The following is a 576,716-nucleotide window of genomic DNA, read 5'->3' on the forward strand; positions in this document are numbered from 1 at the left end:
ATTCAGAGTTCCAGGTAGAATTTGGAGAAGCTCTGAGACAGGGAGAGCAGGCCCTTGAGGAGCGAGTACCTGATCCCTTAGAGCAGAGAGACTCAGTTGTATTGTACTCATGTAGCAGTGACAGAGATTCCACTAGACAAGAAGTCTGGCACCGGAACAGAGGGCAGGCCCTTGAGGAGCGAGTACCTGGTTCCAGTGAAGCAGCACTGTGGAATAGATGGTAGTTGTACTCACAGATGGAAACTGTTAGTGAAGTCTTCCAAGTAGTAAGGTTTGAAGATGCAGGCAGCGACTCAGGGAACATGGGCCCTCGAGGAACGAGTACCAGTTTCCTGATAGCACCTGAAAGAAGCAGAAGAGGCCCCCAAGGAGCGGGTACCCCATTAGCAACCCCAAAGGGTGTAAGAGTTCCAGATAACGCCGGAGTGGCAGAGCAGCTTCGGTACGGAGAGCGAATCCCATCCATAGAGTATCCGTTGATAACTCAATGAGCTAGCAAATACTGTAGGCTTAAATATCCAGGCAGCGTGACATCATATCAGGGGCATACCCCTGAGTTTCACGCCAATGTGGAAATAAAGATGAGGGCGGCATGTGCGCACGCGCCCTAAGGTACCTTGGAGGAGCATGGCAGGAGGCAGCACCAACGCCATTCCGGGGACGCCAGAGAGGACTGCAAACAGACGCCGTGGCAGCCAGTAGTCTGAGGTGAGCGGGAGGAGCCGCAAGTAGTGAGAAGTAGGCAGAGCGAAGCCATCAAAGACCGATGGTCGCAACAGTATCCCCCTTCAAAGGGCGAACTCCAACTCTTGTACCAGGTCTTGGTTTTTGAGGATGCATCTGGTGAAACTGAAGAAGCATCTCTTTATCCAGGTTATTAGCCATCAGCTCCCAAGAATTTTCTTCGGGACCATAACCTTCCCAAGACAGAAGGTATTCCCAAGTTTTTCCATGTCTTCTTACATCTAGAATAGCTTCAACCTTATATTCAAGGTCTTCTTCTGTGTTGATAGAAGTTGGTTCAGGAGACTTGGATGAGAACTCACTGAGAATGAGTGGTTTCAGAAGTGAAATGTGGAATGCATTGTGGATTTTCAATCCAGGCGGTAGCTTCAGACTGTATGTAATATTGCCAAGACGTCGGAGGATTGGAAATGGTCCAACGTATTGAGGAGCAAATCGAGTGGAGGGTAACTTTAGTCTCAGATGCTTAGTTGATAGCCAGACTTTGTCACCAGGTTGAAACACAGGCACTTTAGAATGGTGAGCATCGTAGGACTTCTTTGCTCGATCACTCACTTTGATTAGCATACTTTAATCTGAGTCCATAATTGATGGATATCATCAGCAGTTGATTGAGCTGCTGGAGACGACACTGAGAGCTTCAGTGGCAGTGCCGTTGAAGGTAAATGTCCATAAACCACTTCAAATGGTGTTGATCCAGTGGATGATGCTGGATGTGAATTAATGGCGAATTCAGCCCATGGTAACAGCTTGGTCCAGTTATTCTGACGGCAACTCACATAGGCCTGAATGAACTGTTTTAGGGTCCTATTCATCCTTTCAGTTTGGCCATTAGATTGTGGATGATAGGCAGATGTATAATCCAGAGAGATGTCAAAAAGCTTGCACAAAGCCTTCCAGAATTTTGCCGTGAATTGAGATCATCTATCTGAGACTATGTGCTTCGGTAGGCCATGAAGGCGAAAGATGTGTACGATGAAGAGCTTCGCAAGATCCAAGGCTGAGGGTAAGCCAGACAGCGCCACGAAATGAGACATCTTGCTAAAACGGTCAGCCGTCACCCAGATAGTATTCATTCCACCAGAAAGAGGTAGGTCAACTACAATGTCAGTAGCAATGTGAGTCCATGGCTGTTCGGAACTGACAGCATTTGAAGCAATCCCCAAGGCTGACCAGAAGTAGACTTATGTTTGGCACAGTTGGAGCATGATGCTACATAGGAATATGTGTCTTCCTTGATAGTAGGCCACCAATAGTACTTCTGTAATTTCAGCAGGATATGGCTGCTGGATGGCAGCAGGATGGCCAGCCAGTTTGGAATCATGAGACCAGTATAGAAGTTTCTTTCTGAGGTTCTTAGGCACAATTGTTTTACTGGCAGGCACAGAATGGGTAGCTGCAAAGATGACTTTCTTCAGGTTGATGATGTGCTGAGATTCTTCAGGAACATCCTCAGAGAGGAAAGAGCATGACAGGGCATCAGCTCTGGTATTCTTGTCTCCAGGACGATATTTGAGCACGAAGTCAAAGCGATTAAAAAACAAGGACCATCTGGCTTGTCTGTGGTTAAGATGTTGCGCATGACGGAGATACTTTAGATTCCTGTGGTCCGAGAATACGGTAATTTGATGTTAGGTGCTTTAGAGCCAAGGCCGCCATTCCTCGAATGCCAGTTTAATAGCCAGGAGCTCTTTATCTCCGATCCCATAGTTCTTCTCTGCAGGAGAAAAGCGTCGTGAGAAAAAGGAGCAGGGATGTAAGGCTTTAGAATCTCCAGTTTGGCTTAACACGGCCCCTGCTCCAACATCTGAAGTGTCAACCTCCTCGATGAAGGGTCTATTGGGGTCCAGGTGACACAGACATGACTCAGTGGAAAAGGCAGTCTTTAACTTCTCGAATGCGGAAATGGCCTCTGCAGACCATTTAGAAGCATTGGCCCCTTTCCGTGTCATTGCAGTTAAGGGCACTGTCAAAGAAGAATAGTTCTTTATAAAGCTTCTATAGTTATTTGTGAACCCACAAAATTGTCTCAGGGCCTTCAGACTGGTAGGTTGAGACCAATTCTTGATACTCTCTAATTTTTGGGGATCCATCCAGAAGCCTTGTTAGGAGACGATATAGCCAAGAAAAGGCACAGACTCTTTGTGAAATTCGCACTTTGATAATTTGGCGAAGAGGCAATGTTCTTGAAGTCTCAGCAATACTTGTTTGACATTTGCTAGATGAGTAGACATATCCTGTGAGAATATCAAGATGTCATCTAGGTAAACAACGAACTTTTGTACAGAAGGTTCCGCAGAATGTCGTTCATCATGTTCTGAAACACAGCAGGAGCGTTGCATAGGCCGAAGGGCATTACCAAATATTTGAAATGGCCATCTCAAGTGTTGAAAGCTGTTTTCCACTCATCGCCATCGCGGATGCGAACCAAGTTATAGGCTCCTTTTAGGTCACGTTTTCAGAATATCTTGGCTCTGAGATCAGAGGTAAGGGGTATTGGTCTTTAATCGTGATCTCATTCAGACCTCGATAGTCGATACAAGGACACAGAGTGCCATCCTTCTTCCCTACGAAGAAGAAGCTTGCATCTGCAGGAGACTTAGACGGTCTAATGAAACCTTTTTGCAGGTTTTCCTCAATGTACTCAGACATTGTTCTCTACCACTGACAGTGGGTAGACACGACCCTTAGGAGGTTCAGCATTAGCTTTCAGTCTTATTGTGTAGTCATAAGATCTGTGTGGTGGAAGGATGTCAGCAGCTTCTTTGGAGAAAACATCATGAAATGATGCATACTGAGGCAGCAGTCCTGGCATCACTGGAGTTGTAGGCATGCAGAGAATAGGAGAGACCTCCTTTAGGCATTTGCCATGACATTCTGTGCCCCAACAGGAGAGTTCCAACATAGCCCAGTTGAATTGTGGCATGTGCAGCTGCATCCAGGGTAACCCCAGAACAATTGGGTGCATGGCCTTCTCTAACACAAAGAAGGAAATTGACTCTGTATGGAGGGCTCTGGTGTGGAGGGATACCGGTTCAGTACAACAGATAACATCACCCAGTAATGGCTCTCCATGTATAGATGATAAGAGTAGTGGAGTCTTCAAATTGGCGAGGGGAATCCTCAAGTGTTCCACTAATTGTCGTAGAATAAAATTACCTCCTGCCCCTGAGTCCACCAGGGCAAGGGTATGGAATTCCAAAGGTCCGCAGATCAGCGAGACAGGGAGAGAGAGCGGAGGAGAGGGCATAGTAAGGCCTAAGTAAAGTTCTCCCACAGGACTTAGGCCTGTCCATTTCCCGGACATATGGGGCATGTTTGGACTGCATGACCAGCTTGTCCACAGTACATGCACAAACCATTCCTCTTCCGAAGTCTTCTCTCTGTGGATGTCAGGTGACTGCGACCAAGTTGCATCGGTTCTTCACCACTGGCAGCAGGCATTACAGGAACCACCCTGAGTGCAGGCTTAGCACGAACTTCTTTCTGAACAGGTCCTTTATCAGGCTTGAGTTCTTGCACCTTATCACGAAGCCGGAGATCAATTCTAGTAGCTAAGGCGACTAGCTCATCCAGCAAGTCAGGTTTCTCATGAGCGGTCAGCTCGTCCTTCAAGCGGGAATCCTGACCTCTGAAGTAGAGAGTTTTCAGGCATCTAGGGTCCCAAAGTAACTTAGTTGCAAGAGTCTTGAACTCTACAGCGAAATCAGCCAGTGGTCGGTTGCCTTGCTTCAGGTCCACCAAATCAGAACCAGCAACAGTGTGTCGGGCAGGATCATCAAAAATGGATTTGAACAAATCCATAAATCTGTGATTATCCTGACGCATAGGGTCTTTGTGTTCCCACAGCAAGGAAGCCCAAGAAAGGGCCTTAGAATGTAAATAGTCTTGGCATAGGCTGTAGGGAAGTGAGAAGGTTGTAATGCAAAATGCATGCAACACTTTTTTTAAGAGGCCTCTAGTTCTCTGAATCTCTCCAGAGAAACATACTGGAGCAGCAAGAGGCACAGTAGTCTTTACAGTTACTTCAGGTAACTGACCTTCATTACTGGAAGTAGAGCTTTGATTCTTCTGTGCGTGCAGCTGATGAAATGCAGTAGTGAGTTTTTCCAATGCGTCTTGTTGTTCAGCAATGTGCTGGGCCAGGCCTTGAATGGCCTGCAAGGCATTGAGCTGAGCCGGATCCATGGAGTTAGCAATCTGTTATGGTTATTGATGTTTGGGTGGATCCTTGGACACTGTGGCAGCTGACCAAGCCCACAGGGGGCAGTCCCGTGAGGGACCGGGGGGCAGTCCCGTGAGGGACCACAGTGTCAGGCTAGACTCTGGACACACAAACACAGATTTGAATCTTTTATTAAACAGTTTTGGAAACCACCAGAGGTGGCAGTAGTGAGTAGTAGATGTTAAGCCTGGCTGGGCACGTCTCCCTCAGAACGCTGGAACAGCGAATCCTCTGCTAGGCTGTGCTGTAGTGGAAAGAGACTGAGAGTTATGAGTACACAATAAGAAGCATTCAGAGTCCCAGGTAGAATTAGGAGAAGCTCCGAGACAGGAAGAGCAGGCCCTCGAGGAGCGAGTACCTGATCCTTTAGACCAGAGAGACTCAGTTGTATTGTACTCACATAGCAGTGACAGAGATTCCACTAGACGAGAGGTCTGGCACTGGAACAGAGGGCAGGCCCTTGAGGAGTGAGTACCTGGTTCCAGGGAGACAGCTCTGAGGAGTGGATGATAGTAGTACTCACTGATGGTGTCTGTAGCAAATTCTTCCAAGTAGTAAGGTTTGAAGATGCAGGCAGCGACTCAGGGAACATGGGCCCTCGAGAAGCGAGTACCGGTTTCCTGTTAGCACCTGAAAGAAGCAGAAGAGGCCCCCGAGCAGCAGGTACCCCGTTAGCAACCCCGAAGGGTGTAAGAGTTCCAGATAACGCTGGAGTGGCAGAGCAGCTTCGGTACGGAGAGCAAATTCCATCCGTAGAGTATCCGTTGCTAATTCAACAAGCTAGCAAATACTGTAGGCTTAAATATTCGGGCAGCATGACGTCATATCAGGGGGATGCCGCTGAGGCTCACACCAACGTGGAAATAAAGATTAGGGCGGCAGCACCAAAGCCGGAGAGGATGGCAAACAGACACCGTGGCTGCCAGTAGTCCGAGGTGTGTGGGAGGAGCCGCAAGTAGTGAGAGGTAGGCGGGGCGAAGCAGTCGAAGAACGACGGTCGCAACAGATTGGGCATCCAAATGGCATATGAAATTTAATGTGGACAAGTGCAAGGTGATGTATATCAGGATAACCCATGCTGTAGTTACATGATGTTTGGTTCCATATTAGGAGTTACCACCCAGGAAAATTATTAGCTCACTGTGCTGCGGTAGTCTGAAAAGCAAACAGATTGTTAGGAATTATTAGGAAGGGAATGGCAAATAAAGTGATGGATGTCATAATGCCTCTGTGTCACTTCATGGTTGAGACCGCACCTTGAGTGCAATTCTGGTCACTGCATCTCAAAAAATATATAGTTGCACAGGAGAAGGTACAGATAAGAGCGACGAAAATGATAAAGGGGAGGAAAGGCTAAAGAGGTTAGGGCTGTGCAGCTTAGAGAAGAGATGGCAGAAGGAGGATATGATAGAGGTCTATAAAATCATGAGAGGATTATAAAAGGTAAATGTAAATTTGTTATTTACTCTTTCAGATAATAGAAGGACTAGGGGGAATTCCATGAAGATAGCTAGTAGCCCATTTAAAACAAATTGGAGAAAATTCATTTTCATTTAACACTCAATTAAACTCTGGAATTCATTGCCGGAGAATATGGTTAGGAGAATTAGTGTAGCTGTGTTTATAAAAGGTTTTGATAAGTTTCTGGAGAAGTCCCTTAACTGATATTAAACATGCTGACTTAGGAAACAGCCACTGCTATTACTAGCATTAGTAGCATGGGATCTATTTAATGTTTGGGTACTTGCCAGATGAATGTAACCTGAATTGGCCACTGTTGAAAACCAGGGCTTGATGGACCCTTGGTCTGACCTAGTATGGCAACTTCTTATGTTCTTATATGCTTATTGGAGTTAATATACATATCTTGATGCAGCCCTTCTCATTGTTCTTGCTTTGTGATGTGTTGAATTTCAGTCTGCTGTACTATTATTGAAACGGAAAACTAGACCTTGGAAAAACAGCAAAAATTAAAATGTAACTTGATAGGACCTTTCCTTAATAAGGCATTGGCACATGATTCATGTGCCAATGCCTTAGCATTAGTAAATCAAGCCTATGGGCTTGATTTACTAATGCTTTTCCCCCTTTTTGTTTCTATGGGAAAACAGCTTAGTAAATCAAGTCCATTTGAAAATCAACATCTCAGACTTCAGAAAGAATTGGTAAAGTCTGAATTGTCAAAATCAATAACAATATTTTATAGAAAAAAGAAATATTGTCCTTTTACATGCAGCAGTCATTGACCTGTTATATATATATATATAGGCAAAGCTCTTACAGGAGTTTGTCCTACTTTGTCCTGATTGTGAAAGACACAATAAATATTGGTGCCCTGTCTCTTCAGGCTGACTCTTGTATATTCAATTGAATTGTGGTTTGCTCAATAATTGGATTCATCTTTTCAGTCTGCTACAATTTAATTTTTATCACATGAAACACACAATTTTGAGTCTCTCTGAGATTTTATTCTGCACATAAATAGGAATTTGGAGCCTTCACCTTGGCTGTAGAAGTTAAAGTTATTTCTTTCTGAAAAATATGGAATCCATCTGTGAATAGAACTAAAGGCAGAGAAAGCATTCCTCACTGCATGAATTCAGGCTGAGACAGCTCTGCATTAATATTTCAAGGAAAAAATTACCCTAAAGCCAAACCTTCCTCTTGTTTTCTGAGGAAAATCAGAGGCATTCTCTATTATGCAGCATTTCCTGCTTCTTGCTTTGTTATTTATTGCCATGACATTAACTGTAATAATAAAAAAACTATAGGTCAGTAAATCAAAAGCTCTTACCTTTCCATGACTAGTTTATGACAATGCTGCAGAATTAAAGGTAGTGACAATATGGCAAGAAGAGAGATCTCCATTGGGATGCATTTTTTTTTTATTATCTCTGGAACTTGTTACCCATCATCTTGTGAACAATCAGAAGCAGAAACAGTGTAAGTTTGATAATTCTCTTATTATACTCATGTATCCAATGAACTTCAGCTTTGCTTTATTAGAAAAAACAGGTCGCTCTGCCCTTTGATGATCTAATAAAAAAACACACTTAATCAACGACTATCTCCTGGACTCACAACCGGATATATGTACTATCACAGAAACCTGGTTGAAACCCACAGACCTAGCTCTTATAAATCAACTACCACTCCACCTGTATGATATCTATTCAATACCTAGACCTAAAAAAAGAGGAGGGGGATTCTGCTTAGCTGCAAAAAAAGAGCTGAGACTATCCCTACAGATCTCGATACATACCTCCCGTCTGGAGGCTGCCCTCTTTAGCTCAAAACAGCTCCAAATTTGTCTAATCTATGCTCCGCCCAGGATTCCTAGATTCGGATCCATCTCCACTCATTGAGCTCATTGCCAAACACATCAAAAATGACACCCCAGCAGTCATCTTGGGAGACTTTAACCTTCACACTGATGTGATCCCCCTATCCTCCAACTGCGAAATGCTACTATCCTCCTTCAAGGCTATGGGATTCTCACAAATCGTTAAAAGTCCCACACACAAAGCGGGGCACACACTGGACCTTATATTCATAAATTCCAGCCTTACACTATCTTCCCCGCCTCTTTGCTCCCCTATCCCATGGTCAGACCATCTAATGATCACAGCAGATTTCTGTATCAATGACAACCCTGTGTCACCAATCACCAAAACCTCAATTCATTACAGGAACTCTTGCTCCATGATAGACCTTACCTCCCATCTTTCATCGGAACTCACTAACCTCGACCTTTCCGACACAGAAACAGCCACCTCTACATGGCAGAGCATCACAAACAAGGTGGCAGAAAAACTATGCCCTTAAAAACTAAAGAGCTCGACCTATCCTGTAAAAACAAAAACCATGGTTCACTCAAGAACTAAAAAACATCAAACTAGAACTGAGAAAAAAAGAACACGCATGGCGAAAGAGACCATCTAACATTACTCTAAATGAGTACAAAACCCTCATGCACAGCTACAGAAACAACATCCTTCGCACAAAGAGAGATTATTATGCACACAAAATTCACAATTTTGCCTTCGATGCCAAAGCACTGTTCTCATATGTATCAGAGCTCACAAAACCCACTTCACCAGTTATCCCTGACAACCAAGCTCAATCCAGATGCTCTGAACTTGCACAATTCTTCGAAAACAAAATCTTCAAGCTAATAGCACCTCTGGCTACATGTAATACAGAACCGCCCCTCTCTACTCCCCCCCCCCTTCAGCCAGAAGCAAACCTAGAATCCTTTGAACTCACTTCCTTACTCGAAATTGAATCGATTCTCAAAAAGATGAAACCTTCCACTCATCCGATAGACGCCATTCCATCTAAATTACTACTCACCATCCCAAACATCATTGCGAAGCCCTTAGCAGAGATCATCAACCACTCGCTAACACAAGGACTTGTACCAGACACGCTGAAACTAGCCACTCTCAAACCTCTCCTCAAGAAACCCAACCTGAACCCTGCAGACCCAGCCAATTTCCGCCCCATCGCTAACCTACCGTTTGTCACCAAACTCATGGAGAGAATAGTTAACAAACAGTTGTTGGAATTGCTAGAAGACCACAAGATTCTCACAACAGCCTAATTCGGATTCCACAAATCCCTCAGCACGGAATCCCTCTTAATCTCATTGATGGACAGAGTCCTCTCCGGCTTGGAGAAAAAGACCCCCTACCTCCTGGCACTTCTCAATATATCTGCAGCTTTCAACACTGTAAAGCATTTTATCCTCATCAACCGGCTCTCAGACATAGGCATCTCAGGATCAGCCCTTGAATGGTTCAGATCATTCCTTAACAATAGGACATACAAGGTCAGAATAAGCAACAAGGAATCACACCCGGTCAAGTTCACTCTTGGAGTCCCACAAGGATCCTCTCTCTCCCCAACCCTGTTTAACATTTATCTTCTCCCACTATGTCATCTGCTCTCAAGTCTAAAGATCACACACTTCATATACGCCGACGACGTCCAGATCCTGTTGCCTATCACTGAATCTATCTCCAACACCATCAATTTCTGGAACAACTGTCTACAGTCCATAAATTCCCTCCTCACTAGCCTTAACTTAGTTCTCAATACTGCAAAAATGGAATTTATGCTGATCACTCTGGATGACAACTGTCAGGCTGCCAACAATCTAATCACACCGCTAATGATCTCCCCCACTCATGTAAGATACCTTGGCGTTACTATCGACAATAGGCTGAATCTCAAAAAATTTGTCAGAAACACTACGAAAGAATGTTGTCACAAGCTACACATATTGAAAAAGCTAAAACCTCTCCTCCACTTTCAAGACTTTAGAACAGTCCTCCAAACTATTCTATTTTCAAAAATTGACTATTGCAACTCTCCGCTAATTGGCCTCCCAGCTATCACCACCAAACCATTACAAATGCTGCAGAACTCGGCTGCCAGGATTCTTACCAACTCTAGTAGAGGAGAACACATCACACCTATTCTAAAGAACCTACACTGGCTCCCTATTAAATTTAGAATAATATTCAAAGTACTAACCATAACCCACAAGACCATTCATTCCCAAACTTTGCTAAATCTAAGTGACCCACTTCGTCCCCACGCATCATCGAGACCAATCAGATCCAGCTACTTAGGCACCTTATATGCACCTCCAGCCAAGTCATCGCTCAAGAAATGTGCATTCTCGACCACCAGCCCCTCTCACTTGAATGCCCTTCCCACAGACCTTTGGCTAGAAACTTGTAGTCGGACGTTCAAAAAGAAGCTCAAAACTTGGCTTTTCACAAAAGCCTTCACTTAAAGGTCTCTCCCTCAGGGTCAGATTCACGATGATGCGAGATGTCAGACGCCGTAACCATTTAATCTTATAATTTAATCTCATTATTTCCCCGCAAGCTGTATGTTATAATGCATTCATGCTTTTCAAGTCTGCTGTAAATCCAAGTTTGTTGAATGTTTATGTTTATTTATATTTTGTATATTTATACTTATATTTATAATAATTTTATTTTATTTTAAGTCGTTTGCTGCTTTATCTATAAGTTCATACGAAGTTAGCCCTGTTATCTGTACCCTCTTGTTTGATGTAATTTCCAACTTTGGTTCTATGTAAACCGACGTGATATGTACTAGTACAGGAACATCGGTATATAAAAGTCTTAAATAAATAATAGCAGTTTACAGACCAGATCTAAGTTTCGAGCAAAAGTTGGGCAAAAAAGTGGAAATGACTGCAAATCAGTTGCTTGTCCAGTTTTAAAATAGTACCTCTTTCACTCAAGTATTTCATTTCCTTCAATTTCGGGAAGGGAAAATGTCAACAACAACAAAATTATATGAAAAATAGTACAATAGGTCTTTTGACATATTCTCTAATTTTATTCTTTTGTCTAGTCTTGTATCAATGGGTAAGTGAAAAGTAAGAGGTCAGGCTCAGTATCAGCAAGAGAGAGAGACAAAGTAGACTTGGCTGCATCAGTTGAGGGTCTAGGTGGTGTTAGTGGAGGGTGAGGGTAGGAGAAGGAAAAGATTATCAGCATATGGCAACAGGGCACGGGAGAGACTGATTTTAGTGGTTTCAGTTAGTGGATGGGTCTGGTAGAGATTTAGGTCAGATTTTCTGTAGGTCCACTGATACAATTCTTCAATTGAATCTTTTATTGAGATTTTCAAAAAGAAACATAAATATTCACAATTCTGTGCATAATCAAGAATTTTGATAGACAACATAACTCTTACATATAAGATATTCTTTCATTTAGAAATTATACAATTTGTCTTCAAAATCAAATAATGCGGGGACTAAGCATTATATAAACATAAAAAATAATAATTATTAAGGAGAGGGTGCCTAATTTATTTCAATTTTTGACCATTTCGTCAGATGTTACTGTTGGTATTATTTTATTCAAACTAACCTCATTTTTATCCTTCAAGAATATTTCCAGATGCGAAGGCTCTGCGAACACAAATTTCTTCCCTTGAAAGTTAATATAACATTTACTCGGATACTTTAAGTAAAAGGACGCACCTAATTCCATAACTTTTGCTTTCAAGGATAGAAACTTTTTCCTCCTTGCCTGGGTAGGCCTAGATACATCTGGGAATACATAAACCTTCTGTCCACAGAACATCACATCTTTATTTTTAAAGAATTTATCCAAAATGAGCTCTTTATCCCTCTCTAATGCAAAGGATACCAACAACGTTGTTCTTTTATTAATAATATCTAATGAGTCTTCCAAGAAAGTTGATACTCCCAAAGTGTTCTCCTCTCCCACTCTAGGTATATTTCCACTTTGCAGCGGAATATAATAAATCTTTGATATTAAAGGCATCTCCTCACATACCAAATTCTCTCTAACATATTTAAAGAACATTTCTAAGGGTGACATTAACCTAGTAATGGGGAAGATAACAAATCATAAATTTCTTACTTTCATAAAATTTTCCAAATTTTCTAAATTAGCATGTAACACAACATTATCAGACGTATGGTAATTTTCTAAAGTCTTTACATTTTGCAATTCTAATGTAAAATCTTTAATGGTTGTCTCAACATTATTTATTCGTGTCTCTTGATCCTGTATAAGGGATTTATTACCATTTGCAATAGCAGTAAAGGATGAGTTCATCTGTATCATATTTGAATCTAATTTAACCAACAACCTCCACACATCCCCCAGGGTTATTTTGGACTCATCTAGGGTATTCAACCGTGGACTGTCCAATTTGACCGTTAGAGGCCCCATTCCTGCACCCTGCTGTTGTAGCTCTGGGCCGGTGGGTTGTGCATTTTTCGGTGACTCTATATGTAAACTAAAGTCACTTACTTGTACAGCCTCTCCTTCGGCGGAAAAACTTCCTGTTGTTTCCCCTGGGGGTTGTTGTGGAGCTGGTCTAATGCCGGGACTTAGGGAGACATTAAGAAAGTCCCCCTCGTTGTCCCCTCGGGGCATACCTCCTCTGCTCACATGAGCGTCCATGGGTCCGGTTATCTGCTGTGAAGGAGATGACGTCACAAACTTTGCTTTCCTTTTTCGCCCCATAAAAAAACAGTTTCCAGGCGATCAAAGCCGATCTAAGCCGCGCACGCCCCTTTGGTTTTATCCTCGCGGTCTCTGACTGATGATGTCAGCGTCTAGGGATTCCCACAGCTGTGCTGGATTCAATTCAGGTTCTCCTCGACGGCCAGGCAAGTTAATGGCAGCCTCTCTCTCACTGCAATCGCCAGTCCCACAGTCACTTCTACACCACGGGGTTTTAGCCTCGCGGTCTCTGGCTGATGATGTCAGCGTCTAGGGATTCCCACAGCTGTGCTGGATGCAATTCAGGTTCTCCTCGACGGCCAGGCAAGTTAATGGCAGCCTCTCTCTCACTGCAATCACCAGTCCCACACTCACTTCTACACCACGGGGTTTTATCCTCGCGGTCTCTGGCTGATGATGTCAGCGTCTAGGGATTCCCACAGCTGTGCTGGATGCAATTCAGGTTCTCCTCGACGGCCAGGCAAGTTAATGGCAGCCTCTCTCTCACTGCAATCGCCAGTCCCACACTCACTTCTACACCACGGGGTTTTATCCTCGCAGTCTCTGGCTGATGATGTCAGCGTCTAGGGATTCCCACAGCTGTGCTGGATGCAATTCAGGTTCTCCTCGACGGCCAGGCAAGTTAATGGCAGCCTCTCTCTCATTGCAATCGCCAGTCCCACACTCACTTCTACACCACGGGGTTTTATCCTCGCGGTCTCTGGCTGATGATGTCAGCGTCTAGGGATTCCCACAGCTGTGCTGGATGCAATTCAGGTTCTACTCGACGGCCAGGCAAGTTAATGGCAGCCTCTCTCTCACTGCAATCGCCAGTCCCACACTCACTTCTACACCACGGGGTTTTATCCTCGCGGTCTCTGGCTGATGATGTCAGCGTCTAGGGATTCCCACAGCTGTGCTGGATGCAATTCAGGTTCTCCTCGACGGCCAGGCAAGTTAATGAAAGCCTCTCTCTCACTGCAATCGCCAGTCCCCCACTGATAAAATTCTAAACAACTGGGTCTGAGGTAAATCCAAAAATTCTGCTGAGCTCAAACACAGATGCAGTTCCAGTTCAACAACAGATTAGTCACATATCTCTAGATATGACAATTAGTACGTGGCCTAAACTAAAAGGCTACCAATATTTGGTTTACTTCAATAAGGGCGAGCAGGAAAGAGCGACGGGCAAAAGGGCACTCCAAAAAAGGCGCCACGAAGAAAGGCACATTTTAATAAGGGCGACGACTATTAAGGACGTGCCTCAAAAAGATGCGCCTTAATAAGAGTGACGCTCAGCCTTTTTGACTGTTGCCCTCTGCCTGCCCCCCCCCCAACGTGCCACCTTTTTGACTGTCGCTCTCAGCCCGCCCCCCTCCCCATTAATGTAGCTTTGTGGGGCGGGGCCCCCCGCATGCCCCCCACTCAACAATCCAGGAGGGCCCCACCACTGGCCGGTATGTACCCTCTCGAACTAAAGAAATGGGGCGGGCTGGGGAAAGGGGGTAGGCTTTCTCTCTGGGAACAGCAGCGAGCAGTAAAGTGCGATGGGCACACCCTTATCAATCCTCGCCTCTAATAAGGTGAGCCTTTTTGTATCATGCCCTTATAAATCACGCTCTTCTTTCGCAGCGCCTTTTATGGTGCACCTTTTTGCCCGTCGCCCTTTCCTGCTCGCCCTTATTGGAGGACCCCCCAATATGTAAAGCTTACCTCACAGAACTTCACTTTAGCTGGCAGGGTTTGGGGATCCCACCAGGACATCCTCTTTTTTCAGCCACTATAGACTGGGGAGCTCATTAGCAGTTCCTTCTTCCGTCTTCACTGCACATGGTTAAGAAAATTAAATAAACCTTGCCTCGTGGTCTAATTTGGCCACATGTAAGGAAGTGTTTGGGGGGGGGGGGGGGCAGACAAAATTGCACTGGGAGTTAGATATGGCCCATGGGCCATAGTTTGGGGACCCCTGCTTCAACATTTCCTCCCTTCAGCCAAATGTTAGAAGAGAAAACCTTTCAGTTAGCCCCATAGCCATCAGATCAATCTGCTTCCCAAAATGTCAAAACTCTCTCTCTCCCTTTCACCAATTGTCACAAAAGAAAAAAAAAGGAAGAAAATCCTTCAACTGGGGAAGATCTCCCTCTCTCCTTCATTCCCTATCTGCTATCTGAAAAAGGCAGGGTGATGTCTATGGATCCCTCTCTCATCTATTCATCCCTCCTGGCCAAAAAAGGCTTTGACCTTCATGAACCTTTATTTGGACAAGAGAGAGGGCAGAAAGTGCAGTGCGGGGGTAGTTCCCCAACTACTGCTATGCATTTTTTGGACAGCAGGTGAGGAGGGAGGAAGGGTCCAGCTGTAGGGACTTTTTTTTTTTTTTTTTACAGTCCAGGGAGGGAAAATTATGGTGGTTTTTTTTGTATGTATTATATTTTGTTTTGTCTCTTTACTGTTTATGTAATGTTATTTTTCGTGTAAAAATAAAATAAAAAGTGAAGAGAAAGATCCCTAGTAATTCAGTAGACAGCTACATGCTTTATGGTTTACTGTATGTACACTATAATTTCCTAAATATATTATAGTTGTACTTAATTCTAAGCAATTTTATTTATGTTAATTGAGGTATGTAAACTGATTGAATTTTCAGTTTCCATTCTGTTAAAAAAATGTATTTATTTAACTAATTTACATATTTTGCAAGTCAGCATTGGTCTAAATATTGATGTTTTAGTTAATTCATATTGATATTTTATACTGAAAAAAGGAACTTGATTACATAGTAGGTGGGGGTGATACACTGCAAATTTATTTTAATGTACTTTCAGGTCCTCAAAGCATTTTAAAGCATTTGTAATGTGTTTATCATTGTATTAGTAGCGACTGGCATAAAAACACTAAAACAGGCATAATATGTTAATGTGTTTATTTTACACATTTTAAAAGAACCAGCCTTTTGTAGAACAAAAAAGCAAAGTAGTTTTACAGATAGTATGTTTGTAAGTATACTGTACAGCAGACATTCTCAAACCTGGTTGACATGACCTTCCCCCCCCCCCCCCCCGACCCCGAATCCTATGATTTTCAGTGGGATAAACACTGTGGATCCATAAAGTCAAGAGGCCGCCAATGAAGAGTGGGTGACTCGCCAGAATGATGGCTACTGCATGGAGACAATACCCTTATTCAATAAACGTACACATGCTTACTGTGACTCCAACATCGTTCTAGCTTCAACAGCAAGAGGAAATGTGGAATAAAGGATCTGCACTCACAAAGGGGGGAGTAGCTGGCTTGTTACGGCGGTTACTACCCCAAACCAAATAAGCCTGTTACTTCAATTTCTATGCATATACAGCATAGTTCTCTGCTTCAACGGCAGGGGAGAAGAAAAAACTGATACTACACACATCCAGCAGAGCTCTCTGCTTCAACGGCAGGGGAGAAGAAAAAAGGGTTCGCACTCATAAAGCGGGGAGTAGCTGGCTTGTTACGGCGGTTACTACCCCAAACCAAATGTGCCTGATACTTCACTTTCGATGCATATCCAGCATTGCTCTCTGCTTCAACAGCATGGGAGAAGAATAAACTGATACTTCAAGCATATCCAGCATAGCTCCCTGCTTCAACGGCAGGGGAGAAGAAAAACAACCAATAAGGGCTGTATAACATAGTCTGAGTAAAACAAATAAGCATGGGTGTAGCTTGCTTATTGCGGCGGTTACTACCCCTACTACCCCTAACTTATCAAGCTAGATATTTCACTTGGATGCAGCTCCATCACTGCTTTCTACATTAATGGTGGGGGTGGAAGGGAAATAGAACCAAGAGCTAAGAGAAACAGATAAGTATGAGAGTAAAAAGTGTGTGAAGCTTGCTGGGCAGACTGGATGGGCCGTTTGGTCTTCTTCTGCCGTCATTTCTATGTTTCTATGTTTCTATATCCATAATAAATATTCATGAGATTTAGGTGTAGACATATGGTCTAACAATCAAGTTATTTTCCCTATTTAAGTTACCTTGCAAAAACAAGGAAAATGTGTTTCTTTTTCCATACTTCTGTTGGTGTTAACTTTTATTGAAAAGTCAGCAACCATGGCAAAGTCTCATCTGTTCTGTTTTTTTTTTAATGCCCCCCCAGGTGCAATCACATTAATTCAATTGTTCATTATTTTTATACAGTATGAATATAGTGAAATGAAGGGCATTTTCAAACACTGGAGAAATATTTTTCTTATTTAGCAATGCATGAATATTGTACTGTCCTGTAGTTATCTCTCCTGTATTGATATTCTGTTGCATTAAGATTCACATTTTAACCCCTCCAAACAGAAGCCTCAATGCAAAAAAGGAGACAAAATGGCCCTTATGTAGTTGAACTTGAGGCTTGATGTACCCCATGATTGTCTTTTCCAATCACTGGAACACTGCGGAATCCATGAAACTTCTCTTCTGGTATCTCAAAGGGAGGACTTTCTGTTTTATGCCTCATACCAGGACTGTGATGGTCTCTATTCATTCTGAAGCAAAGAAAAGAAAAAGCAACATTTAGCATATCCCCTGACAAAGTTGGGATCGTAAGGTAATTCCACTGTTCCTGCCAACCATCACTAATCTAGCATACCACTGGGTATATCAATTATGTGAAATCCCACAAGATCACACACAAATTAGAAAACCACATAATATTTTCTCTTAATGCAGTTGGAAAGAAGTCCCTCTGGGGCATGTCACTGGGAATGCAGTAGATAGCTGTGACGTGGTGGTCAAGCCAATGGCTGTTTCTATCATGTCCAGCTTTCATTTAGGCAATGAGCAACAACTTGTAACTCCTATGGAGTCCATTTTCAAAGGGTTTGTCTGGCTAATTTCAGGACTTAGCCGGACAAACATTTGGTTTTGAAAATCCTGCCTGTTTCACAGCCTCTAACTTATCCAGCTAAAAATGTAGCCAGATGAGTCAAGTTTTGGGAAGAAATTCTGGAGTTCTTATTCAATTTTTAACAAAAGGGAATTTTTCCATGTACCATTTTTTTGGGGGGATGATGGTTGTTGAAGAGAACTACCCTACCTTCCAGGGAGAAGGGATTTTAGAAGAGGATACTGCTTCATTTATAAGGAGGAGAAGGATTAAAGGCTGCACCATGGACAATGAAACCACAGCTTTTGTTGCCTTGATTTTCATTTAGCTATTCCTGATTTTTACAGTTTTATTCTGGATCTCCTTGTCAGATGAGCCCAGGCATTTCCAGGAGCTGCTGTAAAGCATGTTGATGAAAGAGAGTTCTGGAACAGTAATGGATGGCCCTGGAAACTGTGTGTCCCTCTTCTTTCAATGCATTCCACCAAGGGAGGGTTATATCTCTTTAATGTCTCATTTCTGAGATGGAGAGAAAAGTCAAGTCCCTACCAAAAGAGCTTTCTGAGAAAAACTATACCTCACAGATGGTGCTTGCGTTAAGATTTCAGACCAGCTCCTAGTGAAAGGGTACAAAATTGGCTGGTCTAACTAACATTAAAAGGCCCGGAAGGATTAGAACTGCCTGCTTTTTACTTCACTCTGGTAAGCGTTCCTGGCTATAGTTAGGTATACCAGTGTATTAGAGCAAAAATATGTATCCAAAAGCTGCTGATTTCTTTCTCGTTGTTTGATGTAAGCAAGAAACAACAATATTCTTAGGTACCAAAATGCATTGACAAAGGATTGTGCAAAACATGCAGTACTGTTTCCAAGGTTTCAGAAATCTGCACAAATTTGATTACTGAAAATGAAATGCTCAGTTTAAGTTAGAAAAGCAGAAGCAATAGAAACATAGAAGCATAATGGCTGAAAAAGACTGTATGGCCCATTTAGTCTGTCCATCCATCTAATTAATTTAGCATTATAATTCTCATTTCCTTAGAGATCCCCTGTATTTATCCCATGCTTTCTTGAATTAAGATACTGTTTTTTCTCTACCACTTGCACTGGGAGGCTGTTCCACACATCTACCACCCTCACTGTAAAGAAATATTTCCTAAGATTACTCCTGAGTCTACCCCTTTCAACTTCATCACATTGACCCCATTATTCTAAAGCCTCCTTCCCATTGAAAATTGTTCATCTTCAGTGAATGGAAACCTTTGAAATATTTGAATGTCTATCATATCTCCCCTATATTGCCTTTCCTCTAGGATTCAGATGTTTAGATCTTTAAGGCTACCCCATGTGCTTTAGAACGAAGACTACTGACAATTTTAGTAGCCATCCTCTGGACCAATTTCATCCTGCTTATATCCTTTTGAAGGTGCACTTCCTTCTATCACTAACATATCTAAAAAAATAGTCTTGTCTCCCTGTGTTACCGTATTTGCTATTTTTCTTTTAAATCAATTTTTGTATGTCTGACTACTTTCCCAGCTTCTCTTAATTTTTCCAGACATTGTCGTCTGTCTTCCTCTTTCTGCGATCTCTTGTAATTTATGAATGCCAACCTTTTCTTCCTTATTCTTTTAACTACTTCTTTACTAATGGACACTTTTTCCTTTTCACTTTATTTACATTCATGGCAAAAATGTTAATTGCCCTTTTAGTTTTGCCCACTGGCCATCTACTTCCCCTAGATTTTTTCATCCAGGAAAGGACTTCATGAGCTACTTCCCCATTTTGAGAAAGTTTTCATGAAGTCTAGAACCTTCGCCTTAGAATGAACCTTTTTCTCTTGCGACCTAATATTGAAACACACCATCCAGTGGTCACTTGTTCACAGATGATCATCCACTAAAACATCAAAAATACTGTCCCTGTTGCTAAGTACCCCTCCCATGTGGGTTCCATTACCAATTGACAGAACAATTCTCCTTTCAGAGAATCCAGAATCTCCCTGTTTCTGGAAGGTACTGCAGTTAGGATGTCCCAAACAACATCTGGAAGACTAAAATGTTCTCATTAATATATTCCTCAAACAAAACTATTTAGGATCAATACTTCGTAAAAATATATTTGATACCAAAATGTTTGCAAAGGATTAATATTAGAGCATGTTGACAAAAAATAGCCACACAAAAAGCAGCCAGCAAACATTTTTGTATCAATTGCAGCTTAAATTTGCATTATGAAATATATTTTTCTTCAAATGACAAGCTTTTAATCAACCATCCATATGGTAGACAATCTTCCCTGACACACATACAGACACATTTCTATAACCTTATGACAACCACACTCCTTTTCTTAATCATGCTAACATTTTATGAACTATTCATATATTCTAGTACTGTGCATATGTTAATTCATTATAGTGCACCGCTAGCACAATTACTAATGCTTGACTGCTCAAATGAGTCTAATAAGGGCCTTGCTCATGAATGAGCTTAGCTTGCATAAAGGAATTGTTTAACTACCCTTCCCAGCTCTTCCTTCCATTTCCTGAGACCAGGCAATTTATGGTTCTAGCAGCAAAGCATGTTAGATCAACAGAATTGCAAATAAGAATAATAACATGAAGCGAGTTTGCAAAAATAGTTCTTCAATTTGATATTGTGAAACCAGCTTGAGTTTGACCATCTTCTTCTTACACACCCTGTTTCCAAACTTGTGAGGGCAATTTCTCAGTATGTATACCTTAGTAAAATAACTTCAGTAAAAATTGCTCTCCTTGAATGTGGCTAAAATATGTGAAGCTTCCAAAGGGTGCATGCTCTCCTGCATGTTTGGTTATAGGAAGAAATCAGCATACATACATTCAGAGATCCATATTCAGTCACTATGTGGCTGTGCTAAAATAAGTGTCAACATATTATACATAACCGGCTAACTAGCAGGTATATTCAGTGGCACAGTCATGCCGCTGAATATACTCAGCTAACTTTAAGATTGTCCTACGGATGCAGCTAACTCCGCCCCTCCCCAGAATGCCTCCTGTCCACCCCCAGAACGCCCCTGTCTTATCCAGTCAGAATTTAGCTGGATAAAGGATGAATATAGCCAGGTAAGCCATTTAGACAGATAACTATTATGTTATTCATCTAAATGGCTTTTGAAAATGGACCTCTCAATTTCCAAATTGCTTTCATTCTATTTTGCCTCTCCCCAGTCATCTGTATAAATAGCATGTATAAAGTACATAGAAATTTTTAATTCAGATATTGGGGCTAATGCAATAAAGTGCGCTCAGCTTAGTGCACGGGTTTACACGCAGTTGGACGTGCGTTTTGGACACGCTAGACTAGCACGATTAGCACAACCAAAATGTGCTCCCAAACAACTGCGTAACTGATAGCACTCAACACATGTAAATATAATGTAGATGAGGCTATTAGCTATTACCACCCAATACAGAAAATGGATGGGCGCCCAACATGCACTTTTTAACATGGAAAATTTAACTCCAGCCTCAGAGCTGGCGTTAAATCAATCCGCAAATCAAGGCTCAAGAGAAATTTTAAAAATTAAGGGGCGGATTTTAAAAGGCCTGCGCGCCGGCGCGCCTATTTTGCATAGGCCGCCGGCGCGCGTAAAGCCCCGGGACGCGCGTAAGTCCCGGGGCTTTCGAAAAGGGGTGGGAGGGGGCGTGTTCGGGGGCGTGCCACGGCGTTTCAGGGGCGGAGGACGGAGCGGGGCTGCCGGCTGGCACGCGCAAAGGTAGGGGGGGTTTAGATAGGGCCGGGGGGTGGGTTAGGTAGGGGACGGGAGGGCGAAGAAAAGTTCCCTCTGAGGCCGCTCCGAAATCGGAGCGGCCTCAGAGGGAACAGGCAGCGCGCGCTGGGCTCGGCGCGCACAGGTTGCACAAATGTGCACCCCCTTGCGCGCGCCGACCCCGGATTTTATAAGATACGCGCGGCTACGTGCATATCTTATAAAATCCAGCGTACTTTTGTTCGCGTCTGGTGCGTGAACAAAAGTATGCGATTGCGTATTTTTTAAAGATCTACCCCTAAGTGCCCTGTCTGGTTCCTACCTTTATTCTTAAAGAGCTACTGTTTGCGGTGTTTAAGACTAAAGGTATAATGTAATGGCCTGATAAAAAATAAATTTGAGACGCATAATATAAACGCAAAATAGACATGTTCCAGGCCGATATTGCCCCTTGCTATTTTGCGTATATATTTGGCGTCCAGAAATCGACCTGAAGAGGGATAAAATGGATGCTTGTATTGACCACCTATTGCAATTGTGGGCGCACAGCCACTTCTCCTGGGCACTCAATGAATTTGAGCACTAGTGATGCATAATTTTTCTCTAGCACATCCTTTTTAAAAATTTACAGCATAACACAATCAAGGAGAGCTTTGAGTGGGTGGCGCTCAGGAGAGGTGGCTGTGCAAACCTTAGGAAAATGGGTGGTCAATACAATCATGTGTTTTATCACACATCTTATTGCATCGGCCTGATTGTGCATTCATTTTCAAAGTAAACAATATAGTTTCTTTCCTTGTGAGAACTGGTGTAATGTATGTAGAATAAAATAGTCCACATACTTTACACACAATGTGTGGTATTGTAATTACCCCATTCAAAATATATATATACATATAAACATAGAAATGATGGCAGAAGAAGACCAAACGGCCCATCCATTCTGCCCAGCAAACTTTTGTGCTTTTTTTTTTTTCTCTCTTATACTTATCTGTTACTCTTGGCCCTTAGTAACCTTTTGGTTCTATTTCCCTTCCACCCCCGCCATTAATATAGAGAGCAGTGTTGGAACTGCATCAAAGTGAAATATCTAGCTTAATTAGTTAGGGGTAGTAACCGCCGCAATAAGCAAGCTACACCCATGCTTATTTGTTTACTCAGACTATGTAATTCAGTCCTTGGTGGTTGTTGTCTGTATATAGATCCACATTTCTTCATTCCCCCCTGCCATTGAAGCAGAGAGCTATGCTGGAAATGCTTGAAGTATCAGTATTTCTCCCCTGCCATTGAAGCAGAGAGCTATGCTGGATATGCATTGAAAGTGCACCTTGAGTGCTGTGTGTAGTTGTGGTCACTTCATCTCAAAAAAGATATGGTTGCACTGGAGAAGATACAGAGAAAAGTGACCAAAATTTTAAAGGGGATGGAGCGGCTCCCCTATAAGGAAAGGCTAAAGAGGTTAGAGCTATTCGGTTTGGAGAAGAGATGGCTGAGGGGAGGATATGATAAAGGTCTATAAAATCATGAGAGGACTACAACAGGTAAATGTGAATCGGTTCTTTACTCTTTCAGATAATAGAAAGACTAGGAAGCACTTCATGAAGTCAGCAAGTAGCACATTTAAAATAAATCAGAGAAAATTCTTTTTAACTCAACAAATAATTAAGCTTTAGAATTTGTTGCCAGAGGATGTGTTAGGGCAGTTAGTGTAACTAGGTTTAAAAACGGTTTGGATAAGTTCATGGAGGAAAAGTACATTTACTGCTATTAAATTGATTTAGGGAATAGTCACTGCTATTACTTGCATTAGTAGCATGGGATGTACTTAATGTTTGGGTACTTGCCAGGTACTTGTAACCTGGATTGACCACTGTTGGAAACAGGATGCTGGGCTTGATGGACCCTTGGTCTAACCCAGTATGGCAACTTCTTATGTTCTTATATAGTACGTGTTAGGGTTTGTGTTGTTGAATCATTTAAGAGATTAGAGAGTATAATATTTGGAATACAACCAGCAGCTTGTTGAGATGTCAGTATAGGATTGTATATGTGCAGTTATATGTTTTTGAGAATAGTTTTAGCTACATTAGGCATAGATGTCATTGATAGCTTTAATGAATTCACAATCAATTCCCCCTTTAGAAATGCTATTTATATCGATTCTATCAATTTTAGAAGTTTGCTAATTGCAAATCATTTCAATGATGCAGTGTTTTTATTGGGAGACAGTCAAGCCTAATGTGCTGACTCAACTGGCTACCCATATAACTAAGACAAAGACAATTTTTAAAGGAGTAGAGGAGGGGTTTCATATGTTTGAGTTTAAAACCCCAACCAGGGTGAACTCAATTCATGTCTGCATAATCATGAACCAGACCTCCTCCATCCCCTATTTTTTAAAATTTTGTGTGCAAACAAGCCTACACCCTTATGTGTTATTTTAAATCACTTCAAAAACTGAATTTATCATTCTTCAATATTTGATTTTTTCAAAAAAATGTCAACAACGGATAACTCCAGAAATTGCTTTAAAAGTCCCGACTTATCTGTTGGAAATCAGCAACCCGACGTAGCCACGTTTCTGGTCCGAGACCTTTCTTCAGGGGATGTTATTATATTTCAAAAAGTAGTCGGTGTACAAAAATTATCCATGACATTGCAAATCTTTTCGGGGACGCCTAATGCGCTCCCTATTCAATTTTTTATTTAAACCATTGCTGTAAGTTAAATATTGAGAAATTGGGCCCTACAGTCTTGGTTAATGTACTGTAGATAGTTGATACTTATTTTTCATAGGGATCTTAAATTCATGGAGTTTCCCTTTAAGGTTTTATGCACATAAATATCTGTGAGAAAATAGCTAGGTGCTCTCTGTATGTGAAACCATAACCATGCAAACTGAGCAAAGATGTTCTGGGAGGTGGGGGTGTTGCGGTCCCTACCGCTTCCCTCCGCTTAGGGCTCAAACCCGCCTACCTCCGTTTCAAGAATCACCGCATTCCGCCCGCTCTGGACCCCAGGGGCTGCTCTCACTCCACGTGGCGGCCGCCATTATGTGCCTGCTTCTCGTCAGTCTCGCGCGCGCGCGAAGAAGCCCGTCTTGAGCGCTCAACTCCCGGAAGCCTGGCCCCACCCGTGCTGCTGACATCACACCTGAGCCCCGATATAACCAGCGTCCAAACTCTCTCTCATCGCCTTGCAACGAGGTTCACAACTCCATAGTTGGTCTTAGTTGCGTTCCTGGTGATCTCTACGTTCCTGCTTCCGACTCTGGCTTGCCTCTGACTCCGCTTCTGCCTGCTGCCTGCCTCTGACTCCGGTTTGCCTCTGACTCCGCTTCTGCCTGCTGCCTGCCTCTGACTCCGGTTTGCCTCTGACTTCGCTTCTGCCTGCTGCCTGCCTCTGACTCTGGTTTGCCTCTGACTCCGCTATAGCCCGCTTCAGCCTCCGGTTTGGTACCGACTCTGCTTCAGCCTACAGCCTGCTTCAGTCTCCGGTTATCACCGACTCTGCTTCAGCCTACAGCCTGCTTCAGCCTCCGGTTTGTTACCGACTCTGCTTCAGCCTACAGCCTGCTTCAGCCCCCGGTTCACTACCGACTCTGTTTCAGGCTACAGCCTGCTTCAGCCTCCGGTTCACTACTGACTCCACTTCAGCCTACAGCCTGCTTCAGCCTCCGGTTTGCTACAGACTCCGCTGCCGCCCGCTGCCCTGCCTTCATCCGGCCCTCGGCCCTGTACAGCCGGTCCCCTGCTTCCCGGGTACCTTGGACTTCCGATCCTTCCTGTTTGCTCTGGTCCCGGTCTAAGCCTATCTCAACCACTGGACTTTCAGTCTCTGTTCCTAGTCCCGAGGTCCCAGTGCCCTACGGGCTCCTCCCGGGGGGTTCCTGGTTCCTGGGTGAACACCTCCTGCCTGTAGCTCCGCCTCCTGGCCTACCCTGTCACCCTAAGTAGGCCAGCCCAAGTGTCCACTATCTCGCCTGCAGTATCCAACTGCAACAGGGGGTGCAGAGTTGGAACTCACTTGATTTCTAAGAGTTTGTGTGTAAGTTTACTTGCACAAAGTACGCCCTCAGGAAAAGAGGTGTAACTTTGTGTGAGTTATGCTTTGTAAGTATCCGACAAATTGCCCACAGATTTTCAAAGCAAACATTTGCATAAGTTCTTTTTTTGGAAATTTGGGAGAATAGTCTGCATGTAAAAGGTGCACGCAGTCTATCTGAATTACTGTCTAAAAATGCAGGGGCTTGCCAATGGAATGGTACTTCTGCCGCAGGTACACGTTTGGCAATGTAAATCGCACGCAAGCATTTCAAAATTAAATCCTATGGCTTTGTTGCTTGCCTGCCCTGCTTCTGCCCCTTTTCAGGAGGGAGCGCAGTTTTCAGACACTGATATTAAACAAGTAAAATTGTCAGAATTGTCATTTTTGCATCTGATTCCACTACAAAGCTGATGCTGTATAATATAAAAGGCTGGGTACAAAACATTTGAAGGCTATTTTGGAAAACTGCTGAAACATGAGTGCTGATATGTGAATTTCTTGATAAAGTAAGTTCTATTTCCTTTAAATTTATTTTTATAGAGCTCTTTCAGTATGTTCCAGTCAAGTAGCTTCCTGTTACAGCAGATATTCACAAGTTGTTTTAATGGTACCACAATTTTAATAGAATCTTTTCATCTGCTTTAAAATCTAATTACAAGTGTCAAAAGAACATTTTGCAATTTCCTCTTAACAAAGGGAGAAGTTTGCTTTAAATGCTTGTGCACGTTCATTATTCTGTGCAGTATAGCTGTTTTGTCATGTTTCTGATGCAGACTGAGACAGTTAACTGTTCCCTTAACGAGGATCATATTAGACATGTAGAAAGTGTCCAACAGTCTGAAGGAGGTTGGTTATGATGGCCTGCCAGTCATCTTTCCACTGAATCTGCCATGCCATAGCCTACTTACGTAAAGTGATAGAAGAATCTGGTTCTCTGGCCAAAGTGTGTCACTATAAAATGTTTTTGTTTTTTTTATTTTAGTGCATTTTATATAGTACTTTTCAAACATAAAAATTACCCATTACTAAAAAAAATCACCAAATTAAAAGAAAACAAAAAAACAACAGAAATAACTAATCTTTATTAGAATATAAGACCTAAAAATCAGGGGTGCAAGCAATAATCTAAGAAAACATTGAATTAAAAGAAATAAATAAAAGAAGGGTAATGACTAAGTCAATTGTCTCAGATTGAAATAATCATTGCCTCAGATTGAAAATAATCAGTAACTGCATATCCGCATGTAAGTAGACATGCAGAGATTGAGGGCCTCATTTTCTAAAGTATCGCAGGCCTGTGATACTTTAGAAAATTGTGCTAATGGGGGGCGGGGGGTCAACCTAAGGGGGCAGTCCTGCACTAGCCAGCAGTAATCGCACCGCGGCGGTGCGATCGCTGCCGGTTTCGCACCCAATAGCGCCACCATAGAAGGTGTAGCTATTGGGCGCGAAATAGGATGCAAAAAGGTCCTTAACTTTTCGCTGGCAGCGCCGTCTTCATGGAGTCGGCCCCAGTGATGCCCCGACTTCTCCTCTTCCGGGGCCGACTCTGCCCCAATTTAGGTAGCGCAGGCGATCGCTACCTTTGCAGGCTATCGCAGGCTTGCGCTAACAGCGTAAGCCTGCGATAGCCTTGGTAAATAAGGCCCTTAGTCTAATATTTTATAAAATGCAGTGGTTTGCTGCACAGTTTATAAATACATTGTAGTTCTGCTTTGAAAGTATGCAAAGTATGTGATCAAAATCACAGAACATATAGAAAGACATGGTTTAATGGAACCGTCATGGTTAAAAGGTGAGGTGAAAGAGGCTATTTTAGCCAAAAAATATCCTTCAAAAACTGGAAGAAGGATCCATCTGAAGAAAGTAGGATAAAACATAAGCATTGTCAAGTTAAGTGTAAAACATTGATAAGACAGGCGAAGAGAGAATTTGAAATGAAGTTGGCCATAGAGGCAAAAGCTCATAATAAAAACTTTTAAAATATAACCGAAGCAAGAAACCCGTGAGGGAGTCGGTTGGACCATTAGACGACCGAGAGGTTAAAGGGGCTCTTAGGGAATATAAGGCCATTGCAGAAAGACTAAATTAATTCTTTGCTTCTGTGTTTACTAATGAGGATGTTGGGGAGATACCAGTTCCGGAGATGGTTTTCAGGGGTGATGAGTCAGATGAGCTGAACAAAATCACTGTGAACCTGGAAGATGTAGTAGGCCAGATTGACAAACTAAATTTTAGCAAATCACCTGGACCGGATGGTATGCATCCTAGGGTACTGAAGGAACTAAAAAATGAAATTTCTGATCTATTAGTTAAAATTTGTAACCTATCATTAAAATCATCCATTGTACCTGAAGACTGGAGGGTGGCCAAGGTAACCCCAATACTTAAAAAAAGCTCCAGGGGTGATCGGGTAACTATAGACCAGTGAGCCAGACTTCAGAGCTGGGAAAAATAGTGGAAACTATTCTCAAGATCAAAATCATAGAGCATATAGAAAGACATGATTTAATGGAACACAGTCAACATGGATTTACCCAAGGGAAGTCTTGCCTAACAAATCTGCTTCATTTTTTTTGAAGGGATTAATAAACATGTGGATAAAGGTAAACCGGTAGATGTAGTGTATTTGGATTTTCAGAAGGCGTTTGACAAAGTCCCTCATGAGAGGCTTCTACGAAAACTAAAAAATCATGGGATAGGAGGCGATGTCCTTTCGTGGATTACAAACTGGTTAAAAGACAGGAAACAGAGAGTAGGATTAAATGGTCAATTTTCTCAGTGGAAAAGGGTGAACAGTGGAGTACCTCAGGGATCTGTACTTGGACCAGTGCTTTTCAATATATATATATATGTGATTTGGAAAGGAATACGACAAGTGAGGTTATCAAATTTGTGGATGATACAAAATTATTCAGAGTTGTTAAATCACAAGCGGACTGTGATACATTACAGGAGGACCTTGCAAGACTGGAAGATTGGGCATCGATTTGGCAGATGAAATTTAATGTGGACAAGTGCAAGGTGTTGCATATAGGGAAAAATAGCCCTTGCTGTAAACACACGATGTTAGGTTCCATATTAGGAGCTTCCACCCAGGAAAATGTTCTAGGCATCATAATGGATAATACTTTAAAATTGTCGGCTCAGTGTGCTGAAACAGTCAAAAAAGCAAACATAATGTTAGGAATTATTAGAAAGGGAATGGTGAATAAAACGGAAAATGTCATAATGCCTCTATATCGCTCCATGGTGAGACCACACCTTGAATACTGTGTACAATTCTGGTCGCCACATCTAAAAAAAGATATAATTGCGATGGAGAAGGTACAGAGAAGGGCAACCAAAATGATAAAGGGGATGGAACATCTCCCCTATGAGGAAAGGCTGAAGAGGTTAGGGCTGTTCAGCTTGGAGAAGAGATGGCTGAGGGGGGATATGATAGAGGTCTTTAAGATCATGAGAGTCCTTGAACGAGTAGATGTGACTCGGTCAATTACACTTTTGAATAATAGAAGGACTAGGGGACATTCCATGAAGTTAGCAAGTAGCACATTTAAGACTAATTGGAGAAAATTATTTTTCACTCAGCGCATAATAAATCTCTGGAATTTGTTGCCAGAGGATGTGGTTAGTGCAGTTAGTGTAGCTGGATTTAAAAAAAGGTTTGGATAAATTCTTGGAGGAGAAGTCCATTAACGGCTATTAATCAAGTTTACTTGGGGAATAGCCACTGCTATTAATTGCATCAGTAGCATGGGATCTTCTTAGTGTTTGGGTAATTGCCAGGTTCTTGTGGCCTGGTTTGGCCTCTTTTGGAGACAGGATGCTGGGCTTGATGGACCCTTGGTCTGTCCCAGCATGGCAATTTCTTATGTTCTTATGAACAAAGACAGCATGGCTTTGAACCATTTTTGAAAGGGTTAACAAACATGTAGATAAAGGTGAATCAATAGATATAGTGTTTTTGGATTTTCAGAAGGCATTTGACAAAGGTCCTCATGAGAGGCTTCTAGGAAAAGTAAAAAGTCATGGAATAGGTGGCAATGTCCTTTCGTGGATTACAAACTGGTTAAAAGACAGGAAACAGAGTAGGATTAAATGGACAATTTTCTCAGGGGGGGGGGGGGGACGGGACAGTGGAGTGCCTAGGGAATCTGTACTTGGACCGGTGCTTTTCAATATATTTATAAATGATCTGGAAATGAATACGATGAGTGAGGTAATCAGATTTACAAATGAGACAAAATTATTCAGAGTAGTTAAATCACAAGCAGATTGTGATAAATTGCAGGAGGACCTTGTGAGGCTGGAAAATTGGTCATCCGAATGGCAGATGAAATTTAATGTGGTAAGTACAAGGTGATGCAAATTGGGAAAAATAATCCATGCTTCAGTTACATGATGTTACGTTCCATATTAGAAGCTACCACCCAGGAAAGAGATCTAGGCATCATAGTGGATAATAACTTGAAATTGTTGGCTCAGTGTGCTGCAGCAGTCAAAAAAGCAAACAGAATGTTAGGAATTATTAGGAAGAAAATGATTAGGAAGAAAAGGAAAGACTAAAGAGGTTAGAGCTGTTCAGCTTAGAGAAGAGATGGCTGAGGAGGGATTTGATAGAGATGTTTAAAATCATGAGACGTCTCAGAACAGATAAATGTGAATTGGTTATTTACTTTTTCGGATAATAGAAGGACTAGGGGGCACGCCATGAAGTTAGCATGTAGCACATTTAAAATGAATTGGAGAAAGTTCTTTTTCACTCAATGCACAATTAAACTCTGCAATTTGTTGCCAGGGGATGTGGTTAGTGTAGCTGGGTTTAAAAAAGGATTGGATACGTTCTTAGAGGAGATGTCCATTAGGGATGTGAATCGTTTTTTGACGATTTAAAATATTGTCCGATATATTTTAAATCGTAAAAAATCGTTAGAGGCGCGATACAATAGGAATTCCCCCAATTTATCGTCAAAAATCGTAAATCGGGGGAAGGGGGAGGGGAAGGGTGAGGGCGGGAAAACCGGCATACTAAAACAACCCTAAAACCCACCCCGACCGTTTAAAATAAATCCCCCACCCTCCCGAACCCCCCCAAAATGTTTTAAATTACCTGGGGGTCCAGTGGGGGGACCCGGTGTGATCGTCCACTCTCGGGCCACGGCTGCGTTAATAGAAATGGCGCCGGCGCTACCTTTGCCCTGTCATATGACAGGCAAAGGTAGTGCCGGCGCCATTTTGGTTCCTGTCCCCCGACGTCACGAGCGCAGGAGATCGCTCCCGGACCCCCACTGGACCCACAGGGACTTTTGGCCAGCTTGGGGGGCCTCCTGACCCCCACAAGACTTGCCAAAAGTCCAGCGGGGGTCCGGGAGCGACCTCTTGCACTTGTTGCCGTATTGCAAAATGGCGCCGGCCGTATGGCCGTATTGCCGTATTGCAAAATGGCGCCGACCATACGGGTCGGGGTGGGTTTTAGGGTTGTTTTAATGTGCCAGTTTTCCCGCCCTCCCCCGATTTACGATTTAAACGATTTAAAAAAACAAAACAAAACGCGACAATCAGATTCCCTCCCCCCCCAGCCAAAATCGATCGTTAAGATGATCAATCACACGATTCACATCTCTAATGTCTATTACCTGCTATTAATCAACTTGACTTAGAAAATAGCCACTACTATTATTAGCATCAGTAGCATGGGATATACTTAGTTTTCGGGTACTTGCCAGGTTCTTATGGCCTGGATTGGCCACTGTTGGAAACAGGATGCTGGGCTTGATGGACCCTTGGTCTGACTCAGTATGACTTGTTCTTATATGTATGTGTCAGTATGCTCAAATATTTGCAATGTAGTGAAAGTATATACTTTACCTATTTTATAAACATACATTATGTACATATATTTTAGGTACTTAAAATATATAAGGTGTGCACATAAACAGGGCCTGGTTAAAAGAAGAGCCAACAGGGCATTCACCCTGGACATCAATCAATAGGGTGCTGAAACCTCACTGAAGGGGGGGAAGGGGTGCTGAATTACCAGCCTGCCCTGGGCGCCAATATGTCTTAGTCCATAAAAATAGTTATTTGATAACATATGCATATATATTTAAAATCACCACTATGCTGATACCTCCTCTAGGTCACCCGGTCCATCTCCAGTTCATCTAGACCGTCTAGCACTTCATCTTGAACCCCCACCAGTTCACCTACACCTCTCACTCAAAAATTGCAGGCAACCAGACAAGTCTGATTTCAATTGCGCTAGTCAATTAGCAAGAGTAAAATTGTGAGAATAAATTAGATAATTTATACGCAAATATCTCTTATAAAATAGCAACTTACACGAGTACCTCATGACACCCTCCCCAGAATAACCCTAAACCTTCCCTTTTTTGTAGCAGTAAATGTGTGTGTGAAACCAGAAATGCACTCGTGCTTTTCATGTTTATAAAGTAGAATGTATATGAACACAGTTTATTTATGTGTGTGCGTGTTAATTTTACACGCGTAACACCTTCGAAAATTTACTCAAAAGGGAACAAAGTTAAATTTTGACTAGATGACTTAGGAAAAATGTCCTGTAGATAGCTAGGAAGGTGTTCTGGGCCCCAAAATAGATATGCCTTTAAATGAATTCTGAGTAATTAGATTTGAGCTCAATCCCCTAAATGCCTAAAGAAAAAAAAATGTCCCTTTCCTGAGTGAAACGGGAGATATCTGGATACAGTCTAACACTAAAGTTATAGAAGGACCAGTCGGATTTTCAAAGAGACTTCTTCAGTACCCAGTTCCAATAAAGCTTTAATATGAGGGTGAACAAAAACCAGGGCTTTTTTACAGCTAGTACTTGTACCAGCACCTTTTATTTATTTATTTTTTTGGCTCTGCATTAACCCCTGGAAAACGACAGGAAGGAAGGGCAGCAGAGTAGTTCTTTTTCTGCTCTATTTTGTCTGCACCATTCTCACCCCTCTCCTCTTCTTCTTCCTCCTCCTGATCTGTGCAGGCTGCTGCCTGGGAGAGGAAGAGGCTTAGATGGAGCAGGAAGCAGAAGGCTGTTCTCTACATGAATACAGGCCAAAAGAGTCAAGGAGCACCAGGCCCTGCGTGACCAGGGACAGTACAGAACATCTCCAGCACGTGGCAGTCGTCCATACTATTAACTAGGGATGTGAATCGTTTTTTGACGATTTAAAATATCGTCCGATATATTTTAAATCGTCAAAAAATCGTTAGGGCCACGATACAATACCAATTCCCCCGATTTATCGTTAAAAAATCGTTTTCGTACGGAAAATGGCACCGGCCATACGCGTATGGCCGGCGCCATTTTCCATACGAAAACGATTCGTGGCAAGAAATCGCTCCCGGAACCCCGCTGGACTCCCAGGAAACTTTTGGCCAGCTTGGGGGGGCCTCCTGACCCCCACAAGACTTGCCAAAAGTCCAGTGGGGGTCCGGAACGACCTCCTCTGTCGAATCGTTTTTGTCTATGGCCGACGCCATTTTGCGGCGGCCATTTTGAAAAATGGCGCCGGCTGAAGACAACACGATTCTATTGAGGGGACCGTTCCGGACCGCCGCCGTTCTGGACCACCGCCGGATCCCCAGGTAATTTAAAGCATTTGGGGGGGGTTCGGGAGGGTGGGGGATTTAATTTAAAGGGTCGGGGTGGGTTTTAGGGGGGTTTAGTGTGCCGGCTCACGATTTTAACGATTTTTCACGATAGTTTACACACCCAAACGGCAACAATACGATTCCCTCCCCCTCCCAGCCGAAATCGATTGTTAAGACGATCGAGGACACGATTCACATCTCTACTATTAACCATTTTGTACTCTGTGATTTGAATTAGTTATTGCCACTATTGTATATTTTTTTCTTCCTTCTTCTCCTTTATCTCTTTGCTTTGACACAAAGTTTCCTGAATCTAAATCTGAGAAAAGCTCCATTAGTGGGAGTGGAAGCAGCGAGAGAGAGAGAGAGAAAAAAAAAAGCACTAGTGGGTACCTCTGTCTCTTTCAGCTTCCTTCTGCCACTGTTGCTTTTCCCATGGCATGAATGTGGCAAAGGAGACACCAGCAGGTAAAAATGCTGCTCTGTTATGCCTCTTGCCTGCAGGACAGAGGATGGGAAGTGGTGGGGAGAGGAGGCTGGGGGAATCATGCTGTGACTGAACCCTGTTGCAGGAAGTGTAGCACTTTGATTTTCACCACCCTCCTCTCTAATAAGAGCCCTGCATGTGAGTATGGGCACCTTTCTTTCTAGAACCTAGGTTGGGGGAAGGGAATGGGGGAAGGCAGTGCGGCTCGGCGCGTGCAAGGTGCACAATTGTGCACCCCCTTGTGTACGCCGACCCCTGATTTTATAACTTGTGCGCTCTGCGCACGCAAATTATAAAATTGGGTGTACATGTGTGCGTGCCGGGTAGTCTGCGCACATGTACGCCCGCACGCTCCTTTTAAAATCTACCCCATAGGTTTTTGTTCTGAATTTCTCTGGGAACTCGAAGGGAAAAATAGAATTTTAAATCCATGCATGCAGTGGGACAAAACCAGGACTAAATCAGCTTGTTCCTTATACCCTTTACCTCTTGCTTGCAGATTCCATTGTGCAAATACTTTCTTTCAGTGTGGCCAGCAGTAGATGCATAAGCCCCTGAATCTGATATAATGATTCTGATATGTAAGCTCTTTTTTATCTCACCAGAAACATACTGCTTTTACCACCAACATAGCTAGCCCTTTGTGCTTGTAATTAAGTTAGTTACAAGTTCTTCTATATCCTGTGGGACAGTGGTTCTCAACTCACTCCTTGGGACATACCTAGCTAATCAGGTTTTCAGCATATCCACATTGAATATACATGAGATAGATTTGCATACAATTTATGCAGTGAATGAAAATTTATGTCATGCATATTCATTTTAGATATCCTGAAAATGTGACAATCCTAGGTTTGTCCCAAGGACTGAGTTGAGAATCCCTGCTGTAGAATAAACTAGCTCTGATATGGGAGAGTGGGAGATTAATGCAGGAGATTTAAGCTATCTGCAGTATCAGGTGAGGTCACATTGATAATTATTAGTACAACAAGCCTGACTGATATCTTGTCCCCTTCAAATTGATTCAAATCAAACTGACATAGCATCATCTAGCAGTATTACTTAGCATCACTAGTAAGTAATTCTGCTGTATACTGTTAAAGTTGGTCATGATTCATTATAGAAAGTGAAATGTGTCAACGACATATGCTGTCCAAGGAATAGTGGTAAATCGTACCATATTCCCTGACAAAAGGAACATTCTGATAAACACTCATTCAGGCACAGTAATTGGAACAACGCCCACACAGACAGGATTTTCACCTTATATGCAAGAAAAGCAAGATTTTTTTGTCATTTGATTTTATAATATGTTCTGGATATTCCATATATTTCTTAAAATGTTTTGCTTGTTTATAAGAACATAAGATTTGCCATACTGAGTCAGACCAAAATTCCATCAAGCCCAGTAGTCTGTTTCCAACAGTGGCCAGTCCAGGACAAAAGTAACTGGCAGCACCCCAAAAGGTCAAGGAATAAGCAGTGTATTTCCCTCAAGTTCCCCTTAATAATGACTTTTCTTCCAGGAACCTATACAAACCTTTTTTTTTTTTTAACCCAGCTACACTAAAAGCTTTTACCACATCCTCTGGTAATGAATTCCAGAGTTTAGTTATATATTGAGTAAAAAAATGTTCTATTTGTTTTAAATATGTTCCCTATTAAGTTCATTACATATCTACTAGTCTTTGTACTATTTGAAGAGTAAACAACTGATTTATGTTTACCTTTTATAGACCACTATTATATCACCATCATACCGTCTCTTCTCCAAGCTGAAGAGCATTAACCTCTTTAGTAATTCCTCATAGGGGAATCATTTCATCCCCTTGATCAATTTGGTCACTTTTTTTCTGTACCTTTTCTAATTCTGCTGTGTCTTCTTGAGATGTGCTGACTAGAATTACACATAATATTCAAGGTGCAGTCACAACATGGAGCAATACAGAGGCATTATGATATTCTCTGTTTTATTATCCGATCCTTTCCTAATTATTCCTAGCATTCTATTTGCTTTTTTGGCTGCCACTGCACACTAAGCAGATGATTTTAATGACACCCAGATCCTTTTCCAGTGTGGTGACTCTGAATGTGAAACCCTGCATTGTATAGCTAGAATTCGAGCTGTTCTTCCCTATGTTCATCACTTTTCACTTGTCTACATTAAATGTCACTTGCTATTTGGATGTCCAGTCTCCCAGTCTTGCAATTTCTCATAATCCTCTTCATGATTTAACAAATTTGAATAATTTTGTATCATCAGCAAATTTGATCATCTGTTCCATCTCTAGATAATTTATAAATATGTTAAAAAGCAGGGTCCTAGTACAGGTCACTGAGGCACTCTACTATTCACCCTTCTCCATTAAGAAAATTGATGATTTAGACCTATTCTCTGTTTTCTATCTTTTAACCAGTTCTCAACCTACAATAGAATATTGTCTCCTCTCCCATGGCTTTTTAATTTTCTTAAGAGTCTTTCATAAGGTACTTTGTCAATTTTTTTCTGAAAGTCCAGATATACTTTATCATCTGGCTCAGCTTTATCCACATGAATATTCATACCTTTTGTTTCAAATAAATTTTAATTTTAAAAGTTAAAGCAACCAATTTAAATTTTGAATAAAATAGGTTCAAAAAGTCAGTTTGCTTCCTCAGGTTTGGAAAAGTGTATCTTTTGCCCAAAGATATAATTCTTTGCAACTTTGAGAAGGGAACAATTATTCACAGAAAAAAATAATATGCAAGCAAAAAGTGCTGCAAAATGTAGTGTATATCTTTGTCCCAAAACTGCTGAATTAAAAACTGAGCAAAATTCCACCATTAAGTTTGCAAAAGATTTTACTTTCATGCATTTTTCTGGGGCTTTTTCCCCCTAGATGAACTTGTTTATCCACCTTATTATGTATTCAATATTTATTATAAGTTTTCATGACACTTGCCTTTTTGAGGGTAAGGCAGGAGGGAAAGGGTGCTGTTTAAAATCCTAACCAAAGTTTGGATGAGATAAGTGATATCCAATTTACAGGATATTAAAAACCAATATTCGTATAATATCTCCATAAAAAATCAGATTAAAATTGTATTGCACTTTATTGTATTTTCAAAGACATTTATGTGTATAAAACCCTTTTTATGCAAATGAGTGAGGCATTCAGGGGTCAGAATTAGGGAGGAGTTGGAATTTTATGTTTTGATTTTCAAAGTTACACCTTTCAAAGAGGAGCTATAACTTTGTGTTATTTATTCTGTATGTGTGCCAGGCCAAATACCAATTAAATATATCTGAAGCAGAAAGCCTGTGAGGGAGTCAGTTGGACCATTAGATGATCGATGGGTTAAAGGGGCACTTAAAGAAGATAAGGCCATCATGGAAAGATTAAACAATTTCTTTGCTTTGATGTTTACTGAAGCGGATGTTGGGAAGATATCCATTCCAGAAAAGGTGTTCATAGGTAATGATTCAGATGGACTGAACCAAATTACGGTTAACCAAGAAAATGTGGTAGGCCTGATTGTCAAACTGAAGAGTAGTAAATCACCTGGACCGGATGGTATAAAATTTCAGAACTATTAGTAAAAATGTGTAACCTATCATTAAAATCATCCATTGTACCTGAAGACTGGAGGGTAGCTAATGAAACCTCAATATTTAAAAAGGGCTCCAGGAACGATCTGGGAAACTATAGACCAGTTAGCCTGACTTCAGTGCCAGGAAAAATAGTGGAAAATGTTCTAAAGATTAAAATCACAGAACATATATAAAGACATGATTTAATGGAACAAAATCAGCATGGCTTTACACAAGGCAAGTCTTGCCTCACAAATCTGCTTCACTTTTTTGAAGGGGTTAATAAACATGTAGATAAAGGTGAACCAGTAGATGTAGTGTATTTGGTTTTCAGAAGAGATCTGACAAAGTTCCTCATGAGAGGCTTCTAGGAAAAGTAAAAAGTCATGGGATAGGTGGTGATGTCCTTTTTGGATTACAAACTAGCTAAAAGACAGAAAACAGACAGTAGGATTAAATGGACAATTTTTTCAGAGGAGGGGGGTGGGCGGTGGAGTGCACAACTATAAAATTACTTTCACACTGTCCAGGTATTCAGATTTTTAAGTGGGTACAAAAAAATGTTACTATGTATTTATGATGCTGAAATCTACAATGAATGTATCTATTTCTACTTGCATTTATTTCTGCTTCTAAATGCAGCTGTTTCATTATGTTCTTGATCTTATTTAAGCAATGATACAGAACATGTTCTTATCTTTACAGAACTATTTTAAAGCCAAGATTGGTTTAGAGGAACCTCATCTTAAATTAAAAAAATTATCTGGAGCCAGTAAGAGTGAGCCCTACATCAGTAGAATGGAAGAACATATACTGTAATGTAAATACAGTTCAGTCCTCTTGCAACTTCACCACTAATTATATTAAAATAAATTCCATTTGTTTTGTAGCTCATTTGAGCAAATGTATCAGAAAATCAAATGAAATGCATTTCAAACTCATTTCAAAATAGATTTGATGAAAAAGACTTAAAAATATTAATATGACCCAAACTCAAATGGAATTCCTGAAGCACATAGAATACCTTGCACAGCTGTATGCATATTAAGATAGCATGGCTCATCCACTGGAAATGGTGTAAATACTATAACATTGTTGTACTAGAGAAACACTGGGATCTTGACCCTGACAGAATTGTAGAAAATAAAGAAATTGTGATCACCTGGGACATTCCCATTCCAACCAACTATAAGAAAACCAGACAATGTGGTGAACAAGAAAAACATAAAAATGTCATAGCTAATCAAAGTGTCAGTGCCAAATATCTATTCTGTACTAGGTATGGAGAGACAGAAGATCATCATATACTAAAAGATAAAATCAGACCAAGAAAATGTAGCAGAAAGGAACAGAAATTGTCCCAATTGTACTGGACACCTCTGGCTTGTTTAGGCAGAGCTTCCAAGCCCACTTCGATATGTTGCCTTGTACATATTACATGTATGAGCATTGAGCTCTAGAATAATATTCTCTTTAGCACAAAGTATTAAGAAAAGTACTGAAAAATTGAGATCATATCCAAGATATCCTAGCTTACAAGAGAGGTTAATTTCTGTCATGGTATGCATAAATCAAACCAATGTGCAGACACTGATCCCCCTGAATGTTTATTAAATATAGTGATGCAGCCACTGATATTGAATAGAGAACAAGATAGCTCAATATTTCTTATCTTTCTCCTTAACCAGTTATCCTAATGGAAGATCATAAATATTAAGCCTCCTGGTTTTCTAGTCAATATAAATGGCTGCATTAGTCTGTCTTTACCTTTAATTAACTGTCAGGGAGGCAGTGTCTCCAAATTGGTTTGGCTTGTGTCAAACCATTGCATCCAAAAAATTCACCTCATCAAATCATAGATATAAAAAACACATATTTGCAATGTATATGACCATCATATAAGGTCGGTGTATTCTTGTTCAATCCACATTTTGAGTGAACTGAATCATTATTTTTTCTGACCCAGTCTGATTTATAATCATCGGTAATCAAAAAATTATTTTTTTAAGAATTATTTCAATGCACATAAAAACTTGAACTTAGACATTACAGCACCGTTTCAGTGTTTCAATAGTAAAGTCTGTGAATAGATCTACCAAAAGGTGAGCATGTCTGTCTGTAATGGTAATATAATTTTGCCGGACATTTTCTACAGCACCTTCTGTTCTGGAGGTTACAAACATGTGACAAATGCACTCTGTTTTAGGTACGGTATATTTATCTAATTAGTACTGAACTTCAGACTCAGTCTATTCCATTCTCCTGTTTTGTTTAGGTTTAATAGGCTTTATTAAACTGTAAAAGAGGGTATATGAGATCCTTCTTCCAGGACCAAGCATTTAGCCTAGTCCACTTTGACAGCCCAAAAGGTAATCCTGGTTGTGGAGGGATAAGAAAGTAGGTCCCAGAGAGGATAGAGGTCTCCAGATAAGAGAAAAAGTGGAGGAGTAGCCTAGTGCAGGGATGACCCATTCTGGTCCTCAAGAGGCATAAATAGGCAAAGTTTTCAGGATATCCACAATGAATATGAATGAGATAGATTTGCATACAATGGAGATAGCGCATGCAAAACGTCTCATGCATATCCATTATTGATATCCTGAAAACCAGGCCTATTTGTGGCTCTCAAGGACTGGAGTTGGTCATCCCTGGCCTAGTGCTTAGAGAAGCAGGCTACAAACCATGGAAGTTAGAATTCAAATCCCACTGCTGTTTCTTGTGTCCTAGGCAATTCATTTAACCTCCATTGCCTCAGGTGCAAACTTAGGGGGTTATTTTCTAAACATTTATCACGTGCGTTAGAGCCTAACGCACGCAATAAACCCCTATCACATGCAAAAAGGGCCTTTTCACGTGCAAAAGGATGCAAAAAAGCTGGAGGGGAGGAGTCGGGGCGGGGAGGAGAGGAATCGGGATGGGGAGGGGGAGGAGTCGGCCATGGCACCGCTGCCGGCAATAATGTGAGGAACATTATCGCTGGCAGTAGCACAGCAAATAGCACCACCTTTTACAGTGGCGCTATTTGCATGAAAGGCTGCAGCTGACCTCATTGTGGCCGGTGAAATTGCACTTCTACAGTATGAACGGCTGCAGCCTTTTGCAGGCCCACCCCCTTTTTCGCAGGATTCATCATTCCATGAGGAATGATGAATCCAGCCCTTAGGGCCTGATTTACTAAGCAGTCAATTTTCAAACAAGCGCTCGTGAATCCATATGCGTGCAGTTCCCAGCGCATGCACATGGACGCGATGATTTTATAACATGCTCGTTGGTGCACGCATGTTATAAAATAAGGTTCCCGCATCCACATGCGCACCGGATTTTAATATCTACGTGCGCATGTGTGGGTTGGTCGGGACTCACGCATGCAGGGGGGGAATTTTTAAACCGAGTGGCAACACAAGTAGGCCTTCCCCAGCTCCCTCCCAGTCCACTTCAATTAAGGATCGGACTGGGAGGGAACGTTCCTATAACCCTTTCTACTCTGCCTCCCTTTTCCCCTCTCTTCCCCGACCCCTAAAACCCCTTTCCCTGCCTGCTGGCACGTGCTTCCCTGGTTCAGGGTCTAATGGCCACTGCGAGATGGCTCCCTCACCCCCCCTTGCCTCACTCCTTTTCTATGGCCTGGCACTTCTGCACATATTGGGGGTTACGTGCATAGCTGGGCTGTTACTAAAATGTGCTCAGTGTGCGTGCGGCCTGGCCATGTGCATAACTGCCAGATTTTACGTGTGTGGGCCTCTTAAAATTTGGACATAAGGCTTGTCTCCTATTCGGTGACTATTCTTTTTATTTCATTTATCAAATTTATTTATCGCTTAATACAAATAGGGCCTAAGCGATGTACAAAATTTAAAAACATTTGTAATAATAAATATATATATAGAAAACATAAAAAGGAAAAACAAAAAGCATATTTAATAACTCCAATTGCCGCATAATCATATCGCAAGCTACTATATAGTAAAAGTCAAAGCTGCAGTTCTTAATAAAATGCCTGTTTTAACAAAAAGCTTTTTAAAAGAAGTCTACATTTCTTAACACAGTCAGCCATCCGGAGTTCCATAGGCAAAGAATTCCATACAATGGGTGCGACAAGTGAGAAAGCAGAGTCTCTTGTTGCGGTGAGACAGGCCAGTCGAATCGAAGGTACATCAAGTAAGCCTCAATTAGATGATCTCAATTGTCGGGATGGTTCATATACTTTTAGTAAGGCATTGGACCATGGACAAAAACCTGAAGATAACAATTTAAATAATGTCATACCAATTTTATAGAAAATTTGTTGTTGAATAGGTAACCAGTTTAATTTATTTAATACCGGAGTGATACGTTCTTATCATTTAGTTCCTGTAATCAATTGTGCAGTGGAATTCAAAAGTAATTGTAATGGCTTTAGAGAATTAGATGGAAGACCTAAATAAAGACTATTGCAGTAATCAATATGAGGAAAACTTATTGCTTGAACAACAGTATGAAAGTCATTACTGTGCAAAAGCAGTCTCAAGCCTGCTAATAAACGCAACTTATAAAATCCAAATTTACTTTTGGACAGTGTGTTGCTGTAAACTAAGGGAAGAATCAATTAAAACACCTAAACTTTTTATAGGAGTCTTAATTGAGAAGGTCAAATTATCAACTGAAATAGTATCGTACTGGCAGCTGGAAAATGGCCTCTCAATCAATAGAAATTCTGTTTTAGACATATTTAAAGAAAGTTAAATTTGATGCAGCCATTGTTGATAGAACAGATGCAGAGATGGAGATGGGAAAAATGCTTAGTAAATGAGGCTCTTAGATTAGGAAATAGGGAAACATTTAGGGGCGGATTTTAAAACCCCTGCGCGCCGGCGCGCCTATTTTGCATAGGCCGCCGGCGCACGCAGAGCCCCGGGACACGCGTAAGTCCCGGGGCTTCCTGTCGGGGGCGTGTCGGGATGACGCGGCGTTTAGGGGCGGGGCATGGCATTTCGGGGGCGGCGACATGGGCGTGGTTTCGGCCCGGGGGCATTCCGGGGGCGTGGCCGCGGCCTCCGGAACAGCCCCCGGGACTGGACCACGGAGCGGGGCAGCCGGCCAACGCGCGCAAAGTTACGCCTGCTGAAAGCAGGCGTAACTTTGCCAACAAAGGTAAGGGGGGGGTTTAGATAGGGCCGGGGGGGGGGGGTTAGGTAGGGGAAGGGAGGGGAAGGTGGGGGGAGGGCGAAGGAAAGTTCCCTCCGAGGCCGCTCCGAAATCGGAGCGGCCTCGGAGGGAACAGGCAGCGCGCGCTGGGCTCGGCACACGCAGGTTGCACAAATATGCATCCCCTTGTGTGCGCCGACCCCGGATTTTATAAGATACACGCGGCTACGCGTGTATCTTATAAAATCCAGCGTACTTTTGTTCACGCCTGCTGCGCGAACAAAAGTACGCACTCGCGCAAGTATTTAAAATCTGCCCCTTATAGTACCTGAATGTAATATGCTTTGAAGTGCTGAAAGGCAGATTATAACTAAAAAATAAAAGAAAGCAAGAGCTGTACTAAAACTACTTATCTGCAAACTGCTGCATTTTAGTTTCCAGCACTGTTGAGATAAGCAGGCTTATGATTATTAATTTGCTAGTAAATAATAAAACTTGGTAGAAGAATAGCCAGAGTCCAGACTGATCTGTCCTCTAGCAAATCAACGACTGTTCATGCTGTGTTACACAAGTCTTATTATGCAATCTGATACACTGACTCATAAAACCATGTATTTGTCTCAACTACATAAATGTGATGTTGGAACTAGGTCAATTTGAACATTAAAATTCCATCTAGCACTGTTCATAGAAATTTTTCATTTACAAAAAATAGTAATCCTTCCTACATTACTTATTTATTTTCTAAAAACATCAAAATACATATTGTAAGGATTTTATAACGTCCCAAGTTTTAATTTGTAAGAAGAAACCACTATCATTTTTGTCACAATAAATAGTTTTTTCTGTAATTTAGTTACTAGTGGACAAAAGTATAATCATTTATATTTCATAGACAAGCTCCATGAAGTCTACTGCTAATTAAAATATATACACCCTATTTCCCAGAGACCATTTGCTCATATATCCCAAAATATATTGGAGAAATTTGCTAGTAGGTTTACATAGAAAAAATAAATACTATGTAAAATAAAATTCAATAAATATACATCTTGTAAATTTAAATCAATAGAGGAATAGCCGTGTTAGTCTGGGGAAGCAAAAATGACAGGAGTCGAGTGGCCCCTTATAAACTAACCAGTTTATTAAAGTTGCCTGTGATGAAGTGGACTCTGTCCTCGAAAGTTCATGCTTTAATAAATTGAATAGTCTATAAGGTACCACTCGACACCTGTCATTTTATCAAAATCAATGTTTGCTTAAAGCTACATAGTCACATGAGCCAGTAGCATGTATTAGCAACTAATCTTTTCATAAAATTTGCATTGCTAGAGTAGTGTGTTGGTGTAGGGCAGAGAGGGAGGAGAGATAAAAAGTATGTCAGTTTAACTTCAGAATACTTATGGGACTTCGAGCAAGATCCAAGCCCTTGGGGTGGGTGCCTAGGCTGGGTCAGACATGGGGTGCCCTCTATATGGGCTGGAGAGTAACCAGATATCAAGAGCTTCACTCAGGTGGTCAGAAGACGGATCTGAAATTTTCAAATAGCAAGAGCTGGTGTAGAAGATGGAGTCAGAGCTTGCAGTGAAGCAGGTTCCACAGCTGGAGTGGGAGATGGAAATGAACCAGAACTGCAGATCTGAAACTGAAATCAGAGTCAAAAAGGCTGAAGCAAGAGCTGGAACTGCAAGTCTGGAACTGGAATCAGAAAGCAGAGATTGGATCAGGTTGGAGCATAGAGACTCATCAGTAAGAATGCTGGAAACAAGTTATACTTTGCATTGTGGCAAACAGTTGCTGCTTCCTAGTAATGTCTTTTAACTAGGGGTGTCTTTTAACTAGGGGTGTGGCCTTGAGGGCATCATTTTCTCTACTTTTGTAACTTGTTCTAGGTCACTAGCTGATCTAGTGCTTAGTATTTGTATCCTGAATTCTCATGCTAATTAATTCAAACCCCAGTTATGGTCTTGTCCTGAGACAGAGAGAAAATAAAGAAAAAAGTCATAAAATTCTATAAGCCATATTTGTTCTGAAGAAAACTAGATTCTCTATGTGCTGTGATAATTTTTACTAAATAAACACAGGAAGTATCCATAGATCATGCAAGGAGATGGGCAGGCCTCACAAATTGTTTGGACTATCTCTTCATTCCAGGAAGGAGGTGGGAGGTCTGATAAACCCCTGTGACCTTGCTGACAGGCACCTTTTCCTCCTCTTCCAAGCAGGAAACAGCAAGGATAAAGGAAAGTCCTGGTAGGCCTCTTTTACCCTGCTTCCTCCTTGCCTGGAAAAGCAGAGAGGAAGGGGAGTCCTGACAGTATGAAGCAGGGAGGCCTGACAGGTCCCATCAGCCCTACCTCCTCATTTTGAGTAGGAAGAGATAAGTGAAGCCTATGGTTCCCTATCAGCTGGCTAGCATTCCACCAGCAGGAAGAGAGAGTATGCTGTGAATCACTTCAACTGACAATAATAAAAAGAAGCTAATACATTTATTTTGCATTCAGCTATAATACACTTTTATAACTGAAGAATGCTTAAATTCATGAAAATTATCATTTGTGGTGTTATCGTCTGAATGCATTTAAAAGTCTCTATTCAAATGATTTGTTTGGTTATATTCAGGACTTAGCCGGACAAACCATTCACCATCCCCAATTTATCTGGCTGTTTTTATCCAGATAAAACTTAGCTAGGCAGGGATGACTTATCCACATAGCTTAGATATACTGAATAATGTTGATATTCAGTGTTATCCTGCCAAGTTGTCCAGATAAGTCTGATTGTGCCACAGAACAGGCCTACACTTATCCGGATAAATTTGGTTTACATGGGTATAATTCAGCAGTACAGTGTTCCAGATACGTTTATTCAGATAACTTAGTCACACTGCCCATCGCTCAATATTGACCGTTTAGTATTCATTTGAATGGAACTGACATTATCATGCAAAAAGTTTGAAAGACACAAAAAGAAACTAGCTTTTAATATCTTAAACAGTCCTTATCATGCCTTATTAAGTAGGGTAGTAATTGTAAGACATAAAAATTCACATTTTAAACCTAATTTATCAGCCTTTAGTAAATCAGCCTCTTAAATTGAATACTATACGCTAGCAAGCCTTGCATGCCTTTAGATTTCAGTGTAAACTGGATGTGTTATTTTTTATGAAGCAGAAATATATCTATTTTCTTAAACGTACAAAATAAATCTAGTCTGGACAAGGTGAGTTGACTGAAATTATTTTTTTTAACTTTGATTTTAAGACACAAAAAAAATTGATTCTCTTTTATAAAGGAAGTGAACGCATATGAGAATCATATAATACAATGAGAACTGGATGATGCAGCTTTGATCAATGATGCTTCGTCTTGATAGTATAAAATGGATTGTGCTTCTCATTCAAAGACATTCTATTATAAAACTGCTTGCATGCTCCATTGATTCTCATTATAAATACCTCTTTATAGCACCCGCCAAAATTTGCCATTTAAAAGATTAGCTTATGAAGATAATTCTGTCTAAGATAAGGCTGAAGGCATTTTTCTTGTGTCTAGCCCTGTGTTGGAAGATGTTATATGTGCAGTTTATGGCAGGGCATAGAAATGGTCAATTTTCATCACAAGGCAAAGAAAGTAATACTTTGTATAGCCAGTGTATCATAGACTGGCACATATCTACAGGCCAGGGTGCTATTGAGACTGCTCTGCTAAGCGCCACAGTAAAGCTCTGGAATTTGTTGCCAGAGAATGTGGTTAGTGCAGTTAGTATAGCTGGGTTCAAAAAAGGTTTGGATACTTTCTTGGAGGAGAAGTCCATTAACAGCTATTAATCAAGTTTACTTAGGGAATAGCCACTGCTATTAAGAACATAAGAACATGCCACACTGGGTCAGACCAAGGGTCCATCAAGCCCAGCATCCTATTTCCAACAGTGGCCAATCCAGGTCACAAGAACCTGGCAAGTACCCAAAAACCAAGTCTATCCCGTGTTACCGTTGCTAGTAATAGCAGTGGCTAATTTCTAAGTCAACTTAATTAATAGCAGGTAATGGATTTCTCCTCCAAGAACTTATCCAATCCTTTTTTAAACACAGTTATACTAACTACACTAACCACATCCTCTGGCAACAAATTCCAGAGTTCAATTGCATCAGTAGCATGGGATCTTCTTAGTGTTTGGGTAATTGCCAGGTTCTTGTGGCCTGGTTTGGCCTCTGTTGGAAACAGATGCTGGGCTTGATGGACCCTTGGTTTGACCCAGCACGGCTTGATGGACCCTTGGTCTGACCCAGCATGGCAATTTCTTATGTTTTTGTTCTTATCAGTGCATTAACACTGATGCACCAACCTACGAAAGTACAGATTACATTACGGAACTCCAGGTGCAATAGATGAAGTGCCAAATAAACTTGAATGCCAGCTGCTTAATTGGGGATTACTAACAGTGAGGCCTTCATGGTACAGAAGGTGTACATATTTGGAATTTTTGATACAGATCATTATATTTGTAGACTACTACTCTGAAATTATCAGTAGTACACCCTCTAAACCCAGGGAATTTGGACCTTAATATTTTAACAAGAAAAATAAAATATGTCCATAACACATTAATTACACTGATGATATTTATTTTTCTGGAGGCATAATTTTGCACATCAGGCTTTGCATATGACTGATTCATATTACCATATAAGCCTAATCCACTAAACTCTATCCGTATAGGCATTGGAGAAAAGCCTTAGTAATTAAGGTCCATGCATGTGCTCAAAAATAATCCTTGGCAATGCACTCACATTTAAGAGATTTTGGGGGGAAAAGCCTGAAGGTGCCTGGTTAGCAGCTTCAATTATGCCTGAATTCTTCCATCAGTATCTTTAACATGGGGACGATATACCCTTGCAGTGTTATCTTACAATCAAAAATTTTGCTACTACACTTTCATTAATATATCCTTTATGTATACAAAACATGTTATGCATTCACAGTATTTGTTTGCATGGTTCCTAATCATTACTTTACGAGTTCACCTCATTTACAATTTAAAGCTTCATAACAGATGTAAACCAAGTAATAATAATTAGGTCAGTCTTTCTCCTCCTACATTATTTTTCCTCTTTCCATGTTGGAGGATACTATGCAGATCTGGTATCAACATTGATATCCAAAGGTTTTTTTTGGCCCAATACATTGTCCTTTCTCCTGTTTCTTCCAGTTCAGTCAGATCCAGGGATGAGACTCTAGCACTTTGAGCCTTCATTTACAACTATCTGGGGATTTTTCACTGGTTTGAATAGACCCATCCTCCCACTATTCTTAGTTTGGTCATTGCAACCTCAGTCATGAGGCCTGAAAATATGCACCAAGGTTTCTTCTGAAACCTTATATCATGCACTGTAAATAAGCCCACCATGTGTCATCCTTAACAATGACTATGGCTTCCTCCCACTCAGTGATTGTGAATATTGCCTTTGCAGCATCCCCAGCCCCAGATGACCCAGGGGGCAGGAGACCTGATCTGAGAATTGAGCTAGGGACCCTATTAATAGAAATATGCAGGACTGCCAATGAGCTGCTGGGCCAGCACAACTGTCTGCATTTTTACATGCATTATTTTCTATTAATGTAATTATTAAGGGGCTCATATAATAAGCCACGCTGACCTTAGTGTGGCTTTTTAGTCCTCTTTAATCTTGGGGTTTTCAGCGCTAACCTAACCCTGGTTTGTAATAGGGGTTTTAGTGCTGAAAAATTCTGTGGTAAAGCAGGAGTAAAAAGCCACAGCAAGATTAGCACATCTCCATTGTTTATTAGCTATTACCCTGCACTGCCAGGAGGCCTGCTAGTTTGGAGGCTGCCTAGCAGGCATTCTTAGACGATGGGAAATTTTACTTCTGGTTAGAGGCAGGAGTTAAACTTCCCACAGTTAGAAGAGGCCACCAAATCCCACTTGTGTGGGTGGGGAGGATGGACCAGGGTAGCCTGGGAGAGTCTTCCCTCCCTTTCCTCTTCTTGAAGCTGGCTAAACCATCTTCCTCTCACCTTCAAAATAATGAGCAGGGCCAATTGAAGCTCCCACCCTCCCATAACCCCTATCATCCATCTACCTGCCTTAAAAAAAAATAAAAAATAAAAAAGCTAGGAGTCCTCCCAATCGCCCCCACCCCCAGGAAAACCCAGCTGGAGAAGACATTGCCTCTTCTAGCAAGACTGCTCTTTCATTGGCAGCTGATTGGCCCCTCGACTGTCAGCTGGCAGTGAAAGGAGCTAATCCTCTTTTAGAATTCTGAATGGACAGCCTTCTGAATGACAATTGGCTCTTTCACTGACAGCTGACAATGAAGGGTCCAATCAGCAGGCAGTGAGGGAGCAGCCTTGCCTGAGGAGGTAAGGTCTTCTCTGATGGGGTTCCTTTGGGGTGGGAGATATGGGCTCAGGGCTTTTTTTTTTTTAAGGCATGTTAATTGGTGTGAAGGGGTTCAGGAAGGTGTGGAGTTCGTCTCTGGTCTGGCTAATTTTTTTGAAGGTAGTTGGGAGGGGGATCTGCCATTTGGTGGCTTCACTGAAAGGGATCAAATCGGCCTCCTCCAAGAAGGAGGGAGGAAGTAAGGATTCACCTGCTCAGTCTGGCCTGGCCTGGCCCAGAACTGCCATACCAGGCCTTTTGAATGTAGGAGGATGGGAATTTCGCTAAGCTGGCTAGCTTTTTTGGAAGGTAGGTGAAAGGATGGGAGGTTGGTTGTTTGGCTGCTCCATTTGGAACTTGTTTTTTATATTTTTTAGCACAGATTGTGAGTTAATGGCATGCAAAATGGCTAGTGTGTAAAAAAACAGGATATTTTGCATGCTTTTTTAAATTCCTGATCTATTTGTATGTCATTAAATTCATGAATCCTGCAGGAATCCCTGGTTCTAATGTGTGCGTTAAATAAAATCTATGCTAAAATTTAACTCTGATTTTAGCGTGGGTTGTATTACATAGAAACATAGAAACATAGAAATGACGGCAGAAGAAGACCAACCGGTCCATCCAGTCTGCCCAGCAAGCCCCACACACCCGCTCCCACACTTAACTGTCTCTCCCGGCTCCTAGTAACCTTATGTTCTAATTCCCCTTTCACCCCCACCACCAATGCAGAGAGCAGTGCCGGAGCTGCCTCCAAGTGAAATACTAAGCTTGACTAGTTGGGTAAGCGGCAGCATAGCTCTCTGCCATGAAGCAGAGGGCAATGCTGGAAATGTGTGAAGTATCAGTTTTTCTTTTCCCCTGTCATTGAAGCAAGGAGTCATGCCGGACATGCACCGAAAGTGAAGAATGCCTTGAAAGTCACATTAACTATCATCAAATATTGAAAAGCCTAATAATTGGTAATACCTATAAGCCCATGAACCCATCCCTGTTTTTTTTCTTTTTTTCTTTTCTTTTTTTAATTGGGAGATGGATGCCCTTCATCCTTCTACTCTGTGAAGGTGGACACCTACCACCGGCCACTGGCATCCCGCTCCGTTAATGCCTCTGTGGCTACTGCCGCTCCATGCAGTGTTTTACTACCTGCTCTTTATATGCGTCCTCTAGAACTGATGGATCCCATCCCTGGGTTTTTTATTATTTATTTAATTGGGAGATGACAGCCCTCCATCCTTCCGCTCCGTGAAGGTGGACACCTACCACTGGCCACTGGCATCCCGCTCCGTGAATGCCTCTGTGGCTACTGCCGCTCTGTGCAGTATTTTACTACCTGCTCTTTATATGGACACCTACCACTGGCCACTGGCATCCCGCTCCGTGAATGCCTCTGTGGCTACTGCCGCTCCGTGCAGTATTTTACTACCTGCTCTTTATATGTGTCCTCTAGACCTGATGGATCCCATCCCTGTTTTGTTTTTTGTTTTGTTTTTTATTTAATTGGGAGATGACAGCCCTACATCCTTCCGCTCCATGAAGGTGGACACCTACCACTGGCCACTGGCATCCCGCTCCGTGAATGCCTCTGTGGCTACTGCCGCTCCATGCAGTATTTTACTACCTGCTCTTTATATGCGTCCTCTGGACCTGATGGATCCACAATATTTATCCCATGCCCCTTTGAAGTGCTTCACAGTTTTGGACTTCACCACTTCCTCCGGAAGGGCATTCCAGGCATCCACCACTCTCTCCGTGAAGAAATTCTTCCTGACATTGGTTCTTAGTCTTCCTCCTTGGAGCCTCAGCTCGTGACCTCTGGTTCTGCTGATTTTTTTCTGTTGGAAAAGGTTTGTCATTGTCTTTGGATCGTTAAAGTTTTTCAAGTATCTGAAAGTTTGAATCATATCACCCCTGCTCCTCCTTTCCTCCAGGGTGTACATATTTAGATTCTTCAATCTCTCCTCGTATGTCAACCGATGAAGACCCTCCACCTTCCTGGTCGCCCTTCTCTGTACCGCCTCCAACTTGTCCTTGTCTCTTTGTAGATACGGTCTCCAGAACTGAACACAGTACTCCAGGTGAGGCCTCACCAAGGACCTGTACAAGGGGATTATCACTTCCCTTTTCTTACTCGATATTCCTCTCTCTATGCATCCCAGCATTCTTCTGGCTTTTGCAATCGCCTTGTAGCATTGTTTCGCCGACTTCATATCATTAGACACTATCACCCCAAGGTCTCTCTCCTGCTCCGTGCACATCAGCCTTTCCCCCCCCCATCGAATACAGTTCATTCGGATTTCCACTCCCCAAATGCATGACTTTGCACTTCTTGGCATTGAATTTCAGCTGCCATATCTTCGACCACTCTTCCAGCTCCTTAAATCCCGTCTCATTCTCTCCACTCCTTCCGGCGTGTCCACTCTGTTGCAGATCTTAGTGTCGTCCGCAAAAAGACAAACCTTACCTTCTATCCCGTCCGCAATGTCGCTCACAAAGATATTGAACAGGACCGGTCCCAACACCGATCCTTGCGGTACACCACTTAAAACCGCTCTCTCTTCAGAGAAAGTTCCATTTACCATCACGCATTGTCTTCTGTCCGTCAACCAGTTTGCAATCCAGGTCACCACTTCGGCACTCACTCCCAAGCTTTTTGTTTTATTCACCAGTCTCCTGTGCGGAACCGTATCAAAAGCTTTGCTGAAATCCAAGTAGATGACATCTAGCGCTCTTCCTTGATCCAATTCCTTGGTTACCCAGTCGAAAAAGTCAATCAGATTTGTCTGACAGGATCTTCCCCTGGTGAATCCATGCTGCCTCTGGTCCATCAATTCTCCGGACTGTAGATATTTCACTATTCTCTCTTTCAACAGTGACTCCATTACTTTTCCCACCACCGAAGTGAGGCTAACCGGTCTGTAGTTACCAGCCTCTTCTCTGTTCCCACTCTTGTGAAGCGGGACCACCACCGCTCTTCTCCAATCCCTCGGCACCACTCCCGTTTCTAGGGATCTATTGAACAGGTCACACAGCGGACCCGCCAGCACATCTCTGAGCTCCCTCAGAATCCTTGGATGAATCCCATCAGGCCCCATGGCTTTGTCCACTTTCAGATTCTTAGCTCTTCCCATACATTTTCTACTGTAAAATGATTTTCATCTATTCCACTACCCTCCAGCTTCTTGTGTAGAAATGGTCCTTCTCCAGGGTCTTCTTTAGTGAATACAGAGCTGAAGTATTCATTTAATATTTCTGCCATTTCTTCGTCTCTCTCCACACATTGATCATTTCCACCTTTCAATTTCACTATACCACTATGGACTTTTCTCTTTTCGCTGATGTATCTGAAAAATGTTTTGTCACCATTTTTTATCTCCTTGGCAATCCTCTCTTCCGCTTGACTTTTTGCCAACTTGATTAATTTCAATACATTGGCCCTTAAGGTTGTTAAGATTATGATTGAATGAATCGCCCTGCAGAAACTCAAGATAGTTATGATATCCTGATTTAATGTCATTTATAGAAATATTTTTATTTTATCCATATTTGAATTAGAATGTCAGACTGTATTTTTTCTGGAGCTCATCAAAACAAAGCACTGCATGACAAAAAGCTATAAAGCTAGTGACAATGAAATGATGAATTTTTAGTTGGCATTTGAGAATTATTGTACAACTGAGGACAGGTCGATGGAGATGGGGAAGTCCTGAAAGTTATTCATGTAGCATATGAAGCAGATTCAATAAATAAGAAGCTCCTTTTATACATGAGGGTAAATACAAGACTTCTGACGTAGGACACCATCTCCCTCAGACTCTTTTTTTAAAATACTTTATATTTAAACAGTTTTGAGGCATAACAAATAACACCAACAACATACAAGCTCCATTGGCTTTAGAGAAAAAACACAGGCCGTAAAGCATTCAAATGCTACACATTAAACATGGGTTACTAAACAGGCTACATAGTGATACCACATCAAAGCTTTCTATATTCCATGTAAGGCCCCCATATGCGCTGAAACTTAGAATAAGCATTCATTTGATCAAAATATAAACATTCAGTGTCAGCAAAATCCTGAACTTGTGCACGCCAGTAATCTAAATTCAGACTGACTTTCCAAAATTTAGCAATCCTGAATCAAGCAGCTAACAGCAGCTGCCCAATCAATGACCTGCTCATTACAGGTATTGTAGAACCGGCCCACCTACCCAGGAGTCCAAGACTAGGCCCAATAAAGACAGATGGCCTAAAATATCAGCCACAACCTGAGAGACCTGGGACCTGAAAAACTGAACACTTTGTCAACCCCACCACATGTGCAAAAAGGTGCCAATCTCCCCACAACCCTGCCAGCATAAATTGCTAATCTCAGGGTATATTTTAGAGTAAAATAATGGCATACGGTAAGTATGGTGTAACAGTTGGAACATTAAGGAGACCCTTTTTTGCACAAATGGAAATATGATGAGCAGAGATCCAAATACCCCTCCAATCCAAGCTAGTTAAAAGCATGTCTAAGTCATTATTCCAAGCATCAATGAAAGTGGGAGAGGTCACCATGCCATATTTACTACTCAAAATATCCTGATAAATATGAGTAATGCCTTTCTGGTGCACCCTGGAGTCACACAAAAATAGTTCCATTCCATTCAGTTATTTTGTTCACTTCCAAAGCAAACAAAAGTAGAAGTAAGCTTAGTGGAAAATCCCTCAAAGAGCTGCTTAAACTGAGAGTTAGTATCCAGCAGGGTTGCAAGCATAGGCCATTCTTCCTCATCTGCAGCCTGCTCCTCTGCTTCCTCTGTTCTGCCTGCATGCACTTTTTTTTTACCAGAAAGAAGTGCTTTGACAGGCTGATCAGCCCACATCACAGGCAAGGATTTTGAGGTGATTTCTTTGGATATTGTTGGAATCGAGAAAACAGCCGTTAGTTCAAGGGTGATGAAGGATTAAATTCAGAGACCCAGGAGCGTGAGCAGGGCACGTCCTCTCACTTAGCAGCATATCACGTCTCCCTCAGACTCTTTTCATTGAGTTCTCGCAAGAACAAAGGTGGTCTGCTTAGATGGTATCTATAGCCGTGATGCAAAAGTCTCGAACTGGCCATATTTTGAGGCTGTTTAGACAACTACAAGATTTTGTTGATAAAATTAAAAACTTGAGACCAATGTTGCTGCTCAGCAGAAGCATTTGGGTACTAAGCAGGGTAAAACTCAGCACATTGAGAATTGCCTTTTTAGGAATAACTTAGTTGCATGTCAAAACTGAGAGATTATGTTGAAATGTCATACTTTATCATTTATAATTTTTGCTAATGTGGTTTCAGCCTCAATTCTGGATTTTCTTTATGTACCCTTGGGTGAGATGGATCCTTTATGCTACAGCCAGGGGCACATAGGAAGAGAGGTGGACTCTCTCTGCATACACTTCTCTCAGTCTCTACATGGATAGCATTTCACCTTCTGGGTTCCAGGGCTCCCTGGGATGGGGTGAGGGGAACAATAGTTCCAAAGCCCTTTTGCATTAGTCCCCAGTACAAACTCCTTTCCTTAACTGTAAACAGCACTAATAATAACCACAGTCTTTTGCATCCAAAAAGCTCACTGAGAAGCAATATGGTTTCCAACTACATTTACTGAGAGTTGATTAGATGACTGAAGAATATTTACAGCACTCAATTTGTGTCTGAACGTTAATAAATAATACAGCCAGCAGAAAGATTAATAAACTTGTGACTTTACTCTTCTAGCAAAGTCTCTTAATTCCTTGGAAGCTCACTTCTTAATTTTGATTTTTTTTTTCTTTTCCCAGTTGCTCAAATTACTTAGATTGAAGATAGTTGAATTCTCCTTTTCAGTCCCAATATTATCATTGCTTTCTCCCCACTGTGGAGTGGTCAGAATAAAGTCCCAATAATTTATCAGAATGCAAGTCCCAATTCTCATACCTTTCCCGAAGTCTTCTAAGCTACTTTAGTTCTCCTAATGAAGTACCTCACGGGCACTTTCCTCTCAAGTATAACACACCTAAGTTAGCAATGAACACAGGCCTTGATTACTCTCAGCAATTTCCCTCTAGCAAGGGTCAGGACTCAGATGAGATGAAAAATCTCCACTCCTCAGGCTCTTCCTAGGTGAAAGTGCCTCTTCCTAATAGAATGGGAACTAATTCCCTGGTACCTAGGACACTTAGTTCCTGGTGGAAAAAACAATAGACTAACTCCAAAAATAGGGAAAATAGACAAGAAGGGTGAAGAAAGCTTCCTTGATGCCAAAATGAGGAGATAGTTACTGATAGAAAAAACAACTGAAGCTTGTAGCTTTGTTGCATCAGGTCACAGACAGGTCCAAATCCTGGAGGAGTTATAGCACACAATCTGAATCTTCCCTTCTCTTGATTTAACCATATACAGGGACTCCCCAATCCTCTGTGCACCATTCGCACAAGAGTCTTACAATATTGAGTCTCCCAAAAATGGGTTAAAAGAGTAAAAAGCAATAACAAGCAGATCTGGTTGACAGCTGACTTACCTAAATGGAAACATACAGTCCTTCTATAATAAGAAAAAATTAACAGAAGACATGCTCCTAAGATGGTGCCTGTTGGTGATAAACAGGTAATGCACACCATTAAAAAAAAAAAAAAAAGTGTTAAATAAATAAATAAATAAATTTGCAGCTCCTGCATGGGAGACTAAATCCCCAAACTCTTTCTATTTTACTGAAAAGCTCTGAAACTCCCCAGCTCCTTTTAGGAAGGAATACCAAAGGTTCTTTACATTTAATTTTCAAAATATCAGAAAACTCTTGCCTTCCAATCTCCAGGGTGTATTTCTGCCCTCCTTTGAAAAAGAGACAGGCTGTTGGGAAGCAATTGTAGCTCTCCAAATGTCCTTTGTGTTTCTCAATTTAACTGGATCTCTGGTGAAATCTGAAGGAATGTGGAATGCCCATGATGTGTAAGTTCATACAGTATGCGTGTGCATTTGTTTTTAAATGAAATGAAAAATGTGACACAATAATTACATTTTGTTTCTTTTAATTTAAAAACAAAATGACTCCACCACCCCCCCCCCCCAAAAAAAAAAAAAGGGTTGTTTTTTTTTCATTGACTTTCATCTGACATAGTCATTGAAAAAAAAACAAAACAGAGATGCTAAAGCCATCACTGCCAGCTTCCACCTAAATCCCTCAACTCCCCATCAGACTCCATTTACCCCTTCTGGCAGGTCTCTGATAAAGAAAAGGACAGAAGCAATCCCCAAGTGCCCTTGCCCTACCGGATCCCAATTCAAAAATGATGCTAGTTACCACCACCCTTTTGTCATATGGCCATATGCTTTACCGCTGTGAAACAGATTGATGCTAGCACTATTTTTGAATGGGAGCCTGAAGGACAGAAGTGACTGCCCCCCCTTTATTTTATTGCACACCCCCAGTGGAAGGGGTAAGTATAGTTTGTTGGAGGAACCATTTTCTTTTTGTTTGCCTTTTCCGTTTTTTAAATTTAATGTTTAGTTCTTTTCAGTAAACAAAGCAAACCAAAATAAATCGTAAACAAATTAAGCCCTAATTAAAAAAAAACAAAAACCAGAAGTGAAAAATCAAACAATCTTTTTTTTCCCTCCTATACCTCTCTAACACAGAATGGAAAGGGAAACAATTTCTGTTAATGCTGCCCAGAGCATTACAGTTGGAAGCTTTATTCTGGTTGAATTTTCTGTGCCAGTGTGCGATTAAATTTCAAGGGATAACATAACTGTACATCTTGTGTGATGCCCCCTACATCATGCATGTACGGAAGAACTCCCTCTAGTCTCTCCTGTTTTATCTGTGGCTCTGTCCTAGCAATATATTTTTTTTTTAACATGCATTGATAAGAATGCTGTAGATTGCATGCTTTTTCATTCTTTTTATTCTGTAAAAGAAGCTTTCTTTTTCATAAGAATTGGATATTGAGTCACCATCCTTAATTTTGAACTATTGCTTCAGAGGACTGTACTTGCATCCATTTATTTAATTTATGTATTCGATCAAACTTATTAACCACCAGTTTAGCAGGACTAAAAAGCAGTTTAAAACATTGCATGCATCTAATAGTGCTATAGATGTATAGTAATAGTAGTAATTTATCTAAGTTCTGTCATTTTTTGTTACGCCCGTTGATTGCAGAAGGCTGTGACCACTATTGCTCACCTCCTTCTTTGCTTCCCTGACTCCATGGGGTAGATTGGCAGCCTCTGCTAGCTACCAACGACCTGCCTATCGCTCCCAGGCCTCCCGGGTCGACACGGACGCCGCCGACCGCCATCTTGCTATCGGGTCCCTCTAGACGCGCGCACACACGGGCCAGTCTTATCCACGTAATGGCGGGAACCTTGGGGGTGTCCCCTCCAGATGATATCATTCCCCTTGGATATTTAAAACAGCTGGTCCTGCCTAAGAATGACTTGACAAAGAGTCTCATCCTTGCTAATTCCGCCTCACTCCTGAGGACCCTGCGTTCCAGTTCCTGCTTCCAGCATGGCCATCTCAGGTACCCGCTCCTCGGGGGCCTCTCTCTCGTCCTGGCTATCCTCTCCTCAGAGGGCTTGATGCCTGGAACCCTGCCTGCCCCATTCCCCGGGGCTTCCCTGGAATTTACACTACTCTTTCGTGAGTTCTCCGCCTTGCGGATCACTTTTTGTTCTACCAAGTGCCTCCCTGGTATACCCCGTGCTGCGGACCATTACCATCTCTACGGAGGACTCCTTCAGAGGTTCCCACTCTGTGGGTCCTTACTACGCTATTGAGGACCTCACTGGTGCACCTCGCCTTGTGGACCACTACCAGCTCTACCAAGGTCTCTCACCGGTGTACTCTGCTCTGCGGGCCACTACAATCTCTACCAAGGGCCTCGTCTGTGTACCTTGCTCTACGGACCACTATCATCTCTACTGAGGACCCCACCAGCGTACCCCGCTCTGCAGGTCGTTACCATCTCTACCGAGGACATTTTCTGGTGTACCCTGCCTCACGGCTCACTATCATCTCTACAGGAAACCTCTCCTGTGTACCCATCCACGGACCACAACCAACGCTATGGAGGTACTCCCTCTGTGTATTTCCCATTCCACCAACCCTGAGTCTCTGGGTCTGTGGGACCACCTCTCTGGCACCCCTCGCTCCGCGGGCAGTGCTTCTATCTCTTTAATAAAGACTCTATTTGCTTCTGTGTCTAACCTCAGCTAAGACATAGCCTCCCGACAGTGAGGCTCATGGGGCTCCTCCCCATGATCGGTACCACCTCTCACTTCGGCCCAGGGTTCACATACCAATTATTCTACCAGAATCCTAACATTTTTATTTTGAATATTTATTTGTTTATTTCACCATCAACATTAGTGGTGCTCTAGGTGATGTACAACACATACAGTTATTGAAACAGTTTGTACACATGACCTATCATATAGTAAATCTTACAGTCTGAGGTTGTTTTCAGTTCGAGATGCATGATATATGACAGACTTTTCTTCCTAGCCCTTCTGCGATATCACTTATTAAAAAGTTTCAACAGAACTGGGCTCAGGACTGATCTATGAGACATGTAACTGATAACCTCTCTTTCCTTGAAGTGAACAATCTTTTAGCATGGCATTGCAATGCCTATTGGTCAATCAGTTTCTAACTAATAAGATTATTCATCAAATTGCTTTAGGGTGTTATGGTGGGCGTTTGGGCCCTAACACCCATGATAATGCCTACGATAAAAAATACATCACGAGATATGTATGCAAACTTTTAAATTTTAGTCAAAAGGGAGGAGTTTATGAAAATGAGGGGTGTTTAATGTTGCAGGTGATAGTGTAATGTGTTTTTGTGGGAAATAACTACACCTTTTTTCTTGGTGTTATGCCTGAGGTGGTTGGGAAGGGGGGAGAGAGAGAGAGAGAGCTCTGGGCTGGCACACTTGCTAGTCAACTATTTATCCACCATAGGATAGTCAACCAGTAACTCAAGGTGAGGTTTTGGTGGTGGTCTAGGGTTTGGGGGGCAGTTTTTCATGCAGTACAATGTACAAATCTCATCTTTGTGTACCTTTCCTCATTCCAAATCACATCAAATCTTCACTGATGTGTACTGTGCTGTTCATACCTCTGATTGTGCATGTAAAACTGCCCCCCAAACTCTGGAACACCACCAAAACCTCAACTCAAGTTACTAGTTGACCCTCCTACAGTGGTATAAATAGTTTAGTAGGTTTACCACCCCAGAGGCTCTCTCTCTCTCCCTCTCTCCCTACTCCACTCTACTCCACTCCCTTCCCTCCCTGCCTGAAATGAATAAATATCACACGTCCCATTTTGGCATATCTCAGAACATAACACCAAGAAAAAAGGTGTAGTTACTTGCAACATTAAACACCCCTCATTATCATAAACTCCTCCCTTTTGACAAAAATTTAAAAATTTGCATATGCATTTCGATGCATTTCTTATTGCAGGCATTATGGCGTTATCGTGAGTGTTGATGAATGACCCTGTTAGTTTACCATCTTAGCACCCACCTCTAGACTACTCTGCTTATTTATGAGCCTCTTGTGGGAGATAGCGTCAAAGGCTTTACTGAAATCTAAGTAAACTACATCCAGCATTCACCCGGTCTAATTCTTTGTAATTTTTTTTCTTTTTTTACTTTTCTAAAGGAGTTAATAAAATCGGTGCTATGTTTATTGTTGAAAATAGTGTGCCATTTGCCTAATGTCAAGAAGTGTTTGAAATACAAAATAGACTTTTTAGCATTTTTACTCTCATTTAAAATAGATACAAATTTCTTTATATCAATCTAAGACTCCAACTATCTTTTATATATATTTTTATTTTAAATGTATGAGGAGCATAATGTTTCTCTATTCCAAAACTTAGAATCCCTCGCCTCTCTTTAATTTTAAATTGCTACTGTCAAATCATAAAACTGTGCCAAAGGAAAATGAGCAAAAAAATCTTCAAAAACATAATCCAGAGTCCTTAATCCTAATGGAATAATAAAGTGGGAAACATGAAATGAGTTGTTTTTCCTTACTTATAATTTGATTTTATTGTTCTAATCTCTAGTGGCTTACAATAGTTGTGTTATGGTACAATAATCGTAAACACCATACATTTTTTCATTGCTAAGAATGTGTTGGAATGCAAGCAGTCAACTAATGAATCCATCTAACCATATAAACACATGGCCCATCATCTTAAAATTAATTACTTAAATAATTAAACAATTAATTACTAGTGCTGTGTTCATTAAATAATACTGTCTTGCCATGCAAAGAAGATCTGTCTTGAGTTATAACTAGGGGGTAGTGTTAATCAGGGCTTGTTTGTTTCTTTTGCCTTTATGATTGCAGGAAACTATTATATTAACTAAACTGTATCCCCTGTTTTTATTGAAGTTAGTCAGTTTCCATCTCATTGATTTATGTTTTTATACTTATGTTTCAAACACTGGGAATGCAAGTATTACTAATATCTCCAAAATATTTTAAAGAAATGTTATGGAAATGAGTCAGCCTTATTTGTGCATTCTTATTTCTGCAGCATGTTCAAATAATGCTGTCTTTGTTATTGAAACTCTTATCCTCCATTTTTGGCTTGCCACCATGGATATTATTGACATTATTTAGCTACTTCTTAAAATATTGAATCCAAGTGTGTTTTGCACATCAAAACATGCTATCTAATCATTTGTACAGGATAATTTGAGTCATTGAAGTTGTGAACATAAAATATATTTCTGTTTTCTAATTTAGATGTAAGGAGATGTATTTTATACTGTAAATGCTTTCTGGAATGTATTTGTGTTTGGTGAGGTGGTGTAAAACCTTTGAGGAGCCATATTAATTGCTAATTTACCATCATATACATAGCTCAGTATTTTCTGACATATATTAAAATGTGTTACCTGGAAGCAGTTGGTTCCTTGAAGTGCATCTTTTTGATGCATTAAAACAGGTGTATCATTAGGTATGGGCACATGGAGCCCATGCCTCTAGTTTCTTCTTTAGTGCCTTGAGTCCCCACATTCCCTCCAGACATCCCTCAGAGTTTTAAACTTGATTTTTGACTGCTCTGCCCTTGCCTCTATCTCCTAGCACCTCTATCATCCATACCCTGCGTAGAAGTTTGAACCCAGTCCTGGGGTTCTTCCTTCTGCAGAGCCATCATTTATCATCTCCACCAGTGTAGTTCACTTTTCAACTTTTTGAACAACACAGGCCTCAATAGTTTCAGAGCAATGTGGTTGAAAAAGCTGACCAGAGAATCACTTACCATACTGGGTCAGGCCAAAGGTCCATCAAGCTCAGTATCCAGTTTCCAAAAGTGGCCAATACACATCACAAGTATCTGGCAAGATCCCAAGGAGTAGATAGATTCCAAGCTGCTTATCCCAAGAATAGGCAGTGGATTTCTGCAACTCTACCTTAATCATGGTTAATGGACTTTTCCTCTGGCAACTTATCCAAACCTTTTTTAACTGCAGCTACACTACTAGCTTCCACCACATACTCTGGCAAAGAATTCCAGAGCTTAATTATGCATTGAGTAAAATCATAATTTCTCTTAGTTTGAAATGTATTACCTAGTAATTTCATTGTATGTTCTCTGGTCTTTGTACATTTTGAAAGTGTAAACTACTGAGTAACCTTTACTCGTTCCATTCCACTCATTATTTTATAGACCTCTATTATATCTCCCCCCAGCCACCTCTTCTCCAAGCTGAAGAGTCCTAATTTCTTTAGCCTTTCTTCACAGAGGAATTATTCCATCCTCTTTATCATTTTAGATGCCCTTCTCTGTACCTTTACTAATTCTGTTACATCTTTTATGAGATGTATTGAGAAGAACTGCACACAATACTCAAGATGAGGTCACACCTTGGAGCGATACAGAAGCATTATAATATTCTCTGTTTTATTCTCCATTCCTTTCCTAATAATCCCTATCATTCTGTTTGCTTTCATGGCTATTGCTGCACGCTGAGCAAAATATTTCAACATATTTTCAACCATGACATCTAGATCCTTTTCCTGAGTGGTGAATACTAATATGAAACCTTGCATTGTGTAACTATCATTTGGGTTACTCTTCCCTAAGTGCATCACTTTGCACTTGTCCATATCAACAGCCTAATTTTAAAAGGTCAGCATGCACCAATATCGGGAGATACGCATGTGGCTGAACCATACGCGTGCTGTGGGCATTTTCAAAGCCATGCACATATCTCCCAGTATGTGCGGAAGCTCTGGCAAAGTAAAAAGGGGAGGGGCAGGGGAGGGCCATGGGCGGGATCTGAGCATGGCTGGCCGGCCTGTGCAACTTACTATTGCTCGGGAGAGCATGTAAGTTTTAAAACAAAGATTAAAGTAATTAGAGGGATTTTACAGGTCGGGGAGGATAGAGATAAAGCAGACAGGGAAGGTAGGTAGGAGGTTTAAGAAGCTCCCTCTCAGTCCGCTCCTTTATTGGAGCAGACTGGGAGGGAACTGCGGAAAGGCCCTATCATGTCGTCACATGCATCTTTGAAAATTCCTCCCTTGTGCACGCGGTTAGCGGATTTTATAACATTCACAGGTTGGCGTGTGCATGTTATAAAATCGGTGCGTCCATGTGCGTGCACCAGGAACCGGTTTAAAAATTCACCTTTAAATTTCTTTTACCATTTTCTTGCCCAGTCTCTCTGTTTTGCGACGTCATCTTACAATTTCTCATAATCCTCTTCTGATTTAGCAACTTTGAAAAACTTTGTGTCATTGGAAAATTTGATCACCTCATTTGTTGTTCCCATTTTCAGGTCATTTATAAATATATTAAGAAATAGTGGTCCCAGAACAGGTCCCTGTGGCACCACTATTCACTTTTCTTCATTGAGAAAATTTACCATTTAACACTACTCTCTATTTTCTATCTTTTAACCAGTTGGCAATCCACAGTTGGACACTGTTCTCTATCCTATGACTTTTTAATTTCCTAAGTAGTCTCTTATGAGGGACTTTGTAAAATGCTTTCTGGAAATCCAAATACACTATGTCAACCGTTATCCACATGTTTATTTACGCCCTCAAAAAAATGTAGTAAGTTTGTGAGGCAAGACTTCCTTTAGCTAAATCCATGTTGATTTTGTCCCATTAAACTATGCCTATCTATGTAATAAAATATAGTAAGGAGGTTTGAAGCTGCGGCTATGGAGTTCTAAGCCTGGATTGCTCACTGTGACTTCTAGTCTTCTCCCGGAGGCTGTAGGGAATAGTTTTCAGAAAGCCTTCCAGTCTTCTTCTTTTGCAAAGGTGTGGGATCTCTGGAAGCTGGGGCTGTGGAAATCTAAGTCTGGATCACTCGCTGAAACTTCTGGCATCCTCTCCCAGGGACTTCTGGGAATGGTATGCAGATGAGCCTTCTGGTCCTCTGATACTGATAAGTGAATGAGAGTGAGAGATAAAAAACTGGTAGTTATGTGAGAAGTGGAGAATGAAAGGGGGAGAATATGGATTGAAATCTAACTATAAGTGGATAGAAAAGCAGAAAAGAGACTTGGAGATCGAAAGGGAAAGATCAATGTCAGAGGCAAATGTAGGGGAGGAAGTAAAGAAGAAAGAGAAAATGAAAAATGGACTGGAGACAATGGAAAAGGAGATAGATAAAGAGGAAAAGAGAGACTGCAACCAACTTGATGAGAAAAATAAAATGTCCAGATGACAAGGTTAAAAAAAATAAATTTATTTTCAGTTTAATGACTGGACTATTTCTGCTTTCAGGTGTGCATCTTTTCTTTGTGTTTTACTCCATGCAGGATGAAATGCATTTCTGTTTGGTGTTAACCTGAATATATAGTCAAGATTTTCTTGGTTTCTATTTCAGTTTTAGCTGCATGTTTATATTTCCAATTTATGAGCATTTATTCTCTGTTTGGTGACAGTCTGTGTGACACAGGTGAGGTATTCTTCTAGTGGGTAGAGCCTGAATAGAAATTTGTAGCAGACCAGATTATTTTGTTTTTCCAGTATGATGTATATTGCTGTTCTAGGGCCTCTTGTAAGAACTGCAGTGTTGCCTTTTCATGGGTAGAGTCATTAACTACTTGAGTCAGTAAGTGTGTTATAGTATGACAGATGTGATGCATTGTTATTTTGCAGGATTGTTCTCTGAGGAGTGAGGGGGATTGAGATCTGCTGATTGTGATTGTTTAGTTGTTGATAAAAATTGCAGAAGGGGGAGGGCAAGAGCTTATGGGTCTGTGCTCTAGATATTTTAAATACCTAGCAGTGTACTGCATTAACATGATTTATGCAAGGATAAACTTTATAAAAATACTGGGGCAGATTTTCAAAGGGGTACGCGCGTAAGATACGCGCGTACCCCCTGAAAACCTGCCCCAAGCTCCCCCTTCGCACGCCGAGCCGATGTTGAATAGGCTCGGTGGTGCGCATAAGCCCCGCGATGCGCGTGAGTTCCGGGGCTTTCCGGGGGGGGGGCGTGTTGCGGTGGCGCGTCATCCGGGGCAGGGCCGTGGGCGTGGTTCCAGCAGGCGTAACTTTTCTAACAAAGGTAGGGGGGTTTAGATAGGGCTGCGGGGATGGGTTAGGTAGGGGAAGGGAGGGGAAGGTGCGGGAGGGTGGAAGGAAAGCTCCCTCCAAGGCTGCTCTGATTTCGGAGCAGCCTCGGAGGGAACAGAGGCAAGCTGCGTGGCTCGGCGCGCGCAGGCTGCCGATTTTGGGCAGCCTTGCGCGTGCCGACCCCGGATTTTAAAGCATACACGCGGCTACGCATGTATCTATTAAAATTTGGTGTACTCTTGTTTGCGCCTGGTGCGCGAACAAAAGTACGCGCGAGCGTACTTTTTTAAAATCTACCCCACTATGTTTACTGTCAATCGATTGCTATTATGCATTTTGTGTAACAAGATATTACATATTTGGAAAACATTCAAAGAAATGAGCCTACCAAGAATTATGGCAAAATATGTCCTTAGGTGTATAAAAGATATATAAGTTGGTGTTTATTGCACTTTGTATAAATGGAATGAATGTATGGAATGGCAACAGTTCTTTCTGACATTTTCTGACCAACTGGCAGGAAACTGAAATCAATTTCAAATAACAGATATGATACAAACATTGAGAGTTGAATGACTGTTTGGCAGAGGGCCAGAAATAGAGGTTAATTAATGCTATGATAGTTGAAAGCTAATAAATCTATCTTTCTATTCTCCAGCCCTAAGACCACATTTTTCTGCCACTGCCCATTCAGTCCTACTGAATCCTTAAAAGGGCTTATGGTGCTGGGCAGTTTTATTAGGAATGGATAAATTAGGAAGAATGTTTCTCACAGGACAAGCAGGATGGTAGTCCTCACATATGGGTGACGTCATAGGATGGAGCCCTGTACGAAAAACTTTTCTGTTAAAGCTTCTATAAAGCTTTGACTGACACTGGCACACTGAGTGCACTGAGCATGCTCAGCCTGAAATTATCCCTGTGAACCACAGGTGTCTCCCTCAATCTTCTTTTTTCCGCACTGCAGTAAGCATAGCGGTTAGGAGCTCTGTGAGAAATTCTAACACTTTTTCCACACGGAAACACTTAAACTTTTACTTCACAAACACTTTTCACTGCATGGGTCTCCCTTCGTGTACTTTTATTTGACGCTCGGTGAGTACTATGCCCTGTTTTTTTGGTCAGTTCCTGTCACCTCCCTGGCCTGCCAACCGACTGCGGCCTTCCCTCTTCCTATGTTTTCAGTTAGCCACACATAGCCTGCGAGTGTCCCTCTGTAATACTCTGCCTGGTTATTAGCACTAGTGGGACAGGGACTTCCACGGTTTCCGTTGCCACCAGGGCACCTGTCGATTTCAGGTCCTTTGATTTCCTCGGTACCCTCGCACAGTCAATGCCCCCATTTCTACCGTTGGTACCCCCTTTCAGACCGTCCTGGATTCTTCGATGCCATCGGTACCCTCCCCCCGCTGTACATTGATGCCATCGGTCCCTGCATCATTTCTATCAGTACCATCCATGATTTTCATCCATGGCACTGATTTTCCTTGGGTTTCTTTGGTGCCATCATCGCCCAGATGGATGCCATCGACACACACCTTTGTGTCATTGGTGCCATCCATGCCTGGATCGATGCCATCGTCACCCAGGGCACTTCCATCAATGCCAGGGTCATTTCCATCGATGCCATCATTTATTTTATCGATGTCATCGATGCCCAGGATATTTCCATCGATGCCATGGTCCATGGCATCAATGACCAGGTCAATTCCATTGATGGCATCCATGAAATGGTCGATTCCATTGATGACATTGATGCCTGGGTCGATTCCATTGGTGGCATTGATGCCCAGGTCAGTGGCATCGATGCCAGAGTTAATTCCATCGATGCAATCGATGCCAATGTTAATTCCATCGATGATAATGTCGATTCCACTGGTGGCATCGATGCCATTGGTGCCCAAGTCGATCCAATCAATGCCGTCAACTTCTGTGGCCATGCCGTCGATGCCCGTGGCCATGCCACCAATGCTGTTGGCGCCCACCTCCATACATCGATGCCATCGACGCCCACATCATTTCCATCGGTGTCTTCGACATTCCTATCAATGCGGTCATCGACTCCGTCGATGCCGGTATCATTTTTTCGATGCCAACCATGTTTTTTTGATTATTCGATGCCACATCATTCCATAGATACCTACGTTGATGCCATCAGTGCTTCCGCCACTATCATCGTTGCTCTGCCCGGGTCATCAATGTTTTTTCATATATATTTTTTACGATACCCTCAAGGCCACTTCGGCCGCCATTTCACCGTCAGTGACATAGCACCTCCACATAATGCCCTCGCCTGAACACAGTGCTCCATGCTTTGGTTTCTTATTAAACCCCATATTAGCCTAAGACACTACATAGTACCAGGAGCAGTGCAGGCATGCTGACATTCCGTCATCATTTGCCATCCAAGACAGTGAGGGCATCCAACTCGGTGCTGGGGAAAGACCGGGCTGAGCACCATGGCACTCAGTGTCACCGACATGGTGACTGTCTGCCACCGACGCCATCCAGCACATCGGTGCTATCCTTGTCTGTGCTGGAGAATGCCCGGGCCGAGCAACATCACCACTGCCATCTCCACTGTTTCGCACAGTGCTGGCAGTCCTTGGTGCTCCAGAAACACCGGAATGAGTTCCGAAGAATACTGCACTTGCATCACGAGACATCGAGCCGCTGCGACGAGTGCCATGTTTATGAGCCAAAGATGGCTCCCCTGTTCCCAAGGCGTGCCCCACTAACATCGGTTTGGGATTGTGGCCCTCCACAAATTACTGTGGTAGCGCCAGCCACGCCCAGCCTGTCTCCTCTATACCTGCAACACTATATCAGGCATCGGAGTTGAAACAGACATCTACATCTGACAGGCTACCCCTCGATGACTCCTGAAATCCACAGAGCCAGCAATCTTCACCGGCTCGTCCTTCAGTGATCCACGTCAGATGGTAAGTACCCGCTTCTGCGGCATTCCCATTGAGATGTGTTCTCTAATTCGGGCCACATGGTTCGAAAAGTTCTAGGTCATCTACCTTCCAAGAACCATATTAGTGTCACATTTCGCTATTGCCAGCTATATCAGCCACAGTACCAAGAGAACCTATCTATCATTTCTTTGGGATTGCATCAGGACATCCTCCCGTTTTCAGCAACGGGGCTCTGTACTGATTAATACTCTGGCTTCTGGTTCCTAATTCAGAACCAAAGTTCCAGATGCATTCACTGATCTGCTAAACATGAGATCCAGCAAATACTGCCTCAAGTGCAAGTCCACCTCGAAGCCTGACGACAGGTCTCGATGTCTCCTTGAATAGCACACAGAAATGCGGGTAAGACTTTACCGCTCACGCTGCCATGGGAGGTTACATGATACCCAGATTACATCAGCCCCACCAGTTGGACACCTCCTGGTCTCCCAACTGGCTGGATATCAGAGCGGCCACCCCATGTTGTACCAAGGTTCCCGGTACACTCCCCCAGATGCTACAAAGCGCAGGAGGGGGGGAGGTTGGGCAGTTTTAATTACACTATTCTTTTTTTCAACAGAAAGTAGTTACTCTCCCCCTATCCTGGACCTCAAAAATACCAACTTTCTTCAGAAGGCACAGGTAAAATGGTATCTCTCATCACCATGCTTCCATATCGCAGTAAGTACATTACCTCTAATCTTTCTATGTGCTTCATGGTGAGTCAACAATATTACTATCCCAAGCTCTGCCGGTTGCACCAGCTTCGGCAACTGGGGTATTTCATTGATCACTATCGGTGACTGCTGTTTCTCTACAGAGTGCAACATCATACACGCTTTTCCTTGCATGGACAACTGTATAACCACAGTCAGTCCACGCAAGGAGCTCTAACTTCTTCATGACTCACTATAACTTACTACCTGGGATTACTGTCACTGCCATAAAACCCTTATACAACACTTCTAGACACCACAGTCACAGTGACCTTCCTGTCCAGCAACCGCACAGACATTCAAATAAATTCTTACATGTCCCTGCGCGCATATTCCATAACCTCAGCCCCTCAATTCTTCATTGTCTGGCCATGGGGTTTTTTTCATTATGCACTTTCCTCATAGATCCAAAACTGCTATGGGTTAGATTCAGTGAAATTCAATTATCAGTGGGTCTAAGCTGTTCAACCGCTTTCGTCCCTCATCCATATTGCAGATGTAGAACCAAAACCTAGTCTGATTCTGCTCATGCTCACATTTACTCAGGGTTGTAAAGTTTGACCTAAAATCTTCTCAACCTAATATGCGTCTATTCTACTCCAGGCACTGTTTCACATGAACTTCCTGGAGCTTGTAGCCTTGAGTTATACCCTTATGCCTTCCAATACTGCCTCTGCAACAAATCTTTGTGCATATAGACAGACAGCATAGGGACAAGGTGCTTTCCAACACACAAGCACGCACAACCTCTTAACTGCTCTGCAAGGAAGCTGTGCAGCTCTACCCTTGGCCCTTGCTCACTCCATGCATCCTCGGGCCACTTATCTAAGAGACTTACTGAACGCACTAGCAGACCTTCTCCATATAGGTTTCCATCCTCTCAAATGGTCTCGGACTACATATGTAGCGGGAAAAATCTTCTAGTGCTGAGGTCAACCGAATTTGCCCTCTGCATCCGAATCGAACCATACGGTGCACAGATTCTACTCCCTACACATGTTTCCAATGTGTTCCCATCAAGGGCCTCTTAAATGTGTCTCTTCTGCTGCCTCTCATAGCCAGCACTCTTCTAATGCTGGACCGGGACGGGATTCACTGTTCCTCAGACCCACGTCCTGGCTGAGACCAGTATGCTTCCCATACTTCTCAATCTATCACACCAGTAACCAATTTGCCTTCTCACCAGTCAGTCACAAATCGTAGACTCGCTGATGTTCTCAGGTACTGGTAGTGTCACAAAACCTTCTACACATAAATCCTACTATTCAAAATGGCATGATTTACCACATGACGCATACAAAAGGGTAATACCCTTTTTCTTTTTTCTACACCACTCTTTTCTCTTGCTCCCTCGGATTCTGCTCCCCAGACATCCTCCACATAGCTACACCTCTGTTCCAATTGGTGTATCATTTGAGTGTGGGGATACCCGATTAACGGTAAACTCCTTCTGAGTCAGCTTACTATGGATTATCCACTGATCAAGCTGCCTCTATTTTCACTAGTCATGGAATGGAACCTATATTTCGTGCTTATAAGTCTCATACGTTATCCGTTCGAGCCTTTCCATTCCTCTCATTTTACAGTTTGGCATGGGAAATTCTTTCCCTCATAATGTCACTTCAGCCAACAGGATCAGTGAGTTACACACCTTGTTACATACTCATCCGACCCTGCGTTCCTCCGTGACCGAGTGGTTTTACGTATTCAACTTCATATCCTTCTTAAGGTAGACGTTGCATCTCACCTTTCTCAGAATATACTCTGCCCATTTTTCCCAACACCTCTCTCTCACCAAAGCGAGAGGGTTTTTCCACTCCTTGGACAGTAATAGTGCACTTGCATTCTATCTAGATTGCACTACACTCCATAGGAATTCCACCTAACTCTTTCCTTCTGTGGCAAGAGTCAAGCTGCGAGTTCCAGTGGGCAAACAGACCTATTCCTCCTAATTGACAGTCTATATCTCTTTTCCTACAACAAGCAGGCATTTCATTACACTGTGTGTAACCACACGCTGTTGTGTCCGTCCCATCCTCCATAGCTTCCCTTCGGCCGGTGCTGCTTGTACATATTTATTAGGCTGCAACCTGGAGCTCTCGCCATACCTTCGCAGCCCATTATTGCTTAGATATGACTAGACGGCATGCTCCATGTTTGGCCAGTCCGACTACTCCTATTCTTTTCGGTTTAACCACCCAACATCTTTCCACCAACCTGTTAAGGGTTTCAGGATGCTCTCTGTTCCAAATTCCACCCCTGTCATTGCGGCTTTTGCGCTTTTTGCATGCATTTGGTGCACTCTCGGGCATCCTCAGCTCGGTACTCACCCATATGTGAGGACTACCATCCTGTTTGTCCTGTGAGAAAGCAAATGTTGCCTACCTGTAACAGGTGTTCTCACAGGACAGCAGGATGTTAGGCCTCACGAAACCCACCAGCCACCCCGCGGAGTTGGGTCTGTATACTTTTTCACTTTTATTTTAGTTTTGCTTGTGCTTTTAGCTATAAGACGAGACTGAGGGAGACACCTGTGGTTCACAGGGATAATTGCAGGCTGAGCATGCTCAGTGCACTCAGTGTGCCAGTGTCAGTCAAAGCTTTATAGAAACTTTGACAGAAAAGTTTTCCGTACAGGGCTCCATCCTATGATGTCACCCATATGTGAGGACTAACATCCTGCTGTCCTGTGAGAACACCTGTTACAGGTAAGCAACATTTGCTATCTATTATAGTTGTAGTAGTGTTATTTCTTCTTCTTTTTTTGTTTTTTTTGCAAAATATTCTTTATTCTGCAGCCACATAAATATAAACAAATCCACAAGTCAAACATAGAACCAATTAAATTAACTGGGCTCGCAGGCCCTGATGGCTTATCAGAGCAAAACAAAAAGGTGGTCAAATAGGTGGATAAAGGGACGTAAAAAGCAGAAAGTTACTTGGCTGCATAGGGAGAGGAATGGTCAGCAGAGAAAGGGAGGTGATATTGCCCCTGTATAGGTCCCTGGTGAGACCTCACGTAGAATACTGTGTACATTTCTGGAGTCTGCACCTTCAAAAGGATATAAACAGGATGGAGTCGATCCACAGTGTGACTACTAAAATGGTCAGTGGTCTTCTTTCTAAAGCCCATGGGGATAGACTTAAAGATATAAACATGTATATCCTAGAGGAAAGGCAAGATAGGGGAGATATGATAGACACATTCAAATATCCCAAAGGTTTCCATTCACTGGAGATGAATATTTTTCAATGGAAAGGAGGCTGTAGAATGAGGGGGTCATGCAATGAGGTTGAAAGGGGGTAGACAGAGTAATCTTAAAAAATATTTCTTTACAGTGAGGGTGGTGGATGTGTGTAACAGCCTCCCAGTGCAAGTGGTGGAGACAAGAGAGTACGGGATAAATACTGGGGATTTCTAAGGAAGTGATGAGAATTATAATGTAAATTAATTGGATGGATAAGCAGACTGAACGGGCCATACGGTCCTTTTCAGCCATCATGTTTCTGTGTTTCTATTGCTTCTGCTTTTCCAGCTTAAACTGAGCATTTCATCTTCAGTAATCAAATTCTTGCAGATTTCTGAAACCTTGGAAACAGTACTGCATGTTTTGCACAATCCTTTGTCATTGCTTTTTGGGATTAATTGTTCAGAATTGTATAAACCATCCATCATTTTGTTTTAATGTTCAGAACGGTAACTGTCCAGAAAGGATATGATGATTGACGGGTATGGTTACTACCACCCCCATAAATTCTATTCCATCCACAAGTAAGCATTCAGTTGTAAGAACTTTGAAAATAGAAAATCTTATGTTGAAGTAAACATCTGCATAAAATTAAAAAGAATCTTTTGGCTTATCCTCAGACTCATATTTTCTTCATTTTTAAAATCAAATATGCCACAAGTTACTGAACATCTAGGAGCCAATATTCAGCTACTGTCTGGCTGCACAGTTATCTGTCTAACTTGGCTGAGATATTTAGTGGCATAGCCCTTCTGCTGAATACACTTAGCTACCATATAGTTGGCTGGATAAGTTTAAATGGCTAACATTAATACAACTGAATAGCAGTCCTAGATACACTAACTCACAATGTTTTCTTGCAGGAGAGCCCCCACTATCATAGGGGGTGTCGCTGCGATAGTGGGGCTCCCCCTAAAAAACATCGCCGTGTATGGTGCATTATTTTGTGTCACAGCCTAAAACAGTGGGACAAAAGAACGCAGTGAGCAGTCCATTAACATGATGGTGGCCCCAACCTACTCCTGGGGGAATTCTGTGCAAAAAAATTTAAAATTCTGCACACAAAAACTTAAAATTCTGAAAACTTTATATTGTCAAAATAACACAATTTACGTGACAGTCTTTAAGTGATTACATTTTAAATTAATACAGAAAAAAGTTATTAGAGATGCAGAATTTTAAATATTTTGAGCAGAATTTCCTTATAAATTCACTGTAAGAGTGTCCCTTCCACTCACTCTCCCTTTTATCCTGGCCACTTTGCCCTCTCAGGCCCCAACTCCTCCACCTGCCAGTATCTCTCCCCTCCACCTCTAGGCTCAACCCCTTCCACTCTATTGCCAGTCCTAGAGTTTGACCCCGTTCTCAGTACTGACCCTCACACAGGCTCCCTCTGTCCCTCCCTCTCTCACACACATGCTCCCTTTCTCTAGTACACATACTCACACCTTCACTCTCTCTCGCATACACACATCCCCTTATACAGGGTCCCTCTCTCTTGCATACACACCCACACAAGCTCCCTTTCTCTCTCACACATACATCCTCACACAGGTTACCTATGTCTCTCTCTCATGCACCCCTTCACACAGGCTCTGTCTCACATATACACAATCCCTTCACACTGACTAGCACCCTCCCATACACACGATCCCTTTTTCATACACACGAACTCCAAATTTTTCACACATACACACTCCTTCACAACTTCCTCATATAGGCTCTCTCTCTGGCACCCACAGTCAAGCATCCCCCCCTCCACTCTCATACCCCTCTCCCTGCTCTCTCATCCTCTCCTCCCTCACACCTCTCCCCTCCCCCACACCCCTCCCCTCTCTCTCACCCCTCCCTTCCCCTCTCTCACAACTTTCTTCCTTCTCTCACATGCCTCCCCTCCCCACACCCCTCCCCTCTCTCACACACCCCTCCCCTCCTCTCTCACACCCCCTCCCTTTTTTCACCCCCTCTCTTTCTCCTCTCACGCACACACACATTCACTCTCACTGGGGCCTTCATCTTTGCCGCGAGTGGAGCACTTCCCATGGCACACGGGGGCCTTCATGTTCACCGTGAATGGCGCTCCAGGGCCTTCATCTTCACACGCGCTGTTCACAGCATGCCGGGGTCTCCTTTACCATTTTCTGCACAGAATTTGGCAGTTCTTTGCAGTGGGGGAATTCTGCGCAAATTCTGTGCTCCGCAGTAGCGCAGAATTCTCCCAGGAACTACCCCAACCTCATGGGACCGCTATCACCTTAAAGAGCCACTGGCCCAAAAAATAAAAAAATTGCAGTAAATGGGGAGGTTGAGCAGGAGTCAATGCTGTCCCCTATCTCCACTCTGGGCCATCTCGAATGATGTGCCCAGACTCACCCAAAATATGAAAAACGTTTGGGGCGCTAGTGAGCAGCGCTGCAAGGTGGCCACCTAATCCGTCTGCTCTGCTCCCATTTTCTCTCATAAAGGCATTTAACAGCTGTAAAATCAGTCTATCACTATAAAACTGCCAATTACCTCCATGGGAAGTCTCTGGGATGGCTACCCGCAAAAGAACGACCGACCTGAAGCAATTTTCTTTTAGCAAAATTGCGGAAGTGCTCCCGCCCGATGGCGAGGATCAGGCCGCGAAAAACCACGGAGGCTGCTGACGAGACCGGTTAATTGAGTAAAGTCTCGGACCTCGATGAACAGCGCCATCTGGCTCCCTTTCGGATTTCCCGACTCAGGCCGAAATCCGAAATTGATTTTTAGAGCTGCGGAAGGATCTCAAAGCTCATAAAGTCGAACTTCTGGCGTCTATTTCAGAAATAAAAGAAGACTTAACCATGATGGGACATTGCATGGATGAAATAGACTTGAGGGCGAACAACCAAAGCGCTGTTTTAGACTCTGTGGTCTCACAGAATAAAACACTGTCTACTGACCTAGAAACATTGGCAGACAAAGTCAAGGACCTCGAGAACCGCTCGTGTAGGGCGAACCTCCGTATCAGGGGAATCCCAGAAACTGAACAGTACAAGGACTGTATGCAGATAGCGGAGGCCATTTGCAAATCCATTCTCTCCAGCAGTGGCTCCCCCGTGGCTGAAGACAGCCGGGACCATGCGGTTGACTTGGAGCGAGCCCATCGGGCGTTGGGCCCCCGATGGGATAACCAACCGAGGGATCTCCTCCTCAAATTTCATTACTTTCGGATAAAGGAAGAAGTTCTTAAATTTGCTAGATCTAACCCTCAGTGGAAATGGCATGATCTTGAGATCTCCATCTACAATGATTTGGCACCTTCAACCTTTCAGAAATTATTTCAATTTCGTGAAGTGACCACTGCCCTGAGAAATGAGGAGATTTGATATTGCTGGGCATTCCCTTTTGCTCTTATTTTTCAGCGCAAAGGAGTTACCTACCGGCTGAAAACGATAGAAGAAGCAGCTGACTGTTTTCGTCAAGCGGGACTGGATATCACTTTCAAAGTTGACCCTAAGCAGCAGCATTCTTTGCTAGCAGACAACATACCAAGATGGGGGCGGCCGAGCCCTGGCCAAGGTCGACTACGCAGACAGCAAACTTGGAAAGGTGAACACCCCGCTGAAAAGGGCTGAAGGTCTTGGACGGTGGTTTGGAACTTTATCATTCATCTGAATAGATGATTGGCATATCTGGTCTTGTCTGCAAGTGACTTTCAATGTTGGACAGTTTTTTTTTCTTTTTTGTTCTTCTTTTTATTACCATCATAAGGGCTGTGGTATATCATGAAGATGCATGCCTACTGTTTATCTAGTATTCATACTGTTCAGGGAGGGGGGAGCGTCTGGAGGGGGGCTTAAGTCATTGCATATCATGCACCCCCAGGGTTCTGATTCGCGATGGGTGGTTAGCAAATCCATTGGATTTGGGGAAGGGGTTTGGGTCAGGTAGAATTATTCTCTCATTATTCCTTGCAGATTCCAGTACCTTATTGGTTACTTTGGCTATTTGGGCTGTGCCAGCATCATTTTTATGGTGCTCCCATTTTAACCCACACAGGTCCAAGCAGGTTTAAAGCTGGGAATTCCTATTCTATTGTGTATTATGGTTAAAATACTACCGTTAAATGTTAAACATCTTAATACATATCGGAAGTGTTTTCTTCTCAGAAAGGAGCTACAACTACATAACGCTGATGTAGCATATATCCAGTAGACCCACTTAAAGCGGAGGCATGAGCACCTTGTGGCCTGCACCTTGTGGCCTGCAGGGATTACCCTCATGTCTTTCTTGCTGCTAGTGGCGCTCCAGCTAAATACACAGGCACAGGTATATTGATCTCCACTCATTTAGTATTTGAGTATCTATCTCATATTGCAGATCCTTCAGGGAGGTTTTTACTATTAAAAATTTGAATGGGTACTCAAATGTATACTATGGTCTCACTATACGCCCCTAGCTGAGACCAGGGAGCTTTCTTGCTGGGGATCCAAAACCTTCTATTACAACATGCAGAGGGTTCAATCATACTCGGCAGAGATTTTAATCTCACACTGTGCTGGGAATTGGATAACTCCACAGTATCCTTGTCATCACCTCCCACATCCAGGTCTCAACTGAAGGGGATTATGGAGGAGTGGCGCCTAATTGATATTTGGCGGAATCGCTTCCCTAAATCCCACTCATATACCTTTTATTCCACGCCGCATGATAGTTATTCATACATTTATTATTTTCTAGTAGATAATTTATTAAGCAATCATGTCCAAACTGCTGAAATTGAAACCATTACATGGTCTGACCACGCTCCCATAAGAATAGATGTAGATATGGGTACCAGAGATGTGGGAGACCGCTTCTGGAAATTGAACAAATCTTTAATGCAGGATGTCCAGTTCGTTAGAGAATTGGACTAGCAGTTACAGGAATATTTTACGTTAAACCGACTTCCCACTATCACACCAGGCACTCTTTGGGACTGCTCGAAGGCAGTGGCATGTGGGATATTAATATCCAGGGCAGAGACATGAAAGCACACCCGGTTACAGGCTAGATCGGATTTGCTGGCACAGATAACCTGTCTATCTAAAGAACATATGCGAACTCAGTTGTACCGCTGTTATCAAAAACTGCTAGCTCTGAAATCTGAACTCTACCAGCTGGATAGCAAACAATTAATGCATGCGCTGCATATCACCCAGCAGGTGTATTATGAGGGGGGAGATAAGGCAGGATGCCTACCGGCAAGGCAATTGAGAACTAAAATATCGCAAAATAACATCTCTAAAATCAAAGATACTGCTGGACGAATAGTTACCACATCCTCAGAGTTCCGAGACATCTTCTGAAATTATTATAGTACCCTATATAATGCTGAGAAGGATATACAACAGTCTGATATTGTAGATTATTTGGGGGATATTGAGCTGCTCAGTTTGACTCCAGAACAGCAACAGGCTTTAGAGGCCCCTATTACAGCTGAGGAGATTGTATCGGTAATTAAATCCCTTAAGCTAGGTAAATCCCCGTGTCTCAATGGGTTTTCGGGAGCCTACTACAAAAAATGTGCACACACACAGTGGCAGAACCGCTTGTTCAATTCTTTAACAGTCTTCGGGAGGACGGTAGTATTAGCCCTCAGGTGAATGTGGCTGGTATTACCATTTTAGCCAAACCGGGGAGAGACCCTACACTCTGCAGCTCCTTTAGGCCCATTTCCCTCATTAAAGTCGACCTCAAGATCCTGGCCAGGCTATTAGCTATACGACTTAACAAATATTTACCCTGTCTGGCACACTCTGACCAAGTAGGCTTTGTGCCACAGCGTATGGCGGCAGATAATATTCGCAAAGTGATCGATTTGATGTGGTGGGTTCGTAGAAAACAGGATCCAGCTGTGTTACTTTCTATAGATGCTGAAAAAGCATTTGATTTAGTTCTCTGGCCGTTTCTATTTCTTACTTTGCAAAAACTAGCCATTGGGCCCTATTTTCTTACGTGGATACGAAAATTATACAACCATCCCAAAGCTAGGGTCAAGGTGAACAATGGCTATGGCCAAGCGTTTGATATTGGACGAGGTACCAGACAGGGATGTCCCCTATCCCCCTTGTTCTTTGCTCTTTATTTAGAACCTTTTACCACCATGATCAGGACTTCTAACGATATTCAGGTGGTCACTTTGGTAGGAGTCCATTATAAACTGTCGTTATTTGCTGACGATGTATTACTAACCCTAACAGACCTGGTTCATTCACTACAGAGGGTGATGCGGGAATTAAATAGGTTCAGCATGGTAACGGGCCTCAAAGTGAACTTTGACAAGTCAGAGTTACTTAATGTCAATTTGAATCCCACTACAGTTCAGACATTAAGGGAGCATTACCTGTTTAAGTGGGCCAAATCCCATATTATATACTTAGGAGTTCAGCTATCTGCCAACTTGTCGGATCTATACCCCCTAAACTATCTTCCTCCGATAGATAAAATTATCACGGATATGAGCAGATGGAACAAGGGACACTATTCCTTGTTAGGTAGGATTGCGATTACTAAAATGAATGTCCTTCCAAAATCACTATATCTTTCTTCCTCCCTACCTGTGTACATCCTGTCACCAATCTTGTGTAGCTGGCAGAAAACATTTTTTGATTTTATTTGGAGATAACGCCCACCTCGATTGGCCCGCAAGGTATTATATTTACCAAAAATACAGGGGGGCATGGGAGTCCCTAATATTTCCTGGTACTACGCCGCATCACAAATGAGAGCTGTCTTGGATATTCACCGCCACACAGCTCCAAAGCAATGGGTACATATAGAACAGAATATAGTGGGTCCCATGGAACTATCGGCTATCCCATGGCAGCCCCGTAATACCTGGAGACCCGTCCAGGCTATCCCATGGTCACTAGCAGTTACTCTACGCATATGGGTTAATAATTGGCATTGCCTGGTGGGGGAATCACAAATAGTTTTACCAAGCATCTCTCCTGAACCACACCCATTTACCCATTGGCTATCAAACACGATGCTTGAAACTCTGGCGGGAGAAGGGGATTACCACCATTGGCCACCTCCTTTCCCAAGGTGCTTCTTTCCCTGGACATAGTGTTTGCTTTTTTTCACCTTGACCATGACTTCTTAGCGTATGCACAGGTCTCTCATTTTGTGCAGTGTCTACAGCGAGCCGGCTCTCTGTGACTGGGCCGGTCGCTGTTGGAGTCTTATTGTTTACATAGCATATTGTTTACATAGCAATATGCTTAAAGGCTCAGTATCTAAAATATACCAATTATTTTTTCTGGCTCCGACTGAGGCTTGTAAATTTATTGCAATGTGGGAATCTGACCTGGGTAAACAATTGGGAGTGACAACCTGGAGGGAGGTCTTTAGCAGTGCTAGGAGGTGTTCTGTCTCTGCTTGGCTGCAGGAAAACTGCTACAAAATGATTTACATGTGGTACCTTACACCAGATAAGCTCCACAGATTTTATCCTTCTGTCTCGGATTTTTGCTGGCGAGAATGTGGGGCTCGGGGTACATATATGCATATCTGGTGGGAGAGTCCCCCAATTAAGATTTTATGGGATGTGGTGTTCACTTGGTTAAGTTCCATCTTGGGGGTTACAGTGGCACCCTCTGCTGACGTCGCCCTACTGCAGATATTTCCTGACACTGTCAATAAGACTCAACAACGATTTTGTATTCAATTGTTTATTGCTGCACGTAGCCTGATGGCTCTTCGATGGAAATCGAGTCAGGTGCCAAAACTCCAGGATATTATTAATAAATTACATCAATACCACAAACTGGCCTCCTTAACTGCAAACAGACATAATTGTATGGCTTCCTTTCTGAAAATATGGAAACCTTTCTCGGATTATATCTTACATTTATGATACATTCTGTCCTAGGATCTATAGTTTATATGCATGGACTGATGTGCCCTGTGGGGTGACGCAACTGTGACCAAAGAGGCGGGCCATGTCTGTCCTGCTTTTACTTGCCTATCCAGTACTGGATGCAGAACGAGCATGGCAGTATGACCCATTGTTTCTTCCTAATTCTTGCCTTTTCACAACGGGGAATATATATTGACTCACTCGAATCTGCTATGTTATCTTTCTACCGTGAGTGGGGGAGAGGGGGGGGATTGGGAGGGAGGTATGTTGATTGCACTGCACTGTATGTAATTTGTTTTGTTCATAAGTTTGTATACTGCTGTGCATGTTTTTCATATTCAAAACTTTAGTAAAAAACTTAAATTAAAAAAAAAACCTGTGAAACAAGTTAAAAATATGTATGCGGCAATGACCCCCACAATAAACAATTACGATCAGGCCCCGGCACCCCATACCATACTCACCCCCACTCCCCAAGTAAATCAAACCCCCCAAACTCCCTCAATCAAACCCCACCCCCAGAAATCCCAACATCAATCCTCCATACTCCGACCCCTTAGAAGTCCCAACATCAAACCCCCATCCCTTGGCTCCCCAATTTCCCATAATAAAACCCACCACCCCAAAGTCCCTACATCAAACCCCTACCCCCAGCCCTCCTGATGTCCCAAAATGAAACTCCACCCCTAGGCTCTCCCCCAAATTCCCAAGATCAAATCCCTACCCCCCCCCACCACTCCAAAGTCCTTATATCAAACACCCTTCAAAAAAAAAGGTGCAGGGCGCCACCCATCAACCCCTCCACCCCGATCCCCCTCCAGAACCAACCCATACCTTAAATTGGATCCTGCATCAGAGCTGGGTGCACCCTCGCACCCGGCCCAGTCGGTGTCATTTTCCATAATCGAGCTGACCTGATCTTGCCCCAGCAATGTCAGTGGGGTAAGTTCTGGGGATCAGTTACCAATTCCTATGACAATGAAATTCTTGCATATTTTTTCATTATTAATGCATGCAAAAAAGGTCATTGTAATAGGGGAGAGTATCTGGGCAGGGAAATACAAATATTGCACGATATCGCCATATAGTGCACTATCGCAGCAATATTGTGCAATATATATAAAATATAACACACGTTAGAATCCTAACGCGGTTTGATTAATTATCCAAAAAGTTAGCTAGACTAGGGTCATCATCCTAGAATGCTACTGTCATGCCCCTAATTTAGCTGGTGAAAGGCTGGATTTTCAAAGGCCTGCACACGTAAAACAGGCCTTGAGCGTATCGCACCAATTTTCAAAGAGGCCCATGGATTTTATAACATGCACGAGGTGGAGCCGGAAATCACCCGCACGTTATAAAATCTACCCCAAACTGTTTTTGTTTTTCAATTCATATTTTATTAATTTTTCACAAAGTATTTTGACATACTTTAACAGGAAGAGAAAAGATAGGTATTATAATCATTCCAATCAGGAATAAAAAAAAAAATATATATATATATGATCATAAAAGAAGATAACAAGACAAATACCTTTCTTACAGCGAGGAAATTATAGAAATGACTGGCCCGATACATTGGGAGATACCCCTAAGTGTTTAGCTGGATAAAAAGTTAGCCAGCTAAGTGGCAACTGCTGATTTTATGTGGATGGATATTCACACAGGGCTACATAGCCAGCTTAGGCCTGGATTTGTGCAGTGTTCTTTCAACCTAGCTTGATGTTACCCAGGTAGAGAGTCCAAGCTAGGTTGAGAGAACATTGCACAAATCTCATCTTTGTGTGAGTTTCCTCTCTCCGAAGGTCATCAAATCTTCACAAGAGAGCACTTTGAAAGTCAAAGTGGCCCCTAACCCCTACACTAATACGTAAGCCTCACCTTGAGTTACTAGGTGGGCCTCCCATAGAGATATAAATACCTGACTAGTGTGAGGCCATTATGGCTAGTCTCTCTCTCTCTCTTTCTCTCTCTCTCTCCTTCTCTCTCTCTCTCCTTCTCCTTCAAAACTACTAACACCAGCATTTGAGAACACATCACATGTGAGAGCCTTGACACAGCCTATCACATGGCTTAATGCTACTGAAAAAGGTGTAGCTAAAATTGGCAATAGGGCTTTGCAAAATGGTGAACCCACTCCTCCTCTTTTTCTGATTTGCATCGCACCATAAGTTATGGTGCTGTCGCATGTGTTAAGGGGTTTTCACATATGTTAAAGGTGCTTAACGCATGCAAAAACTCCATAACACTATTTGATAAATGACCCTGTCTGTTTGCTCCATGTGAAGAATAGGATTTGTCTTTGGACATCTGCAGGTTACTTATAGATTGCCCATTAAAAACCACAGCTTTGTAGAGATGCTCAAAAAATCCTAAAGTTTGATGACAAAAGTTTAAAAATAAAATTTTAGTAATGAGGAACATTTTGATGCTTTGTTAGGTGAAGACCCTTTCTTTATAATTTATTTCTTGAACTTTAATTTGTGAAAAACAGTATCACTGCTTCTTGAACCTAATTATATCAGGTTTAAAATACTTTAATTGTATGATGAATAGTCACAAGAATCATATTCTATTTCCAAAGAATATGAAATAAATGTGCTAATATGTGTGATTTTTTTAAAATCATGTTTTGGGCTGGCATGGTGGCTTAGTATCAGTTTTAGACCCAACCCTAGGAGGATCATGGGTACAACATTGTGTGGGAGGGAGTGCCTGCCGTCAGAAGGGACATAGAAAGGGAAGTGAAGGGGAGTGGGGCTAGGAGCAAGGATATAGAAAAAGGGACCATATTGTGTGGGGCGGAGTCTGGAAAGCTCTGTGTGCCACTCATGGCCTTTATTATGCTTGCATGCAGCCTGCAGAGCCCTCTTTGCGTCCAGACCCTGCTCTCACACACTTTTTGGCCCACCCAAATGGTGGCAGCAAAGGAGAGGTAGCATAATAGAAGGGGCATCGGGGGTTGCCAGTTTCGACTTCTTGCATATAGCATCAAGTCAATTGCAGGCATTTTTCAGCCATGTATGTGACCTTTTGCATTTACTGATTCTGCAGCACTAACAGACTTTCTGCATCTGGAACCATCTTTACTGCTTTGATGGTGGGAACCAATTGTGCTGGCAGTGAATCCCTAATGGCATCTGGTCTTTCATAGATCGGGGTACTGGGGGCTGTTATCAATTATAGCCTGAATGGTTGATTAAGCCTTGAACCCGGCTATTATCATTTCACTTGCCAGCAAATTATGCATGCTGGTCACTCCAAGAAAACAATGGTTGCAATTACGTTGTAGCGTTGCAATGTTTTTCAGATTGCATGTATGATCTGTTATAGGGGTGTGCATTTGTTTGCAACCTTTTGGTATCTACAACGTATAGGGCCATATTCGTCGCATTCGTGGGGAAGCGAAATGTATCACGATTCCCCACGAATACAACAAATCTTCACCGAATTATTCGGCCATCTAAAGGAGCAAATTTAAACAAACCCCCCACCCTCCTGACCACCCCAAGACTTACCAAAACTCCCTGGTAGTCCAACGAATGAACGCATGAATGTATCGGGGGCCCCCCTTGCCGAATGCAACGTATCTGCCCCCCCCCCCCGATGAATATGAATACCGAATGCAACGTATGCAGTCCCTCTGCACATCCCTAATCTGTTATGCTGCGATCTCAATATATCCATACAGTTCATTGTAGCATGTTAAAATAGTGTGCAGATAAAGTTATTGTTCAAAACATGTATGTGACTCAGTTTTGTTATTTCTACCTGGGTGGGGAGGAGGAGGGAGTTGTATTTCACACATACAGAACTCTCATCCTACCCAGGTTGTGCATACTGCCATATAACATGGTATGATTACCAAGCCTGGCTTCTGCTTTTCAAAGTAAGATACACTGTGGAGACAGCATTCAAATTCTCTGAAGGCAGGAATCTCATCCATCAGAAAAAAAGTGACATCTAGTGTCTAGACACTGAGACATCTAATGTCTAGACACTGAGACAGTAACTTTCAAACCGGCATGTGTGAGGACATATGTGCACATTTGTCGGCCCATGCCCAAGGACGTGGTATTTTATAATTTGTGCGCATATATGCATGCATGTTATAAAATATTCTGGTTGCACACATATGTGCACCAAATATTAAGTGGGGGTATTGAAGCCTATAGAAATGCCACATCTGCCGCGCAATCTGGGGGCTTTTAAAAGGGGCAGGCACAGGCGCCATTTCCAGTTTTACCTGTTCCTCCCCAGTTCATAAAGTTAAAAGAGAGTTTTTCCAAACCTCCCTGGCTTAATAGCCTTCACTCCCTCCAGTTATCCCTGACCCTTAAAAACCCGCTGATCTGCCTGTTTATCTATATTTTACAAAATACAGGGCATCCATAGCAGAAATAAAGTTACAAGGCACGGTAGCATCTGCGCGCACGCTTGATCACGTTAAGTATTTATGCACGTATATCTCAGCTTCACAGCCTGAAACGCCCCATGCCCTGCCCAAACCACACCTGTGCCCCGCTCCTTTTTGAAAAATTCCGAGATGTGCGCACTGCAGCATTTGCACACATATCCTGGCAGCTTTTAAAATCCATTCGGTATGTGCAAACCTGACATATTAGCGCATCCCCTAATTAATGTGCACATCAGGCCTTTAAAATTAACCTTTAGGTACACAAGTAATTGTTATGGAAGGATGTGTGATGTGTAGTCCATGCCTGAGAACTGTCACTGCAGTGGCTGGGATAGATTAGGGGTGAGGTGTGACATTATAATATTAGTAATAATCTATGGACAGTTGCAAATGAATGCTTATGGCACCATAACCCAGCAAAGGCCAGTTCTGATTGAGTATGCAGCCTAAAGAAGAGCAAGAGGAAATTGCTTTGCAAAAAGAAAAAAAAAATCACATTTCATATTGTATTTCACATTTTTTAGAACTACAGTAACCAGAACTCATTATTCCATAGCATGTTCTCTTCCTTTTTCTGTAATTCATTGTGCACTGTGTCAAAAATATCAAAGAAAATTTCAGGATGTTTTCAAATCCTGCATGATATGGTATTGTAAAAGGATTAAAAGAAATATTGGACCCTAGATATTTATGGATCTTTTACAGAAAACTGTCAATATCTGTTTTTAGTAATTTTTTTATGCCCTTTGTTTGAGCTTTTGTCATCTAAAGTGCTCTTATACTCAATGTTGTTTGCAACATGTTACTAATGCTTCAGTCATTTTGCAAACACATACTAGTCTTATTTCTAAGTATGAAAACTGACTGAACATGCAAATATCAAAATGAGGAAGAAGAAAATACATTCCAAGGGGAGAAACACCTGAAAATAAATGATTTAATTACCTCCTGATGAGCTTCTTTCCATTCTGGATTCAAAGGAATTGTATTGACTTGATAATGGGAATTTAACTCTCCAAAACTTGTCACAAAGAGGTCCATTTTCAAAAAGATTTGTCTGGATAACTTTTGAGTTAGCCAGACAAACCGAAGATTTCAAAATCTGGCCCCTTTAAATGGTTACATTTTATCTGGCTATGGGAGTCATTGTTTTTGCCAAAATATTTTCTTGCAGGTGGGGCAAAATATGGGTGGGGGGGGGAAATATTGTACAGCAATATTACTGAAACATTCCTCTGCTGCAGGAAGTTTAATTTACCGAAGCAAGGACCATGTTGGGGAAGCTTTCCTTGATCTTTTCAAGATAAATGTACTCATTTTGATTTGACGTATTGGACTGGATTTAAATGCATATAAAAAAACTGACAAAAATAGAGATATGAAGAAGGACCTATGATTATACGGTGGGTAGACTTGTGACTATGGTCTGTTCAGCAGCAGCACAAAGCCCTGTTTGGTATAATCTCCGTATTTCTGAATAAAATTGAAGATTTGGGAAGCACTGGTTTCATATTTTTAAACAATGTCCACATCTCTTGCAAATTTTTAACCCTTGCAACTGTCCCATTTACTTTTTTTCTAGCTAACATCCTTATTCCATTATAGTCTCCCTTTTTAAAGTTCTCTGCTACAGTAGTAGTTTTACTTAATGTTCTCTTTCCACTGACTGATATTGCTTAGCGAACCTCTCTAGCTTGTCCCAATGAGACATTGACCTAGTCAATACCGGGGTTATTGAAATCTCTCATCATTATTATTGTGTTGATAAATGTATTTATTTTTTCAAATTTCAGCTTCCATTTCACAGTTTGTTTCTTCATTTTGGCCAGGTGTCCAGTAGTATACACCCATCTCTATGTTCTTACTATTCAGTCATGAAATTTCTATTCATAAGTTTTTAACAATGCATTTTGTTTTCTGCAGGATTTTATCATACTTGAATTTTTGCCATCTTTTACATATATTGTTTTAACATTTTTTTTTACATTACATTATTGTTTTTACATTGTTTACTTTGTTACTTGTTACATTGTTTCTCTGTTTTCTGGTTTTTGCATATTTTGGCAAGCAGCCTGTATCTTTAATTCCCCGCTGCATCTCTGTTCCTCTGTAATCCCTTTCCTGATACCTGTTTATTGTAATTTCCAGCCTGTGGTTCTGCTGAAAACCGGTATGATGTCGCTACTAATAGCAGTATAGAAAAGTCTTAATTAAATAAATAAATAAATAAATAAATAAATGAATAAATAAATATAGTGCTACCCCCTCCATCAATTCAATCTGCCCTATCATGTTGATATACTTTATGCTCTGGTATCACAGTGTCCCATTGTTTATCCTCTTTCCACTACATCTCTGAACACAAGAACGGCATTGCTAATGGAAGTATCAGTATCCAGTGATTATTCTGTAGATCATATGGAGAAAGCAAAGATCCTTGGATACTAAGTGATGCAGTTAGAGACCAAGAAAATGTGGAAGAAAGATACAAAAATAGTCCCAATCATATTGGGTGTCACAGGTTTGATTAAGAAGAATTTTCAAGCACATCTTGATATGTTGACTATTAAGATTATACCCTGTGAACTCCAGTTGGAGGCTCTCTTTGTTACAATGCAAATTTTCCTAGCCACACCCCTTTTTGTAACACAGCCGCTTTTTTTTGCTGTAAACATTGCATTTTGATGAATCTTGCTCTTTGCTAGTTATAGGGCCTCATTTTCTAAAGTATCGCAGGCCTGCGATACTTTACAAAATTGCGCTACTCTGGGGTGGGGGGGAGGTCCTGTGCTAGCCGGCAGCGATCGCACCGCCGCGGTGCGATCGCTGCCGGCATCGCGCCCAATAACTACACTATAGAAGGTGTAGTTATTGGGCGTGAAATAGCGAGCAAAAAGGGCCTTACCTTTCCGTTCTGCGTGCCGTCCTAACAGCGCAAGCCTGCGATAGCTTTGGAAAATGAGGCCCATAGTGACATAAGTAGATAAGCAGCTGTAGGTCCTTTTTTTTTCAGATGGTACATAGCCCAGAGCCTAGAGGATTCTCTGTGTTTCATTAGCTACTAGGGGTGTCTGGAGGTGGGGCTCCAGTAGGGTTTTTTTTAAGGTTGGATATAAATTTTTCAAAGAGGCAGGTTTGGGAATGTGGAGAGCCCTTCACTGTGTGTAATAATTTTTATTTTTTCTTATACTGGGCACTGGGGCTTCCTCTAGAGGCATAAGATGTTTGGGGCAGGGATCTCACAAGATCCCCAGAGAAGTTTCACACACATTGGCAGGTGGCTTCATCCTGGCCACTCAGACCTTTCAACCTGCAGCCTGCAAGCATTGGGATGTGCATTAGCATCCAGGTGTTACTTGGAAAAGTTAGCTAGATCTCTTGTTTGGTAGCTAACTTTCAGGAAAATTGTGTGGCTTGCAATTTTTCAATCTGTCTACATTATTACCTTAAAATTGCCTGTTTATGGGCTGTTTGTATGTATTTGCATGCAAAGTAAATAATTATCATTTTAATTATATTTGGATTAAAATAACTTGCAGTATTGAAAATATGATGATCCTTATTCAGCCACTGTTAGGCTCTCCTAGTCAGCCAAATAAAGTTAACTAACACTGTATATTCAGCAGTGCAGCCACACCACTGAATATACCCAGATATCCTAAAGTTAGCCAGATAGGTTTATCCGGCTAACTTTAGGACAGGTATATGGGCCAACCAGAGTTACCCAAATAAATTATACGGTTAACTCTGAGTTAACCAAATATCTCCATCTAGCTGAACTCCTTCCCGATCCACTTATTCCCCACCTTTGACTTATCCAGCTAAGTGACAACCGCTGACCATAGATGGATATTCAGCAGTGCCACTTAGCCCGATAAGTCGGACTTATTTACTATGCCCATTTTGAATATCAAGCTCACTGTTTACAACACAATAACAGCCAAATTTTAAGAGGCCTTTGCATGCAAATAATGGCAGTTATGTACGTGGCTGGGACCTGCAAGTGCTGCGTGCATTTTCTAAAGGGCCTGGCTATGTGAGTAACTATCGATACACGCAGAACTGCCAGGCCTAAAGAAAGGGGTGGGATCTGGGCGGGGTCTCAACCTAGCTTAATAGCAGCTAGGTAGAGGGTGCATCAAACTTGGTCGAGAGTACAATGTAAAAATCTCATTTTTGTATACCTTTCATCACTCCAAATCACATAAAATGTTCACTGATGTGTACTGTGCGGTTCATACCTCTGACTGTGCATGTAAAAGTGCCCCCCAATATCTTGGCCACCACCAAAACCTCACCCTGAGTTACTAGTTGCCCCTCTTACAGTGGTATAAAAAGTTGACTAATATGTGTGCCTCCGCAGTGGTGCTTGCTCTCTCTCTCTCAGGCATAATAAAAGGAAAAAAGGTGTTGTTATTTCTGGCATTAAAACCCGTGATAACATGTGTTATGCTTTTGCATGCAACGCTAAGCACCCCTCATTTTAATTTACTCTGCCCAAACTCCTCCCAGTTGTGAAACATTTTTAAATTTGCATATACATATCGTGATGTTTTATTTATCACAGGCATTATGGTGTTATCGTGAGCATTAAGACCCTAACACCTCAATAAGGCTCTAACGTGATTTGATAAATGACCTTCAGGGTGCGTTATTTGTGATATAACACACTATTTGGTCTTTGTGTAGGCGAAACAGACTTTGTGAAAACTTTCAGCCTTCACAAATATAAACATTTTGCATATAGTGTTATGCTTGTGAAATTTTAATTGAATTAATAGTTAATGAGTTGATTCAATGCAAAACACACAAATGAACTTATTACCTCTTAGGGGCGGATTTTAAAAAGCATTTACATGCGTAAATCTGGGTTTTACGCATGTAAATGCACTTTACTCGAGTAAGTGGGCTTTTGAAAATTGCTACAATATATGCCATTGAATCATCCATAGGATTTATTCGCATAAGTGCACTTTACGTGAGTAAATGCCTTTTGAAAATTGCTACACTAGTAGTTACATTTATGCGCGTAACTCCTTTGAAAACTACCCTCTATGGGCCAGATTTTCAAAAGCATTTACTCGAGCAAATCTGGTTTTTGCTCGAGTAAATACACTTTACTCAAGTAAGTGGGCTTTTCAAAATTGCTACAATATATGCCATTGAATTGTCCATAGGATTTACTCAAGTAAGTACACTTTACTCGAGTAAATAGCTTTTGAAAATTGCTACGATAGTATGTCACATTTACATGCGTAACTCCTTTGAAAATGACCCCCTTAGTGCATAGTAAAACTATGGGGCGGATTTGAAAAGGAGCGTGAATAGCCTACTTTTGTTTGCGCTCCAGGCGCAAACAAAAGTACGCTGGATTTTAGTAGATACGCGCGTATCTGCTAAAAACCTGGATCGGCGCGCGCAAGGCTATGGATTTTGTATAGCCGGCGCGCGCCGAGCCGCGCAGCCTACCCCCGTTCCCTCCAAGGCCGCTCCGAAATCGGAGCGGCCTCGGAGGGAACTTTCCTTTGCCCTCCCCTCACCTTCCCCTCCCTTCCCCTACCTAACCCACCCGCCCGGCCCTGTCTAAACCCCCCCCTTACCTTTGTCGGGGGATTTACGCCTCCCGGAGGGAGGCGTAAATCCCCGCGCGCCTGCGGGCCTCTTGCGCGCCGGGCCGCAACCTGGGGGCGGGTACGGAGGGCGCGGCCACGCCTCCGGACCGCCCCGGGCCGTAGCCACGCCCCCGTACCCGCCCCCAAAACGCTGCCGACACGCCCCCGAAACGCCACGACGACCGGGCCCGCCCCCCGACACGCCCCCCTCGGAGAACCCCAGGACTTACGCAAGTCCCGGGGCTCTGCGCGCGCCGGTAGGCCTATGTAAAATAGGCTTCCCGGCGCGCAGGGCCCTGCTCGCCTAAATCCGCCCGGTTTTGGGCGGATTTAGGCGAGCAGGGCTCTGAAAATCCACCCCTATGTGAATAATTTGCTTCAAAATCTGATTATACTTCATAGAGTTATTTTATGTATGCATTATTTTTTTATGTGAAAATTTTTGTTCAAAAGAATAAATATGATATTTTTCTTCCAGGATTAATTAATTTGTCTTAATAGAAAAATAGCACACTAATTATTAAAGTGCATGCAAAATTCTGCACATTTGAGTATATAGGCGTCCTGACTTATTGAAAATTGACCCCAGTGTTAATACATATCTAACTTTACATTCACGCAGACCTGTACTATAATTTGCTCTCATAAAGTATGCTACAGATGTTTGAGAACTAATAAAACTAAATTTTCCTAATGAAACTTCAAAAGATTTCACTATCATATTTTTTAAAATATTACTTAATATAGACTTAAAATTTGTTTCCACTTTGAAATCTGAAGCTGCAAAATGCCCCATTTAATAGTGTTAATAATATACATTCCCAGCTGTCAACTTCAACATGTCTTTTTAGATGTGCATTTGCCAATATTATATGATCTCTGACTTTATTAAATTTTTACATTTTTTCTGTAAGTCAAACAGACAGATACATTAAAACTCAGCTGCAAATGGCAGAAATATTGTTCTATTTCAAAACTGCAGTGAAGCTAGAGGCATCCAGCTCTGTCTTCTTTTTAAATTATTTGTTTCTCCAGCAGTAAAGTAGGGAAATGAAGCCTTTTTCTTTTAGTTTCAGTTAGGTCATTTGTTTTCAGCCGTTTTTTCGAACAAGTTTTGTTTTCAGGGTTTTTTTTCAAATGTTTTGAAAATAGTGTATGTTATTCACTAAGGGGCGGATTTTCAGAGCCCTGCTCGCCTAAATGCGCCCAAAACCGGGCGGATTTAGGCGAGCAGGGCCCTGCGCGCCGGGAAGCCTATTTTACATAGGCCTACCGGCGCGCACAGAGCCCCGGGACTCACGTAAGTCCCGGGGTTCTCCGAGGGGGGCGTGTCGGGGGCGGGCCCGGTCGTCGCGGCGTTTCGGGGGCGTGTCGGCAGCATTTTGGGGGCGGATACGGGGGCGTGGCTACGGCCCGGGGTGGTCCGGGGGCGTGGCCGCGTTCTCCGTACCCGCCCCCAGGTTGCGGACCGGCGCGCAAGAGGCCCTCTGGCGTGCGGGGATTTACGCCTCCCGGAGGGAGGCGTAAATCCCCCGACAAAGGTAAGGGGGGGTTTAGACAGGGCCGGGCAGGTGGGTTAGGTAGGGGAAGGGAGGGGAAGGTGAGGGGAGGGCAAAGGAAAGTTCCCTCCGAGGCCGCTCCGATTTCGGAGCGGCCTTGGAGGGAACGGGGGTAGGCTGCGCGGCTTGGCGCGCGCCGGCTATACAAAATCCATAGCCTTGCGCGCGCCGATCCAGGTTTTTAGCAGATACGCGAGGCTCCGCGCGTATCTACTAAAATCCAGCGTACTTTTGTTTGCACCTGGAGCGCAAACAAAAGTAGGCTATTTGCGCTCCTTTTAAAATCCGCCCCTAAAGGAAGTAATTTTCAAAGGAGTTAAGTATGTAAATGTAGCATACTATATTAGCAATTTTCAAAAGCCCATTTACATGGATAAAGTGCTTTTACACATGTAAAACTCAGTTTTAAGCATGTAAACTCTTTTGAATATTACTCCAGATAATGCATGTAATTCACAAATAGCATATACTTTGTTGCAAAGGTGGACCCTTGGACTGAGATGAGGTTGACGCTACCTGCAGGGAGGAGCCCTGAAGGTCCTTGTCATTGGAGCCAATGGCAGAGCCGGCCGGTGCAGAGACCCAACAGGATCTTCTCCAGTACCAGCCCTCGTTCCCTGCAGACTGAACCCTTGGGTACTGGGGCCGGCTGGATTTAGGTGCAGGTCTCCGAAGATGAACAACTCCATGAAGGGTGAATGGCATGAACTGAATCAAGGTTCCTAGGGTCGGGACAGGCAGTGATCCAACAAAGTCCAGAGTAACCATGTCCCTCTAGATTAAGATTCCTCTGGCACTGGAATCTATCAATGGGAGGGTGGAAAATTCATGCTGCTCCATAGCGTTCATCACTGGAAGAGTAAATTGGGGAACAGGAGTGACATAGCCTAGGGTCATCTCCCCGCTGACTCTTAGGCTTGGTAGTTTCCCTGTTTCACAGGTCATTGTGCTAGCAGATGGCCCTTCCCAGTGCAATGACGTCTGTGCTTCTGACATGAGGCAACTTCATCCCAGTTGCATTGGTTCTTCAGGATACAAAGAACTTGACTCTGTCCCTTGGTTTGGGATCAGGGGACGTGAGAATGATGGAGCAAGCATGACCGGCCTTCATAGAATCTGTAATTCCCAGGACCATTGCTGGAGAGAGCGGTCAATCCTCCCTGCAAGGTCCATAAGGGCATCAAGGGATTCTGGGAGCTCCCTCACTGCTAATTCATCCTTTATTCAGTAGGATGATCCTTCCAGGAAAATGCTCCAAAGACTGTTTTCTTGCCAGTCCAATTCAGTAGCCAGAGTCCGAAACTCGATGGCATAGTCCATCAGCGATCTAACACCCTGCCGAAGATGTAGTAACTTGGATCTGGCAGTAGTCAGCCTACCTGGTTCATCGAATACTTGCTTGAAGACTTGAACAAACTGCTGAAGGTCTTGGAGAAGAGTGTCTCCAAAATTCCTATAAGGAGGAGGCCCAGACCAAGTCCTTCCCATCAAGACGGGAGAGGATAAACGTGTTTTTAATAGTGTTGTTGGAAAATTGCACCAGCTGTAATGTGAAATGCATGAAACATTGATTCAAGAAACCCTGACACTGTCTGGGATCCCCGCATACCGGGGTAGTACCGGAAGACAACATAGAAACATAGAAACATAGAAATGACGGCAGAAGAAGACCAAATGGCCCATCCAGTCTGCCCAGCAAGCTTCACACACTTTTTTCTCTCATACTTATCTGTTTCTCTTAGCTCTTGGTTCTATTTCCCTTCCACCCCCACCATTAATGTAGAAAGCAGTGATGGAGCTGCATCCAAGTGAATATCTAGCTGATAAGTTAGGGGTAGTAGGGGTAGTAACAAAGGGGTGGATACGGTAGGCATGGTTGTTGGAGTCTCAGGAGGTGCCGGGCTAACTGTAGTGGTAGCAGCCAGGCAGGCACTAAGGCATTCCATCATGCCTGCCAACATCTCCAAGAAGTGCTGCTGCTGTTGGATTTTCTGAGCCAAGCCCGGAATTGCCTGAAGCCCTGAAAGATCTGCCAGGTCCATGGCCTCAGCAAACTGTTGCAAAGGTGGACCCTTGGACCGAGATGAGGTTGACACTACCTGCAGGGAGGATCCATGAAGGGGGGGGAGGGTCACATTTATTTAAAAAAACCCCAAACAAACCACCCCAACCCTTCAAATTTACTTTATTACAAACCAGCGGGGTCCTGCATGCAATCTCTCCCTCTCGGGCCGTCAGGCCTGCCAGGAATCAAAATGGTGATGGCCCTTTGCCCTTACAATGTGACAGGGGCTACTGGTGCCATTGGTCGGCCCCTGTCACATGGTAGGAGCAATGGACGGCTAGCGCCATCTTAGAAAATGGTGCGGCCCGACGGCCGAAAGGGAGTCATCACTTGCAGGACCCTGCTGGACCACCAGGGCTTTTAGTAAGTCTTGGGGAGGGATCAGGATGATTGGGGGGGCGGGTTGTAATAAAGTAAATTTGAACGGTTGGGGTGGGTTTTTTTCGATTTGTTTTTTTTTTCAATTTGTTTTTTCCGATCCGTTTAGTCAAAAAACAACCCACGGGAAAATAAATTTTTCCCACGAAGTGCCCAAACCGAAACCCGACCTGACACAGAAAAATGAAGCTCATCTCTGCAATAATGATGTTATGTGCTTCTGTCTTCAGTATGTTTTATTGTAGTTATTGGTAATATATTTCTCATTTCTTATATACCGCTCAACAGATACCAGATCTGGCAAGAGCAGTTCACAACCAAATACAATCAAAATACAATCAATGTATACAAATTCTAACACAAATAAAAGCAAACAAAATTGCATAATACTCAAATAAGGCAAAACAAAATACTTCAGCCCCAATTATCTGTACTGTATACAATTTAAATCAACTCTTTTTGAGTTATGATTGTTCCCTTTTTCATTTTATTATCATCATCATATTGCCTTTACAAAGATTTAAGATGCTTTGTATATTAAAAACAGCACAAATAAAAAAAAATTTGAATAATTTGTTCTGCTAAATACTGTGTGTTATTTCAGGTGAATTTTCAAAGGAGTTTCAATGTAAATGTAGCATACTATCATAGCAATTTTCAAAAGCCATTTACCCATCTTAAGTGGGTAAAACCTATTGTCAATTCAATGGTATAAATTGTAGCTATTTTCAAAAGCCGTTTTCACAGGTAATGTGCATTTATATGTGTAAATGCATTTGAAAATCAGGTTATGTATAAATAGAATGCAGCGTTCGCTGGACGTAGAGCTCCTCAGCTGGCCGCACTTACCTGGCACTATCCCAGACCAGCCCCAATTGAGCATCACCAACACCGAGCTTCATCGCCGCTCGGAGCCGTTGATGTCTGTCCCCGCCTAAACTCCCTAGGTGAACACACACACCCCTCCACAAAATTTAAAGGGGCAGCAGAGGGAAAGTTCCTGTGGCTCCCTCTGATTACATCAGCCCTCCAGACTACTTAAGCCCATTCCTGCCTGCATTTCTTTGCCTCAGCAACAGGTCGAGCTCCTTCTGAGTAGCTAGTTAGCTGACTCCATGTTCCTGACTCCATATCCCTGTCCTTGATCTCTACTGTATTGCTTCTCTGGCCTTGACCTTGGATCGTTCTGGACTTCATTGGATTGCTACCTGCCCCGACTCCTGGTACACTTTCTGGACTTTGTTGGATCACTGTCTAGCCCAACCCCTTCATGGATCCTCCCTGCAGGTAGTGTCAACCTCATCTCGGTCCAAGGGTCCACCTTTGCAACAGTTTGCTGGACCTGGCAGATCTTTCATGGCTTCAGGCAATTCCGGGCTTGGCTCAGAAAATCCAACAGCAGCAGCACTTCTTGGAGATGTTGGCAGGCAGAGTGGCAAATGGCCACCGTACTGGGCCCCCCGGACCGTCCCTTTGCTGAGGCCCAGCTCTTATGCATGTAACAGGGGTTATGCGTGCAACCGGGCCCCTTTTAAAATGTGCGCTGTGCACGCAAGGCCCGGCCGCACGCGTAACCCCTGTGTTTTACGATCGTGGGCCATTAAAAATTGGGCCTTAAGGTGCTAGTTTTGCTCTAGTGCAAAACCTGCATCAATTGTGCATCAGCTTTTTCCCCCTTGGAAAATATAAGAATTTTTGTACTGGAACAAAAATGGTACTGGAATTTTTGTACTGGAACAAAAATGGTATAAAACTTTATTATAGGGGTCCCAAAGAGTGTTAGAAAACAAAATGAAAATATCTCCTATATAATACGTCTGTGAGTTAGTGTAGCCCTCATACAGTAGCTCATTTAAACCTATTCCATGGGGATTCAATATAAAGCAATCAATCACAGGTCACCTCATTCCACAAACATAAAACTTTCATATATGAAAAAAAAAAAATATGTGAAAAACCATGGTCAGATGTGGCTAGGTTTCAACCTAAATGCCTGCAATGGGGCTAATACATGCATTCATTTATACAGAGGGTAATTTTTAAAAGGATTTCCATGCTTAAAATTGAGTTTTACATGTGGAAATGCACTTCACCCATGTAATTGGGCTTTTGAAAATTTCTACATTATGCCATTGTGCACTTTAAATGGCTTTATCAAATTGCTTCAATATTATGTTACATTTATATGTCCTGAGGACCAAGCTTGTGAAACCCTAATGTAGACAACTGCCTACCCTAACATTGAAATGGTGCTGCAGTTTGATATAACACTCACGGCAAAAAAAAAATTATTCCTACTGTTGGAAGAATCTGAAACATATGGTATGATAGCCCTCTTATTCTAATAATAAATATACTGTATTCTTAACGTTTCTATTATAGAAGCAACAATGTAGCTTAATCATCTATTTCTAAGAATTATAATTTAATAGGAAAATGTTGATGGAAAACATAATATACTAACTCTGGAATTAAACATACCTTGCATGATAGGATTTTTGGGTTACGCTAGTAACAGATAAATCTATGGCATCAATACACGTAAATGAAAACCATCTCTAAATGTTCTGAGTTACACTGATTTAAGAATTACATACTTATGAATTATTTCACGACTTAACAGGAAATAATGCAGATTTAATTACATTTTCCATTTACATACAATAGCTATACCTACAACTTAGACGTGTATTGTAGTGGTAGCATTTATTTATGCCAGTGTTATTCCCTAATTTAATAATATAATGTTTGCACACAAGCAGTAGTTGTAACTTATTGCAGTATGGCACTGAAATTAGGACAATGTGGAATAGATTTTTCTTTCATTATTGAGGAGCTGGGCGGGGTTTTTTTTGTTTGTTTTTTTTAATGGAAACTCTGAACTAAGTCAATTATGATTTTTAGTAGTAAGTGAAGCGTACATATTTTTTTCCTTCTGTCCAAATAGCAAGTCTAACTATTTATTAATAAAATTTATATGCCACATAATCAATAAGAAATATAAAAGTATTTTATACTTTTACATTCATAATTTAAAAAAACACAAGAATAAAAAAAAATCATTATCCTTGCTGCAGTCTATCCACACCTCTCCATAGATTACTTCTCTATTAACTAAATTCTTACACTTCTCATAAATAACTTATCTTTTAACTAACATCTGCCTTTGCCTCTTCATGACAAACTACCTCACATCACTTCATATTAGGAAATAAATAAGCCTTTACCTGTATGCCAGATGTCTTGTTTATTGTCATATTCTGTTTTGTTGTTGTACGATTTTATGCACATAATGTTGTGTTGGATATATACAGGATATAAATCTTTCATTTAAAATCTTAGAAAAATCAAAGCCTCTTTATTTGGGTTTAAGAAGGTCCCAATCTCTGGCACACAATATTATCAGTGTCACTACAATATATATGAGCTTCATTACCCATTTTTGGACATATACAGCTGTTCTACTGATGTTAACAACTTCTGGAATAGGGCAGAGGAAGCACACATAGCATGGTCATGATATGACATCAGTGTAAGGTATAGAAAAGAAGTTATTTTCCCACAGTTTAGTCCCCACTGGACCTCATTTAAAACTGCTTTGAAAATCTTACATGCCCCTGCTGTATAAGAGAGAAAGGGGAAGAATAATTAAAATTTGAATATTTTTCCATCCATAATAAACAGAAATACGTTAGGAAGGCACATCTCACTGAAAACAGAAGTCATGGAAGGCAAGGCATCAAGTATTGAAACCAAAAGGTAAATCTTTTTCCATATCTGTTATCAATCTTCTTCTTAGTTGATTAACAGTTCTCCTACCCAAAACGGTACAACACTGCTTGTTCAGATGGTAAATTATACATTCCATGTTTTTAATGTTTGACTGGCCTGTCAGCTTAGATAGGCTTAAAATACATTAAAGTAGCATCAGAAATGTAGGAGCGGTACAATAAGCTGATGTTCACAGCATACCAGAATATTCAGACTGTAGTTCGGCTTACATATATACACGTAGATGGATTCCTAGATCATTGGTGGAACAAAGTCCACACAAGTTTGATTGATAACATCTATCATATAGGGGAAGTGAGTTACCCCCCCCCCCCCCCTCCTTTCCTGGTCAGTACAGGGATACTGGATGTAGTCAGTCAATTAGACAAACACAGCCTTAAGAAAGGTACAGGCACCCACCTGACTTCAGTGACTCATATCCCCTGTCGCCCTCTGGAAGGAGCCTGAAGCCAGATGTTGTACTGTTGTCATCTGTTTTACCTCAACAAACTGTGAAAGTGGTCTATATGGGAGGCCAGTCATTGATACAGCTTGCTGCAGCTGAGCCATAAGAGTTCTGCAAGTCTATATCCGTTCAAGCGTGCTTGCTCAGTCAGCTCCATCAAGGTTCTGATTTATTAAGGCATTCTTTCCATTCTGCGACTATGGGGGGAAAAAAAGCATAGTATTTCAGGTCTTTAATGTGCCCCTGGACAAAATAGCCTGCTATTGGAAGCCTGGTATATCCTACATTGTAAATAAAAGAGCAGATGCACTCCTAGAGCTACAGGTCTGTTGCTCATATACATTTCCATCTTAGAACAAATGCAAAGGAAAATGCCATCCTCTTTCTGCCCCAGGCAGCTGTTAATTGTGAGAAATGAGCACAAGATTCTTTCCTCTCAGTCTACTATGGAAAAATAAATATGGCCCTTTGAAAAAAAGTTCTTCTGGTGCCCTTGCCAGTGGTGTTACACACTATAAAACCAATGATACCTATGGCAACAAAGAGGAAGCACTGGAGTCACATTTTTTTTTAATATGATAAATACTATTTGAATTATTTGAAAATTAACAAGGGTTTAGAGTTTAGCATGCAAGGGTATGCATGTTTAAAGTGTACACATCTTTCAGAGTAAAATCTAATACAAGTACACGTGCCTGTGTCTGTCACCCATTAAAAGTGTTATTAGGATACAAACATCTTTTTTAAATTAATAATCCCTCATTTTACTTATTTATCTGTAAAATGATATCATCTTTATAGATAAAAGTAAACTATAAAAGCTACCAAAATATTTGGAACATCAAAATTGCAATGGAAATGCACCTTTTTAAACCTCTGTTCCACAGAAACCATAGATCCTCCTTTAAATTATTTTGACTTAGAACAATTTGTGAACCAGTTTGCTCAAGCAGTTTAACAAGTTGAAAAGGCTGTACTCCTAGGAGTTGTACGGAGGCAATCAGCATTCTTTCCCCCAGGCTACTTTGTCCTGAATATTAGCGCTGTGCTGCCTTTCTCCTGACTCCCAACCCTGCACAGTATCCCTGAGAACTTTCATAATCCTTGTGTACACAAAGATGTCCAACCTGCGCACATTCATTCCATCCTTCAGCCACTGGACTATGCATCTGCCATCCCACATGTCCTGAGTCAGCCTCCACACAGGCTGCTGCTGTCTGCAAGGCTATACAAGCTAGTCTCCCTGCCAGTGGAGTCAGGCACCACACACCCTGCACACAGTGACCCCTGTGTGCCTGCTCTTCCAGGCACACAGGGATGGGGGGGGTGGGGTGTTTTCCAGGGCTGTGATAGAGGTTTCCGTTCTCTGCTGGACTGTGGGAGCAGGTCTGTACAGTCAGTGGCAGCAGTGTGAGAGGAGTGTCTTTCCTGCCTTTCCCAGCACGCCTGTACAGCTCCTCTCGTATCCAGGGCCAGCTATCCTTGTGTAGCCAAGCACGGAACCAAAAGCATAGCCATAGGTAAGCCTCAGGGTCTGTGCTCCTTTCACTTTGGCTCAGGCTGCCATCCCAGCGGCAAGGTCAGGTCCTATCTGAGTCAGCTCCTTAAAGGAGCAGGAGTCAGAGGTCTGGAGGAATGGGAATTAATGCCAGTCCATGATCCCCAGCATCTTTAAGGACATAAGGAAGCTAACTTGAAAGGGGAAACACCACTACTTGGGCTAAACATATAAAAGCTTGAGGCCATCAAAGTCTTTGTTTACTTTTGGAAGGTAATTATTTATCAAGAATGCCCGGGCTGAGTGGACCTCTATTTATATAATTGCTCTTCAGCAGCCTGAGAGATTAGCATTTGTATAGAGCAGTTACCTGAACCACAAAGGGAGAGTGAGAAACATCAGAAACAGATCAGAGTGACAAAGAAGAGCAAAAGGTACAGAGTGTGGCCAGAAATCAAAAAGATTTTGTGTCCACTACCTTGAAGACTCACATAGGATGGCGCAAGGGATGGGGATGGGAGGAAAGCCACAGAAAACATAGATCTCCTTTAAATGAACTTAAATTAGAACAGTTTACATACCATTTTGCTTAAGCAATTTAGAAGGTTGGAAAGGCTGTGCTCCCAGGGGTGGTACAGAGGCAATCAGCTTTCTTTCCCCCAGGCTACTTTGGACCCTCTCAAAAATTCAGTTCTGACTATCCTCCTGAGCCAATAGAAGGGAAACTTCTAATATCCTCTGGGCTTCACATGTAAGTTTGTAATTCATGTGGACCCACGGTCAAATTTATTCCTGGCAATTAAACCTAAGCACAGGGAACAGTCTACATAACATACCTGTATTTTCCATTTCAGCATGAGATATATTACTAATCAATCATCTTGATTATTATCTTATTCTTATTATTTTATCACTTTTCTCTCATCCAATCCCCCATTTCTTCCATTATACGAAAATGAAAAGTCATTCACTGCATAGTATGGAAAGTTGGAAATGCAAATGCTCTTGCCTTAGAAGCTTTTACTTTTTCTTTCCAGAAATAAATTTTGATTAAAAAAAAAATTAAAAGTAAAATTAAAGAAACAGAAGAACTTAACTAATAGATTGCCTAGGGTTTGAATCTGCATTTTACAAGGAGCAGTCTAATTTGAATAACTGTCTCTTATGCTTATTATGTTGCTTGTGTTTATTTGGAGAAAATAAATTAAAATTAGAAAAGGTGTGCACTATGCTGTGCTTTCACAAGTATGATGCAGAGACTCTCATGCTCCTTGTTTCCACTTAGCACATGCATGAGCTTGTAAATGTTCTTCTGCCTCCTTGTGGTGTGATGATCTTTTGCTATTTCATTTGTACTTGGCACAGTTGTTGTTGGTTCAGGGAGATGTTCTGGAAGGAGCCACATTCTACTTGACAACAAACAGAACTGCGATTAGTTCAGTTTCTTAGCAGGGGCTCTGTGCTATAACCCAGTTTGACTTCATAAAGTCTACTTTTTTTTTTTTTCTTTTTCTCTGTCTCTTCTGGAACACCTTCTGAGCAAATTCCTTGCTTACGGTGAAGAAACACATTCCCTTGTTCTAGCTGATAAATATTTATACACAAGAACAGCAGAAAGCTCACTTTTGGATGGCTTCCCATATTATAGTGTATTGGCTTTTGGCCTGATTTCCGTGTTTAGAAAAAAACATAGTTTATGTATCTGCATGCTTGCCTGCTCCATTTCATATTCTTAATGGGTCTGTAAATGCTCCTGCGTAGGGTCACTTTGCTTCTGGCTATATTTTGTGCTAGTAGACACAATGCTTTACAAATTTAAAGTGGAATGACTATGGTTTATTCTGTAAAATTACTAATTTTCAGCAAATCATGTGGTTATGCTTCTATTTATGGTATAACAGGAATTGTACATATACCATGAAGAGACAGCATTATAACACAGACATAAGAGAGAGTAACTTAAAAAAAATAATAGCAATTAGGAAAAACAATATCAATGTGCCATTTATTTCTTTTACTTTGTAATTTAGGCTTTGAAAACATAGATGTTAAGTGAATGTGGAATGATTTCTGTTTCAGTTTTAAATGTGCTCAAAGGCATTTCAAATTGAAATGGACTATGTTTCAAATTCATTTTAGGGAAATTTATAGGAGGGCTGCACTTTTATCCCAAAATTGAACATATTCCGGCAATAATCTATATGGGATCAAAAAAGGAAAACATTATATTAGACAATGGGAGGGGATACAAAAGAACAATGTGACAAACAAGTATTTATTTTGAGGGAATTATTAATACTTCTCTGAAATTTCCACTGTTTTCATTTCTGTCTTTCATACAAAGTGCAGCTGGCTAATGTACCTGATGTACAAGGGGATTCTTTCATTAATTTATTTTAGATCATAATGTTTTCCATCATTTATTCAGTTTGCTGCTTACAGTAAAGCTGCCCATAGGCTGTGATCAAGCTATGGATATTGAAGACAAGACTGCAAATATTTATAAATTTCAGCATTAATTTCAGTGGCAAATAGACAAATAGTAGTATGTTGCTATTGGTTTCAAGAAAGCTTTGTTACATAATACTATAGCCTTTCTAAATTCCTTTGCTGGAGAGGTCTATATGTCAAGAAGGAGCACATTAATTGTATCCTGGTATGATCTATAGCCATGTGAATAGAGTCTGTAACTATGTGGACATGTACGAAAACACCTGTTACTGGTAACTGAAAACCACAATAATGCACTGTATGACAATAAATGCTATACCCAGCATGACACTCTGAGGTTAACATCCTTGGCTTTTAATTAAAGTTTTATGGTGCACAAAGAACGTGATGCAACAGCAGCATGAGATGCCACACACTTAGAGATTTCTAAAGAACTAATTAAGATTCTCACGCATTGTTTCCAGCCTCTTGTTCTAAGGGTTTGTTTAGATCTCTTCAGATTTGGTGGGGTGTTTTTTTTTTTCCATTTTAGTCCCAGTGAGAGCAGCTGTATTGTTGGTGAGATCTTTGACTAGTAGCTGTCTTTCTGTTGATTATGGGAAAAACAGCTTGTTTGTGCTAGATAAGAAAGCAGACTTATCACCCTCTTAATGTTTCTAATGCAGATGTTTCCTAGGCTAATACTTCTTTATTAACTTATTAATAAGGAAGAAAAGGTATAGGAGAAGACTTTTTGTCAGGAGCCAATGAAAGAAATCGATGCCAACCAAAAAACAAATTACGGTAAAAGTGTATGAACACAGCATCTTACATTAGAGAACATGTTCTTCAGGTTTGTGTACAAAACACAGCTTTGCACTGTTGAGGCCCTTGGTGGATTGGTAAAAACAGTATGAAAGGATTATAGTTTATAATGAGGCAGTGAGTGAAATGAACTTTGTGATTTCAAGTTGGTCACTGTTAATATTAGTTGTTACATTATTTGAGGAACTATTACAAACGTGCAGAATTGTAATCATATTACATTAAACTATAATTTTATTTATTTATTTATTTATTTAACACTTTTTTTCTATACCGACCTTCATAGTAGAGACCATATCAGGTTGGTTCACATCGAATAGGGGAACTGAACCAAGAACAGTAACCAAAAACAAAAGGTTGAACATGAAAAAGCAAAGTTACATTTAACAGGGAAATTAAACTTGGAGGCATAGACTGCTGGAAGGAAGGAAAGGCTAGAGATAGCGGAGAAATTATTAGTATAAACAGAGCAGTCAGGAGGCTCTTATTCTGGGCTTAGGGGTAAAATGGTAAAATGGGGATAGGGGTAAAATAAATAAATATTACAAAATCACTGTCCATGCTGTGATATTATACTTAGATTATATTGTTCAAACTGAACTTTTGCAAAATAATTCCACAATATGACAGTATTAAGGTCATCATTAGGAAACTTTTGGGGAATCATAGTGTTGGACAACTCTAGAAAAGATCCTTGTATTTATACTTGACCTTGCTTTAGACAAAGCACTTCCAATTCTGCATGATAATTTTGGGAATAAAACATGATTCCACATAAAATACCCATATGTGGCAACAGAGTAAGACTCCTCATCCATTTGACCTCATACAGAAAATATTACATAAATTATCAGATGTGAAGGTTTTCCCTAAGAAATTGAGCCATTTATTTATTTACACAGGCATTTGTTTAATTTTTATGTATAACTGTTAAATAGTTTCTTGTATATTGTCTATTTATGAATGATATTTATGTTTATTCATCCTCATGTAGGATGATATTTTACTGTAATAAGCAGTTTATATTTATTTATCTGATTTTTATATTCCACTTTTTGGCACTTCGAAGTGGAATATATTTAGGTATTGTAGTTATTTCTCTGTCCCCAGAGGACTCACATTCTAACAGGGTCATTCATCAAAATGCGTTATCACCATAATGCATGCTATAGTTATTGCACCAGAAATGTAAATTTAGCAAATTTATTCAAAGGGGCGGGATTAATGAAATGAGGGGCATTATCATAACTTGCATTATGCTATTGCATGCTTTTAATGCTGGAAATAACTATACCTTTTTTTCTAGTGTTCAGCTGTGCGATGTGTCTGAAACGCAATTTGCAATTAATATTGCAAATTCTGTTTTGGGCATTTTTGGGAGAGGGAGAGAGAGAGAAAGAGAGAGCACCACTGGGGTGGCACAAATAGTAGTCAACTCTTTATGCCACTATAAGAGGGTCAGCTTGTAACTCGAGGTGAGGTTTTGATGATGGTCTAGTGTTTTGGGGCCAGTTTTACATGCAGAGTGAGCGTACAAACAGTTCAGTAGACCTTGGTGAAGATTTAACATGATTTGCAGTGAGGAAAGTCACACAAAGATGGGATTTCTACAATGTTCTCTTGCTCTAGCTTAATGGACATAGTACCAGGGACTATGAAGCTAGGGCGAGAGAACATTGATGTATTTTCATCTTGGTCTGACTTCCCTCACTCCAAATCACATCAGTCTTCATGAGGTCTACTGTGCTGTTTGTACTTCTCAATCTGCATGCAAACCTGGTCCTAAAACCCTAGACTATCATCAAAACCTCACCTTGAGTTACTAGCAGGCCCTCCTTTAGTGAAATAAATAGTTGACTAATATGAAGGTCTTATAAACAGTCTCTCTCTCAAAAACTTTAACACATGTTGTAATAAACTACCTATGTAAAGCACTAAGATGGTGTGGTAATTCTAATGTTGTCATAGCCACACCCCTTTTCCTTATCACAGACATTATCCATGTAATACTTATCACATTTCAATGAATCTAGGGGTTACTTTGCACCTGAGACAATGGAGAATGCAGTGACTTGCACAAAGTTGCAAGGAACAGCAGTGGGATTTGAATGCTGATCTTCCTGGTTTGTAGCCTGCTGCTCTAACCACTCAGCAACTCCTCCACCATACATTTTAAATTAATTAATTATACTTTCATTATCTATCAAGCAATATTCCACCACAACTATTTTGTACTTTTGTCTGATGCTGCTTTTCTCTTTGTTAATATATGAGCTAATATTGTTATCTCTTGGTGATGCTACAAAGCCTTTTGAAGTACAAAATGCTGTATAGGATATAGAAAGTGAAAGTTAAATTATAGGGAATGACATAATCTTCTATACATAAAAGAATGTGCTAAACCCATGAATGTACTAACCATGCTATAACCACTTTTTATATAATAGTAATTAGTAATGATTACAATTAGAAAATGATCATGGCAAGTAGCAGTTGTGCTGAATGGCAATTCCCATATGAAATTGATTAAAAGGTTAACCTAATAATTTAAAAAAGATTATTCATTTAGTCCAGTCTTTTAACCATCATAAGTAAGAATAATCTTTGTTATGCTTTCCAAACAATAGATTGTTGGACATTAATTATATAAAAAAATATTTGTATTTGTCCATCCAAAATTCCTCTCCAAGAAAGGGATGGAAGCCATCAAATTTGGCACACTGGAAGGAAATCGAAATATCTTGGATAAATTAAAAAACCTGACACATTTAGTCAGTATTTTTTTAGAATGGAGGCTTCCAAAAAAATCACCATTGCTTTATTATAGAAGACAGAGGTTGTAGAATGTTGGAAAGCACTTCATTCCAAGAACCTCTCCAGTAACCCCCGCCAATCCCCCCTACACATACACTCATTCTCCCAGCAACTTAATAAAAACAGTATTCCAATTTACTCATTTATTGCAAACTAGGGATGTGAATCGTTTTTGAACGATTAAAATTATCGTCAGATAAAATCATTCTAAATCGTTAGAGTGCACGATACAATACAGATGCCCCCGATTTATCGTCAGGGGCATTTGTATTGTATCGTTAAATAGGGCACGGGAATTATTTGGGGGAGGGCGGGAAAACCGGCACGCCAAAACAACCCCTAAACCCACCCCGACCCTTTAAAACCAATTCCTTACCCTCCCCCACCCTCCCGAACCCCCCCCAAAATGTTAAGTTACCTGGTGGTACAGTGGGGGGGTCCCAGCGCGATCTCCTGCTCTCGGGCCATCGGCACCATTTTGGCTGCCACTAATTAAAATGGCGCCGATGGCCCGATAAAAAAAAAAACCCACCCGACCCTTTAAATCGACCCCCCACCCTCCCGACCCTCTTTTTTTTTAAGGGAGGCCCGCGCTGCTAAAAAAAATACCCACCCGACCCTTTAAATCGACCCCCCCCTCCCGACCCCCCCAAAACCTTTTAAAATTACCTGGTGGTCCAGGGGGGCCTCGGGGAGAGATCCAGGGGGGCCTTGGGGAGAGGAGAGATCCAGGGGGGCCTCGGGAAGAGATTTCGTATTCCCAGGTATCGCTGTTCTAAAAAAAAAAATGGCGCCGATGCCCCTTTGCCCTTACCATGTGACAGGATATCCGTGCCATTGGCCGGCCCCTGTCACATGGTAGGAGCACTGGATGGCTGGCGCCATCTTTAAAGATGGCGCCGGCCACCTTTACTCATCAGCCCCTATTATACTATACTCTATAATAGGGGCTGATGAGTAAAGGTGGGGAAGAGCGAGATGACTGCCACTACTAGATGTTTGAAGCTACAAAGGAGGCCATGGGTAGAAAGCCTATCTTGACCTACCGACAACTCCCCCAACCTCAAACATATACTTATCAGCAACCACAAATGGTACAACAATGACACCAAATCATTAGCCAGTCCCTGCCAGAAACCTAGTTGCTAACTCTGTCCACATATTAACCCAGGCAACACTATCACAGGACCCAGCATTATCAACTGCAAAATCCAGGACTCATTCCCCTGCTCTTCTTCTAATGTAATATATGCCATCACCTGCCAGCAATGTTCCTCTGGTCAATCTCTAAGGAAAAGAATAAATGGACATAAATCTGACATTAGAAATGACAACATTCAAAAACCAGTAGGTGAACATTTCAACCATCCAGGGTATTCTCTAACTGACCTTAAGGCTGCCATTCTCTTAAAAATGAATTTCAAAGGAACATTCAAGCATGAAACTGCTGAGTTGGAACTCAGCAAAAAAACACCATCATCATAGGTCTGAAAAAAGAGAATGGCTTCATGGCACAATACAACTATTTATGAACTCATCTGCTTTCAGATCATTCTGTCTTTTCACATTTACCTCAGTTGTCCCTAGTCTGAAATATAATTGCTATTATCACCTTGTTTTCACATCCTGCCTGCTTATTTAATGCCTTCTCTTTGTTCTATATCTCCCTGCCCCCCCCCCCCCCACCATTCCCATATATTTTGCCCACCTCTGACCCGTACTTAATACATCAGACGACGTGGACTCTATTTTCGAAAGCTCACAACTAGTAACCTCACAACTGGTAACTATAGCATTCACCTCTTGCCTGTGTGGCCTTATCTCCTTGCCAGAACCAAAGCAGAACAAGTTGGCAAGAAGATTAGCCAGAGGATAAGCCCCATCTTTTTAGCTAGCCTATAGCAGCCATTTGGATCAAATGATGCTGATCCATGCCTATTGTAAATGTACAAGAAGCTCTATAGTTCCTTTGTACCTCAGCAGTGCATGGTTCGGAGAGAGGTATCTTCAAAAGATACTAATGATGCATTAGAATTAGGGCATCCCGACAGTGAGGTTCCAATAATAAGAAAAGTAGTCCAAATGCCTGTAACTAAAAACTCACCTGAGCTAAAAAATTCTAACTTATCCCTATCAATTAAAAAGCAGAATGAAAATACAAAGAAAAAACAAACTTTGAAATGTTTGTATGATAATGCCAGGAGTCTAAGAAGTAAGATGGGAGAATTAGAATGTATAGCAGTGAATGATGACATAGACTTAATTGGCATCTCAGAGACATGGTGGAAGGAGGACAACCAATGGGACAGTGCTATACCGGGGCACAAATTATATCACAATGATAGAGAGGAGCACCCGGGAGGCAGTGTGGTGCTTTATGTCTGGGATGGCATATAGTCCAACAGGATAAACATCTTGCATGAGTCTAAATGCACAATTGAATCTTTATGGGTAGAAATCCCTTGTGTGTCGGGGAAGACTATAGTGATATTATACTTCCGTCCACCTGGTCAAGATGGTGAGACTGGCAGTGAAATGCTAAGAGAAATTAGGGAAGCCAATCAAATTGGTAGTGTGGTACTAATGGGAGACTTCAATTACCCCAATATTGGCTGGGTAGATGTATCATCGGTACATGCTAGAGATATAAAGTTCCTGGATGGAATATATGACATTTTTATGGAGCAATTGGTTCAGGAACTGACAAGACAGAGAGCAATTTTAGATCTAATTCTCAGTGGAGCACAGGATTTGGTGAGAGAGGTAACGGTGGTGGGGCCGCTTGGCAATAGTGATCATAATATGATCAAATTTGAATTAATGACTGGAAGGGGGACAGTAAGCAAATCCACGGCTCTCGTGCTAAACTTTCAAAAGGGAAACTTTGATAAAATGAGAAAAATTGTTAGGAAAAAACTGAAAGGAACAGCTACAAAGGTAAAAAGTGTGCAAGAGGTGTGGTCATTGTTAAAAAATACCATCCTAGACGAACAGTCCAGATGTATTCCACACATTAAAAAAGGTGGAAAGAAGGCAAAACAATTACCGGCATGGTTAAAAGGGAAGGTGAAAGAAGCTACTTTAGCCAAAAGATCTTCATTCAAAAATTGGAAGAAGGATCCAACAGAAGAAAATAGGATAATGCATAAGCATTGGCAAGTTAAATGTAAGACATTGATAAGACAGGCTAAGAGAGAATTTGAAAAGAAGTTGACCGTAGAGGCAAAAACTCACATTAAAAACTTTTAAAAATATATCCGAGGCAGATAGTCTATGAGGGAGTCAGTTGGAACGTTAGATGATCGAGGGGTTAAAGGGGCACTTAGAGAAGATAAGGCCATCACGGAAAGATTAAATGATTTCTTTGCTTCGGTGTTTACTGAAGAGGATGTTGGGGAGGTACCCATACTAGAGAAGGTATTCATGGGTAATGATTCGGATGGACTGAACCAAATCACGGTGAACCTAAAAGGTGTGGTAGGCCTGATTGACAAACTGAAGAGTAGTAAATCACCTGGACCAGATGTTATACACCCCAGGGTTCTGAAGGAACTAAAAAATAAAATTTCACACCTATTAGTAAAAAATTATAACCTATCATTAAAATCATCCATTGTACCTGAAGACTAGTAGATAGCTAATGTAACCCCAATATTTAAAAAGGGCTCCAGGGGTGATCCGGGAAACTACAGACTGGTTAGCCTGACTTCAGTGCCAGGAAAAATAGTGGAAAGTGTTCTAAACATCAAAAAGTGTTCTAAACATCAAAATCACAGAACATATATTGTGAATAGTTAAAGAACCTACTTTCCTTCTATCCGCCAAGAATTACCTCCTCTTACCCCCCCTTTCCCCTTTTACCTTTTCCCCTCTACTCTCCTTAAGAGTTTATCAAGTAATCACCTGATAAACCACCTATCCCAAGTTGAACAGCTGTCATATTGTTTATCTATTCTAATTTATAGTAAAGCTAAATACTGTTTATCTATGCTTATCTACTCTAAATTATTGTAAAGCCTGTTGCTACGTTACGTTACATTTTGAACCGGGGTGATGTTTTTAACGTGCCCCGGTATATAAAAAAACTCTTAAATAAATAAATAAATAAATAAATAAATAAATAAATAAATAAATATAGAAAGACATGGTTTAATGGGACAAAGTCAGCATGGCTTTACCCAAGGCAAGTCTTGGCTCACAAATCTGCTTCACTTTTTTGAAGGAGTTAATAAACATGTGGATAAAAGTGAACCGGTAGATGGTAGTGTACTTGGATTTTCAGAAGGCGTTTGACAAAGTTCCTCAAGAGAGGCTTCTAGGAAAAGTAAAAAATCATGGATTCAAACTGGCTAAGACAGGAAACAGAGCATAGAATTAAATGGATACTTTTTTCAGTGGAAGGGAGTGGGCAGTGGAGTGCCCCATGGATCTGTATTGGGACCCCTACCTTTCAATATATTTATAAATGATCTGGAAAAAAATATGATGAGTGAAGTAATCAAATTTGTAGATGATACAAAATTGTTCAGAGTAGTTAAATCACAAGCAGATTGTGATACATTGCAGGAAGACCTTGTGAGACTGGAAAATTGGGCATTGAAATGGCAGATGAAATTTGATGTGGATAAATGCAAGGTGTTGCATATAGGGAAAAATAATCTATGCTATAGTTACACAATGTTAGGTTCCATATTAGGTGCTACCACCCAAGAAAGAGATCTAGGCGTCATAGTGGATAACACATTGAAATCATCGGTTCGGTGTGTTGCGGCAGTCAAAAAAGCAAACAGAATGTTGGAAATTATTAGAAAGGGAATGGTGAATAAAACAGAAAATGTCATAATGCCTCTGTATCGCTCCATGGTGAGACCACACCTTGAATACTGTGTACAATTCTGGTCACCGCATCTCAAAAAAGATATAATTGCGATGGAGAAGGTACAGAGAAGGGCAACCAAAATGATAAGGGGAATTGAACTGCTCCCCTATGAGGAAAGACAGAGATTAGGACTTTTTGACTTGGAGAAGAGATGGCTGAGGGGGGATATGATAGAGGTGTTTAAAATCATGAGAGGTCTAGAACGGGTAGATGTGAATCGGTTATTTACTCTTTCCGATAATAGAAAGAGTAGGGGGGCACTCCATGAAGTTAGCATGTGGCACATTTAAAACTAATCAGAGAAAGTTCTTTTTCACTCAATGCACAATTCATCTCTGGAATTTGTTGCCAGAGGATGTGGTTAGTGAAATTAGTATAGTTGTGTTTAAAAAAGGATTGGATAAGTTCTTGAAGAAGTCCATTACCTGCTATTAATTAAGTTGACAGCCACTGCTATTACTACCAACAGTAACATGGAATAGACTTAGTTTTTGGGTACTTGCCAGGTTCTTATGGCCTGGATTGGCCACTGTTGGAAACAGGATGCTGGGCTTGATGGACCCTTGGTCTGACCCTGTATGGCATGTTCTTATGTTCTTATGGTGAAGAAGGATGCACTACTAGAAGCTCTCACAGAGTATTAAAACAATGTTTACATGTTCTGGAATTTGGCACTGGTAAAGGTTAGTTTTGCTCTACTCTATGCTACAGTGAACTCATACAATCACTGTGCAGAAGAAGAGGCAGTTCACTGCAGCTCATGGAGATCACTTTTTTGCAGATATCACAAGTGCCCTTGGTACTGTTATTCAGCACAGTACTGTATTCCATCCAGTCATGATATATCATCAGGACTGAGCTACAAAGGGTGTAGCTCAGTCCTGATAGCAATAGGGAATGTTATTGTCATTTTGCATTAAAATAGACTGGGTAGAAAAATGCTTTAAATACTATGGGGTAGATTTTTAAAATTTGCGCAATTGCATACCTTTGTTCGTGCACCAGGCGCGAACAAATGTACGCTGGATTTTATAAGATACGCGCGTAGCCGCGCGTATCTTATAAAATCCGGGGTCGGCGCGTGCAAGGGGGTGCACATTTGTGCAACCTGCACACGCCGAGCCCAGCGCGTGATCGGAGCGGCCTCGGAGGGAACTTTCCTTCGCCCTCCCCTCACCTTCCCCTACCTAACCCACACCCCCGGCCCTATCTAAACCCCCCCTAACTTTGCGCGCGCCGGCCGGCAGCCCCGCTCCATGTTCTGGTCCCGGGGGCTAGTCCGGAGGTCACGGCCACGCCCCCGGGACACCCCCGGGCCGAAACCATGCCCGCGTCGCCGCCCCCGAAATGCCGCGTCACGCGCGTCGCCGCCCCCAAAACGCCACGTCACTGCAGCCCTGCCCCCGACACGCCCCTTTTAGAAAGCCCTGGGACTTACACGTGTCCCGGGGCTTTACCGCGCCGGCAGGCTATGCAAAATAGGTGCGCCGGCTCGCGAGTGTCCTGCGCGCATAAATCCGGAAGGATTTATGCGCGCAGGGCTTTTAAAATCCGCCCCTATATTTTTTACTATTTCTTTGTCTCTGGTGCTAATTTACTTAACCTGTCCTATATCTGAATTTCTTGCATTTAGCTACTGAAAAAACATATATTACAAAATACCACATATGCCAGGGCTTAACAAATCTGTTGTGAGAACCCCACACTCAGTTGAGTTTTAAGGAAAGCCATATTGAATATGCAGGAGATAGATTTGCAGATATTAAAGACTGAATATATGCACAGTCATGTTTTGCATATTCTTTGTGGATATCCTGAAAACCCAAGTGGCTGTGGGATCTTCGGAGCAGGTTTGTTAACCTGAATATACCATAGGTTAAGTTTGTTCACTGACAGGGTCATTCATCAAAATGCGTTATGCATGTGGTAGTAATGGTTGTGCACAGTGCAAATGCAAAATTTGGAAAGGGGTGGGATTAGGGAGAAGTTTGGGTGGGATTTATGAAAATGAGGGGCAATATTGAACTGTGCGATAGCATAACGCATGCTATCACATGGTTTTAATTACACCTTTTTTTGCTGGCATTAAGTTGTGCAATATGACTGAATCATCCGTAACATAATTCGTAATACATTTTTTGAATTGCATTTTGGCCATTTCTGGGCTGGGGAGAGAGAGAAAGAAAGGCAACCTCTAGGAAGGCCCACACAGTGTGCAACTATTTTTATTTATTTATTTATTTATTTATTTATTTATTTATTTATTTATTTATGTAGATGTTTTATATACCATCATTCCAAGTGAAGTTCAGAAGATCATAACAGTTTACATAAAAACATTCATAGATAAAATTACATACAAGGTAAACTCACGTATAAAATAAAGGATTATCAATAACATATAAACTATTCCAGAGGGACATTTTCCAGAGCATCTTATAGCTAGTCTCTCTTTCTCTTTTTCTTTCTCTCTCTCTCTGAATGGTAAGGCTATGTTAAATTATAGGCATTTTTAAAGAGCCAAGTTTTCAGGTCATGCTTGATATTCTTTCTATTTATATGCCTATAGGAGGAGCATCTAATAGCTCGAGGTGAGGTTTTGGTGGTGGTTTAGGGTTTAGGGGCAAGTTTTTCATGTAGCATAATACATACAAAAAGCACAGTACACCTCGGTGAAGATTTGACATCATTTGGAGTGAGGAAAGTCTCACAAAGATGAAATTTTGTACTATGTTATCTCACCCTAGCTTGGTGGTACCCTGTTATAGAATCCATCAAGCTAGAGTGAGAAAACGTAGTAGAAATGTCATTTTTGTGAGACTTTCTCACTCCAAATGACGTCAACCTGGGTAACATCAAGCTAGGTTGAGAGAGCATTATACAAATCTCATCTTTGTGTGAGTTTCCTCACTACGAAGGTCATCAAATCTTCATAAGAGTGTACTGTCTGTTTGTACATCTCACTCTGCATGTCAAAGTGGCCCCTAACCCCTACACTACTACCTAAATCTCACCTCAAGTTACTAGGTGGATCTCCTATAGAGGTATAAATACCTAACTACTAGAGGGCCTTATAGCTAGTCTCTCTCTCTCTCCCTCTCTCTCTCTCTCCACAAAAACTATTTGTGAAAAGATCACAAAGTGCAGTATAGTCATATTGCACAGCTTAATGAAAAAGGTGTAGTTATTTCTGGTGTTAAGACTTTGCAATATGGCACTGCAAAGCCAGCCCACTTTGACAGAACTCCTTTTCCAAATTAGCATCGCACTATGCATTATGGTGTTTTTTGCATGTGAAAAGGCCATAACAGGAGTTGGAAAATAACCCCCTAAGAAGATAAAGACTGATTCTTTAGTAGCCTGAAAACTAAGCTAATATAAACCTGGAAGTCCCAGAATAAAATGAAACAGAGCACAATCTTAGCAGAGTGGCATATTCAGCAGTATTAAATATATTAAAATTACAATTTATTATTATGAGTTTTAGATGCATATTTCTAAAATTAGTCTTCTTAAAATCATCAGTGACCAGCCAAGGTTTAATTTCCAACTCAGAACTTTCATTCACTAGATTGACCAGGGCTCTGAATGCTGCAGAGACAGCTGTCATAGCCCTTAGGGGAAGGTAACTATAATTTTTATTCAATGACAACACCTAGTAGCCAGATATAAGGTCTATGATTGTAGGATTCCATAAAGAACCCTACTGCATGGCTCCCAGTCAATGACCATTGCTATAATAACTATTCAGCAGGACACAAAATAGGGGGGTGGGGGGAATAGGAAGTTGTAAGTAAAGGCTAATGGTTACTAGATCCTAGACCTAGCTCTGGTTAAGCTGGAAGACCACAGGATCAAAAGGAGGCTGTGGGATAATGAAACAAACATGTATGGTTAAAAAATTTAAGAGATCTTTTTAACAAAAAAACTTTTAGACTAGTTTTTGCAACATTTCTTTAATATTCATAATGCTATATCAGTATAATGTATGTTAAGAAAAAACATACATAGGCCTAGATTCATCATTTTGCTATAGGAAAAGGGGCATGGGCAAGCAAATGAGCAACCAGCCACATTGTATCGTACGGTAATGCACGCGGAATTGCATTATCGTATGTGGCGATATTGACTGCGCTAGTCATTTTGCCCCTGTAGCGTCCAGGGAAAAGCTGTGGCTACTTCCCACAAAATTGCCTGTGCTAGTGTGCTATAATTTACCACTCACAGCACTGGCAGCACCTAATCTCCATAAGCCCTGCCCAAACTCCTCCCTGTTGAATAATACATTTTTAATTTGCATATGCGATTTGTGATAGACCGTTATTGCACGCATTACAGCGTTATCATGCCGTGGCACATACACTAACGGCCTATCGCAAAATGATAGGGCATGCAGTACAGTGATGAAATGTGGTTCTGTGGGAAAGTTTATTGGTAGTAGCATTGGGGGCCATGTTGGCTGTATACAATGCCCATTGCCCAACTTTTAAGATCTGAGGTATTAATATACTGATATTGGGGATAACACTTCTGTGGCCAAATCCCAAAGCAAAGAGCATTAAAGCAGCATTGTCTGAATTATCAGGAAGTCTACTCACCATGTAAAAATATTGCAGTAATTTTTGTTGTTGGATTTACAGTTGCTTGATGTTTTTTGTAAGTATACTATTCTTAACATAAAGGATGGGGGTAACCTGCATGGAGTGGCAGTTACTGCCCTTGGTGGACACTTAGGGGCTACCTGCACAAAGCAGCAGTTGCTGCCATAGGAAGCTTGCTGGGCAGACTGGATGGACAAGTTGGGGTTTTTCTTCCAATAATACTATGCTACTATATTACTATATTCAATCTCTAAAACTCAGCTACTCACCTAAATGACACCTCAGTTGTCTGACTCATCTTTAAGTATTATTTAATATTAACCTCAATGTTTTTACCTTGAGATTCCTTTTGATGCTTGCTTAGAAATATGTGATGAGCAAGCATCATGCCAGAGCCCCAAAGAATCATTTATGGTTCCCCAATCTATGCATGAGTAACATCGGCATAGTTTAGCATCTAATTGCTTGACTTAATCTCTCTGGTTTAAAAGCCAGAGTGAAAAATCATTAGGTAACTAATGATTAAACATAAACTTATAATTTTGAATAAAAATATGATTCCCAAATTATCAATAAAAAGTGTTAATGCAATTCAATATCTTATTTATTACTTTCAGAACCATAAAAACAGATACTTATATACAGAGAACAGAGGAAAACTGAAACCTGTTGTAGTAAGTGTCCTTGAGGTCCTTATGGTAATCAAAGTGATGCTTGCATATGTTAGTGGAGAGAATTTAGAACATACATCATTAACCCTCATCATCCATCTAACCACAGAGATTGCTAAAGCATACCAAGAGCGTTAAGCCTTCCTTATTGTTACTGAGGGCAATTTTTATTAGGAGCCATCACAGGGCACCCACAAGCCTGAAAAATTCATTTTGCTGTCAAACAGCATGTGTAAGTGAAGTTGCATTTTCTTGCAAAGATTACTGCAAATTGATATAAATTAAGGTCTGCGTTCTGTGAAGGAGGAAGTTAATCGAAGCGGGATTAAAGCTCTGGGTTGCTTTCATTCTGTGGAGGTGCTCCACTGATTTGTTAAATAATGGATTATTTGATGTACTATATTGGGGACTTTGTAGGTCACTTTCATCTAGGAGTGCTCCAGAAATAAGGAGAAAGAAAATATTGATACATTGTCCAATTTGCAAGATATCAGGTAACAGAAGTAGTAAAAGACTGGAAAAAAAATCTTTCCACCTCATTTTTTCTTATACGACAGCTCTCTAAACTCCTTTAAGACCAGCAGTTTATTATAAGCTTGTAAGATCTAATGTGCCCCTGAGAAATGGGCTTTAAATTTGTAGTCTTGTTTACAGTACTTGTTTTGAGGACATATTGGTAGCAAATGTCTTCCTCAAATTGTATTAATATTCCAGTGTATATGCCAGAAACAAGACAGTGATTCCCAACCTGGGGTCCGTGGTCTCCCAGACGTCTGCAAGACCATCTCAGGGGTACTCCAGAAGGGATGCCAGAAGGTTTAGCTAGGGAAAAATTGAGAGGGCTGCTGCTACCCGTGTTTAGTTGAACTGCTGCCACAGGCCAGGAATGTGAGAACAGGGCCTATTATGGCCCCCAAACCTTCACCCCACATTGCTGCATACCAGGAGAAGGAGGAGGGACAAAAAGAGGCAGTTCGCACCCATTAGAAACCTCAAACTGCACTGCCACATATTTAGCGGTGTGGAAGAGAGGGACCAACTGCAGGCCTCAGGAATCATAAACCCCACTGCTGCACTTTGTGAGGAAAAGAGAGCCAGTTGTGGCTGTCAGAGCCTGTGCCTTCTCTGCTGCATACTGAGGAAAGGAGAGGTAAATTAGGTTATCACAGCAGTGAGAAGCATTTCCCACTACTGCCACATTTTCTGCCACTGGCCTGACAGAGAGACAGGAGAGCTGAATCAGAAAAGTGAGTAGACTGGCTCAAAGGGAAAGGAGAAAATGGGACTAGGGTTGACAGTATGAGTTGAAAGACAGAAGGGAAAAGGAATGAGACAGGCATGAAGGAAGAAAAGGAAGACGAAGAGAGAGATAGAAATCCATGATTGATCTGGTTAAGGGGAGTGAGAGTGGATAGCAGCCTATCTGGGGAGAAGAGAGGGACCTCCAGGAATCATGCTGGCAGAGGTGGAGAGAAAGGGAGAGATAAGGGAACACTGTGGTCCAGGGGGTAGGAAGGGAAAGATGACTGCCAGGGATCAAAGAGGAAGGAGGAGAAGATAACAACCAGGTATAGATATGATATTAAACACAAAAGTTATTTAAGGGATAGATATGATATTAAACACAAAAGTTCCACAGAGAACTCATTAGCCTTTGTCTGTTAGGATTTGTAGGTGTGTGGGCCCTAGGCTGAGGTGAGACATGGAGAGGGAGGAGCCCTGTGAGCCTCACCGTTGGGAGGTGAGCTCTCAGTTGACGTCAGGCACAGCTATAGGTTAGAATCTTTATTAAGAAACAGGCACTGCTCGGGGAGTGTAGGAGAAAGTCTCGGAGTCTGTGCGGTGGGGTATACCCAAACGGCCGGATTTTAAAAGGGTTACGTGCATAAGTTATGCGCGTAACCCTTTTAAAACCACCCTGCATGCACTGAGCCTATTTTGCATAGGCTCGGTGGCGGGCGCAAGCCTCGGGACGCGCGTAAGTCCCGGGGCTTCAGAAGGGGGGCATGTCGGGGGCGTGCTGGGTGGGCGGCGCGATTTTCGGGGTGTTCCGGGTGGCATTTTGGGGGCATGGCGCCGGCCCAGGGGCATGGTCGAGGCCTCTGGACCAGCCCCCGGGTCGGGTGATGGCGCACCAGCAGCCCGCTGGCGCGTGCAGAGTTACACCCACCTCCGGCCGGTGTAACTTGGCCAACAAAGGTAGGGGGAAGGGTTAGATAGGGCCAGGGGAGTGGGTTAGGTAGGGGAAGGGAGAGTAAGGTGCGGGGGGGGGGTAGAAGGAAATTTCCCTCCGAGGCCGCTCCGATTTCGGAGCAGCCTCGGAGGGAACGGGCAGCGCGCGCATGACTCGGCGCACTCAAGTTGCACAAATGTGCACACCCATGCGCGCGCCGACCCCGGATTTTATAAGATACGCGTGGCTACGCACGTATCTTATAAAATCCGGTGTACTTTTGTTCGCGCGCGCGTAGATTTAGAAAATCTACCCCAAAGGAATACCTCTGTAATGAAGACATGGCAATGGTCTGCAGAGCGGGGTAAATCAATGAGGCTCCTCAGTAGAGATAATAGGTAGTGGTCCGTGGAGCAGTGTACGCCGGTGAGGGTTCCTCAGTAGAGGTGATACGGTAGTGGTCCGCAGCGCGGGGTACACCGATGAGGGTTCTTCACTAGAGATGGTATGATAGTGGTACGCAGAACAAAGGTACTCACAGTAGTGCAGGTTCCAAGAGAAACCCTGGAGAATGGGGCAGGAAGCAGTCCAAGGCGTTAGGCCCTCTGAGGAGTGGATAGCCAGAACGAGAAAATGGCACCCGAGGAGCGGGTACCCAGAGCATCTCACATCGGAGAGGTAGGAACAGGAAGTCCGTAGTGAGCAAAGCAGATTCAGCAATGAGGGAACTCATTGCCAAGTCGTTGATAGGCAGGGCCAGCCGGCTTAAGTGTCCTGGAGGAATGACGTCATCCAGAGGGGCCATGCCCGAGGTTCCCGCCATGACGTGCTTAAGACTGGCCCGTGTGCACGCGCCTAGGGATTCCAAGGGCAAGATGGCGGTCGTCAGCATCCATGCCATCTAGGGAGGCCTGGGAGAGGTAGGCAACCAGTGATAGCTGGCGGAGGCCGCGAGTCTTCCGAACGGAGTCAATGCTGTGAAGAAAGAGGTGAGCAAGAGCAGTTGCAGCCGTCTGCGACAGGGAGTGACATCATCCTTTTGAAAAGCAAGTTATTTTTTTGCTTTTTCTAAAATCTAAATGATCATTTTTTGTATGTATTTATAAGAAGAACAATAAAAGAAAATAATAAAGTATGAAAGAAAAACAAGCTAAAAGGGTAAGTTTCAAAACATTTTATGTGGGTAAACACATAAAAACACTGTTACTAGGGGTGTGCACTCGTTTTGAACTTATATGTAAAACGCTATTTTTTTTTTTAACTTAAAAAAGTGATGAGGCGAAAACGATCGGATTTCCAACTTATTCAACATAGCTATGTTGAATACGTTGGAAATCGCGATCGTTGATCCTAAATAAAAATGTAAACCCCTCACCCTCCTTAATCCCCCCCAAGACTTACCAAAACTCCCTGGTTGTCCAGCGGGGAGTCAGGAAGCCATTATTCTATTCCTTTGCGAGGAGCACGTGACATCCGCGTCACGTCGGAGTGACGCGGCCGTCACGTGGTCCACCGCGGTTCCGCTCCTGGACCCCTCGTTGGACACAAACGGAACTTTTGGCCAGCTTGGGGGGGCCGTCACGTGGTCCACCGCTTAACTTTTGGCCAGCTTGGGGAGGTCAGGAGGCCCCCCCAAGCTGGCCAAAAGTTCCGTTTGTGTCCAACGAGGGGTCCGGGAGCGGAACCGCGGTGGACCACGTGACGGCTGTGTCACTCCGACGTGACGCGGACGTCACGTGCTCCTCGCAAAGGAATAGAGGAATGGCTTCCTGACTCCCCGCTGGACCACCAGGGAATTTTGTTAAGTCTTGGGGGGGGGGGATTAAGGAGGGTGAGGGGTTTAAATTTTTATTTAGGGAACCGGTGCACGTATGGACATAGACTCAAACTTATGGAATTCTCCATATGTCCATATTGACCGAAATTGACCCCCCTTTTCGACTTATGGACTTATGAACATAAACTTTTTGTCTGCACATCCCTAACTGTTACCCACATAAAAAGGCCCTTTTGAAAATAGCTATTCCATGTCATTGAGAGTAAAAGTACTTGTGCTGTGAATTGCATGCATACATTTACCTGCAGGGGGGAAAAAGGAGCAGGGGTAGGCTGCGGAGGAAAAAAAAATCTCTGCATGTATTTTCAAAGTATAATCAGAGATTTAATTTTGAAATCCTCAGGCATACTTTCACACATGTATTTTGCATCTGCTTCATTGCACATGCAAAGGACATAGCTTTAAAAGTAGTGGCTTTCTCCTGCCTGCCAGAGCTTTCAAAAGGAAATCCACAGGCAGTCAGGTACCAGGGATAATTTTCTGCTAGGTCCTATCAAGTTGCCAACCTGCAACCATTTTTGAACTTGCTTCCTTTTCTCCATTGCAGCTGGATTGGAAGGTGGAATGGCCTCAACCTTCAATAAGAATGTAGAATGGTTGAAAGCATCATTACACTTTTACACACCTAATCAGATACTAGGTTTAATGCAGATCCCTTCAGTACTGGGCGCTCATCTGAGTGAAGAGAGATAGATCAATTTCAGTGGCAGGACTGAGTTTATAGAACACCATGCCAGCAGAATTAAGAATGGAATCAAATACCAAACTCTTTAAAAAAAGAAAAAAAAAAAAGCCTGAAAACGGCTATTTTGCAAAGCATTCCTAACTGCAAATAAAATATAATAATAATATATTCACAGTCATACCAAAAAAATATATATAACAGCAGCCTAAACTAGAGTGAAGGTTTATGGAAATTGATACAATGATTTTTTTGTATTGTGATATTGTTTTATGTTTTTATGTATTTGTGATTTTTTTTTATTTTATTGTAAACCACCAAAATTGAATTACAGATTGACAGTATATAAATAAATTAACATTAACATTATGAGGGCAATTTTTAAATAGCTTTGGGAATTGCCCTCCCTACATATTCAATTTAGATCAAAGTTTTATATGAAAGATTCTGGAATGCATCTCATTATTTATTGTTACAGTATGTTACAGTATGACTTTATTTATTGTTACAGTATGACTTGAACATTTTTGAAACTGAAGAGGGGTCCATGTTCCCTGAAAAGTTGGGACCCCCGATTTAAGAGAAAGCTGTACCTTGTATGTACAGTTCAGCATGTCAAAAGTATGCATAAGGAGCAAATGTAGCAATTCAAACATTTTCTTTAGTTTCTTTGAATATTCCCCATTCATTCCTCTTGAATAGACTATATGGATGCAGCAATCTTAAACAGGGGATCATTGGATTAGAATTGGCCCATCACAGACATAAATGATTCAAGGCCTACATGAATTCATTGGATACCATTTAGCATGAAGCACAAACATGGCTGTCACCCACGGACTTAGGGGAAGTATAAGGAAGTGAGTTAAACCATTTCAAAAAAATAAAAGACTTAGAGGTAAATCTTTTAATTGTTGCTTTCTGAGTGTTATCATTCATTTTGTGTAGTCATACAGAGACAATATAAACCCACTGGGGGCCCTTAAGGAGCTGGTGTTGGGAGGGGAGGGGGGGCTACTGGAAGAGAAGGGAAGTAAGGAGCAGAGATCCGCAAGAAAAAATAATAACAAAAGTGTACCTCTGACCTTGCGCTGCTTGGTACTCCAACAACTGGTTGGTCTTCGCATGGTGGGTACCCACCCAGCAATCATATTAGCAAATTTATAGAATAAATGTTCTTTTTTTCCCCACTAATATTGCTATAGCAATAAGTAGAACCAGAAGTGGATCTGCAGTTGTTCCAAACCTGCCATGGCTTGCTTTCCTGAAGTTCCTTGTCCTTTCACAGAGATGATGTAATTTAAATATAAGAATAACTCTCTTGTAAAACCATTCATCTTTCTTCTTTCTAAATCTCCTTTGACAATCTCTGTAGACTTTATAGATAAGTACTGTATATGCACCCTGATTTTGAGGATTGAGTTTTTATTTCCATGCCTTCACTTTGTAAAGTTTAGTTATTGACTGAACATTTAGCTGCCAAGTAAATATTTTTCTGCTTCTTGTCAAAACGGGGAACAATATGCTCCTTTGTTATTCATAGCAGAATATTTGTGTCCTTTTTTTCTCTAGAGGCCTATTATATGCATTTTTTGTTTGTCTGCTAATAATATGCCTTTAAACAAACAGTCAAGGTCATTTATCACATCGTGTTATGGCATTTTCGCATGCGTAAAACACCTTAACGCATGCAATAAGCACCATAACGCATGGTGCAATGCAAATTTTTAACAAGGGGAGGGATTGGGAAGGAATCCAGGGTGGGATTTCTGAAAAAGTGGGCTGACTTCACAAAGCCATAACATACAATATTACTGAAAATAACCACACCTTTTTCAATTGCATTAAGCTGTGTGATATGTCCATGATGCAATTTTTCATGGGAGGGGGGGGGGGCTGGGGGAGAGAGAGAGAAAAAGAGAGAGGGAGAGGACCTCTGGGGGTAGCATTATAATAAGCAGCTATTTATGCTACTATAGGAGGCTCACCTAGTATCTCGAGGTGAGGTTTAGGTAGTTGTGAAGGGGTTAGTGGCCACTTTACATGCAGAGTGAGACGTACAAACAGAACATTACATTCTTGTGAAGATTTGATGTCCTTCGGAGTGAGAAAACTCACACAGAGATGAGATTTATACACTGTTCTCTCAACCTAGCTTGATGGATTCACTCTGCATGTAAAAGTGGCCCCTAACCCCGACATTACTACCTAAACCTCACCTCGAGTTACTAGGTGGGCCTCCTATAATAGCATAAATAGCTGCTTACTATGATGCTACCTCTAGAGGTGTGTTCTTTCTTTCTTTCTCTCTCTCTCTCTCTCTCTCAGAATTTGTGAAAAAATCTCACAAATTGTGGGTGTTATATGGTGCTTATCACCTATAAAAACACCATAGTGCAATTTGGTGGGTAGCATATATTGAAAGCAATTTATTATCATATGGAAAAATTCTTAAGGGCTAGCACTTAAAAAATGGACTCGTGATTTTATAACATGCATGCACATGTTATAAAATCCCAGGCGGCGCACACAAGGGGAGGTAGAAATAAGCTAATTCATGCAGCAACAAGATCGGGGCTCTCCCAGTCCACTCCAATTTAGGAGGGAACTTTCCTACCTCCCTTCCCATTCCCCACCCTCTAAAACCCTTATTTTAACCTTTTATTTTGCAAGTAACTTTAGGGCTCGACCTGAAATAACTTGCACACGTCAACAACTGGCTGGCGTGTGAGGCTCTGGGACAGCAAGGAATGGTGCTGTCCTGGTCCGCCCCGCTCCACCACCGGAGAGTCCCTTTCAGGCCCCGGCACTTATTCGCATCCCGGGATTTACACGCATGGCTGGGCCCATTTGAAAATTGTCCCGGCACGCATAAGACCCGGCCACCACATAAACCCCAGGATTTATGCACGCCGGGGTTTTAAAATCCGGCTGTAAGTTTTTGCACTTTCTGTTGTGTTGGAGGGAATTACCTTTGTATTGGCATTTCTCATCAATTACTAAACAGAAGAGTAGCAGTGATTTTTGGTTGTTTACACGTACATTTTGATCCTTAAAATTTTGTCCTGTCAAAATGGAGATTTTGTTGCCTATGAAAAGAGATTAAACTAACAGCTGTAGCACCATTCTGTATATCAAAAACAGATATAATGTCTTATGTAAATGTTACCAACAAAAAAGGAAAAAAAAAAAGACACCCTTCTTGTGCTCAGCAACACTCAAAATCCTTTATCATAATCCTTAAAGAAAAAATCTTTAAGAGCAACAGTTTTTATTTTAGTAGCTTAACCGCATCAGCAAGCCTGACGACGTGCAACCCCACAGCTTTTAAAGGGAAGCCGTCCGGCCTTCTCATCATTTGCGGTCTAAGTCCATTTAACTGTGCTAGACTCGTGGACAATTTTTCGAATTTTCAATTTTCAATTTTCAATTTTTATATATATTTTTTCAACTCTCTGTAGATCCCACAGACAGAAAGGTATCAGCTCGACACCCGGCCGATGTTTCGCTATGCTTCATCAGGAGCTTTCAGTGTTAAACCTTTCCCACCATTTTTTAAAGGGAACCCATCTTCAAACATTATCCTCACTTGCATTCAATGTTTACTTTCCAACCTCCTATATAAAAAAAAAATAGTTCAATCAATATATATTTATACCAAGTAATCACTTATCTGGTGTTGGTAGGGCACACTCAAACTTTCTCACAGGATGATTCACGTCTCGACTAACTTGAATCCAACGGGAACAGAGACCATTCTGACGTGAGCTGTCAACTTAAAAGGAAGACAGCATCCAATCAGAAAAGAAGTCATTTCAATGACGTCAAATTTTACGTAGGCTATCATAAATTCTACGTAGGCTGTCATAAAAAAACATTCAATTCTTGTTCAGTGTTCAACCCCTTAGGATATAATGTATCCAAATAGTGTATCCACTTCTGCTCAGATTGCAAAAGCTTCTTATTCAGATCACCCCCCCCCCCCCAATGCGGCAAAATTTGTTGTATTATACACACTTTTAAGTCATTAAATCCATATTCTTTGTTCAAGCAGTGTGTTACTATTGGAGCATTTAAACGTTTAATGTGCATGGGCACATTATAATATAAATAACCCCTGTGGATGTACACGTGGTGAACTGTTTCAAAACTATTGTCACTGGAGGATCCATTAATGTTACCTGTGCAGTGTCCAACATAATATTACATACAGAACATTTACCACAGGCTTGATGCCTACCTGGTTCATGCCTTATTTGTACAGGTGTTGAATCAGAGTGAACAAGTTTATCCTTGAGATTTGATCATTTAGTGTAGGTGAATCTTGGACCAAATTCGAATTCACCATGATTCTGAAGAATGTGCCAGTTTTGATAAATCACTTCCTTCATCATTGATGCCATCGGGAAAAAAGGAATCACATATGTCAAAGTCTCTGTATTCTCATCTGTTTTTTTGTGGCAGAAACAACCAATCTCTATTTGCATGTTTGGCTCTATGATAGGCTCGTCTCACACAAGGTTTAGGATATCCTCTTTCTAGGACACGGCCACTTAGGTCGGCTGCGTGTTTTTTATATTCTTGCTTGGATGAACATAATCGCCGTATCCTGAAGAATTGGCTAGTTGGTAAATTTTCTTTCAACCACTGCGAATGCTCGCTTGTAAAATGTAAAAAAGTGTTACTGCTCACAGGTTTCCAATATAAAGATGTCTCCTTCCCTTGTTTTATGAATTGTAATATCCAAGAAGTTAATTGTCTCAAATTGAAACTCTGCTGTAAAACGTAGACAGGGATTGCATGTATTCAGCCAAATCAAAAAATCTGTGAATTGTGCTTGTATCCCCTGCCTTAAGATAAATATATTGTCACTATAACGCTTCCAAGCAAAGATCTCCTTAAAAAAAGGTTGAGAATTATTAATTCATTTCTGTTCAAAAACACCAATATATAAATTGGCTAAGTCTGGAGCCACAGAGGCTCTCATAGCTGTCCCACATATTTGTTGATAAAAACATTGTTCATATGAAAAAGATTTTTTGACAAGGCTATTCGTAAAATAGCCACCAGAAAATCAGATGGTAGACATTGAGGTCGGGGTCGTCATTGAGGTCGGGGTCGTAACTCAAAATATAATTTAGCAATCTCTATCATCTCTTCCTGTGGGATACAGGTATATAAAGATTCTACATCTAGGATAACCAAAGCAAGTTTGCTAGTATCGCAATGAATAGCCTCCAAAAAACAAATCATTTGCTGGGAATCTTTTATATATGAAGGTAATTCTGGCACAAATGGTGCTAAAAAGTAGTCCACGAATTTAGAAAGTGGCTCTAAAAGTGATCCTCTGCTCAAGACAATGGGTCTGCCTGGTGGATCGACTAGCCTTTTGTGAATTTTTGGTAGCAGATAGAAAATTGGAACACTTGGATGTTTTTTGATTAAAAATTGTGCCTCTTTTACTGTGAGAAACCACTGTTTCTATCCTTCTTGTACTCATTTCTCAATATCTCCCAATAAGACCATCGTTGAATCATTCTGTAACAGTAGATAAGACACAGTATCCTGTAGTTGGCGTTGCACTTTCTTTGTATACTGTACCCTATCTAAAAGCACTATTTTTCCCCCTTTATCAGCAGGTTTAGTAATTAATTCAGAATTCTCTCGTAATTCCTGGATGGCTTTAAATTCTGCAGTGGTCAAGTTGCAGAATTTATGTTGACTTGTAAATCACCAATTTAGTTGATTTAATGTAGTGTGTTAAAAAGTAAAAATGATCGGGTAAGGGGGACCAGGTGGCACCCATGTAGATGGATTTTTAAACAAGGACATATCCATATTTATAGGTTGCTCTACAAACAAATGTCAAATGTATAATTTACGTACAAATTTGAATAAGGCTACTTCTAGATCAAATAGTTTTGCTCTAGGTTAACCCTTTATTCAATATGTCTAATTGTGTAGTTGACAGCACTACTTTAGAAAGATTCAGCACTAGACCTTCCGATTTTTTGGGATCGAGTCTGCTGGAAATTGTAAGTTGCCTCTTCTGTCCAAGTTTTGCCTCTGTCTCGCTTGTTGTATGGTCGCCAGTTGGACTGGCCTCGTACACCTAAAAAACGATGATCTTGTGCTTCTGAATCATATTGATTTCTTGATTGTTGACCTTCATCACCTGAGAAGTCATTGTATCTCAGTTGTTGTCTTTGTTTAGAAGCGATTTCGGGGAGTCAAGATGGCTGCTCGGTAGAACAGCACGCTGGAGCGAGCTCCGGAGCCTAGCGTTTTTTCTTTGCTGTTTAATTTTCCTGCTATGGGAGAAGCGAAAACCACGAGGAAAACCTTACCCTGCGGTCTCCTCAGCGTCGACGCCAATCTCCGGCCCTATGGATGCCCACATCATGCGCAGAGACGCACAAGCGGAAGGAATACAGCCGTTGGAGAGAAGTGGAGGAGAAGTTGAGTTCCCTTCTCTCCCAGGCTCCATGTCACCCTTTAGCCCCGCAGAAGGAACGCCGCCGGTAAATCCTGCCAGGGGGAGAGTTGACCCAGGCCCGAGGGAAACGCCATCAGACTACGGTGTTGAAGGGCGGAGCCCAGCAGGATTCGGAGGAGCAACGGCCTTGGCAGAAGCTCTAAGGACCAACGGAGAGCAGACCGGCGTTGGAAGAGACATAGTCTTGGAAAGACAGGTTGGAGCTGCCGCAGAAATTACCACTATGAACATACCATCTGTGGTAAGACCTTTAGAATTTACCTTGGAGACTATTTGGGAAACTATAGTAGAAATGAGAGCCTCTATTCTACAGCAAGTTAATCCTATTAACGTTAAAGTCAACCAGCTGGAAGAAAATGTGAAAGTATTAAGTAATACTACTATTGAGTTGGAACATCAAATAGTGACGAATAGACAACAAATATCTGGAATACAAACAGTACAATCAGCAATGATAAAGGAAAGATCAAGTATGGCTATAAAAGTGGAGAACTTGGAAAACTCAATAAAGAGTAGGAACCTGAGGTATATAAATTTCCCCCAGGTTCCTTTAATCTCTCCCAGAGATATGTTTAAGAGGTATTTATTGGAAGTTTTACAAATAGAGGAAAATGCCATACCACCGATTACTAAGGTTTTTTATTTACCTAAACCTAGAATAGTACAAGAACAATCGGAAGGGGCATTACCAGCTGAGCCTATACAGAATCAATCTTTGGATATTTCAAATATTTTGGAGACCTCGGACTCAGATTTGGCAACACCAGCCATGCTGATAGTGATGCTTGCTCTGGAAAATGATAAGGAGTGGTTACTTCGTTTAGGCCTCCGTCATAGGTCTAAAATATTTCTTCATTGTAATATCAGAGTGTTCCCGGATATCTCGCGGGAGACACAAAAAAGGAGGAGGGCCTTTCTGTTATTAAGACCTCAGGTCCTACAAATTGGGGGGGGCGTATTATTTAAAGTTTCCATGTAAATGCATAATAAAGCATAATAATAATACTTATATTTTCTTTGACCCCCCCCCAACTGACACAGTTTCTAGTGGGGAAAAATGTGGTAACACCTGCCTTACCAAGTACGATTGTCTCAAGTTCCTCATAGTTATTTTTGTCTCTGTATCTACCCAGCATTATTTCTTTATTGTAGTAAAATAATTATTTTTCTACATTTCTTTAAGTTGAGTATACTCTGTCCCCACTCTGCTTGAGGACTTTATACACTGATAATAATAAGATTGTATTTCCTAGATTGGTGATAGTTTTGATGCATAAATTATGTTATCTCTGTATTTTCTTTCAAGATGTAATCTTGTTAAATGTTTAAAATGCATAAAGAAATAATAATAAAAAAAAAAAGAAGCGATTTCATCTCTGGATGAATCTTCACTATTCGAATCAAAGGTCACTTTCCGATTATCATTTTTTGTGATTTTGTCATCAATCATCCAAGGGTACACATACCCCTTCGTGTAGTCTTTTTCATCTCTGTTGAATTTTTGTATATTATTCTTCTTGATCTCAGTTCACATTTTTTCTACGGAATCTTTTATTGTGCTTAGTTGTCCATTTAACGTAGAACTCTCAACAGATCCTGCTAGATCATCTTTAATGAAATGTATCTCTTTCTGTAAAAGATTGTCACTGTGTTGGGTCATTTTGATAATGAGAATCATTAGATCCAAACTGCATTTATTTAATATCACATTCTAATTGGCTACAAATTCATCATTTTATCTATAGAGATGAGGTTCTTTAATCACCCTCAGACCCCTCGGTATGCGCTGACATCTGCAGTATTCCAACAGTGTATCTGCATGTAAAATTGTACGTACTGACCGTCTCATTAACTTTTGTAATACATCTCATTTATCATCATCAGATTTGGGCTGTTGATCATCAAACATCGATGGCCGAATTAATAATGCCTGTAAATCGGCTTCAGAAAAGCTCAACGTTTTCAATGGTTCCATTCCCGCCATAGCTCATAACAATGACACAGAAAAAATAGAAGAGCTTAATATTTTTCATCCAGTCCAATTGCACCAACAAAAAAGGAAAAAAAAACAAAAAACACCCTTCTTGTGCTCAGCAATACTCAAAATCCTTTATCATAATCCTTAAAGAAAAAATCTTTAAGAGCAACAGTTTTTATTTTAGTATCTTAATTGCATCAGCAAGCCTGATGACGTGCAACCCCACAGCTTTTAAAGGGAAGCCGTCCGGTCTTCTAATCATTTGCGGTCTAAGTCCATTTAACTGTGCTAGACTCGTGGACAATTTTTCAATTTTTTGAATTTTCAATTTTTATATATATTTCTTCAACTCTCTGTAGATCCCACAGACAGAAAGGTATCAGCTCGACACCCGGCCGATGTTTCGCTATGCTTCATCAGGAGCTTTCGATGTTAAACCTTTCCCGTCATTTTTTAAAGGGAACACATCGAAGCTCCTGATGAAGCATAGCGAAACATCGGCCGGGTGTCGAGCTGATACCTTTCTGTCTGTGGGATCTACAGAGAGTTGAAGAAATATATATAAAAATTGAAAATTCAAAAAATTGAAAAATTGTCCACGAGTCTAGCACAGTTAAATGGACTTAGACCGCAAATGATTAGAAGACCGGATGGCTTCCCTTTAAAAGCTGTGGGGTTGCACGTCATCAGGCTTGCTGATGCAATTAAGATACTAAAATAAAAACTGTTGCTCTTAAAGATTTTTTCTTTAAGGATTATGATAAAGGATTTTGAGTATTGCTGAGCACAAGAAGGGTGTTTTTTGTTTTTTTTTCCTTTTTTGTTGGTGCAATTGGACTGGATGATAAATATTAAGCTCTTCTATTTTTTCTTTTTTTATGTAAATGTTATGCATGCTTTCCAGTGAAAAAAAAAATTTTTAAATAATTGAAATCAAGCCAGAGGTTCAAAGACATTGAAGAGGCGTGAGGCATGCCTACCTTTCCAATTAAGTATGAGTTTAATTTTAAACAGATGCCCCCCAGATTAAAAATATATTTTATGCACTTCTTGTTATTGCGTTTCACAAACTAATTTGGACTGAACAGCCTTTGTTTTTTTAAACTGTGGCTGTAACGTTTAGCTTCCTTATTATCAGCCAGCAGGTGGCTTTAACCTAGATATATGTCTCAAAATAGCAAAATAGTCTTTGTTGTAGAAATACATTTCCATAAAATATAGGCACTTATGACTACAATTAGAATACATAGACAGTCAGTGTGATATGGCTAAAAGGGTTAAAACTATTTTCCTCTCATCAAAATATGTACTGAACAATAGTAAAATAATATAATGGGACCAGTTTAAATGATATGCTGTTACAGAAATTTTCCTAAAAAAAAAAACAAAACACCACATTTCTGAGCCTTAAGATTCTGCATTTGCAGGTTTCTGTAATACTTCAAAAACTCCACAGAGGGCTGCTGAGGATAATAGAAGGGAAAGGAAAAGAATAAAGACGCCTCTTACAACTGAAATGTGAGCACTGGGGATAAGGACATTTTCTAGCATGCAAATAGGGTAAAGAAAAGGTCCTTTAGACTCAGCAGGAGAACTTGTTCAATAATACTAAAGAAATTAGAAATTTGGCACTGAATGGCAAATCACGAAAGCAAATAGGTAAAGACTACTTACAAAAACAGATTGCCCAAATCACCGTTTTCAACAGAAAGGCCTATGAGTTGAGCTCATTTCGCTTTTCACATGAATGTTTCATTCCACTTTAATTCTCTCTCTTCTCTAATAATGTGTCTTGCTTGACAATCTCTCATTTTTGCTTTATATCTTCAGAATGGAAAAGACTATATTCAGTAATGGTTGCTATCTTCACCCTCCATTGTACAACACACTTGATGCAATATTATGTTTCTTTTATCTTTCAAAGAAGTAATATTTCAGGAGTAATGGGTGTCATATATTGTAGGTTTTTTTCCTCTATTATTTTTATAAAAGTTTGTAAATAGAATTGTTAAAGTACGTTCTGTCTTGAAATGACTCCCAAAGGAACAAAAAAATGAATACAAAATGTGGTTAGCATTCTTGGTTTAGGAAATTTAGCCCAGCATAAGGAGTTAGCAGTTATTTGAAATAAACCAGCATTTTAGTGTTTTGCTTAAGTGCTAGAGATTTGTTGTGTCATTGACAACCAGGGTGCCAATATTCAAAACTAGCTGAGCCCCTACATTTAGGCTTCTGTTAGTTTCCTAAGTTTTCAGCTTTAAATTTCCTTAAATTAGGTCCCTAAAATTTGGCCCAAAATGTAGGCCTATTTATTTTCCTAGATTTAAGCTCCTAAATTAGATGCCTAGTTCTGAAAATCATACTGAGCTCCTAACTTTTGTTTCCTTACCCTAATTCTTCCAGTGTAGTCACCCACTTTTTAAGCTCCTAAATTTGAAGCCTAATAAAACTAGGAGCCTAAATTTAGGGACTCAGTCCTAGTAAATTTTCAAAAGGGCCAATTTGGGAGATTGTCTCCAAAAATTAGGGGCTTAAACCCTTTGAAAATGACCCCCATGTTCATTTCCTAAAGTTGATTTGTATATTGCTGTTAAGATTTGTAGTTTTATATGCTAACTTGCATGGTAGAAGAAAGATACCTGATTTTTGAAGATTATAAATTATCCAGTGACCTTAAATATATTTCATAGCTTCCTTTATGCTAGCAGGAGAGCACCTTGTATTTAGGAAACTACTAACGATATGTCGTGTTCCTTGGCATTCTTGAGTCAGAAAAATAATAAACTCAGTAAAAATTGTAATTGTAATAATAAAAAGGATTCATTCAAAACATAGGGCCTCATTTTCCATCCGGATCGCACGCGATAAGGGACTTTTCGCGTGCGATACCAAAATGGGGGCAGAGTCGGCCCCGGAAGAGGAGGAATCGGGGCGTCACCGGGGCCGACTCCACGAAGACACCGCGGATGACGAAAAGGTAAGGCCCTTTTCGCGTCCGAGTTCGCACCCAATAGCTACACCTTCTATGGTGGCGCTATTAGGTGCGAAACCGGCAGCGATCGCACCGTGACGGTACGATCGCTGCCGGCTAGCGCAGGCCCGCCTCCCATTTCGGCCCCCCCGCCCCTCATTCCCTAAAGTATGGCAGGCCTGCAATACTTTAGAAAATGAGGCCCATAATGTCATATACCCACAAATAGAGATAACATTTAGCACATTACAATCCATAAGTGGCTGTTTGTGATCAGCAATATGATCTGCCTGTATCACAGGTCTTAGTGTTTACATTATATTTTCTAATGGTAAAAAAGTCTTTTCCTTCCCCTGAAAAATGATAGCTACTATTATTCTGCACACTGGCATCTGTTCTGCAGAAAAGTATCCAATAAGACAATGACCACAGAAGCTGAACAGCTTGTACATATTCACAGCTAACCTTTGCTGACAACCGTGTTGTGTTAGTATGGAAAACTTCCTCAGCTGCTGCTTGTGTTGTGGAGTTACATTTTCTGTATTAGCATGACAGTGGAGTTACACTTTTTTTGTGTTGATTGATGCAATTTTAAAGCATATGACATATTTTTAAAAAAGCACATTGAGGTTAATTCACTCTGGTGGTTTTTGGCCCCTAAGAGGTGAATAGGAACTAAATGTGGGCTTGCCTGATATCTAAAAAGGGGATTTGTTATATGTTTTCAACCTTTCAAAAAGTTACTTACAGGGCCTTGAAAATAAATATTTAGAGGAAACAGAAAGTGGAGCTCATCAATGCTTCAACTACTGAAAGCTTCTACCTTGATATAGTTCCTAATACTCAGAGCCAGAAGTAAGTCTGGCTCTTTCAAATAATAGAAGGACTAGGGGACATACCATGAAGTTAGCAAGTAGCACATTTAAAACTAATCAGAGAAAATTATTTTTCACTCAACGCACAATTAAGCTCTATTGTTCCCAGAGGATGTTGTTAGTGCAGTTATTGTAGCTGGATTTAAAAAAGATTTGGATATGTTTTGGAGAAGAAGTCTATTAACTGCTATTAATCAAGTTGACTTAGGGAATAGCCACTGTTATTACCTGCATCAGTAGCATGGGTTCTATTAAGTGTTTGGATACTTGCCAGGTACTTGTTAAGTATAAATGAGGAGAATAGCCTATGGGGTAGATTTTAAAACCACTACGCGCGTAAATCCTCCTGGATTTACGCGCGCAGGGCACTCTTGCACCGGCACGCCTATTTTGCATAGGCCGCCGGCGCACACAAGCCCGGGATGCGTGTAAGTCCCGGGGCTTCCTAAAAGGGGTGGGAGGGGGCGTGTCCAGGGGGTGTGTCTGGGGGCAGGGGGCAGTCTGGGGCGGGTCGGGGGGCTTGGTGACAGTTCAGGGGCGGGCCTGGAGGGCGGTCCCGAGTCCTCCGGCACTGCGGCCTGTGCCGGGGGATGCCGGGGCGGCCGCGCGCAACTTACGCCTGCTTCAAGCAGGTGTAACTTGCCCAACAAAGGTAGGGGGGGGATTTAGGTAGGGCTGGGGGATGAGGTAAATAGGGGAAGGAGGGGAAGGTGGGGGATGCGGAAGGAAAGTTCCCTCCGAGGCCGCTCCGATTTCGGAGCGGCCTCGGAGGGAACGGAGGCAGGCTTGCGCGGCTCGGCGCACGCAGGCTGCCGATTTTGCGCAGCCTTGCGCGTGCTGACCCCGGATTTTATAAGATGCACTCGGCTACGCGCGTATCTTATAAAATCTGGTGTACTTTTGTTCATGCCTGTGGCGTGAACAAAAGTACACGCGCGCGTATTTTTTGAAGATCTACCTCTATGTCTTCTAAGTACTGCTCCTTCAGGAAGAGGACAGTTGTGCATGAAGAAGGCAGAATAAAGATTGCTTAGATGGAGAAGAATATTTTTGTTTATATTTGGACACATACTGATCTTACATTCTAGCTGTTTCTCATGTTCAGCTATTTGCTAAAGCATTTATCTTTTTACATGTAGTTAGTATTTTTGCATGTTTGTCAGATCTGGGATTTTCCCCAATGATGCCTATGGAGCTGAGTTAAATAAGTGACTCCGAAGTTTTGAAATTAAGTGATATGTAGGCAGGCAATTTTTTTTATTATTTCCTATCATGGCCTGAATATTCTCAGTGAGGGTTTCCTTTATTTTCTATATTAGATTATGTCCTTTCATGGATTACAAACTAGTTAAAAGACAGGAAACAGAGAGTAGGATTAAATGGACAATTTTCTCAGTGGAAAAAGGTATACAGTGGAGTGCCTCAGGGATCTGTACTTGGACCCATGCTTTTCAATATATTTATAAATCATCTGGAAAGGAATATGACGATTGAGGTTGTCAAATTTGCAGATGATACAAAATTATTCAGAGTGGTTAAATCACAAGCGGAATGTGATAAATTGCAGGAGGACCTTGTGAGACTGGAAAATTGGGCATCCAAATGGCAGTTGAAATTTAATGTGGATAAGTGCAAGGTGATGCATATAAGGAAAATATAACCCGTGCTGTAGTTACACAATGTTAGGTTCCATATTAGGAGCTACTGCCCAGGAAAGAGATCTAGGCATCATAGTGGATAATGCTTTGAAATCATCAGCTCAGTGTGCTGTGGCAGTCAATAAAGCAAACAGAATGTTAGGAATTATTAGGAATGGAATGGTGAACAAAATAGAGGATGTCATAATGCCTCCGTATCACTCCATGGTAAGACCGCACCTTGAATACTGTGTAGAATTCTGGTCGCCGCATCTCAAAAAAGATATAGTTGCGATGGAGAAGGTACAGAGAAAGGCGACCAAAATGTTAAAGGGGATGGAACTGCTCCCCTTTGAGGAAAGACTAAAGAGGTTAGGGCTGTTCAGCTTGGAGAAGAGATGGCTGAGGGGGATATGATAGAGGTGTTTAAAATCATGAAAGGTCTAGAACAGGTAAATGTGAATTGGTTATTTACTTTTTCAGATAATAGAAGGACTAGGGGGCACGCCATGAAGTTAGCATGTAGCACATTTAAAACTAATCTGAGAAAATTATTTTTTATTCAATGCAATATTAAATTCTGCAATTTGTTGCCAGGGGATGTGGTTAGTGCAGTTAGTGTAGCTGTGTTTAAAACAGGTTTGGATGAGTTCTTGGAGGAGAAGTCCATTACCTACTAATAATCATGTTGACTTAGAAAATAGCCACTGCTATTACTTGCAGCAGTAGCATGGGATATACTTAGCTTTTGGGTACTTGTAGCCTGGATTGGCCACTGTTGGAACAGGATACTGCTTGTGTTGTAGAGTTACCCAGTATGGAGTTACCCAGTATGGCAATTTCTTATTTTCTTTTGTTCTTATATTCTTTAATATTTATTTAATTTATTTCAAACATTTCTATCTCACACTATCTTTAATCCTAGGTTGGTAACAAGGTAAACATACATCAATATATCTTAAAACAAAAAACACTTTTGCAACTAAATATCAAGTGGCAGAAAGAACTCCAAGGTGTAAAATCTAGGCATGGCATCAAGGCTGAGTGGCATAAGGACTCCTCAGTTATAGCATGAGGAGCATAGCAGCAAGTCAGAGTAGCATAGGAGATGCCAGTCATTCTATTGAAGCATACTTGCCAGTTGTTAAATTCAGTACAAGGGAATTTATTTTTTATTTAACACATTTATATACCGTTTCACCAATTCATAATTGAACGAAGCGGTTTACAATAATTTCACAGAAATCAAAAATAATGAAAAGAAAAATAGAGAAAGAAAAGAAAAAAATAAACAAATTTAAATAATAAAAATAAATATAAAAATTATAATAATAGAATAAAAATACAGTTAACATCATGATCAATAATAACAAAAATATACTATAATAGAATCAATATCTTTAACCACTATCTTACAAATAAGAAATAGAGAAAAACAAATAAAATTAAACATAATAATCTTTCTTACATAGAAAGATCCAAAAATTAGGCAGTTTCTAAGTTACCAAATGCTTCTTTAAACAAGGTTTTTAGGGCTGTTTTGAATTCTTTCCTATTAAGTATTTATCTTAGGAAGTCCGGTAAAGCATTCCACATAATAGGTCCAGCAACGGAAAAGGCCCTTTGTCTTGTGACGTTTAAAGCTGACTTTTTTACTGCAGGGTCTTCCAGCAAATGAACTTTGATGAGTACTCATGAGAATTGCTTTTTTAAGAATGCTTTTATTACATTTCCTCCTTGAACCTGATCTAGCTACTAGGTGGAATTTCTGAAGGAAACTTATCACATTTGGAACATGCATGGCAGGCTGGCAGAGTGGAAACATTCAGGCCCGTGTGGTGGTATATGGGACATGGTAGGCAGAGTGGTAAGAGTAAGGCCTCTTTGGTACTATCAATGGCATGCTAGCAGAGTAGTAGCCGTAAGGCCCCCTTTTTTTGTCTCAGGGGCATGGCAGATTGGCAGACTAGAAACAGTCAATCCCCTATGGTTGTATCAGGGGCATGGCAGGCATTAGCAGTAAGGCCTCTGTGGTGGTATCAGAGGAATGGCAGGCTGGCAGAGTGCTAACACCAGTGACAATGTAAGAATGCACAGCTGAGACTGCTGTTGCTGCTTGCTTGCTTATAGCAGCGATCTACTCAAACTGCTGCTTACCTGCTGCTAACCTGTAGCACATTTAAAACTAATCGGAGAAAATTCTTTTTCACTCAACACACAATTAAACTCTGGAATTTGTTGCTAGGGGATGTGGTTAGTGTAGTTAGTGTAGCTGGGTTTAAAAAGGTGTGGATAAGTTCTTGGAGGAGAAGTCCATTACCTTCTATTAATCAAGCTGATTTAGAAAATAGCCACTGCTATTACTAGCAACAGTAGCATGGGATATACTTAGTTTTTGGGTACTTGCCAGGTACTTGTAGCCTGGATTGGCCACTGCTGGAAACAGGATGCTGGGCTTGATGGACCCGTGGTCTGACCCAACATGGCAATTTCTTATGTGTGATATTTTGGGGGTTTAGAAGTAAAAATTTGCCTTTGACAAGTTTTCCTTTGAAAAGTATGTGGATACCTGGATACTTTGCACCTACATTGAGGCAGGCACAAAATATATGCCATAAATAATGCATGGAACTATGATTATTGAATCTCCATGTACAATATTTCTCTCCCAATGTGGGCAGTTTTGAGTATTGCTGCAATGTTTTAATATTTTAATTTATTCATTTAAAAAATTGAGGAAATGTTGCTGTTTTCCATTTTTTATGCAGAAATCCATGACAAATAGCTTCAAGACTATGCAGATTTTACAGAATATTTGAAGAGTTTCTCAAAATAAAAATATTAATTTTCAAGAATCCATAGTGTACATCAAAGTAATTGCATGTGGAGTTGTGACTATATAGCTGCATGTGGCAAAATTTCAACTCAAGCATCTACATCACAATGGTTTAGCAGAACACAATTCCAGTCTTTCATACTGTGCAGCCTTTATTCATTTACTACCCAATAACTACAACCTTCACTTTTACTTTTTTTTAGCTTTTCTTCATTAAAATGCCTAGCCTCTTTTATGTACTATACAAACAAAAGAAAGAAAACTTGAAGGATTAGGAAGGTGTATTACCAGCACATTTGTCCTCAATAAATCACTTAAAAATATAATACAATCTGACTTCAAAGTGCATACAGTAGGCATAATCTATCCAACACCTACTGTAAATGATCAAATGAATACAGTATTAACAAAATCTATTTAAAAACATAGTTTACACTAGAGGGAAAAGGGCTTATTGTTGAATACCTTTGAATATCTCATAATACAGAGCCTATAAGAGTCTTCAGCTCCTCACTACCTCTCCTCTTTTCTCTCTGTACACTCCTCCTTGTGCACTTTGCTCATCAGGCAAGTCATACCTATCTCTGCCCTCCTCTACCACTAGTTCCTGACTCCTTGCTTTCCATCTGTTTACACCAAATGCTTGGAATGGTCTTTCTGAGCAGGTACATCATGTTACCTCTCTTGCTCTATTTAAATCCCATTTAAAAACCAGCTTTAAGAACATAAGAACATAAGAAATTGCCATACTGAGTCAGGGTCCATCAAACCCAACATGCTGTTTCCAACAGTGGCCAATCCAGTCTACAAGTACCTGGCAAGTACCCAAACACTAACTATATCCCATGCTACTGATCCTAGTAATAGCAGTGGCTATTTTCTAAGTCAACTTGATTAATAGCAGGTAGTGGACTTCTCCAAGAACTTTCTTGAGGTTGTTTTTAAAACATAACTCTTGATTGTCACATTCTCATTAATTTTTAACTATTGTCTTAATAAATGAAATTCCCTAAGGGGTAGATTTTAAAAGCCCTGCATGCGTAAATCCTGCTGGATTTACGCGTGCAGGACACTCGCGCGCTGGCTCGCCTATTTTGCGTAGGCCGCTGGTGCGCGCAAAGCCCCGTGACGCGTATAAGTCCCAGAGCTTCGTAAAAGGGGCGGAAGGGGGCATGTCTGGGGTGTGTTGACAGGCCAAGGGTGTGTCCGAGTCGTGTCGTGCGGCCTGTGCCGAGGCGGCGTGCGCAAGTTAAACCTGCCTCAAGCAGGCATAACTTGCACAACAAAGGTAGGGGGGGGGGGAGTTAGGTAGGGCTGGGGGGTGGGTTAGACAGGGGAAGGGAGGGGAAGGTGGGGAACACGGAAGGAAAGGTCCCTCCGAGGCCGCTCCGATTTCGGAGCGGCCTCGGAGGGAACAGAGGCAGGCTTAGCGCCGACCTCGGATTTTATAAGATACGCGCGGCTACGTGCGTATCTTATAAAATCCAGCGTACTTTTTTAAGATCTATCTCTAAGTCTCTTTTGCCCTGTATGTTTCTCTTGATTAGATTGTAAGCCTTATATGTTATTTGTACAGCTATGCATATGTTGAGTAGTGCTATAGAAGTTTTAAGTAGTAATAGCAGTGGTAGATAGTTATTTTAATGAATGGTAAGAATTGCTTAAGCCATAGGCTATTTGTGTTTAAATGCACAATTGCATTTTTTTGAAATGCAGCACTTCATAATAGGAAAGCAAACAGTATAGGACAACAAATTATAGGACAGAAAATTTATCATTATTACTCTCAGTAAAATATTTTGTTTAAAACTGCTGTGGTTATCTTTGGCACTTGCATTCCAACTTTGCTCTGTGTCCTAGGAGCATGCAATGGTGAATTATATTGCATGGCAGCATTCTGCTTATATGCTTATGAAGAGAAAACGGAAGAGAGATCTTCATTCACAGGAGGACATATTGTAAATAAAATAAAAATCACTTTTCTGAAAATAGATTGTGCAAAATTAAGTCGCAACACATTTACTTAAAAGACCCTTTTATTATTGTACTAATGGTGCTTTGAATATGAATGCTTCCAAGAAGGAAGTAGGCAGTAATCCAACTGAGCCAAAGCCATTGAGGAAAAAACAACAGTATGTCTACATGCTTGCAATAGGGGAAATAATCATGCATACAGACAGAAAATATAACATTTCTACTAAGATATCCATTACTTATTGTATTCTGTTTTGTATCATTGCTGAAAATGCATTGAAGATTTGTAAATGGAAAGTTTAATCTGAGAATGTATTTATTTTGTTCTTGGCTTAGCACTGTTTTAATGAATATGCAAGTAATAAGCTGAAGTAAATAACATAAATTTTAAATGTGCCCTTGCATGTATGTTGTTAACTAAAACAAGGAGAATACATGCATTCTCAACAGGCTAAAGCACTTTAAATAGTATTCATAAGGCAGTAGGGAAGTACATTCATTTGAAACAAATGAGTAAAATGCAACTAACAAGACAATTTTCTTTTCCTTTGTGAGCAACTCAAACAACTAGAAGGTGCCCATATATTTAAACAAACATTTTGGTTTCATTCATTTGCTTTTCATGTAAGTCTATGGCTCATTGAAAAGTACCATAATAAATCTGGTAAATATATCAACCAACAATTGCCTGTGTGAGGGAGCAGTCAGGCTGGTGCAGAGGCAAAACAAGTAGGCAAAAAGACAAGATGGAGGACCAATGAAGGTGAAGCATTTTTTTAACTAACCTATAACTGGCATCTGGATCAAGTGATGCTGATGCAATCCCACTGAAAGATCCAAGTATTAGAGATGTGAATCGGAACTGAAATCCGAACCAATTCTGGTTCCGATTCACATCTCTACCAAGTATATTCAAAGAAACTCTATTTTCTCTGCTGGATTTTCCAGGGAAAGCTTGTCTTTTCATAAGCTCTTTTAGAGGCAAAGAAAAGTTTTAAAAAAGGAGAAGAATTTGGGCATTGGCAAATAACTTTTTCTTATTTCACTGCTGCAGTGACAGGGCTCTCACAGTGACAGAGAGACAGAGGCACTGCTTTTTGTGTTCACCGGGGCAGGATAGTAGATTAGAGATACAGAATCAGTGAACTCTGATTTTTCTGTGTCTGCCTTATTCTGTACAGCGCATTGAAGTGGTTATCTGCAGACAGATTGCAGTGAAGAGAGCCACAGCTTTACCAGTCTTGTCAGTTTATTTTCTTTTTAAGTTTTATGTATGTGTGCAAAAAGAGTCAGTCATATATACACATAAGGTGTATGTTTGTGTGTGAAAAAGAGACAAATTTGCACACTCTCTGTGAGGGATAGCCCTGAAAAGACAGAGTGTGTGCACTAGCAGGCTGCTAACTCTACTTTGCAAGTTGGCAGTGCTTGCTAAGCATTGAAGTGAACTCAATCTTCAATTTGTTTGAGTGTGTGTTATAAACAGACACTCATGTGGTATTAGAGTGGTACTGGTGAGTGATACAATATTAGTAAAGTGTATTGTAATATGCCAGCCCAGCCTGTGAGAAGTTCAAGCAGAACTATTAGCAGTGGAAAAAAAGGGAGTTCTACCCCTAAATGTATAAGCAAACAAGTACATTTTAAAAGGCAGCATGCATATGCCCATAAATAACATATTGGGAATGCGAGCAAAAATACGCTCACTTTTATATCGTGCATGCAAGTACATGCGTACCATTTAAAATTTCCCTACCGGCGTACTCACGAGAGAGAGAGATCCTCTTTTAAAGGGTGAATCTGACACTCTAAATATCTGTAAGAGGGGCACGTTCAACTCAGGGTGTTTTTTTTGGGGGGGGAGTGTTACAAGGGTCCACATACCCTTGTGCTCTAAGCAGATCAATGTAACACTGCCTCCCCCCCCCCAAAAAAAAAAAAAAGAACGCCCTGAGTTGAACGTGCCCCTGTTACAGTGGGAGATATAGAGTGTCAGATTGGCCCTTTAAAAGAGTCTCTCTCATTTTCTCCGCCCAAATCTTGAGACTTGCGCCTCATCAGGACCAGTAGTAAAGTTAGCTGCATAACTTGATGCGTGTTGCCATGCTCAGGCTTACAAAATTCAGGGGTTACATACGTACATCTTGGCCTCCCTGCCCCTTTTCTGCCTCCTTATTCTTGACACACATACTTCCCAGCTTCTTAATATTTGGGTTGCTCACGTACGGCCCACATACACTTTTAAAATCGACCTGAAAGAGTGGAAGATGGCTCAAGCCATACAAAATTAAAATTGGGAGAGCATGTGCTACCACTACCTATTCGTCTCCCTCTTGCTTTGGAGCAGGAGCAAAAGACAGAAGAGCCATCCAATGCAGGGCATAGGAAAAGAAAGGGGCAGCAAAAGTGCAACACCTAACCCAGCAGCACATTTCTCTATGATTACTACTTCTGGAGGCAGTATTTTAAAAATTAATTTTGGGATGCCATGAATCAGAAAATATTGAATAAGCTGGTAACTAAAGAGAATTTTGGAGCTCTAGTCATTAGCATCTTAACCTCCAGTGAGGTGGTGGGGATGGTAGATGATAGTCATAGTATTGAAAGCAAACCCCAGGAAACGCTGGCAGTGTAAGTAGAGAGTGTGAGTGATTTCCCCAGAAGTTTCCCTCATGATCCACCCTCAACTTCAAATCCAGTACCAGCAACAGCAGCAACCCCCAAGAGTGCAGAGAGGAGATCTCAAAAGACATCCATTGTTTGGTGGTAATTTAAAACGAGGAAAAACTCATGTTTTGTTCAGTGTGTTCACTTTTGAAAGATCATCAGTCAAGGGAAGACGCTGAAACATATGACATGCTGGTATACACAGCATCATCTATAGAAAGACCACTTGCTAACATTGGAATCAAGGAAGAGTGGCAGAGCTAGTCTGGGGACCCCCTCTGCCACTCAAAGCAGCTGTAGCAAAAGGGGAAGACTTTTCCTCCAAGCTGACCCCACAGCTCCTTCCACCAGTCCAGTGGCAGACCAGTAGCCCCCTTCTATGCTTCTGTAGTGGCAAACTACCACAGAGGAAATGTTATAGTGTTCTGTATCACTGTCACATGGCACGAGGCAGACAGCATCCAAAATAATGACAAGCTACATTGGGGAAATGATTTCCTCCAAAACTAAATTCTGTAGGCAGATTATCTCAACCATGTACAATCAATGCTGTAGTGGCATGCAAGTGAAGCTGGCCAAGGAAGAGGTGAATAGTATGCATTTCACCAGCGGCATCAGGGCCATCATGAATGCTATTTACTACCTACCTCTCCCTGATGGTGCACTAGTGAGAGCTGACCAAGGCAGGAGCAGGCAATAGCTCAAGTAGGGACTGAGCATCAAGGTGTAGGTGGGCTATGCTGCATATCCATACCTTGTGTAGTTTCCTATCAGCCATAAGAAAGATGCCGGGGGGCTGGCAACTAGATGGGAGAGGAAAAACTGTTCATCCAGATTTTTCTGACAAATAGTGGAGGAAATATAAGTGTAGTGAAAGATATGGGGCTATCAAGGGATCCAGGTCTTTTCATCCTTGTTGCACTTGACAGTGAAGAAGGCACATGGGATTCTAGTTTTGAAGGATCTGATAGGTGAATAAAAACAGCTGCAGAAGTTATTACAGCATCATGATCTGTTTATGGAAATGGAGATAGATGTGGCTCACCCCTGGGCATGATTGGGTGATGATACAAGACCTGAAGCACCTCAAGGATGACACCCTGGGTAGGGTCATGTCCATTGTAAATATTCTGGAGGAAAAGCTAGAAGGTTTCCATGAACAAAAGGGAACTATAGCAGAGGTGTTGCAGTTTGTGGACTTACTGCAACAGCAGGTGCAAGAGACACTGCAACCTCCAATAGAAAACAATACAGGCTTGCAACAGTTTGTGATCCATGGATAAAAGGGAGTCTCACACTCTAGTCAAAATATCTCACTTACATGAAGGAGATACTGATGGATAGGGTGCATAAACAGGAGCACCATAAGCAGAGGCAAAGTGGGCCTGCATGTAATCTGCTTTGAATTAAATAAAATAATGTTGCACAGGGAAATAGTGTCCACTCCAGAGAGTAATGTGATCATCAGTAGCACACTATAATCTACCACTTGCTCCCGCACATCAATACGCTGCAGCCATGCTGTCCCTTCAGAGCTATCTCTCCTAATTTAAGCCATAGCTAGAACAGATGGCATCAGAGACCCTTGTCCCACCCTAGGAATTTTTCTGACATACTGTCTGACAGAGCCCCTTGAAGACATGACCATAGATCAACTAGCATATTGGATTAAAAGATCCATGGTCTGGCCAGGCTTGACCACGGTGGTTCAGCATTATCTTTCCTGCCCACCAATCTGCATGCCCAGTTAACATGCCTTCTCAATGGCAGGGGATATTATGAGCCCTCATCGGTCAAGGCTGGTCTCAGATATGATGGAAAATTTAGTCTTCCCGAAAATCTATCTGCCTTTTCTGGATGTCCCAGAATTTCCATGTGTGTGGCAGGATGAATGAAAGACCATGGGCATCTTGCTGCAATTCTGTCCTGCTGTCCTGCTCCTGACTTTACATCTTTAGAATTTTGCTGCCACTCTCCCTAGCTTCCATTCCTATAATGCTGCACTTAGAGGTTCTTGCTTCACTTTGCCTTGCTGCCCTGCTCTTGTCACTACATCTGTTCTACCTAGATACCTTGCTCCTGATGGTACATCTTGAGGATCTTGCTGTCAAACTGCCTAGCTTGTTTGCTCCTGACTTTACACCTTAGTGGTCTTCCTACCAATCTGCCTAGCTTCCATGCCCCCTGAGGTTATACCTTTGGGGGACTTGCTGCCACTATGCCTAACTACCATGCCGCTGATGCTACACCTTGGGAATCTTGCCCCTGATGATACACCTTGCCCCTGATGCTATACCTTGTTTATTTATTTTTTAAAATTTATAGACCACAAATTACAAATATATGTTCTAAGCGGTGTACAGTGGTACATAAAAATCAATAATAAACATAAAACAAAAAATAACAGTAACCAGAAACATGATATACGTCTTCTAAACTCTTCATAATACATATAAAATCATCAAGAGTTACCAAAAGCTTCAACAAATAAATAGGCCTTCAGTTGTTTACGAAAGACTTTCACATCATATTTTTCTGTTTTGGGGGAGTCAGGGCTACCTTGACTAGCTGACCCCACATTGAAATAGGGGTCAGCACTGACCCCCACTCAGCTTCCCCTTTTGGACATGTTTGGTTTTTTTTTTATATTTTGGTCCGCCCGCTGCACATCTAATACTTACCAAGGAGGTGTTATTTTATTGTAGCTGACCACTTCTCAGTCAACCTTCATAATATATTTGCATCAAATTGATTAGTAATGACCTTATTTTTATGAACTTGCATTATTCATGCATACAAATTACATGCAAAAAAGGTCATTGTAATAGAGGACGGTATCTGGGAGGGAAGATGCAAAATATCCAGTATATCATGCAATATTGCCACGATAGTGCACTATCGCGGCAATATCACTCAATATAACGCACGTTAGAACCCTAATGTGGCTTGATGAATGACTTAATAAGTCCCTAAAATAATCCCATCCTATAGTTCACTCCATCCAGAATAACCCATCCCCAAGCTGTCTGACTTATATTCTGTATTTGTCACTCCATAAGATGCACCTAGGATTCAGAGAGGGAAAATTAAAAAAAAAAAAATGGTGTGCTAAACCGGCTCTGTTCCCAGGCATCTGTGCGTCTTATGGAGCAAATCAGGGGAATGCATAACATTTTTTTTTGTCCCCATTTCGTTTTCGGGTCTGGGGAGGGCCATTTCGGTCCACTCCCCAGATCAGAAAACTTTTATTGTTCTCTTTCCTTGGGAAACCACCCACCAACCCCCACCGCCATCCTAACCCTTTAAATTTAATTATCTTCAACCCCCCACCCTCCTGACCCCCCCAAAATCTGCCAAAAGTCCCTGGTGGTCCAGCAGGGGTCTAGGAGCGATCTCCTGCATTTGGGCGGTCGGCTGCCAGTAATCAAAGTGGCGCCGACGCCCCTTTGCCCTTACCATGTCACAGGGGCTACCGGTACCATTGGTCGGCTCCTGTGACATAGTAAGGGCAAAGGGTCGTCGGCGCCATTTTATTTACTGGCAGCCGATGGCCCTTTGCCCTTACTATGTCACAGTGGCTACCGGTGTCATTGGTCGGCCCCTGTGACATAATAGTTTCTCTTTTAAAATGTTTTATTTAAAGCACCACTTTCACAGATTTGTATATAATGAGGTTGATATTCAGTTTCAGAGTGACTATTTAAGTTAGCTGGATTTAGCTATCCGGCTAATTTAACAGGGATATTCGGCAGTGTGGCTGCGCCACTGAGTATCCCCAGCTATCTTAAAATTCGCCGGATAGGTATATCCAGCCAACTTTAGGACAACCCTATGGCATGACCAGGATTAGCTATCTAAGTTAAGCGGCTAACTCTGACCCATCTGAAAATGCCCCCCACTCACCACTGGAACTCTCCGATTTATTCAGCTAAATTCTAGCTGCATAAGTCATTATGGGCTGGATTTTAAAAGGGTTAAGCGCATAAGGTACGCTCATAACCCTTTTAAAACACCCCTGCGTGCGCCGTGCCTATTTTGCATAGGCTCGGCGATACGCGTAAGTCCTGGGGCTTTGCTAGGGGGGCGTGGCGGGTGGGCAGTGCGATGATCGGGGCGTTCCCGGGGGCGTGTCAGGGGGGCATTGTGCCAGCCCGGGGGCATTCCGGGGGCGCGGCTGAGGCCTCCGGAACAGCCCCTGGGTCAGGAGATGGAGCGCCAGCAGCCCACTGGCGCGCGTGAGTTATGCTTGCCAGAGGCAGGTGTAACTTTTAGAATAAAGGTGGGGGGGGGGGTTAGATAGGACTGGGGGGGTGGATTAGGTAGGGGAAGGGAGGGGAAGGTGCGGCCTCGGAGGGAACGGGCAGCGTGCGCTGACCATGGATTTTATAAGATATGCGCGGCTACATGCGTATCTTATAAAATCCAGCGTACTTTTGTTCGTGCCTGGTGCACAAACAAAAGTGCGCGCGCGCGCTGTTTCTTAAAATGTACCCCAGCGTGTGTGTGACAGAGCATGTGTGTATGTGTGCCAGAGACAGCCTCTGTGATTATGTGTGAGAAAGAATGAAGATTTATGTGTTACAGAATGTGTGTATATGTTAGAGAAGGGATAAAGTTTGTGTGCACTCCCAAACTTTCCCCTTCCCTCACTCTACCATATCCCCATTAATCTATGACTATCTCTGGATAAATGGAATTCAAAACTTCAAAGGCATGGAGAATGGAGGATTTTTATCCTTATAAGTTTTAATTATTCGGTGTTATTTGATCTGTCTGCTGCTTTGAAATATTTTATTAGTAAGTTTTAAAATATTTGATGAGTTTTATTTATTGCATGTTATTCTATTCATCAACTGTTTTGAAATATGTATTCCTTTAATTAGTATGGTTTTACTATTATGATGTTAAATATTTCTTGGTTTTTATTGTTGATGTTTTATGAATGTTCTGCGGGTTGACTCTTGGACCAAGAGGGAGTTGTCGCCACCTGTGGGGAGGAACCCCATAGGTCCCCACCATCAGTAGGTGAGGCAGGAGACAAGCAGAGACACCGCTGGAGCTTCACCACTACCAGCCTATTTTCCCCTCAGTTTGAGCCCTTGGGTACCAGGGCTGGCTGGGCTTACGTGGGGCCTCTGCAAGGATGAAAGTCCAGAAGTTGTGCAATCTGAGGTCAGTGTCCAGGCAAAGGTCATGGCAGGCGGCTTAGCTCATAAACTGTCTAGGTAAATATCGTGGCAGGTGACGTAGCTCGTAGTTGGTGTCCAGGTGTAGTTTGTGGCAGGTGGCATAGCTCGTAGTCAAGTCTGGTTCGAAGTCAAAGCCAAAGGCAAGCAGAAGATAAGAGGAAGGAGCAAAGAAGGAACTCAGGACAACATGAAGATCACAGGAAGCAAGGAGACCTGTTGCCAATGCATCTGTTAGCAGCAGGATGCAGCTTTATATAAGGCTGAAGGGATGATGTCATCAGGAAGCGCCGGCAGCATTTTCCTGCCATGGACCCTTTAAGAGTCGGCAGGAGGCGCATGCATGCAGCTAGGAGGAGATCCTGTTTGAGGGGAGGTCACGGCATCCCAGCCACGGACGAGACAGAGGAGACATCAGCTGGCAGCTCAGAGCCATGTGGGGAACAGGGACGGAGAGGTTTACATTGGCAGTGGCTCACTGCCACTGCCAGGGAGCCTGGGCCTGCTCCCACCGCAGCACGGCAGCCTGGGGTAAGTGAAGCTGGTCGCGGGACTCCGTGGCCGGCAAGTGTAACATTGAGGAATGGTGATGTTTCTGTTCCTTTGTTGTTGAACTGCATACAGAGTGTGACTTCTTGTGGTTTCCAGTTCAGGTTATCTCTACACATTTGAATTTCTTTATATGGTTTTTTTATTCTGTATTTGGTGAGGGTTTGTATGTGTTCTGCATGTATGAGTAAGGGCAAGTATTCTGCTACTTTGTAGTTTCTATATAACGATCTATAGCAGCCTCACTTGTTCTGTCTTCCTCATTGGAGGTGTATTGTTGTTTTAGGTTCTGGTGTAATATTTTCAGTGTTGCCATTTCATAGGTAGGGTTATTACTGTTTCAGTTTGGCAGTTATTCTGTTATGGTATGGCAAGTTTGCAATAGGTTCTGAGTACATTGGTTGCAGGGTTTTGCAGGGAGTAGGAACATCAGCATCAGCTGGAGTTGAGGAGGGGAGACCCACACTTGCTCCCAAGGACTACCTCCCCTTCCTTCTGCCTCCACTATCTCAATGGGGAGGGATGAGCTGGAGCATTCATCCACCAGAATGTCCCACCAGCCTGCAGCCTCTGAAAGCTTTACAAGAGACCATCTTAAGCATGCCCTCCTGAGGAAGGACCTGTGCCACAGGACATGTGTTTTTTTTGTGCCCTTTCATGCACAACTTCGGAAGCAATTGTAAAGGCCCTTCTCTTGACTCCCGTCTTCCACCAACAGAGTAAACACCTGGATTTAACCCAATAGGCTTAACCATTATGAGAAAAGACAACTTCTAATAGGATTTACTCAGTATTCTTCACCCTACTGTTAAGTTCTATTGTGATTACCCAGTCTTGACCTCATACATGCATACCTGGTATAAACCTATAAACCTAGAACTTACACTCACCAAATAGTAAATCTCACCACATCCTTGATCTTATTGAAGAATTCAAACTCCACATTCTCTGCCGTACAGAGGCCTGGATAGAAGGCAACACTGTCAGTCTTGCACAACTCTGCCCTCCAGGCTTTCAAATACATTACACCCCTGACCTGTGGATCATGGAGAAGGTATTGATATCATTTTTAGTTATGCCCTGGATTTTGATCTAATTACCACCCAACGAATAGGGACATCTGACTCCCTATTCATGACACTCCAATGCAATGATGGATCTAAATTTATCTTTATCTACTGCCCATCTTGACTCCTTTCTTAAACTCTCTGAATTTCTTTGTAATATGGCCACTGGGCACAATAAATTCATAGACCTAGGAGACTTCAACTACCACACAGAAACCCCTCCCAGTGGCAATGCAGCAACCTTCTGGTACAAAATGGATAATCCTGGCTCTACTCAGTTAATCAGGGTTCCCACCACAAACATAGTCACTCCTTCAACCTAATCTTTCACTCTTCAAGTATTAATCTAGACCCTAGCACAAAAGCTGTGGCTTTAATCTCCTGGTGTGACAACTACCTAGTATGAGTCACCAGTCCAACTCCAAAACAAATTTATCTTGCTCACCCATTCAAAATACCCATTATTAACTATCATCCATTATAAGTGGAAGCATTAAAAATCTCCTCCACATACCTGATACTCTAATACTCACCAGAAATACTGATTCAACAATGGAACAATGAATTCACTTCAGTAATTGATACCCCAGCCCCTCTTCATTCCAATCCCACCAAACCCTCTAGGAACTCCTCTTGGTTCCACGTGAGCCTTTTTGACTTCAAATAGCAATCTTATCAGAGCAATCTTGAAAGAGCTTAGCAGAAACACAAAACAAACACCAACCTATGTAGCTGCAAGGAACATGCAAAAAAAAAAAAGTAAAAAGGAGCCACTCGACAGGCCAAAAAAGACTACATCTCCAAGCAAATAGAATTATAGATGAACCATCTGAATAAACTTTTTCAATTAGTACAGAAGCTTTCCAATCCAGAATCATAAGCCATTACTACTACCACAGGACACCACACAGATGAAGATTTTGTGAAATTCTTCATGAATCAGATCCAAGCTATATGCTCTACCTTTGATGCTCCTCACCCAACTCCAGTTGACTGAACCACCCCTTCTTTTTCCCTTACAGGATCACCCCTTCAGTCTCCTGACAACAGCAATCTTTCTGTCTTCAGAGCCATCACACCACAAGAAATTGAGAAGATCCTCCTGGAAGCCCGCGGTCCCCCCAGGAGGAGCCCGTAGGGACCCGGGCCGCTGGGACTTAGGTGGTCCCTTGGAGACAGAGTCTTGAAGAAGTCCTAGGTCGAATACCAGAGGGTCAACGCTCACCAGTCCAACGTTGAGTGCCAGAGAATCACCGCTTGCCAAGCCAAGGTCAGGAGCCAGAGAATCACCGTCAGCCAATCCGAAGTCAGGAATCAGAGAATCACCGTAAGCCAATCCGAAGTCAGGAACCAGAGAACACCAAGACGTAACAGGAGCAAGAAGCAGGAACTCATCGAGGCAAGCAGACTCAAGCAACACTTGCAAGAGACTTTGCCAAGTCAAGGAATGAGCAGAGGAAGCCTCCCTATATACTTCCTCTGCTCTGGATCATTGGAAGCAGGTGAGTCTAGTTAAAGGGACCAGGTCCCTTTAAATGCAAATGAGTTAACGGTGGCCATCTTGGATCCCATGGCGGCGGCCATCTTGGATCTCCCCAGTGGAGGAGAGACGCCGCTGGGGGAAGCAGGCCGGCTTCCCCTGCAGCGGGCAGCACGGGCCCGAGTCGGAGCCCTCCCCCGGGGCTTTCATGGCGCTGAGAGTCAGGTAGGGGGACGCGGTCGTGGGGCGCCACGGCCGCGGAGCACAACACTTAATACTGGGCTGTACATGTATAAATGCACTCTATGCATCTAATTGGGTTTTTGAAAATTGCTTCCATAATATTTACATTTACGAGTGTAAATTACTTTGAAGATTATCTCTTAAGGTTCTGCAATTTTCATCTAGTAGCCTCTTCATTTTAAAATGGCAATTTATTAAGCTTGTTTATTAAATTTGTCATATCCTTCATCGCTTTGGCAAGTAGTGATTACATTATAAACCAAGTGTTCCTCATAGCTTTTGTGGGTAGAGGTATTGTCTTCAATGAGGATGTCTTTTTCACTTGTATTGAATTAAAGGATTTTGATTATATTAAAACATTGAACAAAGTCTCTCAGCTTGTGGTGTCCTGTACTATACAGAGGGTGAGGGCACACTTTGTCACTTGGCCATAGGTACCAAAGTGCATGACTACAGCTCTGCTTACACTACAGAGGCATTTCTGGAGGTGGTGTTGTCTTGAGGGAGGCAACAATGTATGTAGTTTTTGGATTTTCAAATCTACATACTTATTTTGCTCGGAAATAATGCTCACAGAAAAGCAGGCACAAATCTGTGTGGGTACATTTTCTGGAACAACAATCGAAGCAAAATAATGTGTATAGTTTTCTTTGATTCACGTGTTTCTTTGATTCATGTGTTTGCATCAATGCAGGCAGTTTAATTATTGCATCCAATTTATTTACCCACAGATATCTGCTAGTATTACAATAAATATTGATGAATATATACAGGAAAGCAGAATAAGTGCTTTAACAGCACAGAATAAGATATAAACTATCAAACAACTTACAGTCCCCACATTTTTCCTCATTTTGGAATTGTAAACTAGCCCCACAAACAGATTGAACTGTAGGATATAAATAACAAAACTCCTTTGCAACCAACAAGTAATCTATTAGGAACTGGTGTATGCTGAAATTGTACTTCGAAAGAGTTGAAGGTTGTATTGGCCTTATAGAAATAGTTTGCACATGTAGACCTACTGTTATGGGTACCAAGGCATAACTAACTGTATCAACAAATCCAAAAATTCAAGACATGTGTCCAAAATTGGTCAGTATATGACAAATAGAAAGAATGAGTGATAATCTACCAGTTTATGTAGAGAAAGAAACAACATAAATTGCAACATAATAAAAAAAATCTCTTTAAAGAATCAGATCAGTAAATAAGGAAAAATAATTGGCAAAAGTAGTAGTAGGAAAGACAGAGTTAATGCAACAATTACATGTAGATCACATCCTGACACAGGAATGGTTAAGAAGAGGTGAACTTAAATCTGAAGATAATAATTGCAGTAGAGGACAGTGTATTATGGACAAGATGGTTCACAGTCTGCACAGAAAAAAAGTGGTAAAACAGATAAATTCTGATTTTGTAAAAATTCACTGGAAATAGTTACACATTTTGTCATTGGGGTTATGTCCTAATGTCAGAAAACCTGTAGACAGAAAACCACAATTAGGTGACATGGCTCATTCAATAGAAACTGTGAACTCTATTGGCCCAATTTTAAAAGGGCCATGTGCATAAAAACGGGGTTGCGGGCATGGCCCGGCCACACACGTAACCCCCGTTATGCACAAAAGTGCCAGGCCCTGCAAAAGGGGCTGTCCTGGGAAAGCACATGCCGGCCACTGGCTGGCATGCACAGCTTACTTCTGCTCAGGAGGAGCAGTAAGTAGGAAAATAAAATATTTGGGGATCATTATTTATTTATTTTTATATACCGACATTTGATCTGAGATATCACATTGGTTTATCATATGGTACGATGCAAATTCAGAAAATAGGAGGAGTTAGCCTGTCTGCGAAGAGCTATCGGACAGCTGTAATGCTGATTTTAACTATACCTCTTTGAATTGTGTTAGGCTGTGTGATAGCTGCCTGACTGTGCAATAAGGTGATGTCTGAGTGAGAGAGAGAGAGAGAGAGAGAGACTGGCCATAATGTCATCCCCAGTGGTAGGTATATGTATCCCTATGGTAGGCCCACCTAGTAACTCGAGGTGGGGTTTAGGTATGAGTGTAGGGGGTTAGGGGCCACTTTGACATTCTATGTGACATGTACGAACAGAACAGTGGTCTCTTGTGAAGATCTGATGGCCTTCAGAGTGAGGAAACTCACTCCAAGATGAGATTTGGGCAAAATTATCTCCATCTAGCTTGATGTTACCCAGGTAGAGAGTCCATCAAGCTAGGTTGAGAGAACACTGCACAAATCTCATCTTGCAGTGAGTTTTCTCACTTCCAAGCACACCTTGATAAATTGTCTGAACATATTACAGGCCTAAAAACTCCAGAGGACTTTTGCAGTACATCTGACAGATTGTGATTATACCCATTTTTGAGTGGGGATCATTCCTGTCATGCTATGTGCAAAATTTAGATAATGAATCACCAAAAACCCTGGGATTGAAACCCCAAAACAGAGATTACCCAAGGAGAAGATAAATCTTCCAAAGGATGTTGGTGGTGGTTTAGTGTTTAAGGGCCAGTTTCTCATGTACAGTGAGACGTACGAGCAACACAGTACACCTTGGTGAAGATTTGACATCATTTGGAGTGAGGAAATACTCACAAAGATTACATTTTGTACTATGTTATCTCACCCTAGCTTGATGGTACCCTATTATAGAGTCCTTCAATCTCTCTCTCTTTCTCTCTCTCAAAGGAGTTATAACAGGGAGTGATAAGTTCACCACAATTCTACTGATGAGAAGCATGGTGTGGTAATTCTAAAATTTCCCTAACAAACCCTTTTTTTCTTATTGTGGGCTTTATCCTTGCACTACTAAAGCACTTTGATGAATCTAGGAGTTAGTTATTTTATATACCATCATTCTAAATAAAGATCACAATGGTTTACAACATAATATACATATAATGGCATGACTTAAACAATGACTAAATATAATCACATAACATACATAATATACACAGGCATGGGCATTGACAATGTAATCAAGTGAGATATAGTCAACGGGGTGTTCTAGAGTTTTAACTAAATGTACTGTGATAAGAGGTTAATAGTTTATATGATAAGTTTTTTATTTTTTATATAGTCGTTTTTGGGGTATGATGGATTGTTCAGTTCTATTGTTGGATTATTAATGTCTTTGACCTTATTGGTGCTTGTTCTGAGCACAGGTAAGTTTTAAGGTAGGTTATAAGCATTATTAAATAACCATGTTTTCAGTTCACTTTTGAATTTATTTCTTTCTGGGGACAGTTGAAGTTTCTTGGTAGTGAGTTCCATAGTATTGGGCCAGCAATGGAGAACACACGGTGTCTTATTTTTGATAGATGGGAATTCAGTAATGTTGGCACAGCTAATAATCCTTATTTCAGTTGTTTAGATACAATTCTGAGGTCTTTTCCTTCTCTCAGTTCTAATCTTATCATTTTTTAATAAAAAAAAATAAGGGACTTTGGAAGATTTATCTTACCTTTGGGTGATCTATGTGCAAACTCTAAATATTTTGAGATATTATCTCAAATAGAAAGCAGGCACTTTACTATTTACTAAGTGGAGGAGTAGTATAGTGGTTAGAGCAGCATGCTACAAGCTAGGGTTCACATCCCACTACTGTTCCTTGTAAACCTTTCACAAGTCACCTACCCTCCATTGCCTCAGATACAAACTTAGGCCTAGATTAGTCATTTTGCTATAAAATTGTGAAAAATAGCATCTGTGATTTAAAAAAGGGGCATGGTTATTGGTTAGTGTAATTTTCCTGGTACTGCATACCTATTTTACCATCAAGAGAGAGAGAGAGACTTTATAAGATTTTTGTATAAGTAAACTAATTATACCACTGTAAGAGGGGCAAATAGTAACTCAGGGTGAGGTTTTGTTGGTAGGCTAGGTTTTGGTGTGCAGTTTTACTTGAACAGTCAGAGGTACGAACAGCACAGTAGATATCAGTGAAGATTTTATATGATTTGAAATGATAAAAGGTACACAAAGATGAGATTTATACATTGTACTCTCGACCTAGGTTCATAGCTGCTAGGTAGAGAATGCATCAAAGTAGGTCGAGAGTACAATGTACAGATCTCATCTTTTTATACCTTTCATCAATCCAAATCTCTTAAAATCTTCACTGTTGTCTACTGTGCTGTTTGTACTTCTGACTGTGCATGCAAACTGCCCCCAAAACCTTGCCCAATACCAAAACCTCACCCCGAGTTCAGAATGGCCCCTTTTACAGTGGTATAAAAAGTTGATTAATATGGATGCCTCTCCAGAGGCTCTCTCTCTTTCTCTCTCCCCTCCCTCTCCATCTATCTCTCCCTTCTCCCTACCCAAAACACACAGCTATTACAGGCATAATGAAAGGAAAAATGGTCTAATTATTTCCAGCATTAAATCCCATGATAGCATGCATTATGGTATCAACCACAATGTTAAACAGCCCTTATTTCCATTTACTTTGCCCAAACTCCTCCCACTTGAATACATTTTTCAAATTTGTATATGCATTTTGTAATGTGATATTTATTGCATGTGTTATGGCGTTATCACGGGCATTACAGACCTAATGCCCGTGATAATGCCCTAACACAATTTTATGAATGACCCCCTTATAGTGTTAGCCCTCTGGAGTTAGAGAAACACCTATAGTACCTGAATATAGTCCACTCTGAAATGCCAAAAAGCAGAATATAAATAAAATAAAAATAATTATTGATCAGTGTTGATTGTAAAATGGAAGCTCTAAATTGGGCATTATCATCACAAACAAAGCAGTTGCCTGACTGATGACACCATAGTTTTGTTTTTGTTTTTCCCTTCATTGATTTTTATGTAAAACAAACAATGATAACAATGAATAATACTGAGAGGTTTTTTTTCTTGAATTATAAAGATATTTTAAATGTATCTGTGAGGCAAGTATTATAAATGAAATTCCAAAAAGTAATATGCAGATACATTTGGTTGATTAAGAAACTACAGTTCTTCCTATAATCTCAGTACTAAAATTCAACTAATTGAAAAGGTAGACTAAAAATTATCCCACGGCAGATAGAATAATACCTCCAGCAACTGAATTAACAGAGTTAGTAGGTAGGTTGATAAGACAAAAAAAATAGCAAATCTTCCATGCTTTGCTACATTCAGCCATGGGCCGCTCAGAATTAATTTCAAACAGTTTTTGTTATATTGAAATGTGTATAAGGTATAAATGATTAACCCATCTGGTACTTTACAAATTAATATCATTTTGCATTTCTGTATGCAATAAAATGTATACATCTGCTCTAAAAGTTGACTAGGCTTGTGATGTTCCCTTGTTTCACAGTAAAGGAGATTGATACTTGGGACTCTTGATAAATAACACCCAAATTGCCTCTCTGAATGCACTCCAACACTGCAGCCTGTTAAACTACACTGATCTATATCTTTTTTTTATTATTATTCATCTTTATTGGTCCTGAAAATTAGCAAATAAATATATTTAACAAGTCTATCAAATTGCATGAAATTATATTTTTAATGTTTCATGTCTTCCAAAGAACATAAAAGAAATGATCATAACTTATCCTACTCTGGAATACAAGAATAGGCTGGGACTATACATGAGTCATATCACCAAATCCCTGTTGAATTCCTTCCTCAGGCACTGTAAACAATATTTGCATTTTATTTTATTCCACTTGAACCTGTCACAATAAGACTGTGTTCCAGCCTGGAGATATATCATGGATGCAGCAGTAGGTGACTCTAAAATGAATAATGAACAAGGCACATACAGTTTTTTCATCGGATAACTTCAATAACTGAGGTTAGGCATCAGATTTTGAATTAGTTATGATTTGATATGGAACATGTTTAGTTTAGAAGTGTTTCCTTTTGAAGTCATAAGATTTGTTTTATGATATGTGTTTATGTTTTTAACTTTATTATTCTGGAATTCAATAATTTAGTCTCTTTTTTCCACTTACATATCTAACAGTATTGGTGTATTATAAAAAAAAAAAAAAAAAAAAAAAAAATATATATATATATATATATATATATATATATATATAAAGATATAACATTAAAAACAACTTTTTCCTTTTTAGCTTTCTAAATTGATAATCTCAAAGAGCCTATAAATTATCATCATTTTAATTAGTAGATTTAACATTGTTTTAACAAGGAGTATCTATCTTTCTTCACTATTTCTTTTTTTTCCAAAACATATTAAACAGATTGTAGAAACTTCTGGTAAGCTTTCATGATGTTTTCTTGCGCCCACACTCTCATTATCTGTTGACAAAAGCACACATCAGTAGCTTGAGAATGTAAGGAAGTTTAATAAACAGATCTGCCAACTCGCTTGTCTTTATTTATTTTTCTTTTCTCTTCCATAGCACGGATTATAAAAACAAAACAATGGTGCGAAATGCTTCCATGTTTAGAAGGTGAAGGCTGTGATTTGTTAATCAATAGATCAGGCTGGACCTGTACACAACCGGGTGGACGGATAAAGACAACCACGGTAAGCTGTAGATATGTTATAATTTCTTAATCTTTTGTTCCTTTTTGTTGCTTATGTATCGTACTTTTATTGGAAAGGATGCCAGAATGTGCAATAAAAATCTTATGATATGAGACTTAAGGACTTTAATATGTATACCTGAGAGGAGAGAAGAAGCATGAACATTTGTTTGACTTTTTTTTCTATTGTTTGTTTTATTTATGTTTTATTGTACATTGCTTCAGAAACCCTTTAAAGAATGGGCAAGTGATAAAAAAGTTAATGACTAAATAGAAATAAATAATAGATACACTGAAATTCCTAAAAGATACATATATAATGCACAAGAAACAACATTTTTATAGTGGAAAGGACATTCCAGCTCAACAGGCCCTGATATTTATCTATTTAAGAAGCTAATTTAGATATAGTATTTGTCACAGAGACCTGGTACAAGGAAACCCATGACTGGGATATAGATATACTTGGCTACAATATATTCAGAAAGGACTGGGTAGGAAGGAAGGGAGGAGGTGAGGCATTATATGTCAAGAACAGTATTAAAGCAACAGCAGTGTTGGGTTTACAAGATAAGGAGGAGACACTGTGGGTTAATCTGGAAAGAGAGAATGGAACATCTATTTATATTGGTGTTATATTCTGACCTTCATCCCAGACAGAGGAGATGGATAGAGATTTAACAGAGGATATTCACAGGATTGCTGTGAAAGGGGAGGTGATGCTGCAAGGTGATTTTAATCTTCCAGATGTTGATTGAGACATCCCAACTGCAGTATTTTCTAGAAGCAGGGAGATCATGGATCCTCTGCAACTGATAATGGAACTCACATGGGAGGGGATGATACTGGACCTGATGCTTACCAACAGGGACAGTATTTTTTATGTTGTTGTGGATTAGGGATGTGAATTGGGCTTCGAACGATTGAAAATATCATACGATATTTTCAAAATCGTCAGAAATCGGGGGCTCCCCCAAAACGATAGGAAAACCCCACGATATTGTTCGTGGGGGTTCTCTTATCGTTTTGGGGGAAGGTGGGAAAAACGGCACACAAAAATAACCCCTAAACCCACCCCGACCCTTTAAAACTAATCCCTTAGCTTCCCCCACCCTCCCGACCCCCCAAAAAACCTTTTACAGGTACCTGGTGGTCCAGTGGGGGTCCCAGGAGCGATTTCCCGCTCCCGGGCCGTCGGCTGCCACTAATGAAAATGGCGCCGATGGCCATTGCCCTTACCATGTGACAGAGTATCCATGCCATTGGCCTGCCCCTGTCACATGGTAGGAGTACTGGATGGCCCCCCATGGGGGAAGCTAAGGGATTAGTTTTAAAGTGTCGGGTGTTTTTTTGTTTATCGGCTCAGGCGCAGCCGATAAACAAAACCGCGATCGGGCCGGACGAAAAAAACCACGATGTGAATCGGAACCGGAATCCGAACCGATTCCGGTTCCAATTCACATCTCTATTGTGGATGATGGTGTGGTTCAGTAGTAATTCAGCAAGAGATGTTTCATTCTAAGGCAAGGTTTCTAGAATTCTGGAAAACTAACTCTCAAAATGGAGAGTGCCTCAAGGAGTCATTAGCTGGATGGGAAAATCTAGGAGAAGTATATGGGCAGTGGACAAAACTAAAAGGAAATATCATAAAGGCAACTGATCTTTTTATTATGAATGTAAATAAAGGGAAGAGGTAAAAGAGACAGTTCTGGGTTTCTAAAGAAGAAGCTGAAAATGTAAGAGAGAAAAGGTTAGCATTTATACACTACAAAATATTGCAAAAAAAGGAAGACAGGCGACAATATTTAGAAAAATTGAGAAGCTGGGAATGTACTCAGGAATGCAAAAATTCAAATAGAAGAAAAGATAGCAAATATGGGGAACAAGACTTTTTTTTAAATGTGTTAGTGATAGAAGGAAATGCAAAAGTGGCATCGTGAGACTCAAGATAAAGGGGAGGAATGTGTAGAGGCTGATGAAAAAAGCAAAATTGTTTAAATATTTCTGTTCAGTGTTCACTTTGGAACAGCCTGGAGCAGAACCACATAAAACAAAGACAAATGAGATTGGAAATGAGGTAAACCTCAATTGATTTTCAGAAGTGTGTTCGTGAGGAGCTAATTAAAATGGAATCTGATGGGGCCAGATGGGATACATCTGATGGTACTAAGGGAACTTAGAAATGTCCTAGCAACTCCACTGGCTGACATTTTCAATGCTTCCTTAGAGTCTGGAGTAGTTCCATAGGACTGGAAAAGAGCAGATGTGGTTCCCATTCTTAAAAGTGGAAGTAAGGAGGAGACTGGGAACTACAGGCCAGTTAGTCTGACCTCCTGTGGTGAGGAAACTAATGGAATTACTGCTAAAACAGAGGATAATGCAATTTTTGGAATCCAGTGGATTGCAAGATGAAAGGCAGCATGGTTTTACCTGGAGTAAACCTTATCAGATGAATCTGATCAATTTTTTTGATTGGGTGACCAGAGTGTTGGATAAAGGGAGAGCACTAGAAGATAATGTACTTGGATTTCAGGAAGGCCTTTGACATGGTACCGCACAGAAGACTTATAAATATATTGTACGGCCTTGGTATGGATCCTAGAGTGACTGGTTAGAAATGGGTTGAGTGGAAGCCAATAAAAAGTAGTGGTAAATGGCATTTTCTCTGAGGAGGAGGTTGTTACTAGTGATATGCCTTAAGGATTGGTCCTTAGACGGGTTCTTTTCTACATTTTTGTGAGTGGCATAAGAGGAAGGTTTTTTGGGGGGATTTTTACTGATGGTACCAAAATCTGTAACAGAGTGGACAGCCAGGAAGGAGTGGAAAACATGAGGAGGGATCTAGCCAGGCTCAAGGTCTAAGGTCTGACAGCTAAGATAAAATGCAGAGCAATGCATTTAGAATGCAAAATCCCAAAGGAAAGGTACAGTATTGGAGGTGTAATTCTAAGCACAAAGGAAGAGTGGGATCTGGGTGTAATTGTATCTGATGATCTTAAGGTGGCCAAACAGGTGGATAAAGTGATGGTAAAAGTCAGAATGATCTTTGGCTGCATAGGGAGAAGAATTGTCAGCAGAAAAAGGGAGGTGATATTGCCCTTTTATAGGTCCCTGGTGAGACCTCACTTGGAATACTGTGTACAATTCTGGAGACTGCACCTTCAAAGGGATATAAACAGGATGGAGTTAGTCCAGAGGGTGGCTACTAAAATGGTCAGTGGCCTTTGTTCTAAAGCATATAGGGATAAACTTAAAGATCTAAACACATATACCCCACAGGAAAGGCAAGATAGGGGAGATATGATAGAGACATTCAAATATCTCAAACTTTCCATGCACAAGAGGTGAGCCTTTTTCAATGGAAAGGAGGCTCTAGAATGAGGGGTCATGAGAAAAGGGTGAAATGGGATAGATTCATGAGTAATATTAGGAAATATTTCTTTACAGAGAAGTTGGTGTATGCATGGAATAACCTCCAGTGAGGTGGTGCATACAAAAACAGTATCTGAATTCAAGAAACATGGAATAAATACAGGGGATCTCTAATAAGTGATGAAAATTCTGGCTTCTTTCATGCAGTGGGGAAACATTAGCACAATTCACAATGTTTTCCCAGTGTGTGATGATTCTTTGGGTGTTTCATCAGAGAGAGAGAGAGAGAGAGAGAGAGAGAGAGAGAGAGAGAGAGAGAGAGAGAGAGAGAGAGAGAGAGAGAGAGAACCTTACTATAGTGCCTATGCCCTACATAGGTATTTGAATCCCTATGGGAGGGCTACCTACTAACTCGGGGTGGGGATTAGGTATGAGCGTCGGGGGTTGGGGGCCACTTTCGCATTCCACATGAGACCTACGGACAGAACAGTGGTCTCTAGTGCAGATTTGCTGGCCGTCGGAGTGAGGACGCTCACTCCAAGAAGTGGTTTGGGCAACGTTCTCTCTACCTAGCTTGATGGACACTCTACCTGGGCAACAACATGCTAGGTGTAGAGAGTGTTGCCCAAATCTCCTCTTGGAGTGAGCAACCTCACTCCGACGGCCAGCAAATCTGCACTAGAGACCACTGTTCTGTCCGTAGGTCTCATGTGGAATGCGAAAGTGGCCCCCAACCCCCGACGCTCATACCTAATCCCCACCCCGAGTTAGTAGGTAGCCCTCCCATAGGGATTCAAATACCTATGTAGGGCATAGGTACTATAGTAAGGTTCTCTCTCTCTCTCTCTCTCTCTCTCTCTCTCTCTCTCTCTCTCTCTCTCTCTCTCTCTCTCTCTCTCTCTCTCTCTCTCTCTCTCTCTCTCTCTCTCTCTCCTGGGAGCCTGAAACAGGCTGTCCAGAACTATTGTGGATGGTGATAATCCTTTTCTGGCCCGTAGCGCAGTCCATAACGCAAATTTGGAGTTGTAGTTATCAGCCGCACTAACACTGCGGCTGTTTCGCCGCACACGATAACAGGTTCCCGCTTTACATATACTCCGCCCCCTGAATCGCGTTAACGCGATTTGCGAATTTATCGCACGCGGTAAAGTGCTTGGAAAATGAGGCCCTTAGTGTGATATTGCATGCTTTCACTCTGAATGGCAAGTATAACAATGGTTTATATAAATGGTCAAACACGGTTTATTTTATTTATTTATTTAAGAGTTTTTTTATACCGAGGTATAGCTAGCAGCCTTCACTCCGGTTTACAGGTACAACAACTTCATACATTTAACAGTAAAACTGAAACCAGAAAACTACTTATTACAAGCAACATCAATGTTTATAACAGGGTATATCTGAGATCAAACTATGTATATTCCAGCTCAATACATTCTGTGTCATAGTCTTAGGCGTGACCTTGCAAATCCGAAAAGGTTATGCATGAGGTGTGTTATGTGATGTTAACCAATACCATCTTTGAATGTTTGGTTGAATATCCATGTTTTGAGCTCTTTTTAAATGATTTAATTTTACTTTGTGAGCTCAAGTGTTCTGGTAGAGAGTTCCATAATATCGGACCGGCAATGGATATTGCTCTGTTCCTTGTGGTGGATAGCTTGGCTAATGGGAGCAATGGTATTTCTAGCTGTAATTTACTTGCTGTTCTAGTCGTACATTGCGATCTGTGGGAGAGTGATAAAACAAGAGTTTTTTGTATGAAAAACAGTTTAACTATGTGCCTTAGTCCCGATGAGGGGATGATTTCAATAACAGATTTCATGAAGAGTCTTACTCTATACAGTAGATAATGATGGAGGGATGGTTTTGTATTATAGCAGTTTGATTTTAGGGGTTGAATAGATAGGTGTAGCGTGATATTGAATATATTTTATAGGTGGGAAGCAACCAGTTACTTTAAGAATAGTTGATTATGATGATGAGTATAAAGTGTATTGAGATTTTTATAAGGGAAAGGATTGATTCACGGAGATTACTTTCTTGGTTAGGGTAGTGTCACGATGAGTGGTTTATCCTATCCAGTCTTTGTAGGCTTGTTTGAATAGCCAGGTTTTGAGTAGTTTTCTGAATATTTTTGTGTTGCTTTGTAGTCTTAGACTTTCTGAAAGAGTATTCCAGAGATGTGGTCCAGCTATTGAGATTGTTCTTTTTCTTACAGTGGTAAGTTTTGCATTACAGACTGATGGGATCTCTAGCTGTGCTTTGTTTGTTGATCTGGTATTACGTTGAGTGATGTGTTTTTGGATTAGGGTGTTAAGGCAGACAAATTCACTGTTGTGGATTGAATTGTGAAAGATGGTTAGAACTTTGAATTATATTCTTTTTTCAATAGATAGCCAGTGTAGCTCTTTTAGAACAGGAGAGATGTGATCTGTTTTTTTTTTTTTACTGGTGAGGATTCGTGCAATGGCGTTCTGTAGTATTTGTAGCGGGCGTGTGGTTGATTTGGGTAGCCCTATCATGAGTGAATTGCAATAATCGATGCTTGCAAATATCAGGGATTGCAGAATGGTTCTGAATTCTGGTTGGTTTAATAGTGGTTTGAGGTGTTTGAGAATTATTAGTTTGTGGAAGCCATCTTTTATTTTCATTGCGATGTGTTTTTTGAGGTTAAGCTCTGGGTCAATCCAAATTCCAAGATCTTTCACTTTTTCTTTTAGTTTGATGAGGGTGTTGTCTATAGGAATGGTATGGGGCGGATTTTCAGAGCCCTGCTCGCGTAAATCCGCCCAAAACCGGGCGGATTTACGCGAGCAGGGCCCTGCGCGCCGGGAAGCCTATTTTACATAGGCCTCCCGGCGCGCGCAGAGCCCCGGGACTCGCGTAAGTCCCGGGGTTCTCCGAGGGGGGCGTGTCGGGGGCGTGTCGGGGGCGGGCCCGGTCATTGCGGCGTTTCGGGGGCGTGTCAGCAGAGTTTTGGGGGCGGGTCCAGGGGCGTGGCCGCGCCCTCCGTACCCGCCCCCAGGTCGCGGCCCGGCGCGCAGGAGGCCCGCTGGGCGCGGGGATTTACACCTCCCTCCGGGAGGCGTAAATCCCCCGACAAAGGTAAGGGGGGGGTTTAGACAGGGCCGGGCGGGTGGGTTAGGTAGGGGAAGGGAGGGGAAGGTGAGGGGAGGGCAAAGGAAAGTTCCCTCCGAGGCCGCTCCGATTTCCGAGCAGCCTTGGAGGGAACGGGGGTAGGCTGCGCGGCTCGGCGCGCGCCGGCTATACAAAATCCATAGCCTTGCGCGCGCCGATCCAGTTTTTTAGCAGATACGCGCGGCTCCGCACGTATCTACTAAAATCCAGCGTACTTTTGTTTGCGCCTGGAGCGCAAACAAAAGTAGGCTATTCGCGCGCCTTTTAAAATCCGCCCCTATGTGTCTGGTGGTCTCGAGAGTTATTTCTTTCAAGTAGTATACATTCAGTCTTATCAGTATTAAGGCAGAGTTTCACTTGATTTAGTAGGTTTTTTATGTTATTAAGGTATGTGGCCGAGAGTTTCAGAGCATTTTCTGTGGTGTTTAATTGTACCACTGGTATAATTAATTGGATGTTGTCGGCATACAAGAAGTATGTGACCCAAGGCTTGAAAGTAGTTGACATAGTGGTAGTAAATATATGTTGAACAGGGTTACCGAAAGAGCAGAACCTTGAGGGACACCGGTTTCAAGTGGAATGGCATTGGAGGTGTGGTTGTTGATGTTTACCTTGTATGATCTGTTTTGGAGGAAGGATGTGAACCAGGATAGAGTTTTGCCGGTTAGACCGATTTCTGATAAACTGGAGATTAGGCTTTTATGATCGATAGTATCGAAGGCAGCGGATAGGTCTAGTAGGATGAGGATGTATTGTTGACCATTGTCAAAATCCCTTATGATTGTGTTTGATAGATTGAGGAGTAGGGTTTCAGTACTGAGGTTTTTCCGGAATTCGTGTTAGGTGGGGTAAAGGATGTTGTTCGAATCTAGATGATCGTTGAGTTGTTTAAGGGCTGCCTTTTCAGTTAGTTTCGCAAGGAACGATAAATTTAAGATTGGGTGGTATTGTTGGTATCGTTAGGATTGAGGGTCTTTTTTTAAATTATTTATTTATTGAATTTTCAAACTTATAAAACACACAAGATTAACTTACATTCAGAAACAATACAGAATATATGAAAATAAAAAAAAACCAAGAAAAATAAATCATCTATTTTAGTTAAACGTAAGATATTCTGTATCACCAAGAGGAAAAATAAGTGAAGCACAATTTACATAGTGAGCGTATACCTGTAATATATAATAAATTATACACTAATTGAAAAAGTAAGATTCAAGGTTCTTTTTTTTTTATGATTGGTTTTATGGTGGCAATTTTTAATTTGTCTGGAAGTTCCCCTTCTTCTAGTGATTTATTTAGGATTGCCATGATGGTTGGAGAAATGGTTGGAGATATTTCTTTTAGGAATCGTGTAGGTGTTATGTCAAGTTCATGACAGGCTGGGTTTAGTGATTTAATTAGTTTCTCCATTTCAGTAGATGATACTGTGTTGAAGGTGGCCCATGGTGTGATATCTTTGATGTTTAGCTGAGTATTGTGGTTTGGGGTTTGTTTATTTTCTCCTTTATTTTGCTGACTTTGGTTTTTAAGAAGATTGCGAGTTCCTGGTTTAGGTTTTTGCTTGGGAGAGTGTTGGTGGTGTTGTTTTCTGAGATTAAGTTGTTTACTATGGTGAATATAGATTTTGGGATATTTGAGAAGTTTTTTATTTTTATGCTGTAGTATTCTCGCTTTGTCTTGTTTATCATGTTTTTGTAATATGCTAGGTGTGTGCGATATCTTTCAATCATTAGTGGGCATTTGTTTTTACGCCACTCTTTTTCTTTTCATCTTAAGGTGGATTTGGTGTCTCTTAATTGTGAATTGAACCATGGGTTGATGTTTTTCCTTTTGGTCTTGAATGATTTTGTTCTTTCTGGGTTTATGGTGTTAGCAATTTCAGTTGTAATTTAGTGCCATGAGTAGGTAGCATTGTTTATATTTGAGAGATCCAGGTTCATTAATTGCTTTTCGAGCCTATGTTGGAGTAGATCTGGTGTAAATGGAGGCCTGTACTTGAATGAGTGTTGTATGTTAGTTTTAGTCTTGTTGTTAGAGTTGGTTTGGGTCTTGCATTGTAGTAGAAAATGGTCAGACCATGGGACTGGTGAGTAAGATACGGTTGTGTTCGAGAAGAAGTTGTCATTTGTGAAGATAAGGTCTAGAGTATGACCAGCTTTGGGGTAGATTTTTAAAGTTATGCGCGGGCGTAGATTTCTTTGTGCAACCCGGCGTGAAGAAATCTATACCTGATTTTATAATATACATGCGCTGCCGCACGCATGTTATAAAATCCAGGGTCGGTGCGCGCAGGGGGGTGCACAATTGTGCAACCTGCGCGCGCTGAGCTGAGCAACCTGCCTCCACTCCCTCTGAGGCCGCTCCGAAATTGGAGCGGTCTCGGAGGGATCTTTTTTTCTGGCCCACCCACCTTCCCCTCCCTTCCCCTACCTAACCCACCCCCCAGCCCTAACTAAATTCCCCCCACCTTTGTTACGAAAGTTACGCCTGCCCGAGGCAGGCGTAACTTGCGCGTGCTGGCGGGCTGCCAGTGTGCCATTCCCTGGCCCGGGGGCTGGTTCAGAGGCCTCGGCCATGCCCATGGAATGCGCCCGGGCCGGCACCACGCTCACGGCCCCGCCTTGGGAACACCCCTGAATGTTGCACCGCCCCTGACATGCCCTCAACACGCCCCCCCCCAAGCAAAGCCCTGGGACTTACACGCATCCTGGGGCTATGCGCGCGCCGGCAGCCTATGCAACATAGGCATGCCGGCATGCAAGGCTTTGAAAATCTGCCCCTTTGTGTGTTGGGTTGTTCACTTGTTGAGTAAAGCTGAGGGTGGTTAGGACGTCCATCAGCATGGATACACATGCATATTTAGGGCCTCTTGTGCATGGTGTAGTGGTCTGAAAAGAGAGTAGTGTGTATGCCAAAATTAACATATCTATGCATGTAAATGAAGGCATGTTATGTACAAATAAAACTTCAGTGTGTGTGCAAAATAAATAGCATAGTATACTATTCCCTCATGCTATTTGGTGAATGCTTTCTAATGGCCTCTGTCCCTCCTTGTAACCTTGGGCAAGCCACTTTACTCTCCATTGCCTCAGGTACCAAACTTAGATTGTAAGCCCTCTGGGAATAGAGAAATACCTACAGTACCTGAATGTAAACTGATGTGATATCTCAGATCGAATGTCGGTATATAAAAATAATTAATAATTACATAAATAAATAAAAAGTTAACAGTTGCTGTAGACTAGGTTAACATGTACATGCTCAGCTAATAGCAAACAGAGGACTAAAAAAATGAAGGCTATGTACAGGAGATGATGCAATAAATGTATACCACTAAGTCATTGAGGATAAACACATTTAACCACATTTTTTTTTTTTTTGCCAAATGAAAACACAGCCAAAAAACACTTTTTGTGGGAATTCTTACATGTCATTTCAGTCAAAACTGTTACATTTCACAACTCTTTAAATATTGTTCCACATCTCATCCAAGAAACAGTGGTTTCATAATGTTTTAACACTAAGCCTCTTGTGTTTTTTTTTTTCTTTTTGTATATTATCAGTCTATCTTAACTAGCATGTTAAAGCCCAGAAGCTGTCTCTTCCATTTGTGAAGGCTGGATGTCATGTGGGTTTTGGTACCTAGATTGTGCTATTAAGGCCTGGATTTATCAAAATGCAGTAAATATCACATGTGATGGGAAAAGGGGCATGTTTATCACAATTTGCACTACTATTTATGCAAAGAGCTAAGTTACTGCAAATACTTTATGATAAGTGCCATTTCCTACATACAACCACAGAGAGAGAGAGAGAGAGAGAGAGAGAGAGAGAGAGAGAGAGAGAGAGAGAGAGAGAGAGAGAGAGAGACTAGCCATAATACCCTGACCCTAGATACATATTTATATCTCTAAGGGATGCCCACCTAGTAACTCAAGGTGAGGTTTAGGTATTAGTGTAGGGGGTTAGGGGCCACTTTGACATACAATGTGAGACGTACAAACAGAACAGTGCTCTCTTGTGAACATTTGATGACCCTCGTAGTGAGGAAACTCACCCAAAGATGAGATTTGTGCAATGTTCTCTCAACCTAGCTTGATGGACGCTCTACCTGGGTAACATCAAGCTAGGTTGAGAGACTATTGCACAAATCTCATCTTTGGCTGAGTTTCCTCACTCCGAGGATCATCAAATGTTCACAAAAGAGCATTTCCTTGTCAAATGATATTTATAACTCTGGTCATGATTATCATAATTTTGTGGATGAAGCTTAACTTAGATCTAATAGTCAGGGCCAGTTTACATACCATATTCAGTGTGACCATACTAAATAGCTTTCCATCAGTAAGCAACTTGGTCACTATATTTTGCCAATGCTTTATCAGGTTTTCTGCATGCTAAGTGTGAGTGCACTAATGAAAACATTGTATAAGAAAATAAGATGTGTCATGTTGGATCAAGGGTCTATTGAGCCCAGCAACCTATTTCTGACAATCAAGATCACTATTAAGTACCCAGCAGTTCTAAAAAATTAGATCCATATCTTGTTGCTTATGCTGAGAGATAAGCAATGGCTTTCTCCAAGTCTCCCTAGCTAATAATTATTGATGGACTTTTCTTCTAGAAAATTGTCCAAATCCTTTTTAAACCCAATTATGCTAGAAGCCTTGACCACATCCTCTGGCAATAAATTTCACAGCCTAATTGTGTGTTCAGTGAAAAAATATTTTAACATATTTAATTATTTTGTCACACACTATCTCGCAACCCCATCAAGAGCATCTTTGTGGCAGGGGACATTTTGAACTCTCATCACTCAAAACTCATGCCAGAGTTGATAGAAAAGCTGATCTTTTTGAAAATCAGTCTGTCAGTGCTGGACTTTCCAGAATTTCCATGCGAGTGTTCAAGATGACTGTAAGCATCTTGAAGTCTTTCCTAGCACTCTGCCTACCTGCCATGCCCTAGATATAACACCATAGATATGTTGCTGCTATTCTGCTTACCTACGTGCCCCATATGTATCACTTTATGGGGTCCTGCTGCCAGAAGCTTACTAACCATGCCCCTGATATACCAACATAGGAGTCTTGCTACTACTTTGCCTACCTGTCATGCCTCAGATGTACCACTTAAGGGGTGTTTCTGCTACTTTGCCTTCTTGCCATTCTCATAATGTACCAGCTTAGGGCTCTTGCTGCCATTCTGCCATGTCTATGATGGATCAGCATGGCAGTTTTGATGCCTTATGTTTGCTTTTTGGATCTCAGCCTAGTTCTCCTACCCTGTTTCTTTGTTGGTTATACTGGGGTATTTATTACTCAGAGAAAAAAAAATGAAAAGAAAAATATACATGCTTTTCCTCTCACCTTCTTTTCTGGTTCTTCATTATATTCTACCCCTCTACAATCCCAGCCTAGTTATTCCACACTGATTCTTTGTTGGTTATATTGGGGTGTTTTGTGCCCTAGAAAACAATTAGAAAACTGAAAAAAAAATTCTCCTTCTACCTACCTCTTTTATGTTTTTCCATCTTTCTGTCAAGGCCTGTCTAAGCATTTGTGTTTATTGTGATTGACCTCACTGTAATCTTTGGGGGTTATGACACCTTCATGATGATTGTGATGGATAACACTTCATTCCTTAGGGAATTTAGGGCATTTAAACACCTTTGTGCTTTTTGCATTTTTCCACACCTTACACCTTGGAGATTTTGATTACTTTGATCTCTTTGTAATTCCCTACACTGTACATCTTGGGGGTTTTGATGACTGTATGCTGTTTGTGATTCTACATACTATTTCTTGGGGGTCAGCGCTCATTGGCATATATTAGTTCTATAATAACCACAGTTATACAAATAACTGATGGAACCATAACTGTTTTAATGACCCATTTATAGTTTAATTGTCCTGACTGTATGTTCATAACATGTGCATGGCTTGATCTTTACAGTTTGACAGAAGCATGTGCTACTGAAAGGACCTACCACACATTTCCTACTTAGAAATCTTCTACTCTGGTTTTGTCAAGGTTCTTTCAAAATCCACTTCCTTTATGGTACCTACCAACTCTTGCTCTTGCCCTGGCAATCCAATGCTTTCCACAGGTCTTACCCACCCAGTTATCTTTAACGGTTTCATTCTTCCTTGGATATTTTCTTCAAACTCTATTACCTTATAGTTCTTGAGATTATTGGTCTCATCCAGTGTTTAGCATTTGATGGATTGTACCACAATAAACAGCAAGGGTTGCAGAACTGTAGCACCAAGAATCTGGACTGTGCGCCTTCATGATTACTGCTTCTGAGGTAATGGAGATAGTATTTCCAATAACTAATTCAGAAGAAGAATCATGTCCTGGACTCCATGAATCACAGAATATTAAACACCTAGTGGCTAAAAAGCATTTCATACCTCTAGTCTGTAGCATCTTAGCATCCAATGAAGACCGACTCCAAACTCAAATAGCCAGCTCCTTCGCCTAATGATAGCATATGGTAATGACATCAGGAATTTCCTCTGACTGCTCCCTACCTAGGGATTTCTGTCAATTTTGTTGGTGCCTTTTACCCTTCATTTGGAGCCGTGAGCTTGGATTTAGGGATAAGTGGGAACAGCAGGGACTTGAAGGCCAAGCAGGGATTGAGAAGGGTAGACACAACAGTTGGGTAAGGAGTGTTAACTTGGCTCAGAGTATGAGTGGGTGGTGTGAGATAGGATAGTGGATGGGGATCAATGTATAAAAAAAATAAAAGGGGCCTATCCAAAAGGTTTGCTCAGAGCCCCATAAATGGTTAATGTAGCCCTGGATCTAGGGCAAGAGGAATGCCAGCCATGAATGAGCAGAAATGGGGAATCTAGCTTGTAAATGCAGGATGGAAGAGGACACAATTCATGGAGGGAGGGAGTTAAGAATGCTGGGAGTGAGGTGATGTGGGATAAGTGAGTGAACGGATGGAAGAAGGGAGATGGGAGAATGCTGGGATGGAGGGAAGAGGGTGGCTAAAGTGAGGAAGAGAGGGAAGAGAACTAGAGGGAATGGGAAGGAGGAAGGGGATAGACAATGAAGGGGGGAAGGGGAAAAATATATCTGGAGGTGGGGGGAAGGGGCACCATCAACAAATTTTGCCCCGGTTGCTATTGACCCTAGAGCTGGTCCTGATCACCTGTTTCAAAAGAATTTTCCTTTTTCCACATATACTTAGGAAAGTAGTATGGGGCAGATTTTCAAAGGGGTACACGCATAAGATACGCGCGTACCCCCCGAAAACCTGCCCCAAGTTCCCCCTGCACACGCCGAGCGAATGTTGATGCGTGTAAGTCCCGGGTCTTTCCTGGGGGTTGGGCTTGTCGGGGGGGCATGTTGCGGCGATGCATCATCTGGGGCGGGGCCGTGGGTGTGGTTCCTGTTTGGGGGCATTTTGAGGGCATGGTCAAGGCCTCCAAAACACTCCTGGGCCGGGAAATTGTGCACCGGTGGCCAGCCCAGCACACGCAAGTTAAGCCTGCCTCGGGCAGGCGTAACTTTGCCAACAAAGGTAGGGGGGTTTAGATAGGGCTGTGGGGGTGGGTTAGGTAGGGGAAGGGAGGGGAAGGGAGGGGAAGGTGCGGGGGGGTGGAAGGAAAGTTTCCTCCGAGGCTGCTCCGATTTCGGAGCGGCCTCGGAGGGAATGGAGGCAGGCTACGCAGCTCGGCGCGCGCAGGCTGCCGATTTTGCGCAGCCTTGCGCACACCGACCCCGGATTTTAAAGGATATGAGTGGCTATGCGCCTATATATTAAAATCCGGCGTACTTTTGTTCGCATTTGGTGCGCGAACAAAAGTACACGTGGGCATATTTTATTAAAATTTACCCCTATGTGTATAGTTTTTACATGCAGACTTTACCCCATATTTTCTATGTAAACTTACTACATTACTTTTCTGTGAAAATTTGTGTGGAACTGCCTGAGTACATGCACGACCTCACCCACACAAAGTTACACCTAATATATCAAGGACATAATTTGTGTGGGTGAACTTACACACATACAATTAAAAATAAAAAACTATGCACATAAGTCTGAACTGTGCCCCAGTTTCACCTCCCAGAATGCCTCTTGGCTGAAAAATCTGCTACATTTTTGGAAGGGGCGAATAAGCATGTGGATAAAGGTGATCCGGTAGAATTGGTACATTTGGATTTTCAGAAGGAATTTGACAAAATCCCTCATGAGAGGCTTCTAAGAAAACGAAATAGTCATTTGATAGGAGGAAATGTCCTTTAGTGGATTGCAATCTAAGTAAAAGACAGGAAACAGAGAGTATGATTAAATGGTCAGTTTTCACAGTGAAAAAAAGTAAACAGTAGAGTGCCTCAGGAATCTGGACTTGGACTGGTGCTTTTTAATATATTTATAAATGATCTGGAAAGAGGTATGACAAGTGAGATGATCAAATTTGCAGATCACAGAAAATTATTCAGAGTAGTTAAATGACAAGTGGATTGTGATAAATTACAGGAGGACTTTGCGAGACTGGAAGATTGGGAGTCCATATGTCAGATGAAATATAATGTGGACAAGTCAAGTGGATGCATATAGAGAAAAATAACTCATACTGTAGTTACATGATAGGTTCCATTTTAGGAGTCACCATATCTTTATCCTGGGTGGTATCATAGTTGATATTACATTGAAATCCTCTACTCAGTGTGCTGTGGTGGACAAAAAAGCAAACAGAATGTTAGGAATTAGTAGTTAGAGAACCTCAAATAAAACAGAGGATATCATAACGCCTCTGTGTCACTCAATGGTTAGACCGTACTTTGAATACTGTGTGCAATTCTGGTTGCCGCATCTTAAAAATGATATAGTTGCACTGGAGAAAGTACAGAGAAAGGCAGCCATGATAAAGGGCATGGAATGGCTCCCCTATGAGGAAAGGCTAAAGAGGTTATGGTTGTTCAGCTTGGAGAATAGACGGCTGAGGGGGGATATGATAGAGGACTACAAAACCATGACAGTATTTGAACTGGTAAATGTGAATTGGTTATTTACTCTTTCAGATAATTCAAGAACTAGGGGGCACTCCATGAAATTAGCAAGTAGCACATTTGAAACAAATTAGAGAAAATTCTTTTTCATGCAACACAAAATTAATCTCTGGAATTCATTGCCAGATGATGTGGTTAATGCAGTTAGTGTAGCTGGGTTTAAAAAAAGGTTTATATAAGTTCCTGGAGGAGAAGTCCATAAACTGCTATTAATCAACAGGGAATAGCCACTGCTTGTTGCCGGCATCCGTAGCATGGGATCTGTTTAATGTTTGGGTACTTGCCAGGTACCTGTGACTTGGATTGGTCATGTTCTTATGTAAAAGTATGTGTGAAAATGGATTACATATGCACATTTACCTGACTCAAGACTTGGCCTGTTTTAGTACAGCAATTTGTATACACAAATCAGGTTTTATGCATGTAAATGGCTATGAAAATTCAGTCCTAAATATACAAATAACTTACTTGATGGACTTATAAAAAAAAGTTTCCAAAAGAAATGTCACAGCTTTCACCCTATTCTACTGAAAAGTGAGGCTCTTTATATAAAACAAATTCAGGTTAAAACGTTCCAATGAATAAGAAGATGCACAATCCTTTACATTTGCAGGGGAGATTAATTTTAGCATCAAACTGTATATATTGTGCCAATGATCCATCACTTCCTAATTGTTACTTAATGAATTCCTTCCTTTACATGATGTGATTTCAGTGCATGGAACGTAAAAGAACATTCATGCGCCAGTTCCTCTGCAGCCAACCTTCTTTAAACCTCTGTGATTTTACTGCTAAATTAGCTGGAGTGGGAAATTAAGGAGTATGAAGAAGCAAAGAGAGAGCTCAGAGTGAATAAAAGGTGTAATTACTCTGACATGGAGCTCAGTGCTTAGCTAGTAAAATTTACTAAGGATCTAGCTGCACCAAGGGATGTGACTTTCTTAATAGAGTTTACTTACACACAGTGCAACTTAGCATTCCTCACCATTAATATAAATGACATGCTGGCTGAATTGGAAAGGTAATTTGTTCCTTACCCAGCAAAGTACTATGGTTGTTTATAGTGCTGGAATTTAAATGTGGTGTTTATCTCATATCTTTGTTGTACACAAATTCATGAATAAGTTAAATTAGGCAAAATGCTTAGTCTTATTTTCATGATTGATTTTTTACCTTGTATTGTTTCTTTTACAACAATAGTCTGTTGAAAAAATAATTGCATTCAACATTTGTGGCTTTAAAAAAAAATTAGTGCTGGCCAAAGCTCCCAGATTCAATTTTCATAGCATTTTGTTTACTTTGTTTATGTCCTCAGATTCCAATAGCAAGAGACTAACCCACAAAATTTCACTGTCAGCAAATATGATGTTAAGTTTTGGCTACAATCTGGAGATTTTTCTGCAGGTCAAATTTATTGGTTCACAATAATAATTAAATAAGATTCTTCAGAAATAGGAAAGATTGAGAATGGTTGAATTAAGAACCTTACAATTTTTACATGATTTTCATTAATTTTCATTAATGATGATATTGCCATTTGAGATCACAACCTGAAAATCAACAACTGAGGAAAAATCAGATCATAGTCAGGATTTAGTATGATGATTCTAGATTTTTATGATATTTATTTATTGTATTTATTTATAGAGTTTTATATACCATTATTCAGTAGAACCATCATAACGGTTTACAAAATATGCAATTAGCATACAAAATATGCAATTAGCATACAATCAAATGGAGTTAACATGGTAGTTGGGAACAGTAGAGTATTGTGAACAGTATATAAAGATTATCCATAAGTTTCGTGTAAATTGGGATAGTTATTTCTTTGAATATCCTGGTTTCTTTGACAGAATTAAAAATACATATACTACATTGGTAAGTACATTTTGAAAGAATGTCTCACATTATCTGGATCTGATTCATCTGCATTAGTTATGATATTTGTTTGACTTTTATGAATGTCAGTTTATAATCATTAAACAGATAGAAACTGAAGAATTGAGGAAAATAAATAAATGAAAGATAAAAAAATTCACATATTGAATAAATCAATCAGATCCTATTCTATGTGACATGATTCATGCTACTTTATTGAACTTAAAAGATCCCAGGCATCTAGATCAATCACAAAGGATTATCAAGAATTGCAAAAATAACCATAGTTAGATTTTGAAAATGATCTATTTGTTTAACTATAGAATCTAGGTGGCTAGATTTAGCCATTGAAATTCTGGACAGTCCTGGGGGCATGGTTCAGTATTGGAGAGCCATTAATCAATAGCATTACTTTTAAATATTACCTAGTGTCACGGGATGCTGGGCTAGACTCGGGGTATACCACTCCAGGAGTAGTACAGAACTGCAAGGCAAGACAGGGGCCGATCTTCCAGCTAGCCAACCCCCTCCACTGAAGATTGATTTCCTGGGTTCAGGGGGCCAGTAGGCCTTTGCTGCGGTGGCAGTATATCATAGTGAGTGAGGCAAGGCTTGCACAGGCTGGAAGAGGAAAGGCTGACACTGAGAACAAAGACAAGCTAGACACTGAGAACAAAGACAAGCTAGAGCAGGGTTGGACTGGATACTAGAGCTGGACACAGAACAAGGACTGGGGCTGAATTCAGAGACAGGGCAATGTACTGAGCAGGGAGAGACACAGGAAAGGCAGTATACTGGACAGAAACTGAAACTACATACTGGCAGAGACAAGCCTGGAGAAGACAGGCTAGGATAGAACTAGACACGGACTAGAAAAGACAACAAAGAACATAGAAGCCCTAAGGTAGCAAGGATGGAGTCCCATAGGCCACCACGTTATAAGCCTGAAGACCCCTAGGTATATAAAGGCCTGGATAAACCACAAGGCAGGATATAAGAACAGCACGAGCATGGAGGCTACAAGGAAAGATAAGGCCTAGAGTAGGCCACAAGTCAAGGAGCAAGGAACAAGAAGGTCTGGAGGCCACAAGGCAAGGTACAAGAATAGAGTGATCAGATCAGAGAGCCAAGGGTTGACTGCATGAAGAGACAAAGGTAGGAGCTTGGGTGTGGTGTGAGCAGTGAAGAGGTGTTTAACAAGGCTGGTAGTTAAGCTTATTGAGGAACCATGGTGGAGAGGACAGGCTGAGTCAGGTGGCCACTGAGCAGATGGCACGGTAGCTCGGGTAACTCCTCCTTTAAGACCCCCTCCCTCCTCCTGGGTCACATTTTCCATGGGGGCTATGGCTAGCAGGTACTTGGTTATCTGAAAGTACAGAACCACCTGGACTGGATGGTATATACCCCAGGGTTCTGAAGGAACTCAAAAATGAAATTTCAGACTTATTAGTAAAAATGTGTAATTTATCATTAAAATCATCAATGTCCCTGAAGACTGGAGGGTGGCTGATATAACCCCAGTATTTAAAAACAGATCCAGTGGCAATCCGGGAAACTATAGATCATTTAGCCTGACTTCAGTGCCTGGAAAAATAGTGGAAAGTGTTCTAAATATCAAAATCACAGAACATATGGAAAGACATGGTTTAATGCAACAAAGTCAGCATGGCTTTACCCAAGGCAAGTCTTGCCTCACAAATCTGCTTCACTTTTTTGAAGGAGTTAATAAACATGTAGAGAAAAGTGAACTGGAAGATGTAATGTATTTGGATTTTCAGAATGCGTTTGACAAAGTTCCTCATGAGAGGCTTCTAGGAAAAGTAAAAAGTCATGGGATAGGTGGCGATGTCCTTTCGTGGATTACAAACTGGATACAAGACAGGAAACAGAGAGTAGGATTAAATGGACAATTTTCTCAGTGGAAGGGAGTTGGCAGTGGAGTGCCTCAGGGATCTGTATTGGGACCCTTAGTTTTCAATATATTTATAAATGATCTGGAAAGAAATACGACGAGTGAGGTAATCAAATTTGCAGATGATACAAAATTGTTCAGAGTAGTTAAATCATAAGCAGATTGTGATAAATTGTAGGAAGACTTTGTGAGACTGGAAAATTGGGCATCGAAATGGCAGATGAAATTTAATGTGGATAAGTGCAAGGTGATGCATATAGGAAAAAATAACCCATGCTATAGTTACACAATGTTAGGTTCCATATTAGGAGCTACCACCGAAAAGAAAGAGATCTAGGCGTCATAGGGAATAACACATTGAAATTGTCGGTTCAGTGTGCTGCGGCAGTCAAAAAAGCAAACAGAATGTTGGGAATTATTAGAAAGGGAATGGTGAATAAAACATAAAATGCCATAATGTCTCATATCGCTCCATGGTAGGACCGCACCTTGAATACTGTGTACAGTTCTGGTCGCTGCATCTCAAAAAAGATATAGTTGTGATACAGAAAAGTACAGAGAAGGGCAACCAAAATGATAAAGAGGATGGAACAGCTTCCCTATGAGGAAAGACTAAAGAGGTTAGGACTTTTCAGCTTGGAGAAGAAACGGCTGAGGGTGGATATGATAGAGGTGTTTAAAATCATGAGATATCTACAATGGGTTAATGTGAATCGGTTATTTACTCTTTTGGAGAATAGAAGGACTAAGGGGGGCACTCCATGTAGTTGCATGTGGCACATTTAAAACTAATCGGAGAAAGTTATTTTATACTCAACGCACAATTAAACTCTGGAATTTGTTGCCAGGGGATGTGGTTAGTTCAGTTAGTATAGCTGTGTTTAAAAAAGGATTGAATAAGTTCTTGGAGGAGAAGTCTATTACCTACTATTAATTAAGTTGACTTAGAATATAGCCACTGCTATTACTAGCAACAGTAACATGGGATAGACTTAGTTTTTGGGACCTTGCCAGGTTCTTATGGCCTGGATTAGCCACTGTTGGAGACAGGATGCTGGGCTTGATGGACCCTTGGTCTGACCCAGTATGGCATTTTCTTATGTTCTTATGTTCTTTCTTATGGTGGCTTCTCAAACTGTCTAAATATAGAAATATCTGTGCTTGTGTCCAGAGCTGAGCCTGACCTGTGGGCCCTCATGGGACTTCCCCCATGGGCGTGGTCAGCTGCCACAGTGTCCAGGGGTCCAGCCAAACCTCACTAATTATAACAATACCATTCTGTTACCCAACTATGTCTGTACTCCTAAATGTAGCTTCCACCTCCTCTATATATTTTATTTATTTATTTATTTAGAATTTTTATATACCGACATTCTCGATAGACATATCGAATCAGGTCGGTTTCCATAAAACAAAACAGTCGCTGATAAGGCGTTACATAGAACATGAGAACGTAAATATAAAATACAGTTTCTGAACATAAGAACGTGGCTATTAGATAAATATCAATAACAAGTTAAAGCAACTCAAACAAGTTTCTGAGCATGTCAAACAAAGTTTCTGAACATAAGAACATGAGAACGTGACTATTAGGTAGATATTAATAATATGACAAAACGGATTATAAATGTCGCAAGAATAATTGTCTACAAGATAAAGCACTAATTGAGTGTATCAGTTAATAGTACAAAGTTGGGTGAAATGATCAGAGCATGACACTAGTTGACGTACTAGAGCATCAACAGTGGTGTCTTTGGTGACAGTCCGTATGAGGAAAGATTAGTTCACGAGGTATGTGATGTTCTAAATTGCCTGTTGACCAGTGTCTGAGTGTTGCTTCAGTTCCGGGAAGGCTTGCCGGAAGAGCCATGTTTTTAAGTTTTTCTTAAAGGTTTGATGGCATGTTTCTAGTCGGAGTTCTGGAGGTAGTGAGTTCCAGAGGGTGGGCCCTGCTGTGGAGAGTGCTCGTTTTCTTAATAGGGATTTGATTGGGGGGGCATATAGAGATCCTTTGTAATTGTATCTGATGGGTCTTTGTGATGTGTGGGGGCGGAGTTGCGTGTTGTGGGCGATGCCCATGATGTCCTTGTGGATCATCATTAGTGTCTTGAAGGTGATCCTGGATTTTATCGGAAGCCAGTGTAGGCCGAGTAGAATTGGTGTGATGTGTGTTCTTTTGTTTGTGTTGGTGAGTAACCTTGCCGCAGCATTCTGCATCATTTGTAATGGTTTTGTGGATATGGCTGGGAGACCTAGTAGAAGGGAGTTGCAATAGTCCAGCTTTGACAGAACTATGGACTGAATTACTAATCGGAAGTCGCTGAAATGGAGGAGCGGTTTAATATTTTTTAATACTTGAAGTTTGAAAAAACATTCTCTAGTGGTATTGTGGATGAAGGATTTGAGGTTAAATTGATTGTCGAGTCATACGCCTAAGTCCCTGACGGATGGGGAGTGGTTAATATATGTTTTTGCAAATTGTGTTGCGTTTTGAGAGTTGGTGAGAATATTGTTGTCATCTGAGATGATGAGGATTTCGGTTTTGTTGTGATTGAGTATGAGGTTCAAGCTGGATAGCAGATTTTTGATAGATTGTAAGCAGTTGTTCCAATGTTCCCAGGTTTTTTGCAGGGATTCTGTGATGGGAAGAAGTATCTGTATGTCGTCAGCGAAGATATAGTGTTTTAGATTAAGGCTGGAGAGTAGGTGGCAGAGAGGTAGCAGATAAATGTTAAAGAGAGTTGGGGAAAGAGATGATCCTTGTGGGACTCCTCGGTTTGATTTGATGGGTATTGATTCTTCATTATTGATCTTGACTTTATAAGATCTATTCTCCAAGAATGATTGGAACCAGTTGTGAGCTTGTCCTTGGATTCCTATATCAGATAGCCGCTCTAGAAGGATGGAGTGATTAACTGTGTCGAAGGCGGCGGATAGTTCAAGAAGGGCGAGGAGGTATGGTTGTTTTTTTTCCAGATTTAGGAGAATAGTATCGGATAATGATGTGAGTAGGGCCTCGGTGTTTTGTGATTTCCTAAATCCGAATTGGAAAGGGGAGAGTATGTTGTTCTCCTCTAGGTAATCGGCCAGTTGTTTGTTAACAAATCTTTCCATCACTCTTGAGATCAGGGGGAGGTTGGCGATAGGACGGTAGTTTGCAGGGTCATCCGTTGAGAGGTTGGGTTTTTTTATTAGGGGTTTCAGTATGGCTATTTTTAGTTGTTCTGGGACTTTTCCTTGAGTTAAGGAGCAGTTTATGATGTCTGCTATTGCTTTGGAAATGGTGTTGTGAATGGCTAGTAGCAGATTGGAAGGAATGGCATCCAAAGTATGTAAGGAGGGTTTGAGCTTGTTGAGGATGATTTCGATTTCCATTGATGATGGGGTTTCGAAGGATGACATACTGAAGTTCTTGGTGGTTGTTGAGGAGCTGGATGGCATAGGTGTCGGCTGTAGAGAAGAGATAGGCTTGAGGAGGTTCGTGATTTTCTTGTCGAAGTATATTGCTAGTTCCGTGGCTTTGTTGGATGCTTGTTCGTCAGGAATGGTTGGAGGAGCTGTTTTTGTTAGCGATGATACAAATGAAAATAGGGCTTTGGAGTCGAATGAGAAGTTATGTATTTTTTTTTGCAAAGAAATCTTTTTTGGCCTTGAGGATGGCTGCTCTGTAAGTGTTGAGGTGTGATTTGTAGTTTAGTGTTGAGATGGTGGAGGGAGACTTGCGCCAGCTGCTTTCTTTTTTCCGAAGTTCTTGTTTAAGGATTTTAAGTTCCGGAGTGTACCATGGATGTCTATTAGCTTGGGGTGGTTTCAAGGTTTTGGTGATGGAGGGACATGATAGATCCGCGACCTCATTTGTTATCTTGAGCCAGGAGTTGATGGCTGAGGGAGCGTCTGTGAGATCCAGTCAGTCGAGCTGTTTGGTGAGCAGGTTGCTGAGATTGTCTAAGGGGCATGGTTTCCTGAATTGTATGGTGGTTACCGGGAAGATAGGACGAGGCTGGTCTATAATTCGGAGTTCAGCAGCGATGATGTGATGGTCAGACCATGGGACTGGGATGGAGGTGGGGTTAGAGGCCGAGGTTATGCCATCATTGAGAAAGATCAAGTCAAGTGTGCGTCCCGCTTTGTGTGTGGGATCTTTGACAATCTGCTTGAAGCCTAGGTGGTTGAGTGCTGTGAGTAGGATGTCACAGTTATGTGATAGACGGGTGTTGTTGGTATGTACATTAAAGTCCCCCATCAAGATGGCTGGTTTATCCTGGATGAAATGTTTGGCTGTGAATTCAATTAATGGAGAAGGATCAGTGTCTAAGGTTCCTGGTGGTGAGTAGACTAGGGCAATTTGAAGATGGTTCGAGTTGAAAAAGGCGAGTTCTGTGTTATTTATTGTAGTAGAAAGTTGTAGTGAGAGTCCAAGACCTTTTTTTGTAGCTAGTAGGATCCCTCCACCTCTTTTTTTGATTCTGGGGATGGAGTGTATGTCGTAGAGATGGTTGGGGAGCTGGTTTAATAAGACTGTGTCTGTGGGTTTCAGCCATGTTTCAGTAATGGCGCAAATGTCAGGGTTGGTGTCAGTCAGGTGGTTGTTGAGTAGGTGGAGTTTCTTTGTGATCGACTGGGCGTTGAATAGAGTAAGAGTGAATAGTGTGAGTCCTAGCATTTGAGAGATGGGGGAGATCATAATAGGGATCAATCTCTGGTGTCGGATGCCTAGAGTCCTGGGTTTGTTGGCAGTGAGTTTGGGTGTATAGGGGATTGTGGGTATAGGGAGTATGTGCATCCTGTGATGTTGGTGAGGTGAGTAGTGACCAAGGTGATGTCTTGTAATGAGGTTGTGATGACAGGAATCTTGAAGTCTGAGAGCATACACTAGGCGCTGGTGAGGTCTATTAAAACTTTGATCTAGTGCTTCCTACTCTTTGATCTAGAGGTATTGGGGTCTGGATGGTGGTGTGATTCAGGAGGAGGAAGGGCTTGATGGAGCAGTCTCTTTGTTTGTCTTTGTTTGGCTGGTAGGTTGTTGGTGTCTATGGTGATATATACCATACTATGGTGATATATACCATTAACTAACCATTAACTAACCATATATGTGATTGACTCTGTTATGATACATGTTCCGCTTATGTAATTGTCCTATACCGATCAAATCTTGTAAACCATTATGGCGATTCCGAATGACGGTATTTAAAACTCGACAAATAAAATAAATAAATAAATGAATAATTTAGAAGAAATGGGAAATCCCAACCAGCCAGTGGACCTCCCAGAGGTTGGTAAGGGAAGCAGGGAATAAGAAAGATATTATGTCGGAAAGAATCATTTAAAATTAAGAAAAGCTTTATTGTGGTAACAACTATGAAATGCATATAATAAAATAAAAAAAATAACCAGCTGGCAATGATGTTAAAACAGGTTCAACAGCTATTGTGTATCAACAGTAAATGCAATTCACTTTAAATCTTTTGCAACTGAGATATCAGTACAGTTATCAGAACAATCTTTACCAACTAAGTCACTATGGTAATTAGAATTTTCCTTTAAGTCTCTCTCAAAAGAAACAAGATACATTTAAAACGGTTATTCAGGCAAGTCATAATATTGTCCACTCCTGTTCTTTGTACTGTATTTTACTTAACACCAATGCATTCTCTGAAATTGATGATTTGTACTGTTCTTTAGCTTGCAGTATCTTTGAACATTTTCTCTTATGTAAGGATAATTTTCTTCCTGTAATTCTGTTATATATTTCTTTTGTTTTTGAGTGAATGTCACTAGTGTCTGGCTAGACCTAGGCTGTGGTGAGAGTACAAATTTAGCTTTAGGATGCAGGGTGCATTGTCTCTGATTTTTTTTTTTTTTTATTTTATCATGTTTTGTATACTGTATATTCGGTTTTGTCATCATAACGGTTTACATTAGGAGAGTGACATTAGAGATTTAACAAATAAAGATAAGTTGGGTAGCATAGGGGAGGTAATGGAAGGGTTAGATTATAAGGGGAAAAAAAGTTCTTTGATGGCTGTTGTAGAGTTCGTGGTTTAATTGGTCCATCCAAACAGGTGCTTGTGGTGTTGATTGAGAATGAAGCACTCCTGGTCTTGTGGCTCTGGGTCTCTTCTCTTTGGTTGCCTTCCAGGAACCACAGGAACAATCTTTTGGACTGACTTTAAAAAACATGAAAAGAGAAACTATCTGCCTCTCACTGTATATCTTCCGGAGATCTAACAATGTGTGCAACAGGATCCTATCATGTACTTAAATTCTGAATAATACAATAAAAGGATAAGCAGTTGTCCTTAACTACTGGTCCTTTCTTTTCTTGTGGGAACAGAAAATATTGTAATTATTTTTCCAGTCACTCTTTGAAAATGCCCCACCTCTTGCTTGTACAGAGAGGAGTTTGTCTGAATTTGGAATGTCCTTTAGAAGTCTGGCTTTTTGCCTAAGTTGGTGAAAAAAAATAGTTTAATTGGCCCACTTAATGTCTTTTGACTGTTCACCAAACAGTAACAGTGTCTCAAAACATTGATTTTTCTTCAGTGGAATTACATCTCAGTATATAGAAGGAAAAATGGGTAAAATCACTTCTCACTGGTTCAGTCCAGTTTTTTCGACTTTGTCCCCTCTGGCAGAAAAGTTTCATTTTGGGACTAACTGGATTCAGAGCTATGTCTCAATCATACACTTCTTTCTCCCGTTCTGCTTGGAATCTTGACTTTACAGTTTTCCCAGTAACATTTTAACTGGTAAATTACTCCTGAATTGAACAGGTATATTCCATGTTCCTGTTCATTTATTTTTAACTTTATCTGTACTTCTTCCTTAAGTTGACAGTGGATTTTCTTATTTTCAGTCTCCTTCACTCTTTGACTTGCTCAGGCTTTAACAATGATAGATTTTCTCTCTCTGTTCCCACTATTTCTGCCTCAAACAGGGTTTTCTCCTTTTCTCCTGATTCCAAGGCAGAGCTCCAGCTGTAAGCCCCTCCCTCTGCACAAGATCAGTCTCTTTCTGCTCATGGCTTTTTTTTTTTCCACAAGGAAGATTACTGCCCTGAATGAGGTCACAAAACAGAAAATAGTTCCCTATATAGTGCTAATATATCCTTAACTACTTCTTGCTGGACTCCTTTATAACCTCCTTAGGATGGCAGAAGTCTGACAATTAATATCATCCAGTTAGAACTTTTGTTAGACACAGTACTAAACTTTTATGAAACAGTCAACTCACAGCTGCTTGATCCTTGCACAGCTGTTTAAAAAAAAAAAAACCCAAAAAAACTAAGAGTGAGGATTTCTTGCAGCTAACATCAGTATCCATTCAAATTAGTCTGTCACAGGTGACCTATTGACACACAGAATCTTGTGGTGCCAGCTGAATGGTGCAGCTCCTTGACCTCCCATAGATTTGTATTGTCTCCAACTGCTTCCTGTGAAACACCATGCAACCTTATCTTCTAAAACATTTTTAAAGCTTTGCTTTGAAATAAAATATATATGAATGGATTGCTCAATGCTTGCTCACATCTAGGATGGCACTGATTTCATTACTTTTGCTCTGGTTTTCTCAGAGTGATTTACGTCACTGAAGATCTGTGCTGATGTCACTTACTTTTTTCCTTCCCTGCAGACCCGGCTGCTTCAAAACATAAAACTGCAACTTTCTCAGTGCACTCTCTTTGTGATTATTTGTTTTTTGAGGGGTTTTTTCTGTGAGTTCTGCTTCCTCTGTAATAACCAGAGCGGAATCCTTTCTGTTCTGACTTCTGACATGGCTGGAGCCTGTTTTTTGTTGTACTTTCATAAACATATAAGGTAATCAGGCATGGATGAGATAAAAATGCAGACTGGCTCTCTCAGCCTATCTTTCCCTGTTTTTAACCAGTGCAGCTTTTCTGGGATTTCTTTCAACCAGGCATACAGAATACAAGTATTTTTTCACTTTTTTACACTATCATAGATGTTAATAACCTAAGACTCTTGATCACTGTCTAATTTTGTGAAGATGTTGATGATTCCATCATTATGGGCCATTTTTGCATTCACAAACATTTATTGTCTATTAGAAGGAACAAGCTACAATATTATTGTTATATTATTTGCTCAAGTATAGGACCCCCCAAGTTCTTGTATGGTTAAATGAGAGGAATATGTGAATATTTTTTGTTATTGAAGAAATGTATGATCTAAATTATTTGATTTCTTTCCTCTCTATGTCGTCAGATTTAAAATGGAATGTATAATTCTTTGAAAAAGAGAAATAAACAAAAAAAAAAATATTACAGAAGGAACAAGCTTTTTGCTTACTTCCCTCTCAGCCTTATATGGTCTCAAAAAATCCTTCAGGTATATCAGTCCAGTTTGCAATTGGTCTTTAAAAAACCAACATAATACATTTAAATTTAGCTCTTTGAACAATAGGTAACCAATGCAATTTTAATCAAATTTGCATTATGTGCCTCCTTACTGGAACTTCTTCAATCAACCTAGCTGTTATGGCCGTCAGCCGCGGCAGGCTGCAACTGGGGCCGACTGTCATGGCCGCCGGCCACGGCAGTCCACGGCCGGGATCAGGTACTCATCCGCGATGTCGAGTGGGCCTGGAGGCTCCTGCAGGAACAGGGCGCCCTCTCTGGCTTTCGTCCCGTGGCCTTGGCCGCTGCCCAGGCTGGCCGCGGAGCCCAGCGGGGCTGAGCTGACTCCTCCCTCTTCCTGGCTGCATAGAGCCGTGCACGCGGCTGAAGAATAGATTTAAAGGGGCCACGACAGGAAATGTCATGGCTCCCTCCTGAGACTTCTCCCTCTTTCCAGGTATTTAAGGCAAGGTCTGCTATTCAGACCTTGTCTTGGTATTGAGGTTCTGGTCCTGGATCCTGTGCTGGCGTTCCTGGTCTCCGTTCCTGATCTTCATCCCACTTCTGTTCTCCTTCCTTGTTGGACTGATTCTTGGCTCCTGACCCTTGGACCGGCTTTCGTTCTTCTCTCGGCTTGACCTTGGACTGGCTGCAGACCCTTCTCCTAGGTTACTTCTGGATTGGCTGCGGACCCTTCTCCTGGATAGCGTTTGGACTGGCTGCAGACCCTTCTTCTGGCTTCGACCCTCAGAACGGCCTTTGACTACTGTTCAGCTTTTACTCCTGGACTAATTTGACCTGCTGGAGGCGCCAGCCATCTGGAACCTACGACCTGCAGGAGGCGCCTGCATCCAGATCAATCTTCAGTCTTGAGGGAGTCTCCTAAGTCCCAGTGGCCGGGTTCCTACGGGCTCCTCCTGGGTGAACCGTGAGCTTCCAGGGCGAAGTCTTTACTCGACGGATGAACATTTAAGCCTTGCCCTCCAACGGTAGGGACCAGAGAGGGTTAACTCCCTCTTTGGCAGTGCTAACCTTACCTCGGAACAGGGGTCCACTTCTGCATCCATAACACTAGCAGCCGAGTTCTGAAGCATTTGCAAAACTTTAGCTGTTTTTGGCAATCTATTATAGATTATATTACAATAATCTAATGCTGATAAATTAAATTCTGCACCATGGTTCTAAAATCATTGCTTGCCAAAACAAAATGCAAACGACATCCACCCGCAATTTAAAATAAGCACTTCTCATAACTTTTTTCACCTGTGGCTTAAAAGATAGGTCTAGACCCAAAATAATCCCCAGATTATTTAATTCTGTTTGTAGAGGAAACTACATTTTTCCCAAATTAGGCAATGTCAATGAAATTGCCTAATGCGGAATGGTTCAGGAGAACTGAAAAACGATTGATTTTTTTTTTTTTTGAAATTTCGGAAAAAATTCATTTTTCAGTTAGTGCACACTAACTCCCGATAGTGCACACTAACTCTGCCAGGTTAGTGTGCACTAACTCCTGATAGTGCGCACTAATCCAAAAATTGGGGCCCCCGAAAAAAAAGCCCCGAATCACGGGAAAAACAAAATTCCCGCAGAGGGTCCCGAAATGAAGCCCGACATGAAATTTTTACCTTCCCATCAATAATATCCTTAGGTACTTTTTCAATTGGAATAGTGTGACTTACCCAAGGCATTTCAGTCTTAGTCATATTTAATATCAATTTATTATCTCTCATCCAGTCTTCTACTTTATACAAACTGTCAACTATTTGTTCACTTATATTTGCTACAACATCAGTCACTAAGAATATGTTACGTGTTCAGACCGTGCATATTGGTCCACTGTCCGGGGGGCTAATCTCACTGAGATTTACACTGGGCTACCTGAGGGATTAAACTCATACAAACACACACAATTACTGGGATTATATCTGGGGGTTTGAACCCAAGAGTTCAGTGGCGTAGCCAGAAATGAATTTTTGGCTGGGCCCAAGGTTAACATGGGTGGGCACTAAAAGTCTGAGCCATGGAAGTCATATTCTTATTGATAAATACTTTCACACACACACCTGACAATAGATTTCTAAATAATCTGCTACAGCTGTTATACTTTTAATATTTTAAACTCAATTACTTCAAGCAGCTACCAATGCTAAACCTAATATATAGTTATGGAAGCATTTCAATTATACTTATAGAGATCTCAAGTGGCAGTATCTCATAACTTACAAAGAACCATATACTAGTCTACTATAAAGACAGATATCTCATCATACATCACAGTATTCTGTGAGATGTTTTAAAACCCTCTGGAATGTTGTACCAAAATATTTCTACTTGAAAAAAGCTCAGAAAGGCAATGTACTTTTAAGATGGAACTAGGTTCAAACTAATTACAAATTCAATGATGAAGGAACCCTCTTTCCTTAAACTTATCAAACGCAGTAATTCATGACCATCATAATAGGCATCATTGTGTGGTAAAGTATACCTTTGTCACTCTGCCTTATGCTTAATCATAGGTCAGTCCATATTTTTAAGTGTTTTTGTTGCTTAATTCACCCCAGTGATATACTCCAAATTTCTAGCAATAATCTTGTTACATCAATTCAAGGTTACTTATGTTGAAAATTATGAACCAAACTTATCTGGATAATACGATGTTATTACTTCTTCTTAACCACCATCGACTTTGAGCTTGATGCCACGCCAAGATACGCCATGCTGTAGAATATATTACGCTCTTGAAGAAGGACTCGATGCTAGTCCGAAACATTGTGCAATTTCGGGCATAGAACAGCAATATAGTGAATTATCATATTGCTGACAATTTGAGGGCAATAAGCTCAAAGTTGATGGTGGTTAAGAAGAAGTAATAACATTGTATTATCCAGATAAGTTTGGTTCATCATTTTCAACAAAAGTAACCTTGAATTGATGTAACACAAGATTATTGCTAGAAATTTGGAGTATATCACTGGGGTGAATTAAGCAACAAAAACACTTAAAAATATGGACTGACCTATGATTAAGCATAAGGCAGAGTGACAAATTTATACTTTACCACACAATGATGCCTATTATGATGGTCATGAATTACTGCGTTTGATAAGTTTAAGAAAATAGGAAAGAGGGTTCCTTCATCATTGAATTTGTACCAAAATATTTACCATAATTGAGCAAATGCCTTATTAATCTGTATCAATAAAACAGATATATCTTTGAAGATTTCTTTTCCTTTCCTATGGCTCAACTATTTAGTTTTAGTCTTCCTCTGATGCTGACATTTGCTGAATCGAGTCCAGGGGCTCCTGACATTCATCCCCATTTCTTTACAAAGGAAGAACAGAAAAAAAGACTGTTCTGGATAAAAAGATGTCTTGAAGGTGGTCACACCCTTTGGCTGACAGCTGGGATGTATCCTTAGCAGTGTGGAGAGGATAACTGGGTAGACAGGAGAAAAAGGCTATCCAGCCCTGTCATTTACTAAGCAATCATCATGTAAACATACACTCTGCATCCACAAATAAGATTGATACAATTGCCTACATGCTAGTAAAATACCTCACCTCAGGCACACACACAGAACCGACCTTCACCAAAGTACAGAAAGACCACACATTATAAATATGGAGATAGAAACTGGAATGGAAAATTAAAAAAAGCCGCTCTGCATGCAGTGCAAACCTGGAGAAATGGAAAGAGAAATATAGCACCTAACAGTCCCAGGATCTGCAATAATGCACACAAACTAAGCCGCACAAAGTTACACCTGCATTATGGAACATATAACAACCCTATCTATGAAAAGGCAACACTACAAATATTAAATCAGGTCCTTAACACTAATACACCTCCTATTAGGAAAACAGAACAAGTCAAGCTGCTATAGAGCCCCACACAGAAATAACTGTAAAACTATATTAATAAATGTTTCAAAACAGCTGATGAACAGAATAACATCCAACAAAACTCATAAAAATTATTAAACATTGTCCAAATATCAATAAAATATTTCAAAACAGCAGACACATCACATAATACTCAATAATTAAAATGGCAGTCAATCAAGAAAAATAAACTTAAAATGCCACTTTTACTTACCATCTCCAGCAACTCTCCTAATCCTTTCCCTTGAAAGCACATACCAGGAGCAGCAGCTCTGTCTCTCACACACACACCCCAGTCACCTCCCTGCCCAGTCTCTGTCTCACACACACCCCAGTCACACCCCACAGACCCCCAGTCACCCTCCCTGCCCAGTCTCTGTCTCACACACACCCCAGTCACACCCCACACACCACCCAGTCACCCTCCCTGCCCAGTCTCTGTCTCACACACACCCCATTCACACCCCACACACACCCCAGTCACCTCCCTGCCCAGTCTCTGTCTCACACACACCCCAGTCACACCCCACACACACCCCAGTCACCCTCCCTGCCCAGTCTCTGTCTCACACACACCCCAGTCACACCCCACACACACCCCAGTCACCCTCCCTGCCCAGTCTCTGTCTCACACACACCCCAGTCACACCCCACACACACCCCAGTCACCCTCCCTGCCCAGTCTCTGTCTCACACACACCCCAGTCACACCCCACACACACCCCAGTCACCCTCCCTGCCCAGTCTCTGTCTCACACACACCCCAGTCACACCCCAGTCACCCTCCCTGCCCAGTCTCTGTCTCACACACACCCCAGTCACCTCCCTGCCCAGGCTCTGTCTCTCACACACACCCCAGTCACCTCCCTGCCCTGCATTTCCAGCCCGCGGCTTGAACACTGCCACTCCTCCCACCCTGATGACCCCCTTCTTCCGCCCCACCAGCCAATCAGAGGCTTCCTCCTTACACTGGCAGGAAGAAGGCTTCCGATTGGCCCGCGGGGGCAGGTAGAAGGGAGGAGGTTTCCCATTGGCCCACGGGGGCAGGAAGAAGGAAGGAGGTTTCCCATTGGCCCACGGGGGCAGGAAGAAGATAGGAGGTTTCCCATTGGCCCACGAGGGCAGGAAGAAGATAGGAGGTTTCCCATTGGCCCGCGGGGGCAGGAAGAATGTAAAGGGAAGTATTACTGGGGCTGTGGGACACCGGGAGCCGCAACACACCAGCTGATTTTATTTTTTTTTCTCCCTTGAGTGCCTGCTGATGCTGCCTGCTTTTATTGGCTGCAGTGTCTTGCAAAGAAATTTGGGTGGGCCTGAATGGAAAGTGGGTGGGCCACTGCCCACCCAGGCCCACCCATAGCTACGCCACTGCAAGAGCTTCTACACAAAAAGCCACACACAATTACTGGGACTAAACCTGACTGCTTGAACCCAGGAGCTTATTCCCAACACAAAGAGCCACATACAAACTTTGATTCAGTACATCATGGTTCCAGGTATTTAGGAAAGTGAGTTTATTTGAGCAATACGAGGATAGAACAACTAAATCAGATTACACAGAAGACGTAATGGTAGATAATAACAATTGCTACATGGATATAAAAAGCTTACATTTCCAAAAGATCAGCCATACCATCACGTCCAGGGCTCACTCTCTCTTCTCTCTTTCTCGCTGTCTCTCCTAATACACTACAGAATATCAACTGAATATCATCAGTATAAAATGTAAATTTTATTCTCACAGAACAAGCAGGATGTTGTCCTCACATATGGGTGACATCACAGGATGGAGCCCAATCACAGAACACTTTTGTCAAAGTTTCTAGTTTGTCTAGTTTCCAGCATGGAACTAATCCTGCAGCCAGCAGGGGTCCCCCTTCAGTCTTCTTTTTTCCACGCAGCAGTAGCCACGTAGTTAAGGAGCTCCACAGAGATTCCTGACAGGAATTTTCCTCGCGGAATTATTAAAAAGATTTATACCCCACAGGGGTCCCTCCTTCAAATTTTTGACTCCGCAGTACTCCGGTACGTTTTTACCCGTTTTTGGTCGATTCCCGTCGAGTTTGGTCCTCGCGGCCTACTGGTCATCGACTGTACCGTGGCTCAAGTTTTTCATGGCCATGGTGTCGGGGTTCCGTCGGTTCCCGGACTGCAATCGCACCATGTCCATAACAGACCCTCATAAGGTCTGTGTAATGTGTCTCGGATGTGAGCACGATGTCCAGACCTGCATCAAATGTGCCCTAATGACACCAAAAGGTCGCAAGGCCAGAATGGAGAAGATGGAACTTCTCTTCTGTGCTCAAACCCCGACACCGTCTATTGCATTGACATCGTCAGAACCAGCACTGTCAACTTCACGCCAGTATCGACTACCTGCCATTGACCGTCCGGCATCGATGACTTCTCGGCCTTCAACTCCCTCTACTCCCCCTCAGGACCGAGGGGATTGTAGAGAGTGACAACACCATCAACATCGAAAGTCTTGGACCATCAAGGGAGCAAAATCATTGACCTCACCATCGTCCAAGCCGCTGTCGAAGAAACCCTGTTCAGAAAAGGCACCGACCTTTTCAGTGACTGGGTCACCGAGGCAACCCTCACCCGAAAGTGGATTGAGAGCCGCTACTCTGCCTTTAACGGTGGTCCCTCTGGCTATGCCTCTGCCTCCTTCTTCTGTTCCGGAGCTGGGGCTGCTTGCTCCAGGTCTCCGAGAAGAACTGGACCGGCTGGTTCAGGAAGCCATTGACAAGGCGATGCCATGACTCCAATTTCCTCTGGCACCGACACCGGTACCGATCATGGAACCGACTGCTGACCTGATTCCGGAAGCGTTGGCACCGCTGCTCTCGAAAGTGGAAGCACTCATCGCCGCTTTTCCACCAATGGATCCCGGGTCACCGATGGCTCCGGTGCCCTCTCCACTCGGGAGGGGAAACACCGTTCCGCATCCCTCCATCGGAAGTGCTACCGATGCCTCAGCCATCGATGCCATTACGTCCATCGATGCCGATACGTCCGGCGCCAGCGATCCATTCATTAAGGCTGCCTGCACCGGTGCCTTCGATGCCTTCATCGGTGCCTCCAATCATTTCTTCAGTTCCTTCGGAGCCTAGACCAGGACCTTCAGGGACTCCACCTTCCCTTCCCCCTAGGGTTCCTAGAGGGGCAGATGCTGATCCCTAAAATACCTGGACAGATGATTCTTCACCAGACACCGATGGCCTGCCTTCACCACCTTCTCCTTCTGAAAGCAGAAAGCATTCTCCTCCAGAGGACCTTTCCTTCATAAATGTTGTGAAGGAGATGTCTGAATTGGTTCCCTTCCAATTACAGACCGAACAAGATGACAGGCACCAAATGATGGAGCTGTTGCAATTCCTGGATGCTTCCAAGGAAATAACCTCCATCCCTATTCACCAAGTTCTTTTGGATCTCCTCAAAAAGAACTGGGAACACCCTGCCTCTGTTGCTCCAGTCAACAGGAAGGCTGACACCACTTATTTGGTACAGTCAGCCCCAGGTTTTCAAAAATCTCAACTGGATCACCACTCTGTCATCGTGGAATCTGCCCAAAAGAGGGCAAAGAGATCAAAACCTCACACTTCCTTTCCCCCAGGCATGGAGCAAAAATTTATAGATGCCATTTGTCGCCATGTCTTCCAGGGCTCAATGCTCATCTCTCAAATCGCCTCTTATCAGCTCTAAATGACCCAATACTACAGGGTCTTATTTAAGAAGATACAAGATTTGACAGCCTCCTTGCCTCAGCAATTTCAAGATCAGCTCCAAACCCTAGTAAACTGGGTTTTGAGGCAGGCAAGCATGAGATAAGATTATTTTACGATATCTTTGACACTACTACCAGGGTATCTGCAGCTGCTATCTTGGCGAGAAGATGGGCCTGGCTCAAATCTTTGGACCTTTGCCCTGAAGTGCAGGATAGATTGTCTGATCTGCCCTGTGTAGGAGACAATCTGTTCGGTGAACAGATTCAATGAACGGTGGCGGAACTCAAGGACCATCATGAGACTCTAAGACAGCTCTCCCTGATGCCTTCTGAGTATGCCTCCAAGCAGCCATTCAGGAAGGATGCTAAAAAGTCATTCTTCCGTCCAAAGAAGTCCTATCCACCACCGTCTAGGACTCGTTCCACGAAACCTTTCCAAAAGTCCCAGTCTCGTCAGATATAAAAACAAAAGCCGCAAGCAGCTCCTCAGCTGGGCCCTGCTTCTGGTTTTTGACTCCTACATAGACAGCAGCAGCCAGCTTCCACTGCCTTACATACCAGTGGGAGGTTGACTGTGCCATTTCCACAACAAGTGGCACACAATCATCTCAGACCAGTGGGTCCTTGCCTTAATCTCTCAGGGTTATCACCTGAACTTTCTCTCCATCCCACCAGACTCCCCACCTCGGCTGACGTGGGGAACATCCGACCACTCCACTTCTGGAACAGGAGGTCTCCCTCCTTCTCCAGTCCAGAACAATAGAACCAGTACCCTATTCCCAATGAGGCCTAGGATTCTATTCCCTGTACTTTCTAATCCCCAAAAAATTAGGCGGCGTTCGTCCAATTCTGGACCTACGAACCCTCAACAAGTACCCCCAATGAGAAAAGTTCAAGATGGTAACCTTGGGTTCCCTCCTTCCTCTTCTGAAAAAAGGAGACTGGCTCTACTCTCTAGACCTCCAGGACGCATACACTCATATTGTGATAACTCATCTTATCGCAAATATCTGAGATTTCTGGTAGGCCCCAAGCACTATCAGTACCGAGTGCTTCCATTCGGCCTCGCGTCTGCACCACGAGTCTTCACGAAATGTCTTGTAGTAGTTGCAGCCTTCTTCAGTACTCAAGTGTTCAAGTCTACCCCTATCTAGCCGATTGGTTGATCAGGGCTCCCACTCAGCAAACTGCTCTGTCATCCCAGCATCTTACTTTACACACCCTGATTTTGCTAGGATTTCTCGTCAACTACGACAAATCCTACTTAGTCCCATCTCAAACCTTATCATTCATAGGGGCAGACTTGGACACCTTGCAGGCAAAAGCTTTTCTACCTCGACAGCGAGCTCTCACTCTCATCTCTCTCGCACACCAGCTGCAGTCTCAGCGCTACACGACTGCACGCCGCTTTCTCATCCTACTGGGACACATGGCATCCTCAGTTCAGGTCACCCCAATGGTCTGCCTAGCCATGAGAGTCATGCAGTGGACTCTAAGATCACAATGGACTCAATGCATTCAGCCGCTGTTGACCATTGGCCACATCACTGACCTACTCCGTCAGTCTCTCACCTGGTGGAAAAACCAGATCAGTCTCCTCCAAGGTTTGCCCTTCCAGCCTCCAGACCCTCAAGTAATTCTCACCACCAATGCTTCCAATCTCAGCTGGGGAGCCCATGTGGCCAATCTGCAGACACAACGAAATTGGTCTCCAGAGGAAGCCAAACACCAAATCAATTTCTTGGAGCTGCGAGCAATTAGATATGTTCTCAGTGTATTTCAGGAACGCATCTCCAACCAAGTCATCCTGATTCAGATGGACAACCAGGTGGCCATGTGGTACATCAACAAACGGGACCATGTTCTCTCTACCTTGCTTGATGCACTCTACCTAGCTACAAATTGATGCCTCCTTGTGCACGTGCCAGAATCTGCGTGCACATGGATGCACACGCGTCTTAAAATTGACCCCTTAGCTAGAAAGGAATAAGGAAATTCAAATATTTATTATTTTATTTTATCTTTTTATTCTTTGTGTGCCACTCTTGTTGTATAACTTCATTTTAAATATGCTAATGTTAGGAAAATTTGAATCATTCCTGTAATGCTTTTTTTCTCTTACAGATTAAATGGTAGGCTTAGGAAGGTGAGTATTAAGCTTTCAAGTTATCATGAAAATATAATATGTTCCAGCTTCACACACATTAGCCAGATGAAGGAATTAATTTTTTAAAAAGCAGAATTTATAGATCAAACACTAATACTCCTTTAAAATATTGCATATAAATATTTTAGGCAGAGGGATTACATTTTTTTGGTTATTAAAATATATATAATATTCTGCTTATCTCCTAAAAGCTTCACAACTAGAGTATTCACCCGGACAATTCCATAGAAATTCCTGAGTTATGAAATTCTTTCCCCCTCCCTTCAAAGACATCTGACTTTTCTTGAGTGCTTAAACTGCCTCTAACTTCCCATTGAAAACTAATTTGAATTGTATTTTCCTCTTCATGTTAAGCCTTTTTTTCCTGTAAAGAAAATAATGAATCATATGCTTATCAAATATGTTCTGGTGACCTCACAGCTTTTCAGGTTTTCAGAACCACAATAAATATCCATGATGTAAATCTACTGGGTCCACAATCGGCTACATTTTAAAAGGTCTGCACACGTAAAACCCTGTTGCGGCTAGACTGCTGTGAGAGTAGATGGTGGACCCTTGGGCCGGCCTACTGGAGATGATAGGGCAGGCCGGGAGGCGGAGACACAATCTGGCAAAGGTTTCACCCGGAGTCTGGGACCCCCCCCGGGAGGAGCCCGTAGGGGCCCGGACCCTTGGGACTTAGGCGCTGCTGTGAATGTCCAGAAAGGCAGATGCGAAGGGAAGGCAGGAGGCCTATCAGCAGCAGAGGCGGCTCAAGTATTGCCAGAGAGTCACAGTGAAAGGCCAGGTCAGGGAGCTGGCCCAGAAGGTACACTGGGGCTGGCGCAAGCAGGCAGAGGTAAGAGTTTGTGGCAAGCCGGGTAGGGTTGCTGGCAGGCTGAAGCGAGGTCGAAGGTAAACTGGAGACACGGCAAGCCGCAGGCTGCGGCGTAGTTAGAACAAACCGGAGACAAGCGGGCTGCGGGCTGAAGCGAGGTCAGAAGCAAACCGGAGTCTAGGCAGGCAGCAAGCTGTAGCGGAGTCAGAAGCAAACCGGAGTCAAGGCAGGCAGCGAGCTGTAGCGGAGTCAGAAGCAAACTGGAGTCAAGGCAGGCAGCGAGCTGTAACGGAGTCAGAAGCAAACTGGATCAAGGCAGGCAGCGAGCTGTAGCGGAGTCAGAAGCAAACTGGAGTCAAGGCTGCAACCAGGAAGACAACAGGAAACGCAACTGGAAGCAACTAGATAGCTGGGAACCTCGTTGCAAGGTGTTTAGGGAATGACTGAAAGCCGGTTATATCGGGAGCAGAACGTGACGTCAGCCGAGAGGGCGGGGCGGGGCTTCCGGGAGCTGGGCGCACAAGAAGAGCATCCTCACGCACGCGCGAGGCCGGAGAGGAACAGGCCTGCAATGGCATCTGCCACGTGGGAAGTGCGCGAACAGGGAGCCCACCGGGACCTGGACCAGGTGGATCCCGTGGCCGTCGGAGCGGAGGTAGGCGTGCCTGAGCCCTATCAGGAGAGGGGCGATCGGGACCGCAACAAACCCAGGGTTTACGCGCGTGGCCAGGCCTTGTGCGTGCTGCGCACATTTTCAAACAGGCTCAGCCATACGCATAATCCTCGGTACGCGCGCCAGTGCCAGGCCTCTTCACAGGGGCGGGGGATGGTTGGGGATGGGTTGACTGGGGGCAGGACAGCACCATTGTATGCTGTCTTGGGGACGCACATGCCAACAGCCAGCCGGCGCATATAAATTGCTCCTGTTCTCGAGGATCAGTAAATAAAAAAATCAGGGTAGCTAGATACGCATTAGGGATCAGGGTGGAGAGGGAAAAGGGAAGGAAGGTTAGGTGGGGGAGTAGAGAAGTTCCCTCCCAGTCTGTTCCTTAATTGAAAAATTTGGCTCCCCCCCGTGCACACCACCCACACATGCACGCGTGGATTATAAAATCAGGCACGCATGAGCACACATCCCATGAATTTTATAATATGTGTGCATGCTGGTTCGCGCATGTTACAAAATCCACACGTCCATGTGCATGAGCCGGGAATCATGAGCACATGGACGTGCGTGTGCACCTTTTAAAAACTACTCCATAATATGCAAATTTATCATATGCTTCTTTATTGTGGCAATCCTGACTTACTTGAATGACTGTGCGGGTCGCCAGGATAGGTTAGAGAAGTCGTGCCCTGAAGAATTAATTTTACCCATGATTTCTGTCTAATTTATTTTAAGGTCTCTGTTACTTTTGCAGAAAAAATGTCAATAGTTTTCTGCTAGATTTTTCATGGTGTTTTGTGAAGATCTTGATGCTATTTTTCAGATTTTTAGCACTTGGAAACTACATCTATATTTACTATCTCTTTTCTCTAAATAGTATCTCTGCAGCCTCTTCTCTCACTACCAAAAAGCTCAGTTTCAGCCCATGACGTCTTAAAACTATTATTGCACTGCATAATACTTTAGGATTAATGGCTCTTCATGAACAATCAAAATCACTGTGAGAGATAGCAGAAACCATAAGTAAGCAATCACTGCTCACAGTTATCCAGATATAGAATGGTTGACAGCAAGCTTGGACAATATTAAAGCCTCTAAAATGACCTGCAAGAGTCAAAAAACAAACTACCCAATCCTCTCAGTCATTCTACCAAAATGTCAAAATATAATAAACAGTATGTTGTTATCAATCTATATAAATAAAAATGTAAATGTTCGTTTGTTCAAAATCTTAAATCTCCGAAAGTTCTTCACCGATTGCTTTGAAATTTTGACACAATGTTGCATTCGAATACGCGCGTGTTTCTATATTCCTATATTATATAGATGTCACACCTGTGTGTGTGAGGGACAGAGGGAGAGTGTATGTGCAAGAGAGAGAGAGGAAGCCTATGTAGGGGACTGTATGAGAGAGAAATTCTCTACACCCCCCCCCCCAGCTCTCCACTTGTAGGTTACAGTGGAAGGGGTTCAGTGTAGAGGGGAGTGGGAGAGTAAAGGAATTGGGGCCTGTAAGGATAGAGTGAAAGGGGTCTGAGCCTGTCCCTCTGCCACCGGGGAAGGGGGAGGGAGTTGGGATGGCAGGACCATTACGCCTCGTGAGATCCCCCTCGGTCACTGCTGCAGCTCCTACCACCGCCGCCACCTCTGGCCCTTCGTGGTACTGGGGGTCGGGGGGGAGCGGAGCAGAGCAAAGACATAGGAGGAGAGGGGACAAAAATCTCGCCCATTTTAATGGGCTTAACGGCTTGGAATAAATATTTTACAATTCCATTTCAATGTTTCCGATTGCATTGTTAAATTGAATTTTCATAGATGTTTATTTATTTTCATTTTGATTTCATTATTTCGTGTGACATTGCACTGGAATTGAGTTGTGTCATTTACCATACCATTCATTTAGTGAGTATAGTTTATGTTTTTTCTTTTTTTCATTCTTTTTCATTTCTAGAATTATGTGGTTACATATAGACACGGATTGCTTCTCACATGGACAATTATATGTTGCGTGTTCTAGAGTCGGCAAACCAGACAATCTCTATATCTGCACAGACAATGGAACAACAAAAAATATTGTATACCCACAAGCATTGTGAAATTAACCATATTTGAAACGTGCGCTTTCTCTTTTCTTTCTTTTCCATTTAGCCACTGAGGCATTCACGGAGCGGGATGCCAGTGGCCAGTAGTTGGTGTTCCACCTTCAGGCAGCAAAACACTGCACGGAGCGCCAGTAGCCACTGAGCCATTCACGGAGCAGGATGCCAGTGGCCAGTAGTTGGTGTTCCACTTTCATGCAACAAAACACTGCACAGAGCGGCAGTAGCCACAGAGGCATTCACGGAGCGGGATGCCAGTGGCCAGTGGTTGGTGTTCCACCTTCACAGAGCGGAAGGATGGAGGGCTGCCATCTCAAAAAATAAAAAAAAAACAAACAAGCAAACAAAACAGGGGTGGGTAAGGGGCAGGGGTGTGGCCTGCTGGTTGCGGTGGTTGCTACCCCTGATTGAGCTGGATGTTCACTAGGATGGCGCTGCTCTCTGCATTGGTGGAGGGGTGGAAGGGAATTGGGGTCGGAGGGTGCTGGAAGCCAATAGAGACGGGTGGGAGGGAGAAAAAAGGGGGAAAAAATGGATAAACTGCGTAGCTTGCTGGGCAGACTGGATGGGCCATTGGTCTTCTTCTGCCGTCACTTCTATGTTTCTATGTTTCTATGTTTAACCGGACTGAGCCACAGCAACGCGTGGCCGGGTACAGCTAGTATTTTATATTTTTCTAATGCAAATAAAAATAGTTAAAACCAGCCAAAGCAGTCTAACTTCTTAACAACCAATGTTGTCAAGGCAATGAAGATTGTATTCAACCAAAACAACACCATTGTCTCAGGGAATGAAAGCAATGGTTAATCAAAAAATCCCAACATCAGCTGATATTTCAGGCTTACTAGATCAGGAGGAATCAAAACCACTTATATGGACAAGAATGCTCACTTCCTGACCACACAATCTCAATGTATAGATAAGAAGACCTTCAGAGACACCAACTTTTATTGATCCAAAAGGAAGGGTTTGATGATGTCAAATTCTCCAAGAAAGGAAACTATCAAAATAACAAAAATCTTTGAGGTCTTTGTACTGAGAGACATAATCAGCTTTCTATACATTAGACTATGAAGAAAACCACTCATTGGGGCGGATTTTCAAAGGGTTACACATGTATATTACGCATGTAACCCCGAAAACCCACTCCTGCACGTGCCAAGCCTATTTTGCATAGGCCCGGCGAGGTGCGCAAGCCCCGGGATACACGAATGTCCCGGGGCTTGAAAAAAGGGGTGTGGAGTGGGCGGGGCAGGGGCGGGACCGAGGCCTCTGGCACAGCGGCCGTGCCTGGGGATCGCAACCTATGCCTGCCCGGAGGCAGACGCAACTTGTTTAACAAAGATAAGGGGGAGTTTTAGATAGGGCTGGGGGGCAGGTTAGGTAGTGGAAGGTGGAAGGTGGAAGGAAAGTTCCCTCTGAGGCCGCTCTGATTTCGGAGCGGCCTCGGGGGGAATGGGGAAAGCCATCAGGGCTCCCCTAGGGCTTGGCGTGCACAAGTGTGTTCCCCCTTGTGCGCGCCGACCCCAGATTTTGTAACATGCGCGCGGCTGCACGCACATGTTATAAAATCGGGAGTAGATTTGTGCGTGCCAGGTTGCGCTCACAACTCTACGCCCACACCCAGGTCTTAAAATTTGGCCCATTATGGACAATGAATAGAACTATAACACAAAATTGTATCATCCAAAAATTGAAAAATAATGCTGTGTGAAAGACAATAAGTCACCAATGAAATTGGCTACTATGAAAAACAATTCATATTGGTGCCTTCATAACAATACTGATAAGTCCTGATCCAAGTTAAGACCATTAGGAATCAGTCTTCAGATTATTAATCAATTATTGTTCTTTCTGCAGTAGAATATGTGAAAAGTCAGCCCCTTGCCAATTCTTGTGTAGTACATTAATGACACAAAAATGTAGATCTTGAAATACATGTCAGTGTTCTTGGAAATGTGTGATCAAAGGGACTGTCACCCGTGATTGCTTTAGATAGCTACAATATTCTATGATTCTTGTACAGACTGACCAAGAACTTTTCCCTATGTAAACTTCTCTACATAGGCATTCAGGGATGTAAATGACACCTACAGTATGACAAGTGGTGTTATATTATAATTTAATGGTGTACTTGGTAGGAAAAATTACCACAGCTTGAGATTGCATAGATACTAAGCAGTCTGAACAATGGCCACAGGGTCTGTTGCCAGGGTTCTCTTCCCAAATTGACATCAATTTTCTTGAAAAATACAAATGGACTAAAATATCTCTAAAATTCAGACCTTGTGTGAAGGCAAATTGTGGAAGATCATGAAAAGTGGGATGTAATTGTAATATATGTCAATGCTGGCATATAGAGGCATAGACTTCTTGCACTTATGGAGAAAAGGGTAATACACATGTCAAATGTTCCAGTGCTTGAGATTGAATTGGCAGAAACAGTCATTCTCTGTGAAATTTGGCCCTCACTTAAGTCTTACAGACATATGTGCATGTTTAACCGAGAAGATGAAAAATATTCAAATAATACTCTTGCTTATGTTTTAAAAGTCGTACATACCTGGCGCAGTCTAAAAAAAATTGGCTTACCAGCAAGCTGGATTTTAGCAAATGAAGGTGAGCATTGTCTTGGATTGCAGTCTGTGAGTTTACGAAGTAACAAGGTCTCAGAACTCAATGGTATCTTCTTAATGGTCAAATCCAAAAAGAAAAGCTAAATGTCATGAATTGCAGCAGTAAATCCAACTGATTCAACCATTTTACAACTCATCATACTGTGCCCTTGTCCTGCTCCATAATATAAAAACATTGTCGATGTAATGTTTCCACAAAGTAAGGTATTCTTGAAAAAGGTGATAGGACTGCCATGATGCCTCAAAAAAGCACATGTAAAGGATAGCTAAACCAGGTATCATGATTGCACCCATCGTAGTCCCATGGACCTGTTCATAAAACTGATGGTCAGAAGCAAAATAATTCTTAGTAAGAGATAATTCTGTGAGTCTGACCAAAGAGGAGGTGGGAAAATGGTGTGCTCTTACCCATTCATCAAGATAATGTTCAATGACTTCTAAAGCCTGTGACTGAGGGATGTTTATAGGAAGAGCTTACACATCTTGTGTGCCTAACTCTTAACTCGGATCAGAACTTATCAGTATTTTTATGAAGGCACCAATATGAATTGTTTTTCATAGCGGGCAATATCTTTGGTGATTCATTATTATACATACCATAATTTTTCATTTTTTGAATGATACACTTTTGCCTTTTTCTGATAAAGCCGTGACTTAAAAGCACTACTTTTATAGCAAGCCAAATAGCAAGATAAGTCTTAAAAACACTTACTTATCTGGCTAAGTCAAACAGCCCTAGGCTGGCATAAAATTTGTTGCATTGCAAAGGGTGCATTGGTCACCTGTGTAATTGTTTGCATCGCGGGGATTAGCTAATAGCCTCATCTACATGGAATTTATATGTGATGAGTGCTATTAGCTATGTGCTGATTTGGATACACATTTTCTATGCGCTAATCCCCGTATTGCATCAGGGGTTATGAACAAGCCTCCAAAATGTGTATGCAATCATGTGTTAAACCGAGTGCTAATGTCCCAGCCTGCCCCTTTGTTACACATGCAAACTACTTGAAAACCTTTACTTACATGTGTGTGTTTGCTATTTCTCCATATATATGCTGATTTTTACACAAGCAACTTTTGAAAAATATCCTTTTACTGTTTATTATATTTAAACATTTGGGGTAGATAATTCAACCGAGAGGACCAGATAGCCCATTTTTGACCCTTGCATGTCATTTTAGAGGCTTTAAAATCTTCTCAGCTTGCTGATACTCATTCTGTGTTTTGAAGAGCTATAATAGTGCCTGTTTATAACCTCTGCTATCTCTTGAATCAATTTTTATTATTTAATCATGGGATAGTATTCTGGGCTCTGTGTTTAGTTTTTCTTCATGAATCAGTGCATAACTATGAATTAGGTACCATTTTCAAATTTGTTACCTGTGGAAAATTAGCATATACATGCTTAAGTAGCCTGCATTTGCATATATGCTCTTTTAAAAAATAAAAAATGTTTGTATTTTGGGTTTGATGTGTATATTTACCAGCACAAAAAACGGATGTTCTAGGGTGTTTCAAAATGGTGTAAAGGGGTATGCGCAGACATTGCTATTTTATTAGAGACTAGCTGTACCCGGCCACGCGTTGCTGTGGCTCAGTCTGGTTAAATGGAAAAGAGAAAGCGCACGTTTCAAATATGGTTAATTTCACAATGCTTGTGGGTATACAATATTTTTTGTTGTTCCCTTGTCTGTGCAGATATAGAGATTGTCTGGTTTGCCGACTCTAGAACACGCAACATATAATTGTCCATGTGAGAAGCAATCCGTGTCTAGATGTAAACCGCATAAATCTAGAAATGAAAAAGAATGAAAAAAAGAAAAAACATAAACTATACTCACTAAGGGGCGGATTTTAAGTGCCCTGCGCACCAGCGTGCCTATTTTGCATAGGCCGCCGGCACGCACAAAGCCCCGGGACGCGCGTAAGTCCCGGGGCTTCGTAAAAGGGGCGGGGAGGGGGCGTGTCAGGGGCGTTCCCGAAACGACGCGGCGTTTCGGGGGCGGGCTGCGGCGTTTTTTGGGGGCAGGCCAAGGGGCATGGCGCCGGCCCGGGGGCATGGTCGAGGCATCCGGACCAGCCACCGTGTCGGGTGATGGCACGCCAGCAGCTCGCTGGCGCGCGCAGATTTACATCTGCTTTTAGCAGGCGTAAATCTGGCAACAAAGGTAAGGGGGGTTTAGATAGGGCCGGGGGGGTGGGTTAGGTAGGGGAAGGGAGGGGAAGGTGGGGGGAGGGCGAAGGAAAGTTCCCTCTGAGGCCTCTCCGAAATCAGAGTGGCCTCGGAGGGAACAGGCAGCGTGCGCTGGGCTCGGCGCGTGCAGGTTGCACAAATGTGCACCCCCTTGCACGCGCTGACCCCAGATTTTATAAGATACGTGTGGCTACGCGCGTATCTTATAAAATCCAGCGTACTTTTGTTCGCGCCTGGTGAGCGAACAAAAGTACGCGATCGCGCAAATTTTTAAAATATACCCCTAAATGAATGGTATGGTAAATGACACAACTCAAATCCAACGCAATGTCACATGAAATAATGAAATCAAAATGAAAATAAATCGAAATCTATGAAAATTCAATTTAACAATGCAATGGGAAACATTGAAATGGAATCGTAAAATATTAATTCTAAGCTGTTAAGCCAGTTAAAACGGGCAAGAGTTTTTGTCCCCTCTCCTCCTACGTCTTTGCTCTGCTCCGCTCCCTCCCCCCAGCACCAAGAAGGGCCAGAGGCGGTGGCAGTGGTAGGAGCTGCAGCGGTGGCCGAGGGGGATCTCGCGAGACGTAATGGTCCTGCCATCCCAACTCCATTCCCCCTTCCCTGGTGGCAGAGGGACAGGCTCAGACCTCTTTCACTTTATCCTTACAGGCCCCAACTCCTTTGCTCTCCCATTCCCCTCTACACTGAACCCCTTCCTCTGTAACCTATAAGTGGAGAGCTGGGGGGGGGGGGTAGAGAATCTCTCTCTCATACAGCCCCCTACATAGGCTTCCTCTCTCTCTCTCTCTTGCACATATACTCTCCCTCTCTCTCTGGCACTCACACTCACCTTCAGCGCACATTACCACACTTCTCTCTCACACAGTTAAAACGGGCGGGATTTTTGTCCCCTCCCCACCTAAGTCTATGCTCTGCACTTGCAAGAGCTTGCAAAGTTCCCATGCCAGTTGTGTCTGGGAGAGAGAGGAAAACACTCCATCCCCCCCCTCGCAAAGGGCAGGCGGCAGGCACTGCAACAGATTTGGGACACGTTGCCTAGCTGACTTTGCTCTTTCTGGCAGATGTGTGCCTTTAAAAAATCCGATTGGGGGCTTGACAGGGAGGAGGGAGCAGGGCTCTGTCTTTCACTTTCGTCACGGTGCTTTGCTGGGAGTGGGGGTGGAGTGATACCCATATAAACTCTTCCCGTGGTGGCTGAGACCCATGGGTGGGCTGACAACACTGCCTTCCCCCTCTCCCCCCCCCCCCCCGCAGTTGCGGGATATTTACTTGGCTTCTCCTTATCTGCAGTACTCTGGAGGCGGGGGAGGAGGGCAAGCTGTTCTCTGTTCAGCTCTTTGCGCTTTGGCTGCTGCAGGCTGCAGCTGCTTGTGATCTCTTCACAGCTGCTTTCTACTGCATTTGCTCTGCTCCAGCCATCCCAACTCCCTCCCCCCCCTTGCCTGGCGGTGGACGGACTGGCTCGGCGACTCTTCTACCCTTTCCTCCTCCTGTGTGTAACTGTCCGGCAGTCCCTACTCCAGTGATGGTTAACTTTTGACATGCGTGTCAGAGGTGACACACCGAGATGTTTTTGCTGACATGCGCAGCATTTCGTGGACTATCGGGATTTTTTTTTTTTATCGGCTGCGCCGAGCCGATAACCCAAAAACACAGCCCGACCCTTTAAAATTAATTTTTTAGTAGCCCCCCACACACACACACACACATGTAATCTTTGGGAATGTGCAAGAATAGCACTTTCTCTATGCAGATCTCACAATGTACGAGATCAGCATGGAGAAATTGGAAGTCCACGGGGCCTGCACAGAGGAGGCAGCAGAATGGGCTTCAGTGTCAGTAGCAGCAATCGGCACCTCCCCATAGCCATGTGGCAGCAGTGACAGTGGTAGCAGAGGAATGAGAGAGGTTCCGAGGTTGCTGGCAAAAGAGAGGGGGGTCTGCCTTTAGTGTGTGCATGTGTATGAATGGGACTCTGCCTGGGGATGTATGTGTGTGAATGCATGGGTGCCTGCCTGGGGGTCAGTGTGTGTGTGTGAGAATGACTGGGTGCTTGCCTGGGTGTGTGTGTGTTTGTATATATGTGAGGGAGCCAGTGAGTGTGAAAACATGAGTATGTATGAGAAAATCCAGGGGAGTAGGTAGGGGAAGTGAGAGGAATTGTGGGGGGGGGGGGGTGTGGAGGGGGAGAGAGTGTCTTAGAGCTTGAGAGTGTGTCAGTGTCAGTGAAAGCGAGAGGTTATGGTGGATATAAGAGCATGAATGTGTATGTATGTGACAGTGTATGTGTGAGAGAGAATGGACATGTGAGTATGTGTGAGAGAGAGAGGATAACCTCCTAATCCTCAACAATATCAGGGTGACTGGAAACCAAGAGCTCCCACAGAAGGGGACAGCAGGGGCTTTTAAAAATCCTTATTAGTTTTAATTGAAGATTTAGCCAATGAAATTCAGCAACAAAAAAGTCACTAAGCAGGTAAGGTAAAGAATTATTTGTTTTTGCTTTATTAATAAATACAGTACATATATTAAAATTATAACATTTTGTTATTAATTAGAGCTACAAATATCACAAAATTATGGATTTTTCTAGAAGTGACACACCACCCGAGTTATGCTCGTTTTTTTTTTATGAATTTTGACACATTGAGCTCAAAAGGTTGGCCATTACTGCTCTACTCCTTTCCCCCTTCCCCAGTGGGGGAGGAACAGGCTGAGCCGTTTCTTGGAGCGGCGACTCATCTGCCCTTTCCTCCTCCCCTCTGTGACACCCAGCACGTAGCGCAGAGCTCAATGGTCCGCACATACGCGGTAGAGCTGCTCTCTACTGCGCATTTGCGGGCCTTGGGTCAGAGCCCATTTATATTGTAGATAGCGTGTGTTGCTTGTACATCCAACAGATGGTGCTGTTTTTCAAAAAAAGCATGTTTTTACCTGTCACACGTGTGACATATATATAATATAGGTATATAAAAACACGTGCATATTCAAATGCAACGTTGTGTCAAAAGTTCAAAGCAATCAGTGAAGAACCTTCGGAGATTTAAGATTTTGAACAAACAAAAATTTACATTTTTATTGATATAGTCACGTATAACTTATCTAACTTATTTGCACAGTTTTATAGCTACTAATTAACTAGCATAATTGATATTGGACTTGTCTACAATTTTTGGGTGAGAGGTCTGGGGGAACTGGTGAGGGTTTAGAATGAAGGCTAGAGGGTCTAGATGGAATGAAGTCGGACTGGCTGAATTGACGGAGGTATCAGCAAACCTGTGATTTAAAATACATGTGCAAGAAAGTATACACCTATACATTATAAAATACTTGGTTTTATACATACATTTTCTACTTTTCTATGCCCCTAAAATATACCCACATATGCTTATAAACTATGTAGGAAAATTAAGTGCTTTCATTGCATTGGAAATATGTACACATTCTGAAACATACATACATACTTTTGGAGCATAAGTACCTGGTATTTTATAAACTGCACAGCTCTTGCTAATCATTTTATAAAATACTAGGATAAATCTATGCACGTCCACTTATGCAGTTATGCCCACGCCTGAGGTAATGTGAATAGCTTTAAAAGTTATCCTTCTTATGGCTCTCTGCTTCAACGGCAGGGGGGAATGAAGAAAGGTGGATCTATATTCAGGCAACAATCAACAAGGATTGAATTACATAGTCTGAATAAACAGATAAGCATGGGTGTAGCTTGCTTATTGTGGTGGTTAATACCCCTAACTAAATTAAGCTATTTCACTTAGATGCAGGTCCAACACTGCTTTCTACATTAATGGTGGGGGTGGAAGGGAAATAGAATAAAAAAAAGGTTACTAAGAGCCAAGAGAAACAGATAAGTATGTGAGAGAAAAAAAGTGTGAAAGCTTGCTGGGCAGACTGGATGGGCCATTTGGTCTTCTTCTCCCGTCATTTCTATGTTTCTATGTATAGGTGTAGCACAATTTGTGAACTGGCACATTTTATACCAATTATGCATTATTTCATAATCTGGTTATATTCAGTGGGCTGGTGAATGGGACAGTTACCTAAGTAAATTTACCTATATATTCAGCAATTCATATCTGAGTAACTTTACAACAGCTAGTTTTCTGACCACACTTAATTGACAAAGCTAGCATTGAATATCAGTGCTCACCAGCTAAAATTTAAAATTGCTCCAATAATGCTTCTATCCCTGCTTTTTTATCTGACTAAATTTTTTCCAGGTAAAAAGCCTAGATAAAATTTAGCTGGTGAGCAGAAGAAAAATTTAAATTGTTAAATTTTGTCTGGTTAACTCAGGAAGTTACACTATAAAATGTTTTAATATGGACCAACAAGGTATTTAGCAGGTAGCCAAGTTTTGCATAATAAAATGACTTGGCTCTTACCAGAAAAAGGAATGACCCGAAAATTGACTCCTAACCATATCAAGCTTTTCATCTCTTAGTTATCAATTTACTACTTCTCGTATTCATCAATTCTAAAGCACTACTAGATAATACAGTACAATGACTTCATTACATTGTGGACAATAAAATCCTCAGCTCAGTGTGTGATAATGGTCAAGAAAGCAAATAGAATGTTAAGAGTGATCTGAAAAGGAATGAAGAATAAAACAGAAATATCTTATTGCCTCTTTATTGATCCATGGTGCAATTATACCTTGAGTACTGTACGAGGTTTTTATTGATCCATCTCAAAAAAGACATAGTAGAACTGGAAAAGGTGAAGAGGAGGATTACAACATGATAAATGGAATGGAAAAGCTCTGTTATGATGAAAGGCTGCACAAGTTATCTCTTCATCTTGGTAAAGAGATGGCTGAGAGGGGACATGATAGAAGTTTACAAAATGATGAGTGGGTTGGAACAGGTAAAGATGGTTATTTACCCTTTGAAATAAAACTAAAATAAGGGGTCATGCCATGAAATTAACAACCAGTAGGTTTAAAACAAATTGTAAACTGTTCTTTTTTATTCAGTGCCTAATGTGAAATCTGTAGGCAGAGGATGTGGTCAAGGCAACTAGAATAGCAGAGTTTTAAAGAGCTTTAGATAAGTTCCTGGAGGAAAAGTCTATAAAACATTCTAAGCTACATAAAATGAAAACATCTATTGCTATCCCAAGAAGCGACTAACAAGAAATAGATCTATTTCATAGGATCTGCCAGGTAATTTCAACCCAAGCTGGCCATTGTTGGAGAGAAGATGATGGGCTTGGTCTAACCCAGCATAGCACTTCTTTTGTTCTTATGTAGACATATGCAGTAATGTATAGATGCACACAAAATATAGTCCCTGTTCAATGGAGGTTATAATCTAGTCAAGGCAAGCAACCATGACAAACATGGGTCTTTGGTAAGTATATTTGGTGTAGAAAAGCAACTTCAAAAAGGTGAATTTTTAAACTGGATTTGAATGTGACCAGAGCGGGAGCATGACACATGGACTTAGGAAGTCTATTCCAGACGTACAACACAGCAAGGTGGAAAGTACATAGTTAGCAGCTGGTGGTTGTGAGGGACACACATAGGGGTAGATTTTATAATTTTGTGCGAGCGCGTACTTTTGTTCGCGCACCAGGCGTGAACAAGAGTACACGGGATTTCAATAGATACGTGCGTAGCCGCACGTATCCATTAAAATCCGGGATCGGCGCGTGCAAGGCTGCTGATTTTGGGCAGCTTGCGCGTGCCGAGTCACACAGCCTGCCTCCGTTCCCTCCGAGGCCGCTCCGAAATCGGAGCGGCCTCGGAGGGAACTTTCTTTCGCCCTCCCCTCACCTTCCCCTCCCTTTCCCTACCTAACCCCCCCCCCCCCGGATCTATCTAAACCCCCCCTACCTTTATCGCTGGATTTACGCCTGACGGGCGCGCCGAGCCTATGCAAAATAGGCTCGGCGCGCACAGGGGGGGTTTAGGGTAGGTTTTCGGGGGGTACGCGCGTACCCCTTTGAAAATCTACTCCATTATTGTGACTTGCCAGCTGAATATTCCATGTAAGTTAGCTGGTTAATTTTTATTCCAGTCAACTTTCTTAGCCATATTCTTTTTAATATTAACTTCACTGTAATCTTTTACAAAATTAATCAAATTTATCCTGTCACCCAACTACTTAATAATGACATCTACCTACAAATCATAGGCATTGTCATGGGCACCAAAATGGCACCAAAATATGCCAACCTCTTTACGGAATAACTGGAACCAGACATCTTTGAATAAACATCAGACTAAACCCTTCAAATTCTACTTGTATATTGATATTTTTATGATTGGACTGCAGGAGTAAGGAAAAAGTGTTTTACAATTCTTCTAATGCATTCCATCCTTCAATTAGAGTCAAAATGCACTACTCCACAGAAAGAGTTAACATTTTGTTTACCATAGATTCTATTAACAATGGCTATCTTCAAACATCTGTATACAGGAAATCAACTGACAGATGTAGTTACCTTCACAAGTCCAGCTTCTACCCTTCACATAAAAAAATATGTTATACATATTGATCCATAAATGCTCTGATCCAAATGACAAGGATGAACACCACAAAATCTGGACTGAATCATGTAAACAAAAGAGCTACAATCCCAAAATCATCTCCAAGATGATTGCTTGTTCACCTAAAACACCCTGGACAAATGTATTGCAATACAAAGAAAGAAAAACAAAATGAGACCCCTTGTAGTCATATGCAATCCAGAGCAGGAAAAACTAAGAAAAATCATAAAATAACTACAGCCATTACTCTTGGAGGATGAAATACTGAAAAATATTCTGTGTCCCACTAGTATTGGCCCTCAGGCAACTACCTAATATGGAGCAAAAAAAATTAGTAAAAAACAAGTTTCTAACAGAAACTCAGAAAGAAGAAAATGGCACATGCACCTGCAATTTATCACACTGCAAACTATGCTAATGCATATTACAGGACCGCATAATCACCCACATGGGAAAAACATTCAACATAAGGGGATCTTACTCATGCTTCTTCTCTAATGTAGTTTATACTGTTCAGTGCAAATGTGAAAACACATGCTACATTAGTGAGACAGACCAAACATTAAAAGCAGGAGTCATTTCACATAGGCATAAAATCAAACAGAGAAGACCAGACCGACAGCTCCATGGGAGCCAGCGAATCAATAATTTTATGATAAAGATAATCAAATGATCATTTAAAACAATCCAGGAATGCAAGACTTCTGAAGTTAGAATGATCACTTTGAAATTGACTAAAGGACTCAGCAGAGACCTATGTTTCCAATCACATTATATACCATAAACTTATACTGCTTGTCACCTTTTGATCACCCATCAAACCCCTCTCTCTCCTTCCCTTCCACCCCCTTCCCCATCACCCTAATATTCACATGCCTTTTATGATTAATTTGTGCCAACCACACTGCTCTATATTTCTTAGAAATGTCACCTTTTACTAGGGATGTGAATCGGGCTTTGGACGATTGAAAATATCGGACGATATTTTCAAAATCGTCAGAAATCGGGGGCTCCCCCAAAACAATAGAAAAACCCCACGATATTGATCATGGGGGTTCTCTTATCGTTTTGTGGGAGGGCGGGAAAAACGGCACACAAAAATAACCCCTAAACCCACCCCGACCCTTTAAAACTAATCCCTTAGCTTCCCCCACCCTCCAGACCCCCCAAAATATTTTTTTACAGGTACCTGGTGGTCCAGTGGGGGTCCCTGGAGCGATCTCCCGCTCCCGGGCCATCGGCTGCCACTAATCAAAATGGCACCGATGGCCCTTTGCCCTTACCATGTGACAGGGTATCTGTGCCATTGGCCGGACCCTGTCACATGGTAGGAGCACTGGATGGCCGGTGCCATCTTGTGCTCTTACCATGTGACAGGGGCTGACCAATGGCACCGTAGCCCCTGTGACATAGTAAGGGCAAAGGCTATCGGCGCCTTGAATACTGGCAGCCAACAGTCCAAGTGCAGGAGGTCTCTCCCAGACCCCCAGTAGACTTTTGGCAAGTCTTGTGGGGTCAGGAGGGTCCCCCAAGCTTGCCAAAAGCCCCTGGTGGTCCAGCGGGGGGGTCCGGGAGTGATCTCCTGCACTCGGGCCATCGGCTGCCAGTAATCAAAATGGCGCCGATAGCCTTTGCCCTTACTATGTCACAGGGGCTACCAGTGCCATTGGCCAGCCCCTGTCACATGGTTGGAGCACAAGATGGTGCAAGCCATCCAGTGCTCCTACCATGTGACAGGGTCCGGCCAATGGCACGGGTACCCTGTCACATGGTAAGGGCAAAGGGCCATCGGCGCCATTTTGATTAGTGGCAGACGATGGCCCGGGAGCGGGAGATCGCTCCAGGGACCCCCACTGGACCACCAGGTACCTGTAAAAAGTTTTTTGGGGGGGTTCAGGAGGGTGGGGGAAGCTAAGGTATTAGTTTTAAAGGGTCAGGGTTGGTTTTTTGTTTATCGGCTCTAGCGCAGCCAATAAACAAAACCAAGATCAGGCCCGATGAAAAAAAAACACATGTGAATCGGAACCGGAATCCGAACTCAAGGGTAGTACCAAGATGGCTGCACGCTAACAGTGGTGCTCCACTGATCTCCCTATGCCTCTTTTTTCTCCTCTATTTTTTAACAAAGTTTACTTTTTTTTTAATGGGTAAGAGGAATGGTAGGGCCAGAGCATTCCCAATACCTCGGAAGGTTTGTCTCTGATCAGCCCGATGGACCATCATATCATCTGGAGCCAAGATTCCCATCGCTCTGTTGAGGCATACTTGGGCAGTCCACTGTGAAGTGCTCTTTCGTCGGCTACCCTGGTCCTAGAGTCTTTCTTTACTCCAGAGCAGCATTGTCCTCCTCCTCAAACTGACCACCCCCCCTGCTGAGGGTGCTGATTCGATTGCCTCATCATCTCCGATGCACCCCAATGACTTCATTCAGCTGGCAGTTTCAGCATCGGGAGAGGTCCGTTTGGAGGAAGCAAGCTATGGAGAGGATTGCTGGTTTGGTGTAGGAGCTGAACACTTGCCGTCTGTTTCATCGGTGACTGGGATTAGTGGATCTGCTCTCACTGTGGTAACAATTGTTCCTCTTGTTAAACAGCCTAATGTTACTCTGGATATTATCTGGGAAGCTATTGCTATCTTGTCTAATCAGGTTTCACAGTTTGTTTCCCAGCAGTGTGATTTCTCTAATTCTCTTCTTGCTTCTTAGTCTCAGTTTACTGAAATTAAATCTCATGTTGATAATTTAGAGTCTCAGGGGGCTGCTTTGCAAAAATCATCTGAAACTCTCTCTGTTGGACATTTGTTTCTGCAAAATAAGATGGAAAACTTTGAAAACAGTTTGCATCATCAGAATATTAGGATTATAAACTTTACTAAAAAAAACAATTTATTACCCCAGTTGAGATGCTTCACAGATTCTTTACGGAAATCTTATCTATCAAAGAAAATTTGTTTCTGCCTATCTCTAAGGCTTATTTTCTTCCAGATTTGAAAGATCCAAAATTGAATGATACTGTTATGAATCGGAAGGTGGACTCCTGTTCCGAGGTAGAGTGAATGCTACCGAAGAGAGAGTCAACCCTCTAAGGTAACTACCGTCGGAGGGCAAAGCCAGGTGAATCAGCAGCTGAATGAAGGCTTCGCCCTGGAAGCTCATGATCCCCCCAGGAGGAGCCTGTAGAGATTCGGCCACTGGGACTTAGGAGACTCACTGAAGACTGAAGATAGTCTGGATGCAGGCGCCTCCTGCAGGTCATGGATTCCAGACAGCTGGCGCCTCCAGCAGGTCATAGACAGTCCAGGAGTAGAGCTAAAGAATGGTCCTCAGCCAGTCCGATGGTCGATTCCAGAAGGGGGTTGAAAGCCAGTCCAGGAGCAAGTCAGGAGAATGGTCTGAAGCCAGTCCAGGAGTAAGCCAGGAGAAGTGTCGGAAGCCGTTCCAGGGTCAAGCCAAGAGAAGTACGGAAGTCGGTCCAAGGATCAGAAGCCAAGAGTCTGTCCAATGAGGGAGAAGAGCAGGAGCGGGACGAAGACCAGGAACGAAGCCAGGGAGCCATAGAAACATAGAAACATAGAAATGACGGCAGAAGAAGACCAAACGGCCCATCCAGTCTGCCCAGCAAGCTTCACATTTTTTTCTCATACTTATCTGTTTCTCTTAGCTCTTTGGTTCTATTTCTCTTCCACCCCCACCATTAATGTAGAGAGCAGTGATGGAGCTGCAACCAAGTGAAATATCAAGCTTGATTAGTTAGGGGTAGTAGGGGTAGTAACCGCCGCAATAAGCAAGCTACACCCATGTTTATTTGTTTTACCCAGACTGTGTTATTCAGCCCTTATTGGTTGTTTTTCTTCTCCCCTGCCGTTGAAGCAGGGAGCTATGCTGGATATGCGTGTAGTATCAGTTTTTCTTCTCCCCTGCTGTTGAAGCAGAGAGCTATGCTGGATATGCGTGAAGTATCAGTTTTTCTTCTCCCCTGCGGTTGAAGCAGGATATGCATTGAAAGTGAAGTATCAGGCTTATTTGGTTTGGGGTAGTAACCGCCGTAACAAGCCAGCTACTCCCCGCTTTGTGAGTGCAAATCCTTTTTTCTTCTCCCCTGCCGTTGAAGCAGAGAGCTATGCTGGATATGCGTGAAGTATCAGTTTTTCTTCTCCCCTGCCGTTGAAGCAGAGAGCTATGCTGGATATGCGTGAAGTATCAGTTTTTCTTCTCCCCTGCCGTTGAAGCAGAGAGCTATGCTGGATATGCATTGAAAGTGAAGTATCAGGCTTATTTGGTTTGGGGTAGTAACCGCCGTAACAAGCCAGCTACTCCCCACTTTGTGAGTGCGAATCCTTTTTTCCACATTTCCTCTTGCTGTTGTAGCTTAGAGTGATGTTGGAGTCACAGTAACCATGTGTATGTTTATTGAATAAGGGTATTATCTCCAGGCAGTAGCCGTCATTCTGGCGAGCCACCCACTCTTTATTGACGGCCTCTTGATTTTATGGATCCACAGTGTTTATCCCACGCCCCTTTGAAGTCCTTCACAGTTCTGGTCTTCAGAACCAGGAACGAAGACACTGGAACCACCAAGCCAGAAGCCTCAATACCAAGGCAAGGTCTGAGGAGCAGACCTTGCCTTAAATACCCGGGGCGAGGGAGGAGTCCCGGGAAGGAGCCACGACAACTTCCTGTCATGGCCCCTTTAAATCTTATCTACAGCCGCGCTCACGGCTCTAAGTCAGCCAGGAGGGGGAGGAGTCATCCCGGTCATGCAGGGCCCTGCGGCTGGCCTCAGCAGCGGCCATGGCCGTGAGGAGAGCTCCAAAGGAGGCTGCCTGCTCCTGCAGGAGCCTCGGAGCCAACCCTACGCTGCAGGTGAGTACTTGGTCCTGGCTGCGGACCGCCGCGGCTGGCGGCCATGACAGTTGGCCCTGGTCACGACCCGTCATGGCTGATGGCCATAACAGATACTTCTCCAGAGGCTGGTCCTGTTGATTCCTCTCATCTTTTCTTTTTTTTTTATATTTAATCTTTATTGAATTTTTTAATTTCATTACAAAACTCTGCCACTTAAATATCGCAAATGTCTACTTATTACAAAGTTATCCAGAACTACTGTAAGCGACTACATCAAATAATATAATTCAAAATGTATAAATTCAAAACATTAGGGGCGGATTTTCAGAGCCCTGCTCGCGTAAATCCGCCCAAAACCGGGCGGATTTACGCGAGCAGGGCCCTGCGCGCCGGTAAGCCTATTTTATATAGGCCTACCGGCGCGCGCAGAGCCCAGGGACTCGCGTAAGTCCCGGGGTTTTCGGAGGGGGCATGTCGGGGGGGGGGGGGGGCGTGTCGGGGGGCGGGTCCGAACCACGCGGCGTTTTCGGGGCGTGTCGGGAGCGTTCCGGGGGCGGCCCCGGGGGCGTGGCTACGGCCCGGGGGCGTGGTCGCGCCCTCCGGACCCGCCCCCAGATCACGTCCCGGCGCGCTAGCGGCCCGCTGGCGTGCGGGGATTTACGTCTCCCTCCGGGAGGCGTAAATCCCCCAACAAAGGTAAGGGGGGGGTTTAGACAGGGCCGGGCGGGGTGGGTTAGGTAGGGGAAGGGAGGGAAAGGTGAGGGGAGGGCAAAGGAAAGTTCCCTCCGAGGCCGCTCCGATTTCGGAGCGGCCTCGGAGGGAACGGGGGTAGGCAGCGCGGCTCGGCGCACGCCGGCTATACAAAATCCATAGCCTTGCGCGCGCCGATCCAGGATTTTAGTGGATACGCGCGGCTCCGCGCGTATCTACTAAAATCCAGGGTACTTTTGTTTGCGCCTGGAGCGCAAACAAAAGTAGTCTGTTCGCGCTCCTTTTAAAATCCGCCCCTTAACATTTTTCTTTTCATAGACATTCTATTACTATGCAATGGCTGGAAATAAAGTTTTAAATTGAGCATAGAACAATGCAATAATACCTTCATAAAAAAAAAAACAACCTGGAACTTATGCGCCTTACTTAATAGTATACAAATACCTTTTATCAGAAATCACTTCCCCCAACAAATTCTTAGCCTCTAAAAACTTTCTTAAATCAGAGGGTTCGAAATAGACATAACTTTCATTGTTTTAATTTTAATATACATTTACAGGGATAATGAACTTTCATTTGGGCCCCCACTTTATCTGCTAGTTGTCTTAAAGCTAAAAATTCCTTCCTTCTACTCTGAGTGATCTTAATTATATCAGGAAAAATCCAAAGTTGTTGATTGAAATATTTAACAGCCCTATTTCTGAAGAACAATTTAAGTACCATGTCCCTATCAGAAGGGAATATAAATCTAATAAGTACTGTGCCTCTCTTATAAACTATCTCTTCAGTGGAATTTTCTAAGAGTTCGGTGACATTTAATGGCTTTGAATGACTATCTTGCTGACCATCTTGTTCCTTCACTCTCCTTTCAGCAAGATCTTTCATCTTTTCTTGAAAATTCTACGGAAGAAGCAGCCATGTCTTCCTTATTGGTTACTTTCGCTTTGGACTCAGATCAGGACTTCATTTTGAAAATGTTTTTCCGCAAGAGAGATGTTTCTTTCTTAGGTTTAAAGATTTGTATGTTCCCAGATTTATCCAAAGCAACTCAGTCTAAAAGGAAGGAACTTTTGTTTATGCGCCCTGCTGCAATTAGTTTGGGAACGTTTTTTGGATGTATTTTCCTTGTAAATGTGTGGTTATATTTCAAGGGGTTAAATATGTTTTTGTTATCCTCCCCAGTTAAATGTTTTTCTTAATGATAGAATTAGACAGGATTCAGCTTTGCCTACATCTAACCCATAGCTTTCAATCAGCGCTTTTGTGATTTTGGACTCTTACCTTTAGCTTAGTCCACCCTTCTCTTGTGTAATTTGTTTCTATATTTCTTCTTTTAATTTCTGTTGATACCTCCCCCATTAGTGGTCTGGCAGTATAATATCGAGATCACATATTTGTTATTATTTCAATTTTCTCTTGCTTGTCAAATAACTTATAATTTGATTTAAAATGATAAATAAAGTATTTTAAAAAACCGCTAAAGCTGCAGACTGGGTGCCTGGATATTCACGCCAAGCCACTATAGTCAGTCAGGAATGCAAGATTGAAAACTTGGGCTTTAAGTATTATTCTGAAATTGAACAGGTCTTTCTCAGATCTAATTACCTCAGATAATTCATTCCATAGGGTTGGACCTGCAATGTTAAAAATCAATTTAAGACATATGGACATAGCAACCTGTTTTAAGAATGGAATTTCTAGCAAGTGTTGAGAAGAGGAACAGAGGCAGTGACTAAAGCGATAAGCAGAAATAGATGAAACAATGCAGGATGGGGCTAGCTCTTGAAGAGCCTTGAAAACCAAGGTGAAAGCTTTAAACTAAACCTGCCAGGCAAATGGAAGCAAGTGTAAGTCTACTAGGATTGAAATGATGTGATTGTGCAATGAAGATCTAGAAATTAACCTATTAGTTGCAGTATATGAAGATAGGAGTTAGGTAAACCTAAAAAAAAAGACGTTGCAATAATCAAGATAAGGGATTGTGTCACTGTGCAAACGTCGGAGTAACAAACAAAAGGCTTCAGAAAGTATAGAAGATGGAATTTATAGTAAGATGATTAGACCACTAAATTTATATGTGAACAAAATGACAGTGATAAATTGATTATAACTCTCAGGTTACAGGCAGTTGATTGAATTGGGATGGAGTGACCATCAAACAAAACTTCCATGGGAGCATCTGCAGAGAAAGACGCAGGATAAAAGCAAGATTTCAGTTTTTTTTACATTAATAGTTTTTATTTGTTAACATTTTTTTCTGTTCATTCAAGTGGACTAATATGGCAGCCAAACTACTTCATTTTTAAAATTGAAAAGTATGCACCTAAGTCCAATTCCTGCTCCAGCTCTACCCCCAGGAATATCTCCACTCAATAATGTACACTTATGCTTAAACTTGGTGTAAGCACATATATTTACCCATATATTGGGTGTGCAGCTGTGTAATAGGCCACGTCTGTGCATAAAACATTGTTTAATGTAAAGAATTCCCTTTGAAAATTAGCTCCAAAGATGTAAAATCACAACTAGGATTGCAATAAGAAGGCAAATGTTATATTAGCATACTTTACAGATGTGCATTAGGCAACGCTAACAAATACCTTATGTCAATTAGGAAGTATAGTAATAATTGTTATCACTAAATGGCATGTATTATTGTTTAAGATTATCTCTGCTTATCCTGAAGTTGCCATGAATCAAGCCCACATGCAGGGACAAATTGAAACAATAAGAAGCATAGGCTGGAGCACCTATTATATTATTAGAAAACCTCTATAAATTTAACATTTGTAAGAGTTTCAAAGTAAGTAGCATTCTTTGTTTCTCAGTCTTTTGCTCTGAAGTGAAATTAATGTTCTGTTTAATTGTTTCAAGTATTCTTCCTCTGAGCAGCATTTCAATTAAGTCAAAACTGGACAGCTACAATGGAAATCTCAGACCTGAAATTAACTGCTGTTGATTTTTTCTGGTGAATTCTGTCTAGTGCTAAAGAAGTTAATAAGGGTTGGCATAAAAATGATGAGGGAATAAGGATAAGGTAGGCTGGAGGTGGCTGCACACAAATAGAGAAAATTGTTTGGGCAGATGGCAGTTTAAAGAGGATTAGGAGAGGGAGAAGATTTAGTTGGTCTGTATACACTGAGAGCTGTGAGGAATGAAGTAAACACATATGTAGAAAAGAGAGGAAGAATGCTGAAATGAGTTGCATAATGAGGGAATTAAGAGTGAGTTTTCAAAATATTATGCATGTAAAAATTGGCGTATGTGCATAAATAGCATCTACTCATGTATTCTGTTTAACTTAGTCATGAAATATGCACATATGTTCACTTTCACACATGCATATAAAAGGGGTGGGCTAAGGATGTTTCGGGGTGGGCCATCACTTATGCACGAAGTTACTATTTTAAAAGACATTTTACCAACTTCCATATTTTTACACCTGCTAATGGGGTGGCACCAAGCTCGTGCATGGACGCTGCTGGTAGCCTGGTGCTGTGCATGGAGCCATGTGGGATGTGGTTTGATGGGCCTCCTTCATTGCTGCTCATCAGCGTGAGACACTGGCTTGGCGTTCCAATGCAAGCCATCGGCACGGCACTGTCGCAGCAATGGCATCACTGACCTTGCATCATCTCTTGTGCCCTCGTCGATGATGATGATGTTCTCACAAAGATGAAATTTTGTAATATGTTATCTCGCCCTAGCTTGATGGTACCCTGTTATGGAGTCCATCAAGCTAAGGCGAGAAAACATAGTAGAAATGTCATCTTTGTGAGATTTTCCTCACTCCAAATGAAGTCAAATCTTCACCAAGGTGTACTGTGCTGTTCGTATATCTCACTCTGTATGAAAAACTGGCCCCTAAACCACCACCAGCACCTCACCTCTGAGCTATTAGCTGGCCCTCCTATATAGATATAAAATAGTTGAGTACTATGAAGGCCTATTAGATTGTCTGTCTGTCAGTCTGTCTGTCTGTCTGTCTCTCTCTCTCTTTTATATCCTCCTTGATAGGAATTATTGAGTAGACTGGATGCCCCAGTTCATCATTTTTTGCCTTCATCTACTACAATGTTGTTATAAATGCTATATGGGATTGCTATATAGGATTAGAGTATGTCAACATGGCTTTTGAAAGGTGAGCACTCCTTATAAAACTGACACTAGCCTTTTAAAAGTAACTTCTGCATGTGAAACTTTAAGCCAGTCTTTTCAAAAAGAGTAAGCGTGTTACATAGTTTTTATAGGTTACATGGTAAGTTGTATATTGCAGCTGGTTCTGTTCTAACATATGTTTATCAAATTCTAATCATATTGTTTATTAATTAGGCAATTTAAAGAAAGTCAATATATAGATGGTAATTTTAAAATGAGTGCATGTGCACCCATATACCCACATATCAGGGCACGAGCGAAGCAACGCTGGAATTTTTAATTATGTGCACACTTGTATGCATATATTTTAAAATATACCAACCACACATAAGTATGCTTCTAATTTTAAGAGGTTACTCGAGCACAGCTAGCACGCTTCTTCCATTGGAATTTGTTGGTTTTTATGAACGTATGTAAGCAAATTTTAAAACATGTTTGTGTGAGTCACTTCCCAGTTTTCCAATTACAATTGCCAACTCTTTCATAGCTGTCTGGTTCTTCATTCTGTATGATGCCCAGCTGACCCAGACCCCTCACCCTGTCCTATAAGCCCTAAATCTGAAGATATACAGACTTGCTCTTGGAACAGCATTAAAGTTGTGAGTACCTAGCCTTTGCTCGCTGCTAATTTCACTTTTAAATAAGGAGTAATGCACATTAGTGTTGACCCTGTGCTGGAATGCCCATGCCCCACCCATTCTCCCACCCCTTTTCCACCCCCTTATTTTTCTTGTGGCACAGATAAATATGCATGTAAATTGTAGCTTTTAAAAATCCATGTTGCTTGCGCACATCCACATCCACATGTATATGGGCATTTTTGTGGGGAACAGTGCTTTTAAAATTGACCTCATAGTGTTCTTCAGGACACCAATAATGAAAAAAAAAGCATCACATTTTAAGAAACAGTATGAAAAGTGTTTTTCCTACTGCAGATGTTAGCAATCTGATGCTGTGTAAATTGCATATGGTAATTATATGCAGAAATGTTCTAATCAGTGTTTGACCTGTCACATTATATTTATGTTTTTGTGGGTTTTAGTGTGCTAGGAAATGAAGCTGGAAATAAAAAATCTGAGTATGTCAGCTTAACTAAAATTTGTTTTCCAATTTATATGTTAGGAAATACATTCAAGGTACATACCTGCACTATATGAAGTTTTATGGTGTAACCTACTTATATTTATCTGTTTCACAATTACTTTTCACTTGTGATGGAACTTAAAAACAAACCTGGTATGAAGTACCATGTAGAATGAAAAGTACCCCTGAAATCATAGTACCAACTGCTTATCCAATGAAACGTATGGATAACACTTAAAGAGTCAATACTTCTGAGAATTTGGCAAAATAAAACCCACATTAATTACTTCATATTACATTATATTTTTATAGTTGTGTTTTCCTCAGGCTGGTTCAAGGTCTGACATAATCACATAAATCTATGTTCTATCCAAGAGACTATAATAAATTGGAGTTCCAGTGGGAGAACAGTGCAGCTCAAAAATAGCAAGTAACTTGACTTCCACTCTGGTTGGCCATTTCCCAAGAGCTTGCTTTATTTTGAGATTTATAGTTAGCAAACAATAGTGTGGCAAAGAGTTTAGTCTCTGCATCAATGTAGTTGAAATAAGGTTGAAAATTTCCAACCGCAGTTTTCAAAGTAGTAACCAAAGATAAATGAAAACAATTAAGGTCCAGTTCAGTATCAATGCAAAAGGTTTTAGGTCTCATAAGGTTCAATTAACTCAGTCTCTGCATCAAAGACATGTCTGACCCAGGAATGAATAAGTACTTTCCAATGTTCTGCAATCCAAGCAATAAACTCCAGCAACTGATCACAGCTGGAACAACTACTCAAATTTCTATGAATTCAACGTTCATCCCAGACAAGCATAGTTATCAATTGTTTAGTCCCATTCCTTAAATAGATTCTTGTGTGGAAGAAACCCTGGTGAATTGTCATAAATCTACCACCTAAATCTCTTCACCTCAGCTAATTTAGTGTAAGACTACCTAATAAACGTCTCCTTGATTATCTCAAGACCCCACTCTACACCAAATACAAAAGAAGGAACTACACTGTTAGGCACAAAAAAAAATAAAATTCACCCAGATTTATTAATAAAGCTTCCTAACAATAAACAAAATATATTTCATAAAAGCAGGCAAGCTATAACATCACACATCTTTATAATATTTTCAGTGACCATAGTCTGATCTAAAACTTTTCATTGCCCACAACAATTCACAGTAAAATATTCTCAGCAATTCCCAGTTTAAAATCAAACCCAACTCTAAAACCCGTAATTTAATTTTTGGCATTCTTTTACCCTAAACTTGTGACTGCTTTTAAATGTGTGATCAACTCTGTTTTAAAATAAGAAAACAATGGGCCAGATTTTATAACATGCGTGCGGGCTTAGATTTGTTCGCACAACCTGGCGCAAACAAATCTATGCCCGATTTTATAACATGCGCGCGCTGCCACACGCATGTTATAAAATCCAGGGTTGGCGCGCGCAGGGGGGTGTACAATTGTGCAACCTGCGCGAGCCAAGCAGCCTGCCTCATTCCTTCCAAGGCCGCTCTGAAAATGGAGCGGCCTCAGAGGGAACTTTCCTTCTGCCCCCCCCCTGCACCTTCCCCTCCCTTCCCCTATCTAACCCGCCCCCCAGCCCCAACTAACACCCCTCGACCTTTATTGAAGAAGTTGCGCCTGCCTCTGGGCAGGTGTAACTTGCGCGCACCGGCTCTCCATCCCCCGGCCAGGTGGCTGTACTGGAGGCCTTGGTCACATCCCTTGAACTCCCATGGCCCCGCCCCCAGAATGACCATTTTTTCAAGCCTGGGACTTAGCACGTCCCGGGGCTTGTGCGTGCAGGGGGAGGCAGGGGTAAGTATTTGGGGGTTGCGCGCATATCTTACGCGCACAAATCTTTGAAAATCTACCCCAATATATTTATGAATCCCAACCTTTTTGCAAATTTCTCATCCACAAGCTGGAAAGTGGGATGAGCTGTATTATGATGCTGCTTGTGGCTAGGCCACAAGCAGCCTCTCACCTCTCCGCTGCCAGCCTTCCAATGCCATTCCTCACAGCCAGAGGCCACCAACATCTCCTCCGCTGCCGCCGCGGTCCACATGAGCCCATCACCCCCAGCTTCACTGCTGCTCCTTCTCGTGGCGGGCAGAGCCGCCGCCGTTGAATTTTCTTGTGGCAGAGAGCTGAAGCTGTTGACTCTCTCCTCTTCACGGCCTGGAGGCCGCTGCCACTCTTGTCCACTCCAGGTCTTCTGAGATGTCATCTAGCTGTCCTTCCTGTTCCGTGACTTCAAAATGGCGAGTCACCTCGTAATCTATGTTCCAGATCTTGCTGTGCATACAGAATTTCAACCTTACCATCATTCCAAGTTCCTAAGATTTCATCATGCTGATCTTTCACCTTAGCGAGTTATCCTACACCCTGAACTCACCGCCATCAGTTCGCAATGTCCGTCACTCAACATTCTGAGCTGCCAAGCTAAGGACTGTAGTCATTACCCTCCATCTAATTTGGTGAGCCTGTATAGCCTCACAGTTTATCCACCTGGAAGGACCTATCTTCCTTGAAGACAACCAGCGAGATTCCACTTCACTGTCCTTGAATTCCTGAGGGCTTCTACAATCATTTTCTCCAGAGTTTTTCCATCCTTTGCACTGCTGGGAACTTCTCCAGTCCATCATCCCTGAGATCCCTCTGGATGGCTCTATAAGGCAACTAAAAGTAATCACTGGCTTCTCTGTGTCTTCCTTCAATGAGTAGCCTCTATTAGGAGGTATGCCTTGGTTATATTTTTAACCATCCATCTCCAGGGAGGCGTGCTCTTGATTATCCACCAGAACCCTCTGCTATTCTCGAGCTTTATCTCCAGAGCCTAACTGCTATTTTAAATAGCTTATCTTATTCTAACCTGAGGAATCCTCATCCTTGCTGTCATCTGGGAGATCTCTGACAACTAATTAATACCTCGAATAGAGTATCACCGTGATATCTTTTGATTTCCAAGTTCCTCTTGAGAACAGCCTTGCCACCATTGGAAGTCTATTAAAAAATACACTCTCCTGACAGATAATCTTGACCGAGTTAAAGGGACTTCTCTTACCATCCGACCTTGCCAATGCCTGGAATTAGTAACCTTGAAGTTCCTTCCTCTTGTGTATCTCCACTATTTACCACCTATCTTCGAAAGGAATACACATGCCTACCCAAAGGCATGTGGCAACTCGCAAGTTCATCTATCCATTCTCCAGCGGTGTCACTTTCACATTCAAAGTTCCAGTTTGACATTTGATTAGTAATTGTTACCACCAAAAGAATGATGCGTGTGTGCTTTCTACTTCCATCATGATCAACTAAGAACCAAATACCGGACTATACTTCAAGATGTCACAATTTATCTGTGCTTCTTGTTCAACCTGGACTCGTTTTCAAATTCTTCCATCTTGAACTGCTAGAATCTGAGATACTGCCTTGCTGTCCTACAATTCCCATATCCTACTAGATATGCACCTTCAGTTTCTGTCTATGTCTTCTCGAATTTTGATCTTCCATGTCTTCAACTCTAAGTCTTCCAGCCTTGAATTATTCATCGCCTCAGTTCATCGACCCCTTTCTGTTGTAGAAACAGACCTGGGGAGGGGGTCTTTTGAGGAGGGGGTGCCGTTACAATGCTGCTTGCGGCTAGGCCACAAGCAACCTCTCACATCTCCACTGCCAGCCTTCCGACACCATTCTTTGCAGCCCAGAGGCCACAGACATCTCCTCCACTACCACCACAGTCCACACAGCCTAGTTGCCCCCAGCTTCGCTGCTGCTCCTTCTCGCGGTGGGACGAGCCACCGCTGTTGGATTTTCCTGCGGCAGAGAGTTGCCACTGTCGACTCTCCTCTTCATGGCCTGGAGGCTGCTGCCACTCTTCACTACATGGCCTGGGAGCCGCCGACGACGAGCCTTCTATGCAGCCTGGGAGCCTCTGCCAACTGGGCCTTCTATGCAGCCTGGGAGCCGCTGCCGACCGGGTCAACCTCTTCCTCTTCAGTGGCCTGGAGGCCACCTCGAAGCTCCTCTTCCATGGCCTGGTGGCCGCCATCAACCGGGTCCTCTTCAGCAGCCTGGAGGCCGCTCCAGAGCTCCTCTTCATGTGGCAGGAAGCCACCATCAATCTTCTTCCTTCACAGCAGGGATCCACCATTGTCAAGGCCTTGCTTCCTCTTCACAGCAGAACATCGCTCTCCAAGGTCCTGCCTCTTCCTAGGCGCATGGACACACCTACTCTCTTCATTTAAAGGGCCAGCAGTAGGCTGTCTTCCTAGGTTCCTCCTGCTTATATCCTCTAGGCGTTTCCTCTTCAGTCCTATAAAGAGGGCCTTCCTTCATTCAGTCTTTGCCTTTGCAAGGAGTTGGTCATGGAGTCAGACTGCTCCTGGATCTTCAGTTCCAGCTCTTTGTCCCAGGAGTCCTCCGTGATCCTTCTTCGCTTCTTCAAGGCACTCTGTTCCTAGTTGGTACTTCTTGTCTTTGTCCATGGTTCCTGAACCTTTGTCATCATCTTTGTTTCATGTTCTGGTCTCTCGATGGATCCCGTCCTCTTGTCTTCTGATGTCCTGATGTCTCCGTATCTCCAGATGTCCAGACATCCCCATGTCTCCAGATGGCCAGGCATTCCCATGTCTTCAGATGCCCAGATGTCTTCTTGTCTCCAGATGTCCAGATGTCTCCCTATCTCTAGATGTCCTGATGTCCCCTTGTCTCCAGATGTCCAGACGTCTCCGTCCTTTGATGTCTTTGTCCATCATGTTCCAGATGGTCTCAGAGGGATGCCATAGATGCCATAGATGTCCAGACACATAGATGTCCCGATGTCCTGAGGTACCGGTGTCCTTTCGTATCCGATGTCCTATATTCCAGTCCTGATGTTCTGAGACCTGATCCTTAAGTACTGTCAGTCCCTCACTCCGGGTCCAGCTTTGCCTCGCCCTGGTCCTCAACTTCAGCTGACCTTCCTGGGAGTAAATTCTTATCTATCCGGTGTCTGAGTTTGGTAGCTGGAGCCCTCTTCTGCTTGGATATGTCTTCGAGCACTGCCCAGATTCCTCCTTTGTCCTGAGTCTCAGTCCTGCACATTTTCTGTGCTCCGTGTGGTCCATGACCAGCCTCTTCAGGTTGTATAGGGCGTGCAGTGGGACAGGGTGGTCCGCAATCAGCCCACGTAGGCTGTGTAGGGCGCCCTGAGGGGCAAAGCCTGTCTAAGTCTCCAAGTATCCTGAGTCCTTATCCTCGCCTGAGTCTTCCCAAGATCTAATTCCTCATCAGAGTATCCAGATCCTTGCCTGACTCTCTAGAATTCACTTCTGATTTTCATCTAAGTCTGAGCATCTTACATCTGAGTTCCAAGCCACCTCATGTCCTCATCTTGTCAGAGTTTAAAGCTACCTTATGTCCTCATCTCAACTGAGTTCTGAGTTCCAAGTTTCCTCATGTCCTCGTCTCATCTGAGCTCCAAGTTTCCTCATGTCCTCATCTCGTCTGAGCTCCAAGTTACCTCTTGTCCTTGTCTCACCTGAACTCCCAACTACCAAACATCCTCATCTCATCTGAGTCTTCAAGCATCTTCATCTCATCTGAGTCCCAAGCTTCACACGTCCTCGTCTCATCTGAGTCTCCAAGAACCAAGCATTCTCGTCTTACCTGAGTCTTCAAGTGTCCTTGTCTCATTTGAGTCCCAAGTTCTACATGTTTACATCTCGTCTCAGCCTCCAAGCTTCCTCGTCTTGTTCTTCAGCCTAGTCCAAGGCAGAGGTCCTATCTTGTTCCAAGTTCCAGCACTATCGCCTGTCTTTGAATGCTGTCCGTCCTGCTGAATCTGCCACTCCCCAGTGGCAGGTCCAAAAGGGCTATTGAGTGGTCAGTGGGCTACCCCAGAGATCAGCATTGTGTTGCTGGGTCTCTACCAGTGTGTGCAGGTTTGGCAGAGGTTAGGGTGATGGTCAGCCTGCTCCTCCCATGCTTGGACACATCTTGCCTGCTACGGTGCTTCCACGGAGCTCCTCTCTGCAGTCGCTTTGTGGTCCAAGGGCACACATCTCCCTGGAATTGGGCACGCTCCCTCAACAAGCTGAAGTTTTCCATTAGGTATCTCGCTCCTTCAAATGATAATGGTGATGCTGCAGCAGTTGTGTGTAAGTTGCTATTATTTATCACTAGTGCTGTGAATCTATCTTACAGCTTCTTATAATTCTACTGTTTTTAAAGTTAATTATTACTGCAGTTATGGACAGCAGGTTGTGTGTAAGTGAATTGGTTCACAAGAGGATCTTTCAAGAATAAGTATTCAAAGAGACTAAGTGTTCTCTCAGCAACTGTCTCCCAGTTCCTTATACTTTTCCAACTCAATCAGCGGAAGTCTTGCCATGACATCTTACCAGCATTGTTCATGCAAAATATTGGAAACCTTTCCTAATTCCGCAGAGGTTACTTACATCTGATAAATGGTGCTTCTGATTTCCAGGATTTGACACAGTTCACTTACAAAAGTCACACATTCAGCACTTTGTAAGACCAACAGGTTTTTTGCAGTTTTTGCAGTTTTAAATGTCTATATTTCATGAGTTGATGACCCCTGACTTATTCTTCTGACAGTTTCCCTGCCTTTGGCTAATTACAGTTCAGCTTATGTGTGCTATTTAATCTACCATATATCTTAAGGAAACTGATCTTCCCCATCTTCCTTATCTTACAGAACAGAGGCAGGAAACTTATGATAATAGACAATAAAAGTAAAAGGTCAATTGGACACAAGGAAACCAGGAATTTTGATAGACGTCTACCAAATTCAAAGAGAGAAATGTGAGAAAAACAAGATCGGATGATCTACATAAAAAAAACAAACTACTAATCCTATATAAAAAAGAATATATAAAAATTAGGCAAAAAGGAAATATATGCTGGCCCGTAATATACTAACTTATAAACTCATAAGGGGGTTGTAGCACAGGATGATGACAATCACAGTTATTCTTTGAAACATAGAAGCATGATGGAAGAAAAAGACCATATGGCCTAACCATCCAATTAATTTAGTATTATAATTCACATCACTTCCTTAGAGATCCCATATATTTATTATATGATTTTTTGAATTGAGATACCATTTTTGTCTCCACAACTTCCACTGGGAGGCTGTTCTACACATTCAATACCCTCTCTGTAAAGACATATTTCCTAAGATTACTCCTGATTCTACCTCCTTTCAACCTCATTTCATGACCCCTCATTCAAGAGTCTCCTTTCCAATGAAAAAGGCTCACCTCCTGTGTATGAAAACCTTTGAGATATTTGAAAGTCTCTATCATATCTCCCCTATCTCTCCTTTCCTCTAAGGTAAACATGTTTAGATCATTAATTCTTTCCCCATATGCTTTAGATTGAAGACCATTTTAGTAGCCACCCACTGGACCAACTCCATCAAGTTTATATCATTTTGAAAGAGCAGTCTCCAGAATTTTACAGAGTATTCCAGTGAGGTCTAGCTTCTAGGACATGACCCTTTCAAAAAGATCATTACAATTTGTTAGCTATTTCAATGGCACCACAATAGTCTCTCCTTGGTTCTAGTTCCCGTATGGATTCATTATAAAATGTGGGTTCAAATAGCAGATGTATGCGCAGACTAAATTGCTCCCTTATCCAAACAGAACAGAAGGCAGCATAATCCCTACCACAAGAATTATTTTACTTCCTCCTATTTATAGTTTATATCAGGCTATGTATAGGGGAAGTTCTGGGATACAATATTTGTTTAGCTTTTGGAAAAGACACACGACATTTAGCAATTCCTAGTTTTTGTTACTTGTTTATGATATGAAATGTTCAGATTGCTTCCAAGCTTCTAGACAGGTGTTTAATATCAAAATGTATTACATATTTTAGTTGTCTTCATGGAAAAATGTGCAATACCATTAAGCAGAGTGGATCAGTCAATAACTGAACTGCTGCAAACTGAAATCTTCAAAGTATTTTTAATACATGCAACATAGGAGTGGCAAGCCAAGCTTTCCTTTCTCCATGTATTTAACTACTGTATTAAAATGCACTACCTCCACAGGTGAAAGGATGATTTCATTGTTGTATCATTCAATTATTGCACTGTAGTAGAAACCATCAATTTACTTGTAAATTGGTGCCAGTTTTGGTGGTGGTATCTCTTAACTTGAACATCTTCTTATCAACCCCTATAAAGAAAATGGGGACATCCTTTCAACCAGTTTCATGGGCTATTATTTGAGTCCTTGAGGTATATCCTTTTCTTAATTTGAAAACAACTCCTATCAAATATTTTCACACAGTCATGTTTTTATTTTTTAAAATACCTGTTCCTTGAATACATTGTCATATGCAGTAGGATGAAAAGAAAATGGTGTGACTATGCATCTTAGTTTCACAAAAAACAAATAGATTCTCACCAATATTGATTATTTATATGAACAAATGTTACCTGCTGTGTAAGAAAGTGATAGCTTATGAGCTTAGATTGAATAGTGTCTCACTCATAACACACATCAATGTTACGGAGCATGCCCTTCAGGCCCTGTTAGGAGCGTTGAGGCGCAGTCCCATCTCAAGGGAAAATGTGAGCCCCTGGATTGCGGCACGGCCCAGGGAGGAGCCCCAAGACACACCACGAGAGGTGAGCAGGCACGAGCAAGGCTAGGCTGAAGACAAGGCGAGGAATATCTGGAACAGGAACAAGGCAGGATCAGCCCTCCGCTGGACACACACGCACCAATGAGACCCAGCAATGCAATGCTGGTCTCGAGAGTAGCCCTTTGGCCACTCGATAGCCCTTCCAGACCCATTGCTTGGGAACGACGAGTGTGTGAGGCCAGACAGAGGCTGAGGGCAGGAACATGGAGACTCAGACGAAGACTCAGGATACTCAGAAGACTCGAAGGACTCAGACAAGGACTCAGGATACTCAGAAGACTCGGACAAGGATTACGGATATTCAGAAGACTCGGAGGACTCAGACAAGGACTCAGGATACTTAGAAGACTCGGGCAAGGATTCAGGTTACTCAGAAGTTTCAGGCAAGGATTTAGGAGTCAGACGAAAGTACTGAGTGAGAACTGCATCACAGCGCACCCTACACAGCCGCCCATGACTGGTCGCGGACCACGCTGAATGCAAAGCAGACTCCAGACGAAGAAGTGGAACTTGAGACTGGAACATGACGAAGATTCAGGAGAGGCCTGCACCGAGGCACGCCCTGCACAGCCTCCTGTGTCTGGTCACAGACCACGCTGAAGTGGAGCAGGTTCTGGCAGAGTCTTAGGAATGGACGGAAGCAGGCACAAGGAACTCCCAAGATCGGGACAGGATTCAAGGCTCAGGATTCAAGACTCAGGATTCTCAGAAGCAAGGCATTAAAAACAGGAGTCTACTGGAGGATTGCGCTGTGGATGGGAAGAAGGCCTTGTACCATGAGGTGCCCTACACAGTCCCCTATGGGCTGGTCATGGACCACGATGGTGGCACGCCAAGAGAGGTGGACAGACGATGGACTTAGGAACTGGATGTAGAACTGAAGATGAGATGGACGGAGTCAGGACAGGAACATCTGACATCAGAAACATGGAACATGACACCTCAGGACACGGGACATCAGGGCATGGAACATCTGGACATCTGGAACATCAGGAACAGGAGACAGGTGATGAGGGAGCTTTGACGAGGGATGAGACCAGGAACATCAAGGAGACAAAGTTCAGGAACAGGAAGAACAAGGAACGAAGATCCATCAAGGCACAGGAAGACCTGGATCCAAAGAAGACCACAGATGCTGTGAAGACTGGATCCGAAGACCCTGAGGAACAGAAGTAGGGCCCTTTAATAAAGCTGAAGCAGGAACAGGTTGATGACATCATCCATTGGGGCCGCTGGCTTTTCCCACCACTGGCCCTTTAAATATCGGAGTGCGCTCACGCCTATGGTGAAACAAAAGGAGCAGACTCTTCAGCGGCATCCCTGCCATGTGAAGAGCAGAACAGAAGGCGGCTCCCTGCCGCGAAATGGATGGGGACAAGCAGCAGCGGCTTCATGCCGCGACTAGGAAGAACCCTGCCAGCGGCTCTAGAACATGGGGAAGCCCCGCAATGCCATGGCATGGCCTGCTGCAAGGGACAGCGATTTCGGAGCGGCCTCGAAGGGAACGGAGGCAGGCTGCGCGGCTCGGCGCGCGCAGGCTGCCCAAAATCGGCAGCCTTGCGCGCGCCGATCCAGGATTTTATAAGATACACGCGGCTATGCGCATATCTTATAAAATCCAGCATACTTTTGTTTGCGCCTGGTGCGCCAACAAAAGTACGTGATCGCGTATTGTTTAAAGATCTACCTCTGTGTGTTGCAGTTTTATTGCTGCAAAGCTTCATATGTTGTTCTTTTTTCAATGCTTTTCCATGAGGGTTTACAGCTGGTACATGGCAGGTCAGCTTGTTGCATTTAGAAACCAATTGATCTCTCACCATATGGAAATGGCAGGTATTTGTTAAGTTTCCCAGGGGGCTAACTTCATTTTCCAATGCTTTCCTAAATACATCTCATCACAATACTTTTGGAGTCACTTTTTTGTGTATTTGATCTTTTAACCAATCAAAGAAAAACAAAACTGTGAAATAAATCCAGTGATCAGGGCTAACTTATAGTCTTGTTGTAAACATCTTATTTTCAAATCCTGTCCACAAGGACCCCAAAGAGGTCTAGTTTTCAAACTAGGCACATTTCAGATTCTTGAAAACTATTTGCATTCTCTTGATCTAAGAGCTTGGTTAATTTACATATTTTCATTATTTTGTTAAGAAGATCTTTTTGGGGATCTTGAATACCAGAGTTTTTAGGTTTTAGCAGATCCAACTCTATTTTGAAATATGTTTAGCATTGAATAAACAATCCTCGTTATGATTTCTGGAGGTAATTCTCAAACTGTCTGCATTGGAACTCTGAGCTTGGTAACAAAGATTTCAAAATGCAATCTATGCTTGCACTTCTTCTTCCCCAACCTATACACACCCCTGGGAATGCTTCCTTTTAATAGATCTGAAAGTACATGATTATAGGAAAATGCAACAATTGTAGTCACTGAGAGAGTACAATTTTCAATCAATTAACATTGGCAAACCACTTTTTGCCCACATAAATTGCCTTGAACACTGTGCTACCCATTTTTTTGACATCATGTATTAATATATTCTTTAATTTTGTTCTGGATTGTAAAGCAATTTAATTTGAAATTATGTATGTCAAATGCTTATCTTAAAGATATCTTAGAGCTTGTGAGTGCTTAATCCTTGTTATGTCAAATATTAAAATTTGTGCTTTTTCATATGAGGAAACATGAAGAGAAAAGAACAGAGGTGTAGAGGAGTGAAAAATAATGGAGGGGAGAGAAAACAGGGCAGTTTGATGGCACTGTAAAGAGAAAAACCAAAATGTACATATATATCTATTAGAGATGTGAATCATGTCCTCGATCGTCTTAACGATCGATTTCGGCTGGGAGGGGGAGGGAATTGTATTGTTGCCGTTTGGGTGTTTAAAATATCGTGAAAATCATTAAAATCGTGAGCCGGCACACTAAAACCCCCTAAAACCCACCCCCGACCCTTTAAATTAAATCCCCCACCCCAAATGCCTTAATACTTCATCAACTTTGGGAGGGAAGTACTTACTTGCCCTAAACCAATGGCAGGAAAACCGGCACACTAAAACCCCCTAAAACCCACCCCCGACCCTTTAAATTAAATCCCCCACCCTCCCAAACCCCCCCCCCCCAAATGCCTTAAATTACCTGGGGGTCCAGCGGCGGTCCGGAACAGGCTCCTGCAATTGAATTGTGTTGTCTTCAGCCGGCGCCTTTTTGCAAAATGGCGGCCGCAAAATGGCGGCGGCCATAGACCAACACGATTCGACTGCAGGAGGTCGTTCCGGACCCCTGCTGGACTTTTGGCAAGTCTTGTAGAGGTCAGGAGGCCCCCCCAAGCTGGCCAAAAGTCCCTGGGGGTCCAGCAGTGGTCTCTTGTGAAGATTTGATGGCCTTCGGAGTGAGGAAACTCACTCCAAGATGAGATTTGGACAATGTTCTCTCCACCTAGCTTGATGGACACTCTACCTGGGCAACAACAAGCTAGGTGGAGAGACAAGCTAGGTGGAGAGACCACTGTTCTGTTCGTATGTCTCATGTTGAATGTGAAAGTGGCCCCAACCCCCTACACTCATACCTAATCCCCACCTCGAGTTACTAGGTGGGCCTCCCATAGGGATACAAATACCTGTCTAGGGAGTAGACATTATAGCAAGGTGCTCTCTCTCTCTCTCTCTCTCTCTCTCTCTCTCTTTCTCCCCACACCTGTAGGATACTGAAACAGGCTGTCATGAACCACAATACACCTTTAATGGAAAATGAGGCCCTATATCTATATCTAACAAAAATCTCCCACAAGGAAAGAAAAGCACAAAATAAATATGCAGTATTACAAAATGTAATCTTAATATTTAGTAATAGCTTTCATAATATTACATAAAATAAATGAACTGCTCTATGGGTACATTAACCAATGTACATCGAGTAGTATGCAGTATTGGAAAATTCCCTGACTAAAATGGGTAGAACCCTTTACTCAGTTCAATATGTGATAGAAAAATATCACGAGCTTGATACAAATTACCAGATACATTTAACACACAAGTTCAGTGTTACAACACTGATACAGAAAACAATTAAGCACAAAGTTAAAGATACAAAGACTTGATACAAGTTAGACCAAACACTATTCTCCCATGTATTATAATCAAATTTCCAGGGTGTGTGTGTAGATAGATAGATATTCAATAGAGATGGAAAAAAGGGAGAGAACAAAGAAAAATAAGTAACAACATTTGGAGAAATTGAAGGAAAACAAGATGGCACCCTATTCAACCTATCTCACTGAGTGAACACCAAAGTCCCCTGACCATGTTTCATTTTTCTTCAACTATTTTGTATCTCTAGAATGATTAAATGCAAGGATAAAGTAAAGACTTATCTGAGAAATCTTAAGTGCAAGGTGCTATAGATTTGTTTGTATACACTGTAGTGACACTAGAACTGGTTGGTGTGGCAATTGTATAATTAGGGGATATGCCAGTAGAAATATGCAGGGTATCTTTTCATTTAATGTTTAGTTTGTTTATGTAATTTGCAGAAATGAAATAAACATTTGAAAAAACAAAAAACAAAAAAGCAACACTGAGCTCACTAGGCCACCCTGCACCCCACTTCTCCCACCCTAAAAAATTGATGGGGACAGGAACCTACCCGGTCCCCAAAATTACCACAGTTTGGGGGTGGGGGGGGAGATCATGTCATGTCATGGCTGGCTTGAGGTCTAGGCCCGGCACTGGAGCTTGGTCTGAGGCCTGGCCCCATTGTCAAGAACAAGGCCTAGGCCCAGCACTATGGTATAACTTGAGGATTAGGTTCAGACACAACATCAAGTCCTAGCATAAAGGCTGGGTCCCATTGTCAAGGCCTCAGCCTAGGCCTGTTCCTGGGATCCATCCTGGAGGTCAGATTTCAGCACTGAGGCCTCATCCTAAGCCCAGACCCAATGCAGGGGCCTCGCCCAGATACCAGGTTTAGTTGCTTTGACCTCAGCTCAGGCCCAGGCCAAGGCTGGATTCAGTCACCAAGACCTCAGCATTAGATCAGACCTGATACTGAGGCACGGCCCGGAGGTCAGGTCCAATTCCCAGGGCCAAAGCCCAAGCCTGACTCTGGGGTCTGGCCTGGAGGCTAAGTCCCATTGCCAAGGCCTTGGCCTTGTCCGATGCCCAATGCCGGATGTTGGCCTGGATGCATGGCCCCATTGCCAGGACCTCTGCAGTGCCTTAGGACCAGCTCAAACGTGGAGGCCAAGGACCAGGCCTCTAGACATCTTCTCTCTTCATTGTCCTCTTCAAAAGACATTCATTTTAATGTCTGTTCATCAAAATGGTGCCTTCCTCCTGAATGGTTGTCACTCTGGTACATCCTTCAAGCAGAGGGCATCATTTGTTTTTCATTCATATCTTTATTCAATTTTTCAGCCTATAATTAAATCAACATTTTAAAAGTAAACCAACATCTCCAAATATCAATTTCTTATAGCCCTTCCCATTTCCAATTAAAGAAAAGAAAAGGAAAAACCCCCTCCCTACAATCCCCCCTAAGTATTTGTCAGGAGCACTTTCATGAAACAAAGCCTAGGGATATCATGTAGATATTAAATAGTACCCACCATACTCATAGCACTTCCTACTAAATATGGCATGGCATTTGTCAGGGTAAAGGTTTTTTCATTTTACTGCATATATTTCTAAAGTATATTTTCAAAGAACATAAGAACATAAGAAAATGCCATACTGGGTCAGACCAAGGGTCCATCTAGCCCAGCATCCTCTTTCCAACAGTGGCCAATCCAGGCCATAAGAACCTGGCAATGACCCAAAAACTAAGTCTATTCCATGTTACCATTGCTAATGGCAGTAGCTATTCTCTAAGTGAACTAAAGTTCACTATGTTTCTTCTCAATCCCTATCTGCTATGCCCAGGGCTTGTTATATCCCTGCGAATAAACAATAAATTAACCAGATTGGACTGGGCATGGGTTTGCTGTTGTTAACTGATAGTTTTCATATTGCTGGTTTGTTAGAATCATCACAGAAAGAAGCTAAATTTCATGGCAGCAATTATCTCTAATTCTTCAACTAAATCACTATTAGATATTGTGGGTAGATTTTCAAAGGGATACGCGCATACCCCCCTAAAACCTACCCCAAACCCCCCCTGCGTGGGCCAAGCCTATTTTGCATAGGCTCGGTGGCGCGCACAAGCCCCGGGATGTGCGTAAGTCCCGGGGCGTGTCGAGGGGCATACCGGGAGTGACGCGGCATTTCAGGGGTGTGTCGGGAGTGACGCGGAGTTTTGGGGGCGTGTCCGGGGTGTGGTTCTGGCCCAGGGGCGTGACAGCAGCCCCTGGGCCAGCCCCCTGACCGGAACATGGAGCGTGGCAGCCGGCCCGGCGCACGCAAAGTTACTCCTGCTTTGAGCAGGCGTAACTTTCGTGATAGAGGTAGGGGGAAGGTTTAGATAGGGCCGGGGGGTTGGGTTAGGTAGGGGAAGGTGGGGGGAGGGCGAAGGAAAGTTCCCTCCGAGGCCGCTCCAATTTCGGAGCAGCTTCGGAGGGAGCGGAGGCAGGCTGCGCGGCTCGGTGCGCGCAGGCTGCCGATTTTTGGCAGCTTTGAGTGCGCCGACCCCGGATTTTAATAGATACGCTCGGCTATGTGCGTATCTATTGAAATCCCACGTACTCTTGTTCGCGCCTGGTACGCGAACAAATGTACGCGTGTGCGCAGATTTATAAAATCTGCCCCATTGTATCTTGTCCTTAAAATTAGAAATATTTTCTTAAAGCTTCAAACTATTTACAGATATTTCTAAGATGCCTGCATGCAAATGAATAACATTTCTAGAAAATGTGAGAACAGGTGATTTCTGTGAGGGCAGATTTCTTTCTTAAAGTACCCTGCAAGGTTATGGTGAATATCAGGGGAAGAAATGTGTATTATCTGAAATTACTCATTTTCTTATGAGAGTAGCACTGTATCCCATATTTCTTTGTCATGTGAGCAGAGAAATTTGTGTATTTATATTTTTGTTTCTTTTTAAATGCAGTTATTGCCTCCTTGTTTTTTCCTCTCTGTTTTATGTAGATAGGAATTACCATTAATGGTTATGTAATAAGTTTTTCTAATTATAGCTTTTATTCATTTGTTTTTCATTCCATATTATGCTGATTTTTTTCCTGTGTCAAATTATTTAAATTGTAGATTTATTTGAAAACTCTTTTAAAATAAAAATAAAAATTAAATTACAAGAAAACAGTTTTTCCTCCTGGCTATTAAAATTTTTGATTGGAATCTAAGTTTTAAAAATTACTATTTTCCCTTACTGTATGCACTTACCTGTGTGTGTGTGAGTGAGTGTGTGTATATATATATATATATATATATATATATATAAACATACACATACACACACAAGGGATATGTGTGTATGTTTCTCTCTCTCTATATAAATCTTCACATACACAAGGGATATCTGATCTCTACCCCCTTTCATCCCCTTATTTATCACTTTAGAATATGTGGCCATATTAACTCTTAAGACGGCAGGCTTCTTAGATCCTCTCTATGGGGTAGATTTTGAAAAACTGTGCGATCGCGTACTTTTGTTTGCGCAACAGGCGCAAACAAAAGTATGCTGGATTTTATAAGATACGCGCGTAGCCGTGCGTATCTTCTAAAATCCTGGATCGGCGCGCGCAAGGCTGCCGATTTTGGGCAGCCGGCGCGCACTGAGCCGCGCAGCCTGCCTCCGTTCCCTCCGAGGCCGCTCCGAAATCGGAGCGGCCTCGGAGGGAATGCTCTTTCGCCCTTCCCTCACCTTCCCCTCCCTTCCTCTACCTAACCCATCCCCCCGGCCCTATCTAAACCCCCCCCCCCCTACCTTTATCCATGGATTTACGCCTCCCAGAGGGAGACGTAAATCCAAGCGCACCAGCGGGCTGCTGGCGCGCCGAGACCGGACCCGGGGGCGGTTCCGGAGGGCGCGGCCACGCCCCCAGAACGCCCCGGCCTGAAACCACACACCCCGGCCCGCCCCCGGAACACCACGCCCTGCCCCCAAAACGCTGCATCGTTCGGCCCCGCCCATGACACGCGCGTCCCGAGGTTCTGCGCGCGCCGGCGGCCTATGGAAAATAGGTGCGCCGGCGCGCAAGGCCCTGCTCGCGTAAATCTGGGCGGATTTACGCGAGTAGGGCTTTGAAAATCCGCCCGTATGCATTTTCAAGAGTTAATTGGGCACTGAAATAAATAATTGGAATTCAAGTGTTGCTGGACTTAAAAGAAAAACAGTTGCCACAATCTACTTCTTTAACAAGAAAAATGCAGGTAATTCCTTTTTATTAAATTTAACTTTAATCAGACCTATCTTATAAGTGCTGTTTATTCTCATTCAGTCACCACATGCTGAGCAAGGTTTTCATACAAAGATGAGCTGTTCTTGCGTATACTTCCATCCTAGATGGGGTAGATTGAATAATCATTAAACACCATTATCATCTGATGATAAATTTCTAAAGATTGGAGGGCATTTCCCAGTTTACCAACTCTTTATGTCTGACAATCTCATACTATGAAATAAAAAATAATCTAGCAGACATATGGTAGAGTTAAATATATCCTGCCCTCCAAGAAACACATAAACACACACATGCAGTATCATTTTAATTTCCTCATAATTTCTTATGGTTTATCCACAGATTAATATAATATACTATAGTTATTTATCCCCGTGCCTTCCAGTTATCATGACAGAACATTTCATGAGCTTTAACATTCATGCTGTTTGTTCATTTCTGGACCCAATGACACATCCTAAATGGAAAATAGCATTTATCTGGGACCATGTGACTGTTCCTTCAACAATGTTTATGTACATGGTTAAGTGCAAGACATCTGGTATGAAGATGACTGATTCCTTTTCAAAATTTAATGACATATTAAAACCAGAATTAACTTTGCAAATTTACAGTTACACATAAAGATGGATATTTGCAAAACCTGCCCAAGAGCTTGCATGTTCACAACTACTTTGTACCAATTGAATTACAAGTTCATACACTGTTTAGGAAACGCTGGTCCCTCCATTTGTAGGCGTACCGTCCCACCATCTACACAGCACAGACTGTCAAAATGTAGGGGCTGGTTTGACAACCTCTATTTATTTTATTTATTTATTTATTTATTTATTTATTTATTTATTTATTTAACACTTTTATATACCAATATTCTGGTAACAGAGTTACCAATCAAGTCGGTTTACATTACAACAATAACCATGATATGAGAATGTCTTACAATAAACAGGATGAACGAACTTGGATACAACGAAATGGGTTTAACAGCTGTGCATAATATGATCAATGGGGAGGTGGCAAATGAGAACTGAGAGCAGAAAGGGACTATGTAATATGAGTTCCACAACGCAAGCAACCACACATCCACACCCACACAACCATGTACAATGTTGCTTAGCACATGCAGTGTGTAAAGCATTATCATGCTAATCAGTCATCAGATTTGCCGCTATAAGCATTGCATTTCCTAGTCCTTTACACTGCCAGTTCCAGGCACTACAGCATTTACGCATTCACTGGGCAGTTTCTTAACCAGCATTTCCTCCTTCCATTATTTTCAAAGCCTCTCGGGCAGCACATCCCATAATAACAGCACTATTCTTCCTACTACAATTAGTTGGTGTTAAAACATCAGTGTGGGGGGGAGACCATGGTCATAACAATAGGCAAATGTTAAGTATAACAATAAATGTTGTAAGCATACTGGATGTTTCCCCGTGGCCAAATAGAACATCTCTTCCCCTCTGTGAACACGACTTATTAACTGTGAATGTACTTGCAGAAAATTAGCTGTACAACAGCTCATACCTTTCTTACCACTGTCCATATGCTGCCCTGTAAGAGACCCACCTTCTCCAGAATGCTAACACTTGATCAATGCAGTGCTAAACCTGTCTTTGCAGTTTTGGTACACACAATGGGGTAAATTTTAAGACATGCGCACGGACGTACATGTGCGTGCGCTACCCGGCGCACGCACATGTATGCCCGATTTTATAACTTGCTTGCACAAGTTATAAAATTGGGGGTCAGCGCGCACAAGGGGGTGCACACTAGTGCACCTTGCACATATCGACGCCCGCGGGCTTCCCCCATTCCCTTCCCCCTAACTTAACCTTCCTACCCTTCCCCTAACCTTTCCCCCCAGCCCTGCACTAACCCCCCCCCAAATTTTTATCAAACCTTTTGCGCCCGTCTGGAGGGAGGCGCAGGCTGTGCATGCCAGCAGCCTGCCAGTGCGCGATCCTCTGACACAGCAGCAAATGGCCACTGTGTCGGAGGCCTCTGGCCTTGCCCCCGGACCGCCCCGCCCACACCCCGCCATGCCCCTGGACCGCCCCTTTCTGCACGCCCCAGAACTTAGATGCGTCCCGGGGCTTTATGCACATCGCCGGGCCTTTATAAAATAGGCCTGGCACAAGTAGAGGTTTTAAAATTTGGCCCACTGCCTGCTAAGTGGTATTGGATTGCAAGGCCAGAGAAGCAACCTCCACAAGCTATAGCACACACCCATTGAACAAGGCACACATACACACACACACACACACACACACCGCATCAGTCAATGAGTCACACACTTATGTTAGCAGTAGGGACTCCAATCTCCATTTCATGCAACTACACGTGTGCAAGGCCTATGTTCCTGCAATGTTTGCCATAAAACTACATAGAGGTGTGTGCTTGTTTCCAGTAATTGCTAATGACTCTGGGTGAGTACTTCCTATACAAACATTATCTATAGCTGGCCCCAGGAAACAATTCTGTCAGAGACATATATTACCCATACTTAGTGCAATGATATGACATGGGTCCCCCAAGGCCTTAGGTAGCAATAAATGTGCCTCTCTGAAGACAGCAACACAGAAAGGCCATCACCTATTATGGCAAGAACATGACATCTGTGGTAGGAGTAGTCCTATGCATTCCAGACTGTGTAGCATTTAGTATGGAGCCAGCTTGTAGGCTCAGAACCAGTTCAGATGACCATACTTGGTCAACACTGAATGCAATACACAGACGAGTACATCGAGTGTGTAAGACCCAACCTTGGCTGCTCACAACTATCTGTAGAATTCATTAACAGCACTTACTGCTAGGTTGTTCATCTGTACACAGACATGGGCACAAGCATGCGCATCACCAACACCATGCATCCATGAAAGCATAAAAATGTGTGCAGCGATGTTTATTCCTCACCGCTATTAAAGTATTTTGGACAGGTATGAACATAAGTACATAAGAAATTGCTATACTAGGTCATACCAAGGGTCCATAAAGCCCAGCATCCTGTTTATAACAGTGGCCAATCCAGGCTACAAGTACCTGGCAAGTACCCAAACACTAAGTAGATCCCATGCTACTAATGCCAGTAATAGCAGTGGCTATTCTCTAAGACAACGATGAAAAGCAGTTAATGGACTTCTCCTCCATGAACTTATCCAAACGTTTTTTAAACCCAACTATACTAACTGCCCTAACCAGTTAGAGCTTAATTGTGCATTGAGTGAAAAATAAATTTTCTCCAATTAGTTTTAAATGTGCTACTTGCTAACTTCATGGAGTGCCCCCTAGTAGGGGTGTGCATTCGGATTGACCGCATTAGTAAAACGCAACTCATATTTTTTTTTTACTTAAAAAATTGATTCGACATAAACGATCGGATTTCCCACATATCGAACATAGATATGTTCGATATGTGGGAAATCGCGATTGTTGAGCCAAAATAAAAATTTAAACCCCCTCACCCTCCTTAATCCCCCCCCCCAGACTTACCACAACTCCCTGGTGATCGAGCGAGGAGTGAGGACGCCATTTCTGCAATCCTTGGCGAGAAGCATGTGACGTCGGCGGCACGTCGAGTGACGCCGGCGTCACGTGATTCCCGGCTCGTTCGCGCCGGACGGCTCGTTCAGGCCCAAAAAGAACTTTTGGCCAGCTTGGGGGGGTCAGGAGGCCCCCCCAAGCTGGCCAAAAGTTCTTTTTGGGCCGAACGAGCCGTCCGGCGCAACCGAGCCGGGAATCACGTGGCGCCGCGTCACTCAGACGCGACGTCACGTGATTCCCAGCAAGTTCGCGGCGTCACGTGATTCCCGGCGAGTTCGCGCCGGACGGCTCGTTCGGCCCAAAAAGAACTTTTGGCCAGCTTGGGGGGGCCTCCTGACCCCCTCAAGCTGGCCAAAAGTTCTTTTTGGGCCGAACGAGCCGTCCGGCGCGAACTCGCCGGGAATCACGTGACGCCGCGTCACTCGACGTGCCACCGACGTCACATGCTTCTCGCCAAGGATTGCAGAAATGACGTCCTCACTCCTCGCTCGATCACCAGGGAGTTGTGGTAAGTCTGGGGGGGGGATTAAGGAGGGTGAGGGGGTTTAAATTTTTTTTTTGCACATATGTACATATACCCAACTCATTGGATTTTTTTTATGTCCATATTGGCCGCAAGTGGGACCCCCTTTCGGACATAAAAAATATGAACATAAAATTTTGCTCTGCACATCCCTACCCCCTAGTCCTTCTATTATCTGAAAGAGTAAATAACCGATTCACATTTACCCATTCTAGACCTCTCTTGATTTTAAAGACCTCTATTATATCCACCCTCAGCTATCTCTTCTCCAAACTAAACAGCCCTAACATCTTTAGCCTTTCCTCACTTGGGAGCTGTTCCATTCCCTTTATCATTTTGGTCACGCTTCTCTATAGATTCTCCATCACAACTATATATCTTTTTTGGGACATGGTGACCAGAATTGTACATAGTACTCAAGGTACAGTCTCACGATGGAGCAGTACAAAAGCATTATGACATTTTCTGTTTTATTTACCATTCTCTTCCTAATAATTCCTAACATTCTGTTTGCTTTTTTGACTGCTGCAGGACACTGAGCTGTCGATTTCAATGTATTATCCACTATAATGCCTAGATCTTTTTCCTGGGTGGTAGCTCCTAATATGAACCCTAACATTATGTAACTACAGCATGGATTACTTTTCCCTATATGCATCACCTTGCTCTTGTCCACATTAAATTTAATCCGCCATTTGGATGCCTAATCTTCCAGTCTTGCAAGGTCCTCTTGCAATTTATCACAATTCACTTGTAATTTAACTTCTCTGAATAATTTTGTACCATCTGCAGATTTGATTACCTCATTTGTCATATTCCTTTCCAAATAATGTATAAATATATTGAAAAACACTGGTCCAAGTACAGATTCCTGAGGTACTCCACTGTTTATTTATTTATTTAACTCTTTTCTATACCGACATTCATGATCTCGATCATATCAAATCGGTTTACAAGGAACACGGGATAGGAACATTAACATAAACAATAAAAGAATAAACCAAAGTTACAATAAACAGGGTCATGGGAACTTGGGAGCTGATGTAGCTAGAGGCTATGGCTAGAGGAAGAGAAATTGTCAAAACTTAACAAAGGTGAATTGAAGACGCCTTGTGCCATGTATACTGAGTTCTGTCTTATTGGCGTTTATCAATAAAATTAGCTGAAATGAGACAGGCTGAGGCCAGGGGATGGGAGTAGGAAAGGGAGGGAGGGGCTGGGATGGGAGAGGGGGAGGGGAGGAGGGAGCAGGGAGGTTAGAAGGGAGCGGGGTTGCTGAGTTAAGGGAATGCTTGTTGAAACAGCCAAGTCTTGAAATTTTGAGATTTACCCTTTTCCACTGAGACAACTGACCATTTAATCCTACTCTCTGTTTCCTGTCTTTAAACCAATTTGTAATCCACGAAAATAACCCACCTCTTATTCCATGACTTTTTAGTTTCCTTAGAAGCCTCTCATAAGGGACTTTCATAAGGGACTTTCTCAAATGCCTTTCATAAGGGACTTTCTCAAATGCCTTCTGAAAATCCAAATACACTACATCTACTTGCTAAAATACATCTACTTGCTAACTACATCTACTTGCTAACCTAAAATATCGCAGGCCTGCGATACTTTAGGTAATGAGGGGTGGGGGACCGAAACAGGGGGGCAGTCCTGTGCTAGCCAGCAGCGATCGCACCGCTGCGGTGCGATCGCTGCTGGTTTCGCACCCAATAGCGCCACCATAGAAAGTGTAGCTATTGGGCGTGAAATAGGACGCGAAAAGGGCCTTACCTTTTCGTCATCCGTGGCGTCTTCGTGGAGTCGGCCCCAGTGACACCCCGACTCCTCCTCTTCTGGGGCTGACTCCGCCGCCATCCTGGTATCGCGTGCGAGCCACTTGGAAAATGACCCCCAAAGACTGAGCAGAAAAATGTTAACTATTCACTGATTCAATGTAGAACAGAGCTTAATTTTGAAAATTGACCCTTTCTTCTCCTCAAAATTGTTCCTTTGGAAAATATGTTCTTATTCCACAAGCTGGAAATATTACTCTATGTTTCGAAACTATCAAAAAAAATTGTTTTAATATAGGGCTTTTATAATTACAAAATTAGTCTTCTTTCATATTTTTCTCCCCCCCCCTCCCCCCCGTTTCTGGCATATCCTTTTCTTTCTCCTTCTTCTTTATTTATCTTATTGAGTGGATACTGTATTTCTCTTTGGCAAAACTTTTTTAAAGAGTCTCTGTCTCTGTTCAAGGCACATCCACTTTGTATTGAATTATTTTTATAATAATAATAGTTCATAATTGATGATCAATTGTAAATATTCCTTTAAAATGTTTGATAGCAAAAGCAAAACTCTGAAATGATAAAGTCTTTAAAAATCATCATCATCAGCATTAGGGCAATTTTCAAAGGTGTTTACTCCCATAAAATGTCTTTTGAAAATTGCCCCTCCATCTAGTATGAGTAAATGTGCATATGCTACTTTTCTTTCCCTGTAACAAAAGGGAGCTGGGTTAGGGCTGAAGTTGGGTTAGGAAAGGAAAGGTATGTGCAATCCTACATATACTTTACCTTAGATATAACAGGCCTGATTTTAAAAGGCCCGTGCACTTAATAAATGGGGGTTACGAGCATGGCCGGGCCTTGCGCACGGCACACATTTTATAAAGGACCCAGCCACGCGCGTAACCCCAGTTTCACACCGAAGTGAAGGGCCTTTCAAAAGGGGCAGGCTAGGGGTGGGGTTCGTGAGCTTGGTGAGGAGGGGTGGGGCAGGGGGCAGGCCGAGACAGCGTAATTAGACGCTGTCCCAGGGAAGCTGGCTGCCGGCGCAATGAACATACTTCTGCTCCAGAGGAGCAGTAAGTATTAAAATAAAAAAATGTGGAGAGGTAGGATTAGTTTAGGGGTCAAGAAGAAGAAAAAAAAGGGAAAAGGGAGGAAGGGTAGGAAGGGGTAAAGGAAAGTTCCCTTCCAGTCCACTCCTTATTTGGAGTGGTCTAGGAGGGAACTAGTCTAAGGCCCAATCGCGTTGCCTTGAGTACAATAGTAAATTCCCCCTCTGCACATGCGAGTTGCGGGCCGCCCACACATGCATGCATGGATGTTAAAATCAGGCGCGCATGTGTTCACGGATACCATATTTTATAACATGTGCACGCCAATGTGTGCATTTTATAAAATGATCGCATCCATGTGCATGTGCCGGGAACCGCGTGCAGATGGACGAGCATGCTTACCTTGAAAATCGACCCGTTTGTGTACATATAGTAGATACAAAAGTACCTATGATCAGCCTTCACCAACTTTAAAAAGAAACCTCTGCAGGGATTTTTTTTTTTAATGAGCTTGCAATTCAGTTGGCACAAAGTAATTGTGAACCTGCAAGCTCTCTGCAGGTTATTGCAAATTTCCATCTTTATGTGTAACTGTAAATTTGCAAAGTTCATTCTGGTTTTAATATGTCATTAAATTTTGACAAGGAATCAGTCATCCTCATACCAAATGTCTTGCACTAAACCATGTACATAAACATTACTGAAGGAACAGTCACATGGTCCCAGATAAATGATATTTTCCCTTTAGGATGTGTGGTTGGGACGAGAAATGAACAAACAGCATGAATGTTAAAGCTCATGAAACGTTCTGTCATGATAACTGGAAGGCACGGGGATAAATAAGTATAGTATATTAAGAAAATTTGAGGAAATTAAAATGAAACTGCATGTGTGTGTTTGTGTGTTTCTTGGAGGGCAGGGTGTATTTTAATCTACCACATGATGCTAGATTATTTTTTATTTCATAGTATGCGATTGTCAGAAATAAAGAGTTGGTTAACTGGGAAATGCCCTCTAATCTTCAGAGATTTATCATCAGGTGGTAATGGTGTTTGATTATTCAATTTGCCCCATCTAGGATGGAAGTGTACGCTAGAACAGTTTGCACGAAAACTTTACTCAGCATGTGGTGACCGATTGACAATAAATAGCACTTATAAGATAGGCCTGATTAAAGTTAAATTTAATAAAAAGGAATTACCTGCATTTTTCTTGTTAAAGAAGTAGATTGTGGCAACTGTTTTTCTTTTAAGTTCAGCAATACTTGAATTCCAATTATTTATTTCAGTGCCCAATTAACTCTTGAAAATGCATAGAGAGCAGCTAAGAAGCCTGCCGTCTTAAGAGTTAATATGGCCACATATTCTAAATTGATAAATAAGGGGATGAAAGGGGGTAGAGGTTGGATATGTGTGTATATAAACATATGCACACACACGTATCCCTTGTGCATGTGAAGATTTATATATATATATATATATATAGAGAGAGAGAGAGAGAGAGAGAGAGAAACATACACATATATCCCTTGTGTATGTGTGCGTAATTTTATATATAGATATAAACACACACACATACATGTAAGTGCATTACAGTAAGGAAAAATTGTTATTTTTAAAACTTAGATTCCAGTCAAATTTTTACTAGCCAGGAGGAAAAAAATGTTTTCTTATAATTTAATTTTTTTTTTTATAAGAGATTTCAAGTAAATCTGAATGAAACAGTCTGTCAGGTGGTAAGGAAGACAGGCAGAGTTAAAGAAGAAACTCCTTACTGGGGCCCTACACTGTAGCCTCTTGTTGTCTTCTTCACACAGCATTCCGTTTGGTTCCTCCACCTTACATTCGCCTGTATGTTACATGCTGACTACCTTCACGGCCAACACATTATATAGTATGCCTGTACATCTTGGGCACTGTGAAACCTAAATTAGACTCAACAAGACACAACATTTTTTTTTCTGCCTATTATTTTTGTACGGAGTGCCAGGGTATGTGACCAGATACAATTGTAGCTTACATAGTTAACCTAATATGATATGTACTTGCTAAGTGTTCCTACACACTGACAGCTGCTGGGTCACAAGTCGGGATGAGGAATGAGGGAATATGATCTGCTGTACAATGTACACGCCCAACTATCAGAGGGCATACAGGGGTGCTGCTAGTGCTGGGTACCAGGCTGACTTAAACACTCTGGCTCCCACACCTGTACTGGCATAGCTTGGGCGTCTATATAAGATGTGTAAGGTAAGGATGAGTAAACAGCTAGCATCAGGATCCCAAAAGCAGATCACTACAGGAATGTCAGTCTATGGTAGTGTGCCTGGTCCACAGCACCAGCATCACCACTGTAAGTTCTCTACTCTGCACCTGTGCACATTGTTTACCACACAATAGTCACTCACTCCTCCTTCCTACTTGTCACACAGCAGATGAAATGTTTTTAAACAGTCAACAAGAACAGAGCGTAGTGGAAGTGAATGTTAGTTTAGTGTTGAAGTGAAGTTCCACTATTTTTCTTGGCACTGAAGTCAGACTCACTGGTCTGTAGTTTCCCAGATCACCCCTGGAGCCCTTTTTAAATATTGGAGTTACATTGGCCACCGTCCAGTCTTCAGGTAGAATGGATGATTTTAATGGTAATTTATAAATTTTAACTAACAGAAACATAAAAAAAATTGTTATTGAAAAACCTATGGCAGACGGTCAGGTTAAGAAAACGGATGTGCTGTTCCATTTTTGTAATCGATGGCAGTCAGTGGGTTCTGAAAAACCATGCTTGGAAAAATCAGCATCACTTTATTTTAACCTGCTGACAGCCATCTCTCTTGGGTTTCCCGTAAAAAGGAGGCACCAGGGACGCACTATTGTCCCTAGCGCCTTCTTTTTAACATGACCCCTCATTTAAATATAGGATCAAGCGCCCAGGAGAGGTGGCCGGGTGCAAGTTGGGAAAGTGGCCACTCAACATGGAGCGCCCATTCTCCCACCTTCTTATTGCCGCGGCCTAATTGTTTTGCCATAGCCCATATGGTCTTGCATGCTCCTTCAAAGTGCTATTGGAATGAGGCAGCCCATTGTAGCATGCACGGTCATGTGGATAGCAAACCTTTAATCTTTGGTACCATAAATTACTGTTTTCAAAGTCTGCATGAAGTGCAAATACTAAAAATTAATGCACATTTCCTGAACAAATACTAAAAACTAATGCACATTTCCTGAACATCACATTCTATGTACATCTGTACATAAATAGTTTGAAATGGCATAATTTCATATACAGGCATTGCATTTTATCCTTTACGCACAATATGATTAATACTAAGAACCAAGAAAGAGGAAGTGGCACCCCTAAAACTATAGTAATGTAACATTAAAGCTATATTCATCACTACTATGTGCTATAAAGCCAAAGGCTCCAGACAGTACATGTTGAAAGAGTGCACTCAAAGATGATAGCTTAAGGGCCACGGCAGCAAAGTTCAAGTAAAGGTAGCTGGAGCAGGATAGTAGAGAGCAGCAGCATGGAGAAAGGAGGCCCAGCTGAAGACACAGCAGCATGGAGAGAGGATCCCAAAGTGAAGATTCAGCAGCTTGGAGAGAGGAGGCCCAGGTGAAGATTCAGCAACATGGAGAGAGGAGCCCCAGGTGAAGATTCAGCAGTATGGAGCGAAGAGCCCAAGGAGAAGATGCAACAGCATGGAGAGAGGAGCCCCAGGTGAAGATTCAGCAGTATGGAGCGAAGAGCCCAAGGTGAAGTCGGAGCAGCATGGAGAGAAGAGTCCCAGGTGAAGAAGCAGCAGCATAGAGAGAGGAGTATCAGTAGGTATTGAGATGAGAGGAAATAGCATCCAGAGCAGGAGATATGATACGATGAGACGAGGCACCAGCTGCAACACAGGATAATGCTTTAAGAAATATCTAATATGGGCAGAGCATGGAGGAGGGCTGTGCAGTTAGTCTGTCTCAACAAGGCAATGTGCTTTCTCAATAGCAGGCCCGCTACTATGGAACACCCTTCCAACTGAACTAAGACTTGAATCACCCTCACAAACTTTTAAGAAATATCTAAAAACATGGCTTTTTCTAAAAGCTTTTTCAACATGTTAAAAAGAATTATTTACCAAATTCAACTTAATTATCTCTTATTATTTCTCTTTCTCTTTTGTCTTCTTTAATTTTCTCCCTTATTTTGTATAATATTTCTGCTTCTACTTTTCACATTGTAATTTCTCTTCCTTTTGTTATATGTGAAGCGATTTGATGACTTTTGTTGAATATCGGTATACAAAAACAAATAAGTAAATAAAATAAATAAATATAAAGCACAGTTGAAACTACCTTCTTCATGCCAGCACAGGAACTCTGTAGTGAGGACAGGCCCAGTAGGCTTCTTCCTTCTACCCAGCACAGGAACTCTGTAGTGAGGACAGGCCCAGTAGGCTTCTTCCTTCTACCCAGCACAGGAGCTCTGTAATGAGGATGGGCCCAGCAGGTTTCTTCCATCTAGCTGGCACAGGAACTCTGTGCAGAGCCCAGGCCGGGCTTTTTGTATACGCGTTGACCTTAGATACCACGTGGCTATACTGTTCATGGCCCCTTGCCATGATGTGGCCAGCCTGTTGGTGGGTGCAAGAGTTTGGGAGTCCTACCCTTTGCCCTTCTATCACCATGGGGACTGCTTTGTGATGTCGATTCTGCTGATGGCACTGAGGACTCAGATGGAGGTTCTGGCATCTGTTGTAAAATTTGTGTCAGCACATTGATAAGAGTGTTTATAGCTCCCTTCAATGTAGTGACATTGTGGGTTTGAGCTGCCACTTGCTATTGGAGAATGTGAGTTTGTCTGTTTATAGCCCACCTTAGCCCAATAGCTCTACTCATATATGTCTGCGGTGTTCTACTTGCCTCCTTTGTAACTGGTGCAGCTGCTCCAGTATGGACTGTTCAGGTGGGGAGAATGGTGATGGTGCAGGTGCTGCTGTTGGTGGCTGGGTTGGGGGCGATGGCCTCTGTGGCTGCAAAATTGGCATTAATGGGCTTGTGGGCTCCTCATAGCTGACTAGTGGTGGTTCAGGATGGCCCTCTGGTGTGGTTACTCTACCTTCACTTGATCCTGGATGCTCCCACTCCAGGCTCTGCTCCTCCATTAACTGTGATTTATTTATTTATTTATTTATTTATTTATTTAAAAACTTTTCTATACCGTCGCTAAGTTATATACCATCGCAACGGTTTACAAATAGGCACATATAGATTTAAGTACAGATTTAGTTGAGTGGGAGAACCCAGGGGTTCAAGCATAACAAAGGCCCCAGCTGCCTATGGTTGCTCCTTCTCCTCCTCCTCCTCCTCCTCACACCTTGCTGGCTGGTCCCTGGAGCATCAAGGCTGCTCTCTGGGGCATCCTGGCTGGTTCCTGGGATGTCCTGGCTGGGACTGGTATGTTTTTTGCATGAGAGCTGTGGAAACAAAACATAACACAAATAGAAACTAGTTCTAACCACCACCAGAGCAACTACCCTCCTCGCTTCTAAAATATGCCTCCACACATAGTAACATATATAGTAACATAGTAATGATGGCAGAAAAAGACAAAAATGGTCCATCTAGTCCGCCCGGCAAGCTTCCCAAGATAGTAACTGCCACTCCGTGCAGGTTACCCCCATGTTTCTCTTAAGGGTAGCAACTGCCACTCCGTGCAGGTTACCCCCATGTTTCTCTTAAGGGTAATAACTGCTGCTCCATGCAGGTTACCCCCATGTTTCTCTTAAGGGTAATAACTGCCGCTCCGTGCAGGTTACCCCCATGTTTCTCTTAAGGGTAGGAACTGCCGCTTCGTGCCGGTTAAGCTTTTTTATTTATTCCCATCCTCTAGCCTTTTAGGGATCCACAGTGTTTATCCTCAAAGACACAGCTACAGGAAGGCTGTATATATAACCTGCAAAAATATCACACTGTCTGATGATGCAACACAGTATGCAATGACGTACCGCTGTGTGTGATGACATATCGCCGCGTTTGATGAAAATTTGCTGCGTGCAATGAAATGTCGCCACGTGCATTAGTTAGATACAGCCATCACATTTTCCTAACCACACTCCTTTTATATCGCAGGCACTATTTTTGGTTTATTTATAGCATTTTGATGAATCTAGGCCTAAGTTTGAGAATATTAGGGATGGTAAAATGGTTCTGAAGTCAGCTGTGCTTAGTAGCGGTTTCAGTCAACTCAGGATTCGTAGTTTGTGGAAACAAGATTTGATCAGTTTGCAGATGTGGATCTTCATAGATAAGTTTTCATCAATTTTGACACCAAGAGCCCTTACCTGAGTTGCCGGTGTTAGTTGGCAGTATCCAAGATCAATGCCAGTTGGAATATATTTTGGTGATTTTCAGCTTAATCAAATATAAAGCAGAATAATATATGGTAGCTAAATTTCTGGCATTGGAATTTTTTTCACCGCTTTAAGTTCTGTTAGGCCAGCACTGCAGTCATATCCCACAACTAAAGACTTGATAAGCAGCTGAAATAGATTGAATGCATTTGACTTTTAATCTCATTTCAATTAATCTTTGTATTACTGCATGAATGTACATATATTAAGGATCTTAAATTCAAAACAGAATCATATTTAGTAACAATATCAAATAGCTGATACCATGTAGTCTCATATGTAGAAACAGAGAAACCTCATATAGAAATGGCGGGCTTTACTTCATTAGCCTCAATTGCCAATAGTATAATTGTGCAGTCACTGGTAAGTATTCGGACCGTCACAGGATTTTTAATCATTGGTTTCTCTGCGGTTTTTTTTGAGATTTTTGTGTTTATTTATTTTATTTATTTATTTAAAGTTTCTTTTATACCGATGACCGTTTACACATCGCATCGGTTTACAGTTAAAAAGGAACAATTGGGCAGAACCCTTACATATAACATTACAAGATTTCAATGTTTTAAATCTGGTTATATTACCAGTATCAATGCAGTGCAGATTACACTTATCGTAGCAGGATATATGCAGCTGGAATGTCAAACTGGCACTGGCCCGACACGGCTCGTGTTTCTGTCAGCTTCATCAGGGGCCGGAGATTGCCAAATGATTCCGAAGTCTGCCCAGCAATCACTTCTGCTACTTGGTTGCAGCTCAGGTTAAAGCTGTACCATCCCCCCCACCGTACCTGGAGGCATCCCTAGAAAGAAAAAAAAATGTTTACATTTATTTTCAATGATTTGATCAGACCCTCGCCCCCAACCCCTCCTCAAGTACAAATTCTGGCCACTAAAAACCAGGAGTTCCACCCTCCAGACATCCCCAGAACTTACAATCTTAGCCCTGGTGGTGTAGTGGGACACGGAATACCTCCTGGGCTCTGGACTCCTCAGTTGCCGTTTTTCAACATGACACCTGTTGGCCAGGCCCAGGTTTTGTCCCTTTACATTATAGGGATGGCAAGTGTCACTATTAAAAATGGCCACTACCGGACCTGGAGTCTAGGGGGTGGCTCTGGACCCCCTCACCACCAAGGCTAAAATAGTAGAATCTGGGGGTGGCCACGAAGGAATACTAGGGTGGGGGGTGGAGATTCTGGCCTCTGGAGGCCAGAATTTATATTTGATGGGAAGAGTTAGGGATTTGGGGCAGGGCATGAATCAGATTTTAAAAAAAAATGTTTTTACGTTTTTTTTTTTTCTTTTATTAAAGCTGCATTTATTTATGGGTGGGGCATTGAGGTGGGATAAGGATCTATGGAGATTTTTGAGGGGGTGTAAGTATTCCAGTGCTTTTGGGTGAAGTTAGCTACAACAAGCTGTGTTATTTGATTTGATTGTACCCTGTTAGAAATTGCATCAAGCTAGGCGAGAGAACATTGTAGAAATTTCATCTCTGTGTGACTTTCCTCACTCAAAATCACATCATATCTTCACTGATGTGTTCTGTGCTGTTCATACGTCTCTGCACTTGTCTGCTGTCCACTCTCCCCCATTCCTTCCTCCTCTATCAGCTACTTGAGGCTCAAGTTTCACTGGGTTTGTTTGCGGGCTCCTTCTTTGCCTACTGCCCATTTCCTCCATACCATCACTGACTGAGAGGATGTTGTAAAGCTCTAGTTGGAGTTTAAATGTTTCCTATGTCTGCTTCTTGACTGCCATTTCTGCTGGCCTCTCACTGACTCTTATGGGTTTGTAGACTTCCCACACTTTTTGCCAGTCCTTACATGCATTGCAGTGTGCACATGTACAATTGTGCTGAAATGATTCTTTGTATGTATATATACATATATATATATTTTTAATAAGGCAGATGCAGTGTGATAGGGAGGGTCAATGCACTCACCGAATATCTCAGGGCTAGCGATGTGAGAAGCAAGGAGCCAAAAGGGCTAAATCTAGGGCCCTTTAACTCCCACACCTCTGGCTCTCGCTCATTCACATCCCCAAATTTAAAGTTGCCCAATAGGCATCTATTTTTCCCAATTGCCAACCCTGAACTCTCTTCAACCCCTCCCTTTAACTTGATACATGTTGCCAGACACGATCATGCCATGCAGTCGCTTTGATGACATCATTGAAATACACAGGCCATCAGTCTTGCAGTTAGCATATTGCTCATCACAGCCACATCAGCGCCAACCCCCAAGTTTCCTGTTGAGTGCATCTGGCCCTCTCTGCTCCTGGGTGTGAGGACTCCATGTTACCCACAGTGTCCATGCATCTGGTGCGGTGCCACACTCTTCCAGTTATTATGTGAATGGCTCTGATTTATCCAAACATGTTTGGGGACATGTCCTAGTTCAACTCTATTTATCCTGATTCAAATGCTTTTCTGATTGAATCTGAGCCAGCTGGTCAATTTCATTCTATGGAAAAGTAAGATAAGTAACATTCAGATGGTATCTGATTATACAAACTCAAAATGCATACTAATAAAAACCCATGAAAGCCTCTTTTCTCCAGCCAGTTATAGACAGTAGTGCATAGAACACACGAAGGGTCTGATTCACTAAGCTATCTTCACATAGACATAGGACTTGATTTTCTAAGGCTTTTCTCCTATTGTATATCTCTTGAAAAAAATTCTTTGTAAATCATATCTATTGAATAGAAGAAAAGCCTTAGTGAATGAAGAACTAAAGTATATTGCAAGACCAGTACTCCTCAGTAGACTTCAGTCTATATGAGCCGAGGTCACTGAGAATTAAAATTACAATTAAAGATGTACTCTGCACTAGTATTTATACCATAACAAATGACCAGTTACCTATTTTTTTGTCAAGAGTATGCATTACAGATTTATAACAGCGAATATATTTGATACCTGGAAGTATCTTAATAGGATGCTAAATCAAAAGTTTGACATGCAAAGACAAGCTTGTTGAGATCACATTGCACTAAAATGCATATCCAGATTAAATATTTTAAATTATATACAAAGAGAGAACATTTTTTAAAATACTTTCTATAAATAAATGATATGGGTGAACGAAATATTTGTTATAGATCTTTAAACAGCTGTATGTTTAGCCCTTACTGTTCACCTTTTCAGACTAGAATTGTTAAACCATTTCTGAGTTTTGTTTGATGCCATTTTAATATGTTGGACCTTGCCTTGGGCAAATCTCTTATTTAAAAAGGTGGGTAATAAATCAATATAAATGAATACATAAATAAATAAATAAATATGTAAGAACTACAACTGGAAAAAAACTAGTCCACAGGGTCAGCTGGCCGGCCACCTTTTGTCTACCTTAAGTGGTTCTTTGGGAGCACTGGGATATTGAGAGACACTTTTGACTTGGAGAATGCCCCATGCAGATTTACCAATGATCCCCTGAAGAACAAAGTACCTCTTCCGAAACACAGACCGTGTAGGGTGATTCATCTATCCTTTACTATTTAAAGTTTAGGCCAGGAATGGTCAATCAACAGAATCGGTGTATCCCTTCCTTACACATTGAAAGTAACATCATAGATCACTGTAAGAAAAGCTAAGTAATCTCATTCATATATAAAATTGCATCTGCATTCACAAAACTTTTTTTTTTTAAAGTACAAGAGTCGTATATGACATAGGACCAATGATTATGTATAAATGGGCGTGGCAACGATTCAGTTTTAAATGTTATAAAGATGTGTGATATATTTTGTCTGCTATTATGAAATATATTTTGTTTATTGTTAGGAAAATGTATTAATCAATCTGGATGAATTAAAATGGCATCAAACAAAACTCAGAAATGGTTTAACAATTCTAGTCTGAAAAGGTGAACAGTAAGGGCTAAACATACAGCTGTTTAAAGATTTTGGGGCCTAACGGTGCGGTTACTTTTGTTGTATTTGGTGTAGGGTGGGACCTTGAGATAAACAAGGAGTCATTTATTAGGTAGTTTTATATCAAATTAGCTGAGGTAAAGAGATTTGGGGGTAGATTTAAGACAGTTCACCAGGGTTTCTTCCCTAGTAGTTTACATAATTAGTCCATGATATGAAGATCCTTAAAATATTCTGGTAGATAGATAATGTGAACATATTCTGGTTAGCAAATCGCAATATATATACAGCTATATAAAGATCTGTAACAAAGAGAGTGGGTGTTATTGCTGTGTTATTTATAATTGTTGTTTCCTCTTCTGGGCTTCGCTGGGTTAGGTGAACTAAATATTTTCCACCTCATATAAAAAAATCTGATTTCAGTATATGGCATTATGCTTCCTAAATGAACTAGTTTTAATGAACTAGTTCTTTATCCAGCTGCAGTTCCTACATAGTTATTTATTTCTTTGTTTATATTGATTTATTACCCACCTTTTTAAATAAGAGATTCGCCCAAGGCAAGGTACAACATATTAGAATGGCATCAAACAAAAATCAGTAACGGTTTAAGAAATCTAGTCTGAAAAAGTGTACAGTAAGGACTAAACTTGAAATGAATAAAACATCATCCCAATAAAACAATAGGTTTATCACAGTCACTTTAATTCTGATGCATATGTGTGTGGGGCTGGATGAAGGGGGGCTGGGGGTGTCAGGTTTTAGCTGCTTTCTACAGTGGAAGAAGTTATGGATTTGGCATGAAAGGCCTGGCAGAAAGAGTCAGGCTTTTATTTGCATCCTGAAATGTGAGTAGTTCTGCATTTGTCAGAACGTTTCTGGGAGAGAATTCCATAGGGCATGTGCAGCTCCCAAGAAAGATCAACATTGGGTATTTGTCCTTTTGAATTCTTTTATTGAAGGAGTTGTTATGGAAGCTCCAAGTGAGGATCTTAGAGGTCTGGAAGACAGGAAGAAGGACAGCCTTTCTCTCAGGTAACTAGGTCCAACTCCTGAAAGCCTTGAAAATCAGCATCAGAATTTTGAATTTGGTTCTGTAGGGGTCTGGCAGCAAGTATAGTTTATATATCTGTTGATTGATCTAGGTCCATTAATAGTATGACCTGGATATCGTCTGCATATATTTAGGTTTTTATATATCAAAGGTCTGGATCAGTTGTGCTAGTGGTCTGAGACATATTTTGAAAAGTATTTGTGATAGTGTAGAGTCCTAGAAAATCACGCAGGATAAGGTCCAGGATGCCAACGAAATGTCAGCAAGATGTACAGATTGTTGGCTCAGAAAGAAAGGAGTTAAACCAGGTTAGAACCCTGTCACTTAGTCTGGCCTCTGCTGGTTGTGCTAGCATGATACTGTGATCTATTGTCTCAAAAGATGTTGAGAAATCAAACAGTACTTGAACCACTGTCTGGCTTTTATTGCAGTATTTGAGGAGATCATCCAACAGGGCAATGATAATTGTCTCTGTTCTGTGGCCTTGTGTGAATTTGGTAGGAATCCAGCAAGTTTCTCTCTGCCAATCAGCCAGCCATTTAATTTGGTTTGTACTGTTTGTTCTACTAGTTTCCCTTAAAATAGGATGTTAGACACTGGACAGTAGTTTTAAGGTTTGTTTGGATCCAGGATGTTTTTTTTCAGTAATGGCCAAACCACAGCTATTTTTTCAGATCTGCTAGTAGCAGTCCTTCAGAAAGGGAGGAGTTTACCATTTTGGATGCCCAAGTTATGAGGTTCCTGCTTTCTAGCTTCACTAATTGGAATGTAAAGGGTTTAGGGTGCAGGATGTTGGGCGTAGGGTGGCCAGAATATTTTCAAGAGAGATCCAAGATGGCAGCGACATGAGTGGAGTAGATTTCAGAGCTCTATTTATCAGTTGGAAATTTTGCCTAATTCCTAAGAATTCCACATACTAAATGCAAAAGAAAGTTGAGAGAGCAACTTTCAGCAGTTCCTTCAACTCTTTCTTTGAAATTGAAGATGGTAGGATTCCTTACTTTGACAGTGGCATTTGGGGTCAGTCCTGTCTTAGCTGAGGAGACTGAATGCTCGCCGCTGCAGCAGGTTAAAGGTGTTTCCATGAGGCCAGCTACACCTACAATTCCTTCTCCACCTTACCACGGTGCCTTGGAGCATAGCACGATGGCATGGCAAGAGGAGTTGAGCTTGGCCTCAACATCAACGCCTGCTGGGGGAATACCAAGTCTCATGGGTTTTTTTTATCATGGTGATGAGATCGGCATAAGTATGATGTTCCTGCAAAGTGAAGATGGTGGTTTTTTAGAGTCTAGAGTTGGATCAGGAGAAGAAATTTCACTCGCAGCCAGGCCCCTATCAGGTGGAGGAGATAAAGAGGTAAGCAACGTGCAGCTAGAGGGAGATGCTGCTATGCCTGCAAGCTCCTTTTGACAGGTCACTATGATTAAACCCCCCATCATCACATCAGACTCTGCATGGTCTGTTCTAACTTCTTTAGAGTAGGCTGTTTACATAAGAACATAAGATGTGCCATACTGGGTCAGACCAAGAGTCCATCAAGCCCAGTATCCTGTTTCCAACAGTGGCCAATCCAGGTCACAAGTACCTGGCAATTACCCAAACATTAAATACATCTCAAGCTACTACTGCTTATTTATTAATAGCAGCTTATGGATTTTTCCTCTAGGAACTTATCCAAACCTTTTTTAAATCCAGTTACACCAACTACTGTAACCACATCCTTTGGCAATGAATTCCAGAGCTTAACTATGTGCTGAGTGAAAAAGAATTGTCTTCAATTTGTTTTAAATGAGCTACTTGCTAACTTTATGGAGTGTCCCCTAGTTCTTCTATTCTCTGAGAGAGTAAATAACTGATTTACATTAACTTGTTCAAGTCCTTTCATGATTTTGTAGACCTCTGTCATATTCCCCCTCAGACATCTCTTCTCCAAACTGAACAGCCCAAACTTCCTTAGCCTTACCTCATAGGGCAACCATTCCTTGCCCCTTATCATTTTAGTCGCCCTTCTCTGAACTTTCTCCAGTGCAACTATATCTTTTTTGAGATGTGGCGACCAGAATTGCACATAATATTCAAGGTGCGGTCTCACCATGGAGCAATACAGAGCCATTATGACATCCATTGTTTATTTGCCATTCCCTTCCTAATAATTCCTAACATTCTGTTTGCTTTTTTTATCGCAACAGCACATTGAGCTGGCGATTTCAATGTATTGTCCACTATAACACTTAGATTTCTTTCCTGGGTGGTAAGTCCTCTTTGTTTGTATTGATTAGATATTCATCAGTGTATCCAAGCTAATGAATACTCCTTGCTCTCTCATAATAAATAAATTAAACTATAGAGCAAAGAGCAAGAGAGGAAAATATGTCTAGTATTCAATAAACTTTAGCCCGGGGAGATTTGATCCATGCAAGGAAGATAGAAAACTGGAAAAAATTGCTAGAAATTTAAATATTTGAGTTTTGAATTTTCCCACATCTTGTTCTACATTATCACTTGATCTCTTTAAAAGATATCTTTTGGTGGTGTTGAACATACCAGCTGAAATATTGCCACCTACTTATAAAGTGAAGAACACTGACCTAAATAGGCAATTCCTCAACTTCCATTTCTTTGTTTAGCATGCATGGTTTGAGTCTCTAATATTAATCTCATTGTACTATCTGTAGATAATATGCTAGACAGGCATGCATCTTGTTAAAACAATACAATATATATTTGGCAACATGGAATGCATGTTATGGAATCTGAGAATTTCTTGATGGCTTGGGACAGCCAGACTTTTTCTGGGTTCTAGTGTTTTGCAGAGAAGGACTTTCTGCTTCTCTTTAAATTTTTGGCTGTAAAGGGTGCTCTATATACATGAATACACCCAGTAGTGATGCACAATAAAGCTCTGGAATTTGTTGCCAGAGGATGTGGTTAGTGCAGTTAGTGTAGCTGGGTTCAAAAAAGTTTTGGATAAGTTCTTGGAGGAGAAGTCCATTAACTGCTATTAATCAAGTTTACTTAAAGAATAGCTGCTGCTATTAATTGCTTCAGTAGCATGGGATCTTCTTAGTGTTTGGGTAATTGTCAAGTTCTTGTGGCCTGGTTTGGCCTCTGTTGGAAACAGGATGCTGGGCTTGATGGACCCTTGGTCTGACCCAGCATGGCAATTTCTTATGTTCTTATGTAAGCCTACTTTCTCTCTAGTGGTATGCAAAATGGATTGCATGGCAATTTCTCTGAAGGGAATTGTTACATCTAGTAATTTGGACTTGACAGGATTTCTTGAGAGAAATGGGGAAGAAGGAAGTTTATCTAGAGGTACCCTTTTGGTTATCTTTGATTTTGCAAGACCATGATACTTTTATGAGATTTTTTTTCCACACAAAATCTGGCTGTGTTTATGAGATGGAAAGTATGGAAATTTCCAGAAATTTAAAGATCTACACAAGCATAGAATTTTTTTGACAATATTACTCCTTTACTGTCTGCCAATTCGTCCCTTCACTGTCACATGTCAGTGAAAGAACCAGTTCCCTTTCAGAAGGTTGTGCTGAAAGGGGATTGGTCCTTTCACTGACATATGTTAGTAAAAGGAATAGTCATGAATAGGCCTGCAAGAGAAGGAGGTTTATATGGGGAGAGGAGATTTAGGGGGCTGGGGGGTTGCATGTGATCTTTTATTTTCTAAGGAGAGCAAGAGGGGCTTGGGAGGAGGACCAGCTCCACTCCTGATGGGCAACTTTAATGATTTAAAAGATAAGCAAAAGATGGAGGATTCCAGAACTGGAACCAAACCCAGATCTGGACCAGCTGGCATGTTGGGCCAGACCTCAGGGAGGGAGGTTCAGCATGCTGGGGAGGGAGCTAGTAATTTCTGGCTGACCCATGGGAAGTTTAATGCCTGCCTCTGAGCAGGCGTTAAATTTCCTGCTGTAGAAGGAGATGCACTAGGCAGCCTCCTTACTAACGCACCTCCTTGCATTGCAGGATAATAGATAATGAAGGCTATTAACTTGCAATTTGCATCAGATGCGTCGAGCCTACCATGGCTTTTTTTAGCACAGATTTTTTCAGCACTATAGTCTCTTCACATACTAGGACAATATTAGCAATGAAAAACCTGCACTAAAACATGATAAAAACCTACAGTAGGCTCAGTGCATCTTATTACATCAGTCCCATCATGGGGCCCCCATGATCTATAGCCCTTGATCAAGGACTGTCACTTAGATAGCTTGGCTATATTTGAGATGCATTTTTAAAATAGGGAAAGCTCTGGGTAGTTGCAAATTAAGGGCTCTGTTTATCAAAATGCAATAATGCATGGTGTTAGTAAATGACCCTGTTGATTTTAATGAGACCTATTTACTGACAACATGCATTAATATTTGTTGCTGTGCATTATTGCTTTTGGATAAATAGACCCCCAGTAGACACCTCTTCTATTTGAGCTGGAAGCCCAGAAGAACAGGAGAAAACTGCTGAACCCTCCAAAAATATTTCACATCTTATAAAGAAAAAGTAATTAACCTTTAATACACTGTTGAATTCTGTCTTTTTTAAAAAATCATTTATGATTTTAGTTTATTTTACTGGCATATCACATCTAGATCTTCTTTATTCCATCAATCAGATTGCTTATCTTTTCTGACATCTCATATAATTCTGACTCTTTATTAACTGAACTCTGACATAGCATTGTAATCTCTTCAGTGTATCAAAATGTCCATTAATTTACTAGTTGGTTTTTTTCCCATTAACAAAGAACTAATTTTATGACAAGTGGCAGTGGATCCAAACAAATTATTTTTGGGATACAACACATAAAGACCGACAAAATCACCAGAATCATGCACCACACAAATAAACTATAAATCACAGATTTTTCATGGTTTTACTTCTGTAAATGTTGCAAAACTGCCTCCATAACAGATTTCAAAGGATGCAACTAACACTGACAGTTTATTTTAAGTTTGGAAAATGTCAACAATCTGGTGGACTTGCTTTTCATTCTATAGATTTTTCCAACAGTGTCATCTCATGACTCACATATTTCAGTGTGGAAAACTCTTTGCTAAAGCGCACATGGACGTTTGAATACTAGTTTTATTGACTTGATGAAAGCCATTAGCAAATGAAATACACTTTTATTTTTGCTCTTATAATGGGCAATTTTGAGTAACCCACATAGTTGCAAAGTATGCACATATTGTAACATACATAGTTTATAATTTTCAAAGGGAAATTACCTTGGTAATTTCCCTTTGAATGTTAGCTAGCATAAAGTATATGTGCAAAAAACACCGGCATACTTTCTACCTGCTATTTGTGTGGGCAATGGGAAGGAGAGAAAATAGCTTGCCTACTTTTGAAAATAGCTTGCCTACTTTTGAAAATGGAATGTATGCATGCTATTTTCCTCCCTTGCCCTTAACACATCCCAGAATGCCCCCTCACAAGTCTGCTAAAAGCACACATGCTGTGGAAATTTTAAGACAGGTCTTCCAGAATAAATCACTATTTACTCCTCCCTCTTCCCCCACATACACTTGTTGAATCACTATCGTCCCCAAAGTCCCTGACAATTAATCCTGCCCATGTTTCAATCACTCCTGCCCAATTGATACCATGATTCAAAATGCATCTGGCTGCCCCAAAGCTTTCCTTTGCCTCTCATGTACAGGGCAAAGGAGAGCCTTCATATAAGGTGAAGAAGGTGGGGATGGGTTGCAGATTATGGGGGAGGTTAACAGCATATAAAATTGAAGTGAGGTTTGGAGGCCAGGGCAGGATTAATCACCAGGATGGTGCTTCCTCTCAGGACTGGAGAAAATAACAATATGATGGGTAGAGGAAGGAGTTCTGAGGTAGATTTCACTTTGCCAATAGAACCTTTCATCCAGGATGTAAGGGCATTTCACATTGGACAAGAGTCCTTTAAGATGGTGGTCTGAGTCCACCAGGAACCTTAGCCTGAAAATGCTTTCAGGGGAAAGTTAGCTATCCGATTTGACATGTAATTAACTTTCTCAAAGTGGCATCAATCAGAGGTGCATCCATGGGTGGGTCAGTGTGGGCCATGGCCCACCCACTTTGGAGTCATACCCACCTACTCAGACATGGGTGGAAGAAGAGGAGTCAGCAGCAGTGGGATGAAGAGACTTGCTTTTGAAGAAGAGCCAGCGAAAGAGTAATTGCAAGGTCTCAAGTCTCTGCATTTAAATGTAGCAATTCTAGATATTGGAGTTGTATCCTTCCCTGCCCCTCCCCCCTCCACAAACCCATGATTCAATTATCTATAGAGTCCTACATGATTCAGACAGTAAATTATTGAACCAAATGGGAAGGGAGGTGGCTAAAACGATAAGAAAAAAAATGAAGGCATGTCTCTATCTTATATTGTAATAAGTTTGATTACTCTGTTCTTATGCATTTTTTAATTGTATTGTATTGATTTTAAACCATTATGTTTTATTGATTGCATTTGACATGTTGTAAACTACTCTTGTCATTTTTCTGTTTTTGTGGTATAAAAAAATCTGGAAATAAATAAAATTGCTACAGCTTTAGATGCAAGGACTACCTGTGCTGAAATCTAGACAGGGTAGGTGATGGGAAAAAGACACACAAGTTAGAGATGAAGACTCTGGGATGAGGACTCTGGGAAACAATAAGGACTAGGATTGGGGGAGAAGTGGAGGCTTGGGAAAAGGGATGGGGAATGGGATCTCAGGGGAGAATAGAATCTCAAGGACTGGGGTAGGAATTGGGGATTCTTGAGTACTATAGGGTTTGTGGATTTTGGAGAAATGAAGGCAAAGGGATGTGGGGAATGGGGTATCAGGATTGGAGATATGGGACTCAGGATGAGTGAGATCTTGCTGATTGGATAGGTGGGGATGATAATGGCTCAGGGATTGGTGGAAGAATAGGGACCTGGACTAGATGAGATTTTGAGTGGTCAAGAGTGTGTAATCAGTGATTGAGAGGGAGAGTGGGCCTCAGGAATTGGGTGAAAGAGTGTGAACTTGAAAATTAGATAAGAATTGAATGGAAAAGCATTGACTGGGTGGGAGAGTGGGAATTCAGATTTGGTGAGGGTTGGGGAAGACCAGAGACTCAGGGCTAATGAGAACTCAGTGATTGAGTATGGATTGGGGTGAGAATTATGGCTCAGAGACTGGATTGTAATTGAGGAGGGGGACTCTGGGATTGGGGACACAGCAGAGACTCTGAGAATTACATTGGAGAATAAGTGGTAGCTAGGCAATTGGGTGGTATGTTAGATGAGCTGGGGATATGAGTGGAAATTTGAGATGGAGCTATGTATGTGAGATGAGTATAAGAGAAGGGGGCTTAAAGATGGAGAGGTTGAGAGGTGATGAGAATGGCTTAGAGGACTGGGAGAAGAATGAGAAGCAGTTGAAGTATAGGTTTATGAAGGTGATGAAAGTGGAAATGGCCTGGGGAGGAGATAAAAGAGAGATAATACAAATCTAGATCTGGGAGAAGAGACAAAAAAAGGGGCTGGGGAGGGAGTGGAGAGAGAGCAAGAGCCTCTGAGATGGCACACCTATTAGTCAACTATTTATACCACTGAAGGAGGGTCAACTAGTAACTCAAGGTGAGGTTTTGGTAGTGGTCTAGGGTTTTGGAGCCAGTTTTACCTTCACAGTGAGATATTCGAACAGCACAGTACACATCAGTGAACATTTGATGTGATATGGAATGAGAAAGGTACACAAAGATGAGATTACTATACTGTACTCTCAACTTATAAAGAGGCTCACTCTCTCTCTCTAGCCAGGAACAGCCCAAAACAAGAAAATGCGATAAATGTAATGCACATTGCAGTAAAATAACTATGCAAAGCACTAAAATAGCGCATGTTACAGTAATTTCAAAATTACCCTTACCACACCCCTTTTCCTTATCGTGGTGTTATTCATGCAAAATCTATAGCATTTTGATGAATATAGGTATAAAGGAAAAAAAATATTTAAAACATATATCTGAGATTGCATGAGTAGTATGTTTGAGTAAATGTAAGCACTGTTTCCGGGCAAAATAAGGTGAAGGATAGAACAGTTAAAGATAATACTGATACTGCAACGTGGTAACTTAAGGCAGTTTAATTGAGATAGAAGGAAACTGTGATATTGGATGCTAGAATGAAAATAACTGGTGCAAAGAACAAATAAGATTACATAACACTGGACCATACACCTTCACTAACCCTGATTATTTGCCCATTACTGAGCGGAGTAAAGTATATTTCCCCCTTAGCATACAGTATATACTGAGATTGCTGAGAAAAAGCTACATACTGATAACATTGCCCAGGCCACCCATATAAGCTACAAACTTAGCCAGTTTAGAGAAAACAGTGCAAAGCTATAAGAGTGAATGTGGGCTGTGAAAGCCATAGCACACTGTTCTTTCTCCTAAGCTAGGGCCAAATTAATTATTGCTTTATTTCAAGACTAGATAGTTATAGAGATTCCAGTAAGCCGTCGAGGACACACTGAGGGAACATTCATATACTAGTTTGCGGAAGCTTGGACGGTGCAGGGGAGGCAAACTCTCTTTTTGATTTTATTAAATAATAGGTAGTAGGTAGAATAAAGAATAAGGAAGAAGGAAGACAGAAGATCCAGCACCAGTTCGCCAAATAAAAGCTAAGTGTGTGCACATAGCAACACCAGCACTAACAACCAAATAATCACTAATTGTTACATTACAGAAATACAAGCAAAGACTGAGAGAAGAAGAAAACAACACCGGCAAAAGTAAACATAGAGAAATTGAACATGTGCATGTGATGCAAAGAGCTCCTGTCTCTCAGAGAACAAGTCCGATCTCTGGAGGCTAGAGTGGCAGACCTGGAGGAGCTAAGGCAGACAGAGAGGTATATAGATGAGACCTTCAGGGGCATAGTAGCCAAGTCCCAACTTCAGACTGGCAGCCCTGGTGCTGCCTTGGAGGAAGAAGTTCTCATGATCGGAGAGCACTCTCATCCACATGTGAGCGCTAGGATGGGATCCACTGGAGAGAACTGGCAAGCTAAATAGTGTTAGCTATGCCAAGCTATGAACACAGTGTTGGAAATCATACACAAACTCACATGCCACACATGCCTTTTTTAGTGTCACTATCAGGCAGAACACATTATGGCAGCCACATGTATTTGATGTTAGCTTTACTTTGACTACTGTTTTTCAAGTACAGTGTACTGCTCCATTGTCAAGAGGAATCCTAAGTAGGCAAATGTGTTTTCTGTTACACACTGACCCAGATAGAGAAGCAGTGAGAGAAAGAAAGATGAGGAGAGCAGCAGCTAATACTCTACTGGCCTCCTTTCTCTGGAAGGGGATAAGGTAGGTGAGGCCTATCAGGCAAACTAGTGTTGTATAAGATTTTGCCAAAGCTGGCTGCCATTCAGCGTGGTGTTCTCAGCTCGTGTGGGTGTCCTCATCTCCTGTGGGAGATCAGACGTACTCCATTAGGCCATGGCGTAGAGTGAGATTATGGAAGTCACAGCAGTGCAGCAGTATATCTCCAACTTTGGGTGGGACATATATTAAAGCTCCACCCATCTTGTCCAAATAGCATAATCAACTTTTGAGAACTCTGAAGGTGCGTTCCGTGACACTGCGGGTAGAACATAAGGCCTCAATGTACCTTGTCTCTGCCGGCGTGTTGGGAATGGCAATGGGGGTGAGAAGCCAAGTCCTTCAACCATATTCAAAATCTCCTGTGGCATCAACAGATTTAGGGCATCGATCATAACACAGTCACTTGCAGATCTGGCTGACAAACCACTGTATGCTATAAGACAGTAGAAGGTAGCCTGTGGCTTTTCCAGAGCCTTAAAGACTGATTTCCCTACCCTAAGTGCATGCCACATTGTTCTGTGCCAGTATATGTGCCAGTACCTCTGTTTTTCTGCCTCGGATGCCAACAAATGTGTGCCAGGCCCTCACAATAGAGCTAAGGCTACAGGTGTGTAGCAGTTAGCCAACCTTGAAGCTATATATAAGAGCTGCCACACCTGTGCTAGCTGAAAAAACACTACCTCATGGTGTGATTGGGCAAGTGCCTGCCTGCTCTGCAGTATGTCCTCCAGAGAAACCAACTTGTGAGCCCTAACAGAGGGAATATGCCTGGCCCCCAAAATGCACAGGACACTGCCTCTGGTTTAGCTATGTGAAGGTCAACACAAACTGTGCCCGACATTCTGGCTGATGTATGACTAACAGGCCACACGTGATCTAACATTACCAGCAGTGTGGACACTTCAAGCTTGTGATTAACCAATGGGATTTCCATTGCTCCCAATGGGTCGATAGGAACAGGCAATTTTGAAAGTGAACGGGTAGAAAGTGTCTAAAGCCTAGTCACACACCAAGCTTTAGGGCAAGTGCATTGTTTGCCTTCACAAGATTAGTAGGACTGTGCAGCATGGTGAGAAAAAGGCAGGCCCTGGGGCAATGGCCTGCAGACATAAGTGTACAAGCCACTTGTCATGGCAGTGATGCTGTTACATCCCCCCCCCCCCCCCCCAATGTCTGTGCTATTTGCCACAAATACCTAGCCAGAGATGGAACAGAGAAAAAAGTGTCTCTCTTACCTATAAGTCAACCGTCACCATACAGGTCATCCTCAAAATTTTCACATAGGCCCAATTGTCTAAGTATAAAGGAATTGTGTTCAGTCCCCAGGTATCTGGCCACCACATCAAGGATGCACATTAGAGCATCACAGACCACTTTCACATTAATGGAGTGGAAGAACTTTCTGTTGCAGTACATTTCCTATTTGTCACGGGGTGGAATGATGGTCACGTCAGTGCAGTCGAGAGCTGCCAGAACATTGAGAAAATTTGCGAAAGCATAAAAGCCTCTCTTCAAGTCCATGAAGTTCTGTCTATCCCACTTAATTTGGTTATTGCCAGGTCTGTTATGCACTGGCACTGACAGCAGGAAAAAGTGGTTTGGGACATTCCTCCCATGACCCTTACTGTTACAGAAGCCAGTTGCCATGAAACGCAGGGTAGCCAACAGTTTGATGAGGCCAGGCACAGTGGGACCTTTCTGTGATGGGACCCAGATCCCCTCGGATTTCTTTATATAGTCCAGGGTAGCTCGAGAGCTGAGAGGCAATACCTACTAACTACATAATCCTCTGGCATGCCCAGCAATGATGCTCATGGAGGAAAGATGCACTCCCTGTCTCCTTTACTGTGGTCGCCTGTGTGCCACTCGCTGCTATAGGTCCCAACCCTGCGGGGCCAGTGAGCTTGCCTGCAGTGCTGGGACTTCTCAAGGAGGGCTTGGATCTGCCCTTGCCTGTTCTTGAGGTTGTTGCTCCTCTTGTTGTCTGCGACGAGCCTCCCAAAGCATCCAGTATCCCACAACAATTAAACTTCCAACAAACATGGTTTTAGGAAGCTAGGCGAGGTAAGAACAGGTTATTTTATTGGCCTAAGAAGGCTTGGTAGGTGTGTCTGTTAGAATACCTCTTTTTGTCACGCGTGATAATCGCTGCAATAATACCCTCGATACACGATATTGCCATGGAACGTGGTAATTTGTTTTCATCATACCGCCAAAAAAAAGATGTAGTTATTTCCAGCATTAAATTCTGCGATAGTGTGCATTACTCTATCGCATTCCACATTAACAGACCCTCATTTCCATTTATTCTACCAAACTCCTCCCACTCGAATACTCAATGTTTAATTTGCATACGCATTTTGCGTTGAATTATTTAATGTGCACATTATGGCGTTATCATGCGCAATAAGGCCCTAACATGAAATTATAAATGACTCAATAAGTTAACTGGTTTAGTAGCTCCTCCCTGTTATGGCCTGTTCCACCACTTAGCTAGATAACTAATTAGCTGGGTAAACAGTTATCTAGCTAAGTAGCGACCACTGAATGTGGCCGTATATTCAGATGCTATCACTTAGCTGGGTAAGTCCAAACTTATCTGCTAAGTGGAGTGGAATATGACTTCCCTTTTTTCAATTTAGTGATTGGAATCTGTCGATTTTGGTAATATGTGTCTGATATTTGTATGTTTGACTCAGTATAGGAAGAAATCCATTTCTGTTTCTAGTTATCTAGTGTTACACTGCATAAAGAGTCTGATTTCTTGGGGTTTCCCATTTAATTGCATCCATACATTTCTATTTACAGTCTATGGTCACTTAGTCTGTATTTGATGAAGGTATGTCTGTGTTTTCCATGTATCACTGAGGTGAGGTAATTCGCTAGTGGGTGTTTTTTCTGTAGAGATCTGTACTAGTCCAGGTTATTCTGCTTTCCCAATAGAAGGAATATTTATATTCTAGGACTGTTGTAATATTTACTGTACTGATTTTTCCTAGGTAGGGTCACTGCTTTTTGATCTCTGGGTGTTAAAGCTGTTATGTTATGGCAGGTTTGCTCTATAAGTCCTAGAGTTTCCAACTGGTTCCAGATTTTCAGGTCAGGCTGATCTAGTCCTAGTTTTACCCCACTGCATGCAGGAGTTTATAGTCTTGTTTTTTTAAGGGAATGCAATAGGGAAGACAGAACTTCAAGTTCCTGCAGGCAGTGGGGTAAAAGCAGGATTGGATCAATCTGTCCTGAGAATTTGGAGCCAGCTGGCAACCCTAATAGGTTTTGAGAGACTTTTTTGCCTGGAAGTGGAGAGAGTTTGGCTTGTTCTTTCTGATGTGACACCAGAATTTAAATATTCATTTACAAGTTATATATTTAAAAGTATGATATCCAATTATGTGTTTTTTATGGGATCGTGTTTGGGGTCTGGGGAAGGAAAGAGAGGATCATAATTGATTCTTCCATCACAATTTTGATAGCGGTCTATGGCAGGGCCGGTGCAAGGGTATTAGGCGCCCTAGGCGAAACGTCAGCTATGCCGCCCCCCCCCCCCCCCCCCGCACAATTAACTTACATTGTGCATTAATGAAAATAACGAAGTCTGTATTTATAACAGAACACTTATTTGACATTTTTATGCCATGTAAACCATTGAGATGATTTGTCTTATCGACGGTATAGAAACTCTTTTATAAATAAATAAATAAATAAAAATAAATAAAATAAACATAAACCAAAGCTATACTTGTTGCTCAAACAAAAAAAGCAGACACATCACATAATATTAAATAATTAAAATGGCAGTCAATCAAGAAAAATAAACTTAAAAAGCCATCTTTACTTACCCCCTCCAGCAGCTCTCTTACTCCCCTTCCATGCAGGCTGTAGTACACACCAGAAGCAGCAGTAGTGGCTAAGCTCTATACTCATGGTCCTCTTCCTTAAGGCCCATGTCTCTCACACACACACCATATCAGTCATACCCCCATGACCAGTTTCTGTCTCTCACACACCAATCATCTCCCAAACAGTCTTTGACACACACACACCAGTCACCTTCCTGAACAGTTTCTCTCATGCCATACACACACACAGGCTTCCCACTCCTGTGTTCTACTTACATATACGGGCTTCTCACTCTCCTAATCACTTTCTCTGTCTCACACACACACACACACACACTCACTCACCAGTCTCTCACTCCCATGCTTGTTCTCTCCACATGCACAGGCTTCTCATTCCCATAATCACTTTCTTTCTCTCACACACATACACAAACACACACACCAGTCACCTGATCTCTCTCATGCATACACACACACAGGCTTCCCACTCCCATGTTCTCTTTCAGATATACAGGCTTCTCACTCCCATGCTGTATCTCACACACTCCCAGCTTTCTCACTCCCATGCTCACTCTTCACATGCACAGGCTTCTCATTCCCATAATCACTTTCTTTCTCTCTCTCATATACACACAAACACACACCAGTCACCTGTTCTGTCTTACATATACAGGCTTCTCCCTCCCATGCTGTGTCTCACACACACCCAGGTTCTCACTCCCATGCTCACTCTTCACATGCACAGGCTTCTCATTCCTATAATCACTTTCTTTCTCTCTCTCATATACACACAAACACACACCAGTCACCTGTTCTGTCTTACATATACAGGCTTCTCCCTCCCATGCTGTGTCTCACACACACCCAGGTTCTCACTCCCATGCTCACTCTCTTCACATGCACAGACTTCTCATTCCCATAATCACTTTCTCTCTGTTACACACACACACACACACACATACACAAGTCTCTCTCTCATTTCCATGCTCGCTCTCCAGGTGCACAGGCTTCTCATTCCCTGAATCACATTCTCTCTCTCTCACATTCACATACACACCAGTCACACCGTCACCTTACCAACCAGTCTCTCTCTCATACATGCACACACACACAGGCTTCCCACTCCCATGCTCTCTCTCACATAATCAGGCTTCTCATTCCCATGCTTTCTTTCACATACACCCCCACAACACCAGGCTTCTTACTCCCATGCTTTCTCACATACCCAGAGTTCTCACTTCCATGCTTTTTCTCTCTTTCACACACACACACACACACACACACACACACACACACACACATCAGTCACATCCCTGACTGTCTCACACTCTCACACATCAGTCATCTCCTTGAGCAGTCACTTTAATTGTCTCTCACATATACACATACAACAGCTCTCTGACCAGTTTCTCTCAATCACACACACATGCTCTCGATCAAATACATTCTCTCACTTACACACAGGCTCTCAATCACACACATTCTCTCACTTACACACAGGCTCTCAATCACACACATTCTCTCACTTACACACAGGCTGGCTGCTTCTCTCTCTTTCTCTCACTCACTTCCTCCCCCCCCCCCCAGCACAAATGGTAGCTGCAACAGCCTCCTCCTCCAGCCCCCGCAGGCCAAAAAGGAAGAATCCCATCGGCCGCGGGAGGCTCATGCTGCTGACTCCTTTCCTGATTACCGGCTGCTTCAATTGCTCGGGGGCCGATGCTGCTGTCGCCACTATTTTTTTCATGCGGCACCGCTCTTTCTCCTTCCCGCGCATCACTTCCTGTTCCGGGTCAGGGGGGGGGGGCGGGAGGAAGAAAAGGGCAGCCGCGGATGCCACAGCTTTTTTTTTTTTTTTGCACCGCTGCCGTTCCCGCTGGGCTTGAACGTGCTGATAGCCCGGCGGCAACGGCAGCAGGGAAGGAAGAGCAGCGGGAGAGACCAGGAGCACGCGAACCACTGGGGGAGGTCAGATGGGTCTTTTGGGGCGGGCTGCCGGCAGCGGCTTCTGGGGGGTGGCAGCGGCTTAATGCAGCTCTTTTAATTTTACCGGGGCAGCGGCTGAGCGCGGCTCTCTTAATTTTACCGGGGCAGTGCCGCCCCCGGGAAGCTGGCGCCCTAGGCGACCGCCTAGTTCGCCTAGTGCTTCCGCCAGCCCTGGTCTATGGGCCTGAGCCCAAATCTTTTAAGTATCTTCCACTCCCTCAAAGAGCGCTTGGTGACAGGAAGAGAGAATATTTGAAAGAGAGACTGTTGGTGACAACTTGAGGCATGGGTGGTTAAGAGAGATTCTGCTCTGGTCAGGATGGGGTATAAGGAATTAGGAAGAGACTTCTTGGAAAATGAGAAGGAGTCGAGATGAGAAGGAGAGGTCTGCTGTGGATGGGGTAGATAAAGAGATGCTGAGGACAAAGATATTGAGATAAAGAAAGAGAGAGAGGGAGACTGTTCTGGACAGGGTGGGGTGTGGGTAGTCTCTCTCAGTGCCTCTCCTCCATATTGTGTGTCTTTAATTGTCTCAACATGGTAGGAGGGGCATTGATAGAGGCTGCGTGGGGTGATGTTTTGTCAATAAGGGTATAACTCTCTTCACATGCACAGACTTCTCATTCCCATAATCACTTTCTCTCTGTTACACACACACACACACACATACACAAGTCTCTCTCTCATTTCCATGCTCGCTCTCCAGGTGCACAGGCTTCTCATTCCCTGAATCACATTCTCTCTCTCTCACATTCACATACACACCAGTCACACCGTCACCTTACCAACCAGTCTCTCTCTCATACATGCACACACACACAGGCTTCCCACTCCCATGCTCTCTCTCACATAATCAGGCTTCTCATTCCCATGCTTTCTTTCACATACACCCCCACAACACCAGGCTTCTTACTCCCATGCTTTCTCACATACCCAGAGTTCTCACTTCCATGCTTTTTCTCTCTTTCACACACACACACACACACATCAGTCACATCCCTGACTGTCTCACACTCTCACACATCAGTCATCTCCTTGAGCAGTCACTCCTGTATCACCTGTATGCCAAGTGCCCACCCATTTTATCCATAGGCTCTGGCAAAAAAATCAGTTCAGGCTATGCTATGGTCATAGATCATGAAATATTATCATGGTTTGTTCTATTCCATTTCCATAGTTATGCAACTCATTAATAAGTGTGCATTGCACCTGATTTTTTACAGGTACTATTTGCAAATAGAATACGACACGTTTTTAACACATAATAAATGTCGATTTTGGATGGAAACTGAAAACACTTAGTAAACAGGCCCCTCAATTATCTTCAAGTGTCATACATATATGTGAATGCAAGATGGATTACATACAAATATGTTCTAAACTTGTTAATAAATAACCAAAAAATACACCTGTAAAAAATTTTTGCAATACTCTTAGAACAGAATTTTCTGAATGATAGTCAAAAGAAAAAAAAAATCAAATGGAGGAAGGTATTTTCATATTTCAGCCGTTAATGGTCCCATCCAGATTACCTCAGCTGGATTTTAATAATAAACTACCAACCAACCACCATATTTTTTAATGATCAACAGTCTCAAAAGTATTTATAATTTATAATTTTTATATTTTTTGTTTTTACAATTTGCCAAAAATTGTTAAAACTCTTACTAAGGGCTTGATTTACTAAGGCTTTTCTCCCTTTCTGTGTCTATGGAAAAAGTGCTTAGTAAATGAAGCTCTAAATTCTTCAGTTGCTTAATTCTCCAAAATGATTTTTGTTAATCCCGCAGCAACAGGGCTGCCCTGTACCTGATCAAAATGCCAGAGTTGTATTTTATCAATAATTTTCACAGGTTTTAAATTTGAAATATTGTCAGAAAATAGACTTAGCTCAGCTTAGAAGTCCCATTCCGACGTGGCCACATTTTGAAGCATGTCCTTCCTCAAGGGATCCAGCTTCATTTTACTTTAATGCGGAACAACTGGCTCCTCACTTCTTGTTCAGCAGGTAACATCAAAATTAGAGAAAAACACTTATTCAAACTTCCTTCTAACCATGTGACCTACATACAACCAATAAGAGCTTAGAAAGAAAACAAAGTCATAGCAATGACATCCAATCTAGCTCTTCATTAATTCCCTATGGGATAACTGTCCTCAATCTAAATATCCAAAATTGCTTGCGGTAATTTCACTGCACTCTTTATTGCCTCCAAGGATCCTGTTCTGTACTTGTTCAATACATGTCCATCACAAGTGTTCAAATGCACTACCATTGGGGCACTACTTGTCATTGTATTCAATCTCAATCTATGCTCTGTCTGTCACACTTTCACTGGTTGACTTGTCCTTCCCACGTACAATTTAGGGTAAGAGCAAATAATTATATAATTCATATGAGATGACACACAATCTGTCCATGATTTTCTTTTTAACTCGAAGTCCTTGTAATTGGGTCTTCCCAAACATGACCCTCAATTGTACTGTCACAAAATCTGCACTTACTGCATCTCTGATGGACCTCTTCTACTGCAGATAGTGTAGTATCTGAGAAATATGAATGTACTATACAGTCCCGTATATTAGGACCTCTTGATAGTGTTATTAGGAGAGGTTTATAAATTTCATATAATGCCAAAACATTCTAATGCTTTCTGATTGAAGCTGCTAATTGTGCCATTGTTGTGCTTTGTTGCAACACACACACAAGACAATTGGCTTCAGCCCTCGGTCTATACTGTAATAAATCATTGCTATCTGAGTACTTCATCATTTATAAGCCCTCCTAATAACTCTTTTGGGGTAACCTCTTGCTCTAAATCTCGAGCAGATCCAACATAAATTAAAGAACTGGCTTACTGGTAATCCTCTTTTAAAGGGAATTGAATGATGGCTGTGGCATCGTAACAAGTTTTTCTTATCTGTAGGCTTTTGATGAACTGTCCTGATTATATTCTGCCCTTCTATTCGCACCAGTACATCCAAATATGCAATGGATAGTTTATCACATTGATAAGTGAATTGGAAATTATAGTCTAATGAATTTATCCATTGCATAAAATCTCATAATTCTACCTCCAATGCTGTCCAAATCATAAAAATATCATCTATAAAATGATACCACCTGATTATATGTTGCCAACATATTGAACTGTAAATCCACTGTTCAGAGGTTGGCAACTGCTGGTGCTAATGAGGACCCCATAGGAATCCCATGAATTTTTATAGGTGTATTTTTTGGTTATTTATGTGAATTTGGTCACCTAAACTTGTTATTGACATGCCATGTTTATATGCAACAGTTAGTGACTATAGATCAGCTTCTACTATACAGGAGGTAGTAATATTTTTACTAGAGATGAATTGAAACAGTTTAAATTCTGAATAATTATCCAAACCCTTCTTCAAATCCAAGGATTTTTTTCATCTGCAGGTTTGATTGAATCATGACTATTCACAGTTACTAGTTTGCTGATAGTAGGGACACAATTGACAAAGTTCCTGATATGTCAGGGAACATAGCTGTTTTCAGTGCTTTTAGAAATTTAGAAGGATTATTGCAATCAGGGTCTGTAATCAATCAAGCCATCCCTTGGGAAATTCATAAATCTGAGTGAAGGTTTTGGAACCATGATACATGATCACAATCCTTCAGCCTATTACTATGTTCTTATACTGTATAATAGCTGAGGAGTTTAATAAAGCTCAAGGAGGAAATATATGTAAACTAGGTGCTTAGCAATAGTCATTCATTTGAGTTTATATAATTAGTTTACATAAACTTTTGATTACTGCTGAATTAAAAAGCAGCAGTTATAAATCTTTAAGCATCCTGCTGTGATTATCACTGATGTGTTACCTCTGTACTTGCAAGCTATACAACAAGCAAAATAAAGTTACATCTCATTGGCTTCTTGTGTGCAAATTGAAATTGATGTCCCCTATCCTCCAGTAAAAAATGTCACTTATACTGCCATATTCAGCCTCCAACCCCACTCACTTTCCATCTATCCTATCCCCCTCTCTCACATTCCAATTCCTTTAACCTTTCACCCTCCCCTTCCAATCCCACTGGCTTCTATCCTTCCCTCCCTCACCTTCCATACTTCTCTCCTCCTCACTCTCCAGTCTCCCTCATCTTCCATCCCCCTCTCTGTGTGACCAGGAAGTCAGCAGTGGCCAGAGAGCAGTGCTGGGGGACCCTCACAATTCTAACTCCTCCTGCTGATGCTGGGACCTGTTACTCACACGATTCAACAACAAATCTGTAGATTGAACCACATGGAAAGGAGAGGCGAGAGTGGCAGGAACAAGAGCTTAGAAGTACTGTTTTCATGCAGTGGGGAAGGCAAGTGAACAGCATTTTGTTTTGTCCCATGGGCCACTTCAAGGCCAGACAGTAGCAGATCCTTGGTCATGCAGCTCTTTCCCTAAATGATCCAGTTCCATTTATTTACCTCTGGCGTACCTCAAGGTTCAGCACTTTCTGCTGTCCTTTTTAATTTCTATTTGACTCTGCTGTTTAAATTGTTAGCCTGCTTGGGCATTAATTATAAAGTGTATACTGTTTACGTATACAGTTTATTGTTTTTGTGTGCCGAAGCAGAGCTTTTGGTCTTCTACAAATAACTATTTCAGTCTTTGTTTTTCTATCATTAGAGCCTGATTAACACATAACCATTTATCAAAGAATCTTGATAAAACTGAAATCATGATGTTAAGTAGGATTCCTTCAGAAGATTTACCTTCTGTTTTTAAATTTGAGGAATTCTGCATCAGGGTCTCCTCAAGCATCCATAACCTTGGTGACACTTTAGATCCTGCATTAACTATGAAGTTGTAAATTAAGACCTCAGTTAAATCATCCCATGCCAAGCTGAGGATGATACATAGATTAAAACCCCTACTTTCTGCCCAGGATTTCAGGACTAACTTGCAGGTTCTGGTGTTAACCAGACTAGATTATTGCAACTCTAATTGTTGATCTTCCAGCTAATTCATTGAAGGCGCTCTGAATGGTACAAAATTCAACTGCCAGAATTTCAACTGGCCTTGGCTCTCATGATCACATCTCCTCAACCTTACATTCTTTGTAATGGCTTCCCATTGTGGTGAATTAAATACAAAATTGTCACACTCATTCACAGACCTTTACACCATAATGTTTCACCTTGGGTAACTACTATTTTGAAGATATATGTTCTCATTCGCACTCTTAGATCTGCTAAACATTTCTTACTTGAAGTTCCATCATATTGCCTTGTTCATTTACTAGAAGCTTGAGACCTTGCCTTCTCTGACATCGGTCCATTATTATGGAATGAGCACCCTCTGCCTCTTTTTTTTTAATGGCTATTAAAGCTCATTTCTTAAGGCTGGTTTTGGTGATGTTATGCAAGGTCAGCACTCTCAATATATTTATCAGTCAATGGTAAAATAGCAATTGTGTTATACAGAATGTAACTTGCAATTTGTAATCTGTATCTTAATGGCAATCTGTGGATGATAAGATAGCAATGTTGTATAGAGTGTGGCTCCTACTAGAGATGGTGCTAAGATAGCCTCTTTAGTTTTCTGTGTGTTTTTATACTTATTTACTGTATGTTGTTTCAGATTTTACATTTATTTTATTTTTTTATATTTATTCCTCTTCAGTTTTATTTTTTAATGGTTTTATTATATTTGTGTTTTATGTAGTACACTGTGAACACTGGCTAAGAGGGGGGATATACATTTTTAAATAAATAATTTCTGTTATCTGATCTCATGATATTCCCCATAAGCATAGAGCCCTCTCCCATCCCACAGATTTTATGAGGTGTGTTTAGTGCAGGAAGCATGGTGACTTAACTCCATGATCTCAGTGAGGAATAGCAATGGCCTTGTGCTGACTGTATCAAAATGAAGCAACAATATTAAGCATTTTTGTATCCCCATAACCATATCAGAAAGGAGGTGGGTGTCACAAAGTGAGAGTATTGAGCCCTTAGGCTGCTGTTAACTTAGTACTGCCTATCTTATGTGAGCACAAGATAAGCCTTAACAGCTGGCAGCTGATAAGCCACAAGATGAGATCTTCTGCCTCACTAGCAACCTCCCCTTTGGGTTGAGCCTGCAGGTTCTGGAAGCCAGCAGGGCTTTCCAGGCCAGGCAGAAGAAGCAAAGTTGGTGGCCTGTCTGAGGCTGAGGAAGGCAGAGAGCAAAGTGAAGACAAAGTCTAGGTTGAGGTCAAAACAGGAAGAAAGCAAAGTTAAGTCATGGTCAAGGCAGTCAGAAAGCAAAGTAAAGTCAATGTCCAAGCTGAGATCAAGGAAGGCAGAGAGCAAAGTGAAGTCCAAGTCCAAGCTAAGGCCATGATAATGAACATAAGAACATGCCATACTAGGTCAGACCAAGGGTCCATCAAGCCCAGCATCCTGTCTCCAAGAGTGGCCAATCCAGGCCATAAGAACCTGGCAAGAACCCAAAAACTAAGTCTATCCCATGCTACTGTTGCTAGTAATAGCAGTGGCTATTTTCTAAGTCAACTTAATTAATAGCAGGTAATGGATTTCTCCTCCAAAAACATATACAATCTTTTCTAAACCCAGCTACACTAACTGCACTAATCACATCCTCTGGCAACAAATTCCAGAGTTTAATTGTGCGTTGAGTGAAAAAGAACTTTCTCCGATTAGTTTTAAATGTGCCACATGCTAACTTCATGGAGTGCCCCCTAGTCCTATTATCTGAAAGAGTAAATAACCGATTCACATTTACCCATTCTAGACCTCTCATAATTGTAAGCACCTCTATCATATCCACCCTCAGTCATCTCTTCCTTTGAGAAATCAGGCTGGGGAGAAACAGGACAGACAGGAGAGCACAAGGCTGGAATAAGGCAGGGCAGGAACACACAGAAACAAATCAGGAACAAAGCAGGAACACACAGGCACAAACCAGGAAAAAGTCAGGAACAATTTGTAGGAACTAGTACTACAGAATGAGCAGGAGTCCTGTGCTAGTACAAAGGCACTGAAATGTAGCTGTGAGATTTGTTTTATACGAATCAGGATGTGATGTCACCTGTGTATATCACAGGGCATTCAGGCAGCAGGCTCTAAAAAGGGGCTTAGGAAATGAAGGAAGTTCAGCCAGGTTCCTGGGTTGCAGCACAATGATGGAGATGCTTCAGACTAGAGGTGAGAGGTGTTGATCTATATTGTAATATATATTCAATATTATGACAAATATTGAAGTCCCAGGAAGTAAAATTGCAGGGATGTGCATTCATTCAAAGAAACACCAAAGTCTTTTCAATGATTTCAGGAAAAGTAAGAGAATATTGGCAGGGTTGGCAGGGTAGATGAATTGATACAGAGGCAGTCTAGCATAGTAGCAGTGTTACAAAAAGGCAGTCCTACTCCAAAATTAAAGAGAGATTGTTTTAGCCACAGAGTGCAAAAGTAGAAGGTAGCTCAAGGTAGAATTTTGAAATTGGGAGATCATATGCTTGTTCTTCTTTGTCTTATTTTGAAACAGGAAAAAGGCAAGAGAGTCATCTAAGATTGACAGTATAAGGGCAGGGGCAGGAAAAGAGACAGGAAAATTGTGATAGCTAACACCAGCAGCATGTTCCTCTATGGTTCCTGCTTCTGAGGCAGTGAAGGCACTATTTTTACTAACTGATTCAGAGAAGAAATATTGTCTGGGATTCTCTGAATCAGAAGATATTGAAGAGATAGTAGCTGAAGAGAATTTGGGAAGTTTAGTCAGTAGCATCTTAGCCTCCAGGGTGGTGAAGGGAAAGAGAGATTTTACTGACAATATTTTGTTGAATCAGAAATGGCCCCCAAAATGTTTTTTTTATTCTTTTTGGAAAGTAGTGCACACTATTTCCAAATAGCAAGCACTGTTTTCCATGGCAAATGAAAATGAAACTAAATGAAAAACAAAACCCCTGAAATAGTTTAAGCTAAAAAATGGCCTGAAAATGAAAGTCTACAAATACCAAAAAGCCCAAATGCCCATCTAAACCAAATTCAATAGTCAGAATGATGGGTAATTCACAATGTGAATAACATACTTTGCTGGTTTCATACTTGGTACAAAGCAGCCATTTATGTTTGGCAGATGTGCAATGCTTTTAATCATTTATCAGACATTACTCTATAAAGTGAGATTTTTCTTTTCCTTGTTTCTTTTTTTTACAATTAAAACCTTAGTGGCTGCTCTAATGTCCTTTCAAACAGACCTAATCAATTGCAGTTGTGTCTCCAACATGTGAATTCATGGCAACCCCATGAATGGAAACTATTAGTGTGCTGCTAATTATTCCAATACTAAGCTTTTAAGTTTTCTTTCTTATCTGTCCTAATCAATGTAATATCTTGATAACTAGATGAAATCATTGGTATCTCAGCCCAACACTGGCAATGTTTCAACACAATTTGTTGTCTGCTTCAGGGGCTGGTCATAATAGAGTTGTTCTTAATTGCTGGCAGTCAGTTCTATTGCTATCCATGTTTATATTTCTAAATAAAATCTATTTGTATTGCCAAAATATACACTGTTCATGATACAATTTGTCTGATCATAACAAGCTTTCCCACCCTGACCCCCCCTCCCCCAACAACCACACAAGTAAGAGATATCGGCGTTATACTAGACAACGAGCTGAACTTAAAAAAATCTGTTAACATAACAACAAAAGACTGCTTCTACAAATGACAAATTTTTAAAAAACTTAGACCCCGCCTCTACTTCAATGACTTCTGCACTGTCCTCCAAGCTACCCTTTTCTCTAAAATTGACTACTGCATCTCCCTTCTTCTAGGGCTCCCCGCAACCACCACTAAACCCCTACAGATGCTCCAAAATTCAGCCGCCAGAATCCTAACCAACTCCACCCGAAAAGACCACATCACGCCCATCCTCAAGGATCTCCATTGGCTCCCAATCACCTTCAGAATGTTACATAACAGCCTCACTATCATTCATAAGACCATCCACAACCAGCACTCTCTCTGGCTAAAAGACCCACTATGCCTTCAAACTTCAAAAAGACCGGTTAGATTTGCCTATAAAGGAACCCTTCACACTCCCCCCTCCCCCCAAACACATTCTCCACACTTCCACCAGGGAACGGGCCTTCTCCTCAGCAGGGCCATCTCTATGGAACTCCATGCCTCCAGATCTACGCCAGGAACACTGCCCCCTGACCTTTAAAAAAAAACTAAAGACCTGGCTGTTCAAACAAGCCTTTCCTTAACCCTTCCCCTACTCCCTCCCTCAGTATTTTGGCTTACCCCACCTCCTTACCCCACCCCCCTTCCCTTAATTTTAAACATTATCTACTATTCTTGGTTAATTCAGCGTCCCCACCCATTTAGGCCGCCAAGCCTGCAGCAGATATCTATGTTTTATATATATATAAATTTTCAAATATATTTGTTATATTAGCTACACAATATATTAATCAATTGTCACCTGATACTTCCACTGCTCTCGTGCTAAACTTTCAAAAGGGAAACTTTGATAAAAAAAGAAAAATAGAAAAAAACTGAAAGGAGAAGCTACAAAGGTAAAAAGTGTGCAAGAGGCGTAGTCATTGTTAAAAAATACCATCCTAGAAGCACAGTCCAGATGTATACCACACATTAAGAAAGGTGGAAAGAAGGCAAAATGATTATTGGCATGGTTAAAAGGGGAAGTGAAAGAAGCTATTTTAGTCAAAAGATCTTCATTCAAAAATTGGAAGAAGGATCCAACAGAAGAAAATAGGATAATGCACAGGCGTTGGCAAGTTAAATGTAAGACATTGATAAGACAGGCTAAGAGAGAATTTGAAAAGAAGTTGGCCATAGAGGCAAAAACTCACAGTAAAAACTTTTTAAAATATATTCAAAGCAGAAAGCCTGTGAGGGAGTCAGATGGACCATTAGATGATCGAGGGGTTAAAGGGGCACTTAGAGAAGATAAGGCCATCGTGGAAACATTAAATGATTTCTTTGTTTCGTTGTTTACTTTAAAGGATGTTGGGGAGGTACCCGTAATGGAGAAGGTTTTCATGGGTAATGTTTCATATGGACTGAACCAAATCACGGTGAACCTAGAAGATGTGGTAGGCCTGATTGACAAACTAAAGAGTCGTAAATCATCTGGACCGGATGGTATACACCCCAGAGTTCTGAAGGAATTCAAAAATGAAATTTAAGACCTATTAGTAAAAATTTGTAACCTATCATTAAAATCATCTATTATACCTGAAGACTGGAGGATAGCTAATGTAACCCCAAAATTTAAAAAGGGCTCCAGCGGTGATCCAGGAAACTATAGACCAGTTAGCCTGACTTCAGTGCCAGGAAAAATAGTGGAAAGTGTTCTAAATATCAAAATCACAGAACATATAGAAAGATATGATTTAATGGAACAAAGTCAGCATGGCTTTACCCAAGGTATGTCTTGCTTCACAAATCTGCTTCACTTTTTTTGAAGGAGTTAATAAACATGTGGATAAAGGTGAACTGGTAGATGCAGTGTTCTTGGATTTTCAGAAGGCATTTGACAAAGTTCCTCATGAGAGGCTTCTAGGAAAAGTAAAAAGTCATGGGATAGGTGGCAATGTTCTTTTGTGGATTACAAACTGGCTAAAAGACAGGAAACAGGGAGTAGGATTAAATGGACAATTTTCTCAGTGGAAGGGAGTGGGCAATGGAGTGCCTCAGGAATCTGTATTGGGACCCTTATTTTTCAATATATTTATAAATGATCTGGAAAGCAATACGACGAGTGAGGTAATCAAATTTGCAGATGATACAAAATTGTTCAGAGTAGTTAAATCATAAGCAGATTGTGATAAATTGCAGGAAGACCTTGTGAGACTGGAAAATTGGGCATCGAAATGGCAGATGAAATTTAATGTGGATAAGTGCAAGGTGATGCATATAGGGAAAAATAACCATGCTATAGTTACACAATGTTAGGTTCCATATTAGATGCTACCACTCAAGAAAGAGATCTAGGCGTCATAGTAAATATCACATTGAAATCGTCGGTTCAGTGTGCTGCGGCAGGCAAAAAAGCAAACAGAATGTTGGGAATTATTAGAAAGGGAATGGTGAATAAAACGGAAAATGTCATAATGCCTCTGTATCGCTCCATGGTGAGACTGCACCTTGAATACTGCGTACAATTCTGGTCGCCGCATCTCAAAAAAATATAGTTGCGATGGAGAAGGTCAGAGAAGGACGACCAAAATGATCAGGGGAATGGATCGGCTCACCTATGAGGAAAGACTAAAGAGGTTAGGACTTTTCAGCCTGGAGAAGAGACGGCTGAGGGGGGATATGATAGAGGTCTTTAAACTAATGAGAGGTCTAGAACAGGTAGATGTGAATTGGTTATTTACTCTTTCAGATAATAGAAAGACTAGGGGGCACTCCATGAAGTTAGCATGTGGCACATTTAAAACTAATCGGAGAAAGTTCTTTTTCACTCAACGCACAATTAAACTCTGGAATTTGTTGCCAGAGGATGTGGTTAGTGCAGTTAGTGTAGCTGGGTTTAAAAAATGATTGGATAAGTTCTTGCAGGAGAAGTCCATTACCTGCTATTAATTAAGTTGACTTAGAAAATAGACACTGCTATTACTAGCAACAGTAACATGGAATAGACTTAGTTTTGGGGTACTTGCCAGGTTCTTATGGCCTGGATTGCCATTGTTGGAAACAGGATGCTGGGCTTGATGGACCCTTGATCTGACCCAGTACGGCATGTTCTAATGTTCTTATGTTCTTAATCTTCAGTGTCAGCAGAATTTTGAAATACCTTTTTTAGTATTTATGTGATATAAGTTCAGAATCCTTCTGTTTTGTTTGTATTGACATTAAAATGTATTAAATAGGTCACCTTTATCCCCCCATTAAATCTCTAGTTATTGCACAGTTTTGCCAAGCCAGGAATAGGACAGGATTCCCACCCACCCCCTGGAAAGCGCAGGCAAATGGATTACATCTTTATTCCTATGGCAGAGAAGTAATCAGAGGCAGAATCCATTGCATCTAAGCTCTGCCTTCTTTCTGTTTAGATTTTCCTTCTTTCTAGCTTCTTCCTTGCATTTACTAATGACGAAGAAGCTCATTCTTATATGCAAGAAGATAGAATGCATGTGACTTTTATTTCAGAGGGCTAAGAAGTGATGACTTGGCTTCCTGGAATCAGGATACTCATAGTGGGGTAGATTTTAAAAGCCCTGTGCGCGTAAATCCTGCTGGATTTACACGCGCAGGGCAGTCGCGTGCCGGCACGCCTATTTTGCATAGGCCACTGTTGCGCGCAAAGCCCCGAGATGAGTGTAAGTCCCGGGGCTTCGTAAAAGGGTGGGAGGGGCGTTTCCGGGGGCATGTCGGCAGGCTGGGGGTGTGTCCGGGGGCGTGTCCGGGGTCAGGGGGTGGTCCGGGGCGGTTCCGGGGGTGTGGTGATGGTTCGGGGACGGGCCGGGAGGCAGTCCCGAGTCCCCCGGCACTGCGGCCTGTGCCGGGGGATGCTAAGGCGGCACACCCAAGTTACACCTGCCTCAAGCAGGGGTAACTTGCACAACAAAGGTAGGGGGGGATTTTGGTAGTGCTGGGGGGTGGGTTAGATAACCAAGCCTAGCCTGTGGTCCCTCTCTGGATATCCTCCTGGGGGTGCTGTCATCTGCCATCAGCCCAAGGATCCACCTATTTACATTCCTCTACAGCTGAGTGCCCTCTCTAACACTCCACAGATACAGATTGCTAACTCTTCAGTCTATATCCTAACTAGGTTACTAACTCCGCCTACGTAGCATAACAAGATTGTTAACTCCTCCTTCAACCGGAGTGGCCAGCAGCCAGTTCATAACAGATTGCTAACTCCTCCCACCAAGGGAGCCAATTCATTACAGATTGCTAACTCCCATTTGCTTGCTCCTCCCATCAGCATAGCAGATTATAACACATTTAGGCAACATTTTAAAATATTGACAAATATTCTTAGATAATAAGTATGCAATTCAGTTTTTTGGGGTTTTTTTTATACTTACTGTCTCCTCCCATTTGGTAGTAACCATTGACTCATGGATCTGAACTCTACATATAGAAGGAAGAGAAAAACAGGAGAAAGCAGCATATATTGCTCTGAATATGTTTTACATATATTTGCCTAAATTGATTACATTAAAATCAATGAACAACCTATGCCTGCCTATGGATTACTAATATCTCTCTTTATGATCTGAAAAATAAAAGACCTGGACTCCTTTAATCCCTTAAAAACATCCTGTGGCCAATGGACTAAAATGAATTAGTGCTAAAACAAACAATAAGTTAAATGCACTGTAACGGTGATAATGCTTGTGATAGTTAATGCCATTACTGCATTAGTCTATGTTACTGTTACTATGGACATAATATGAACTAACACAAACAATATTTAAATGAGGTAATTAGATACAAAATATGCAAGTAAGCACATTTCAAATTACTTCAGGTTGGCACAATTTGCAGTAAATAACAATTTTGCTCTTATACCACAATTAATGCAAACCATTTACAATATCCATCAGATAACGAATTTTAAATGCATGATATCCTAAAAATGTTACTCCTTTTTAATACATTGTACATTAACAGCCTTGCTAATGTCTGAATTAAAATTATTGTTACAACCTGCATTAAAGGCTGATTTTAACACAGTTTACGATAGTGGTCCTTTTATTTTCAAAGTAGACTGGTGATTTGTCAGATTCCAAGTAAATTAGGGTAGTAACAAATAAAAACAGATTTATGGTTGTATGGACTATTGCAACCAATATTTAAGAGCATTGCTTAAAAAAAAAAAGAATTTGAGAAAAATACTTAAATAGTGAACAAATGATTATAAATAAGGCTATATAAGGTGGTTTTTTTTTTTTGTTTGTTTGTTTTTTAAACTGGACTGGTAAGAAAACATCCATAGTTTCTGATGTGACAGATGTTCTCATTTCAAACTTACTGGTGCTATTTAGGGAATTTGGAAGTTGAACATTATACTCTTAGCTCAAAATTCTCTGTATTAGGTCATTGCATTTATATTCTGCCCTTGAGAAGTTGACATATGATGTTCTTTTCCTAATTTAATATATTGTGGCTTACATTCCAAACAACAGGCAAACACATCTGTGAGGCACTGCAATGATTATAGCTGGAATGGGATTGCATTGAGGACAAAAGTCTGTATAAAGTTTATTCTGTAATTTATTTTGCTAATACTGTAATAGTACCATATCTTTTTTTAAATTGTTGGAAGGAGTGTGTGTTTTACCCTGCAAATTTCTATCATTTTAGCTTGTAAATTCTAGCAGTAATTCATGACAAGGCACAGTATACTTATTTGTTTTGTTTTGTGTTGATGATGAGAGGAGGAACATAGGAAGAGAAAATATTGAAATCAATCTTCTACAATAAAATGGGCAGCCTGGACTGATGGTCTCACCTTGCACCCGCATTCTTCACAAATCTTATCACACCTTCTCTCCTGCCCAAAATAACCACCATGACTCAAAACTGGGAATCAAAAGGCTGCAGCTTTATTATAACAAACCAATAATCAACCTGGTACCCAAGCAATGAAGTAAACTTATCCACTAAAACTTGGCCTAGTGAGCATCAGCTATGCCTGAGCAAAATGAACCTCACCAGGTCCCCCAGCCTGTAGGCATCTAGAAACATCCACTGCCTCCCTTGTAAGGCCTCCACCACATCCCAGCAAGGAGCCTTGCACCTGATGTAACTGCACCCAGTCACACCATACCCATAAGGTTCTCTGCAGTCAACTGGCTGGCCTCTGCCCACACAGTTGGCACCTGCACTTTCGTAACCTGTTCTGGTATTCCACCACAGGCACATAGAGAAGCCACTCATGTGCCCCCCCTCCTCCCCCCAAAAGATGTGGCCTAAGATTCCCATGCCAACACCTCCTCCAAGGCCTCTTGGAAATCATTGTTCAGCCGATCATGCCCCAGGTCAGATAAGTACATCCCATCACTTTTAAATAACCCGGAATATCAATCCCATGATCAGGAATGCCGTATATGCCTACCCCCCTTGTGCAGAGAACCAGTATCTTAATTGCTGATTTTATTTTGCTCAGCCCCTCCCCCAAATAACTTGATCTGACAAATTAGGCTTGGAAATGATGTTGGACCAGAAAACCCTGATATGCAGCAACTACAACATTGCTTGAGAAATGTCTTGAGAAATGTCAGCATGTCCATTTCCCCAGGTTATTTCTCCCTAAATGCAAAAAAGGAAATTCTGGGCATGCCCAACACTTCAACAGCCAACAGAGGAATGCCAAAAGGTGATCCATGCATCCCTCATCTGCTAAGCCCCTGCACCATTACTCCTTATGATGCCAGGCCCAGCTGAGGTCTATATGGTCGCTGTTGAGCCTGCCTATATGCCCATACTACATAGGAATGGCCAATAATCCATACCAATCAATCTCTGCATCTGTGATCTGCAAAACTAATAATGTTATGCAGTACCCCATAACGAATTTAACCCGGTCCTACTCTTTAAAAGTGATCCCCTCCCCTCACATAAGAGTGAAATGCCCCATATTTCCAGTGTCCAATATGTTGAATCACACCTCTGCAATGTAGGCACGCCAATTCGAAAGGAATAGGTACCATAATGATTGACTTCCAAATACAATTACCCCAAAGACTTACGCAATGCTGCTGCAAATTGGTATTTGATAAGTGGGCTCCCATCACTGTGCAGCTGAAAAGTGCCACCCCCTCATCTAGGATGAATAACTAGAAACCTCCACACATTCTCCACTGGACATGAAACTGAACCATCTACAGACGGTAAGACTAACCATGCCCCTTTTGCCAACTGATTCTTCTATGAACAAGTACAGGCATCCAAACCCTGTCCCCCTTCAGCACCACATTCTCAAACACATTTGCCGCCCAGGCAACCAACTCACCCGCCAGAAAAGCTCCAAAAAAGGCCAAGACAAAGGCCACCTGAAACAAATTAGTTCATAGTCCAAAATATAGACCGAAGACAAGGCATCCCAAAGTCAAACTACCAAATTATGGGTGATGGGCAATCTACCATCTGGAATCCCAGTCATACCCCTTGAACATCCTGTGAATAATCACTTGACAAAAATCGACCTACTGGATATCCCCATCCATGTGCCTTTGTGAAGAATAAGAATCCAGAGAGACTGCCACTCTAGAAAACCCTACCTCCTTCCCAAAGGTCACATACTCCATTAATAACTCAGCTGAGACAGGATCCCATGACTACCCCCTATCAAATAAAAGCTTCACCATCTTCCTAGACCCACTTGTGTATACAGCCCACGTTGACATCGCTAAGGAATCTCAAAGCAGGCTCCAGGCTTTGGGACACCAAACTTATATAGGAAATCTGGAATCGCAGCTCCAGATCGATCCACCTCGGGCACCAGTATACAGAATTGTAACCACTTTCAATGAGAAAGAGAATCCACAGTTGAATTATAAACACCAGGATGTGCTCAAAAGGTCACATTTAGCTGCAAACAATGCAATACAAATTCCTGTAGCAAGTATGCGACTAGAACACATTTTGCCGATAATCTCTTTATAACCTGAACCACACCCAAATTCTCACACCAAAAACATGCTCTTCAATTTCTCAACCTTCCCCCCTAAATCAACAACACCACTATAGGGAACAGTTCTAAAAATGGGATGATCTTAGTTGTCCCCGCCTACACCCAATCTTCCGGGCATGCCTCCACACACCATGAACCTAAAAAATAAACTCCAGCCCTCCCCCGCCACAGGGACATACCATTAAATTGGACCAGGAATGTAGCCCAGACCCGCAAGGCTTCCCTAATACAGTGTGTTATCCTGATGTAATGATGAACCTTATACACGCCAGACATTGCTGCTTACAAATGCCTGAAAAAGATTCTGCCATTGGCATGACCCATCATACAAAATTTAAACTGCCGACTAAAGACTGCATCCCCCATAATGTAACCTTCCACTAACTCCCTCAATTGAACTACTTTCTTTTTCGTGAGCTGTAAAGACATTGCCACTGAGTCCAATTCAGTTCCTAAGAAAACAAGATGTGTAACTGGACCTTCAGTCTTTTCCCAAGTAAGTGGAATGCCGAACAAAGCTATGATATGCAAAAAGGACCCTAATAAATCTGCACATGACGCTGAATCTGCAGAGCCCACAAACAAAACGTCATCCAAATAGTGCACGATACAATTTGAACCTGCCATCTGACCGACTACTCAGTGCATAAAAATACAGAACATTTCAAAATAAGCGCAAGAAATGGAACATACAGTTGGCAATCACTTATCAAATTAATATTGCCCCTGAAACTGAAAATCAAACAAGGGAAAGCTCTCCAGATGTACTGGCAACAACAAAAGAGCTGCTTTGTGGAATCAAATGACTCATACTGCACCGTCCAGTGTTCATGAAGCACAAAATCATTGACTGAACCACCCTCAGGAAAGGATAAATTGTGTATCAAATGAAACTTATCCGGCTCCTTTTTTGGTATCACTGTGAATGGAGAAATGATATTATGAAATGGAGGGTTAGGAAATGGGCCCACTATCCTGCCAAGACTCAGTTCTTCCACTAACTTTTTTCCCACTACATCCTTCATATGACACAACAATGTTGAAATGGAAGGATTTCCAAACAAAGAGCCATATATGGAATTTTAAAACAAAAACCATCTTGCAACACGTTAGTTGCCTCCTTCTGCGGGTAACAGTCTAATCAGGTCAGCATGTGATCTAATGACACTGGGGTTGGAGCTCTGTCAAAACATCCCCTACTTTGTACTGCTACTGGATCCACCACACCAAAGGTGGGCACATTTGGTGACTGGGGGTGCTGCTCCGCAAGTTAAGCATAAGTACTTAAACTTGCAATCTATATAAGAACATGCAGAATGGTTCACATTTGATGCTGAGAAAGGGGCTTTAGATGCCGCTGCTGAACCCCTGGCACTAGCCAGCTGCCCCCCCCTCCTTCCGACCCTTTTTTTGTCATCTGAGTTAACCACAAGGTTTCATCTTGAGTTCCCCAAGACATAAATTTGTTCTCCTTTATCTTATCCCTAAAACATTTGTGGCAGGACTCCCCAGTCTGCCACTAAAAGCCCTTAGTTCCATTCCAGTAGATTTAAGAACTTGTTTGTTATGCATCCTCTCCCACTCTCCTCCCACCTAGGAGAGCTGGGATTGGTTGCTCTTTGTTGCGACTGTCGGACTCAGACGGCTTCATTCCACATGCCTCACCTCAATATTCGCTCTCTCCACCAGCCTCAGGAAAATGGCGATCACCGCGTCTGCTTGCCACACTCTCTGGCATCCCCAGAATGGCTATGGCAAGGCATTCCGCCATGATTCACCCGAGGGCCTCCTAGGGTGTGCGCGCACTGCCCACGACTTTATTCCAGCATTGGCGCGAACCTCGAGGGCGTCCCCCTCGAGTGACGTCACACCATCCGGGTATTTAGCCTGCCCATTTGCTGACTGACTTTGAGTTAGCAAGGATTGGACTCATCCAGTCTAAGCTGCTCTGCCGCTTCTTGCTGCTGCTGGAAGCTCTCTCTACCCTCCAGGGTTCTATTAACTTGGGTACCCGCTCCTCAGGGGCCCTATGCTTCTTTCCAGATGCCTATCCAGTATCCAGGTACTCGCTCCTCGAGGGCCTAAGTTGTCTTTCTTGGTGCCTGCTACCATTACTTCTATCTGCTGGGAACTCTACCATTACAGCTACAAGAGTTGTGAGTAAACTAACATCTACCAGTCTGTCTCTCCTACAGCTCCTCATTGAAAACCTATATCGGAGCTCCCTACACCACCATTGTGGGACGGGTCTCCTCAGCCAAGGACCCAAGACTGCTGTTGCAGGAATCTACTCACTGCTGCCACCTCTGGTGGTCTCTACAAGCTGTATAATAAAACTATCTCTGTGTTTGCATCTGAGTCTAGCCTGGTACTGCAGTTGCCCGTGGGGCTCCTCCCCATGGGAGTGGCCATCACTGCAGCACCTAAGAATCCACCAAACACCTCAAAACCACAACAGATTGCTAACTTCACGGATTCGGCTCAGCTCACCGCATTGCATGCCATTCCAGGCCTGGCCCAGCGAATCTCCGAACAACAGAACTCACTGGATAGCTTGACTATGGCCTTTAATCTACTGCACTCACAGATGAATGCCTCTACTACCACAGGTAAAGAAGAAACACTGCCAGAAGTGACGGTTAAGACTGTTCAACCTCTCTCCAATCCTACACGCTTCTCAGGGGAAGCTTGGAGATGTAGAGGATTTATCAACCAATGCTGCATGCATTTTGCCCTGCAACCTAACCTCTATGCAGTACTGAGGTCAAGCCTATCCAGGCAGCCACATTATCACAGGCAGTCTGCCACATGGCTCCGACTGCCCTCTCCAGAAAAAAGAAAGGTTAGCAAATGACCTAGCAGTGATTTTATGGCTTTGTTTGAAACTGTAGGAATGGAGAAGTCCAGCCATTGTTTGAATATGGGTGGTTAGGCCTAAAGTTATTCAGCCTTGTGTGACTGAATAATTAGCTACTTACCCGGATATCTTTAAAGGTATCCGGGTAAGTAGCACACCTTAAAAAAAAAAGGCTTTGGGCCTCCCGGCCCAATACCCACCTGCACAGCAATTCTCAAACCACTTGCTGGCCCGGAATCCTCATCTCCAGCCTTTAGAAATGTCAACTTAATGCATACATATCAGCGCCACCTGGCTAGAAACTCCAGCCCTCCCCCTCGCTCCCTGTTAAAAACAAATCTAAGTGTCACCTTCTTATTCCCCCAAACACTCCCCACAGGATCCCTGTGCAATGTGATCCCATCCATTAAGTATGCTTCCAGCGTTATCACTAGAATAATGCAGGAACAGCTGGGACTGCATTGCACAGTGATCCCAACATGAAGGGGGGGGGGGGGGGGGGGAGGGTCTCCATTCAGGTACCAGGAGGGTGGAAGAGCATCTGGGTGAAGGTTGCAGCATAGGGTTTTTTGGGGGGAGAACAGAACGTGACCTTTAGAAGTGTTTTTAGTGGGGAGGGAAAGGGAGAGCTGTAGGTCCAGGCCTGGCAGTGCTGAATTATATGCATTAAGAAAACATGTCTGGGTTAATGGATTTTGGCCAGTGCATAGTTTGAGAATTGTGCGGGTGGGGGGGGGGGGGGGCATTGGGACAGGAGGCCCACAACTTTCTTTTTCTTTTTTAATATCTTACTGATCTGGATACCTTTGAATATATCTGGGTAGGTAACAAGTTATCTGGCCACACAAGGCCAGATAAAATTAAGTCTGTTCTGAAGCAGGCCTAAAGTTATCCAGCTAACCTTGTCTGATATACCCAGCATTCAGCAAACTCTTTCCTCATAAATCTGCTACATTTTTTTGAAGGGGTGAATAAACGTGAACAAAGTTGAACCCATAGATGTGGTGTATTTGGATTTTCAGAAGGTATTTGACAAAGTCCCTCATGGGAGCTTCTAAAAAAAACTAAAAGGTCACGGGATAGGAGAAGATGATCTTTAGTGGATTGCAAACTTGCTAAAAGACTAGAAACAGAGAGTAAGATTAAATGGTCTATTTACACAGTGGAAAAAAGTAAACAGTGGAGTGTCTCAGGCATCTGTATTTGGACTGGTGCTATTTAATATATTTATAAATCATCTAGAAAGGGGTATGATGAGTGAGGTGATCGAATTTGCAGATGACACAACATTAATCAAAGTAGTTAAATCACAAGCGGATTGTGATAAATTGTAGGAGGATCTTGCGAGACTGGAAGATTGGGCATCCATATGGCAGACAAAAAATATGATATCGACAAATACAAGATTATGTATATAGGGAAAAATAACCCATGCTGTAGTTTCATGATGTTAGGTTCCATATTAGGAGTTACCACCCAGTTGATAAAACATTGAAATCATCAGCTCAGTATACTATGGCAGTCAAAAAAAAGCAAACAGAATGTTAGGAATTATTAGAAACAGAATGGCAAATAAAACGGAGGATGTCATAATGCCTCTGTATCATTCCATGGTTATACTGCACATTGAATACTGTGTGCAATTCTGGTTGCCACATCTCAAAAAAGCTATAGTTGCACTGGAGAAAGTCCAACCAAAATGATAAAAGAATTGAAACAGCTCCCCTATGAGGAAAGGCTAAAGAGGTTAGGGCTGTTCAACTTGGAGAAGAGACAACAGAGGGAGGATAAAATAGAGATCTATAAATTCATGAAAGGACTTGAATGGGTAAGAAGATTTGAGTGTTTAAAGTTTTTTAAACATTTTCCTAGTTAAACACCTTCATCATAAATAAACTAAATGGGGTGCTGGCATACATCTAAAGTATGAAAACTGCTCAAAGAAATCAAATTTTGGTCTCTTTGGGGTTGATATTTAAAAGCCAGCTGGCTAGCTAAATTAGCCCGATAAAATTACCCGGTTAACTTAGCCTGGATTTTCAGCGGCACAGCTATACCACTAAATATACCCAGACAAGTTTAAATTTAGTTGGATACCTTAGATATGCTCAACAGCAGGTCTAACTTGACTGGCTAAGTTATCCAGATAGGTCTGAATATTGGCACTTATCCAGTTAGCCAAGTGATTCATCATAGAAACATAGAAATGATGGCAGAAAAAGACCAATCGGCCCATCTAGTCTGCCCAGCAAGCTCCCACACTTAATTTCCCATACTTATCTGTTTCACCAACCACCAACTTCAGAGCTCTTGTTGGTAACTGTTTGAATTAAATTTCCTGCCATCCCCTGTTATTGATGCAGAGAATAATGTTGGAGTTGCATCAAAGGTGAGCATAAAGCTTATGGTTAAGGGTTGTAACCATCGCTTCAAGCAAGTTACCTCGATGCTTGTTTACCCAGATTGCACAGATCGATGCCTTGTTGGATGATGTCTGAATGTAAATCCAGTTTTCCTCACTTCTCCCTACCACTGAAGCAGATAGCAACGCTATATATGCTTTCAAAGTGATGTATCAGGCTTAATTGGTTTAGGGTATTAACCACCGTAATAAGCAGCTACTCCCACGATTGTTTACCCAGATTGTGAAGTTCAGTCCTTGTTGGTTGATGCCTGAATGTAAATCCTGTTTTCCACTTTTCCCCCTGCCATAGAAGCAGAGAGCAGCACTCTATATGTATTCAAAGTGATGTATCAGGCTTAATTGGTTTAGGGTAGTAACCGCCGTAATAAGCAAGCTACCCCCACGCTTATTTGTTTACCCAGATTGTGAAGTTCAGTCCTTTTTGATTGTTATCTGAATGCAGATCCTCTTTTCCACATTTCCCTTTGTCGTTGAAGCAGAGAGCAATGTTGGGGTTGCATTAACCGTACAAGGGATTTTTTTGAGTAAGGGTAGTAATCACCAGGTAATAGTTAACATTCCAGCAAGCCACCCCCATGGCTCTACTCTTCATTCCCATCCCTCAAACAGCATTAGGAATCTAATGTGCCTTATATTGAGTATAACACATGATATATGTGATTTTTTTGTAGCTCCCTGCCCAGGTACCCTCCCCTATTACAATGGCCTTCTTTGTATGCAGATTGCATGCATGAATAATGCAAATGCATGCAAAGAAGGCCATGCATAGTTAAATTGATATTAATATTTTAGCACAGCCAACTAAGAAGGTGGTCAGCTGCAATAAAATAACAGTATCTCATTGAAAAGCATTATATATGTGCGCTGGAAGGCCCAGGGGCCCTAACGTGGGTCCCAAGGCTCCTGCCGCACATTTAAAGTGGAAGAAAAATTAAAAAAAAAACTTGGTGCCAAATGGAGAGGTTGAGGGGGTCAGTGCTGACCCCCATTTCAACCCAGTCGAAGTGGCCCTGAAGCCCTCAAAATAAGAAAAATTGTTTAAAGTAAATGCGTGGCAGCAGCCCCCCTTTGAGAAACAACTACTTTCAGGCCCTGGAGCCCATTCCCATACATCAACCTCCTGGTCCCAATGAAGGCTATCCACCTACCTCCTGGCCTCCTGAAGGCAATCCGCCACACCCCTAAAGTGCCAACACTTCAATCCCCCACCCCCCAAAAAAGTTTAGGACCCCCACCCCTTACAGCCTCCTCCCACCTTGACCCCTTCCAGAAACCCCTGTACTTTTAATTGGATCCATCAGGGCCTGGTGCACCATTTTCCATAATGGATGTACCCTGACCTTATCCCAGTAACATGGCTGAGGCAAGGTAAGGTCAGTTCCATTTTGTAAAATAGCACCTACTGGGCCAGGTGCAAGGGTGCACATGGCCCCGATGTGGGATCCAATTAAAGATATGGGGGGTTCTGGTAGGGGGAAGGTGCAGGGGGTGGGAGGTTCCTGGATTTTTTTTTTTGGTGGGGGTTTGAAGTGTTGGTATTTTTTTGGGGGGCCTGGGGGTTGGGATATTGCCTTCTGGCAGGCTGAGCAGGTGGGGGGTTTGATGTAGGCACTTCATGAGGGGGTATGAGAAAGGGCACCGGGGCCTGTAATAAAATGTTTTGGAGGAACCAGTGCCACATGCATATTCTAGACTTTTTTTCACATTCTGGGGGTGTCGGGGCCTCCTTGCCTGGTGCCCACGGGTTGAGATGGAGGTCAACACTGACCCTCGCTCAATCTCCCTATTTGCAGCCTTTTTTTTTTTGGGGGGGGGGGGCAGCAAACCTTTAAGGCTATTGCAGTTCCGTGATGTTTGGTTCCAACATTGCATTAAAGGACCACTTGCCGCATTCTTTTGTGCCACAGTTTTTGGCCGTGACACAAAAGAATGTGCTGTATAGCCATGATGCCTTTTTCTGGGGTTGGGCCCCATTATTATGGCAGCACCCCTTGCAATAGTGGGACTCTTCCTGCAAAACTGCATTGCAGTTTGATGAATCTAGGGGTAAGTTAGCCGGGTAACTAGTTCCTTCCTGTTACACCCCGATCCCACCCACCACTTAGCTGACTAACTACTAAGCAGTTATTCAACTAAGTGGCAGCCACTGAATGGGCTACTTATACAGACATCACCACTTCACCTGGTAAGTCAAGGTGAATATCCAACTCTTTGAAGCTAAGATAAATTGTAAAGTCTGAGCTAAGAATAGACCCTTCTTGGCAATTTGATTTAGTTTGAGAATCTGTACAATATGCAGAATTAATATCCAGAATCCACCTCTAGTGGAGATATGCAGTTGAACTCTGGAATGTATTGCCAGGGAATGTGGTTAGTGCAGTTAGTGTAGTTGGGTTTAAAAAAGGAGGAGAAGTCCATTACCTGTTGTTAATTAAGTTGTCTTAGAAAATAGCCACTGCTATTCCTAGCAACAGTAACATGGGATAGACTTAGTTTTTGGATACTTGCCAGTTTCTTATAGCCTGGATTGGCCACTGTTGGAAACAGGATGCTGGGCTTGATGGACCCTTGGTCTGACCCAGTATGACATGTGTTTATGTTCTTATGTTCTTAATTAAATCTCCCTTTGAAAACAAACGAGCAGAAAAAGTTCATGAATGGATTCAGGGAAGATACTTTTTTAAAAAATAGGTATGGTCACAGTAAAGCTACATTCATCACAAAAAAACAAAACACAAAAAATATAAAAGCCAACATTTTATGGTAATAAATCAAGACCTAGGAATTGAACCTAAAAGGAAATCAGTAGAACAAAGAAACAACCCATTGTAGGAATGTGTAGAAGGAAACATTGTTTTGTTTCATTCATTTGTTTTGTGTGAACTTCAATTTGTTTCATTATTTTCAAAATTAAAAAAAATATTTATTCTTTTAATTTATTTTTTCATTTTCCATTAAAGTCAATAAAGGAAGCATTACCTATTTTGTGCTCCAGAGTTAGGGTTTTCTTATCAATCCTGATGAAACTTGTGGGATGAAATCATCAGAAGGGGAAAGATCTCCAAGGTATCTAGACTATGGTAAAGTGTCACCAAAAGTGGCACCTCCATAAAGGGTTAAAGGGATACCAGTAGTGGCAGAAGTTTTCCAAGGTATCGTCAGAGGAGCCAAGAATCAATAAGGGGAGGAATAGCACCCCAAGGCTTCAAAAGAGAGCACCAACATCAGTGGCATTAACCATTGAAAGCAGCATGAGAAGTAAAGTGATACAAAGGGTGGCATCAGCATCTTAAGAGTAGCAGAAAGAACCCCAAAAAAAGTCTTGTTATGGCAGTAGGACTTAAGTGGAAAAGAAACTCCCCAGGTGTAGCATGAGGGGTATAGCAGGAATGCAGTGTGGCATGGGATATGTCTGTTATCCTATTGAAGTTCTTGCCACTGGCTAGATTTAGTGCAAGACAAAGCGCTGATATCAGTATAATTTTTGTAATATGAGCTTTTATTTCATTCCCTACTTTAGCTAGATATTGCTACTGGTAGAAGTATGGATTTCTTGTGAAATTGACTTTCTGAATGAAATTTTTATCACATTCAGGCATGTAAACATGTAAATGGTTTTTAATCAGTGTATTTATTTTCTGGTAATCTGTGAGATTTGCTTTATTAAGAAAGCTTTACCCATATTCTGTAGCTGAGCTCAGGCTGTTTCATTTCTTGATTTTCTGGTTTTGCATGAGTTTTCTCTTCCTACTGAAGCTTTAACCATATTCTGAATATCGACATGGTTTCTTCTCTGCATCTTTTATCTTATGCCTGTATTTCTTCCTTCTGACTAAGGCTTTTTTGTGGACCTTTCATACATTTTGTTGCTGAAATCAGGCTCTTCCATTTCTTGATTTTCTGGTTTTCTTGTGTGTAGTAGGTATAGGTAGACATGTGGCATTATGTCCCCTATGGTGGATTTAGAGGTATATGATATCCAAAAGGTGGAATGAACCAGCTCACATCCACAGATAGATAATCCAACAACCAAATGTATGCTGAAAGGTCAGTGTGCTACCATTTGATTCACAAAACAAATTTTTCATAAATTCAGGAGCACAAGAAAGTATCATTAATAACACAGTCAGTTCCTCGACATGGCCTGTGTTTTACAGAGGGGCTGAATTGGGAGGGACAGGAAAGAGTAATAAATACCTCAAACCTAGGAGAAACAATCAACATAAGGTGCTACAGCAAATAACACATATGTATCAGTTGATATGTATTGCTAATTATATAAGTAAAGATAAAGGGCTCAATGTATATGTCATAGACAAAATATAAGTTTAATACAAACATATTGCAAACATGTCCATTCTATTTGGACAAAATATAAGATTACAGCACAGAATACATTACAGGTTTTTCCTTCTATATCACCAGAGTGATATCCCAGCAGTAGATTTTGCAGACAACCCAATGATAAGGTAAAAGGAATAATTGCACTGCAGATATACCAATGTAAATAACATCCCAGCAATAAAAGCTACAAACCCTTTTTTTGAGACAAAATGTGAGTTGGAAGCCTTCGCTTATAGGACAAGTACATACGCTGAGAATTAAAGGAACATCTGAGAGAAACATGTGTGCTAAAAGATTCAACCAATCAAATGGGAGTGGGCGTGTCATATGTCAAAGCACACCAGGATGGACTAGCCAAACAGATGTTAGTGGGCGTGTACAATGTAAAAAAAAATTGAAGGAGTGAGAAACAGGCACCAAGCCCAAGACAGTGAAAAACAAGTTATTCAAAATAATTTTGCCCACTCGATCTCATGATTTAGACTACCAGGAGAGAGGGATTGTATGCTGTAGATCCAATTTTGTTCATGTCAAATCAAAACATGTGAGAAATTCCCCCCCCCCCCCCTTTTTAGGTGGTGTCACCACATCTAGAGCAAAACACCAAAGGTCAGTGTGAGAGTGTTTGCAAGCTCCTGGCAATGTGAGACCAGTGCAGATTCCATCCAAGATGACCGAAGATAGGATAGATGTTAAATGATACTAGTCTTTAGAGGTCTGAAAGTTTTCCCAACATAGAGAAATTGGCAAGGACAGATAATAACATAAACCACTTGCTTAGATAGGGGATTGGTAGGTAGGCATGAGACAGCAAATTCCTTAAGTTGGAATAAGCATGTGGCAGCAAGTCCTCTATGGTGGTATTAGAGGTGGACTGAGATAACAAGAACATCTGAGGACAGTATAATATAACCACAGGAATATATTTGTTTTGCCTGAGAAGTAAAAGATAAAAAAATTCTCATTGTAAAAAACAGTATTATTTTTGGAAGAAAAACATATAGGGGTGGATTTTAAAAGGAGGGCTTCATATTACATTTCTGAAATTGTAATACTTAAGGTTGATGCCAGTTGTAGTTACTGTTTTTTTCTTGTTTGGGTTTGAAGATAAAATAGAAGTAGAAATATTGTTGGGGAAAGAGAAGCTGATGAAGGCACTGCAGAGAGGCTTGAAGAGGAGATGATAAAGGCTGAGAAAGAAATGAAGAAAATTGTTGGTAATGAAGCAGAAAGAAAAGAGAAACATTCACTTGGCAGTGCAGATCCACAGCCGGCTAAAGAGCATAATAAAGAAAGAATAGAACAAACTCACACTGGAAGTTCTGAGGAAGAACAGAGTTTTCCAAGAAAGGCAGCAGATAAGCTAAAGAATATCAAGGTGTCCTGGCAGAAGGAGCTTCATAAAGAACATGCCTCAAGGAGGAGGACTGGAACTTAGAACTTCTTATGGACACACGTAAAATGATATTGCTTAGACAGGCTATTATTAAGTTTAATTACAGAGACAAAGTAGGATGCTTAAGTGACCTGTTGTGTGTTAATTTATGAGAGAACCCTGGGCCAGTGTTAGGTTTTGCTCCTCCAGAGGGGAGGAGTTAGCAATCTGTTATAGTTCGCTCCTCCAGAGGGGAGGAGTTAGCAATCTGTTAGAATCTGCTATGCTGATGGGAGGAGCAAGCAGATGGGAGTTAGCGATCTGTTGTGCTCAGCTCCTGAAGTGGGAGGAGTGAGCAATCTGTTGTAAATCTGCTGTTGGATACTCCTGTTGGGGAAGGAGTCAGCAATTTGTTATGAGTCACCGTGCAGCATTAACAATCAGTTAGGGATTGGCTCCCGTGGAAGGAGGAGTTTAGCAATCTGATATGTTCCGTAGGCGGAACTAGCAATCTTGTTATGATATAGACTGCTGAGTTGGCAACCTGTACCAGCGGAGTGCCAGTGAGGATACTCAGCTGGAAAGGAATATAAATAGGTGAATCCTTGGGCTGATGGCAGATGACAGCGCCCTCAGGAGGATATCCTGAGAGGGACCACCGGCTAGGATTGGGTATGGAGACAGACACAGATAGTTCTTTTATTAGACAGGTTAGTAGACCCACCAGAGGTGGCAGTAGTGAGCTGATATGCCCAGCAGGGCTGAAGTCCCTCAGATACTGGCACTGCGATCCCAGGGTTGCTGAGCTGTAGAGGGACTATTGATAGTGAGTAGACAGGGTATGCTGTAATCATAGCCAGTAGTAGATGACAATCTCATTTAGATTCTTAAAGAGGCTCAGTAGCTGGAAAGAGGCCCTCGAAGAGTGAGTACCTGGTTCCAGGGAAAGCTCTGAGAGAGTGGTGGTGACTCACGAATGTCTGTATCTGTGATAGCTTCTAGGCAGTAGAGAATCTTCAGAGTATTCAGGAACATGGGCCCTCGAGGAGCGAGTACCAGTTCCTATCTGCAATCTGAAATAGAGAAAAGAGAGTGAGGCCCCCGAGGACCGGGTACCTCTGGTCTGAGGAGGCAGAGTAGCTTGGAATGAATCCCTTGCTCATGTCCAATTAGTACTCCTTGCTAACTCATATCATAAGCGTAAGTGAAGACCTTTTATGTTGGAAGCGGATGACATCAATACAGGGGGACGTCCCTGAGGTTCGCGCCCTTGCTGGTACATAGTTCGGAGCGCGCGCGCCCTACGTCATCAGGAACATGGCGGATCTGCAGCGTCGAGTCGGTCCGGGGACACCGGGGAGAAGCAGCATGGAGACGCCGCGGCAGCAAGCCATCCATCAGGCCCGGAGGGAGTCACCACAGAGGTAGAGAGGGTGGAGCGAGGGTGTAGAGCAGCCACGAATGCAACAGCCAGTTTTGGCAATTGAGGCATGTTAAGAGTAACCTTAGTGAGAATGTGGAATAGTGATACTGTTACCCATACCGCAGGGTTAATTGGCAAGATCTCCGGGGAATGTTATAGAAACTGAAAGGATCTGCAAATGCAGGGAGCTTTCTTCATCACAACCCATTGACATGGGGGAAGGGTTAGCCCACGTTCAGGCCAGAGTGGCATACTGTGGAAAGAAGTCACTTCCCTAGAAGATATTCAGGAAGTGTTAGGATGCTTGACCCAACAGGACTGAGCTGAGGGGGAGGGTATGTGATAGAGTGTCACTGAAAACCTTCCTTAAGCAAGTGATGGACCAGGCATCTAGCCTGGTCAACCTTAAAAGCTATAGACACAGGTAACTCTATGAGTGGGTCCCCGCACAGGAGGAATAAGAGTTTGGACCCAGGTGGCAACAGACAGGCCCTGGGTTTTCTGTAAGAATATGAAGACTGAAGGTAAATGCTGAGATGTGAATATTGAAAGTAAATGCTGAAAGTGAGTCTGCTGAAGGTAAGCCATTGATGTTGGTTAATGTGCTTGTGGAAGTAAAGTTTATGTAAGAAGAATCAGAGTCCAGCATATAACTCTCATCTGGGAAGTTACATACTGCTTGTGCTGTCTCACAGCCCCCTATGGTGGAATTAGGAGTATGGCAGTTCCCTAGGGTGGTATTAGGGGTATGGTTGGTAACAGCATCCTCCCAAGATAATATCTGCAGAAGAAATAAATGTACAGTACAACTCATGCTGTGTCTTCAATATCAACGTCACTTGGTCCGGAGAGCAGCAATAGGCTGGATCATTGTGAGAGCCATTTCTGTACAGAGTAGTTTTGTTGGAGAGAATCTACTGCAGAAAGAAAAGACACTATATAATACACTGAAACACTATTAGTCTACACACCCCTAAGTTTGGACTGCTAATGGGAAGCTTAAAGAGTTGACCATTGGATAGTTCTACTTCATGCTGCTAATCAAACTTTTTTCTTTTCATAGACAGCGGCAACAGTGGAAAACATAAAAATGTAGATGTTGCAAGTTTGAGTAAGGTCCTCACTGATTTCCTGTTAGATTTCATGCTGTCAAGAAAAGTATCAGCCTTCAGAAGTATTCAGTGCTGCATGTATTAACCCTCCCTCACATTCCTGGAGAGCATTATGCTACGTCATACTATCTATGAAAGAAAGAAAATCAAGTGTATTTGATGATGTTTAAACTGCTGGGATCCAGATGTTCTGATTTACCTTTTGCTAATGCTCTTAAGAAACACATTTGTCCTAATATGCTCTCCCCAAAGAGGAGAGAAGAGTGCAAAAACCTGATGTGACCCCTTAATTATAATTATGTACTATATTTTCCTATTCTCATGTTCCACATTGCAGTGCGCTGGTCTATATGTTGTAAAATTCACAGATGTGGAAAATAATCATAAAATGGAGACAAATCTCCCCAGGATAGAGCCGAACATCTCTTAGGTCAGACCAAATGCCTGTTTTGCAGCCTGAATAATAGATGCCAAAAATCTCGCCTGGGTAACATCTTTTACAGGCGGGATATGAAGTTTTATTAAATTAAATGAAAATGAAATGAGTATCTACTGAGAATTAACTAATTCTTTGGCTGAAAAAATATTTGCTGAATTCATGGCCTATGGAATTGATTCCCAAGCTTCTTTGTTCTTCTCTCACAAGTTTTATTTTTTTGTATTATAGGTATCATGTTTCTGATTGATTGTGGGGGACTCTACTATAAGTGAACTAAAGATTTCTTATAAATAAAGCTTTATTGAGGACATTTTAATTCTCAGTATGTGCTTTCTATTCTTTTTTTTTTGTTGTTGTTATGAGATATGCGCTTGTGTAGTAGTTGAGGTAATAGTTGGCTGTTTATTTGTGTTCTTTCTCATCACCCCTTCATTATTTGTATTTTAGGGAGTGCTGGGAGGTCTCCTTTTCCAAAACAAAGCTCTTTTAAGTACAGTACTGCCAGGTAATTGTTTTAAGCCTTTCTGGTTTGTAGAAATTTCTGTATACTTTCAGGAAAGCACTAAAGTGAACAGTGCTTTTTAATCTTGCTCCATAATCATTTTTCATCTCATTCCTTTTCCTTTGTGCTAATTTTTTCTTGCTTCTGTCAGGCTTTTTCCTTTGTTCTTCACTTCTTTTCTCTTTGATTTTTTTTGTTTCCTTCAGTCCTTTCATATGTATCATAAATCCAATTTTCCTAAAAATAGAAAGTATACAGTGTCATCAACTGTAGCCTTTTGCCTGCCCTTGTCTAAAACAGCATTTTTCTACAGGAAAATAGCTTTAAAACAGGTGTAAATGACTATTGAATTTTGACTTTAAAAGTAGTCATTACCAAAATAAAGGAATTTACCCACTAGACCTTGAAATCTAGCAGCCAAATGGCCATCAGCTCACACACTGATTTATGCCAAATTATTTCAACAGAGTACAATTTTAGATTAATGTTCTCTGGTATTAAATTAATAAAGATCTTGTGAGTTTCTTGCTACATATAAGAAAAGATGCATTTAGATAAATATGCTGTATTCTATATAGATGATGTTCTGACTATTTTTTTAGAAATCTATATAAATGTAGAGGTCTAGTGATTGGTATATACATGCATGCATGCCTAAACATCTGAGTCTGCAAATGTAGTCTAAGTGATAAAATAGAGTATTTTTCTCATTCTGTGATTATGGAAAAAAGACCATATTTAATAAGTTCCACAGACTCTGCATATGAAATAATGCTCATATTATTTTTCAATCTCATTTAGATGCAACAAAAAAATTGTAGCATAAGATATCTGCAACCTCTTAATATTTTAACTTTTTGGAAGGTTCACATGAAATAAATCTGTGGTGAATAATTAGCAAGTCAATATACTTAAGGAATTTTCTTTGCTCTATCTACAGTATATATATTATGCAGAGAAAGTCAAGGGCTTGCATCTGTGGTTTAGCTAACTTTTATGCATTGTCAGCTTGAAGTTGCTGATATATACCTAGCACTATTTTGGCATTTATTGTGAATCCTTCATTCCTACAGGTTGTAAGCAAAAAGGTATTTTATTACTGAGCACATTTAGAGGAATCCAAAAAGGGTGAAATTCAGATTTGTTAAACAAGAAGACCCACATATTGTGTGCTACTTAGCTGGATAAGTATCAATGTATCCAGTTATGTGGTGATCACTGAATATCCAGTTATGTTCAGCGGTCGCCACTTAGTTGGAGAAGTCACTAATCCAGCTAAATGGTTAGCTGGACATCTAGTGGGTGGGCAGTGGGCAGATATTAGTGGTGTTACTTATCCAGTTAACATAGCCATGCTGCTGAATATCCCATGTAAATTAGCAGATAAGTCTTATTCGACTAATTTACATAGATGGTTTATTTTGAATATCTACTCCTAAATTGTATGAGATTCTCATGTTTCTTCATTAAGTATGTGAATTTTCTTATTTTTTTTAAGGCTAGGGGAATATATACGTGTAAATAAGTCCAAAATGGGAAAAATATTCAGAGCTACTATGATGTAATCTCATAAGATATTTCAAACTTGCATGGTTTACTATGTTATTAGCTCAAGAATGAACTAAATGGGGGAATTCTTTCTTTTAGTCCATATAGATTTCTGGATGCTGGCAAATGAAAATCACATAGGAGATAATTTTCAAACATATTGATGTATGCAAAACTGCATTTTACATGCATAAATGGATTTTACACATGTAAATGGGCTTTTGAAAATTGCTATTTGTGCGCATGTAACTCCTTTGAAAATTCACTCCATAGGGCTAAATTTTCAAAAGATTTTATGCATGTAAATGAACTTTATTTGTGTAAATGAGCTTTTGAAAATTGCTATGATATATGGTACTTTAAAACACATAAATACTTTGAACATTTACTCCATAGTTTTTAACCATTTGTTTAGTGTAAATCACATAATGAGTTTGACTGAGCAAGAGTTTTCTCCCATTCTATATCTGGAAAAGAAAATAGTTTATGAATCAAATCCATTGTTTTTTTTCCACAGCTATCAGTTGCTGAACTTTAAGAAAATTATTTAAAAAATGGCATTCCCCTGCAGCAGTGCCCACACTTTTGAATAGCAAAGATGGGCTCTGTTACTAAATGTATAAGCATTGGCAAGTTAAATGTAAGACTTGGATAAGAAAGAATTTGAAAAGAAGTTGACCGTAGAAGCAAAAACTCACAATAAAAACCTTTTAAAATATAACTGAAGCAGAAAGCCTGAGAGGGAGTTGATTGGACCATTAGATGATTGAGGGATTAAAGGGGCACATAGAGAAGATAAGGCCATTGCGGAAAGATTAAATGATTTATTTGCTTTGGTGTTTACTGAAGAGGATGTTGGGGAGATATCCTTTCCAGAGACTGTATTCAAGGGTGATGATTCAGATGAACTGAACCAAATCACGGTGAACCTGGAAGATGTGGTAGGCCAGATTGACAAACTGAAGAGTAGTAAATCACGTGGACCAGATGGCATACACCACAGTGTTAAGAAAGAACTGAAAAATGAAATTTCAGATCTATTTCAATTATTTTGTAACCTATTATCCATTGTACCTGAAGATTGGGAAATGGCCAATGTAACCCTGATATTTAAAAAGGGCTTCAGAGATGATTTGGGAAACTATAGACCAGTAAGCCTGATTTCAGTGCCAGGAAAAATAGTGGAAACTGTTATAAAGTATAAAATCACAAAACATTTAGATAGTGTGTAATTTGTTAGTGCCATTAAAAGTAGCTTAACTGTGCTACTTCAATAATACACAGAGGTCCAACTTTAATACAAACCAATTTAAGTTTATTTAATATTAAAAGCCAATCTTATGAGACCTCTGGGAGACAGAGCGAGAAAGCTCTCCTGCATGTCTGTCTCCATGTTTGTAAGTGAGGGCTGACTTTTTATAGATAAAACATACAATGATCCCTAATAGGATTGCATAGAGTATCAGGTACCACGTGTGTCTACATCAGAGACCTATGGCTAAGCTTCCCTGGTCCCACCTTCCACCTTAACCTCCAATTAGGCATAGACCCACGTGTGTCTGCTGATGGCTATCAATCAGTCTAGTAGTTCATAGTAGTTCTTTGTTCTGTCACTTCTGTGGACTCCTGTGCCAGTCTTTTGATCAGACTCCTAATCTTATGGGAATATCCAGTTTCACTGGGCCTCTTCATACGAGAGACCGGATTCTGTGAGAACATAGTTGGTCCATATGTTAGTTGTGACCTCATGACCCTTCATTATATCTGGCTAGGTCTGAATTCATTCTAGATGTCTCCCAGTAGCCATTCACGCTCAGGTCAGTCTGAGTTCCTTGTATGCCAGCAGTTTCAGTTAGATCAAGAAAGCAAAGGATTCTGGATAAACTGAGTGGACAAAAGTCCTGAGCCAAAGTCTTCATGTTAGGCTGCCCATATATCAATAGACATAGTTTAATGTGTCACAGCCAGCATGAATTTACCCAAGGGAAGTCCTGCCTCACAGATTTCCTTCCTTTTTTTTTTTTTGAAGGGGTGGATAAACATGTAAACAAAGGTGAACCTGTAGATGTGGTGTATTTGGATTTTCAGAAGGCGTTCGACAAAGTCCCGCATGAGAGGCTTCAAAAAAAGTTAAAACGTCATAGGATTGGAGGCAATGTATGTTCTGGGGCTTTGAAAAAGGGGCAGGAAGGGGGTGGGGGTGTGGGCAGGGCGCCGGTCCGGGGGCGGGACTGAGGCCTCCGGCACGGTGGCCGTGCTGGAGAATAGTGTGCAGGCAGCCGGACGGCAGGCGTAACTAAGACAACAAAGGTAGGGGGGGATTTAGGTAGGGCTGGGGGTGGGTTAGATAGGGGAAGGGAGGGGAAGGTAGGGGGGAGTGGAATGGGGAAAGCCATCGGGACTCCCCTAGGGTTCAGCATGCACAAGTGTGCACCCCCTTGCGCGTGCCAACCCCAAATTTTATAACATGCGTGCGGCTGCGCGCACATGATATAAAATCGGGCATAGATTTGTGTGTGCCGGGTTGCGCGCACAAATCTATGCCCACACGCATGTTTGAAAATCTGGCCCTTGGGTTCTGTCTTTGGAGTTACCACCCAGGAAAGAGATCTTGGTGTCATAATGGATAATACATTGAAATCATTGGCTCAGTGTGCTATGGCAATCAAAAAATCAAACAGAATGTTAGACATTATTAAGAAGGGAATGGCAAATAAAACGATTGATGTCATAATGCCTCTGTATCGCTCCATAGTGAGAGCGCATCTTGAATACTGTGTGCAGTTCTAGTTACCATGTCTCAAAAAAGATAAAGGGGTCAATTTTAAAACGGCATGCAGCAATTTTATAACATATGCACGGTGACATGTGCATGTTATAAAATACGGTTCCTGCGCACACATTCGTGCTGGGTTTTAATATCTGCGAATGCATGTGCGGGCATGTCAGGACTCGTGTGTGCAGGGAGGAATTTTAAAAACTAATGCACGGTGATGTGAGGAGGCATTTCCCAGTTTCCTCCAGGTCCGCTCCAATTAAGGAGCGGACTGGGAGGGAATTTTCCTATCCCACTAATGACGCTTCCTACCTTTTCCCCTCTCCTTCCCAACCCCTAACCCCTTCCTTGCTAGTCTAATTTTTTTTGTTTTAATACTTACTGCTCCTTCGGAGCAGAAATAACTCCCATGTACTGGTCGGCTGCCGGTGTGCGCTTCCCCAGGAAGCATCGAGCGCACATTTTTTTTTTTTTTTGCATCAGAGGGTAATAGCTAATAGCCTCATCAACATGACTTTACATGTGATGAGCACTATTAGCTACTCTCTTGTTAGGACACACGGTTTGGACACTCTACCCTTTTTGTATAAGGGGTTTTGGATGTGCATGTTAAGCAGTGCACTTGGCCAAGCACATTATATTGTATCGGCCTGAGTGAGAGGACTAAAGCAGTAACCATACCAATAAAAATAATAATTCAAAGCAACAAATATAATAACATCTAAATAGTAAAAATCTAATATAAAAATGTCAAACATCCATAAAATAATTCAAAACAGACACATCACATAATACCCAATAATTAAAGCTAGTAAGGATTTTAAAAAATTCCCTGCTTTCCATACCTGGGAACTTTTGAATTTCAGATGCACTCAAATTGCCATGGATTAGCAAGCAGAGAGGAAGGGGAGTTGTTTTACACACACGTGCTCCCTTTCTCTCACCCACATAAGCACATATTCTCTCATCCACTCATTATCCTCACTCTCGTCCATCACACACACACACATAATCCTCTGTCTCACTCACACCCACATTCACACATGCCCACACACACCCCCACACACACATAATGCTCTCACCCACTCTTACATATATGCTCTCTCACCCATCCACACACATACAATCTTTTCTCTCACCCACACATACATACATGTTCTCTCTCACATTACACACACACACATATACACACTCAACCACACCCTCATACACACATGCTCTCACCCACCCATATATATATGCTCTCTCTCATATCCATAAACACATGTGCTTTCTAACCCGTACACACAATGCTCTCTCAGCCACCCATACACACACACACACAATGCTCTCACCCATTCATACATATATGCTCTCTCACCCACCCATACATTATGGTGGCAGAAACACCCGCATGTCCCGCAACAGCTCTAGATCACTGACCTGCTGTCTTCCTGAATCGAGTCTTCATTCATCTGTATTAAGTGAGCAGCAAAGCTGCCAAACTAGGGCAAAAATCCAAAACACTCCAATTTTGTTATAATTCCTCAGAGCAACTTAATATGGAAACTGCTACTTGTTAATCCACCATCCAAACAGTTGAGCAGTGGTCCTCACTATACCTTTTAAGGTGGGGACAACTAGATACGATTAAAATGGTTCTAGCTCCTCAAGTTAATTATATACTTAGTATGATTCCTGTCCTTTTCCCTTCGTTGGTTTATAAAAAAAACCTGGATGAGTTGCTATCTCTCTTCTTGTGGAAACCAAAGCCCCCCAGAATAGCTCTCTGAATGCATAAAGCTCCCAAGGAGTTAGGTGGCGTTAATCTCCCTGATTTCTACAGTTACCATTAAGCCTACATATTGTAACAGGGTCAATAATGGCTATTGGAATTTCTGACAACTCTAGATGGCTAGATCTAGAAAAGTCCAAACAACCACAGAGCCAAACTGCACTCAACAATCAAATTACAACCAGAAAAAGTGCAGTAAACTTGCATAGTCCATAAACTTCTTATACAGTTTTTTATTTCATATCGGCAAACTCTACTGAAACACGGGGCCATGTCGGGGGATGCACTATATTACGCTGATTGAAATTTGTCATACAACAGTGGAGTTTGCTGATATGAAATAAAAAACTGTATTGGAAGTTTATGGACTATGCAAGTTTACTGCACTTTTTCTGGTTGTAAGTAGATCTAGAAAAGGCCATGATTTGTCCATTGCATCTGCTATCACTGTTAAGGATATCATTAATCCGTAAAATTATACAGATGCATACAATTAGTTCCATGGTTACAGTGCATACCGAGATGGATAAATTGCCCTTAAAAGATTGGATCACATGGTTAAATTGGAGATTATCTTCTCTGTGGTCTAATCCTTCTTTTAGAATGGACAAGCATTGCTTAGATTGGAAAATTTAGCAATGCTGTAGTATCTGGTTCTTATATCAAGTAATGACTCATATTAAGCTGATTCTGTTTGTAGAATTAGCATCCAAATATGGCCTTTATCCCTCACAACACTTTCGCTGGCTGCAATTGGAACATTCACTTACAGAGAAAAACACAGGATTTGCAGGACTTAAAGAATCCTGGGTTAATCACTCAATATCTCTGCTTCCTGTGTATAGGACACTTAGCATCTGTTTTCTATAAATCCCTAAAATGGTCCAATCACCATAGATGTTTAGGCTTACAGAAAATCTGGGAAATGGACCTAAACGACACCTTATCAGAGTGCAACTGGGAACACTTTTAGCTCTCGACTATAAGAATATGTCTCTCTTCCAATGTAACACAATCAATGTATTTTGCAGCTCATAGAGCATTATAGTCTCCTTGAAAACTGTTTAGGGCAGGACTGTCTATCTCTTATCAATGCTAGTCCTGCTCTCACAACAATGCAGCACTTTCTCATATGCCATTTGACTGTCCCAAAGTCAAATATATTTGATTTGCTGTTTGGGATAAGATCTTGCACATCTTTCAATTCAACCTTCCTATCACATACCGTATTGTCATCTTTAAATCATTGGGACACGACTTTCATCTCAATGTCCCCATAAGTGATTGCTGGATTTCCTTTTGATGACTGCCTTTAAACTTGTATTGTCTAATTGGAAACATAGTGCTCTTTTAAATGCACATTTCTGGTAGCATACCATTTGTTTGTAATACAGTTGAAAAAGCTGCAGCTGTCAAATAACACAGGCTGGTGATCTGGGCCTCCATGTGGAGACAGAAAGGCATTTTGATTTCCTTTGACTTTCTCTGATCTCTGGTGAATCCTCTTCTCACTTCTCCATTGTCAAAGTTATTTGACTTATTTGGAATATAGATTGCACAGTTGTAATGGCAAACACTTGACAACTTTTTTTTAATATAATTCTGTAAATTTCATTTTAATGAAAAGATTGAAATAACAGTTTGTTGTTTCTGAGCCTTGCACAAGGATTAGAATATTCTGTGTTAGTTGGTACGAGCAAGGAACTGGGACAGGATGACCTTGCTGCTTCCTTCCCCTACCTCTCTGTGTTCATCCTCCTCAGTGACCCAAAATGCTCAGTAAGCTCTCTCCTTCTCCGCCCACTTAGCCTCCCCTGCCGGCCTGAATCTGAACTACCCAGCCCAGCCACTTTTGTGGGCTACTCACTTTTCCACCTTTGTTGCCTGCAGTACTTAATTTTCCTCCTTTTCTGCAACACTGGTCCTGCCTGGAGCTGGGAGAAGGCCTCTCATTCCTGCTAAATAATGAGGCACCAGCACCCACCTCGGGTCTCCTCTTCCCCATTCCAAAGAGTCTCCCATCCACCATTCATGCTGCACACTGCACCTGCAATGCTCTTCCTCTAAGACCCCACCAGCCCACAGTCGATTCCAGCGGGCTGCAATGCTTCTCCTTTTGCTGCCCCACTGGTCACACTGCTCTCCTTACATTGCTTTCTCTAAGGGGGACATCACTGCCTTCCTCCCACACCCAGGTAGACATCATCATCAAAGGCCCACAATGTCAGGCCATTGTTGATGACATCATTGTAAGGAACCAACGGGCTGGTTATAATGGGACAAATTAAGTGGGAAGAGGGCCAGAAAAAGCCTATGATCGGGCTGGGTTTGGCCCCCGGGCCATAGTTTACCCACCCCTGCTTTATAGGGTCCTAAAGAACCACTTAATTTTGTCATTTTAAGACATTTTATTCATATTTTGTTTAATTGATATACATGCGATTTAAAATTGGACTTTTCATAGCAATACATGAAAATTACCAGCTGAGAAAATAGAAGATTCAAGGTGGCCTGAATTTTCCCAAATTTGGTTTAGTTAACTAGATGAGGCCTGCTAGAGTATGACCCAAAATGTTTGAGTTACAGTAGAACTGATATGCTCATTCTTATTTCCTACTATGTAGAGGCACTTCATTCATAAGAGGACCTTTTTACTATCAGTATTGTTAGCTGCATTTTGCATGGATAGATTGCCTAATTTGGTGTGTCTTGCTCCCTTTCTGTTCATATTCAAGCCTATTCTAAAACTTCACCTTTCTGAGGCTGCTTTTTAAACCTAAACACTTCTCTATAATTAATATACCAAACACATACTCTTATCATGTATGTTTGTCTTGAGTAGATGGTAAGCTCTATGGAGCAGGGTCTGTCTTTTATATATATCTGTACAGTATTGCATATGTCTAGTAGCACGTTACAAATGACAGTAGTATCTTTATAAGGAATTTCATTAACAGGTCAGTCAATATGAATATTAATAAACTAATAAGGTCTTACTTGGCTTAATCTTAACTACATATCCAGTTTTGTTCTCCACATTAGAATCATAAAATCATAGAAGTAGAGGCCTGCAAGGAACCTTAAGAGGTCATCCCCTTAACCTCCTGCTAGTGACGTGCTATCAGTTACTTAAAGAGCTCTCACTCAGGCCTGGATTTTCTAAGGTCGCAGACCTTAGAGAATCCGGTGGTAACGGGGGGTGTGGGGGCAAAGCGGGGAGTGGGCCTGCAAAAGCCAGTAGCGATCGCACCTCCATGGTGCAATCGCTGCCGGCTTTCGCACCCAATAGCACCACTGTGAAAGGTGGTCCAATTGGGCGCAATACTGGCGGCGATAAGGAGTCTTACCTTTCACCGTCAGCAAAGTCGTCACAGAGTCCATCCCAAGGCTGCCCCGACTCCTCCCCTTCCCGATTTAGATATACCCTAATCTATACCTTGAATCATTCTTGTTACATTTAAGTTTAATGGGGATGATTTTCAAGCCATTTATATATATAAAACTGTTTTATATGTATAAATAACTGTTCTTAATTGGCCACTGAACCAGCTTTGAGTACACCACATCATTTTTCCCTGAGGCAGACAAGAATGCAAAACATGGATATGTGCAAGGTTATTGATGAAGAGATTATGAAGATAAATGCTAGGTTTTTTTTTTCATTTAGTCTTTATTAAATAAAAAAATACACAAAGTTAAACTGTGGTTCAGAAACTATTGTGAGACTCAAAATATTAACACAATTATAAGAAATATAAATAGGTAATACATTCACCACATTACCAAGAAATAATTAGGAAGAAGAGTACATAAATAATGGAGAACAATGGGAAAAATAGAAAATCAACTACCCCCTATATCAAAACTGGATTTATTATCTTTGACCTATTGTAGTTGTCACTGGTGACAAACGAGAAAGCTTTTTAGATTCCCAAAATAGCTTTAATTAGGAAAGAAAAAGATATAATCAGCAGAGTTGTATTTTACTAAACATTTACATGGGTAACATAGTATGAAGAAAGTTCTAAGAGACCTAGGGGGTCATTTTCCAAGGAGTTAACGTGATTTGTGAATTTTTAATTTAAGCATATGTGAAGTAGGAAAGAGTTATTGTGTGCCACAAAGTTAGCTACACCTCTTTCATTTGTGGTACATTGTGTGCTAGAGGCTGGTAAAGGTTTATTGTGGTTCACAATGTTTCAGAGAGAGAGAGAGAGAGAGAGAGAGAGAGAGAGAGAGAGAGAGAGAGAGACTGAGACTTGCTATAGTGTCTCCTCCCTAGACAGGTATTTGTATCCCTATGGTAGGCCCACCTAGTAACTCAAGGTGGGGATTAGGTATTAGTGTAGGGGGTTGGGGGCCACTTTCACATTCAACGTGAGACGTACGAACAGAACAGTGGTCTCTTGTGAAGATTTGATGGCCTTCGGAGTGATAAAACTCAATCCAAGATGAGATTTGGACAATGTTCTCTCCACCTAGCTTGTTGTTGCCCAGGTAGAGTGTCCATCAAGCTAGATGGAGAGAACATTGCCCAAATCTCATCTTGGAGTGAGTTTCCTCACTCCGAAGGCCAGCAAATCTTCACAAGAGACCACTGTTCTGTTCGTACGTCTCACGTTGAATGTGAAAGTGGCCCCCAACCCCCTACACTAATACCTAATCCCCACCTCGAGTTACTAGGTGGGCCTACCATAGCAAGGCGCTCTCTCTCTCTCTCTCTCTCTCTCTCTCCCCCCCCGCTAAGAGCGTGTTGCATAGCTGTTATCGCAATTTGCGATACACATGCTTATTTGCATAAGGTAACACCCCTTTTTGGTATTGCATGCGATACCATGCGATATTGGAAAATGAGGCCCCTAGTCTCTAGGCACATTCTCAGAAACTTCTGCCTTCTTTCCTAGGTAATCTTAGCTATATCTGGATAAATCTAGATATTTTGCTCAAGGTATGCTGTAGTTGCATTATGAAAATGCAAATAATTTATTAAATTCAAATATTGTTCAAACCCATAGAAAAAAATAATGTCACTTTTTTGTGACTCTCCAAAGTAGACTGTTCTAGAAAAGGAGTCAAATTCAATAAATCTATATTGTTGTAATTTTCACATCCCCAGTGACATAAAAACAATCATATCAGGGATAGGGAAAGGCAGAACAGATAAAGTAAATGTAAATGTGTCCAAAATTGTCCAGGTTGGCAGTTCTAAAATAAGTTACCACAGTTCTAAAATAAGTTACCACTTACCAGCAACAGTGCCATGAATCTTTGATGGCATCTCAAGTGGCCAACTGGCACTGAATGTGGCATTAGCACCCTAAGTCAACATGAAGGGGGAACAAAGCAGAAAAGGTAGCTGTAAAACCTCCAAGGTAAACACTGATAAAGGGGCCAAGCAGCATAAAGAATGGTTTCAAGGTAAAAGGTCTTGTTATTATTAACACTTAGCAGAAAAGATGCTCAAGAGAAACCATGCTGATGTACACATATGATAAAGCTTAAGAATAGTTCCAGCGATTTCATGCAAAACCAAATATCAGGAAATAGAACAAGCTGAGGACAGCTCAGTGAGTTGGGAAATGGTCTCTAAATAAAGCAGCTCTTGCTACTTTCCTGGAAAACCACCATAATCATTTGAGAAACATCTGTGATGTAGTAATTGTGATAATAAGCTTTACATTTGGGAAACCCATTCTACGAGAAAATCTAAATTCCACCCTACACCTTGGAAGTCTTTGTGCCACTCAGCCTCGTTTCCATGCCCAGACCTTATACCTTGGAGTTCTCTTTGCCACTGTGCTTTGTTGTCATACCCCACAGATAAAACCTTTCCAGTCTGAGGGAGCTTCTTTGCACCTCTCATAGTGCTTTGGATCCTTCCAGCCACTCTTTGAGCTGCTTGGCTCCTTTAGCACTGCCTGTCTTAGAAGTTTTACAGCCACCTTTTCTGCTTTGTCCCCCTTCATGCTGCCTTAGGATGTGTTAATGCTACTTATGGTGCCAGTTTAAACATGAGATGCCATAAAGGGTTCATGGCACTATTGCTGGTATCTTCTTTGGGAGCCTTGGGGTGTTCTTCCCAGTTTTTCTGCTTCTTTGCTCCTCTTACAGTAACTTGGTGAATTCCTTCCAATGCTGGTACCCTTTTGTCCCTTTACAGAGTTGTAACCTATTCTTGCCACTTTTGGTGTCTCTTTCCAGTCTTTCTATATACCTTGGAGTTCTTTCCCCCTTTGGTTGATTTCTTCCCATAAATTTTAAGACTGATTAGAAAACCCCTATTCTGAAGGCTAAAAATTACCTGCAATAATTCCCCCATTTAATGGCAAATGAAAACAAATCAAATTAAAAAACTTTTTTTTTTTCATTTTGAAACTAAAGAAAGGAATTAGGTTTCCCATGAAACAAATTTTAAAACAGAATTATTTTTTTTCCTGCTGCACAGGCCAAACAGCCACATATGTACCAATCATATCCATCCTTAAAATTCACTCCGATCTGTTTTCATTTAATCCAAAAGGTCAACAGCATGTAACTTATAAATCCATCTCTGCTCATATTCAGGCCAATTTTAAAAGGCTTGCATGCATAAAATTTGGGGGTTAGCGCTTGGCCGGGCCCTGCACATGCTGCGTGCATGTTCTAAAGGGCCTGGCCACATGCTAACCCCTGATATGCACCAAAGTGCCAGGCCCTCGGAAAGGGGTGGACCGGGGAGTATGGTCTGGGTCATGTAAGGAGGCGGGTGGGGTGGACCGGGACAGCACCATTAGATACTGTCCCGGGAAAGTGCACGCCAGGTATGGGTAGTTTAGGGGTCAGGGAGGAGAAGGCAAGAGGGAGGAAGGATAGGGTTAGGGTTAGGGAAGGTCCTTCCCAGCCCATTCCTTTATTAGAGTGGACAGGGAGGGAATGGGAAAAATGGAAATCGCGTCACCACACATAAATTTAAAAAATACCCCTCCTCACGTGGAAGAGGCCACCCACCCGCACATGCGTGCACGGACATTAAAATCCGGCACACATCTGAGCGTGGGAATCCTATTTTATAACATGTGTGCACCAACGCTCACATGTTATAAATAGCCATGTCCATGTGCACATGCTGTGAGCTGCGCACCCATGGACATGCGTTCATTTTTTGTTGTTTTTTTTTTAAATCTACCTCATTACACTAGAAGAGTATCTAAATTCCCACCCTTTTAACTCAACTGGGGAATATCAAGGTCTGCAAATTTTATATCTTCAAAGGAATTATTTTCTGCAATACAACAGCTGTAATAATCATAATATGGTGCCCTTGTTCTTTTCATATATATATAAGGAAGATTAAGAGGCAATTGAAGATTCAAATAATGGATCATCTTATGTGTCCTAGATGTCGGAGAGCTGAGACTCCATTAGTGGGTCATTGTATTGCAGAGAATCATTCCTTTGAAGATTTAAAATTTGCAGTCCTTGATATTCCCCGGGTGAGTGAAAGGAGTGGGGATTTGGATACACTTCTGGTGTGATGTCAGCAGAGGTAGATTTATAAGTTACATATTATTGAGCCTTTTGGACTAAATAAAAATTAAATTGTGTTTTAAGATGAATGACTATATAGGATAGATGTGAATGGTTGGTATGTGGCTGTCAATTATATAATGTGCTGGCCTTGCTCTAGCATTTACATTGAGATTGGTGATCCGTCAGTGAGGTGGTGAGTACACGTTGAATTGAGTAGGCAGCTATATTATTTTTTTAGAATATTGTTTCTAAATGAGTTTTATTGTGTTCTGTTTTGTAGCACGAGTTGATTTACCCCTGATGCAGGTAGATTGTTTGCTGAAATGATCGGTTATTTTTATTTTGGGCGCTCGAACACTGAAAGTAGCTGTTTTTCATTTACAGCTGTTATTCACATTATCTTTTGAGCTATTGAATAAAGTAAAAAGTAGAATACCCAAGTTGTATATGATTGGTTGCGGTGCCTATATCAGAAATGGTTTGTAACCCATTGAGGGTAAGAGTCCATAGATTGAGCTCTTTGCACCAAGTGAACTGGTACCATGTGAGTTTATTCACAATGGTGGTTGTATTGGTTCTTTCATTTTTTTTGTTTGTGAATAATTAAAAGAAACACATCAGAAGGAACAGTAATAAAAAATTATATCTCTTTAGTGTCAACTTTCAATGATATCCATGGAACTCCTACCATATAAGAAGTAATCCATCATCCAAACTGATTTATCCACCATAGATACAGGATAAGCATATACCAGTGCATAATATGAATATTTCTATACATTTTTTCTTGCACTTAAAATAAAATTAACATAGATTATCTTGTGTAAAGTCCAGTAGTTCATGTTCAATACATAACTTATTCTTCTTTGAAGATATTCAAAAGTTATAGATATCCTTGAAAACGTATACAAGAATTTCCCTGATGACTTTATTATTCTTATAATTCTCACCAAATGGTGTTTAGGTCATGCCTGGTAAAATATATTCAAGTCAAGCTTGACACTGAAGTGTTTTTCAGGAGATAGCCTGCTTCATGGGCCAGTTTGTTGCATATATTTATAGTAACATGGTAATGATGGCAGATAAAGATCAAATAGTCCATCTAGTCTCAGGTATTCCTTAAAAAATAGTAGTCTCTCATGACACTTGTCCCGTAGCTTCTTGAGTCAATAAAATTAAAACATGTATCTTGCCAAACAGCAAGTATTGAAAACACCCAGAACATGAACATTATAAAACCTTCATATAAATTCAATCCATTCTATTTCTTTATTAAGTCTGTTTGGAAAAACAGTATTCCTATATAAATTTGCATCTGTTATCTTTGTAAAAGCATCTTATCAAAATTGTCTCCACAGGATCAATATAAAGGCTGCTCCTAAACCGCAATGTCAGGTATTTTGTGGTGAGCTGTGCCACATTCCAATCTGAGACTAATAGGGCTTTAATATGCACCTGTCAAATAACACTAAGATGTTCTTGTATCCTTAACTTTAACACTGGAGTGTCGTGCTTGACTTGAACATCATGTGCCTCTATCATATATCCCTTTAGCCGACTCTTCTGCAAGCTGAAGAACTTTAATCTCTTTAGCTTATCCTCATAGGGAAATCAGTCATTCCTTTTATCATAAGAACAAGAACATGCCATACTGGGTCAGACCAAGGGTCCATCAAACCCAGCATCCTGTCTCAAACAGTGGCCAATCCAGGCCATAAGAACCTGGCAAGTACCCAAAAACTAAGTCTATTCCATGTTACTGTTGCTAGTAATAGCAGTGACTATTTTCTAAGTCAACTTAATTAATAACAGGTAATGGACTCCTCCAAGAACTTATCAAATCCTTTTTTAAACACAGCTATACTAACTGCACTAACCACATCCTCTGGCAACAAATTACAGAGTTTAATTGTGCGTTGAGTGAAAAAGAACTTTCTACGATTAAAATGTGCCACATGCTAACTTCATGGAGTGCCCTCTAGTCTTTCTATTATCTGAAAGAGTAAATAACCATTTCACATCTACATATTCTAGACGTCTCATGATTTTAAACACCTCTATCATATCCCCCCTCAGCTATCTCTTCTCCAAGCTAAAAAGTCCTAACCTCTTCAGTCTTTCCTCATAGGGGAGCTGTTCCTGCCCCTTATCATTTTGGTTGCACTTCTCTGTACCTTCTCCATTGCAATTATATATTTTTTGAGATGTGGCGACCAGAATTGTACACAGTATTCAAGGTGCGGTCTCCCCATGGAGCGATACAGAGGCATTATAACATTTTCCATTTTATTCACCATTCCCTTTCTAATAATTCCCAACATTCTGTTTGCTTTTTTGACTGCCGCAGCACACTGCATCAATTTCAATGTGTTATCCACTATGACGCCTAGATCTCTTTCTTGGGTGGTAGCACCTAATATGGAACCTAAGGATGTGCAGAGGGATGCCATACATTGCATTCGGGATTCGGGTTTGTTGGGGGACAGATACAATGCATTCGGCCATATGGCGCCTCGATTTCTATTTGTTTCCCCGCTAAAATTAAATTAACTACAACCCCCACCCTCCTGAACCCCCCCCCCCCCCGACTTACCAAAACTCCCTGGTGGGCCAGTGGGGGGTCCGGGAGCCATCCCCTGCACTCACACCCTCGGCTGCCGGTTTCAAAATGGCGCCGATAGCCTTTGACCTACTATGTTACAGGGGCTACCAGTGCCATTGGTCAGCCCCTGTCACATGGCCATCGGCGTCATCTTGTGCTCCTACCATGTGACAAGGGCTGAACAATGGCACCGGTAGCCTCTGTGACATAGTAAGGGCAAAGGCTATCGGCACCAGTAGCCCCTGTGACATAGTAAGGGCAAAGACTATCACTATCAGCGCCATTTTGATTACTGGCAGCCAACGGCCCAAGTGCAGGAGATCGCTCCCGGACCCCCGCTGGACCACCAAGGACTTTTGGCAAGTCTTGGGGGACCCTGCTGGACTTTTGGCAAGCCTTGTGGGGTCAGCAGGGTCCCCCAAGACTTGCCAAAAGTCTCTGGTGGTCCAGCGGGGGTCCGGGAGCGATCTCCTGCACTCGGGCCGTCGGCTGCCAGTAATCAAAATGGCGCTGATAGTCTTTGCCCTTACTATGTCACAGGGGCTACTGGTGCCATTGGTCAGCCCCTGTCACATAGTAGGAGCACAAGATGGCACTGGCCATCCACGTGACAGGGGCTGACCAATGGCACCGGTAGCCCCTGTGACATGGTAGGTCAAAGACAATCGGCGCCATTTTGAAACCGGCAGCCCAGGGTGTGAGTGCAAGAGATGGCTCCCGGACCCCCCGCTGGACCACCAGGGAGTTTTGGTAAGTCTTGGGGGGGGTCAGGAGGGTGTGGGGTTTGTTTAAATTGGCTTCTTTAGGCGGCCGAATAATTCGGCGAAGATTAGTGAATTCGTGGGGAATCACGATACGTTTCGCTTCCCCACAAATACAACAAATATAGCCACATCCGTGCGGATTGCCAATACGTAGGGGCTGAATGCACACACCTAATGGAACCTAACATTGTGTAACTATAGCATGGTTTATTTTTCCATATATGCATCACTTTGCACTTAGCCACATTAAATTTCATCTGCCATTTCGATGCCCAATTTTCCAGTCTCACCAGGTCTTCCTGCAATTTATTACAATCTGCTTGTCATTTAACTACTCTGGAGAATTTTGTATCCTCTGCAAATTTGATTACCTCATATTTCTTTCCAGATCATTTATAAACATATTGAAAAGTAAGGGTCCCAATACAGATCCCTGAGGCACTCCACTGCCTACTCCCTTCCACTGAGAAAATTGTCCATTTAATCCTACTCTCTGTTTCCTGTCTTTAAGCCAGTTTGTAATCCACGAAAGGACATTGCCATCTATTCCATGACTTGTTACTTTTTCTAGAAGCCTCTCATGAGGAAATTTGTCAAATGCCTTCGGAAAATCCAAGTACACTACATCTACCAGTTCACCTTTATCCACATGTTTATTAACTCCTTCAAAAAAGTGAAGCAGATTTGTGAGTGGGTAAAGCCATGCTGACTTTGTTCCATTAAACTATGTCTTTCTATATGTTCTGTGATTTTTATGTTTAGAACACTTTCCACTATTTTTCCTGGCACTGAAGTCAGGCTAACCAGTCTGTAGTTTCCCGGATCGCCCCTGGAGCCCTTTTTAAATATTGGGGTTACATTGGCTATCCTATAGTCTTCAGGTACAATGGATAATTTTAATGATAGGTTACAAATTTTTACTAATAGGTCTGAAATTTCCTTTTTTAGTTCCTTCAGAACTCTGGGGTGTATACCATCTGGTCCAGGTGATTTACTACTCTTCAGTTTGTCAGTCAGGCCTACCACATCTTCTAGGTTCACCGTGATTTGGTTCAGTCCATCTGAATCATGACCCATGAAAACCGTCTCCATTACAGGTACCTCCCCAAAATCCTCTTCAGTAAACACCGAAACGAAGAAACCATTTAATCTTTCTACAATGGCCTTATCTTCTCTAAGTTCCCTTTTATCCCCTCGATCATCTAACGGTCCAACTGACTCCCTCACAGGCTTTCTGCTTCAGATATATTTTAAAACATTTTTACTGTAAGTTTCTGCCTCTACGGCCAACTTCTTTTCAAATTCTCTCTTAGCCTGTCTTATCAATGTCTAAAATTTAACTTGCCAACGTTTATGCTTTATCCTATTTTCTTCTGTTGGATACATCTTCCAATTTTTGAATGAAGATCTTTTGGCTAAAATAGCTTCTTTCACCTCCCCTTTTAACCATGTTGGTAATCGTTTTGCCTTCTTTCTACATTTTTTAATGTGTGGAATACATCTGAACTGTGCTTCTAGGATGGTATTTTTTAACAATGACCATGCCTCTTGCACACATTTTACCTTTGTAGCTGCTCCTTTCAGTTTTTTTCTAACAATTTTTCTCAGTTTATCAAAGTTTCCCTTTTGAAAGTATAGCACGAGAGCCGTTGATTTGTTTACTGTACCCCTTCCAGTCATTAATTCAAATTTGATCATATTATGATCACTATTGCCAAGCGGCTCCACCACCATTACCTCTCTCATCAAATCCTATGCTCCACTGAGAATTAGATCTAAAATTGTTCCCTCTCTTGTTGGTTCCTGAACCAATTGCTCCATAAAAATGTAATTTATTCCATCCAGGAACTTTATATCTCTAGCATGTACCGATGATACATTTACCCAGTTAATATTGGAGTAATTTAAGTCTCCCATTATTACTGCACTACCAGTTTGGTTAGCACAAGGGGGTGCACATTAGTGCAACCTGCGCGCGCTGACACCCACAGCCTTCCCCTGTTTCCGCCCAGGCCGCTCTGAAATCTGAGCGGCCTGGGAGGGAACTACCCGACCCCCTAAACTAACCTCCTTTCCCTTTCCCCTAACCTACACATCCCCTAGCCCTAACCTAGACCCCCCTGACCTCTGTCTTACTTTCTGCACCTTCCCCAAGGCAGGCGCAGGTTGCGCGTGCAGGCAACTTGCCGGCACGCAATCCCTGGCACAGAGTCAAATGACCACTGTGCTAGGAGCCTCTGACCCCACTCCACCGCCTTTTCGAAGCCCCAGGATATACGCATGGCCAGGCCTTTTTAAAATAGGCCCGGCGCGCATAAGGCCTTCTATGCGCATAAATCCACTGGATTTACGCATACAGGCCTTTTAAAATCCGGGCCTTAATGAGCATCCATTTTCCTAACCCATGGCTATGGACGGTTAAGAAAATGGTCGCTCATAATATTGAGCATCCGTTTTCCTAACCCGCTAACAGCCACCTGGGCTCTCCTCTCCTGGGGGCCTGATGCCAAAAAAGCACTAGGGACACAAAGTTTTCCCTAGCACCTCCTTTCTATTGTGGCAACCCATCTAACTAGATAAATGAAGCTTGACCGACGTGCCGCAAATGCGCAGTAGAGAGCAGCTCTACTGCGCATGTGCGGCACAGAGAACTCTGAGCGACAGAGGGGAGGAGGAAAGAGCAGGGAGCTGCTGCTCCGATATGTTAACAGCCTGAGCCCATCCCTCCTCCACCGCGGGGGGGGGGGGGGGGGAAAGGAGTAGGGAGGGACGGCCGGACCATCACGAACAGGGACAGGAGGAGGAAAGAAGAGTCGCCAGCAAATGCAGTACAGACCCATGTGCTGCGAAGGGGCCTTGCTCCTTACCTCCAGCTGAACAGATTAGAAGCAGCAGGAGCACAGCGAAGACAACACCGAACGGTGAAGATTTGAGTCAGCCTGATACATTTTTATAGGTGTAAGTAAAGATATGCATAAAAGTGAGTCAGTTGATACAGTGTGTCTGGATTTCCAGAAAGTGTTTGACAAATTCCTTCATGAGAGCTTTCTGAGGAAATTAAGTTATGAAATAGGAGGCAATTTCCTATTTTGGACGGAATTAGTTAAAAGATAGACAACAGAGATTAGGGCTAAAAGGTCAATTTTCTCAATGGAGAAAGGTGAATAGTAGAGTTCCCCAGAGATCTGTTCTGGGACTACTGCTTTTTAACATATTTATAAATGACTTGGAAATGAGAAAGACAAGTGAGAAGATCAAATTTGCTGATGATACAAAATTATTCAAAGTTGTTACATCACAAGTAAGCCAATGTAGTATCAGCACATGTTAAATGGGAGCTCATGATTGAGAGCCCGCTCTTTTAACGTGTGTTGATTCACCTCTCCTGGGTACCCGATTTAATATTTATACAAGCCATTAAGCCCGTAACAATGGGCTACATTAAAACATTTTTTTTCGGTTTGGTTTTCGGAAACGGCACTCTTCCTCATTTCTTCTCCCTCACTCCCCCTTCCCCTCTCTCATTCACCTTGGTCACTCACCCCCCTTCCTCCACTCACCTCCCTTCCCCCACTCAAACTCCTTTCCCTCAGTCTTATTCACCCTCTTTCTCCCCCTGCCTCCCTCCCCTCTCACTGAAACCCCCTTCCTTCACTCTCACCTCCCCTTCCCTCATTCTCACTCCCTCCCCCAATCCCATCCCTCACTCTCATCCCCTCCAGTCCCCTCTCAGTCACTACGCTTTGTGACTCACTCCTTCCCTTGTGGCACGGCAGTCTGTTACTCTTGGCCCTTATTGGAAACTTTTTGTTTCTAATTTTCTTCCCCTCTGCCACTGATGCAGAGAGCAGTGCTGGAGCTCCATCAAAGTAAAGGCTTGCTTTGCTCTCTTTCTGGGAGATCTGTGCCTTTAAGAAATCCACTCAGGGACTTGGAGGGAAGAGGGAGCAGGGAGCAGGGCTCTGGCTTTCACTTTTGTTGCTCTGCTTTGTGGGGAGTTGAGGGTGGAGGGATGCCCAAGTAAACTCTTCCCCTGGTGGCTGAGACCCACCACGGGTTGATAGCACTGCTCCCCCCTCCCCCCTGCTGCAGTTGCTGAATGTTTACTTGGCTTCTCCTTATCTGCGGAACTCATCCAATCTGCCCAGCAGAGCTTCTCATGGTAGTATCTTCCCCGCCATGCAAGTTACCCCCATACATCAGTCAATGCTGCTGGATGTGCTTTGCTTGTGGACTTGGCCGTTGTTAAATCCATGTTGTCTATGTCCCATTAAATTATGACTATCTGTATGCTCAGTTATTTTATTCTTTTACTGTAGTTTCTATCATTTTGCCTGGCACTGACTGGATTGCCCCAGTGCCCTTTTTAAAAATTGGCATTATATTGGCAGTTTACCAAAGATGATTCTTCAGTTTACCAAAGATGATTCTTTTTTTTTAATTTTCTTTTTATTAAGTTTTTCATAATAATATACAAAGCATTAACTTTGTTAAAGAAAAATGGTGTAGTACTTCAAAAACAATTAATAAACAGAAATATTATTCTCAACATATCTCAACTTGAATTACCTACCCCCACTAGACCTCAAACACCTAAAAGGAGGGGGGTGGTGTAACTGCAATACAAAGGGAGAATCTGAAGTAACAATAATCATTAGGAAAATAGGTGCCCTGTATATCGGATTCTTACTATTTGTACTTCTTTAACTACCATTCATTTGCTTTTCCACTTTTTTGGCCTCAACAAAGCTTTTTAGCTGGTCCGGATGGAAAAAAAAATAATTATATCTCCCATACTTAAGGGCCCATTTGCACAGGAAAAGAGGCACCCACTGCTAGAACTTCCTGCTTTAGAGCTAAAAAGTTTTTCCTTTTTTGGTGCGTCTCTTTTGTTAGATCTGGGAAAATTCTAATAACAGATCCAATAATGGGACATCTCCAAAATCACTTGAAAATACCTCTTCATGGTCATTCTAGGAATTTCTCCAACAACCCTTGGAAAGTTTATTATTCTCAAGTTTAGATGCCTCAGCATATTTTCTATGCTTTCAATTTTCCTTTTGGCTGCTCCACAATCTTGAATCAGTATTGTCTGAACTTCTTTAACTTGTTTTATATCATTTTCCAGACTTATACATTTCTCAGTAACCTCCAATTTATGTCCCTCAAAGTTCTTATTCAGCATATCCAATTGGCAGGAAACAATATTAATCTTAGTCCAACTTATGTCCCTCAAAATTCTTATTCAGCATATCCAATTGGCAGGAAACAATATTAATCTTAGTCGAACATTCAGCTATTGATTGCCATTGCCGATGACAATTTCCACAAGCAGTCCAAAGTGACTACTTCTGGCTTTTTAAAATTTATCTCACCATTGGTTTGGGGAAGAGGCTCCTACCCATGAGTTTCACCTCCTGGGCTCTGCCGCTCTTCTCTTCTTCCTCGATCACTCTCACCGAGGGAGTTCTCTCCATATTCTATGGAGGTCTGTGGTAATCCTTCCAACGACGTCGCCCCTTCAGGCTGCTGCACAAGAATATCCACTTCGGGACTCTCAGGGAGCCGTGGGGTCGAGGTGGCACATGCAGCCGGTGGAAGTCGGTCATCCAACGGGCTGAGAGAAACCTCTTCTGAGGTCGGGTCATATTCTCCCCTCTGAGACCCGACAGCCAAATCTCTCAGCTCCTTCCCTTCCAGTTTAGGGACGCACTGATCGATTGTCTTCTGCCCTGATGGAATTGCTGAAACAGAATGGTAAGTTCTCAGCCTTCCTTTGCGTTTGGAGGCATTTTTTCTGAGGAAAAACTGCCAGAGCAGTTTTCAGAGTGTCCATTCAAGGCACCATCTTGACTCCACCCCCTACCAAAGATGATTCTACAGATAGTTTACATATTGCATGTCTGCAATTTCATTTTGCAGTTCTTTCAACAATCTGGGATTTATTCCATCTGGTCCAGTTTATTTGCTACTCTTTAGTTTGTCAATTTGCCTGAGATGTGTTTCAGTTCCTCTGAATCATCATTTTTAAATATTCTTTCTAGCATGGGTATCTGCCTTATATCTTCCTCAGTAATGACTGAAGTGAAGGATTCATTTAGTCTCTTCACTTATCTTCCTTAATTTATGCTTCTATCCCTTGATCATCTAGAGCTCCAAATGACTCCCTCACAAGCTTTCTGCTTTGAATGTACCTGAAGAAGTTTTTAATACGAGATTTTGCTTCTAAGGCAAGCTTCTTTTCAAATTCTCTCTTTGCCTTTCTTATCAGTACTTTGCATGTAAGTTGCCAGTGCTTATGCAGTTTCCTATTTTCTTCATTTGGATCCCTTTTCTATTTTTTTTAAAGATATTCTTTTAGCTATAATAGCCCCTCTCTCTCTCACACCTCACCTTTTAACCATGCCAATAGTTTAATCTTCTTTCCACCTTTTGTAATGCATGGAATACATCTGGTCTGGACTTTCAAGACCAAATGATTTCCATTATTTCAGAGACTAGGCAAAGAATATAGTGTAGATCCCGTGTCCTTTTTACCTGTGTGTCTTAGAACTTTTTTGAAAGGAATATTATAATTCAAAATGAGTGACCTTGTTGAGAGAAGTGCTGTCATACATCTTTTGGTAATGAGGTCAGGTTCTGTATATTATGTCAGCAGTGTCTTTTCCTCATTTGGAAGGCTTGTTTGGTCTCTCTAATATAGTGCTTGTTGGAGCATTGCTGATATTAGATGAGATACACTATATCACTGTATTCACAGGTGAATTATTTATGTACGTCTGCCTTTCTTCAGTTAAGATGGAGAATATATGTTGGCTGGCATATATATCTGCTATTTTCATTGAAGGAGAAGATATTATCTTGCTCTACAAGCTACAAAAATTGAAGATGAATTGTGGATTGCAGTAAAGTGTTAGGCTATGAACACAATCAAATAACTTGCTTGCTCACAGGGTTACAGAGCCTTTTACTTCTGGGTCACTAGTTCAATTCTGTTCCAGGTCAGCAGCAAACAGCTGACATTATCATCTGTAAGCCTTTTTGGTGACCTGTGGGAAATGAATTGGTAGTCTCAATCTAGTTCCAAGTGAACAAGTGCCTGCATCAGTAAATCCACTATCATAGTTTGGCACTGATTGGCACCATTGTCAGTTTCTGCAGAGAGATAGTAGATGCCATAAGCATTGAAACTTGAGATTGAATTCCATCTCATCCTTAGATGATATACCTTCAGAGGGAGGATGGTTGAAGTACATTGGTAGGGTAGCTAGCACTCAATGCCCATCCTACATCTATTCAGTAGATAAATGGAGCAGTCAGTCTGGCATCTTTCATGAAAACTAAATTCCTTGTATAATGTCTTAAATTTAAAAAAAAAAAGTTATCAAACTTCTGAAGCATTACAGTAATTTTTTTTAACTCAAGGTCAGATTCATGATGGAGATAATTTTATAACAGGCCAGATAAATTACACATATTTTCAAAACATGCAATTCCACTTTGAAAATTATCCTGTCAAAACTCCATGCACAAGTTTCACCTGCTAATTGGCGCGGGAAGTTCTTCCAAGAAAATTTAAATGGATATTTTCCAAAATTTAGAATTATTCACATAAATCCATATACAACCCAGACTCTACTGCCTAGAACACCTCTCCACAATGCATGTAAAATTACACATTTACAGGATGTAGTGCATAATTTTACACACATATTGGAAAGCAATGTATTATTCACTGAAGTCCCTTTGAAAATGTACCCTTGATACATTCAGGTCTTAATAGCATTTCAAGAAATGTCTAATACATTAACAGTCTTAAAAATGGATCAGGTTAGAGGAGGTATATTGTCAAATCAGGGGCTGTAGGTGCTATGTTTGTATAAAATGGAATCACTACATTCATTAAGTTTTAATTAGGTATTAATATCCCAGCACCTAAGTCATGAAAGTCCATGTATTCCATGAAAAACTATTTTGTCTGAAAAGGGCAGTAGGTAAAATATTAGTTGCCTAATATTTATTTACAGTATTTAAAATAGTCTGACGCATGGGCTACCTAGTGAATGTTGGGGCCAGTTCATGGCCCATTGCTTCTGAAGTTCTTCCTTGACAAGAAGAAGCAAGTCTTTTAGACTCTTGGAATTTAGGAGGCCTTTTTGCAAAATAAAAGTTTCAAATACCAAAAATAAAAACTGCACAACATACCAGTTTGAGGTTTGTTCAAAAGATGAAATTCATTTACATCTTTACTTTATGACAGATGATTCACCTATGCTTAAGTGTATTTATTCCTTGATAAGCCATACAGAAACAAAAATAGGATACAATCCAAATAACAGCGCACAATTTGCATACAATTGGGGTTTCTTTCACCCGAGTGCCATCTAGTAGATATACTCTTTGGAGATGGACCTTCCATGTTTTTTTTTTCTCTTCTATGTTTTGCCTGGTTTCCTATTGCACCAATCTGGTGTATAGATGCTGTTGAGATCTAGCCAGGCCCTCTGCTGACATCTGCCTTCCACCCTTGAAATAGAGACCAGCACTAGAGACAGTATTTTATAGCCAGCTACAGCAGCAGCTCTTGGCTTTTCATATTCGAGTTTTCTACAATGGACGCCCCAAAGCTTTGTTTGATTTTCTACATCATCTTCTTTCCATCCCTTGCAATCGTGGCCAGCACAAGAGACTGTTCACTTCAGCATCTCAGCAAAGTCTCAAGCCTAAGGTGATCACCCATTAGACGGTCGGCCCCTGTGACATAGTGAGAGCAAAGGCGCTCGGCAGAGAGTGGGAGATCGCTCCCGGGACCCCCGCTGGACCACCAGGTACTTTAAAAAAGTTTGGGGGTGGGGTCGGGAGGGTGGGAGATTAGAAAGAATTAAATTTAAAGGGTCGGAGTAGGTTTGGGGGTTATTTTTAAGTGTGCTTTCTCCCCCCCCCCAAACGGTAAGGGAACCCCACGAAAAAAATTGTGTGGTTTTCCTATCGGTTCGGGGGCCCCTCGAATTCTGACAAGTTTGAAAATATATTCCGATATTTTCAATCATCAGAAAAACGATTCACATCCCTATTATTGACTCCGTGACTTCTGCAGATCTTCTAGACTGATTAAAGATCTAGCACTTGGCATTGCCCTTCTTCTCTGCTCCTTAGTCAAAACCAGCTTGGAACAAAGTTGAAATAAGTGGTATATCTTCAAGTTCAAAATTACCTAACATAGGAGTCACAGCAAGTCCCAAGGCCCCTATTGCCTTCCTTGACCTGTAACTTCTTCTTGTGCATCAACTTTTAGACTCTGGGTACTGGGGTTATACTGGTGAGGAGGAGGACAAGCGTCTGGGGTCCATAATGCTGATAGAGGGTATTTCACACTGTCTCTCACTCCTCATAATCAGTGGCATAGCCACAGGTGGGCCTGGATGGGCCATTCCCACCCACTTTGGGCTCAGGCGCACCAAACCAGGTCTGTCTGACATGGGAAGAGGGCCGGAGCAACATGCCATTATGGGATCCCATCCCTGTGACTGTGAAGAAGAGGACCAGAATTGCAAAACATCATGGGATCCCATCCCCGCAACAGTGAAGAAGAGGGCCATAGTTGCAAAGCCATCACAGGATCCCATCCCCACAATGGTGAAGTGCTGGAGCAGCAAGATCCTATCCCCATGATGGCAAAGAAGAGGGCTGGAGCTCCAATGCCATCACAGGATCCCATCCCTGCAATGGTGAAAAAGAGGGCTGGAGCAGTAAGGCCATTGCAGGATCCCATCCCTGTGGCAGTGGAAGTCGGAGTTTGGCTGTGCCTAATGAAAAGGCCCTGTGTTTATGTAGATGGCAATGGGAGCCTGAATGTGTGTATGTGGGTGAGAATGGAAGCCTGGATATGTATGTGCATGAGTGTGGGTGAGAATGGGAGCCTGGTTATGTGTGTGTAGATTAGAATAGGAGCCTGGGGGTATGTGGGTGAGAATGGGAGCCTTGGTTATGTCTGTGTATGTGTATGTGTAAGAATGAGAACACAGGTATGCATCTGTGTGTGAGAGAATGGGAGCCGGGTGGGGGGGGGGGGGTTTAGAGAGTGAAAGTGTATGTGGTAAAGCATGTTACAGTGACAGCTTTTGAATGTGTGTATGTAGAGAATGTGAGAGTGAGAGCTTGTGTTTGTGGTAGAGCATGTGAGAGTGAAAGATTGTGTGTGTGTGTGTGTGTGTGTGTGTGTGTGTGTGTGTGTGTATGTGTGTGTATGGTAGAGAATCTTAGCATGAGAGCTAGTGTGTGTGTGAGGGAGGGAGGGAGGAAGGGAAGAAGACAGTAGGAGAAGAAACAGAATGAGGAGACCCTAAAAAGGAATTAGGAAATCACCGAGAAGGGAAAAGTAGGAAAAAAGAGAATGGGACCAACTGATTAGAAAAATAGAAAGATCAGACAACAAAAGTAAAAAAAAAAAAAAACCAATTTGAGATATTAGCAATTTGAATATGCCATCTTTGGGAGTGTGCATTTTTCAAATTTTGCTCTTTCTTCAGTATTCCACTATTCAGAGTCTAGTTTCTCAGGCTTTTTATTTCGATTTGTCTGCATGCTTCTGTTTCTAATTAGTAGTCTCTTATTTCTATATTAGGTAAGGGTCGGTTTCTGTTTTGCCCATGTGTGACTGAGGTGCAGTATTTCTGCTAGTGTGTAGTTTCTCTGTAGTAGTCCAGCTTGTTCTGTCTCTCCAGTAGTGATGTATTAATGTTCTTCAACTGGTGTAGTATTTGCATTGCTGCTTTTTCATATGGTTACTGTTATTTGAGTCCTGAGAGTCAGTGCTATGACTGTATGGTATGGCAAGGTTCTAGATGTCTCTTTTTTTGCAGGGATTTGTGTTACTTCACAAAATGTTTAGCAGTGGAAGGATATTTTTTGCTGAGGTGACATCGGAATTTGAATTTTGTTTTTTTCATGTTGGTTATAAAGTGAATTGTCCTAGCTCTGCTCTGCACCTATTCTAATGATTAATGCTATTTTATTGCAGTTATCATGATTTCTGGCTTTCTGCAAAGAGGATTCATGAAAGAATACATTGATTTTTGTTTTATTACATGATTGGATCTGTTTCTTTTCTTTGCTTTTTACATTTTTACATTTATAAACTGCAATAAATATAAAATAAATAAATACAGATTAATAAGGAATTTTTAATACTGGTAAGTGCTTGAAATAATTCAGGTAAAATGTTTTAAAGTTTCATGCATGATGCATAATGGCTGTTGCAAACTACTTAGAAAGCCATTGTAGGTTGCAGTATATGGCATTATTTATCAACAAGAACACAACTGGTAAGTCTCAGACCTGCATGCCTACAGCCCACCCATGTTATCCTTGTGCCCACACAACAAATCAGTACTGGCTACACCAAATCATCCTTACTTTACTCCTGGTGGAATTCTGTGCTACTGCGGAGTGCAGAATTTCCGCAGATTTCCCCTTTCATGCAGATTTTCACATTTACTTGCAGATTCCGCCACGTCCAGACCCCCACCGTCACTCTGACCTGAAATGCAGGCAAGATCGTGGTAATAATGGCTCTGAGAGCCTGCCGGAAGAGGAGGGGCCTTAATTGCAGGACTCTGCAATCCCTGGAAACACAGGCCAGGCTCATGGGAGTCCGTGTAGTACGGGACAGGCTCGCAGGAGGCAGCACAGTGCTGATTATAGCCAAACTCGGGTCGGGGCCTTCACAAATGCGGCACAACCAGGCAGCTTGAAGTCTGGGAAACAAACAGTGGGATGCAATAAGTGCACCAATATCTCCCTCTCTCCCCTGCACTCTTTATGCCCTCACTCTCATTATTCACCTCCTTCTTTCCTCTCCTCCATCCCTAAGATTCCACTCTTTCCAAATGCAACTTTAATAGTCCCTCTTCCCACCAGGTATGGTTCTTGGATTAGGCACAGTGCTCCCTCAGGCCATCATTGGAAAGTTCTAATGCAGTGCAGTTGTGCATTGGCAGTGGCTACAGCGACGCTCAAGTCTGGCTTCTTCTTTAACTTTGGTAGTGAAGTGACTACCTGATACCTGCTCTTTCAACTGCAGAGGGAGTGAGAATGTAGGACAGTCACTGTACTGCTCAGGGTGGGAGAATTCAGGACAACTCCCTGGATGCGCTTTGGGGGAGAGGAGGTGAGCAGCTCTGCACATGGTGATCCTTCCCCTTCTCAGTAGCCAGTTCATGGGCAGAAGTTGTAAACTTGTAAGCCAGTTGTCATGGATGGTGAGCCTTGGACTGTGCTGTGGTTGATTCAGCTTTGCAGGCAAACCCACTAGGCCCACAATGACAGCAGGCAAACTCACTTTGACTGAGAAAGGTCTGGGCTTCAGCAGTACCAGCCTCTTCCCCCATAGGTCGAGCCCTTGGGTTCTGAGGCCAGCAGGACTTAGGCGAGAGTCCAGGGAAGAGCAAGTAGTCAGAGTCATGGTCCACGCAGATGTCAGGGTACATGAAGATCAAGCAGCGCAATGGTTGGGGCAGGCAGAGATCAGGTTGGGGCAGGCAGAGATCAGGTGACATCAGTAGCAAAGCAATGGTCAGGGAAGGCAGAGATCAGCTGGCATCAGTATCCAGGCTAAGGTCAGGCGCAAGAAAGCAATCCAGAGGGCAGACAAGAGCAGGAATGGAGCAAAGACAATGGAACAAGGTGAATGCAGGAAGGGCTGGAGCAAGGCAGAGGCCAGAGAAGCAGGAACGAGGCAAAAGGCAGGACAAGCTGGAACAAAGCACTGGAAGGACAAGCAAAATTCAGTGCATGCAAGGCAGGGGGCCTGTTGCTGAGGCGCTGGGTGGTGGACTTGAGCGTCCTTATATGCCAGAGCTGGGATGACATCATCAGTCAGCACCTACAGGAAATGCTGACTGCATGGTCTATAAAAGAGCTGCAAGAAGTGTAAGTGGTTTCAACCAGGTCCTTGATGCAGCATGCTGCTGGAAGCTACTTGTCTGGAGGTAAAGGACGTTACACCAATAGATACAGAATAACAATAATCAAGGCCAGAAATAACCAATACCTGTAGTACCAATCAAAAATCTTCCAGCTACAAAAATTATTTTAGCTTACATTTTAACCAGAGTTTATAAAAGGCATTCTAAACAATAGCCCTAACCTGCAGGCACAATGATAGGGAGGCATCCAAAATGATACCTAGATTTTGTATGTGGGAAGATATCATCATTAACAAACCTAGCAAAAACTATAATCTCAATTTTATTGACATTAAGGGTCAACTTGTTTGCAGATATCCAGAGTCTTATAGTTTTAATGCTATGTCACCTGCATAGTTTATATTCTAATCCTTGGTTGGCAACCAGTCTGCAAATTAGTCTTTAGTAGCTGTTAAAAATAACTGCTGACAATGCAGAACCTTGTGGAGCTCTGGAGGATCAATAGGCATTGATAACATTCTTCCAAATATGATTGAAACCATTCCAGTACAAAATCACCAATCTCTAAATCTGTCTGCTTACGTAATAATAGTTTGTGATTCAAGGTGTCAAATGCCGATATATCTAAAAAAAACCCCAGTAAATATTTTTCCCTTTGTCAAAGCTTCAGCAGAACATGTTCAGGCTTCACACTAACAAGGTTTCTGTAGTATGCCCTACTAGGAAACCAAACTGAGGGGGTCATTTATCAAATCGCGTTAAGGCGTTTTCGCATGCGAAAAGCACCGTTAACGCAGGCGAAAAGGGCTGTAACGCCGATCGAGATGCAAATTTAAAAAAGGGGAGGAATAGGGGAGGAGTTGGGGGAGGTCTAATGTAAAGTAGGTGCTGCGATCGTGGTGTGCGATAAATTTGGGCCACTATCGCAGGACAGTAACGCAGGAAATAACAACACCTTTTTGATTTGCGGTAAGGACTTATCGCATGCGATATTATGTGCTGCGCTATTATCGCAGTGTCTATCGCATGCGATAAAAATGAAAAACATCTATCCAGTAGACCTGAACCAATAAAAAAGCTTGTTTTTACTAAGTGAACCTTCAGGAGACCATTTGCTCACTGCCACGTGTACATATATACACAGCTACTACATGCCTCGCTAGTCCCGTCAAAGACCACAGCATGTGGCCGCAGGATAACCTGTACAACAGGCCAGGCCACATCCAAGATATCACAGGGATTTACCAGCAGTGCAGGCAGAGGCCGCACTCCCGCAGGGTCAGAGGCCTGGTCAGGGCATGCCAGATGGCAGGGCCCAGGCTAGGATAAATAGGGACCGTATCTTTCCTATACGTACTTCCTTGGAGGGCATGCCTGAGGACTTAGTGGTGAGCAGGTATCGTCTCAGCTCTCAGGCAATACGTGAGTTATATGATGACATGCGAGTTGATCTGGATCCGGCAACCACAAGGTCACATGCCATCCCTGGCATGACCAAACTGTTGGCTGCACCCCATTTCACTGCCAGCGGCTCCTTCCAAACCACAGTAGGAGTTGTGGGAGGAATGTCTCAGAGCACATTTTCACCCTGTCTGGATCAGGTCATTGAAGCAGTCATGGACTGCATTCATCGCTACATATACTTTCCTCGCGACAGGCAGGACTTGCTGGACTTGAAGAGAGCCTTTTATGCCTTTGCACAGTTCCCCAATGTTATTGGAGCTATTGACTGCACACATGTGGCCATCAATCCACCACGTGAAAGGGAGGCAGCATACTGCAACAGAAAGCTATTCCACTCCCTGAATGTTCAAATCATTTGTGATGCTGGAATGCGCATTCTGGACGTGGTGGCCAGGTACCCGGGTGGCACACATGATTCCTTTATACTAAGGCAATCGGCCCTTTTTGAGGATTTTGAGGCTGGTCTGTACGGTGATGCTTGGCTTGTAGGTAACAGAGGTTATTCCTTTATCTATTCCATGTCATGCAATGTAGATGTGTGTTATATTACCCAAAAGGGAGGGGGGGCATGGGGGGGGAATAGTTGTGGGGTTAGCATGGGCATGTAAAGTTTATCAACCCTGTATACTTGGCCTGTCATACCTCCTAAGCATCAAATAAGGTTAATGTATGCCTTGTGAACATCCTTGTACACTGTCCTGCTGAAGTTCTGTGGGCAAAGGAGTCAATATTAAGCTGTATCTAGGTTCTTAGTACCTGTTCTACAAATGATCGTTTTCCTGTGATGCCTTGTGGTTCCATTGCAATGCCTGCACACGGCACACTGCTGCCACACTAACTGTATGTGTGATTATTTAGCAAGACACCTTGCCCATGGGCTGCTAGTGTGGATGTGTAATCTTGCACTCCTGTACCCCAAGTATTGTTCCCTTCATGTTGCTGGCCTCTATTATTGACAGTATAGGCTATTTTGCCAATACTTGCCAGACTGCACAGCCTGCATCCCTGCAATGGACATGAATCATAACAACATAAGCTACGGTCAAGCCTTTCACTGCAGGCCTCACAGCTGTAATGTTTGTCTGTACAGTTGGCTGCCACCTTAGTACCCTTTGCTAGATTAGGAGGGGCAGTGAGACCACCCTTGCCAGATGCACACCCAGTGCTGTACTTATGAACATGGTTAGCACAATAGGTGACAACTTTTAACTATACTGCTGTCAGGCAACAGTAATGAGCTGTTAAGGCTCAGTAATGTTCCAGGCTATCTTGCACTGTCTCAATGGATGTTGTGGGTAGCCAGTCACATGTGGCTATAACATAGCAAATACTAATATTTTTATTATGACATTGGTGCAGGAGATTTAGGTTATGGTTGCCGGCCATGGCTTCTCACCCCCATACACATGCCTAACACGCCTGCAGAGATGAGATACAATGATGCTCTATGTGGTACCCGAACTGTCATTGAACGCATCTTTGGCCTTCTTAAAAGCCGCTTCCGCTGTTTGTACAAGACTGGGGGAGCCTTAATGTATGGCCCATACAAAGCTGCAAAAATTATACTACTGTGCTGTGTATTCCATAATGTGGCAGTACGTCATGGACTACCAATGGATATATGTCCAGATCTCCCACAGGATCCCGCATGTGTCAATGTGCGAGCCCAGGAGAATCTAGCAACAGGCAGCCAGATTTGCTAGAACCTTATAGTTTCACACTTTGCCTGATGGCCCAGGGCTATGCAATGTAATAGCATTGGTAGGTGTGGCAGAATATAATGAGCAGAGCTTCCACTCCTTCCGCTTAAATGAGCTTTATGTGTATGCCAAAGTATCAGGCCAATTTTCAGTCATGTCTGGCGTATAAACCTTTGCACTGGTGTTGCAATAAAAGCTGTGCTGATAATGACATTTTTAGACATTGTGTAGCCACCTTCTGTTCTGCCTGCATGTCACAGAAACATAGGGTAGTCTGTGAACATAGACTGTCACCTACCTAGAACCATGTGGGCTGACAGACATCTGGGTGCACCTCTCACTCTCATAGAAATGGGCATGTCACACAGTGATAGCAGTTGAAATGGATAACATGTGTCACGACCATGCACAGTGGTCTTTGTACATTAGTTGGGTGTCTGTGTGTATTTACAAGGACGTTCCCAGTTAAATGTCAAACCTGTTCGTCCTAAAATTACCTGTGATGTCTCACACGCATGAAGTTCTGCATAACAGGTAGCTATGTACATACAGGTACACATCCCATTCCCTAAATGTGTACAGGTAACGACAGTGTGCATATAATTTCGCTTCACCAGACAGTGTATAATGTAGTTTGGAAGTGTCTGCCAAGGGTGCCCACAATACTTTCCTTCAAAGCTGGCAAAAGGTCATGGTGGTATAACTGTCATGTAGTACACTGTGCATAGTTCCCTTTAACCTGCCATTGCCCTTTCACAATGCAAGGTTTACAGAGTAAAATATCCGAAGGTCTGCCTATTGGCTGTGTTGATATCATGCTGGTATGACAGGTGTCCGCTCATATCAATATTTGATTCTCCAGGTGCTGGACATAAAGCTATTACTTTAAGACCATCACACTCTGCATTAGTCACGTGGCACACCAGCCATACTGTTGCCTTAAGTTTCCTTAACAGATGTTTGCCTCATGCAGATCTCGGATTTACCATCCTTTCCGTTGTCTTTGACAACATGACCAACTATACTATCCATATGTGTGCCGTAACTTAAGTACGAGTCTGTACACAGTGTCAGATCTTATTAAGCTGTAACAATCAGCACTTGTGTTTGTTCCTTTATGACAACCATGACATTTGAATAGACAGCAACCTGTACTGGGTTATGCCAACAGAGATAAGCGTGATACGTAGGTACTGTTGTTCTGAGTACACCGTGGTAACCCATCTACTTGTTGTGTGAGGGCCCTGCATCTTTTGCCCCAGCCTCCTTTGTGTGCATTAGAGGTGTGAATCGTGTGATCGATCGTCTTAACGATCGATTTTGGCTGGGGGGGAGGGAAATCTGATCGTCGTGGTTTTGTTTTTTTTTTAAATTGTTAAAAATCGTAAATCGGGGGAGGGCGGGAAAACCGGCACACCAAAAAATACCCTAAAACCCACCCCGAACCTTTAAAACAAATCCCCCACCCTCCCGAACCCCCCCAAAATGTTTTAAATTACCTGGGGTTCAGTGGGGGGGTTCCGGCACGATCTCCCTCTCTCTGGCCACGACTGCGTTAAGAGAAATGGCGCCGGTGGCCCTTTGCCCTTATCATGTGACAGGGCAAAGGTAGCACCGGCGCCATTTTGGTTCCTGGCTCCCGACGTCACGCGTGCAGGAGATCGCCCCCGGACCCCCGCTGGACCCACAGGGACTTTTGGCAAGCTTGGGGGGGCCTCCTGACCCCCACAAGACTTGCCAAAAGTCCAGCGGGGGTCCGGGAGCGACCTCCTGCACGCTACCTTCGCCCGTGTGACATAGTGAGGGCAAAGGTAGCACCGGTGCCATTTTGAAGATTAGCAATACGGCCCGCGTGCAGGAGGTCGCTCCCGGACCCCCGCTGAACGTTTGGCAAGTCTTGTGGGGGTCAGGAGGCCCCCCCAAGCTGGCCAAAAGTCCCTGGGGGTCCAGAGGGGGTCCGGGGGCGATCTGCACGCTTGACGTCGGGAGCCAGGAACCAAAGTGGCGCCGGCGCTACCTTTGCCCTGTCACATGATAAGGGCAAAGGGCCACCGGCGCCATTTCTCAACGCAGCCGTAGCCAGAGAGCTGGAGATCGCGTCGGGACCCCCCCCCCCACTGGACCCCAGGTAATTTAAAACATTTTGGGGGGGTTCGGGAGGGTGGGGGATTTGTTTTAAAGGCTCGGGTTGGGTTTTAGGGTTTTTTTGGTGTGCCGGTTTTCCCGCGCCCTATTTAACGATACAATACAAATGCCCCTGACGATAAATCGGGGGCATTTGATTGTATCGTGCACTCTAACGATTTTGGACGATTTTAAAATTATCTGACGATAATTTTAATAGTTCAAAAACGATTCACATCCCTAGTGTGCATGTAACAGAAGACTATAGGATGTTATCATGGTCTCGGTTTCTTTCACGGTATAAATCGTTTTTCTGCTTTGAGGTAGTAGAAGCTGTCTATAGCTCATGGCCCTCTGACAGTGACCCAGTATATATTTCAATTGGCATTCTATAACTCAGCAGACACTGGGATTCTGCAAAAGCTGTCAGATAAGACGGTATGGCCTTTTGCTGCACCACCTATTTGCTGGCCTCACATTATCAGCCTACAGCAGCTCTGTATGGGTCATATGAATTAGTTAAGGTTAACGGTGTCATGCAACCACTTACCTCAATATAGTTATTGATAACGCCTAGGACTACCCTTTACCAGATCTGTGTATGGTATATAATACATTATACCACCATTTTGTTCAGGTTAGCTGTGCTTGCAATGAGTGTTCGTACACACCCAGAAGTGCACAGCAGGACTACATCAGTACTGTGTGCTACAGCATCTGGTGAGGTCGCAAGTAGCAGAGTGCTGTGTTGCAGTGTATCTGGAACACCTGTACAGAGAGCAATGCCTGTATTGGCCTCCCTTTCATAACATAGAGACATAGAAATAATGGCAGAAGAAGACCAAACGGCCCATGCAGTTTGCCCAGCAAGCTTTCACACTTGTATGTCTATATTTTTTTCATACTTATCTTTTACTCTTGTACACAAACCCGAAGCAAGGGCATATGCTTATGGTCAGTGCCATAATTGTTCATATTCTACCGATAAAATTGTCAGACCTACTGATCTGGCATCAGCTGAGAGTGTGCACTAATTGCATCAGTTGCATGGGATCTTCTTAGAGTTTGGATAATTGCCAGGTTCTTGTGGCCTGGTTTGGCCTCTGTTGGAAACAGAATGCTGGGCTTGATGGACCCTTGGTCTCACCCAGTATGGCAATTTCTTATGTTTCTTATGTTCTTATGTTGGAGCACCTTCATTGTCACACTATCTCTGTCAATATACCCAGGTCACAATACAGTGTGACATACACCATGCCTTCTTACTTGCTATCTGTATGGACTACATAACTTTGTTGTAGAGCAATTTAACTTGGATGTTGTGTCACACCCTTGTTTTGGATATGTCCAAGCTAAAACATACAGTATACTGTTCCCAACTTGAACATGCTCCTTCATTGCCTTCAAGACCCAGCCTGTACATCCAGACTAAATGAAGTGTTGGTATGGCATGTACACAGCTATGTCACACAGGCGAATTAAAAGCACATAAACATTACTTCACACATGTCCGACTCTTAACAATACAGAAACACAATGAGAGCACAGACACATTAATATGCCTTATTCAAGGTATGTGCAGTTTATTAACACATTTTGATATTGCACTGCTGGCAATAATGGCAACATCTTGGGTTATCACAATCTGCAAGGTCAAGGTAAGAAACATCTTACAATTGCATGTTAACTGAACAGCACTTTCATTTTGAACCTGTACCAAATATATATGCAAACAGCAGTATTACATAATCAGGTATATCTTGATAACCATACAGCATAATCATGATTACAGTAAGAAAATCTAGAAACTGGAAGTGGCACCCCTCAAGCTAAAGTACTGGTAATAGATAAATACATGATGCTGTACACTGTGAGCAAAAACAAGGGCCCCAGACTGTCCATGTTGAAAGAGTGCACTGAAAGGGGACAGCCAAAGAGCCACAGCAGCAAAGTTCCAGCAAGCAGGCAGCAAGTGAACAAGCACAAGGTACAGCAGGAGCACTGATGGAGCAGGTCAGGCCACAGCAGCATGGGAGCAGGAGGCCCAGGATGAGACACAGCAGCATGGGAGCAGGAGAGTCAGCATGAGACACAGCAGCATGGGAGCAGGCAGCCAGCACTTGAAGCAGATGAGCAGAAGTTAGGCCATGCTGATCCGTTTCCTTCCATCTAGACGGCACAGGAACTCTGTGAAGGGCCCACACTGATCCATTTCCTTCCATCTAGACGACACAGGAACTCTGTAGAGGCTGCACACAGGAGACCTGGAGAGAATGGGATTTTTGGCCATGATGTTCCACTTCAGGGCCCTTTGCCACGAGGGCCCTTACCTTTTGGAGGTGGCATGTCTTTGGATGGACGCCCCCTGCGCCCTCGTCCCCGAGCTGGACTGCTTTGGGGGGGTTGACACCAGTGAGGAGGACTCAGACGTCGGATAGTGCATCCGCTGAAAGATCTAGGTCATAATGTTCATCAGGGTGCTGATGGCGGCACTTACGGTTTGCGCATCCTGGGACCTTGCAGATATTCCATGTTGCAGGATCCGATTCTGCCTTTGGATGACCCGTTGCAGATGTTGCATTTCCAGTCCCAACAGCTGGCCTTGTGCAGCTGTCATGGGCTCCTGCAGTGGTGCTGCAGGGGGCACTGCAGGGGGTGCTGCAGGGGGCACTGCAGAGGGTGCTGGTGTGGGTGGTGCTGGTGGGGAATGTATCAGTGCTGCCGGGCTAGATGGGCTATTGAGGCCATCAGCACTCAATACTGGCATCCCATCACTGCTTGATGACTGAGGCGGGGTGCTGGCTCTGGATCTCCAGCCTGCTGTGTCTTGCATGATTGTGTCTAGGTCCAGGGACACATTGAGGCTTGTAAATGGTGGGGAATCATGTGGGGTGATCAGCTCCTCCTGCTCCACCTGTCTGTGCATCCAGGAGTAAGGGACGCTGCATTAGTGCTATGGGCTGGCTCACAGCTGGCCCTTGCCAGCTGGGTCCTGGCACTTTGTAGCTGGCTCCCGGACGTTCCTGAAGGTGAGCTGTGGAAACAGAAAAGACAGAGAAAAACATCATAGGTATATATTTGTGTAACAGCCTTTCTAGTATTTTGGCATCAGAGGAGCACTTTGTGGCACTAGAAAGTGATCATCTAATGACAATATCTGTATGGTTTTCACTATTGTGTTTGGGTCATTCCTTGTGAATGGCAAACGCACATAGTGTTTGACACAGTAGGTGTGTAGCAGTTGTTGGGTGTGCCTTTATGGCACATGGTAACTTACCAGCCGTGACATGTGAGGTGTCCAGCTGTGGCTCCAAGCTTTCAACAACGTCCGGTTCCAGATGCTCCAGCAACCTCTGCTCCATGTGGGTCAGCACTGTTGGACAGGATGCCCCCCACCTGTCTGCTGATGGTACTTCCGGCGTGCTGCCACTTTGGATTTCAGCTGGGCCTTGACATCACGGTAGCGGTGGGATACCTGCTCCCATGTTCTGGTTAAGCCACTGTGCCGGGTGATATTCTCTGCTATCCCCTTCCAGATCTGCAGTTTAGCTGCCTTGCTTGTCTTTGCGGCTCTGTTTCCAAACAGGCATGGATAATGCTCCAGCACACCTGCTAAGAGCAGCTCATTTTCCTGGGTGCTGAAGCGAATGGCCCGCAGTCTCTGGCAGGTTGCTGGCTGCCCGCCTGAAGGGGGTGCCACTTCCTGTCCCGGAGGGGTGTCTTCCCTCCCCTCACTCTCCAACCTGCTCTCATCTCCCCTCCCTTCACCCCCCCCCACCCCCAACTCATCCTGCCCTGACCTTTCCCTTCCCCTCTGTCCTGTCGCGCTACGTTCTTGGTTTCCTCCCACCACTATTTCCTGATTAACCCCCTCCCCTCCCCCACCCTCCTATCCCTTCCCTCCTGCCTGTGCCTGCTGTTAGCCCTGTCCCTACTTCTACTCCTAGCTCTCATTCCCCTGCCACTCCTCTCCTGCTCCTCCCTCTACTCTCCTCACTCCTCTTCTCACCTCTCTTTCCACTCCTGTCACGCTCCATTCTCTCTGCTCCTCTCTTCCACCACTCCTCCTCCACTCCACCACTCCTCCTCCACCACTCAACCACTCCTCCTCCACACAAATAGACAAACAGGACAGACAGACCTTGCACTCCAACAAATATGACAAAGGACAAATGGTTCTGGGAAACAAAGGAAAACAAAGAGACAGCAATACTCACTCAGTAGTCAATGAATATCTAGCTCCTTCCTCTATGATCACCTCCTCTCCTCTCCTACACCTCCAACCACTAACACACCCTCAAAGTGGGAGGTGCAGGAAGTGTTCTCTTATAGTGGAAAAGTTTTCACAAGACGCGATGGCGTTTTCACAAAACGCGATGACGTTTTCGCAACCTGCGAAGTGAATTCGCGACCTGCGAAGTCATTTCGCAACTTGCGGTATTACCGCAAAACACCAATGCGAAGCAGTATTATGCTCATTAACATAGCCACGCCCATTTTCTCATCGCATGCGTTACTGCTGTGATGTTTATGACATTTTGATAAATCCAGGCCTGAAACAGATATAATAATTCATGCAAAAACCCTCGCAATTATTGTAATACTGCTACTTCTAATACTGTACTTTGAGCAATAACAGCAGAGATGAAATAAGATGATATTTGGTTAAATCAGACAAATCAAGATTAAAAAAAAAAACCAAAAAAACAGTTTAATACTTGCTTGTTTCAGTTGTGCAGGCAAGGAGCTTTCCCATAAAGTGAGATTTACTAGTTTAGAGATTTTACCAATCTCATTTCAAATTGCTTTTAATATTACATTAGTGTATGGATTTAGAGGACAGGAAGACCTATTTATTGAGAATGTCATTTGAATGTTCTCAGTGCAAGAATCGTCTACAGTTCCTTACAATCTGCTGTTATTTTAACAGTTTAGAATAATTTTGTGTCATCTGCAAAATTGATTCCCTCACCCATTGTTCCCTTTTCCAGATCATTAATGAATACATGAAAAATATCCCTGAAGCCTAATGACCTTTCTCCATTTGGAAAATTGATCATTTTGCCCTACCCTCTGTTTCCTGTCTTTTAAACAGTTGTTAGTCTCAAATCCATGACTTTTAAAATTTTCTGAGGAGTCTGTCATGGGGAACTTTCTCCAATGCCTTCTGAAAATCCAAGTACATTATGTCAATCCATTCACCTTTATCTTCATCAGAGGTTCCCAAACCTGTCCTGGGGGACCTCCAGCCAGTCAGGTTTTCAGAATATCCACAATGAATATGCACTAGATAAAATGTGCATGCTATGGAAGCAGTGTTTGTTCTTCTTTCTCATGCATATTCATTGAGGATATCCTGAAAACCTGACTGGCTGGGGGTCCTCCAGAACAAGTTTGGGAAGCCCTGGTCTACATGTTTACACCTTCAAAAAAGATCTATTAGTTTGTAAGGCAAAACTTCCCTTTGCTAAAACCATGTTGACTCTTCCCTATTAAGGCATGTCTCTCTATATGGCAAGTAATTTTATTTTTAAGAATAGCTTCTAGCATCTTGCCCAGCACTGATATCAGGCTCATGAGAACATACTTTCCCAGTTTATCCCAGGAATCCTTTATAAAAATTGGTGTTAAATTGGCTACCTTTCATCTATAGGCACTATGGCTGTTCTAAATGATAGATTTGTAGGGAACATAGTATACAGATATTATCTTAAATTGCTAAACATTTCAGAAATAACAACCCTCTTAAGTACTTTCAGCGGCCACATCAGACACACCCCAGACACGCACCCTTAAGTACTTTCAGTGGCCACATCGGATGCGCCCCAGACACACACCCTTAAGTATTTTCAGATCCTCTGATGGTGTTATAAATTGTATTTTACCCTATTTAGTTCATAGTAAAGCCTTGGTATCTATTATTCGACACTACCGATCTCTGCTGTCTAAGCAGAATTGAACTTCAGGTTTCATGGCCAAAAACATTTTTCTACACTCGTGCATATCTCTGGATAAGTCTGGGAACATACACATTTTCTGACCTTTAAACAAAACTTCTTTATTATGAAAATTCAAATGAAAAATATTACTATCTTGTATGAAAACAAGTCACCAATAAAGTAGCATGATCCATCACATTTCCTTCTTAAGAATTCTAAAAAAAAATCAGTTAAATTAGTGGGAACACCCACCAGAGCATTATCCACAGATCTCTTAGAGACAGGCAAGAAGAAGATCTTCTCAATAGGAGGTAGTGCATTCTCTGGAATTAACAAAGCTTCCTTCATGTAAGAGGCAAAAAGGTCAGCAGGTGGACTCAAGGGAATCTGAGGAAAGTTAAGGATTCTCAGGTTCAAAGACCTGAGGGAATTCTCAATATTTTCAATTCTACATGAGGTAGAAGATAGATCTTTAATAATATTGACTTGCTCATCTTGAACCTTTGTTAAGAATACTCTTCCTCAGACACCTTCATTTCCACAGAACATAATCAAAGCTCATGAGTTTGAAATTTATTATGCAAGTCTTTAGTCAGCGAAACTAGAGATGACACAGATTTGTTAATAGACATCATAACAGTCCACAGACTGTCTAGAGTTATTACTGGAGGTTTCACAAAAGAAGCTGAATCATGAATACCTGAAGAAAGGGCCAAGGATGATAACATTAGAACCAAAGAGCTTACTTCAGATGCCCCAGCCAACGTGGTAGATTGTGCGACCATCCCTTCTGCAGCAACCAACGTTTCCTGGGACTCTTGCAATACTCCCACCAAGTTCTGCCACCAAACTTGTGTTGGCCGGGCAAGTAGAACAGAGCCAGAAGATATAACAGATCCGTCCAAAGATCCAGCAACTTCATAAGGAGCATCTGCGAAGATGGTGGCGTTACCGGGCAAACATGGAGTGGATTGGCGGTCGGGGCTAAGGGAGACTACTGCTGCTGACAGGTTAGCATCCCCAAATCCATCCAAGCCAGGTATAACCACCAAAAGTATAAGTGCATATTCTGGCATCATTGTCTGACGAAGGGCAGCCGACATTTCCACTGGCTTGCCCTTCTTGATAGCTCCCTTTCATTTATTTATTTATTTATTTGAAGAGTTTTATATACCTTTATTCGGTAAAGCCATCATAACGGTTTACATAGTGAACAAATATTTTGAAAATATTATTATAACATAGTGAACATTACAGTAAAACATAGTGTAACAATTCTAGGAAGTAATGTAAGGTTGGAAGAGGAGGGAAATGTGTTAGATAGTATATTATAGTTATTAGTTCATTTGAGAGTTGGTATGAGCAGATGACTGGGGGTCCGTGAAGAATTTGCGAAACAGTAAAGTTTTTAGGTCTTTTTTTTTTTTCTCCATCACAGAAAGGATTCAAGCAATATTTTAGTTTGAAAAAGGGAAAATCTTTGGGAGTGGCTCAGGAGCGCATCTGCTAAGGAGCAGCCATCTTGGTTCCCTCCATGCATGTATATTTTATGTGCAAAAAATATATGTTGCTTGTGTAAAACCTTGATTTATATGCAGAAGAAGTTCTGAGGGCCCGGCTTCCCAGAGACCCCTGACCGCTATTTTCCATTGATTGGATCTTGGCTTTGCTGACTCATGGTGGGACAAGTCATATTAATGAGGAGGTGGACTTGCTCCCAGAAGTGGGCTACTGAATACCTTGGTACACACATTGACTGCTGGGGTACTTGTGGTAGTTATCCCATGTCAGAGTTGTTAAAGCTATGGCCTTAATTGTTCCAACAAGCTAGTATTTTATTTTCTTTGGAGTTATGTTATATGCAATTGTGAGTTACAGGCTTGTCTTCAGAGAGGAAGTGGGGGGGAGGTGGAGCATCCCAACTGCCCTGGTTACATGATAGATATTGTTTTCTATATCGCCTAAAGCAGACATGTACATCTTTGGTAACTGAATATTGCAAACTAGGGGTGTGCATTCATTTGCAACATATTGCGAATCTGCAACATATATGGCCGGATTCGTTGTATTTGTTGCGTCGCGAAACATATCGTGATTTCCCACAAATACAATGAATTGCAGCCGAATCATTCGGCAGTCGAAATGGCAATTTTAAACAACCCCCCACTCTCCTGCCCCCCCCCCCCCCCCAAGACTTGCCTAAATTCCCTGGTGGTCCAGCAGGGGTCCCGGAGTGTCTCCTGCCCTCCCTCCATCGGCTGCCGGCGCCATCTTGTGCTCCTACCATGTGACAGGGGCCGACCAATGGCAGCGTAGCCCCTGTGACATAGTAAGGACAAAGGCTATCGGTGCCATTTTGAATACTGGCAACCGACAGCCTGAGTGCAGGAGATCATTCCCGGACCCCTGCTGGACCACAAGGGACTTTTGGAAAGTCTTGGGGGACCCTCCTGACCCCCACAAGACTTGCCAAAAGTCCAGCGGGAGTCCGGGAGCGACCTCCTGCACTCGGGCCGTTGGCTGCCAGTATTTAAAATGGCGCTAATAGCCTTTGCCCTTACTATGTCACAGGGGCTACCACTGCCATTGGTCGGCCCCTGTCACATGGTAGGAGCACAAGATGGCACCAGCAGCCAATGGAAGGAGGACAGGAGATGCTCCACGACCCCCGCTAGACCACCAGGGAATTTAGGCAAGTCTTGGTGGGGGGTCAGGAGGGTCCCCCAAGACTTGCCAAAAGTTAATTAAAATGGAAACGAATAAGAAGGGCACGTATCAATGGATCGGGGGGCCCCTTTGAACGGATACAACATATCTGGCCCCGACGAATACGAATGCTTTATGAAACGTACGCGGCTCCTCTGCACATCCCTATTTCAAACAAATCTAATTTTCTGGGTAAGCAATTTATACAAATTAGTTTGTACAAATATATGTTATGCAAATATACATGATGAATATTCATGGTGGGTATCCTGAAAGTCAGGCCTATTTGCCACTGAAAAGAACTATGGTTGTGCAACTGTGATCAAAGGCAAGGAGTTAATTTATGTGGCTATTTATTTTCAGTTTACTCCAGGGTTTTACAAAACCTGTTTGATTTTTTTACAGATTTTCAACCAAATTTTATAATCTTCAACATGCAGAATTTTGTTTGGTCCCATAGAATTCTTCTTAACTAGAGATGTGAATCGGAACCAGAATCGGTTCGGATTCCGGTTCTGATTCACATCGTGGGTTTTTTTTTTCGTCTGGTCCAATCGCGGTTTTGTTTATCGGCTGCGCCCGAGCCAATAAACAAAAAACCCACCCTGACCCTTTAAAACTAATCCCTTAGCTTCTCCCACCCTCCCGAACCCCCCAAAAACATTTTACAGGTACCTGGTGGTCCAGTGGGGGTCCCGGGAGCGATCTCTCGGGCCGTCGGCTGCCACTAATAAAAATGGCACCGATGGCCTTTGCCCTTACCATGTGACAGGGTATCCGTGCCATTGGCCGGCCCCTGTCACGTGGAGGGAGCACTGGATGGACGGCGCCATCTTTAAAAATGGTGCAGGCCATCCAGTGCTCCTACCATGTGACAGGGTATCCGTGCCATTGGCCATTTTGATTAGTGGCAGCTGACGGCCCGGGAGCAGGAGATCGCTCCCGGGACCCCCACTGGACTACCAGGTACCTGTAAAAAGTTTTTTGGGGGGTCGGGAAGGTGGGGGAAGCTAAGGGATTAGTTTTAAAGGGTTGGGGTGGGTTTAGGCGTTATTTTTGTGTGCCGTTTTTCCCACCCTCCCCCAAAACGATAAGAGAACCCCCACGAACAATATCGTGGGGTTTTCCTATCGTTTGGGGGGAGCCCCCGTTTTCTGACGATTTTGAAAATATCGACGATATTTTCAATCGTCCAAAGCCCGATTCACATCCCTATTCTTAACTGATGTGAACGTCTCCCCATTATTGGTACCAAGTTGTCCACTCACACAATTCAGTTCAATGGTCCTTGTTTAACCTCCCCACCTTCATCCTGGAATCCCATCCCTATCAGCACAGATCAAGAGGCTAAGCAGTGCTTCACCCTTCACCACACCAAAATTAAGCCCCAATATACTGTATATTCCGAAAAAGGCTGAATTATTTTTTGCACTATTTTCCTTTTAATTTTTTTATGTTTTATGAAGAGGAGGCAGTATTCTCTTGCTCTTTTGGACCATCAGCTCAACTGGAGGTGAAATTTGAATCTAGAGCCATGAGCCTTCATTAGTTTCACCTATTTGTTATCCACTCCTATTTCACCTAGCAAGTCATTGTAGCAACAGTCCTCAGCCAAGAGTCCTTTTAAAACCCAGGAATTATGGTTCTTAAATCCAGTCAATAGTCATCACTGTTGCATGATAACTGGGTCTCTGCCCTTATGCTGGCATAGCTTACATGAACTGTAAAAAGCATAAGGCCTAAGGACAAATTATTTACTTAATTTATATTCTTCTTTTCAGGTACTGAAGGCATTTCCCTATCCCCAGAGGGCTTACATTCTAAAGGCCTGACTTATTAAAATGTTTTTCCCTTTCTGTGTCTATGGGGAAAATGCTTAGTAAATAAGCAAATAAGGCCCTAACTTGATCATTTATCAAACTGTGTTTGGGCTCTAATGTACGTTATATGGCAAGATATATGCAATATTTTGCATCTCCTTGCCCAGGTACCCTCCCTTATTAAAATGGCCTTCTTTGCATGTGATTTGCATGAATGAATAATGCAAATGACTGCAAAGAACGTCATTAATAAGCAGTTTGATGCTGATATTTTATCGCGGATGACCAAGAAGGTGGTCAGTCGTGATAAAATCACACCTCCTCCTAGTGAAGCATTAGATGTAAGGTAGGAGGCCCAGGACCCTAGTGCAGGTCCCAAAGCTCCCGCCGCACATTTTAAATGGCTGTAAAGAAAGTGTTGACCCCTATTTTAATCCGGGGCCATCGGTTGAAGCAGATCCGACTCCCCAAAAATGAAAAATAAATGCAAATATGTACATGGCAGAGGCAAGGTCAGGTCGGATTCATTTTGGAAAATGGTGCTGAGCAGGACGAGGGTGTACCTGTCCTCAATGCGGGTTCCAGGATAGGGTAAGGGGAACTCTGGAGGGGGGAGAGGGATTAAACATTTTGAGGGGACCGACGGTGAGTGGTGTGTGAATGAAGCCTTTGGGGGTTGGGGTGGGGGTTAGACACTTCAGGGGAATGGGGGGTTTGGATGGAGCCTTCTGGGGTACGGAGGGTGTGTGGATTGAGACTTTGGAGGGGCCACTGCATGCATATTTTCACTTATTTTTTCATTTTTGGGGAGTCAGAGACACCTTGACTGACAAACCCAGGTTTAAACAAGGGTCAGCTCAACTTCCCATTTGGCAGCTTCTTTCTGGAGAATAGGCTAGCAGCCCTTTAAGATGTGAGGATGAGGCTGCTGTCATGTTAAAGGGCCACTCACAGCGTCTTTTGTTTGGTCACGGTGTTTGGTCACGACATAAAATAACACACCATATAGCTGCAATGCATTTTCTGAGGTGGGGCCCCACTATCGTGGAGACACTCTCCTGCGATAGTGGGGCTCCTCCTGCAAAAAAAAATTATAATTTGATGAATCTAGGCCTAAGTTTGTACCTGAGGCAATGGAAGGTGAAGTGACTTGCACAAGGTCACAAAGAGCAGCAGTGGGATTTGAACACTGGCTTCCTAGCCCACTGCTCTAACCACTAGACCACTGTGATTTTAACTCACAGTAAAACATCAATATCTTGCTTCAGGACACACCCCAGCATGTTTTATTGCAAGTCAGTAGGTAATGCTTTAATTCTTGTTTTCCAAACCTGACTCTTTAACTATTCTTTCCAATATTAAAATTTTCCACTTGCTAAGCAACAGTACACAGGAACAGCTGGCATACCCTGTGCTAGCTAGCAGCTTGTGATTCAAAACAGAACTCATGGGCATTTTTTTGTTCTTGTTTTGAACCATAAGATGCCATATTGGATCTGCAATTTCTGTTATCATAATGCAGATATTATTTCAAATTATTTTTATAATTTAGCAGCAGTCCCTAGTGGTGAGAGTTACAGATTTCCATGGGAATCCGAGCAATAAGAGGGGAGCTGTGGGTAATCTATGGGCAACTCCAAATATTATGGAAATGCCATGGACAGCCACAGATTGTGCATGTTTTGTGATTTGCACTGTACTAGACGTTGATACCCTCTCAAGTTAAAAAAAAACCCTTTGCAATGGTGCTGCAGAGTACGGTAAATGATTTCACGAAGCATGCTTTCTCATCACATCACTGAAAATCCTTCTTTTCAGCATTAACAAGAACGCTCCATAAATACTGAGCATAATCTAAGTGGAAGAGAGGTGAGAACTATAGTACATTTATCCTACTTATTGCTGAGCTACTGTAGGTCGGGAGAGATTGGATATAATCCAGATCCCTCCAGGCCAATGTCTAGGATGTTTGTATCTCATCATGCTCAGTATAACAAATCACTCTGCCACTACCTTTTCTTCTGCCTTGTGGGTCTTACAGACATTCTCTTGTGCTGCAGAAATGAATTTTTCCTCATATACTATACCCAGAGATATGTGAAGTGATGCCCTTGTTCACATTCTGTAGATGTTATAAATGTTGCAAATTTTATAGTGGGGGGTAAAGAAGCTGTTTTTGATCCATGCATAATGGAAGTCTGTATCTTCAGGAGGTGCTGCAGACCCCCCCAAGTCCAACACACATGATTGTTACTGCAGTCATCATTTGCTCTCTTTTCTTTATTTATAATTCCTTTGGCACAAAATTGTATACAGTACATTTTTTATGTAAATTAACAAACTACTTCAGTCAAGTTATAATAAATACTAACTTACGTAAGGCAAATATATGCAATGCATTATTATCGAAATATAATTATGGTAGTATGGGATATGAAATAAATTTTAACTGATTCACAGTTTTCAAAGCCTCTCTTTCTCTCTCCATCTCTTTCACTTCTGCTACAGTTCAAGCAGATGTCATAACTGAAAACAATATTGTGACCCACTTTTCTATCTCTTTTGTTACAATCCAGTTTTACAGCTCCCTTGATTGTTCTCCTGGTAGGCTTTTTCCCGCCTGAGCTTGGGTTGCCAGGGAGAAGAGTGCTAGGGCCAGTGCCTTTCTACAGTGGTTCCTCCTTAGCTCTATTCATGAGCTTGCCCTTGAAGTTTCATACATTTCCTGTACATAATCTACAAAGATTTTACTTGGAAAAGTGCATACAAAAAGCATGGCTATCTTTTTTTTTTTTTTTCTTCACTTATTACTGTCTTTCAGTTGCTCTATACTTGCAGGCAGTTTGTATTCTTGGCTTTTATTCCAGAGGGTTGCAAACTTGGTGGTGTGTAAAGCATTGCCCATGAGAAAGAAGGGTTAAGTCATAAAATTTATTTATTAATGATTATTCTGCATGGTCAAGAGGACACAGGAGCAGGGAAGCTCTTTGTTTATTACTTATTGTTGTGTCTGTTGGCAACCAGCCTTTTAATATAGGCTTCGGTATCCAATGTTTTAATCTGTTTCTTAAAATACAGTACAGAATTAGGAGTGCATTACATAAAAATGTGAAAGATGTATTTTTACCAGGCTCAATTATTTAGTAACTTATTAATTCAGACTTTCAAAGAAGGTAATTTTCAAAGCTCTTTACCTAGGTAAATTACCAGTCTGAAAATTTGCCTCATCTATGTGGATAAATGCATGAATGGGATTCCAGGGGTATGTTTAGGTTTGGGGAGTAAAACAGCACATGTGCATGAGAGTTTGTATTATGATTAAACTAATAAATAATATAACCAAGTAATAACACTTGAATAGAAATTAAGTGGATTCACAGTCAATTACAAATGAGGCATTATAAGCAAAGAGAAAAAAATTAAAGATAGATTAGTTTTTTTTTATTTCATAGTAGGCCACTAATTGGATGGGGCATCCAACTCAAAGAATAGAAGAATTTAGAATTTTAGAATGATAGAGAAGATAAAAGAAAAGACAAAATAGCTATTCCTGCTTTAAAAAAGAAAACAACTGATATGGAGTATTTTGGGGAGAACCACTCTCCCTGCTTCAGAGGACTACCTTAGATGGACTCAAGATTTCCATCAAGGATTGCCATACTGGCTTAGACTGAGGGTCCAGCAAGCCCACTATTCTGTTTCTAACAGTAGCCAATCCAGGCCACAAGTACCTGGCAAGTATCCAAACATTAAATAAATCCCATACTGCTATCACACAGCAATTAGTAGTGGCTATTCCCCCAAGTCTACTTGGTTAATAACAGTTTATGGACTTCTCCCGTAGGAGCTTGTCCAAATCTTTATAAAACCCAGCTATGCTAACTGCCTTAATCAGAGCTTAATTGTTCACAAAATGAAATATAATGTTCTCTGATTTGTTTTGAATGTTCTATCTACTAACTTCATGGCGTGTCCCCTAAGGATGTGCGAAGCCCGAACCTATCAGTTCGGGCTTAGTGTTTGGCCCACCACAGGACATCTCATATTTCCCACGGTTCGGGCCTTTAAAATTTGGGGAGACCCAAATTTAGGTTTAGTGCATACTAAATGGGTTAGTGCGCACTAACTCCCATTAGTGCACACTAAAGCCAAAACAAATTTTTCACGAAAGTTTGGGAAAAATTGCTTTGAATTTTGGGCTCCCCGACAAATGCACATCCCTAGTGTCCCCTAGTCTTTGTAGTTTTTGAAAGTGCATATAACTGATTTACATATACCCATTCTGTTCCACTCATGATTTTATAGACCTCAATCATATCCCCCCCCCCCCCCCCAAGCCATCTTTTCTCCAAGGTGAAGAACCCTAATCTCTTTAGCCTTTCATCATAGTGGAGCCATTCCATTCCCTTTATCATTTTGGTTGAGCATCTCTGAACCTTTTCCAATACAACTATATCTCTCTTGAGATATGGTGACCAGAACTGCACACAGTGCGCCAGGTGTGGCCTAAACATGGAGCGATACTGAAGCATTATGATATTCTCCATTTTTTCCTAATCTTCTTTTTTGACCACCGCTGCAAAGTATTGTCCACTATCATAAGATCTGTTTCCTAGGTGGTAAATCTTTATATGGAACCTAACATCGTTTAACTGCAGAATGGCTTAATTTTCCCGATGTGACTCACTTTGCACTTGTCCACATTAAATTTCATCTGCCATTTGAATGCCCAGTCTTTTTAATCTCGCAAGATGCTCTGCAATTTTTCACAATCCATTTCTGATTTAACAACTCAGAATAATTTAGTATTGTCTGCAAATTTGATCACTTCAATCATTTATAAATATATTAAAAAGTACTGATCCCAATACAGACTCCTGAGGCAACCCACATTTTACTCTTCTCCACTGAGAAAACATAATTTAGTCATACTCTCTGTTTCCTACCTTTTTAACCAGTTTGCAATCCACAATAGGCCTTTGCCTCCTATCCTGTAACATTTTAATTTCTCAGGAGTTTCTCATGGGGTACATTTTCAAATGGCTACTGAAATGCTCACCATTATTCACATATGTATTTACCTTCTTCAAAAAAATGTAGAAGTTGGATGAGGCAAGATTTCCCTTCTATAAATCCATGCTGTCTGTGTCCCATTAAATCATGTCTTTCTCTATGTTCTGTGATTTTGTTCTTTACTATAGTTTTCATACATGTTTCAGGTACTGAAGTCAGAATTATCATCTATAGTTTCCTGGATCAATCCTGGAGCTCTTTTTAAAGATTGGGGTTACATTGGCCACCCTTCTGTCTTCGGGTACAATGGATGATTTTCATGATAGATTACAAATTATTAGTATTAGATCTGCAATTTAATTTTTTATTTCTTTAAGAACTCTGGGGTGTATAGCATCTACTCTGGGTGATTTGGTACTCCAGCCTCACTATGATTTGTGTCAGTTCTTCTGAAGTTTCACCATTGAATACAATCTTTGGCACAGGTATCTTCCCAACATCCTCTTCAGTAAACACTGAAACAAATAATTAATTTAGTCTTTCCACGGTGGCCTTATCTTCCCTAAGTGCCTCTTTAACCCATCGATAATCAGTCCAACCAACTCCCTCATAGGCTTCCTGCTTTGGAAACGTTTTTAAACGTTTTTATTATTAGTTTTTGTCTCTACACATGCAGCCTAATTTTAATTCCCTGGTGTGGCCCGGCCACACGTGTATCTCCTGGTACATGAGGAAGAACAGGGTTGATAAAGGGGGAAGGCCGGAGGCAGGGTCTGGGTGGGGCAGGGGCCTGCTCGTTGAACTTACTGCTGCTCCATTGAGCAGTAAATTTGAAAAACAAAAATAATAGGGTAGTTAGGTATATTTTAGGGGTCGGGCGAAGAGGGTAAAAGGAAGGAAGGGTAGCCAGGGGGTTAGGGAGGGAACTGGGTTAGGCCTGATCACGTTGCAGCATGTTTGAAATAAAACACCCCCCCCCCCCCCTGCACATACGAATCAACACTCATGCGCACATGCGCGCGGGTAGCCGATTTTATAACATGCATGTGCCGGGAACCGTGAGCACATTGGCATCCTTGCACATGCCTTTTAACGTTTATCCCATATCTTCTTTTTAAACTCTGTTTTGATGTAAACTATTAACCTTTATAGAGGAACCTTTCTGTGCATTTAAAACATTACAAAAAAATTGGAGAACATTCTTTTTCACTCAACGCACAATTAAGCTCTGGAATTTGTTGCCAGAGGTTATGGTTAGTGCAGTTAGTGTAGCTGGGTTTAAAAAAGGTTTGGATAAGTTCTTGGAGGAGAAGTCTATTAACTGCTGTTAATCAAGCCATTGGGAATAGCCATTGCTATTACTGGCATTAGTAACATGGGATCTAATTAGAGATGTGCTTTGGGTAAAAATTTCATGTTGGGCTTTGTTTCGGGGCCCGCCCCCCTCAGGGGAATTTTGTTTTTCCCGCAGTTTGGGGTTTCTTTTTTGGGGGCGCTGATTTCAGGTTAGTGTGCAATATCGGGAGTTAGCGCGCACTAACTCAAAAAGGAATATTTTCCGAAATTTTGGAAGAAATTCAATCATTTTTCGGTTCTCCTGAACCATTCCGAATTAGGCAACATTGTTGACATTGCCTAATTCGGGAAAAATGGTTGCACATCACTAGATCTAATTAATGTGTGGGTACTTGCCAGGTAATTGTAACCTAGATTGTCCCAAAGGTTGCTGAGCTTGATGGACCCTTGGTCTGATCCTGTATGGCAACTTCTTATGTTTTTAACTATTTTCCTCATTTTATCAGTCTCTCTTTGAAAGTTTAATGCTAGAGCTGTAAATGTACTTAATGTCCTCTCTTTGAGGCAATGCTGTCTTCATTTTATTTTAAATCTTCCCAGGGCAGAAGTCATCTCTGGTCGCTTTTGGCCTGTCACAGTTACTATTGCAAATGATGCTGGCAGATCAAAACTGGTGCCCTTTTGTAAGGAAAAATGGAAAAATGGAAATGGCCTCATTTAGCCAGTGTCATTTACAATAGTAGATGCAGTAGAATAACATTGATTGAGAATTGCTCCTGCCCATGAAGAGTTAAAATATAATGAAGGAAGATTTAAAATTAAATGGCACCATTGGGGTACAAAAGTCAGGGGGGAATTGGGGGGCATCAAGGAGGGCCTAGGAGACACGAGGGGTTTGCAGCAGCCTCACATCTTTTTTTTATTATTTTGTTTTTCATTTCTTTTTTAAAATTTCAGGTTTTCATTTCCAATAAATGAAACAAAAAAAAAAAAGAAAAGCAAAATGAAAAAAAAAGTCTATGCACACCCCTACACCTTAGTCAGATCAAGAGAATATATGGAAAGCTGTGTAGATTGCACCTATCCCACTTGATCCTTTTTTTTTTTTAAAGGTACATGGTAATACACCCTTCAGAATGGGATGACACCTGGTCTGTTCCCTGCTTGGCAGGAGCAATGCTACAGAGGCAGAAGGAAGCACTGCAGCATTGTTGAATCTGCTTAAAGTGTTTCCAGACAACTCCAGGACCCAGATTGGTGGTAGAGTTCCCTTGAGCACTGTGGCTATACCTGTGTTGGGGTAGAGGAAAAAGTCAAACTATTCATAAGTGGGGATAGAACTAACCCACTTTTGCTTGTCTCCCTTATAATGAAATAACTTAAGGTGAGTAAAGTGTTATTTTAGAAATCCCCTCAAAATTACTCTTGAATCTATTTGGAAACCACTCAAAAACTGGATTTGACTGTAGCCATGCAAGCCCAAAATGTTATACCTCATTGCAAACATTTGAATCTAAATTTCCATTCAGGCCCAAACCTTAAAGGATCATGAAAGGAAGTCTTCAGGATTTGAGGGACAAGGTTCTAGCCTCAAAGCTGTAAATAATGGTTTTGGCAAAGGCAATTTTGTCCCCCATGGTAAGATTGAACAACTGGAGAATGTTGTTAAAATGAAGAATCTTAGCATGATATTGTTATTATAGGCAAAATATAAATATATTAAATAAATTAAGACAAATCTTCAAGCTTTCCAAAATTTGATACCTTTTGTATATATTTGAAGAGGGCAAGTTCTCTTTTTTAAGTTCTTCATGCTCCAAAAGAGGCATTTTTTTCCAATATCTAAAGTTGTTAGGACTGGTAGCTGACTGCTTAAGGAACCAGATCACTACTCTAGCTACTGTGCTAAAACTTTACCACAGGAGACGCCAAGCTGCCAAACGGAATGAGACTTTCATGTCAAAGTCCCCTGGAACCTGATAGGGACCTTGACATGAAAAGCAGTTTCTGGGAACCAAAAAGCTATTCCTAGCAACTTGAAAACTACCTGGTCTGTTGCCTGGAACCTAGATTCCTCCTTTGCACAGAAGTGGCTTATTTTGAAACCAGAATGATGCATCTGTCTTACTAATCATTTATATGGACTGGCCCTGTTACTGCTAAACTCATTAATGACTTCTGGGCTGGCATTGAAATATGAGACCCAGAACTATCTCTGGCCTTCTCAACAGGGATAGGCCCTTAGTCTGGGAACCTGACAAAAGTTTACTCTCTTCAACAATTAGTTTTGTCTGCTAAAATATTGTCGGAGGTTCTGGATATGACCCAACAAATTGGACAGACCAATGAAAGGTGTTAGGAAAAATATACCACTTTTGTCTTTTATTTTTGAGCCCAAAATATTAGGATTAAATATTTCTGTAATAAGGTCTCATAGAAACTGATATTCAAAGCTCTCAAGTTCTGGTTAAATGCTGAATTTTTAATATTCCTGGTACTTATCCAGAAAAGTTAGCCAGATTTGTAATTGGTATTTTTGAAGTGTTCCATGGCGGGGACAAGATAGCTGGGTAACTTATTCACCTAACTCGTTAACCAAATAATTTGTTTTGGCTGATTCTAGCTGTGCCCTGCAGCAAGTCTAAAGTTATCCAATTTCAAATGGCCAGTTTACATATTTGGGTGTTAGAGCTGTGATTCTAGATGCTAAGCCTGGGAGGTACTTTTTTTTTTTTTTACTTTTTTTTAACAGCATGGCTACTTAACTTGCTATATTCTTTTGAATATAGCCAGTTGAGTCTAAAATAATCTGGCCCTGAACCTCAAACAGTTTTAGTGCTCAAAAGGCTCTCTGAGGGGTTTAGATGTGGAGTAGAGGTGGAAAAGCTTGACACACACCCTCTAAAGCCCTCAGAGCCTTTTTGCCACTAAAACTCCTTGAGATCCAGGGCCAAACTCCCCCTACCCACATCCCGGTTTTGCAAAATTTGGCACCAATGAGACCTCATCTGTCTCCTTCCCCCTTCCCCTCCCCCACCCCAGCCCTAAACCTTCCAATTCCAGGTACCTTTTGAAATCTCTATCTTCTGCTGGGATCATGGAAAACTACTACTGCAATTCCAGCCGGCAATGTTTGAAGCATAGGTAGCATATATTTCCAGCATTGCTGTCACAGTAATACTGGAGTGTGAAGAGAGCAAAATAATCACTATTGAACCACCTTTACTTCTCCTTCACCAGTCTGTGATAAAGTTGACATTGCACTTCTGTAGAGGACCAACCATACAGACAATGGCCTCAGCCAGTTTCTAGTAATAGAAGAATGGAGATGTTACTGTTAGAAATAGTCTCTCAGTCATTATGTTGGAAACTGAAGACCTCTTAACCAATTTTAGAAGCAGGGTAGAACAGGATATGGGGGGGGGGGGGGGTAAATAGATGTAATTTATGAATATATATTGTTATGTGCTCCAGGATTCCCCATTCAATATTATCAGTATTAGAAGGGAGCCATTCTGGGGTTCATTTTCAAAAGGATTTATGCACAGAAAATGTGATTTTATTCCTGTAAATGGGATCTTGAAAATTGCCCGGGGGATTGTGTGCATAAAAGTAAGTACAGAAGCAATTTTACCTCTACTTTTACTTGACTAGAAAGAGACATTTTTAGGGGCAGAGTTAATAATAATACTTAGTATTTTTATAGCACTGTGGATATACTCAGCAATGGAAGATAATGTGACCTGGCCAAGGTCAGAAGGAGAATCAGTGGGAAAAATAGGTTTTGAATGCTGATTTCTCTGCATGCAAATCTATCTTCTGCATACTCATTGTGGAAATTCTGAGAAACAGGCCTATTTGTGGCTCTTGAGGAGTTGGCCACCTCTGTATTATATGAATGAGATCTCCAAATATGATGGAATAGCAGGATCTGCAAGAAGGCTAGATACATATATATTTATGATAAGTAAAGGTACAGGAGCTCATGAAAAAGAGAAGCTATTTTTATGCAATGTAAAACAACCATGTAGTTTTCCCTTTGTCCCCAGGGTTATTTGATTTTATACTTTTTTCTAATGAGGTTTCATGCTGTAAGTTTGGGACTTTTTTCATTCTTCATTTACTATGTATTGTGCTATGAAGAGTATGCATGAACAGATCATAATTCACAAACTTAATGTCATCCATGAATTACATCATAAGACATTAAGTCTGAGGCAAAATTCTTGCCCTTTCTCTCTTAATATTTGGCAAAAGCTAAGAGAAGCCAGGCTTAGTATTGAGAGAGCAGTGAACAGAGATTTCTTAATAGCAACCTAATGGAAGCATCAATAGCATAAAGAGAAAAGGGCCTGAAATACTAGAGGACTTTTATTCCTTATAATGGAGTGAATTTCCAGTGGAGTTATGTGCGTAAAATTAGCATATACACACTTAAGTAGCTTGCACTCATGTACATGCTATTTTATAAACATCAAAAGTATGTGTGACTATAGGTTTCAATCTCAAACCCTTCCATTGACTGAGTGAAGATTAATTTAACTGTGGTTAAAGAGGATTGGTAAGTATAACTTTCAGAAATTTTGGGGCTTATAAAAGTTTGGTGAAAGGTGAAATTAAGGGATATATTCTTTAGAGTTTATGTCAGGTAATAAGCAAGCCAGAGATAGTTAATTCTAGTGTCTGTCTTTCCCACCCACTCAACCCTTGATTTTTAGGCATGAGACACTTTCTCATCAAAAATCAATCAGGGTCTTATCTAAATCATACTATTGTACCAGCCCTTACTGAAAGTTTAATCATCCCCTTGTAGGACACTAGCTGATTAATTAGTAAATTGACCTGTACATTTAAACTACTCTCATTCCAACTCCCTTAGTATCTAAAACTTAATTAGGAACTCAATAAAACTAAGATGAAGGCAGCAGTCCAGCAGCAAGAGGGGGGCTTTCCAGTCTTTTGCATTGAATGTCACATGTATGATTTTTTACCCGCCGGTGAGAGATTGTATGTGTGCACTCGGTGCAAAGAGCTCCTGGCTCTCAGGGAACGAGTACGATCTCTGGAGGCTAGAGTAGCAGACTTGGAGGAGCTGAGGGAGACAGAGAGGTACATTGATGAGACCTTCAGGGACATAGTAGCCAAGTCCCAAATCCAGTCTGGCAGCCCTAGTGCTGCCTTGGATCAGAAAGGTCTCCCAGTAGGAGAACATCACCCTGGTGTAGCAGGAAGTGATCCTGTAGCAAGGACCTGCTCTCCAGGTGATGTATTGTCCTCTCGCACCGAGGACAAGTCTCCCAGGGCTACTGCCAAGGAGGGAAGGTTTAGGCCGGCCATCATAGTTGGTGATTTGATTATTAGAAATGTAGATAGCAGGGTGACTGGTGGATGTGAGGACGGCCTGGTAACTTGCATGCCTGGTGCGAAGGTGGCAGACCTCATGCATCACCTAGATAGGATTTTGGACAGTGCTGGGGAGGAGCCGGCTGTCATGGTACATGTGGGCACCAATGACATAAGAAAATGTGGGAGAGAGGTTCTGGAAGCCAAATTTAGGATTTTAGGTAGGAAACTAAAATCCAGAACCTCCAGGGTGGCATTCTCTGAAATGCTTCCTGTTCCACGTGCAGGTCCCCAGAGGCAGGCAGAGCTCCATAGTTTCAATGTGTGGATGAGATGATGGTGCAGGGAAGAGGGATTCAGCTTTGTAAGGAACTGGGGAAACTTTTGGGGAAAGGGGAGACTTTTCCAAAAGGATGGGCTCCACCTTAACCAGAGTGGAACCAAGCTGCTGGCACTAACTTTCAAAAAGGAGATAGAGGAGCTTTTAAACTAGCCGACAGTCACTCAGCAGTGCATGATTCAGAGAAATGTATCCTTGAAGGATACTAATGAAACAGGAGAGTTAGGACATCTCAACAGAGAGGTTCCATTAAAAGCAAACATGGTCCATATGCCTATATGTAAAAAATCACCAAAGCTAATGATTTCCGAATTATCCCAAACAACTGAAAAGCAGGTTGTTAAAACAAACAAAAAACACACTTTGAAATGCCTGTATGCCAATGCTAGAAGTCTAAGAAGTAAGATGGGAGAATTAGAGTGTATAGCAGCAAATGATGAGATTGACATAATTGGCATCACAGAGACTTGGTGGAAGGAGGATAACCAATGGGACAGTGCTATATCAGGGTACAAATTATATCACAACGATAGGGAGGATCAACTTGGTGGGGGTGTGGCACTTTATGTCCGGGAGGGTATAGAGTGCAACAGGATAAAGATCACACAAGAGACTAAATGCTCAGAAGAGTCTATATGGGTAGAAATCCCATGTGTGTTGGGTAAGAGTATAGTGATAGGAGTATACTACCGCCCACCTGGACAAAATGGTCAGACAGATGATGAAATGCAAAGGAAATCAGGGAAGCAAACCAATTTGGCAGTGCAATAATAATGGGAGATTTCAATTACCCCAATATTGACTGGGTACAAAGTTCCTGGATGTAATAAATGATTGCTTCATGGAGCAATTGGTACAGGAACCAACAAGAGACGGAGCTATTTTAGATTTAATTCTTAGAGGAACGCAGGATTTGGTGAGAGAGGTAACGGTGGTGGGGCCACTTGGCAACAGTGATCATAACATAATCAAATTTAAACTAATAACTGGAAGGGGGACAATAAGTAAATCTGCAGCTCTAACACTAAACTTTCAAAAGGGAAACGTTGATAAAATAAGGAAAATAGTTAGAAAAAAACTGAAAGGTGCAGCTGTAAAGGTTAAAAGTGTTCAACAGGCTTGGACATTGTTTAAAAATACAATCCTAGAGGCACAGTCCATATGTATTCCACGCATTAAGAAAGGTGGAAGGAAGGCAAAACAATTACCGTCATGATTAAAAGGTGAGGTGAAAGAGGCTATTTTAGCCAAAAAATCATCCTTCAAAAATTGGAAGAAGGATCAATCTGAAGAAAATAGGATAAAACATAAGCATTGTCAAGTTAAGTGTAAAACATTGATAAGACAGGCGAAGAGAGAATTTGAAATGAAGTTGGCTTTGGAGGCAAAAACTCATAATAAAAACCTTTTTAAATATATCCAAAGCAAGAAACCTGTGAGGGAGTCGGTTGGGCCATTAGATGACCGAGGGTTAAAGGGGCTCTTAGGGAAGATAAGGCCATTGCAGAAAGACTAAATGAATTCTTTGCTTCCGTGTTTACAAATCAGGATATTGGGGAGATACCAGTTCCGGAGATGGTTTTCAGGGGGAATGAGTCAGACGAGCTGAACGAAATCACTGTGAACCTGGAAGATGTAGTAGGCCAGATTGACAAACTAAAGAGTAGCAAATCACCTGGACCAGATGGTATGCATCCTAGGGTACTAAGGAACTCAAAAATGAAATTTCTGATCTATTAGTTAAAATTTGTAACCTATCATTAAAATCATCCATTGTACATGAAGACTGGAGGATGGCCAATGTAGCCCCAATATTTAAAAATGGCTACAGGGGCGATCCAGGTAACTATAGACCAGTGAGCCTAACTTCAGTGCTGGGAAAAATAGTGGAAACTATTCTCAATATCAAAATCGTAGAGCATATAGAAAGACATGATTTAATGGAACTCAGTCAACACGGATTTACCCAAGGGAAGTCTTGCCTAACAAATCTGCTTCATTTTTTTGAAGGGGTTAATAAACATGTGGATAAAGGTGAACCGGTATATGTAGTGCATTTGGATTTTCAGAAGGCGTTTGACAAAGTCCCTCATGAGAGGCTTCTACGAAAACTAAAAAGTCATGGGATAGGAGGCGATGTCCTTTCATGGATTACTAACTGGCTAAAAGACAGGAAACAGAAAGTAGGACTAAATGGTCAATTTTCTCAGTGGAAAAGGGTAAACAGTGGAGTGTCTCAGGGATCTGTACTTGGTCCGAATATAAATGATCTGGAATGGAATACGACAAGTGATATTAACAAATTTCCGGATGATACAAAATTATTCAGAGTAGTTAAATCACAAGCAGACTGTGATACATTACAGGAGGCCTTTGCAAGACTGGAAGATTGGGCATCAAAATGGCAGATGAAATTTAATGTGGACAAGTGTAAGGTGTTGCATATAGGGAAAAATAACCCTTGCTGTAGTTACACAATGTTAGGTTCCAGATTAGGAGCTACCACCCAGGAAAAAGATCTAGGCATCATAATGGATAATACTTTAAAATTGTCGGCTCAGTGTGCTGCAGAAGTCAAAAAAGCAAACAGAATGTTAGGAATTATTAGGAAGGGTATGGTTAATAAAACGGAAAATGTCATAATGCCTCTATATCAATCCATGGTGAGACCGCACCTTGAATACTGTGTACAATTCTGGTCGCCGCATCTCAAAAAATATATAGTTGCAATGAAGAAGGTACAGAGAAGGGCAACCAAAATGATAAAGGGGATGGAACAGCTCCCCTATGAGGAAAGACTGAAGAGGTTAGGGCTGTTCAGCTTGGAGAAGAGAAGGCTGAGGGGGGATATGATAGAGGTCTTTAAGATCATGAGAGGTCTTGAATGAGTAGATGTGAGTCGGTTATTTACACTTTCGAATAATAGAAGGACTAGGGGGCATTCCATGAAGTTAGCAAGTAGCTCATTTAAGACTAATCGGAGAAAATTCTTTTTCACTCAACGCACAATGAAGCTCTGGAATTTGTTGCCAGTGGATGTGGTTAGTACAGTTAGTGTAGCTGGGTTCAAAAAAGGTTTGGATAAGTTCTTGGAGGAGAAATCCATTAACCGCTATTAATCAAATTTACTTAGGGAATAGCCACTGCTTTTAATTGCATCAGTAGCATGGGATCTTCTTAGTGTTTTGATAATTGCCAGGTTCTTGTGGCCTGGTTTGGCCTCTGTTAGAAACAGGATGCTGGGCTTGATGGACCCTTGGTCTGGCCCAGCATGGCAATTTCTTATGTTCTTATGTTAAAGCTAGTACTGTCGGGAATGGAAAGATGTTATATACGATTGGTGGCATGATGTAGTGAGTAGAGCACATGGAGCTGCACATTTGCAGAGTCTGTGTCGTAACTGCCTACTTACTCTGGAGACGATTTTCAAGATGACTGTGGGTACTTTTTAACCTGTAGGCTTTGCTCCAAGTTTCAAAGTGAAAGTACCCGTGTGCTTGTAAGGTGAAAAATACTGGGGGTATAATGTACCCATAGACATTTGCACCTATTTTTTGTGCAGGTAATTATTCAATGAAATATAATGTGCATAGATTTGAAAATGTTATATATATATATATATATATATATAAATACCCACATTTTCTGCTATTGGGAATGTCTAAAAGTTTAATACACATACTTTTATTTGTATTGAGGGAGGACAGTAACAAGAATCCCTGGTACCATAATCATGCTATTTTCATGCACAGAAACCAAAAAAATGCATTGGCAGAATAGTGGGGCAGATTTTCAAAGGGTTACGTGCATAAGATACGCGTGTACCCCCCGAAAACCTGCCCCAAGTTCCCCCTGCGCGCGCCGAGCCTATGTTGAATAGGCTCGGCAGTGCGTGAATGCCCCGGGACGTGCGTAAGTCCCGGGGCTTTCCTGGTGGGGCGTGTTTGGGGCGTGCCGGGTATGTGTCGCGGTGGCGTGTCATTCGGGGGCGGGGCCATGGGTGTGGTTGCGGCCCGGGGGCATTTCGGGGACATGGCTGAGGCCTCCGAAACAGCTCCCGAGCCAGGGAATCGCGCGCCGGCCAACTAGCCGGCGCACGCGAGTTACACCTGCCTCTGGCAAGTGTAACTTTTAAAACAAAGGTAGGGGGGGGTTAGATAGGGCTGGGGGGGTGGGTTAGGTAGGGGAAGGTGCGGGGGGTGTAAGGAAATTTCCCTCCGAGGCCGCTCTGATTTTGGAGCGGTTTCGGAAGGAACGGAGGCAGGCTGCGTGGCTTGGCGCGCACAGGCTGCCGCTTTTGGGCAGCCTTGCGTGTGCCGACCCCGGATTTTAAAGGATACGCGCGGCAACGCACGTATCTATTAAAATCCGGCGTACTTTTGTTTGCGCCTGGTGCGCGAACAAAAGTGCACGCGGGCGTACTTTTATAAAATCTATCCCAGTGTGAGCATCTTACTTAATACAGGTGAGCTAAACAGTGTAATCTTTCTAAACTGAACATGCTCAATTTGCTATTCCTCTTGGTTCCTCTTGCTGACTTCCAAGACGTATGCAAGCATTCTTAGCACATGGAGATTGTTTGTCAGTACAGAGGGAGGTCTACTGCACTGCTGTTAAGGTTAAAGAAGAGCGAGGCATGCCACTAGAGCAGAAAACTGACATGAAACATCTGTCTTCTGTGTCAGTAAGGGTCTTCAAAGAATAATGTGCATGGGAGGACATAGAGGCAGAAGAGAATCACCCCTTTGTAATCTCTCTTGTATGGTCAGGAATCAGGAATCTGACCATACATTTCAAATTCATGCTTATCACCTTCCAGTCTGCTATTGCACTTACCAAACAATACTATATATATCTGAAAAACTCTCTTACATCAACCCTCACCATCTCTTTGCCACACTCAATTCCCTCCTCAAACTTCCCTCACCTCCCTCTTCCCCTTCACTCTCTGCCCAAACTGTGGCTAACTACTTCCATGACAACATTCATAAAATTAGTCCTGAGTTCTTAACCAAGTCACCTTTACCTGCTTCTCCCCCACTTCTTTCCTCTACTATTCCCCTAGCCACCGCCACTCTCTCTTCCTTTCCTGAAGTCACAGTGGAGGAAACTGCTAGTCTTCTCTCCTCTTACAAACTCACTACTTGTTCCTTTGACCTGTCCCTACCCAATTTCTCAACTCTATCTTCATCCCTTCCATCTATCACAACCTCAACCTATCACTTTCCACTGTTACTGTTCCTGCTGCCTTCAAACATGCTGTAATTATACTCTCACTAAATCCTACCTGCCAAATATTGTTCAATCTATCTTCTCCCTTTTCCCTCCAAACTATTTGAACGTGGGCCATTCATTGCTCCTACCATGTGATAGGGGCCGGCCAATGGCACCGATAGCCCCTGTCACATGGTAAGGGCAAAGGGCCACCGGCGCCATTTTGTTTACTGGCAGCTGATGGCCCAAGAGCAGGAGATCACTCCCAGGAACCCCGCCGGACCACCAGGTACTTTAGGAAAGTTTTTGGGGGTCGGGAGGGTGGGGGATTGTAAATAATTAGATTTACAGGGTCAAGATGTGTTGGGTTTTTTTCGGCTTGGGACAGCCGAAAATAAAAGCCGTCCGGAACAGAATTTCCCGCGGGTCCACAAAACCAAAACCGGAACCAATTCCGGCAACCATTTCACATCTCTAGTAAATAGCTTGGATGATGAGCATGTTATTTACAGAGCACATGCTAAATCTGCATATTGAAAAGACATTTCTTCACTTCCATGTGCATACTCACAAATTTGTGCATTCTCAGTGCTCACACTAATGTCTTTCCAAACATTTTTGACATATATGGTAAGATCTTCATGCAGAGTTATTTTCAGTGTGCACACAAGAGCCTTAACATAAATGCTAAAGTTTATTGCATAAGCTGGGCAATGTATGGTCCTCTGGCAAACAGAAAGGAAAGTGAACATTCCACAAATAACCCTAGCAGGATGCTAGTCTATTTCATTTTTTACCATTTATGTCCATTCTGGATCAATCTTCCCATGAAATTTAACTATGAAGTAATCCTTCATCAAAATCTGTTTTCTGAAGGTATAGTTTATTACCTTAAAGTAGACAATTTTACTTAGATTTTAAAAACTCACAAGATTTTGTAATACAGGTTTTATGGGAATTCATCTAATCATTAAAAAAAAAAAAAAAATCCCTGATATAATTCCTCACTCAAATGCAATGTTTTCATGAAATGTCATGAATAAATACTGTAGATAGGTCTGCTGTAAAGTCCCAGTAAAGGAAAAACATATTGGTTCAAGTCCCAGTTGAGGTCTTAGAAGTGCTGAATTATTCAGAGATTCACATTTAATTAAAACATGCACTTCATGCCATAAAAAATGCAAATGTAGATGATATTTGTTCAGAAATTCTTTGTCAGTACTAAATGATTCTTTGCAGCTTATGCCCAGCTTATATATGTAAAAAAATTATTAGCTATTTCCAGAAATGAAAATCTTCTTAAATGTGAAATATGTATTCATTAATCTTGCAATCATTCTGCTAACATAACTTGCCTAACAATCAAAACCTACAACTGCAGGCTAAAGAAATACGTGATGCAATGACCAGTAATATCCTACAGTAATTTGTTTGTACTGTTAGACCTTTACATTTTCTAGGAATTTTCCAAACCTCCAATCTTATTGTGGTAACTGGAAGTGGCCACAATTTGGAAAACTGCCAGGAGGACAGAGAGAGGCAGTCTCTGGCTAGTTCCCACACACAAACTTTATTTACAGAACAGAAAAAATACAGAACAAAGGCTGCTTACCTTTGCAAACATTATAGCAATTAAAAGTCCTTAAACATAAGTGATATGCTTGTAAGCTGGCTTCCTGCCATCTCATTGGGGCTTCCCCAACCCTCTGCCTTTATATTCTGTACTGAAGGGAGTCTCCCTAAGCTCAGAATCCCTTGCTGGTTGGCTCAAAAGGAGGTCTGGGCCAGATAGTTGTGGCCAAAAATTTAAGGCATTCTGAGGGAGTTTCCTATGCACTCCCTAACATACCCACTCCCTCAGCTCAATCTTGCCAGAGTGAGTGCTTGCCTATACTAGGGACATCTCTCTAGTCAGGAAATCCACATTGATGTTTTCCTTTCCTGTCCTGTGTTGGACTTTGTAGATGAATAGTTGTAGGGCTAGGAACACCTAATCACCCTTGCATTAGTCTCCTTGTATTTGTTTATCCATAGGAGCAGTTGAATATCCATCAAAAGTGTGAACTCCCATCCTATCAGGTAGTACAAAAAGGCCTTTAATGTCCACTTGACTGCCAAGGCCTCTTTCTTGATTGTTGAGTAATGCCTCTCCCATGGCATCATATACTGGCTAATGTATGCTATGGGCTATTCCTGACAGTCCAAGAGAAGGATGAAGACTGTTCCCAACTCTACCTCTGAGGCATCGATTTTCATTGTGAAGTGTTCAGTTGAAGTCAGACTTCTCAGGACTGGTTCGGAGCATAACATCTCTTTCAAAGCCTGGAAGGCCTGCTCTGTTTCGGCAGACCATTGGATCTTCTCTGGTGCTTTCTTAACAACAAGCATATTAGAGGTTCAGCCTTCTCCAAGTAATTGGGTATAAATCTATAATACCCATTGAGGCCTCGGAAAGCTCTCACTTTTGCTTTTGTTTGTGGGACTGCCACCTGAGTAATTGCCTTGATCTTCTGGGTCTGCAGGTGGACCTTCCTCTTCCCAAAGGCATAGCCAAGATATTGGACTTGCCTTCCCAGCAAGCACTTCTTGGGATTTGCTGCCAGTTCTTGTTAGTATAGCTGTCAGACTTGTTAGTATAGCCTGGAGTTGTCTTAGATGGGTCCTCTAGTCAGGGCTATACACCACATGTACAGGTGTCATCCATATTAGGCAGCTTCATAACCTAGATGCAGGCATTGCAGGCATTCAAGCAAGTGCTGAAATGTTGCAGAGGTTCCATGGAGTCAAAAAGGGGAGGACAGTGAACTAGAAGAATCCACTTGACATACAGAACACAATCTTCTCCTTCACCACTGGCATGAGAGGCACCTACCAATATGCTATTGTAAGGTCCAGAGTATAAATAAACTAGGGTGAGCCGAGATCTCCATCAGCTCGTCATCTTGGCACATTGGGTACACATCGAGCTTTGAAATCTCAATGACATTTTTAAAGTCAGTGCAAAACCTGATACTACCATCTGGCTTCAGCACCAGTGTGATGGGTGAGGACCTGTCACTGTTAGAGTCTTCTATATCTCCGAGCCAGATAATCTCCTGCACATCAGCCTCAAAGATGTTGTGCTTGGCCTCTGGAATACATTATGGCAATAGTCGCATGACAACTCCAGGAACCATAATGATGTCATGTTGTTCAAGTTGGGTTTGACCCGGTAGGTTCGAGATGATCTACTTGGTTTGCTCCAATATCTGAATTATGTCGACTTTCTTTATGGTGGAGGATTGCTCTCCAAATGGAATCTGGGTTTGGTCCACTTCAGGGGAGACCTTTGTGCCAAACTTTTCTTCTTGTACCAGTCTGCACAGTGGTGCAACCACTTCTTCAGAAGATTTAGGAAGGAGATATGAGTTTTCTTCCATGTATCCAGCTGGGCTATTATGAAATCCATGGGCCCTTTTATCTCTAAAACCTCATATGGGCCTTTCGAGTGGGCTAAAAACTTGCTTTCAGAAGATGGGATGAGGACAAGGATGCAGCCCCTTGGCTAGAATAGTCTTTGTACCATTGGATGATTGTATCCTTAGGCTTGGGTAGCCTGAGCCTTTTCTAGTCATAGGCATGCAGCCTCCCCACACTTTTTCATTCATTTCTGCACCTGGATAATGTAATTGACTTGGTTCTGCCCGTGGGTCAGCTCCTCCTCCCATGTATCACAAGCTATGTCCAAGATTCTCCTCGGTCTCTTCCCATAGAGTAACTCAAAAGGGAAAAAGCCCATCAAGCTGTGGGGTACTTCTTGGACTGCAAACAGCATGCAGGGAGGGTAGCAATGAGTCCCAATTCTTGCTGTCGTTGGCTTCAAATTTTATCAATGTTTCTTTGAGTGTTTTATTGAAGCACTCAACAAGGCCATTAGTCTGCAGATAATACACCAAGGTATGCAGAGATTTACCTTGAACAAGGTGGAGTTGTTTCATTACCTTGGAAATGAACAGGGTCCCCTGTTCAGTTAAGATTTTCTGGGGCAGTCCAAGTCAGGAAAATCCTCCATTAGAGCTATTTCCACCATCTGGGTCTTTATTTTTCTTAAAGGTATTGCCTTTAAGAGGTTCGCCATGTTTTGAAGGAACATCGGGCAGCTTTTGCGAGCCTCTTTAATGGATTTGAGTGAAGTGCAGCAGCTAAGTGGCTTCCCCTGATGAAGAAGAAATTTGAAACTTGGCCTTGTTGGGGTTATTCGTGCCAATGGTCACAACGAAGTTTTGGGACTCGTGCTCAAGTTAAGTGATTTCAGATTTATCTGTTCAGATTTACCTGCTTGGATTTTGGAATAATTTTGGTGAACTGTGATCCTCTGTGCTGCTTTTCACATTTTTTCATGAAGCATTTTGAAATAATATTTTGGAAAAACAATACAAAAAATTAACAAAAAATTATTTTTGAAAAATAAAAAGGACTTTAGGGTGGATGGTGGTGCTCATGATTAAAAAGCTAAACAAGGTACACTGGGATGGTGCCCTAAAAGTTTTATGAAGCATCATTTACACTCTTTAAAAATGTTTCCTTGCTAAAAAAATGTTTCCTTGGTAACCAATTGGTGATTTATGTCTTAATGTGAAAAGCATTGTTTCAAGTAAGTTTTGAAGTTTTGAACCATTTTTGTTTTGAATACAACAAAAAGGATAAACATCTATGATGTATTAATATCCAAAAGGGTTAATTAGTGCAGGTTTTCGTGGTGTTATTTTCAATAAATACCCCCACTGTGTGTGGATTGGCAGAGTTTTAGTGTCTGGATATTTTGTAGCATAGTCAAGGATGATTAAGATGTATTTTTTCTCCATGCAGATCAGATTAGAAGCCCCTTTTACCTCTTTAGAGGGGTAAAAAATTTATTTCATTTTTCACTTTGTTTTCAGTGATTTTCCCCATGAGTTTTTTTTCATGTAATGTTATTTCATTTCTTTACTTTAAAAAAATGAAATAAACTTTACAAAAAAGAAACAAATGGGGTCTCCTGAGGCCTTCCATCCCCATCATCCATCCCTCATGCCCGAAAAAATGCTGGGGCCAGGATCTACCCTGGCCCTCGCTTACTAGATCTAGGTGGGATCTGTTGGCAAAGTCTAGGCCCAGGCCAAAGTCTCGGCCTTGCATAGTCCTAGGCCACAGTAGGCTGTCACAACATTCACCTAAGCCTTATACCACATCCAGGCTTGGAGTCCAGGTTTGAGGGCCTTGGCCCAGAGGCTGGTTTCCAATGCCTGGGCCTTGGCTTATTCCAAGACCTGGGCCCAGGTCCAGGCCTGAGACCAAGTCCCTGCATTTGGGCCTTGGCCTATTTCAAGAACCAAACCTAGGCCTCATGCTGGGGCCCAGCCCAGTGGCCAGGCCCCAATGCATAGGCCTTGGTGCAAGCACAGGCCCACTGACAGGGCCCAGCCTGAAGGCCAAGTCCCATTGCCTGGGACTCAGCCCAGATTCAGCCATCATGCTGGGGCCCAGCCTGGAGGCCGGGTCCTCAGCCTAGGATGAGGCCCAGGCCTTATCAAAATCTTCTTTCTTCAAATCACACTATCCACTGGGGATGTGCCAGAATAAATTAATTCAGTGCATCCTCCTTCAGAAAGGGTACCATTTAGCTGTACAGCAATTCCCAGTGGATGGCGTCATTTGAAGAAAGAAGATTGAAGAACAAATAAATAAGACTCCAAAGAGGCCTGTACTCAGGCATCCAGGCCTGGGCACAGGCTATAGCCTATACTGAGGCTCAGGTGTCAGGACATGGGCTAAGGCTGAGGCTCTGGCCTAGTCCAAGGCCCAGGTGATGGCCTGGGTCTGGGTTCTGGTCTAGGCAGAGGCCCAGGTATCTGGCCTGGATGCAGGCTGTGGCCTAGGCTGAGGCCAATGCCTGGTGTTGGTCTAGGTCAGAGCTCTGGCCTAGGCCAAGGCACAAGCATCAGTACCCAGCCTCCATTCATGCACCAGCATCGGGCCTGGGTCTGGACTCTGGTTAAGATCCATGTGGCAGGACCCAGCCTCTGGGCTGGGCCCCAGCATTGAGCCTGGTTTAAGATGAGGCCCCAGCATCAGGACCTGGCCTCCAGACTGGGCCTCAACATTGGGCCTGGTCTGGGCTCTGACCTAGGTAGAGGCCAGTATCAGACCTGAGCCTTAACTTTGACCTAGACTTCGGCTCAGGTAACGGGACCCAGCCTCTAGACTAGACTCCAGCATTGGACCTGAGCTTGGCTATGGTGTTGGATTCTCAACAGATCAGATAAGAGGGGAGTTGGGAAGTTACCTGACCCTGGAAAATGTTTTCAGGGGGTCTGGGTCTTTGCTCGGTTCCAGTTAAAGCCCCTGCTTCGAGACCGGGCCTAGCCTGAGATCCCGACATTGCTGTCAGGCATTTACTGTGGTTCCTGCATCAGGCTATGGATTAGGCCTAGGAAAGGCCCCAGCTTCAGGCCTAGGTTTAGACCAAGATACTGGCATTGCGCTTCAGTGTAGGCCGCAGGCCTGCTTTTGGTTTCTGCCTATTTTTAGGCAAAGCCCTAGCCTAGGCCTGATGGAAGATTTTTTTTATTTTAACAAATCAATTGAATAAAATTAGTTTAATTTGGGGGTGCCCCCTTAGTTTGTTTCAGGCCCCCATGAAAGAAACAAATTGACCCTATTTATTTATTTATGTATTTATTTATTTATTTATTTATTGCATTTGGGTAAAATGAATGCACATTCCTAGGCCCCATTAAGTTTATGCCCAACTTCTCAAAAGGAGTCTCTAAAATGGTCATCAGTATAAGGGTTGCCACCTGCACCCCTACAGATTTATTTAGTGGGAACATAGGGCAAGAGTAGCAATCTAACGAACTTGTCAATATATTATGAGGCCAATAGAGCTGTGCTAATTAGAGATGTGAATCGTGTGCCAGATCGTCTTAACGATCAGATTCGGCTGCGGGGGGGCTCAAATCTGATCGTTAAGATATGTGAATTGGAATCGTTTCCGATTCCAATTCACATTTTTTTAGGAGACCCGCACCGCAAAAAAAAAAAAAACAAACACATCCGACCCTTTAAATCGAGCTCCCGACCTGACCCATCGCTAATTATTTTTTTACGGAGGCCCGCGCCGCAAAAAAAAAAACAAAACACATCCGACCCTTTAAATCGACCCCCCCTCCTGACCCCCCCAAAACCTTTTAAAGTTACCTGGTGGTCCAGGGGGGCCTCGGGAGACCTCGGGGAGAGATCCAGGGGGGCCTCGGGGAGAGGAGAGATCCAGGGGGGCCTCGGGGAAAGATTTCCCAGGCATCACCTGTTCTAAAAAAAAAAAAAAAATGGCGCCGATGCCCCTTTGCCCTTACCATCTGACAGGGTATCCGTGCCATTGGCCGGCCCCTGTCACATGGTAGGAGCACTGGATGGCCGGCGCCATCTTTAAAGATGGCGCTGGCCATCAGCCCCTTTGCCCTTACCATGTGACAGGGTATCTGTGCCATTGGCCGGCCCCTGTCACATGGTAGGAGCACTGGATGGCCGGCGCCATGTTTAAAGATGGCGCCGGCCATCTTTACTCATCAGCCCATAGTATAATATGGGCTGATGAGTAAAGATGGCCGGCGCCATCTTTAAACATGGCGCCGGCCATCAGCCCATAGTATAATATGGGCTGATGAGTAAAGATGGTGCCGGACATCCAGTGCTCCTACCATGTGACAGGGGCTGGCCAATGGCATGGATACCCTGTCACATGGTAAGGGCAAAGGGGCATCGGTGCCATTTTTTTTTTTTTTAGAACAGCTGATGCCTGGGAAATCTTTCCCCGAGGCCCCCCTGGATCTCTCCTCTCCCTGAGGCCCCCCTGGCTCTCTCCCCGAGGCCCCCCGAGGACCCCCTGGACCACCAAGTAACTTTAAAAGGTTTTGGGGGGGTCGGGAGGGGGGGTCGATTTAAGGGGTTGGATGGGTTTTTTTGGGTTTTTTTGTGGCGCGGGCCTTTGTAAAAAAATAATTAGCGATGGGTTGGGAGGGGGGGTCGATTTAAAGGGTCAGATGTTTTTTTTCTTTTTTTTTTTTGCGGCGCGGGCCTCCATAAAAAGAAAATAGCGATGGGTCGGGTTGGGTCGATTTAAAGGGTCAGGGTGGGTTTAGGGGCTTTTTTGGTGTGCCCTATTTAACGATACAATACAAATGCCCCTGACGATAAATTGTGGGCATTTGTATTGTATCGTGCACTCTAACGATTTTGGACGATTTTAAAATTATCTGACGATAATTTTAATCGTTCAAAAATGATTCACATCCCTAGTGCTAATATTTTCTCTCTGGTCTTTCCTTCCACAGGTGGCTCCCTAAAAGGTGGTTATGTGCTAATTGCAGGATCTGCTAGCAATACAGCTTGGTAGCTAAGAGTTGTTCTATTATTTCTCCTGCAAGATTTCCCTTTTTTACCTAGTAAAGTAAGAACCCTTTCATTATAAAAGAAAGAGGACTGGAATCCTTATCTGCTGATCTAGGGAATTATTTCCCATCCACTCTCTATATATGCTCTTGTGCAAAGTTAAAGGTCTCATCCTCACTTGGCCCATCTGAAATTCCTTTGGTCTCCCCACTTTTCACGCTCAAATAGATTAAGTATTCCATTCTCAGTAAGTTGCTACCCTTCCTCCCCAGCAGCCTTGAATTAGCAGCATAACTGTATTTTTCCTGTCGGCGTTGCCTCCGGGATTTAGGCATTTTAGAATTTTTACAATTCAGATCTGGATTTTCTAGGGGGAATAGCACTAGAAATGTCAGTTCTTCATTGTTAGGTTTGGGTGAATCCAACATGTATTGGTTCTACAAGATTTAAATATTCAGACAGTCTCATCCTATGACTATAGGATAGGGATGCCAATGAAGATTTCCTACTTTTATTTGTTCCTGGCCGCCCAGGGTTTTCAGCTCTACTTGGCTTGTTGAATACTGCCGTTGGTTCCCATAGATCCATGCCAGGATCATAGTTTTTTCATAATCAATCTGTATCCGCTTCAGTCTGTATCCTCTTCAAATGAGGTTTTCATTCTCCCAGAATCTACTAATGGAGAGCTGTCTAATTCCACGGGAATCACAATAATAGAGACTCCCTGGCTGGGAACATGCACAAATTACAAAAATGTGGATTCCTGAAGTAAATGTCCATTGGCCCCTTATTCCGTAGCTGAAACCCCTGACAATTGGGGTTTGTGATTAAGTTGAAAAGTCCAGCTGGTCTTGCTCCACCGATTGTCAGGGCCTGTAGCCCTTATGGCTTCAGCGTCCTTTCCCTGTAACAAGTGGTCTTTCCTGGAACTGTGGCAATTCAGACATGCTCTTTGCCTGGTAATAGACCTCTGTAACTTTTAGCACCATATGTAGCATAAAGATCGGGTGTCATCTTACCCATTGATGCATAGGCTGTTCTAGGCCCTTTAATAACTGTTCTAGAAAAACCACTTTAGCTACCTCTACCCCAGTCTTCCTTTCCAGGCACAGCCACTTCCAAGTCACATCCTTAAGTCCGTGGAAAATATTCCGTGCAAAATATTCCATGGATTTTCCCCAGGTTCAAGAACTCCACACTGAAACTGCTGGTGCTAAGATTCTGAAGTAAGTCATACCCTCTCTAGGATGGCTGTTTTGACTTTTGCATATATGACCCTTCCTTCCAGGATGGCGATTTGAAAGCAGCTTGACTAGTCCCTGTAAGTAGGTTCCCCAGATAGGTTGTCCATCTATCTTCTAGTGTTACGGCTTTAGACTGTGCACACTGGTATTCTGCCCAGGGGCTCTGACTTGGGGGGGGCTAATCTCACTGAGGTCTACACTGGTGGCTACCTGAGGAGCTTATCCCATATAAACACACACAATTACTGGAATTATACCTGGAGACTTGAACCCAGGAGCTTACTCCATACACAAATAGCCATACACAATTATTGGGATTATACCTGGGGGCTTGAACCTAGGAGCTTACTCCCTACACAAATAGCCATACACAATTATTGGGATTATACCTGGGGTCTTGAACCCAGGAGCTAATTCCCAACACAAAGAGCCACACACAAACTTTGATTCAGTACATCACAGTTTCAGGTATTTAAGAAAGTGAGTTTAGTTGAGCAATAGGAGGACAGAACAAATAAAATCAGTTTACACAGAAGAAGTAATGGTAGATAACAATTGCTACATATAGAACGCTTACATGTTTCCAAAGGATCAACCTGTACTCTCACGTCCAGCACTCTCTCTCTCCCTCTCTGTTTCTCCTTATACATTTCCTCACTTTGATTTCTTATTAAATTTCAGGTACAGCTGTGTGCCTTTTATTCTCCCTCTCAGGCTTTCTCATCATAGACCTAGTGGAATAACTAAATAAATAGACTCTTGCTTGTTCGTAAATATTTCACAGTGCAAGACAGTAAATAGGAGTTTACTCAGAGGTTGTCCTGTGGCCTTCAAACTAGTCTGTATCTGGGTGAAAACTCTGAATTCATACAGCCCAACCTCCACAGACAACCTCAGCCAAACTAACAAAAAATGACTCCAACATCTGGCCACCCTGCCATTTCAGCTGTTTATGTAAAATTCTTCAAAAAACAATTGGTGTCTTCTCCCAGGGTCATTTTAATTATTACTGGTGACAAGGGTGGGGGCCTGGTTATGACAGTCTGTACGGCATGTGCTATCTGAGTTAGCACTATTTGTTGCTGCATAACTTGATCTCGCAGTGCCTGTTGCTGGCCTGTTTGATTTTGTATGGTATTCTGAAATTGTTACCTCCCTGTAACAAGGAGTTGTATTACCTGTTCCATCTTCTCTGCTTCTCAAATTTCATCTCCACAAGCAGAGAAGCTTTGGAGAGAAAGATAAAAAAAAAATGTTTTCTCCTGTCTGGCCCATACTGACTGCTTCAGGTGGGGAGGGTCCCCTTGGCCTATTATAATGGAATCCTGGGCTGTCCCTGCAGCTAGGACCCGGGAAAGGAGAAAATACTGTGTAGTTGTTGGAGAGGTTTGTTTGTTTTTTTTGTGGCTGTAGGTTCTTGTTTGTGCTTCTTGCTTAAAACAGGATGGTCCCACTGCTGCCACCATGACAGGAGGACAGAGGGAGGCAGACTCTGGCTGGTTCCCACACACAAACTTTATTTACCTTTACAGACTTTATAGCAATTCAGGGTCCTTAAACATAAGTGGTACGCATGTACACTAGCTCCCTGCCTTCTTGTTGGGGTCTCCCCAACCCTTGTCGGTCCTGCCTTCTCATTTTGTGCTGAAGAGAGTCTCCCTGGGACCAGAATCCCTTGCTGGGTTGACTCTTAAAGAGGATTAGGCCAGATAACTGTGGCTGGTCCTTTAAGGTGTTCTGAGAGAGTTTCCTTTACACTCCCTCTTATGTTCTCTAACAATTTCTAGAAAATTCTGGATTTTTTTAAAAACTACTTTCATTTCTTCCTTTGTTTTGATCAAATTGAACATCAAGGCTTCCATTCAAATGGGGTACCATGGAAGACCCCTGTTGTCAGTGTAACAAGTGATCTTCTGTCACTGAGCTTCACTTGCATGCTTGATTTGCAAGGCAGCCTGGCTGGAATGCTATAATTATATAAATAGGTTGAAATTTGGATGTTGTTACAAGTTCAGACTGGATCCAAGCATCATTCCCTTCTCTATGCCCACTCTTTTGTGGTCTTTCTCCTTTATATTCCCTGAAAAAGAAAACTGCCTTGGGTGCTAGATTCAAAACTACAATATCAATCTCAATAGGCAATTTTTTCTCCCACTTTCCTGCTTGCTGTTTGTAACTGGATTAAGGGTCTGATTCACTAAACTTTTTCTCCCTTTCTGTGTCTATGGGGGAAAAAACATAGTGAATCAGGCCATAAGTGTCTTATGAAATGACAAAGATAAATGAGAACAATGCATTAAAACTTAGAGATTCACCTTGTTTATTGTAGCAATTTAGTCAAACTTAAATACTTTTCAGGGGTAGCTTGCTGCACTAGTTGCTACATTGTGATGGCTGGCCATATTACACACAGTTTACACCCAGGTATTGTACTGTACTGGTTGAACCAGCATCAAAGAAGTAAATTAATTGTTGCTTTCTTTTCCAAAATCTAATTAAGCCCAGTTGAAGTTGTTTATAATCATGTTTCTGCTGACAGCTTGCCATCAGCAAAAATGGCCAGATTATATATACACAAAGAAAATAAAGCAGATCTACTGCATTTGGATTGACTAAATGCATTTGGCCAGCTTGTTTAAATTGTTAACTCGTACACAAGGGAGTGCAAGAACACATCAGAATTTAATCATATCCATGGAAAAACTGATTTTAGTTCACCTCTGATAAACCTTGGTAGTCAGGTCACCTGGGGCCATGAAGTATCTGTTCAATGCTGATTTACATGTGTCCAGCTTAGCATAGTAGGGAGACTCAGAAACAAGTACAGACCCTTTGAGAATTATGATAAAAATTATAAAAACATCAAATTTGCTGACTGAGTATGTTTGTTTTTATTTGTCTTGGTATACAAACTGACTGCAAACTGAAAATAGCATTAACATCGTATTGAACATTGTTTAGCATTCTGAAAAGAAGCAGCATGCAGACTTATCCAAATAGGTATATGCTGTTTATTTTGTACTGAAATTGATGAAAAACCTGATTCATACATAACTTGAGCAATCTCACAAAAACTATCATATGTGTCACAACCTCTCATTTAAATGGAAAAAATAAGATCACAGCTTTCTTAGGTTTATAAATACTGCAATATATTATTCATCTCATACAACCCCTAATATAGCTTTTACTAATATACATATCAACCTGGTAACCATGGATCATCAATTGGCAGTCGTTCCAGCTGATCACCTGCAGTAGGCCAAAATACAGAGGAATGCTCTCTGGCAATGTTGATGTTCAGAACAACCGAACCAGAGATTCCTTCCTGAGCCCACTGTGCTGGTGCCCTGAACAATTTTGCTTTTCCATTCCTACAGGGCATCATATGCCCTAATCTGCTCTGAGGCCCCAACCTCAGGTTCATATACATAACTTTTTATCCTAATCACATAATCCATTTCACAATACTGATCACAGTGCAATCAAATGTAACATCATCACTGGAAGGGGGCTAATAAATAAAACTACCATACTAGCATTTAACTTTAAAAGTGAAAACTATTAGACATCTCCAGATCCATTTTTAAACTTATTGTAAAACCCTGAAAAAAGTAAACTATGGGGTCAGTTTTCAAAAAATGATCAGGTAGATATTCAGCATGTCAGTGAGTAGAAAGGTTAAATGCATAATTTTACCCAGATATTTAGCAGAACTTAGCCAGGTAGGTATTCTGCTGAATATACGTGCTTAAAGTTACCCACCTAACTGTGAGACAGCTATTGAATATCAAGGTTGTGTTGTCCCTGGAAAACCCTAGCACCAGCTAGATTTATCAAAATGTGATAATTTTTGCATGAATAATACCCGAAATAAGGAATAGGGGCATGGCTATGATAATTTCAGAGTTACCATACCATGTGCTTTCTTAGAGCTTTGCATAAGTAGGTTATCCTGACATGCATTAAAGTTTTTGTTAAGTGCCAAGAGAGAGAGAGAGAGAGAGAGAGAGAGAGAGAGAGAGAGAGAGATTCTTTACAAGGCTTTCATGTAATCTACTATTTATATCACTATAGAGCTCCAGCAATTAACTCGAGGTGAGGATTTAGTGGTGGTCTGGGGTTTTGGGGCCAGTTTTACATGCAGAGTGAGATGTACAAACAGCACAGTAGATCTCAATGATGATTTGGAGTGAGGAAAGTCAGACTAAGATGAGATGTCTTCAATGTTCTCTTGCCCTAGCTTGATAGACTCTCTACCAGGGTACTATCAAGCAAGGGCAAGAGAACATTGTAGAAATCTCATCTTTATGTGACTTTCCTCACTCCAAATCAAGCCAAATCTTCACTAAGGTCTATTTTGCTTTTCATACGTCTCACTCTGCATGTAAAACTGGCCCCAAAATCCTAGACAACCACCAAATCCTCACCTTGAGTTATTTGCTGAACCTCCTATAGCAGTATAAATATTTGACTACTATGTGTGCCACCCCAGAGTCTCTCTCGCTCTCTCTCTCTCTTTCACCACTCCATTCCACTCACTCTCCCATCTCCATGCCCAAAAATGCTTGAAACAGAATTTGTGATATTTATCACAAATTGCATTTTGGGCGCATCGCACAGCTTAAGGCCAGGAAAAAAGGTGTAGTTATTTCCGGCGTTAAACGTGTAATAGTGCGCATTACACTATTGCACGCTGTGATAATGCCCCTCATTTTCATCAATCACACTCATGAATAAATTTGCTTTTGCACTGAACATTGCGATAACTATCACGTGCGTTAATACCATAATACATTTTGATAAATGACCCTGTAAATTTTGTGCGGGTAATGAGGTACTCAGACAGAATTTACCCAGGGAGCAGAAAAATTTTGAATCTCAATTTTTTTTCACATTAATTCCAAAAGTTACCTAGACAAAGTCTTTGAATATCAAACTCTTAGGGGTAGATCTTTAAAAAATACGCGATCGCGTACTTTTGTTCATGCACCAGGCGTGAACAAAAGTACGCTGGAATGTATAAGATACGCGCGTAGCCGCACGTATCTTATAAAATCCGGGGTTGGCGCACGCAAGGGGGTGCACATTTGTGCAACCTGTGCGCGCCGAGCCCAGCGCACGCTGCCTGTTCCCTCCGAGGCCGCTCTGATTTCGGAGCGGCCTCAGAGCGGAGGGAACTTTCCTTCGCCCTCCCCCCACCTTCCCCTCCCTTCCCCTACCTAACCCACCCCCCCCCCGGCCCTATCTAACCCCCCCTACCTTTGTCGGCAAAGTTAGCAGGCGTAACTTTGCGCACGCCGGCCGGCAACCCCGCTCCGTCCTCCGGTCCCGGGGGCTGGTCCGGAGGCCTCGACCACGCCCCCAGGCCTCGATCCAGGGCCGGTGCACGCAAGGGGTTGCACACTTGTGCACTTTGCGTGTGCCGAGCCCTAGGGGAGCCTCGATGGCTTTCCCTGTTCCCTCCCAGGCCGCTCCTTCTGCCCCCCCCGACACCTTCCCCTCCTTTCCCCTATCTAACACCCCCTCAGCCCTAGCTAAATTCCCCCCTTCCCTTGTTTTCTTAGTTATGCCGGCCAAATGCCGGCGCGCGATCCCCGGTACGGCCGCTGTGCCGGAGGCCTCAGCTCCACCCCGCCCTGCCCACTCCCCACCCATTTTTTCAAGCCCCCGGGACATATGCAAAACAGGCTCGGCGCGCGCAGGAGTAGGTTTAAAAGGGTTACGCGTGTAACCCTATTAAAATCCGCCTGATAGAGTTTACATTTATTCAGGTACTTTTGAAAAGTGCCTGCAATAACTGAGTTATGAATAAGAATCAAAAGTTGCAAATTTAAACTTCTATATGTAAATAACAAAAATCTGTAAAGAATTTCTGGCACTAATGGCTGAATTTTCAAAGGCCTGTATGTGTAAAAAACGGGGTTTTACACACGTGGCTGGGCCTTGGGCGTGCAGCGCACATTTAATAATGGGTCTGGCCATGCACGTAAACCCCGGTACGCGCACAAGTGCCGGGCTTCTCTAAAGGGGCTGGCCGGGGGGGTAGGGTCTGGGTGAGCAGGGGCGGGGCAGGTTGGAGGCTGGCCAGGACAGCGATCATTAGCCGCTGTGCTGGGGAAGCGCACGCCGGCTTTCTGCCAGCGCAAGGAGATTACTGCTGTTCCAGAGGAGCAGTAAGTAATAAAATAAATAATTTTGGGAAAATTAGGATAGGTTTAGAGGGTGGGAAGGAGAAGGAAAGAGGGAGGATGTTTAGGTAGGAAAGAGGGGAAGTTCCCTCCCAGTCTACTCCTTAATTGGAGTGGACTTGGAGGGAACTGGGGCAGGCCTGATTGTAGCATCGCACATAGTAAGCAAAGCTTTGCCCCCTGTGTGTGCCGCCCACACATGTGTGCACGGATTTTAAAATCTGGCACGCATGTACACACAGCCATCAGATTTTATAACATGCGTGCAGCGGCGCACACATGTTATAAAATTGGCGTGTCTATGTGCGTGCCAGGAACCGCGCATGCTGCTTTAAAAATTGAATCCTATGTGAGTAGCTATATATATATATATATATATATATATATATATATATATATATATATATATGTATACACACACATATCTATATCTATGTGTGTATGTATAAAATAGGCATCTCAGAGAGCTGATGGAAAGAGGATAGTCAATGGAACTGAATTCATATGGTAAGGAAGATTGAACTCTATATGTTATGGATAGTATAGTTAAATAGGTTAAAAGTTCTCTAGTAATCAAAATGTACTCTGAATTTCTATAGACTGAAATTTCATGTATGATGAAGAAAAGTATAGCGGTGGTGGTAATCTATTATCTACATGACAAGGATGGTGAAACAGACTGTGAAATTTTAAACAGACTACTTAAATAAAAAACACTATAATAGGAAATGTAATTAATTCCAATATCAGCTAGTGAATGTCCCCTCAGGGCATACTATAGTAGTAAAGTTTCTTGAGTCCATACATGACTGTCTTATGAAATATCTAGTCCTGGAACTGATAAGAGAAGTAGCTAATTGAGATCTGGCTCTCAGTGAAATGTAAGATGCGGTGCAGAGAATAGCCATGATTGAGTCACAATATTGAGCATAACTCAAGCAAATTTGACATAATCACTGGAGAGGGAATAATAAATATATCTACCACAGTAGAATTTTTTAAATGGGCGACTATCATAAAATGAGGAAATTAGTTAGAAGAAAGTTAACAGAAACAGTCAAAAGTTAAAAGTTTGTATGCGATATGGAGTTTGTTTTAAAATACCATTTTAGAAGCCGAAAAAAATATATTCCATAATTTTAAGTCAAAAAAAGACTAAAGATGTGCCAACATGGCTAAATGAAGTTGTGAAAAAAAGTAATAAAACTTAGAAAGGCTCCATTTACAAAATGGAAAACAGTTCTTCATAAAGAAACTATGAAAAACCATAAGCACCGTTCAATTAGACATAAAACATTAATACGGCAGGTCAAGATAAAATTTGAGGTGGAACTTGTTAAAGAAGCAAAACAAATAATAAAAATGGTTTTGAAAGATATCAAAAGCTATCAAAAGTTAAGGAATCAGTTGGATCAAGGGGCTGGCAATTTTAAAAGTCATTTACCCAGGTAAACAGGTATTACAATTATAAATTGGTCTATCTGAAAATTTCCCTCCTCTATCCAACTAAGGCCTGGATTTTCTAAGTTCGCAGAACTTAGAAAATCCGGCGGAAACGGGGGGGGGGGGGGGGGGGGAAGCGGGGGGTGGGCCTTTGAAAGCCGGCAGCCAGCGATGTCACCGCAGCGTTGGCCCCTGTGCCACCCTGACTCCTCCTCTTCCGGGGCCAACTCTGCCCTGATCATCCTATCGCACGCGAAAAGTCCCTTTTCACGTGCAAAAGCTTTTGTAAATGGCCCCCTAAGAGTGTGCATGGACTTCTATACTGCATGTGCTTTTAGCCAAGTTAAAAACAGGCATTCCCAGCAATATGTTTAGGTTAGGGAAAAAATAATTTGCACATGGGATTTAAAAAAATACCTGTGATATTTTGCCCGCATCCGTTGCCCAAACAATTAACAGTTATAAATTACATGAGTTCTCTTAGCACATGTAATGTACATTAGTTGTTTTTCCCATACAAACTACCTAAGTTGCTTCTTTTTAAAAATTAGTTGTGATGTATGCATAGTAAAAGCATATGGATACTTTGCAAATTTGTGGACTTTTCAAAATACCTCCAGATACCCAGGTGGTAAAGGAAGCATTGAACAGTGAACCTGGAAGATGTAGTAGGCCATCATGACAAACTAAAAAGTAGCAAATCACCTGGACCTAGGTTTCTGAAAGAATTAAAAAATGAAATTTCAGATCTATTACTAAAAATTTATAACCTATCATTAAAATCATCCATTGTTCCTGAAGACTAGAGGGTGGCTAATGCAACCCTGATATTTAAAAAAAGACTCCAGGGGTGACCCGGAAACTATAGACCAGAGAGCCTGACTTCAGTGCTGGGAAAAATGGTGGAAACTATTCTAAATAACAAAATAACATAACATATAGAAAGACATGGTTTAATAGGACATAGCTAGCATGAATTTACCCAACAGAAGTCTTGCCTTACAAATCTGCTACATTTTTTGAAGGGATTAATAAACGTGGATAAAGGTGAACCAGTATATGTGGTGTATTTGGATTTTCAGAAGGCGTTTAACAAAGTCTCCCATGAGAGGCTTCTAAAAAAAACTAAAAAGTCATGGGATAGGAAGTGATGTCTTTTCATGGATTACAAATTGGTTAAAAGACCGGAAACAGAGAATAGGATTAAATGGTCAGTTATCTCAGTGGAAAAAAGTAAACAGTGGAGTGCCTCAGGGATCTGTACTTGTGCCGGTGCTTTTCAGTATATTTATGCATAATCTGGAAAGGGATGCAATGAATGAGATGATCAAATTTATAGTTGACACAAAATGTTTCAGAGTAGTTAAATCACATGCGGATTGTATACAGGCAAACACCGCTATCATTGTTTAACAGGTAGTTACAGTATTTTTTATTTTGTTGATTCATTGTCCTTACCTCTATTTTAAACTTTTCATCTTTTTATTATTGTCATTTGTGGATTTTAAATGGGTATTGATTGCAGACACTGTTATATTTCTTAAAATGGGAGGTTAATGTTAAACATACAAATTAATGTTGAGCAATGGGAGGTCATTTTTTTAACACTAATTAATAGATATACCAACCCCTGTTTGTATTGCAAAAGCTCATGACACACAGTAAACTGTTTATAAAATATATGATTACTAGTTGACCATTTTAGTCTTTCAATCACAGATAAAATACAAATCTATTCTGTATCATTTGCTACACCATACCTATTAATCTGTTTGGTAATTAATTTTGTGTTTTACTTTGTTGTTCAGTTTTATTCAATATTTCTATATAATTTCTATAATTTTTTATGATTATGTTAGCATGTTTTTCTATGTTTTCTATGTAGCCCCTGAAGCAGCTCTAAATAGAGCGAAACTCAGCCTGAGTGGGGCTTTTTTATGACGAATTGTATTAATAAAGTTCTTGGTGTTTACCGATCTTCTTCGTTTGCTCGCTACTTGCAATATTGGATCGGTTTCCGGTTTGTTCTTTGGACCTTCTCTTTATGTATGGAGAGGAAAATCTGTGAGTGAAGGGTGCAAAATAAAGACTGTATAGATGGAAGAACATTTTGAAAGGTGTGATCTGAGCTCCTTACATTTGGACATACACTGGTCTTGCATTCCAGAGACTCCTCATGCCTTGAAGCTTTCTAAGGCACTGATATTTTTCTTATATTGTAATAAGAATGAATGTTGAAGGGTTTCAAACATTAATTCTGATTGGCATGGAGTGAATGAGTGTTTCAGAGAATATTCAAAAGATGTGCTGTAAAGCTAGAAATGTGGGTAGACGTTTTTGGCGTCTTGCTCTTAGATCTTGTTTTGTTGCTATTGTGGCCCAAACCAGAAGCACCTTCATTTTATTATCATGTTATACAAATTATCACAAGTTTGAAACTTGTCATCAATAGTGCCAATTCTCAAGGCCTCATCCCTAGTTACAGTTCATGTATAAAACTTTCATAAACTTGCATAATATGATTATCTTTAAAATGTACAAAATAAATATCAAAAGTAAACATACATCTTTCATCTACTCATCTCATGTTTGGATGGATCATTAAGAAGGCCCAGGCATGCTTGATCTGAGCTTCTTGAAGGCTTCCATTAGGAATTTTAAATATCGGTGAGGAAAGAAGATTTACAAGGGAATATAAATGTGATAGCTATTAAAAAGCCACAAAAAAGAAGGTGGTGTTTGAGTTTTGAAGAACATATGCTTGCATCCTTTATTCAATTTGAAGAAGTTACACATGTATTATATCCTGTTTTATGTTGATCCAGTAAAAAATATTCTAACATCATCTCCCATCACAGATTCATTTCAGAGAATGAGGGGACTAGGAAGTATAGCAACTACTTGAATTTATCAGGGTTCTTCAAGATGAAATCTGGCTGCTGTTTATGCACTATTAGGAGTGCAATATTAAAATCACTCCCATGCAATGACTCTTTAAAGCATGCATTATATCCTTCTGGCACTCAGTAACAAAGCTCCAACACAAAGTAGTTTATTGAAGCAATCAAATTAGTTTCAGCACAAATACTCAATATACATAAATCAATAATAGCTTTCCAAAAAAGTTGTTTGTAACATTCTGGACGGAACAGCCAAAGAATATTTTTTATAAGGCTGAGTTGCACGGCCTTTCTTTGCTTTGGTTCAATTTTTCCTATTCATACAATATTTAGCAATAATATTTAACAAAAATAAGAGAGCATTTATTTCATCATGGTCACTATTTTTTATCAATGGAAACAAACAAAAGAATAGCCATAATTTGAAATTACAGTTCACAAAAAAGAGGGAGGGGTACAAACAAAAATCAAAGAAATCCACCACAATTTAATAGCAAAATATAGCTTTCTTATGGTATTCACATAGGCAGCTTAATTTTAAGATATATCTATTTCAAACTAACCTCCTCATTTATGAAAATGCGGTGTTTTCGCATGCGTTAAGGTCTTATCGCATGTGAAAAACCCTGTTTACGCATGCGATAGGCCCTTAACACATGCGAAAATGTCTTTAATGCATGCGATCGCACCATATCATATGGTGCGATGAAAATTCCCAAAAGAGGAGGAGTGGGCTGGGCATGCCACTGTGTGAAATGCTATTGGACAGACTTAATGCTTGATTTTAACTACACCTTTTTGAAAAGTGTTAATCCATGTGATAGCCTGTGTTGTAAGGTTTTCTTGCATGTAGTAATGTCTCTGGAACAGCCTATTTGAGTAGTTCTAAAGGGGGGGGGGGAGGGAGAGAGAGAGAGAGAGACTGACTAGCTATGATGTCCTCTCCCAAGATAGGTATTTGTACCCCTATGAGAGGCCCACCTAGTAACTCGGGGCGACAGTTAGGTGTTAGTATAGGGGGTTAGGGCCACTTTGACAGTCAATGTGAGACATACGAACAGAACAGTGGTCTCTTGTGAACATTTGATGACCCTCGGAGTGAGGAAACTCACTCCAAGATGAGATTTGGGCAATGTTCTCTCCACCTAGCTTGATGGACTCTGTACCTGTGTAACATCAGCTAGGTTGAGAGATCATTGTCCAAAACTCATCTTGGAGTGAGTTTCCTCACTCCAAAGGCCATCCAATCTTCACAAGAGACCACTGTTCTGTTCGTATGTCTCACATTGACTGTCAAAGCGGCCCCTAACCCCCTACACTAACACCTAACCCTCGCATCGAGTTACTAGGTGGGCCTCTCATAGGGATACAAATACCTATCTTGGGAGAAGACATTATGGCTAGTCAGTCTCTCTCTCTTCTCTCCTTTTCTCTTTCTCTCTCTCTGGCACATATCACTAAATCTGAAAAAGTTATCACTATTTGCACTCACTTAGCTCTTCACATAGGTAAGTAGCACAAAGTGCAATAAATTGTATACTAGCACAAAACACACCCCTTTTGCTATCACATGCAATACTTACCGCATTTTGATAAATCCAGGCCTAAGGATCAAATTCAAGGGGCCCACTGTGAGACTTGCCCAAAGGAATAGATTTTAACTGATCAGGTTTAATGAGACAAATGTGTTACCCTGTTATTTTATTATGCATTTACTGGGAACTTCAGGAAAGAAAAAACTCTCTTCCAGTAGACACAGTTTGCTGACTTAACTAAAAAAAAAATATCTCTAGCTATTCTGGGTAACTTTAGACAAATCAAGGAACACTTGTATCTTCTCTCCCTAAAAAGGCAATTCCTATTTAAATAATAAAAATAGGTGCAGTACCAAATTTCTAACCAGGTCAAAAAGAAAAATAACTATTAAAGTCTTTTTGGCTTTCACCTCCATCAGAAAGATTCAGGCTGTGGGGCAAAAGTAATGGATCAATTCCTCCCTCTTTCTGGTCAAGCTGTTACATGAAAGCTAGAATGTAATACACTTTGGACCTGGGGGTACTAATTCAGGATAAATTTTCAGAATTTCCAGAAAGTTTTCTTGGAGCGAATCCCAGGATTAAATAACAGTGACTTGAGGAAAAGTAATAAATCTCAGCTCCCTATATCTGGACAGGTTCCTCAAGGGCTCAATCTTTTTGTTGTTGTTATTATATTTATTGAATTTTTTGCAATTTACCAATCAAGTATACATTTGAAAAAAGAGAGACATGAGTACCTTTGAAATACAATTCAAAGCCTTAAACCATCATGTATATTAGACAACAAAAATAATGAACACGATTCAAGGAAAAAAAGATATTTATCATGAAAAATGTAATTCATCCCTCACATATGTTGTAACGTGTTGAGAATATAGCAGCTCAAAGAGATACAAAAAATTAAAATGATTAAAGCCTGGGAAGTCCTGGGAAGGTCCAGCCAGCCAGGCCTAGGCCCCAGGTTCACTTGTGGTAGGGCAGACGTGTGCTTCTGTTGCGACCGTCGCTGCCCGACGTCTTCATTCTGCCCTCTTTACCTCTGTAGTGACTCCCTCCAGGTCTGAAGGACGGCTGGCTGCCGCAGTGTTTCCCTGCCGTCTCCCTCCGGCGTCCCCGGACCGGCTCGACACTGCAGATCCCCCATGTTGCCTGAAGCCTAGGGCGTGCGCGCGTGCTCCGAGTGAAGTACCAGCAAGGGCGCGAACCTCAGGGGCGTCCCCCTGAGATGACATCATCCGCTTCCGATATTTAAAGATCTCTGTTATCTCTACTAGTGGAGTTAGCAAAGGTTTGGTCTAAGGTTCATATTGGGTTCCCTGCATTAGCTACTCTGCCTCCTCGGACTTACCATAGGTATCTGCTGCTCGGGGGCCTCGCTCTCTCTCTTTGCCTTTCAGGTTACAGACAGGAACCGGTACTCGCTCCTCAAGGGCCTTCGTTCCTGACTATCTGCTGATTCTCTTCTGCCTGGAAGTCATCATTATCTACATCATTGTGAGTTTACCATCGCTCTCTCAGAGCTTTCCCTGGAACCAGGTACTCGCTCCTCGAGGGCCTATCCTTTCCAACACCTGAGCTCCCTGAGACCAATATGTGAGTGTTATCACCTAGTTCTGTTCATGAACTCTGCATACCCTGCCTACTTATTGTCTACAGTTTCTCAACAGCTCAGCCTTCCAGGGATCGCTGTTACAGTATCTGAGGGACTTCAGCCCTACCAGGCACTTCAGCTCACTACTGCCACCTCTGGTGGTTTCAAGACCTGTTTAATAAAAGAACTAGTGTGTGTCTGTCTCCGTATTCTAAGCCTAGCCGGTGGTCCCTCTCAGGATCTTCCCCCGGGGGCGTGGTCATCTGCCACCGGCCCAAGGATCCACTTACTACTATCTCCGGCAGTCTATAATAGAGATGTGAATCGGAACTAGAATCAGTTCCGATTCTGGTTCCGATTCAAATCATGAACTTTTTTTCATGCGGCCCGATCGGGGTTTCTTTTATCGGCTGCGTCCAAGCCAATAAACAAAAAACCCACCCCGACCCTTCAAAACAGCTCCCTTAGCTTCCCCCACCCCAAAATGTTTTAAATTACCTGGTCTTCCAGTGCGGGTCCCGGGAGCGATCTCCCGCTCTCGGGCCGTCGGCTGCCACTAATAAAAATGGTGCCGATGGCCCTTTGTCCTTACCATGTGACAGGGTATCCATGCCATTGGCCGGCCCCTGTCACATGGTAGGAGCACTGGATGGCCGGCGCCATCTTTAAAAATGGTGTGGGCCGTCCAGTGCTCCTACCATGTGACAGGGGCCAGCCAGTGGCACTGATACCCTGTCACATGGTAAGGGCAAAGGGCCATCGGCGCCATTTTTATTAGTGGCAGCCGACGGCCCGAGAGTGGGAGATCGCTCCCGGGACCACCACTGGACCACCAGGTAATTTAAAACTTTTTTGGGGGGGGTCAGGAGGGTGGGGGAAGCTAAGGGAGATGTTTTAAAGGGTCGGTGTGGGTTTAGGGATTGTTTTTGTGTGCCGTTTTTCCCGCCCTCCCCCAAAATGATAAGAGAACCCCACGAAGAATTTTGTGGGGTTTTCACATCGGTTTTGGGGAGCCCCCCATTTCTGATGACTTTGAAAATATCGTACGATATTTTCAATCGTCAGAAATATGATTCACATCCCTAGTCTATAACAACAGATTGTTAAGTCCGCCTACGGAATACATCAGATTGACACTCCTATCTGATTGCTCCTCCCATCGGCATAGCGGATCATGACAGCTTCCAGCGCTACAGGAAGCCCTTTTTAAATTTTTTAACCATGAATATACAAATACTCAAACATTATTTAATATATTTGTAGAAGGTCATTGTTAAATGATTCCATTTGGAGCAAAATGAAAATGTCTGCATTCATTCTATTTTATGCATTTGTTATAAATGAATACATGCGGGAAACAGGAAAAGGGAGCTGCCCTCAATTACCTAGCCAGTAGGGCCTCACAAGACAACTCTTCCTAAGCAGGGAATGAACCTGGTATAGCTGACCTCATCAGATCTACTCCATTTCTTCAGGACGTTTGCTAAACGAGAAACTGTTTTCACTTTACCCTTTCTTTTAACTATTTTGGGAAGTGAACTTAAAAGGCAAAAAAAAAAGGAGAAGTAGAAACAGGACCAAGGGGAACACTGTCAGTGGGTAGTCACCAGTCCTTAAGAAGCAGTTCAACAGTTCAGTATTTATTTATTTTATTTAGACATTTTTATATACTGACATACACTCTGAGTATCACATCGGTTTACATAAAACATGAACTTGGCATAGTAGTGCTTTACAGGGAACTAGGCATATAAATAGGTATAAATATAAATGGTATGTGTAAAAGTCTCTGATAATGCTGTATCCTACTGTTTGCCATGTACAGCTGCTTCTTATAGAAGGGGGATGGGTGATTGCTCCCTCCTGTAGCTTGCTTTTTCTTACAAAATCCAGGTATATGCAGCAATTTATGCAAACAAATGGATGTATTAATAATCCTCCTTAAGGCTTCTCAGAACTGGACTACTACTGAGCTTCTCTTTCAAGCCACAGTTCTTTCTCTGCCTGGTGCTTCAATGATCATAACAACAAATAGATATAAACCATTTTACATTACAGTTTGACCCAATATCCATAACAAACCTGTAACATTTATTTATTCATTCATTCAAGCATTTATTTTTAGCTCACATCTTTTCATTGGTAGCTTGTAGTAGGTCAATACATTCTACACCTCACATTTACAGTTTCATGCATGAATTAATACAAGTCAATATGGTGAACAGTGTCATAAGTTTCAAATATGTGTGATAAGACAACAGGCTTGGTGTTAAAGTAAAGGACAATGCAGAAGGAAAGGCCTTTTATAAACTAATAATTTCAAGTAGGGGTGTCATTTTGAAAGCGCCTTCTACAGATAAAAAAGGTATTATTTTAATTTATTATTTGGTATAAATGAATTGTAACTCACTTCAGGCTTTAATGATGGAGCGAGAAATCAAACAATTGTTTTTACAAATTGCCAGCCTGATATGTTATTAAACTTATGAACACAAGAACATAAGAAATGTCATACTAGATCAGACCGAAGGTCCATCAAGCCAGCATCCTGTCTCTGACAGTAGCTAATCTAAAGCACAAGTTTCCAGTAGGATCCCAAATAATACTGTAGGTTCAATCCTTCTTGCTCATAACTAGGAATAAGTAGTGACTTTGCCAAGTCAACATCGTTAATAGTGGTTTATGTACATTTCTTCTAGGAACATGTCTAAATCCTTTTTAAACCTAGCTATGTTGTTTTCATCATATCCTCTGATTACCAGTTCCACAGTTTAATTGTGCACTGAGTTAAAAAAAATACTTTCTATGATTTGTTTTAAATGTGTTACTTATTAACTTAATGCCATATCCACTAGTCCTAATATTGCTGAAAAGGGTAAATAACTGTTTCCTATTTACCTGCTCCATTCCACTCATGGTTTTATAATTCTCTATCATTTTTTCTCTCAGCCATCTCTTCTTCAAGCTGAAGACCCCTAACCTGTTTATCCTTTCCTCATGAGAAAGCATTCCATCCTCCATATCATTTTGGACACACTTTTCTGGACTTTTTCTAGTTCACTATATCTTTTTTGGGATGACCAGAACTGCACACAATTTTACAGGTCATTGGTGAGGCTGAAGTACTGTGTTCAGTTCTGGAGGCGTTGTTTCAGAAAGCATATAGAGAGGCTAGCGTCAGTCCTGAGAAAAGCAACCAAAATGATGCAGGGTTTGTACCAAAAGCCCTATAAGTGTGTTGCTCACACAAAAATGCTCACACAAAATGGCCCCATACAAGCGTATGTGGACCACTCTCGATCAACGTGAATTTTAAGAATCCAGGAAGAACACATACCAAGAATAAAGAGGCAGAAAAGGAGTGGGGCCAAGACTTACGTGGGTAACCCCCAAATTTTGCAAGGCTGAACATGGCATCGCGTAACTTTACTACTGGTCCTGATGAGGTGCAAGTCTGGAGGTTTTGGGCCAGAGGGAAACTGAACACCGGGGGGTGGGGGGGGGGAGAGTGAGGGCAAAGAGGGCAAGCTTTTTCAGAGGAAAGGAAGCTGTAGAACTAGGACTCAATATGAAGCTGCAGGAAAAATGTCTGGAACTATTTTTCCATTGAGAGAATGGCAGATGCCTGGAATGCCTTCCCAGAGGAGATGGTGAAGACAAAAGCAGTAACAGAATTCAAAAAAGCATGGGATAAACACCAAGGATTCCTAATGGCAAAAAAATGATATTGAAACTTCACTGAGTGACAGTTGCATCCCTAGGCAGTAGTGATATGGCTTCATTGTGCTTCCTGAAGGGTTTGGGTTTATCTACACAGAGCAGCAATTGCAACCCTAGAGAACACAGAATGGGAGTGGAGTTGGGTTCTATATGGAAATTAGATCTACTTTGGGTGGATGCACATACAATCACTGCTGGGAAAACCGTATACGCTATTTTGTTTATCTGCTGTCATTTACTATTTTACAATATTCAAGTTGCAGTCACATCATAGATCAATACTCTGGCATCATGATATCTTCTGTTTTATTTCCCTCTCCTTAGAATACCTAACATTCTATTTGCTTTATGTATTCATTTATTTATTTATTTTTATCACTGCTGCTTATTGTTCACAGTGATTTCAAGATCCTTTCCTGGGTGGATGCCTAGTATTGAATCCAGTAGCATGTAACTATATGTTGGATTATTTTTCCCTATATACATTAATTTGCACTTGTCCACATTACATTTCTTTTACCATTTAGATGTTCAGTCCCCCCGTCTCACAAGGTCCTTTTGCAATTCCACAAAATTAGCTTGTAATTTAACTCCTTTGAATAATTTTGTGTCATCTAAAAATCTGATCACCTCTCGCATCACTCGCTTTTCAGATCAGTTTTTAAATATGTTAAACAGTGCAGGTTCCAGTACAGATCCCAGGGGCATGCCACTGTTTACCTTTCTCCATTGAAAGAAATGGCCATTCCGTTCTATTCTGTTTCCTATTCCTATTCCATTACTCTAATTTTCTGATGAGACTCTCATATGGGACTTTTTTTTTTCCCATTTATTTATTTATTTATTTAAAAGATTTATATACCGCAAATTAAACAGGATCTGTCTGGCTAAGCGGTTTACAATTATATAAACATACATAATAAGATACACCAATTAAAACAGTTATACTATATCAAATAAAAACATTACATCTAAAACATTAAAAACTAAAAACTACATCTGAAAAGACATTATAGAAAGTCAAAGCAGATTAATTAGTGTTCATGACATTGAGTTCATTTAATTGTGAGAGTTGTTAAGTAATGTTATATGCCACGGCAAAGAGATATGTTTTCAAAGCCTTTTTAAATTCTTTTACATTTGCTATTAGACGAATTTCAGCTGGGATGGTATTCCAGAGGATTTGTCTGGCGACAGAAAAAGCTCGTTTCCTGGTAAATTCTAAATGGGCAGATTTTACTGATGGTATTTCCAGCTTGCATTTATCCTTTGATCTTAATTGTCTTGTTGGTTTGTAAATTCTGAGCAGTGAACAGAGCCATATTGAATTTTCATTATATAAAAGGTTGTGTATAATGTTAAGTATTTTATATGTGATACGGTAAGACATAGGTAGCCAGTGTAAATGTTGCAGAACCGGAGTGATATGCTCTCTGAGTGGTATGTTGTAGAGTAAACGAGCAGTAGCATTTTGGACTAACTGTAATGGGTGTGTAGTAGATTTTGGCAAACCAAGATATAGTGCGTTACAGTAATCGAGACTTGTTAAAATGAGAGATTGTGTCACTGAACAAAAATCGGAAGGTAGTAAAAGTGATTTTAATTTTCTAAGTAAATGAAGCTTAAAAAATGATTTTTTACAACAGCTGATATGTTGTTAGTCATAGACAGTCTGGCATCAATGATAGTGCCCAAGTTTTTTGCTTGATGTTTTATTTCAATTTCTTGTCCATCAAATGTAAAGGTGACTGGTATATTAAACACCTTAACAGAAGGCATGGGAGTAACATGCACAGTGCGACAGTTACTACCCTTAACAGAAGGTATGGAGGTAAAGTGCATGGAGCGGGAGTTTCTAACTTTAACAAGGCATGAGGTACCTGCATAGAGCAGAAGTTATTATCCTTAACAGAACACATAGGGATAACTGCTTGGAGTCTCAGTTTCTGCCTTTAACAGAAAGATAGCTATGTGGAGAGGCAGTTACTCCATGAACAACTTGCTAGGCAGACTGGATAGATCATTTGCTCTTTTTCTGCTGTCTTTCCTATGTTACCTTTAGAAAATCCAGATACACTATATAAACCAATTCACCCTTGCCTACATATGTATTACCCCATTAAAAAAAAAAAAAATAACAGATTAGTAAAACAAGATTTCCCTTTGCTAAATCCATATGGCTCTGCCCTTTATATGTGTATCCAGATGGTCAATAATTTTGTTGTTCAGAATATCTTCTATCATTTTGCCTGATGCTTACATCAAACTCATCGGTCTGCAGTTGTTATGTCCACCGGCCACGGCCATCCGCAGCCGGATCAACTCACCTCATGCCATGCTTGGCTTTTTTTTCTGGGAGTTCTCGCGGCAGCAGCCAGCCACTGCCGCCATGTTCCGCCTAGCTTCCAGTTCTCCACATGGTGGCTGGGACCCCGCCGACCAGCGTTCCGACCCTGACCCTCCCTAGGTGTGCGTGTGCACCATCAGTCCTCCTTTTAAAGGGCTAATGGCGGGAACTTCAGGCTCATTCCTGGCTGATGACATCAGTGGCCCAGGATATTTAAGGACAGCCTCTCTCCATCACTAGCTGACTTGACAATGAGTTCCTTGGTTCCTGCTCTGGTGCTTTGCTCCAGTACTCTGGACCTGTTGTTACTGCTCTATGGATTCCTGCTCTGCTCTTTGGGATCCTGCTACTGCGCTCCCGCTCCTCGGGGACTGGCTCAGCGCTTCTACACCTCGGGACCCTGTCTCTGCGCTCCTGCTCCTCAGGGCCTGGCTCAGCGCTTCTACACCTCAGGACCTTGTCTCTATGCTCCCGCTCCTTGGGGCCTGGTTCAGCGCCTCTGCACCACGAGACCCTGTCACTGCACTTCCACTCCTCAGGGCCTGTCTCAGTGCTTCTACATCACAGGACTCTGTCTCTGTGCCCCCGCTCCTCGGGGTATCCCTCAGCACTTCTACTCCACAAGAACCAGTTACAGCAGATTTGTTACACAGGCCCTGCTTCAACACTCTATTCTATAGACTCCTGCTCCTGCACATCCTCTCCACGGGGTCTGCCCCATGTGGTCCTGCTCTACTGTTTCCAGAACTGCTGTAGCATCTCATCCCTCGGGACATTCTCTCTCTCCTCGAGGGCACCTTGACCTCGAACAGAACCTGACTTCTCTGACTCTCCCTGCTTTCAGCCGTCTGTCTCCTCCAGGACCAGCCACACAGAGGCCCACCTAAGACCAGCCGGCCCCGGCACCCAAGGGTTTAACCTGCAGGGAACGTGGGCTGGTACTGGTGAAGTTCCTGTTTGCCTCTGCTCCCGGCCAGCCTCGCTTCCCGATGGTAGGGACCTGTAGAGCTCAACCCCGCAGGTTGCACCAACCCCACCTCAGGTCAAGGGTCCACAATTCCTAACAGCAGTTACCAGGATCATCCTTGGAAACTATTTTTTTTAGAAAAAGCATTATATTGACCATCCTCTAATCCTCAGGTACCAAAGCTGATATCATTGAGAAGCTAGACATTACTAGTAATAAGTCTGCAATTTCATTTTTAGTTCTTTCAGAACCCTAGGTTGTATACCATCTGTTTCCAGTGATATATTACTCTATGGTGTAAAAAATCTAAAGGAGCTTTATTTATTTATGTATTTATTTATTTATTAGGAAATGTCTATACCACCAATCACAGTTTCTTAGCGGTTTACAATAAAATCTTTCATAATAAGTAGAATAAAAATATTGAAATTAATAAATATCTAAAATAATAAACATTACTATACAAATAAATAATTCAAGAACAATTGGTCAGAACTGAAAAAAAAACTGACTAAACCCTCTCTTCATCACTTGTCAATCAGGTAAATAGACTCTCCTTAAAATATATTAGTGTGTCTAATTAGTAAAAAATGCTTGCAGAAAGAGCCTTAAAAATTTCCTAAATTTCAAAAAGAAGATTCCTCCTTAACCTCTCCTGGTAAAGCATTCCAGAGTCGTGGGCCTTGGACAAATTAGAGCTTCTCATGAAACTAATCAAGCCTTACTTGTTTGAATGAAGGCACAGTTACTAAAAGGTTTGTCCCATTACATTACAGGGAACAGAAATAATAGATGGTTGAGTTTAGCTCCCCCATGTGGGAGACTGACATGGTGGAGTCTTCAGACTATAAAACCCTTAGTCACTATTTTAGGGTGTGAATTTTGAGTTAGCCTTTCAGGAAGCAGGGTATGTCTATGCATACTCCTGTTTTTATTATGTTCCTGGGGATAGGATCCTTGGTCTTTTAGGGATGAAGTTTAGGAATGGAATAGAGGAAAGTGTGCTTTGTTTTCCTTTTTTGAAGAATTCATGTTTTCCTTTTTGGAGTTAGAGTGAAGGACGTTTTATCCACACTTTCTTCCTCCCTTTTTTGAGTTCCTGTTTTCAGGAATTGTAATTTTGCTACCTGTATTAGTTTCCTTGGATCCAGAGACTTGTTGCTTAACATCTTAAGGAATTGGAGTATCTCAACCTGAGCAGTCCAGTGGACTTTTGGAAGTCCTGTAGGGGTATGAATCTCTTTATCCCTGAGGGAGAAGGAAAAATGAGGAATACAGAGGAGACTTGTGGCACCCCTCCAGTGTTAGCCATGATCATATCACAATATTGAAGAAAGAAGTATGGAGGTGCCCTTTAGGAACCAACAGGGCGAAAGCAACTGGACAAAGATATGAGATATGGGACTTTACTTAATGATATCTAAAATGGGAATAATCATCCTATTCACAAAATTCTGGGAGGAAGCTTTAAAACTACTCCTTTAATTGGAAAGGATCAGGACCAAGAAAATTAATTGATATCAGTAACATCATTAATTAATTGGAAGCTTAAAGTCATAGATTTATTAGAAGAACTAATGCTGTAAATGGACTGTAAACTGTAAGAACTTGTAACTGAATAATTACATCAGTTTTCCTTCGTTAATCAGTAAAAAAGTTGGAAACCATCAATTGCTGTCAGCATGATTATTACTGCTGTGTACAAGAGACTTTAACATTGACGTAATTATTGAACAGTGCTCAGAACCTAGGAGATGTTCTTTCCCCAATAGGAAATCTTGGACTTCAGAGAGGCTTATAATAAGGAAAAGACAGTTAACTAACTTAAGCCCATAAATTGAGATGAGGTCTTTGGGTTCCTGTAAGGCAGTATTTCCCAACCTTTTCTAATCCAAGCCTCACCTTTATTAATAAAAATTGTATATGGCATGCTAGCCTGCATGTTAGTGCAAACACAGAGATGATGCATCTGGCCAAAAGAAAAGTTAGGGAAGTGCTAGGAATGTCGCATCAGTTTCTCCTCCAAACTTTAAACAAAGGGAGAGAGAAGGCGGAGACACACATGAGCTCATCACAATAGGTCAATTCCCTCTGTATAAAAGTACAGGAGAAAAGCGAAGTCTGTGTGGTGCTGCTGGCACAGTTAGTTACCTTGTTTGCCACATGTGGATGCCAAAGCTCCTCCACTACTGCTTCTCCCAAGACTCAGATTGACCAACATCCAGGGCTCAGTACATATTTTTCCCATTTCACTGAGCCTGGGGAAAAGACAGAGGCTGGAAGAAGTCAAAGGAGGAAGTTCAGGAGGGGGAAGATGAGTGTGTGTTACACGCCCTGCATGTGTGGATCCAATTATCCGTACCCAATATGCCCCTCAACTTTTGACTTGCATTAAAATACGGTGTATGATGCCTACTTTATGCAATTAAATAAAAGTATTAAGTTTCCTCCTTAAAGCTTCTCTTAACAAGGTTAGTTCTGAAAAACTGGTTCCTTTATATAGCTCTTCCTATGCCTGGTGCTGAACTGAGCAGAGCAACAGACAGGAGAACCTCCGTGGCTATTCATGTATTTATTAAAATTTGATTACTCTCCTTTCCCTGTAACATCAGGGCAGAGAACCAGATTACATGACTGAGCAGAATCTTAAATAAATCTCACCTTATTCCTTGCTGCATTGAAGAAAACTATACTAAAGGTTACAGTACCACAACCGAGACTTCTGCTTTCTCCTAGACCAATTGAGTTACTTGAATTCTATTTCTATACAAGATATGTGGCTGTCATACTGTTATACTATAGGAGTGTACTATATATGGCAAAAACCTTTCTTTCATGTCATTTTTTGTTTTCTATTTTATCTTTTTTGTTTTATTTTCATTTTGTGTTTTGAGGTTTTACAAAATGCTAAAATAATTAAGTGTGCACTAAAACCATTTAATGCATGTTAGATAGTTTAGTGCTAGCTAAATGGTTTTAGCACACTCTGAAAACCAAAAATACAAACTAAAAATTCATATGAAAATGACATGAAAGCAACATAAAAGGTTGATGTTTTCATATGTTTTTCAGATGACTGCACACCGCTATTGTACTAGTCCTTTCATTTAACCCCACACACACAAAAACACTGTTTACTGTTACTTTTAGATTTTAATGTATAAAAATTAATTATTTTTACTATCTATTAATTTTGTCCCACCCCAGTGAAAATATACCACTTCAAGTGTTTATTACTACTTCTATCATTCATCTATATAGCCCCACAAGATGTACATGGTGCTGAACAGAGATGCGTAAGAGACAGTCCCTGCTATGAGGAGCTTACAATCTAGTCAGTACAGAAGACAAGAAAAGTAAGTGAATGGGGAGAACCAGGGAACTATTTTAAAGTTTCAAAGGTGGGTTAACATTTGAAGTATAATTGAGGACAGAAGCCATTTTATCTAATTGGGTAAAACTACAAGAAATTAGGTCTTTGCCTCACAATCTATACAAGAAAAGTAGGAAATTGGTTTGGCAGATTAGAAGCAGGGAAGGAGGGACCTGAGATATGGCCAAATTGCCAGATGGGGAGCTGAATTACTGTGTAACAGCATCTGACAAATTGAACAGCTGTCCTCAAAATCTTCTGCCTCAGTAAATAGGATGGAATGCAGCAGGTCCACAGTAGCCCTTGTATAACATGGGGAGGTATATACAGCTGGGCCCCTCCTCCATACACAAAGGTTGCATTGGTAGGCAGGCACGACTCACCCCAGAATACCCAGGTTTGGGTAACTGGGTGACATCAGTGAGAGAAGGGTGGGATGGAAGAAGTCGCCTGCTGATGACGCTGGCTGGCCTTTAAATGCATGGATTGCCATTGTAATGATCCTTTTCCCGGTGAGCCAGTGTTTGTGCAGCATCACCTCACCTACACCTCTGATGAACATCTCGCTGGTAGCTTGTGAGTGACCATCTTTGGACCTCCCTGCAAATGAAACACGATCAGTCAACTTGGAATACTTGACCCCAGATGACAAGCAGATGCAGACCAAGATACGGCAGCGATAATAAAAAAATGTCATGGCCGGCTGAAATACAGTGAGCTCGGCGTGCATTAATAAAGAAATAAAGCAATCGAGCATCGGGGAGGGAGGATCCTGATCACCAAGCAATATTGAAGCTCTCCGGAATAGCATGCAGTTTCTAAAATGGCAGATCATGCTTAATTGCATAACCTTCGTTCAGGAGCTAGAAACACCAACGCCCAGAGACAAGGAATGGGTGGCAGGGAGGGAGGGCTGACCCAAACAGAGAGGGAGGACAGCAGAGGGGCAACCATCTGGTGAAAATGAGAGCTTGATGGTGGAAGGGCCACAGGATCACAGGACACCAGGCTCATGCAGCAATTACTTCAAAGGACAGAGAACATGGTACACACCAGACATCCACACATGCATCTAACCATAGCCATAGTGACTGACTTAGGGGCCTATCCAGAAAGCTCAGAACGCCACCTCGTGGTGCAAGTCAGTTCCCCCACAGAGAGTGCGGTAAGGCTGAGGGGAGAGTTGAGACAGCTGAGGGAAGATATGATAAAGGTCTATAAAATAATGAGTGGAGTGGAACAAGTAAATGTTAATCAGTAGTTTAATTTTCAGAAAGTACAAAGACCAGGGAACACACAATGAAGTTACTAGGTACATTTAAAACTAATAAGAGAAAATATTTTTTTTTACTCAACCCATAATTAAGCTCTGGAATTTGTTGCCAGAGGATGTGGTGAAAGCTATTAGTGTAGCTATGTTTAAAGGTTTGGATAAGTTCTTGGACAAAAAAGTCCATTAATAAAAATGCCAAATAAATAAATAAATTAACCATTATTAAGGTAGAGCTGCAGAAATCCACTGATTATTTATGGGATAAGCACCCTGGAATCTATCTATCTTTTGAGATCCTGCCAGGTACTTGTGACCTTTCATCTGACCCACTGTGGGAAGTCTTATGTTCTTATGTTATGTTCTTATTAAGGGCAGGCCTGATGGGAGCACTTCCTGTAGAGGTTACATGGGATTTGGCCATGGGTGGGATTACACCCCAGTGATACATTTCCCAGAGGCTAGTGAATTTCCAGTCCTGGATGGGCAACTATCATTCCTATGAACCTGATCCAGTACACCATCGGCAGCTGGGGCCCAAGCGCAATTCTTAGGGCAGTGATGTCCCCACCATGGTGGTTGGAAATCCACCACAATGGGGCCCTACTATGTATCCTGGTTACCTTGGGGAATACACCCTGTATCACATGTGGGGGCACTGGCCTATTCCAATATCATGATCATACACTTGTGGCATACCAAGTACCTATCGCGGGAATAGAATAACAGCACTGGCCCTTCCCAATCACCCCGGTCCTTCACCTGCATGCCAACAGGATGCAGCGGAACTTGAGTCATTACAGTTAAGTGGGCCATTGGCACAAGTCTTCGGCAAAACAGTGCAGCTGCTTGGCGGAACTAGACCAACGCAAGTTCCCAATGAAACAATACCGCAACATGGGAAGGTGAGAGCAGAGTCACAAAATAGAACACCAAGCAGCGCTGTGTCAAACAGTGATGAGCATAGGAGCAGCACAAACACAGGGGGTGAGTTATCACATGACACAAGTGTCAATGCCAATCCCAGAATGGATGCAGCCAGCACAAAAGTAGAGGAAAGAAAGAAAAAAGTGAAGAGTAAGACCAGGTCAGGTTCAAACTCTGATAGCTCTTCTGATTCCTCTGAATATGAAAGCTGTTCAAATGCTAGCCACAAGCAGGCCTTCAATGGATGCAGCAGAGGCATTCATGGCTCCCAGCATTTACTACTTCATCACAGATATGTGAAGTATACGTAATGTCCTGAGAAAAAAGCTAGAAATAAAACAAAATATGCTTCAGACAGGTTGCATCTCAAATTACCTGCCCATTAAAGAACTTGCAAATGTATTTCGCAATGTGGCCTACAGGCAACAAGCATTTGCCAATTCATGCAGACCAGGTTCCCCTTTCCAGGTACCAGTTTCCAGTGGTGCTGAATATAGCCCTTACCAGTTACCAGTCAGACACAGGAAGAATACATCTGTGATGCTGAATGCTGTCATAATGCATCTTGGGGGTAACGACTTTGGGACTCTTTCTTGTAGACAATTGATTCATGTAATAAAAAGATACATGTTGGACAGACATCAATCCATGGCTGAAATGTTGTGAGGTGAAATTATGGAAATGGGTGTTATGCTGGTGGACCCTTGGACAGAGGGGCAGTTGGCGCTGCCTGTGGGGAGGAGCCTCACAGGCCCCCACCATCAGCAGATGAGGAGCAGAGACCCAACTGGAGCTTCACCACTACCAATCCACGTTCCCCTTAGGTTGAGCCCTCATGTGCCGGGGCTGGCTGGACTTACGTAGGGCCTCTGCAGCAATGGAAGTCTAGAAGAGGAGCAAGAAGCAGTAGCGCAGGCAAGTCTAGAACAGGAGGCGTAGCTCATAGTTGGTATCCAGACAAGGGTCATGGTAGGCGGCGTAGCTCATAGTCGGTATCCAGGCAAGGGTCATGGCAGTGGTGTAACTCAAAGTCAAAGTCTAATCTGAAGTCAAAACTAAGGTCAACCCAGAGGCATGGAAGAAACTCAGGAACTGGCAATGCACATTTCAAGGAGAGAAGACCTATTGCTAAGACATCGGATGAAGGCAGGGACTATCCTTATATAGTCCCTGGAAGGTGATGTCATCAATGAGGCCCGCAAAACTTTTCCCACCACAGGCCCTTTAAATCTGGAAGAGAGGTGCACGCACACACACGCCTAGCAGGTCAGGAGCTAGAGCGGAGCATCGCCGGCATTCCTGCCACAAGAAGCCAGAGGTGGCACCGGCTGGTGGCTCAGAGCCGTGTGGAGTGGCAGCGGCACTCAGGGCTGAAAAGAGAGAGAGTTGCATCGGCAGCGGCTCCCTGCCGCTGCCAGGGATCCTGAGCCTGCTTCCGCTGTGGCGGTACAGTGGCGGGCAGGCGAGTGAGGCCGGTTGCAGGGCTCCGCAGCCAGCAAGCATAACAATGGGGCAGTAAAAAAGGTGAATCATCAAATCAGAATGTGGGTTCAAAGGAAGATTTTGCACAAATGGGAAGACAATCGATGTGAAGGTCTATACAGATTGGATAAAATGTATTTATCAGACATAGCTATGATCTTTTTAATATGAACTTGCAGGAAGCTCTGGAGAAGTTTTTGGTATGGTGCAAGAGGGCCACAGCTTAGTGATGTGGGGGGCATGAGACAAGTGCAGCACTACCTAATGCCAGTAATGCAGTAGTCGAGGCAGTGGGCTGTCTTTTAGGGTGCCCTAGATTACCTCCTTGCTTGGTAACAGGATTGGGGGGGGGGGGGGTGTCAGGTAAATGAGGGCCATCTTGGTTGGCTCACAGTGGATGGCAAGCTGTCAGCAACACAGCTGGTGTCACTAGAAATAACACGACTCGGGTACCAAAGAGAAGTATTTGTAATTATGTTTTGGCAATAAAGTTGCAACCTTATATATCCAATTTATGTCCCACACGCTCACTGTCATTGTGATACGTGTGTTGAGATGGGGTGGGACTGAATCCTTCATAGGCCTTCCCTGTTAATCTGTTAGTCTAAAGGTGCCACCTGCTTCTCCATCATTTCAGGTAGGACCAGTTTACAAATTTACCATAAAGTCTTCTCAGCAGCCTAGTTAGAAATCACTCAAGCCTCCTATTAAGCAACAAAAATGTAGACGAAGTTCACATAACAATAAATACAGCACCTACTGAAGCAATTTGTGGCTGTAATATTTTTTTGAATAATGACTATTAAGCTGCATGGTATATATTAATATAGTGTATTGAATTAAAAAAATAGTATTAAAGAATTTTCCTTAATAAAAATTTCTCAGAGGAAAAAAACAATTAATAAATGAGTGCCAAACATGCTTTTATGCAAACTGTTTCAGCAGGTGAAGCCTTGAAGTGGTGTATTTTTTTCTGGATTGTGACAAAATTAGCAGACTTCTGTGGGCATTCACTAAGCCATGGTATTTTTCCCTGTGAGGGAAAATAACTGTGGAAGTCACAAAATGGCGGTAAATGATCCTGCCACTTTGAGACTCCCACTGTATTTTTCCACGTGGTAAAATATTGTTGAGAAAAACACCATGGTGGTAAAAGGGGGATAAAAGTACATATGGTTAATATGGGACTGTGGGGCCGCTATGGCTTAAAGGGGCCGCTATGGCTTAAAGGGGCCAGTGTACAAAGAAGCTGCTTATGACCCACATTCACCAATTAACCCCCTGTTAAGAAAAACATAACAACCCAAACTGCTAGAGATCTCCACAAAAAAACTATATACTAACAGAATACCTCACCTTGGTCACACATGCAGAACACAGACAAAACCCTCACCAAATACAGAATAAAGAGACCGCAAAATATAAATGGAAAAGGCAAACAAAAACTGAACTGGCAATCACAAGAAGTCAAACTCTATGCAGTGCAACAATGGAAAAAAATAAACATTACAATTCCTCATAAAACAATAAAATCAAGAAATATAAATTTCATCAATTTAGTAAAACCAGATGATTAAAGAGTATAATTGAAAACAGCTAACAAATAATAATTAAAAACTCATATAAGTATTTTCCGAACACCAATAAAATATTTCAAAAGATACATCAAATAACACGCAATAATTAAAACACATAAGAATTTTTAAAAATTCCCTGCTTTCCATACCTGAGAATGTTTGATTTCTAGAAGCTCTGAGATTGTCATGGATTAGCAGGAAGAGAAGAAGGAGGTTTCTTGCACACAAATTTTCTGTTTTCTCACACACACATATGCTCTCTCACTCACACACAGGCATACAAATGCATATGCTGCCTCTCATTCTCACACGTATGCTCTCCCTCACTCTCTCTTCCACATTCTCTCATATACTCCATACTCTCTCACATATATGCATGCATACATATACACATGCATGCACAAACATGCTCTTTCATTCTCCCACACTCTCAGACATATACACATTATCTCTTATATATACAAACATACATGCTCCCCTTCTCTCTCTCTCTCTCTCACACATACACTCTTAACTCCCCCCCCCACCCCTATTGAAATAGCAGCAGCAGCAGCCTATTTCTTCATCTCTTGCAGCCAACAAGACTTCTCCTTGGGGTTGACCCAGCTCTGTTTTGACCTCCTTCCTGCAGAGTGGGTCACACCAATCCTTCTCCATCTAAGGCCCTGCTGGCAATTTGGCAGGGCCGAGCATTGCTTCTCCTCCCCAGGCCCCGCCAGCAATTCCGGCAGGCCACAGCGTTGCTCCTCCTTTTCAAGCCCAGCGATTCCAGAATGGCTGTGACATTGCTCCTCCTCCCTGCAGGGCCGCGTTGTTGCTCCTCCTTAGGGTATCATCACCAGCAGCACTTTAGCACACTTCAGGTAGCAGCACCTATTGCCTAGACCATATTGGCCATAGCACACTGTGGGCCAGATTAAAAAAAACTACACCCATGCATACTTTTGTTCGCGCGACCAGCGCAAACAAAAGTATGCCGGATTTTAATAGATACGCGTGTAGCCGTGCGTATCTTTTAAAATCTGGGGTCGGCACGCGCAAGGCTGTGCAAAATCAGCAGCCTGCGCGTGCCGAGCCGCGCAGCCTGCCTCCGTTCCCTCCGAGGCCACTCTGAAATAGGAGCGGCCTCAGAGGGAACTTTCTTTCCTCCTCCCCCCACCTTCCCTCCCTTCCCCTATCTAACCCACCTCCCGGCCCTTACTAATTCCCCCCCTACCTTTATTCCAAAAGTAACTTGCACGCGACAGGCCAGCTGCCGGCGCGCCATGTTCAGGTCCGGGGGCTGGTCCGGAGGCCACAGCCACGGCCCCGGAACGCCCCCGATGATGCGCTGCCACGACATGCTCCCCCCCCCCCAGGACAGCCCCGGGACTTTCGCACGTCCCAGGGCTTTGCTCGCGCCAGCAGCCTATGCAACATTGGCTCGGCGCGCGCAGGGGGAGCTTGGGGCAGGTTTTCGGGGAGATACGCGCGTAACTTACACACGTACCCCTTTGAAAATCTGCCCCTATGGCTCTGCCCTGTCCTGACCAATCAACTCCCTAAGATTTGCTGACTTCACAGTGCCCACAGCAGTCACATTCAATGTGGTTCCCAAGAAGTGGCATATGCAAATATCCCAAGTGAATCTAAATAAAATATGAAAATTCCAGCAAACACAAATCTAGCTGAAATTCTCCTGATTGTAGTTGGACCTCAATTTTCCCATATTTCTCAGGAAAGGCAAATTAAATGGTAAAAAAGACCACCTTTTATTCACTTTGATATATTGTATAATTGCTTTAATGTATGAAATGTGATATAATCCAGAATGTTAAACTAATTAAATTAAAAACCAAATGAAATACACTTGGGTAGAGTCTGAGAATACTTCTTAGAACTATGCTCGTATTTTGCAATTAATTTACATAGATTTAGAAATCTTATAGGATCATTCATCAAATTGTGTTAAGGCCTTATGGCACAATAATAGGCTCTAATGTGTGTTATATATCATATTGCACAATATCACTATGATATACGTATTATTTTGCAAAACCCCACTCTCACACGCATGCTTTCCCTGACTCTCTCTCCCACATGCTCCTACACAGGTCCCTACTCTCACACATATGAATGCACATATATACACATGCATGCAAAAACATGCTCTCTCATTCTCTCACATATACACACATGCACACACATGCTCTCTCTCATTCTTCCATACTCTGACATATAGTATCTCACACACACATACACACATGTTCCCCTTCTCTCTCTCTCTCTCACTCTCTCACACACACAAGACCTTTTTGCATGTGATATGCATGAATAATACAAATGCATGCAAAGAAGGTCATTACTACACAATTTAATACAAATGTTTGTTTATTCTTACTTGATTAATCACAATTATTACAAATGTAAAACAAAGTGATGTACAAATAAAATTAGTAAAACTATCGATTTAAAACTAGCAAAGTCATAGCATCAAACATATCAAAAATTAAAAAGCCAAACAAAATATAATACAATTATAAAAATGAAACCAAAAGTCAGGTCAATATACATAAATAAGATAAAAATAGAATGAATAAAACAATACACAAGAATAAGATATAACCAGAAAAACAAAGAATCAGGCCAGATGTAAACAAAATGTGAGAAGGCATGTACAAGGGAGTTCAGGTATTACTTAAATGTGAGAAAAATTGTACAAACACGTAAGATTTAAGTGCTTTCCTAAATTTTATGAACTCTTTCTCCAGATGAATGTTGAGAGGTAAGGAGTTCCAAAGACAAGGGGATAAATAAGAAAAACAAATATTTTATCATGGCTGACTGAGAAGGTAGTCAGCCGTGATAAAATAACAACACTAATCTGGTTAGCGTTAGATATACGGTGGGAGGCCGGGAACCTAACGTGGGTCCCGAAGCTCCCATCACATATTTAAAGTGGCAGGGAAAAAAAAAGAAAAACAATCCCGCAGCCAAACATGGAGATTGAGGCGTCATTGCTGACCCTCTCACAAAATAAAAATAAAGATTACAGTATGCGCATGGTGGTGGTGGTCCCCCTCCCCCACCATCACAGCCCCTGAAACACTGATTGCCCTTCCTGGCCCCCCTGATAGCCAAGCCCCCCTGCCCCCACCCCTTCCTCACCCAATAGTCAGATCCCCTTCCCCACTCCCCCTCCCCCCTCCCCCCTCCAGAGATCCCCTTACTTTATCATGGACCCTGCATTGGGGATAGGTGTACCTTCACATCCATCCCAGTAGGCGGCATTTTCCAAAATAAATAAAATAGTGTCCACCTCACCTTGCCCAAGCCATGTGCATGGGATAAGGTCCAGGTATCAGACTCAGACCATACCAGACCTTACCCCAATCACATGGCTGGGGCAAGGTGAGGTCAGTGCTATTTTGTAAAATGGCCCCGATGCGGGATCCATGATAAGGTAAGGGTGTCTCTGGAGTGGGGCTTATCTAGCAGGGGTGCCAAGGGGTGAGGGGCTAGGGGATTTGGCAATCTGGCTGGCCAAAGGGTTGGGGAGGGGGCTGCCACTAAGGGGGGGATGCAGGGAAGGGGTCACCATTGCGCACATACTGTAAACTTTATTTTTATTTTGGGGGAGTTTGGGCCACCTTGACCGGCAGTCCCAGGTTGAAATAGGGGTCAGCAATGACTCTTACTTAACCTTCCCATTAGGCTGTGGTTTTTTATTTTTTTTGGGGGGGGGGAGGACATCCAGTGGCCCTATAAGACGATGGCGGTTCTGTGAGGTTGGAGCTGCCATTGCTTAAAGGGCTGCTCACTGCCCTTTTGTGTTTGTGTTGTGGTGTTTGGCCGTGACACAAAAGAATGCGCCATTGAGTTGTGATGTGTTTTGGGGGGAGAGGCCCCATTATCGCGGTGACACCTCCTCGTGATAATGGGACCCCTCTTGTGAAAAAACATAGCATTTTGATGATTCTAGGCCTTAGGTGCCTAGCACTGAAAATCAGTGCTATGAATATAATATTTTTCTCCACAATAATTCCACCCCCATAGTTGTAGACATTATAGGAATCCTAAATTTAGAAGCTTACTGAAAAAGGCTCCTAAATTTAGGAAGTTACCATTTGCAAAGATACTGAAATTTAGACACCTAAACCCTTTGAAAATTATCTTCTTAATATCTTAAATATAAATATTTCAGATTGGGACTGTTGAAGGGAAGGTCCTTAATGCATTTCCTGTGACAAATTTCATATGCCAAAGGTCGAAAGAGAGTGACTAAGAAAAGATAATATGCATATTGTAATGAAATTGACAATATGCTTTGGTGCCTCGAGTGAAAGCAGTCTATTTTGAGGGGGGGGGGGGGGGGGGGTGATTCTGCAGCTATGTATCTTTCTGAAGAAATGTAGGATCTGTAAGCAGTGTAAGTTTAAAATATGGTATGAATATATGTATTAGTCAAAGCTAGTGAGTGACATTTGGCCATACATTTTTCTAAATCCTTAATTTGAGTGAATCAAACCCACAGTCCATAACAAAACACCTCTGGTCCTTTTGTGCAACTTACCCTTTGTGCCAAAAAGAACCTTTAGTTTTTGAGGCTTAAAATGTGCTAATGAGAAGATATCTGGGAATTGGGCCAGGTTTCATACTTCCAAGAGAATTTTCTGAATTACAGAGTTGCATAGCAATGTATGTATATTTTAAAACATTGAATGTCTCAAATTAGCTCAGCAATTGGAGCTTCATGATGCATCATAGCATTGATGCTGGCTCAAACCACTGAGACTGACTTAAAGTCAAAATAAAGTTTTCCTTTTTTTATTTATTATCCAAGCAAAAAAGATATTTTATTTTTCACATGTAAATTGTTCATGATAGCTGAGCTACTTATTCTAAAAGCTTAGCTCAGGCACAATCAAATTATTAATAGGTATAAATGTTAGGATTGTGTGCAACTTGAATCACGTGCAAGTTGATTTGGTTAAAACTACTCAACTGCATTTTACTGTCATCAGTTTGCTTAGTTAACTCCAGTAAGAATTGACCCTTGCATTGGAGACATCCACTGTGAGATTGATATTCAGTGGGCCTGTGAATGGGAAATTTACCAAAGTAACTTTAGCCAGATATTCAGCAGAACTTAACCAGATAAGTGTTTGACTGAATATACTCTCTAAAGTTTCCCCTATAAAGTACCCAGATAAACCAGTTCCCGTTTAGGACTCACTGACATGGAAGCAGCCTGTCCTCTACTCAGCAGTGAGTTCAGAACAGGAATTGACTTCTTTCATCCACAAATAAAGTGAATAAATTAATGCTAAGTACAAGCCAGTGGCATAGACACGGGTGGAATTGGGTGGGTAGTTGCCCACCCAATTTGAACCCAGGCCCACCCAACTTGAACCGGAAGAGGAGCACCAGAACTGCACGGCTGCTGTGGGATCCCATCCCTGCAAGGTTGAAGAGGAGAGCAGGAACTGCAAGGACTTTACATGTTTAAAATTGGTTTTACATGTGTACAAGCAGTTTACTCGAGTAAGTGAGCTTTTGAAAATTGCTACAAATATGGGGCTGATGCAATACAGTGCGCTCAGCCGAGTGCACATTTTAACCGGCAGTTGGACGAGGGTTGTACATGGCTTCTCCTGCTGCTGCACAGCCCACAGATCTTCCTGCTTGGGGAGGGAGAGGGAGTGGAAGTGCCATGCACAGCTTCCGCTTCCTCCTCTTCTGCCCCCCCCCCCAGCAGGAAGATCAGTGGGCCATATGGCCCGAAGACAGCAGGAGGATGGTGGCAGCAGGAGAGGCCCACTGATCTTCCTGCTTGGGGAAGGAGGAAGCAGAAGCTGTGTACAGTCTTGAATGTGTGTATGTGCGGGTGAGAATTGGAGCGTATGTGTGTGTGTGTGTGTGTATGTGTGGATGGGAATGGGAACCTGGGTGCATGTGTGTGAGTGAGAATGGGAGCTTGAATGTGTGTATGTGTGGGTGTGAATGGGTGCCTGTGTGTGGGTGTGAGTGAGAATGGGAGCATGTATGTGTGGGTGAGAATAGAAGCTTGAATGTGTGTATATATGGGTTAGAATGGGAGCCTGGGTGTGTGTGGGGGTGAGAATGGGAAATTGAATGTGTGGGTGAGAATGCAAGCCTGGGTGTGCGTGTGGGTGAGAATGGGAGCTTGAATGTGTAGGTGAGAATGGGAGATTGAATGTGTGGGTGAGAATGCAAGCCTGGGTGTGCGTGTGGCTGAGAATGGGAGCTTGAATGTGGATATGTGGGTTGGAATGGGAGCTTGAATGTGTGTTTGGGGATGAGATGGGTGCCTGGGTGTGTATCTTTGTGTGCATAAGAATGGGAGCCTGAGGGGGTGAGAGAGTGAGAGTGTTTGTGTATGTGTAGAGAATGTGAGCTTGTGCCAGGGGGGGGGGGGGGGAGAGCATATGAAAGTGAGAGCTTGAGGGAATCAATGAGAGAAAGAGTGTGTATGTGTGGGGGGGGGGGGGGGGGGGAGAGAGAGGAAGGGAAGAAGACAGCAGTAGAAGAGAAACACTGAAAAGCAATTAAGAAATGAGTGTCAAGGGAAAAATGGGAAAAAGAGACCAGAAGCAACTAGTTAGAAAAATACAAAAATCAGACAACAAAGGTTATATATATATATATATATATATTTAAATTTTAGCAGTTTGAATATACCATCTTTGGGAATGTGCATTTGTTATATTTTTGTATTTTGCTCTTTCTTCAGTAGTCAGCTGTTCAGAGTCCAGTTTCTCAGGCTTTCTATTTTGGTTTTGTCTGCCTGTTTCTGTTTCTAATTTGTAATCTCTTATTTCTGTATTAGGTAAGGGTTGGTCTCTGATTTGCTTGTGTGTGTGACTGAAGTGCAATATTTCTGCTCGCTTGTAGTTTCTCTGTAATAGTCCAGCTTGTTCTGTTATTCCAGTAGGTGATATATTAATGTTCTAGGGCCTGGTGTAGTATTTGCATTGCTGCTTTTTCATAAGGTTGCTATTATTTGAATCCTGAGAGTCAGTGCTATGATCCTATGGTAATGCAAGATTCTAGATGTCGCTTTCTTTGCAGGAGTTTGTTACTTCACAAAATAGCAGTGGAGGGATATTTTTTGCTGAGATGACACCAGAATTTGAATATTTTTTTCATGTTAGTTGTAATATGAATTGTCCTAGCTCTGCTCTGCACCTGTTCTGATGATTGATGCTATTTTATTGTAGTTCTAATGATTTCTGGCTTTTTGCAAAGAGGATTCATGAAAGAATACATTAATTTTTGTTTTATTACATGATTGATTGGATCTGATTGCTTGTTTTGTTTGCTTTTTACATGATATACTTGTGCATTTATAAACTGCAATAAATATAAAATAAAAATACAGATTAATAATAATGCTGCTAAGTGCTTAGAATAATTGAGGTAAAATATTTTAAAGTTTCACACATGATGCATAATGGCTGTTACAGAAAGCCATTGTGGGGTGCAGGATATGGCATTATTTATCAATAAGAACACAACTAATAGGTCTCAGACCTGCATGCCTGCAACCCACCTGTTTTAACCTTGTGCCCACCCAAAAAATCAATTCTGGCTACGCCACTGGTACAAGCACATGTCAGCTGAGTGGAAGGAGGTATGAACTTCTCCTCCTTCTACTCTGCTTTGGGGACACTTTTGGTGTTTTAGAGGTAGGGGATGGGAATTTTTTGCCACCATTTTTTTTAAGTTGCGGGATATGTGTATGTGTGTGATGGGGGTTCAGCACCTCTCAACCCAACAATCATTTTAGATATTGACAGGTAGGAGAGGCTATGGATTGGCCACAGTGTGGCCACTAGTTTGATTTTATTTTAATTAACTGGTCAACTTTAGGACAGCAATTTTTGACCAGTTAGCACTGAATATTAGCACTATCAAGACAAATTCTAGTTTTCTCCCCAGAATGCCTCCTTCTCTACCTCTTTTTATGTGGCAACATTTTTAATGACTTACCCAGCTAAAATTTAGCCAGTGAATGAGGGGAAATTATTCAGTGCTGTACTTTGTCCAGCTAACTCCAAATGTTAACTGGGCAAATGCTTTAATAATCAGCCTCTGAGAGTTTAAATGTTAAAAGTTCTAATGCTTCAAGATAACAAGATGACCTTTTTGCCCAAAGGAGATCGGTTTAGTTGTAAAAGTTCTAATTATTTCTGTCTAGGGGAAAGTAGCATTAAAGTATTATTTCAATACAAACTTCTGTTTGAAGACATACAGATCCTGATTTATCAAAAAGTTTTTTCCACAGTCACATTTCTTTGATAAATGGAGTTTACAGAGGACAATCTTCAAAGCAATTTACACCAGTAAAAAGCATTTTACCTGTGTTAATCAGCTTTCTGAAAATGGCATTGTTCCATAGTGTGCCTGCTTTTAGCTGCATTAAGAGGGAGCATGTTTAGGTCAGGGGAGGAAAAGTAAACACATAGATTACTTTTAAAAATCTTTGTGCATGTTTTTCTGTAAATTTTACACATAGAACAGCAGGTACAAGTGGCCACTCATACTGTATTTTGTACCCACGATGAGTTTACAAGTGAAAGTATGTGCATAGTTTTGAAAATTGTTGCAAAGATCATGGGTGAGAGTACGTGCAGTCCAAGTCCCAACTTTAAAAATTGTCTGCATGCTTTAAATGGGCATAATGATATATAAGTCAAAGCAAAACCATAAGAATTTGTTTGTACTTTATGAGGGTAATTTTTAAAAGGATTTACATGTATAAATGTAACTACTTTTCCAGCAATTTTTAAAAGTCATTTACCTGCATAATGTGCACTTACACAAGTAAATCATATGGTTAATTCACTGTTGTAGGGGCCAATGCAATAAATGTGCGCTGAAAGAGGGTGCTGAACACTCAGTGCCCGCTTTCCTAATGTGCCCCCAGGCAACCCTCCTGGGGGTGCCATGCAATATTTAAATTAGGGGTCAGGTTATTAAGGAGGCCGTGAGTGTCGGCAGCCCATTAGTTAGGGAAACGGATGCTGAATTTATCAGCGGCCGCTTTCCTAAACGGCAAATAGCCAGGGGTTTAGGAAACAGATGCTTGTTAACTGAGCTTCTGTCTCCTGAACCCAACTGCCGGTGCTTTTTTTTTTAACTTTTTTTTTTTTAGTTTTTTAAACATTTGTTCCTCCTACTTAATATCGCAAGTAGAGAAAAGCAGTTTTTTTCTGCTTTTCTGTACAACTTTTGGGAGCGCGCAGCAATTAATGCCTGCTCCCGAAATCGGAGCGGCCTCGGAGGGAACTTTCTCTTCGCCTGCCCTCCCCTTCCCCTCCCTTCCCCTGCCTAACCCACCCCCCCCCCCCCGGCCCTATCTAAACCCCCCCCTTACCTTTATTTCATGATTTACGCTTGCCCAAAGCAAACGTAAATCAACACACTCCAGCGGATTGCTGGCGCGCCATCATTCGACCCGGGGGCTGGTCCGGAGGCCTCGACCACGCCCCCGGGCCGGCGCCATGCCCCTGGCCCCGCCCCCGAAACAGTGCATCATTAGGCCCTGCCCCCGACACGCCCCCGACACACCCCTTTTCCAAAACCCCGGGACTTACGCAAGTCCCGGCGGCCTATACAAAATAGGCGCGCCGGCGCGGGAGGGCCCTGCTCGCGTAAATCCGGCCGGATTTACGCGAGCAGGGGGTTTAAAATCCACCCCCTGGATTTTATAGGATACGCGCGGCTACACGCGTATTTTATAAAATCCAGCATACTTTTGTTTGCGCCTGGTGCGCCAACAAAAGTAAGCGATCGCGTATTGTTTAAAGATCTACCTCTGGATGCGTGTTGAGGAGGTGTTAATCCCATTTATTGGATAAGGGGATTAGGTAGCCCCTGTACAACCCGCGTCCAACTGCCGGTTAAAATGTGCACTCGGCTGAGCGCACTGTATTGCATCAGCCCCATATATTGTAGCAATTTTCAAAAGCTCACTTACTCGAGTAAACTGCTTGTACACATGTAAAACCAATTTTAAACATGTAAAGGCCTTTTAAAATCAGACTCAAAGTTTTAATATTATTTTCCTTTCAGTATTTTCCTCTTAGTTACATGTTTCTCCTTTCTATAATTTGTTCTTGACTTATGAAACTTTCATAATGGCATCATTAAAACATTCATACAGTAAGTTACTGATTGTCTTTCTCTCTATATGCCTTATGATATTCTTCAGTACTGGAATATAAATTTGGTTGTGGGCTTTCTTTATCCCTTGCCCATTTTAAAAGTACACTGTATGCCAAGGAAAATTTTTAGATCTTGGCTCTTGGGCTCTTGGCTTAGAGTCTTGGTAAATTTGAGTGCTCTTAATTTGTCCCATGAAACATTCAATATTTTATATCTCGATATACTACTTTAGAGACTCACATTCATGACATATTTCTCGTCTGGCAGGAAATGAACTTAGCAGGTGTATGTATTAAGAATTTTACCCATATATACAAATGGGTCGATTTTAAAAGCAAGCACATGGTTCCCAGTGTGTGCACACGAACGCACCGATTTTATAATATGCGCATGCCGGCACTACCTAATCTTCCTCCCTCTTCCTCTCTCCTTCCGGCCCCTTAAACCTAACTTAAGTAATCCCAAATTATTTATTTCGGTACTTACTTACTGCTCCTCTGGAGCAGAAGTAATCTGCGTGCGCCGGCTGGCTGCTGTCGTGTGCTTCCCCGGGATGCTTCGAATGGCATTGTCCTGGCCCGCCCCCCTGCCCCGCCCCCCAGGCCTAACCCTTCTGAGAGGCCTGGCACTACTGCAGGTATTATTTGATAGTGCACGTCTTATTTGATAGTGTTTTTGTAACACATTCTAGAGTACAAAGCTCTTAAGGAATGTGTCATAACAATCATCTTTAATAGTTAAGTTATTCCTAATATCATAGCTTATTTATTTCTGCTTTGCTTTGATATATTACCATGCCCATTCTAGTTTAACGATTATTATTGTCAACAGTGTCAAATAGTAATAGCTATTTTTTTTTATTATAAATATAAGCAATGATCTTTCTCCAGCACAGCTGTCTGTCAGTCAGATGTCATGTCATAGATAACTCTAAAAAAAAATGTTCTCTGATTAGAGATGGAGGAACAGCTTTTTATGATTTTTTATGACTAAGTATGGAGTGGCATCCATATACAGTAGCTATCAGGTGCATTTTTTAGGGAAGCATTTTGCACCTTCAGTATAAAATGGTGAGATTGCCCTTAAGCTTTTTACTTAAAATATAATTCACTCTCAGAAAATCTCTCTCTATTAAAGACTTGATACCAGTAGTCAGCTTTCTAGTCATACTGAAACTGAGTATTTATAAAACATAGGCAGATAAATATTAACTATCTTTTTAGTCTGCTATCGGGCCGATACAGTAAAGTCCATGGGAGAGCGGGCGAATGACCGCTCTCCCGGCACACGCAAAGGCCACTCTCCTGTGCACGCGATTCAGTATGCAAATTAGGCCCGGCGGTAAAAACAGGTAAAAGGAGGCACTAGGGACACTAGCGCGTCCCTAGCGCCTCCTTTTGTACCGGAGCGGCGGCTGTCAGCGGGTTTGACAGCCGATGCTCAATTTTGCCGGCGTCTGTTCTTGAGCCCGCTGACAGCCACGGGTTCGGAAACCAGACGCTGGCAAAAATTGAGCGTCCGGTTTTCAACCCGCGAGCCACGGGCCGACTTCACTTTTTTTTTTTTTTTGGTAACTTTCGGGACCTCCGACTTAATATCACCATGATATTAAGTCGGAGGGTGCACAGAAAAGCAGTTTTACTGCACCGGTGCCCGAAGAAATTAAGGTAGGCGCTAATTTCTGAAAGTAAAATGTGCAGCTTGGCTGCACATTTTCCTTTCAGAATTGGGCGGGAATACCTAATAGGGTGATCAATATGCATTTGCATGTTGCGGGCACTATTAGGTTCGGGGGATTGGACGCACGTCCAATCGAGGGTTAACAGTGCGCTCCATCGGAGCGCACTGTACTGTATCGGCCCGTATGTAATTACTAGCTTTCAAGAGTTATAGCTCCCTTCATCTGGCCAATGATTCATAGTGATGAAAGCTAGTCAAAATCATACTTAGCTTAATCAGCTATCTCTTATTTGTTGACTTTTTTTTTCTACTTATTCAAGTGGATTGACATGGCAACCATGCTGTGTTACAGCATATATGTAGCCCCATGTATGGCAAGGGTCACCTTCAAAGCCTCGGGGAGCATTATAATTACTGTCCTGAGGTGGAGCAATAGATCACTGAGACCATGAGCTAGGGGCAGGATAACCTGCAGGGCCAGTACCAGGCTGAGAACACTTCACATATATAAACCACTCTCAAGTTGTGCTCCAAATAATAGTTTACTGCAGAATCTTCAGGATCAAACATAATAACAGTGACAGTTCAGGTAGATGCAGAATCACAGTTCCAGAAATCTTAACTCCTGTCCTTAAGTAACAGTTTCTTCTTACAGCAGCACAGTAGTTCTGGCTACTTTGTTACTCCTCTTTCCTCAGCTTTGGCACTCCTTAGCTTGGGCCTCTCTTTAGATTCCTCAGATAGCAAATTAATTGCTCACAAGAATGTCCTGCTCAGCTCAATAAAAAATCCCTCCGGTGCAGCATTAGGATTCTCCAAGCCCCAAAACAAATTCCCTCTGGCAGAGTCTGGCTTCCCGGTTCAGAAAAGCTCCTGCTCAGTTAAGTGCAGATTTTATCTTTTATCTTTTAAATTCCAAATTCCAGGCTGTATTGCACTCTCTACTTCTTCTCCTCTGCTTTCAAGCCTCTGGGGATTTTTAAGGGAAAATCACTGCATTCCTGCTACTCCCTTCAGGGATCCTGGGTAAGGATCACAGCTCCATCCAACTCTGTTTCCTTGCAATCTGGAACAGCCCCAGATTTAGGAGAGTCAGGGTCTTTTATCACTTCTCCATAACCGAGGCCCTCAGGGGATGAACTCCCTTCTCTATCAAAAATGAAGGTTACACTTCCTGACCCATAGCTGACCTAGGGCTCTGGAATATTCCTATGCTGATTCCACGCCAGATTAACCTTTCACCCCATGCATATCCTGCGCACTTCCAACTGATGTTGACACACTGCTTTCAACCCCCTCTTGGCCACCATAAAGTAGAAACCTGCGTTTTTATCACTAAACCTTTCAGCACCTTTAAGCTATATGCACTTTCTGTGGCATAGGTGCCACATATAAAAATATCAAACAATGCACTTTCTTAAATGGTTGAGACTTGCAAACCATATTCATTACTTTAATACTCAGTAGGATCGTATAGAGACACCGTTGCTACTCATAAACAGTGAAGTCTTTTAAAAGAGTGTGTCTTAGATATAATCATTAGTCTTCTTGATAAAGAATTTTTATTTTAAAACCTTTTTTATATGCAAATAAAATCACTTAGTTTTCATAGTGAATGTCCACATCTTCAGAAAAAACTGTTGCCCAGCACTGTGTCAGTATTTTGTATACTCAAAAAGGGGCCGATGCAATACTGTTTAACCCGCTGTCGGACACAGGTTAAATAGGCGCTAATCCACCCCCTAATGCAATAGGAGGAATAGCACCTATTTAACCCGCGACGGACACGGAGTGAATGAGATAGCGCTCATCGCATGCAAATACATGTGAATGAGGCTATTACTCATTCACTCTGCATTTAAAAAAATAAATGTGCATCTCAGACGCACATTTATCGCTCAGATATTAACGCCTGCCAAGAGCAGCTTATGGCGTCGGTCTTCATAACCGGCAGCCGCTGCGGAGTCTTGTTAACAAGGAGGTTTTAAGGTCGCGCAAGCAACCCTAGCGCCTCCTTGCTAGCGCGACCCCCTAATTTGCCTATTGCATGGTGCCCCCCTTGCGGGCACCATGCGTGCGTTAAGAAAGCGGGTGCTGAAAAGTCAGCACCCACTTTCCGCGAAAATTATTGCTTCAGCCCCAAAGTCATGACCACAGTCTTTGTCAGCATCTCTATCCGGTAAAGAGTATACGATGAAGGTGGACCATTCGACATTTTTATTCGTTTTGTTTCACTTTGTTTCACTTTTTGGGGCTCATTTGATATAGGTTACAATAAATAGCAAATGTAGTTGAACCAGCACACTCAACGTACATCAAGGCATAATCTCCACTCTTTCTCAACCCCTAGAAATGCTTCTGCTGAATATGGGTAAAAGTACATAGTTTGTGCAACAACTGCGAGAGGTTTGGCAGTTTTTAGATAACTGATTTACATGGGTAAATGGCCATTTACCTTTGTAAATAGCTTTGAAATTGACTCTTTTGGGGGACAATTTTCAAACTGCACACATTGCTGCAACGTTCGTATGTACTTTTTACCTGTGGTCTTTGCACCTGTTTTCAGAGGAAAAATATGTGCATGCTTTTCCTTTGAAAATTGCCTGAGGGAAAAGTACCTGCAGAGATTTGAACCTGCTTTTTCTGTTGCCTAGCCGGGAATTTGTTTCCCGGCTAAAATTGAATTAACTACAACCCCCCACCCTCCTGCCCCTCCCCCAAGGCTTACCAAAACTCCCTGGTGGTCCAGCAGGGGGTCCAGGAGCCATCTCCTGCACTTACGCCCTTGGCTGCCGGTATTCAAAATAGTGCCAATAGCCTTTGACCTTACTATGTCTGTTATGGATCTGGCAGTGAACCCTTGGTCCGAGGTAGAGTCAGCGCTACCTAGGAGAGTAAACTCTCTAAGTCCCTACCGTCGGAATGTGAGGCCTGGTGATGTAGACGTGGAAATGAAGACCACCCTGGAAGCTTGTGATTCCCCCAGGAGGAGCTCGTAGGAACCCGGCCGCTGGGACTTAGGAGACTCCTTGGAGACCGAAGAAGATCTGGATGCAGGCGCCTCCTGCAGGTCGTGTAGTCCAGATGGCTGGCGCCTCCAGCAGGCCAAAGTAGATTCAAGTGTAGCTCTTCGGAGAAAGGTCCCAAGTCGGTCCGAGGGACTAAGCCCAAAGACTGGTCGGAAGTTGGTCCAGGGGTCGAAGCCAGAAGAATGGTCAGAAGCCGGTCCAGGGGTCGGAGCCAGAGAATGGTCGGAAGCCGGTCCAGGGGTCGGAGCCAGAGAATGGTCGGAAGCCAGTCCAGAAGTTGAAGCCAGAAGAAATCTGTCCAACGAGGGGAAACCAGGAACAAAGACCAAGATGAACAGGAACCAGATGAGCAGGCTTACTGACCGAGAACTCAAGGCACAAGGCCAAGAGTCAAGATACCAAGGCAAGGTCGAGCAGACCTTGCCTTAAATACAGGGCACCAGGAAACAGTCCCGAAGAGGAACCATGACCATTTCCTGTCATGGCTCCTTTAAATCACACCAGAGGCCCGGCAGGGGCGGAGTCAGCTGCACGTCGGCCATCTTGGATTTGGCATGCCGCGGAGAAATCTCAGTGATGGCTGCCGGCTCCTGCAGCCATCCCAGGAAGGGCCTGAAGCCGTGGGTGAGTGGTCGGTCCCGGTAGCAGACTGCCACGGCCGGCGGCTGTAACAATGTCACAGGGGCTAGCGGTGCCATTGGTCAGCCACTGTCACATGGTAGGAGCACAAGATGGCACCGGCCATCCATTGCTTCTACCATGTGACAGGGGCTGACCAATGGCACCGGTAGCCCCTGTGACATAGTAAGTTCAAAGGCTATCGGTGCCATTTTGAATACCAGCAGCCGAGGGCGTGAGTGCAGAAGATGGCTCCTGGACCCCTCGCTGGACCACCAGGGAGTTTTGGTAAATCTTGGGGGGTCAGGAGGGTGGGGGGTTGCAGTTCAATTTTAGCCGGGAAACGAATAAAAATTAACACATGAACGAATTGGGTGCCCCCCTTGCCAAATGCAACGTACCTGCCTGCTGACGAATACAAATCCCAAATGCAATGTATGGTGTCCCTCTGCACATCCCTACCTGAGAATTCCCCCACTGCAGTGGAACCATGCATGTAATTTCATCCACGTACAGGGTAGGCAATTTTCAGTAAGCTGATTTATATTGCTGAAATGGTTGAAAATTACACTCAAAAGGTAATTTTCAAAGATATTTCCATGGATTAAAAAGTGCTTTATCCACAGAAATTATCTTTTTAAAAATTGCCTGTCTTATATTTGAGTAAAAGTCAAGCTATAGGGCCTTTATGGGTATATTTTTCCCAGCATTAATTCTTGGTGAAGTTTATAATTATGCATATATTTGTGAATTTTCTAAAGTATATGTGTAATTTTTCCTGAAAAAAGAACCTATCGGCTGGATTTTAAACGCCCGGCTTATGTAAATTCCGGCCTTTATGCACGTGGCTGGGCCTTAAGCACGCCAGGCGAATTTTCCAAGAGGCCCGGCCATGCGCGTAAAGGCCGGTACAAGCTCAAGTGCCGGGGCTCTTAGAAGGGGCAGGGAGGGGCGGGGGTCTAGCCGGGGCACCTGCATTCATTGCTGTCTCAGAGTCTCACATGCCGGCCAACTGCCAGCACGCGCAACTTACTTCAGGTTGGGCCCTGAAGTAAGTTCGAGGAAAACAAAAGAGCAAAAGGTAGGAATTAGGCGTTGAGGAGGAGAGGGGAAGGGGAAGGGGAAGGAAGTTAGGGTGTGGAGTAGGGAAGGCTGTGATGCATCTCTTCGTGAAGTTTTCCTAAATCTTCTGCCCCTTGCATGCGGCCCAACGATTTTATAACATGCATGTGCCGGCCAGCGTGCGCATGTTATAAAATCGGCATGTCCATATGTGCACGCCAGGAAGCACGCAAACATAGACACGCATGCGCACCTTAGAAAATCTACCCGTAGGTGTACAAATTAGCAGGTGTAAAAGTGTGCGATAATTTTTTGTGGGTTTATTTTCAAAGGAAATCTTCATAGTTTTACCTGTGGAAATGGCTTTTAAATTTACCCTCCCTTTGTATAATATAGAATTGCTGAAGACTCAAATTAATATCATTTAAAGTCATAGTATCATTAAAAGTTTTTAAAAATAATAATTTTATTATTCATAGGTAAAGAAAGAGTAAACATATTTCTCATTAAGAAAAATGTACAGGAAAATGATTGACTAGAACTCTAGAACTGATTTGGCATTTAATAAAGAGTACTTATTTCATTTTTCATATGATCTCATTTCTCTAGACAGCTGGGCCATCCTCCTGGGTAGCTATTTTTATGTGAGATTTCACATCTAGACACTTCATATTGTTAGGTTCATCCTACAGCACATTTTAGGGCATGAACTATCTTGTCCTTGATTGGATGTTTATTTGTTAATTTATTTAAAAGATTTAATATCCTGCATTTTCTCATATTCTAGATGTCTGAGTACTCAAAACGATCAGCACTTAATGCTTTAAATACATATCTGGAGGTTTCAAAAAATTGAACAGAGTTCTGGAATTGGAGTAGAAAAGTGTAATATGATTTAGCTGTTTTATTATGTCTCTAGATTTTTTTAAATCATTTAGTGCCCAGACAGCTATAGTTAACCAGGGCTTGCCCTCACCCCTAACAAGAATAATTAAATAATACACAATCAGTAAATACCCGGACACAGTTGATTGCAATAACGTATGAGAGCAGCTTCATTGATAATCTCACAAGGGAATCTAAGTTGTCACCAAGCTTTTCTAAATACTCTTTAATTGTTGCCTTTCCCAATGAGAAAGGTGGAGGAGCCAACACAGGGTGATCCAAGGAATGTATCCTTCTGGAACCAATGGGCCGCCAAGGGTAACCAAGGCCATAATCCTCTCAGAGAGTTAAGTCATGTCTATGCATCACTGAGCACCCTACCATGCTCAAAGCATAACTGCTAGTCCTCAGCCACAGATCAAGACTATGCTGGGGGTTAACCATGCTGCTGCCTCACTGGCACCAAGTAGGTCCTAGTGATAGGCAAACCGTGGCATGCCTAAGAAATCCTTGATCACAGTTAGGCCCTCTTTTTACAAACTGCCCCCTCCAAATTAGCTTCCCCTTTCCAGGCTACAGTACCCCAGCCATGGGATCATGGATAGAACATTTCTCAAGCTTGTCAGGGCCTTCCTAAGCTTACTAAAGCTGTGACCATCTGCACCCTATGCCCTATCACTCCAGCCACTACCTGATAAAAGAGTTCTGTCCCTTAACAGACAAGTGGATCCAATCAAGCCTGTGTAGATCCACCCAATAAATGGACACCTTGTGGTGCATGCAGATGTGGCAAGAGAATTTGCTTACCTGACAGCTAATCTTTAGAAACACCTCATTTCCATATTTGCATCTGCCTGCACCAGTGATGAAAATCAAACTTTGAGGGTTCCGGACAGACAAGAAATGAGGAAAGTGATGTGATTCCTAATGGAATTAGCCAGTTGTTGTTACTCCCTGGATGAGTTATTATACATCTGGGTAAGGACAATCAGAGTAGCAGCCTGCACAGCAAGGGGATGAGCTGGACACAGTACTTGACCATTACATCCAAGTGCACACTGCTGTCATATCCAGTGAAGACTGAACTGACTGAAACTTGCCCATTTCTCAGGCCAAAAGATGAATGAGTGTCCCCATTGCAGACCCACTATTTTCAGTGTTCATCACCTGTGATAGCAGAACAAGAATAAAAAATAATGTTATTTATTTAGTTAGTTACTTATTTCAACTTGCTGACTCAAACGTCTGAAAGTGAACAACCAGACACACTATTAGGAGTGCCATCCATATGTCTCTCTTAAACCATGTAGGCTGATGAGCAGCACCTATGGATGATGTTTGCAAGCATACTGGAAGCAGCTGCACTCAAGTCTGCTCTGATTCTAAATGAGTGCATTCTGTACAATTCAGCCTATAGACCTGCCACTACAAGCACTTACTTAAAAACTGCAGTGAATTGAAGTTTGCTCAAGGATGAAAATACCTCTGGGCCTCACTGACATATAGTCCCTTATATTCCATATTGGGCAGGTGAAAAATCTCAGTAATGCTACCAAAGAAATGATCTTGTCCCTGTCCATTTGGTCAGTCTTGCAATGCTGAATGCACAGGAATAACTTGTCACTGGACAGGTTAACTACTGAACCTAATAGACCAGACTTCAGCCCAACACTGCTCATGACCCCCACCAGTTCTCCAGCTCTAACTATAACAAAAAAGGCTAGGGTGGAAGACCATCCAAAAGAGTATCATCTCAAATACACACATTGGGACTGCAGGCAGTATCTACCACAGGTAGATACTGCCTGAAGTCTCAATACTGCCTCAAGTATGCTTGAGCAGTAGTATTACCACAGGTAATACTACTGCTCAAGCATTATGGGTTTCCTGGCATCACAAGTGTGCCTACCCACCTGTGCCCACCTGGCCATGAGCATCTTTACCTCATAATCCAGTTCCATGTTTGACCAACCCGGAACCTTAAAATAGAAGGCCAAACTGTCCAGGTTGGCTTGCACCATTCTTTTGGAGACACCCAACTACTTGGCAATCGAGCACCACTATCAGTTCAGAGATTGGACCCTGGTTTCACTCCTTCACAGTAAGGAAACTCATTATACAGTTGTTTCTCCCCTGATGTACCTCTTCAAGTAGCTAGGATGATGGATCTATACAGCAAGTTCTATGCTGTCAAACTCCAAAGCCCTATAGGTGCATCAAGACTGGAACCTGCTTTGCATCCGCTCCTGGCCCTAGATTTCTAAACATGGATCACTTGCAGTGAGTAGGGATGTGCATCGGGTCCCCGATCGTTTGCACTTTCAGGTTCATGTGGCCATGGGAAATTCTCGTTTTCTCGCGGATCGGCATTTTTTTTTTTTTAGTAAAAAATCATTTTTTGGCTTAGTGCGCACGAGCAGGTTCTGAGCTGTGTGCACAAGGGGGGATATTTTATAAAAAATGAGTGGCGACACGATTAATCCATCCCCAGTTTCCTCCCAGTCTGCTCCAATTAAGGAGCGAACTGGGAGGGAACATCCCTATCCCCCTACCTATCCTTTCTCCCTTTTCCCCTCTCCTCCTCAACCCCTAAACCCACCCTAACTTAACTAATTTTTTTGTTTTTGAACTTACCCATTCAACGAAGCAAGAGTAAGTTCCACATCCTAAATTAGAAAGTATAATATTACATTTCATTTGAATGACATAGGTATGCTTTAAGGATAATAGTTGATTTCACCAAAAGAAACTAAAGAGAAATTTGAGTTAATATGTAAATAATTGTGTAGAGGTAAAGCCACCAACTTCCTGTGGTATATGTCTTAGGGATGTGAATCGTTTTTCAACGATTAAAATTATCGTCCGATAATGTTTATATCGTCTTAAATCGTTATAGAACACGATACAATAGAAATTCTAACGATTTATCGTTAAAAATCGTTAAATCGTGTTAGTGCGCACTAACTCGAGTTAGTGCGCACTAACTCCCCGTTAGTGCGCACTAACTCGATTTAGTGCGCACTAACTGAAAATGATACAAATAAACACTTTCCAGGTCACTGAAGGTCAGTTAGGAATGAATATGTGTTCCTATTGGCTGGCTGCCCTCTTATCTATTGATATTACCAAGGTTACCACTGAGGTGATGGTTGGGGGGATGGGAAATGGAACTGGAAACTAACGAACACCAACAGAAAATGAAACAAAGTGTTCACACTTCCCAGGTCAGTAAAGGTCACTTAGGAATGAATATGTATGTATGTATTCCTATTGGCTGGCTGTGCTCTTATCTATTGATGTTACCAATATGGTTGGGGGGATGTGAAATGGAAACAGTTGGAAGCTTGACAAAAAAAGTAATGTAATGATCAGCACTCACGTGACTAGAACTTGTTTGTTTATTATTTTTGTTAGCAGGCACCTGAATTGCTAGTGCATGTTGAATTTGCCAATCACTGTGCATTTTAGAAAGGTGGTCCTGGCTGGAACTGTACACAGTTCAAATATATGTAATTGATTGTTGGTAAGTGTATTTTTTAAGTAGCCACACTGGCACCAGTATGTTTACTTTTCCTCCTACTTAACTCACTAGCTCAGCTTTGTAAGAAGGGCTTCTCTGCTTGTGTGTTGTTTTTGTTTGGTGTGAGGAGAGCAGAAACATCAGATCTTTATTCAATCTACTACAGTCATCTCTTACAGTGCCCTATCCCTATTAATACCAGGAGTGTTGTGATCTTCCTGCACACAGTGCCCTAACCCTGATACCAGTCTGAGACAGCTCCCTCCCTGCATTACTAGTGAGAGGCTGGCTTCACAGACAGGGGGGAGCTGCCTGACCCTCACTCCTGACTTCCCCCATGTCCCAGCTAGTGAATGGTGTGTGGGTGAGGGGGGGGGGGAGGATGGTGAAGTCTGAGACAGCTCCCTCCCTGCATTACTAGTGAGAGGCTGGCTTCACAGACAGGGGGGAGCTGCCTGACCCTCACTCCTGACTTCCCCCATGTCCCAGCTAGTGAATGGTGTGTGGGTGAGGGGGGGGGGGGAGGATGGTGAAGTCTGAGACAGCTCCCTCCCTGCATTACTAGTCCCAGCTAGTGAATGGTGTGTGGGTGAGGGGGGGGGGGGATGGTGAAGTCTGAGACAGCTCCCTCCCTGCATTACTAGTGAGAGGCTGGCTTCACAGACAGGGGGGAGCTGCCTGACCCTCACTCCTGACTTCCCCCATGTCCCAGCTAGTGAATGGTGTGTGGGTGAGGGGGGGGGGAGGATGGTGAAGTCTGAGACAGCTCCCTCCCTGCATTACTAGTGAGAGGCTGGCTTCACAGACAGGGGGGAGCTGCCTGACCCTCACTCCTGACTTCCCCCATGTCCCAGCTAGTGAATGGTGTGTGGGTGAGGGGGGGGGGGAGGATGGTGAAGTCTGAGACAGCTCCCTCCCTGCATTACTAGTGAGAGGCTGGCTTCACAGACAGGGGGGAGCTGCCTGACCCTCACTCCTGACTTCCCCCATGTCCCAGCTAGTGAATGGTGTGTGGGTGAGGGGGGGGGAGGATGGTGAAGTCTGAGACAGCTCCCTCCCTGCATTACTAGTGAGAGGCTGGCTTCACAGACAGGGGGGAGCTGCCTGACCCTCACTCCTGACTTCCCCCATGTCCCAGCTAGTGAATGGTGTGTGGGTGAGGGGGGGGGGGAGGATGGTGAAGTCTGAGACAGCTCCCTCCCTGCATTACTAGTGAGAGGCTGGCTTCACAGACAGGGGGGAGCTGCCTGACCCTCACTCCTGACTTCCCCCATGTCCCAGCTAGTGAATGGTGTGTGGGTGAGGGGGGGGGGGGAGGATGGTGAAGTCTGAGACAGCTCCCTCCCTGCATTACTAGTGAGAGGCTGGCTTCACAGACAGGGGGGAGCTGCCTGACCCTCACTCCTGACTTCCCCCATGTCCCAGCTAGTGAATGGTGTGTGGGTGAGGGGGGGGGGGAGGATGGTGAAGTCTGAGACAGCTCCCTCCCTGCATTACTAGTGAGAGGCTGGTTTCACAGACAGGGGGGAGCTGCCTGACCCTCACTCCTGACTTCCCCCATGTCCCAGCTAGTGAATGGTGTGTGGGTGAGGGGGGGGGGGGGGAGGATGGTGAAGTCTGAGACAGCTCCCTCCCTGCATTACTAGTGAGAGGCTGGCTTCACAGACAGGGGGGAGCTGCCTGACCCTCACTCCTGACTTCCCCCATGTCCCAGCTAGTGAATGGTGTGTGGGTGAGGGGGGGGGGGGAGGATGGTGAAGTCTGAGACAGCTCCCTCCCTGCATTACTAGTGAGAGGCTGGCTTCACAGACAGGGGGGAGCTGCCTGTCCCTCACTCCTGACTTCCCCCATGTCGCAGCTAGTGAATGGTGTGTGGGTGAGGGGGGGGGGGTGGATGGTGAAGTCTGAGACAGCTCCCTCCCTGCATTACTAGTGAGAGGCTGGCTTCACAGACAGGGGGGAGCTGCCTGACCCTCACTCCTGACTTCCCCCATGTCCCAGCTAGTGAATGGTGTGTGGGTAAGGGGGGGGGGGGGAGGATGGTGAAGTCTGAGACAGCTCCCTCCCTGCATTACTAGTGAGAGGCTGGTTTCACAGACAGGGGGGAGCTGCCTGACCCTCACTCCTCCGGGGTATTGTGATCTTCCTGCACACAGTGCCCTATCCCTGATACCAGGGGTGTTGTGATCTTCCTGCATGCAGTGCCCTATCCCTATTAATACCAGGAGTGTTGTGATCTTCCTGCATGCAGTGCCCTATCCCTGATATCGGGATGTGTGCAAGAAGATCACAACACCCCCGGTATCAGGAATAGGGCACTGTGTGCAGGAAGATCACAACACCCCCAGTATCAGGAATAGGGCACTGTGTGCAGGAAGATCACAACACCCCTGGTATTAATAGGGATAGGGCACTGTGTGCAGGAAGATCACAATACCCCTGGTATCAGGGTTAGGGCACAAGTTCTAGTCACATTGACTGATCACATTACTTGTTTTGTCAAGCTACCAACTGTTTCCATTTCCCATCCCCCATATATTGTCAGTAGGAAACTTGGTAACATGAATAAATAAGAGGGCAGCCAATAGGAATACATATTCATTCCTAAACTGACCTTAACTGACCTGAAAAGTGTCAAATTGTATCATTTTCAGTTAGTGCGCACTAACTCGAGTTAGTGCGCACTAATCGGAAAAAACGATTTTTAACGATTTTTTAACTAAAAAATCGTGCCTAAGACGATTTTCTTGCCCTGCCACACGATTTCTATCGTTAAGACGATATGGAAAACGATTCACATCCCTAATATGTCTATGTGATCAGGCTTGAGACTTCTCTCTTAGCAAAGCACTGCCGCATGAGGATTCCTGAGCATTTAAGCCTGTGAAAGAAGCTGAGCTGTTCCATGCTTTAGGATTCTCTGGAGTCACCATTCTGACAGGAAAAGAGATGCTCTCTGTTGGTTATATTCAATTTATTTTTAGATCACTTTTTTTGTTAAAATAATTAAAAGAGATTTATAACAATATAAATTCTATAAATCAAAATACAAGCATGGTACATAGGTCAGTGTCAATCCGCTTCTCAACTAGGGGCAGGTCAAAGACACACCAAAACCTAAAAATATAATGACCCAAATAAACCCAAGATCCAAACCTGATTAATTTACTATAGACCTGCCCAAATCCCAAAATGTGGTTCCTTGTAATTGTAACAAAATCCAATTTGTGCATGATTTATAGGGATGTGAATCGTGTGCCCGATCGTTTTAATGATCGGGTTCGGCTGGGGGGGGAAATCTGATCGTTAGAGATGTGAATTGGAATCGGTTCCGATTCCAATTCACATCACTAATTTTTTTTAGTGAGGCCCATGCCGATAAAAAAAAAACCCACCCCGACCTTTTAAAATTACCCCCTTAGCCTCCCCCACTCTCCCGACTCCCCCCCCCCAAACTTTTTACACAGACCTGGTGGTCCAGGGGGGCCGCGGGGAATGACCTCCCGTTCCTGGGCCATCAGCTGCGTTAATAAAAATGGCGCCGAGGCCCTTTGCCCTTACCATGTGACAGGGCAAAGGTAGCGCCGGTGCCATTTTGAATATTGGCAATACGGCCTGAGTGCAGGAGACCGCTGCCAGACCCCCGCTGGACCCCCAGGGGATTTTTGCCAGCTTGGGGGGGCCTCCTGACCCCCACAAGACTTGCCAAAAGTCCAGCGGGGGTCCAGGAGCGATCTCCTGCACTCAGGCCGTATTGCCAGTAGTCAAAATGGCGCCGGCGCTACCTTTGCCCTCACTATGTCACAGGGGCTGACCGTCGGCCGACCGTCGGCCCCTATGACATAGTGAGGGCAAAGGTAGCGCCGGCGCCATTTTGAATATTGGCAATACGACCATCCAGTGCTCCTACCATGTGACAGGGGCCGGCCAATGGCACGGATACCCTGTCACATGGTAAGGGCAAAGGGCCATCGGTGCCATCTTTATGAGTGGCAGCCGATGGCCCGAGAGCGGGAGATCGCTCCCCGTGCCCCCCCTGGACCACCAGGTAATTTTAAAAGGTTTTGGGGGTCGGGAGGGTGGGAGAGGCTAAGGGGGTCGGTTTAAAAGGTCGGGTGGGTTTTTTTTTTTATCGGGCCATCGGCGCCATTTATATTAGTGGCAGCCAAAATGGCGCCGATGGCCCGAGAGCGGGAGATCGCGCCGGGACCCCCACTGGAACACCAGGTATTTTAACATTTTTTTTGGGGGGTAAGGGATTGGTTTTAAAGGGTTGGGGTGGGTTTAGGGGTTGTTTTGGTGTGCCGGTTTTCCCACCCTCCCCCCAAATAATTCCCGTGCCCGATTTAACGATTTTTGACGATAAATCAGGGGAATTTGTATTGTATCGCGACTCTAACGATTTTTGACGATTTAAAAAATATCTGATGATTTTTTTAAATCGTCAAAAAACGATTCACATCCCTAATGATTTAGCAAATTTATCTGCTGTAAGAGAATATTTAATTTTGTTTCTCAACAAAATGTCTAGGGGTTGTTTTATCCTTAGTATATTTTATTAGCTTCAGAGCTATTATTAATTAGAGATGTGCATCGGGTGCCTGATCATTTCCGCTTTCGGTTTTGTGTAGCCACGAGAAAAGTTCGTATTCCCACGGATCGGCATTTTATTTTTGTATAAAATAATTTCCGGTTTAGCGCACACTAACAGGAGTTAGCACGCGCTAGCTCCCATTAGTGCGCACTAACACAAACCCGTTAGCGCACCCCAATCCTTCACATTTAATTATTAAAAAAAAAAACACCAAACCCACCCCACCCTTCAGATCTAATTATTTATAACCCCCCCCCCGACCCCCCCAAAAATAAACTTGCCTAAAGTCCCTGGTGGTCCAGCTGGGGTCCCAGGAGTGATCTCCTACTCTCGGGCCATTGGCTGCCAAAAAACAAAATGGCACCGGTGGCCCTTTGCCCTTACTATGTGACAGGGGCTATCGGTGCCATTGGCTGGTCCCTGTTACATGGTAGGAGCAATGGACTGCTGGCACCATCTTAAAAATGGTGCGGGCCATTTTATGACATTTATAGACCTAGACATCTAAAAGGCTATGATTGTAGTTCCTTATCTTGAGTAATAACAAAAAAATTAAAATGAATTTAAAAAACATACCGTACTGCAGCTATTTATCTAGAAAGGTGTATGATATAGGTTGTATCTGTACATATTGCTTTTATCTGCCTCTTTTTAACTCTTCCAACTCTGGTACTGAGACACAAGGGAGTAAAAAAGCAAACATCAATTATGGCCAATAACAAAAAGGACATTTGCTAACCTTAGCCCAGTGGCTAATAATACCATATACCCTAATTCCACATGTACATCGTACATTTCATATTCAAACCAAAAATATGTAGGTAACAAGGGGTGGGAGATACCTCAGGATCCCTATATTACACTGCCTATATTGGGCCGGATTTTAAAAGTCCTACACGCGCTGGGCCTATTTTATAAAGGCCCAGTGATGGGCGTAAAGTCCCGGGATGCATCTAAGCCCCAGGGCTTTATAAAAGGGGCGGTCCATGGGTGGGGCAGGGGCGAGGCCAGAGGCCAGAGGCCATTCGCAGGCTGCCGGCGTGCACAACTTATGCCTGCCTGGAGGCAGGTGCAAAAGGTAAGATAAAGGCCGGGGGGGGGGGGGGTGTGGAGCCGGGCTAGGAGGAGGAAATGTTAGGGGAAGGGGTGGGAAGGTTAGAATAGGGGGAAGGGAATGGGGGAAGGCTGCGGGCTTCGGCGAGCGCAATGTGCATTAGTATGCACCCCCTTGCGCACAGCGACCCATGATTTTATAACATGCATGCGCATGTTAAAAAATCGGGCATACATGTGTTCGCGCCGGGTGGCGTGCGCAGGTTTGAAAATCTACCCAATTATGTATTAACAGTTTTCTTCCCACCTGTCCTCCAAACCTCCAGTTCCCAAACTACCCAATCAAGAATAGCTTAATAATATTTAACCAAATTCCTATATGAAGAGTATGTAAAGATTGTAAGGCTTACTTGAATAAATATGCAAGTATAATAAACCAAAATCATGCATTGGCTCTCAGAAGCAATAAGAACATAAGAAATTGCCATGCTGGGTCAGAGCAAGGGAACATCAAGAACCTGGCAATTACCCAAACACCAAGAAGATCCCATGCTACTGATGCAATTAATAGCAGTGGCTATTCCCTAAGAGGTTTATTTTAAAAACATACGCGCGCGCGTACTTTTGTTCGCGCACCAGGCGCGAACAAAAGTACGCTGGATTTTATAAGATACGCGCGGCTACGCACGTATCTTATAAAATCCAGGGTCGGCGTGCGCAAGGGGGTGCACATTTGTGCAACTTGCACGCGCCGAGCCCTGCGCGCACTGCCCGTTCCCTCCGAGGCCGCTCTGAAATCGGAGCGGCCTCGAAGGGAACTTTTCTTCTAGCCCCCGCACCTTCCCTTCCCTTCCCCTACCTAACCTACCCCCCCCGGCCCTATCTAGACCCCCCCCCTACCTTTATCGGAGAAGTTACTACTGCCTATGGGCAGTAGTAACTTACGCGCACCGGAGCGGCAGGCCCCGACAGAGGCCGCTGTGTCGGGGCACTCGCCCCGCCCCCGGACCGCCCACATGCCCCTGGACACGCCCCCAATACCTAACCGTACCCCCCTGGCCATGCCCCCGACCGCCCATTTTTGCAAGCCCCGAGACTTACGCGCGTCCCGGGGCTTGCGCACACCGCCAAGCTTATGAAAAATAGGCTCGGCGCACACAGGGGGGGTTTGGATAGGTTTTCAGGAGGTACACGCGTATCTTACGCACGTACCCCTTTGAAAATCTACCCCTAAGTAAACTTGGTTAATAGCAGGTAATGAACTTCTCCTCCAAGAACTTATCCAAACCTTTTTTGAACCCATCTACACTAACTGCACTAACCACATCCTCTGGCAACAAATTCAAGAGTTTAATTGTGCATTGAGTGAAAAAGAATTTTCTCTGATTAGTATTAAATGTGCTACTTGCTAACTTCATGGAATGCCCTCTAGTCCTTCTATTATCCGAAAGTGTAAATAACCGATTCACATCTACTCGTTCAAGGGGCTCATATTCAAAATAGCCTTTGCCCTTACTATGTCACAGGGGCTACCGGTGCCATTGGTCGGCCCCTGTCACATGGTAGGAGCACAAGATGGCGTGGGCCATCCAGTGCTCCTACCATGTGACAGGGTCCGGCCAATGGCATGGATACCGTGTCACATGGTAAGGGCAAAGGGCCATCGGCGCCATTTTGATTAGTGGCAGCCAACGGCCTGGGAGCAGGAGATCACTCCAGGGACACCCACTGGACCACCAGGTACCTGTAAAAAGTTTTTTGGGGTTGTCGGGAGGGTGGGGTAAGCTAAGGTATTAGTTTTAAAGGGTCAGGGTTGGTTTTTTGTTTATCGGCTCGGGTGCAGCCGATAAACAAAACCGCGATCGGGCCCGATGAAAAAAAACCCACATGTGAATCGGAACCAGAATCCGAACTGATTCCGGTTCCGATTCCCATCTCTAATGAGTGATGTTCATGATGTCATGGGGTTGATGCATCTGTGAAATGTTTCTCTGTTATATGACCAAATACAGGACAGAGTATATTTTTGTTTAGTGAAATAAAGAGAATTTACAAAACAAAAAAAAAATACTCCACTGTGCTAATGTCATCGATGGGTGACTTTAGGAGAGTTCCTGCCAAGAGGTCCATGTAATGCATGAAGTGATGTGCACGCACCTATGGCCAGTGGCATTGGTAGGGGCTCAATGTTGCAGCAGCATGCCTTCTGCCGGAGATCTTCACAGCATCCTGGGGTGAGTGTGGATGGTCACAGGGTTGTCCCGAGGTTGGCCCGACATAAAAGGCACTGAATGTCCTTGAATAAATTGCTAGTTATCTATATAAGTCTTATCCAGCTAACTTTAGGCCTGATATTGAGTAGGTCTAACATATCCGGTGAACATAACCGGATAAATTTGAAAATCGCTACTTATCAGGCTATATTAGCCTTATAAGTAGCTCCTCCCCAGAATGTTCATATGCCGCCCACCACATATCCTGCTAACTACTTAGATATTTAGTTATGCAGATAAGTGGTGGCCATAAACAGTATCTGATATTCAGGTGCCACTACTTAGCAGAATTAGTCCCTATTAATTCAGTAAAGTAGCGATGAATATCGGCCTGAGTGCTTTTAACAAGCAGAAGCACTTGTAAAAGCATTAATACACTTTAGTACATTGGCTCCAAAATGAACTAGTTAAAGATATTACTAGGGCTAATCTCTTTAATTGTTTATTTTCTACTACTGGGTCTTAAAAAAAACCATTTAAGATTGATATGGATATATGTATTATTCTATTATGTTTGTTATTCTTTGTGTTATATGGACTATTTTATTATGTATGTTATTTTGTTCCCTGCCCCTGAGCTTTGAAGGCTATGGGTAACTGATATTTTAAATTAAATAAATTAAATAAATTAGACACCTGTCTAACTTGGAATTAATTTATAGTTTTCAATAAGTTAAATCATTGTCCCTAACTATCATAATGAAATAAATGTTTGACAGGAGTATTTATTTATTAAAAAGGCATAAAACTAATGGGGATCTAGCCTTGCAGGTCTTTGCTGAATATATAGAGTTTCACTGTTTTTTCTCAATGTTGCTGAACTTGATAGACCACTGATCTGTTCCAGTATCATACTTCTTATATTCTTAGGATCATTTGAATGTCAAGCTTTTGGTAACTTGGCTCTTTATTCAGTGCTGCATCACATCTGAATGCGGGTGACCTTTTCTATATAGTAATGTCCCCATTATGTATATTAATGCTCTCAGTCAGACTTATTATACAGTGTGCATGTGCAAATCAATGAGGTGAGATCTGAATCTAACCTTATCTTGGGATTTGTAGATGCACACTGTAAAAAATGAACATACTGTTTGTCAGTAACTTACACTGTTCTTTGTAGATATGGGGCATTTTGGTATAATGCAAGGAATAATAGAAAGTAGCTATACTTCTCTTTGAGCAGTTTACTGTCAGTCTTGTTTAATCAGGTGATTGCTCCCTTATTCTGCATGAATAATTAATAGACCTACAGAAAATCTTAACTTCATCATTGACAGATATTTAAACTGGAAGAGGGAGTAATGGATGGAAGCCAATTGAGTCAAGATGTCACCCTCGAGGAACAAAACTAGAGAAGAAAGACACAATAGCAAGGATCATACAAGGCTACCCTGATCAGCATAAATAAGGAGAGCATGAATGAGATTGATAATGAATGTAGACAAGTAGAGGAGAATTGCTGGAAAGCTATTAGCACAAATACTAATATTTTAGGTAATAAAATTGCAAACGTGCAAATACTTATGGTAGAGGCAGATATTGTTGCTATTACACAAACATGGTTTCATGAGTCCCATGAAGGGGATAGGTATGTACCAAGCTATTATCTGTTCAGAAAGGATAACAATGGCAAAAACGGGGGGGGAATTGTTCCTCTTTATGCAAAATAATAATAATAATAATAATAATATCTAAGGTACTGAATTGCAGGGGGTATTGGGGAAGGAGGCACTGTGTGTTATCTTAGAAAGGGGTGATGCTGGCATGCGCTACAGACCTCTAACATAGGTGTAAGTACTAGTCAGAGATATCTGGCCAAGGATATCCAAAAGGTAAGAATGAAGGGGGATTTTGGAAGGAGATTTTAACCTGATAGATGTAGATTGGAGTATCCCAGTCACATAATCAGAGATATCCTGCACTGCGTTCAAGGATCTCGCCTCAAACAAATGAGGAAAAGACTGATATTGGACGTGGTATTTATTGGTGGATAAAGCATTTCTAATATCCAAGTAGTCTTCCACCTGTGCATCAAGGATCATCAGATAATATGGTTTGATATAGCAGCTAAGACAAGGAGAAAGCTGGATATTTTGGATTTTCAGAAGGCATTTGACAAAGTCCCTCATGAGAGGCTTCTAAGAAAACTAAAAAGTCATGGGATAGGAGGCGATGTCCATTCATGGATTACAAACTGGCTAAAAGACAGGAAACAGAGAGTAGGATTAAATGGTCAATTTTCTCAGTGGAAAAGGGTAAACAGTGGAGTGCCTCAAGGATCTTTACTTGGACCTGTGCTTTTCAATATTTATTTATTTATTTATTTGATGAGTTTTATATACCGTTATTCGGTTGAGCCATCATAACGGTTTACAAAGGTGTACAATATCTTGAAACTGAGCATTAGTAAGAACGGTAAACAGATTCTTAACAAATGGGTAGTAGTATAGAAACATTTGAATCATTAAACAGTATTAGCGAAATGGATATCGAGTCCAGAATGAGATGATATGAGGAAAGAGGGGGAGGGGAAGAAGGGATGGGGGGAAAGGGTGGATTATGGGGTAAGCAATTGGGAGTTCAGTTGAAAGTCGGTATGATTAGATGGTTGAAAGTCAGTGAGGAACTTGCGGAACAATATTGTTTTTGTCCTTTTTGAATGTTTTTAGGTCGAGCTGAATTTGTAAGAATTTAGGTAGGGTATTCCACATTTTGGGTGAGGCAATTGAGAAGGCTCTTTCTCTAGTGGTTGCCAGATGTGCATCCTTGACAGGGGGAATGTTTAGGTAGCCAGAGTTGTTGGATCGTAGGTTTCTTGCAGGCTTTTGAGGGATTATGTATAATGAGTTAAGACCTTGATTATCATTATTTTGGATTTTATGGATAATAGTCATCGATTTGTATGCAATCCGTGCGTTGATGGGTAACCAGTGAAGTGCTGTCAGAATTGGTGTGATGTGTTCGCTTCTTTTTGTACCAGTTAGGACTCTGGCAGCTGGAAAGGTATACAATGAGTGAGGTTATCAAATTTGCAGATGATACAAAATTATTCAGAGTAGTTAAATCACAAGCAGACTGTGATACATTACAGGAGGACCTTGTAAGACTGGAAGATTGGGCATCCAAATGGCAGATGAAATTTAATGTGGACAAGTGCAAGGTGTTGCATATAGGGAAAAATAACCCTTGCTGTAGTTACACGATGTTAGGTTCCATATTAGGAGCTACCAGGAAAAAGATCTAGTCATCATAGTGGATAATACTTTAAAATCATCGGCTCAGTGTGCTGCAGCAGTCAAAAAAGCAAACAGAATGTTAGGAATTATTAGGAAGGGAATGGTTAATAAAACTGAAAATGTCATAATACCTCTGTATTGCTCCATGGTGAGACCACACCTTGAATACTGTGTACAATTCTGGTCGCTGCATCTCATAAAAGATATAGTTGCGATGGAGAAGGTACAGAAAAGGGCAACCAAAATGATAAAGAGGATGGAACAGCTCCCCTATGAGGAAAGGCTGAAGAGATTAGGGCTGTTAAGCTTGGAGAAGAGACGGCTGAGGGGGGATATGATAGAGGTCTTTAAGATCATGAGAGGTCTTGAACGAGTAGATGTGAATCGGTTATTTACACTTTCGAATACTAGAAGGACTGGGGGGCATTCCATGAAGTTAGCAAGTAGCACATTTAAGACTAATCGGAGAAGATTCTTTTTCACTCAACGCACAATAAAGCTCTGGAATGTGTTGCCAGAGGATGTAGTTAGTGCAGTTAGTGTAGCTGGGTTCAAAAAAGGTTTGGATAAGTTCTTGGAGGAGAAGTCCATTAACTGCTATTAATCAAGTTTACTTAGGGAATAGCCACTGCTATTAATTGCATCAGTAGCATGGGATCTTCTTAGTTTTTGGGTAATTGCCAGGTTCTTGTGGCCTGGTTTGGCCTCTGTTGGAAACAGGATGCTGGGCTTGATGGACCCTTGGTCTGACCCAGCATGGCAATTTCTTATGTTCTTATTTTCTTATGTTCATCTACAACCATACTAATATTGCTGGCTATTTAGATTATTATGGAACTTTGTAGCTAAACATGGAAAAGGTGAATGCTGGAGGGAAGTAGGGATCTTGTATGATTTTCTACCAAGATGGTGTACAGCAGAGGAAGTGAAAAAGGCTGTCTTACATAAGAAGAAATCTTGCAGGTGATCACTTTCTGCGACTAGCAGCAGTGTAGGCTGGTTAACTGGGTAGACAGGATGGGACAAATGGTCTTCTCTTGTCATTTTCTGTTACTGTTATATCATTGCTGATTCAAAACTTCAAGACTGAAATACTGCATTCTAATATATAGCACTAAAATATAGCATTGTAGTCCCTCTAAAGGAGAAAATAGCTTAATGATTCAGGGTTTAGCATGTTTCAATAGAAAATATGTTCTCTCTTAGCTAGCATTGCAAACTATTACAGTCTATTAGTGAAAAAATACTATTAATTCCTATGCATTCTACCGTATCTACTAAGAGATATATACGTTTTGGTGAGCTGCATTATCAAAGTCTCTATAGAACCTATCGAGAATTCTACATGCTACAAGCTCCTATGGAACCTTATGAGAGTAAGCGTTGGGATGCTGCAGGTCCTTACATAGACTTTGAAAGGTCTCTATGCTTCAAGCTACTATTTATGTTTAAAATAATCGGAGTTTGAGGCCATGGACACAGATGGAAATTCAAATAAATAAATATAAAAATGTCATCACAAATTGTATATAGGGTACTTTTCAGACTGACTGCATATCTGCAATGTCTGTGGATACCTTATGCCCATGGACTTTGCACTAATTTTCACATTGAAAAATGTCTAAAGAAAATTGTCCCCACATAGTTGTACTTCATGTTTTGTGCGGGTAATTTTCTGTTTAGAAATGCATATATGAAATTTCAAAAGTGTGCACATAGTTCCAAACCCTGCCGCCAAGAATGCCTTTATCTACTATATGAGTTTAGTGGTGCTATGCACATACTTTTCCTTGCATATAGGTATGCAATTTTAAAAATGTCTATTTCTTTAGTAAAATAGTGTTTTATCTGCGGAACGGCTTAGAATATTACCCTACACATGTCTATAGTTTAACATATTGCATTGAACTGAAAGAACAAGAAAGGATTATAATTCACTGACATAGAAGACAGATGAAGGCATAGGGCACAGGGGAGATCAGAAACAAAGTCAGAATACACAAAAGAGTATGGAGTTGCCTTTCAACAGGTTTCTCGTTCAGTAGAAATGCAAACTGTTCCTGATGTTATGGGATGAGAGACAATGAAGCATGTGAAAAGGTAATTCCTGTGTTCTAAGGTTAATATCCAAGAACCCTAGAAAAACACATGGCAAACCCACCAAGTAATAGCACAGCTATCCTGATAGCAAAACTGTAAAGGAGGAGCTGTTTCCATAGAGATCAATACTGAAAAGGAATTGGCCAAGTAACTCTACCAAACTGGTGAAGTTTTGCCTCAGACAAGTTTTGACTCAAGTAACATTTAGTCAGATAAAACAAAGGCGGGCTGGAGGGGCATTCCAGAAATGTGGCCTAAATTTATCCAGATAGCACAGATATTCAGTGCTATCTGGATAAATTTAGGTGGGTACATCACGATGGGTAAATCAGCAGTCTGCTGGGTATGTTCAGCAGCTAAAGTTACCTGCATGACTTCCTGCTCAATATGGTGCCTATAGTCTTTACTTTTAGTTTTCTGATGTGGGGAATGTTTAAGAAAGGTTGCAAAATTGTGACAGTGAAATTTTTATGGCTTTTACAAACAGAAAAAAGATAGATATTGTGAACTTAATTTACTGAAGCTTTTTCTCATTCTGTGTCTATGAGGACAATAAAAAAAAAAAAAGCTTAGTAAATCAAGATCTATATTTTGCAAATTCCTTTAACAGATTACAGAGAAGGTTTTCTTGTTTTACTTGCCTCTCCAAAGAACAGATACAGATGTGGATTTTGCATACTGCTCACACAATACAGGCTTTTTAATTTATTGCTACTGATTTCTGTCAGATTAGTGAACGTGTCTTCTTGTCACAGTTTATATAGCATTTCTGAAAGTACTCAAACCATTTAAATATAAATATTTGCACTAGCTCAATGTGAAAAGAGAAAAAGATCTTATTTTCAAAAGGAAGTTCCCCTAGGAACAGTAGAAACTTTTTAAAATGGAATCTATAGAGGTACATATTCAACTGCCACACAGCTCTGCTGGTTAGCCGGCTATCAAGTGCTGTGTATCCAGCAGCGCAGCCATGCCACTGAATTTACTGGGCCACCTTAAAGTAAGCCAGTTATGTTTAACCAGCCAATTTTACAATAGCCATTTGGCCTGACCAGAGTTGACTGGATAAATCCACCAGCTAACCCTGAATTTCCAGTTAACTGGTTAACTTATCCAGCCAATTTGACTGCTCCCTAATCTGCCCATTCCTCATCCCTGACTTGCCCGGCTAAAAACTTAGCTGGCTAAGCCACTTAGGTGGTTAAGTGGCACCCGTTGACCGTAGCCAGATATTCAATGGTAGCACAAGGTTGGCTAAATGCCATTTTGAATACTGGACTGCAAATGCTTAAATATTAGTTTTGGGGTATTTTAATAGAAAGGTGCCAGTTCTCAGACAGGGCCCAGACTAACATGGGTGGGCACTAGACTAGAAGGGGGATAGGGAATGAACTCCCCTCCCCAGCTTGAATTCTAACTACTTCCTTTTCCTTGATCCCAGTATTTATTTTCTCCGCCTTTCCCTGACTCAGAGTATTCTCCTCCTTCTCCCAGCACTCTCCCCCTCCTACCCCAGGACTCTCCTTTGTCCTCTTCTTCCCTGATCAGAGCACTCTATGCACCTTTCTCTGATTAAAGCATTCTTTCCCCCTCCCCATCTCAACCCTAGCATGATCTCCCATCTCCTCCCTGATTCCTATATAATTTCCCCGCTCCCCAGCCAGTTGACAGTACATCCCCTCTCTTCTCATCTCACCTCCGAGGCGACTTAGTTCCTCCTCCGGCCACAGAGCATCTTCATCATTTCCAAGGCCTTGCAGAAACTGCAGCCTAAGCCTCTTTACTGCTGAGGGGGAAAGCCAGAAGAAAGTTTCAGCAAGGCAGTGGTACAGGGGCTTGGCTGACCAGATGTTTGTTTTGTAATTGAGTGCAGCTCGGAGGGGAGGAGGAGAGAACCACTTGCTTGATCAGGTGTTCTGGACAAAACAGCATTGAAAGAAAAAAGGAGCAGCAACGGCCAAGTCCAGTTACAATCGGGTATACAGGACCCCTGAAGTAATAAGAAAAAAAAAAAAAAGGATCACCGTTTCCTGCCAGCTATAAAGCAGTGCCATTGTTTGCAGCAGCAGGTAATGCTGCAGAGGAATGGTGAGACAAAAAATACCCCTTCTTCCGGACCTTGCTGCTGTTTTAGCCTCTGCTAGAAAAAAGGTGCCTATGTTAGGTATGAGCACATACCAACAACAACAACAAAAATTGTCCTTTATTTTTTCTTTTTATAGTGTAATATCATTGTATTGTGTATGTTCACATTTTCTTTGGGTATAATAGATCTAATCTATATGCAACATTAATATTTTTTTTCCTTGCAGTACAATGGTTGGTCTCCTGCAGTTTTATTGGTTGTCTTTTCAATCATTTTTCATCATCTTTTGATGTATGTACATATTCACACTTTTAATTTTCTTTCATTTCCTTTCTTCTTCATTTCTCCTCTAGCATGTATTTATTAACAATGTACAAAGTTGATATTGCATGTTTCTTCTCTATCTCATCAAAATCATCTTTTTAGGGGATGCCAAGAAAACTTGGCTTGATTAATTTTTGAAGGTATCAACATCGCTAGGGAACACTACCAATTAAATTAATGAGCTGAAACCATGCTATAAATACAAGACTGGTTAGAAATGAGATGTGGCAAAAACTTTTAGGCTCAGTTTACTGAAAAAATTTCTTCAATTCTGGGCCCAATTCAGAAAGGCTTATCTCCTATTCTATGTCTATGTGAAAAAGATTTAGATGAATCAGGCCCTTTGTATTTATGGGAAAATGCTTAGTACATATGACCCTTTGTGTGATCATTGCTGGTTTAAGAAATAAATAAATGCTTATTGTAATTCTATTTTAATCAGTGTGTAAAAGGAATGTTCTAAAACAAATGTATATTTCTTTTTATAGCTCATGATACTCTGATATTTCTAAACATTGCAGACTAAGGCCTGGATTTTCTAATGGCGCATGGATTTCTGAATCCTGCGGTAATGGGAGGCGGGGGGGACGAAGTGGGGGGTGGACCTGTGAAAGCTGGCAGTGATCGCACCACTGCGGTGTTATCGCTGGCGGCTTTGGCACCAATAGTGTCACCGTGAATGGTGGTGCTATTGGGCGCGCTACTAGCAGCGATAACGGGTCTTACCTTATCGCCGCCAGCGAAGTTACCACCACGTCCGCCCCGACGCCACCCGACTCCTCCTCTTCCGGTCCCGACTCCACCCCGACTCTGCCCCTATCTAGCTATTGCATGCGATAGTTAGAAAATTACCTCCTAAGATTGATTCTTAATAAGGAGGGAGAAGAGTATAGCTATAGTATATTTTTATAGCAACAACACCACTCTAAAAAAATATTATTAAAAACATAGAAACGTGATGGCAGAAAAAGACATATGACCTGTCTAGTCTGCCAATTAGCACCAACTAATTCAGCTTACAATTCTTAGAGATCCCTAGTTTATATCCCATGCATTCATGAAATCAGATACTGTCCATCCCCTCCACAGGGAGGCTGTTCCATGCAGCCACCATCCTTTCTGTAAAGAAATATTTCCTCAGATTGCTCCTGAGTTCATTCCACGCTCATCCCATTGAACATTAATACTTAATTAATAAAATTGTGATGTTTACTTTTAATAATGCTTCAAGACAGTTTGTCTACATATCATTCCTTTGAAGAAATGTTTATTATATAGCAGGAATAAGGAACTCCAATCCTCAAGAGCCACCATATATCAGTCAGGTTTCCAGGATATCCCTTGGGAAAAATTTGCTTGCACTACCTCCAATGTATATAAATTTATCTAATATGGGGTAGATTTTCAGAGCCCTGCTCGCCTAAATCCGCCCAAAACCGGGCGGATTTAGGCGAGCAGGGCCCTGCGCGCCGGGAAGCCTATTTTACATAGGCCTCCCGGCGCGCGCAGAGCCCCGGGACTCGCGTAAGTCCCGGGGTTCTCGGAGGGGGGCGTGTCGGGGGCATGTCGGGGGGCGGGCCCGGTCGTCGCGGCGTTCCGGGGGCGTGTCGGCAGCGTTTTGGGGGCGGGTACGGGGCGTGGCTACGGCCCGGGGGCGTGGCCGCGCCCTCCGTACCCGCCCACAGGTCGCGGCCCGGCGCGCAGCAGGCCCGCTGGCGCGCGGGGATTTACGTCTCCCTCCGGGAGGCGTAAATCCCCCGACAAAGGTAAGCGGGGGGTGTAGACAGGGCCGGGCGGGTGGGTTAGGTAGGGGAAGGGAGGGGAAGGTGAGGGGAGGGCAAAGGAAAGTTCCCTCCAAGGCCGCTCCGATTTCGGAGCGGCCTTGGAGGGAACGCGCAGGCTATACAAAATCGATAGCCTTGCGCGTGCCGATCCAGGATTTTAGTGGATACGCGCGGCTCCGCGCATATCTACTAAAATCCAGCGTACTTTTGCTTGAGTCTGATGCGCAAGCAAAAGTAGGCTGATCGCGCTTCTTTTAAAATCTACCCCTATGTATTCATCAGGAATATTCTGAAAATGTGACTGGTGTCTGGCCCCCAAGGACCAGAGGTTCCCCACCCCTGTTGTATAAAAAATTGTCCCCTATTTCACTAAATTGCTCTTTAGAAATCCCAATATATTTAAAACATTGCACAGAAAAGAAAGATTGTAGAACAAGATATTGACTCATTTGTTTTGATTGCTTCACAGGTCTCCTGACAAATGCAGCAACAGAGAATCCTCGTAGAAGCGGTATTGGCTCTGTGTGAGCTGCTTACCATGGTCAAGATTCACTGCTGTTGATCATCATCTGTACGTCGTCAACTCAATTGTATGTTTCTCTGTATCTCATAAAAGACAGCGTAATTCCTCTAAACTATGAGCTAAATTCTGTTCTACCATACTATGGAGCATTGGACTAAGGAATATAGATCTGAGAGATATGCTTGGGCATTAGCAATACAGTTCATGGCTAACGTTTCATCCACGTTATACACTACTGCTGGACTTGAAGTTGACTTCTTGTTTTATCTGAAGATATTACCCTGCTGAAGAGTATTCATCCCAATCAGCCTTAGAAGAAGACTGTTTTCTCTACAGGAGGATACTGACTTGCAAAAGAGAATCTCTTCTTGTGCCCTAGACTATCCGAATTGCTTTTATTTTCTTAAACATTCGGAATATACAATAGACCAAAGAACAAAATCTATATTGAAAAAGGACATAACCTTATTATTAAACAAAGTTATTGGGAGTTAGAAAATATAAGGGTTTCCAGAGAAGACATGAATTGAGCTGTCACCAAGCTGTAACATTGCTGCCCAGGGAAAAGTGTTTAAGGAGCACTGCAGTAAAAGCTGATATAAAAAACTGCACTTGAAAGCCACATCTAAAAATCCTAATGGAGCACTGAGAGAAAGCTAGAGCTTATACTAAAAGAATCATCAACAACAACAACAGAAACTTAAGAAACATGCAGACTGTCAAAATGTCATGTTTATTCCTCTGTACTTAGATTGACTTTCTCGTACTAAAAATCATTTTTCGTTTTAACCAGTAAAACATGCCTCTTCTACAGTTTCATTTTTGATAGTTGAATAATACAGTATTTGCAAAAGAGCATGTCTGGTCATCTGTGGCCTACAGTATGTCTCATCCGAACCATTTAGCACCAGAAAGCAAATTAAAGACAACAAAGTAACACTTGTTTGAAAGAGATCATTAATTGTATTTTGAAAAGCCTAAAGTTATATATTTAACAGTTTTTATATGTTGTATATTTGTAGAAAATCCTATTTAACAATTAACGTGGCAACTCTGCCAGTCTATGATCATGGCTCAGAGTTAAGTTGTGTTTTATTACTTCAGTTGTCTCTGAAGTGACTGGTGTAGTTTGCTTTCTTCCATTGGGACATTCTGGATGTAAAGCATGAACAGAGAGGACTCTGTAGAAAAAGCAAAGAATAATGTTGTTTATATTACATAAATGCATTCAACCATTGCACTGTTGGAAGGCAGTTTTTTGTCTTTATGTACTGGTAAAAGCAGAGTGTAAAATATTTTAATTATTGTTTTTCATGTCGAGATCTTTTTTAAAATCTTTGCCCCCTTCTACAGCCTACAAAATTTGTTTTGCAGCCAATTCCTTGTACCAGGTTCTGTTTTACCTCGAAAAAAAAAAATCGTTTCCCTTACATTATGAGAAAACAAAGAGAAAAACAAAGAATAGAATGTAGAGCATACAGAAATAAAGGAAATTTCTTGCTACTGTATCATCCTACCTACAGTGCAGTATAATACACAGTGGTATGATTAGATCACAAGACTAAGCTTTTGTCTTCCTGGCCAGTGTCATTCAGTTTTAACAGTCTCTCAAGATTCCCTTTTGGTATACTACCTAGTATTCTAATTACCATTTACAATTTTGCTAGTTTACCCTTACTAAATAACACAAGAGTGTGAATATTCAATCTAGCAACCATATTATAGAGCAAAGACACAGTGAAGAACGTGTGCTTAAGGCTTGTTCCAAAACATTGTTGATTGTATTAAAATATGCATTTAAATAATAAGGGAAAAAACACAGTTGTTACGTAAGGCAAATTTATTTTTTAAACTTTCTTTTTTAGTCTTATGGTTTTTGACCAGTGTCATAATTAAAGCCCAGACACTTGAAAAGTGGAATGGACTGGTTTCACTTTTAATTACCAATATCTGGTTAAAAATGTCATGCAATAAATGGTGGTAAACTCATCTGGCTACTAGAAACCCTACCTCCACCAATGTTCTTTGGTTGTTTTTCTTTTTCAATTTACACTAAAGGGATTGTAGTAGCCTTATTTAGTAAGCAAAAAGAATTAAAAGATATTACAACATTTTTGTTGCTTTACAGTATTTGCTTTTGTGTTGGCACAGCTAAGTTATAAAAATAAAGAAAAATCCTTTTGTAACTGAGCCTTTTGTTCCCTGACCCATTACATCACCAAAAGAATATTAGAACATTTTATGGACATCTTTCTTTTCCCCATAAGTGTGATATACACTTTGACTATAGACAGATGAGAGGAATTTGACTGGTAAGGACCTTTTAATATTTTGATCTGAAATGACATTTTTTTTAAATTATTTTAAGATATAACAAAAAAAAACAAAACTGCATGATTATTTATAGAGGTTATTGAACAACAAAATTATAAAGAGATTCTGCTTTTAGGTTTTTGTAAGGTGTTTAGTTTTGGCTCTTACCCTATCAAAATCTGTGTGCTTCATGTGGTTTTATCTTTTTCTTTGTTTAAGGCAAAATAACTACAGTTAGTTGTTTCATCTGATTCATTACTCTTACTTTTGCATCCTAGGGTGATGATGTGATAGAAATTAGTTAACCAGACACCACAAATTACTGACATAGATACTTGGCAACTAGATGTTAATCAACTCTTCATTCCCTCATTCATGCTCCTTCCCATGCATTGCAAATTGAGAGTTACATTGATACATTCATCATTTTGCTATTAATTTCTCAAGAATAATGCCTGCGATAAAAAAAAAGGGGCTTGTTTAGGGTAATTTTCCAGATGCCAGAGAGGCTTGAGAGAGAGAAAATGAGACAGAGACAGACAGACAGACAGGCTCTTTTTAAGGCTCTCATATAAGTAAAATATTTATACACTGTAAGAGGGGCAACTAGTAATTCAGGCAGAGGTTTTGGTGGTGACCTAGGTTTTGGGGGGCAGTTTTACATGCACAGTAAGAGGTACGAACAGCACAATAGACGTTAGTGAAGATTTTATGTGATTTGGAGTGATGACAGGTACACAAAGATGAGATTTGTACATTTTACTCTCGACCTAGCTTGATAGGTGCAGTTATTTCTGCATTAAATCGTGTGATAGCATGCGTTACGCTATTGCACACAACATTAAACACTCCTCATTTTCATAAACTCCGGCCAAACTTCTCACTTCTGACTAAATTTTAAAAATTTGCATACGCATCTCACAATGCATTACTTATCGCATGTGTTATGGTGTTATCGCGGGCATAGGAGATCTGATGGTCACTCTGCCTTAAATTTGTGCATTTCTTTCCTTTCTACAATAAATTACTCTAGGCCTAGCCTTGCCTCCTCACTGATGTATAAAACATGCAAACTTCACTCCAATTAGTTAAGATTATTGAGTATTTTTCAGGGATGGGTGAATTGGATCAGATTAATTCAAGCCACATTGGACTTGAGTCGCAACTGCCTCTGTACAGTTGTAGCTTTGATTAAATCTAAGCTGGATCACCAAAATTCAAGTAAACCCACAAGCCTGTAAAAGAGAAACTTGCGAGCCAGATATTGGCATCACATGTAAATGTTGTAAGATATCCATTCAAGTCAAAAGTTTCATGGAAGAGCAGTGTGGGTCACAAGAAATCTAACTACCTGTCCTTTATTTAATGATTTGAAAAGTCTGAGATATTGCAAATCTATAATATGATATTAAACAAAAACATTTTTTACAAATAATTGTATTTGTGAGCTAGATAAATATGTACAAGTTAAGAAAATTTATAAATGCATAAGAAATAAATTAGAGCTGGTTTGGTAAACCAGACAAAAAACTTGCTGAATCAGTCTTACCCAAGCATGCCTCTTCATCCATTCCTTTGCATCGGATCACTCCAGAAGACGTTGAAGTGACTTGCTGTAGCTGGTCTGGTGGCAGAATAAATTGAAGAAACTGTTACAAATGTTGCTGCTATTGCTTTTTATTTTTGATGGCTTGCCACATAACATGGGCAGCCAGGACCCCAGCATCTCCTTCAACTACCCTCCTTATAAAGCACCTCTGACACAATAACATACAGACGCACAAACTTGGGATCAACAATCCTGCAGCTTTATTTATGTATTTATGTATTTATTTATTTATTTACTTATTTAGAATTCTTATATACCGACATTCTTGAAAAAAAATCATATTGGTTTCCATTATAACAGAACAATCGCGGCTAAGGCGTTACATTAAAACAAGGCGTCTGATAAAATAAATACTGATAAAATAATACAAACAAGGCGTCTGATAAAATAATAAAAACCAATAACAATAATACCCAAGCTCATAACAAACCAAACCAACAGACCCAGTGGTCAACCACCATGCTCTAGCAGAATGCACTATTCCCAGGCTCCTTTTCCTGCAGGCCACCAACAGCACCACGCTACCTCAATATGTATCCACTGCCCCAGCCCAGTAAGGAGCCACCTCACAAGTAACTGCACCAAGTCTCTTACCATGAAATCAATATTTCTGTTGCTGACCCTCCAACCAACCCAACTGGTTAGTCAGTGCGACCCAGTAAAATTAACCAAGCTCAGGTAACCTGCATCCTCCAACATAGCTGTGACCAGAACAATACCAAAATAGAGAACAGGTAATAGGGATGCAGCCTGTTTCCACAGCCAAAACGTGGTAATGACTGAACGTGCCCAAAACTAAACTCCCTGCCTCCTAAATATCTTGCTCCTTTGCAGGAGCAAACCAATTAGCATCAGCAGCATAGCCAATTCTTTGAATCAAACTACAATGGAAAACCAGACACCTTGCATCACCCCCTTCTTTCCCCTGCTCCCCCACCACAAGGTCTAGCACACCACCAGCTGCATGAGGCTGGGCCTGACACACGTTTTACAGGCCAGTCAGGGATCCTGCCCAAGCTGACCCTCCCATTATGATATGTACTCTGTGTTAACCAAATAAATTACAGATAGCCTTCTGTGGCCTTCAGCTACATCTCAAAAACTTCTCAAATGATAACAGCTAGAAAGCAGCATTTATAACTTGGGCATGTAGGTCTTTTTTAATAGGCTTAAGTGAGTTCATGGAGCAACTTAATTCTATAACTAGAATGCTTTCATAATGAATCAGGATATGGATCAGGATGAATACTTTTTTCTTATTTTTTTCCCCAGTAGTTTATTCCTGCTTCGTTGGGCTTCCAGCTCAAACAGAACTGGCCCCTTGCTGGGCCTGAGATGTGATGAGACTTCATTCACAACTACATTGAGGCTCCTCCCATTTTAACCCTCCCCTTTCTTTTTAGCTCATCCAGGGACAATACTTTAGATGGGAGCCACAAACAGTAGCTCCTTTTGGCACCTGATACAGTTTATATACTGAGTCTGGACACAGTGCATAAAGAAATGCTGAGATTGTATCCCTCTTGGAATTCTGAAAGCAGCCTGTGCAGCATTCCCAAACCTGCCTGGCTTGTGGAATAGAAGCCAGACTCAGAAATCAATCCAGTTTGCCTGCATGACAGCACTGCCATTGAGCCATTGGGCCAGCTTTAAGCTAGAATTCTTTACTCTGAAACCAAATTATGGGCTATCAGAGAACATTCAGGACCTCGCTAGAACTGTGGGCAAAATTTTACCCCAACAGGAGACCTCTGACATTATGATTTTACAAACTTTTTCCAACCATTGAGTCAGCTTGCCTTCATTTTCCTGAGTCTCAATGCACTGTTATACATATCCAAACCTCACTTCAGGATATAATAATTTGACAGCCTTCTATGCCTTGTTAATCTTTTTATTGTTGATTATGTTTATTATACTTTACAATAAGACTTAGGATAGTTTACAGTCTATATTTTCTATATTTATATACTTCACAAATAACTAGCAGCAACCCACAAAATATATTATAAGATAGAGAATCCAAAGGGCCCTTTAGCCAGACCTTACTGTTGGTGCTAATGCACCATGCAATGGCAATGTACACAATAAGTCTTACCCCCCTTTCCCCCATAGTTAGGTACCATGAACAGGGGTTAAGTCCCAGGTGGCAGCCTTTTGCTGGCAGGAACTGTGTACTCTAGCACAACGGCCACCCATTAACTGGATCAACCATGATACATTTGGTCCCAAGCCACCCTCTCCTTGCAGATAATAAACAATGAACAATACAGACCAATTGTATGGGATGAATTTGGCTGCAGCCATTAATTTTAGATCCCTAACAATGAAATCTAATTTAGGTACTTGAGCCCATTTGTAGCCTTTGTTCCTCCTGGTTCACAAGGAGTCGTCCCCGGGCCCCCCAAGTGGCTACTACCCAGTGGTATGCCAAAGCCTGTCTCTGATCAGATAGGTCTTTGGCTCTGCAATACTCAAGAAGTGTGGTCACATCAGGAAGGCCGCCTTACACAGCAAGACACCTGGCCCCTTCCCATCATTTGTAAAGTACGATCTGTGTTTGCTTTCTTGGCCCTATCTGTCAGACCTATTTGTTACCACTCTTCTGGATCTAGTCTATTGGACTAAGACTACAAACCAAGACATACCTTTATCTCTTGAGCCATCCTGACCCGTATCTTGCTCCCACAGAACTAAGCTCAAGCACTCCACCATAAGGAGGCACCCCTGATGGATCCATTCCCTCATAGGAAGGGAAGCCAATCATAGATGAACTCCTAACCTACTGGCTGTGGTGGTCCCTCAAATTTTATTTCCATTCTCTGAAGGCCGGCAAAAACAAGTCCTGACCAGTGTAGAGAGGTATAACCCATCCAGCCTGAATAAATCAGGGCATGATACTGTTGCCCAGCTGTAGCAAACATATATGCCTCCCCAAAGTCTGGCAGTCTTATCATCTTTCCTATTCATGTTAGTGAGGCCTCTAGTCTTCCATATTTTGCAGTTGATAAGTTGGCAATGAGTGATGATTTCAAATCAGCAGATACAAGTATCAGGCCAATCTGCACAGATTGTCTCTGATGTAGTTCACCAGCCACAAATACTGTAGCTTTTCAAAGTTGTTACTCCCCAACAGGTGGATGATGAGGTAGTCTAGGTTCACCTTGGCCAAGCCTCAGAACTGCAGGAGGGGCTGGAGCTGATTCCAGTACATACTCCCTTGTCCATTTCAAAATACCATCCACTATTTTGCTACCTGGTTCAAGTCCTGGTCCAAACTGCCTGAATAGCCAACTGCTGTGCATGAGCAATGAAAGAGTGCTCAACAAACCAATGCATCCATCATTGTTGGCTGACACCTGCAGGGAAGAATGCATGAACATTAGAAAATGTGAACCATCAATGAGGAACTAATATAGGGGACATATCACCTTGTCTGATATATGCTGCTGAGTGCCATCTGTTTATACACTGTATTGCCATCCTTTGCAGGCCAGAAGTAGCTGCATTGGAGGCAGCACAGATGAAGAATGAATATGTGCCATAGCGTGCATACTGAACACCGGCCGCCTCCAGTGTGTGCTTGAAATTCACTGAAAAGTGAAATTTGCTCACTGGGGACAAGTCTTTGTGAAAAAGAAAATGCCACTCACCTGGCAGTTTCAAGACCTTGTGGGTCAAGGCAATTTAAATGGGGCAAGTAACCAGATCGGGAACTGCATTAAAGGAAACCATCTGTCTTCAAATTGACTGATCAGTTTACAACTACCATATATGTAGGAGCATCTTGCTATTTGATAGTGTAATGTTAGGAGCTATTAACCCAGAGTTCTTGGGCGCCTTACTCATGGCAGCTACAAATTTGCTAAACTGCAGAATGCTGAAGAATGTTAGGGAGAGAGCTCTTTGAAATAGCATGGCCTTGAACATGGAGGAGGCCAAGCTGGACAAAATTTGGCAAAGAAGACACCGCTGCTCATGCATGAGTGACCGGTGTGAGTCAGCAATTGGGCCTGTCAAAAGGGCTCAACCTATCATAATCTTTTTGACTATGATGTTGTTTATCACATCTCTGTCACCTTGCACTCAAGTAAAGAATGCCAGACCTTCTAGCTGCATGCACACCATGTTTCTGGGCAGACATATTTGCTAGGCCTACAAGATTTAATCAATAATCAGACACTCGGGTATGAGTCTGCCCCTCCAGGCATGGTTTAAGAAGAATGCAGTATATCGGTTGTACCCTTTGATGTAAGAGCTCTGGATTGATGGATCACTATAGCAGTTTGCATGCTGTCTGGTTTTGAAAGACCTTAGGTGCACCCAAGGAGCCAGCCTTCTGAACAGGAGCCACTTGCAATTTATGTATTTATTTTATTTACTTATTAATTATTTATAAAACGTATATTCCTCTGCATCCAATTACAATTGATCAGTGAGGGTCAAAGATTTACATGAGAGAGATAATCAGCAATTTTGTTGCAGGAGCCTGGCACATGTTTTCCTCACACCATTATGTTACTACACAAGAAGTATACAATGAATTAATGCAGGAGCTCAGAAACCAAGGGGCAGGTGGTGAAGAACAGTTAATAATATCTACAGCTGGCACATTGTCACACCACAAAACTACTCATTTGTCCTGCAAGCCATCCCTCCAAATGTGCAAGGCTGCCGTAGCTTAAGAAAGTATGAGTGCCCCTCCCCCCTGTTTTTACCCATTCAAGTGGTCATTAGGCAACTTACTATGTACCTATGCCCCTAGATAATTCACAGTATGACTCTCTATATTAGTTGCTAACAGGGGGCAGCAACAAAACAGAGATGTCATTAAAATTGGCCAGGAAATCTTTTAATATCAAAAAATCCTCCCTAAATGATGAACTGATGCACAGGTGGTAAAGGTCTTGTGTAAGGTCTGCACTCTAAAAATCTTATTTAGGTGGTGCGTGAGGTCTTCTACCTTCGCATGGGGCAGGCAAGTAACCAAGTGATCCTCATGCCCATCATCCACCCAGCTATCTACATTCCTAATGATCGAATCACTCATAATAACAGCCATCTGAAACCTTCCCTCCTGGAGACATATCCTTAATATGAGAGGATAAAGCAGCACGTGGAGGGCAGGTCCTAACTATAGGATCACTTCCTGCTACATCAAGGTGATGGTACCTACAGTACCTAAATGTAAACCGATGTGATATCTCAGACCGAATGTCGGCATAAAAAAATAATAAAGAAAGAAATCCAAAAAAAGAATAAATAAATGGTCTCTTGCCAGGAGATCGTGCTTCTCCAAAGTAGAACAAGGTCTACTTAATTGGATTTGGGATTGCTTTACTATGTTCTCTATCTTTCTCAGCTTCTCTAGGTTTGCCACCCTGATCTACAGAGATTGGACTGATTATCTGAGTAGCAGAAGCTCTTTGCACCAGATGCATGCATACAACCTCTCACCAACTGGCAGATAATCATACATGTTGGATAGTCCTAACTCGCTGCTGGACTTCTATTTGCATCAGTTTAAAAAGCTGATTAAGTAATAAGTATGTCTCTCAATGTAAGGGTTTTTATATTATTTATTTGGTGTCTTTTAAATGTAGGCAGTTATCTTTCAGAATATAAGAACATAAGAAGTTGCCATACTGGGTCAGACTAAAAGATCATCAAGCCCAGCATCCTGTTTCCAACAATGGACAAGCCAGGTTGCAAGTACCCAAATCATTAAGTAAATCCCATGCTAATTATAACAGTAAAAGCAGTGGCTATTTTCTAAGTCAACTTGATTAGTATCAGTTAATGGACTTCTCCTCCAAGAACTTATCCAAACCTTTTTTAAACCCATTTATACTAAGTGCCCTTACCACATCCTCTGGTAACAAATTCCAGAGCTTAACTGTGCGTTGAGAGAAAAATAATTTTCTCTGATTAGTTTTAAATGAGCTACTTGCTAACTTCATGGAGTGCCCCTTAGTCCTTCTAATATCCAAAAGAGCAAGTAACTGATTCACATTTACCCATTCTAGACATCTCATGATTTTATAGACTTTTATCATATCCGCCCTCAGCTGTCTCTTCTTCAAGCTGAACAACCCTAACCTCTTTAGCCTTTCCTCATAGGGGAGCCATTCCATCCCCTTTATCATTTTGGTCGCCCTTCTCTATACCTTCTCTACTACAACTATATCTTTGAGATGCGACAACCAGAACTGTACACAGCACTGAAGGTGTGGTCTCACCATGGAGCGATACAGAGGCATTATGACATTTTCCATTTTATTCACCATTCCCTTCCTAATAATTTCTAACATTGTTTCCTTTTTTGACTGCCACAGCACACTGAGCCGACAATTTCAATGTATTGACCACTATGACGCCTAGATCTTTTTCCTGGATGTTAGCTCCTAATAGGGATGTGCATTTGTTTTAAATGAAATAGACAATGGCAATGAAATTGTCTATTTTGTCGTGTTTTGGGAGTGCCCCGAAACAAAAATAAAAATTGACAACATTTTGTGGAATTTCGTAATTTGTGTTAGTGCAAACTAACGGTACTTTGTGCACACTAACGTGTAGATAGTCCCATTAGTGCTCACTAACTATAGTTTTCTTATTTACAGGCTTAGTGCACACTAATGGTGATAGAGAGCACTAACTTCATGTTTACTGTCAAATTTCATTTTTATAATGATTCGGGAGGTAGTTATTTCGTGTTTCCCTCATTTCAGAGTTAGTGCTCAGTAACAGGGATTGGTGCACAATAACTTCATGTTCATGTGCATTAACTCCCATTAGTGTGCACTACCTAGTTTTCTAGTTTCAGGCGCTAACAACCAGTTAGTGGTCCCTATGTCCTACTAGGGCACATTAACTCTGAAATTAGAAAACTAGGTAGCGCGAACTAACGGGACTTAATGCGTACTAACATTGTCATATTCCTTTCCAGATCATTTATAAATATATTGAAAAGCACCGGTCCAAGTACAGATCCCTGAAGCTCTCCAGTGTTCAACTTTTCCACTGTGAAAATTGACCATTTATTCCTACTCTCTGTTTCCTATCTTTTAACCAGTTTGTAATCCATGAAAGGACATTGCCTCCTATCCCATGACTTTTTAGTTTTCTTAGAAGACTGTCAGCGAGAATTTGTCAAATGCCTTTGTCAAATGCCTTCCGAAAATCCAAATACACTGCATCTACTGGTTCACCTTTATCCACATATTTATTAACCTCTTAAAAAAAATGAAGCAGACTTGTAAGGCAAGACTTCCCTTGGGAAAATCCATGCTGACTGTGTTCCATTAAACCATGTCTTCTATATGCTCTGTGATTTTGATCTTTAGAATAGTTTCCACTAATTTTTCCAGCACTGAAGTCAGGGTCACCGGTCTATAGTTTCTCAGTTCACCCCTGGAGCCCTTTTTTAACAAGTCAATTTGTGGGCGGGCAGTTATTCTGGATTCAGACCATGCACACTGGCATTTTGCCCAGGGACTCTGACCTGGGGGTCTAATATCACTGAGGTCTACACTGGAGTCTACCTGATGGGTTTATCATCTGTGTGCATGCAGGACTACCTCGGGGTCATACCCAATGTAAACATACACAATTACTAAGGTTATACCTGGGGGCTAGAATCTTGGAGCTTATTCCATACACAAATAGCCACACACAAACTTTGATTCCATATATCACGGTTCCAGGTACTTACAAAAGTAAGTTTATTAAGCAATAGGAGAATAGAACAAATAAAATCAGATCATACAGAAGAAGTAATGGTAGATAATAAAAATTGCTACATATATATAAAAAGCTTACATATTTCCAAAGGATCAGCCTGTGCTATCACATCTGGAAGCATGCTCTCCTTCTCCCTCTCTCTGTTGTTTCTCCTTATACACTTAATGCTTGGGAAAATCAGTGATGTTCCCTCCCTCTGAGTTCTTATCAATTTCAGACACAGCTGTGGTGGTCTTCACTCTCAGGCTTTAATAAGTTAATTGCTGCTTTCTCATCATAGACCTACTGAAATAACTAAAATAAACAGACTCTTGCCTGTTCGTAAGCTTTACACAGTGCAAAACAGTAAATACGAGTTTGCTCAGAGATTGGCCTGTAGCTTTCAAACTAGTCTGTGTCTGGGTGAGAACTCTGAATCCACATGGCTCAGCCTCCAAACACATACTCAGCCAAAATAGCAAAAAATGATTCCAACAGCAGTGGAGTGATTGGAATGGCGCTACTTATAGCGATGCTGCTGCATATCCCTTGTAACTTAGCTGGTAAGTCAAATCTGGCTAAATTCCTTAACTGTGACAAACCAGAAAATATCAATACTATACACCACTGCTTCAGCGATTAAAACTCTAAATGTAAACAATCATGAGATAAAACTCGATCGCTGATGTAAAATACTTTTGTACTGTTTATGCAATTTTAAGCTTAAAATTGCATAAACAGTACAAAAGTATTTTACATCAGCGATCGAGTTTTATCTCATGATTGTTTACATTTAAATTCCTTAACTGGCCAGCACTCAATATTGGGCCCAAAGTTTTTAAATTGATAACTAGGTGACATGCTAGTTTATGAATGACTAGCAATGACACAAAAATTAGTCAGTCACTAAAATCAGGGCTAAATGTATGTTATTCTAAATAATTGACTCTTATTTTCATGTTTTCCTCCTACCTGGGGTAAGGGGAGTTGTTTTCTATATATAGAAAAAGTGAAAGATGGTGTCTGGGAACAAACTAACAACTTTCCCAGGAATCAGTACTCTACCCTTTCAGATCAAGTATGTGACTTTTGCAAACTCACAATTCTAATACTTACAAACAAATAGTAACCTTTACTAAATTAATCCAAAGTCATAAGAACATAAAAACAAAGGAAGTTGCCATACTGGGTCAGACCATGGGCTCATCAAGCCCAGGATCTTGTTTCCAACAGTGAACGATCCAGGTCACAAGCACCTGTCAAGTACCCAAATATTAAACAGATCCCATGCTATTAATGCTGGCAATAAGCTATGGCGGCTATTCCCAAAGTCAACTTGATTAATAGCAGTTTATGGACTTCTCCTGCAGAAATGTGTCCAAATCTTTTTTTAAATCTAGCTACACTGTTAACTGCCTTAACCACATCCACTGGCAATGAATTCCAGAGCTTAACTGTGTATTGAGTAAAAAAGGATTTTCTCCGATTTGTTTTAAATATGCTAATTATTGCTAACTTCATGGCATACCCCCTAATCCTTGTATTATCTGAAAGAGTAAATAATTGATTCACATTTACCCATTTATGTCCTTTCATGATCTTATAGACCACTAAAATATCCTCCCTGAGCTGTCATTTCTCCAAGCTGAATAACCCTACATCTTCAGCCTTTCCTCATAGTGGAGCCGTTCCATCCCCTTCATCATTATGGTCACCCTTCTTTTTACCTTTCCCAGTACAAATAAATCTTTTTTGAGTTGCGGTTACATGAATTGCACAAAGTACTCAGGGTACGGTCTCTCTATGGAGCGATACAGAGGCTAAATGACATTCTCTGTTTTATTCACCATTCCATTTGTAATAATTCCTAACATTCTGTTTGCTTTGTTGACTGCTGCAACACTCTGAGCTGATGAGGTCACGGTATTATCCATTAAGGTGTCTAGATCTTTTTCTTGGATGGTAAACTCCTAATATAAAGCCTAACATTGGGTAACTACAGCATGGATTATTGTTCCCTAAATGCATCACCTTGCACTTGTCCACATTAAATTACATCTGCTATTTGGATTCCCAGTCTTCCAATCTCACAAGGTCTTCCTGCAATTTATCACTATTCACTTGTGATTTAACTCTGTGAATAATTTTGTGTTTTCTGCAAATTTGATCAACTCACTCATTGTATCCCTTTCCAGATCCAGTTCATAATGGGGCAGATATTAAAAGCTACGCATGGGCGTAGATTTGTGTGCGTAACCCGGCGCGCACAAATCTAAGTCCGATTTTATAACATGCACGTGCACGTGCTGAGCCCTAGGGGAGCCCTGATGGCTTTCCCCGTTCCCTCCAAGTCTGCTCCGAAATCGGAGCGGCTTCGGAGGGAAATTTCCTTCTGCTCCCCCCCATCTTCTCCTCCCTTCCCCTATCTAACCCGCCCCCCAGCCCTACCTAAATCCCCTCCTACCTTTATTTTGTTCTTTATGCCTGCCGGCCAGCTGTCGGCATGCAATCCCCCGGCATGGCCGCTGTGCTGGAGGCCTCTGTCCCGCCCCTCGACCGGTACCCTGCCCATGCCCCCGCCCCCTTCCCACCCCTTTTTAAAAGCCCCGGGACATACGCGTGTCCCGAGGCTTGCGCGTGTCACTGGGCCTATGCAAAATAGGCTTGGCACACGCAGGAACAGGTTTTAAAGGATTACGCACGTAACCCTTTTAAAATCTGCCCCAATATGAATATACAAACCTGGTAGGCATTTAAGATTACTGGACAAAAACCTTTTAGATATCCCATCACCACGACAGGTACGTCTTGACATCACCAGAAAAAGAGCACTTTCAGTCATTGGTCCTGTCTTATGGAACGCACTACCGGACTCTTTAAGATCCATATCCAACTCTAAACATTTCAAAAAATCTTTAAAAACACATCTGTTTCAATCTGCATTTCATATATCACTTACTAAATAACATATCCTCTCTTCTCCCATGCTTGCTAATAAAATGGCGCAACATTATTATATATTGATTTGCCTTATGTAAACTAATTATTATTTTAGATACTTTTTTATTTTCTATTGACCATTTTTTGTAACTTTATGCTTTTTATAATTTTACATTTTTTTAATTTTTAATTTTTTATTTACGTTTGTTTCATTTAGTTATGTAAACCGTTTTGATTAAACTTTGTTTGTAAACACATTATACAAATACTTTTAAATAAATAAAATAAAATAAATAAATATATTAAATAGCACCAGTCCAAGTACAGAACGCTGAGGCACTCCACTGCTTATGTTTCTCAACAGAGAAAACTGACCATTTAATCCTACTCTCTGTTTCCTGTCTTTTAACCAGTTTGCAATCCAGAAAAGGGCATTGTCTCCTAGCCCATGGAATTTTAAATTTCTTAGAAGCCTCAGATGGGCAACCTTATCAAATGCCTTCTGAAAATCTAAATACACCACATCTACTGGCTCACCTTTATTCACGTTTATTAAACCTTCAAAACAAAATGTAGATTTTTGAGGAAAGACTTTTCTTATTTAACTCCATGCGGGCTGTCTCCCATTAAATCATTTCTATCTATATATCATCTGTGATTTTGTTCTTTAGAATTGTGGTTTTCTGGAGCCTTTTTAAAATATTGATATTACATTGGCCATCCTCCAGTCTTCAGGTACAATGGGTGATTTTAATGATAGGTTACAGGTTACGAGCAATAGGTCAGAAATTTCATTTTTGAGATCTTTCAGAAACCTGCGATGTATACCATCTGGTCCAGGTAATTTGCTATTCTTTAGTCTGTCAATCTGACCTACCTGATGTTCGAGGTTCACCATGATTTGGTTCATTTCATCTGGTTTATCACCCTTGAAACCCATCTCCAAAATGGGTATATCCCCAATATCCTCATTAGTAAACATTGAAGAAAAGAATTAATTTAGTCTTTCCGTGATGGCCTTCTCTTCTCTAAGAACCCCTTCATCATCTAATGGTCAACCAACTCCCTTGCAGGTTTCCTGTTTTGGATATATTTTAAAAAGTTTTTATTATGAGTTTTTGCCTCTACAGCCATCTTCTTTTCAAATTGTTTTTAGTCTGTCTTATCGATATTTTAAATTTAACTTGCTAATACTTATGATTTTTCCTATTATCTTCAGATAGATCCTTCTTCCAATTTTTGAAAGAAATTGTTTTGGCTAAAATAGCCTCTTTCACCTCACCTTTTAACCATGCCGTCAATTGTTTGGTCTCCCTTCCACCTTTGTTAATGTGTGGAAAACATCTGGATTGTGCCTCTAAGAAGGCAATTTTAATACCAACTATGATGACCAACCAACTATAACAGCTGACCTAACCCTTCCCTCCTGGACAGCAGCTGTGGGGAAACTTGTCTTCAGTGCGAGAAGTCAATGCATCCTTGCTAAAGGATCCTACTACACCAGGGTGATGCTGTCCAATCAGGTGACCTTCTCTCTCCAAGGCAGCATTAGGGCTGCCAGACTGGATTGGGAGATGGCTACTTTGTCCCTGAAGGTCTCCTCTATATACTTCTCTGTCTGTCTCAGCTCCTCTAGGTCTGTTATTCTAATCTCCAGAGAATAGACTCATTCTCTGAGAGCCAGGAGCTCTTCACACTGGATGCACACATACAACTTCTCACCAATGGGTAAAAAAATCACACATGTCTGTTCTCTCTTAACACATACAGTTCTTAATACTTGCAAACAAATACTAACTTATACTAGCTCACAAAATTAATCCAAAGTCTGTTCTCCCTTAATACACACAATTCTTAACACTTGTAGCACCAGCAGAAGCATGGGAAATGTGGCCAAACAATCCTAACCGAAGTCACCTGGCGATACATGGGTTAGGCCCACTAATGGCCCAGTCATGCATTGAGCATTGAAGTGGAGAACAACTAGCTACTGCTGAGGAGCCTGACTGATGGTGCATGCCACAGAGGTTGCCACAGGCCATTAACCACTCAAGAGCCAACTGCAGTGCAAAAAGACTTGCTTTTATTGCAGATCACCATTTCCAACAGTTCTTCCATTTATGGATCTAAATTGTGGATTTTTTTTTTTTAACTGGCTGCTAACCAGATCCACAGCAGGCACTTACCAAAAGGAAGAGGTCGGGGAAGCCAATGCTTGAGAAGTCCTAATAATTAATGGGCTAAGAGCTCTTTAAATATAAAGCCCTGGATGGTCAGGAACATCAAACCCAAGAGGCAGAGAAAATGATGACAGTACATTTCCCAGCTCTGTCCTCATCATGCTCCACACACTCAATAATAGGGTATAATGCTGTGAATGTCACTGGCTTATGTCCCACACATCAGAAAGATGCACCAGTGGGGCTAACTTACTATGTTGGCATGCCCTGCGAGAGCCAATCATGGGGCATGTCAGGGGAGATGGTAACAGACTGCTTGGCACATCTTCAAGATGTGCCAGCCCAGAGAAGGGGCAGCTATTCACCAGCCACTGGAGTATGTGGCCAAATAAATTTACTCCTGCTCAGAGCAGGAATAAGTTCCATAGTCTCTCTTGCAACCATGTAGCAATCATTATCTTTTCTGGGAGAAAAATGTCATTTATATTTTCTTATTCTTCCCATGGAAAATCATAGCAGCTGGCTCAATCAACCATCTTTTCTCTCTGTCATGTTACTTTGGAATGAAATGGCGTGAACATGTCAGAAATAGATTAGGAATACATTTGTTTCTCAGCTCTTTCTCTATGCTTTTGAAGAGGCATTACCAATACTCCTACATTTGTTTAAAAGAAACTTTGCCAGACCCTAGCTACTGCTCAAGCATAATGTATAAGGGATAAGTCATAAATCATTCCCATAGCACTCCCATATACATACAGGCCCTCTACCTATACTATACACATGAACCTATTTTCCTGCATGCATACACATCAGTCATACATACAAATAAACCTATAGAAAAAAGGGTACTGGAGACCAAAATTACCACAATAAAAATTATGCAGTAGGTTAGACTCCTTAGCAGTGTTTCCTGTAAGTTTGGTGTGCTTCATCCTTTTCACATCTTAAGCTTTCTTCTATTAGAGAAACAGTGCACTATGCTGGGGCTGATATTAGACTGGCACATTAACATCTATGTTCCATATTGGTCCAATATACATCAGGGTAGAAAGAAGGAAGAGCCAAGGAAGACAATATTTAGCACATTCAATGCTGCATCTAAAAAGGCAATTAATTACAATCCAGCAGATACTCCAGTACATACCTGTTTGTATCCACTGGTGATAAACCCTTACGAGAAGAATTTGCATGCTTTGTGTCTGTGTCTGCAAACTACATTACTGAACAGAATAAGGAAAAGAAATAGGAAATTAATATAAGAAATGGAGAAAGAATTATAAAGGAAAAGTACATTCAACAGAATAATAAATAAACACAATATAACAACAATAGAGGAGATTTAAGCCACTTTAAATGATGCAAAAAACAATCACACTAAAAACAGAGAATAACTTTCAAACCCATTTGTATTATTGGATTTGCTTGTGTAAGTGGACATGCAGAAAATTACCCAAATATTTTATAAACTGTGAGGCAGGAGCTGCACAGTTGTATAAAATACCACACAGCATTGAAAGAGCATACTATCATTACCTATTGTATAAGCATGTGCATGTATATTTTACGTGTGAAAAAAAATACATGTATATGTATACATCCTGATTTATATGCATAGATAGGTATATTTTAAAATATGCACAATTTACCAGTTTGCTGATACCTTGCCAGTCCAACTCCAGTTCACTTAGACCAGTGGTTCTCAACCTTTCTAATGCCGTGACCCCGCAATACAGTTCCTCATGTTGCGGTGACCCCTCGCCCCACCCTCGCCCCGTGAGGGTGGGGTGAGGGCGGGGCTTTGGTCATATGGGGGCGGGGTTATGGATGGGGTTGGATTTTAGTGCACACTTATCATTTATTATGACAGTTATAATGTGAATGTAGACTCAACTCACCATAGGTTCTCACATGCATGGCACACTGACCCATGATCGTCAACGGGCTAGATGTAAAGTACAGTTTGTAATCCACAGGAACCCCCCTGACCCACATAATGGATGTAAAGCAGAATTATGGACATTCCTCATACAACTCACCCTACAAAAAAGATATTCTGGTTCTAGTGACATCTCAGTAACAGCAACTCAAACTCCTTCTATTTCCAGGCTCAATAGCCCTACTTATGAAAAGACAGCAGTTTACCACCAATGCATGTCCTCTGAGAAAACACAACAAATAAGACCGATACAAACGCTTACATGCTAGCAAAATATCTCATCTCGGTAACAGACACAGAACCGACCTAACATACTCCCAGGATCTGTAGTAATGCACATAACTAATCCGCACACAGTTACACCTGTATTATGGAATACACTCAAACAGGAGCAACCCTATCTATGAAAAGGCAACACTACAAATATTAAATCAGTCCCTAAAAAACCAATACACCTCTTATTAGGAAAACAGAACTAGCAAGCAGCTATAGATCCCCACACAGAAATAATTGTAAAACTATACTAATAAGCAGAATAAATGTTTCAAAACAGCTATGAACATCCAACAATTAAAAACGCATAAAAACTATTAAACATTCTCCAAACACCAATAAAATATTTCAAAAAAGCAGACATCACACAATTAAAATGGCAGTCAATCAAGAAAAATAAACTTAAAAAGCCACCTTTACCTTACCCCCCCTCCAGCAGCTCTCCTACTCCCCTTCCCTGCAGGCCGTGGCACTCACCAGAAGCAGCAGTAGAAGCTAAGCTCTATACTTATGGTCCTCTTCCTTAGTGCCCATGTCTCTCACACACACACACCATTACCAGTCATGCCCCCATGACCAGTTCTGTCTCTCACACAACCATCATCTCCCAAACAGTCTTTGGCACACACACACCAGTCACCTTCCTGAACAGTTTCTCTCATGCCATACACACACACACACACACACACACACCAAGGCTTCTCACTCCCATGTTCTACTTACATATACTGGGCTTCTCACTCTCATAATCACTTTCTCACACACCACACACCAGTCACCCTTCCTGAACAGTTTCTCTCATGCCATACACACACACACACATACACACACACACACACACAGGCTTCCCACTCCCGTGTTCTACTTACATATATGGGCTTCTCACTCTTCATAATCACTTTCTCTCTGTCTCTCTCCTCTCTCTCACACACACACACAACACCCACACACACTCACTCACTCACCAGTCCTCTCACTCCCCCCATGCTTGTTTCTCTCCACATGCACAGGCTTCTCATTCCCATAATCACTTTCTCTCTGTTACACACACACACCAGTCTCTCTCATTTCCATGCTCACTCTCCACGTGCACAGGCTTCTCATTCCCTGAATCACATTCTCTTCATATTTCACACACACAACAACCAGTCTTTTTCTCTCACACACACCATCACTTACCAAGCAGGTCTCTCTCTCTCATGCATGCACACTCACCCTGGTTTCTCACTCCCATGCTTTTTCTTTCACCCCCCACAACAACCAGGCTTCTTACGCCCATGCTTTCTCACATACCCAGACTTCTCACCTTCCATGCTTTTTCTCTCTCTCACACACACACATTCAGTCAGCCTCCCTGACTAATGTCTCACACTCTCACATACACATCAGTCATCTCCCTGAGCAATCACTTTCATTGTCTCTCACATACACACACACATCAGCTCTCTGACCAGTCAATCACACACAGGCTGGCTGGCTGCTTCTCTCTCTTTCTCTCACTCACTTCCTCTTCTCCCCCGAGCTCAAATGGGAGCTGCAGCAGCCTCCGCTAGCCAAGAAAGAAAAATCCCATCGGCCGCAGGAGGCTCATGCTGCTGTCTCCTTTCTCCATTACCGGCTGCTTCTATTGCTCGGGGACCAATGCTGCAGCCGCTGCTGCTACTTTTTCGCGCGGCGCGGCTCTCTCTCCTTCCCGCGCACCACGATTCACTTCCTGTTCCGGGTCACGGGAGGGGGGGGCAGGCGCAGGAAGAAAAAAGGCCCAGCCGCGGGTGCAGAGCTTCTTCTAGCGCCGCTGCCGTTCCCGCTGGGCTTGAACGTGCTGACAGCCCGCGGCAACGGCACGGGAGAGACCGGGAGCGCGCGACCCCTGTGTTTTGGGCGTTCGACCCCCGCCGGGGTCGCGACCCATAGGTTGAGAACCGCTGACTTAGACTCTCTAATACTTCACTCTGAACTCCCCCCAGTTCACCCAGACTTCCCACCCAAAAACAGCAGACAAGTCTGATTTCACTTGCACTAGTCAATTAGCAGGTGTAAAAGTGCAGGAATAAGCTGGCTAATATGTTTATTTAAATTTCTTATAAAATAGCAACTTCTTTGTGTACCTCTTCGCCCAACTCCAGAACAATCCTAGACTGCCCCATTTTTTGACTGGTAAATGTGAGAATGAAACAAAAAATATGCACATATATTTGATGTTTATAAAATAAAATTTATATTAATACAGACTACATATGTGTGCCAATTTTTCAATCAGAATCCCTTTGAAATATACTTAAGAAAACTGAAGAGTGCATCTAGAAAGGACACAGGCTCAAGCAAGGCCATGCAGTGTTGAATTGATCAAACTGTAAAACACAGAAATGTAATACAGCACAAACTTTACTAGCATGCCTAATAGATAAGAACATAAGAAGTCAGACCAAGGGTTCGTCAAGCCCAGCATCCTGTTTCCAACTTTGGCCAATCCAGTTTACAATTATCTGGCAAGTACCCAACCATTAAATAGATTCTATGCTATTATGTCAGTAACAGCAGTAGCCATTCCCTAAGTGAACTTGTTTAATAGCAGTTTATGGACTTCTCGAGGAACTTGTCCTCATCTTTTTCTCAACCCAGCAACACTAACTGCCCTAACCACATCCACCGGCAATGAATTCCAGAGCTTAATTGTGCACTGAGTAAAAAATAATTTTCTCCAATTTGTTTTAAATATGCTACTTGCTAACTTCATGGAGTACCCCCTAGTCCTATTTTCTGAAGAGTACATAACCAATTCAATTTTACCATTCTAGTCCTCTCAATCATTTTTATAGTATGCTATCAATTCCCCTCTCAGCTATCTCTTCTCCAAGATGAACAGCCCTAACCTCTTTAGTCTTCCTCACAGGGAGCCATTCCATCCCCTAGTGCAACGATATCTTTTGTAAGATGAAATGACCAGAATTGTACACAGTATTCAAGGTGCGGTCTCACCATGGAGCAATACAGAGGGCTTTACAAACATTTTCCAATTTATTCACCATTCCCTTCCTAATAATTCCTAACATTCTGTTTTCTTTCTTTGAAATTGAAGGCATATTAAAACCTATTTTTAGTCATGAACATTACATTTTTTTGGAAGACACATAATTATACTCAAGGGATGCTCACTGCTCAATCCTGACCCACCATTGCTGACGCATGGCCTTCTGTACTCTCCAGTCTCTCTGACAACCACTGAGGCAGTGGGGATAGAAACGATGTGATAAGCATGTTCATAAACTGGGAGGCAAAATGTCTGTATGGTTGTTCCAGCTCAGTGCCCTTGCAGCAATTGCTGCTTAATATTTAGCATATGACCTATATAATAGTATAACTTGGTCAAAATCAAACCCAGGTTTATTTTTATCTTCCCTGCATATGATGACACATCAACAGTGCATCCCAGTCCTAAAAATCAGATACTAGTTTTAGGAAATCAGATTCTTTTTCCTTTACCAAATCAGGAAAGATGTCCCAGTGGATGATTGGCAACAGCAATTGCAAGAAGGAAATCCAGGTGATTCGTCCACTAGTCAATGTCACTATGTTTGTGGCCAAATAGCATGGTTTGGATATTAAAGAGAGTATAATGTGGCATCTGGAACTGGGCCAGCTCTGTTTTTGTATTATGTACTGCATCTATAAGAGAAAAACAGCAAAACCACTGAAAGAGCTTACATCAAGTATAGTAAGTGTCACACTGTAAATTAATATCTTACCATATATTTGATCAATACAGAATTGATTATATTAATGGATCATTAAAAGTTAGTGGCAGCAGTCATGTTTCCAAATCCATATCTGTCCATTTCTTTGGGCATTGCATATTTTCCAACATCTTAATACATGCAATAATTCTGTACAGAACAATAACAAAATACGATGATCAGGACTGCAATATATCAGCCAATGTGCTTAGATATATGACAGCAGTGTAAAAGGTGGCAGAGGACTAGTAAAATTGTGACATATGAAGGATGAAGCTCCCTGTTATGGCATGACAGCTGGGGAAAGGGATTCAGGATAGGTGATGTGATGATGGAGCCTTTGTGAGGATTTCGTTCCTTGTTGGCCTGTGCAGACGTGTGGAAATGGGTTATAAGGTGAAGAAGCTATGATAGAAATATGAGCTTTACAGACCAGGTGTGTGTATAATATCAAGTATCTGGGAGATACATCAAGCTGCGATAGGACTCCAACACATGTTAAACAGTGATATATCTGTTTATTGTACAATATATGCAATATTTTGCATGGTCCTACCCAAAGTCCTTCCTCTAGTATAATGAGCTGCTTTGCAAGCATGAATTATGCACAGCAGCTCATTAATAAGTAAGTCTATATAAATATGTTTTGCAACAAATTGAGAAAAAAAATCAATGCCCCCCTCCCATACGCTCAACCCCAAAAACCTGGAGAGAAACCCATAATAGAGCCCAGGGTGCACCCTAGTGCCAGACTCAATCAGCACCATTTTGAAAAATAGTACTGACCTGGCCTTGCCCCATTCACATGACTGGGACACAGTCCGGTGATTGGACCTCAGCCATGTGGCTGAGGTCTGATCATTGGACCTAAACCCAGTCATTTGACTGGGGCAAAGTCAAGTTGGCACCATTTTTCAAATGATGCTGCCTGGGGCTAGGGGGCACCCCAGGCCCATCATGGGATCCTATACAGGTGTTTTGGATTTGGGGGGGGGGGGGGTGCCTCTGATCAGCTAACATTCATTTTTTAGTACATTTGGGGAATGGGAGGGGCACTATACTCCCAACATTTTTGGAGTACTGGCACAGTATTGATGTATATGGCAAGGGTGGCTGTTGGCAACTCTTTATTGATGATAGTGTTGGGGGGGGGGGAGGGGGGCATCACCAATTGTGAACTTCATTCTTTTTTTATGCTTGTGGGTGTTGGGACCACGTCAGGTAATGGCCCCAGGTTGAGCTGGGGATAAGTCTGAGCTTCTGCCCAATTTCTATTTTTTGGCTGGAAGTTTTTTTCTGCAGTCAGCTCTTTAAGGCAATGGCGGTTCCTTGATGTTGGGGCTGCCATCGTATCTAAAGGTCTGCTAGCCACATTGATTTGTCCCACAATGTTTTTCTGAGAGACAAAACAAAGCGCATTACAGCCATAATGTTTTTTCAAGGGAGAGGCCCAATATCACAGCGACCCCCCTACCTGCAATATTGGGAACCCTCCTGTGAAAAAAGATTATGGCTTAATGTCTCTAGGCCTATGATTGCCAGTGTCCTGTGAACTCTGTCCCTTCATGAACAGAAAAACTTTGAGTGAAGCACGGAGAATAAAAAAATGTATAGATGCAACAGTGGAAACAGGTGTTTTTGACATATGCTGACTTTGCATGACTGCTTTTTTTCACGTATTGCAGGTTGCTAAGACTCCTGCTTTTTTTGTTCACTGTAGAAAGCGATTTTACATGGATGTGTGCATGCTGGAGCTTTTATTATTGTGTTCTATAGAGTTGTAAAGCAGGCTTGTGATTTATCCTTTCTTCACACTGCCATACCCCATGTATGTTCCCTGCAATTTCCCTGCCTTTTTTTCTATAGGAGACTGACATCTTGTAATGAGGTTAATTCATTTTACTCCTCAGAGCTGGCCCAGTTCCAGATGCCACATTATACTCTCTTTAATATCCAAACCATGCTATTTGGCCTCTCAAGCAGTCTCTGCTTAGGCTTTGGATTCTATTTTTATGTTTACTTGCCTTCTTGAATAACTATTCTCCATGAGCTCCTTCATGACTTCACATTGGTTAAATAAATCACGTTATAATTGCAAATAACTAGAAGAACTTAGTTTAGGTTTGCTGTTTGGTGAACGGTACCAGAACTGTTCCATTTCTTCCTCTTATCCCTATAGTCTTTAGAAGATATCTGAATATGGTAACAAAAGCCATAATGACTTTCCTTGCCTTGGTGAGAGGATAAAATAGCAGACTTATTCTTTTTCTCCTCTGCCCATGAGTGGCTGAAGGCAGCAGCTGCATATGTCAATTATTTTATTCAGAATGTAACAAACTATCACCATCTGCTGATCCTTTTCTATAATTTTCATTTGTCTGTGAAAACAGCTTTAAAAGAAGGCAACTGAAGAAGATTTTTAAATATTAACAAAAAGTTTTGCAAATTAAAGCTAAATTTAGACATCAATGGCCTGATTCACTTAGGGTTTTCTATGGGAATAAAGCTTAGGGAATCAGGCCCTAAGTGATAATGATTAGCAGGAGTCAGACAGAACATTCGTTCACAATGACAGATGACATTTAGCCTATAAGCCCTTATAACCTACATGATAATAAATAAAGTAGGGTTACATTTTTGGAATTAAACTGATAGCATGACCAAATCGATTTCATTAGTGAATCTGTCATATTTGCTGTTAATGATGGCCAACAGTGGAATAGAATCTGACAACAATCCCTGAAAAAGTGCACAAATCAAAATTATATTATGCTGGCATTCATGAATTTTAATACCTTTTCTTCTGTGGTTTTTGAAATCCTTGAGCTCATAAGAAGTGAATTAGACTTTTTTTTTTTTACCTGTCACAGCTGCTATGTCCATTATTACAAATTAATAAGCTTAAGAATGAAAGATTTGCACTACCTAAAATAAAACAGGAAGTGCCTGCCAATTCCCCTCCCCCAAATAATAAGTAAGTGTGCTGTAAAGCTAAGGCAATTATCCAGCAACTTACTTTTGAAATTTCTCGGGTGAGAATGGGGGACAAAGGGAATGTGGATGATGGTTCCTTCTGTAAGCTGCGTTGTGGGAATTCACAAGTATCTTCACATTTCTAAATCTTGTGGTCACCTGGGATTGGTTCGTACGTGAATAGTTAATACAGCCCCTAATATAAGCATATGTGTCCAGACTTAAGGATCAAGTAAAAGCAGGGCTAAAAGACAGTAAGCACATTTGCGTAGTAGTTTTGAAGCAATACATTTTTGCTCAAGATTTCATTCTTGCAACATCTGGAAAGGACAGAATTTCACAAACAATAAAAGCCATTCTTTGCAAAATATGTGCACAATAAGGACTGTGGAGTGAACTTGTCGTCCAAAAGTCCCACAATACTTTTTGCCCACAATTTTACTTGCACAGTTCTTCTGTCACTCTGCTAGCAGAAAAGTGTGACATAATATTCATTGCATTCAGTGTTTCTTGCAAGCAGCTTTAGATGAGAGATGTGGGGTATGTTTGATATCCAATTTATATCTTGCTTCTACTGGGGTTTTTGTGTTTCAGGTTGGGGAGTGTTAAAGGCTGAGAATGGCTGTGTTGTGCTGAGGAACATGAGCATCTCTTTTCCCTCTCTACCTTTCCTGTGCTAAATTACTTACATAATGCAGTTATAAACTGTCAAGATATCCTAAGAGGGGTGGAAAAGAACTTCAGAAAAGCAAAAAAATCAGGCTTGTGTGTTTTGTGACTAGATTGTTCCTTCTTGCTCTGCATTGCAGTTGATAAAGCAATGAGGACACGCTAAAGTGTGCCAAGGGGTTTGACACAGGAATTATTTAGTTTATTTTTACATTTTCTACATATTTGATCCTTTCTTTACTTCTTTACCAGTGCAATGGGAAGTCCTTTCTATGTTGTAGTGCTGGCACCCCTGCATGATTCCCCTTCCTGGACTCATGGGTTGACTATTGAACAGTGCCCCAAATCTTATGCTTGTTTCTCCAACCCCTTCCTTCCTGTCTCTGCAGCATGCAGGCTACACTGCCGAAAACAAGAGAGGAGGAACAGGGAGCCAGGAATCCAAAAGGCAGCAGTGAATGACAGAGAAGAGCCTCTGCTCCATGCTCCAGCCTATCTCTCCTATCTAGTAGAGATGTGCATTGCCCGAACCTTTCATTTTGGCTTCATTTTCTGCCCGCCACAGGAAATTTTGTTTTTCCCATGGTTCAGGGATTTGCTTTTCGTGAGTCCCGAAATTTCAGGTTAGCATGCACTAACATTTTAATGCTAGCATGCACTAACCCGAAAACCGAATTTTCCCAACATTTCTGGAAAAATTCCCTCCGTTTTTGGGTCCCCGAGCTAGGACGAATTAGGCAATTTTGTTGAAATTGCCTAATTTGTCCAAAACGATTGCACATCCCTACTATCTAGCCTTGTCTCCACCTGTTGACACTGCACTGCTGTATTTTGTTTGCTTGGCAGATCACTGCCCACAGACTTAGATGTCTGCTCTGCAGGAACTTGGAACTGAAAGCAGAGGGGATGAGGAGGAAGTCACTCAGAGCTCCAGTCAGGAATGATTTGTGGGAAGAGTACAGGGATAAATGCTGAAATGAAGTGAGACGAGAAAGGGTTAATACTGGTGGCAAGAGAGGGGGTGAATATTTGGGAGGGTGGTTTGCATGACCTAAATTTTAGGTGGAGAGGTGTGTAAATTGTGGTAGAGATGGGGAGGGGGACCCAAGACACTGACAATGTATTATGCATCGCTGCTCTTTATGGCTTCGGGTTCAGGTTGCACATTTTGGAGGGTGTACATGTTGGGAATAGTTGGGTTTTGTTGGTTAACTTGACTTTTTCTCATGTATAATTAATTATTTTCTATGCAGCTCACACCCAATAACTCCATAATATTTTATGGTAACAATATTAAAAGAATGAACTTTTAGATATATTTTGAGAATAGATTACTACAATTTTCCATGGGACCAGTCTAGTGGACTGCCAACCTCCTTGCAAAATTAACTTCCCACTGATTACTAGCACTCCAGGTAATGTGTCTCCAACAGAAATCTAATAACCTTAATTTGCCTCCTTCTTTCCCACTAGTAGGAAGAGAATAGCATTTCTTACCTGTGTATGCTTCCTCTTCTTTTTTCAATCTGATGGTTGAATATGTGGGATCCTGTAATTTTTGAGTATTTTTATATGCATTGCATTTAGAAAAAAATGATCTCTGACAGGTCAGACATTAATTCCAGACACACGTGTTGAGACCTAGGCCTAGGCTGGGCCTGGTGCCAATGCTTTATCCCAGTGCTGAGGCCTTGGCTCTCACCAGGCTTGGTCCTGATACTTAGGTGTAGGCCTAGTCTGGGTCTGGCACCAGGACTCAGCCTTGAAGCCTGGTCTAGCAACTATGCCCAGCTATGGCATCAGGGCCAAACCATGAGACCTGGTTCAGGTGCCAATCTCAATGCTCATGCCAGGGTCCAGCCTTGAGGCCTGGTACCTGTGCCAAGGCTTAAGCCAGGATCAAGCACCAGGACCCAACCCTGAGGCCTGGTTCTACACAAAGGCAAGGGTCCAGTCCTGGCTCAGCACCAGGGCCTAGATCTGAGACCTGGCCCAGAGGCCAAGGTGTAGGCCTGATCCTGGCTTGGCACCTAGGCCTAGTACTAGTTCCTAGTGCTGAGGCCTGGTTATAGTACTGAGGCCAAGGTCTGGCTCCAGGACCTAGCCCTGAGCTCTGAACCAGGCCTGGCTCTAAAGCTTGATCCTGGCACCAAGGCCTAAGCCAAGTGCCGGGGCCTACCACTGAGGCAAGATACCACCACTGTGACCTAGCCTTGAGTCCTGGACCCAGAATTGTGAGCCCAACCTTTAAGCCTGCTCTTGTCATCAAGACCTAGGCCCAGTACCAACTCTCTTGATCCTGGCATTGAAGCCTAGACACAGTGACTTTTTTCTGATACTGAGGCCTGGTCTTGGTGCCGAGGCTTAGGCTCAAACCTTCAGAATATTTCTTCATGTTTCAGCACTTGAAAAATGATGCTCTGCACCTGGAGGTTGATGTCAGAGTGACATCACTGTGGTACCATCCTCCAGAGTGGATGGTGCTATTTTGATGTACAGGCTTAGAAAGATATGGCTATTAGGGATGTGAATCGTTTTTTGACGATTTAAAATATCGTCCGATATATTTTAAATCGTCAAAAATCGTTAGAAGCGCGATACAATAGGAATTCCCCCGATTTATCGTCAAAAATCGTAAATCAGGGGAAGGGGGAGGGGAAGGGGGAGGGCGGAAAAACCGGCACACTAAAACAACCCTAAAACCCACCCCGACCCTTTAAAATAAATCCCCCACCCTCCCGAACCCCCCCAAAATGCCTTAAATTACCTGGGGTCCAGAGCGGGGGTCCCGGTGTGATCTTTTACTCTCGGGCCTGCGGTGCATTGTAGAAATGGCGCTGGTGCTACCTTTGACCTGTCATATGTCATATGTGCAAAATGGCGCCAGCCATACGGCAACACAATTCGACTGCAGGAGTTCATTCCGGACACCCGCTGGACTTTTGGCAAGTCTTGTGGGGGTCAGGAGGCCCCCCCAAGCTGGCCAAAAGTCCCTGGGGGTCCAGCGGGGGTCCGGGAGCGATCTCCTACGCTCCTGACGTCGTTTTGCCATACAAAATGGCGCCGGTCGTACGCCGTACGGCCGGCGCCATTTTGTACGGCAAAAAGATTCAACTGCAGGAGGTCGCTCCCGGACCCCCGCTGGACTTTTGGCAAGTCTTGTGGGGGTCAGGAGGCCCCCCCAAGCTGGCCAAAAGTCCCTGGGTGTCCAGCGGGGGTCCGGGAGCGATCTCCTACGCTCCTGACGTCGGGGGACAAAAAGCAAAATGGCGCTGACGCTACCTTTGACCTGTCATATGACAGGGCAAAGGTAGCGCCGGCGCCATTTCTACAACGCACCACAGGCCCAAGAGTAAAAGATCACACCGGGACCCCCGCTCTGGACCCCAGGTAATTTAAGGCATTTTGGGGGGGTTAGGAGGGTGGGGGATTTATTTTAAAGGGTCGGGGTGGGTTTTAGGGATGTTTTAGTGTGCCGGTTTTCCCGCCCTCCCCCGATTTACGATTTACACGATATTTACAAAAACAAAACCGAAACGTTCCGATTCCCTCCCCCCCCAGCCGAAATCGATCGTTAAGACGATCGATCACACGATTCACATCTCTAATGGCTATACATCAAAATGCCACTTGCTGCATTGGTGGAAGATGCTGATGTGACATCATACTGGTGCTGTCCTTCAAGAGTATGGAACCATTTTTAAAGCATTGTAACATGAAGAAGACCGGGTCTAGGAGGACTGGGTCTAGAACTCAGCACCAGAACTAGATCTCAGCCACAGACCTAGCTCTTGGAGCTGGGACCAAGCTTCCTATGCCTCAGTTCTGGGACCAAACCTCAGGGCCAGGCCTTGGCTCAGGGACAAGGCCTCAGGACTGGTCCTCATAACTTCACCTAGCCCTTAGTGCTGGGACAATTTCTCAGAGCTGGGAACTGAGCTGAGGCATTAGGGCTGACTGCCAGGCCTAGGCCTTGTTATTGGGTCCAGGCCTCGGCCTAGGCACTAGGACCAGGCCTCAGTGCTGGGCCTAGCTTGGGCCCAGATGTTGGTGTTAGGCATGGGCTATTTTTTGGACAGGGTAGCCAGAAGACCTTTTTTAGTGTTTTGTTTTTTGGGGGGAGAATTTTTTATTTAATGGGATGGGGTTTTCATGTTTTGATAAATGATACAAACTGAAAAAAATTAAATAAACCAAATTTGAACCCCCCCCCCAAAAAAAAAACAAAAAACAACAACAAAAAATGAGCCAAACTGAAAATTTTGGGGCTGTATGTCCCTAGAATAAGACACACAAAGGTTAAAAATAAATGTTGCTCTCTTCTTTTTGATGGGAGGAATTTGGTGAGGAGAATTGGTTGGTATGCTACTATGGTTGAGCAAATGTAAGTATTTCATAAAATTAAAAAAAAATTGAGAAGTAAAGTCATTAGTATGAATAGGATATTTATTTGGTTAAGATATACAGGGTCTCTGAACTGTGTTAATATAAAACATACATTGTGATTATTTTAATTTGCCAAAGCTGGTGAATAACTTTCCATGAGAAAATTCCAAGTCCAAAATTTGAATAGATGGAACCCTTAAGGCAGTAATTTTGTAACTGCTTACATAAATAAGATGGTAAATATGCTTATAAGATACACACATTTTCAAAAGGAAAGTATATTTATATGCCTTTTAGGGGTGGGCATTCATTTGCAATGAAATAGGAAATACTGATGATATTTCCTACGTTGCATTTCGTGGGTCAAAAAAGCGCAAGAAAAAACACAAAATTTTGTGTGGTTCTCTCTTTTTTTTTTCCAAAAGGTGCACTGTATTTAATAATAATAAAAACAATGCATCTAGAACCTGCTCCCAACCCTTCGCCTTCATTAAGCCATTCAACCCCAACCACCCAAGCCCACCCTAGCCCACCCTCCCAAGCCCCCCTCCCAGACACTCCAAAATGTCCCTGGTGGTCTAGTGGGGGCCCGGGAGAAATCTCCCACTCTCAAGCTGGCAGCTGCCACTAGTCAAAATGGCATCATCTGCTCTTTGTCCCTATTATGTGACAGGGGCTTCCCAATGGCATCAGTAGCCCCTGTCACATGATAGGGGCAAAGGGTGGCGGACACCATTTTGACTAATGGAAGCTGCTGCCCCCCCCCCCCCCCCAGACAACCAGGGACATTTTGTTGAGTGTGGGGGGTGGGGGGGGGGGAGCTTGGGAGGCTGGGCTTGGATGCTTGGGGTTGAATCGCTTACTAAAGCGGAAGGGTTGGGGACAGGTTCTGTGGGTTTTTTTTCCTTGAAAAAAAAAAATAAGATCCGGGGTAGATCCAAAATGGCCTACCCCCAAAATGATACACAAAATGCAATGACATTTTTTTTGGGTACCACCCCTAATGCTTATTCATATCAGTTTACGTTTCCTTTTACAAATTATCCTACCAAAAATATCTGCACACAATTACATATGCTAAACTATGGATAGACTATTTTTGGGAAATGTCATGTGCATACTTTTGAAAATGTAAAAATATGCAATAAGTACAATCTCTTCCACAACTCCATCCCTAGGAACTCCTTCACTCAGTCCAGGTAACATAGTAATGAGGGCAGAAAAAGACCAAATGGCCCATCCAGTCTGCTCAGCAAGTTTCTTATGGTAGTGACTGCCATGCTGTGCAGGTTACTCCCATGTTTCTGTTAAGGTAGTAACTGCTACTCCTTACAGGATACCACCATGTTTCTGTTAAAGGAAGTAACTGCCACTCCGTGCAGGTTACCCACATGTTTTGTTAAGGGCAGTAACTGCTGTTCCATGCAGGTTAACCCCATGTTTCTGTTAAGGGGTAGTAGGTGCATGGGAGCATGACATATGCATCTAAGTTTATCTGCATGGGCAGGCTATCTGAGTGAAAACCTTTATTTAGAGAGGCTTTTGATGGTGCCTGATTATCATTTTTCTCAACTGATGACAGTTTTTTTAAATGTTTATGTCTTTCTTTGAACGGTTGGTTGCTGATTATTTGTTGTTTTACTATGTATGTTTGTTGGTTTACAAATTAGGTGGGTCACAAATTTAACAAGAAAACAAACATAAATAAAAGACCATTTTGGCCTTTAAAACACTGTTCTACCTCAAAAGTTCCTTGGAAAATTACTCTCTCTATGCATAATCATAGCACCTAGCTCTTTGTACTCTAAAATAGTACACAGTTTTAATTATGCAATCATAATGACAGTCTTTATTGTCAGAAAATCTCCCTAATTTAACTAATCTTTAAAGGAATTGTTAACAAAGCCATTTATGCGCATACCACACAGGTTTATGTGTGTAAATGGCTTCTTATAAAATTGTATTTTTAACATTTGCTGATAATACAAAATTATTCAAAGTTGTTTAAATCACAAGAGGATTGTGAGAAATTACAAAAGGACCTTGCAAAGCTGGGAGATTGGGCATCCAAATGGTAGATGACATTTAATGTGGATAAGTGCAACCTGATGCATATAGGGAAGAACAACCCAAATAATAGCTACACCATGCAAGGTTCCACTTTGGGAGTCACTACCCAGGAAATGGCTATAGGTATCATCGTGGATAATATGTGGAAATCCTCTGCTGAGTGTGCAGTAGTGGCCAAGAAAGCAAATAGAATGCTAGGAATTATTAGGAAAGGAATGGAGAATAAAACAGAGAATATCGTAATGCTTCTGTATTCTTCCTTGATACAACCACAGCTTAAGTATCATGTGCAGTTCTGTACATCTCATCTCAAAAAAGACATAGTGGAATTAAAAGGGGTACAGAGAAGGACAACCAAAATGATAAAGAGGATTGAATGATTCCCCTATGAGGAAAGGATAAAGAGGTTAGGACACTTCAGATTAGAGAAAAGATGAATGAGGAGAGATATGATAGAGATCTATAAAATAATGAGTGGAGTGTAAAGAGTAAATGTGAATTGGTTGATTACTCTTTCAGAAAGTACAAAGACTAGGGGCTCCAGCGGTGAACTTGGCCCGCGCGATCGGCGCTGAAGCCCGTCGGGGTAAGGCCTCCTGTTCCGCTCTCCCCGATCGGGCTCCCTCGCCGATAGCCGGCCTGTCTATCCAGCACTCTCCTACCGGTGAGGCCGCGATTCTCCTCCTCCAGCCGGCCACGAGCGGAGCCAAGATCCGGCGCGTCGACCCGGCCTCGGACCACGAGCCCTCGCACCCAGTAGGCCCCGAGCCGAGACGCGAGCCTTCGCCCCGAACCGCCCACGAAAACGTCGCGGCGGTGACGTCAGAGGCGCGACCGGCAGGCTATTTAAATCGCTGCTCTCTTCAACCTCCTCCTCTTACCTCCACGGGGCTCCAGCGGTGAACTTGGCCCGCGCGATCGGCGCTGAAGCCCGTCGGGGTAAGGCCTCCTGTTCCGCTCTCCCCGATCGGGCTCCCTCGCCGATAGCCGGCCTGTCTATCCAGCACTCTCCTACCGGTGAGGCCGCGATTCTCCTCCTCCAGCCGGCCACGAGCGGAGCCAAGATCCGGCGCGTCGACCCAGCCTCGGACCACGAGCCCTCGCACCCAGTAGGCCCCGAGCCGAGACGCGAGCCTTCGCCCCGAACCGCCCACGAAAACGTCGCGGCGGTGACGTCAGAGGCGCGACCGGCGGGCTATTTAAATCGCTGCTCTCCTTGGCGTCGCGCGCCGGGCGTCGCGCGCACGAAGGAGCGCAACAAAGGGGCCTGCCCCTTTGTTTCGCCCCTTCGGTTCGCCCCTCGCTCTCCCTGAGCTTTACCCCATCGGTCCCATGACAGTGCTAACCCAGCGTTCACCCTGCAACTTCCATCTAGCGCTCATCCTGCAACAACCACCCAGCGCTCATCCTGCAACAACCACCCAGCGCTCATCCTGCAACAACCACCCAGCGCTCATCCTGCAACATCCACCCAGCGCTCATCCTGCAACAACCACCCAGCGCTCATCCTGCAACAACCACCCAGCGCTCATCCTGCAACAACCACCCAGCGCTCATCCTGCAACAACCACCCAGCGCTTAACCTGCAACAACCATCATCCTGCAACAACCATCCTGCAACAACCATCCTGCAACATCCTGCAACAATCATCCTGCAACAACCATCATCCTGCAAGCAACCATCATCCTGCAAGCAACCATCCAGCGTTCCTCCGACAACCTTCCAACCAGTTAACCTTCCAAAATGTCTCCAGCTCTTCCAATCCCAATTTTGCAACACCACCTCCTACCTAAAAGACCATCTGCAAGACAAGCCCTTCACTACAACTTAAAGGCACTCACCCCTATTCTGACTGCACCTACCACCCAGCTTTTAGGCCTCACCCTCTTTTCACTCTCACTTTTCAATGCACAATCCCTAACAAAAAAAACCTTAATTTTCAATGATTACCTCACCGACGCCAATCCAGATATTTGCGCAGTAACTGAAACATGGCTCAAGCCCTCAGACACAGCTCTAATAAATCAACTCCCTACGCAGACCTATGACTTCTTTTCACTCCCAAGACTGAAAAAAAGAGGAGGTGGAATCCTTTTGGCTACCAAAAAAAGCCTTAACTTTACCCAACACCCATTCAGTTCTAACTCAAATTTGGAAGTTGGTTTCTTCACATCACAACATCTTCAAATCCTTCTTGTCTACGCCCCCCCAGGGCTCCTAGAATCCGATGTCTCCCCCATCCTTGAAATCACCACCACTCTCATCAACCTGGACTCCCCAGCAATCATCTTAGGAGATTTCAATCTGCACATAGACAATCCTTCACCATCTAACAGTTGCGTATCCCTCCTCACAGCCCTGTCAGCAATGGGTTTCCAACAATTAGTCAATGAACCCACACACAAAGCGGGTCACACCCTGGACTTGATTTTCATCAACAAAGGCATTACGAATACATCCAATTTGAATAATAAAAAGGTTCCATGGTCGGACCACACTCTCATCTCCACCTCTTTCGCTCTGAAAGAAACCAATACTGCTAATATCCCCTCACCCTCATTTCAATACAGGAGGCGATGCTCCCCAGAAGACCTTAACAACCAGTTGGATTCACAGCTCCCTCTATTAGATCTCACCGACCCGAACACTGCCATTCGTTCATGGAACAACATAACAGAAAATATAGCTAACAAGCTCTGCCCTTCAACTACAAAAAAAAGCTCACACCAATGCCTCCAACAGACAACCATGGTTCACCAAAGAACTTAGAAAACTAAAACAAAGCTTAAGAAAGAAAGAAGTGACTTGGCGTAAAACCCCTTGTGACATTACCATTTCTTCATACAAATCCACTCTATATCAGTACAAAGCCCTCACCTCAAAATCAAAAAAAGATTATTTTGCATCTAAGATTCACAACCTGGTCTTTGATGCAAAAGCTCTTTTCGCTTATGTCTCCAGCCTCACTCAAACCATACCGCGAGAAATCCCCGGCGACATGGCACAGTCTAAAGCTGATGAACTCGCTCAGTTTTTCCAAGATAAAATCAACAATCTTTTAACTCAACTGCCTTCCAATACTGCTGAGGCCCTTCCAACATGTCAACATTCGACCTTCAAAAACTCCAGCCTAAACACTTTTGAACCCGTCTCTTCCACCGAGATACAATCCATCTTGAGAAGAATGAAACCTTCGTCTCATCCTGCAGACCACATCCCTACCAAACTTCTTCTATCTATTCCAGACACAATAACCACATCATTGACTAACATCATCAACTGCTCTCTAGCCCAAGGATCCTTCCCAGATGATCTCAAAATGGCTTCAATCTCACCCCTCCTAAAGAAGCCTAACCTTGATCCGAAAGACCCCAACAATTTCCGCCCCATAGCTAACCTTCCATTCATCGCCAAGATCATGGAAAAACTAGTCAACACTCAACTCTCAAACTACATCGAAGACAACAATCTCCTCTTCGCCCCACAACACGGATTCCGAAAAAATCGAGGCACAGAATCCCTCCTTATCTCTTTGACAGACCATATCTTACTGGGCCTTGACAAAGGAAATTCATACCTGTTGATCTTGCTAGACCTTTCCGCAGCGTTCGACACGGTCAACCACGCCATCCTCCTAAACCAGTTGTCATCCATAGGAATCAGCGGCACCGTCCTTTCTTGGTTTAAAACCTTTCTCAACAATAGAGGTTACAAAGTTAAACTCCAAAATAAGGAATCCTCTAGATTTAACTCTACCTTAGGAGTCCCACAAGGTTCGTCTTTATCTCCGACTCTTTTCAATATTTACCTACTTCCTCTCTGCCAACTTCTCACCGACCTCAATCTAAAGTTTTTCCTATACGCAGATGACATTCAAATCATCATCCCTATCAAAGACACATACTCTAACACTCTTGACTACTGGGAATCATGCCACAAAAAAATCAAACAACTACTCAACAGTCTACATCTCATCTTAAACTCCTCTAAGACTGAAATCCTACTCATCTCTCCGGAGAACACCTCCAACAGTACTCTTCCCACAAATCTGCCTACCACTCAAGCTAGAGACCTAGGAGTAATAATTGACAACCGGCTTAACTTCAAGGCACACATTAACAAAACAACCAAAGACTGCTTCTTTAAACTCCAGGTTTTGAAAAGGATAAGACCTCTGTTCCACGCTCAAGACTTCAGAACGATCATCCAAGCAGTTATCTTTTCGAAACTGGACTACTGCAATTCCCTATTGCTAGGTCTACCTTCATCATACTCCAAACCCCTACAGATGGTTCAAAATTCTGCAGCCCGAATTTTGTCAGGCGCAAGGAAAAGAGACCACATATCCCCCGTCCTGAAAGAGCTTCACTGGTTACCCGTATACTTCCGCATCATGTATAAAGCCATAACTACCACCTACAAAACTATACATCAACTCACCACTCTCGATCTTCAATTCCCCCTCCTAGTACATAATTCTACTAGACCTACTAGAGATGCTTATAGAGGCTCCCTCCAAGTTCCCCCAGCGAAAACGACCAGACACATTACCACAAGAGATCGCGCCACCTCCACAGCTGGCCCTCTTCTGTGGAATTCCATTCCCACAGACCTCAGACAGGAGCCCTGCCTCCTAACTTTTAGGAAAAAACTCAAGACTTGGTTATTCAAGCAAGCTTTTCCGGACACAACCCAATGACACAATCCAATGACTCCAAAAACACCATTCTCTTGTATTTAACATCTATTTTGTATATTAGTTTGTACACTATATTTAATTTGTATATTGTTTAACTATTTCTCTTCTCTCCTTTCTCTTCCTTCTCCAAGTTCGGCTTCCCTTGTTAAATGTAACTGTACCTTCCGTCACCACAGTTCTAGTTTTTGTATATAATGCACTCCTGTTCTATGTAAACCAGCAAGATATGTCTTCATGATTGCCGGTATATAAAAATCCTAAATAAATAAAATAAAAATAAAATATTTTTAAGACAAATAGGGGAAAATATTTTTTTACTCAATACATAATTAAACTCTGGAATTTGTTGCCAGAGGATGTGGTGAAAGCTGTTAGCATCACTGAGGTTAAGAAAAGGTTTGAACAAGTTTCTGGAAGAAAAATCCATAAAACATTATTAAGGTAGACTTGGGGAAATCCCCTGACCCCTGCTTATTCCTGGCATAAGCAACATGGAATCTATCAACCTTTTGGGATCCTGCCAGCTACTTGTGACAAAGATTGGCCACTGTTGGAAACAGGAAACTGGGCTTGATGGACCTTTAGTCTGACCCAGTATGGCAAATCCTATGTACTTATATAGTATGTAGAAGGTTTGTGCACATAAATGTATGCAAATTGCCCAATTTCATGCATGCTTTTATGTGCACAAAAAAATAGGCATTCTAGTGGGTTGGAGTCAGGGCACAGTTGGGATCTCTGCATACTTTAGATTTTAGACAATGTGCAGGTAATTTACCCACATAAGTTAGGTGCTGCAAAGATCAAGAGAACCTTAGTGCAGGTTAGTTTGTGTATTATTGTGGATAATTTTTAGTTATTTATTTAAAAGAATGTATAATTCGACACATTAAAAAACATTGAATAAGATGTGCATCTTAAGTGCATAAGACTACCTTGAAAATTATCCCTAAGAACATATATAAACTCACCCTCACAAAGTTACTCCTGCTCTATGTAGGGCATAACTTGTGCATGTTAATTTACATGCATACTTTTTAAAATAAAAAATATGTTCATAAAACCCAATTCTGTCCCTAAGGAACACCTATTTTTTTGTATGTATAAAAGTATGCATGAAATCAGATTGTGCAAATTATTTTATGTGCATAAACTTGTACAATTTTAAAACAAGCCATTTATATGACTTTGAAAGTTTCTCCCTAAATGATGAAGTGCTTCCTCATAAGTTGGTAATACCTATTTTTCTTCATTAGAACTTAAGAACATAAAGACATGCCATGTTGGGTCAGGCCAAATTTCCATCAAGCCCTGCATCTTGTCTCAAACAATGGTCAGTCTGGATCATTTGAAAGTTCCTGTTAGACTAGATTCCAAAGGGTAGATAAGAACATAAGAACATAAGAAAATGCCATACTGGGTCAGACCAAGGGTCCATCAAGCCCAGCATCCTGTTTCCAACAGTGGCCAATCCAGGCCATAAGAACCTGGCAAGTACCCAAAAACTAAGTCTATTCCATGTAACCATTGCTAATGGCAGTGGCTATTCTCTAAGTGAACCTAATAGCAGGTAATGGACTTCTCCTCCAAGAACTTATCCAATCCTTTTTTAAACACAGCTATACTACCTGCACGAACCACATTCTCTGGCAACAAATTCCAGAGTTTAATTGTGCGTTGAGTAAAAAAGAACTTTCTCCGATTAGTTTTAAATGTGCCCCATGCTAACTTCATGGAGTGTCCCCTAGTCCTTCTACTATCTGAAAGAGTAAATAACCGATTCACATCTACCCGTTCTAGACCTCTCATGATTTTAAACACCTCTATCATATCCCCCCTCAGTCGTCTCTTCTCCAAGCTGAAAAGTCCTAATCTCTTTAGTCTTTCCTCATAGGGGAGTTGTTCCATTCCCCTTATCATTTTGGTAGCCCTTCTCTGTACCTTCTCCATCGCAATTATATCTTTTTTGAGATGCGGCGACCAGAATTGTACACAGTATTCAAGGTGCGGTCTCACCATGGAGCGATACTCCCAAGTGCATTCCTTATTGCTCACTCGGGGCCTCATTTTCCAAGCCGCTCGCACGCGATAAGGGACCTTTCGCATGCGAAAAGTCCCTTATCGCATGCGATACCAGGATGGGGGCGGAGTCGGCCCCGGAAGAGGAGGAGTCGGGGCATCACCGGGGCCGACTCTGCGCTGACGCCACGGACAGCGAAAAGGTAGATGCCTTTTCGCTGCCTATTTCGCTCCCAATAGCTGCACCTCCTATGGTGGTGCTATTGGGTGTGAAACCGGCAGCGATTGCACCGTGACGGTGTGATTGCTGCCAGCTAGCACAGGCCCGCCCCCCGTTTCGGCCCCCCACCCCTCATCTTCTAAAGTATCGCAGGCCTGTGATACTTTAGAAAATGAAGCCTTCGGTGGCTTTACAAAGCCTTTCAGCTTAATAATTATTTATTGACTTTTCCTTCAAACCTCTTTAAAATCCCACTATGCTAGATGCCTTGACCACATCCTCTGGCCAAACATTTCACAGCTTGATTATACATTGAATGAAAAATACTTTTTCCAATTTGTATTAAATCTGATGCTTGCTAATTTCATAGTGTCCCCTACTGTTAGTACTATTTGAAAGGGTAAATAACTGTTCCATATTAATCTGTTTCACCTCACTTATGATATTATAAACCTCTTTTCTCCAAGCTGAAGAGTCCTAATCTGCTCAATCTTTCTTCATAAAAGAGTCATTCGATCCACGTTATCAATTTTGTTGCCCTTCTCAGTATCTTTACTAGTTTGCTATATCTTTTTTGAGATGGGGTAATCAGAATTGCACACAATACTCTATATTTATCTTTATCTTTTATTGAATTTATTAATCACCCATATCCTGGGCAATGTACATAAAAACAAGCAGCAGTAAACAAATCAAAACCATCAAAAACAAAAGATTGCGAAAAGACATCAAAGTCCATCTGTGGACTCAGTAAAAAGCTTGTCTAACCAGCCAAGTTTTTAGCTGGGTCTTAAACGTCTTAACACTATCTACTGTGCCTAAGGCTTCTGGGAGAGAATTCTAAATAATTGGAGTGGCCACAGAGAAGGTGCAGTCTCTGGTTACACTCAGCCTGGTATGCAAGGGAGAGGATACGTCTAGCAAGCATCATTGTGTAGAGCGGCGCTGACGGGATGGACAGTAAAGCCGTAGATGAACATGGCTCCAGGGTGAGGCTTCAGAGGAAATGAGATTAAAGGTGATCATTGCAATCTTGAATTTAATACACTTGCTTCCAATAGGAGAACGTAAGTCGGCGAGTACTGGGGAAATTTGTTCACGCTTGTTGGTACCAGTAATGAGTCGCGCTGCGGCACATATTATCATGTACCAATAGAGATGAATTATGATATTCAAAATTTTACTCTCCATTCTTTTCCAAATAATTTCTTTTTGCTTTTTTGATTGCCTCTACATACTGAGCAGAGGATTTCAACGTATTGTCCACAATGACTCCATGGGTGGTGACTCCTAATATGGAACCCAGCAACTTTCCCTATGTGCATTATTTTGCTCTTGTCTACACTAAATTTCATCTTCCATCTAGATGTCAAGCTCCAAAATCTAGCAACATTTTTCTGTACTTATATTTTAACTATGAATATTTTCTTGTCATGTGCAAATTTGACCTTCTCACTCATTGCTCCCTTTTCCATATTAATTAATAGTTTAAACACTGGCTCTAACACAGATCCATGAGGCACCGCACCTCTTTCCATTGGAAAAATTGACCATAACATATTTTAAGAACTGGTGGTACCATCAGCCAAGATATCAAGTCCTTTAGTCATACAGGGGAAAAGAGCATCCCATGGTAAGTGATGTAAAGACAGATTAAGCGTGCACAATCCAGCCATAACCCTCTGAGAATATCCTGGAGGCTGCCATCATGAGTGGAAGAAATGACAAGTTGTGGCAAAAAGATCCACAGCAGACAAGAAAAGTTTTGCCATGCTGGGTCAGACCAAAAATCCATCAAGCCCAGTATTCTGTTTCCAACAATGGCCAGTCCAGTGCACAAGTACCTGGCAGGATCCCAAACAGTACACAAATTCCATTTTGTTAATGCCCAGAGATAAATAGTGACTTTTCCTAAGTCTATCTGGTTAATAAGAGTTTATGGACTTCTCCAAGAACTTGTCCAAACATTTTTTAATCCAAGCTGTGTTAACTGCCTTTACCACATCCTCTGGCAATGAATTCCAGAGCTTAATTGTGGGTTGGGTGAAAAAGAATTTTCTTCAGTTTGTTTTAAACATGCTTACTAACTTCTTGGCATGTTTCCTAGTTTTTGTCTTATTTGAAAGAGTAAATAAATAACCTATTCACATTTACCTCTCTGTTCCATTCATGATTTTATAGACCTCTATCATATTCCCCCTCAGCCGTCTCTTCTCCAAGCTAACAGCCCTAACCTCTGTAGCTTTTCCTTATAGGGGAGCCATTCCATCCCCCTGTTATTATTTTGGTCACCCTTCTCTGTACCTTTTCTAGTTCAGCTATATTCAGATGCAGCAAACCAGAAGTGCACACAGTATTCTAGGTGTGGTCTCACCATGGAGCAATACAAGTGCATTGTGACATTCTCTATTTTATTCTCCATTCCTTTCTTAATAATTCCAAATATTCTGTTTGCTTTTTTGACTGCCACCACACACAGAGCCAAAGATTTTAAAGTATTGTCCACAATGATGCCCAGATCCTTTTCCTGAGTTGTAACCCTTAATATGGAACCTAATATCATGTAACTACCGTGTGGGTTACCTTTTCCTTTGTTTCAACGCTTTGCACTTCTCCACATTAAATTGCATCTGCCATTTGACTACTCAGTCTCCCAGTTTCACTATTTGGAATAATTTTATGTCATTTACAAATTTGATCACCTCACTCACTGTTTCCTTTTCCAGATCATTTACAAATATATTAAAAAGCACCAGACGTGTGCAGATTCCTGAAGCACTCCATTGTTTTTCTTTCTCCACTGAGAAAACTGTGATCATTTATTCCTACTCTCTGTTTCTTATCTTTCATTCAGTTTGTAATCCACAAGAGAACATTGCCTCCTATCTCATGAATTTTTATTTTCCTCAGGAGTCTCTCATGGGGGATTTTTTCAAACACCTTTTGAAAATCTAAATACACTATGGGGTAGATTTTCAAAGGGTTATGTTCGTAACCCCCGAAAACTTACCCCTGCGCATGCCGAGCTTATTTTGCATAGGCTCGGCAGCATGCACAAGTCCCGGGACGTGCGTATGTCCTGGGGCTTCGGAAAAGGGGCGGTCCGGGGGCATGGCCAGGGTGTGGCGGTGGTCTGGGGGCGGGGCCGAGTGCTCCGGCACAGCACGCCGGCAGCCGGCCGAAATAAGGTAGGGGGGTTTTAGGTAGGGCTGGAGAGTGGGTTAGATAGGGGAAGGGAGGGAAAGGTGGGAGGGACAAAAAAAAAAAGTTCCCTCCAAGGCCGCTCCAATTTCAGAGTGGCCTTGGCGGGAATGGGGAAAGCCATTGGGCCTCCACTAGGGCTCGGCATGTGCAAGGTGCACAAGTGTGCACCCCCCTTGCTTGCGCCGACCCCGGATTTTATAACATGCGCGCGGTTGCACGCGCATGTTATAAAATCAGGTGTACATTTGTGCGCGCCGGGTGGCGTGCACAAATGTACCCCGCCCGCGTAACTTTTAAAATCGGCCCCATAATGTGCTCACCATTATCCATATGTTTATTAACCCCTTCAAAAAAATGTAGCAGATTGGTAAGGCAAGACTTCCATTGTGTAAATCCATGCTGGCTGTGTCCAATTAAAATATGTCTTTCTATATGTTCTTTGAATTATTTTTTAGAATAGTTTCTACAATTTTTACCAGTATTGAAGGCAGGCTCACCAGTCTATAATTTTGTGGATCACTCCTGGAGCCATTTTTAAAGATGTATGTCACATTGGCCACACTACAGTCTTTACATACAATAGAAGATTTAAATGATAGATTACAAATTACTAGTAATATTTCTGCAATTTCATTTTTTTTATCAGAACTCTGGGGTGGCCCTGCCCATGTTTATTCAGACCTTAAAAGAGTTTTAATAGATTAGTAAGGCATGACCTCCCTTTACTAAACCCATGCTGGCTCTTCATGTTTAGCCATATGCCCAGTAATTTTGTTCTTAGCAATAGCTTCCACCACTTTATATAGCACCAAATATCAAGCTCAACCTGGAATTATTTGGGTCACCTCTGATGTTGAATGATTTGTTACAGATTATCATTAGCATGTCTGTTATTTCAGATTTATATTACTTTAGAACTCCAGGTTGAATCCTATCAGGACCCAGTGATTCACTACTATTTAGTTTGTCAATTTCTTCTATGACCTCTTCTAGATTCACACTGATTTATTTCAGTTCCTTTGAATCATCACATAGAAAGAAAGTTTCTGGCATGGGTATTTCCCCAAGATCCTTCACAGGCACACACTGGAATATCTTGCTTTGCAAATTTACTTTTGCTATAACAGGGGAGAAGTATTCCTTACCTGTGCAAACTGGGAATGAACTGGTAAAACTGGTAATGGTATCGGTGTGCATATCTTTTAAAATCCCCCCACTTTATGTGGTAGAAGAGGCATTTGCATGGAAAGGCCTGTATCCACTTAAAATTATTTGCATATGTGCACGCGGTCAGACTATTTTATAACATGCAGACATACACGTGTATGTTTATGAAATGGTCCTGTCCCTGGGCACAGGCCAATGAATGCACACACATGTGTGCCCACATGCCAATTGATGCCATCTGCTGGGGCCATTGCATTGGAGTTAATTAAGTCCGGCACAACCTCCCTAGTGGAGGGAAGCATTTTGATGTACAGCAGTTGAATTAGCTGCTGTACATCAAAATGGTATTCTCTGCTGGGGAGGATGTACCGGAGTTAATTAACTCTGTCGCAACGGCCTTAATGGACAGCGTTAGTTGGCAAAGAAGAGCCAAAGAAAGAAGATACCAAAGAGCAGCTCTAAGTCTTGGGCTCTGGGCCTGGGCCTGACTCTGAGCTGAGGCCCAGACATCGGGACCTAGCCTACAAGGCCAGACCCCCGCATCAGGTCTGAGTCCGGGCCAAGGCTCTAGCATCAGGGCCGGGCCAGGATGCAGTGTCAGATTTGGTAAGTATGGGGCAGGGTCATCCAGAAATTTCCAGGGCCTGGGCCTTTACTCAGGTCTTAGGCTAGTCCCTGCATTAGGCCTAGACCTAGGCTGAGACACTGGTATTACACCTGGGCATAGGTCATGGCTTCTTTGTCAGGTCACGGCTTATAGGCTATGCCCAGGCTTTGGGCCTAGGCCTAAGCCAAGATGCCAGAGTCGTACTTGGATGTAGCTGGGACCCCTACTTTGGGTCTTTGCCTACTCCCTAGGAGAGGCCCCGGCTTTGAGCCTAGGCCTGACTGGCGACATTTTTTTTTAATAAGGTTTCAAAATGAAATAACATTGCAACAAAATTTTGTAGGAATTTAACTAGTTCCATTTTGAAAACAATCTGAAATGAAATAGGAATTTTCATCTCATTTCCTATTTTATTTTTTTCTGAATGCCCATCATTGCTTTCCCCATTGATTTTAATGGAAAACCAATGAAATGAATAAACAAAAAAAAATTGTTTGAAACTATTGAAACAAATGAAGGTGATCTAAAAAACGAAAGAACTAAATGAAGTGAAAATTTTGCCTTTGCAGATTCATAGTGGGCAAACTCTCTTTTAACCATGTGACTCTCATGATTTCCTATGGGAGGAACAATAGAATTCCTATTTTTCTTTTACTCCCATGAAAAATCATAAGAACCTGTCTGTGCCACTTGCATTTCTTTAAATCTATCTAGTTCCATTAAAATTAAGTTAGAAAAAATTGTCAGGAACAGAATGGGTAAAGTCCTATTTCAGAATCTTTCTTCAACACCTTTAAAGAGCCAGCACATCACTGCACTTCTCTTTAAAAAAAAACATCTTTGACAATCTTTACCTACCTGATAAGTATCCGAACATCCTAACACAGGCTCCCTTCCCCTCCAGCATTCATACATTATCCTTACATTCACTCTCTAGTATTTACACTACTAGGACCTGCACAGTTCACATGCATTCAGACTCTAGCACTCAGATTCATCATTCATATTCACACATCACTAAATCTATTTATTAATACACATGGGATATTGACTTTTTCCAAAATGAAATGTGAACCAAAGAACCTTCATTGAATTAACATATATTGATGAAATGTGAGACAATCATATCACAGAGTTCAACGCTAACTGATTTCAGGCAGAACAAAGCTAATGAATTATAATCATAAGTCTCCCATATGCAGATAAAGAAGACTCCAATATTTCAAGGACTGTCCAGATGACATCTAAAGTAATCACAGAGTAATTAACCAAAGTGGATTTTGTTCTCCTTATTAAAAACCGGATTGTACTCACTCATATAGCAAATTCCACTGCCTCCCTCTCTTCAAGCTGACTCTTCAAGATCAAACGGTCTATGAAAGCTGGAACAAATGAGGGAGTCATCTGCCAAGCTTTGATTCCCTCTGAGGTGCTCCCAATACTGGTGTCATCCACCAATGTTGAGTACTGAGTCATAGCTATGTCTTTCTCTTCAGGAAGCAGGCAATTGGATGGGGTAAAGAAGATGCCTTCCCCAGGCAACTGCCTTACCAGATTCAGCAGTGGGGCTACCCCTGTCCAGACACTTGGTGTCTCAGCTGAGATAGGTATCAGTCTTCTGTTACATTGGGGAAGACACATGATTCTGAAGGAATGGGCATAGTCTGCCCTTCCTTTTCACCTGCATAATGAGGTAAAACCAAAAGGTAAGAGCAAAACTAATCTCCAAGGAGCAATCCTCTTAAACAGCTGATTATGTTGCCCTGTAGACTTCTTCCCTTTTACTTTTTCAAATGATACCTTAACTATGTCAATAGAGCACTAGGAAGTTTCCTAAAAAAAAAAATCTGTACAAACAAAAGTTCCTTATTAGTGCAGTCTATCTCCCTCTGTCCTTTGAAAAAAGGAGACAATTGTGGATTCTTTCATGTCATGAAGATATATTAATTTCAGGGTCCCTTTGGTGTTTTTCTAGGGACTTTCCCCATGGCAATGCACAACATGGGCACAGAGCCACTGGCCTGGCTCACTGCTAAGATTTCTAAGATTTTTTATTTGTCACACATCCTGGGATTCCCAATACTTGTTGACTGAGATGAATACAGTACTATAAAGGCTTAAATACAGTACATGGCATGAGGTTGCTAGAACATGCTTTCTGTTCATTCTACCTTTTGCAACAAAGATTCTTCTGTGCTTATCCCATGCCCTCTTAAACTCATTATTTTACTCATTCTCTCCTGGGTGGCCCAAAAGACCCCGATACCTGAAGTTCCTTGCTCTGAATCCCTTCCATATTGCTGCCTCCTTCACTCTTTAGGTTGCAGCAGGCCATAGCTTCAGTCTTCCAAAGTGCACCCGGAGACATTTAGGAGACACACATTTTCCATAAAGGGGTTTTTAGCCTCTTATTCTTTTTAGGGACAAGGTACTCTCCTCCCTCAAAAAAGAGAAAACCTAGCCCATCTTACCCAAGAATAAACTTTAACAATGCTCTTTCTTCTACAAGTGTCTGTTTGTCTTCTTAGACCACTCTGCCCATTCCATGCACACTCATAGGAGATGGTTTTAGACATGAAATATACCTTTGCAGTCCCTGTATTAGGGACAGTATAATAATGCTAATAAGGAGCCCTAGAGCTCCTTACACTAGTATTTAGATATATTCTTTGGACAATTTTAGAATAATGGGAAAGATGTTTTGTGGAAAAAAATTACCTAGGAGAACATGGATTCCTAAGAAATGTTATTTTATTTATTTATTTATTTATTTATTTATTTAAGTATTTTTATATACTGCGGCTCGTTGGCAAACATCAACTCGGTTTACAATGAACATTAAGTAAGCAACAGGCTTTACAATCCAACATATTTAAGAAATATGTTGGATTCAGATGTTTACAGTATATTTATAGCATGTAAGTCTTGGTCCCATAAAAAAGAGAAATTTATCAGATGGTTAGGTATGTTTGCCTGATTCCATAAGCAAGAGAGGCTTATCAGATGGTCAACTATGTCTCTGTATGTGTCCCCTTCTTTCAATTTCTGACTAGATCAAAGTGAACCAAATTTTGTGTGGAGGTAGGCACCTGGGGGTACATCTGATTTCTTTACCTTTGAAAACTGATGACTGATTGGGGGATGGGAGGGCAACATCACCAATTTACACATAAGAAGTATTTGGGGAACAAGTTCAACTCATATCTTGAGAACCTAGCTTGATTTTACCCAGGTAGAGAGTCCATCAAGCTAGGTTGAGAGAACATTGTACAAATCTCATCTTTGTGTGAGTTTCTTTACTCTGAAGGACATCAAATCTTCACAAAAGTGTACTGTTCTGTTCGTATATCTCACTCTGCATGTCAAAGTGGCCCCTAACCCCTACACTACTACCTAAACCTCACCTCGAGTTATTAGGTGGGTCCCCCTATAGAGATTTTAAATAGCTATCTACTAGAAGGGTCTTATAGCTAGGTTCTCCCTCTCCCTCTCCCTCCAGTGGTTACAGGTAGGAACTGCAATAATTATGGTATTACCACAAAGTGTGAAAAAGTTATCGCTCTCTGCTAGTCCGGTGAAACAACAATTATCCTCCTGAAGCAGTCGGACTGGCGAAACACTGCTCCATGTTGGGGACTGCTGTTTAAAATTGTGTTTTACTGTAAGGAGTCACCGTGTTGAAATAAAATAACTTTAAGCTATAAAACTTTGACCAAGTTAAGTTTTGTGTGCGCTTCTGGTGCTTACAATTATCTGTACAAAGTGCATTGGTGCTCCAGTGTATTACTGGTATAGATTAAGGCCATGACTAGTCTTTGCTTCACCTTGGTCCTCCTACTGATGGGAAGAACCTGCAAAGTTCCTCCCTGCAGATAGAGCCAATCTTGCCTCAGCCCAAGGGACCACAGACATTATAAATATCATATCTTAGGAATCACTGAGTCAATTCTCATGAAATTTTATAGCTGGCCATTGGGTTTATTTAGGATGACTAAAAAGTAGGTAGTTCCTTAATTATGGTTGCGAACAGAACTATGAACGGACAGATTGGTTTTCAGTATGATTGTGCTTTTTTGTATGCCAGAATATACTGTAATTGGAAATTGGTTTCATATCAATAGTTTCATATGCATCTTAATAGATATATCTATTTTTTAGACCTGTTAGTAATATTGTATGCAAATGGAACTGAGGCTGTCTGTTATGCTCAGGCTTGTGAACCCTTGGCCGATGGGAGGATGGTATACCATCCGGATTATCCGTAGGTTCTCTCATCGGGTGGCGAGGCAGAGCAGGAGACGGGACCGGCTGGCCCTGGGCACTAGAGACTGCTGTGACTGTGGAGGCGGATGAAGAGCCGGGAAGAGGAGCTGCGTCTTCACCCCTGGAAGTCTGTGGTCCCCCCAGGAGGAGCCCGTAGGGACCCAAACCGCTGGGACTTAGGTGGACTTTTGAGAGGTCAGGTGACGGTGCAAGGGCTGACTGGAGCTTCACCCTGGAAGCCAGCGGTCCCCCCGGGAGGAGCCCGTAGGGACCCGGGCTGCTGGGACTTAGGTGGGCCCTTGGAGACGGTAGTCTTGAAGGAGTCCTAGGTCGGGTGCCAGAGGGTCGTCACTTGCCAGTCCGAAGTCGTATGCCAGAGAATCACCACTTGCCAATCCGAAGTCAAGAACCAGGAACACCAAGACAAAGCAGGAACCAGAAGCCAAGCTCAAGGAACTCACCGAAGCAAGCAGACTAGACAGCGATCGAAGACGTTGCCAAGTCGAGGAATGAGCAGAGGAAGTCTCCTTTTATACTTCCTCTGCTCTAGCTCATAGGGAACAGCTGAGCCTGGTTAAAGGGATCATGTCCCTTTAAAGCTAATGAGGAGGCGAGGCCTCGCGCCTAAAGATGGTGGCGGCCATCTTGGATTTTACCCCGCGGAGGAGTGACACCGCTGGATGCCGCGAGGGGGGAGCAGGACGACTCCCCCTGCAGCGAGCAGCTTGGGAGGCCGCGCGGGAGTGACGGCCTGATTTGCAGCCCTCCCCAGGGCTCCTGCGGCGAAGGAACACTGCGGATAAGGTAGGGGGCCGTGGTCATGGGGTGTCATGACCACGGAACACAACAGTACCCCCCTCTTTAGGGCGTCTCTCCAGAGGCCTGGGTTTAGCTGGATGGTCCTTGTGAAACTGCTCCAGCAGATTTCGATCCAGGATATTAGCCAGTGGTTCCCAGGAGTTCTCCTCGGGGCTGAAACCCTCCCATGCTATCATGTACTCCCACTTCTTCCTGTGTTTCCTCACATCTAAGACTTCTCGAACCTGATAGGCAAGGTCATCCTCAGAGGCAACAGGTTGCGGGGTCGGAGGCGTGCTGGAAGGCCATGACAATACCAGAGGCTTCAGTAGGGAGATGTGGAACTTGTTATGAATTTTGAGAGACGGAGGGAGACAAAGTTGATACGAGACGGCACCCACCTGCCGGATGATGAGAAATGGCCTGATGAATCGCGGGGCCAGTCATGATGATGGCAGCTTCAAGCGGATGAATTGCATGCTTAACCACACCTTTTGGCCCAGCTTGAGAGGTGGGTACGGCCTTCTGTGCTGGTCAGCATATCTCTTGGCTGCCTGCCCGGCCCTGATCAGGGTGCACTGCGTAGATGTCCAGAGTCGATGCAGCTCATTGGCGGAGAGTTGAGCTGTCGGAGACGCAACCGTGATAGGAACAGGCAGTGGCGGGCGTGGCTGTTTCCCATACACTATCTGAAAGGGAGAGGACCCCGTAGCTGCGGAGGTATGGGAATTTAGTGCAAATTTGGCCCAAGGTAGCAGACTAGCCCAGTCATCTTGTTTTCATTAATGTTCAGCCAAAGGAATTGCTTCAAGGTTTCGTTTGTTCTCTCTGCGAGCCCATTGGTTTGTGGGTGGTAAGCGGACGTGTAATCTAGGGTGACGTTGAACTTATGGCAAAGAGTCCTCCAGAATTTGGTGGTAAAATGAGGGCCTCGCTCAGACAAGATGCCTTTAGGTAGGCCGTGGAGCCGGAAGATGTGCTGAATGAAAAGCTGAGCCAGCTGTGGTGTGGATGGTAATCCTGGCAATGGTACAAAGTGCGCCATCTTGCTGAAATGGTCGACAACCACCCATATTACCATGTTGCCATTGGATAGTGGCAGATCCACCACGAAGTCAGTTGCCACATGGGTCCACGGTTCCGCAGGCGAGGGCAATGGCTGAAGTAAGCCTGAGGTCGAACCGGGAATTCTCTTGTGGCGAGCACAGGTCTGACAGGACTCCACGTATGTCCGGACATCCTTATTCACCTTGGGCCACCAGTAGTACCAGCGCAGGTGCTGCAACGTGCAAGATTGCCCTGGGTAGCCGGAACAACGGGAATCGTGGGCCCACGCCAGCACTTGTCTCTGCAAGTGCGGCGGAAGCAGGGTTTTTCCAGGCGGGATAGTTGTGGTAGCTGCCAGGTGGATCCGGGATGGCTCAATGATGTACTGTGGTTCCTCAGAACCCTCCGTGGAATCAAATACCCGCGATAGGGCGTCAGCCTTAGTATTCTTCTCGGCCGGTCTGTATCGAAGAATGAAGTTAAAACGGGTGAAGAACAGGGCCCACTGGGCTTGTCGGGGGTTGAGCCGTTGTGCCCGGTGTAAGTACTCTAAATTTTTGTGGTCTGTGAAGACTGTGAACTGGTGCTGTGCCCCCTCCAGCCATGGGCGCCACTCTTCTAAGGCCACTTTGATGGCCAAGAGCTCCTTGTCACCAATGGCGTAGTTCCACTCAGCTGGCATGAACTGGTGGAAGAGGAAGGCATACGGACGTAGTTTGTGGCCCTCGGAGGTCTGGCTCAGGACGGCCCCTACACCCTCTGAAGATGCGTCCACCTCAACAAAGAATGGCCGTTGCGGATCCGGATGTCGAAGGCAGGGTTGCTGCATGAATGCCTCCTTGAGACGACAGAAGGCGACCTCCGCTGCCGGAGGCCACTTTTTGGGATCCGCTCCTTTTCATGTCAGGGCTGTCATTGGTGCCACAATGGACGCATAGTGAGGGTTAAAAGACCGGTAGTAGTTTGCGAAACCCAGAAACCTTTAGAGTGCCTTGAGACCGGACGGCTGTGGCCATTCCCGAATGGTACTTAGCTTTTGTGGATCCATGCGGAATCCCTGACTGGAGACTATGTATCCCAGGAAGGGAAGAGACTCCTGCTCAAACAGGCACTTATCGAGCTTCGCATACAGCTTATGTTCTCTGAGACATTGCAAGACTTGGACAACATGCCGGCGGTGGGCAGTCAAAGAATCGGAGAAAATCAAGATGTCGTCCAAATATATTACCACACATTGGTACAGGAGGTCTCGGAATATTTCATTCATGGTATTCTGGAATACTGCAGGGGCGTTGCAGAGCCCGAACGGCATCACCAAATACTCATAGTGGCCATCCCGGGTATTGAAGGCCGTCTTCCACTCATCACCCTCCTTAATTCGAATGAGGTTGTAAGCCCCTCGAAGGTCCAACTTGGAAAAGATCCTCGTCTCTTGCAAGCAGTCAAAGAGTTCAGAGATAAAGGGCAAGGGATAGCAATCCTTGACCGTTATAGCATTCAAGCCCTGGTAGTCTATGCAGGGGCGGAGTGTTCCATCCTTCTTCCCGACGAAGAAGAATCCAGCCCCTGCGGGGGAGTTAGACTTCCAGATGAAGCCCCTCTCCAGGTTTTCCTTGATATATTCATTCATGGCCTGCGTTTCTGCAGGCAAGAGGGCGTAGGTGTGACCATGAGGAGGCTCAGTGCCAGGAAGTAGATTGATGGCGCAATCGAAAGGTCGATGAGGAGGAAGAATCATAGCCCTTTGCTTCGAGAACACATCCGCTTATGAAGCATAGGGCGCTGGCAAGCCTGGAGGACCGGTGGAGGCCACAGAGTAGGAGACTGGGATTACTGATTGAAGACATTTACCATGACATCTCAGACCCCAATGGGTCAGCTGTAGAGTCTTCCATTCGAACTTGGGCCCGTGTTCTTGGAGCCACGGGAGGCCCAAGACTACCTGGTGAATCGAGTGCTCCAGGACGTGGAACGACATCTCTTCACGATGAAGGAGCCCGACCCTTAGCGGGGTAGGTTCTGTCATATGGGTCACGCGACCTGGGAGGGGCTTCCCTTGGATGGAAGAGATGACCAGTGGAGCAGGGATGTGGACCAGCGGAATCTCCAGGTGCTCCACCAATTTCTGCATTATGAAATTGCCGCCGGCGCCTGAGTCGACCAGGGTTAACATATGGAACTCACCCTCGGGTGACTTTAGCGCCACTGGAACTGTTAGTGGAGGTGCAGATGAAGTTGAGCCTAGGAAGAGACCTCCCCCTAGTCCTAGGCATGGGAGTTTTCCGATCGCGCAGGGCAAGCGGCTATCCGGTGACCCGCTGAGCTGCAATAAAAGCAGAGGTCGTTCTTTATTCACCGATGGTGTTCACGGGAGGACAACTTCCCACGTCCCACATCCATGGGTTCCTTGGGTAGCGACTGGGGGGTTCCCAACCTACCCTTGGGTGAGGGCGAATGTCGAGGGCGTCTGGACAGAGTTGCGGCCTTAGATGTCGTCTGGGTCTCTTGGCGGTGCTCCTGGTGGCGCCGATCTATGCGGCCTGCCAAGTCGATCAAGGCGTTTAAGGACCTCGGTATCTCTCGCCCCGCGAGCTCGTCCTTAATTCGGGGGCTCAGCCCCTGATAGAAAATGGTGTGGAGGCAGTTGGAGCCCCAGCCGAGCTCAGAGGAGAGAGCCCGAAAGTCGATGGCGTATTCCACCAATGTCCTCGAGCTTTGACATAACTGCAGAAGTCTTGGACCTGCCGAAACTTCTTGGGCCGGATCCCCGAAGTTTATTTGGAACAACTCCCAAAACTCCTGGAGGTTCCTTAGAACGGGATCATCCCACTCCCATATGGGAGAAGCCCATTCTAGGGCCTTCCCTTCAAGAAGAGCCAGGATAAAGGTAGTCTTGGTGGCGTCATCTGGAAAGAGAGAAGCCTGCAGGCGGAAGTGCATATTGCACTGGTTCATAAAACCCCTGCAAGCCCGTTCCCTGGAGAACCATGGCGGGGTGGGCAGGCGGATGACCGGCCGACCCCCAGAAGCCATAGACGGGGAAGGCAATGTTGGGTTCATGGGACCCAACGCATTAAAGTGCTGGTTCAAACTCTGCACTGAGGAAACCAGGGTGTCCAGGGTTTTCTGCTGGTCCACCAGTCGTTGGGCCACTCCCAGAATGGCCTGGCGGGCGGATGCCTCTGCCGGGTCCATGGACTTGGCAATCTGTTATGCTCAGGCTTGTGAACCCTTGGCCGATGGGAGGATGGTATACCATCCAGATTATCCGTAGGTTCTCTCGTCAGGTGGCGAGGCAGAGCAGGAGACGGGACCGGCTGTCCCTGGGCACTAGAGACTGCTGCGACTGTGGAGGCGGATGAAGAGCTGGGAAGAGGAGCTGCGTCTTCACCCCTGGAAGTCTGTGGTCCCCCCAGGAGGAGCCCGTAGGGACCCAGACCGCTGGGACTTAGGTGGACCTTTGAGAGGTCAGGTGACTGTGCAAGGGCTGACTGGAGCTTCACCCTGGAAGCCCGAGGTCCCCCCGGGAGGAGCCCGTAGGGACCTGGGCTGCTGGGACTTAGGTGGGCCCTTGGAGACGGTAGTCTTGAAGGAGTCCTAGGTCGGGTGCCAGAGGGTCATCGCTTGCCAATCTGAAGTCGTATGCCAGAGAATCACCACTTGCCCATCTAGTCAGGAACCAGAGAATCACCGTAAGCCAATCCGAAGTCAGGAACCAGAAACACCAAGATGAAGCAGGAACCAGAAGCCAAGCTCAAGGAACTCACCGAAGCAAGCAGACTAGACAGCGATCGAAGACGTTGCCAAGTCGAGGAATGAGCAGAGGAAGTCTCCTTTTATACTTCCTCTGCTCTAGCTCATAGGGAACAGCTGAGCCTGGTTAAAGGGATCATGTCCCTTTAAAGCTAATGAGGAGGCATGGCCTCACGCCTAAATATGGTGGTGGCCATCTTGGATTTTGCCTCGCGGAGGAGAGATGCCGCTGGATGCTGCGAGGGGGGAGCAGGACAACTTCCCCTGCAGCGAGCAGCTCGGGAGGCCGCGCGGGAGCGACGGTCTCAATTGGAGCCCTCCCCTGGGGCTCCCGCAGCGAAGGAATGCCGCGGATAAAGTAGCGGGCCGTGATCATGGCGCTCCACGACCGCGGAACACAACACTGTCTAGAATGTGACACTTTCTACTAGTTTGTAGCAGTATTACTTTAGGAGTGTAATAAAGCAATGCAATATATTTTATATAAGTAACATTAGAAGTGATCTTTACATCAGATTCAAGGAAATGTATTTTCATATAAATAAAATATGAGAGAAGATTTATGTATACAGTTTTCATTATATCTTGGATTTATAGGCAAAATTTTACATTTGAAACTATGTTTAATAATTAGATTATCTTATAACTGGAAATATACAAAACATTTGAGATTGAAATCAAACCAGGTCAATTTTCAGCCTGTTACAAATTTGTTGTTTGTTTTATTCCCTTTGCTTTGAAGGTGAATATTGAACTAAAACCGGGATTCATCATCCCGCTATATATATATAGCGGGATGATGGCCCACAGGAAAAAAGGGGCGGGGCAAAAGTATGCAGCCGGCCACATCGCAGCGGTGTATTTTCACCTGCTGCGATTGAGGCCAGGCTGCACACTTTCAGCCCCATAGCGTTACCGGATAAGGTGTTATTTCCCGCGGTACTACTGGTAATCATGGAAAACATCTTCGCTTGCAGCATTGCTGGACCATAACCTCACCCACACTCCTCCCCTTCCCCTGATTGAAATTATACTGCCGCGATGCAGCTGGTATTGTGTGTGATAAGGCCCTAACGCACGCCATAATGGCACATTGCAGTTTAAAGAATGACCCTGCAAGTTTGATGTAGATTCAACATGAATTCACAGATCTGAGGAAATCTGCCAGGAATCTGCCAGCTGTTGGCCCCGTGAATTGGGTGAATTTGCTTAGACTATGATACAAAGTCACCAATTTTAGGGAATCAACATTACCCTGTTTTATTAAATTGTAAACTATTTTAATAATCTTTCAAAACATCTTGGTTTGAAGAATTAGGTCATGAACTTTTTTAAAAGGTTGTTTATCTCTATTTACAAGAATTTGAAGCAAGAGCATGAGCTAATGTGAAATACTAAACAATACTTAATAATTTAAAAATGTATTGGAATTACCTGGTTTTTTTAGTCACATACTAGACAGCACTATTCTATGTACCTTGAGAAATTAAGATGAAATATAAATGTCTCGCCAAGGTCTTACACCTGCTTATCAGAACAGCCAGTTAAAGTATGTTAATTGTAAAATTCTTACAAGGACTGATTAAAGAAGAAATAATTTGAAAGTTAACTGAGATGCATTACATCGCTTGGAAAGTGCTGGAGGTGGTTTTCTTCATAAGTCTAGTTTGGTTAATTTTTGCCTGAAGCATATCAGAACTAATTAATTATACACAAAGGGGGATCCAGATTTTCTATATAAATGTGACAGCCATAAATTTTCTGTTATTGACAGTCTAGAGTTCTGTGCAGATTATTTATAATATTTTGAACCTGCCTATCAATATTTCCTAGGTAAGGAAGAAATGCTCATGTATAATTAAAACATAAAACACTATAACCAAGACATATTAAACAGCACACTACAAAATAAAATGACTGCCAATCATGTCATTTATAGAAAAAAAATAGTTGTATTCCAGCAAACCCCCAACACAGTGTATCAGAGTGAACAGAGCAACCACACTCAGAAACGCTACCCTTGAAGAGTAAGGGAAGATTTGTTTCTGTCATCTGGCCTTTATGGTTCATTTAACAAGTTAAATAGACTGTATAAACTGACTGTGGTTAATTGCTGTACAACTCCTAAATCAAATACTATACTTCTTTTCATCATAAAAATAGAATTGGGTTGTAAATACCTTCCCAAACTAGGCGTCTATTGAAGTAGGAAAGCAGTACTAGTAGTGATTTTGATCAATACTGCAGTACTCTTTTACAATATTGAATAAATTCCCTTTCATAGTCTTTTTCATTTGGCTGCTAAATTAAATATTAGAAAATATAGAGGGAATTAAATCTACAGCGCAAGATGTTCAGGGCCAGGGGCTCTGGCATTAGTGCCAAAGGGAATCTAACTCAGTGAGAATCCATAGAAAATCCAAAATGAAGTAAAGCTAGGGAGACCTGCCTGCTGAGGCTCCCTATTGGACCAGCATTAGGTGTATCCCAAATTGGGGGCTACATTTAAGACGCCCTAGCCAGACACACCTTTATTGATCTAACAGTCCACACAGAATTTGCTCCATGATATCCTTGGGATACTTCCTGTTCTTGCTGCCACCTGAGAGGACATGGCAGCATCCTGCGTCCAAGAGCTCAACCTGCAGGTAATGGCAGTTACTTCTGGCAGAAGACAGAGACTTTGCACCAACTGGTCACTCTATACTACACATCTGCCTAGACACTGTACCTAGCTTGGACTAGCCCCAAACAGTAGTTGGGCTAAATGGAGCAACTTCCCAGATGCATGAAGAACATTATGAAGGTAGTGCAAGGGTTGAAAACTCAGTTTCATGCCCTTCAGTTGAAGATCGAGTCCCTGCAGGGCCCTACTGCTGGTCAAAGTGGGCAGCCTTGACCAGAACTATCATGTCCGGAACCCCGATTGCCACTTCTGGAAAAGTTTAGTAGTACTAGGAGTGAGTTGCAGGGGTTCCTGCATCAATGCAAATTATGGTTTCACCTACACCAACACTTATAGACATCAGACTCACTTAAATTGATTTTTTTGATTAACCTGCTCACAAAAAGGGCCACGGTTTGGGTGGCACCATTTCTGGGAGGAGATTATCCATTGCTAACCCAAGTAGACTCAGATGTGGCTGCCCTCTCCCAATCTTCAGTGATGCAGATTGTGTTCAAGTGGAAAAAGGTGTGATCTTGTGGCTCTGACAGGGCAGGTGCAGTGTAACAAAGTAAACTAAAAATAAGCAGATATCCCTTCAAGCCAAATATACAAACATGAGACAAGGAGCACAACAATTATAAAATACTATATCAAATAACTTAAAAATTGTTTGGCTGGCTGTGAAGAACATGGCATCAGAAGTAGTGGTGTAACCTAATTTACATCCACTGCCTCTCACCACGCAATGGGCCACAAGTGGCATCAGCAACAGATACCTCTGTTCTCATTCATATGCCAGTTCTTGAAACAAATTTTATTCTAACTAAATATGTCATTTACTTTTAATTATGAATATGAATATAGTTGGAAACTGAAACTACACTCAAATTATTTATTACACCACTCTTCATTCTCAATGAAATCTAAAAAAAGTAACTCATCTTAAATTAGCAATTTTTTGTCAAAATTTAATTAATTGTGTCCGTATCATGATTCGACTTTTTTTGCAATGATGCCTGAGTTGTTGATTTCTATCAGCTATTCATTGAGGGGTAGATTTTAAAAGAAGGGCGCATGGCCTACATGTGCACGTGCTACCCGGCGTGCGCACATGTATGCCCAATTTTATAACATGAGGTGCGCAGGCGCGCGCATATTATAAAATCCGGGGTCAGCGCGTGCAAGGGGTGCACAATTGTGCACCTTGTGTGCGCCGAGCCGCGCTGCCTTCCTCTGTTCCCTCCCAGGCCTGGAAGGGAACTTCCCTTCCACTAACCTAACTTTCCCACCCTTTCCCCTAACCTTTCCCCTCCTAGCCCTACTCTAACCCCCCCCCCCCCCCCCCGACTCTTGTCTTACTTTTTGCTCCTGCCTCTGGGCAGGCGCAAGCTGCGCGCGCCGGCAACCTGCCGGCATGCGATCCTCCAACCCCACCCCATCCCCGCCCCTTTTGTAAAGCCCCGGGACTTACATGCATCCCGGGATTTTATGCGCATCGCCGGGCCTTTTTAAAATAGGCCCGGTGCACGCAGGACCGGTTACGCGCGTAAATCCTCTGGATTTATGCGCGTAACCTTTTTAAAATCTGGCCCTATCAGTATACTAACTAAGAAGTTGAATGATATAATATATATGCACATGTGGGGGCATTAAATGTATTTTCAGTATGGCATCTAGTTAAGAAAGTACCTGCATTACGAATATCTATCTTTAGTATATATATATATATATATATATATATATATATATATATTGATATTTCTCGTTTGTTATACATTTCGAGGACCAGCAGTTATCTAGCTAAATGAAGATTTTGGCACTTATTCAGAATTTAGTCGCCTAATTTAGGGGCGGTCCGGGGGCGTAACTGGAAAGAGTTCAGTTACCTTGCTAAGTTATCCAGCTAACACCAATATTGAAAGTTAGCTGGCTATGACTGGTTCGGCAAAAGAACTGTCCTAAAGTTAGCCAGGTAAAGTTAGTCGGCTAACTTTAAGATAGCCAGCTATGCTCAATAGTGCAACTCAACTATTGACTATACCTCCAAAGATAGCTGAATAAGTTTATCTCTCTAACTGTGCTATCCGGACAGTGACTGAATATGGACTTCAGCATGTACAGGCCAATTCACCCAAATTTGGGACTCATATTTGACTGGGAAATATTAATTGAAATTGGCAAATAAAAATAATCTCATCCAATGTTAAATAAGGAAAGATGTGAAAACTATGGATTTGTAAGGCATTTCAACATTACTAAATTAAAAATGTCTTCATTCTCTTCAGGTAATTTTCAATATTATTTCATGCAGGAACATGGTGGACCACCTCACCTTTCCCAGCTTTGGAAAAGATCAGTGAAATTTAGAGAGAGACTGATAGAATAACTAAAACCAGCCCTTAAATATTCTTTTTTATTGGGATGTAAAAAGCAACTCAGCAGCCCTGCTTAATCTCTAAGTCATGGTTGAGCGAACCTTTGAAGCCTCAGATCCAATTTGGTGCAAGCAATTGTTTGGGGACACCCTCCCCAATTTAGATTACATCATATATACAGTAACTATATCTATCTTTTTTCTTTTCATATTCTGCCTTTTCCTATATGTACACACCCATGAACGTTATCCTGGATTTCTGTCATGGTGTCAAATTGTCTTGCTTACCAATCAGCTCTTGAACCATTTGCCAAGCCATCAGGGAACTTTACTGTCAACCAGTGGCTCAAGCCCCTGTTTTGATTATCTTCAAGTTGCTGAAAGGAGGCAACTACATGAACATACACGCACACTTTCAAACATGGACAGAGAGACAAATACCCCATGCTCAGAGAGAGACAGATGGTAATAGATACGTCATACCCAGACACTCCACACTGAAACACAGGCAGACCCGGAACCAGTGAGACAGAGAGGCACAGACTTAAACAGACACATCCAGAAAGAGACACACTGTACCCAGACATAGGCCACACAGCACACACCAGACAAATTGTAAAGGGTGGAACAATTTTCCAAAAACTTAAGTACCCACCAAAAGTTTTAGGAGCTGGGCAAAATTATCCTACCCTGCCCACATTTTTTTCTGTTTGCTTGTTTACTGTTTTCGCTAATTGTTCTTATTTTTCTCTTTGTTTTTATATTTTTTCTTAGATTGCTCATTTTTTATTTTGTAGTGTTTTTTTGCTTATCTAACTTTTTTCTTTTTTAATACTTTTTGCCTTTATTCTCCCACTATCCCGTCTTCCACTCCTCCCTCACTGCCCATTCCCCTCACCTACTTCACCACTTTCTTTCCCCCTGGCAGGCAGTGGCTGCAACCTCTTCTGAGATCCGGCAGAAACAGGAACTCCTGAGCTGGGGCCTGAGAGCAAGAGCTCTTCCTGGTTGTGGAATACCACAGTGACTCCCTTCCATGCCTGGGTCCATCACAGTAGAAGCAGCTCCTTCCCTGGTCCTGTGGCAGTGGAAGTGACTCCCTTTCTTGAGTCTGGCGCAGTGGAAGCAATTCTTCTCTTGGGTCCACTGAAAGAGATGTGTGCCTAAACCAGGGTCTGCTTATGATATTATCTCTACCTGATATTATCAATCCCCTTCATTCCACCTGAGCTTGCAATGCCTTTATGGCACTAAGACTAAACAGCACAGCCGTTTTTTCTTCCCCAATCAGTTAGTTGGTGCGCCTACTCCCCTTTGGATTGTTCAGGCCCCACCCCGGGAAGGTCCACCTCCCATTTGTGCACCCCTGCAATAAGTCACAAAAACCCTCATCACATGCCTTTTTAGATCTACTCCACTCTGATCTATGTTACACTGTCAGCTGTACAATACATATAAGTCAATTTTTCTCTTTTCTGATATGCAGACTATCTGTGCCAAAATCACCACCTTCCTTAACTGGGCAGAGCAAATGCAAAAAACATATCCCACCATGGTATCATCTTGAACTAAGCACAAAAATCTGCCAATGCTTGTCTAGTCACTACCCTGTCTCATTTAAATATGTTCAAAAGCACATTTTTGGCTTAACTTCATCATAAGCAATGAGAAAAGCATACCGTTCTCAAGCTATTACTTGAAATACCTATCAGGACTACCCTAGAAACACCTATCAGGACTGAAATTAAGTCTGTTGTTTTTGCAGATCTGATGGAAACCTAATTAGAAAAAAGCTAAGCAACTGTGAAAGGAACATGTAATTTGGATAATTGTACCAATAGTCATGGAAACTATTTAGGCATTTAGAATGACTAGCTAATAAGGCCAATACAAAGAATAGAAGTTGCATACAGCACACACAAAATCAGGAAATCAGACAGACCTATCGTCTTCAGTGACTTAATAGGACAAAGAATAAATATTAGACAATGTGCTTATACCCATTAGTTTATCTGCTATATAGAATGTGTGCAAGGAAACTAGAGCTTCTGATCATGAGAACCAAGAGAAAGAGAGCAACATTTAAGAACCTTTTTTAAAATTAACTTATTTATATACCACTTAACTTTTACTTCTGAGGAATAGCCTGTATTTTCCAGTACCCAGGAACTCAGCCAAGCCTCAGGTTCTAGGAACTGGAGAGATGCAGAGGCTCTGCCAGCTACTGGCAAGTGGCAGACCAAGTACAGAAAGGATAGAATGTCTGACAAGATCAGCTTTCATTCCAATATTTAAAAAGGGCTCCAGGGGCGATCCGGGAAACTACGGACTGGTTAGCCTGACTTCAGTGCCAGGAAAAATAGTGGAAAGTGTTCTAAACATCAAAATCACAGAACATATAGAAAGACATGATTTAATGGAACAAAGTCAGCATGGCTTTACCCAAGGCAAGTCTTGCCTCACAAATCTGCTTCACTTTTTTGAAGGAGTTAATAAACATGTGGATAAAGATGAACCAGTAGATGTAGTATACTTGGATTTTCAGAAGGTGTTTCACAAAGTTCCTTATGAGAGGCTTCTAGGAAAAGTAAAAAGTCATGGGATAGGTGGTGATGTCCTTTCATGGATTGCAAACTGGCTAAAAGACAGGAAACAGAGAGTAGGATTAAATGGACAATTTTCTCAGTGGAAGGGAGTGGACAGTGGAGTGCCTCAGGGATCTGTATTGGGACCCTTACTTTTCAATATATTTATAAAGGATCTGGAAAGAAATACAATGAGTGAGATAATCAAATTTGCAGATGACACAAAATTGTTCAGAGTAGTTAAATCACAAGCAGATTGTGATAAATTGCAGGAAGACCTTGTGAGACTGGAAAATTGGACATCCAAATGGAAGATTAAATTTAATGTGGATAAGTGCAAGGTGATGCATATAGGGAAAAATAACCCATGCTATAATTACACAATGTTGGGTTCCATATTAGGTGCTACAACCCAAGAAAGAGATCTAGGCGTCATAGTCAATAACACATTGAAATCGTTGGTTCAGTGTGCTGCGGCAGTCAAAAAAGCAAACAGAATGTTGGGAATTAGAAATGGAATGGTGAATAAAACGGAAAATATCATAATGCCTCTGTATCGCTCCGTGGTGAGACCACACCTTGAATACTGTGTACAATTCTGGTCGCTGCATCTCAAAAAAAGATATAATTGTGATGGAGAAGGTACAGAGAAGGGCTACCAAAATGATAAGGGGAATGGAACAGCTCCCCTATGAGGAAAGACTAAAGAGGTTAGGACTTTTCAGCTTGGAGAAGAGACGGCTGAGGGGGGATATGATAGAGATGTTTAAAATGATGAGAGGTCTAGAATGGGTAGATGTAAATCGGTTATTTACTCTTTCGGATTGTAGAAAGACTAGGGGGCACTCCATGAAGTTAGCATGTGGCACATTTAAAACTAATCGGAGAAAGTTCTTTTTTACTCAATGCATAATTAAACTCTGGAATTTGTTGCCAGAGGATGTGGTTAGTGCAATTAGTATAGCTGTGTTTAAAAAAGTATTGGATAAGTTCTTGGAGAGAAGTCCATTACCTGCTATTAAGTTCAATTAGAGAATAGCCACTGACATTAGCAATGGTAACATGAAATAGACTTAGTTTTTGGTTACTTGCCAGGTTCTTATGGCCTGGATAGGCCACTGTTGGAAACAGGATGCTGGGCTTGATGGACCTTTGGTCTAACCCAGTATGGCATTTTCTTATGTTCTTTTGTTCTTATACAGCAGTCTTAGTCAATGAGGTGGCATCATGATTGCCACTGGAGAGTACTGTTGAACCACTGATAAAAATAGGAAGTAGCAAACCTGTCCACAATTCTGTCAAATAACATTGGATTTGTACAAAACTGAGATAGAGGAACTTAAACAAAAGTCTAGAAATGTAGTCCATAAGGTAGCCAGGATGAGGTGTAATGCAAAAAAAAAAAGGTAAAACTTGAAGTTTAGTAATTATTTTTTTATTTAAAGAAAATAAGACTTGCAATATTGGGTCATACCAAAGGTCCATCAAGCCCAGTATCCTGTTTCCAACAGTAGCCAATCCAGGTTATAAGTGCCTGGCAGGATCCCAAGGGATAAATAGATTCCAAGCTGCTTATCCCAGGGTTAAGAGTGGATTTCTGCAACTCCACCTTAATAATGGTTTATGGACTTTTTCTTCCAGGAACTTGTCCAAACCTTTTTGAAATGCAGCTACACTAATAGCTTTTACTACATTCTCTGGCAACAAATTTTAGAACTTAATTATGTATTGAGTAATAAAATATTATCTCTTAATAGTTTTAAGTGTGTCACCTAGTATCTTCATTATGTGTCCCATGGTCTTTGTGCTTTTTGAGTAAACAACTGATTAATGTTTACCCGTTCAGCTCCATTCATTATTTTATAATCTTCTATATCTCCCCTCACTAGTTTCTTCTCCAAGCTGAAGAATCCCAACCTCTTTAGCCTTTCCTCATAGTCCTCTCATGAGGTCCTAAGCTATAATTTAGGAAGCTTGTTCCTAAAAAAGGCACCGATTGAAGAGGGTCACCCCACACAGAACAAGTAACCCCTCTGAAAGAGATGATTCCTCATAATACTGTTGCTGAAGATGCTATCTATGTGTTGGAGGCAGAATTCAGCTTCCATCCTCATGCCTTATGTATGAGTCAAACTTTAGACAAAAAGATGTAGCTATATTATAACAATCATGCCTAAGACTTTTGCAAACATTGCACACAAATCTTCATGGCATAGGTTAAAAGGAAAAATTATATAATGTGTGGTAAAAGCCATGATATAAAAAATGTTATTCTTTAAAGGCAGAAAATTACAGGAAATAAAATATTGCAAAATACACATACATCTACATGTTCAGAGTTATCATAATCAAAGCTAACATTGGGCCATCTCTACCTGGAACAACCACAAAATCCAATTTAGTCTCTACTTCCTCCACCACATGACGCTCCATATTTATTTTTTTAATTCAAACACTTTCTTGAAAACATGTGCACAGCATATACAATTAAGACCAGCATATTACCAATGATCCAAAAACAAACAAAAAAAAAAAACAAACTAAAACATAGTAAGAAAAGACAAGACCAAATCACAAGAAAAATCAAAATTCCAAAGCAGATTATAATTTTTATTCCCAGCTCAAATAGTAATACAATAAGACATTAAGGACAAATGTTATTATTTCCATCATGTAAAGTCTAAGGAGGGAACACCTACCCAAAACATCACACAAAAAGAAAATATATAATCCTCATTAATCATTCAGGAAAAGGCCCTACCCCAAACTACTAATCCTTGCCCGCAAAGTCAAAAACTGTCTTCAGATTTGACTAACATTAAGAGTACCTGTCCTAAGCTCTTCTCAGTATTCTAATGGAAATAATAGAAAAAAAGGACATTGTGCAGGAATTCTGTAGGTAAGACTTCCAGATAGGAGAATATGCTCAGTACATGAAACAGATGAAGATGAAGGCATATACAATGAAAATTAAGAACTGAGAGGGTAATTTTGTAACATTGTGAATAAGTTAGCACAGGCAAATATGCACATATATTACACCAATTTTCAAAGCACATGTAAACACGTCTGCTTTGAAAATTATCCAGGAAAAACTACATGCATACAATTACATCTGCTATTTAGTGTGTGTGGTTCTGCTAAGAGAATTTATGTGCATACTTTTTAAAATAAATAATGATGTGCTTAAATCCCAACCCTACTCATACTCCACCTCTTCGAATGACTCTCCCCTGTGCACTTTAAAGTATATGCAAACAGTTTGTATGCACATAATTTTACATGCCTATCACTTTCACAATTTTCTAAAGGCCCATTTCTGTGGGTAAAGTGCTACTTTACCCACAGAAATCCCTTTGAAAATGTCCCTCTTAAAGAAAATATTACATGATAGACTATTTTATATTATTATATATATATCCAGAAAAGCTAAGTCATGTCTAACTTGTTATGTTCTAGATTATGTTGATTTTGAATTGGGAACCCAGATGGGTATGTGCCACAGGTTTGGAGGTCAGTGATGATATCAGTGTTGTTGACCAGATGGACCTTGCTGTCATTATCTGACATCAAAATCTATGTTTAAGATACTTTTATGAATTTCCGTGTACATTAACTTCCATCACTCCCTACTGATCTTTAATTTGCTATATAGCCTACATTACTTGCAAAGCTTTTAACGCCCTTCACATTTCAGACAATCAAGGAAAGTGGTTAGAGACATGGGCCCAATGGAAAACACCTCCTAACACTGCTATTGGCCATATCCTAAACTCTTGCTTCATCTCCTTAGTCTTTCTAAAAGGGAACTTCTAGGCCTATAGATGTTACTTTAAGACCATTATTCCTTGACCATAAACCAAAGCAGTTATTGAATTTTGATAGAAAATTTGAAAAATATGTCTAGGTTCACCAGGACCAACAAGTTGAAATGTTGCTGTAAGAATCAGCAGTCTCAACATGTAACTGAGATACATTCCAATTATGAGTTGCAAGGGCCCTGACTTTTAAGAATGGGGGTGACCTGTTTGGCACGACAGATGTTGCTGTGGGCTTGCTAGGCAGACTGGTTGGAACGTTTGATCTTTTTCTGTCGTCATTTCTATGTTTGCATCCACATGTCATACGTGTGTGAGGTTTATTTGACAGCCAGGACGTAAATGTGTGATAGTTCTTTCACAAGCTTGTGAGGGAATTGTTCCAGCAACATAGAATAAGCAGCATCGTGCACAGGCATAAGAAGTGGCCCCTGCTTTGAACCTTGCTCTAATCCCTTGGAAAGGCTCTGGTCTTTGGCGTAGGCCGATGATAGATTTCTTTTTTAATGAATAAACACATAGAATTCATTTAATTTGGGGGCCCTCAATTTGTTTCAAAGCCCCTTGAAAGAAACAAATTGGCCTTATTCATTTTGGTTTTCAAATTCAGATTGTCTGAATGCACATCCCAACTAGACAAGTAGTACATTTTAGACTTATCTGGCTATCTGACTTATCCAGATAAGTAGCATTTTAAGACTTTTCTGGCTAAGTAGTGGCTTTGCTGCTACTTAGCCCAATAAATCTGAACTTGTCTGGATAAGTGCTGCTACTTAGCTGTATAAATAAAAATGTATCTAGATAAACTGCACTCAACTGCTATACTCGTATAGTTTTCTATCTAACTTTAAAAATATATGCGTGGAGATTTTAACTATGTTATTTAAATACATCTACTCCCTGCAAATTGGAATTTACATGCACAAGTCTGCAAATTTTCTAACGTGTGTGGCGATCAAATTACAAGTTTTAACAATTAGTCTACCATTTTACCCAATCCATCTGCAGGTTATTGAGACCCTCTTGACTTTTCATCCTCAACTTCCCTCTATTTCACCCAGACTCCCCACCCACTCATATTTCAATTTTAAGATATTTACAAACACTTACTCCAGATATAGGCATGAGTAAATATATGCAAGTTAATTGCCAAATCTACATGCATAAATTGCCTATAAAATAGAAACTTACATGCATAAATATTGGCCTAACCCTGGAATGCTCCTGGCACGCCCCTTTCACATGAGCAAATTTATTTCTGTACCTTTACTTACAAGTGCATTTTGAGGATTATAAAATAGCATATACGCGAGTATTTATATACACACTATATGGTATGTAATGAATTTTATTGAATTTGCATTAACGTTTTGCTATGGTAGCATGGCCATAGTAGTAGTATGCAAGGTAACCAAAAATGCTATGCTGTACATGCTAGCTACCTGCCAAAATCCTCTGCACAAAGAACCCAAAATGAAAGGGTCATTTAGCACTGGAGATTTCTCCATGGCACAATGTGCAAGGGACATTTGAGACTTGATGTTTCCTTCACCTCTCCATGAACTTGCTGGGCAGCCGTGGCAACCTGTACTTTGCTAAATTTTAATCAATGATGTGAGTGGTAGGCTGTCAGGAAAACTCCAGCCAATCTGCAGAACAACCACAGATTTCTGGATGCTTAAAAGCAGTGTATAATGAATATGGAGTAAGCAGTTTTTGCTGAATCAAGCAATCTTTTACAACTCACACAGGCCAGATAAAATACAAGCAGAATTCCATTCATCTCATTAATAATGATATTGTTAGAAAGTCAGAAATGCAAAGATACCTCATTTAAAGGATTACACTTCATGGGAAATATATAGTTAAGGTTACCATTTTAATCTGATTATTAGCCTGGGATTTTTTGTAAGCACACTTTTACATAATTGCTAATTTTTATGTAATAGTCTACAAAATAGTAACTAAACAAAACACAGAGACCCAAAATTATGAAACAAAAGTATATGTGATACAGGATTTCTTCACTGGTTTATTTTGCCAAATGAAGCACTAGATTACTTTCAAAATAAAAGCAAGCATCCAATAATGATGAATCTCATATTGTTTAACTGAATGCTTTTTTGTCTTGCAAAATTGTTCAAGTATTTGATTTTCTTCTTATGAAAAAATGGCATTCAAGAGAGAGAGAGAGAGAGAGAGATCCATATCACAAGCAATTAAGGTAATTTACTCTAATTAAATTATTATTTTTTTAAAATCTCCTCCTTCCAGTGTTGAATTTGTTCCAAGTCCTACTTTTAGCTGGAGTTCTTTGAAAAAATAAATATCACAAGGCTATAAAAGCATAGGCTACTAGATAAATGAGTAAACATCTTTCACAGACAGTTATATTAGATCACGTTGAAGGACACAAGGTTCAGTCATTTTTTACTGATGCCCAGCATCATTGTCCTAAACATTTGATTTAGGGGCCTTTGAAGACTAAATTAAAGACAATAAAATGTGCATTAAGCATCTCTACCACATTTATTGATCTGTGATGAATCTGTAGTGCTTTCAGAAGACAAGGGGTGCCATGACAAAATAGACCTTCAAGCTTCTTATCTCTCTTTTAAGAATATGAATTTCCTCCTAGGATATTTGAATTCATGTGAAGCCAGTTAACTGCCATTTTGCTTTAATGAGGTGATCCCTATTCATTTACAATATAGGGATAAAAGCATTTGATTTGATGTTTTATTTGTGGATCATACCACTGCTAAGAGATTTTTCTTTTTCACAGTATTATTTATAGAACACTATAGTAAAGGTGTTCTTGGCTGCAGCAGCAAATAGAATGCTAGGAATTATTGGGAAAGGAATGGAGAATAAAGCACAGAATATTATGCCTCTGTTGCACCAAAACTCAGAAAAGATATAGCAGAATTGGAAATAGAGAAGGTGACTAAAATGATAAAGGGGATCAAATGATTCTCCTATGAAGAAAGACAAAAGAGGTTAGGACTCTTCAGCTTGGAGAAGAGATGGCTGAGGAGAGATATGATAAAAGGTCTATAAAATAATGAGTGGAATAGAACACTTACTCTTTTAAATAGTTCATACTGGAGACATACAATGAAGTTACTAGGTGATACATTTAAAACTAATAAGAGAAAATATTTTTTTACTCAATGCATAATTATACTTTGGAATTCATTGTAAGAGGATGTGGTTTAAAAAAGGTTTGGACAGGTTCCTGGAGGAAAAAGTCCATAAACCATTATTAAGTGGGAGTTGCAGAAATCCTCTTCTTTTCCCTGGGATAAGAAGCATGGACTCTGTCTACCCCTTGGGATCCTGCCAGGAACTTGTGTCCTGGATTGGCCATTGTTGGAAACAGAATACTGGGCTTGATGGAACCTTGGTCTGACTCAGTAAGGCAAATCTTATGTACCTTTGTATTCCTGTTGGTTATTGATGAAAAAAATATTTGATTCGGTGTTCTGAACCTTTCTGGAAAGTGATTTGTCAAGATCCTGTTTTGGTTGATAACCCTGGTTTTTTTTTTTTTTTATTTCTGTCATATTATTGGCTGTATGGAATGTTTTATTAAAGGATTTCATAGAACTCCTAATTTATTCTTTTTTGTTTGTATTTCAAAATTGAAACAGTATTTAGCTTAAATCATCAACCAAGGATCATTCGATAGGTATTTAAGTTTGAATTATAATGAAAGTCTGTTTTGCTGTTTGGATAAGCTCTTAGACCTTCAGATGTCAGATTAAAGTGTCATTGTAAGCTTAGGTTTATCATTTTGAGAAATTCATTGAAAGTTAAAAAATAAAAGGTTTTCATTAGCAGGACAGAAAATATTGTGTATGAGCTGTTTTATGTGCAGTTAAGCAGTTTATTGTGAAACTCCAATGATATAGGAGGCAGTAATCAAACTGTCTGCCTTGGTGCGAACCCTGCAGATACTTTTTTTTTCCTACAGGTTTTGCACCAATAATCAAAGAAAGACTAAGTGGATTGTTTTCCTTTGATTATTGCCTCTGGGCAAAATACCACTCAGAGATTTGTGCCTGCTTTTCTGTGGGTAATTTTTTCTACCAGAAAACATGCAGTTTTGATTAGCTAGAAATGTGCTTCTTGGTGCATAGTCTACCCTCTCCCCACGTTGATGGTGGGGAAAGGGTAGACTATGAGGGGGGATTTTTAAAGCCCCCATTTCCATAAGTAAAATGCTTTTATTCTCACTGAAATGGCTTTGAAAATTGCCCTCCCCATGTCTATAGGCTGCATTGATAATAGTATGTAGATAGGAAGAAGATACTAAAAATCTTTTTTTTTAAGCCATGCCAAAATAATAATAATTTCAATTGTAAAAAAAATTTAGAAGACAATGTTTGCATTGCTCATGTATATGCATCTATCTCTCTGTCTATCTACAGGCATAAGCAACAGCCATTGATTATAATTATAACTTATTGGCCTACTGAATGACCCTTGGTTTAAAATTCCAGCTAAATACTGTTTCAGTGTTATGAGATAAACCCCAAAAGTTATAGAATTTCTATCAAATCCTTTAATAAGACATGCTATACAGCCAATACAATGGTAGATATATAAATAAAAACCAAGGCTGTCAATCAATATAGGCTTGAGAATTTCACATTGAACCCATGGGCCCATGCAAAATTTGCATTCTGACTTGTACATATATATATATTGAAATTATGACTGCATGCATGATATAAACATATATATATATATATATATATATATATATATATATCATTTAATGGGCAGCGCCATGCCTTGTGCATGGACACCATAAGTAACTGTGGCGTCCATGCAATGGCCAGCTAACATTCACTATTGTATGTCGGGGAAAGTAGGGGCAAGATCATCAGGCTACATGGTTGACTGTGGTATAGTCAGCCTGGGAATATGGTCACATGACAGGCCACTTGGCTGTATGTCTGGTTTCGGCAGCAGAAAATCCCAGAAGTCATTACAGCACCCCTACCTATCCCCATCATAGCCCACAAGCTTGGCTTCCTGTTGTCCTCAAGATAGCCTTGATTAGCAGCAGGAGCTTTCATTTCTACCTGCTGGGAAAGGAGGACAGGATGTGGGAGACAATAAAGGAGAAGGCCAAGCATTGCTCCAGCCTTTTCTTCCAGCTTCACTGCTACTGTAAGTTGCTTGCTCATGCACCCCAACATTTGCCATTAATTTTCCAATTACTTAGGCAGTGAGGACTTGACTGTGGGGCCTATTTACTAAGCTGCAGTAAAGTAGTCTGTTCCTGAGTACCACAGTTTGATAATTCCTTTGGGCTTTTTCCTCATTTTTTTTTTGCTGATATTGCAAGTTGAGGCTGATTTTGAATGTTGCCCCCAATGGGAAACTATGTTCCTAATATCAACCTTCTATCCTGGGGTTGCTGTGTTAAAGGGGCTTAAAGCCCATGCAGGAAGTCTTTCATCCACTTTTTAAAAAAAATCCTAGTGGCCCGTGAGTGTAATGTGAAATTCCCATACCCTGCTCCCAGCTACCTGGCAAATTAATAAAGAAAGCTGAGAGTCACACTTAAGCTTCCCTCCCCCCCAAAAAAAATAATCCCAACCCCTCAAAGTATGACCAAAGGCCAATGTCCCAGACCTCCCTCACAGCTTGCCTCATATTCCTTTTGTCCAGTTGCTTCTGTCCCACCAGTTCTATACTCCATAATGGCATTGGCTGACCCTAGGGGAAAAGAGTGCCTGGGGGTCAGATGGCACTATTTTGGAGTATGGTGCTGGCTGAGTAGGAGTGACTGAGGATTGTTCCTATCCCCTTTAGCTCTCAGGAGCTCTATGGAGGCCTTTGTGCACAATTTGAGTGAATATTCTGCTAAGTCAGGCTGGCTTTTGTACAAGTGGGTGACAGACCAGCAAAGCCTGGTGCGCCTGTGCTATGGGTTAGTGGGCTGGCAGTCTTGCTTGTCTGGATTGCCTCGTAAAGCTGAGCTAATAGCTGGCTCTTGTTAGAACTGTGGCCTTGCTTGTATGATTGATCAGATAAATCTGGAGACTTCTCAATATTATTTTTTAGAGTCTGGTGATATATATTATATATATATAAAATCAGATTTCCAGTGTGCTTCCCCTGAGCTGATGTAGGGATGGGTGGCTCCGATGGGGCATCCCTTTGATCCATGTTTGTTACATTGAAAATTTTGATGGGAGTCCAATTTTTATAAAACGGGCTGTCCATATCGCACTGCTGTTATTTAGGCTAGAAAAACGCTGGTAGCAGGGAGATGTCTGATAAACTCCATGAGTAACACGGGACAAGCAGAAGGAGGGAGAGCAGAAAATAGTGGATACAGGAAGCTGTGATAAAGTGGTCACTATACTTTTGGACAAAATGGAACAATATATTTCAAAAAGTGTTTTGCTGCACTAGAAGATCATTTAAACAAACTTTAATCAGCACTTGAGGAAATAAAAGAAGGAATGGAATATAACTTACACCGTTTGCATGCAGCGGAACAAAGAATTGCTGACCAGGAAGATGAATTATTGAGAATGTCACAAACCATCTCAGAGCTGCAAAAGTCCAATGCCTCGCTCCTAGATTGACTTGAGGATCAGGAGAATCGGTGTCACTGAAATAATGTAAGGATTGTTAGCCTTACAGAGTTACTCGAAGACAGTGATCTCTCTGATTTTATTGAGAAATGGCTTCCAACTCAACTTGGCCTGATCCAATAAAATATGAAAGAATACACAGAGTGGAGCTCCTCACAATAGCGAGGATTGGCCAAGACCGGCTATGGCAAAGATTCTGAATTGGGCACATAAAGTATGCCTTCTGCAAACATCTCAAGCTTAAAATGCTTGAATACAATGCCTCCATTGCCTAATGTGGATGAAGATCTGAGGGTTTAGGGAGGTGGACTGGGCCTGAGTGGAATCAGAGCAAAAGGTCAGCTTTGATGTTGTGAGTCACTGCACGCCAGACATTTCTGAAACCGACTTGTCCCACTTCTATGTATTTTCTTTTTGCCTTCCGAATGTCTGATGGAATTTGCTTTGAATCCCATCATTTCTAAAGGCTAATATGCCAAACTAAAATTAACATTCAATTACAACTAGTATCTGCATTGCTTATTATACCTGAAGGCTTTTCATCCTAGGAATGTTTTATCTCGCCACATGTTTTAGAGGATGTTTATTCCTATGGAGCTTTCTGGTGTGCGTGAAAGAATATTGGAAGCGGGTGGGCCAAGCCGTGTCCTGCAATGCTTATTTTCTATTTTATTACCATAACTCTGTGACAGTCTTTTATCCTAGGCTGTGGTCTAGCTTCCTTGGTTAGCGTCTCTTTTATAAAGTTACTTTTACATATTACAGTTTGATCTTACACATTATTATTGCACAGCGTTTGGATTCCTATTGAGCCTGGTTTTCGATAATATACCCTTGCATATTTCAATTTGCAGATAGGTTTGTTTTATTTGGACCTCAGCCTGTTTTGCCTCCTGAAACCTAGCTCATGGCTATGTCTTGATTATTAATTGTTTTTCAATTGTGAGGGTTTTTTTTTTTACCTTGTATTTGTTATAAGCTATCATGGGAGAGAGTGCACGGGAGGCACTTACTGGGCACTTCCTGGTCATGGCTAGCTAGTGGCCAGGTGGGTGGACTCCTAGAACATATGAATGTAATTCAGAAAGTATGTGGTTTGTGTAGGTACTTAGTAATGAGTATAGGTGCATTTATGGTTGTGGGGGTGAGCATATGGCGATCCAGCGTGGATAGTGCAAAATTAAAAATAAATATTCTTGCTTATGCCTCTAAAAACAATAAAATAAGAAATGAGGAAATACTTAGGTGTTGCGGTCTCTGCCGCTTCCCCTTCTCTAGCCCTGAACAGTGCCTACCTCCGCTGCTGGAAACGCTGCGACCCGTGGTGCTGGGACTCCGACAACTCTGCCAGTTCCGTGTGGCGGCCGCCATTGCTTGCCCGTCTCCATGCTGCCTCGCGCGCGCATGAGGATGCCCACTTTGTGCGCACAGCTCCCGGAAGTCTGGCTCCGCCTGTGCTAATGACGCCACGCCCTAAGCCTGATATAACCGGCATCCGGACTCCTTCTCCTTGCCTTGCAACGAGGTTCACTACTGCCTAGTAGTTCTGAGTTGCGCTTCGTCTGTTCCTCGTTCCTGACTTGACCTTTGGATTACCTTTGACTTCGCTTCAGCCTGCCGCCTGCCTCAGACCTTGGTCCATTCCTGACTTCGCTTCAGCCTGCCACCTGCCTCAGACCTTGGTCCGTTCCTGACTTCGCTTCAGCCTGCCGCCTGCCTCAGACCTTGGTCCATTCCTGACTTCGCTTCAGCCTGCCGCCTGCCTCAGACCTTGGTCCGTTCCCGACTTCACTACAGCCTGCTTCAGTCCACAGCCTGCTTCCGTCCACAGCCAGCTGCAGACTCCGTTCCAGTCTACAGCCTGCTTCAGTCTACAGCCTGCTTCAGTCCACAGCCTGCTTCAGTCCTCAGCCTGCTTCCGTCCACAGCCAGTGGCAGACTCCGTTCCAGTCTACAGCCTGTTCCAGTCCCCAGTCTGCTACCGATTCCATCTAAGTCTTCAGCTTGCTCCAGGCCCAGCATTCTACAGACCCTGCCTCACTGTCCGGTTTGCTACAGGTATTGCTGCCGCCCGCTGCCCTGTCATCAGCTGGCCCTCGACCTGTACTGGTGGTACACGGACTATCTTTCACTCTGGACTTTCCATACTACACTCCCAGCCCAGGCTTACCTCCTATTGGACTTTGAGCATATACCCCAAGTCCCAAGGTTCCAGGACCCTTCGGGCTTCTCCTGGGGGGTTCCTGGTTCCCGGGTGAACACCGCCAGCCTGTGGCTCCGCCTCCCGGCCTACCCTGTCATCCTAGGTGGGCCGGCCCAAGGGTCCACTACCCTGCCTGCAGTACCCAACTGCAACATTAGGCTGATTAAAAGGTTGCAAAAAGACGAGAGGGGTCATCAGCATACTTTACAGGAGGAGGAAAAGCTAGCCTTAGCACAAGCATGCTTTGCGCTGAATCATTTGCTACATCAAAAAGCCAAAAAATCAATATAGTATTATAAATATCAATTAAATAGATACGGGAACAATGCTAATTCTTTAATGGCTAATTTAATTAAAAAGTAGACACACTCTTTTATATCTGATCACAAGGACAGTCAAGGACAGATTACTTATGATATGGTGGACGTCTCTCAAATTTTCACTGATTATTTCTAGCAGCTCTCAGGATGAAAACTAGAAGATGAGGCTGAAAAATTAGACTTCTTTAATGATCTTATATGGCCCTAGCTTTCCCAAGAGCAGCTGGAAAATTAAAACCTGCCCATAGCAGATTCTGCGGTGTTTGGAGCAATACAAAAACTAAAATTAGGGAAAGCCTCTGGGATTGATGGACAGGGTTCCGAATTTTATGAACTACTGAAATTTAAAATTCTTGGTCCGAGACCAGCAGAGAGAGAGAGAATCACCTTTATCTGCGGAGAGAGCCATTGAACAGCCGTGGACTTTTCTTTCTTGTCCCACAGCAGTGGCAGTTCCCTTGAAGAGACCTGGTGTCTGACATCATCATCATTCTGAGACACCAGAAGGGGCTATAAGATAGACTCTGCAGTGGCTTCTGATCAGGACCAGCAGAGAGAGGGAGAGAGACACTGTTGCCTGCAAAGAGAGCCCTGGAACAGCAATGCAGTTTTCTTTGTTGTCCTGTGGCAGAGGCAGTTCTCTGTGAGAGACCCGTTGTCTGATGTCAGCATTCTGAGATGATAGGAGGGGATATAAGATTGATTCTGGAGTGGCTTCTGATCAGGACCAGCAGAGAAAGAGAGTCACTTGGGGGAGCGGTAAGAGAGGAGGAGAGAGAGCCGCCCTCAGTAGCCCCGAGCACTGCACCTGAACTGCCCCTCAATTGTCAGCACCGGAGGAACAGCTGAGACCCGGAGAGGAGGCAGGGTTGCGGTGACATCATCAGCCAGTGCCAGTCCTTTTAAGCGACGGTCTGCCGAGAGAGAGACTGGGGAGCGGTAAGAGAGGAGGAGAGAGAGCCGCCCTCAGTAGCCCCGAGCACTGCACCTGAACTGCCCCTCAATTGTCAGCACCGGAGGAACAGCTGAGACCCGGAGAGGAGGCGGGGTTGCGGTGACATCATCAGCCAGTGCCAGTCCTTTTAAGCGACGGTCTGCCGAGAGAGAGACTGGGGAGCGGTAAGAGAGGAGGAGAGAGAGCCACCCTCAGTAGCCCCGAGCACTGCACCTGAACTGCCCCTCAATTGTCAGCACCGGAGGAACAGCTGAGACCCGGAGAGGAGGCGGGGTTGCGGTGACATCATCAGCCAGTGCCAGTCCTTTTAAGCGACGGTCTGCCGAGAGAGAGACTGGGGAGCGGTAAGAGAGGAGGAGAGAGAGCCGCCCTCAGTAGCCCCGAGCACTGCACCTGAACTGCCCCTCAATTGTCAGCACCGGAGGAACAGCTGAGACCCGGAGAGGAGGCGGGGTTGCGGTGACATCATCAGCCAGTGCCAGTCCTTTTAAGCGACGGTCTGCCGAGAGAGAGACTGGGGAGCGGTAAGAGAGGAGGAGAGAGAGCCGCCCTCAGTAGCCCCGAGCACTGCACCTGAACTGCCCCTCAATTGTCAGCACCGGAGGAACAGCTGAGACCCGGAGAGGAGGCGGGGTTGCGGTGACATCATCAGCCAGTGCCAGTCCTTTTAAACGACGGTCTGTCGGCGCACCAACGCCGACGGCGCACCTAAGCCGCAAGCCCCAAAGGGGTGAGCGGCTCGGTCCGGCTTAGTCCGGAAAGGCCGGACAAGCCAGCACTGACGTTTGAAAGACTGTATTGTGTGGAATTAGTGCCAATTCCATCGGTAAATTTCCTCCAATTCCATGGGGAGGAAAAGGAAAGTGAAAAGCTTTCCAATTTCACCAATAGCTACTAAGGGCCCAATGGACGATCATGTGTTTAAACGGATCGAATCATCACCAAGTGAGGACAAGACTGGGGAGCTTTTTTCAGCTTCCCTTAGTCCTGGTGAAGGACCATCACATCCTCCACAGCCGATGGCATCAATTCCAGATGGATTTTTGCGAGTGGGAGCTGAACTCAATGCTTCAGGAAGCACAGAGATAAGTAACCAAATAACAATTATGGAGAAAGGTTATGTTGAAGGGGTGGGGAAAAGGCCTGAACAATGGCCTGATAACCCCCCAGACAATATAACCATGAAAGATTTATGGAAATTGATGTCCAATGTTAATAATAATGTTATACAACTGAATGATTCATTGTCAGCTGTAGTAGATACAACTAAAGTAAAGGTAGAAGAACAAATGAAGGAAGTTGCTACTCTGAAAGAGGAGGTGGGAAAAATAACATCGAAGATTAAGCTACTTGAAAATATTGATTCTGCTCATATAAGAGATAGTCTCTCAGTACATAGAGAGTTAGAAAACATAGAGAATTTAATGCGTTATAAAAACCTGCGAGTGATGAATTTCCCGCAGACTAGACTTTTGTCACCTATTGAAATGTTTAAAAAATATTTAAGGGAGATTATGCAATATGAGGAGAAGGAGATACCAGCAGTTTCAAAAATCTTTTATTTTTCTAAGAAATTGAGAGAAAAAGAAGAGGGAAACTCTATATCTTCAAGTGTGGGAGTCTCGACCTTTTTGGAAGAGTCCATAGATATCATTCAAAAGAGAGCCACTTTATTTGTTTCTTTTCAGTTAGAAGCTGATAAAGAAAAGGTGTTTAGGGATTTCCTTAAACACAAAGAACTAAATTTTTGTGGTCAGAGGATCTTGATTTTTCCTGATGTCTCACGAGCCACTCAGGGAAAAAGGAGACATTTCTTTACCTTGAAGATTAAATTGATTGCTTTAGGAGCAACTTTCTTTTTAAAATATCCGTGTTTATGTTTAGTAACCTTTCAAGGTAACAAGTACAGTTTTTCAGATCCATCACAGTTGGAGACATTTTTGTTGGATAAAAGTGTAACAGCAGGTAGTTTTGATGTTCAATAATAATCCTATAATCTCTCTCTCCTCCAAAAATAATGTTAAAATTTATTTGATAATTATGGAAAAGCTTCCCCATATTATAGGTTGGGTAAAAGAGATGTTAGTTTATGGTATTTCTTATTATGTTATGTAATTACATCTGTATTACCTTCAGATATTTTTGTTTGATAATCTTAAATGAAAATTCAATAAAGAATTAAAAAATAAAAAAGAAAGAGCGTCACTTTTGCCTGAGGAGAGAGCCCTGGAACAGATGTGGATTTCATTCTTGTCCCGTGGCAGTGGCAGTTCCTTTGGGAGAGACCTGGTGTTCTGGGTTCAGACTCTGTACACTGGCATTCTGCCCACGGGCTCTGACCTGGGGAGCTAATATAACTGAGGTCTACTCTGAGTGCTACCTGAGGGGCTTATCACTTGCATGCATACAGGATTACCTCAGGGGCTTACCCAATATAAACACACAATCACAGGGATTATACTTGGGGGCTTGAACGCAGGAGTTTATCCCCTTGCACAAACAGCCACACACAATTACTAGAGATGTGCATTTGTTTATTACGAATTAGGCAATTTCAACAAAATTGCCTAATTCATTGTGGTTCGGGGGGACCTGAACCACGAAACAGATTTTCCCCGAGCTTTGGGGAAAATTCATTTTTCGAGTTATTGCGGGGGGAGGGGCACATTTATTAAAAAAACAAAAAACCCCTCACCTCAACCCTTAAATTTTACTTTCTTACATCCCCCACACCATCCCGATCCCTCCCCAAGACTTACTAAAAGTCCCTGGTGGTTCAGCTGGGTACTGCGAGCGATCTCTCCCTCCGTGCTGTCGGGCCTGCTATGACTCAAAATGGCACCGATAGCCTTGCCCTTACGATGTCACAAGGGCTACCGGTGCCATTGGTCAGCCCTTGTCACATGGTAGGAGCACAAGATGGTGCCGGCCATCCATTGCTCCTTCCATGTGACAGTGGCTGACCAATGGCACCGGTAGCCCCTGTGACATCGTAAGGGCAAGGCTATCGGTGCCATTTTGAATACTGACAGCCGACGGCCCGAGTGCAGGAGATCGCTCCGGACCTCCAGGAACATTTGGCAAGTCTTGGGGAGGTACAGGGGCTACCAGTGACATTGGTCAGCCCCTGTCACATGGTAGGAGCAATGGACGGCCGGCACCATCTTGTGCTCCTACCATGTGACAAGCCCCTTTGACATCGTAAGGGCAAGGCTATCGGCGCTATTTTGAATACTGGCAGCCGATGGCCTGAGTGCAGGAGATCACTCCTGACCCCCGCTGGACCTCCAGGGACTTTTAGCAAGTCTTGGGGAGGTCATACTCCTACCATGTGACAGGGGCTGACCAATGGCACCGGTAGCCCCTGTGACATCGTAAGGGCAAGGCTATCGGTGCCATTTTGAGTCATAGCAGGCCCAACAGCCCGACAGCATGGAGGGAGAGATCACTCGCGGGACCCCGCTGGACCACCAGGGACTTTTAGTAAGTCTTGGGGAGGGATCGGGACGGTGGGGAGGGGGGTGTAAGAAAGTAAAATTTAAGGGTTGGGGTGGGGGTTTTTTTCTCGATTCGTGTTTTTTTTTTAATTCATTTTTCTGGTTTTGGGTTTGGGTTCCAGTTTCATTTTTGGCAAAAAACGATCCGTGGGAAAATGAGTTTTCCCACGAAGCATCTGAACCGAAACCCGACCCAAGCCAGAAAAATGAAGCTCATCTCTAACAATTACTGGGATTATACCTGGGGGCTTGAACTTAGGAGCTTATTCCCTACACAAAGAGTCATAGACAAACTGTGGTTCTGTACATCATGGTTCCAGGTACTTTTGAAAGTAAGTTTATTTGAACAATAGGAGGATAGTAGGGATGTGAATCATTTTTTGACGATTTAAAAAAATTGTCCAATATTTTTTAAATCGTCAAAAATTGTTAGAGTGTGCGATACAATAGAAATTCCCCCGATTTATCGTGAAAAATCATTAATGGGTTAGTGTCCACTAACGGGAGTTATTTGGGGGGAGGGCGGGAAAAACGGCATACCTAAACAACCCCTAAACCCACTCCGACCCTTTAAAACTAAACCCTTACCTTCCCCCACCCTCCTGAACCCCCCAAAAACTTTTTACAAGTACCTGGTTGTCCAGTGGAAGCCCCAGGACCGATCTCCTGCACTCGAGCTATCGGTGCCATTTTGGCTGCCACTAATAAAAATGGCGCCGATGGCCTGATAAAAAAAAATCCCACCAACCCTTTAAAAATGAACCCTTTGCTTCCCCTACCCTCCCGAACCCCACCAAAACCATTTAAAAATTACAGGGTGGTCCAGTGGGGGCGTGGGGAGCGATCTCCCGCTCTCGGGCTGTTGGCTGCCACTAATAAAAATGGCGCCGATGGCCCTTTGCCCTTACCATGTGACAGGGTATCCGTGCCATTGGCCGGCCCCTGTCACATGGTAAGAGCACTGGATGGCCGGCGCCATCTTTAAAGATGGCGCTGACCATCTTTAAATAGTAGGAGCCATCCAGTGCTCCTACCATGTGACAGGGGCCGGCCAATGGCACAGATACCCTGTCACATGGTAAGGGCAAAGGGCCATCGGCGCCATTTTTATTAGCGCAGCCGATGGCCTGAGAGCGGGAGATCGCACCCCGAGCCCCCACTGGACGACCAGTTAATTTTAAAATGGTTTTGGGGGGGGGTTCGGGAAGCAAAGGGGTCATTTTTAAAGGGTCGGGGAAGAAAATAGGATACAACGTAAGCATTGTCAAGTTAAGTGTAAAACATTGATAAGACAGGCAAAGAGAGAATTTGAAATGAAGTTGGCCATAGAGGCAAAAACTCATAATAAAAACTTTTTAAAATATATCCGAAGCAAGAAACCTATGAGGGAGTCAGTTGGACCATTAGATGACCGAGGGGTTAAAGGGGCTCTTAGTGAAGATAAGGCCATTGCAGAAAGACTAAATGAATTCTTTGCTTCCATGTTTACTAATGAGGATGTTGGGGAGATACCAGTTCCGGAGATGGTTTTCAAAGGTTATGAGTCAGACGAACTAAACCAAATCACTGTGAACCAGGAAGATGTAGTAGGCCAGATTGACAAACTAAAGAGTAGCAAATCACCTGGACCAGATGGTATGCATCCTAGGGTCCTAAATGAACTAAAAAATGAAATTTCTGATCTATTAGTTAAAATTTGTAACCTATCATTAAAATCATTCATTGTACCTGGAGACTGGAGGGTGGCCAATGTAAGCCCAATATTTAAAAAAGGCTCCAGGGGAGATCTGGGTAACTATAGACCAGAAAGCATGACTTCAGTACCGGGAAAACATAGTGGAAACTATTCTCAAGATCAAAATAATAGAGCATGATTTAATGGAACAGTCAACATGGATTTACCCAAGGGAAGTCTTGCCTAACAAATCTGCTTCATTTTTTGAAGAGGTAAATAAACTTGTGGATAAAGGTGAACCAGTAGATGTACTGTATTTGGATTTTCAGAAGGCATTTGACAAAGTCCCTCATGATAGGCTTCTAAGAAAACTAAAAAGTCATGGGATAAGAGGCGATGTCCTTTCGTGGATTACAAACTGGTTAAAAGGAAACAGAGAGTAGGATTAAATGGTCAATTTTCTCAGTGGAAAATGGTAAACAGTGAAGTGCCTCAGGGATCTGTGCTTGGACAGGTGCTTTTCAATATATATATAAATGATCTGGTAAGGAATACGACGACTGAGGTTATCAAATTTGCGGAAGATACAAAATTATTCAGAGTAGTTAAATTACAAGCAAATTGTGATACATTACAGGAGGACCTTGCAAGACTGGAAGATTGGGCATCCAAATGGCAGATGAAATTTAATGTGGACAAGTGCAAGGTGTTAGATTCCATATTAGGAACTACCATCCAGGAAAGAGATCTAGGCATCATAGTAGATAATACTTTAAAATTGTCGGCTCAGTGTGCTGTGGCAGTCAAAAGAGCAAACAGAATGTTAGGAATTATTAGGAAGGGAATGGTTAATAAAACAGAAAATGTCATAATGCCTTTGTATCGCTCCATGGTGTGACCGCACCTGGAATACTGTGTACAATTCTGGTCGCCACATCTCAAAAAAGATATAGTTGCGATGGAGAAGGTACAGAGAAGGGCAACCAAAATGATAAAGGGGATGGAACAGCTCCCCTATGAGGAAAGGTTTTGTTTGGAGCTTACGCTTTGTTTTCTTTTCTCTACATAACTGTTTCAAGGTGATCATTTAAAGGCTTCTTTTTAGTATGGAGGAATAGACACATTTCAAAATGAAAAGCCTCGAAGTGAGTCCCAAGGTGGTAGAATGGATTACAAATTGGTGGACAGACACACCACCTTGGGACCCACTTCCAGGCTTTTCATGAACCTCCTATGAAGGACACATTTTCAAATGTATCTTTCCTCCATACAACGAGAAGTGGTAAATGGAACCTACTCTGAGGAAAGAAGGGACATAAGTGGAGTGCCTAAAGGATCAGTTTTGGGGCTGCTTCTATTCAATAGCTTTGTGAGCGATAATGTGGAAGGGTTAGAAGGGAAAGTGTGACTTTTTGCTGTTGACACTAAGCCCTGCAGCAGAGTAGACATGCCTGAAGGAGCAGAGAGAAGAGGAAGAAAATAAAAGAAAACAAGGAATGGTCAAAGTTTTTTCAAGTATTTGAAATGCATAATTTCCTTAGAGCCCTGTTGCAGGTAAAGCAACATGTAAACAATGTAGAACCAATTTCTGGGCTATTAATGCTTTTCTTTGCATCCTGATGCCTGAATAGCTATGAAAGCTCCTTCTGTGATCATGTTCCAATTTTTACAATGCCTTCTATTCATATAAAAAGTGAAGGTACTCTCTTTAAAACTTGCAATACTGCCATGAATTTAAGACACACACTTGCATGATTAACCTCTTCAAAGTGCCTGGCTGTAACATATTTACAATTACCACTCCTGATTATTGGTTTATGTTCCATCTTATGTCTTTTTGCCTATGTATTTTTGCTGCACCATTTTTAAAATGACCCAAGAGTCAAATATGAATCTATGTACTCTTTTAATTGATCAGTTGGTGAAATGCTTTATTTTATTTGGTCTGCTATAGTAAAAGGAAAATACAGTTTCCAATTGAGAGTTTTACTCTGCTTTTATTGAGGCTAGCATACAGGCTACCTAACAGCAGCTCACAAACCTCTGCAGATATGGACTCATAATAGCACTTTGTCAATAATCCAGCAGTCACTTATTTCACAGAACAGCAATATGCTAATCCTTTGCAAAAATCCATTTTTCTATAAATCAAATATTCGCAAACTTCAGTCACAATGTATAATAAAGTATTAGTCAAAGTGTATGTGATGCTGCACATTTAACTGTTCTAAAAGTGGGCACTGCTTTGCCCACGATAATTTGTTTCTGCCTCTGGGGATGCTCTAGTAGCTGATACATCCAAGCTTTATTATTCTTTCCTAAAAGTATCTTCTTGTTCCTCCCTGAGTCCTCATTCCACCATGCTAATACTTAACAGTAAGGGCTATAATCTTTTACATTTAACAGTTAATTTGAAAGATTTGAATAATGGGCTATCTAAAATCCTATTTATAATTGTTCTTTTCTGTTTTTTCAAAAAAACTGCTATGTGTGTTTAGTACGTGCATACATTTTCTCATACACAAATGATTTCTATATAGAAGTTATTTTAGAAAGGTTCTCAGAGTGTGTTCTGTTATATAATATGCCTCACATGACCCAAAACAAGTTACTTCAAGTAAGCAACACAATACAGCATAAGACAAATATGTATATCTTATGTAATATGTTAATAAATTATATCAGAGATTTCTTCACATCAGCCTGCACTACACTTCTCTCTATGCAGGCAGGCTAATTTTTTTGCTGGCATTTGTTTGTGGATAAAGTGTAGGCATCCTCTCTTGCCTTCAAAGCATTTCCTCTGCTGACATCAGCTGTGTGTTTCCTCTAGAGATGTGCATTCGTTTTTCATAAATTAGACAATTTCAATGAAATTGTCTAATTCATCATGGTTCATGGGCACCAAAAAATGAATGGAATTTTTACAAAATTTTGGAAAAATTCATAGTTAGCGTGCACTAACACGAACTATACATTTTTTCAAAATTTCAGAAAAATTCCATTTGCTTTTCAGTGCCCGTTAGCGCACACTAACACGAAAATATGGACCCACAAAAAAAAAAAAAAAAAAAGAACTGCAGGAAAAATGAAATTTCCCGTGGGGGCCCGAAAACGAAGCCTGAACCGATAGAGCTAAACAATGCACATCTCTAGTTTCCTCCATATCTGTTTCAGATGCTCATTAGGGATGTGAATCGTTTTTTGACGATTTAAAATATCGTCCGATATATTTTAAATCGTCAAAAATTGTTAGAAGCGCGATACAATAGGAATTCCCCCGATTTATCGTCAAAAATCGTAAATCGGGGGAAGGGGGAGGGCGGAAAAACCGGCACACTAAAACAACCCTAAAACCCACCCCGACCCTTTAAAATAAATCCCCCACCCTCCCGAACCCCCCCAAAATGCCTTAAATTACCTGGGGTCCAGAGCGGGGGTTCCGGTGTGATCTTTTACTCTCGAGCCTGCGGTGCGTTGTAGAAATGGCGCCGGCGCTACCTTTGCCCTGTCATATGACAGGTCAAAGGTAGCGCCGGCACCATTTTGTTTTTTGTCCCCCGACGTCAGGAGCGTAGGAGATCGCTCCCGGACCCCTGCTGGACCCCCAGGGACTTTTGGCCAGCTTGGGGGGGCCTCCTGACCCCCACAAGACTTGCCAAAAGTCCAGCGGGGGTCCGGGAGCGACCTCCTGCAGTTGAATCGTTTTGCCGTACAAAATGGCGCCGGCCATACGGCGTATGGCTGGTGACATTTTGTATGGCAAAATGATGTCAGGAGCATAGGAGATCGCTCCCGGACCCCCGCTGGACCCCCAGGGACTTTTGGCCAGCTTGGGGGGGCCTCCTGACCCCCACAAGACTTGCCAAAAGTCCAGCGGGGGTCCGGGAGCGACCTCCTGCAGTTGAATCGTTTTGCCGTACAAAATGGCGCCGGCCATACAGCGTATGGCCGGTGACATTTTGTATGGCAAAACGATGTCAGGAGCGTAGGAGATCGCTCCCGGACCCCCGCTGGACCCCCAGGGACTTTTGGCCAGCTTGGGGGGGCCTCCTGACCCCCACAAGACTTGCCAAAAGCCCAGCGGGGGTCCGGGAGCGACCTCCTGCAGTTGAATCGTTTTGCCGTACAAAATGGCGCCGGCCATACGGCGTATGGCCGGTGACATTTTGTATGGCAAAATGATGTCAGGAGCGTAGGAGATCGCTCCCGGACCCCCGCTGGAACCCCAGGGACTTTTGGCCAGCTTGGGGGGGCCTCCTGACCCCCACAAGACTTGCCAAAAGTCCAGCGGGGGTCCGGGAGCGACCTCCTGCAGTTGAATCGTTTTGCCGTACAAAATGGCGCCGGCCATACAGCGTATGGCCGGTGACATTTTGTATGGCAAAACGATGTCAGGAGCGTAGGAGATCGCTCCCGGACCCCCGCTGGACCCCCAGGGACTTTTGGCCAGCTTGGGGGGGCCTCCTTACCCCCACAAGACTTGCCAAAAGTCCAGCGGGGGTCGGGAACGACCTCCTGCAGTCGAATCGTTTTGCCGTACGGCCGGCGCCATTTTCTGCAAAATGGCGCCGGCCGTACGGCAAAACTATTCGACTGCAGGAGTTCGTTCCCGACCCCCGCTGGACTTTTGGCAAGTCTTGTGGGGGTAAGGAGGCCCCCCCAAGCTGGCCAAAAGTCCCTGGGGGTACAGCGGGGGTCCAGAAACGACTTCCTGCAGTCAAATCGTGTTGCCGGCCGTACGGCAAAACGATTCGAGTGCAGGAGGTCGCTCCCGGACCCCCGCTGGACTTTTGGCAAGTCTTGTGGGGGTGAGGAGGCCCCCCCAAGCTGGCCAAAAGTCCCTGGGGGGCCAGCGGGGGTCCGGGAGCGATCTCCTATGCTCCTGATGTCGGGGGACAAAAATAAAATGGCGCCGGCGCTACCTTTGACCTGTCGTATGACAGGGCAAAGGTAGCGCCGGCACCATTTCTACAACGTACCACAGGCCCGAGAGTAAAAGATCACACAGGGACCCCTGCTCTGGACCCCAGGTAATTTAAGGCATTTTGGGGGGGTTCGGGAGGGTGGGAGATTTATTTTAAAGGGTCGGGGTGGGTTTTAGGGATGTTTTAGTGTGCCGGTTTTCCCGCCCTCCCCCGATTTACGATTTACATGATATTTACAAAAACAAAACCGTGACGATCCGATTCCCTCCCCCCCCCAGCCGAAATCGATCGTTAAGACGATCGATCACACGATTCACATCTCTAATGCTCATGATATCATCCCATGTTTGGAACTGCAATTTGGATCTGCAATTTTAGATCTGCCAAACAATTTCTAGTGAGTGGAATTGGCCACTTCACAGACAGGATGCTGGGCTTGATGGGCTTTTGGTCTGCATGCCACATCTTATGTTCCATAAGAGTGATAATAATAGGAGGGGAGACTGAAATGAATGAGACGATATTCAATTGCTTGCTTACATTTTCCAACAATTCCAGACACCGAGTTGGGGGAAAGCTGATCCCCCTCCTTGAGCCTTTAGACTGCCACATTTTCAAAAGATTTCAGGGAGCTTAGAGTAGTGGGGGTCATGGGCTCATTGGCTCCAACTTCAACTCCACTTGTTTTGTGTTGGTGGTGTGGGGAGAGGGAGTGTGGGGTGCTGGCAGGCAACCCAAACTTGTTTTTTTCTTTTAAATCCAAAGGCTTTTATCCAGCTATATTTTTAAATATAGCGGTATAAGCCTAAGCTTTCCAAGAACCCATTAGTGGATAACTTTAACACTGTACCTCAGGGCATCTTAAGTTAGGCAAATAACTTATTTGAACATAAGATTTACCATAGTGGGTCAGACCAAACCAAGTATCCTGTTTCCAAGAGTGGCCAAGTGCATCACTGGTTCTTGGCAGGATCCCAAAGGCTAGTTAGATTCCAAGTTGCTTATCCCAAGAATAAGCAGTGGATGTCCCGCTGATGATGGGACGGTGCGCAACTGGGAGCTCTCCAGCATGGGACGAGGAGAGTATGTGCCCTTGCAGTGTGAACAGTCCAAGTCTAGGAGTCAGGACCCTCGAATCCTCCACTGACCTGCACACCCATGAGACCACCAATGCAATGGTGGTCTCTGAGTGGTCCTCCTACTACTCCATGCCCTTTCAGATCTGCCACAGGGTGCAACAGAGGTGGTCAGTCGGACGACAGAGATCACAGTGGGAGAAGGCCGAAGGCACTGGAGCTTGAAATGAAGACTCAGACGTGGCTTGAGAAGAAGACAGGAAACAGAGAGGGATGAGCAAGACCCTCAGGTGCCCTACACAGCATGAGAGGCTGGTCCCAGACCGCACTGTCCCCTATGCGCCCTACACAGCTGGGTGGCTGGTCGCAGACCACAAGGGGAGTGGTAGGCTCAGGAAGTCTCATAGCGCAGGATTGTAGAAACCCCCTCGGATCCTCCAGAGTCGGAACTGGAAGGATGAAGATAAAACTTGGAACTTGGAAGCTTGGATTAAAAGCAAAGAATCTCCAGAGGCACGGGCCCTACAGGACCCATGACATTAGGACCAGATACATAAGGCTGGGGATCACACAGAACTTGGAACATGACAGAACTTCAGGAATGTCTCGGAACATCAGGAACATCAAGAATATCATAGGAAGATCAGAAATATCACGGAACATCCGGAACATCAGAACATCAGGGACATCAGAACAGAGACCAGGAAGATACAACAGGATCCATGGACAAAGATCAGAAATGCTTGGGTCGGAGCTGGAGACAAGGAGTCCATGGGAGGACCTAGCCCCTTGCCAAAGCAAGGACTGACTGAAGAGCCCTTTTATAGGGCTGAAGATGGCAACTCCCTGGGAGGAGCTCAGGAGGAGCCAGAGGGACCACTCCCTGATGGCCCTTTAAATACAGCGATGAGATGTTGCCGCACCCCCTAGGCAGAGGGGGAAGGACCCTGGACAGCGGCCATGCTTGCCGCTGAGGAGAAGGAGCAGGGCTGGGCCAAGGAAACAGGCCCCGACGTGCAAGGCGGCTCTCCTGCCGCCGAAGGAGGAAGTTGGGCCTCAGGGCAGGCCCCGACATGAGGGATGGCCTCAGGACTGTGCAGGGAGGATGGAGAGCAGCTGCAGCTGTGAAGGAGAGACCGGGGATATGGCCTCCAGGCCGTGAAGAGACGGTTGACATCAGCGGCCCAGCCGCGAAGGTAGGAGCGGCAGCGGTGCAGCCTCTACACCTAGGGAGTAAAGTTTCAGGGTGGCCTCTGGGCTGTGAGGAAGCAGTGGCAGCCCGGGCCATGAAAGTAAGCGCCTTCCGTGGCTCCAGCCGCGGGAGGAACGCAACACTGGATTTCTGCAACTCTACCTTAATAATGGTTAATGGACTTTTCTCCAGGTACTTGTCCAATCCTTTTGTAAATGCAGCTATAATAATAGCTTTCACCACATTCTCTGGCAAAGAATTACAGAGCCTAATTATGCATTGATTAAAAAATATTTTCTCATTAGTTTTAAATATATTACCTAGTAACTTTATTGTGTGTCCCTGGTCTTTGTACTTTTAGAAAGAGTAAAGAATTAATTAACATGTACTCGTTCCATTCCACTTATTATTTTATAGACCTCTATAAAATTTCCCCTTAGTTAACTCTTCTCCAAGGTTAAAAGATCTAACCTCTCTAACATTTCTTCATAGGGGAATCGTTCCATTCCCTTTATCAGTTTGGTAGCCCTTCTCTGTACCCTTTTCTAATTCTGCTATATCTTTTTTTTAGGCGTGGTGACCAGAATTGTACACAATACCAAGATGAGGTCACACCATGGAGCAATACAGAGGCATTATGATATTCTTTTGTTTTAATCTCAATTTCTTTCCAAATAATCTCTACCATTCTATTTGCTTTCTTGGCTGCTGCTACACTGAGTAGAAGATTTCAACATATTTTCAATGATGACACCTAGATCCTTTTCCTGAGTGATGACTCCTAATGTGGAACATTGCATTATGTAGTAGCTATAATTTAGGTTACTCTTCCCTAAGTGTATCTCTTTGCACTTGTCCACATGAAATTTCATTTTCTATTTTCATGCCCAGTTTCCCAGTTTTGCAATAAACTCTTGCAATTTCTCACAATCCTCTTGTGATTTAACAACTTTGAATAATTTTTTGACATCGGCAAATTTGATCACCTCATTTCTTGTTCCCATTTCCAGGTCATTTATAAATATATTCAAAAGCAGTGGTTCCAGGAAAGATCCTTGAGTCAATTCACTATTCACCTTTTTCCATTGGGAAAATTTACCATTTAATTCTATTCTCTGTGGCAAACCACAATAGGACACTGACGCCTATCCCATGACTTTCTAATTTCCTAAGAAGTATCTCATGAGGATGTTGTCAAATGCTTTCTGGAAATCCAGATATACTATATCAACTGGCTCACCTTTATTCACATGTTTATTTATGCCCTCAAAAAATGTAGAACATTTGGGAGGTAAAACTTCCCTTGGCTAAATCCATGTTGCCTTTGTCCAGTTAAACTATGCTTATCTATATGTTCAGCAATTTTATTCTTTATGATAGCTTCTACCATTTTGCCTGGTATGGACATCAGACTCACTAGTCTGTAGTTTCCTGGATCACCCTTTGATCCCTTTTCAGAAATTGGCATTACATTGACAACCCTCCAGTCTTCAGGTACCATAGATGATGTTACTGACAGTTTACAAATTTCCAATAAAAGGTCTGCAATTTCATTTCTCAGTTCTGTTTTGGAGGAAGATTGGAGATTTTCTCTGAGTTGGATTTTATGGCCTGCCTGGAGGCCTGGGCTCCCTTGGGTTTGGTCAAGGACTCCACATCTGCAACCCACTTCATAGGTGCAGAGCGGTTGTCTTGGGTTACGTTTTGGGACTTTGAAACCTTTTTGTGGTAGGAGCCTTGTGGGACATCTGGGCCTTACCTAGACTCAGGGCACGGTGGACCCTGTGTTTGGCATGCCAAGGGATAGGGAAGACCTGCCCCTTAGAGGTGGTGACCTGTTGCAAGGATAAACTCCGGTGTTAGTTTCATTTCTGGGGAAGAAGACTTTTGGTTAAAAGATCTGACAGTAAGTTTTTGCTGCTCGTCTTCCTACCCATCAGAAGGACATCTGGAGCAGCTTGTTCCAGTATGGTTCCCTCTCACCAGGGATTTGTACAAGAACTAAAAGAATACTGGAAGTTCAACTAACTATGAGTAAAAGCTTTAAGACCATTGAGAACACCTATTAGGTATCTTCACCCCCTGGGGAAAGGGAGAATTGAACTCTTTGTGCAGAGGCTGTGTTTAAACCTTTTTACCAGAACTGGGGGGGGGGGGGGGGGGGGTTCCATGCCCACACAAGGATTCCTTGTCCACCTGAGAACTTCACTTTTCCATGTCCTGAAGGGTGGATGTTTCCCTGACCCTGGAATAAGAGACTTGTGCACAGATAGAGGGAAAGAGACTGTAACATAAGAAAAATTATGGGGTGATGAGGATTAAGTTTATTATACCATATTTCACCAGTGTTTTCAACAATAAAGACTTTAATACCAGTGCACTAAACTAGTGACTCCAGAGTGTTTCTTTGGCACCTATAATACACAAAGTGAGGACACATATCCCTCTCCCAGGATCAAGAGAAGGAAAGTCACCCTTAGCACTCAGGGCCCTGCAAGTTAACTCTTTTCCCCCATAGAAAAATCAACACTCTTGGGAAAGAGATAGTGAGAAGAGAATTAGCTGGAGGTATATCAGCCCCTAAGACACAGTAAAATTCTTTTATGGTCCCTCCACAGTGCAATACATTCCACAGGGTGGGGATTGCACACATGCTGAGGGGGGTAATTTATACCCCTAAGACCCATCACAAAGGAAAGGGAAGGCCAAAGGGAGGGGGAGGACTCTAAAAATGCAAAAATCCTTCTGTAGCTGGAAACCCGAAAACAGGGACACTGCTAGTAGCGGAAGCAAGGCCCTGTTATAGAAAAGTGATGCTTCCATGTAAAACCTCTCCACATTCACATGTAATAAATTATGTCATAAATTATTTTTGCAAATGAGCAATTCTGTGCAGCATATAATTCACTGTGTGTAACATTAGCTACCACTTGGGTGGGTGCTTTTGTTTTCAGAACTTTGCACTACCTTAGGTACCCACATTACAGAGTAAGATCAATTTCTCATGCTTGGCTGTCCATGGGAAGCATTGATTGACACTGATCTAAAAGGAAAGAAGCTGCACTCACATGGTTTTCTACAACAAGGACGTTTTCTGGCTCCAGGCTGTCAAGTTGGCAGATGACACAGGACCGACACAAGAGGTGGCAAGACAGATGTGGACAAGGCTGGCCTTGAGATTAGGAGCAGAAGGAGACGGGGGTTTGGCAATTGGACATGGGATGACTGTCCAGCTGTGCAGAGGATGCCATGCAAATTTTGGGAAGGAGGACCTACTGGCACTTAACAGCTTAATAAGGCCTCATTTGCCCCCACATAACTAAAAACAAGCAAGATCAGAAATCTCTCCTCCTTTCCAACAACAGAAGTCTCAGTTCAACAAAAGCTTTTATTGGCAGGTCTGAAAGAGGCACTGATGATCTCACAATGGACTAACATGACATGCTACCTTAAGCAGAAGCTTAAAGAGAAATCAGCAAGTGGAACTGAATACAGTCTCCAGCAGCCAAATCTGCTGCTGTTTTGGAGAAACAGGTTATCCCAAAACTAATTAGAATGAATGGACTGAGAGCCTGGCCTGATTTCTTTTCAGGCAGTGACTGGCCAAAACGAATACCTCCAGGGTACACAAGGGCCTCAGACAGGATCATCAATCATCAAAGTAGTGTTCAGTTTTTCCAGCCTGCAGAGTCCTTGGTGTTAGTTTTTTTTTAAGGGAGGCCCATTGGAGACTTTCCTGTATTTATATTGTTGGACCATTTACCATAGCCTCTATTCTCGGTTGGCTTCCACTGGCTCTGGCAGAGTATGCTGGTGCTAGTTGGAAACTCCATTGTTGTAGACAGAAGTGTCTGTGGTTTGAGGGTATCAATGCCTTGAACTAGGGTGTCATGAACTCTGATCAGTGAAGCAGTTACTACACACCCCAATGGTTGGTTGTGGTTATACAAACTTTTGTTTACATGTTGGATGCCTTTCCAAAACAGATGAAGCTCCCTGCAAAGGCCCAATGGGGCCGGTGCAAGGTTTTTTGCTGCCTTGTGCGAACAATTACTGTGCTGCCATCCCCATCCCCCTTTAATTCATTCTCTGTCCTGGGCCCACCAAAAAAAAGCCCAGCTCCCTTCAGTGATGCAAACTTTAAAAACTCCCTCCCCCCAAACCAATGGCTGGTGTAAGGGTATTAGGTGCCCCAGGCAACCCTTATAGCCTTGCACAACACATGCCTCCACCTTGCCCCATTTCACACACATAGTTAAGAGATATGCATTTATATTTTACATGAAAAATATCAAAGTACAGTATGCTGAGGTAAAAATATCACTTTTATTATATTTACATGCACTGCTGTGATGCCAACCAGAAATCCCTGGAAAAAAAGACACTTGGAACCCATATGATATTAGGCCTATTGTGATACGTGTTGGGTGTGGGCTTGACCCTCTGAAAACCTGAATACACTTCCTATTAGGAAAATGCCTCACCTCATTCACATATGCAGAACATAAACAGACCCTCACTAAACACAGAATAGAGCAACCATAAAGTAGAAATACAAACACGCAGACAAAAGCTGGAAACCACAAAAAGCCAGACTCTGTAGGCAGTGCAACAATGAAAAAACAGAACCATCACCAATCCTCATTTAAACAATAAAATCAAGAAATAAAATAAATACATAATCATAATACTAAAAACATAGTAATAATATTTCAAAAAAGCAGATGAATAAAAGATCAAATAAGTAAAAACTCATATACAAGTTTTTTAAAATTCCCAAATACCAATAAAATATTTCAAAACAGCAGACACAGCAAATAACACCTGAAAAATAAAACTAAAAAGGATTTTAAAAATTCACACTCTCCATACCTGGGAACTTTTGATTTCTAGTCACCCTGGGATTGTCGTGGAGTGGGAGTGAGATGCACAAATAATCTCCTCTCTTTCTTATATATATATATATATATATATATATATATATATATATATATATATACACATATACAAACTCATACACATATACGATCCCTCTCAGACAAACTCGCATGCATTTCCAGCTCTTCTTTCATTGGGATCTACCAGCAATCCCTCTCTCTCTCTCTCTCTCTCTCTCACACACACACACACACACACACACACAAACACACACACACACAAACATATACGCCCATCCCAGGCAACCTCCCATACACACACATATACACACCCATCACAGGCAGCCTCCCCCCCCCCACACAAACATACACACCCAACCCAGGCAACCTCCCATACACATACACACACACACACACACACACACACACACACACACATCCCAGGCAGCCTCCCATACACATACACACACACAATTCCCAGGCATAATCCCATTCATACACACATACACATATGCAACCAGGAAGGTTCCCTTTCATACACTCATTCCAGGGAGGCTCCCAATCTCTCTCTCTCTCTCTCTGTCTCTTTCAGATACACACACACACACACACACACATATCCCAAGCAGCCTCCCATTCATACTCACACACCCATCCCAGGCAGCCTTCGATTCACATACACTCTTCCATCTAGACAGCCTCCCATTCACACACACACACACACACACACACACACACACACACACACATACACACATGCCAGACAACCTCCCAAACACACACACAGACCCATCCCAGGCAGCCTCACAAACACACACATACCCATCTCAGGCAGACTCCCATATACACACACACAGATACACACCCATCTGAAACAGCCTCCCATACACACACATACCCATCCCCAGTAGCCTCCCATACACACACACACACACACACACACACATACACATACACCATTCCCAGACAGGCTCCCATACACATACTCACACACACACACACACACACACACACATCCATACCAGGCAGCCTCCCATTCACACACTCACTTATCCCAGGCAGCTTCTTTTTCACACCCACACAACCCCATTCTAGGCAGCCTCCCATATACACACACAGACCCATCCCAGGCAACCTCCCATACACACACATATACACACCCATCCCAGGCAGCCTCCCCCCCCCCCACACAAACATACACACCCAACCCAGGCAACCTCCCATACACATACACACACACACACACACACACACACATCCCAGGCAGCCTCCCATACACATACACACACACAATTCCCAGGCATAATCCCATTCATACACACATACACATATGCAACCAGGAAGGTTCCCTTTCATACACTCATTCCAGGGAGGCTCCCAATCTCTCTCTCTCTCTCTCTGTCTCTTTCAGATACACACACACACACACACACACACACATATCCCAAGCAGCCTCCCATTCATACTCACACACCCATCCCAGGCAGCCTTCGATTCACATACACACTCCCATCTAGACAGCCTCCCATTCACACACACACACACACACACACACACACACACACATACACACATGCCAGACAACCTCCCAAACACACACACAGACCCATCCCAGGCAGCCTCACAAACACACACATACCCATCTCAGGCAGACTCCCATATACACACACACAGATACACACCCATCTGAAACAGCCTCCCATACACACACATACCCATCCCCAGTAGCCTCCCATACACACACACACACACACACACACACACACATACACATACACCATTCCCAGACAGGCTCCCATACACATACTCACACACACACACACACACACACACACACACATCCATACCAGGCAGCCTCCCATTCACACACTCACTTATCCCAGGCAGCTTCTTTTTCACACCCACACAACCCCATTCTAGGCAGCCTCCCATATACACACACAGACCCATCCCAGGCAACCTCCCATACACACACTCACACCTATCTCAGGCAGCCTCCCATACACACATGCACACATACACACACACAGCCATCACATTCAGCCTCCCATTCACACACCCACTCATCCCAGGCAGCTTCCTGTTCACACACACATATCTATCCCAGGCAGCCTCCCATACACAAACACACCCATCACAGGCAATTTCCCATTAACACACCCACTCATTCCAGGCAGCCTCCCATTCACACACACACACACACACACACACACACACACACACACACATACAGACCAGGCAGTCCTCCTCCACTGCTGCCTCTTCCTTTGAGGAGAAAAGCCGTTCTGAATCTACTCTTCCTGTGCTAGCTCCACCATAATGCAACACTCGTGGTTCTAGCACTTCCTGTATTCTCATCTCTATTGTGTATGCTAATGCTAGAGTTGAGGTAGAAGGTGTACCCTGATAAACAATGCCAGGGTCATCAGCCACACTCTGTATCTGCACTGTTGGCTCTTCCAGACCATCATCATCATCACTAATTTCCTAGGTCCCCTCCATTGCTAAAGGGGAAGTTAAGAAGTTATCAACTAATCTTTCTAAACTTTCTTCAGACATTAGCTTTGAAATTTTTTCTTCAGGGAGTTCCATACAGGACAATTTATCTTCAGAAAATTCAGAAGTACATAATCTCTGCGCTACCTCATTGGCTGTAACATAGAGTGAGTGCGTGGTTCGATATGTGTCTTGCACTTCTGCCTTCTGTACTACCTTGCTGCTACTTTCTGCCGCAAATACTGCTGCCACCTTTACCCTTGTCTCCAAAACAAGAGGGTGAGAAACAAGAAGTGTTAGCAGTGGCACATCAAATTTCAGTCTGTTCTGGCTAGAGCTGTCTGCCTCGCTTACACTCGGCGGCCCTCGGGCGATTGCCGCAGACTGTCATGCACACCCTCAAGCAAGCCGGGCAGACGCACCATGCCCCAGTATGGGGGCAACATCCTGTGGGCTGCGCTGCAGACGAGGCACGTCCCAGTGGTGGTGGGGGGCTCATGCTCCAGGGTGCCACCGGTGTTAGCTGTTCCTGCTGAAACAGGCAGTCTGCTTCCATTCTGCTCCCCGGGCCTCCCCAATACATGTGCGTGCATGCCAACAGAGCCCTCTTAAAGGGTCAGTAGTGGAATCTTGCAGAAGCACCCTCTGATGATGTCATGGGGCCTCTGGTATTAAAGCCTGCTTGGACCTGCCTCAGATGCCTCAGCAATAGGTCAACTCTGTTGAGTAGCTGTTTGTCATGCTGCGCCTGTGCTCAGTCTTTGGTTACTGTTTCCTGGTTTTTTCGTTGATTCTTGTGTGATGTCATAGCTTTATGATGGACTGGTGGGCTCTGGGCCAGACATGTTGCCAAGGATATCCCAGAGGCAACATCTCAAAGTGAAGCTTTTTGAATTCCAGCCTAATACTGCTCTCTGGTGGACTTCATCACCAGACGAGGAGTGTCTGGTGGTTTCCGGTTCATCTGTTCCCTGCTGTCTTGCCTTGTCTTCCTCCCTTCAGATTTACTCTTCAGCTTTGTACCTTGGCTTGGACTTCAGCTGCTTCTTCTTTGGTATTGGATTCTTGGCTGACCTCGGACTTCCTGGACCTCACTAGATTGCTGCATGTCCCCAACCTCAGTTTGTCTTTATTTCTACTGTCTGCTGCCTGCCTCGATCTCTGCCCAAACTGACTTGTCTTCTTCTCTCTGGCCTTCTTCGACCTCGACGGATTCTTCTTCGTCCAGAGGTCTGCACCTAAGTCTAGCCAGCCCCAGCACCCAAGGGCTCAACCTGAGAGGAACGTGGGCTGGTATTGGTGAAGTCCCTGTTGGGCCTCTGCTCCAGCCAGCTCTGCCTGCTGACGGTGAGGACCTGCAGGGTTTCTCCCTGTGGGTAGTGCTAACCTCACCTCGGTCTAAGGGTCCGTAAACACAACAGCTTCACCTTCAAATTTGGATTTGAACAAGTCCCTTTTCAACTTAGTTGGGGAACGTCCTGTCTTAGTGACTCCTCTATATAGAACCTTTTTCTCTCTGCCTCTGCATTTTCATGACATCACTGCCTAGCACTGTGGTTTTGGATAATAAATAATTTTATAATTGAATGTGAGAACACCGAAGTGAAAAAGCAAGTGTACATAGCTGAGACTGTTGCCTGCTGAATGCTGCTTTCTTGCTGCAATAATCTGCTCAAACCTGTACTCCCCTCGTTGGATTGGTCTGGTGCAGAATTGCCCACTGCCAGTACCCATTACCCACCAAGAGGAAAGAAAACACTCTGTACTGGCACTGCTTGTCTGCTGCCACTTTCTCTTTCCTACACACAGACCCTGCTACACCCTCACCCAGAGGAGAAAAAAACACAGCAGTAGCAAAGAACATGCCTGCCTAGCTGGCAGTGGCAGTCTGGCACTACTTTCCACAGTAGCTGACACTAGTGCAGCACATCTGCAGATGTAGCCAGGTAACCAAGGAGATTTTTACTAAAATTAAAGCAGAAATAATCTGTGAGAACAGAGCACAATACACAATCTTCTCTCAGATGAAAGTCTGAGAAGAAATGGTGCAGCGTAGAGATGTGAATCGGAACCAGAATCGGATCCGATTTCAGTTCTGATTCACATCTCTATAGATGTGAATCGGAACCAGAATCGGATCCGATTTCAGTTCCGATTCACATCTCTACAGCACAGCCTGTCCTGAACATGCCCAGACTGCAGGATCAGCATCACTGGATCCAGAGAGCAGTAATAGGTTGGAATTGAAAAAGCTTCACTTTGATATGTTGCCTCTGAAGTATCCTTGCCAAGATGTCTGGCTCAGAGCCCACCAGCCCATCATAAGGCTGTGACATCACACAGGATCCTTAAGGAAGGGTTGGTTGCTATGCCAAAAGGAATGGGCTGGCTGGCTGGCTGGGATGGTTAAGGTAACAATTCTTAACTGTCAGTACAGTGAATTAATGTACCTGTTACCATGGGACTAAAATAAATGAAATTAATGAGATATGTTTTATACAAATGGGATGCCCCCATTTGTTTCATGAACCCCCATGTATGAAACAAATAGGATCTATTCATTTCAAATGTATATTTGTTTTAAAATGAATGTACATCCCTATTAGAACTACACATATAACTTTGCAGGTAGGTGCTATATAATAAAAATGTATATATGTGTCATGCTCATGTGTAACTGACTATATTTTTTCTGTTTCATATACCCTAAAATGTATGAGGACATAATACTAACATTTTCAAAGCTCTGTAGTTAACAATGGTAATTATGGAACTATGTCACAGTTTACATTTCTTTACAAAGTAGATGTGGTAACAGCTTGAGCATCATATAATGACTGATTGACTTCTTGACATCATCTTACATAGTTAGGTATTTTCATTAACACATTAAAAACAAAAATGAGTGGTTAGCTGTTAAAGTAAGAAGATAGGATAATTGTGCAGGAAAACCTGTTAAAATAATCTAAGATTTCAATTTGAAGGTCATCAGGGAAGGAAAGAAGAAAAGGGTAAAAGAAACAACAGATCAATTTGGATTGAGAGTTAAGAATAAAAAAGAAGAAACGTAAATAGAATTTACAGATTGCCAAAGCAGGGAGACAATGAATGCCTCCTACAGAATAAAAGAATGCAGACTTTAAACATAGATAAGCCCAAAAGGTAAAATGAAGAATAAGATTGATTTTATTCAAGCTGACAAGCCTTGCTTTATCAATGACTGAGTAGCCCAATGAAGCATCATAATAATAACACACAAATCTACTATCTATTAAAGGTTTATGTCTGGTTTTATATTTATTATATAACTTTTTGGTGAGGATTAATTAGGTAAAATACAGTTTTTTAGGGTATCAGCAATTTTCCTGGTATTCATAGATTTAGAAGCAGGTTTTGTAAATGTGGGCAACTGAGCATATCTCAGTCCGATTTCTGATGGAGATAAGGCAAAAATATGATTTAAAAATATGATTTAAAGAATCATCTCTAAAGCAAAACAAACTTTATAAATAGTTTATAAATACTTTATAAATAGGAGTTCCTCAGGGTTCCTCTCTCTCACCAACACTTTTCAACTTATACCTTCTCCCGCTTTGCCAACTGCTAAACAAATTGAACCTAAAGCACTTTATATTTGCCGACGACGTCCAGATTGTGATCCCCATCAAAGAATCCATCACTAAAGCGCTAGAACTTTGGGAAAATTGCTTTCACGAAATTAACGAGCTCTTATCCAGCTTAAATCTAATCCTAAACCAATCAAAAAGTGAATTCATTCTAATCTCTCCAGATAATTGCAAAATCACTACAAACCCGCCAGCCAACTTGCAAACCTCAAAAGTAAGAGATTTAGGAGTCTCCATAGACAACAGGCTAAATTTGAAATCATTTATCAACCAAACAACCAAAGACAGCTTCCACAAACTGCACGTATTAAAAAGAATAAAACCCCTATTTCACTTCCATGATTATAGAACAGTGCTCCAAGCAATAATATTTGCGAAAATTGATTACTGCAACTCGATCCTACTAGGCATCCCATCATCACATACTAAACCGCTCCAAATGATACAGAACACCGCAGCAAGAATTCTAACAAACAAAAGAAGAAGAAATCACATTACACCAGTCCTTAAAGACCTACACTGGTTACCAATCCACTACAGAATAATTCATAAATCCCTCACCACAATCTACAAGAATATCCATGGACTGGCTCCACTGCATCTACAAATAGCTCTTAAAAAACACTCCTCCAACAGACCCATCAGAGAAGCATATAGAGAATATCTACAGGTACCACACAACAATACCACCCAACATATAACATTGAGAGATTGGGCCTTCTCCACAGCAGGACCCCCACTGTGGAACTCCATCCCCCTAGAACTAAGACAGGAACCATGTCTTCCAACCTTCAGGAAAAGACTGAAAACATGGCTGTTCATGAAAGCATTTCCGGACCCTTAAAGATTCACTACCATCAAATGCAGCATTACTGAACATTTCCTATTAAACTGAAACAGTCTCTATCTACCAATCATTACAATGTTTTACTTCTCGTTAAACTTTTTATCTTTCCTCTAACTCTAATCCCAGTTAGAATGACCCCCGTTTTATTGTAACTTTTTTCTTCCATGCACTTGTTTTACTTTTTAATGTATACTCTTATGTTATTAGTTATTTACGTTATAATGTATTTCTCACCCCTTGTTTTATGTAAACCGACATGATACGAACTCCGTGAATGCCGGTATAGAAAAATACAAATAAATAAATAAAAAATAAAATATAAAAATGCATGACAATATTTTCAATGAATAAACTTCAACCAAAATCGTTTGCCCTCTGGAGGACAAATATCTGATAAATCCTATATAGAAACTGTTGTAAAAGCACATATTATAGAGTCAAATTTCAGTGCACCACTGAATAGCAAGATGACTGGTACAACAATGAATAAAACTTCCCCTAGTAAGAAGGAGAAAACATACACTCAGTGAGCAAATCTAACAGTACTTCCATGCTTAAAAGACTGGAAAAAGTCAATTAGTAATATTGACTAGGCAGGAGCTCCAACAATGTATGGTGCATATGGGTACTTGCCAGGTTCTTATGGCCTGGATTGGCCACTGTTGGAAACAGGATGCTGGGCTTGATGGACCCTTGGTCTGACCCAGTATGGCATTTTCTTATGTTCTTATGTTCTTATATTATAGATGTCCATTTGTTTCGAACAAATGGGCAATCTGGTCCAAAACAGTCAATTTATGTTTTAGTTTGGATTACTTAAAATAAATGTTTCAGGTGTTTTCATTTCAGGAAATAGTGTACGCTATTAGCAAATAGTGCATACTATTTTCAGTTAAAAATAAGTGGTCCCTGCTATTAACTGGGGATGGGGCCTACCCAGCTGGGCTGAGTCAACCCTAGCTGAGTTCTTCTCAGGCCCCTCCAACAGCCTATCTCGTCAATAAGATGGAGTAAGGATGGATTGAACTGAGCGAAGATGGGGCCTTCCTGGATTCCTCTGACCCCCTTTTACCCTGCCAGAAAACAGCTGGGGCTGAGGACCTCCCTGGCTCTCCCAAGTACTCCTTCCATGGGAGTTCAGGCAGAAGAAAGGGGCTATAGCAATCCCCATTTAAGCCTGCCTCACTGTAATCCTTTAAAAAATGTCACCAGCCATCCCTGAGACTAGTGCCAAGTGTGATATCAAAATTGCGCTATCTCAGGACTAGCCAGTGCATTTTCTTTTATGGACAGTCAGCACCAAGTTGCTCAAAAGAATGTGCATGATCTATCCAGTGCTTGACTAAGGAGGCATCCACCTTACGGGTGCAAATACAACTCCCATGCTGAATAAGGCAAGCCTATATGTACTCGCATTATCCAGCACAGAAGTTGTATTCACAAACAAACACAAACTTACACACACTCACAGAGACTAAAGACAAAGGTAAAGATTAACAAAATGAAGCACAGAAAAGCACAAGACAACGATCTTAGAAATCACAATTATCAGCTATCTCCTATCACCACCACAACTACCCTCCTCTCCTCTAAACCACACTTCACCACACCCTCAAAGAGACAGCTGCAGGAAGGCTGTATATATAACCTGCAAAATATTTGCGCTGCATTATGATGCAATGCATAACATGGTGACGTAGTACTGTGTGAGTTGCTGTAGCATCGTGTGCATTGAGGCAATGTCGCATGTAATGAAATTTCATCACATGCATTATTTAGCTATTCGTTCCCTCTGGCAGCACATTATCCTAACCACACCCCTCTAAATATAACCACACCCTTCTAAATATAGCCACACCCCTATAAATATAGCAACATATAGTGGGCACTATTGTTGCTATATTTATAGCAAAATGATGAACCTAAGCCTAAGTAAGTTAGCCAAATATGTCTAAGGTTTATCCACTAAGTAAGATAGTCAGATAAATCTTATCTGGCTCACATGAGTATCTTTTCATGCTTATCTTTTATATGCGCATGAATGCTACAGGGTAGATTTATATGTATTTTATAAACCACGTGTATATGAAATCCACAGATTATATAATACCAGGGTGGATCTGTGTGTAGCTGTATACACACATGTATGGGTGCATGAGCAGCTGTTTTAAAGTTATCCTCCCTGTGTGTGCACTAAATTGGTCCATTAAATGTAATGTGCATCAGTATGTAATTAAAGCAATCTCATAACAAGTATGGGAGATGTAGGGTATAGGAAAGGAGAGAGGATATTAGGGAGTGCAAGTGAGACAGAGGAGAGATACAAGTACATATGTGAGCAATGGGGGAATGTGGATAATCTTCAGTAAGGTGACGGGTAGACAAGTCATCCAGCTAAAGATAGCCAGATCACTTGTCCCAGAGATTCAGTGGAAAAACATTTTGATGAATATCCCTGATTAAAGTTATCCATCTAACTTTAGCTGGATAACTTTCAACCTAACCAGCTAGCTATTGATTATGGCCCGGATAGGTTTAGTTATCAGGTCTTGTATGACTGGATAGCCTGCCACTTAGTCAGATATCTTTAAAAGATATCTAGTTAAGTGGCATGCTTATTTAAAAAAAAAAAAAAAAAAAGGTTTGACTGTGGACCTCTCAGTCCAATTCCTACCCTCCACCATAATTTTTAATACCCCTGCTGGCCAAGCTCCTCCCCAACCCTCCAATGGAAAAAAGTGAAGAGACTCTTGGTGCTGACATCCCCCTCCACCACTCCCTCTCAAGTAAATAGCATACAAAATATGGCCTCTTCCCTCAACTCCCAACCCTAGCTCTCCCACCCATCTGATACCTGATTGGAAATATTGGGGCTTGCAGCACTGGCATCACAGTACACTATGATTCCAGATGTATCCAGCATTGCTCAAGTGGTAGTGGGAGCCCTGAGAGGAGAGGAGAGGATCACCTTGCTGGTGGCTGAAAGGAATCAGTAAGTTCTGCATGGGAAATTTTTTAAAAGTATTGAGGAGACATAAACTATTGAGGAATACTAATTAGTCTGTTTGTGTGTTTGTTTTTTTAAATAGTCAGGAAGACAGCTTATAAACAGAAGTTAGTGTTTGGTTTTTAAATAGTCAGTAAAGCAGCTAATAAACAAGTTAGTATGTTTGGGAACACGTCAGTTCCGGATGGTGAATTAATATCTGGAATTTGGAACTTTAGACATATATGGATACGGTGAATTAACTGTAACCTTTTGAACAACTGTTGGATATATTGTGTATCTCCATTTGATGTTTGGGTTATGCAGATGGTAATTTTGAATTTCTGATGTATATATGGGATGACTAGTGGTATATGAGACTGGTCGGTGAATTCTGCCGCAATGTGACATCTTGATCCGGTGAAAAAATTTATTGGAGACATTTAGGAATACCCAAATTATCTTGTTGAAATTTATTATGAAGATTTATTGAGCTTGAATGACTGGAGAAGTCACATTGCTGAGAGGAACAGTATGATCAACTTTATTCCGTTGGATTTTCTTCCCTCTATTGAAGATACTTTGATGAATGCTGTGTGTTGAGTCCGTCTCTGAGGAAGCCCTCAAGATAAGGGGGTGAAACAAAGATCTTTGTAGGACTTATGCATTTGTTTTCTAAATATTATTCATGAATTAGTTACTAACATTGTTTAAAACATTTATGAAAATGTAATGAGTTTGAAGTATAAACATGGTTTTATGTGTAATGTGTGTGTGAGGGTGTGTGTGTGTTAGAGAGATTTTAATTGTTTAGATAGGTGTTCAATACGTGATAGTACAAATAAATGTTAAAAAATTATTACAAAACATTTCTTCTTCTTGTGTGCATTTATGTATTACGTTAAAGAAGAGTTGGCGTTCTTAACCCTTTGTGCCGTGCATGAGAATGTGGCAGCTCTGCAGTCTGTCCTCCATAGAAACCCATTAGTGATCCCACCCTCAGGGAATATGATAGCCCACCAACATGCACAGTTGTGGAACTGGTGTGTTAGGCTCTACAGAAACAATGTAATAGCCCAGACGTGATGGTGCTGTGCCGGCAGTTTGGATGGGTGAAGCTAGAGATAAACCAGTGACATTGTAAGACCTACCAAGGGGAGGATAGGAACGGGGCCTTTTGGTAATGTAGGCATGCTAAGTGTATATTGGGTCCTCACTCAGCAACCTTTAGGTCACATGCATTGTTTGGCCTGACTCATTTTTCCAGCCTGTGAAACATGGGGACAAAAAGGCATGGCCTGGGTCAATGGCCACCATACATGAATACAAACCATTTGACAGGGCACCAATCATGTCCTCCCCCACATCCATGCCCCATTTTGGTGCCATTATGCACATGCACAAACACATAGGCAGATATGTAATTTACAAAGAAAAGTGTGTCTTATCTACAAGCCAACTGTCATTACACAGGCCAGCCTCATAATTGTCAAAGAGGCCCGATTGCCTAAGTATAAAGGAATCATGCGCGGCTCATGGGTACCTGGCCATCACATCCAGAATGCATATTCAGCATCACAGACCACTTGGACATTCAGGTAGTGGAAGAGCTTTCTGTTGCGGTATGTCTCCTCCCTCTGATGGGGTGGAATGATGGCCACGTGAGTGTAGTCAATAGCTCTGAAAACATTGAGAAAGTGTATGAAGGCATAGAAACCTTTCTTCAATTCCATCAACTCCTGACGGTCGTGGGGAAATTTGATGTAGTGATTTATGCGGTCAGTGACTGCTTTGATGACCTGGTCAAGATAGCATAAGAAAGTAGTTTGGGACATCCCCCCCCCATGACCCCTAAGGTGATTTGGAAGGAGCTGCTTGCTGTGAAATGGAGGGCAGCCAAGAGTTTGGTGAGGCTGGGGACAGCATGGAACCTTTGGGTGACTGGATCCAGATCCCCTCAGATGTCTTCATTTAATTCCTGGAATGCCTGAGAGCTGAGGCATTACCTTCTAATCACAAAGTTCTCTGGCATGCCCAGCAAGAAGATGCATGGAGGAAATATATTCTCCCTGTATCTCCAGTGCTGTGGCCGCCTGCGTGTCGGACGCTGGAGTGGGCCCTGATCCGGTGGTACCACAGCCTCTACCTACGGTGCTGGTACTTCCCTGAGAGGTCTTGAAAGTAGCCTTGGCTGTAGTTCAGGTTGTTCTTCTTTCACATGTTGTCTTCTGCGGCGAGCCTGGCGAGGCATCATGCATGCATGTACAAGTAGACTTGACACAAACAAAATGGCTTTAGGAGAGTTGACCTGGAAAAAACTGGCATTTTTATTGGTCCAGGAAGGCTTGGTAGGTATGCCAGTTATGTTTGGAGCTTTTTTCGCGTGCAATAAGCACCATGATAATACTACACTCTGAGATACTGGCAGCAAAAATGAACTTTTGGCCTGTAACGCCAAGAAAAAAGGTGTAACTTTCTACAAAAAAACCTGCAATAATGTGTGAAAGGGATCGCAGGAAGTGCTATTTTACATTTATGCCACCTGCACTCCACCCACTTTTATATTAATGCTATATTTTCATATGCAATTTTGCGATACGTTGTTTATCGTGTGAGTTACAGCGTTATCATGTGCGATAATGCCGTAATGCACGCGATAATGGCCTATCACAAATTGATGAATGACTCTATTAGCCGGATACTGTAAGTAGCACTTTTAAGACTTTATCTGGCTAATTTTATTAGCTGGACTGTGTATGACTTTGGTCCTCATGGAGATTTTACAGCTGTATTTTAAATAGCACTTCCTGCCTGCCCTCGTTAGTCTATTTTTGTGCATGTAAATATGTAAATTTTGTAACTTGTGCATGAAGGAAATTACTAGTTTTACCAAGCAGTCCACCAGTTTGTCCAGTCCATGTGCAAGTCATCGAAACTCTACTGGTTCTTCATTCTGAATGCCCCAGTTCTCCCTGACCCTCACCCATTCTGTACTTTACATTAAAGATATTTAACATCACGTAATGCCAAATTATGAGCAGGTGCTAAATCAACACAAGTAAGTCTCTTATAAAATAGCAACTTACATGCCCAACTGTTGGTACCCCGCCCCAGAACTCCCTTAGACCGCCTCTTTTTTACATGCATATATTTATGCACAAACCCTACTTATGCGTGTATATTTCAGCTTTATAAAATAGCATATATGTGGGTGCATGCTATTCACAAGTGAATTTGCTAATTTTTTCCACATGCCACCTTTCAAAAATTCACCTTTAAGCCTTTAGTGCATGTTAATTTTAGCACGTGCAGAAGGACCTTAGTGTGCATACTAATTTTTAATGCCTACTCCATTTTGTTCTGATTGTGTTACTTTACACATACACTGCTATTTCGGCAATAGCAATGTTCTTTTTATCACCTTTTTGTATGACTTATTAGTAGCCTTCTTAATTGCCTGAGAAGATCTGGGAATATATTCTGAATTATATCCTCAGTTAACAAGAGTGAATTATGAATTAAAGTTACAGTAGTTCTTCCCAATTGTCAGATCAGAGTTGATTAAATCCCTTTTATGTGCATTACTTTGAATCTTTCTGTAAATAAATTCTTTCATTTAAAACAAAAATTCAAATCATCAACTTTTCCCTGAGTAGAGTTAACAGTTATTAAAGAAATGTGTTATCTCTAATTTGAAAAATCTATGGCTTCCTCTTTAGCTTAGACAAATGAGTTTCAAAGACAAATCACAGAAGCTTCATTTCAAATGCTGGCCTTGCATCTCTTTGCAAAGCTAGCAGGCGTTACATTTCTCTAGTCCATAGTCATTGTCGCATGCGAGTCAGTATTGAAATAACATACATGCTTTTAAGTATACTAACCAAATAAATTGTGATATTTTCTATTTTTTTCCTAGCAGTTTCCTCCTGTTCCATGGCTCTTTTATGCTCAATTTGGAGTGGGCTTCTGTTGGGTTGCAGCACCTTGAGTCTTCAGTCACAACTACCCAGGGCTTTCCCCCATTATACAGCATATCCTCTCCCAACTCAGTCCAGCTATTGCAGCAAGAGCTCTTGGCTGGGGTTCATGCATAAAGTCTTCTTCTGGAGCCATGCAGCATCCTCAGTTCCGGCCAACTCAGGGAGTAGAAGGCCTGACTTGGCAGGCATTCCAAGTCCAACACATGGTCGTGCAAAGCACTGCCATGGAGCCATCAGCACTGTGTTCCAATAGTTTTAAAGCACGAAAACAGAAATAAAAATAGAAATTGCAAATGAAGTCTGAATTGGGAGTTAACTGATCCAGATGTGACTCAATACTAGACTGAAGCTCATCAGATTCTACATAACTCTATGCAGATTCTGAAAAACATAAGCTAGAAATATTCTTTTTTTTCTGGGGTAGGAGGGAAATGGAAGGGATTACAGTTTAATTTTTCAAAGAACATACTATACACTGCTAGTTCCTTAAAATTTCCAAACTTTGTTTGTTTTTTTCTTGAAATAGCTAAACATGGATATTTGCAAAATATGGCAACAACTTCACTTGTAAAATTCATGAATACATAGAAACTGACACAAACATTTGTATTTGCCCTAGATTGCCAGCTGTATTAAAGGGTTGGTACTGTAGGTTTAAATTTAACACCAATCAGGTCTAATTTATTAAATTGACTTGGCTATATGGGATCTGAGCCAGCATATCAACCAGAAAAGACCATCCTACTGGGGTTCGAAGGGAGGCCCAGTGTGGCAGTGGCAGATCCCATCCTGCCTCAGCCCAAAAAGAGGTTTAACAAGTGTCCTTCATGAGAGCCTACATGCAAAAACTTTTTATGTCAAGGCATCTAATATGTATTTATTTATTTTTTTATTTGACATGACTTGTAGCCTATACCTTCCCAAAGGTTTGGGAAGGGTGCAGGCTACAAATCACAAATTTGGGAACAAATGTGGGGTCATTATTCAAAGGTTTAGGTACCTGTCTTTGTGAATTAGATGCCTAAATTGCCCCCCATGAAAACTGAATAGGTCTGAACTCCTAAAACTTTGGGACCTAATTCTACTAGGCACCCAAATGTAGGCTCCTAAAATGTAAGTGGCTACAGGGATCCAGTGCAGATTGTTTTAGCCCTTAGCACTGATTTTCAGTACTTTGCACCTAATTTAGGGTCTGATTTACTAAGGCTTTTCTCCCATTCTGTGTCAATGGGAAACATGTGTAATAAATGAGGCCTTGGATTCCTAAATCTAGGAAAATGAATAGCAGGTCAAAATATAATTCATTATTTTTAGGTATCCAATTTTAACCCTATTTTCAATTTAAAATGTAGGTCCCTAAATTCAACTGAAAATATATCTTAGGTTCCTAAAATTTAAGTACCTAATATAGGTACTGTGCATTTTTAAAAAATGGACTCCATAGAAACTGGCTTTAGGTGATCCCTTCTGTAAGGAACCCTTACCAATCAAAGTGAACCAAGTTCTAAGGTGGAAACACAGAGATTAAGGCCAGATTTTAAAACCCCTGCACACGTAAATCCTGGGGTTTATGCACATGGCTGGGCCTTATGCACGCCGGGCCAATTTTCAAACGGGCCCGGCCAAGCGCATAAACCCCGGGAATTGCCTGGACCTTAAACGGGGGCGGACCGGGGGCAGAGCAGGGTGGGCCGGGACAGCGCCATTCCTTGATGTCCGGACGCCTTGCGCGCCGGCATCCTGCCGGTGCGCGCAAGTTACTTCAGGTCAGGCCCTGAAGTAACTTGGAAAAAAAAAGGTAAAAGCATTTAAAAATTCTTTTTAGAGGGTGGGGAGGAGAGGGGAAGGGGAAGGGAGGTTAGGGTAGAGGGTTGGAAAGTTTCATCCCAGTCCGTTCCTAAATTGGAGTGGACTGGGAGGGAACTGGGGAAGGCCACGATGCATCACTGCGCAAATGTAGAGAAAATTGACACCCCCCCTTGCGCGCGCCACCGCTGGTTTTATAACATGCCCGCACCGGGGCGTGCATGTTATAAAATCGCACCTCCGTGTGCGCATGCTGGGTAGCGCGCGCACATGGACCCGCACGTGTCTCTTTGTAAAATCTACCCCTTAGTGCAGTGATGGCCAACCTTTTGAGCTCAGTGTGTCAAAATTCATAAAAAAACCGAGCATAACTCGGGTGGTGTGTCACTTCTAGAAAAATCCATAATTTTGTGATATTTGTAGCTCTAATCAACAAGTTATAATTTTAATATATACTGTATTTATTAATAAAGCAAAAACAAATAATTCTTTACCTTACCTGCTTAGTGACTTTTTTGTTGCTGAATTTCATTGGCTAAATCTTCAATTGAAGGTTGGTATTCGTACACTTCAAGTCCAAGCAAGCGTTACAAACTTCATCTGTCAGTCGGTTTCTTTTATTGGCTCCCATTCATGTTCACAACACTCCCTCCCCATCTCCCAGGCATGCACACATTCATTCTCACACACACAGACCCCCAGGCAGGCACCCATGCATTCACACACATACACCCCCAGGCAGAGTCCCATTCATACACATTCACACACTAAAGGTAGACCCCCCCTCTCTTTCTTTTGCCAGCAACCTCAGAACCTCTCTCATTCCTCTGCTGCCACTGTCACTGATGCCGCGTGGCTATTGCGGAGGTGCCGATTGCTGCTACTGACACTGAAGTCCATTCTGCTGCCTCCTCTGTGCAGGCCCCGTGGGCTTCCACTTTCTCCATGCTGATCTCGTTACATTGTGAGATCCGTTGAGAAGTGCTATTCTTGCACATTCCCAAAGAGTACATGTGCCAATCACTAAAAAGTACTTTTTTTTTTTTTTTGCCTTTGCTGTCTGATCTTAGTTTTCTAATTGGTTGGTCACAGGCTTTTTTTTTCACCTTCCCTTTCTTATTTTTTTGCCAATTCCTTTTATATTGTCTTTTTTTCTGTTTCTTTTTTCTCCATCTTCTTCCCTCAAACACACAGTCAGGTTCTCATTCTCACATGCATTTCTCTTTCTCACACACACAGGCTCTCACTGGCACATGCTCTCTCTCATACAATCATTCATATACACAGGCTCTCACTGGCACATGCTCTCTCTCATACAATCATTCATACACACAGGTTCTCACTGGCACATGCTCTCTCATACAATCATTCATATACACAGGCTCTCACTGGCACATGCTCTCTCTCATACAATCATTCATACACACAGGCTCTCACTGGCACATGCTCTCTCATACAATCATTCATATACACAGGCTCTCACTGGCACATGCTCTCTCTCATACAATCATTCATATACACAGGCTCTCACTGGCACATGCTCTCTCTCATACAATCATTCATACACACAGGCTCTCACTGGCACATGCTCTCTCATACAATCATTCATACACACAGGCTCTCACTGGCACATGCTCTCTCTCATTACAATCATTCATACCACACAGGCTCTCACTGGCACATGCTCTCTCATACAATCATTCATATACACAGGCTCTCACTGGCACATGCTCTCTCTCTCTCTCACACACACACACACAGGCTCTCACATGCTGCCTCTGCAAACATTCAGGTCCTCTCTCTCAACTCACCTCATACACGCACCCTCATACACGCCCTCAGCCTCTCTCTCACCTCTGGGCCTCCTCTTCGCGGGTCGCCACAGGATGGGCTCTGCAGCGGCCCTGATCTTCTCGGGCCGCGGCAGCCCTGCTACCTGGCCTCTTCCTCTTCTTGGGCCGCTGCGACTTGGGATTCGCAGCGACCCGCGGCGGCTCCTCCTCTTCTGCACGCGCTGATTCGCTTCCTCCTTCCTGCCCACGCGGCTCCGGCAACGTTTACTTCCGGGGCGCACAGGCAGGAAGGAGGAGCATCAGCGCGTTGTCTTGAGCCTCATCGCTGCGACGCATGAGCCTCCCTGCGCCCGGGGGCATTGGTGGAGGGTAGGGGGAAACTAAAAAACACATTTAAAGGCTCGGCGCAGCTGAAAAAGCAAAGGCTCGGCGCAGCCGATAAAAAAAAAAATAAATTCCTGATAGTCCTCGAAACGCTGCGCGTGTCAGCCAAAACGGCTCGGCGTGTCACCTCTGACACGCGTGTCATAGGTTAGCCATCACTGCCTTAGTGAATAGAGGTCAGGGTCTGAGCTCCCTCAGGTGGGAGAAAGAGATGGTGCTTTCCTGAGCCTTTATAAACCCCTGCCATCTTCTTTGGGTATGGATTCTTAGTTCATATTTTTTCCTGAGTTGTCCTGTTGAGAAATAGCCCTGCTTGTGCTCTCCCTCTTTTGATTAAGTTTTTGGGAAAATAATTCTGAGTGTTCTCTAACACAGTCACCTGGGTAAAGAGAATGGAAGCAGAATGTCTGATCCCTATTTTAGATCCAGGTTTTTCATAGATCTTTCTGTTTAGAGAAGGAGGTTTTTTCTGCCCTTCCTTTCTCTCTTTTTGGTTGCCCTACTTTAAAAAGTTTTTTCTTTGAGTTTTCTGTGAGTGCCTTGTTGGTAGTAAGGGTTTAATTTCCAAGACATCTAAAAAAGAAGGTGTCTTTCTCCTGGAAAAAAAAACCTGAGGAGCAGCTGTATCATCCAGAGGCATGGATTCCCATCCATTACAAAAATGAAGGCAATATTAAAGTAGTTTTCAAGAGAGTTTTCTCTTTTATCTCACGTGTGCACATTTGATGCAACCAGAAGGAGATCTGTGAGAACACAGAACACTTCACAATGGTACGAGAATTAGGATTTTGTATTTTAGTAAATAATTGGGATTTATAATCTGACTATTTCAGAATGAGAGGAATTTGATATACATATAGGAGTTGGAAGAAGGACGGTGCTTTCTTCAATCTGAGTAATTGAGGAGGCAAAAAGTATTAGGTATAATTGACAATCAAATTAAGGCTTTTATTATAAGAGTAAGGTCACAAATTTATTACATTCTTTCAATATTTTTCTTCAATTTTTGCAGTAAGCAACCAATTTTCATCCATTTAATCAACTATCAGTAAATAAGTTGGAAACCACTCTGTTTCTAATATGCTTATTGCACTCCTAGACTGTGTAGATTATCAGTGCTGTGTGCTAAAGGAATTAAGAGACTGTGTGGTGCATGCAAAAGGGCCTTGAAGCTATGCTTCCCCCTACAGGGAGTTGTGAACCTCCGAGAAGTTTGGATTTATCCTGGAGAAGTGTTACAAATAGGGTCTATTTTAATATTATGTGCCCTTGGGGACAGTTACCAGGATTTTGTCCCACCCAGGTGTTACACTTAACTATCAAATGTTCAGATGTATATGTCCAAGGTTGAGTCCCAATTAAGTTTTTGAAAATTGTGCCCACAGTGTATAAATCAAAGATACAGCAAAAATGATTTGTAACTGAGTTACTGTCTAATTATTGGCCTATATCACACCAAATAAAGCCATATCAAATATATCATAACACATCATCTCAGGGTTTACTTCTCAGAAGCAGCTTGTGAAAATAACCTTGTTTGAGGGGCAGGCATGTACTTTATGACAATTTTACTTTTACATAGACCTTGTGATTCCAGCAAAATTCTCTGTTGAAATCCACAATAGAGGATTTAGATTTCCTGCTCAAATAAAACACAATTAATTTGAAGTCTGCCAGGTTTCTTTTATTGACCAAACCTGCATTTCAAAGTGATTTTTTTTTTCAAGTGCACCAAAATCCCTTACTCAAACCAATAATCATGTGTTGATAGGTGAAATTAGTTTCTGAATTCTAATGAAGCTCAGCAGCTGGGAGACAGACAGTTCATCTGAAGATTAAATGAGAAAAATTGCCACTTTTGCTGGTTCTTTTAGAAACTCATTTACATTCTGTCAGCTTCCATTAGGAAGGGGAACTGCAAATATTGAAGGAAATATGCAAGAATTCTGTATTGTGCTGGCCAATGAGGGTGGGCTTTTCCTGCTTCCAGACATGCCAAAAATATGAGAGGTGTGCCTTCCGTGAACAGTGGGTGATAATCTGCTAGCCTTAAATTGTGATCTAAGAGTTTAATCCAATTATGTGCACACTGAACTATCATGAACAAATATGAGCTTTTAAATGCTCAGCCAAAAATAAAGTAATGAAAGTAATTCAGCATAACAAGGAGAACTGAATGAAGGCAAACGGAGCATTCAGCACTGAAACATACTAAGGTCTAAAGAAACAAAGCTGATATCCCACAAGCTCCAAACTTTTATCTAGAAATCACAGTTTCTCACAGTTAGTACCATTTCAAGTCTACTGAATAGAAACAGAAATATAAATAGATATTTTAAATTGATAATAATGTCTAGGATTTAGGGTACATATTGTTCAATACAGTGTCACTTCCTTGCGCTGAACTAACCAAATGCCATCGTTGGAAACGTTCACATGGACAGATTGTATAAGTTTATTACAAGGTATAAAGGGTTCCATACAAAAATCAGTCTTGTTGCTTTGAAAGTAGGGCAGGAAAGAGACTTTGGTAATATACATAAGAACCAATGAAATTAGATAGCAACAAACTCCAGATTCTTTATATGCACTTTTACTTGCACTTTTAACATTGTATGATATTAATGAAAATGAACATTGTATGAAAAAGAAATATGAAAGCAATCAACATGGCCAAAAGGAAAAAAAATACAAAACCAATTGCCAATCAGTATGAAAAGAATGCAAAGAACTCTTTCATTACTGAAATAAAGATTTACAGTGCTCAGGGCATACCGAACCACAATGAATATGCATGAAAGAGATTTCCATACAATGGTAGCATGCATGCAAATCTATCTCATGTATATTCAATGTGGATATCCTGAAAGATTGACTGGTTAGGTGTGTCCCAAGGACTGGGTTGAGAAGCACTGACTTAGGGAACTATAGGTCTCTTTAAAGATGGGACAAGTGGAATAACTATACGAGATACTAAGAAAACCAAATTAGAAAGCGTGCATATCACATGAAAAAAAAATATTAACAGAGCATGGAGATCATGAACTACACTGAAGAGGGAGTAAGACAATAGTTGAACTACATCAACTATAAAACCATATTAGATTCATATGGCATTGATCCAAGAGATCTTAGTGTAACCTTAAGCTGGTAGTCAAAGATAGGGCATCAGGAACTGCATCTTAAACACTGTCTTTAATTTTAAAGTCCTCCCATAATGTTACTATCAACTAAGCGGCCAAGATTATCTGGCTGGGGGAAAGAATAATCTTCCAGACTCAATGCATTGCATAAATTGCCATCATACCTCAATATTCATTGTAAATAGCATGGCTGATCTCTCAATACAAATGGTAGAAATAAATAAACTGGAAGTGGTGCTATTTTCCAGCATAACTTTTACTAATGAAATGCTCTTTACAGTCTCTGATGTTCTCAAAGCAAATTTTAGCAGTTTCTAATATTTAATAAACCTGTGACCTGTCTTTATTTCAGTGGGTTCTTGATGATAAATAAATGCTAATCATTAAATGTGATCTTTCTCCTGGCCAGCCAAATGATGGGCAAACTCCCTCCCTATTGATAGGGTGTAGAGGTTTAGTCAGTTTATTTGTGTTCCATAGGAAATTCCCCATTTTCATACCTCTCCTGAAATCTTCTCTCTCCTCCTTCATCCTGGTTTTGAAACCTGGGGGGAACCTGCTTTACTCCTCTTCTCAAATTATCTCTTTGAGATGGTAGTGGACCACAGAATGGGTCAATAAAGTCTCTTTATTTCTTATTTAACTCCTCCCTGAAAATGACTCTAATGTCATCCATCCTAGAGGATGCTGATGATTCTTTTTTTTTTTTATTATTATATATTTATTGAATTTTACAATAAAACAAAGATAACTTTGTTTAGAAATACAGCAAAGGTTAACATATAAGCAAAATATTTCTTGCAATATATCCAATAAAAGGCAATATATTTCCTTTTACATTTTCCAAAGAAATATACGGGGAGAGAGAAGGAACTATAGAGGAGAAATCTCAAAGAAACTTAACAACATTAAAGAAAGGCTCTCTGTTAATACCCTCTTTCATACTTTACGCGACTACATTAGATAGTGGAGTGAGCTTCTTGGTGTTTATGAATTCCCTTAAATGATCAGGATTATAAAACACATACACATTTCCTGAGTACCTAATTACACATCTAGCTGGATATCTCAGCAGAAACTCTGCTCCCAGTGTACGAACCTCTGGACGCATTTTTAAGAAATCTCTCCTACGTAACTGGGTAACTCTAGACAAGTCAGGAAATATACGGACAAGCTCTCCCAAATAAGTAACATTTAAAGCTTTAAAGTAATACTTCATAATCAATGTTTTATCATATTCTGAGTAAAGTGAAACAAACAACACCAATCTCTCTATTACTTCCAGGCCTGAGCTTTCTAAATATTCAGACAGATTCTCAAAATCACCTGTAGCCCCGAGGGGGGATATCTGGATTGGACTCTGTCTCTGTTTTAGAAAAAGAATTTTCTTCGGGGTTGGTATCATTTCCTCCGGGATCTTTAAAATGTCCTTTAAATATCTTTTGAATGTAATTAGTGGCAATTCGCCAACTATCTTAGGAAAATTCAAGATCCTTATATTCAATTGTCTTAAGTAATTCTCCACAGACTCAAGCCTCCGCATTGAGGCTGCTTGTTCTTTTAAAGATGTTACACTTAGTTCAGATATCTGTTTTAAGTCATTTCTAACTTGTACTAAGTTACTGGTTTGTTCTTCACTCTCTCTTTTTAGCTGGTTTTCCAAAGAAGATATTTTCAGGGAGTTCTGATCCGTCTCTCAGGTGTATTCATTAACTACCCGGTTCATTCCCACTATCAAATCCCATAAGGACTCCATGGTAATAACAGCCGATCTTATTACCTGTAGGGGATTTCTCTGACCACCTCCAGCTCCATTTCCTCCTTCACCCATCGATGTTATTTGGGGTATTCTCCCGGTATCTTCCTCCCTCCTTACCGGGCTTTCCGGGGTCGTGGGAGAAGGTTGTATGCTCCCCTGCCCAATCACCTCGCCAAAACTTCCACCCAGTTGAGGAGAAACTGCGACTTCATCCGCAGTCAACTCAGCATGTTCGGCAGAGGCTAGGGCAGATGCCCTCGGCTGCTCTCACGGTGTTGGCGGGGTCAATGATACTTCCCCAGGCGGCGACGGCTCTCCTCTGTCGTTCCCGCCAGCGGGGCTCAAGACCCGGAGTGAAGGTATCGGCGTCGCATACTGCGGGATGACTCGCTGTCCACTCGAAAGTGTGGGTTCGGGTGGATAAACCCTCACTTTACCCTTTCTCTTGTGGGGCATTATAATTCAAAAAGAAATTCTTTCTGCGGTAAAAAGAAATTCTGGGAGCATCCGTAGGTGCGACCGCTCAGGGAGCCATGCTGATGATTCATTGGTTCTACAACAATGAAAAACATCCTTCCTCTTGATGTGGAACAAAAAATGAAACAAATTTGAGTGCCTGAGCTCAAGAGCAGTCAGTAAAAACTACAACAACAATAACAAAAAAAAAATGACCACTCCACTATAAACTAAGGAAATCAAAGAAAAGAGGTGGAAAAGGTGAAAAAATTCCCTCTCCTGCAACAAATGTTTTCCCAAACATGGCAATTAAATGAGTAAAGTCACTTTGTTTCCAATATTTACCCAGATCTTAACCACAGATGCCTTAGAGTCCTTCCCCAATCAAAAATAAAAGAAAACGGGGAATAGCCATAGACATGCTGCTCCTATTAGGATAATTTCAGGATTCGGTGCCTAAAGATGGTGGAAGGGGTCTTTATATGCTGGGAACCCATCATCATAGGCCCCATATAGGAGAGCTAATTCTTTCTTTTGTACTAATTCTGTCCCCTCTCATTTGGGTAAAACCAATACTGCTGGAAGAGAACCAATAGGCTTTGTATATTAGGAAATCAGTAAAGCTTTGTATATTAGGAAATCAGTAAAGTTCTTCCCAAAACCCCAAATTTATAACTTTCAAAAGCTTCTTCAAGTTGCAAGATGCGGGAATAAAACTCATGGGACACCTGTTTATGTAAAAAGTATAAAGCAAAATATGGTAAGTTTTGATCCGTAAGCAATGTAAGGGTGTTCTGTAACTTGTCTGATACAGTGCACCTCCTTTCCCCTTCTTCCTTCTCCCATACTTGTTGAGATGGATAGTACTACAGAAAATGACCTCTATCACCTTTTATACCTATGTAATCCAAATAGCTGGGGCAAGATTACAGGGTTTTCCACAGAATCAGACTTTTCAGGTTTGGCAGTTGGAATAAAATTGACAATGCATGACTCTACAGTCCTTGCTGTTCAGCATCAGTTTATTCTGCATCATTAGTAAACTAAACATATCTGAGACCTTAACTTGCTTAGGGGATATTAATAAATGTAAATAGCTAACTAACCCCATAACATTAGGAGATTCTCTTCCATTTCACACTGAAGCAGTCTGAGGAAGTAATCTGTGCTGAAGGGAGCAGGCATTTTTAGCCACAGTTGCTTGCTGGGCTGAGCCCTGGAGAAGGAAAAGACAGGTTTGAGATTAACAGCCAGGTAACATCAAGGTTTATTACAAGAGCAAGACATCAGAGCTCATCTGCTTTATTGCAGGGAGGGGCGGAGAGTGCTGGCTCAGGTGTCATCCTTAGGTGTTAATGGTTCTTTTAACAAGAAAAGAATAAATATGGAAGAAGCTTATGCATAATCAATTAGTGAGCTGGATGGGGGTCAATTCTCCATTTCAGACTGCTGGCCCCTCTTTCCCAATTGGGGGTTAGGGAACAGGGGTGTCACTGCTTCTGCTATGTGGAGACCTCGGTCTAGGATATGATATCAGTCCTGCAACTTCTGGACCCATGAGCTGTCTTGCTGTGTCACCATTTTTCTATGAGCTGGCCTGTCTGATAAACTGCCCTTTGGATTGACTGTTTTTCATTTCTAGGCAGATGTGGGTTATTTTCGCTTCTGTGACCTGTCCCTGTTCTGAGCAGTCTTAGCTTATGTTTGTGGAAAGAAGCTATAACACTTAGTTAAATAGGCAGATCAGATAACCTGGGCACATATTGTCATTTTGGACAAAAGTTCTTCATCTTGTTTTTCTGTGGAAACATTCGTGTCAGTATCCATCTTATGAAGTTGGTGTCCTTCTTGTGGGGTCAATATTCATATTTGGTTGCAGACAGTAGTAAAAACTTCTGATATCCCCTACAGATGAATATATTTCATTTCAATTTTGTGGAAGATATTAAAGATAATTATTAAGTAAACGTTAAGAATCTTGAAGAGAAAGTAGTCAAATCCAGATGCTCCTTGAAGTATTAGCATGCCATGAATAAAACATATACAGTTTCAGTGCAAATATCAGTTTATCAGAGTTAATATGATAAGTAAAAATCAAATATGCTTTTTATCGGATTATAAGATGCACCAAGGTTTTAAACTGAAAACATGAGGAAAAATATTTCAGTTTGTCTAGATAATATGATAAATATGGATCTTTTCTTCTCTTCATTGTCTGGTGGGAAGGCTCCAAAAGTTCTTCCTAGGCCATTTTCTCTTTGCCAGCTAGTCAAAAGAGCTCCATCAATCACCCTTTGGCCATATTCTCTCTTTGGCTGCTGATGAGTTTGGACCCCTCAGCTAGCCAGGGGCCATATCCAGTCTTCAGTGCTAATATGACTTCAGCCCCCATTGATCACTAGGTAATTAGGAACTCACAGGCTATAGGTAAGCTGGGATCTAGCATGTCTTCAGCCTTCAGGGCTTTTGAGAGCTGTAGGTGGCATTTGTTTGAAACAAATGGGTAAAATGCAAGAAATTAGTCAATTTTTGTTTTATTTATGGATCCACGAAACAAAAGGAGTGTGTCCATGGATTAAAATGAACATTTTTATCTTTTTTTTTTTATGTTCTACAGCACATTCATGTCTATTGCTAGACACTGCAGAGCAAACAAACAACTGGAAACTATTGCAGCCAATTGTAGCCTGTGTGACATCACAGCCTCTTGGGAGTCAAGGCAAGGAGATCTGATGCAGGAAAAAACACAGTGATCCAGCTTTTTAACTAGCCTATAGCTGTCATAAGGATCAAGTGATGTTGATGTCTTCTCACTGAACATGTGCAAGAAACTTCTCTAGAAGTTTGCGGGGAAGGACCCTAGCGATCTCAGAGTTGGAAAAAAAACTTTAAAAAGTAGGCTTTAGCACTGGTATAGGGATTTTTCTGATCTTCCCTGTGACAGAAAGAGAGAGGCAGTGGCATTACTGTCTTTGTTCACTGGAGGAGGGTAGAAGTGGAGTGGAGATTGAAGCAGTACCAGTGATTGTTATGTCTCTGATATAATGCAGTATAGTTCAATGCAGTGTGATAAGCAGAAAGATTGAGTATTGCTAGACTGCCAGCCTTTTTGGTGCTGTTAACAGATTTTTGTGTGTGGAAAAGGAGTCAGCCAGTAATACATACACATATACTGCATTTGTATGTGTGTGTGAGACAAACATTTTTGTATATACTAGAGTGGTACTGTGATCAGTATTTATCTCATATTCTGGCCTAGCCGGTGGTTCCTCTCAGGATCTCCTCCTGGGGGCGCTGTCATCTGCCATCGGCCCAGGGATTCACCATTTCCTCCAAGTGGTCATTCCTTTCACTATTGTCAACTTTTGGGAACCAACCACTACAGACCACTGACTCTGCTCACGGAAGTATTATATACACAGCTACTCCTCTTTCTCTGAGACTTGCTAGCAGCCAGCTTATATATAAATACAGATTACTACTCCATAGCGGGGGGCATGATAGATTGCTATCTCATAGCAAAGTACTATATACCTATTGCCAACCCCTCTTCCTTGTATCAATCTGCTACTCCTTAGCAGATTGATACAGCTTGCTACTTCCTTTCTTTACAGGAGTATCTAACAGCAGTTCGCTAACAGAATTACAGATAGCTAACTCCTCCCCTCTGGAGGAGCAGGTCATGTCATATCGCTACTCCTTCCCCTTTCAGGAGCACAGCAGAACAGCTTGCCAACTCCGCCCTCCTGGCAGAGTGAGCGACAGCAGATTGCCAACTCCTCCCCTCTGGAGGAGGAGAGCATAACAGATTGCTAGCTCCTCCCCTTTGGAGAAGGAGAGCGTAACACTTGGTACAGCTGAGAATGAAAAGAGGGGGGTCCCCTGGCATCTCCTAGGTTGGGGAATGGGGAAATCCCATGCCCTAAAAACAAAGCAGTCACAAAAGCTGGAGGAATGTATGCATGCTGAGTACCGAATGCCGGGGAAATGGACCAGTTCCACATCTGTGCATGGGCCCTTAGATAAGCTGACAACCAAGTCATCCTTGCTGTGCCAAAGGTAGCCCTCTGGTAAAGGCTCCCTGCACCATGCCACAAATCTTTCTGAAGGAGATTGAAAGGGAAGTCATACTTGTACATTAGGGTACTTCCTCACCTGCTCTGGCTGTCTTCAAAGTTCTTTCTAAATCCCTTTCTTTTATGGTACTTGCTGACTCTTGGTCTTGCCCTGGCCATTAGTTGCTTTGTACTCTTGATACACAATTCTTCAGAGCCTTCATGCTACTTCTGGTACCACATTTCCCCTTCTGATAACTTGGACTTTTGTTGCCATTCTACTTCCTTTTGCTCAGCTCTCAAGGTGCACCTTGAGGGGGGGGGGGAGGGGCATAGTTACTCTTCTTTCTGAATTCCTCTACTCCTACTGCTTCTGTTTTCAATTACATGAGCCTCTGCTGCTGCACTGCTTCAACCCAGTTTTGGAACCTTAGGGTGCTTCCTCTGTTCAAATTGTCTTCAAGGTTCTTTACAAATCCCCTTTCTTATGGTAATTGTGACTCTTGGTTTTTCTCTGGCAATCCATTGCTTAACATAGGCCTTACCCAATTAACCTTAATGGTTTTATGTCCTCTTAGACTTTGTCTTCAAAATGTTTTCCTTTACAGTTCTTAGAGCTATTTGTTTCTTCTAGTATTTACCCTTCAACAGATTATACTTTAGCAAAAGGAAGAGTCAGCAGAAGTGCTTCTCAGGACCTCGCTATTTCATTTTTACTACTTCTCAAGTGATGTAGAAAGTATTTACAAAAACTGATTCAGAAGAAGAATCATGTCCTCAATTCCCTGAATCACAGGATATTAAGCAGCTAGTGACAAAAGAGCATTTGGTGCCCTAGTCAGTTGAATCTTAGCTTCCAGTGAAGACCAACTCCAAGTCTGAACAGCCAGCTTCTTCACCTAATGATGCTGTAAGAAAATGAATCAGACCCCCTCCAGGGATTTCCTCTGGCTTTTTCCTGCCTAGTACTTTCTACCAATTTGGTTGGTTCTCTTTGCTCCTCATGTGGATCTTTGGGGCATTCTTGCTATTCTGGATGACTGGCTTCCAGCTCTCCTGATGCTTCGGGGTCTTCATGCCACTCTTTATGTTACTTTGATACTCTATCACTGCCTTGGGGTTTTTATGCCTCTTTTGGTGCTTTGTTGCCCCCTTCATGGTGTTTTGAGCTGTTCATGCCATACTTGTGCCAATTTGCTGCTCTCATATAGCCCTGGGAGTGGCAATGGGGGTCATGCCACTGTTGTTGGTTCCCTTTGCCCTACATTTGGAGCCTTGGTCTGTTCCAGTCATCCTTGTTGTTGCTTTGCTCCTCCGATGGTGTCTTGGAGAACTCCTACCACTCTTGGTACCAGTTTGCCCCATTGTGGGACTTACAGGTCTTCATGTCACTTTTGATGCCAAGTTGACATAGCCTTAATGTTTTGGCATGCCTTCCCCCTTCTAACAATGTCTACCCATCAATTTCATTAGAGATGATTAGAAAATCCTAATTTTGGATCCCAAGCTAGACTGCATTGCTTCCTTCTTTCACTTTAATGGTAAATAAATGAACAAATAAAATGAATAAACAATTTTTTTTTTCATTTCAAACACACCAAAAGAATGACTGTGACCTAATAAATGAATGAATAAACCTAAACAATTTTTTTGAATGTGCAATGCCTAGGAGGCAACATACATACATTTACATGTAGTTTAAGGGTGTGTGTGGATGGGATTGGGGAAGGGTATGACCATTGGACCAGAAAGCGTAGGGTAATTTTAGTCTATTTTCAAATATTGAATGCATTTTATAATCTGATAAATATGGTACCTTTCTGTGATCTCTGACCATGAACCAAATTACCATGGTTTGTGACATCATCTATAGCTGTCCTCCATTTAATATAAATTATATTATTTTCCTGAAATGAATGTGTGCAGTTAACAAGAAGCCTAACTTTCAAATCTATTTGCAATACTAGATTTGCATGTAAGTGGATGCATGAAGATTTGTCTAGATATTTTATAAACTGTGCTGCAATTATCATATTCATTTGTACAATATTACACCTGCTAATTGACTAACATAAGTAAAACTTGAGTTTTCTGTTGCTGCAATTTTTCGGTGGGAGGCCAGGGTGAATTGGTGGGGATTCAAGGTGAAGTGCTAGAAGTTCTAGGTGAACTGGAGAAGGACTGGGTGAACTGGACAAGTTATCAGTGAACTGGCATCCTCATAATTATTTATACCGTAATTGTCTTCACTGTAAAATCTCTTGGTATTTTAAAAATCAGGGAGACAGACACTCAAACATTAAAAATTTAGAGAAACCCAAGAGCCAAAATTCATCAACTACAGATGTGATAATGTAGAGTAGTTTCTTGTGCACCAGGGGTTTATATACACACTCTCTCACACCCATGCTCTTTCTTTCACTCTCAAAATCATACAGCAGTCTCTCTCTCACATACGGGTACTCTGTCTCACTCACACACACACACCCCCTCACATGCATACACACACAAACACATAGAGGCTCTCACTCACACACACACACACACTCATTCCCACTCTTACACACAGACACAGAAGCACTCTTTCTCACACACACAGACTCTTTCACTCACATACACAGCCACTGTCTCACACAGAGTCTCTCACTCACTTTCACACAGGCACACTCCATACACAGAGACACTTTCTGGACTTCTTCTCCATTGGCCACTGGCTACAGCAGATGCCATAAACCCCCTCATGGCCGTTTATTTGGTAGCCAGCTGCAGGAAATGCTGGTGGCCCCACAGGGCCTCTTCTTCAGTCGCTTGACCTCTTCTGCTCCACCTATGGCTGTAGATTTGGGTCACTGAGGAAGATACTTGGGGCATGGACTCTGTGTGCCCAGTGCTAACAACACCACTGGGAAGGCCCACCCCAAGAATCAAATCTTGGCCCTCTAAAGGGCATTGGGCAGCACTGATAGAGAGTCACCAGATTGATCCAAGTAATGTTCAGTTCTGGTTTGTTCTGTTGCATTGTTTTATTGATTGATTGCAATGCTGTTGATGCAGTGGAATTGAGAAACCACAGACACTTAAGAGATGTAATTTAAAAAAATAAGTATGATTTTTAAATGTTTAGATTAAAAATTGCTAGCTCGAGAGTCTACAGCAACAGTGTGCTCTTTTTAGAAAATGTGTTTTACCATTTTCATCATGTGTAATAAAAAAGCACAATCTGGTTGGTAACTGAAGTTAACAGCTGACATTTGTGCTAACTGCAGGTGCAACATGTCATTCTAACTTCCTGGAATATCAAAATCAACATACTTGCAGGTCCTGAGGATTTTATATTCATATAAGTGAGAGATCTCACATAATGTCAACTTTCAAATATAACACATTGGCAAATGTGTAGACAAAGAGATAAAGTGGCTGGCATTCTCATATCTGATTTACACAGATAGCATTTATATAGACAAACATGACTTATTTGCATTGTTGGCACGTATCACTTTCCCTTGCCACTATTACATTATAAAGCTCTCTTCATAAATTTCCATATAGGTCAATGACCTATTTAACAACTCTGTACTGTAAGCACTCTTGTACTCCTTAAATTGCATTGTATATAAGAAATATTATCTCCACACAGCAAACTATCTATTAATGAATAGTTGAGTGAGTAAAATGCATGTTGAAAAATGAGTAAAGATTTCACAAAGCAATTATATTTCAGCATAGTATTGGTGTTTCTTCGTGATATTTCCATTACAAAAAAGTACTGTGTAGTTAGAATATAAAGGCAGATGCATGATGATCAGGGAACTCCCCATTTTTAAACTGTTATAATCTCTCTTCAGTTTTGCTTCTTAATAAACAAATACTATTGAACATTTTTTCTAGAAAAATTATTTTTACTGTATTGATATCAATGAGTAAAATTATTGATTTTTGTGTTTTTAGCTTCATATGTTTTAATCTATATAAAACAAACATACTTCAGACACATTAAATCAAAGCAAAATCAATATAAGCTACATGCATGTATGTGGAGTGGGGACAAAGGAATTGAGATTTTTCCATCCTATAGCCCCTTTCCCATCAATTTTTTCACCATGTGTCTCTACCTAAGAACATAAGAACAAAAGATTTACCATACTAGGTCAGATGAAAGGTCCATCAAACTTAGAATCTTGTCTCCCAACAGATCTCAAGTTCTTGGCAGAATCCTAAAAGGTTGATCCTAAAAGTTTAGGCAGAAGCCTAAAAAGCAGCTTATTTGAGGGATATGCACTGGATTTACTCAATTCCACCTTAATAATGGCTTATGGACTTTTTTCCTAGGAATTTTTCCAAACCTCTTTAAACCCTGCAAAATAACATCTTTTACACATCCTCCAACTAATTCCAGAGTTTTATTATGCATTGAATAAAACAATATTTTCTCCTATTTGTCTAAAAAATATTATTTTTATTTTATTTATTTATTTAAAGGTTTTTTAATACTGCCTATACAAGGTAGCTTCATCGTATGTCCCCTAGCATGTACTTTTTAAAAGATTAAACAACCAATTCATGTTTTCCCATTCCACTCCACAAATAGACATCTATGATATCTTCCCTCAGCTATCTCTTCTCCAAGCTCAAGAGTCCTACCCTCTTTAGCCTTTCCTAATAAGGGAATCATTCTATCTCCTTTATCATTTTGGTTGCTCTTCTCTGTACCTTTTCCAACAACATAAGAAATTGCCATGCTGGATCAGACCAAGGGTCCATCAAGTCCAGCATTCTGTTTCTAACTGAGGCCAAACCAGGTCACAGGAACCTGGCAAGGACCTAAACACCAAGAAGATCCCATACTACCGATGCCAGTAATAGCAGAGGCCATTCCCTAAGTCAACTTGATTAATAGCAGTGAATGAACTTCTCCTCCAAGAACTTATCCAAACCTTTTTTAAACTCAGCTACACTAACTGCACTAACAACATCCTCTGGCAACAAATTCCAGACCTTAATTGTGCATTGAGTGAAAAAGAATTTTCTCCAATTAGTCTTAAATGTGTTACTTGCTAACTTCATGGAGTGCCCCCTAGTCCTTCTATTATCCAAAAGTGTAAATAAGCGATTCACATCTACTCATTCAAGACCTCTCATGATTTTAAAGACCTCTAGCATTCTCCTGCACTCGGGCCGTCAGCTGTTGGTATTCAAAATGGCACCGATAGCCTTTGCCCTTACTATGTCACAGGGGCTACCGGTGCCATTGCTCGGCCCCTGTCACATGGTAGGAGCACAAGATGGCGCCGGCCTTCCATTGCTCCTACCATGTGACAGGGGCCTACCGATAGCACCGGTACCTCCTGTGACATAGTAAGGGCAAAGGCTATTGGCGCCATTTTAAATACTGGCAGAAGACAGCCCGCGTGCAGGAGATCATTCCAGGACCCCCGCTGGACCACCAGGGACTTTTGGAAAGTCTTGGGGGGTTCAGGAAGGTGGAGGTTTTATTCGTTAATGATACGTTGCATTCGTGGGGGTTCACCATACGTTTTGGAACCCCACGAATGCAACGAATAGGAACTATACGTTGCAGATTGCACATTCGTTCAAAATGAATGCACATCCTTAGCGGTCTCACCATGGAGCAATACAGAGGAATTATGACCTTTTCCGTTTCTATTTCTGCTATACCTTTTCTGAGATGCGGTGCCCAGAATTGCACACAATATTGATCACACTATGTAGTGATACAGAGGCATTATGATATTCTTTGTTTTATTATCTATTCCTTTCTTAATAATTCCTAGCATTCTATTTTCTTTCTTGACTGCCGCTGCACACTGAGCAGACAATTTCAACATATTATTCAATATGATGCCTAGATCCTTTTTTCAGGTAGCGACTTCCAATGTGGAAATGTGCATTTTTTAGCTGTAATTTTGGTTTCTCTTTCTTATGTGCATCACTTTGCACTTGTCCATATTAAATGCCATTTGCCATTTGTTTTCCATGTCTCCCAGTGTTGCAAGGTCACTGAGTCATGTCAGACAAATGTGTATCTCTGGAGGACAGATTGCAGAACAGCCAGGGACACGCACAATCATATCACAAGGTTACAGTCTTTCTGCTTTGAAATTTGTGGCAGCTGTGATGTACAATTTCTTAGTTAGAGGAGTTCAAGAAATGGCTTCTGAGATCCTGGTTGTGATGGCATGAACACATTGTGTAGGAACCCAAGAAGCAGTTTCCCATTCAGAAAGATCTGATGCAGCATAAGCAAGCACTAGATCATTCATACTGTGTCAGAGTAAAAGGTGGCAAGGATTTATGGCTTGCCAATAGCCTTTTAAGGCTCCTGTCTGGGTAGAACCTAGCTTTTAATGGGGCAGATGCAATAAATGAGCACGGAAAATGGGCACTCAGTGTTGAGCGTCCGCTTTCCTAACATGCGCCCAGCCACTGATCCTGGGTGCATGATTCAATATTTAAATGAGGGTTCACACTGCCAAACAGGTGCTAGGGACAAATGTGCGCCCCTAGTGCCTCCTTGGCAGTGTGGGTCCAGGAGAGATGGCTGTCAGCAGGTTAGGAAAACAGAAGCTTAATTTTATGAGGTCCTGCTCTGGGCAGGTGTTAATTTCTGAGTGAAAAATGTGTGGGTGGGGCGCACAGTTTTTTTTTTTTTTTTAGATATGGGGAGAATAACTAATAGCCTCATCAACATGTATTTGCATGTGATGAGTTCTATTAATTTTGCGGGAGATTGGATGTGTGTTTTGGACATGCTAATCCCCTTATAGTATAAGGGGTTGTGGACGCACATCCAAAATGCACGTCCAATCATGGGTTAAACAGTGCGCTTGGCTGAGCTCACTGTTTTGCATCTGTCCCAATGTCTGATAGCGTGCTGTGTGATGGCAGTGAGATCACAAAGTCAGAGTGGAGTGAATAATGAGGCCATTCTCTATTTTCTGCAGGAGATTAAGGATACAGTTGTAGAACATTGCTTCTTAATCGCTATTTCCAACATGCTGGTGGAGAAGGGGAGGCTGTGGGTTTTTTTTGGGGGGGGGGGGGGGTTAGATAATACTTACTGAATTTGAAGATGCTGGGATGGAGGGAAGAGGGAAGTGGCAGGGCTAATTGCCCCCTCATAGCAGCTACTATCAGGTTCTACTGATAAATGGGTTGGGGAGGGCTCTGTACCAAAATGTTGCTAACAGCTGGGGGAGGGGTAGCAAAAGTCCTACCAGCACCCCTATTAGAGGCTCTACTTTTCAAAACAGAGGCCTACTTAACCATTTATCTGTAGAACATATCCTGGTTAGTAGATGTAGAGCCTTCCATATAAGGTCGCCTCACCTAAGGCTTGCTCTGCCAAAATGTACATGCTGGCAGATTAAGCCTACAAATAATCCACCCTATATAGCAGTATAAGTTTTGGGTGCATAGATAAGTGCCAATTTTATAGAGCTGATTATAGGGGGCATTTTCTGCTACTAACTGGAGTGATATCATTTGCCCACTATGCAGCCTCATGATTATGCAGATCTGTCTGCTTGCTGCCTTCTTTAATACTATGTCAGCTGCTGTGAGACAACTGAGGAGCCGGTGCAGGATGATAAGAATTCCTGAAGCTGGGTCTCAGCTGAGAAGACCCTCTGCAACTGGGTGCTGGCTGAGAAGTGTCTCTGGTGCTGGGTGTTGGATGAGAAAGGTCTCTGGTGCTGGGTGCTGGCTATAATGTCTACATAGCAAGATCAGTAGAGGTCCAAAGGCCACAGAGCAAGGCAGGGAAGCCTGAAGGCACACAAGGCAAGGAACAGAAGGCTAAAGCATGGAACCCAAAGGAACTCGATGCTGAGGGTGGGGTTAATTAGAGGGTTCTCGACATGGAGCAGGTAGGCAAGGAAGGCTGAGCAAGCCAGAGGAGCCTGCTCATGGAGGGCTTCTGGTAGTGAGGAGGCTGCACAGCAGCCATAGTCATAACAGAACCCCCCTTTTAAGGCCTCCTCCTCCTCTTTCTGTATCCCAGCTCTGCAGGGGGTACTGTCTGAAGGAGGATGCTATGGGCTGGCATGGACTGATTTCTTTCGTTAAATAGACTTGTTGGAAACAAGTGCCTCTTGCAGGGTAAGGTTGTCTAGACTTCCTCTTGGGTGGTGCGACTGGTTTAAGCCAGTGCTGGAACTGCTGGAGCCCCTGAGAGGCCAGCTTAGACCTGTCCTGGGGAGGCGCACCAAGCTCAGCCCCCTCCTGGGGTGGCAATGCAAAGTCAGACTATTCCTGGGGTGGTGTGACATGTCTAGACCCTTCCTGGGGTGGCAAGGCAAATCCAGACCCCTCCTGGGGTGGCGAGGCAAGTCCAGACTCCTCCTGAGTAGGCAATGCAAGCTCAGATCCCTTCCTGGGGTGGCGCGGCAAGCTCAGACCCCACCTGGGGTAGGACGGCAAGCTCGGACCCCTCCTGGGGTGGCGTGGCAAGCTCGGACACCTCCTGGGGTGGCATGGCAAGCTCAGACCCCTCTGGGGAGGCAATGTAAGCTCAGACCCCTTCTTGAGTGGCGAGACAAATTCAAACCCCTCCTGGGGTGGCGTGGCAAGCTCTGACACCTCCTGGGGTGGCATGGCAAGCACAGACCCCTCTGGGGAGGCAATGTAAGCTCAGACCCCTTCTTGAGTGGCGAGACAAATTCAAACCCCTCCTGGGGTGGTGTGGCAGGCGCAGACCTTTCCTGGAGAGGCAATGCAAGCTCATACCCCTCCTGGGATGCCATGGCAAACTCAGAGCCCTCCTGGGGTGGCAATGCAAAGTTGGACCCCTTCTGGGGTGGTGTGGAAATCTCATACCCCTCCTGGGGTGGCAAGGCAAATTCAAACCCTTCCTGGGGTGGTGAGGCAAGTTCAGACCCCTTCTGGGGTGGCGAGGCAAGTTCAGACCCCTCCTGGGGCAGCGAGGCAAAGTCTGACCTCTCCTGGGGTGGCACAGGAAGCTCAGACCCCTCCTGGGGTGGTGAGGCAAAGTCTGACCCCTCCTGGGGTGGTGAGGGAAATTCAAGCCCCTCCTGGGGTGGTTCGGCAGGCTCAGACTCCTCCTGGAGCGGCAATGGAAGCTCAGCCCCCTCCTGGGATGGCAAGGCAAGTTCAGAGCACTCGTGGGATGGCACGGCAAGGTCAGGCCCCTCCTGGGGTGGTTTAGCAGGCTCAGACCCCTTCTGGGGAGGCAATACAAGTTCAGACCCCTCCTGGGGTGGCGAGGCAAATTCAAACCCCCTCCTGGGGTGGAGAGGCAAGTTCAGACCCTTTCTGGGGAGGCAATACAAGTTCAGATCCCTCCTGGGGTGGTGAGGCAATGTCTGACCCCTCCTGGAGTGGTAAGGGAAATTTAACCCCCTCCTGGGGTGGTATGGCAGGCTCAGACTCCTCCTGGAGAGGCAATGGAAGCTCAGACCCCTCCTGGGGTGGTGAGGCAAGTTCAGAGCACTCATGGGATGGCACGGTGTTATGAATTGGCTCCTGAAGAATGGAGGAGTTAGCAATCTGTTATGCTTTGGCTCCTATGGAAGGGAGGAGTTAGCAAACTGTTATGATCTACTCCTCAAGAAGGGAGGAGTTAGGAGAGAGATCCAAGATGGCTTCCTGAGCGGTCGCACATACGGACGCTCCCAGAATTTTTCCTTTTGCCGCGATTAATATTTTCTCTAATTTGAAATGCCTCACAAGAGAAAGGGTAAAGTGAGGGTTTATCCACCTGAACCTTCACTTTTGAGTGGTCAGCGAGTCATCCCGCAATTTGCGACGCCCTTACCTCAAACTCAGGTCTTGATCCCCGCTGGTGGGACAGGTAAAGGAGAACCGTCACCACCTGGGGAAGTATCATTGACCCCACCAGCACCGCGACAGCAGCCAAGGGCTACCGCTCCAAGCCCTGCCGAGCATACTGAGTCGCCTGCAGTTGGGTGGAAGCTTCGACGAGGCGGTGGATCAGGGGAGCTCACCACCCTCCACCATGACTTCGGAGAACTCGGCAAGGAGTGAGGAGGTTGTCGAGAGAATATCCCAAGGACCATCAATGGGAGAAGGAGGAAGTGGAGTTATGGGTGGTATGAGAAGCCCCCTCCAGGTAAAAAGACCGGCTGTAATTACTATGGAGTCCTTATGGGACTTGATAGTTGGGATGAACAGGGTAGTTAATGAGTACACCCGTGAAACGGACGAAAACTCCTTGAAAATATTTTCTTTGGAAAGTCAGTTTAAAAGAGAGAGTGAAGAACAAACAAACAACTTAGAACATGTGAAAAACGATTTAAAACAGTTATCTGAACTAAGTGCAATATCTTTGAAAGAACAAGCAGTCTCAATGCAGACTTGAGACTGTGGAGAATTATCTAAGACAATTGAATTTAAGGGTCTTGAATTTCCCTAAGGTAGTTGGTGAACTACCATCAATAACATTTAAAAGATATCTAAAGGAAATTCTGAAGATCCCGGAAGAGATGATACCAACGCCGAAGAAAATTCTCTTTTTGAAACAAAGACAAAGTCAAATCCAGATATCCCCGATAGGGGTTACGGGTGATTTTGAGAACTTGTCTGAATATTTAGAAAGTTCAGGTCTGGAAGTATTGGAAAGACCGGTTTTGTTTGTTTCATTATATTCCGAATATGACAAAGCATTGATTATGAAATATTACTTTAAAGTGTTAAATGTTACCTATTTGGGAGGGCTTGTCCGTATATTTCCTGACCTATCTAGAGTAACTCAGTTATGTAGGAAAGATTTCTTGAAAATGCGCCCAGAGGCTCGCACACTGGGTGCAAATTTCTGCTGAGATATCCAGCTAGATGCGTAATTAAATACTCTGGTAATGTGTATGTGTTTTATAATCCTGAACATTTAAGGGAATTCATTAACGCCAAGAAGCTCACCCCACTATCATAAATATACTCGCGTAAGATTGAAAGATGGTAATGACAGAGAGCTTTTCTTTATTATTGTCTTTGTTCTTCTTTAATTTCTCCTCCAGTATTCTATCTCTCTCCCACATATTTCTTGAGAAAATGTAAAAGTAAATTTACCTTACATTAATGAATATATTGAAGGGAATATATTTCTTATGTGTTTCATCTTTTGCTGTATTCCTAATGCAAAGTTATCTTTGTGTTTGTTATTATAAAATTCAATAAATATAAAATTTAAAAAAAAAAGAAGGGAGGAGTTAGCAATCTGTAATGAATCTGCTCCTGTGGAAGGAGGAGTAGCAATCTGATATGCTCGGCTCCTGTAGAGGGAGTAGTAAACAATCTGTTAGGGTTTAGACTGCAGAGAAGCAATCTGTTATGAATCTGTTGCTGAAGGCTCCTGATGAGGAAGGGAGTAGCAATCTGTTACCAGCGGAGTGCTTGGAGAGGCACTCAACTGTAGAGGAATGTAAATAGATGGATCCTTGGGCCGATGGGAGAGGACTGCGCCCCCGGGAGGATATCCTGAGAGGGACCACCGGCTAGGTTTGGGTATGGAAACAGACACAGATAATTCTTTTATTAGACAGGTTAGTAGAACCACCAGAGGTGGCAGTAGTGAGCTGATATGCCCGGCAGGGCTGAAGTCCATCAGGTACTGGAACAGCGATCCCAGGGTTGCTGAGCTGTAGAGAAACTATAGATAGTGAGTAGACAGGGTATGCTGTGTTCATAGCCAGAACTGGATGACAAAACTCACATAAGGTCTTTAGGAAGCTCAGTAGCTGGAAAGGGTTAGGCCCTCGAGGAGCGAGTACCTGGTTCCATGGAAAGCTCTGAGAGAGCGATGGTAATTCACAAATGTCTGTATCTGCAATAGCTTCCAGGCAGTAGAGAATCTTCAGAGTGTTCAGGAACATGGGCCCTCGAGGAGCGAGTACCGGTTCCTATCTACAATCTGAAATAAAGAAAACAGAGCGAGGCCCCTGAGGAGCGGGTACCCCTGGTAAGTCTGAGGAGGCAGAGAAGCTTGGGAGTAAAGCCGAAGCAATCCCCCTTTGCTCACTCTATTCGTTAGTGAATACTGAGACCTTTTATATTAGAAGTGGATGACGTCATCTCAGGGGACGCCCCTGAGGTTCGTGCCCTTGCTGGTACATCAATCGGAGGGTGCGCGCATGCGCGCACCCTATGTCATCAGGAACATGGCGGATCCGCAACTTCGTGCCAGTCCGGGGACACCGGAGGGAGACAGCAAGAAGATGCCATGGTAGCTAACCATCCATCAGACTTGGAGGGAGTCGCCAAAGAAGTAAAGAGGGTGGAGTGAGGACATAGAGCAGTGATGGACGCAACACATGGCAAGTTCAGACCCCTCCTAGGGTGGCAAGGCTAAGTCTGACCCCTCCTGTGGAGGCAAGGCAGGTTCATACCCCTACTGGGGTGGCGCAGCAAGCTCAGACCCCTTCTGGAGAGGCAATGCAAGCTCAGACCCCCCTGGGGTGGTATGGCAGGCTCAGACCCCTCCTGGGGAGGGAATGCAAGTTCAGACCCCTCCTGGGGTGCTGTGGCACAACTAGAGCAGATGTCCTTTTCAAGACTAGCTGGCTGGGAATAAACACCCCCTGTAGGCTGGACTGGCTGGGAGTGAATGCTGTCTGCTGGAGGAATTTGCTGAATGCAGGCGCCTCCTGCTGGTTGTGGTACTGGTTTGCAGACATCTCGTGCAAGCTCAACTGGCTGGATGTAGGAGCCTGCTGCTGACTGGCCACAAGGTGAGGACTTGCCATGTTGGCTGAGAAGAGGGTATAGACCTGGCTGTGGAGCAATTGGTGGGTAGAGGCAAGCTGCCGATCCTCTGATCACAGGTCCCTCCCTGGTTCTGACACGTGAGGTTAGAGATTAGTAACAGCTCACCCAGTTCTGGAACATCTTGGGAAGCAGCTCATCAGCCGTGACTGACCTGCAGCTGTGAAAGGCAGGTATCGGGGGGTGGGGGGGCGGGGAGTGTCCCTGAAAGCGATAGGAAAACCCCAGGAAATTTTTATGTGGTTTTCTTATCATTTTTTTTTTGGGGGGGGGGGGGGGGGAAGAAAGGGCACACAGAAAAACAACCCCAAACCCACCAGACCCTTTAAATCTAATTATTTAAAATCCCCCACCCTCCTGACCCCCTCCCCCAAAATTTCCTAAAGTACCTGGTGGTCCAGTGGGGGTCCTGGGAGCAATCTCCCGCTCTCGGGCCGTCGGCTGCCACTAATCAAAATGGAACCGATGGCCCATTGCCCTTACCATGTGACAGGGGCTATCGGTGCCATTGGCTGGCCCCTATCACATGGTAGGAGCAATGGATGGCCCGCGCCAATCCTGAAAAAAACCTACCATAGTCCAAAGTTCTATCTCTTTTCCACAGCCTATTTCCTGGTCCCTTAAGGTGAAGATCCTGTTGAGGGTCTCCATATCTTCTTCCTTCTTCCAATCTCCAGCTTTGACCTCTCTGGAAGAGAGATCTGAGGATGAGCAGGAAACTGGATATTCCAGCTCAGCCTTCCAGTAAAAGGGGGGGGGGGTCAAAATCCTCCTCACAACCAAAAAAGGGAAGATTCCCAATAAAATATCTTTTTCAAAAAGGAGGCAGACCCTTTCAGGCAGGGAGTACACTGATAGAAATCTCCTTGGAATGAAAATCAATAAGTTGGATTAATAGGCCCAAAATAGCAGAGAAAACACAAAAATCAGTTCCTCCTTCTCCAAAACTAACCAAAAATGACCATACTGATCCTACTCCTAGTCTCCCCCCCCCCCCCCCCACCAAGTATATTGAGACCACCAATCACAACCAGCCTCAAAAGGAGGGACTGTATAAGCATGGTGTCTCTACTAAGCTGAAAATCAATGGGAAGGGATCTAGAGCCATCTAGTGGCTGACCAGGGGGTTGCCACATACAGCATGATCTTTAAATTTTGGTAATTATGACAGTGCTTTTTTTTCCCCACCAAGGATGAAAAATTTTAGTTTTCTTTCCTTGTTTTGTTTTCCTC

The 576,716-nt window shown here is 42.3% G+C and overlaps 1 long non-coding RNA gene across 1 annotated transcript; it reads left to right on the forward strand.

The window, feature by feature from the left end:
* The first annotated feature begins 156,296 nt into the window (after positions 1–156,296).
* Positions 156,297–444,119, forward strand: LOC115099396. The gene is made up of 3 exons (XR_003858766.1): positions 156,297–156,409; positions 301,194–301,251; positions 441,972–444,119. It is a non-coding gene; the product is annotated as an uncharacterized LOC115099396 (long non-coding RNA).
* The last annotated feature ends 132,597 nt before the right edge of the window (positions 444,120–576,716 follow it).

Source organism: Rhinatrema bivittatum, chromosome 9 (assembly GCF_901001135.1).
Source record: "Rhinatrema bivittatum chromosome 9, aRhiBiv1.1, whole genome shotgun sequence".
Lineage (NCBI taxonomy): Eukaryota > Metazoa > Chordata > Amphibia > Gymnophiona > Rhinatrematidae > Rhinatrema > Rhinatrema bivittatum.